Source organism: Emys orbicularis, chromosome 5 (assembly GCF_028017835.1).
Source record: "Emys orbicularis isolate rEmyOrb1 chromosome 5, rEmyOrb1.hap1, whole genome shotgun sequence".
Classification (NCBI taxonomy): domain Eukaryota; kingdom Metazoa; phylum Chordata; order Testudines; family Emydidae; genus Emys; species Emys orbicularis.
Window position 1 is genome coordinate 38,020,761 of NC_088687.1, and position 576,716 is coordinate 38,597,476.

The 576,716-nt window shown below is 41.8% G+C and overlaps 2 protein-coding genes across 25 annotated transcripts; both read right to left on the reverse strand.

Moving 5' to 3' along the window:
* Positions 1 to 26,275: 26,275 nt before the first annotated feature.
* CAMK2D (calcium/calmodulin dependent protein kinase II delta) lies at positions 26,276 to 285,066 on the reverse strand. 24 transcript variants are annotated; one of them, XM_065405038.1, is made up of 20 exons: positions 284,920 to 285,066; positions 283,410 to 283,504; positions 198,105 to 198,164; positions 146,535 to 146,589; positions 128,934 to 128,999; positions 126,317 to 126,389; positions 118,893 to 118,995; positions 113,452 to 113,535; positions 112,372 to 112,466; positions 110,173 to 110,295; positions 108,939 to 109,022; positions 108,053 to 108,095; positions 102,973 to 103,007; positions 96,506 to 96,565; positions 94,628 to 94,669; positions 91,892 to 91,940; positions 54,062 to 54,137; positions 41,044 to 41,138; positions 30,719 to 30,947; positions 26,276 to 26,337 (listed from the first exon to the last, which is right to left on the reverse strand). In XM_065405038.1, exons 1-20 carry the CDS (start codon positions 284,985 to 284,987, stop codon positions 26,334 to 26,336), a joined length of 1,539 nt encoding a protein of 512 aa, XP_065261110.1. In that variant the 5' UTR covers positions 284,988 to 285,066; the 3' UTR covers positions 26,276 to 26,333. The 24 variants fall into 24 exon arrangements, with proteins under 24 accessions (XP_065261110.1, XP_065261127.1, XP_065261120.1 ...); XM_065405055.1 differs by lacking the exon at positions 26,276 to 26,337 and adding an exon at positions 100,691 to 100,705 and having other exon boundaries at positions 30,715 to 30,947; positions 102,979 to 103,010; positions 283,410 to 283,480; XM_065405048.1 differs by lacking the exons at positions 26,276 to 26,337; positions 126,317 to 126,389 and adding exons at positions 101,484 to 101,516; positions 125,263 to 125,335 and having other exon boundaries at positions 30,715 to 30,947; positions 102,973 to 103,010.
* Positions 285,067 to 359,130: 74,064 nt separating this feature from the next.
* ARSJ (arylsulfatase family member J) lies at positions 359,131 to 411,294 on the reverse strand. The gene is made up of 2 exons (XM_065405509.1): positions 410,918 to 411,294; positions 359,131 to 360,526 (listed from the first exon to the last, which is right to left on the reverse strand). The coding sequence occupies exons 1-2, from the start codon at positions 411,292 to 411,294 to the stop codon at positions 359,131 to 359,133; spliced, it is 1,773 nt and encodes a 590-aa protein (XP_065261581.1).
* Positions 411,295 to 576,716: the final 165,422 nt, after the last annotated feature.

The following is a 576,716-nucleotide window of genomic DNA, read 5'->3' on the forward strand; positions in this document are numbered from 1 at the left end:
TCCCACTAGCAGGCTTTCATCATAAAAATAGATGACCCGATGACTTCTGCACGGAACACAAAATCTTTCCACACAAAGCGCCTGAGTGTCCGCATCACTTCTAGGGCTTTGTGAGACCTGCCTTCTGGTCCCTATCAGTGTGGTTCCATTACAGCCACCCTGCCAGGGCTGCCCCAGGCTGGAACAATGGGTGCAGGGGGTGTGAAGCTTTAAGTAAGAAGAGCGACCAAAACATGGTCTCATCATATACCGTGTTTGCAGTTTTGTTCATTTGCTTTCAGTACCCCGCAACATCTTCCCCTGGGATTTCACCCTGGTGTGGAATACAGATGCCCAACGCCGCTGGAAAATCATGGGAGAATGGGGAGCATAGCCCATGACAGTCTGGGGGCTCTGGTAAGTCTGCTTTCTCTGCTTTGCAGCGTGTCTTTCAAAAATTTGAAGCAAAAATCTCAAATTTCTTATAAAAGTGCAGGAAAACTTGGGAGACTCTAACCAAATTAATGTGCACAAAAATGTTTTCATGGTTTCTTCGTGTGATTTTTCTTTTTTAATTTCAGTGAACATAGTTTTCTTGTTGAATTAAAACACATTCTCTGCAATGATGGAAACTCCAGCACAACAGTCTGTGCTAGGGCTTGAGATCCAGAAAATGAAACGTGACCACAGGAAGGGAAGAGAATTAAACAAACCAGAAGAATTCCCCTACCCAAGCAGAGGGGAAGGCAAATGTTAAAAGAGAAGGAACCAGCAAAAGTGGTGAACACTGAATTTCAATTTTAAAAAAAATATTTGAATTCTTTCATCCCAGGGACACACTTGGTAAAAAAATACATAATGTGACTTCTCTGCATAACCTCCTTCTGACCACATTGGAAATCATAGTCATCCATGTGGGTACCTCTCTAGCATGTTTTATTATACTAATTGCTCATCCTGTTTTATGATTTATTCTCAATTTTTCACTACTGTCAGCTACTTGGAGTGATCAACAGGACATGATATTCACACCTTTCAACTACATCTATTACTCAGCTCCAGTATGAATATTAAGATCTGGAAATAACAATTAGTTAAGGTTTCATTTTCTCAGAGCACACTCTCTCCTATAGTTTCACAGAAGGAAGATACCGATGGTTTGTGCTGTCTACATTTTAAACGTGCCTTCTAAATTGGAGGAAATGGTTAAAGTTGAGATTTGCCAATATTTTTGAGGGGCCTAAACCTTTCCTCCAGAGACCCCCTGTCCCTAATCACCCCTAGGACTCCCACGCCCTATCCAACGCCCCCATTCCCCATCCCGACTGCTCCGCCCCCCAGAGCCTCTGAACCATCCAAACCCCCCCACTCCCTGTCCCCTGACCGTCCCCCCGAGACCCTCTGCCCCTTATCCGACCCCTCGGCCCCGGCCCGGCACCTTTAACACACCGCTCAGAGCAGCGTGTCGGAGCCAGACGCGCCGATCCGCCGGAGCGCGCAGCCCCGCCCCCCAGAGCGCTGCTTTACCGTGTTATATCCGAATTCGTGTTATAGCGGGTCGCCTTATATCGGGGTAGAGGTGTACTTCCCCTCCACCCCTAAAGTACTCCGACTTCTACATATGTAGTGTGTTTCTATTATGATCATGGTTGCTATTTATTAATCTGTCCTCAGGAGAACTATTTCTAGTATTTCAAGGTTTGAGAAGCTTCCTAGAGACTTTTTAAAAAAATATGAACATACTAAATGACTTGCGAGCTTATGTGTGGAAAAGATATTTTCATTTAATTTATTGAGATCAATTCAATGAAAATTATATTTTTTCCCTTTGTGTTTCAACTATTTCCTATTTCATTTCAGCTCCGGCTGCTGCAACTACTGAGGTTAAAACAGAAGGATGCAGTGGAATCCCTCCTCTCTGCTGATTCTTCCCACAGTGACTTCTAACACTCCAGAACGCTTGACGTGTTATGCGATACATTCACTCTGTCCTCATCATATACCGGAGCTTGAGAAGTTTCCTAGAGACATTTATAAAATATGTGAACTGAGCATAAGACTTGTAAGAGTATGAGGCGTAGAAAGATATTTTCATTTAATGTATTGACGTTAATAAATGGAAACATTTATTTTTCCCTTTGTGTTTCAACCAAATCTCATTTCATTCCAGCTGAGGATGCAGTGACTACAGAGCTTAAAACAGTTGGATGAAATTGTATCATGCAGTGGATTCCCTCCTCTCTACTGATTCTTCCCCCACTGACTTCTAAGGCTCCATAATGCTTGACCCTGTATTATGCAATACACTCACTCCATAATGAAATTCCAACTGTCCATATTATAATGTATGTGATAATACTCTGTTGATTTACTCAAAGTTTAAATTGCAAAATGCAGGATATCGATGCAAAAAAGTTACAAGAAAATTAAGAAAAAGGGTTAGACCTTAAACCTTGTTGACATAATGTGTTTGCTATATATTTCTGTGGTTCAACTCTTCTCTGATCAAAATCTCATCTCTGAACTGTAACAGGCAACTTAAGCACAGTATAACAGCATAACAAATATGAACTGGAAAAACTTTCCAAGAAAAAAGATGTGCATAATTTTCCTCTAATGTCAGAACAAAGGGAGAGATTTCAGGTGGCCCCAAGGGGTTTTCAAGCCTCGAGTGTCTCTGAAGGGGAATGGCAAGGTGGCAATCTGGGAAATCTTCCTGCTGCTTTTGCAAAAATCTCTCCGAAACGACCTGAGGTGAGAGTTCCATTCAGATATTCCAACACAGACTCATCAGCAAGTTGGGCATGTGGAGACATGTTTGGTTGCAGTGGTGGAAAATGGGACTCTCTGACCACGAGGTAAGGAGCATAGGCGTGCGCAGCACATTTCATTAGGGTGTGCACCCAGGGAATTTTTTTTTTTTTTTTAAAGGTGAACATCATAAAGGGTGGGGTGTGGCAGGGGGTGCTGTGTGCGGGAAGGGGCTCAGGGCAAGGGATTGGGGGGCAGAGGAGGGGTGTGGGATGTATGAGGGGGCTCAGGGAAGGGGGTTGAGGTGCAGGAGGGGTGCGGAGTGCAGCAGGGGGCTGGGGTTCAGGAGGGGTGCAGTGTGCAGGAAGGGGCTCAGGGCAAGGGATTGGGACAGAGGAGGGGTGTGGGGGGCATGAGGGGGCTCAGGGAAGGGGCTTGGGGTGCTTGAGGGGTGCGGAGTGCAGGAGGGGACTCAGGGCAGGGGATTGGGGTGCAGGGTGCAGGCAGGGGGCTCGGGGCAGGGGTTGGGGTGAGAGGTGCAGGCAGGGGGCTCAGGGCAGGAAGCTGTGGGGCACGGGGTTGGGGTGCGAGGTGCAGGCAGGGGGTTCAGGGCAGGGGGTTGGGGTGAGAGGTGCAGGCAGGGGGCTCAGGGCAGGGGGTTGGGATGCAGGAGGGGTACAGGGTGCAGGCAGGGGGCTCATGACAGGGAGTTGGGGTGCAGGAGAGGTGCAGCAGGGGGCTCAGGACAGGGAGTTGGGGTGCAAGAGGGGTACAGGGTGCAGGCAGGGGGCTCGGGGCAGGGGTTGGGGTGCAAGGTGCAGGCAGGGGGCTCAGGGCAGGGAGCTGTGGGGCACGGGGTTGGGGTGCGAGGTGCAGGCAGGGGGTTGGGGTGAGAGGTGCAGGCAGGGGGCTCAGGGCAGGGAGTTGGGGTGCAGGAGGGGTACAGGGTGCAGGCAGGGGGCTCATGACAGGGAGTTGGGGTGCAGGAGGGTAGGCTGTTTGCAGGCAGGCCCGGGGCTGGGGATCTGGGCTCCCCGGTCCTGGCAGGCAGGCTCGAGGGCCGGGGAGAGGGGGCCGGGCTGGGCGCTTGGGGCCAGGCCGGGCAGAGGCAGCCGGGGTGGATCGCAGCGGCGCCGGGCTGCTCCCAGGGCTGGACTCAAGGCCGAGGGTGCCGGGCCGGAGCCCCCGAACAGCGCCGGGGAGCTGAGCTCGCAGCCGGGCTGCGGGGGGAGCCTGTAGGCCGGGCTCGCCCCCTGCCCCGGACCTGCTGGCTCCCAGGCCCCACTTAAGGTGGGCTGGGCTCAGGGGCGGCCTGACCCCCCCGGGTGGTGCCCGGGCCCCCGGCCAGCGCGGGGAGCCGCAGGCGGGTTTGGGGCCCTGGGCGCTGGAGGGGGGCAGCTGCCTTGGGGGGGGCTGGGGCAGCTGCCTTGGGGGGGGGCTGGGGCAGCCCCCCCACGGGCCACCTTAAGCGGCTGTGTTGGTGCTGCCGGGTGGGAGGCTGCCAGGGAGCACATGGGGCTGTTAAAGCAGCCAGCCCAGCCCAGCCCTGGGGAAGGGGAGCCCGGCTCAACAGGGTGCAAGCCGGGGACTCAGGGCAGGGAGGGGGGTGCGGGAGGGGTTCGGGCTCCGGCCCGGCCCGGCGCCCCTTACCCGCAGCGGCGCGCTCCCTGCCTGCCGGGGCCCCATGCCGCGCCGCTCACCACGTCCCCGCGCAGCCCCGGGGGAGGGGAGGGGCGGGGCGGGGCGGCACAGGGCTCTGCACGCTGCCCTTGCCACGCCTCCAGGTACCTCCCCTGAAGCTCCCATTGGCCGCAGTTCCCCGTTCCCGGCCAATGGGAGCTTCGGGAGGCGGTGCCTAGAGCAACCCCCCGGCCCCAGAGCCATGGTGCCCTGATGGCTGCTTCTGAAAGCAGCGCGGGGCCTGCGGCACCACGGGGGGCCAATCCCGCGGGCCGGATCCAAAGCCCCGAGGGGCCAGATCCGGATCCGGCCCATGGGCATTAGGGTGTGCCCGGGCCCACCCCGCACACCCGCCTCTGGTAAGAACCTATAGTTTCCCAGGAGGAAAGTGAAGAGATACCCATTTATTTCATAAAAGACAAGCAGTTCAGCCTCAGTGCTAGCAGGAGAACCCATGTGGAATTATGGGGTTTTCAAATACAGGACAAACTCACAAAGAAGGGTAGAAATTTAAATACCAACGTTTTTAGAAGTACTAATCAAAATCAAGTAATATTTTAGACATGATTTCAAATGAGATGCAGTGGAATTTTAAAAGCTGTTACTATTTATTCTAGCTGTGCACTGTGAAAATAGTTTCAGATCATTTTACGACATTTGTAACAGGATCTTTATGTCAGTCATTTATTTATTGTTCCTATTTATGTATTTATCATAGATATTTGTTTCTTATCAATAAATAATTATTTTATATAAAATGGCAACCTCTAGCAATAATGATTTGAATTAAATACCTATTGAACCAAAAAGAAAAAAGGAGAATAAAAAAGCCCTGTAATTGTTCAGCCTTAAAACCCCAATTCCAGAGAGTACTTATGCACGTGACTAACTTAAAGTATGTGAGCCATCCCACTGCTGTTAGTGCTCCAATCAGGAACATGCTTAAATACATTGATGAATCAGTGTCCCCGTTCACAATAATTCCATATTAAAAATAATAGTTACTGAATGATAATTAGCCTTTCCATTCAAACAGACCACACACCACACCTGAACTCTGCCACTTTTTCCTATTCTACTTTTTACCAGGTTACTTTTCCCCAGAAAACCTTGGCAATTTGGATGTTTGGTGTAGTAGACGGTTGTATTGGAAGAGGCTAGATTGTGCCCTTTCCCCCACTAAGCAAGATTGCATGCATCCCTTAATACACATCAATTGTTAGTTTGTAATTAGCCTGTCCATACCCCATCAATCAGGTTTATGTGCATTCACATACCCTCTCCCCCCACCCAAATCAAATCAGGTTTGTATGTATCCAACACCTACGCACAATACACTTACTAGCACTGCCCCCAATATTAAGTTTGTGCTCACATGCACTCTTATCAGGTTTGTGGCCCCACCGCCTGATCCCATTACCTTTGTGTGCGCCCAGATCAAATTTATTCTTGGGCATACACCACAAACAAAATTACATGTGAATAATGAGAGCAGGAAGAGGCCATTTTGTATTAGGATTATCAAAGTTTCTCTTTGTCACCTCTAAAATGCAGCTCCCCATTTGGTGGAATACGTCAATCAGTTACTACTGGAATGGGGATGGGAGAGGCGGAGCAGGGGTGGAGTCGGGGCAGGGCTGGGGGTAGAGGGAGCTTGAGCACCCACCAGTGCCACTAGAGTCTGCGCCTATGGGGGCTACCCCTTTTGCCCTCCACCTACTGGGCTAAAATCAAGCTTTTGTGCTCATGGACTGCATGTTCCACCAACAACCAGTTTTATGAGCACAGTGCGTCAAAATTTCAGTTGTAATGTGAATAATGACTAAAAGTTACCCTAAGCCCAATAATTTAAAAAGATTTGAAAAACAAAAACAAAACAAAACTAGCCATTGGACCAGACCTAGTGAGGACCTACCTCTCTACCAAATCTGGGTACGTAGATAGTATTCTGAAGAGTTGCTACTCAACCCTAGCACTGCCTAGTACAAATTTAAGCCAGACACTAAAACTGGAGATTTCTTATTTAAAAGTTTTTAAAAGAAGTCAAACAGCCACTACATTAAATGTTCAAATAGTATAAAAACAAATTGTGTGTGAATTCTCACAATGATTGTCAATCTCCCTTTAGAGAAAAAACAGGAACATATTCCCCACTGGCAATCCCTTTTATAATGCAACCGAAAATATGGAGTTGCTAATAGGAGCCTCTGTACATTCAAAGTCAACAGGTGGCGCCACTGCAGAAGCCTTTGCTTGTCTTTCCTCTGGGGTTCTAAAACAGTTCTGATGTGGGCCTAATCTTACAAAAATTGTTCTATGGACCATTTCCTCACCTCTTCGAGATCAGGTAACACCTTCGTGGCAGGTACAGCAAATGCTTACAAAGAAAAGTAGTACTAGGAACATATTTATAGTAATTTCACTACTAGGAACGTGAGATCTGCCTGCTCACTGAAGACCATCATCAGGTCCTCCATGTGCCACCACCGATACATAAACCTCAACTTGGGACCTGCTGGTTTAGAGGCATGTACAAGGAGTTAACTCTTAAAACAAATGCCTATCCTTTCTTATGGTGCAGGTTTTTTTCAGTAGCTGTGCCTATCAGTAGTAGTAGTTCTTTCCTGCTCAAGTCTCTCTGCCTTCTTTCATTCTTTGGTGGAGTTGAAGCCTACAGGTTATATTAACAAAACACAATTACATTAAAATGAGAGCAAAAAACAATAACAAAAAAAAAACAAAAACAAAAACAAAAAATAGACTGTATAAACAAGTCAAGGATTATAAACAGATTGGTTCACAACCTCCAAGATGTATCCCCCTCTCTGGTGGTACATGGCAGTAACAAGCATGTGGGAGCCATACACATTCTTCTTCAAAGTCTAACTAAATCATTACCCCTATGGTGCAGAGGGGAACCTCCTGACAATCATTCCATCACACTGTTTTTAAGCTGTGCTACATATAAAAAATCAATTCATTTCCTTAAGAAGCCATTGGGCGATTTCTATCATCTATGATTTTAGGCCTTCCTGTGGGAAAGCCAACCTTAGGGGGATAAAAAGGGAGGAATACGCTACTAATAAATCCCCACTTAAGCTCGCCTTTATCCTTCCATTGGTAGGCAGGAGGAAATAGTGACAGGTTTGTCTCCAGCTTTCATCATAGAAACAGATGAGGCTCTGGTTTCTGTACAGAACACAAGGCGTTTCCACACAATGTAATTTTTGTGCCACTGATATTGCGAGCTACGCCCACTAGAGCTGTACTAGCACTGCCCCAGCCCAATGTGTGCATGCTCGCTAAAAGCCCCCCACGTGGATCATAACTGTACGAAGAACAACCCAAGAGAGAAGTATGTGCAAAAGCATCTTACTCCATGGCACCTCATCTCACTTCCATGTGGCACAAGAAAGAGTCCCATGCAGATGGCTCTATCCCTGCACGGATCCTCTGCAGCAGGCTCTGAGCAGTTTGTAACTAACTTTCCTCAAGCAATAGACTAGCTCAGGGGTAGGCAACCTTTCAGAAGTGGTGTGCCGAGTCTTCATTTATTCACTTTAATTTAAGGTTTCGCGTGCTGGTAATACATGTTAACATTTTTTAGAAGGTCTCTCTTTATAAGTCTGGGGTGTGTGTGGAGGTGCAGGGCAGAAGGCTGGGTGTTGGGGGGACTCGAGGTCAGGGCAGAGGGCTGGGGGTGTGTGTGGGGGTGCAGGGCAGAAGGCTGTGTGTTGGGGCAACTCGAGGTCAGGGCAGAGGGCTGGGGGTGTGTGGGGGTACAGGGCAGAAGGCTGGGTGTTGGGGGGAGGTCAGGGCAGAGGGCTGGGGGTGTGTGGAGGTGCAGGGCAGAAGGCTGGGTGTTGGGGGGAGGTCAGGGCAGAGGGCTGGGGGAGGTGTGGGGGTGCAGGGCAGAAGGCTGGGTGTTGGGGGGAGGTGCAGGGCAGAAGGCTGGGTGTTGGGGGGAGGTCAAGGCAGAGGGCTGGGGTGTGTGTGGAGGTGCAGGGCAGAAGGTTGGGTGTTGGGGGGAGGTCAGGGCAGAGGGCTGGGTGTGTGTGTGGGGGTGCAGGGCAGAAGGCTGTGTGTTGGGGGCAACTCGAGGTCAGGGCAGAGGGCTGGGGGGTGTGGGGGTGCAGGGCAGAAGGCTGGGTGTTGGGGGGGAGGTCAGAGCAGAGGGCTGGGGTGCGTGTGGAGGTGCAGGGCAGATGGCTGGGTGTTGGGGGCGACTCGAGGTCAGGGCAGAGGGCTGGAGGTGTGGGGGGTGCAGGGCAGAAGGTTGGGTGTGTGTGGGGGTGGGGGTGTGTGGAGGTGCAGGGCAGATGGTTGGGTGTTGGGGGGAGGTCAGGGCAGAGGGCTAAGTGTGTGTGGAGGTGCAGGGCAGAAGGCTGGGTGTTGGGGGCAACTCGAGGTCAGGGCAGAGGGCTGGGGGGGTGTGGGGGTGCAGGGCAGAAGGCTGGGTGTTGGGGGCAACTCGAGGTCAGGGCAGAGGGCTGGAGGTGTGGGGGGTGCAGGGCAGAAGGTTGTGTGTGTGTGGGGGTGGGGGTGTGTGGAGGTGCAGGGCAGATGGCTGGGTGTTGGGGGGAGGTCAGGGCAGAGGGCTAAGTGTGTGTGGAGGTGCAGGGCAGAAGGCTGTGTGTTGGGGCAACTCGAGGTCAGGGCAGAGGGCTGGGGGTGTGTGGGGGTACAGGGCAGAAGGCTGGGTGTTGGGGGGAGGTCAGGGCAGAGGGCTGGGGGTGTGTGGAGGTGCAGGGCAGAAGGCTGGGTGTTGGGGGGAGGTCAGGGCAGAGGGCTGGGGGAGGTGTGGGGGTGCAGGGCAGAAGGCTGGGTGTTGGGGGGAGGTGCAGGGCAGAAGGCTGGGTGTTGGGGGGAGGTCAAGGCAGAGGGCTGGGGGGTGTGTGGAGGTGCAGGGCAGAAGGTTGGGTGTTGGGGGGAGGTCAGGGCAGAGGGCTGGGGGTGTGTGTGGGGGTGCAGGGCAGAAGGCTGTGTGTTGGGGGCAACTCGAGGTCAGGGCAGAGGGCTGGGGGGTGTGGGGGTGCAGGGCAGAAGGCTGGGTGTTGGGGGGGAGGTCAGAGCAGAGGGCTGGGGTGCGTGTGGAGGTGCAGGGCAGATGGCTGGGTGTTGGGGGCGACTCGAGGTCAGGGCAGAGGGCTGGAGGTGTGGGGGGTGCAGGGCAGAAGGTTGGGTGTGTGTGGGGGTGGGGGTGTGTGGAGGTGCAGGGCAGATGGCTGGGTGTTGGGGGGAGGTCAGGGCAGAGGGCTAAGTGTGTGTGGAGGTGCAGGGCAGAAGGCTGGGTGTTGGGGGCAACTCGAGGTCAGGGCAGAGGGCTGGGGGGGTGTGGGGGTGCAGGGCAGAAGGCTGGGTGTTGGGGGCAACTCGAGGTCAGGGCAGAGGGCTGGAGGTGTGGGGGGTGCAGGGCAGAAGGTTGGGTGTGTGTGGGGGTGGGGGTGTGTGGAGGTGCAGGGCAGATGGCTGGGTGTTGGGGGGAGGTCAGGGCAGAGGGCTAAGTGTGTGTGGAGGTGCAGGGCAGAAGGCTGGGTGTTGGGGGCAACTCGAGGTCAGGGCAGAGGGCTGGGGGTGTGTGGGGGTGCAGGGCAGAAGGCTGGGTGTTGGGGGCAACTCGAGGTCAGGGCAGAGGGCTGGAGGTGTGGGGGTGCAGGGCAGAAGGCTGGGTGTTGGGGGGAGATCAGGGCAGAGGGCTGGTCTGTAGGGATGTTGTACTCAAAATGTTCTAAGAAGGCCTCTGTATCATCGCCTACCTCGTAGGCAGGGAATTTCTTGGAATGGGGAACGGTACCTGGAGGAGGACTGTTAGGGATACCGGTTGACCCAGTTTAGCCCTTTCTAGCTCCAAGCGCCCCACCTCCACCTCCAAGCGCTCCATCTGTAAGAAGAAATTCCTGTCTTCTGCAGTTAAAACTCGGTATAGGTCCATCTTGGTACCTGGATCTTGGGTAGAGGAGGACTGACCATTCCCTCCGGGGAAATCTCCGGTCCCCCATCCTCTTCCTACATTCCTGTCATGGAGCTGCATGTCTGGGTCTGTCTTCTCCGTGGCATGTCGCTTTGGGAAGACCGGTTGCTCTAGGGTTTTGGGGCCCGACCGTAACCTGGTGCACAGGGCTGCCCTAGCTATTTTGTTGCCACGAAGCAAGAAGAAAAAGCTTGTTGGATTCCCTGGCTTTGCAGGTAGAACCCTTTGCAGCAAAGAAAAGAAAGAAAGAAAAAAACCTCCCTGGCTTTGCAGACTGCCAAAAGGAAAAATGTGTCCTTTTAAAATCCTGAGGTCTGTGCCTCTGGTTCAAAATGATCCCACCGCTCTGCCACCATGTCAAGGCTGATTCCCCACTCTGACAGTTTGAGTGCAGAAGGTGGGGGGGCCCCGCAAGGACTCTAAAAATTAATACTTGCCACTCCAGGCTTGTATTAAACGCCCAAGGTTACAGCTTTTCTCTGACCTTGGATTGGTAGATGCTGCCACCACCCAAGTGCAGAACCCCTTTGAGAGCCCAGGAAGGCGCACTTGGGAATGCCTTCCTGTGGGATACCCTCAAGCCCTTTCACTCCCACTCCAGGGAAGAGCTGAGAAACTAAAAGAAAAAAAAAATAGAAATCAGCTGTTGCCACCAGCTCACTAAAAACATGTGCACAAACCTCTTAAGACACAAAAATACAATCCTGTTCTTAAAAAAGGTACATTTAATGTAAAATAGCAACTGAAAGGATTAAGCACCAAGAATAACTTCCTTGAGGTCCATCTTTAAGGTTACAAGCAAAACAAAAGCACCTGGGGTTAGCACAGAGGAGTCCACAAGCCATAAAGAAATAAAAAGAGAAAAAACTAATCGCGCCTTCCTAGACATTTCCCGATCTATTTACATATCTGGGGTTTCAAATGAGTAGTTGCTAGGTATGATTCTGATGATTTTTCATACTTGGCCCCAAGATTCTTAAGCATAGCTCAGGGGTGGGCAAACATTTTGGCCTGAGGGCCACATGGGGGTTCTGAAAGTGTATGGAGGGCATGTGTAGTGTATTAAATTGCTCCCCGTTGGAATGTGCTACTTACCGCTCCCAGTCCTGGTAAGCTGAGTAGCATGGTAAGGGGGCGGGAAGTGTGTGTGTGGGGTTGGATAAGGGGCAGGGTGTCCTGGGGGGCAGTCAGGGGGACAGGGAACAGGGGGCGGTTGGATAGGCATGGGAGTCCGGGGGGACCTGTCAGGGGGCAGGGGTATGGATAGGGGTTGGGGCAGTCGGGGACAGGGAGCAAGGGAGCTTGGATAGGGGGTGAGGTTGTAGTGTATTAAATTGCTCCCCATAGGAATGTGCTACTTAGGGTGTACTACTTACAGTTGCCAGTCCTGGTACTCCGAAAGTAGCACATTCCTACGGGAAGCAATTTAATACACTACACCCCAGTGGCTCTCGCAGCCGAGCCGCCTGTCAGGAGCTCGCCACCCAGAGCGCAGGCGGCATGGCGAGCTGAGGCTACAGGGGGGAGAGGAGGGGCCGGGGCTGGCCTCCCTGGCTGGGACCTCAAGGGCCGGGCAGGAGGGTCCCGCAGGCCGGATGTGGCCCACGGGCTGTAGTTTGCCCAACTCTGGCATAGCTGCTGCCCTGTCCGCCTCTCCAGTTGAGAGAACAGACAAAGGGAGAGTTTTCCCACAGTTTTAAAAAGTTCAAGCTCGGTGCGCGCTCACTTCCTTTTACTTATTCAACACAGTGAGACTTTTCAACCCTTTACAGGTAAAGCAAGTAGAGAACAGCTACTAAGAGGGATTTTATAGCTAACTAGCTGGCTGGGTGTCCATAAAAGGGAGCTACCTCACCCCCGATCAATTTATCACAACATCTTTATGAAACGGGCCATCGGCGGGCCTTTCCTACCCAGACTCTGACCCACCCCACTTCAGAGTCGTCTCAGCCTTTTCCACCCAGGCTACGACACTCCCCCTTGAGACTCACCTCAGCTTTTCCCACTCAGTCTCCAACCTCTATCTCTCCCTTCACAGTCACTTCAGCTATTACTGCCCAGTTTCAGAGCCGGTGCCATGGTGTCACATCACGCTTTCTCTCCCAGGAGCCAAGCTCCTCTTCCGCTGCCACCTCAGCCTTTCCCGCCCAGGCGTCGAGCTCCTCCTCAGGCGTCACCTCACGCTTTCCCGCTCAGGTGCCAAGCCCACTCTTCTGGCGTCACTTCAGCACTTCCCCCTACCTCGTTGATCTACCTCAGACCTTTCCCGCCTCAGCCCAAGCCCCATACACCAACTCGTGCCACCACATCTCTTTGCCCATCCTGCAGTCTCAACTCACGTTCCTCACACCCTTGTGCGACGTCAGCATTTCCCTCCTGAACTTGAACCCTTCCTTATGCCCTGGCCTCTCCGTGCCTGGATGGAGCCCTGCCCTCTGGTGCCCAATCACACGCTCCTCACCCCTCTCCTCGAGTTACCTCAGCGCTTCCTGGCTCAAACCCAATCCTTCCCTCTGCTCGTGCCCCTTCTGTAGGTTTGCCCCAGCCTCCTACTGTCCTCTCAGCATCGCCCCTTCCTGCTCCGCAGCAACCTCAGCGCCTTCTGCCTGCCCCGTCTTGCAGTTTCCCACCCAACCCACATTCTGTCTACTGCCGCCTCAGACTTCCCGCCAGAGCCAGCTGCTTCCCGCCATCTCATCGCGGCGCTCCAGCCTCTGCTTTGCCCCTCCTGCCACCTCACAACCGGCCACCCGCTCCTCTTTCTCAGGCAGTGCCTGTTGCTGCTTCCCATCCACCCTCCTCACGGTGCCTGCACCGCTTTTAGCCTCAGCCGCAGTCCCTCTCATGCCGCCATGTGGAAGCCTGGACCGAGCCCCCCGCCTCTGAGGTGCTTGCTTCATCTGGTCCCAACCATTCTGATGTTCCCGGGGTAGCGGGGTTCTACTGGCTGTGGGCAGCTCCTAGTGCCGCTTCTCCCCATTGAGCCTCCCTTTCCCTGAGGGCCTGGAGCAGTGTCAGAATTTCAAAGACCAGGGCCCCCGCCTGGGCACCTCCTAAGCCCCGCCCCTGGATCGTGCCGCCTCAGAGGTTCTCTCGGGCCCACCTCACAGTCGGCGCCCGCCGTCCTCTAACCTGAAGTCTCGCCTCAGTCTCGAGCTGACTCAACCTCTCTCTCACACCGAACGCCCTCCCTCTTGAACCAATTCCCGCCCAGTCTGAGCCCCGCCCCCTGGTGGAGCCCCATGTGGGCTCCGTCCAGCCCTTGTGTCTGCGACTAAGTTTTGGAGTCCTGGTGCCACGGCGGCAGGGCAGCGATGCACAGAGCTGCCTCCAGAGGCGCGAGGGGCGGATCTCACCTGTCAGGCTTCCCATGGCAGCACCCGCACTGAGCCTGCCCTGGCCTCTTCCTATGGGGCAGGGGGAACCAAACCATCCCCTGCTGTCCCTCAGCAGTGCACAGAGCCTGCCTGCACCTGCTTCCCCACTGTGCCAAGCTTGGCCCCATCCCTGCTGCTCAGGCTTTAGCACCAAGCCCACCATGGCTTCCCTCGTCCCCAGCAGCGCGGAGCCATCCCAGGCTCTTTGGCAGAGCCCACCACCAGCCCAGGGAGGAGTTGGGCCACTCCCAGCCTTAGGCAGTGACTTCCCATTTGCACAGCCCGACTCCATTGACAGGAAAGAGAAACCAGGAGATAGCGACCCACATCCTCAAAGATGTTTGGGCCCCTCACTCCCATAATGGCTATGTACCTTGGAGGAGCTGGGCCAATATAGCCAAAAGATACAGCAAAAGCTTCTAGTGTAAAGAGACATCCCCTGCACAGGCATCAGAAAGGAAATGACCCGCACACTGAAATGTGCTGAGGTGCTATCTACACATCAGTATATTGAGTCCTGGAGGTTCTTCTTTTTATCCATAGAGGTTTAAATTAATCTTCTAGGCAAAGCACTTTCAACCTTGATTTAATTATATGGATGTGTTTTATAGTACACAAAAATAAAGAGCTTGTAATTTTACAATTCTATCTACAAGAGACCAAATGTCATAATCCAGTACCTTAAACTTTAAACCATTCTAGAGTTACATGGAAATTCTGTTCTTTATTCCCCCTGAAGAAACAGAATATATAGGGTTTGTATGTGTGTTTGAATCTTTAGCGATAATAATCCCAGTAGATAGCCGGGAATAAGTGTTTGCAGAGGACATATGTAGATTTGTTTATGTAACTTTAGCGCCCTCGTGGCCAAGATGGAGTCTGCTCTGCAGGCAGCTCTGACCAAGAAAAGGGCCGCGCAGGAACGCAGCAGGGAAAGATCCTTCTACCCCAGGGGCATCTGTTCCAAACCCCCCAGAGTGAACACACACACACACACACACCGTGGAAGAATATAGGAAAGGGAAATATTTGGTTCCACGGAGATGAAAGGAGAAAGATAACAGGGGGAAAGATGGGGGAAGCGGTAAAACAGGGTTGCATTCATTACAAGGCCCCACTAGTACCACGGTCGGAAAGAGCTGGGGGGAGAACGGTAATTCTATTTTGTAGAGGATTTTGCTATTTCAAAATCAGATTTCATTCTGATTTGGAATCATATTCAAAAATTTTGAAATTCTGTGTGAAATGGAATTGCTGATCTCCACTGAGCTCTAAAGCAGCCTTGTAGGCTGCCCCAGAGCTGGAGACCCTTGGAGCCTTACAAGACCTAGCTCCACGGTAGCACACCTGGTGGGCTGTCCTGGAGCCATGGACCCTAAGAGCCCTACCTGGCGAGGAGTCACGAGCCTGGCAGCTGGGGCTCCCGCAACTTTCAGGCTCCCAGCTTCCCATCAGCCCACCAGGCAGGCAGCTGAGGAGCTGGGAGCCTGGAAACCCAGGTTCCCCAGCAGCGTGCCACATGGTCTATCAAGGAGCCCGGCAGCTGAGCTGTCAGGAAGCCAAGCAAGTTTCTGATGGAATTCTGCCTGGCTGGCAAAGTCCCATTGGAAACATGCTTGGTTTCTGGTGGATTCTGTCAGAATTGACACAGTCCTGCAGTGTCTTTCAATTTCAACAAAAGAGCAAACTCTGGCAATTGTTTTTTTCTAACAAGCTCCGCTAATTAGCAATGGAGAGCAACACGACACAATAGTTTTAAACAATAAGACCATCATAGACAAATCAAACAGCAGGGAAGATAAGTTTTAAATAGGCAGAATGTATGGTCATTATTCAGTGGAAATGCAACCTGCACCAATGCAGTCTTTGAGAGGTTTAGCCAACTTTACACCAGGTTAACTAGCAGCAACCTATTCTATTGAATAGTCAGTCCTGGCAGATCTTTTGTTTAGCTGTGGAAGCCCTTTCTTTTTCCAGGTACGCATGATGACTCTGGCTGAGGTATGCTAGAATGGTACTTTGCTGAATTAAAGCCCTCATCATCATACCATCAGGTTTCAGGTCTCTCATAGCGTGCCATTCATCCTCTAAGAAGGAAGAAGCCAGTGCACCTGCGACTCATCAGCTGCCTCTGAATTGGGTTTAAGTGAAGGGGGAAAGGGGCAAGTCAGAGTACCTGTAAACAGAGAAAAGACGACTATTGAATCTATTGAAGTCATGGAGTTCCCCTAGTGTAACTGCAGCTGCTGCACACTCAGACTTTCTTCACGGGCTTTTCCTACACCAGGCGAACAATCACCTAATATTGAGTATTTGCTTTCCAAGTTGCCCACTTTTGAATAATAAATCATAGGGCAAGGGTAATAAATAAAAAGCACATCCCCATGCATATTTCAATGGAACAAAAAGCATCTAGTAAAGGAGAAATGAATTAACAAATGCAAAGAGAGAGAGGCTGTTTCAATTCATTATGCACAAGAGAGTTTTCTTCACAGCATTAGCAAAATTAATGCCTCCATAGTGAATTATATCTTCATGCACCCTACCAAAGTTAATCTCTAGTTCTCTCCCACCCCTATAGAATCTCATTTTTAGTAAAAATTCTGTGTAGTGCTTGTAGATCTCAAAACACTTTACAAATGAGGTCAGTACAATCATCTCCCCTCCCCCCCCTCTTTTTTTTTTAATGGAGGGGGACACTGGCACAGGGAGGCAAAGTGACCACCAAGTGACCCAAGGACAGCCAGTGACCCGGCAGCAGAGCCAGGAATAGAAACCAGGTCGCCTGAATCCCAGGCCAGTGCTCTAAACCACTAGACCACACTACCTCACATGTATTAGCATATTGAAAATTTAGTGCACCGTAAAAGTAAATTTCTGAGAAACTTGAGATTGAATTAAATATAAAAATATTACATTAATCTACTTTTTAAAAAATGTCTGAACGGGAAAGGTGCAGAAACCAGGGGACCTTGCTAGTTTTAGTCCAATCGTATCATAGCCACGATGATGCTTGAAGGGCCGGAACTCTGGACACAGTCTCATGGGGGCACCATAAATAGTAGCTGATGAGACCTGTACCCTGATTACAGGGTGCTCATTCAGGGCAGTGGCTGCATTTGACCAAGTGCCAAGAGACTAGAGGGCAAAGACCCGATCCCTGATTACAGGGCGGTCGTTCGCAGCAGGCTGTGAAGACAGCACGAGGCCAAGAGACCCAAAGGGCCTCAGAGATGCACACCCTAGTTACAGGGAGGTCAAGCTGCCCATGTTACTGAAATGACGCTAATCCCCCAGATTTGAAGAGCCTGCCTGCACCTGCTTCCGCACTGTGCCAAGCTTGGCCCCAGCCCTGCTGCTCAGGCTCTATCACCAAGCCCACCCTGACTTCCTTCATCCCCAGCACTGTGGGGCCATCCCAGGCACTTTGGCAGAGCCCACCACCAGCCCAGGGAGGAGTTGGGTCTCTCCCAGCCTTAGTCAGCGACTTCTCATTTTCACAACCCGACTCTACTGATGGGAAACAGAATCAAAGTGATAGGAGCCCGGATCCTCAAAGGTCTTTAGGCCCCTCACTCCCATTATGGCTAAATACCTTGGAGGATCTGGGCTAATATGGCAAGAAGATACAGGAAAAGCTTCTAGTGTAGAGAGAGCTCTTGCACCCGCATCAGAAAGGAAATGACCTGCTCACTGACATGTGCTGAGGTGTTATCTACACATCAGTATATTGAATTCTCAAGTTTCTTCTTTTTATCATAGAGGTTTAAATGAATCTTCTAGGCAAAGGACTTTCAACCTTGATTTAATTATATGGATGTGTTTTATAGTACACAAAAATAAAGAGCTTGTAATTTATAATTATATTCTGTTGTGTATTCCACCTGAAGAAATAGAATATATAGGGCTTGCATGTGTGTTTGACTCTGTAGCGATAATAATCCCAGTAGATAGCCGGGAATAAGTGTTTGCAGAGGACATCTGTAGATTTGTTTAGCACCCTAGTGGCCAAGATGGAGTCTGCCCTGCAGTCAGCTCTGGCCAAGAAAAAGGCCGCACAGGAATGCAGCAGGGAAAGGTCCTTCTACCCCAGGGGCATCTATTCCAACCCCCCTAGAGTGAACACATGCACACCGGAAGAATATAGGAAAGGGAAATATTTATTTCCACAGGGATGAAAGGAGAAAAACAACAGGGGGAAAGACAGGGGGAGCAGTAAATCAGGATTGCATTCAACACAAGGCCCACAGTCTCAGTGGTACCACAGTGTGAAAGCACAGACACTGAGCAATGTGTCTGCACTCAGAGTTCAGGAGTCTTGGGCAAAGTTCCAGTCCAGTGAGTCTTGGGTGCTCCTGGTTGTCTTCGGCTCCAATAAATTTTCCCCAACAAACCCCTCCGGTGTCCTCTTCTGCCGCTCTCTGCCAAACCACACAGAATGACAACCTCTTCACTTAACTAGCTACAGCTTCCCCTGTTTATTCCCAAAGCAGTCACCAGCCCCAGTACTTACGGCCCTATACAGCTCTGGGCAGCAGTGATACTGGGTCCAGCTCCGGGTTGTCCTTGGGCGATTCCTCCGTGGCACAGTGCTCCTCCTGGCTCCTGTCCTGGGGTGTCCCGGATCAGCCACTCTCCCCTCTCTGCTTCCCCACCAACAGCACTTCCACTCCCTGAAACAATCAGCACTCCCCCCCTCATTGATAAACATCCAATCTTGATTTTAAAGATTTTCTCTCTAGTCTAACCCCCTCTATAACACAGACAATAGGACTTTCCTGAATTTATTCCCTTTTGAACAGATCTTTTAGAAAAGTATCCAATCCTAATGTCCAGTAACGGAGACTTCACCGCAGCTCTTGCTAAGTTGTTCCAATGGTTAATTACCCTCACTGCTAAAAATGTATGCCTTATTTCTAGTCTGAATTTGTCTAGCTTCAACTTCTAGCCCTTGAGTTTCTGTCTGCTGGATTAAAAAGCCCTCTGCAAAGCACCCTCACAGGGAACAGAAACTTGACAGACTGTAATGAGTCACCCCTTCATTATCTCTTTGATAAGCTAAATAGATTGACCTCTTGAGTCTATCACTATAAGAGTCTCCCTCCATTTGATCTTCTGGGTGCATTTGTTCAGACTTGAGTTCTAAGACAGTGCTAATTTTTCCCCCACCATGAAGAGAACTGATAGCAGTCCTCAGTGGAATATTACTGGAAAAGTTGTGTGAGGTTATGAATACGAGCAAATATTGGTACTGATTTTATCACTAATGCTCTGCCACAATAAAAAAAAAATCATATACAATTTATAGGGGCCACTGTTTACCCACATGTACTACAATGTAGTAACAGAGCTATGACCATATTTTCCTGGTTTTAGGCTAAGAAATGGCTGCAGTAGCTTGGTATCATTATCTACAGTTACCACATAAACACTGACTTTTAATGGTGACCACTATCAGGCTTTAGCTGAATGTCTCTCCTCAGAAACTCAGTTAAAAAAATCTAGATATATAAACACCCATCTTTCCCCACATCTTACATGGTGCTGCTCAAACTTATACACCTACCTGACAGGGTTGCCAGCCCTCCAGGGGTGTCCTGGAGTCTCCAGGAATTAAAGACTAATCTTTAATTAAAGACTATGTCATGTGATGAAATGTCCAGGAATGCACCGAACCAAAATTGGCAACCCCACTATCTGAATACATATCATCCCACATACTCTGGTTGCCGTCAACGAGTCACATACACACTGTTACCATTTGTGTGCACATACGCACTGTCGATACATATTCACCCACACATGCACTGAGGAGGTAGATAGTCTCTTCCCCATTGCTTGCACCTACTTATATTCCCATGACATAAATATCACACAGACAATCCAACATGTGCATACAATACACATACTTTTCAGGTGATCCCAGCCATGCACACAGGGTGAACTTCTGGCCCCACTCAAGTTAGTGGGTGTTTTGCAACGTTAGCCATCTGCACAAGGGGTCAACAGCTACACAACACCCTGCTCAATGTTATCAGAACACCATCCTATATAAACATAGCACAGCCCTTCAGAAAAACAGCCATGAAATATACAGGGACTTGATAAAATCGTGTAAACTCATGAACACTCCATGTTTTTCTTTGTCTCTTTTTACTGTTGCTCCTTTAAAAAAAAAATTGCATATGAATGTTATTGTTTCCATTTAGGTTGCACAATTAAAGGCACTCACCAATACTTATAATGACTTTGCATTACGTATCCATCCTTAAACACTGCAATGTGGTATATGAAGGATGCGGGCTAGATACTGTTGGAGAATCTTACATTTTGCAACTCTTGACTTTTGGGTCTTCATACCCTCCTACGTGGAAAGCCTATGGGAAAATATCTGCCTAATTGGTTTCCCTTCCCCGTTCTCCTGCTGCTAGAGGAAGGACAGACAATCAGAGCTGCTGCATGTGCTAAGGAATAGCGCCAGTCCAGAAAGCAGGCTGTGCTTTCTTCCTCTCCCCTTGCGAGCACAGGGCTGGGGAGTTCCTAAAGCACTCAGCACTGAGCAGTCAGAATGAGGGGGGAGGGCAGCAGCTCCTTCTTGGTCCTGCAACCTTCAGCCTGCTCTACACTAGAAAGTTTTATCAGCAAAACTTGCCTTCTGCTGGCACAGCTTGGCATGCGACCCCACTTAATTTGACAAAAAGCCTCCATTTTTGCTGTCATAGCTCTTCCCTTTTTCAAAGCGCTAGTAGTTCTTTGCCAATATAGTTATATAAACACAGTGCCAGTATGAAAGCAAATGTATCTGTACTGGCATAAGACGTCTTTCAACAATAATCCTGTCATAAACAGATAGTTAAGGGTTAATGCCTCTTTACCTGTAAAGGGTTAAGAAGTTCACCTAGCCTAGCTGACACCTGACCCGAGGAACCAATGGGAGGACAAGATGGTTCAAAAGGAAGGAGGGAAGTTCCCTTTGTCTGAGTCAGTTTCAGTTTTGGCCTGAATGGAAAAGATCAAGGAATCACCTCTTATCAGAGTAGTGAGTATTAGAAAAGGAATAAATAGGTTTTGTTTATTTTCTTTTTGTAACTTGTCTTGGGCATTACGGAATAATCAAATTGGGTATCCTTTTGTGTACTAAGTTTTTGCCCAGGGGAACATCCTCTGTGTTTTGAATCTGTTGTCTGTGAGAGTAACTGGTACGCTAATCTCTCCCAGAGAGTTTTCTTTTACCTTTCTTTTCTTTAATTAAAAGCCTTTTTTTTTTTTAAGAACCTGATTGATTTTTTCCTTGGGGGATGGATCTGGATCCCCCAGGAGTTGGTGGGAGAAAGGAGGGGGGATGGTTGGTGTTCACCAGGGAATTGGTGGAGGAGTTTCTCAAGGCTACCCAGGGAGGGAAAGGTTGGGGGGGGGGGGGGGAGGGGAGGAAGACAGAGTTTCCCAAGTGACTCAAGCTATTTGGGTGGCGGCAGCTAGACCAGATCTAAGCTGGTAATTGAGCTTAGAGCTTCTTATGCTGGTCCCCACATCTGTACCCTAAAGTTCAGAGTGGGGGTGAAACCTATGACAAGTCCCAAAATGCAACAGTCCCTTCTAAGGGTACCATATTTTAGGTTCCCAAAAAGAGGACACAGAGACGAGAGGGAGCTGGAGGGGGGGTACTTGCGGCGGGGGCAGCATGCGGAGCCTCCTGGCTCCCCCTGAGCATAGGAGCCAGAGGGGGGACATGCTGCTGCTTCTGAGAGCCACAGGGAGCCTGCCTTAGCCCTGCTGCACCGTTGACCGGACTTTTCACGACCTGGTCAGTGGTGCTGAGCGGAGCAGCCAGGTTCCCTTTTCAACCAGACGTGCCCTAGCAGTGTCGCTCCTTGTTACAATGACAGGCGCAAGCCCAGGACACAGGGATGGCCGTCAGTCAGGGCTGGGATCTGGGGCCTGGGTGGGCAGAATCCTTCAGCTATGGCTTGCAGGGGAATGGACCAATTAGTTGCAGATGAAGGGGAGGACCAATCAGTAAGTGGACCAATCAGGGCTCCTTCTGAGCTGCAACTTGTCTGCTCTGCAAAAACCTGGCCATTTCCTGTTACTTGAAAAATCTGCCCAGAAAGAGAAAGGAAGCTCAAAAAAGAGGTTGTGGCAGGGAAAACCTGGACGTATGGTAACCCTATGGCTTTGGCAGTGAATTGTCTGATACATTTTAAACTCTGCTGCTGTCACACCACCAAGCCTGGGAGGCTAGCGGACAAAGAAATCTCCCCTGGAGCTGCCAATTTTCTCCCAGTGTTGATAAGGGGGTCACTGGCCTAGAAGAGCAGAGACCAGCACCAGCAGAATCAGCAGTTCAAATCATACTGGGAAGACACTACAGTGTGCTAAGGTATAGGGGGGGAAGGGGCTGTATTAATTTGTGTGCTAGGAGCTGGGCGCAGTATTACTCCAGGTACTTGAGAGGGCAGGGCGTGTTATTAATCCAGGTGCTGGGGATCACTAATGGGTAATTCATAGGTCAGGTGCTAGTAGGAGACAGAATGAATTGGTGTTTGTGTAGGGGTTTTTTTTTGGGACTCCTTCACACCAATAGGTAGGAGCTGGAAGAAAACACACAGGCAGACACTGCTTTATATTAAATTATATAAATATAAAATGCATTTGGATTTTGGGCACCCATTAAGATGTTGACAGGTACCTCAGTCAGTTAGCTGGATAATATTTGCACATGCACCCAAGGGCTTGTCTACATGGAGCAGTAATCCACTCTACAGGGGGTGTGATTTCTAAAGCACACTAAGGTGTTCCAGATTAATTGGTCCTTGTAGACCTTGCTGGTGCACACTAAAGTTTCCCTAGTGCACTTTAAGGGAGTATTGTTTCAAACAACATTACATTAAAGTGCACCAGCAAGGTCTACATGGACCAATTAATGTGCAAAACATTAGTGCACTTTAAGAAATCACACCCCCGTAGAGTGAATTAACCACTAGTCTAGAGAAGCTCTAAATGACTCAGGAGACTAAGTCCCATATTCAAAACTTTTGAAAATGGGACGTAGGTGCCTAAGAAAATGGTCCATTATATAAGTTCCTAATGACTTAGCTACTTTTTAAAATGTAAAATTTGTCCCCTCTCATTGCACCACAAAGGCAAGGCGGCCCTTCTGAAAATTTAGGTGTAATGTCTCAGTCATGCAGTCCTTTCACATGCAAAAATCCCCTTGACTTCAGTGGGAACTATGCAGACAATGGCAAGATTAAGTCCTCACTGTTAATTGATATGTTTTCTTCCAACTAATAATTGTTTAAAGATAGGGAAGCTGAAATCTTAAAGTCCTCTTGAAGCCATTTGAACCATTTCCCTGATTGTTAATACAGCTAATTTGGGGGACTAAAGTTCTTTTGCTGGAATATATTGGAAAGTTACTGAATATAAAATATGATCATAAGGATCCAAGAAGTGAGAGCTTACAATAACCAGGGTCCAGGGAGATCTCCAAAAAGACTAAACAAAACAAAGACACCCTTGTTAAAAAACAGATCTTCCAGCCATGACACACCCCGTGTTGCTTGTTCTTAGTAGAAAGAGGTTCATGAAAAGTATGGTACTTTTTCCATTGTGGAACACATTGGAACTGTTTGGGCAGTCCCAAATAGAAAACATGGAAACACAAAAATCCACCAGGTGGCAGCATACTAAAATATTTATTGCATGGTGCCACAAAGAGATGCTCAACGTGATGTTAAAAACATTTCCCAAAAATCTTTAACCTGATTTTTGTTGTGTTTTTTTTCTCTCTCTTGTCAACCAGTTTATTTTATACACTGGATTATATTCTAATTTGTCTACCCCACTGTAAACGCGTGGTAAATCCATTGGCTTCAAAGGAGCTACTGCAAATTTGCATTTTTGTTTTTGCAAATGATGGGTTTTTTTCGCCTCCCTCTGTAGCATAGGGCACGGGTCACTTGCAGGTTTACACTAGTGTCAATAGTGGATTCTCTGTAACTTGAAGTCTTTAAGCCATGATTTGAGGACTTCAGTAACTCAGCCAGAGGTTAGGTGCCTATATCAGGAGCGGGTGGGTGAGGTTTTGCAGGAAGTCAGACTAGATAATCATGATGGTCCCTTTTGACCTTAAAGTCTATGAGTCTATGTATACCTTTTCTCTCTTGTCAAGATCTGCAGTGTTAGACTCATGGTAACCATTACAGCATCCTGTTTTTACAGGCTATAGGATCTGAAAAATAATACCAACAAAAATTTTAAAACTCTAAAAGATTTCTAAATGCTTTCCTATAAAATATCAGATATATACAAAATTCATCATCATGGTGTATACTAAAGGGAATAATACCAGGGCCTTAGGAGAGAGAATTTTTGAAAACCATACTAAATTAAAGACAGAATCAGGAAAGCCACTGCTTACAAACTGAAGGAAAACTCTGTTATTGGCCTATCAAGTACTTTAGCTGCTCCTTTCAACTAATAGTTTGGAAAAACATATAGATATTTTATATTACATTGTGCTTTTTTCCCCATGCTTTGCACAACACAACTTATTATGAAATAAAACCACAAACACAGTATCAGCAGAAATCACAAATTTATTAATCCTTAAATATATCTGTCAGTCATTTACCATTATGGCAAGAAATATGTACACTGTGTCCCATGGTAAACTGCAGTGTTCCAAAATGACAGAAGACAAGTGTATAATTCGATTGTGGTGGAGAGAACGAGTCACAATTTCCTCACGTCTTGGTGTGGAAGACAAACTTGATCTACAGTAATACGTCAACACCACATGCTATGTTAAAAATGTAAAAAAAAAAAACCACCCTACACCTAATTTTGTTAAATTTAAATACATTTATACTACTTATAGCTGCTTCACAAAAAAAGTAAAGAAATTAATGAGAAAAAAATTAGGCCATTACTTTTTTGTTTTTCACAGATCCCATTGGCAGGTTAATATGGCTCAACACATTTACTGTAAATGCTTATTTTAAATATACATTTTTTTAAAATCATGTAATATTATCAGAGAAGCTTAAATCCATCTACTGTACATCCACTAATAACAACATCAAAGTGTAAAGGAACGCTTTTGATTTATAATCAACACAGAAAGTAAAATTATACAAATTAGGAAGTCTTCCCATTTTAAAAATTTCAGGCTGCTGAGAGCTGTAAATTGTAATTGCTAAAAAGAACACTGATTGAGATATCATGCACTATACAGCACTGCAGAAAACATTTAGCCCCACTGATAATAAAACAATGAACAACAGCAAAAAAAAGGGAACAGACAACCCCTCTATTTTTCTATTAAAAATGGGTGGGGGGAAAGGAGGGAGACTAAATCTAAATGTTTGCAGGAATATACATTCACAGCTATAAAACAGAAGCAAAAACAGTCCAGGTCACAAAGTATATGTTTTAAATTGACACCGAGAGCATTCCCTGTTTACTGTACAGGTGTATGCAGCAACAGAAAAAAACCAGAGAGTTAGTAAGTAATGCTGCAATAGTTGTTGTCCCTAATATTACGCACTGTGCAAGGATTTTAATAAGCCAAGAGAAAATGGGGGGAAAAACACCATTGTAAAGTGTTACAGTATTATTAGAAAATTGGTATATTCATGATGGTTTTCCAGAGTAGTAGCCGCTACAATGGAAAGTAAACAAACTCTTTATACTAAGCTTGTAAGGCCTAATATTTCTAGGTTAAACTAACCACATATCTGGACTAGAGCATAAACAAAATAAAATAATCCTCTAAAGCTTCCTTAATAAATTTACTGTACACCCTGAAAGTGATAAAAATCTATTTTGTTTTATTCTTTCACTTTAATCATCACAAATTTTAATTTTGCTCTTCTATCATCCAATATAAATTTTCAGTTAGCATAAAAAAGTAAAGGTAAAGAATCAAACCAGAAAGACAAAAAATGTTACTGACCAGAATAGTAGAAGTTAATTCTAAAGTGTTCAAGCCAGCAAATGATACAATTTTTCCAGTTTAATAACTAAAATGGCTTCAGTTGGTACCAATCCAACATATATTTGCTTTCACATTCATCAGTGATTTTATCCATCTTTGTGTTCCAACAAAACTATTCTGCAGCATTAGCAAAGCTCTAACTGGAAATCTCATCGATTTCTACTATGACCCAAAGCAAAACCCAGTGGTTTTGGAAACAAATAAGCCAAAAAACAGTTGTTTAAAAAAACAAAAACAAAATGAGAACATGTACTCTTTTTTCTTTTTTATAAACATAGTAATTTTAAAGTTATTTGTTAAAACTTAGCATTAATAAAGAAAAATGACAAGTGGATTGTGTATCTACTACTGTACACTGATTTTTTGTTTCGTTTTGTCATTTTCAATTTGCTGAAGTGTAAACAAAATGTACAGATGAAATATACAACAAAATGATGCATCAAATGCATTACATGTAGAACCGTCACAGCTTCATGCACTCAGAAACATGCATGAAGAGAAGAACAGGATGGCCCACATGGTAACCAATCAGGTGCTTTGAGTACGGAGAAAGCAAGAGTGGCATTGTAGAATTTTAGCTAGAAAGAGGAAAAAACCCATTATTGCTGTTATTGACGTAGCAATATCACCACTTTATGCAGCACATTACAAGTGTTGGAAAAGTACTATAAAGTCTTCCGCAATCTACAACCTTGCAGGATACTGCTTTGAAAAGCAAGCAAACAAACAAACAAGTAAGCACTTACATTGTTCTTTCCCTCTTCAAATCACTTTATAAACACCAATTAACCTTCTCTACCTGCCAGGAGGTTGGTTAAAAGTATCCTTACTTTAGAGTGTGGGAAACTCAGGCAGAAAGCTTTACTGACTTGCCTAAGTCCACAGAAGGGATTAAATTCAGAACTGAGCATCAGTCAGTCCAAAGGGCATCTAAATTGGTATATTTTACACCACTTTATGGTACCCTCAGTGTGCATATTACACAAACTTATAATGACTGACAGATTCACGTACAACTTAACAATATATCATTTACATCCCCACTTTACACACCACCTTTGAATTTGGCCCAGTAAGTTGTGAATGTCAGGGAATGTGAGCTGATGTCATCATTTGCATGCAGAGGGGCCAGAAGAGGTGGTTAAGAGGAAAAGAAACTAACAGGAATGTGTAAGAATATTTAAAAGTAGGCCACTCAATATTATTATCATTATTATTAATTATTTGTATTTCTATAGTGCCTAGGAGCCCTAGTCATGCACCACAGTCCCATCGTGCTAGGTGCTGTACAATCACAAAGCAAAATCTTTACTTAAGCCTTCTTTTGGCTCCTCAGTATGTAATTTATAACAACTTAGATTCCCTTATACACTGATAAATGGGTACAAGGGAATCTAGTGAAGTATTACCATCATGTCTGAATTTGGCCTTTGGAATCAGTTTCAGACTCAGTAGTCCCATGGCTGCTAATTCCATGCTGAGACCAGGAGACTACTCTTCTGTGTGTGTGTGTGTCCACGTCTGTTCAGTAGTTTTGCAAAAATAAGCTAAAAGAACTAATTCATAAGAATACTGAATACAGAGAAAGTTAACAGAGATAATCTCTCATCAAACGTATCACTTCAGTAGATACAAGCAGTGGAACAGATGGAAACCAAAGCTTTTCAGTAATTTTCTTGACTCAGTTAAAAAATAATCTAAGTTTGTGGCCATTTTATGAGCCATGTCAAAGAGAAACATCTCTGTGTGTGTATACAGCAGCATAGGAGCTCAGTTCTGGCCTTAGATTTAATGTGCATTCATCACTGCAGTCTTGACAAATCCGCTACTGTGCTTGCCCAAGCTGATTTGACACGATCCAGAGAAACATATTCCCGCAAAGGCGGAAGACAATAGCTATGATTACTTTTGTAATTTTATTGTATTTGAAATCTTTTTCTTCAGCCAGTGTGAGAAGATTTACTATGTATTACAAAGTGTGTTAATGAATGGAAAATATAACATTAATAAATATTCTTATAATGATAGATCTATATCTGATGGAGTGTAAGTATTCTAAATCCAAGAAAGAAAGAAATAATAAGGATATGGTTTTGTGGAATTCCACTTTTGTGAGGCTCCAGAATGGAGATACATTTGCATTGCTATATTCTCTGTGAGAATTGACGGTAAATGCCAAGACCTTATAAAAGATAATCAGGAAGGTTTGTAGAAAGTGACTTCTATGTGTTACTCATGTTGCATAAGTTAAAAACGGTGAACCTCATTAAAATACTATACCCCACATCTATCATTTATTCCCAAAACTGTAGAATCTACGGCTTGCAGGAATTACTAGGCAAAATTCTAGTTATGCAGGTGGTAGATGGTCATTAAACTAAATGGTCATTAATCTTCCTTCTGGCCTTACTTCTATGCATGTGTGTATGTATGAAACTACTTGGTTCTCTCTAAGTACGTAGCAAAATACATGCAAGCAGAAAAGTTAAAATGGAAAGGACTAACATTTTCCCTTATCTTGTTCCTGTCATCCTGGTAGGAACCCATGTTTTTCAGTGAGTATCAGGATGAAATATTGATTCTTAGATACTAATCCTTTCTGGACTTTGTCATTTATGCTTTTGGCCCCCACCATGAGATGGGGCAGACTTATTCCACATATCCCTCCAATGTAAAACCTGTGTCTTACAACCACCAAAATCTCTCCTTTTCTGTTACACTAAATATACTTGGTTAAGCACTGGCAGTGTGTTTGGAGCTGTGCAAAACAGAGAAAGACAATGCCCCTGCCACCAACGGGCTTACATTTTAAAATAAACACTATGGTACAAACATAGATTATAAAGCCAGGCGATGGGTTTCTCTAAAAACAGCATTTTCTTCCTTTTAAAGTTTAACACCACTTTGTTCTATCACTATATTTCATTGGTTGACAGATTGACATTGTAAGGCTATGTGGAAGAAGCATGTTGTAAGGAGGGAAGGTAATTGATGCAACAAGGCAAGGTGGGAATGCCAGGTATAAAGAATAGCACAAAGGCATAAGTGGGAAAAACATAATCGCAAAGTTACGTGGGAAAGGAAAATTAGAAAGAATAAAAAAATAAAGAAATGAGAGCTGTAGACATGAATGGACTGAGGCAGAGCCTTGAGAGTGAGGACAAGAGGCTTGAACATGATGCCAGAGATGACAGGAAGACAGCTGAGGGAATCAAAGTTGTGACAGGAGCAGACAAAATGGATTATTACAAGAGCAATTTTGGATAGACTAGCTGGGGCAATGTGGAAAACAGGGAGGCTATGGGAGAAGGAGATTGTTGTAGTCAAGGCAGGAGATCACCAAAGGAAATGCGTACAAGCACTGTTAAGCTGTGAGGATGGAAAGGATGGATTTTCAAGATGTGGTAGAGGAAGAGCCAAAGGATTAAGCGACATCATGGAGGTAGAAAGAGGAGTCTAAAGTAACACTGAGGCCTTGTCATTCGAGTTTGCAATCTCAAGAACTGCCTCCACTAAGGAAATTTACACTGGTGTAAGTACATTGATGTGCAATCCTCAAATGTAGATGTGCTGCTACGGTGCAGCTTAATTTGGGAACATACCAAAGTAAGCTGTAATGGTATAGCATGTCTACATTAGGAGTTGACACACTGATGCTGTTGCACCAATAGGAATTTTCTTAATGTAGACAGGGCTGCAGTTTGCAAGCCTGAATCATGGGGAGAGCAGTGGTGTAACTTACATTCATGAGTGGGGGAAAAGCAGAGGGTTGAGAGGAAAGATGAGGGGCCAGAACCTCAGCTGGTACAACCTGATGTAGCTATGGGATCAATGGATGAACACGATTTACACAACTGAGGATCTAGCCTGAGGAATTCAGTATTTTGCACGCTGAGTCTAAGCTGCTATGATTCCAAGGATGCAATATCAGAAGGTACTTAGAGATGCCTGAACACAGTGGGATAGACCACAAATAGAGGGAGAGATTTGAGCGTCAACCACACAGACATAGTAACTGAGGCAGTGAGAACTGACCAGGTCACTCAATGGGAAAGTGTAAAGGGGGGGAAGAGAAGAATTTATGATACTTATTTGTATTTTATAATTTATAAAGTAAATAATCTGATTCTAAATCATCTAGCTATGCACATGGCTATTCTGTGTAAGCACTAGGGCTAGCTGGAAAACAGGAAAATGGCTAACATTTTCATTTTTCATCAAAATTTTGTTTTTGTTGAAATTTTCCAGCCAGATCTAAATAATTATATGTTTCCTATCATTTCTCTCTCTTTACTTCCTGCCAGTCCCCATGGACTGTATTTGTTATGCCCACTTTTGTGTCTTGTTTCAGGCCCTGTCTACATTAAAGAAGCTTCCGCCAAAGTAATTACAGCAATGTGATTACACCATTGTAAACCCCTTCATGTAGACATGCTGCACAGGTAGAAAGTGCTGCTGACACCTGTGACGCTCAATCCATGGATTTACTGAAGTAACCTGCACTGGTGCAAGCCCGTCTATGTTAGTGGTAGTGTAACCACATCAGCTGAGTTACACTGGGGCAAACTTCCTTAGTCAAGAGGAGGCCTAAAATTAACACAATTTAAACTCTTCAGGGCAGAAACTGTCTATGTGTATGTACTTGTATGTGTCCTTACTATGTGTACGTACAACATCTCGCACAGTAAAGTCCTAAGCTTAAATGGGCATGATTGTAAACAAATAATAACAAAAAATATTACAAATATTTGCGCTAATACTGTATGCAGCATACTGAATTATTAAATGGACTTTGCAGAATTGACAGCGCAGAAGTTACACTGCAATGCTACTTTTAAGAGAGTGAAAGTTTTATAGAGTTTAAGGCCAGAAGGGACTTTAGATCATCTAGTCTGACCTCCTACATAACCTAGGACATCCTTACCCCTGTAGTTAATACTGTTTGGATAGATTTCTTACTTGATTGGTACTGTTGGTGACCCTGAACAGTGAAAATGAACATTCTGCCATTTGCCATCACGGCGGTGCCAGACCCGGGTCTCCTCGGACTGCATAGTCTTTGGCATTCCACTTCCGTCCATGTACTGCGTCAGCCGTATGTATGCAATGCAGGCAGCATCATCGCCCACAAGATGGACATGGGGATTGAGGATAATAGTGTGGATTGGCTTATTACTCTTGGACAAAGCTATGGGGGGAAACACACACACAAAATCAATTTTTCCCAAGTAAACCAACAGAGTTAGCCATGTCCCTCAATACTGAAAATGGTATGTAAATATATCAAGATTGGCAGATGCTAAATACTAACCACTGTTTTACTGATAAGCAAGAAAACTAGCACAAAAAGTTGCAGCAGTGGGAAGGGAGTGGCACTACAGAAATGAATCATGTTCTCCTCTCTTCTATCAGAAAATCATTCTAAAATAACAGTGGTCTATAGTAATGTGCCAAATAAATTACAATAATTGTCTGCTTTTCAACCCTGATCAGTTTCAAGATGTCTTGCCATAATAAAGACACAAAAGAAGGATGCGTAATTATGTTGTTCCCTTTCCTTTGTTCACTTTGTTGTTCACTTTTAGAAGTGAGGTCACGGGATGAATCTCATTAGTTAGCACCTGAGCTCTGCTCATAGTAATATATTTGCATTATTCCTATCTCTGATTCCTCACGGCTATAAATTTCCTTCTTTTATTTTTTTTAGTTGGCATTTCTTATTTCTTATGTGCTACCTTTGTTGAAATGATCTCATCAAAGTCTTTGGCCAGATTTCAACGTGATTATTATCCAAAGTGATCTTGATTTGTTTTATATGTATCGGTTGATGGTTCTAGTGCAGTAGTGAAAGCGGTTACCAAATGCTTTATTTATGTGGTTATACTTCTCTGTACTTTAGAAAATGTAGTAAAAAGACATTTAAAAACAGAATTACTTTCTGTGATTTGGGATCTCTGTGTGTCATACTGTGAACTCCATGTTGTTTTGTGACACAGTTTTGTTTCAGGGCTCTACTTTGCTCTGTAGCAGCCTTTGTGGATTAGAGCATCCATTTTGCAATAGGGACTTGACTCCTAGTAGAAAGCCTATGTCTGAGAAGTAGAGACAAAGCAATCAAGAGCCATCAATGTTGAATGACATTTTTCTATGGAAAAATGGGTCTTCTACTGGTAAGGCCATGGTCTTTGAAGGTCTCTCTACAGGAAGTTGATGTGGGGAGAGTAGGGGGTGGAACATGGAATTTCCTCAGTGGAAAGACACATGCACCAAGAGAGACAAAGGCTGTTATTAAAAGCTAGATGCTACTCTGAGCAAAGGGTTGGTCTCCTGCTGCATGCCAGAAGAAAAGGGCGGGAGGAAAGAAAGCAGGAAGGGCTCCCTAGCCTATGCACACTGACTTCAGACTCAAAGAAGTGGGGAGATCAGACTTAGAGGGACCACATTCAGAACTGTTTGTTATTTTCCAAAGATCTGAAACTCTTGTCTGTTTAAGAGCAAAATGCCTGTGGTTAACAAATCCCTTTGCTAAGTTTGTCTTCCTTCCACATTGTCCCTGAAGGAGTTAATCAAGAAACCAGAGCTCCCACAGCCAGGTGGACTCTGGGGGAATGTCACTAAGCACTGGGGAGGTTAGGCAGGGGACACTGGTTCTAGGGTCTAAGGCAGCTGGACTCCAGAGTCTCATTGCCCAAGAAGAGTGTCAGACACGGGGTCTGCACTGGGTAGTGTGCCTGAGAGACCCAGAGTTAGGAACAGTGACCATTACCCATGACCTGGGGTTTAGAAGTACATGGGATTCTGTGGTTGGAGCCACATGCACCAGACTAGTGTCTGTTCACAGAAGGGGTAGGTTGTGATGCAGTGGTATGAAAAACAAGCAAATCCTGAAATTCCACTTTTCCCACCAATGTCACAACCTGGGCCAACTCCTATCTCTGCACAAATACCCGTCTGTTGTGAGTGGATCCAACCACAGGATCCTATGTGCTTCCAAGTGCTTCTGGCATGCTGTCCTTCTGACTTGACTACCGTTATGGAGATAGGAGAGATGTACTCCAGAGTCAGTTCTTTTCCAATCCTGCCTGTTTCCTTTCCAGCTGGGCGGAGGAGGCTGAGTTGACCCCACCCAGCCTGGGCTGTGAGGAAAACTACTCTCTGCACACAGAGCTGGCCAAGCTCCCCAACTAGACCCTCGATAAGAAGAGAGCAGGAGACACAAACCCTTCCTTTTGTCTCTCACTTTTCTTGGCCTAGCTCTCTCCCTGAAACCTGTGGGGGCCCTAGGGGTTCCAAACACCTCAGAAAGGGAATGGAGCTGAGAGGACAATCTCTCCCAGAATCAAACACAGCCCTGGGACACAACTGGGAATTTGATGGACGCATTATTGAGCTGCACTGTTAGTCTACAAACTTGAAATCAAGTTTGGAATTTCCTTCCAAAAAGCCCTGCAACAGGGCGTGTCTAGCTAGGGTGACCAGACGTCCCGATTTTATCGGGACTGTCCCGATATTTGCTTCTTTGTCCCATGTCCCGACCAATGTTTGTGGCGGGCCGGGGGGCTCCGCGGGGAGGGCAGCATGCGCGGCCGGGGGCCTGGTAACGCCCCCGGCCCCTTTTAAACTCCCTTTTTTTTTGCTCCGCCCCCTCCCCCTATTTTTTTTTGTTCTCCCCCTCCCCCCCCCCCGTCCTGATATTTTATACTGCTGATCTGGTCACCCTATCTCTAGCTGAGCCATCGGCCACAGGGGAGTGGAGGGAGGAAACTGGATGCAACTTCAGAGGGCAGGACATTCCCCTGTCACCAGTGACTGACAGGTCTGGTTCTGCCCCCAAGCTGCAAGCAGGCTGAAGTACCCATTGTAAAGGGCCTATAGACCTTAGCATTAACGAGAACATGCTAAATGTTTGCAGTTCTCATTTCAAAGTAAGACAGACAGTAACCCACTGGAATGGGTTACCTAGGGAGGTGGTGGAATCTCCATCTTTAGAGGTTTTTAAGGCCTGGCTTGACAAAGATAATTTAGTTGGGGTTGGTCCTGCTTTGAGCAGGGGGTTGGACTAGATGACATCCTGAGGTCTCTTCCAACCCTAATATTCTATGATTCTAAGTAACCTGAATCCCTACCCAGGACATTTTACTAAGTAAACAACAACCACCACAACCATTTTATTAATATCTGTACAGATGGGGAAACTGAGGCATTGAACTTCAATGATGTGTTCACAAAACAGAATGGGAGTCCATCTCAGATTTGAGATTAGAATTTAGGAGTCCCTGGAGCGAGTCTTGTGCCCTGACATTTCTCATTTAGAAATTGCTGGATGAGAAAATCAGTTTCATTAGTTAATTTATAACACGATCAGCCTCCCTTTGAGTTTCAAATCTGTTCTGAAACTATGTCATCTATAGTACACCTCTACCCCGATATAACACGAATTCGGATATAACGCGGTAAAGCAGTGCTCCGGGGGGGCGGGGCTGCGCACTCCGGCGGATCAAAGCAAGTTTGATATAACGCGGTCTCACCTATAACACGGTAAGATTTTTTGGCTCCCAAGACAGCATTATATCGGGGTAGAGGTGTACCTGATAGTCTATGGTATGAACAAGTAAGCAGTGTAGCTTTTATTTTCTGAAGCTGACATGGTTGTATTAAATCCACCAACTGACGTGCTGTGATCACCATTAAAAGAGTCATGAGGCCAGTGCTTCAGCTAGTGTGAATCAGCACTGTGACTATAGTTTTTCCTTAGACTTACAGTAAGAAAGAATAATGATCAACTGTTAGGAAATACTGACTTTTTAATGGTGATCAGTTTGTCCATCACTGCAGACTTTTTTCAAATGTGCCCAATGCTGTGGTATTCAGCCCCTCTAGCTCTGAAAAATAGAGTGGGAATCACTTGCCTTCCAACCCTATTTACCTTTTAGCCGTCCCTCCATACCCCCCTCCTCAAAAAGATATTACATGAACTTGACAATTCCCTCCACAATCAAAAGTTCCCCATGGTTTCTAAGCAAGTTTAGCAGAAACATGAAAAAAAAACGGTTACTTACCTTCTGTAACTGTTGTTCTTCGAGATGTGTTGTTCACGTCCATTACACATTAGGTGTGCGCGCGCCGCGTGCACGAACGTTGGAAACTTTTCCCCTCAGCAGCTCCCGTCGGGCCTGCAGGGTCTCCCCTCCCACCAGAGCGGCGCCCCGCTCTAGCGTATATATATCCCTGCCGGCCCGACCCTCCCTCGGTTCCTTCTTGCCAGTGACTCCGACAGAGGGGAAGGAGGGTGGGAAGTGTAATGGACGTGAACAACACATCTCGAAGAACAACAGTTACAGAAGGTAAGTAACCGTTTTTTCTTCTTCGAGTGATTGTTCACGTCCATTACACATTAGGTGACTCACAAGCTTACCATTGGAGGAGGGTAAGAGTCAAGGAATAACTGATTGAAGCACAGCCCTGCCGACAACCGCATCCTCTCTGGTCTGATGATGGATCGCGTAGTGGGCTGTGAACGTATGCACCGACGACCAGGTGGCTGCTTTGCAGATTTCCTGGAGCGGAACCTGTGCCAAGAAGGCCGCCGAGGACGCTTGGGCCCTAGTTGAGTGAGCCCTGATCTCCGGGGCTGGTACATTGGCGAGCTCGTAGCACGTGCGTATGCAAAGCACAATCCATGCCGACAAGCGTTGCGTCGAAATAGGTTGGCCTCTCATTCGCTCCGCAACGGCAATAAACAGCTGAGTCGATTTGCGGAATGGCCTGGTGCGGTCTAGATAAAAAGCCAAGGCCCGACGGACATCAAGGGTATGCAGGCTGCGGTGGCTTGGGTCCGTATGGGGCTTGGGGAAGAACACCGGTAAACAAATGTCCTGCCCCATATGAAATTGCGTGACCACTTCCGGAAGGAATTTAGGGTGCGGCCTCAGTTGCACCTTATCCTTATAAAAAACTGTATAAGGAGGCTCCGAAGTGAGAGCTCTCAATTCCGATACCCTCCTAGCCGATGTGATGGCCACGAGAAACGCTACCTTCCATGACAGGTGCAGGAGGGAGCAAGAGGCTAGGGGTTCAAAGGGCGGCCCCATGAGCTTAGTGAGGACCAGGTTGAGGTTCCACGCAGGGACCGGTGGGCGCGAGTAGGGAAACACCCTCTCCAACCCCCTGAGGAATCGGACTACTGTGGGGTTGGAAAACACCGAAACCCCCAACTCCCCAGGGTGGAACGCCGATATGGCAGCCAGATGCACCTTAATTGAGGCGGGGGCGAGCCCTTGATGCTTGAGGTGTAGCAAGTAGTCTAGAATTGATGGGATTGAGGCCTGCAGAGGCTGGATGTGGTGAGGCTCACACCAGTGGGAGAACCGTTTCCATTTGGCAAGGTAGGTCGCTCTTGTGGAGGGCTTTCTACTACCAAGGAGGACTTGCTGGACCTCATGGGAGCACCCATGCTCCATATCGTTTAGCCAGAGAGAAACCACGCCGTGAGATGTAGCGACGGTAGGTTCGGGTGGAATAGGCGACCTCGGTCTTGCGTGATGAGGTCGCAATGGAGGGGGAGGGTTATCGGAGTGGTCACGGACAGTTCCAACAGGGACGTGAACCAGTGCTGACGTGGCCACGCCGGGGCGATAAGGATGACTGTCGCCTTGTCCCTGCGGGTTTTGAGGAGAACCCTGTGGATGAGCGGGAATGGGGGGAAGGCATACCTCAGGCTCCCGCCCCACGGGATTGCGAAGGCATCTGCCAATGAGCCCGGACTGCGGTTCTGGAATGAACAAAACTGGGGGCATTGGCTGTTGTCCTCGGTGGCAAAGAGATCCACCTGGGGAAACCCCCACCTCCGGAAGATTGAACGCAGGACGTCCTGCCTCAACATCCACTCGTGCATGAGATAGGACCGGCTGAGGCGGTCCGCTAACCCGTTTTGGACCCCCGGGAGATATGTTGCTAGTAGGTGGACTGAATGGGCTATGCAGAAGTCCCAGAGGCGGAGTGCCTCGTGACAGAGGGGAGAGGACCGGGACCCGCCCTGTTTGTTTATGTAGAACATGGCGGTAGTGTTGTCCGTCAGAACCGACACGCTGTGGCCTCTTATGGTAGCGTGAAAGGTCTGGCAGGCGAGGCAAACCGCCCTTAGCTCCTTCAGGATGATATGAAGCAACTTTTCTTCCCTGGACCACAAGCCCTGAGTGCGCAGGTCCCCCAGGTGCGCCCCCCAACCCAGGTCCGACGCGTCTGTTACTAACGTCAGAACGGGCTGCGGGGCGGCGAAGGGGACCCCCGCGCAAACCTGCTGCCGATCGAGCCACCAACAGAGGGCGTTCGACACCCGAGCCGGGATCGTCACGACCAGGTCTAAGGGGTCTCTGTTGGGGCGATATGCCTGGGCCAGCCACAACTGCAGCGGCCTGAGTCTGAGGCGGGCGTGTCCGACTACGTGGGTGCAGGCCGCCATGTGCCCCAAGAGTTGTAAGCAACATCTGGCCGTGGTCGTGGGGAATTGCTGGATGGAGCTCACGGCCTTCTGAATGGCCAGGAACCTCGATATGGGAAGACTCGCCCGTGCCGCCACTGAGTCCAGGACTGCCCCTATGAAGTCCAGCCTCTGCGTGGGGACCAGTGATGACTTGGGTACATTGACTAGTAGACCGAGTTCGTGGAACACCTGTAGCGTCAATGTCACATGGGAGCGAACCTCGGCCTCTGACCGGCCCGCTAGGAGCCAGTCGTCCAAGTATGGGTAGACGCGCATCCTTAGTTTTCGAAGAAAAGCTGCTACCACGGACATGCATTTCGTGAATACGCGCGGGGCTGTTGCCAGGCCGAAGGGCAAAACTGTAAATTGGAAATGGCGCTGGTTGATAGTGAAGCGCAGGAACCGGCGGTGGGCCGGGCGGATAGCAATGTGAAAGTACGCATCTTTCATATCGAGGGCAGCGTACCAATCCCCCGGATCCAGGGATGGAATGATGGTACCAAGGGAGACCATACGGAAACGTGGTTTGAGCAAGTATTTGTTTAGCTTGCGTAGGTCCAGAATAGGACGGAGGCCCCCTTTCGCTTTGGGAATGAGGAAGTATCTTGAATAGAACCCTTTCCCCTTGAGGTCCGGAGGAACCTCTTCCACCGCTCCTACTGCGAGGAGGGCCCGCACCTCCTGCAAGAGGAGTTGCTCGTGAGAGGGGTCCCTGAAGAGGGACGGGGGTGGGGGGGTGGGAGGGAGGGGACGAGGAGAACTGAAGGGTGTAGCCTGCCTCCACTGTGCGTAGGACCCAGCGGTCCGATGTTATACGTGACCAAGCACGGTAAAAATGGGACAGGCGGTCCCTGAAACACAGGGGGGGATCCGGTATAGAGGTTGGTACACTGTCCTCGATCGCAGCTTCAAAACCCTTGTTTGTTTCCCGGCTGCGGTTTGTTTTGGCCCTGATTTTGGCCTTGGTTAGGCGTATTGTTGCGTCTACGCCTGTTATCCCTGCCCCTCCTGCGGTACGGTTCCTGTCTAGGACGAGGGTGGTACTGCCTCTGCGGAGGTTGGGGTTTGAAGGGCTTCCTCTGCGTCACTGGGGTGTGCATCCCCAACGACTTGAGGGTAGCTCGAGAGTCCTTGAGGCTATGTAGTCTGGCGTCCGTTTGGTCCGAAAACAAGCCTGAACCCTCGAACGGAAGGTCTTGGAGGGTGTTTTGCACCTCTGGAGGAAGGCCGGAAGCCTGCAGCCATGCCGAGCGTCTCATTACCACTCCTGACGCGATTGTCCTAGCGGCTGCGTCAGCAGAGTCAAGCGAGGCCTGTAAGGAGGTTTTGGCTACCGCCTTCCCTTCATCTACTATGGCAGCAAACTCGGGTTGCGAGCCCTGAGGCAAGGCTTCCTTGAACTTGGACACCGATGCCCAGGAGTTGAAATTGTGCCTGTTCAGGATCGCTTGTTGGTTCGCGATCCGCAGCTGGAGGCCTCCGGACGAGTAGACCTTTCTCCCAAATAAGTCCAAGCGTTTTGCCTCCTTGGCCTTGGGGGCCGGGGCCTGTTGGCCATGTCGCTCCCGTTCGTTGACCGCAGAGACGACCAGCGAACATGGGGTCGGATGGGAGAATAGGAAATCAACCCCCTTGGATGGGGCGAAGTATTTCCTCTCTACGCCCTTTGCAGTAGGCGCCGTGGAGGCTGGCGTTTGCCATACAGTCTTATAATTAGATTGGACCGTTTTTATGAGCGGGAGCGCGATCCTGGAGGGGCCCTCCGGGCTTAGAATGTCGACCATAGGGTCTTCCTGTTCGACAGTTTCCTCTGCCTGCAACCCCAAATTGAGGGCTACTCGGCGGAGCAGGTCCTGGTGTGCCCGATGGTCAATCGGGGGAGGACCGGACACTGTTGTGTCCGCCACGGCTTCGTCTGGTGAGGAGGAGGAGATCATGGCCTTTTGTGCATCCTCTTCCTCCTGCAACTCCTCATCAGCAGGGTGCTCCTCCGGAGTGCGTTCCCTGACGTGGGCCTGGGACGGTGCCGGGCTCGGTGCCGAGTCCGCCCTTTCCCTTTCTGGCGGCCTGGAGACCGTGGCCTCTTTGCGGGAGGGTGGGCGCCACCGTGGGGAGCGGGACCGGTGTCCTGAGGGGCCCGATCTCGAGGTCCTGGACGGGGGGCCTTGTTGGTGGTAGGCCCAAGGGGTCCAGAATGGCCATTGCCCTGGGTGGCCCCACTGTGGTTGCCAAGGGGCTTCGTGCTCCCTACTGGCCTGCGCTCTGTGGGCATATTTGCTGGAAAGGCCCGAGTCCACCTCCGAAACTATTGACGGTGATCTAGAGGGCCACGGCGGTGCCGGTCTGGGGTCGGAGAGCGGTGCCTTCGTGACCGGGACCGGGAGTAGCGCCGTGCTGACCTGGACCTGGATCGGTACCGGTGGCCCCAGGACCGGGAACGGCTGCGGGAGGATGGTCTCAGGGATCGCGCAACCGAAACGTCCCGGTGTCTGCTCGAGCAGGGCTGCTGGGCCGGTGCCTCGCGCCTGTTGGGGCCCGACGGTTGTGCGGCCCGCTGCGCGGAGGGAAGCCGGGAGTCCCCCGAGGCGGGGCTCGACCGGGATCGGCGCCGCGAATGGTGCCGGGACGGCGACCGTGATGGGCGCATCATCGCCGGCTTGCCTTTGGATGGCAGTCTCGGCGGAATGTCCTTAGCGCGGTGGGTGCGTTCAGCGGACAATTCAATGAGGTCCTTTGCTGCCTCAAATGTGTCCGGGGTGGAGGGCTGTTCCAACAGTTCCTCCAGCCCTTCCCCCTCACTCGACGCGCCTATCCCGGGGCTCGACGGGCCTTTCGGCGCCGGAGCCACTGGCACCGGGATCTGTGCTGGGACCGCAACGGTCTTAGTGGCACTTGCGGTCTTCGCGGGTGCTACCCTCTTGTGCGGGGAACGTCCTCAGGCCTTGGGTTGGCCCTTCAACTTGGCCGGCGAAGAGGACCGGTGCCGGAGGTGTTCCCTCCGAGTCGGTGCCGCAGGCTTAGGTTGCCCCGCCGGCGTCGGATCGCAAACCGATGCCGGGGCACTCCGCACCGAGGTTGACGGTGCCGTTGAAGTGGAGGGCTGTAACGCCGACTCCATGAGCAGCTGCTTAAGGTGAAAGTCTCTCTCTTTCTTAGTCCTGGGCTTGAAAGCCTTACAGATCTTGCAGCGCTCCTTTTGGTGTGCTTCCCCCAGGCAACGGAGACACGAGTCGTGTGGATCGCTCAATGGCATAGGCTTGCGGCACGTGGCACAAGCCTTGAAGCCTTGGGCGTGCGGCATGCCCCGCCGCCCAGGGCCGGTGCCGGGGTTGGCCAAACACCTAACACAAAGAAGTTTAAGTCTTTGTAAAGAACTGATAACTGCTAGCTTAACACTAACTACTAACGAACTGATAACTGTAACACTAATTACTATGCTAAGGGACACTCTCGGATGAGAGACAGAGTTGTTCCAACGTCGCCACGGACGGTAAGAAGGAACTGAGGGAGGGTCGGGCCGGCAGGGATATATATACGCTAGAGCGGGGCGCCGCTCTGGCGGGAGGGGAGACCCTGCAGGCCCGACGGGAGCCGCTGAGGGAAAAAGTTTCCGACGTTCGTACACGCGGCGCGCGCACACCTAATGTGTAATGGACGTGAACAATCACTCGAAGAAGAAAGTATTTTATACTGCATAACTCAAAATGAAATGTCAAAAACATCATAAGCAGCTACAAAAAACAGCTGGCTTTGAGAAGCACACTTGGAAATATTTTAAATGTGATCAAATAGGAAAACACACCATTTTCAAAGTAGAACCTGTGAAAGTCCATCCCTTCCACCAGATTCCCCAAAGCTTCAGGTTCAAAAGATGTAAGGCCTGGATCACAGATCTTTCTGTGGAAGAGAAAATTGAACATTGATGACAAACGTATAGTCAGTTTCAGATACAGCACAGGACTGCTTTCTTCTTGATATCTTTGAAACCAAAGGAATCCTCAAATTGGAATTTTCCATCCCTAATACATACAATTCACAGCATGAGGGAATTCAGACTAAGTCAGCGTTTCTCAAATGTGGCCACTGTGGCCTCAAGCAGCCACCAGGGGCTTTTCTTGCGGCCACAGCCTCCTGGGCTGTGATGGAGGGGGACTGAGGGGGTGGGAAAAGTAGCTCTCTCTCCTCCTCCCTGCTGCTCCTGGATGCACCCCTTTGCTGCTGGTGCTGTGGCCACCAGCAGGGATTGGGCCCTGCCCCCCCCCTCTGGAGTCCCCTGGGGCACAACACTGTAGGAACAGGCAGCCATCGAGTTCCCCAGTTTCCCTGGGGCGGTAGGGCTCAGGCTTTGGGCTTCAGCACTGGGGTGGCTGGGCGGCAGGCTCTGGACACTGGGCTTCGGGCTCCAGCCCCGGGCTCTGGCTGCGTGGCAGCTAGGGTGACCAGATAGCAAATGTGAAAAATCAGGACGGGGGTGGGGGGTGATAGGTGCCCATATAAGAAAAAGTCCCAAATATCAGGACTGTCCCTATAAAATCGGGACATCTGGTCACCCTAGTGGCAGCAGGCCTCAGGTTCCGGTGGCAGGCTTCGGGCTCCGTCCCTGGATCCCATCCTCCAGTGGCAGGCTTTGGGCTCTGACAGCAGGGCTTCAGGCTCCAGCCCCCCGCTGCCTGCCCCAGCTCTCCACCCCCAGCTCCGTTGACCCCCACTGCCTCCCCCCGACCCTCCCTCCAGGGCTTAATTTGTCCCCAAGGCTTGCCAGGGCTGAGTAAGTCTGCTGTGAAAAGTGATACTTGTATGTTTGTAAATATCGCTTTTCACAACAGACTTACTAGCTAGCAGTAAATAAATTACAATGATTTGAACATGTATATGTGCATATTTATTTGGTTTTCCTAAAGCTAATTAAGTATTTTCGGAAAAATTTGTCCTGAGAACCCCTGCTCTAACTGATGATTATGATGGCGTTGAGGGAAAATTGGAGGATCTTTATACCAGAGGCAACTATGGAGCAGAAAGTTTAACAGTAAAGGAGAGACTACATATGAGCAGGGGCGGCTCCAGCTTTTCTGCCGCCCCAAGTGAGCAAAAAAAAAAAAAGACTAGCGGCGGCACTTCAGCGGCAGCTCAATCGCGCCGCTTCTTCCGCAGCAATTCGGCGTCGGGTCCTCCCTGTCTTCCTCTTCGGCGGCAATTTGGCGGCAGCTCAAAGAGGAAGAAAGGGAATGAGGGACCCGCCGCCCAATTCCCACCGAAGACCCGGACGTGCCGCCCCGATACCGGACGGAGTGCCGCCCCTTTGAATTGGCCGCCCCAAACACCAGTTTCCTACGCTGGTGCCTGGAGCCGGCCCTGCATATGAGGATGTCTGAGGAAAGACTTCAGAAGTCAGAGGGGCAGGAATAGTAAAATGAGTGCTATACATAGTCATGTGGAAAAGAAAGCTTGAAAAAACGCAGTCTATCAACTAGAATATTAGGGTGCAGACTAGAAAGAGAGGTTACTCACTGTATGCAGTAGCTGTGCACCTTTCATGGGAGATTTTCATTAGCAGTGTCTGTTGGCCCTCGCATGCACTGTTAATAACTTGTGCCCTGCACCGAGGTTATATCAGGCTGCGTGGGCAAACTGCCCTCAGTTCCTTCTCCACTGCTGAGTCTCAGAAGGAAACTCTGAAGCAGAGGGGAAGGACGATGGGTAGTGGAGCACCCCTAGGTAAGGCTGCGTTTCTTTCACAGAGATCACGAAAGTCATGGATTCCGTGACTTCTGCAGTGGCTGGTGCAGCTGACTTCAAGCCGCCTGATCAACGGGCCCCAAAGCCAAATGCTCAGGCACCCCACGGCTAGCCACACTGGCCACTGCTGGAGCGACCCAGGGCCAGCCGCACCGGCCACTGCTCGGGAGGCCCCAGGCAGCTGGCTCCGGGGACCGCTCGAGCTGCGGTCCTGGGGAATGCCCCAGGGCCAGCCGCACTGGCTGCTACTCAGGCTGTCCCAGGCAGCGGGCTACAGTGGCACTGTCACACTCCAATGGCCCCCTTCCTCAGGGAGTCCCCGGGGAAGGCAGATCAGCACTGTATGTGGCTAACGCTGTTGCAAGCGGGGGGGCTGTGTGCGGCCCCAGACCTCCGGAGAGGGAGCGGGGGCGGGGGGGCTGGCCCCAGGCCTCTGGGGGGGGGGGGGGGCTGGCCTCAGGCCTCCGTGGGGGATGGGGGCTGGCCACTTCCTGTGGGAAGTGGAGTGACCCGGCCCCAGCCTGCTCTGCTCCCCTGGCTCCCAGACTTGGGGGGAGGGGGGAACCGCCCCCCAGCACTCGCCGGCGGCACGGCTTGGAGCCAGGGGAGCGGAGCAGGCTTGGGCCGGTTTGCTCTACTTACCGGTGAGTGCAAGCCCGACTGCTTGTGGAGTCCTCAGAGGAGTGGTGGCAGGGCAGGGGCCCCGGGGAAGAGCCAGAGCAGGGGCTGTGCCCCAAATTTCCTGGTTCCCTATGCAGCTGCATACTTTGCGTATGGGTAAGGACGGCTCTGGGGTAGACTTATGCTGGTGGTGTTTGCCCCAATCATTCACCACATCAACCACTAGAGAGTCAGGTGGAATGTGAGAAAATAGGAACTCAGTCATTAGTGTGAACATAATACTTTTTAGTGACTCTTTTTCACATGGGTGTTACTGTAGCAGAGGTTTGTTAACTGATTTTTGCAGGTCCCAGCAGAGCCTCATTGATAGGAAGGGCAACTCTGGATGGTGTTGCAGAGTGAAGAATATACAACAGCTCTGACCTCCTGAAGAGGTATATGTAAGGGAGTCTGCCACATATTTAATGAGGTCTTGAGGCTGCCATAGCCATAGATGGAGAAGGAGTGATTACTGCCTCATCTGGTGAAAAAGAAGAGATGGTAGTTGTAGGGGGTTGCTTCTTTGTCCACTTAAGTCTCTTGAGCCTTGAACATTTTCTGCTGCTGCTGGGGAGGAGAATCTTGAGTCTCCCTATCATCCTGATGGAATAGGGTCAGGGCCCTGGAGAAAGGAAAGTTATCTGTTCCGTAACTGGCGTTCTTCGAGATGTGTTGCTCCTGTCTATTCCACAGTAGGTGCGCGTGCTCGCCACGTGCACCGGTGCCGAAAGTTTTTCCCTTAGCAGCATCCGTAGTGGGGGAGCACCGCTGCGACCCCTGGAGTGGCGCTGACATATCACGCCATAAAGGGGGCTGCGTGCTCCCCCCACCCTCAGTTCCTTCTTGCCAGACAACTCCGACAGAGGGGAAGGAGGGTGGGATGTGGAATAGACAGGAGCAACACATCTCGAAGAACGCCAGTTACGGAACAGGTAACTGTCCTTTCTTCTTTGAGTGATTGCTCCTGTGTATTCCACAGTAGGTGACTCCAAGCTATACCTGACGGAGGTGGGTAGAAGTTCTAAATGATAAAGGTTAAGGGTTACCCGGGCGGAGCACCGCCCTACCTAACGCGGCGTTGTCCCTTGTTTGGGAGACGATTGCATAGTGTGATGGAAAAGTATGGACAGAGGACCATTTAGCAGTCCTGCAGATGTCCTGAATAGGGACATGAGCCACATAGGCCGCTGACAAGGCCTGGGCTCTCGTCAAATGCGCCTTAACAATAGGAGGCGGGGGAACCCCTGCCAGGTCGTAACAGGTGCGAATGCACGAGGTGATCCAGCGGGAGATCCGCTGGGTGGAAACCAATTGCCCCCTCATGCGCTCGGCCGTAGCAATGAAAAGCTGAGGGGATTTCCGGAATGGCCTTGTTTGATCTAAGTAAAAGGCCAGCGCTCTACGCACATCTAGCATGTGTAGGCGTCGTTCCTCATTGGAGGAATGGGGCTTAGGACACAGGACTGGCAGGAAAATGTCCTGGTCCATATGAAACGCCGAGACCACCTTCGGCAGGAAGGCCAGGTGCGGGCGAAGCTGGACCTTCCCCTTATGGAAGACAGTGTACGGGGGATCCGAGGTCAGTGTCCTAAGCTCCGAAACCCTGCGGGCTGAGGTGATAGGCACCAAAAACGCCACTTTCTCAGATAAGTGGGACCAGGAGCAAGTGGCCAAGGGCTCAAAGGGAGGTCCCGTGAGGCGTGACAGCACCAAGTTCAGGTCCCAAGGACGAACCGGGGGTCTAGCATAAGGGAATGCTCTGTCCAACCCCTTTAAAAACCTGGAAGTCATGTGGTGGGAGAACACTGACTGTCCCGCCACCGGAGGGTGGAAGGCTGAAATGGCCGCCAGGTGCACCCTGATCGAGGAGGGAGCCAGCCCTTGGGTCCTAAGGGACAGGAGGTAGTCCAGGACCAGCTGGAGCAGAGGAACCTCTCTCCCTTGCCCATGAGGAGAACTGATACCACTTAGCCAGGTAGGCCCTCCGTGTGAACGGCTTCCTGCTTTCAAGCAGGACCCGTCTAACAGCCTCGGTACACCTCCCCTCCTCCGCATCTAGCCACGCTGTCAGGTGGAGTGGGGCCAGGTTGGGATGGAGGAGACGACCTCCCTCCTGGGAGAGGAGGTCCGGGCGGAGCGGCAGCCTGCGAGGGGGGGCCGCCAAGAGTTGCAGTAAGGTCCCGTACCAATGTTGACGGGCCCAATCCGGGGCTACCAGGATAATTCTCGCCCCGTCTGACTTCACCTTCTGTAGGACCCTGCCTATGAGGGGGAAGGGCGGGAAGGCGTACATTGGGGCCCCGACCAATTGAGCAGGAACGAGTCCGTCATGGCCTCATCGCCTTCTATCACCCTGGAGCAGAACCTGGGACACAGGCAGTTCTGGGTGGTGGCGAATAGGTCTACCTGGGGAGTACCCCACTGAAGGAAGATCCATTCTGCCACCTCCCTGTGCAGGGACCACTCGTGCTGATGTGAGAACACCCTGCTCAGGCGATCTGCGAGCGTGTTGCTCCCGCTGGGTAGGTGGAACGCTCGGAGGAGGATGTTGTGGGCTATACAGAACTCCCACAGGAGCTGGGCTTCCTGGCATAAGGCCTTGGAGCGCGTGCCCCCTTGCCTGTTGATGTAATACATTGCGGTGGTATTGTCCGTGAGGACTCTGACCACTTCCCCTTGTAAGTGCTGGCAGAAAGCCACGCACGCCAGGCGCACTGCCCTGAGTTCCCTGACATTATGTGCAGGGACAGTTCCTCGGGTGACCACATACCCTGGGTCCTGCAGTCCCCCATGTGGGCTCCCCACCCCAGGGCCGAGGCATCCGACACTAGATCTAGTGAGGGAGAGGGCTCTTGGAAGGGGATACCCCGGAGCATGTTGCTCGGGAGGGCCCACCATTGGAGGTCTGCAACCACCGTTGGCGGCACCGTGACAACCTTGTCCAGGCCGTCCCTGGCCTGGGAGTAGCGGGACGCCAACCAGAGTTGGAGGGGCCTCATCCGGAGCCTGGCATGTCGCACCACTGAGGTGCATGCTGCCATGTGGCCGAGGATTTGAAGGCACATCCGAGCCATGGTTACCGGGAAGGCCGTGACCGAGGCAATGAGGCCTTTGAGCGCCTCGAACCTGTCCCTTGGAAGGGAGGCCGTGGCCGCCTGAGAATCCAGCAGTGCTCCTATGAATTCTATGCGCTGGACCGGAACTAACGTGGATTTCTCCTCGTTTACCACTAGGCCTAGATTTGAGCAGGTGCGTAGCAGGAGGGTTATTTCCTGCTGCACCTGGGACCAGGACTTGCCCTTGAGCAGCCAATCGTCCAGGTAGGGAAACATCTGCAGCCCTCTCCTCCTGAGGTGGGCCGCTACCACTGCCATACACTTCGTGAAGACCCTGGGGGCCGTCGAGAGGCCAAAGGGGAGGACCGTAAACTGGTAGTGGTCCTGGCCCACCAGGAAACGGAGGAAGCGCCTGTGACCCTCGAAAATATGGATGTGGAAGTACGCATCCTGGAGGTCCAGCGCTGCAAACCAATCCCCCAGGTCTAGGGAGGGAATACTAGAGGCTGGGGACACCATGCGGAATTTGTAACGAACCAAGAACTTGTTGAGCTTCTGCAGATTGAGGATGGGCCGAAGCCCGCCCTTCGCCTGCGGGATGAGGAAATACCTGGAGTAAAACCCCTTGCCCCGGAACTCCCAAGGTACCCTCTCCACGGCTCCCAGGGAGAGGAGGCACTGTACCTCCTGATCTAGGAGGAGCGCATGTTCCGGGTTCTCCGCCGACCCCCTGGCCGGAGGGCAACTGGGAGGGGGCGAAACAAACTGCAACCTGTACCCCAGGGATATAGTGTTGAGGACCCAGCGGTCCGTGGTAATACGGAACCATTGCAGACTGAAGGCAGGTAAACGATTGGCAAACCTGAACTTTATTAACTGGGGGGGGGGGGGGTTAACCTGGCAACAGGCCCGGTAACCCCCCACAAGCAGTCAAAAACCCTGCTTCCCTGGCCTCCTGGCCTTAGAGGACCCCGGATGAGGGGCCGAACGGGATTGGCCTTGTGACCGGCGCCTCTGCTCCCGCTGCTTCTTAGGCGGGGGCTCATATCTGCCCCGCGCCTGTGGAGCGGAGGTGTGAGGCCTGGGCTTGTCCTTGGCCGGCGGGACGTACAGGCCCAGCATCTGCAGGGTGGTACAGGAGTCTTTCATCCCGTGCAGACGCGTGTCTGTTTGATCTGCAAACAGGGCCCGACCATCGAATGGCAGGTCCTGCATGATCGACTGGGACTCAGCCGATAGTCCAGAGAGCGAAAGCCAGGACGCCCTTCTCATGGAGATCGCTGCGGCCATCGAACGAGCGGCCGTGTCCGCCGCATCGGAGGCCACTTGGAGCGCTGCTTTAGCCGCCGCCGCCGCACCTTCCTCGACTAGAGCCCGGAACTCCTTCCTGTCCTGCTCGTGAAGAGAAGGCTCAAATTTGGGTAGGGATCCCCAAAGGTTAAAGGCTCAAGAGTGCCTGGTGGTTGGCCACTCTGAGCTGAAAGCTCGCAGACTAATAAACCTTTCTTCCAAAGGAATCCAGCCTGCGAGCGTCTTCGTCCTTGGGGGGGGAGCGGGTTGGCCGTCTCTCTCCTGGTGGTTCACGGACTCCACCACTAGAGAGTTCAGAGTTGGGTGGGAGTAGAGGTACTCGTGCCCCTTTGTGGGCACAAAGTACTTCCGTTCGGCCTTTTTGGAGATAGGACCCAGGGATGCCGGGGTTTGCCAGAGGCCAGTAATTATATTAGCCACCCCCTGATGGAGCAGGAGGGCCACGCGTCCCAGCGTCGAGGAGTTAAGGACATTGAACAACGTGTCTGATGGTTCCTCCATCTCCTTGGCCTGGAGCTGGAGGTTCGATGCCACCCTCCTGGTGGCTCCTGGTGGGCCTTGAAATCCTCCTGAGAGACTGGAGGAAGTGGAGCCACGGAGTCATCTGGTGCCGAGGAGGTCGGTGCCGCGGTGTCGTCTGCACCCGGCTGTACCGGAAGCTCGACATCCTGACCCGGGGCCCGAGTCGGTGCCGGAGGATCGGTGCCCACTGCCTCATCACGGTGCCGAGGCGGCGACGTCGGCTGGGCCTGGGATGCTCCTGCCACTGAGCGGGGTCCCGGCGGTGCCGGTGGCCACGGTGCCCACTGGCACCACTGTCCCAGCCAGGGAACGGCCTGGCCCTGGGATGCAAGGGGGCCCGGAAGGACCGGCTGGTCCTGCGGCACCGGGCGGCTCGACGAGGGGCGGCTGCGTGCCGAGGCGGAGGTCCAGGATGAGCGAACGGTGCCGTACAAACGGCTGGATAGGTCCCGAACATGACGTCTCCGGCCCCTGGAGGAGGACAGATAGGAGTCGGGAGTGATATCTCCATAATCCCTCTGGCACCCAAGACGACAACGCCTCGGTGCCTGGGACTCCCGCGACGAGCTCCGGGAATAGCGCCTTCCACGGCGGGTGCCGGAGCGTGAATGGCGGTGCCGATGACGACGAGACCTGTCCCTGCGGGCAAGGCTCGAAGAAGAGCGGCGCCGCCTCTTAGTGCCTCCCCTACGGTCTCCCGGAGTGGAGGTGGAAAGCTCGCTCGCAGATGACCCTGCTCGCGGCGTGGAGGCGCGCCGTGGTCTGCGGCTCGGCCCTTCAAGTCGGGACGGTGCCTTGACCTCAGAGACGTCCGGAGAAGGTTGATGGGCACTGAGCGGTGGCTTCCCACGGGATCGGGGGCCCGACTGAAGCGGCGCTCCCGGTACCGGAAGCGTCATGATGTCGCACGCGGCCTGAGCTGCCTCCGGTATCGAAGGCACTCATCTCTGGCGAGGCGCGCGTGGACGGCACCGGACTACTCCGCTCCACCCGAGTCGGAGCTCTCGGTCCCGATGGGGATCGTGGGCTGCCCAGCGGGGTCTAGCCTCACCCCGTTCTTTCTCCCGGTGCCGCTGAGTCTTCCCTTGCTTCTTAGAAGGGGAGCGGTGCCGGCTCGTCGACGGGGCCTCACTGCACACCGACGATGCGGTACCGGGCGCGGAATCAGGACGGCGCGCCGGGGGCGCTTCGCTGCGCGCCAAGGACACGGTGCCCGGCGCGGAGTCAGCTCGACGTGCCGGTGCCGGGGCCAATGCCGACTCCATTAGGAGAGCTCGAAGTCGGATCTCACGCTCCTTCTTTGTTTGCGGCTTGAAGGAGCGGCAATTTTTACACTTCTTACTAATGTGAGCCTCGCCCAGACAGCGAAGACACTGAGTGTGTGGATCGCTTCTGGGCAAAGAGTTGCGACAAGAGTCGCATGACTTGAAGCCTGGGCCACGGGGCATGCCCTGAGCCAGGCACTAACAGAGAAAAGTTCAACAAGTAACTTCAGTGAAAGCTGGATACCACTAAGGCTAGAAATGCTGCAGCAAAGCTGGAGCACAAAGTTCCGACTACCTTCACTGGCGGCAAGAAGGAACTGAGGGTGGGGGGGAGCACGCAGCCCCCTTTATGGCGCGATATGTCGGCGCCACGCCAGGGGTCGCAGTGGTGCTCCCCCACTACGGATGCTGCTAAGGGAAAAACTTCCGGCACCGGTGCACGTGGCGAGCACGCGCACCTACTGTGGAATACACAGGAGCAATCACTCGAAGGACTGTCAGTGATAAGCTGCTCAGGGATTCTAATATAGGCATTGAGGACCAGAAGAGGGAGGGGATGGCATCCAGGATTGCTCCCACCAGGAATGATGAGTTCTCCAGGCATCTTCCTGGTCTCTTAGAGAAAAATAGTTATATATGGGTATGTAGGGGAACCGTGAACAGAGATTGAGAATACTGAAGAGAGGTCTCCATCATCTTACTTTATTGGGGAGCAGTGACTGAAAAGAAAGGGACGCTAAAGGGTCTGGAAACCAAGAGGTTCTTGACATCAAGAAATGCCCAGTACCTGCCAGCAATGGAGACTCAGGTTAGCAGTCACTGATAAGTCCTTCGGGTACCTAAAGTCTTGCGGTACCGAGTGTGGTTACAGCACTGAGTGGAGTTATGGCACCATTGGAGTGGTATGCTTCTCCCTACAGAATGGTACCGATGGTTTTGAGCGCTTCACGGACATTGTTGATGTAGATGGAGGCTTAGTCTTACACGGTACCGAAGAGCTTGATAAGAGTACCAAGAGAGGGTTTAAGTCCGACAGTACCAATCTGTGTTTGCTCTGACCATCTCTGCTAGATGGCTCCGGAGACTCCTCAGAGCTATGTTTACTCTTAGAGCTGTGGAACTTTCCCGCTTCACTGGTACTGGAGAAGCCCTTCGCCTCAACGATACCAAGCTTTGAGGATCAAGTCTCTGAGGCCGTTTACCTGGTCAAAAAGTGAGGTCTCTTTGAGGTAGGTTCCTTAAGAGGAGAATTAGAACTCCTCTTAGGATATTCAGAGGAGGATTCAGGCTCTCTCTTTCTAGATGACTGTTGTGCTGAGGTTGAAGGGGCACAAGAGACCCCCAGGAACTGATGTACAGTGAGGTTCTCCTGACCTGGTTCCAAAGGAGAGTGAAAAGAGCAATCCATCATTAACAGTTGCAGCTTGATTTCCCAGTTCTTCCAAGCCTTGGATTTGAGGGCTAAACGAAGTTACACTTCTGTGGATTGTGCGACTCTTCCAGGGAGCAAACACAGTTAGAGTGTCCATTGCTGAGTGATACAGCCTCTCTACATGTGAGGCAACGTTTAAACCCTGTTGAACTGGGCATGCCCCTCACAAGGAGGATTTCCCCAGAGGAAATAAAATGATCTTTCAATAGTAGTAGTATTTAGTTACTGGCTAACAACCTAACTAACTAAACTAAGTAGAACAAAATTGGCTAACAGTTGAGGCACACATAATGCAAAGATGCTAAACTCAGTCTCAAGCCGAGGCAGTTCGCCCGTACTCGGTGCAGGGCATGAGAATATGAGCAGTGCATATGTGGGCTGAATGGACACGGCTAATGAAAATCTCTGATATATATGGAGATATACCTATCTCATAGAACTGGAAGGGACCCCAAAAGGTCATTGAGTCCAGCCCCCTGCCTTCACTAGCAGGACCAAGTACTGATTTTTGCCCCAGATCCCTAAGTGGCCCCCTCAAGGATTGAACTCACAACCTTGGGTTTAGCAGGCCAATGCTCAAACCATTGAGCTATCCCTCCCCCTGATCAAAAGTGCATAGGGTGCACATGCACCTGAAGTAGAGCACCCATGGGGACACTACTCAAAGAAGAGCCACCCATTCCTGCCATGCTTTTTTTTCCTTTCCAGATTTTCCTCTCTTATGGCAAGTAGAGCTGGGTTCATAAATCTGATTTATTCCCATGGATCTTGTTTCCCATGAATGATGGAAAACTTCTAATTGGAGACTTTTCCCACAAGAATACTATTTGCCATTGTAATGTCCACTGTTTTGACAATTAACACAAACAATAAAACAGCCTTTCCACTCTGAGATTTAAATGAGGCGGCATTCTATTTGTCTCATGATAACCCAGAACAAAGGTTCCTTATCCTCCATCCAGTTTGCCCTACTGCAGAGCATGCTTGACCTCAAAGGCATATGACCTCATACAAATCAGCCTGTAAAGCAGAAATATGATGTATGTGAAATTCAGTGATCCATCGATAAACATGGGCATTAACATTTCTGTCTGCCTTGCTTTTCTATGTGTCATTCCAACAGGGAACATAAATTATATACTGCATCATGCTGGAATGAAACACAACATATATAGGCATGAAGGATGAAATCTTGGTCCCAATGAAATCAGTGGGATTTTTGCCATTGACTTCTATAGGGTCAGCATTTCACCTAAAATTTTCTTTCAGTGTTTGACCAGAAGATACATTTTCAAAGCCATAAATGGAAGTTAGGCATCTAAATCCTACTGGAAGTCATAGGACTTAGATATCCAGCTGTTATTTGTGCCTTTGAAAATCTCCCCCATGATATGTTAAGTCTAAAACCAATGTTGCTACCAATGTTTAAATGGTAATTTAATTTTGGTTAGATGTTTCTAAGGCTTGAGTTTTGCCATGCTGCAAAACAGAAACGTTTTGAGCAAACTTCCATTTGACATTTTTGTACAACAGTTTTTGTAACAGTCAAAGAATATAAAGTGCTCATACCAGGCAAAGGTACATTACTGGTAATTTGTCACTGTCTCATAGGAGTATTACTTCCCTATTTCAACTATTCTAGAACCTTTAGCTCTTCATGAGCTGAAATATAGTGTCTTTAGCTCTAGACCTTTAACTTTAAACAAAATATAATTTGTTTTTGTTCCAAATACATTTTAATGGGTTGGAGTAAAGAAACAACAGAACTGGCTATAAGGTTATTTTAAAAACAGAATACCTAAAATTAGTTCTTTAAGCAGAATTTTTTTGGGTCCTGAACAAAATTTCCGAAGTAGTGCATCTGATGAAGTGGGCTGTAGCCCACGAAACCTTATGCTCAAATACATTTGTTAGTCTCTAAGGTGCCACAAGTACTCCTGTTCTTTTTGCGAAGTAAGACTGGTGCAGCACACAATGGGAAGCAGTCAGAGAGAGGCAGGAGAAGGCCAAAGTAAGTGCTCGGGGTCTTGCCTTTTTTATTTTATTTTATTTTTTAAGGGAGTGTGGAGAGAGAGGATCTTATGTTGTAACTTTTGGGGGGTTGCAGTGAATGGGGTGGTCTTGTGACACTGCAGGGGAAAGTATCTGTCCCCACCAATTCTGGAGACAAAATAGTTCCACTTACACAGTGACACACAGTATTAAGTGAAATATTGTAGAATGGAAATGCTTGTAAACACAGAGACATAACTGGCCACATGGACCCTAATACCACAAGTTCCATAGTGCACTTCGATGTGCTGCTATGTGAAATGAGAAGGGTGGGGGGTATGTCAAAGTGCATTACATAACTTTTAGTGCTTGGTAGCAGGGTCTACATGCATGGCAGGTGAGTGTGCTGCAAATTCACACCCAGGCTTGCTATGTACTAGCTCTCCATGTAAATGAGCCATAAGTCCCAAGTGGCATTAATGTATTACAGTGCAACAGATAGAATTCTGGTGATAGTGAACCTCTGCTTATACTGAAATGTTTCTGTTAAAATAGCTTTCCAGTGTATTCTGATCTTGATTCTTAGATTTTAAATCATGAACATTCTCTCCTCTCTGCCTGATGAAAGAGATCACTGCATATGTTATGTAGCGATAATGGGTCTGATTCACTATGGTGTTATTCCATGTTTATCCTAATATAACGCTACTGAAATCTGCTGTTATACCAGTGTGTGACTTGTGCAATACAGCAGTGAATCAGGTTCTGTGTTTCCTCAAGGCCTACAAGCATGAACATTTTTATACGTTTATCTCATCTTGTCTCTTGCAAAATGAGTCAACTTACGTGTAAGCTTCAAAGTCCCCATTGTTGATAGCTTCAATCAGTTGCTCAGTAACCTTGATAATCTCCTGCTTACGAGCTAAAGAAAGGATAAACAGACACAAAAACAACAAAACATGAGATGGGAACAAAAGTGGAAAGTGACAGCATAAAAGACTGTCAGACTAAATAACAAAGACAAGGACATTTAGATATTTCCCTGATCAGTGTGACTGCCATTCATTCCATGATTCCACTTTCTTTTCTAGTACCATAGCCAGAAGTGTTAAATTACTCGCTTTACAATATATTGACCTTAGTGTATTTCTGTATTCATAAGGAAATAAAGCACATGTCACAGATCAATGATACATTTTCTGCCTCAGTTCTGATCCACTTTCTCTCACTGAAGGACCTGCCTTTAAAAACACAACAACAAACTCTTGACCTTTACAGAAGTGTAAAAGCAGCCAATTGTCATTTTATGAGCAATATTGTAATGATTCACCTGCATCTGGAATCTGGAGCTTGTAAGTGTGTAATCCTGATCTCAGAAATCTGTTTACAATGAATTTTTCCCCACTTAGCATTTGTTTTGGCCAAACACAAAAAGGCAGGGTGCCAGCACTTCCTTAAATGGTGCACTGCCTTCAATTGCAGAGATTTAACCATGAGAAATTAAGAATGTAAGAACAGCCGTACCAGGTCAGACCAATTGTCCATTTAGCCCAGTATCCTGTCTCTGACAGTGGCCAGTGCCAGATGCTTCAGAAGGAATGAACAGAACAGGGCAATTTCAAATCATCCATCCCTTGTTGTTTAGTCCCAGCTTCTGGCAGTTGGAGGTTTACAGACACCCTGGCATGCATCCAATGAAGTGGGCTGTAGCCCACGAAAGCTTATGCTCAAATACATTTGTTAGTCTCTAAGGTGCCACAAGTACTCCTGTTCTTTTTGCGAATACAGACTAACACGGCTGCAACTCTGAGACACCCTACAGACACCCAGTCTGTGTCCTGACCATCTTGGTTAATAGCCATTGATGTAACCTATCCTCCATTAACTTACTTAATTCTTTTTTGAAACCAGTTTTACTTTTAGCCTTCACAACATCTCATAGCAATGTGTTCCACAGGTTGACTGCACTGTGTGAAGAAGCACTTCCTTTTGTTTGTTTGAAACCTGCTGCCTATTAATTTCATCAGCTGACCCCTAGTTCTTGTATTATGTGAAGGGGTAAATAAACTTTCCTATTTACTTCCTCCATACCGTTCATGATTTTATAGACCTACATCATATCCTCCCCTTAGTCGTCTCTTTTTGAAGCGTGAACAGTCCTAGTCTTTTTAATCTCTCCTTGTAAGGAAGCTGTTCTATACTCTTAATCATTTTTGTTGCCATTTTCTGCACGTTTTTCAATTCTAATACATCTTTTTTTGAGAGGGGGCAACCAGAATTACACACAGTATTCAAGATGTGAGCATACCATGGATTTATATAGTGGCATTATATTTTCGGTTTTACTCTCTCTCTCTTTCCTAATGGTTCCCGTTAGCTTTTTGACTGCCACTGCACACTGAGTTGATATTTTCAGAGAACCGTTGGGACTCCAAGATCTTTTTCTTGAGTGGTAACAGCTAATTTAGATCCCATTATTTTGTATGTATAGTTGGGATTATTTTTCAGCATGCATTTCTTTGCATTTATCAATACTGAATTGTATCTGCCATTTTATTGCCATTTTTAACTCTTCACAGCCAGCTTTGACTTAACTATCTTGAGTAATTTTGTATTGTCTGCAACCACTCCTGAAATAAGCCCAAACCACTATTTAAGAGAAATTTAGGTCCTGATACTATATCCAGATCTTCCTCTGAAGAGTCGCATTGATTACAGTAGGATCTGTATGGATTCAACACAGATCTAATTACAGCAATGAGTCCTTCAGTTGTAAGCTCTGTGGCACAGTGACTATGCCTATTATTATGTTTGTAAGCATCTAGCACAGCAGAGTTACAACAGATTTTTTGGTGCTACCATAAACAAATATTAAAATAATAAAAATGCTTTATAAAAGACCAGTATTAAAAAAGTTGTGTGTGTTTGTGTGTGTGCGCGCACGTGTATTTTCTTTTAGCAATTATGGAAGTCCCAGTAAGACTAAATGGTCACTCAGCTAGCAGGTCTAGTGGGTAGCATGGTGGGATAGGGAAGATTTTTAAAAATAAAGAGAGGTTTCAGTTGCAGGTATTGTGGATGAATTTGTATGGGGCGAGGACAGTGGCTTTGCTGACCAGCACTGGCAGGGTGCTCCACGTATACAGAATGATGTAGAAGGAACTGTGGAGATAGTTGCGGGAGAAGCAGAAAAATGGGACACCAAGGCTGGCATCATCAGCAGAGCAAAGAGGATGGTGGGGTGATGAGATAAAAGACAAGAGGAGTAGAATGAGGAAGGGTCTAGAAACTGAAGGACAAGAAGTTTAAACTTGATGTGATGAAGAAAGGGGAGTGAGGAATTCGAGGAAGGAGGATAACATGGTGAGATGAGAGGGGAAGGAAGATGATGCCTGTAATCAGAAATCTTGTATGCCATACCTAGTATAAAAGTAATTGAACTAGAGATTTAACAATACATTCAGAGATGTAGATAATTACAAATTATTAAATTAGGCAATAGAAAACAATACAGTTTTCTATTGTTGGATCGAATATAATTGTTGGATCAATGTAAATAAGGCCAAGATCTAAAAATATATGGTATTTTCCAGATGCAATTTACACTAAACCCCAAGGACAGATCGTAATTTATACTCAGCTGGTTGGTGATAATTGTGTATATTGATATTATTTTTTGTTTCACAATTAATTAATATCACATTTGATTTCCCAGTTTTACCATAACATGCCCACAGTTGGATACAAGGTCATATACATTGCAAATTAAGTGGTGAACATCTGAATATACTCTGTATCATAATATACTACTAAGTGATCCCAAGGGGCTGCAGGAGATGGTTTTTCAAGTGGAGCACTGTCAATGGTATGTCTTAGCATAATTCACTTTGGCAATACTTAACTCATTCTCATCTGTCTGTGGTTTCAATAGCACAATCTAGAGCTGTGCAAAAGACAGTAGCTCAATTTCACAAAGGATTTTCAGATTTTGAAAACTGGCTTCATTCTTTAGAGACATGTGTCACAGGGTGGACCGGGCCCTTTAAAGGGGAACTGATATGTCCCACCTGTGCCTCATTAACAGCATCACAATGGGGCCTGATTTCTATAAAAAGCCAGAGAAGGAACAGGAAATAGGAAGATGAAGCTGTGGCAGAGACTGCAGTTAGCAGGAGGGAAGATTTGGGCTTAGAAGCTAGAGGGCCTGGGGGGCAGGGGAAGAATGGGGCGGGATTGCCTGCTGGACTCTCTAAGCGGGAGAATAGACAGCACTGGGAGAGTGATGAACTCTCTCCTGGGGAAGAAAGGACTCCAGGTAGGAAGACCAGGGATTTCCTGCTGTGAAAAGCAGAGAAGGACTCTAGCTAGAAGGGATGGAGTGGCTCCTTGATAAAAAGTGGCTTGGACAGAGGAGGAACCTGTGGACTGGCAGAAGATGCCAGAGATGAACTTTTGAGACTTTGAAGACAGTTTGAATTGTTTGGTAATAAACTCAGCCCCCAAGGAGGGGTAATTAATGGTAACAAGAGGGCCTCTAGTGGAGTTAGTGATTTAAGAAGCCCTGAGCAGAAGGGAAAACTGAGGCAGATTGCCACAGATCCACCACTGACCATGAGAGGCGGCTCCTCCTGTTACAGAATTAAACCAGAAAATGTGAAAAGTCTCTGTGAAGAAACCCAAAATGTTTTTTTTTAAAAAAAAAGAGACTTTTCAAAATGAAAAACAATTTGTTCCAAAAATGTCAAAACATTTCCCCCTCCCCAACTTTCCAAAATGAAATTATGCTTAAACTGACATGATTTTGTGAAGGATTTTGATTTCAAAGGAACTGAACATTCTGATGGAATATAATTCAGTTGAAGTTTCTCTGTCCAGCTCTAGTATGAACATTTGGTAAAACTACGCATCAGCTGATCTGCCCTCTGAGCACAAACCATGTCCAACCAGCATGCTCCACAGGCTAGCAAACGAGATTACGGAAATATTGTTGGCTCAAACAGCACAACTGCTTTATGTATTCCAGTACTAGTATCAATCCTTCTAGTGCTCTTTGCGCTTGTGGAAAGACTTTTCAGCAAATAAAACTCACTGTATGAAATTCACAATTCTATACTATGTTGCTATACTATATATGTTGGTTACACACATATAATTGTACATGTACAAAAAAAAGTTAGATTTATTTCTATTCAGTGAGCTTATTGAAATGCAGCATCTGCTGGCTCTCAATCAAATGTTCCTAAGACAAAAGTGCAATACAGTTCAGAGTAGCAAAATTTGTTCCAGCAGTACTGCTTCCTGTATGAAGAAAATTCACATTCTCATGCCTTACTTATCTGAAAGCTGGAATGAACATTATGAAAAAACAACAGCTAAGCACAAATGTAAGCAACACGAAGTGTTTAGTAATTAAAGTGAAACACAATAAAAAATCTCCACGGCTCATGGAATTCTACACAAACAGCAGACTGTTAATAGTATTTTTTGAAATATCACAAACCTTACCTTTTTTTGGGGGGGGGGGGGAGAAGGAAGGGAATAACAGATACAAGAACTGGTTCAGCGTATATACATATAAATGTTTAAAATTGTTTATAATATAACCAGAATCCAGGGTGGGCAGAGGCAGAGTTTGGGGAGCAGGGGAAAATAGGAGACTGGGAGGGATATAGACTGGGGCGAGGTATCGGAAACATGTCATGGAACTATGCTTCACTTCAGAGTTTGGGAAGGCAGGAGACTTGATAGACGTGGAGAAGGAGATGAAGTCGCATAGAAGACTGGATGAGCTATCAGTGAGAGTGCAGTGAACTAGGTGATGTGGATGTTGGTTGGAACATGGCTTTACCCTTGCAAACCTTATGAATCAACCTGATTTTAACTTTTGGCACTCATTAAAAGTCAGGGAAATTCCTAAATAAAATTTCATTAAAAAGTTAAGGTTGCATTTCAGTGGAGCCTACCTAACATGTGCTCTCTATGACCCTCCAATTTTTTTTTTTTTACATTCAAATACACTTCATAAAACAAATAGTAAAAAGCCTGCAAATGAACAGGTAAGGCATTAAGACAGCTAACAAATCCCCCTCTGCCATATAATTCTTCATCACTCTATCACATACTCAGTTTATGCTCCCTACCCAACTTTAACTTAACTTCATTCTTTTGTTTTGTTTTCTAATGGAAATATATTGTTTGCTGCACACTGATGATTTTATATCTGTATATTTTTGGGGAAATGTGCAGTAAAGATTTCAAAAGGAGTATAATCCAAGGTATATTAAGTCATGTTAGTGTTTTATAAATTCTCTCCTAGTGCAATATGCTGAAGGAGTAGAAGAATGTTTTTATGCACAGAACTGGAATGGATGAGCTCTTTGGTGTTATGCAGTGTGTTGATCATAAGGTGCTGTGAAGTTATATAAAGTGTACTGACCTTGAAAGTGCTTAAATTATATTCACTGTATCGTGTAATGCCTAACATATGTAATGGGCTTTTATTTTTGTAAAGATCAATCTTATAATATATCAGTGGTATGGCTTAAAAAGTTGAGACCTACCATAGAGAAAGGGAAAGTTTGCCCAGGAGGTGAGGCTACTAAGGACTGCTAGTGAGGTCCAGTAACAAGGAGCCTGAGGCAGTGGCTAGCCTTTCTGTCTGTCCCCCCCACCCTGTGTGGGGACAGACTGACACTATAGGCCTGATATGGGTGAGGGGCCCTGGAGGGCTGTTCCCAGACAGTGATCTGTGGTGGAACCGGGAGCACTGCTAGGGACTAGAAGTAATTGGACTCAAGAAGGACCATGGGAGTAAGCTGAACTCTCACCAGGAACAGAGAGATTGCCCACGAGTGGGGGCTTCTGTAGCAGACTCAGGGTAAGAGCCTCAAAAAGACCAAGACCGAGCCCAGGCTGAGGGTCGGCCAACCACAGACCTGTGATCTGACTTCAGTATATAATCTACACAGTATATAATACAAAGCATAGTGAGTTAAGTGGTATTGTGGTAACAGTATTTCACACAAATGTGACCTTTATTTTAGAACGTGGGCAGGTATATGATGATTACAAAGACATTTCTAACAAAAATATTTTGAAGTCAAGCTAAAATGGAAATCTAATACAAAGGAAGGAAGGGAATATGTTACAATTTTGGCTAAAATTATTATCGCATTTAGCATTATAATAGCATTAATCCATGCATCAATTCTTGTTGATTTATTAGACTGGCCACATTTTACAGGGATGTATTTTACATCTACTGCATGTTTGACGATCTACTGGTATACAAGCTATGCAAAGAGGGTCTTGGAGAGCACCATGCCGGCAACTTTCAGATTAATGGAATTTATGAACTAATGAAACAAGGTAATGCAGAAATAAATCAGGCCTACAGGGCCCCACCCAAGAACACACTATTTTTACATCAAACTAAGGAAATATGAATAAATATTAAGGTCACTCTATAGAAATAATCAATATTTTAGTATGCTAATCACAACAAAAAGAAATGGAGAGAAAAATATAAGAAGAGTTAAGCATAAAAAATACCTGTTGACATGTAAAAATGAAGACTGTTAGTTTACCCACAAAGGGCTACCTGTTCAAACCGATTAATGAGAAATGCATGCAGAACCCTTACTAACTGGGTGAGCACAACACTGCTGATGGAATGGTTTAAAATTGTAGCCAATGTGCTTTGTGCTGCAATAATAATAAAAATAAAAAAAACCCTCTTAAAACATGCTCCCTCACAGGTTAATAACACTTATTTTTTTATTAATACTCCAGATGACTGACTATATAAGTACTGTGCTGGAACTGTTATTACCCTGATTTTACATAACTGGGAGTCCTGTGGTTTTATTGTTCCTTGGCATACTCCTGTTAATGTAAAGTACCTCTGGGAACAGTTATTATTATGATGCCAAAAATAAAGGTCATCGTCATGTATTTTCTAGTCTTATAGAAAATAGCTACGTATCAGTTATGTGTCATGCATAGGCAGCTTGTTAATTCACATTAATACCTGAGAGAGTCATTTCAGATTATCAAATTAGCAAGCAAACAATCTCTGCCCTATGCACAAAATCGGAAGCAGTATATCACACTCACTTGCCTCCAATATTCTTTACAAAGATAAAACTTTGAAAACAATTTATCCCAGTGCTCTTTACAATAGACCTTGGGACATTCTGTACTATCCATTTTAAAGCAGAACACTCTTCATTTAACTCAGTGGGGAATAGATGGAATGATGTGGCCTAGGTTAATTTGTAATAAAAATTGGATCCCAACCACCAGCAATTTGAACAGTTAAAATGTACAGTTAATAGCACTTTTGTACAGTGCACTGCAGAGTGTGCTGGAACAAAATATTACAGATTTTGAAAACACAACGAAAGTTGGAGGCAAGAGAGAGAAAACACTTTAGTATCATTCACTGAAAAAAATCAGTATGGATGAACACATCAGATGTCATTCAGTTGTGCAGCATGCATTACTACCATAGATCTAGAGACAGATGAATAGTCAAATGCTACAAAACATTTTCTGGGCTAACCGTTCAAATTTTAAGTTGCTCTGGCTGTTTTATACCGCTTTATGGTTACTTTCTGCATATTAATTTACAAGAAAGAAAGAGGTGATAGGTCAACATCTACTCAATGTCAATTACTGCTCAGCTGTATAGGAAACACATTTGCAAAATACTGTACTAAGGCCCATGCATACCCGCATTTGTAATCAACATAGGGACCATCCCTCAAAAGAAGGCCCTGATTCAGCAAAGCACTTAAGTGCATGCTTGCAGGTAAGTAGGTGTGTAAGTGGTTTTCTGGATCAGAGCCTAAGGACCTCATCCAAAGCCCAACGACTTCCATTATCTTCAATGGTATTTGTATCAGGCTCTGAAAGAATCTTGTTTTAAATTCCTCATGTATAGAACCTTTCCGGTGACAACTTAAATTGATCAATAATTTGTCCTTTACCACAAATTGTGAAAAATATTGTAGTTAAAACTGTAGAACTTATTTTTAAAAAGTTTTAAAAAGTTTATACTGTAAACTTAAACGTTCTAAAATTTGTTTTGATTTACTGTATGCCCATTCTAAGCACTTAAGTTGTCAGCTTAAGAATAATACTCCTTATCAGTGCCTGCTGTTCCTAATGATTCATTCTGATTCACCATCTTATGAGTTGATTGGCATCTGAGACTGCTGATTCTTCTCAACCTTCCCCACCACCCTACAGGAAAAAAAAAATCTGCAAGTCTTATTGCTTGTCCAATGAAAACCCAATGCATCATTTCATAGTAAACATAGTATATCTGAAAAAGTTATGCCAGCTAATCATTTTTCCATTAAATAATGACATACAAGATCCAATACAATGAATGCTTTTCCTCTGTTAATCTCTATCATTATCATTATATAACCTCTATTATTATTATTATGTTAAACTATTTCTCATATTTAGCAAATAGAATGTCACTTTGTTCACGTTACTGTAGTCACTTTTGAAAAGTCCATCTGCTAACAGTTACCACACAGTTAAGTTAACCTCTCTCTTATGTGGAAACTGGTTTTTTTGAATGGCAACCACTCTATAGTCTCAAAAAGAAACATATAATGATGAATTGCAGCTATAGTTAGTTAACACTAAGTTTGCACCGAGATTTCTTAATGTGTTACATTAATCACAAACCTGGCTTACTGTCTCAAGAAATAATGTTTAAATGCATTAAAAATATCAAAGCATCTTGTGGTAACTGAGACATTAATGTCAAGAATCAGGGGGTAGCCGTGTTAGTCTGTATCTACAAAAACAACAAGGAGTCTGGTGGCACCGAAGGTAAAAAATCCATTGCAATCAACATACTACACTGACTATATCTGTTAGTCTTTAAGGTGCCACCAGACTCCTTGTTGTTTTTGTAGATACAGACTAACACGGCTACCCCCTGATTCTTGACACCATGCAAGGCACTAAATTTAGCCGTATGGAGTGGAAATCCATCAACCTCAACAAAAAACTTGCACAGATACAGACAGACATCATCTTCCTCTCCAAATGCAAACAGATGGACATCATACCAAAAGGACTGAAGGTAAAAAATCCATTGCAATCAACATACTACACTGACTATATCTGTTAGTCTTTAAGGTGCCACCAGACTCCTTGTTGTTTTTGAGACATTAATGTTATTTGCCTCAGTATACATTTTTTATATAAATTGTACTCCCACCTTATGACTCTCTAAATTCACTCTAAACTGTACCTTTGGTCTCAGTTTCATAATAGAATAAATGATAATACTCTTTGCTTCTATTATACCTTCCTTTTAAATATTTCAAAACGCTTTAAAAACAACATTGAAATGTATGTTGTAATAAAAATAACCAATATTCCCATGAAATGAGATGTTTGCCCCATTTTTACAGATGGGAAAACTGAAGCGTGGTGCAAGCAAAGCCAAGAATAGAAGCTATGCTTTAGCCACAGGTCAATCCTTCCTCTCCATTTTCTGTTTTTTTCAACCCCACCGCCATTCATAATGCTATCCATCTACCCTGGTCTTGTATGTAACTGTAGATGAGATCCTATCAAGTTTTACCATACCATACTCCCCTAGCATCCTTCCTATCTGTTAGATCAGGGGTGGGCAAACTACAGCCTGCAGGCCACATCTGGCCTGTAGCACCATCCTGCTCGGCCCCTAAGCTCCTGGCCTGGGAGGCTAGCCCCGGCCCCTCCCCCGCTGTTCTCCCTCCTCCTGCAGCCTCAGCTCCCTCGCTCCGCCGCAATGCTCTGGGCGGTGGGGCTGTGAGCTCCTGGGGCAGCGCAGCTGCAGAGCCTGGTCTGACCCAGTGCTCTGAGCTGCGTGGTGGCGGCATGGCCTGGCTCCAGACGGGCGGCGCAGCTGTAGCAGCTACCGGTGCTCCAGGCAGCACGGTAAAGGGGCAGGGAGCAGCGAGGGTTGGATAGAGGGCAGGGGAGTTAGGGATGGTGGTCAGGGGGTGGGGATGGTGGTCAGGGGGGAAACAGGGGGTTGAATGGGGGCAGGGGTCCCAGGGGGCAGTCAGGAAGGAGGCGGGACTGGATGGGGCAGCAGGGGGCAGTCAGGGGCAGGGGTTCCGGGGGCAGTCAGGGGACAGGGAGAAGGAGTGGTTGGATGGGCCAGGGGTCCCGGGGGGGCTGTCAGGAATGAGAGGAGGGGTTGGATGGGGCGGTGGGAGTCCGGGGGCAGTCAGGGGACAGGGAGTGGGTGGGTGTGGATGGGGCAGGGGTCCCAGAGGGGCCATCAGAGAACGGGGGGGTTGGATGGGGCAGGAGTCCCGGGGGGGGGGCAGATAGGAGGTGGCGGCCGAGCCACGACCCCCTTCCCTAACCGGCCCTCCATACAATTTACGAAACCTGATGCGGCCCTCAGGCCAAAACGTTTGCCCGCCCCTGTATTAGACGGAAACTGCAGGTTATAAAGAAACCCACACTATTATCCTTATCTGTATGCATGGGCTGGTCCAGACAACAGACTACACTGTTCTAGCCTACCAGCTATTGTATTATCACTGTCAGTTTACTGGGGTGAAATCATGGCCACACTGAAATCAATGGTAAAACTCCCATTGACTTCAGTGGGGCCATGAATTCGCCCCAGAAGTTTATATGATCCTGTGATAACTTGCAAGCTTCTGTTATGTTCCTGCAAATCCAGTGGTGCAAATTCCTGCAACTTGTGCAAGGTCATCATGCTTTTTAATTTTTAAGCAGTGTACTGTATTGCTTTACTGAGTCCACAGTGCATCAAAGGATTAGATACCACAGTATTTTCTGCATCTAAATAAGATGGAGGATAGGATTTTATCAGACCTTAAGCCTCCAATTAATTCATAATAGCTACTGTTGTGTCTGTGAGTAGCCTTTACTGCTGACAGAGCATAACAATATCATATTAACTCTGCAGGACTGCCTCTTTAGAGCACCTACAGGATTGAGCTTGTTTGCCCCACAAACATAGTAAGTGAGAGATTCTGAGAAGCGCACTAACATGGCTCTAAGAGGCACTATTGGCCACTTTTACCCTTCATGTACACTTGTTGGCGGGGTATCTGAGGGCAGGAGTCATATCTATAGCTTAACAAAAAGTAAAACCAGGACAAAAAATATGACTAAAGTGAACACAGAATATCACAGCTTTGTTTCTAAAATCAGCATATTCCATCAGAATGCCACCTATTTCCCCCCACAAGGTTTAATGTTTTTTATAACTACAGTGTAGTTGAATAATACAAACTAATATGAGAAGTAAATATGGAAATTACATCAGTAAAAGCAATGAGTGGTACATTATGTAAATCATATCAAGTAATGAATAGATTCTTTTTAAAAAGTGACAATTTCTGATGTATTATGTGATGTTCTCCAGTTTAATAAATGGAGTTAGAAGGAAGAAATCAGGAATAACTTTGAATCCTGAAGGAATTATTTGCTCATTTCTGTAATGGAAATGACTAGACGTGATGTATTAACATCTGCAGAATTGATTCAAAGGACTAAACAAGATAAATTCCCTTCTGTCTCCTTGATATTTAAAGGAAAAAGAGGAGGATTTTTAAAAACATCTTTTAAATTCATCAATTAAATGAGTAAGCAGCAAAAATAACTTTTTATAATTATATTACATTATGATATTTAAAATACACCTCTACCCCTATATAACGCGACCCGATATAACACGAATTCGGATATAATGCGGTAAAGCAGCACTCCGGGGGGGCAGGGCTGCGCACTCCGGCGGATCAAAGCAAGTTCGATATAACGCGGGTTCACCTATAATGCTGTAAGATTTTTTGGCTCCCGAGGATGTTATATCGGGGTAGAGGTGTAGTATGTTATTTTTATTTTGGAATCATACAACAGAACAAAATGCATGGAATTAAGAACTGATCACACCCATCAACAACATAACTCCTTGTTTATATAAAACAATGCTGTCTACCAAATGATGAGAACACTTTGCATTTATATTGCATCTTTACTCAGAAGACCGCAATTGCTTAACAATTATGGGTATGTATTACTATTGCCATTTTAAAGGATAGGAAATGGAAACACAGAAAGATTCCAAGGTCACAGAGTGAATCAATATCAGGAATGAATCAAGGTCTCTTGATTTGCAGTCCCCTCCTTTAATCTCCAGTTCATGATGCCTGGCACAATAATGATGTGGGACATATAGAAGGATTGGGGTGGAATAGTTTTCTCCAGTAAGTCTGTCTGGTCGAAAGGCATGGAACAGAAAGCACACCAAAGGGGTAAGGCCTGCAATGTCTTTTTAACTGTCTTATTCAAACCTTAGAAGAAAATTTCTGGTTCATTTCAGATAAATGATACCTATGTCAATATAAAAAGCTATGTATCCTGGCAATTACCGTGGGGAGTGATGGGGACTAAAACAGGTAGTTTTAATTTACATGCTGAGACACAGTTCATTTTACACTTCACATTAGCTAATCTTAGCCTTATGATCCATACTATAGACCTTAAAATCAATCAAGTAGAAATGTATGAGTTCACATTGCTTATAGTGCTGCCTTTTGGTCATTTTTTTGAAAGAAGATATTTTGAAGCATAGCTGATATGCCACACCAACCCGAACGTCAACAATGACATGATCTACCATACAAAGGAAAGAGCCTGATTCACTGCTGCAGTACTTCAGGTTGACATTATTGTAACTTAAATGGAGTTACATTTGCAAAACAACTGTAGAATGCAGAGGTGAACTCAGGTCCTTAAATTTATAAAAATGAATTCACTGGTGTAGACTGAAGGTTCAGAGCAGAAACTCATTGAAGTGGAATATGTGTTTGCATTTGCCCTTATTTTAATTCAAGATCAGGTGCTGGGAAATGACCATATACGACATACACTGTAAACTGAACACCAGCCTAATCACCACCACATTATACTTTTTTATGTCTATACTTTTTTTATGACACATTTGAGAAGGGCAGATTATGTAGTATAATGGTTGTGACGTTGCACTCCATAATGTTTTATGGAAATATGCTCATGAGTGTGAATATAATGTAAAGGACAGTTACCTGTTCCGTAACTGGCGTTCTTCGAGATGTGTTGCTCATATCTATTCCACAGTAGGTGTGCGTGCTCGCCACGTGCACCGGTGCCGGAAGTTTTTCCCTCAGCAGTACCCATAGCGGGGGAGCGCCACTGTGACCCCTGGAGTGGCGCTGCTATAGCACGCTATAAGGGGAGCCCCCACCCTCAGTTCCTTCTTGCCGGACCAACTCCGACAGTGGGGAAGGAGGGCGGGATGTGGAATAGACATGAGCAACACATCTCGAAGAACGCCAGTTACGGAACAGGTAACTGTCCTTTCTTCTTTGAGTGCTTGCTCATGTGTATTCCACAGTAGGTGATTACAAGCTATGCCTGATGGAGGTGGGTAGGAGTTTATAGATCCCTCTGCTGGAGCACAGCCCTACCGAAAACAGCGTCATCCCTGGCGTGGGAGACGATCGCATAGTGCGACGTGGAAGTGTGCACTGAGGACCAGGTAGCGGCCCTGCAGATGTCCTGGATAGGGACATGGGCTACGAAGGCAGCTGACAAAGCCTGAGCCCTAGTTGAGTGAGCCCGCACTATAGGTGGTGCGGGAACTCCTGCTAGGTCGTAGCGTGCCCGTATGCACGACGTGATCCACCGGGAGAGTCTCTGGGTGGAGATCGGTTGGCCCCTCATACGCTCGGCCGAGGCAACAAAGTGTTGCGAAGACCTACGGAACGGCTTAGTCCGATCCAGATAAAAGGCGAGTGCCCTGCGCACATCGAGAGTATGGAGGCGGCGCTCCTCGTTAGAGGCGTGCGGCTTAGGGCAGAGGACAGGTAGGAAGATGTCCTGGCTCATGTGAAAAGCGGAGACCACCTTGGGAAGGAATGCGGGGTGCAGGCAGAGCTGGACCTTGTCTTTGTGAAAGACTGTGTAAGGGGGGTCGCAGGTCAGGGCTCTAAGCTCCGAGACCCGCCTGGCCGACGTGATGGCCACGAAGAAGGCTACTTTCCAGGAGAGGTGAGACCACAAGCATGTGGCCAAGGGTCTGAACGGGGGCCCCGTGAGGCGGGACAGTACCAAGTTTAGATCCCACTGGGGGACAGGCGTTCTAACATAAGGGAAGGACCGGTCTAGCCCCTTGAGGAAACGCCCGGTCATGGCATGGGAGAAAACTGAGCAGCCCTGAATCGGCGGGTGGAAGCCGAAATGGCCGCCAAGTGCACCCTGACAGAGGAAGGGGCCAGGCCTTGAGTTCTAAGGGAGAGACGGTACTCAAGGATAAGCTGAAGTGGAGCGGACGTTGGGGAAACGCCCCACTCGCCTGCCCACCTGGAGAACCTGGATCACTTTGCCAGGTAGGCCCGGCATGTAGATGGCTTCCTACTCTCGAGGAGGATACGCCTGACACCCTTTGAACACCCTCTCTCCTTCGCGTTTAGCCACTGATCAGCCACACTGTCAGGTGGAGTGTGTCCAGACTGGGGTGGAGGAAGCAGCCCTGGTCCTGGGAAAGGAGGTCGTGGCGGAGCGGCAATGGCCGGGGAGGGGCTTTGAGTAGGCTTAGAAGGGTTCCGTACCAGTGTTGTCTGGACCAATCTGGGGTGATTAGGAGGACACGTGCCTTGTCTGTTTTCGCTTTCTCCAGGACCTTGGCAATGAGGGGAAACGGGGGAAAAGCGTAAAGGAGTTGACCTGACCATGACAGGAGGAAGGCATCGGAGATCGCGTCCCTCCCTCCCGCCTCCGGAGCAGAACCTGTGGCAACGGCAGTTCTGCTGGGTCGAAACAGGTCTACTTGGGGAGAGCCGGTGAGTGACCTCCGAGTGGAGCGACCACTCATGTTGGGAGGAGAAAACCCTGCTCAAGCGGTCAGCTTGTGTGTTGTGGACTCCTGGCAGGTGGAAAGCCTTCAGGGAGATGTCGTGGGCTATACAGAACTCCCAAAGGTGGAGGGCTTCCAGGCAGAGGGCCGAGGACCGCGTCCCGCTTTGCCTGTTGATGTAAAACATTGTGGCGGTGTTGTCCGTGAGTACTCTGACCACCTTGCTGCGCAGCTGCGAGCTGAACGCCCCGCAGGCTAAGGGTATCGCCCTGAGTTCTCTGACATTTATGTGAAGGGACAGCTCCTCGACAGACCACATCCCTTGAGTCTGTGAGTTCCCTAAAATGGGCTCCCCAGCCCAGGTCTGACGCGTCGGACACTAGGTCTAGCAACGGGGTGGGGTCCCTGAAGGGCATTCACTGGAGCATATTGGCCGGGCAGGACCACCATTGTAGCGTGGCGATCACCCGTGCCGGGACTGAGAGGACCGTGTCCAGTTTGTCCCGGGCCTGGGAGAATTCTGAGGCCAACCAGAGTTGGAGGGGCCTCATCCGAAGCCTGGTGTGGCAGACCACGTATGTGCATGTCGCCATGTGGCCCAGGAGCCGCAGGCATGCCCTGGCCGTGGTAACGGGGAACTCCGTGACAGAGGCTTTAAGCCCCTTCAGGGTTTGGAACCTGTCCATGGGAAGGGAGGCTGTTGCCTTGGAGACATCAGGTAGAGCGCCTATGAATTCTATACGCTGTACCGGGATCAATGTCGACTTGGCCTCGTTCACTAGGAGGCCCAGTTTGGCACGTGGCCAAAAGCAGGTCCACGTGGTTCTGAACCTGGGACCGGGATGTGCCTTTGATCAGCCAGTCGTCTGAGGTAGGCCGCTACTACCACCATACACTTTGTAAACACCCTGGGGGCAGTGGACAGGCCAAAGGGCAGGACCGTAAATTGGTAGTGGTCCTGTCCCACTAGAAAATGGAGGAAGCGTCTGTGCCCCTCGAATATGTGGCTATGGAAATACAAGTCCTGGAGATCCAGGGCTGCATACCAATCACCAGGGTCCAGGGAGGGTATAATACATGCCAGAGAGACCATGCGGAATCGGCATTTTGCCATGAACCGATTGAGGTCCTGCAGATCCAGGATGGGTCTGAGCCCCCCCTTTGGCCTTGGGGATCAGGAAGTAATGGGAGTAGAACCCTTTCCCTCGGAATTCCGACGGAACCTCCTCCACAGCTCCAAGGCTGAGGAGCCGACCCACCTCCTGCTGCAGCAGGGATAGGTGCGATGGGTCCCCCCCGCCGACTGAAGGAGCGGGGTGAGACAAACTGTAGCATATAGCCCTGGGAAATGGTGTTGAGGACCCACTGGTCCGATGTTATTCGGGACCATTCTGGAAGGAACGCAGACAGGCGGTTGCTGAAACCAAACTTTATTGGTGGGAGGGTGCGCTCGGGTGTCACCCGGGTACCCTCCCGCAACCAGTCAAAACCGTCTCTTGCCCTGATGCTTGCCCTTGGAGGGGCCAGGCTGAGGGGCCGAGCGAGACTGCCTCTGAGGTCGCCTTTTCTGAGTCTTGGACCTCTTGTAGGCAGGTTCACGTCTCGGCTGAGGCACAGGGACGGGGGCTTGCGCCTTGGGCTTTTCTTTGGGCGGAACGTAGAGCCCGAGGGTTTGTAGGGTGGTACGTGAGTCCTTCATACTATGGAGTCTCACGTCCGTTTGTTCCATGAACAGGTCCTTGCCATCAAAGGGAAGATCCTGCATAGCGGACTGCGCCTCCGCAGAGAGCCCAAAGAGCAGAAGCCATGATGCCCTGCGCATGGACACGGCTGAGGCCATGGACTGAGCTGCCATGTCGGCCGCATCCAACGCTGCCTGCAGAGCAGCTTTTGCAGCGGCAGCGCCCTCATCCACCACGCCTTAAAATCCTTCCTGTCCCATTCCGGAATGGAGAGTTCAAATTTTGGCAGTGACCCCCACAAGTTAAACTCATAACAACTGAGGAGGGCCTGGTGGTTGGCTACTCTGAGCTGGAAGCTGGCAGATGAATAAAGCTTCCTGCCAAATGAGTCCAGTCTCTTGCAGTCCTTATTCTTGGGAGCGGGTCCTGGTTGGCCTTGTCTTTCCCTGTGGTTTACGGACTCTACCACTAGGGAGTTGGGCGCCAGGTGGGTATGGAGGTATTCGTGCCCCTTCCTGGGCACGAAGTATTTGCGCTCTGCCCTTTTCTATATCGGGGCAAGTGAGGCTGGTGTCTGCCAGAGGGCATTGGAGATGTTGGCCACGCCCTCGTGGAGCGGGATGGCCACTCTGCCCGGTGCCGAGGACGAGAGTACATTAAACAGCGAGTCCGAGGTTCCCTCCATCTCCTCAGCTTGGAGGTGGAGACTGGACACCACTCGCTGTAGCAGCTCCTGATGGGCCCTGAAGTCCTCCTGCGGTACGGAGGGGGGCGGGGCTGCGATCTTGTCCTCCGGTGCGGGGGCCGGGGCCGGGCTCTGCTCATCGGTCAGTGCCACGGAATCCACCCCTAGATCGGACTCCTCTTGCGGTGCCGAGGAGCTGTGACCCACCGAGACATCCCTCGGGTTTTGGATAGCGCGGCTGACGTCGCTTCCGATGTCCCTGCCACCGACCGAGGGCCTTGCTGGGCGTGCACGGGGGGCCAGGGGTCTCCTGGCTCTGCCATGGGGGCCCCTGCCATTGTCCCTGGTGCGGCACCGGTGGCACCAGCTGTTCGGGTTGACCCGATTGAGGCACAGGGCACTGCATGTGGGACGAGGTCAGGGTTGCCAATGACCTGTCGGTGCCGTGCGAGCGGTAGTGCCGAGCATGGCGTCTGCCGCGGTACCTAGACTCCGGCGTCGAGGAACGGTGTCGTCTCAAGCTGCTGCTAGTCGAGACGCTTCGACGCCTGGACCCATGACGGCGAGGAGCTGGCGAACCCCGCCGGGAGTCGCGAGCTTGGTGCCTCAACGCGCGAGAGTCGGAGCGCGACTGGCGCCGGCGTCCGTGCCGGGAGTGGCTTCTGTAGCTCCGTCTAGAGCGGGAGCGTCTGTGGCGTCGGTGCCTGTCCTGCTGATACCCTGTACTCGGCATGGAACGGTGGCTGGAACTCCGTTCCGACGGCATCTTACCAGACAGCCTGGAGGGCGACGAGAGCGGAGGCTGAGGGCTGTGTCCTGACCGGACACTGGGTGACGAACGAGCCCGAGAGCGGTCCCCTGACTGGGATCTGCATCAGGTTGGCGTCGGCTGGTGGGGGCCCAGTGGCGGCTTGCCTCTAGATCAGGGTCTGGGTGCCGGCAGTGCCCCGGGCACCTGCAGGGACATAACGTCTTTGGCCGCCTGCAGGGCCTCTGGTGTCGAAGCCATGCGGACTTCAGCCGGAGAGGACTGAATCAACACAACCGGGCTGCTCCGCTCGACTTGAGTCGGAGCTCTAGAGCCCGGGGGGAACCAGGGCTGCCCGACACGGGCCTAGCCTCACCCCATGCCTTGTCTCTACGCTTCTGCGACAACGACCCCTTTCTCTGCTTTCTCGGCGGGGAGCGGTGCCGGCCACTGGCGGGTGCTGGGGGGTCGCTGTGCACCGAAAATAAGGTCCCCGGTGCCGACTCCGCTCAGCGCACCGGGGTCGGAGCCAGTGCCGACTCCATGAGAAGGGCCCGAAGTCGGATGTCTCTTTCTTTCTTAGTTCTGGGTTTGAAGGACCTGCAGATTTTACAGCGGTCGCTAATGTGGGTTTTGCCCAGGCAGCGGAGGCAGTCAGAGTGCAGGTCACTCCTGGGCATCGAGCGCCTACAAGACTCACATGATTTAAACCCTGGGGCCTGGGGCATGCCCCGGCCCGAACTCTAACTAAACTAGAACTTTTAACGAACTAACGGATATAGGTAGTACTGAACAACGAACGAGGTTGGGAAGAGCTGCAGTGAAGCTGGAGCGAGTAGTTCCGATGCACCGTCACTGGCGGCAAGAAGGAACTGAGGGTGGGGGGAGCGCGCAGCTCCCCTTATAGCACCCTATAGCGGCGCCACTCCAGGGGTCGCAGCAGCACTCCCCCCTACGGGTACTGCTGAGGGAAAAACTTCTGGCACCGGTGCAGGTGGCGAACACGCACACTTACTGTGGAATACACATGAGCAAGCACTCGAAGAACTGGAATATGCTTTATGCAAAAGGCCTCTTGTAAGGTATCATTAGAAAGCTTATAATCTACGTAGTGTGTTCATCCTATTTGTATGAATGTATCATTCTTGTATCTGAAACTAGGAACATGAAGTATAACTCTGAGGTCCTATTGCAATTATGCAGAGTGTGGGCCATTAATGGTGGTTTGGAAGCTGGATGGCTCCCGTTGACTAGGACAATTGGTTGTAAATGGTCTGTTTACTTGCAAACCTTCCGGTGTATGTGCGGGCCAGCCCTGGAAGAATGGAAGCTGGGGTCTCACAGGACATGTGAACATGTCACCTGATACTGGAATCCATCTTAAACCTGGTGCTTTTTCTTTTAGAAGGAGGGGTGGGAACCCAGAGAGACAAAAGATTCCCGCCTTGTGCCAAAGATATAAAAGGGGGTAGAATAGAACAAAGGGGGCTGCCTGTCATGAGAAAACCCCTAGTTTCCAACTAAGATGTCTGCAGGAACTTACAAGGACTGTACCAGGGGAAAGGATTGGGCCTGGACTAGGAAGGAGTCTAGTCTGTGAAAGCAGCTTATTGGAACATCTCTGAGGGTGAGATTTTACCTGTATTCAGTTTCTTAATGTATTAGGCTTAGACTTGTGTGTTTTTGCTTTATTTTGCTTGGTGATTTACTTTGTTCTGCCTGTTATTTGAAATCACTTAAATCCTACTTTTTATAGTTAATAAAATCACTTTTGTTTATTAGTAAACCCAGAGTAAGTGATTAATACCGGGGGCGGGGGGAGGGCAAACAGCTGTGCATATCTCTCTATCAGTGTTATAGAGGGCGAACAATTTATGAGTTTACCCTGTATAAGCTTTATACAGAGTAAAACGGACTTATTTGGGGTTTGGATCCCATTGGGAGCTGGGTGTCTGGGTGCTCGAGGCAGGTTACCTGCTGAACAGTTTGTAGTTAAAGTCTGCAGCTTTGGGTGCGTGGACCAGACCTGGGTCTGTGTTGCAGCAGGCTAGCATGTCTAGCTCAACAAGGCAGGGTTCTGGAGTCCCAAGCTGGCAGGGAAAACGGGCTCGGAGGTAATTTCAGCACGTCAGGTGACAGTCCCAAGGGGGTCTCTGTGACCGAATCCGTCACAATGGTCACCCTTAAAGACCTGCAACTGTCTTAGAAAATGCTTTAGATATCTTAACTTTACCCCAGTAACTGTAGTATTCCAGGTATTTCCTATAGTAAGTATAGAAAGTACAAATGAATACTGCAGATACTGAGATAATTGCAGACACTTAGCTATTTTGCCCACTGTAATTCTGGAAAGTTCTTAAGGATAATCAATGTATATACATATATTGAAGTATGCAAGACATAAAACCCAGGACCTCTTGAATACACAACTCTGTAGAACCAGCATGTGTTCCCCACAGACTTGTAATACTTTACACAAAGCTCAGGACTGGAGATTAACTACCAATCTGATATAGTACCATGATGATTAACCATGTTTTCAAGAATCATTGCCAAAATAGGGATTTAAACTAAGACATTCTGTGTTGTGAGCAATCAGATCAGTTATAGCAGGCTATCATTATGAAATTATTTTGCATACAGCAGATGGCTGTTTAATAGCATTATGCCATTTCTTAAAGAAAATATCTGTCGTTTTATATAAGCACAGTGAGAAGTTTTTTGTAAGGGGAGAAGGGGTTAGGGAGCTTGTGTGTTTTGTGTTGCTGGGGGGAAGGGAGGACTGGACAGAAGTAGTACAGATTTGTTGATATTGTTAATACTATATCCTTACACACTACAGTACACCCTTTCAAGGCAGCCAAATTTCCAATCCACTTCCTACAAAGACTGTGATATTACTTGTGGTCTATACATCGTTGAAATCAACAACAAAAGTACATCTGGTCATGTGAGATGTTCTTTACTTTAGTACACCGTGACCCTTTCTGTAGCCCACCTGGTTTATATATTTTCTTTGTCCTGCTTTTGCATTTTCTTTCCCCTCCAATGCTATTTCTATGATGTGACAAACAATGCAGCTGCAGGTCAGCTGAACTCAGCAAGTCCCATCAGTTAGAGCCTTTTCCTTCAACACTGATTCTTCTCTCTTCTATCTATCTATTAAATGCCCACATCTAAGTATTCTGCACATTATATAGGAAAAATGTATTAAGTTACACCAAAGTGGCAGCACATGTGATCTGGTGTGTTCTAACTAACTTGCCAGTGCCATATCTGCTTCTAGATTAGATCAGCAAAAAAGTGCAAAAGCTCCAAGAAAGTGAGATATAACCTCAGCAAACATACAGATCCATGCACAGTAGGGTCATCTTATTATTTTGTTCCATAGATGTGCACAGTGGTTTACAATTGGATAAAACACAACTGCCTTGCTTCTTGGAGCTACCTTCCAAGTAGCACAAATTATTTGATACTCAAAAAGGATGCAAACATACCATGTTATTCATGCACCTCATAAAATCAACAACTAGCATCTATACGGTTATGTCAACCATCACTCCTTATTTTACTGAAATGACAAAACCAAAATATAGAATATTGCATTTGAGTGCTATTTAAATTTTTCATGGGGGTTTGATGAGAAATGAATGGATACAGAGAGAATAAGAGTTAAAAATCACAGCTTTTGGTATTTTTTTCACTGGATTATCTCACTTTCCTTTGTACCCCTTTTACAAGAAATCTTACACACTACATAGGACCTGTCCTTTGGCCACGTTGTTGCTTCTCATGTGCTGTTTCGGATTTCTAGAATATCAGTTATGCATAGTTAGTGTTTGCCTACAGTCTAGAAAATTTTATAACTATTTATCCATAATGAAAAATAAGTGTGTCAAAGCTAGGGTGACCAGACAGCAAATGTGAAAAATCGGGATGGGGGTGGTGGGTAATAGAAGCCTATATAAGAAAAAGACCTAAAAATCGGGACTGTCCCTATAAAATCGGGACATCTGGTCACCCTAGTCAAAGCACACCCACTGAAGTTTAATTTGGCAACAAATCTTTCCTGGCATGAACACCGTCATATGAGTGAGGGAGAGGGAGAAAGATTCCCTCACCAAACACCCTTGTAGCCTAGGTCCAGGAGTTCAACACACCTCTAACATCTGAAGCCAAGGCAGGTGCCTTAGTGACATTCATAAACATAACAAATAATTAATTTGGTGGGTTATTGCTCGGATGCTGTTCCATCCTGCCCTATGCTGTTCAAGATGATCTGTACAGCTTTAGAGAGGAGCTGTACAGGGTATATGCAAAGACCTCAAGACTGATCATTCCATCCATGTCACCAGAAACATCCCCCTAATCCATGTGAAATAATTCTGTTCCATACAAGGATTGCTTTTCTTATGTCAGGCTTATCACACAAGGTTTCATTCTACTCTTCAGCACAGACATTTTACACAATGGAATTGGACTTTACCCGGCCTTCAAGGCAGATTTCAGGAATGACTTCCTTGGAGCATTAATCTGCCACACAGATGACTTACTCTTTTCCAGAAATATTAATAGCTATTTACTACAGTAAATGATGCTGCTTTAACTAAGGAACAAAACAATCAAATGCAAAACCCACCCAAACCATAGTATTTTAAACAACAACAAAAATAATGGTCAGTCTAGGCCAGATCGCAAAGGTCTTTTGTCTGACTGTGAGATGGGGTGCTATCTCAACTGATGGTATCTCTCAACTTACACAGCACAGAGGAAGGAGTGGATTGGAAAGGCTCAGACTCATGCGAGTGACTCTGTGAGTTTACATTTTCCATGGACTTGGCCGCTGAATTGATGGAAAGAAACACAACATATGAACAAACAAAGATGAAGAGGTAGAGCATGATCAGAATCCTCAGTAGACACTGACAGCAGGAGCGGCTGCTGGGGCACAGCAAAGCTGGTGACCAGTGAGATGAAGAAGCAATGGAAGAAGAGGAGTGGTGAGCAGAACATAACCTCTCCATGTCACCCTCCTTTTTGAAAGCTGTATGTGGGGCATGGAGATGTGAGGAAAGAAAAAAAGAAGGCCAAAAAAATGGTAATTTAATCACAAACAAATTGATAAAATATCTGAACACAAAAATAACACTAACAATGCATTTTAAGGAAATGAGGGTTGAGGTCAAGGAAAAGGAGACAGTGGTATCAACAAATGTCTCTGTTCAGATGCCAGTGCTAAGTGTCAATCCCTTTAATTGGATACTGTGATGTAATTGGTTTGAAAAGAGCCATACTCTTATATTCTTTGGGTCTTAAAAGACTAGTTTTGTGAAAATAATAAGTAAGCTAAACAACAAACAATATATAATTCAACCTGCTTAATTTAAATTGGTTTATTTATAGAATTTTAAACCAGAATAAAATGAATTCAAATTAACAAATCATATGTAAGTATTTCCTAAATGGATTACATATAAAAGGTACCCACCATATGGACAAATTGAGCAGCACAGATGAACCAGAATTTATCTGCTTTGAAAATGCCCTGAAGCTCAGCACTTTTGCCTATGGGAAATCATCACTCTTACTATTGTTTACATCAATCCATCCTCAGGGACACACCATCATGAGAAATCTAGATATCCAGACCATTTCACATTCAACAAATCACCTCTCTAAAGCTTAGGTGTATTACTGGCAAAAAATAAAGAAGGTATTCTACAATATTAGTGAGAAAACATATCTACCATTCTTACACTGGAGAGATGCTGTTGATGTGTTTGGGCCTCATAATCTACCTTCATAAAAGGAGGAGAAAGCCCACAGGTATTCCTGTCAGATGCCCTTTACTGTGGGTTAAATTTGAAAACTCATCTTCATTTCCACAGCTGCAATTATTTCCAGGTCCCTTTACTACCACTTGGATGTCAACATAATCTATAGTTACAGTGATGTCCTTATGTGTCCAAGTGCCCTAAACTGGTACAAAGGGTTTCATGCACAACATTTGTCCCGATATATATTTTTAGAAGTCTTGCGCTTTACCATTGTCTTATAAAGAAAGTTTCTATTAAAAATTTTTACTTTTAAAAATACATACCTGTACATGGATATGGTTTGATGACCCACATTTAGTTGCAGTATTATTTTTAAATGGAAACTATTACATTAAAATGTATGAAAAATGAACTCTTGCTCTGGTTTCACTGCCTCCAAATTATAGAAATACCTCCCTTCTAATACAAACCAATAGCATAAGGCCCTGACATACAATGTTAGAATATGCCCTGCACGTCTCTGATGAAGTCAAGGAGTAAGAAACTGCGCTTGAAGACAGATTTGTGAAAGCAGAACTCAGGCTGCTTTTTAAAATTTTCAAACCTCTTAACTAACCACAATGCCTATATACATTCACACACGCACACATGCACGTGCACACACATGCTCTGCATAAAAGGAATCCTCCAGGAAAATTAAGTCTTGCACAGATTCATAGTGCCCACATATCTGTAATGCTGTCTGTAAACACTCAAATTAATAACCTACAAAATAAACAAATTAATTGACGACAAATTAAAAGATTTGTGCATATCACAAGTTGAGTATATCTCACTGCATTTTGGTTGCTGCTCCATACATGTGCAAATGGGTGGGGTAGGGGAAGACCTATGTATATGTGCACAAGAGAAAACCACAATCCTGCTGCTTGTTCAGTTTGTGCACAGTGTAAAAAGAATGGGGGCATGTTAAGTACCTTCAAGCACTTGTAACACTCTAAAGCGGGCATGCCAGGTTAGGAGTGGGCCCAGAACATTTTTACATATGCTGCATCTCTAAAAATAAGCCAGGTGTAACTTCTCAGTGTGCTCTTCCCAGAATCCCCGAAGGCATCCTAACTTCTTCTCTTCTCCATAGGCAGAAAGTTGCCAGCCTTTGCCTCTATTGTGGTCAGCCTCTACAAATCCCTTAAAGTGGCAGTGACTACAAAAGTCACAATATATTAGCAAGATATGCCAGGTTATGGGACCTTGCATAATGCAAAGCTGCTGTTCCCCTGTCTCATTCTAGCAGTCAGAACAAGTGGGTCCTATCACCTTTAAACCATTATATAAAATAGTTTGAATATCACTTCAAGGGATAGAGGGAACAACGGGTACAGACAAAGGGGTGCTGCCAGGAGCAACCCTAGGAACAGGCAAACACATAAATATACTCAAACTGGCTGAAGGTTTATATTTGTTATTTAAATGAATAATAAATAAATTAATAATAATAATAATACTCCCTATATTGGACTAAGTTTGTGTACTGTGTTAGGAGCAGGATGGGAATCATAGAATCTCAGGGTTGGAAGGGTCCTCAGGAGGTCATCTAGTCCAACCCCCTGCTCAAAGCAGGACCAATCCCCAACTAAATTATCCCAGCCAGGGCTTTGTCAAGCCTGACCTTAAAAACCTCTAAGGAAGGAGATTCCACCACCTCCCTAGGTAACCCATTCCACTGCTTCACCACCCTCCTAGTGAAAAAGTGTTTCCTAATATCCAACCTAAACCTCCCCCACTGCAACTTGAGACCATTACTCCTTGTTCTGTCATCTGCTACCACTGAGAACAGCCTAGATCCATCCTCTTTGGAACCCCCTTTCAGGTAGTTGAAAGCAGCTATCAAATCCCCCCTCATTCTTCTCTTCTGCAGACTAAATAATCCCAGTTCCCTCAGCCTCTCCTCATATGTCATGTGCTCCAGCCCCCTAATCATTTTTGTTGCCCTCTGCTGGACTCTTGCCACATTTCCCACAATTTTTCCTTCTTGTAGTGTGGGGCCCAAAACTGGACACAGTACTCCAGATGAGGCCTCACCAATGCTAAATAGAGGGGAATGATCATGTCCCTCCATTTGCTGGCAATGCTCCTACTTATACAGCCCCAAATGCTGTTCACCTTCTTTGCAACAAGGGCACAATGTTGACTCATATCCAGATTCTCGTCCACTGTAACCCCAAGGTCCTTTTCTGCAGAACTGCTGCCTAGCCAGTCGGTCCCTAGTCTGTAGCAGTGCATGGGATTCTTCCGTCCTAAGTGCAGGACTCTGCACTTGTCCTTGTTGAACCTCATCAGATTTCTTTTGGCCCAATCCTCCAATTTGTCTAGGTCCCTCTGTATCCTATCCCTACCCTCCAGTGTATCTACCACTCCTCCCAGTTTAGTGTCATCTGCAAATTTGCTGATGAGTCCACGCCATCCTCCAGATTATTAATGAAGATATTGAACAAAACCAGCCCCAGGACCAACCCTTGGGTCACTCCGCTTGATACTGGCTGCCAACTAGACATGGAGCCATTGATCAATACCCGTTGAGCCCGATGATTTAGCCAGCTTTCTATCCACCTTATAGTTCATTCATCCAGCCCATACTTCTTTAATTTGCTGGCAAGAATACTGTGGGAGACCGTATCAAAAGCTTCGCTAAAGTCAAGGAATAACATATCCACTGCTTTCCCCTCATCCACAGAGCCAGTTATCTCATCATAGAAGGCAATTAGGTTAGTCAGGCATGACTTGCCCTTGGTGAATCCATGCTGATTGTTCCTGATCACTTTCCTCTCCTCGGAGTGCTTCAAAATTGATTCCTTGAGGACTTTCTCCATGATTTTTCCAGGGACTGAGGTGAGGCTGACTGGCCTGTAGTTCCCCGGATTCTCCTCCTTCCCTTTTTTAAAGATGGGCACTACATTAGCCTTTTTCCAGTCATCCGGGACCTCCCCCAATCGCCATGAGTTTTCAAAGATAATGGCCAATGGCTCTGCAATCACATCAGCCAACTCCTTTAGCACCCTTCGGATGCAGTACATCTGGCCCCATGGACTTGTGCTCGTCCAGCTTTTCTAAATAGTCCTGAGCCACTTCTTTCTCAGGAATGATACCTGCTGAGTCTAATAGGAACTTGTACAGTATTCCTGAACAGATTGATGCTAAACAATGAGAAAAACAACATCAGAAGAGGATTCCTCAAGTCACTGCTTCCATTCAGAACTCTTCCTAATCTGCCCCAATAGATATGTATCTTATCAGGTATTCTACTGGAACACACAAGCAAACTTTTATTGCTGCACTGTAATTAACTGGCAAAATGTTAGAGAGTCCCTCCAGCAGCAATGTTAATGAAACACGGACATTTCAAAAATTTTCATTTTCAATCAACAATACATCAGCTCCAGTTAGATCAGCTATTCCACATATTTATTCTCCATCAAATTATTAAATGGTATTTTGCATTTTGTATCTCAACAGCCTCAGTGACAATAATATTCTTCATTATCCTTTGGGGCAAGAGGGATAAGTGGGTCCACAAAAGGGTCACTAAAATGTAGGAACCAATAGTGCCTAACAGGGAGAACCCTGAGTAAAGGGTTGTGCCAAAGTGGGAATTTGGGGAAGAACTGTGACTCAGAGAGGCACAATGCTTCCTGGAGCTCCCCAACATGCAGAGGAGCTTGTCTCTTCACAGGTACAGCTTCCACTCTCCCTGCACACTCACCTCCTTCCTGCCCACTATGTGGTGATTACACCTGCAAGGGCACAAGGAGGGAGGAGACTCCACACTCTGGGCAGGGGACCTCAGGAATAGCAAATGGGCCTGCCACTATCTGTAGGCACAGTCATCTTGTGCTCTCTCCACCTCACGTAATGGTACTGACTAGACTTTGTGTAAGCTGTACAACACAGCAGCATTATTGAGGTGTTTCAGATGTTTATTGTTCTCCCTTGAGAAGACTGCTTCGTGACTCCTGATAACACTTTTGTAATTAAGGTCATTAACAGGAGTTCGCTTATGTCCTTCAGCCAATTTTCCACTTTTCTCTTTAATTTAACCAGGACACAGATGATAGGCATCTAGGGCTTGACTTCTATGGGATCTATGGGAATGGAGACCATTCCAAGGACAGGACAGCTTAGAAAATAAACAGCTATCAAGCCCTTGCTGCTCTGCCCAACAATTTTGCTGCTTAGTTTCTATTGCATTTGTTAACTGCTCCGTAGCAGAACAGGACCACTCTCTCTTCTAACTCAGACATGTATTGTTATTATCCTTCCTATCAGGAAACAGTGAGTATAAAGGGTATATAAACCTTTGTTAATTTTGATATTAAACAATCAAATAAACAATCTTAAGCAAAACATTTTTTATTTACGTTCTCTTATAACTGCATTCCTGGATGAGCTAAGTTTCAAACAAACTTTTATAGTTAAATTATAAACCCAAGAAAATATGGGCGTATTATACGGTATTATCTCTAATCATCAACATGGCATTATCTCTAATAGTGCAGAGGCTCAGCTATAATTAAATTATATAGTTAATGAGGTTAGTTGCTAAACTACACAGAATGGTTTGAAGGTGGATATTATGAATAAAATAAATTACACTGCAACTATTTTTCTTCACATCAATTGCAGATAAACTTAATTATTCTTCAAGCTATTGCTTTCCATTAACTGAAATCATTATCATTATGCTGTTATTTAAACTGAGAAGTTACTGGTTGCCAATATACCTGAAGCATGCTCGAGTCAAGGTAAATCACACACTAAAATTTTGAGAACAGAAGGCAACATCAGTGACTTAATTAAAGTTAGTTCTAGATCATATACTACTAAAAAGCATAATCTACAATTAGATTGTAACTAGCTATGCATGTGTGTGAAACTGAGGGGAAGAGAGCACAGGAAATCTGCTCACCACCCCTTGTACAACGAGTGAAAACATTTACCCAAGTGCAGAGCGCCAGCGTAAGCCCTATGAACCACTTGAGCGGTTCCAGTCTCTCCAGATGTAGTGGGAAAAGGGAGTGGAGAGAACAATAGGCAGTGTTAACACAGCTGAGCAGGCGTAAGGAGTACACATGATGAAACCTTTCCAAGATAGTAGGAGGGGTCACCCTCCCATGGGTACTCAACAAAGTCTATAATGCCTCATGCTAGGGCAATGCACATCCCTGCCTCTCCTACTGAGTGGTTGTGGCTTTACTGTCACAATCTAGTATTCAGTGAAACTCTGAGGACATTTGCCCTGGTTTTGATTAGGACTATCACTCCCTTGACAAGTGAGGGGTTAACTGTAACAAAACTCCCAAGATCCCATTTACTGGTACAGCTAGTATCAAGTCATCTGCATTTTTGGAATCTCATTGTAGTCTGAAAAGTCGTTATGTGAAAAAGGCACATCTTGTTAGGTTTTACATCTGCTCCATGTGCATACAGAATCGTATCTGTTGCCTTCAATGACTAACAACTTCTTAGTACTTTGTTCCCTGAGTTTTACCTGCAAAGTCAACACAGCTAAGAAAGAGTGAGCTACTGATTCAGCTGGGAGAGACGATTATATTCCTTCTGACAAATCATCAGCACAATTGTTTTCTAAGTTCCAATTCTAGCGCTAACAAGTTATACTTAGGGGATCTCATTGTCTTCTTGAAGGCAATAAGGTTCCACAAGCACCATCAATGAGATAATTTTCTTACTGGTGATGTTGCTTGAGAAGAAAATAACCAACCTTGATTTTCAGGCCTACGGTTCATTTTGCAAGGCTGAGAGTTAGAAAAAATGCATCTTTTTTACTTGTAAAATGAACATATTTGGTATTAGAGAGGCAAGGTGGATATTAGAGAGCCACCTTGTCTCTCTAATATCCTGTGACCAACACAGCTATAACAACATTGCATACATATTTGGCATGGAAGTAAATGAGAAATGAAAAATGGGGACTCCATAATATACTTTTTACAGAATCAAACCACACTTCAAGAAAATGGATTTAACCTATTCCGAAATTAAGTGTTAATTTTGGCTTTCTAAAATATCTCCTACTGGAGTATCCACTATAATTCCCATAGTCTCTGCAAATATTTTTTATCATGACTGAAGCAAAAACAATAAAACTACGTGGGCCAGGAGAACAATGTGACGAGTGACATCATGGAAGTGAAAATTTTCCTTTTTTTTTTTGAACATGCCTTCTGCTGAAGTTCAAGAGTATTTTTATGGCCTTTTTACATACTGCCCTTTCTTCTGCCAGCTCTTCCCTACATACCTGCCATGCCCTCATACACTGGTTCTGTGTGCTACAGACTTCTGAAACACCCCGAGACCTACGCAGAAAAAACATGGGACTTTGTTTTTTATTCACACTTAGTGTCATGTGATGACCAACTGGTGTTACCTGTATTAACCCAACAACTTTTTTCAGGGATTTCTCTCGTTTGGAAACGGTGAGAGTATAAAAACAAAATCTAACTACAGTACTTCATTTAGGCCTCTTCTTTATTTTCAAGTGGACAGTGACACACTAAGCAAAACTGTACAATTGGGAATTTTCTGTAGCTATACTGGTTTCTAAAATAACAGGGCAAAAGCAACTTCTTTATTCTGCATTACAAGTCGATAACTAGATTGTTCAGCCATCTCTGACTGCTGCATCAAGGGTAGTATGATGTTCATCCTCCAATCTTCTAACTGTGTTCTTCTCCACCATGTGTGAGACCATCTGCATCCCTACCACACAATCAGATGGTGAAGATTGGGCTAAGACACTATAACACAGTCACGCTCTGAGGATTGGGCTAAACCAAATTTCTGCATTGTGGCAGCCACTCTGCCTTTTCCTCTCAGCAGTCTGTTAAGATTAGTCCATGATCTACATCCAAGGTCGCAAATAAGTAGATGTAACTCAGGGCTTCTGAAGTTTGCCAGCACGCCTGCCCTTCTGTTCCAGAGTAGCTGCCACTCTATGAAGAAATAGCAGTTGGCCTTAATGTGCCATTGCTCATTTGAGATTGGCACTGGGCTGGCAGCATGAGACATTTTCCCTATGCTAAGAGGGAGGTTTATTCCTGTTTTTTGTAACTCTAAAGTTTTGCCTAGAGGGGAATCCTTTGTGTTTTAACTCTTACTACCCTGTAAAATTATCTTCCATCCTGATTTTACAGAGGTGCTTCTTTTACTTTTTTCTTTATAATAAAGTTCTGTTTTTAAGAACCTGATTTGTTTTTAGTGTCCTAAAAACCCAAGGGTCTGGTCTGTGCTCACCTTGTCTACCTAATTGGTTGGTATATTACTCTCAAGTCTCCCCAGGAAAGGGGGTGAAGGGGTTTGGGGGGATATTTTGGGGAAACAGGAACTCCACGTGGTCATTTTCCTGAACCTTTGTCTAACTCACTTGGTGGTGGCAGCGATACCGTCCAAGGGCAAGGAATTTGTGCCTTGGGGAAGTTTTTAACCTAAGCTGGTGGAATATAAGCTTAGGGGGTCTTTCATACAGGTCCCCACATCTGTACCCCAGAGTTCAGAGTGGGGAGGGAACCCTGACACAGGTGTAGGTGTTTTCTTTGGAAGTGGGTAGATCTTCTGATAGGAAGTATGGGTTGCTTATTTGCACCTGTTGTCAGATTTGTATTCAGCGGGTTGTTTTCATTCATCATAATCCTCCACAGTTTTATGGGAGCTATATGTGCCACCACATATAAATCAGATGTTAAAGTACAGCAGAGACAACCACTAATGATGTGTGGTTGTGTTCATCTCCGAATCAATGAGATGCATATGCCAACTTCTGTCCCAAATTGTTGCATACTACTCTACTGATGCGAGAATATCAGCCCGGGACTGAGGTGAATAGAACATTTGCCTCGGCTTCCAGGAGGTTCCTGCTAGCCTCTGGATCAAGGCAGTGCAGGAAGTAAACTTTTACTTTAAATGTTCTAAATGGGACTGGTATGTTAGGCCAAGGTCCAATTTGACTCTTAAGTTAGTGACCTCTGGCTGGAAAGGGAGTGAACGATCCTCAACACAAACTGTAAGGGGCCGACTGGCCAGGCAATTATTCAGATGGAAGGTTGCAGCCACCTTCTTAAGACTCATTTAGTGCAAATCTCCACTGATGAAGCTAAGTAGCCAGAGCGTTCATGTCCCTGCTGAATCACTCTTAGGGTATGTCTACACTACCGCGGTAGTTCGACGGCTGGCAATCGAAGTTCCGGGTTCGATTTATCGCGTCTGGTGTGGACGCGATAAATCGAACCAGGAAGCGCTCGCCGTCGACTGCGGTACTCCAGCTAGACGAGAGGAGTACCGCGGAGTCGACGGGGGAGCCTGCCTGCCGCGTGTGGACCGCGTCTGAACCGCGGTAAGTTCGAAGTAAGGTATGTCGAATTCAGCTACGTTATTCACGTAGCTGAATTTGCGTACCTTACTTCGACTTGGGGGGTAAGTGTAGACCAAGCCTTAGATATTTTGTAGATTACTACCCATGTTGGTAGGTCATAAGTATATATGTTGACAAGGAGAGGCACTAGAATGGATCCTTGCAGGAGCGCATTACGAAGACTCCAAAGCCAAATGACAGTCTCCACCTTGCAAGATGAAGCTCCATTTTGTTATTTCCATGATGAACCACACCATAGGCTTACAGGAAATAGTCTGCAGAAACTTAGTGGTCAGCCCCACATGCTAGACAGTGTTGAATGCAGCTGACAAGTCTGCCAGAATGGCACAAAGGCATGTTCAATATCTTGTGTTAGGCGAATGACTTGATCTTAGGTGCACCATCTGTCAGGCTCTAGGTTCTAGGCAGTCAGGCCTGGTGGTTGGAGTAGTGGTTGAGGACGGGTACCAAGAGTCAAAGCTGGATGCAGAGTCGGGACCAGCTGAGGGCAGTGTTAAACCAGAAACCAGGGACGGGCCATGGATAAGAACTGGGGTCAGAGTCCATAGATAAGCCAAATCAGGATTATAGTCGGAGTCCGGATATAGGTCAAAGCAGGGCTGGAGTCAGTCCAATGGTCTAGGGGGAAGAAGGCAGGTGCAGGGCTGGAGTGGGTCAGAAACAGGGCTGGAGCAAGGTTGGAATAGGGTACAGACAAGTCTGAAGTGGGCTGGAACAAGGCTTGGGCAAGGCTGGGGCAAAAACAGGGATAGGATTGAAGGCAAGCTCAAACCTTAGGGCACCTGTAACACTGCGAGGCAGCAGGAGAGTTCCTAGCTGAGTGGTGCTGTTGAACAGATGAAGGCTGTGTCTACACTGCTACTTTCAGCGCTAAAACTTTAGTCATTCAGGGGTGTGAAAAAACACTCCTGAGGGACAAAAGTTTTAGCGCTGAAAAGCGCCAGTATAGACAGCGCTTTATCGCCGGGAGCCCGGCTCTCGGTGATAAAGCTACCATCGCTTGTTCGGGGTGGGTTTTTTTTTTTTTTTAAATTGCCGGGAGAGTTCTCCCTCGGCAATAAAGTGTGTCTACACTGCCCATGTCAGAGTGCTGCCGCGGCCGCGCTGTAACGTCGGCAGTGTAGACATTCACTCTCACTGCAAGTTAGGGCAATACCTGTGCCTGGGTAATTTGACCTCGGCCCTGCTCAGGGATAGGCATGCCTGAGTGATGAGTCATTACAGGCTCTGCTTTGAGGGATAAGTCGGTGTAGTTGAGTTGCCCCAGCATGCCTTTGAGATGAGTCACTGAAGGCTCTGCTGGAGGGGTGAATCTTTGTAGCTGAGTGAACAGCCCTGGTCTGTCTACCGGTTTGCCTTACATTCTCCTTGTCTGAAGTCAGCCTGAACAAAGGTTGATAACCTCACTGATGTGCATCAGAATCAGTATCTCTCAGAATCATAAGCTTGTATGTAACACAACGGAGAGAAATGGGTCAATAGCTCTTAAAATCTTCCAATGCTTCTCCTGGTTTTGGAATGGCTATGACCTTTGCCCTGTGCCACATTTTTGGGATGCAGTTGTCCTGGAATCATCAATTAAGGAATTTGAGCAGCAAGTAAAGAAGGAAGGTGAACCTAGGTGAAGAAGGAACTCATGTGAGTATTATCCAGGCCTCTGGGGGACGTGTCTACTGCCTTCTTGTGACATCCCCATGAATAGTGCACAGCAAAACGAAAGTCAATGAAGTGTTGAACACAGGCAAAGAGCAAAATGAACTGCATTTTAATGCACACATTTTGAGTCTGAAAAGGTCTCTTCAAGTGTCAACTTGTTCAGTGGAGCTAACAGAGCAGCGTATAATTATGAATATGATTTTGAGCTTCTACAGCATCTGTGGTTAATTCTGGATAATTTATTTCCCCCCCACCCACACTATATTAATAGCAAATATTTTTACTACAGTAGCATCCAAAAGCTCCAATTGGGATTGGAGCCCTATTGTGTTGATTGCTGTACAAACACAGTAGAGAAAATCCCTGCCCTGAAAGGTTTACAATCCTAAACACATCTAATGGCTCATTTACACAGTAAATGACTACAATAAATGGATCCAAAGCACCTGCAGGAAATAATGGAAGCATTTACATTGCCACAGTGTTCTAAATATTTTCCAAATTTTTTCATTTTTGATAGTAATGGGGAATCAAAGGAATTGCACCAACAGTCTATCATGGATCAAAAAACAAACAAAAACACCCCAACCTCACCTTACTGCAAATGACAATGCTTTCCAAAATTAAATTTCATTAAATTAAATTTCAATTAAATTCGAGAAGAAATTCTAAATCTCACTTTCCGACCCTCTGCTGCTTTGGAGGAAAAAGCAATACACGGTTTGTTGGAACTAACCAGTATTTTTCAGAGAAATTTGTTTAGCTGTCTTTCAAAGCAGAGAATGTGAAATATTTAGCTACATTAATATGTGGATGAAAGCTTGCAAACTGGCTTATTTTTGAATTTGCACAAAGTTACATAGAGCTATTTAATTGTGATCATCTCCAGTGCCTGATTTTGAAATGTCAAGATTAACTGGCTGTTTAAAAATAGTTTCCCCATTATTCTTTTGCTCAGTAATCGGGAACAAAAATATTATTAATAATGAGATTGTGCTGCAAAAGGTGTGATCGCACACTGTGCTGGGTGTTTTTCTGATAGCCTTTTACTTAAATAAAAGGAAAAATTAAATAAAGGTTTGACTGCTTCATTGCCCATTTGTTTATTAGGCCTTCTGATGAGGTTTTCGGTAATACCTGTTTGAGAGGAACTGGGCTGGTGAGATCACAGTCACATGAACTTGCAGGGACCAAAATACCTTGGCGTCATCAGGTAAGTGTCATATATTTCATGGGACTTGTAGAGGAGTAGTTATATAATAGCACCACACACGTTCCCTGGGATTTACTTAGAAATGTTGGAATGCTATTTTGTGTGAACTGAGTGTTGGTGATAGGAAGGGGAAGTAAACAGGACGTTCTAAAGGGTGGGACAAGAAGCATCCTTAAGCTTGGATAGTTTCATCTGCTTTGCACAGCTGGTGGTAATTCATTGAGTTCAGCCTAATATATTCAGGTAGCGGCGAATGCTGGATAGTTCCAATTACACTTTTAAGGTAGGTGTGTTTTGAATCCATATAAAAGTTTTTCCCAAAGGGTGGAGCACACTCCCCTTGGGGGCGAGTGGGGGGAGAAAGGCATGAAGGATTAGCCAGAAAGGTAGGCAGCAGACAGTCCTCCCATTTTTCTCCAGAGGATCAGCTTTCATTGGGGGAAAAATGTGTCTAGCTATTACATTTCAACAGAAAACCTTCAGTATATGAAGGTGAGCTTAACCAATTGTCTTCCTGCGTTTGCAGGGAGCATGAAACAACCACTCTGAAGTGTGAACTGCCTCATTCCTTTCAGTGGGAGCTAACTCCAATGATACTTTAAACATCAACATTGTTCACTAGTTCATTGCTCAAAGCACGTAAGAAAGGAAAGAAAGTTACTTAGTTAATCAGTACCATTTGGATAGTGGAGGAAACTTACCCCAGGTTATATGGACAGGCACCTTATGTTTATGTTCCCCCTTCCGTATGGGGCATGGAGCTGGGATTATCTTTTAGTATCAGGTTGCTACACTTCATTCCATCAATTCCACAATATTTCAGGGACTGGGCACTGATGGACCTGTCATCATCCTCTTTTTTTATAACTAAGTTTTTCTCTGGAGCCTACATAGGTATTTCTATCTATCTGTTTGAGATGAATGATCCTGTTGAAGTGATAATATATCAAACCATACAACACTGCTTAGCAGGAGAACATTGTTACTTGACCCTGGGATAAGATTTTATAGCACACAAAATAAAAGTGAAACAGAAGCTATATACCTCATTAAGCAAAAGAACTCTGTCTAAAATAGACAATATGTAGGATATCACCAGGTTAGTGATGTTCATTTGAATGCCAGCTAGTAGGACACTCCATTGTTTATGAAAGAATTATTTTATCTTGTATTTCTTATTACATTTCTGACTTGGAGATACTCATGAGTCCTAAAGCATTACATTATCAGTCCCTTACTCTGGCAACACCAGTTACTTTATCAGACAAGGACATTGCATGCTCCACTATCCAGAAATAAAACAACAGTTTACCAAACATGATTTGAGCAACTGCATCCACTGAATCTGTTTCATATTCTAAAATGTTCTCTCACAGTCTTGAAGCTATTGAAAACTCCAGCATCTTTGAATCTATATTTTAATGCATATTTCTGCTAATAAACACTTTAATAGTGACACCCACAGACATAACACTTCTAGTACAGTACAGAGCAAAACCAGCCCAACACTCTAATGCAGGGGTCGGCAACCTTTCAGAAGTGGTGTGCCAAGTCTTCATTTATTCACTCTAATTTAAGGTTTTGTGTGCCAGTAATACATTTTAATGTTTTTGGACGGTCTCTTTCTATAAGTCTATAATATATAACTAAACTATTGTTGTATGTAAAATAAATAAGGTTATTAAAATGTTTAAGAAGCTTCATTTAAAATTAAATTAAAATGCAGGGACCCCCGAACCTGGGCAGTCTGAGTGCCATAGGTTGCCTACTCCTGCTCTAATGGTTAATTAACTGAGAAATCCCTCTTTTTCTTACCACTTCCCCTCTTATTTTTCATCATGTCCCTTCTTATTCCTGTCTCTGTTTTGTGGATCCACTATAGTTAAAATTTTGTACTTAAAGCTAAAAACCAATGTCTTGTATGAAACATATAACACACAAGCTGAATATACTGGTTTTAAACCCACAAAATGTTATTAAAATAAGAATGAATAATGTCACAGCAAAGAATTCAAAAAAGAAAAAAAACTAAAAAAATAACCAAAAAGATTACAAAGTTAAGAAGGTTATTGTGCAGAAAATTGAAAAGAAAAGAAAAAAGTGACTGAAGTTAAGACAATTATAGGGCCAGAATACAAGAGAAGCATAAAAAAACACTGGCATCTGAACAGAAATGTTTTATAAACGTTGATCTGAAAAAATGCATTAAAAACACATGAATTAAAGCAAGCAAACAAAAAAAATTCAAAATACCATATACAAAATGAAATTTAAAATAATATTAAATGTCATTAGTTTTTAAATCTACACTTACTACTGCCATAACTATAATTTTAAACGAGAAACTTCCTTATTCCAAAATGCTACAGAGATGGTACATGTAAAAGTTAAACTATCAAAGTCAGAACTTAACATATAGAACTTCAGCAATGAACATGATTTTCAAAAATAATAGTATGTTCTCCTTGGATTACTTAGGAACTCCCTCCATCTGACATATTAACAAAAGTTAATAAAACCTAATGAAATATATGCATGTAGCCATGATTTTGCCTTTCCAACTGTTAATCATACCTTTCACATCTTCATCTTCAATAGTCGTATTGGAACTTTCTGTTGACTCCTGTTGAGAAGTAAATACAAGTGAAATGCATAAAGTGACCCAGCATATTATTCATGCACCTATGAAAATTACACTTGGTATTGTACAGATCATGCAAAGCCTTGAAGCAGGCTATGTGGATGTAATTCACAAACAAATGGCCACAGGGATTGAGATGTTTGTACCTGAAACTAAATGTCAATAATTTTCATCCATTTCAAACGGGAACATTTTTATTAAACGTATTTCTGGCTGTCCAGTTTTTGAATGTCCATGGATGTACAGGGAAATATAAAAATATCTTCATGAAAATGAGTTAGCTTGTTTTTTTTTTATACTTTCTATTAGACAGAGTATGTCTGAACAGTTATATGAATTACGTCAGTCAAATATTAGAACTTGCCATTTTAAGCTTAGTGAATAGCAACTGTGTAAAATAAGTCATTCCATTTGAGCTTTTAAGTATAAAGTAAGAAGAATGCTGCATTTCACAATTTACAGTAATTCTTCTGCTGATATAAGAACTGATGCAATAAACTGAAAGGCTCCCATTTATTTCAATAAGAATTGGGTCATATCCATGATTGCATTTTTATATTCTCCTTGTACCAAAAATTTTGAAAGAGAGCAAGTTACTGGAGAGGCCCACAACAATGCTCCTAGATAATCTAAGATATCTTTGAAGAAATATTCTTTAACCAACCAGCCACACAAAGGAATGACTTGTCCATCAGACAGTTGTATTGAAATCTTTGCAGTGTTAAAAGGCAAGGCTACTTATCACAATTTTTATAAGATATTAGAAATGTGAAAAATTAGGGAGCACACTTAAAAGGACACTGTCAAAGCTAGTAGGCAAAAAATCTGACCTACTCTTTTTCTCCTAATTTTTTTTGTAGAAGATCTATCTTTATGATTTTTAAAAATAAATGCTTTGTTGCAAATAAAAAAAGAAAAAGCCAGCAGCGAAATACTCATAGCCAGTTTACTTCTGAGACAGAAGGGAAAAAAATAAGATTTGTTTCAAGCTTCCAAAGAGTTACTATACACATTAATTAATTAAATGAAAAATCCCAAACACCCTAACAGTGTCCTTTTGTCTACTATGATTTCACAATGACAAGTCAAAGAAAAGTTTCAGAATGGTTAATGCATTATTCAAATGTAAAATAACAAAATTATATGCATCAATAAACAAACTACACTAATCAATCCACACATACAAACCAAGCTAAATAAACCATCATGCTTTTCCTATTGTGAATGGTGTTAGACTATTCACTCCACACAATGGACATACCATGCTCTATCATATATAGTATCTAGAAGAAAATAAAAACCACACACACACAAGCAGGAAACATCATGCACAAGCTCACACGAGAGATGTGGCCAGTAATATGGAAGCATCCACTCCAGTTGTCATGCTAAAATATTTGTTTTTGCAGATAATGAAATTTAACAGTAACTTTCCCCATAAGTGGTTTTCCTGTCCATGTTATGACTTTTTGGGATATAAAATATCTAAGTTGCTATGAATATATAATAAAGTCAAGTAGATGTAGTCATGCCAAAGAGCTCCAGTGTTTTGGTTTTTTGTTTCCCTTTGCTAGGCTTTAGTAAAGATTTGACTAACATTAAAATGATGGCAGTACACTACCTATTAATAAAACATGGGAGATGAAATATGGACCAGGGGTGCAGAGAGTAGTTGGTACAGGAGTGAAATGCGCATCACAACTTATTATTACCCACAAAGTATAAAATAAATAATCAAACGAAGAAGAGATATGACTACAAATATGCACAGTTAACACTTTTTCCATGCTTGTGAAATGCCTGCCTCTGATATTTTCCACTAAGACTCAATCCTTTGCAAATACAGTGTTGAGCGATCACAAGTAATTACACTAGATAAATGTGACAACAATCCTTTGGGAACTTTAAAATTCTCAGCATACCCATTTAAATCTGTTTAAATAAGTGAAATCTGCATATGAAAACTAGGAACATGAATCACAAACGACAATATTCCCTAACCCTTTTCAAGTCCACGCAGGGAGAAAAAATTACCAAACGTTATAGAAACCAGACACCAAACACAACCATCACAGCACAGAGAAGAAAATCAATGAGAAAAATGCATCACATCAAGATTTATGAATTCAAAAGAGCTTCTTGCCACTTCAAGTGTTAGCTTCTTTTGAAACTGCAAGATGATGTTATGGAGTAAGTCAAAAGTTCCATGCAGAAGAAATGTCACAGTATGATGCATAAGCATGCTGAGAAACAGCAGATGGAAACGGCTCAAAATATGCCTTCATCTTTAGTGAAAGCTTCATACACAAGTCTTAAAAATAACCTCACTATACTCTCTTCTGAACACAACGTTCCTTTGTTTTTTTGAGAACTTAAAGTTCTTGCCTGAAGCAAGAGATGTACAACACACCATGGACCTGGTTCCTCAGGGTGCTGGGCGCTCTCATCGCCTACAGACATCCACAGGAGCTGAGGGAGCCAGCAGCCAGGAAGAAAGCATTCAGCGAGAACAAGCCACAGATGAATTAGGCCCAAGAGGCACCAGGTGCAACAGATCCAGGAATGAGATTTTCCTTACTAGCTCTGGGTAATGGGCACATTCTGGCTTAGAATAGTGGATGAAATGTGCACTTTGGAAAAGCAAGATGGAGCTGATTCTTTCTGAATACCTTATTTCCATCAGGGTTGTGGATTACTGTAGTTTGGGGCTCCTGAGTGAGAACAAAATAAAGAGAAAAACAGTTCTCATTGGTAAATACATTCACATTAGTGTGAGGGAGCGCGAGAAGAGCCAGCAGACAAGTGCTAAACAGTGACAAGAGCTAAAGCAAATGTTAACTGCTGCCAAAAGATGAAACAATGTCTCTAATAAAGATTCCTCGACTGACAAGCTATCTTACCTACTGCAGCGGCATGCAAAGACCTTATTCATGATCAACACATACACAGGGCTTTGAAGCTCTGGAGAGGCAGCTGAAGAGGCACCGTGTTTCACAATGTCTCATATCAGATACATTGTCCCTTTTTGCCTGACCCTGCTTTAGCGGTCAGGCAAAAAGCAGGGGGGGAGGGATAGCTCAGTGGTTTGAGCATTGGCCTGCTAAACCCAGGGTTGTGAGTTCAATCCTTGAGGGGGCCACTTAGGGATCTGGGGCAAAAATCAGTACTTGGTCCTGCTAGTGAAGGCAGGGGGCTGGACTCGATGACCTTTCAAGGTCCCTTCCAGTTCTAGGAGATGGGATATCTCCATTTATTTATTTTTTATTTTTAGCTCAAAAATGGTGAACTATTTTAATTTAAAAAATAGTGTATGCTTATTACTAAAGCAAAAATGAACACAAATCAAAATAAAGATGGGCTGAGCAGATTCAGAAAGATTTGGGTACCTCTAAACACAAACGGTGTTTGGAAGTACAGGGGTTATATCCAGTCTGTTGCCCATTTGAACAGCAGAAATACCAACTATGATGGAAGTTCTTGATGCCATTTCAAAGTTTAACTCCCCTCTTGCTTCCCTTTAAATGCCAGTTAGCTGGCACAGGAACAAGCTGCAGCAACTGTAACTTTTTAATGCACTCTCAGAGGTCTGGGAATACCTGATGGAGTTGAGGACTCATGTACATACCATAAAACCTGTAAACTACTGCTCTGAAATGACTTGACTTAATGCAGGCTTCCATGGGAGCTGCACATACAAATCTATGGGCAGAATTTGTCCTTATGTTTATATTAAAGAGCAGAAGCATTTCTTCAGAGCTATGTACCAAAGTACATGAGAAGTAATACTGCTTAAATTTAGGTAATTAAATAGTAGCATGTGTGTTCGTAAGCCTTCCTCCATAGCATATTCTTAAGAAATGTGACTTACCAACAGAAGCAAGATTGTGACGTAGAATATTTATGTACGCTGTCCTACTGTTTAGTAATATTCTCCCAGCAGAACTTATTATTGAGTAATGCCTACTGCATATTTAAAGTGGCACTATACAAAAAGCTTTATAGGACTAAGGTGCCTCTTGATCCCAGTAAGTGAAGCCTTGCAAAGTCCTGCTGGGTTGTCAGAGAATAGGGGGAATGAAAATCTGAATAAGGTCTATGTTGTTGTTGTTGCCTAGCAATAATCCTGTTAGCTCTCCTGATGTCAAAACTTGCATTAAGGCAAAAGAAAAGATAATAGGTACAATTTAAAAAATAAGTCAGCATTTAAAAGCACTGAAACAACCATCAGGTGAAGAGCTAAGGGCAACATCAAGCGCATTCTATTCACTTTCTTACACTGCATGCAAAAAATTAAACTATCGCTACTAATGCTACCACACTACCACGTCCAGCTTTCATGTCACGTTTTCTATTTATAAACAGTTGCTTCACAATGGACTTCCTCACAAAAAGAAAACAAAAAGTACAAACAACGAGAAAAATTGTTCCAAATTTTTAGAAAACAAAGAATAAAAGCAAAAAAAAAAAAAAAAAAAAAAAAAAGGAAAAACAAACAAAAAACAGTAAAGAACTTAAAGATAGGGTGAAAAGGAAGATTCCAGGTATACCAGCGCCGGGGTAGGAATATTTTCTTTGGGGCTGGTTACCACGTTGGTTTTGTTGTTTATCTGTAGGTATGCAGAAAATAGAAATAGACAAGCCTTAGAATTCTTGGTAGCTAGCATATCTATATCTCTCTATATAGAATATCTATATACAGATATAGATCGGGAAATAAAGAGTCACAGAAAGGTCAACTTACGAACTTGAAAAGAACACTGACCACAGATTTGATAACTGGCTATAGCTTCTCCCAAAGACGCTAGTGACAGTATTTTGGACTTGCTCAAGGAAGTTCTATATAGAGCATACGCAGTTTCAGCTCTGACACTTAAATTAATGAAGAATTTCTTAATAGTGGCTATAACCAGGTAATAGGAATTCACAATTAATATGGCTTTTAGAAAGAAAATGCCTATATTTCCATTGTGATTTATTCACCAGTTTACGATCATGCAACAGTGTTAAGTAATATACCATCATTTCACTTTATTTCTAGGAGAGTGTTACTAGGTTAAATGTCATTTTGTTTTCCATGGAAGGAATCTTCAGTGGTTCAAATGTAGGTGTCATTTACACCCATATAAATCTGGAGTTACTCCACGGAAATTGGTAACTCCAGATTTATATGGGTGTCATTGAGGTCAGAATATGTACAGGTATATTCACTTTGAGATTTTTTTCAATTAAGCATTTAGTATTTCAAATGAAAAACATACATGTTTCATTTTCATTAAATGAAAAACTAATTTGCTTGTTTTTAAAAACCTCAATACTATCATTTTCCAGTCTGTTTGTGGCTGCAGTAATACCTTTTGTTTACTGTACATTGGCCTTTCAGACCACAGAGCCTAAATTAAGAGTATAACTTCCTGTACTGTAGCTTCTCAACACTACTATTTTTGGCCCTGATCCTGCAAACAGTTATATATGGGAGTAGTCTCAATGACTTCAAAACATATAAGTCTTTGAAGGATTGGGCTTTTATTTGTTTCAAAAAATTATTCTCTCTCTCTCTCTCTCTCTCCAAGCAAGACTTAGCAATTAATTTAAATTTCTCTGATTCTTATACTCATTTTTAAAACCCACCTTCCATAACTGCACCTGTACAATCAGGTAGGTAAATATCACTGTGGTTGCAAAACTAGAGAGATTTTAAAAATCAAGCCCCAAATAAAGTTTTAATACCAACTGGAAAGCTGGTTTCAATTATAACTAAAGCTTGTTGGATTCCGTTGCTGTCAAACTATTTTCAATTAAAATTACTAGGATTTTTTAAAAATATTTTTGACCAGTTCTACTTGTAAGAGCAGCAGGTCAAAGCAGCAAAATGTAAGGTAGGCTATCCGCATACAGGGTTGGCATCATTTCTACCTGTCAGGTATAGAATCTCTACGGCTCCACTGTGTCAGTACTCCGGTACTGAAAATGTAAACATTAAATGGGAAAGAAATACAATAATGCAAATCCAGACTTCTCTTCTTTCACTGATGTACATTTTGTCAATATTAAAGTAAAATTAACTACCACATTTAAAAACCAAAAGTCAAGCCCTCTGTGTCAGTCAGGCTGTTGGGGAATATTTTTCTTATAAAAAAAGTCTTTAGGAAATCCAAAATGTTGAAGACTTGAATAATATTTACCAGAGAGTGTAATGACATATTGGCCTACCCCTAGACTAATGGTTCTAGCACTGGGCTGAGAGCCAAGAATTTCTGAGTTCTAATTTCAGCTCATCAATCCCTCCATGGCCTTAGGTAAATCACTTAACCTCTTTGTGAGATGGGGATAATGATATTTAGGCCATGTCTACACTTCAGATTTCCCCCAATCCTACCTCTGTACTAGTGCAATCCCTAGTACAGACTGATAAAGCTGCTGAGCAAGCTTTATTTGGGCAAATGTGCCCTAGGGGTGAAATCATGACCCCTCTGAAATCAACGGAAGCTGCTGTAGCATTGATTTTAATTGGGCCAGGATTTCACCTGAGGTGTTTGCACTGGTGGCTGCCCATCAGTTGCTGGAATCAGAGCAAATCTGAAACATAGCCAATGTCTTAGTTAGGACATGTCTAGACTAGGGAACTCTGTTCTTCTGTAACTACATCCATGTAGTTAAGATGATGGAAATCCCTAATACAGACACATTGCTCTGGTGCAAAACGGGCTTGCACTGGAGTTCGATTTATCCTCTAAGATACTGAAAGACACATGCCAAGCAGGGCAGTGTCTCTATATTAGGGACAATCTTGACCTGCACTTAACTACCTTACAGGGGTTTAGTAAGGAACAATTAATGATAGAAAATGTTACTACCTGCATTCCTTACTCAGGGAAAAAACCCCACTGAATTCAAGGAAATTTTGTTGTTGTTTTTTTAATTAAGACTACATACATTATGGAATAACAACAGTACACACAACCATGGACAATCATATTCTTTTTCTCTTGTAACAAGAGAAAATCACTCTCCCAAGTTGTACAATCAAAAATGAATATTCATTGACAGTTTGGCCATCAAGAGAGAAGTAATCAAAGAGCAAAAGAAAGAAGAAATGGACATATACAAAGCATATATGAGGGAGGGAATGAAAGTTTCAACAGACTTCATACAGTCCTAATCAGCAACATCAGAAATCAAATAACACGCCATAGAAGCGCTTGTCATGGAACACATAACAGACAAAGGATAACCAAATTTCAGAGAGAATTTTGCCTGAGTAAGGAGAGCAGGATTGAGCCCATACTCCCCTGGTCAAAATCCTATAAAAAGTAAACAACAACATTCATTCCACTACCATTGAGAACTGAAGAATATATATTCAAGCCTATTAATGGTACATCACGAATACAGAATTTACATTAGTACAAATGAAAAAGAGAGAATATATTGCATAGTCAAGTTATTTCGTCAGTGTGAGCACAGCTTGGCTAAACACTTCCAAACTTAAAGAAAAATGGTAGGCTTTAAATATTTTAAATCACCGTTATTGCATTTATTTTAACAGAAAGGGGAAACTATTAAAAAAGAAATTCAGCATTTTCATACCAAATGATTAAGTGATTATGGAAAATTATTCTAAATTGGTGTACTTCTACTTGTTGTCAGGAAGGAAAACTTTTTTTTACTAAAATTGTGGTTGCCAGGAAACACCTTTTAACTTTATAGCAACCCTCTCACTCTCTCTCTCTCTCTCTCTCAGAGCAAACAGTTGGGCAGGGCCATACAATCCTATGTATTAATGGTTTTTATATATTTTTTAAAAAATTGTATAAAACTGTGTCTCGGGATCTAAATCCTCCAAGCCAGTGGTTCTCAAAGCCGGTCCGCCGCTTGTTCAGGGAAAGCACCTGGCGGGCCGGGCCAGTTTGTTTATCTGCCGCGTCCACAGGTTCGGCCGATCGCAGCTCCCACTGACCGCAGTTCGCCGCTCCAGGCCAATGGGGGCTGCAGGAAGGGTGGTCAGCACATCCCTTGGCCTGCGCCGCTTTCCGCAGCCCCCATTGGCCTGGAGCGGCGAACCGCGGCCAGTGGGAGCCGCGCTCGGCCGAACCTGCGGACGGGGCAGATAAACAAACTGGCCCGGCCCGCCAGGGGCTTTCCCTGAACAAGCGGCGGACCGGCTTTGAGAACCACTGCTCCAAGCATTCTATGTGGTGTTTCAGCAGACTGTAAGAGCTGGCACGCAGTGTGTTTGGGATGCTGAAAATATCCCACCCTATCTGGTAAATGGCCTGTACTTTTGTATTAAAATGAACTGTTCTCTTGCTGAAACATTGTATCCAGCTAGATGATGATATAGGCCATTTACCAGACAGGTATTTTCTGCTTTTCAAGGGGAGGTCTGCTTGCCCGTGACAGAGGGACCAGTTGGAGGAAGTGGAACATTTGCTCCCTTCTACCTGGATCAGCAGTACGGAGGCACGGTGAAATGTCACCGTTGAGTAAGCTGCCTCGCAAGGATCACCACCATCATCCCAGAATTCAGAATCAATGCCAGTTAAACAGGAGGATGGTCACTGCCTGCCTGGGGACTCTGGTGCTGGGGGACGGGAGTCTATGTATTGGTTCTCAAGATGGGGGATTTGAGTTAGAGGTTGAGGAGGTCTTGGGATGAGGCTCTGGACTAAGAAGGGGGTTGGCTGGGGGTCTGGAGAAGGGAAGGAAGGCGGCATGTCTGCTGTGGCCTATGCTTGTAGCTTGACATCCTGATGTGAGTCAAATGACACTAAGACACTCAGAAAAACCTTATTATTTGATACTAAAAGTACAACATCCCCAAAAAGAAAATAAACAACCATCCTTCCATTTGATTTCAAGGGACAATAAAAATATACAAAGCAGGGTTTTGAAAATCACCTTAAAATGCCCTAAATACTGGATATGTGCTCAGTTAAAGCTGGAATCAATAAAAGTGGCTCTGGTAGTGAATTTATTTATTTATATACATTTTTTTTACAGAAGGGGCAGCAGGGTAGAGAGGTGTCTCTTAATGGATTCCTGATGTTGAACCGTATTCATACTATATGAGTAAAAGCTCTAGCAATTTCCCAAGTATTGCAATTTTTAATTTTTTTTTTAAGTTTCTATGTAAATAACTACACAGAGGGTAATGTCTCCATTAAACTTATTACTATCCATTTATTATTTTAATATTATTAGTTTTTACTACAAGGAGATTAAAAAATTAATGGAAGACTGTGTAAACAAATACTATTTTTTTTAGTGTACTAAAGACAGCTGCATTGGCCAATGTTACATCTACTTTTTTGTATTTATATTTCTATAGCTAAAAATCTTGCTTTAAAGAATTGCGGAACAATTCATTACAGATGGCATATAGCACTTCTTGGCTTAGAAGTCACAAGTTTTCATGTTAAAGGTCTTGTAGCTTCTCAAGTTATGTTAATAAATTAAATGCAATTATTTGATTTCTAAGTGTGAATGTTTCACAGGAGGAAAAATCTGGCAGATAAAGATCCTCACCATCATTTGAACACTCGAACTGGACTTCCTTTTCTGAATTGACCAGTCAGAGAGAAAAGGAAAAGAAGAAAATGTGACTGGTTGGATTGAAAGTATCAATGCATGGAGTACAGTATATTTTTGTTTTCAAAAAGACAGCCTAAGCTGCGGTAGAGAAGGAAATACTTTTTTGTGGGGGGAAGTTTCTACATGAGAAAAATGCTGAAAACAAAGACTCCCATGCAGGTAAACATTTCCCCCCTTGCTTCACATAACTGAGCAGGAAAATGGTAAAAAACTGAAATGTCCTGAAAACCGCAAGTATCAGATTCCAACAAGTGTAATATTAGCAAACCATTGAGGATAATTCTCAGCAACGTTGCTATCAAAATGGAGATACAGCAGATGCCATTATAAACCTGTAGGAAGAATGGTATTTATAAAAATACTAGCCTGACTGGAGCACATAAAATTCCTGCATTCCACAAAGACATGTTAAGGAATCTGTATTGCAATGACCTAATCATACAGAATGATGTGCTTCTTCATCCTCTCTAAGTTGCCCATTATTTGACTTTGGGTAACATTCAGGTTAGAGTATACTGAATTCATTTTAAGAGCCTTAACATTTTTAAGTGTGAGAGAATGTGTGTGTGTAAGTGAGTAAAGGACAAATCTGCTGTGAACTGAGTATTTAAGTAAGTAGCACTCTGTTAAAGAAAAGGAAGTTTAAGCAGAAAACTAAAATTCAGGTCAAAGACACACTCCTGAGAAATGAGGCAGAACTGAGAAGAGAAGAAACTTTGCATTATCTAAGGAAAGCTGGGTGCTTTATTTAGTCTTCAGGAATCCTCTGAGAAAAAGAAATAAAACATTTTTCAATGCTCAGAGATTTGTTTCCTGGCTATTTTTCAAAGTATCTGTCTATAACATTCATTTGTGAAGCATCTCTCCTCCCGCGGGACCTGGCGATATGAAAATAGGAACTGTAAATCATCTATGAAAGTTCCCAAAATGTTCCCATTCTTATCAAGGTCTATTAGTCAGGATGAGCTTATTCACTGAGATCTTAAACCCCCGGACTTCTGCCAAGTACACCTGGTAGAATGTACCTCATGTATGGCCCAAACTACCAGTAAGCGTCTGACGTTCCATCAAGCTAACACACCCACGACCAAAGTCTCATTTCTACTAAGCAGCTAAAAATACAGTGAGTCACTAATGACAGGATTACCCTTTATTAAAAAGCAAGGAAAATATTCCCTTGTCAGCATTTTTCCTAACCTTATTTAAAACATGGTACAGTTTTTCAGCTACTTCTTTTCTGACACATTATTTTGAGCTTAAACTAACGTCACCTTCTTCAAATATACAGTGAGAACCATTTCTTAACACAACCTATGAAGACAAGATGTAGTTATTTCCAATCGCAAAGTCAATAGAAGTTGGAATGGTACAAGGAAAAGAAGGCTGAATGAGATGTATAGTTTGGTGCATTTGTTTAACTTACCTTGACTCCATCAGGTTTTTTCAATAAACTTTTTGCTGCTGTAAAATGAGAGAATAAATTCAATGTCAGCAGGTTATCAATAAAGTCCATCAGGTTTGAAGCAAAGCAAGCACTTTCTGTTTTTAGTTCCTCCCTCTGCTGCTTTACATTTAGGAAACGGAATATTTACAAATTTCAAACTACTGGACATAAGGCTGCAGTACCACTTTTCTTAGATTTGCTACCTTGATTTTGTCAAGATCTACACCGAGCTGCATTAGGCACTAAACACTGCCATATTCAATAGAACCTCATTATTTCACATTGAGAGTCCTACTATAAGTTTCTAAAATGTGTGCATTAGCGTATAAGCAAACACACAAAAGCCATGAATTGGCAAAGGCTTACGCATATAACTCTAACTGTATGAGTAGATGCATTGAATTCAACTGAATTATTCACATAGGTAAATGCTTGCAAGGTCACAGCCAAAAATATCAAGAATAACAAATCACAAAATGTGGCTGTCATTTACTGTTTTGCTTTATTTATGAGTGAATATGTACTCCTAGGAAATACATTGTAGAATACAGTAGAACCCCATTTAACTGAGCCTCTATTATGCTGCTCTCTGTATTAACCGAACCACCAGTTGCCCGGCACTGACAGTGGTAGGACTTGGGCTGGCAGCCCTGGGGCTCCTGCCTGTCGTGCTGACAGTCGGAGCCCCGCTGCCCAGGGCTCACAGGTGGAGCCCTGCCACCTATTCCCCAGTTTATCTAGATTTTTGGTTATCCAGTCTGGCCCCGGTCGCAGTTAGATTGGCTAATTGTGATTCCACTGTATTTTGTAAAAATGATAGCATTTTATACTATTACATTTTTGCTCAGAAATGGGGAGAGATTCGCTTTTTTGTGATAGATACAAATGCCCACCTTGCTAGTTGGCACTGGGGCTGTGGCCAAGCCAACCCAGGGGAGAGAGACCCTAGAGGGCCTTGACTCCTAGGGGTAGCCTGTGATCTATGTAGGGTTATGGTAGAGTGGAGGGGAATATAGAGGTTGGAAATGGCCGTGAACTCAAGCCTGTAGTCGTCCACCTAGTTCAGTGGACGCAAAGACACATTACTGACTCCCTGTTCCTTTGATTTTGAGTATTTAGTACTACTTCTGGAGACAGGTGACCAGCTCCTGGTGCCCTCTTCACATAGCAAGATACCCAGGATGAGGAACAGAAGAAGATCTGAAGGCTGCAGAGGTCTTGTCCATGCTGTTACAGCTGGTGGTGACATAAGGTGACTAAGTGGCGGTGGGTAAGCCATTGGGCTGCCATTTGTTCACAAATTTTTAAAGGGGAGTTTGCAGCCATTTCTCCTTGTTACACAGAGAGGCAGTTGCTGAGGACAAAAGTGCAAAGAAATGGAGGGTTTGGAAGACTTTGGACTTGACTCTTGGTGTTGGCTTCACTGTCTTGCACAGCTTGAAGCATTACTCATCTGGACCCTTATCCTGAACATGAAGGAGGATAGTAGGGAGCACAGACATTTGAGAAAGGCCCCTTCATTTGACTGGCGGAAGGGGGGCTTATTCTGTTGGGAATTGCATTAGTCTAGTTTCAGCCAGTTTGCTGGGGTACCACCATTTCTCTTGGTTAAGTTAATGAAGATAAAGCTTCTGCTTCATCTACATTTCTGTGTCCATGTATTATTATTCACCTGCTGTGTCTGGGTCAAGTGCTCATATTATTGTGGTTCTACTGTAGACATGATGGACTATATAACCATAGAAACTGTGCAGAAAAGAACAAACCTTTATTGGAACTTTAACTAGAGCTGAAATTAAGGTTATCTTCTATAATTTAGTAAAACTCCTCAAAATCACGTTATCAGTTAGGATAGCAGATCCACTCAGACCACTGTTAAGACGGTGCCACTGCTGCCCATCATAAACCCCTATTTTTCAGGAGCAGAAAAATTTCATTCATAAAAATTTATTTCAAGCTAAAGTTGACACAAAGTATCTCCACCTGTGCTAAGGAAGAGTAATGCAGAATATTTTTATATGTGAAAAGCATGTGTTATATTTAATATATGCTGCTGTTTTACTTTAAACTCTTTGGACTAAAGACTGCATTTTTGTTAAATGTAGGTTCAGCACCTAGCACAATGGGCCTTGATTCTTGATTGGGTTTTGGGCTCTACCTCTGTACAATTAATCAGATAGGAAGAGCATCAAAGTCTTAAACTAATTTAGCAGAAAATAGCTATTTTCAAGCTACAGGAAAGAAAAGAAAATTAAAAGTTTATTGGCTTCACAGGTTATTTTATACTCATAGAACTAAAAAAAACCCCACCACCTATTGAAAAAAATTAATTCTTACAAGCTGCTTGTCATAATATGAACTACATCCTTCCAATGTTATGTTTTATGTTTAAAATCTTTTACATGTTTTGGAAACAATTTTTTAAAATAAAAATTAAATAAAACAAAACAACAAAAGAGTTGTCAACAACAAAAGTCATAATGAAGGTTGTAACAGCCATTACTCCTCCCATTGTGCCTGTAGGATTGCTAGCATGTAAGGGGATGTGTCCCTTGAAATGTTTCTTGTATGGGACTGGTATGTGATATTTAATATTATGGGACATAATCTATACTTCAGTCCTGTACATTAACAGGAGCTTCATGCCCAGAACAAGCGTAGTATATATCCTGTACTTTGCATACTGCAATAACCACACACAACTATTTAAAGAAGTGTTAGCACCAGCTTTAGCTACGAATCTTTTTTGTTGGCTTGTGATATAATTCTAATACTATTTAAAAGCATTTTGTGTATGCAAAGACACTGTATGTGAATCAAAAACTGCAGTAGCAAAGCATATTCTAAAGTAAGCTAACAATGAAAAATTTGACCATGCTGATTTCCCACAACTAAAAAGCAATTGTTATAAATAAATCCTAAGGCACTGCTAATAAGCCAGAAAGCAAACTGAGAAGAAATGGAATTGTGAAAACATGCAGAGATTAGTGTGGTTCAGGGCAGATGGCAATTTTGCTTAGGAGGTACAAAAAAGATGTTTCTTTCAGTTGCTGAGGGTCTTACCTCACAAGAAACACACATTCCACATAAAAGGAAGAAAGAAAAGGAAAAAATAAAACACTTTTATAAACACATTGTTATGGACAAATAACCTTAAAAAGCATGCTTTCAATGAAATTCAATGAATAAATAACTCAAAAACTAAAATATCATCTCAAGTGCAGGTATGTCTTAAATTAACCACTGAAATGATGGATGAAAAAGTCTTTGATCACCATGCCAAGACATTCTGAAATAATATTTTTAAAGGACCATGACATTCTTGTTCTTCAGAGAGGTGTTAGACCTTACATATGATGTATGTGAAACAATGATTATGGAGAACGATTAGACATGATACACATGCTTTATATTTTAAGATAATCCATTTTTGACAAGATACTCAGTCTTAGACTACAGCATTTCTGTTCAACTCTTAAAGGAAATTGAAAGTTACTGGCAATTCATTAAACATTAACCAAATATAATTTACAATCCCTAAAGATGGTTTTACATGTTACAGCTGTATATTAAATAGAGGAACCTAACAAAGAAGGGCACTGTGTATTACAAGCACCAAGCAGATTGGACCAATTGGTCTCACTTGCATCCTGCTGTAGCTTGTTTATTTTTGGATGCTTTGATGCTTATTATTCTTCAAAACATGCTCAATGCACTATAGCATTTTTATCTATTAAATATATTGCAACAGAATTACCTCAGACAGAAACAGGATGTTGCAAAGTTACTGCAGAATTCACCCTAAGTTATTCAATTGCCTGCACTCCTGTTTGTGGGTGTCTTATATGCATTATCAATGTCTGGTTAGGATAAAGGTTGCCAGAATAATTCTCAAATATTGAGGTTTACATTGGGAGATTCCCAGCTCCTCCCTTCCAAATAAGAATGGAAACACAATGTAAACAAAAATATATCATAGCTATTTGGGGGACAAGATTCTGGCTAATCAGCAGGGAGGGGAGTAGATGGTCGGGGAGAAGGAAGAAAACGAGAAGGCAGAGAAGTTTAGGCAATCGGAGGAATGAAGGGAAAGAAAGGCTTTAACACTTTTACAAATTTCCCTTTCAGAAATTTATAGCTATTTTATTTTTGGTATTTTTTCTTTTCTCTTTCATTGAAAACTTTAAATATGTAACTATAAATTTAAGCATAACACAATATTTTGAGGGTGTTCCTATTTAAGACATAATTATAACTGTGCCCTGGGCTAATAAACACCTTGGTCTTCAGCATTAGAGTTTGATTACTATAAACACCTGCACCTGAGAGTATATTCAGCCAAAAGTACAACTATTATTTCATATGCAGAAAGTACTCTTATGTTGCTATAATATGATGCTCGAGAATGAGACAGAGGTAAAAGAGTGAAGAACTTTCATGTGTTTATTAGTATTAAGAAACCCAAACAAATAGGAATGGTATTAGAAGTAAACTTGATTTGATATATTACTAGAAAAGTAGTAAAATATGTACTATAAGGTTGCTTTTTATATAAGATAAGAACATAAAACTTATGTCTGTAAAGTTTAGAAATGTATTTTAGTTTTGCATATTCAACCCCTCTTCTACTATGTAATTTAACTTTTAAAATATTATTCTTTGACCATATTTCAATTTGCACATTTATCCTTAGCATTTGCAATTTTTCTCTTCCTACCTGGAATATTTTCTAGGCTCTTTGATAGGATTCTACAAATAAGAACGAAAAAACCCTCCCCCTTCACAATAAGGGAAACAAACAGACATTGCATCAAATTATTACAACTACCACCAGTACCTTACAAAAGGCTCATTATGACCCTTTAGTTTAATCTACAGCAGCGAGTAATTTCTGCTCTGATCACTGCAAAAAAGAAATAACTTTTATACACTATATTTTACATACTCCACAGTAGCAAAGACCTTGACTGTACTAAACTTAATTCTAATTAGAGCCTGGTTGCATTAAGCAGATACCAAAATGTAAAGAACATAAGGATTTGGAGCTCAATAAACGTACCTGAGAAATTTCTGGTAGCCAGCATAGTTGTCAAAATGGCCCCCTGTGTATACATATGTTAACTCAAATTAGCATTATTTATGCACAGCTCTGAGCATGAATAGACCAAAAAGGCAAATGTGCTTAATCATAAATCATTTGAATATCTAAGTCAACTCTCGAATGATGGATTTTCCATGCATTATTTGGCATAAGGTGCAGTACATTGGGAATGGAGAAACTGTAGCTTATTCTTAAAGCTATTACCTATCATAATATCCCTGACTAGTTACTAAGCTGTCAGAACAAGTCTTGCCACAAATGTATGTGCACACATAGGGATATTAAATTGCACACATATGACACTGGGAACAGAACCCAGACTCTTACTTTAGTTGCTTGGGATGAGTTGTATTCAACATACTTATTCTGTGTGTGTATATATATGTATGTAATGTTGTCCACTAGTGGCTGGCCTGCAAAGAGTATAAAGGGTACACTACCACAATCAACTAAGGGAGGTTTTCCTTTATCTAAAGGGAGAAACGCCTGTGATTTTAAAATGGAGGGTCATCACTATCGTCCTGATTCCAGAGGGGTATGTAGATTATATTTATATTAATTGCGTCTTAAAAGCAGTAAAAATGCTGCTGGAAATGCATGCAGAGCTCAACCTTATGTTGTTTATTAAGCACTGCAGCACAGTTCACATGGCTGTACTTATTTAAAGATCGAAGCCTGATGTTTGTTTATATAGCTTTGTTTTTAAGTTTCACCATAAAAAGATTCACCATAAAATCCCTTTAAGGAATGGTTATCCTCTACATGGAATATATGTCTACTTATCCTTTTACCCTTCAAAAATTACCTGCTACTAAAGTGCCCCTGAAGAAATTTTCTTTCTTACCTTTAGTTTTCTTCTTGCATTGAATTTCTTCAAGCAATCTACAGTCTCCTGCCTGTGCATCATAGAGGCCACAGTAGAACGTTGCTGAGGGAGAAGAAAAGAACAATATTCAATACACACAAATATATGAGTAATGTTGTATTTATTGGAGAACAAGCATATCATAACCTGCATGGGCCAAATTCTTAAGTCTTAAGCTCCTATCCTTCACTGGTATCTATTCAAGAAAACCTCAATGCCCCAGTGAAGTCTCCAAGATTTTGCCTGGGTGCAGGGATCCATGCCAACGGAACCTGATGCAAAACGGGAGACTCAGTTTGTACTCAGTCCTTACCTATGAAAAACTCCAACTTAAATCAGTGGGGTTTACACCCGTGTAAGAGACTGACTAAAAACAAACCATTTTGGCCATATAGAATTATAAAAATAAAAAATCAGTAATAGCATCCTGAATTGTGGTGTCCTGTAAAATTCTCTTTTAAAAAAAGAAATGGAATTTTATTTAACATTAGAAGTACTGTGTGATGCACAGGAACATGAAATGTGTAAAAAGGAAATAGTCAACATCCTCCTTATTTCCTCTGGAACTCATTATCACTTGTACTGTTCTACGATAGAGAAGACAGTGCCGCCTACTAGAATGAGTACAGGGCTGGGCACCAGGAACACATCAAATCTGATTGTGGCTCTGTCAGTGACTTGCAGAGTATCCCCAGGCAAATCCCTATCTTATTGTTTCCGTGTTTCACCCTACCTTCACAATGGGAGCAGTATCATTTACCTATCTCCCAGTGTTTTGAGAATTAATTGCTCTGAAGATGCAAAGCACGATATAAGTGAGAATTTTTATTGATACAGCTCCATACTATATTCCCTGAGCATGCACATAATAATGATGTCTTAAGGGCCATGATCCTCCATTCTCCTCAGTGCAAGTGGATGTCTGTATCCACTCAAGAGCCCCAGTGAAGTCTCTGCTCTGCCTGGGCACAAGGGTCTGCCTGCACGGAGCAGTTTCTCAGGCTGGAGCCTCAGTTATGGTAATTATTTCTAGGTTCATAGAGTCTAGATAATTACAGTTTTATCTCCTCTATTTAACTACATTGCAATGAAACAGCTCTAAGGAAGGAAAAAATAATCATTAACCTTCTGAATTTGTGCACTAGATTTTGGAGAATGCTATCAACTATTTCACCTGTAAAATATTTTAGGCGTGCAAGTGGAAACTACTTACACATATCCATGGATGCTTCAGTGCCTCTGATGCTGTGATACGTTTGGCAGGGTTGATGGTAAGCATTTTATTGATGAGGTCTTTGGCTTCAGGAGTCACTGTATCCCACTCTGGTGAGGGAAACTTAAGGAAAAATATATATGTAATTCTCTCTCTCTCTCTCTCTATATATATATACACACACACAACACACACACAACACACACACACACAGTATGTCACATGAATGGATAGCAAAGCTTAAAATTTGAAGAGTAAAGAAGCCTGCTATAAAGAAAACAATTTCAAACAACTTTTTCTGTAAACATTATGTTTTTTCTTCTTTATTGTTTTGATGACTTCTAACAGGCTTGTTGTAGATGTTAACTTATTTTGTAGTGGAACATTTACAGAAATGTGTACAACAACATGATGCAAACTGACACTTAGAGGATGAAATTACAAATTTAAGGGGAATAGAGTAGGCTAAGAAATTCAGATCAGCGAGTGTGCTTTTCTGTGTTTGTACACTGCCTAATACAGTACTGCAATAAAAATAATAAACAAAATTATCATAGAGACTCATTTGTCTTCTTGAATGTTAAATAGTGTATATGACATCTTAATGTTTAACCCCTGATTTATGAAACCACTTAATCAGGTACTTAAGCCCATCCCAGCTTAAGTACCTGATCAGCAAAATATTTAAGCATGTGCTGAAGTCCCATTGGAATGGGACTAAGTGTGTGCTCAAGTGCTTTCCTGAATCACAGCCATAAACAACTTGTGTTTTTCACTTTTTAAATTAATGAATTTAGAGCTTGTGGAAATTGAGCATGGGGCACGGGTCACTTGCAGGTTTAAACTAAATGGTGGATTTTCTATAACTTGAAGTCTTTAAAACATGATTTGAGGACTTCAGTAACTCAACCAGAGGTTAGGAGTCTATTGCAGAAGTGGGTGGTTGAGGATCTTTGGCCTGCAATGTGCAGGAGGTCAGATTCATAGACTTTAAGTCCCTTCCGCCCTTAAAGTCTATGAATCTAATAGCCCCCCTAGTCACTGCTGATCCACAGAACAGGTATCAAAGGGGAGTGAGAGTGCTACCTTCTTCTGCAGGGACCACCTCTATGGAAGCATAGTCCAGTCTCTATACGTATTTAATCACTGCCTTCTCAGCTGTGACTGTAGTGCCAACTGGAATGGTACGTTCTGCAATATGGGCACTTGACCACCAAGAACAAGACTGAGACCATAAACTCATTTCCACTACAAGGCTTACATGAATGGCTTAAAAGATAGAAAGTTCTGTATGCCTTCCAATTTTTTGAGTCATGCAGTCTTTAAATTGCTTAACAGTTGAGCACCAATAGACTTTATTTCACTGTGTCTAAAATAAATGTACTATAAAATCTATAACACTTCTGAACTACTAGTCTAATCCTTCCAGTGTTCACTGCTGGGCACTGAGAGTCAATGGGACTATTCCCACATAAGTGTTTGCAGAACTGCGCTCTATGACACAACCGTTATGCAGGCTACAACTTTATGAAAGATAATGCACAGGAAGAAGTCATTTAGGTTGGTAGCAGTGATACTCTGAAGAGTTTAAAGTTTTGTCAATTTAGAAATATTACTGAAGATCTGAACAAGGCAAAAGTAACCAACATTCATAAAGGATTTTAGACTAATGTAACTACCAGACTCAGACTTTGAGCAGTAAAGGAATTTGATAAAAACATACTGTAGGAGGTACTCATATTTGTAAGGCTCCTTTTGCACACATTTGTCCCAGCCAGACACACACATGCAAACGTGTAAGTGAATCAACTGAAATCACAGCTGTGATACTCTGTAACTAATCTAACTGAAATGTAAAATCAGTAACAAGAAGCAGCTTAAAGAGAAACCTTGTGCTCTCTGAATACCACCCCTAAAAACCAACAGTTGTAGGATTGTGGGCAAAGGCACACAGTAGTAGAAATACAGGTACTGTTTAAACAGGTAGATAGAAATATATTGAGTAATGGTATATATTATATAGTGTACAGGCCAAAGAGATGTTTACACATATAAAAAGAGTGGATCATAAAAATGCTGATAAAAACAGAAATATTTAGGAACTAATTCCTACTTAGTTTTCGCTCCCTTCTTAGTCTAGCAAAATCATACTGAAAGCTGTAATTAAAAACAATTATAAGAGTAGCTCATAATACATACGTCATAAGCACCAGCCTTGATCTGCTGATAGAGTCTGTGCTGGTCTTCATCCCAGAAAGGAGGGTATCCCACAAGGAGGATATAGAGAATGACACCTGCAGGAAGTCCAGAGTAGCACTAATTAAGCCATTCATGCAAACTAGCCCAGTGAACATGAACTGAATCATACCTCAAGGCTGCACAAAACAGGTACAAACAAATAAGGTAAATGACTTATTTGGTAGTACAGCTGAATAGAAATCCTCCAGATGTTGGAAAATAAACATCCTGACAATGCTCTGAGGCAGCTGTAGATTTCTCATGATGACACCCTGGAACAAAGTATGGGGAGTGCAGGGGAAATGGTGCCTAGATACTATGGGGGGCACATTGGAAATGTCTAGTTAGCTTTAGAGACAGACAAGAATATATCCTCTAGTCCTACTCGGAACAGTCTTAGACAACACAGAGATTAAAACCAGCCTGCTAATGTAAGTGCTCTCATTAGTGGAGATGCACTGGTGGTAAAGATGATGGAAATTTTAAGAAAAGAGTCTACCGTAGACAAGCCTATCTGTCATTTATTCGGCCGTGGTTTAGTGATAACTACAAGACACAAGTGCATTCACAGATATGGCCCAATCAGTCTGTCTATGCTACAAATAGTACCTGTTAAAGAACCAGGTTACAAAATGGTTGTCCCTTAACCTGGTTACGATATGATTTTAGGGCAATTCAAAGGAGGCTAAGGCTACGGAGAGAGATTGGTGTTTAGCTTGGTAATGAAATATAATTAAGGCTCAGTCTTTAATACAAACTGGAACCGTGTTTGTAACGATGTTAAGGAAAAATTGTGCTGTTGCTAGGTTCTATGACATGGTTACACCTGTAATGTAGACAGAGTCAAGAGTGCTCTGACAGCACATTTGCTTAACTGTAACATTCAAATAATAACTACTGTTCAAATAAACAACTACTGAAAAGGTAAATATGAGATGAAGAAACATTTAAAATTAACTCTGAAATACACTAAACAGAGGCTCTTAACTGACAGATCACAATGCAGTGGGCTAAATATAGTTCTTCAAAATTGTTTCTTACCACATGCCCACATGTCCACTGGCTTCCCATAGGGATCTTTTCGTAACACCTCTGGTGAAAGATATCCTGGTGTACCAGCAAAACCTGTCAGAAAGCATGATGAGAGAGTTAGCCAGTCAGTCATGAGGACAGTTGTGTTCTCCATAACTGTATATACAGTATAACAAAGGATTTCTTAAATAACACCCTCTTCTACGGACTGTGTCTATATTAGATATTTAGTTTTAAAATCTCCTACCTTTCGGACACCTGTAGCTCAGCTCATCAGGTAGCAGGCGACAATGGGAGTGTTGGTGTAGACAGGACACCACCATGTTCAGTGTAGAGGTATGGTAGTAAAAATAACATTGGCCCCCTGCCTACACCTGCAATCCCACCGTTGTTGCTACTGGTGGAGCTACACTGATGATAGAGCAAGAATAGGAGAATTCACAAAAAGATTCAGTGCAGACACTCTCATGGTTTATGTACTACAGTATATCTATTGTAGGCCTCCAGCAATGACAAGCAAGTGCATTTATTTAGTGTCACAGAATCATAAAAGTTATAGAGGGGAAATATCTACTAGATCTTCCTGTCTGTCTTCCTGGAAATGCAGTATCTTTTCTATTTTATCCAGCCCAGCTCCTAAGTGACATAGTTCGCCCCTAAGTGCGTTACAGAGAGGGGGAAAAAAGGTGTACCTACATGATCATATGAACATTTTTGCTGGTTGGTTGTTATTAGACTGATCAGAGATAGCATAAGATAGATCTAAACTATAGAAATTATGTCAGTAGAGCTCATTTAGGAATCACAAATCATCTCCTGTGGATCCTTTAATTTCAGCCATCTATCCATTCTGTGGATCATCAGACTGATATCCACACAGATTTGTTACAAATGTTATCACATATTTTATACTTCAGTGGTATTTCAAGTGCACTTATTGTCCAAACAGAATACAGTAAGAGTAAAGCTACAGTCTCATGTTCATATTTAAAAAGTGAAAATACTGCATGAATAAAATGCCGCTGGATCGCATGGAAAGTTTTATCAATGTATAATCAATACCTAGGGCCAGAATTAGAAAACTAGTGTAGATCAGTGTATATTACAAAATGTTGTCCAAACCCCTTCTCCCAATGTGGGGATTCATCCCAGTCAATGCCAGGTTGTGGTACTACCACTGCCCTCCTTTGAAAAATGCGCTGAGGGGAGTAGAAGTTTTTGTTCCCACCAGAGCATCATAGTGGCGGTTGCTCACAGTAGAAATCAAATCAGGCTGTAGCCTCTTTCCAAACTCTGTTATTCATTTTTCAGACTGTGTTGGCCCTTTACAGGCCACCTCTGATATAAGTGACATTGTGGCAGTTTTCTACTACCGCACCTGTGCTCCCCTGGGGATGTTCCAGGTAAAAGCTGGCCCAAACTCAGTAGTGAATCTGGCTCATGGAATTTACAAGTTCCTCCTCATTCTTTAAATACTAGACAATGTTGTTGTCCTTTTAGGAGAAACACAGAATGGAGGCATGGAAGACACCAAATATAATCTATTGCCCCCTTTTTCTTATAACATGCCAAGCATTATGGAAAAATGAAAGTTATAGATGAATGAAGGTAATAGATGAATAGAATGAATGAATGCTGGCACCCTGAGAGATGAATAATCTCAGACTTTTTCTAAAACACAGTTTTAGTGGAATCTGTCCTGTTTGCCAATGGGCATGAAGTACTATTGCTTATAAGGCTGCCTGAACGACCAGAATATTGATTTGGTGACTGTTACGTATTATGCAAACTTGGTTAGCATATTTTTATCTATCTATATATAATTGAAAAGATACGCAAGGGCCTACGAAGACCAGAAGACCATTTAACTGAATAGTGTCTATGTGCCTAAAGCCTCAGCTGGTAATCTTTCCAGCATTCCCTCCCCCACCACCTGTACCCCGCTCCTCAGCAGTGTCCTCTTTTGAGGAACCTGAAATATGGTAACCCTAAATTTAAGACAAGGTGCAACTAGGGCTCAATCCAGCTCCCAATGAGTTAACAGGATCTTTCCATGGACCTTAAGGTGGGGTAATGAGTCACCTGCTTCAGTGAGTCAGCAGAGCACACAAGATGGGTTTCCAGTAGATTAAACACCTGCTATCGGGGTGGAGTGTATTGGGAAAACGTTGCCAAGCTTTTTACAAACAGCTACACAGAAATGAAGCTTATTTGGTTAACAAATGTGCAAAACAGGAAAGTATCTTGTATTCTCCAAACAGGATATAATATATTCTGGACCATATTCTCTGCTGACATAAATCCACTGACTTCAGTGCAACTCTTCCAGGAGAGAATTTGTCCCTCACACAATTTTGCAGGACAGTATAATACATAGAAAAAGATCCTGATTGGTTCAGAGCTATAAGTAGTATTTGTGAGTCACTAGGTGCTGGAAAATCCACCAGACAACAAACGTTACACTGGAAGGGGGGAGAGAGAGAAAGTTCAACATGCTATTACTATGCAGAGCATGCAAGTTCAAGTTCTTCATTGTAGGGCTAGCTATGGGTAGATCTAAACTAAAACCAAAGGTGTGACTGTAGCTTAGGCTACATCTACACTACGGGGGGGGTCGATTTAAGATACGCAAATTCAGCTACACGAATAGCGTAGCTGAATTCGACGTATCAGATCCGACTTACCCTGTTGTGAGGACGGCGGCAAAATCGACTGCCGCGGCTCCCAGTCGACGGCGCTTACTCCCACCTCCGCTGGTGGAGTAAGCGCGTCGATTCGGGGATCGATTGTCGCGTCCTGACGAGACGCGATAAGTCGATCCCCAAGAGATCGATTTCTACCCGCCGATTCAGGCGGGTAGTGTAGACCTAGCCTTAGATAGATGCACCTGTGCTAGCTTTAATCAACCTAACATGGCTAAAATGCAGTGAAGCTACAGCAGCATAGGCTTCAACACGGGCTGTACAAGCCTGCCCAGAACCCTGGGTACATATTTGCATTGCTAGCCCACACTGAAACGTGTGCTGCTGCCGCTTCACTGCTATTTTTAGTCATGTTTGCTAAAGTAAAGCTGGCATGCGTATGCTTACCTGAGCTGTAATCAATCCCCCCACTTTCGATTGCAGTGTAGACAGACCCTATGAAGAATGGCACTTGACAGGCATGAGGAGGAACTGCTTCTTGTTCCTGTTCTTCAGAGAACCATCCCAAAGGCTCGTACATTATGTACAAATATTCAACACTGCCTTTAATTAGGCATGATCCATGCATGTTCCTTGCAGATACCTGAACAAACCATCCTTGCATCCTGGGCTTTGGACTTTTACCAGTATAAGTAGCAGACTAGGGCCTAACTCTGAACTCATAGCGGGGTAAGTCAAAAGTAACTCCATGAAAGTCAATGGAAAATTAAGCCCAAATTATATACTATGCAAGGGCTTTGCGGCTGGAAAAAGTGGGGATTTAAAACATTATTAGAAAGGGATGGGGGAAGTAAATTAGGGCTCCAAAACAGGCACAGAACCCTTCGTCCCCAAATAGAAAAACAAATAAAAACTGCTTTGTTACAACATGCTACTTTCCTCATTCCACTGCTAACAGCTGAATCCATACCAAAGATATTTTGAAAACAAATCCATTCACACTCTCTTCCCTCTCCTTGTGATCTTCCCTACAACTCCCCCACACTTCCTTTAACAAGATGGGGAAGTTTTTAACTGTTGGGTGAAGGTCTGAATTGGTTCTTTTTGTATTTCAGAACCACTTTGTCCTTCCCTAATTTCAACAGTATCACAGTGCTGTTTGATTAAAGAGTAATACTGGGCCTATCCTATTCTTACTGCTTTCGTACCAGAGGCCTTGGTCACTTACCACTTTGGTTTCATTTTTAAATTACATAATAATGTTCATTTTTCACTAACCTACACAACAATGTACAGAATTTCTTACATTATACCCTTCTTAAAGTTTTGTGTGGCAGCCCCTGCTGAATTACTTGTAGCCCAGAACATTTACTTTAAATGCATCACAGCTCCATAGGATCAAATGCAGGATATTTTTACATAGACCCACAGGAACTGCAAAATCCTGGGCACTCTTCTGACTTCACCCTATACTGAAATACCATTTAAAAAAATCTCAGGATTAAAGCTCACCCCAATTAATTTTTTCCTGATTTGCCAGCTGTTTTCTCCATTAATACACACCAACTTCATTCTGCATTATTTTTGACCAAATCCTGTTGTGCTGGCTTTTTCAGTTATATGGTGATAATTAGGTCTCCAATGCAACTCTGTCTCTTCTGGATTATAGAAATCCACTATAAAACAGAGCGGGATTTAAAACACTGGACTAGTTAATAAGGATGCTGTTATGCACAAATGTGTACATATGTACCCAATTTTCAGACACTCAGCATGGCTAACCTGCTGCTTTTGTTCTGTTATTCTTATGCTTTGACAGCAAACTCCAGGTTTTTTATTTCATTTTTAAACATAGTTTTCCAGCTACTATACATGTGAATGGGTATCTGCTACAAACATTTTGTGCTATATTGTTCCTTTGGGGTCCCAATTATTTTTGCCTTATGCTTGACATGTGTTGAATTACATACACCTTATTCATACATACCTTAGTATTTTTTTTAAAAACAGAGAATCAACTCTTTTTCTCGCTTTTATTTATTTTGACCTTCAGATAATGACAATAATGAATTTGCAATCTGAAGATGTTTTCTATGTTAAATCAGGCCTGGATGAACTGATTGATTAGTTATCTGGGGGCTGTATTATCTTTTCTGAAGTGCGAAGGGGAAAATGTGTGTCCCCTACCCCTAGCAATCCTATTCCCCCCACACACACACTTTGGGTCTACTTACTACCCTTACCATGGTCCTCAGAATGTGCGTAAAGAGCTCTGCCTGACCCCTTCTTGCATCTAGAGGGTACAATCTGACAGTGTATATCTTCCTTCTCAAGGGGGGGGAGGGTGGGTTTAGGAGATGACGAAGGAAGAAATTTCTCTTTTTGAAGTCATAATGGATGCATTTGACTTCACCCTTCAATATATCTTTGTGTCTCTTACTGAAAGTCAATGGGACTTAGGCTTCTTAGTCCCTAAGTGACATCTGCAAATGGGACTTAGGCTCCTATGTCACATAAGCGCTTAAAAAAATTTTACCCACTGAGTTTTTAGCAAGACGCTGAGCTCCCCAGACTCTGCTGAGGTAATAAGAATTCAGGATGCTCAACACGATGCAGAAAAAAGCCCAAAGCGAAGTAAGATGTAGAAACTGAATTACAGTACAAACAAAATAGCCAACCACTACATATTCAACTCTACTATGTATGACTGTCCATTATTATTATTAGGGTGGGAACAGGAAGGGTTGGGAGGATGGGAAGAAATGTGAGATCAAACAACAAACAAAAAATAAAAGAAGGCTCGCTTACCAAACCAAGCCTGTTGTTCTCCTTGAACTTCTATAGCCAATCCGAAGTCTGCCAATTTTACAGCTGCTCCCTTGGATTTGCTAGCTAAAAGTAAGTTCTCAGGCTTTATTCAGAGAGAGAGAGAGAGAGCGCAAAGGGGGGGGGGGAGAGAGAAGGGAAATGAGATGAGAACACATTGTAATTAACTTTTTTCACCATTTACATTTTCCAGTACAGCATTCAATGACAGGCAATACTGAAAAGTACAAAACTATCTTATAGAATGAAGAAAAAAACATGCATTTCCCCCTGAATACTACAGAAACCTATGCATTTCATTCCTGCTTCTAAAGGACCCCCTGGCCTGCAAATGGCCTTCCCAATCCTGCATGACAGCCAGACTAAAGGAGATGTGTAGACCTACTGAAGAGATTATGGGGACTTGTGTGATCAAATAAGTGCTTGGCACCTGCCTTTGTGACACAAAGCTGGCAGTCACAATTTACCTACAAAAATGCTGCAGGAAAAAATATAGATTGGGTCTGATCTGCATGCAGAATTTTTGCAGGATCAGTATATTATCTGCAGCAACATTATAAATGTGCTTTGCATCAGATAGTAATAACAGTAAGAGTCATGATTTTATATACATATTTAGAGAATGGATATTAAATAGACTATATAGTGCAATCTTTTCAGCATGAGGACAGTACCCTCTGTGTTTGCACAGTGCCCCACACAGGGTCTGTGTTACCAGAAATAGCAACAGCAAGGACAGTAATAATAGCTACTGTTATTGTTGTTGCTATTTGTCATCACTTTCAATTACAAGTTAGATTCTAGGCAACAGCAAGAAATGACTATTTTTAACCAAATAAATGTTTTTGAACAATTGCTGTACTCTGAATCTGAGAGAGTCTTTCTTTTTGTATAGGTATATCTACTACTATTGGCAATTATCATTAACTTAGATAGAACACTATTAATGATTGATTATGAGTTTCAGAAGAAACTGGAAAAAATTCTGCACTGCTTAAAGTATTTTGATTAGGTATTTTGTAAGGAAGGTACTTGGCTTTGTTTCTAATGTGAATTCAAATGCAACATTAACTTTACATATTTAAAATAGAAGCTGAGGAAATGCAAAAGTTAGCATTCCAAATAGTGTTTAATTTAAAATATGTCTGTGTATGCTGTTAAATACACCCCTTAGAATATACAGGACATCAATCTTTGCAAAGATAAGGCTGCTAGAGCAAAGTTAACTTTTTTTTAGAATTTGCAGAATATTGTAGAATTCAGAAAAAATATAGCTGAGACACTAACTGTAGGACCCAATATTCTTCCCCTGGCATTTTCTTCCCCCCACCCTCCGCAATAGTAAAACATTTTCTTTAAAAAAGAGGACATGCCCTATGTTTACTTTAGTTACAATCTCCCTCCTGCAAATTTATCTCACTAATTACCTGAAGCATCTCTTGTGCAGGGATGTTAAAAATAGTGCATCAAATCATTACATCTTGTCTTAAAGTGAGGCCCCAATGCTGCCAAGTCTTCACTGCAAGCTTTATTTTAAGCATGTGAGCAACTTCATCAGTTTCAGTGGGACTATACACATGCTTAAGGTTAATAAATGTTTGCAAAATCAGGGTCTAAGGCTGTAAGCCTTTTGGGGTAGAGGCTGTCTTTTAGTATACAGGTCTGTCGCATCTTACGCGCATTTAACATGCACGATTTCAGCTTTACGCGGTCGGCAAAAAAAGAAAAAAAAGGGAAAAATAACAATTTTAATACTGTACCTGTAGTGCGGGCGATTTCGCCCGCCATTCAACTCAATGTAATTTTGACTATATGCGGTTTTCGCTTTACGCGCTAACTGCGGAACGGAACCCCCGCGTAAAATGAGACTCGCCTATATGTCTGTACAGTGCCTAGCACAAAAGGACCCTAATGTGGATAGGACCTTTAGGCATTGCAGTGATGATGATAATGACGATAAATAATAATGGTTTCTTACTAGCTTCTTCTAAAATCTTGTTCAGAAGTTTATTTTTTCCTTGTCACACAAAACTTTTATTAATCAAAAACCTACCAAAGAATTAACTATTAATTAAATGCTATTCACATCAACAGGTTTTTCTTTTTATTTTTTCCTTTCTATTTTTGCGGAAGCTGTATCTAAAAAGGTTTAATCAAAAGTATTAAGTATTTTTTCACCTTCACTGAATTTAAAAATGGCTGAATGAAACTTCCTTGACTTCTCATCTTCTCTCTATCCCCCCCAAAAATCAACTTTGGGTTGAGACCAAACATGGAAATTCAGTCCTAAAGGAATTAGTCATTTTTAAGCTATTACTAAGCATTTAAAACAAGGGGTTGGAATTATATGAAAACTGGTCTAATAATAATGAAAACTATAATATAACTGTAGTTCTTCAGCAGCGTTGCCCCCCACCCATTTGTTTTGGAAATGCTTTCAAAAGAGATATGTGAAAGTCATCTAATCGTTCACCTCACATATGCTAGATCTTCCAAATTATTATGTTAAAAAACATGACATACACACAGTCAATACATAATTGGTGACATTTATTTAGAATAAAGATTAAAGTTTCCCAGAATAAAATGTAATCTATTTTTCACTTGAATTATTTCCATCTATTTAAAACACAGTACCCCCAATATTTAAAAAATAATTTAAAATGTTTCTTTAACTTTGACATATTTTATAAATATTAATATAAACAATGTCACCCTGTCTGTCATTTCCTCATACCTATTTCAATGTATAGCTAACATTCTTACAGGTTTTCAATCAGACAAAGAGAAATTTGCAGTAATTACTTCCTGGAAAGCATTGCTTATGTAAACCACTTAAAGCAATGGATGGTCCTATTTGTTTGTGATCTTCAACAATCCAACACAGTGAAATTTCATACACTAACAGCTGACACACACAAGTCCTAATTCGTTACGCACATACCCTATTTTGAATGGGATCACATTGTGAAATGGTATCAGTCTCCCCCCCCTTAATACAATTAGAAATCTGTAATCTTCTTATTAAATGGGATTAAAGTACTGTAAGCAAATACCATTGTCATAAGATAATAAGTATGTTTCAATAAAAAAAGAAGCAGCACATTTACTCCTATGATAAGATCAACAGCCTTCCAGGAAGTAATAGTGTGGGACTATGCCCTTAAAGAACATGCAGCTGCCAGTTCAGGATAACAAGAAACACACTAGATATTTAACATGCATGAACTTCAAATGACTAAAGTGTATGTGCATAACTGGAGAGGAACTGGGATATTTTACAGCATAATTTTGTGTATCATCCATGAAACTAACAAATCAGTCTGGATCAAAAAGTTGCACTCTGCACTAAGAAAGTTTGGCTGCAGTCATGCATGTAGAAAAGCAGTGATGATTTTAAAAGTTACTTGTAACTAAATGAACACAGAGCTGAGTTTATAGATTGTGTGTGGAAACGTCTTTATTCAGAAAGGTTTTGTGTGGGTTTTAATATATCTGGAGCCTGATCTCGATTATTTTTTTCACCAGGGGAGTCTGTGGGGATTGTTAATCATCTTAGATTCTCAAGAGAAACATTGCTGCTGATTGCCAGAGCCAATGTAACTTAGATCTTGAAATTTCTACATGCAAGAGTGTTGTGAACTATGTGAAAGAAGGCAGCCACTAGTAAGTGTTTCTACGAGCAATTTTAAAAATCCTATGAGAGAGTTTTTTCTGGACTGGGTTCTAGACCCATTCCAATACACCAAGGTTCCCAAACAGTGTTCCATGGAGCACTTCCTGGTGGTCATATGGTGCCAGATCACATCTTCATTTCTAGCTGCTCAATTGCATTAAAAAAGAGCTAGAAATATATGTATACTTCCCTAAAATGAAGCCAGATTATCCCTCTCACACCAAATGGGAAAGGACATTTTGCAAGCATGCTGTCAGGATACGGACAGGGTTTGAGGAAAAGCTACCTCCAAACCCAAGACCATTCCCCCAGATGCCTGGCCTCTTGCCGCTCCAGTTCTAAGTAGCTTCTCCAGGTCTTCTTGCTGGAGTTTTGCCAGATCCTTGTGTGGAGAGAGTTGTGGAAAACTGAACATGGCCTTGGAATGTATTCCCTTCTCTGTGTCACTTCCATGTGGGCCGAAGGGGGCTGATTTTCAATTTCCTTGAGTTTTCATCTTGAAAATGAAATTATTTCAAAATTAAGCACTAAAGTGTGATAGGAACAAAGTCTCTCTACTGCTTCCAATTAATTCAGGATTTGCCAAAATAAAAAAATCCACAAGTGGGCTGGGGTGGAGAGAGCGTAGTTGGGTTACATAAGGGATCATTCTTTTTTCATGCATCTCTGAAGAAAATGTCACTTTATATGAACCTATGAATGGTACATCAAACCATTCCTTAACCTCTCAGTGTATATAGCTACACTCCAGTTTCTTTAGCGGTGGATTGTACAGTATATACAGTGGGAACAGGCATCTTTAAAGCATATGGTCAAATTTCATATCCTTTCATTTAAAGCTGGTGCTGACTGAGACATGTGTTATACAACTGCTGAGAAGGATTTGTAGACTGGACAGAGATTTGGCATTGTAATGTTCTCCAAAATATGAAATATGGGAGTTCCATAAGAGCAAAATGGGGGATGCTGTCTGTGCTTTTGGAATCCACCACATCCTCTAGGTTTTCTGATTCCTGTTTTCCTGCATTACAACCCCTTAGAGATTTATCTAGCGTAACATTAAGGAAATCTATAAATAAAGTAACTACACAGCTCTTTCCTAGGGGGTGAGAGATGAGGAGAGGGAAGACAACGTTCTGATCCTGGCTCTATCACTGGTGATGGGAAACCCCAATCTGGAAAGGAAATTCCACCTCCCTATAATAAAATTCCCTGACCAAAGAGAAAGGGAATTGGCAGTATGGGGGAAACAGAGACAGAGAGTGAGTGTGCTCAAACGAAGGATGGGGTGAGACCTACAACTGCCTTGCCTACAAAGATGCCACCTTTTTATTTCCTTTTTAAGGGGAACCCGTTATTCAGATAGTTTCCATTAGCCTTCTATATAAACAGACTAACTGCATCTAGGATCTTGGAGACTGAATGCTGTCTGAGTTTAGTTTTTCTCTTCTTTTGTATGAAGAATGAGAAGTCAGTACCTGTGTTTTTATGGACTATCTAGCTTGTCTCTACGAGTATGTCTACATTGCAATTAGACACTCACGGCTGGCCTGTGCGAACTGACTCAGGCTCGCAGGCCTTGGGCTGCATGGCTCTTTAATTACAGTGTAGACATTTTGGCTTGGGCTATAGCCTGAGCTCTGGGACCATCCCATCTTGCAGGGTCCTAGAACCTGGGCTCCAGCCGAGTGTCTACACTGCAATAAATAGCCCCTTAGCCCAAGCTCCGTGAATCTGAGTCAGCTGGCATAAGTCAGCCATGGGTTTTTAATTGCAGTGTAGAAATACCCTATGAGCCATCCAGGAGCAGAAAGGGAGAGATCACTTCAACCTCTTTAGTTCCATCTCCAACTTGCATTAGATGCGAGAGGAATTTGATGTAGCAGTTATCTCCAGTCATTTGGAAATCTATGTAGTTAAGACGGGGTGATATTCCTCTTGGCAAAGGGAACTTCTTTCCCAAAATTCTATTCTAAATACTAACACCACTCTGCGAAGAACTCTAACCTTCAAGAACTTTCTGGTCAGAAAACTGTAGCAATTCCAGCTTTAAACAAAGGTGGTCTCTAGCACAGTCGTTAGCCACAACAGGAAGTAAAATAGGGCAGGCCTCAGTAGCAGCGATCTCAGGATGGCCATTTACTACTAGGACATGGGGCCTGAATGTATTAATATGCTTCTCAGGGAGCTCTTTCTAAAAATGGTTTGAAAGTCATATTCATGTTAGCTCTGCTGCTCCCCCCCACCCACCCCAGACAGCTCTGGGATGACATAGTGGCATACTGTTTATGTAATTACATTACGTGCTGAAATACTTGAAAAATAACTCCTTTTTCCCTTTGTTCTCTGTTACTAACAGATGTATAGATAATGTTAATCCCTGAGTAGGTTGAGAGGATTTTAGAGGCTCACTCCTATTTTTGCCACTGAGGAGGGAAAGGAAAATATTTACAGTTCCACTGGACAAGTTTGGTAACTGTAATTGTTTTTTAAATTGAAATTCTATTAAACAGCAACAATTTGTTCAATTAGGTTAGCTATTCCAGTTCGGTAAAGTCTACAAGCAAGTTTATGCAAAAAGACATGCTCATCTCTTCTGCCTTTACATGCACATCTGCAGCTGAACAGTAAGTAGGAGCTGTGTGGTGTGAGATCTGCTCCAACAGTATTACTCACCTTCAAGTCCCGATGGACTACTCCCATCTGATGACAGTGTAGCACAGCCTCCAGGATCTGCTGAATGCAATGACTGCATGCAAACACCAGGGGGCGTGTGTTAGTTCCAAGCTTACACTCACTGTCTGTATACCCTCAGCGAGACTGGGTTAAAGTGCAAAACTAGCAAACAACTGAAGATGTTTTACACAACCTTCAGAAATGTACACACATCACTCACACAGAGCAGCTACTATCTCAGAAATACCATGCCATGTGAAGGCTTTACCTTATTTTAACCCATTTTGATCTGTACAGGGAGTTTGGAAGAAGGAAGGCCAACGTGGATTTAATGTAGAAGTCCTGTTAACAGGGATGTGCTATTTTGGAGATTACTGTATTTTAAAAATGCAACAAGTATTGATACTGAAAATGTGTTGATAACATCATTTTTTAAAAAGTTATGCTAAATATTTAGTGGCATTTGTTTCTTTTCCTCCCTTACTTCCTGAGAGCTCTCTGTTGCATTAGAAATCATCGCAGCCATTAAGGTAAAATTACTATAAGTAATGTATTTTAGATAAATTATTAACTTCTCATGCTTTAATTTAGTTGGAAATCATCATCTCTTGCCTGAGAGTTCATCATACTCTAATGGAGCAATGTGTGACCAGTTGTTCTGCTACTGCAACCCATGGTCTCAGAACAGAAGTGGTGTTTAAATCTGCAGGCTGACATACATCACAGCCAAAGTGCAACTCCAGATGCATTCAGAATGATTAATGAAATCCCTTCCAAAATATATGTATCATACCAACCACGTTCAGCTAGGTGGGATAAATCCAACACCTTGGAAGGTTACAGGTTTCAATCTTAAAGCAACTACTTCCCCTTTTGCCATGATGTATGTTAGGCCTGTAGACTTGCAAACTGGAAAGAGGCGTCATGCATTATTTATTCATTTAATCATTTTGAGGGTGAGGAGGATAAGCAAGGGAACATCTCAGCCAACCCACCCTCTACCCTTTCAAAGTAAAAAAAATTCTTATCCAATTTATGGGCACCAGATACTGACCTTCAGGTCTCTGTGAACTATGCCATTTAGGTGACAATGATTAACACTTTCTAGAATCTGCTGTATACAATGACTGCAAAGATACAAGGGCAGAATGGAAGGGAGAACATTTTAAAGGCACATAATCACATCAAATACAAAATAAAATAAAATTTAAAAAAAATATAAGGAACAAAAACAGATTTACATTTCCTGACAAATCTTAACTGCACATGGAACTGGAACAAAACAATGCTGAATATAAAAATATTTCCAGATCTAAAACAAACAAAAACAAAATATAAAACAAACAAAAAAGACACTTAACATCTAAAGTGTGATATCATCAGACAGAACAATTTGTGTGGTGTTTTCATTCAGCAGCATGGAGATTTTTGAAGAACCTATCAAATCTTAAAAAAATAAAATAAATAAAAAAAAAAAATTGGGAGGGCAGTGAAATCCTTAAGTGGTTTCTGATGTACTTTCTGAGAAAGTTTATAGTCTGACATCAATATTAACACACAAGTGTTGAAATAAGGAAATGAACAAAAATGAGAAGAAACAAGAGTAAAGATTAAAAAATAAACAAGAAAAAAAAACATTTATCATTTTGAATATAATGGTTTCTTGTAGAAAGTATTAGTGGGAAAATATATGTAAATAATTCAATAAGGAGGTATACATTTTCATTTAAAACAGCAGTGACAACAATAATTTGGTTAGTAGCCACGTGTAAAATGGAAATCAGCATTAAAGGCCCTGAACTAAAATTTTCAAACATGGGTATATGAATATAGGTTCCTAAATGCATAAGTGTACAACTAAATGCTGAGAACCCATAGTTTTCATTGAAATAATTACCACTGAAAAATCAGGCCACTTTTATTTAGGTGCTTAAAACATGGAATTAGCAGCATGGTTTTATACATGCAATTTGAAATTTTTGGCCAATCTATAGTGCCAAAAAATCACAGCTAAAAACTTTGGTTTTCTACAGCAATGGAATGATTTTCAGACATTTTTAGCACTGTTACGGCCAATGAGAAGGGCTCATTTTTACTTCTCATTGGGTCGGAAATCTGGGACTATATGTACTGTACTTGTCAAAGGGCCATGGATTTGATGCTGATCATATTAAATGTTTTTGCCATGAAATTCAGTAGGTAGGGACAGTCATAAATCAGTAAGTAGAGCCCAGTTCTGAAAACCCTTTCTTACATGAGTAGTCGCTAACTCATTTAAGTAGTCCTATTGACATTAAACAAACTGCTTGCATGAATAAGGACTACTTAGGTAAGGGTTTGCAGGAACAAGACCTATTTTTATTATAGATCATGCATCTATAAAGCTCATTAGCTATTTCTAAGGACACACACAAACACATACATAGATGCATAACACCCCTAAACACTCCACTTGTTTAATACAGAATATATTTGTATGCACCCCTTTGCATCATATAATAATAACTTTTAAAACAGAATAATCACCTCCGGTTTTCTTTTCTTTAAAAACAAAGTATAACCACTTTGTGGCATTTGGCATCAGCATTAGAAAATGTGACTGTTTCCACAGAACTAAAAAAATTAGGGTATGCAAAAATTATTCAGTCAGCCCTCTACAACTGCTAATCCAGTTTTCTCCTCTGCAGCATGTTTTATCCAGCTTAGTTTTAAATGTCCTGAGCGATCAGGTTTCCACCACTTCCCTTAGGAGATTATTTTTCAGTCTAATCAATTTCAGTGTCAGGAGGTTTCCTAACGTCCAGCCCAGATTTTCCTTTGTTCACTATCATCCCATTACTACTTGTTATACACACTTGGGACACTGCTAACGTTTTCTCTCTGTCTGCTAAATGAAATTTAAAGGACAGAATATTTGTGCTGTTATTTAAAACACTCCCAAAAATGTGTTTTACATAAAGTGACTGTGGTCTAAAAGAACAACCCTTACCATTGTAAAGGACTGACTGAATGTTATATTACTACATGGCATCTCTATGTGATTTGGGTATTATAAATATACAGAGGCAAAATATCTAGTTAAATTTATTTTAAAAGGAATTTTCCCACAGAAGTTAGCAATAGGACAAATATGAAGAGGTTCATTAGGGAACCTAATGGACCAGAGTGTTTGCAGATTTGAGCACTGACTGAGAGACACACAGTAGCTATTACTGTTTGTTAATGAAAAAAAATGCATCTCAAAGGAAGGAAAAGTTTTTTGGATTCAGAACACTAGTAATACTAAATATGTATAGATTTTCAAAATTGGTGTGTATGTCACATTCAAGTATTATTTCCATTCTACAGATGGGAAAATTGAGGCAGAAAGTGTCTTTACTAAGACACAGTGGGTGTCAGAATCAGGTTATAATACCAAGGGTGAAATCATGGCTCCATTGAAGGCAATGGGAAATTTACCATCACCCAAACTGAGCTCAAGCCACTAGACCATGTCTATCTTCCAAATGTAACAAAGCCTCGATGGGCACTATAGATGAAGGTTGAATTGCTCTGTTCTAACTGATGCCAAACACCATAAGTAAACACCAAAATAAGTAAATATGCTAGCATAATTAAAGACAATTGTTAAAATCTAGCAATAAACAACATTCTAGAAATCAAGCACTTACCTGGCATCTGCTTCACTGTAATATTCCCTTGCAACTATATCTTCAAACAGTTCACCTCCAGTGACTCTGTGAAAACAAATGATTCATTAGGGCCAGAAGCAATGTGGCAAAAAAGTATCTTAAATTATTGTTATGGATATAGCTATTATCCATTTTTTGTGTGGAACAGGCTGTCATCCTTATTACAATGCCAGACTTTCCCAGCTAAGTTCACAGCTGGTATAAAGCACGTGCAACCCTATTTATTTCATGGAGCTGCAACTGCTTACATGGGGGGGAATCTGATCTACGACTCATGCCGTGCCGGAAAAAAACCACAAACTATGAACATATACAGGCTGCACTAATGTGTGTGTATTTATTTTGTGGTAGAAACTGACACAGGATAAATATACAAAATTTAACTAATACAAAGTATATATAAGCGCAAATAAGATCATCTTAATTTTGTCATAGAGTTCTTTAAAAAAAAAAAAAAGAGTTCAAATCCAGCCATTCACCAAAAACCCACTAGAGTAAGGACATGTAAGTTCTTCCAAAATACACATGAACAATGATGTCAAGTATGCTCTAGGAAAAAGAGCCAGCTTATTAAAGCAGGGTATGCACCAACATGTAACATGAACAAACATCCCCAATATACTTTAATGGCCACCAGTTCAACAGAACACTTACGAGAGTGTTTAACGTTAAGCACATGAATAGTTCTATTAGAGTCAGGGTGTTTAAAGTTAAACATGCAGTTAAATGCCCTCCAGAATCAGAGCCTTAATTATCAGAAGACTTTACTGACTTCTCACTAAGCCATAATAACTAATTTGGCAGGCCCTCTCAGTCTTGGTGAGTTCTGACCCAGTCACCACACTTGAGAGAAGTTTTGTTCTCCCTCCAGTTGCAGTCCTGAATGAAACAGAAGTCCAAAGATATGCTGCCTTCCCCACTGCATCCTTAAAAGGTCCCTTGCTACCACAAACAGATATCCTGAATTTATTGTTATTCTGTTATAAATACACTACTGTAATCCAAAGGAGGATTTAGAATAAATTTTACAAGAAGTCTACTTACTTTTACTTGCTTCTGCCCTTTCCACCATAAAATCCCACCTCAGTTTGCATATCTGTATAGAACCTAAAAGGACTCCTTGCAAGAAGTCTGAGTTATATGTATGCCCTTCCTGTTGGATTTTTGAAAAGTCTTGCCTCTTGTGCAGACTAGCACATTGTGTAAACAAGCCCTCTTAAGCAGTCGAAGAATATAAGGAACTTGTATTAAATTGCTTGAAAATCCATCATTTTAAGCACAATGAACTGCATTTTTTATTTGCAGAACCTAATTGTATTTTATGTGAAAAAGTAAACAGGTAGTGGGAGCTGAATTCTACAAAACTGCATTATTTATTTCCCTATTGCTGTAGTAGTTACTTGTGGCTAAACAGCTAGAGGCTGAACATTAGTTATTCAGTACAAAAAAGCAATTAGCTGAGACACAGGAATGAACTGCTCAGCAAGGAGTAAAGCCCCCTTTGTAGGGGCAGGTTGTTGCAAATTGTATTTTTATTTTCCTGTGTCCATTTGCTGGTTGGAATAAATCCCCCATATTCTAGGTTAACATATTAGGGACTCTGGAGAGCAATCTACTTCATATAAGAGAATGTTATTTCATAGCACAGTCTGTAGCAAAAACTGTAGGAGTTATATTGCATTCACAGACAGGTTGCCTAATTGTCATTTCTTTTCGTCTTCTACCCTCCAGGTGTTTGAGTTGGTTGTTAAGGCACAAAAATACTTGATAAATGCATATTTTAACTCTCTTTGGTAGCTCCTGTTACATATATTTTTGTTTGCTTTGTTTTTGGTAAAGGGAAAAGGTTTAATTTTCACTGTAATGTGAATGAATAAAAACAAAACATCCTTTCATCTTGTGCCTCACTAGAACAAACTCTTTAGATCCAAGCCGAAAAGAAAAAAGCTTTTAATCAAAGCAGCTTTAAATTAAAGAGTACACCAAAATGCTGCTTGTTCTAATCAAAATTGAAGAAAAGGGAAAACGGCTACATATTTACTGACACTGGATGTTTACATGGCATCCATAGCTAGTGCTATGAGATGGAAAAACAAAAGCAAGAAAAATAAAGTTGAAATTTTACTGACAGAAAACAAATAGCCAGAAATTCCTGCATTCCTTCCCCTTAAAGAAAACAATTAGACTCTTAGGGAACCTTCAACATTACCAGCAGTGTGACTGGCCATCGATAGGACAATAATAATTAGAACAATTAACATTAATCTCTCCCTTCCTCTCACTCTGGCAATTTAGTACCGAAGTGGACACAACATATTCCTACCAACTTGTGGATACGTTTTACTTTGAAAAAAAGTTATTTCATAAATCTTCAGTTACAAAACAAATATGTATAACTGAGAGGGGTCTGAGCTGCCAAGCATGGATATAAGTTTTCCCAAAGATTGGAGGGTGTTTGGTTATGAGGTTCTGGTTGCATCTCTAATGCAATAACATGAACTTGAACCATGATGCACTGTCTATACATCTGTCTGCTTCACTGACATTGTTTTGTTACTGTAGAAAACTTCCAACTGCCTTATACAGGAATACCGGATGAAATCAGCTCTCCAAAGTGCTGATCATCAACTGCAGAAATAATTAAGGTTGATTTCTAAAATCAATTTATACAGAGGAAAATTAAGACAGCCCATATCTAAAACATTAACTTACTAATATTAGGATCTTCTGTTTAACCATTTCTTAGGGCTTGAATAGAGAACAACTGAAAGTTCTGCAAAACACTATGGAGAAAGGAAATGCATCATGTATACACATTAGGTTATGTATGTAAGGTTGAAGCTAGCTTCCAGATACGGACTAGACCTCACACTGTGCAGGTGCAGAGTGTGGCATGCATAAGGAAACTGTAAAAAGGGAGCAAACGTGATTCTGACTCTGCACTAGAAAGCTGCTGAATGGCTGCCAAGTCACTCCCTGCAGCAATTAAGGCCTAGGAGGGAAACACATAGCTAGGGGCAAGGACTGCATTTTTGTTGTGTGGACAGTGCCCAGCTCAAGGAGGCCCTGATCCAAGGAGCAACTAGGCAATGCCAAAATACAAATACTATTACTCCTACTAATAATAATCAGTGCCTCATAATAAAGTTCACACTTAAACCACTCTCCTCAGACACACCTACCCTATTCCTAATTTCATCCTTATTTTTGGATGAAAATAAGGGGGGTGCTGGGGGCTTGAGACTTATTGCCTTTCAGTGTGGATGACTATGCATAGCCCTCGACCTTACTTGTGCCTGTTTCATTTGCACGGCACTCACACTGACACACAATAACCTTGAACATCACACTGCACGGCACATAAAGGCTGCAGCATCAAGGCCTACAAAACATATTTTGACTTCCTTCTCCCTTCGTAACTGCACAAAATCAAACCAATCTGCCTGAAATCTTACATGTGCCCCCACAGTCCCCCTGAGAAATTACTAAGGTTAACAGTCCTGGGGAGTACGCAGTGCAGAGAGCTTTAAAGGGACGGAATCTGGTGGGGAGGGGCAACTGTATTTCTTCCCCCTTCCCCATAAGGGACAAAGGCTTTTATGTTACCATGAAGGCCAGGAAAGAGACACAAAGCGGATTAGTCTCTTCACTTCCCATAGCAATTAGACAGGCATGGATGTCGGCAGGATCATTAGGTGCAGGTGGTATGGTCAGTCATGAGGATGTGGGGGAAGGAGTGGGAGTGTCTCCCAGGGTTACATTCCAGTTCTGTCCCTAATTCTGAATCCACAATATTCATGGAAAGAAATGACCTCCTTTTGCTGGCAATCCTCATGTATCATAAGCCAACGCATCCACACACTCTTTTTATTAAAGGAGTTGTGATAAGAATAAGCACACCGTTGCGATTTCATTGACACCCTCCTTGTGAAAACTGGGTACACTGTTCATGCCCAAACAGCTGTATTTTCTAGTGTTGTTATTGCCGCTAAATTAGTTTTGTTTAAGAAGTGAATTGGGTGGAAACAACTTCTCTTTTCGCAATGATTCATCTATAAATGGTTATTCAGTCCCTTTGGAAGCACAAGTGTAAGCCACATGCATACACTGCTGCATTTAGTTGCATAAGTGAGGGAAGATAAAGTAGGGTGGATACATAATTTCTTATTTCTGTTTCGGGGACTCTGTGTGTGTACAGATTTGCCAGAGCCAGGTGGGATACTCCCCTGCAGGAGCCAGAAATCATGGGTGTAACCATTGCTAAACATTCTCAGTAGCCATTTCAAAGACATATAAGAAGCTTTCATTGCAGGACATACCCATAGTCACCATCTGAAGGCTCAAACAACTGGAGCTCAGTGAGAAGACTACAAAATAGGGAAAGTTGGAGAGAGCCAGGGAGAACTCAACAGCTAAACAATGCAGGGATAAGAGCTGTCCACTGCGAGATCCGTGTCTCAAGACGGTGGCAAACCCTTTGGATCCAGACAGTGTGCTCCCTATCTCACTGTAAACAAGAGAAGGAGATTGGTAGTTATCACTGGCTGTGAGAGTTGAAGACTGTTGCTGCTGATGAGCTGCAATAGTCACAACCATTTCAAATACTGCTTTCAGGTTGCTCGTGGTTATTAACTGTTACTTCTTGACACATTGTGGGTCACACTTTCTCTCTCAGAACTGTAACTCTGTGTAATGTTACATCTCTGTACGGAAAGGACTGAGCTGTGGCTTGTGCTTCCGCCGGGGAGCAGACTGAAATGCCGGCAGGAGCACTGGAACTAGAGGTGCTGACGTGCTTTGCATCATGTACAGGGTTTACAGGTTTGTTCAATGGCGTTCAGCACCCCCACTATAAAAACTGTTCCAATGCCAGTGAGTGCAGGAAACGGGAAGTAATCACATATAATATCATAAGCTATAAGCCATATCCTGAACACACAGAGGTCAGTTTTATTATTGATTTAGTGAGAGCAGCATCAAGTCCTATATTTTGTGGAACCTGTAGAAAATTAAAGATAGGCGCTGTGATTGATTTAGAATATTAGCTACAGGCTGGTGATATTAAAGGGGTGATATCGTTGAGTCACCCTGGAATTCAGTAATAGCAGTCCTGGCATCAAGGGCTCTCTATTTAGGTAACTAATGAGGCTCAGTAAGGCATGGCATCAAGCTGAGCTGGTATGCTCCACTGCAGTTAACATGGCTTTGAGCCAAGAAGTTGTGCTCCTTGGATATTGTGAATGAAGACTGTGTGATTAGAACGTGATCACCTTTCAAGAAGGGTGTACGGGGGTCTTATGGTGAACATCTCTTCGATATCAGGAAAAGCAACTATTTGGGGTTTCCAGATCATCTATGTAGACATACTGGATGAAGGCTTTGGGGTAATCTGAGAGACTGTGCAAGTATATTTAAGTGAATAGTTATTGTTCATTTAGAGCTGTGGCTCTCAAACTTTCCAGAGTACTGTATCTCTGTCAAGAGTCTGATATGGCTTGGCTTACCCCCAAGTTTCACCTCACTTAAAAACCAAATCAGACATAAAAGTAGAAGTGTCACCGCACACTATTACTGAAAAATTGCTCACTTTCTCATTTTTACCCTATATTCATAAATCAATTGGAATATAAATATTGTACTTACATTTCAGTGCAGTATAAACAAATCATTGTCTATGAAATTTTAGTTTGTACTAACTTTGCTAGTGCTTTTTATGTAGCCTGTTGTAAAACTAGGCAAATTTCTAGATGAATTGATGTACAGCCTGGAAGACCTCTGTGTACCCCCAGGGGTACGTGTACTCCTGGTTGAGAACCACTGATTTAGAGAAATATCATTATTTATTTACATTGACTTCTTTATAAAAAGTGCTCTAAGTGTATACATGTATATATTCCATATATAAATCTTATTCCTCCCCTTTGTTACTTTGACAATAGTCATAAGTGTTAGTAAAAGTAATAAACCTGTCTTAATTTCCATAACCTTCTGATGTGTGCTTGATAATAACTGTATATGGAATCAGTAACCAGGGAGGAGGATGAGCTTAATATTGTTCAACCTTCAATAACATGGAGGTCAGGGACTCATCACTTTTCCCTGAGTAACTCTACAAAGTAGGGCGTTGGTGGCAGCAAACCAATTGACCAATTATCTTCTAGATTAAAAAAAAATACAAAAGAACCAAACCAAACCAAGCACTTATTATGGATGATTTCTGTAAGGTAGAGCTTGCCAGGACAAGTGTTTTCATTCAGTTAGATATTCACCAGAACTAAGACCTATGAATATACTACTATCATCCAGAAAACACTTTAAGGTTCTTTTACAGACAGATGTGATTGAAAAAGCACTTAGGCACTTCTGTCTGTTTCCTCCTAATGAAGTGTCAGTGGAGGGAACTATGGTGAATATGGAAATTGCTGGATTCTTATTTGTAGGGATTTGCAAGTTACACTATCCTGCTGTGGCACCAGGTAGCATCTACTTTCTAAGCAGGCATCTGTCATGAGTTATTTCTTTACACTGGATTTGAGTTGATTGTTCTGTTCCCAATGCATTCTGCACATGCCAGTGATATCTTTTCTGTTCCTGTCCTCCGTATATAACTTTCTGAAGAGTGCATTACAATGACGACAAATTAAACATGTTTACTTTCAAAACAAAACAGAGTATTAATATCATACAGAGCTGTCAAGATTCTGTACACCATGTGCATCTTTTTGTGGGAATGCATATGTGGGAACAAGAGGGAAGGCTTCCCACATAAAGCCCAGTTACTTCCATTTCACCTTAAAAGAGCAACAGCAGTTAGCAGTTTTTCATTGTTCAGTTTGAGGGCATTTGTATTCAGTGAAATGAATTTTATAATCAGTAAGCCATTTTCTAACATTTGCTAGTGTTAAAGTAGCTTCTAATATTGTCTTTTGTTGTGATCATTTATGAGAGCACATTTATCTCATGTATAGAATATAATTGCTTAGAAAAGCTTATACATATCAACAAGTCTTTAACAGGAAAAGACAGGTTCTCAAATTGTTAACACCAATAAAAAATCTCCACAAAATAAACATTCACTTATTTTTTAATCTCCTGGTTTACACTGGTTATTTACTAAAATAGCTTTCATTGACAGATACAAGGGGGGAAATAATAGCCTTCAAATTACCATGGCTGTATATTTTTACATTGGTCTGTGACCTTTTTTCTTTCTACGGACACACACAAGCCTCTTCTCTTGAAAATTCTACAGCAATGCTGATTCTGAATGTAACAATTGTATTCCAACAAGTACTCTCTGTTTTACAACAGGATACATTGGACTCTATGAAAAAGGATTTAATTGACTAATATAAAAGAATCTTCAAGTGGTTCAGCTGTTTCCATTCAGGTACTATAACTGCCAGTGTACATGGCGGTAACAGGATTTGAACTCATCTGCCTCACTAATATGAAAAGATGACTTGTTCATTTTTTCCCCCACTGTAGCATGCAGGTGCTAAATGATCTTGAACAACCTTTATTTCATAAGTAGAGCCTCTTTAGCTAAAAAAGGGTAGAAAGGCAGAAAACTTCATGAAGTCCATTAGGGACATCACAGGTTTTATTTACCTGGGAATCACTGATACACTAGAGGAATTGGTAACATAAAAGCCCTATAAGAAAGCCAGATAAGAGTCTATTCCCCTTCCACCATTTCTCCTTCTTCCATTAAGATTGCCCTATGTGATGTTTCTCTGTATCTATCCACCTCTCCCATCTCACATACACAGAGGCAACACATCGTGGAACAGAAAAGTAATTATTTGTATCTATTACAAATGGTCAAAAAATGAAAAACTAGTTTCATGAAAAAAATTGAAATTGTTTTAATTTTGAAGGATTTGAAGTGTTTCCGTTTTTTAAACATTTCAATACTTTTTGGGAAATGTTTATCAAAAATATCAAAATGATTACTTAACATTTTTGTTTACTGGAAACTGTTTTCTGTAAATGCAAGTTTTCTATGACTATTTTAATAATGTCTACAATAGTGTTTTTGATCAAATTTGCAAAAAAATTTCAGTAAGTAAACATTTTTGACTATGTTGACAATATTTTGTGAAAAAAATATTTTGAAAAAGGACTATTTTTGTTGAAAACACTTTTCCTTCCAAAATTTGTTACCAGCTCTAATCTCTATGCTGCTTCAGTTCAACCATAATCTGAATATTGTATTCAGTATATGGCATAAACTACCATAACAACATTGAAAACTTTGAGTGCATTCAAAGAAGAGCAACAAAAAATGTTAGGAGTCTGAAGGAAACATAAAAGAGCTGCCTACATATAGAATGACTCAGAAATAAATGTTCATGTGTATGCATGTGAGCATATGTATAGTGAGGTGGAAGGGAATAAAAAGTAATTTCAGTTACTTGGTATTACTTTGCACGTTGGCCCATGCAACTATCACATGTAATCTAGAATGCCCTGCATGTGCTCATGCGTGCAAGTGCATGTGCACATGCGTGCAAGTGCATGTAGGAGACAGAGAAGGACAAGAGTTGTAAACAATATGCAACTTACCCGCACAAGAGAATGATCCTCCTCTGACTTACATCAGTATAAATCATGACTAGCTTCAATAAAGTCAGTGGAGTTTCAGTGGTATACAACTGATTTCAGCAAAAGGCAGCTCAGGCCTCCAACCTTAAATTCACCAGTAAACACCAGTGAATGCCTGCATAGTCATAGCTAGCATGCATTCTTCAGTGTTTTTTGTCAATCTCAGGTCTGTTGACACACCTCCCCGTGAAAGCTATACCTGTTGGGAGGAGCAGGCTTGGAACAATATCTTCACTGAAAAGAGCATCATAGCAGCAACCACAACCTACTCAATATTATTTTCTGACAGATATAGGACCCATGTTGCTAGAACAATAAAAATTCCATTCCTTACGCATGGCACAAGGCAATCACTCTACCATGCACTGGTACAGAAAAATATCCAGAAACACATTGCCACCAAAATGTCTAAAACCTTGTGCTCAAATTTGAACACTCAACATAGAAAAAATAAATAGGGCACATTATTATGTTACATTAGTACATCTAACAGAGATCTGCAGCACTATTTACAAGGGGTCCTTCACATTTGTGCATAAATGCAAGTTGGAGGATTTACACTTGGGAGAACTGTCACTTTGAATTCCTGGATTTTTGTGCAATTAAAATCTCAACCAGTGAATTACAGTAAAATAGATACTGGGGTACTGTTTCATGTAACAAAACAGAATAAAAGTGATTCATGCTTAAATGTGCAGAATTAATATAAAATTAGGCAGAACGGCTCCTTCTCGTTTTTAAACTATACTCCATCACATGCAAGCTTATGCAAAAGATATACCACCCAAAATGGTTCAGATCAAAGCACAACCGGTATTAAGGTATACAAACAAACCAGCAAACTCTCCTTTCAAATAGCAAATTTATCCAGAACAGTCATTGTAAAGAAATTATCAGATTGTGAAAATTATCCCTTTTTCTATTCACAGAAAAGCCTCCTTCCTCCCTCCCCCTCCCCCCCCCAGTTTCTTGGGTAGTATGCAATTTTAAGGGAATTTATAAAGATATGGTAGTATTTAATCCCACACAGTCTGAAAGCAACCATTAAGATAAAGGAACAATTCCAGATGGGGTCGGATATGGTAGTCTTATGCGACAATCCGAGATCACTTTAAAAAAAGCCAAGTATGTAGTTTCTATACTAAAGAAACATAGAAAGGACATTTTTGTAGGATATAAAACATTCTAAATCTTTTACCTCCATTAATTTTTCTAACAAGTCACCAAAGTGCATTTAAAAGTAGACATTTATAACTGCTGCAAATGATATAATGTTTCATGTCATCAGTGGATTTAGAGCACTTCTAAAGAAATAGTTATTTTTTAGTTTGAAAGTAAAAATAAAAATAAATTAATTTCCACTAAAAACCAGAATGAAACACATACTGCTCCCACCTTCCAAGAGACCTCACAATCAACCTACCTCCTCAGCTTGCAGGATTTCTTTTCTTTTGTTAAGCTCTCTGACTCTTAGGTGGCATATTTCACAAACATATAAATACATGCAATCCAGTTGCAATCCAGTCTTCTTAAAGAGGACCACAAACTGAAACACACATTGCCAGCTATTTCCCTGAGGTGAACTGCAGGTCCCTTAGGCTATTCATAGGCTGATTCTGATTGTCTGGTCCCTTATATAACACACACAAGTAACGTACACTTCAGAAGGCTTGTCTGTCTCTGCAAGAGAGTGTCTCTGACTTTGAAGTTAACAGAATTCATGTACATTTGCATTGGTGTAACAGCAGAATCCGACTCTCTTTTTGTGCTATCCCTACCAAGTTATAGATATGGGGTGCAAAGAGCTATTTGACATTTGTATACTGATCAACTGTCCTGGCCCACATGGTACCTATAATTTGCTGAGATACCCCTTCTGTTATACATCCAATATATTGCACAAACACAGCAAGTGCAACTACAGTAGATATAGCTTCTAAAAATACATTAATAAAAGGGCTAAACACAAAAAAGCCCCTCTGCCGGTTGCCAGAAGAGATGACCCCCATAGAACTAAAACCTTTATACTGTAGCATATCTGACTTACATCTGCCTGCACCCACAAACTGACAGCAATAACATTTCACATGGGTGGAAAAATCTGTCTTTCCCATCGAAGGTATGTGTGACATCAGTATATTTCATTTTGTTTTCACACAGAGACCTTGTTACACATAGATCAAGTTACCAAGCACTCCCCCTTTACTAGTTAGAGCAGTGGTTCTTAACCTTTACTGCAGCTTGCACCCCTTTGGGTCTCAAAATATGTTCTTGCACCCCTTATCAAAAATCATTGAAGTAGGTCAGTTTTTTAAACCTAGATATATTTTTTTGTTTGTATATTACAGTAATCGTTAAAAAATGTATAATGTTAATAAATACATAGGTTTGATTAAACAAAGTAGTTGTACTTACGTGCCTGCACTTAATTTGTGTATTCTAAAAAAAACTGGCATGTCTCGCACCCCCAGAAAGGGCATCTCGCACCCCCAGAGGGTGCGTGCACCCAGGTTAAGAACCACTGAATTAGAGTAATCTAGGAACATTTAGGAAAACAATATAGGATCAGCATGGGCAGAGGATATAAACAGCTGCTTTCTGCTAATGTTACCCTTAGTCTCTGTGACAACAACCTTTTGGCAATAGCTTTTGTCTCTACTAGTTTAATGTATACAATTTGTCAGTGTTAGAATTACTTTATTTCTTAATAGTACAATACATGATAATGAAATAAATATATAGATGCAATCGCTGTAAAAAGAATACCAACAGGGAGGCATATGGCCTCAAAGAGTAAACCTTCTTTTTAGAGGGTGCACAGGATTTTCAGCTTCGCAATTACTGAAATGAAATGGCAATCTGAAGGAGGACTAGTGTTGCTATAATAAGAGAGTTCCTTGATACATGCTGTGCATTCTGAATTCCACTGGAACAATGTTCAAATGAAGCTGCTTCTCCAGGCTGTAAAAGCTGTACATGCAGAGAATTCTTTGTCTTTTTCAGGAAATCAGGTTTATCATTCAGTCTAGCAAACACAGAGCTTTCCTGTGAAATGGCAAAAGCTCTAACTATTTACTTTGGTATGTTTCCTTTTCCTGACAATTTCCTCAAAGCAAACTTACATTTCAAAGGCATATAGTCATTTGGCTTCCTAAATATCTCATTTGTATAAATTGTGTGTCTGTTAATTAAATAACAATAATGTACATAAAAATGTGCACTAATGGCAGTGAGGTTTAGTGGAGTTACTCTGCCCTTGGGAAAGAGGGAAGCTGTTCAAGGCTGAAACCAGCATTACACATGTGTTTCTAAAGAGATCATTACCCCGTTTAGAATAAAGTTTGGTCTTGACACTCACAGCACCCAAGAAGCGTACAGAGCCTTTTTCCAAGGCAAAAAATGTGGAAGTAAACTTAGGCTAAACCTGGACTGTGGTCATAAACACATGATATTGATTTCATTCCAAGATTAAGCAGAAGGAAGAGTTGATAGTGAGGAAATCCTTATTCAGATATAAATATCTACAGCAGTTGAAAGAGAGATATAGAAAATTACTGGCAGTGTAAGTTTCTTGTATTAAAATGTCCTGTTCTATGTAATTTGCTACAGTGTTAAAGTCCTTCTTTACATGGTTGTTCTTTTCCACAATGATTAATATTCTGGGACACAACATATTTATGGGTAAAAAATGGGTATTTAACGGTTTTCAGTCAATTCCACAGCAGAAATTCAGTTTTTTTTTAGAAGTGCATCAGTATGACAAAAATAGAAATGTAATGATAGTTACAAAGTATACAACATTGTGAACTTCTGCTTGGCATTCACATTATCTTGATATTGCATTTGTGATTTTCTCTTTAAGTACTAACTGCATCATATACAAAGAATCTAGACAACCACACACACAAAAACTACAGTAAAAAGTACATTGTTAAGGTAGCAAAGTCAAGAACTCCAAAATTAGGAAATGCCAGAATGAAGGTTTCCTGTGCAACCTTAATTATGCTCCCTTGTATATGTACATTACGATAGTGTTTAATTATGTAAATGCATGCTATTTTACCCCACAGGACCCCTGCCGCTTTCAATCCAGATGGGGCAGTGCTCACTTAATGAGCACCTATTCCTTATTTTATTTTCGTTCAATGTGTGGCTCCACAGCAACATTATTTGCTGTGCATTATTCAAACCCTATTTTAAAGACAGAACTTTTAATTTACTTATGGATGTTTGGTATGGTGGCTATCATTACAATATCTGAGTGCTTCACAAACCATAATGAATTTATTTTCACAACACCCCTGTGAGATGAGTAGATATTTTTATTCCTATTTTACAGATGGGGAACTGAGGCACAGATAGATTAAGAACAAAAGTATAGCTGGGCTGGACCTGGAATTTCCATCCCGTGGGAAATATGCAATTTCAAAATTTTTGTTGTTCTGATTCTAGAGCCTGGAAGCCCAATCTCCCCAGAAGCTTCTCCAGCAGACTGTCAAGGAACCATGGAGGCAGGTGAAGTGGCAGGGAATCAAGTTTCAGAAACCTCCCTGGTTTCTGTCAAAATTTAGCCAAAAGTCAACATGTTCCCAGAGAATCTCACTGTTTTGACAAATCAGCATTTCCTGATGGGAAAATGTTCTGTCTGGAAAGTTCTGGCCAGCTTTAGTCCAAAGTGTCCACTAATTGAGGTGCCTTGAGACACGTGGGACCTGATTTATTCATAGATTCATAGATTTTAGGACTGGAAGAGACCTCGAGAGGTCATCGAGTCCAGTCCCCTGCCCGCATGGCAGGACCAAATACTGTCTAGACCATCCCTGATAGACATTTATCTAACCTACTCTTAAATATCTCCAGAGATGGAGATTCCACAACCTCCCTAGGCAATTTATTCCAGTATTTAACCACCCTGACAGTTAGGAACTTTTTCCTAATGTCCAACCTAAACCTCCCTTGCTGCAGTTTAAGCCCATTGCTTCTTGTTCTATCCTTAGAGGCTAAGGTGAACAAGTTTTCTCCCTCCTCCTTATGACACCCTTTTAGATACCTGAAAACTGCTATCATGTCCCCTCTCAGTCTTCTCTTTTTCAAACTAAACAAACCCAATTCTTTCAGCCTTCCTTCATAGGTCATGTTCTCAAGACCTTTAATCATTCTTGTTGCTCTTCTCTGGACCCTCTCCAATTTCTCCATATCTTTCTTGAAATGCGGTGCCCAGAACTGGACACAATACTCCAGCTGAGGCCTAACCAGAGCAGAGTAGAGCGGAAGAATGACTTCTCGTGTCTTGCTCACAACACACCTGTTAATACATCCTAGAATCATGTTTGCTTTTTTTGCAACAGCATCACACTGTTGACTCATATTTAGCTTGTGGTCCACTAGATCCCTTTCTGCCGTACTCCTTCCTAGACAGTCTCTTCCCATTCTGTACGTGTGAAACTGATTTTTCCTTCCTAAGTGGAGCACTTTGCATTTGTCTTTGTTAAACTTCATCCTGTTTAACTCAGACCATTTCTCCAATTTGTCCAGATTATTTTGAATTATGACCCTGTCCTCCAAAGTAGTTGCAATCCCTCCCAGTTTGGTATCATCCGCAAACTTAATAAGCATACTTTCTATGCCAATATCTAAGTCGTTAATGAAGATATTGAACAGAGCCGGTCCCAAAACAGACCCCTGCGGAACCCCACTTGTTATGCCTTTCCAGCAGGATTGGGAACCATTAATAACAACTCTCTGAGTACGGTTATCCAGCCAGTTATGCACCCACCTTATAGTAGCCCCATCTAAATTGTATTTGCCTAGTTTATCGATAAGAATATCATGCGAGACCGTATCAAATGCCTTACTAAAGTCTAGGTATACCATATCCACAGCTTCTCCCTTATCCACAAGACTCGTTATCCTATCAAAGAAAGCTATCAGATTGGTTTGACACGATTTGTTCTTTACAAATCCATGCTGGCTATTCCCTATCACCTTACCACCTTCCAAGTGTTTGCAGATGATTTCCTTAATTACTTGCTCCATTATCTTCCCTGGCACAAAAGTTAAACTAACTGGTCTGTAGTTTCCTGGGTTGTTTTTATTTCCCTTTTTATAGATGGGCACTATATTTGCCCTTTTCCTGTCTTCTGGAATCTCTCCCGTCTCCCATGATCTTCCAAAGATAACAGCTAGAGGCTCAGATACCTCCTCTATTAGCTCCTTGAGTATTCTAGGATGCATTTCATCAGGCACTGGTGACTTGCAGGCATCTAACTTTTCTAAGTGATTTTTAACTTGTTCTTTTTTTATTTTATCTGTTAAACCTACCCCTTTCCCATTAGCATTCACTATGTTAGGCATTCCTTCAGACTTCTCGGTGAAGACCGAAACAAAGAAGTCATTCTTTTTCAAAGTACATAGCGCTATAATACCACTTCATATGTTCAAAGCACAGCTCCCATTGACTTCAGTTGCAGCAGTGAGTGCTCAGCACTTCTGCAAATCAGACTTTCAGTCTCAAGTCAGGCAACCAGAAAAAGAGGAATTAGTGTCCGTCTATGAAAAGTTTGCTTGAACAGATTTGTGTAGCATCACATAGGAATTCTCTGCAGACGCAGAGACAGAATGCAGTTCTCCAGGGCAGCACTGAACTGCTTTAACCATGAGACCATTCTCTCTCTTCCTGCAATCCCTGCCTCACTCATTACAAACCTTCCAATTTCTGCAACAAATGAAGCTGGGGGTCTCAAAGAACACAGCCTCATTCACTGAACAACACTGATTTGTCTCCAGAGCATGTCCATCGTGTGCACTGAATGAGGCAGTGATCTTGTGGAAAAAAATAGTACATGATCATGTAATTAAGCACTACATCACATAATGTACACACACAAGGTGGCTGAATTAGGTAGAGCTCCACAGGCAACCTTAATTTTGGCATTTCCTAAATTTGAGTGCTTGACTTTGCAATCTAAATAACATTCTTTTAACACAGGTTTTTTGGGCGTAATTTCCTAGGTTTTAAAAACACAAACTGAAAATACAGAAATTCCATCATATAGCATATGGACATCAGTAGCTTCTGTTGCACAGACCTGTGCCATTTAAGCTAACAGAGTAACCGATAGCAGTAGTAGGCTGTCATCCTTTATGTGGATCAGCACTAGAGGGGGATGAGACATGCACTTTGCCAGTGGGTTTCACAGACATTTGCTGACAGCAGAGGAATGGCGAGACTCAGGCATCTTGGGTTCCATTCCAGATTCTGGTGGGGTATGTGCTCTAGTGGGCATGATTCTTCTACCCATTCCCCTCAAGATTGGTCCCTTCTATTCTGTCCCCTCCAACCAGTTCCTGTCCGTGTCCTGTTTCTTCCCCACTCCTGGCTCCTCACCCAGTGCCACTCTCCTAACTTAACTAGTCCTAGTCTCCACTGCTGAGGTTTGTCATCCCAGCCCCAGTCGCCTTGCTGAGCAAGTCCTATTCTCACCCACCTGAACTCCCTGTTCTGGTTCCAATCTCCCTCACTTCCAGTTTTCTTGCCCAGCCATTCTCAGTTTCCATCCCACTTCCCAGATCCTCATCTGACCTGTCGCTCTCCCACCTGCCTCCAATGCCTGTCCCCATGGATCTCATCCCTACTGACTTCCACTCCAGTATCCATCCCTGGGCTCCTCATCCAACCTCAGTGTACTTCCCCCAACAACTTGTCCTACTCTCCTTGCCCATCCAGGCTCAGTTCCAACCATTCTCAACGACAGGTCCCAGTTTTCCTCCCCCCGGCCAGACTAAGTCCCAGGATCTCCAGACCCACCCTCAAGTCCAGTTCTTGTCCCCTCTGCATTTGAGTCAGGCAGCAGCTTCCTCCTCCACACTGCCTGGGTTCAGCAGGGAAAATACAGGCGAGAGAGTCTCACTGCTTTCAGTTCTGGTGCATGGTCCCAGACTGGCCAGCAGCAGCCCTGGCTGGAGCATATCCAGCATGCATGGATTCAGGGAAATTAGTTAAAAAGCTCCAGCAAGTCTCTATTGAGCATGTGCAAACTGAAATTTTTCAAAAACGAATACCTTGGCCAAATTTTCATGGATTGCCACAGGGATGGCAAAAGGCACATCCTTACCACATCCCTATCTCATTCCTTCAAAATTTCAAGCATCTGCTTCAAAGCATGGAGGCACTAGAATTTCTCAAACAAAAATAAAGGTTGCCAGAATTTTTTTAAACATGAACACCACAACATATTTTCCCCTAGTTTCACTCTCAGAAACATCTGAACTGTTTTGGCTAAAATTCTCCCTCAAAATTCATCTTGAGGTAGACTCCCAGCATAGAAAATTTCAGCCTGAATGGTTCACGTTTGGCAAAGTTATCAGCAACTGAAAACAGGATCTTTTAACATGAAGTGTCGGGCAACCTTAATGACAGGTAACACTACCAGTCCCATCTATAATAGAGTATTCAGTGTACAGAACTGATAATATTTTGTTATATGACTAATATATTACATATTATACACTTATAGTAATTGTAAAATTCACAAATAGTAATCACAGGATGGGCTAGTTTGCTCTGAGATAATGAGAAAATCCTTTACTAAATTTCAAGAAGAAAATCCTTTATTAAACTTGCTAAAAGTCAAATTTAAAATAAACAGAATTTTAAGCAGCTACAGCTATGGCGGGAAAAATCACAACTGTGATTAATAACTTCAAAACATATAGCAGTTTGGTGTTAGTTTAAGCTGATGTTTAAAATACATTGAGGAGGGTTTTCAACATTTGGATATGCAAAGCTCTGCACATGCTGTTATCACAGTGACATATACAAGTCAGATGTGTACACACAACTGATCAGTTATGCATCATCCTGGCCATGTGCATGCACATCATTTTATGAGCTTATTTTTGCTCCTAAAAATTTTGAACATCAGGTCCCCGGTGTGTTTTTGTTATACAAGCATACACAAGGCATATACTTACAAATCAAAGACTAAGTAATGGAATCCTTCTTCTGATATGCTGTCATGAAGCCGCACTATTAAAAGAAGAAAAAAAAAGAGAAACAGATTGATCTCTCATGACTGTTTTTGCACTCTACCACAGGTTTGTTGGTTAGTTGGTGTTGTGTTGTTCTTCCACCCTCTCTCCCCAACCCTTTCTCAAGTTGTTCTTTTTTGCTTAGGGCTTTTCTTCTTGATGAGATAAGAAACAAAATTGTCCATATGATTCACTCTGTACTTATTTCTAGGGGTGCCGTGTTATGCAAAAGAAGCACTTTGTGATCACTTCCTATCTTCCCTCCCCACAACAAACATACAGCAGCAGGCATGAGCAGCACTTTGCCTCTGCCCTTAGTGTGTGATAGAATTTCTGCAAACACCATCTGAAAATATATTACATTAATATTAATGCCAACCAACTAATTCCTTTCCCTTGACAAAGACTCTCTGACCACCAGTCTTTGAAATAAGAGTGTACAAAGGTTCCCAACTGCTGAACTTCAACTATGTTAGATAAACGATATTAGTAATAAAGGTTATTTTCTCAAAACCATTAACCAGGAATGCAATATAAAAATAGTTAAGTGTCAACTAATGCTAGATTTCAGCAGAACAAACTACTCTAAGCATTGTTTTAACAACTAAAATGTTCAATAAGCAGACACAAATATATGCCAGGGGATTATAACCAGCAGAGAAACAAGAAAGCATTATCTTTTGCAGGCTTCATTGTGAATAAATCAAAAGCATTTGACTATATAAGAGAGAGATGAATAAAATAAAATAAAAAAACCCAAACCCACACACTTCAGTTAATATTACAAGACACTGGCTTTATGTAAGTAGAAAGTAGCCAATGTTAAAAACAAAATTGTTGCCTATGCAGATAATTTATTGTGTTGTTCTTGTCAGTTTCTCAAAGTCTAGCTAAATTAACTGCCAGCAGTTTCAGTCCAACCCTCATTTAAAATGTCCAAACAAATCATCTGATTTAAGAAATAAGTAATTGCACTCTACAACACACTGAGTCAAGTCCTACTAAATAGAAATACAACACATTTTCCTTTCCAAATCCACTCTTTTGTTCAGTATACATGTTTTTGCTCTTGAGGTACTAATGGAGCAGTCTTCTGAATGAAAAGGGTATGGCTTGGTGTGAACTCATTTTCTCTCTGCCTTTCTAAACAGAAAAGTGAAGAGACTACAGAGATCACCACCACCACTGAAGACTCTGCAAAATTGGTGGGTACATCTCACTGCAATAAAAGACCTATGGCATGGCCACAGCTGGCCCAGGTTAGCGGACTTCGGCTCATGGGCTGAGAGGCTATACAATTGCAGAGTAAACCTTTGAACTTGGGATGAAGCCTAGGCTTTGAGACCCCGCAAGGGGGTTGGGTCTCAGCTGACCTGGGCTCAAAGACTCAGTGCCATGGTTTTTTTTATTGCAGTGCAGACATAGAGTGTGCTACATACAGCAGCTTTTCACAGGCTGAGCACTGGCACCCAAAAGACACTGAACCTGAAGTATCCCAAATGATATTTGCAATATAGAGTAGCACAGTTGATCTTCAGAACTCATTGCCATCAGTTATGATTCAGAAAAAGAGCTTTGTTGGATTCAAAAAAGGATTAGCTCTCTCTATGGATACCAGAGCAGTATCGTAGCTAGCGCGGTGCAGGGGAAGCAGTCGCTTCCCCTCACCCCTTTTCCCAAAAGCGGCGCCTGCTCCTTTTTATAAGAGGGGGCCAGCTCCTCGGCCATCGCGCCCCACGCGGCCCCAACATCGCCGCAGGCGCAGCCATCTCCTGCGGTGGCTCAGGGCTCGGAGGCCAAGCGCTCCCCGCCCGGAGCCGGGGCCGGGATCGGCCGAGGACAGGTGGCGGCGCAGGACAGAACGTGAGCGGCGGGAGTCCGGTGCCTTGCACTGGGGGGTCCCCTCCGGGCGAGGGGCTCCCCGGGGCCGGGCCCGCAGGGCAGGGGCGCAGGCCGCGCTGTCTGGACGGGGGGCCCTGGCGCGGCGCAGGAACCTGGAGCCCCAGGCGGGGGGGGACGGGTGGGGACGGGTGGCGCAGCCTGGCGGGGGACACCTGCAGAGTGGGCTGGGCAGGAGAGACTCTCCCGGGACCGCGGGGGGACGGGGGTATCCGCACCCCCGGGAAGCCCACAGGAGTCCCGAGCCGGGCCCCGGGGTTAATCTGGGGGGGAAAAGGGAGGAGCCAAGGGGGGCGTGGCCAGAGGAGGAGCCAAGGGGGCGTGGCCAGAGGAGGAGCCAAGGGGGAGCGCCTTTTTTCTGTTTGCTCCCCCTACACTTAGACCCTGCCTACGCCACTGTACCAGAGCACCCAAAAGTGTTACTGGTAAAGATTAACAAACAAACAAAATAAAAATTTGGAAGGTACAGATGCTTCAGAGTATAAGCCAAATTCGAACTAATGAGGTTTATGGATAATTTTTCACTTTGTGGATGTCATTCCACAATTATCTGGTGCAAGATTTCTTGAACCTTCCTCTGAAGCAGCTGGTATGAGTCATTATCAGATACAGGATACTGGACTAGATGGACCATTGATCTGATCCAGTATGGTAATTCCTATTTTCTTATATTCCCAGAGCTGTATGAACTTTTCACAATGCAACCTAAATAATATGAAAAACTGCCAATACTAGATACAAAATTACATTAGTAGACATTTGGGACTGCCAATATTTCTCTGAAACTCACAGCAACATTAACAGGTTTGTGAGTTTCATAATTTTGCAATGATTTCATAATGAAACTTGAGAAATTGGTCTCTGTTTGGAGTGAAATGAACTGTTGTGGACTCTTGTGAAATCTTATAGAATATAGAGAGCTTAATGGAACTCACCATTACATTATGTTGGGTTCAAATGAATTATTTTTTTATAAAGTAGTGATTACTAGGCAAAGTAAGTGAAAAATTATACCCTGCAAAAAGGCAGATATCCTCTTAAGCTATAATTGTATGTGTGCATTCTCCTCCTGTAAGTCAACAGGAAACAAGAACAAACTTTTGACAACTAACCAGGTAGGTGTGGATATGCTGTAGTTCCTCAGAAATACATCATGGTTCAAAGCTAAGTTCACATGCCCTACAAAGACTCTTCAGCCATAATACTAAGACAAGCATACAAAAAAGAAAGATAAATGGTAGAATTATAACATGATCTGATTATAATTATTAGGGGGGGATAACATTATAGAGTATATAAGTATAATGTGCTCTCTCCGTTTTCATAGAAAGCAATATTACATTTTGCTGACAGGCTGTCCTTTTGTGTTTGGAGCGGGTTAGGGGATGAGGAAAGGTTGCTACAGTAAGAGGAAGGATTTTGGATACGGCACATCCTTCAATATATATTATATTTACCCTATTCTGTCATGTTTTCTCTATTCTACTATTGTTTATTTATTTTACTGCACCCAAAATTGTGCTAGGTGCTTCACAGCAGACAAAAAGAGACGTGATCTGTGCCAGAAAAGTGTTTACTTTTCTGGCACAGGGGTTGGGGTTGGACTAGATGATCTCCTGAGGTCCCTTCCAACCCCGATATTCTATGATTCTATGATACATTCTAAGGATTCTGCAAACACCTATACAGATTAACTTTACACTCACATGCAGAATCCCACTGAATTTACTGGAACCCTTCACACAAGTAAAGTTATTTATGTGCAAAAGTACTTGCAGGATTCTTAGCTGTGACTAGCAAGGGTGACGAGTAGGCAGTAGATGGGGTGCAAATCCATAAAGGTCACAGAAATGTAGTCATGCAATTGCAGTGCAGCCTTATGCATATCTTGACTGTTCTAGTCTGTTATGAGTGCAAAGTGATATTTTATAGGTTTTTAAAAAGAATTTTATGACTATGCATTTAGATAATTTTTCCTCCGCAAATTTTTAATTAAACAAATCATTTATATTTATGTGTAAATCAGAGTCATCCCAAACTCCAAGAATCTTTTACTTGCTTCATTTTCCTTGACAGGATGTTTTACAAACTCGACTGTTCAAAGGGAACTTCAAGAGATGTGAAACCATGTGTAGAGCCCGACAAAAAGGAGTGTTGCAACCTGTGTGTATGGGAACTGACATATTTCACCCAGCTCTGATAGTGAGAGCAGTAGAGCGATCACTGCTTGTACATTTGCACAGGTTACTCCTCTGTCTGTTTCATTAAGTGTCAAACACCCACCTCAAAAGACAAACTAAGAAATCTCCAACAAGTTCAATGCACTTTTGAAGTCACATATCCTTTTTACAAACTAAAATAGTGTAGGCCTGTAGGCTTATGAAAAGTGTCATACCTTTTCAATATGAAATAATCCAATTGCATTACAGCATTCAGCATACTGGATTCTTTCATTCTAAACAGGTGACCGATTAACCCTTATAAAAATGGCCACCACACCACACCCCTCAAAACTGTTTGTTCTCATGGTTTTCCAAGTGGGGGCAGTAGTATGAAGATTAGATATGGTTTCTATCAGTGGAGAGCCACAACAGGTTAGGACTCGTACCTGGAGTCCTGCCTGCCCTGTTTTGCCTCACCACTGAAAGAAAACTCCCTTATTTCCTGCATATACCCTTCACACTCTGCCTCCACCTGTTGGCTCCCCATTAAATTGGGATACTATCAATCAGAGATGGGTTACCTAGGAATGTTCATCTGTTGGGGGTCAGGAGGGAGTTAGTACACAGACTGAGGGAACTAGCAAAAGGGTTTAGAGGCACCATGGAGTTCTGACTGGGTTTTGGTAGGGGGGAGGAAATCGAGAAGAAAACAAAAATAGAATGGATAGGGTCTCTTGTACAGGGGAGGGAGAAGCAGGGGAAAGGACTTAATTAGCACACAGGTAACTGGGAGCATACCTTTTGAGAAGCACCTAGCATGAAGGACAATGAGGGGCATTAAATCTGTAAAATAAGGAATATAATGTAGGACAATCTCCCCCCTCCCCTAAAAAAAAATCCTGTGTCCCTCCACTGGCTCCCAATATCCTCACTTAGACTTCTCAGTCTGTCTCTCTCATATTGTCTATTCCTCCTACCTGTTTTCTGCCTCAGACACGAGTGATGAAGGGCTACAAGTGAGTAGGCAAAGTACTGGCAGATCATGGACTTCAAATCTATTCCAGGGCTCCATAGTAGCAGTGGAGGAATGGAGCAGAAGAGAAGGAAGTGCACACCAAGTATACCCACCAGAGCTCAGCCAGATTTACAGGTATCTACAGATCAGACAGCCAGGACAACCAGGAGGATTAGTTTCAGGAATGTCTGGGGAAATGGTGGGTCAGCAGGACAACCCTCCCATAAAATCACCTTGAGGAGTAAAATCTTGAAAAATGTGAGATGCTTGAGAGGGTTAGTTAGGACCAGAGGACAGTGGAGGGATGAGGAGCCTGGGAATGAGAGTATACTTCTAATTTTCTTCGTGCTATTCACTATTTACTAATCCACAGTACTCTACTGGTTAAGAGGTGCATGTAAAATTTTATATTATTTTTCTGTTCAGGAACCCTTCCAACACCATTTATCTTCCTTCAAATTAATTTGAAGACATACACATGGGATCACCAAATACTATTTTTCATTAATTTCTGCCAAAATACCTTAGAGAGGATTTCTACAAGAATGAACTACTGTGACAGTCTGTACCCTTATGTTCACCCTTTTTACAAGACTATGATAAATTTTGTACAAAGTATGCCTTGTGAGGTGGTATTTTAAAATGCATAATCTGCTGAACATTACTGTCCTGGTAAAATGTGTGGGGCAACATCGTATGTAAAGTTTATCTAAACCAGTGTGTATTTGGACTGAAGTGTTTGGAAAACTCTATTTGAGATAACAAGGCTTGTGCATATCATTTTCTATTAATGAAATTACAGACTTTATATGAGCTTGTGTTGTCCAGGAAGGTGCTGGGCAGTACAAGATGCACATTTCTGGGGGGAAATCTGGGACTGGGAATTTGCTGGTGTCGCTCTGTAATGTAATTCAGGGTGGCTATACTCTTGAAGTATAGCTGGGAGTAACTTACATGATGGAGGCTGTATGAGAGCAGGCCAGTGAAGCAGTGTAAAAGGCACCCCATGTTGGAGAAGTGAGGGGACACAACTAACTGTTCAACAGTCCAGATCGTACCCTGGGTAATGTCACAGCTAGTCAACTGCAGAATCTTTTAAATTGTGTTAGCCATTTAAATCACATTGCAGAAGAACTGTGAAACAATTCTTAAGTGTTTTTAATTATTAATTATTATTATTACTACTACTTAAAATGATGTGACAATTTCCTAAGCTAATTTCACTACAATAAACTGTATTGGCATCAATGGTTGAATGAACAATGACAACATTGTTCATAGAACCAAATACAGACTCAGGCTACTCCAAAACCACTTTGTATTCAGAAACTATGTTTATGAAGCAAGCATGAGGAGGAGGATTTTCAGATTTCCCCAGATGATAGCTTAATATATTGAATAATATTTCCATGCATATATGAAATTTTTAAATAGAGAAATCAAATAAACAACTTTTTCCTTTGTAACATTTTGCTTTAGAAAACATCTTATACAATACTGAAGAGAAAAACAGTTCTTGGCTGACTCTCTGCCCAGAACTTCTGCTGAATCAGAAAAGCCAAGTCTGTAGGTCCAAATCAGAATAAAATGGATAGTTTGGCTGGTTCTGCAAACTAAGTGTTTCCTGCTTCAGATGCATTGCTTGCCATGAATGGGGTATACACAGAAGATGCTCCAGTAACACACATCTATTCATTCATAGCCAATGCAGGAACATAAGAACTAAAATATCAAAGTCAAGAAAGTAACGTAAATTATAAAACATAATGGATATTAAAAATACTTAAACACCAACAGTACAGAAACAGGAGGAAACATAGTTTGGATAAAGACCGCTTATTTTGCATCTTCCAGCTCCTCACATTGGCTTGATTTTTTCGAAGTACCTTTATGGCCTATAGTTATTTCTGTTCGTTATTTACTGTGACCCAATATTCTGCCTCTTTAAGAGCCAGGGACCTGGGGCCAGCCATCTCTGTTTATCTGAAGCAACTGAGGAGGAGACAGGTGTTTCCCGCTAAAGAACTGGGCTGTCAGTAAGAAAGGAGAAAGCAGGAGCAGTAGGAGGTTCCCTCGAAGAGATTTCCAGAGTCCCCTGGAAGGAGAGGCAGTGGGAATCTGCTGCAAGAAAGGGGCTTCCCGGGAGCACGCAAAGAAGAATTCCGCAGAGCGGGAAAAGGGGCAAAGAGTGTGCCAAGAGGGGCCAAAGTTATGGTCTCATATATTTAGTTAGGACATGGTATCACCACGGTTGAAGATCAGAACAGAAAAGGAGACATTAGAGGGAAAAACGATCCTTTGTGTCCGATTTATCATCTATTGGACACTGTCAGATTTGGAGTCTTTATTTTTGGACCTCAAAGGCATACATTTTTCTTAATAAATTACCCCAAACAAATGTGTTACTGAAATGAGGAGTTTATTCTTTCAATGACCTTCTGGGATTACATCCTCCAGGAATCCAGAATTTGATAGGAACAATAAAGTCAGACAGTAGATTAGTTCACCTAAAAGTTCCCTTATAAAGAAAAATAATCACATCTAAAAAGTGGTGCCTAGATTTCTTTTTGTCATACTGTTAAACAAAATGATCACAGTATGTGGAACAGAGAACAATGATAAAGTGCATATCTGAAAGAATCGCTTTGGAAAAAAAATCCATTTATTTTAGCTTCTGATTATACCAAGAACAATGAAAAAAATACTTTGATTTGCCTCACAAATTGTGAGACTAAAAAGGTGCTTTGTGAGTCACATTCTTCTTGCATTTTAAATTGGTAGCTAATTATCTCCTATATACTGGTCTCCTATATCCAAGCCAGACCTCTCTTCTGGTAACTGCTAATCAAAATCCATTCTTGTTAGCCAAATATCACTAAGATTAGGAACTAGTACCCCAGGTAAAAGAAATTTGAACTCTACCTTCGCATGAACGACTTTATTTTAAACCTAGTATGTGCTACAGTTACTGTAACAGACTTCAGACATCCAGAACACTAAAATGTATGCACACTGTCAGTGTTCCAGGCAATTGTGCCTGTATTCCTGATCAGTGGCCCAGCAAGGGCACCCACTACGTTCCTCAGCTGTTGCTTCTCTTGAGTGGAGACTTGTGTCCCTCTGGCTTCCAACTGGGGTATTTCCGGGTTGCACAGTTCCCTGCCTTGCCTTCACTGTGTATTTCCCAGCACAGGCAGGTTTCTCAAGGATACATGCTTAGTTTCTCTTTAGAGATGGATATAACAGATGCAATTACTACAGATATACGTTACTGCATAGACTTCCTATGCAAGCCTACTTTATTCTTAAGGTACAAAGCATTACAGAGAAAAAACAGTAAAAATATTAAATATCCTACACAAGTATGCTACACACATGTCCTACATAAGCTTACCAGAATAACACCAACCCTAACATGGTTTCTGGCAGGACAAGTCATTCCACCCTCCAACCTTTGTGATTTCCAGTTCACCACACCTTCAGCTCAGAACAAGCACACTCAGAACATGTTTAGTTGACCCTTTTATACAGATATGGGGTCTTTGATCTGGAGTTTCCAGAAGCAGGTAATTAGTACACAATGGGTCTCTCCTCTCCAGCACTTATCTTCAAAAGGTTGGCTTTGGAGGGGAGAATTTACATTCCCCATACCCCAAGGTCAGATATATTGTTCCAAAAAGACCTTTGAAGGTCTTAATACCTTTCAAAGATTGCATTAATCTTGTCTTCCTGCTAAAGAAGTTCCATACACTCTCACAATAGTACAAAAACATTTGCATTTCTAATTCAATGTACCCCAAAGGTATTAACCCTAATTCACTAAGACTGAACATAATTCAATAAAGTTCATTCAGGATATTACAGGATATTGTCAGTCTGTCACACACATCACAGAGAGGAGCAGCACTTGTTAAGACTGAATGAAATATAAACCCATGTGCCATAGACAATGAAAGTGTGTGAGTTAAACTGCAGAGTTCCCTCCTACTAAAGAAGATGCTCTAAAACTTCTCCAGTCACCCTGTTTATTAATACAGCATGGAAGGGAATTAATAGGAATGCAATTACATTGCAATACTTCCAGCCTTATTTTACATATGGAGATGAAAAATAAGCAGGATCCATAGAGTCCCCCCTGTTGCCCACCCTAGGGTGTGTCGCTTACCAGCCATCAGTGCAGATCAGTCAAATTAAAGCTCTAACTTGAATTAGTGTATTACTAGAAAGGCACACGCACATTCATCAGTAATGAACATGGAGCTGTAAAAGACCAAGAAGGCAAACAATGTTTGTTGGAAACCCACAGCCATTTCCTTTAGGAGTACTGTACATTCCTGCCTGTATCTAGGACAGGGGTGGGCAAAATACGGCCCAGGAGCCACATCCGGCCCTTCAGATGTTTTAATCCGTCCGAGTTCCCGCCGGGTAGGAGGGTCCGGGGCTTGCCCCGCTCCAGCCGGGGTGCAGGGTCAGGGGCTTGCCCCGCTCCGCACGGCTCCCGGAAACAGTAGCATGTCCCCCCTCCAGCTCGTACATGTAGGGGCAGCCAGGGGATTCCGCATGCTGCCCCTGCCCCAAGCATTGCCCCTGCAGCTCCCATTGGCTAGGAACTGCGGTCAACAGGAGCTGCAGGGGCAGTGCCTGCGGACATGCTGCTGCTTCCAGGAGCTGCTTGAGGTAAGCATCACCCAGTGCCTGCACTCCTGACCTCCTCCCGTGCCCCAACCCTGATCCCCCTCCCGCCCTCCAAACCCCTTGGTCCCAGCCTGGAGCACCCTCCTACAGCCCCAACCCCTCATCCCCAGCCCCACCCCAGAGCTTGCACCCCCCACTGGAGCCCTCCCCCCCCACACTCCAACCCTCTGCCCCAGCCCAGAGCCCCCTCCAGCACCCTGAACTCCCCATTTCTGGCCCCAACCCAGAGTCCGCTGGAGCCCTCACCCCCTCCCGCACCCCAACGCCCAATTTCGTGAGCATTCATGGCCCGCCATACAATTTCCAGACCCAGTTGTGGCCCTTGGGCCAAAAAGTTTGCCCACCCCTGATCTAGGAAGTGTGATATACATTTTTTTAAAAAAAGCTACCAATGCTCTCCTTTTTCATCATTTCCCATGCCAGGGAAAACAAACATACAAAAACCAAAACCCAGCGGTTTCTACTGTCTAATAACAATTTCTTTTTAATTTTTTTCAGGGTTGCACTATTAATTTAAGCTCAAATCATTCCACAAATGATCACCTTTCAATCAGTGAGCAAGTAACAAGCTGTTGGATTTGAAACTATGAGATAAACCAGTGCAATACTCCTCTCATTCATCAGAGACTTGGCTTTTGAAATCATTTTGAAATCACTAAGATCAGTGTTCTGGGGTACTACCTGGTCTATCTCACTTGGCCTGATACATTTCATTTAGTCGCTTAAGAACAATTTCAGGTCCCTTGTTCCATGGACAAAAATTGATCCAGATTCAGTGGAACTGGTTTTGCTAGGGAGGGAAAGATTTGGTGTGTCTCTACGTCCCCAGGACTCAAAATTGTACCATGGAGACACCTCTCTAGAATCACCATGGTATGACGCCTCCCCCTACCAAATGCATTTGGGAAGAGAAAGTCTCCTCAGCAGAGCCAGCACGAAACAACACAGCAGAAGTTGCAGCAGTGCCAGGGCTTCTCTACACCACACAGCTTTTAGTGACAAGGCTGTGTTGACACAGCCTTGTCGCTAAATGTCAGCATGTGTAAACGCTCTTTGTCGGCAAAATACTTCCAGCCTTGCAAGCAGTGTTCGCTTTGTCAGCAGGAGAGCACTGCTGCCGACAAATCCACGTTCATGCTGACGCTTGCCGTGGCAAAACTTTTTTTGGGGGGTGAGGGGGGGTTGTTAAGTACCCGTGGAAGACAAAAGTTTTGTCGACAACTTGGCAGTGTAGACAAGCCCTCTGAAACAGATGATGACATCAGACTACTTTAGACAGTTTTCACTCTAGAGTTCTCGTCCCTGTGCTGATTGACTGTTCGCTCCACCCAGCCACTTCCTGCCCCCCCCCTTTGACACAGTCACTTCACTTCAGCCTCACTCCTGCCCTATGTGCTCCACTTTTTCCTTCAATATCACCTCTTCCTTCCTTTGTCTTTCAGCTCAGCTAAAGCCTCTTAACACAACTGTATGTCAATTTTAATCGGGACCCAGACACAGCCATGATACAAACACACAGCAGCAGCATGTGTGCTGTGGAATAGAGGTGGCAGCTCTCCAGGTTACTGTTGTATAGATGAGGTAAGATATACGGCAACTTCCCTACACCACAAAACTGGGGGAAGGGGAGGGTAAATGCATTAATCACAGATCAGCACCCTCTGGGTTTCATTGGTGACTCGCACCAGGGGTGCTGGAACTGGGGGTGCTGCCACACCCCCTGGCTTGAAGTGGTTCCCATCATATACAGGATTTAGAGTTGGGTTCAATGGATCTCAGCACCCCCACCATAAAAATTGTTCCAGCACCACTGACTGGCGCTACTCCACTGCGTGTAGGGGAGGATTTCTGCCTCAGCTCAAGCCTCTGAAACCCAGTGAGTACAGTTGAGATACTTGGCAATACTGTTAAAATAGGGATTTGCCCTTCACAATGTCTTTTTTACTGCCACATCCTGTAATTCCACTCATCTAAGTCCACTAAGATTTGCTGCTTTCTAATAATAATACTAGCATTTACAGTAGATAGCGCTTTACAAGCATTAGTTAATGAGGGCCCTGGTCTAAGGGATTTGAGATATTTAGAAGCTAATCTGGTGAGATTAGCTATGGTACAAATGCTTAGGAGCAACTGATTTTTGGAAGATATTTACACTGTGATTATACTGTGATATTTTGTGTATCTAAAATAATAATCTTCCACCATGCTGACAGAGTACACATATTGTATATTAAAATATTTACTATTGTTTGCAAAAGCCATTTATTCTGCAGTGCTGCGAATGAACCTATCTTCAGCACTGATGTATGAGAATTGTACAGCATTCAAATTCATTCAAAAGATAAACAACTTTTTATTATAGCACCAGTTCACAGTCATTTGTGCTCACAATTGGATAACAACCCTCTTAAAATGCATATTCACTAGCATAATAGGAAAAAGCAGCAAAAAATAATTAGGCATGTTAATAATTGGACAGAATGCATTTGTCCCAGAGGCACTGTATCATTACATGTTAACTTGTATGAACAAAATTCCACCTATTCTAAAAATACTCAATTGTGACGAACAGCCAAGTGTTGGGGGGACAGAGGGCTAAATTTTTGTATCCTGAGTAAATGACAGAAATATTTCGACTTAGAGCCTCCAACAAATTCTGCACTTAAATTTTACACTGTTACTCAACAATAATATAATTATACCACTTTTTAAAAAAAATAGTTTTTCACTACATTAACTTGGGCAAAAGACTCCTGCGATGAAGACAGAAATACAAAATTATCCCAAGACTGGCACATGGAATTAGTGGAATTGAACTCTCATAAAAAAAATGTTGGGCCAGATACTCAATTGAGAGTCACACAAAGGCACTGAATTCTAGCCACAAATGACCAGTCAAGAATTTCCCCGGTGCATGAGAAGTCCCTGCTGCCATAAAGCTGGCAAATGGAAAGCCTGCATGAGACCACTTCTGAAATGTAGGGTGCATATCAGAGAAAAGAGGGTTTGGGAAAGAGCAAGTAGGTTGTGTGGCCAGGAACCCTCTGAGATGCTACATTAATGGTGCAAGTTAAAGCAGCCCCACACCTCAACTCTTCTTAAGATCAGGGAGCCAATGACCAACTCCCTGGCACTCTTGTCTGCACTGAGTGGAGCTCGGGCATAGGACCTCATCTGACCTAATCCACAAGTTGCAAAACGATCTGCTAGAATTTAATTTGATTTGGGAAGACATAAATAAATTATGAAATACAGACAGACATTGCATGAGTTCTTATTGTATGTGAGAAGTTTTCAGAGAGAATAGCTGCAACTACCCGGACACATTTTTTCTTCATTTTGTACAGTACTTTCAGTCTACATCATATACATACTCACACAGCTTCTGAGAGAACTGCATTCTTAAACCCTTACTCATGTTGAGTAGTACCTTAATTAATTAAAAATCCCACTGAAGTCAGTGGAAACAGGGGGCATAAAATCAATGGTTTAAAAACAAATTAAAAATACAATTTTTAAAATATAAATCAGATTTTAATTTAAATTAAATACACATTTTTTAAAATAAAACTATTTAAAATTAAATTTGAAATTATAATAACCTGAGTTCAGGCCTAAATTTACTACTATCTATAAAAATCATTTAAAGTAAATGCATTTTAAAAAATTAAGCAGTATATGCTGGGTGCTATATTTAAAAGAAAGTCAAACCACTGAACTGGCGGAAGTCATTGGCTAAGCACCTGAGTTTGTTGAAGTTCTAAACCAGCTTTTGACAGCAGTAGCCTTTTATGCAGATGTGGAGAGAATATTTTCTTCACTTAAGTTTATTCAACTAATTCAGCTCAATGTCTAGTTCAGCCAACACTAAGAAACCAATGGGAGTTGAAAAAGTAGAAAAGTTTGTTGTCTTCTTCCAATCTATTTATAATAACTAGGTGTGAGAGCATGAGCTCTACTAGATCTCATATCTTGAAGGACCTGGTGACCAGAAACAATCAGTTCAATTCATAAACTACAGATACTCTTTCTGTTTAATACATCAGTTAGTTTTAAAAGCAAAACATGTTCTTACAGACTTTTTGATAAGCTATTGTTCTTATGCATCCAGCACATTTAAGGTAGTTTTATTTTACAAATAAAGAATTTGAAAATGCTGGTTTTGTGTATTTTTAATTGAATTTCAATTTCAATCCAAACAGAGATTTACACAAAGCACAAGTAAAAAAAAAAAAAATTTTTAATAAAAAAGAAATGCATCATTTACCATCTAACATAAAAATTGTCAAAATTAATATCTGAATAAATATGTTATATAATTGCTTAAATAAATATGTATAAATATAGTGCATTCTGATCAGCAAAAAGCATAAAATTTACTATATTTAGTTGCAAATCAACATATTTTTAATGGTTACCAATCAATGAGAATCAGCCTTTCTTTAGGAAAACAACTAAGAGGTACAAATGCAAAAGAAGATTAAAATTGATTATTTAAAACAAGATTTCCTACTTGCTGATTTAAATGAAACCACTCTGAATGTGAATACTCAAGGAGTAAGGTACTACTCAGTGTAAGAACATCAGAATTTGGCGTATTGTGTTTAATAACTGCACTTTTACATGCATTTGCAGAAGGAAGTCAGAGTATTGTATTTGGGCAGCATTTTACTTTTTGAACACTATGCAAGTATTTGAATCATTACTTATATTTTTGATTGGTTTCTAAACATTGGGCCAAATTCTGTTTTCCGTTATTCCCATGGGACCCACCAACTTCAACTGAGGGCAGAATTTTACCCTATGATTAACGAGACATTGAGAGCCACCTAGTGATCTTAATTACATCCATGCAACCCCAATGAAATCAAAAGTTGCATGAGTATATAAAGCAGAATTTGTCTTTTTTATGTATAAAATCAGTCTCTCTCTATGTGCTTATGTATGCCTTACCCTTTTCGCTTCCTTCACTGTTGCATTTATTTATTTCGCTTTTCTAATCAAGATTAGACAAAATGGTAAGTAGAAATATGTACACCTTTTGCATTAAAGCCAAAATATACTCAATTTGAGGTTTTAATATGGTCTGATAAATTGCTGAAGATTACGGGAGCTTTGCCACTGACTTCAATGGGTCCAGATTTTACCTCGTGTGAATCTTGAGGACTACTTAGACCAGCACTCCCCAAGATCGATGCTCGCAGACAAAAATAAAACTAAGTCTCTAGCTGCGACAATTACAATGAAAACCTTCAAAATTTGAATAGAGTAACGAAATCAAAGATGTTTGCCTGAGATTGCAGAGAGCCTGAAACAATAACTTTTAGAGGTGTAAACTGCTAACTCAGATGCCAACATTGATACTTTAAATATCAACATTTTTTACTATTTCATTGCTCATGAAAGTATGTAAGCAAAGAGAGGATGTGTAATAATATAATGGTCTATACCAGAATTTCCAGAAGTGTTAACTAGTGAAGGACTAAGTACAGGACAAGGAAAATGTATAAATTAAGATTAACAGATTTTGAACACCACATAGAAAAACTAAAGAGAGGGAATGCAAATAGTTTCACTTTACTGAAGGAAGGGCTCAGCTTTCAAGTTTGAGTAAGACTGGCTTAGATCACCCCTTCCTACCACATTACCTGTCTCCATTCAACATGTCTGGTCTCCCCCTCATGCCTTCTCAGAAAGAGGCCTTTATATCTGGACAAAAAAGTTCAAATATCTTCTAGCACTGATTTCTCACACCATAGTGGAAACTAAAAATCCAAATGCAAGGACAGACTTTATGTCCTTCACTAATTAAAGGTGCAGTGCTTTGTCTGTCTTGATGACCTGCTGCATAGCTCTACTTTCTACGGTATAGAAAATATGGATTTGGAAGGAACCTTATGACCCTTGCTTCTCAGGTTGGTTAGTATGGAATCATCATGATGGTCTGGGGTTTATCAGCTGCAGAGACCCATTAAGAAGAGTGAGAGTACAGAACTGACAACTAAAGCTCACTGAAGAAGAGGGCAAAAGACAGAATGAAAAACTGGATGAAATCTACTGCAATGGACAAGTTCCCCTGCATATGATACTCAAACAGACCAAATCTACCCATTAGCTACTGCAATGGGAAGATAAGGTTCTCTCTTCTCCCATTGTACACTTTTACCATATCCAAATAGGGTGAAAAAGTTGGAACACCTTGTGAGGGGTTCCCCTCAGGGTGCCACCTGGAACTGGGGTACCACTGAGACCACCTAACTCACCAGCCTGGGCTCCCTTTACACTGCACTGCTGTGACAGGCTCTCAAGCCCCCTCCAGCACACACACATGTAGGGACACACTCAGCTGCAGCAGCACATGGATGCTCAGATCAGCTCTGCATGGAATGGCTCAGCTAAGGAACTGCCCAGTTACTTAAGTGCACACAAATTATACCGTCTTGTTCTGCACAGAGAACTGTACAGCATAAGCTCATGAAATTCGCCCTCTCTCTCAATATGGAGAGGAATATACACAGCTTTCTGCCCCAAGTTATCATTTCCACGCACTGGTTTTAGACAAAACAAAAATAAGTCTATTAACTACAAAAGATAGATTTTAAGTGATTTTAAGGGATAGCAAAGAGATCAAAGCAGATTACCTAGCAAATAAACTAAAACACTATCTAAGCTTAATATACGAAATAGATTGGATATGAACTGCAGAGTCTCACTCTAAATGATGATACAAGCAGTTTGCAGAGATTCTTGAGGGCAGGGTGAATAAAGACACAAGTGGCATTACAGGTTTCCAGGCTGACTGTGACTCTGATTTCTATATCAAATTTGTTCAGTGTCAGGGTAGATAAAAATCAATGATTTTTTTTTTATTTAAATTAGATTTTTTTGATAAAATGCTTTTTGAGGAAAAAACCTACCTAAAGATAGTTTTAATGAAGACACATTATAGCTCAAAGATATCTCATCATGGAATAGGGATTATAAATTCTAATTCTTTAGTATGAGACAATATATTCATGTAATGTTTAAGAAAACTTCCAATAGTTCATGGATTAGGGACCCAATCTTATGTGATTCCAGGGGCTTCAGTATAGATTATTTAGGTTAATCTTTCTATCTACCCAATGGGGACTCAGTGCTCAGGCTAGAACAGGGGTCTCAAAGTCGTGGCCCGAGAACCTCCCCACTGTGACCCGCAGAAACTTTTTAAAAAGTTCTTTCATCCAGCCCTCGTGGCTGCGGGCCGATGGGGTGGGTGGGTAGCAGGCAGGAGGGATTCACATGCCCCTCCCCCCAACATTGCTCCATTATGCTACTTCTGGGACCTTCCCAGGGTTTGCAAGTAGCAACGTGTCATTCATAAAACTTTTGAGGTCTGTGGCCTGGGGGACATTCATCTCAGGCAGCTTGGCTCCCTGCAAGTGGTTCCCTATCCCTGCTGTTGCTGGCAGAGCCACGGAGGAGAGACCCATGCAGCCACAGCTGCAGGCGCCGCCCCCCGCAACTCCCATTGGCTGGGGGAGAGGGACAGAGTTACCATCACTAGTCGCCGGGCAGAGTCAGCCATGGAGGCAGCATTTTTAGTTGCCGGGCAGAGTCATCTGGGGCAGCATGAGGCCAAGGGAGTGAGGGAAAAGGGTGGGAAACGGGCTGGGAGGTGGTGTGACTCGTGAGGCTCCAATGACAGCATGAGGGGGCACGCTGCCTCCGTCCCCCCTCCCCAAGCGCTGACTCTGTGGCCAATGGGAGCTCCGGGGGACAGCGCCTGCACAGAGGCAATGTGCCTGGTGCCTGCAGATGAGATAAGGTGAAGATAAGAAGAAAGGAAAGAGGTTCCTTCTAGCTGTTGGCACTGCAGGTCTGTGTAATTAAATGGGGCCCTTTATTTACTTTTTTACCCAGTGTCCCATGTAATGTTGGTAGGTTGTGTAGGAGAGGGCCATCTCAGCCGGAGCACCAGGAGGCACTGAACCTGATGGGAGCATAATCCCAGACATACAGGGAGGGTTAGAACCACCCACTGCCCCATCTCTTTAGGGTAGTAGCCATGCTCCTCACCCCCTGCATCTGACCAGTGGGCAGACATAACTGTGCCTCCTCCTCTGCCGCTTTTGTGCCCAAGGAGGCCCCGCCCAGCAAGGTCCTGCTGTCAGAAGAACACGGAGTGTGGGAAAGTAGAGCAGGAACTGCCTCATGGTAGGATGGTCTTGGTGAAGGTGCTTGGTGGTCCTATTTCTATTCTTGGTGCTGCCTCTGTCAGTGATGTCCTGTATGACCTTGGGCAAGGCCTCAGTTCCCCAGCTGTCACACAGGGATAATAATAACCCATTGTGCAGGGATAAAATAACCCATCTCTCTCTCTCTCTCTCTCTCTCTCTCACACACACACGGGTTGCTTGTAAACAGCCTTACAGAGAGATGTCTCAACCTAAAAAAAGGAAAATTTACGACTAACACCACCAATTCCAAGATAAGTGGACTGTTGATTATTTTGTCACTGAGTACAAACAGACTACCTCATGCTTGATCTGCAAAGACAAAGTTGCTCTTTTAGAAAACTACAATATCAAATGACTTCACACAACGAAACATGCACAGCAATGTGATAAATATCAAGGAGAAGAGAGAGAAGACGGTCTTACAACTGAAAAAAGAATTAGCGAAGCAGCAGCAGCTTTTTCAAAAAGCGAGAAAAGAGTCAGAGTCAGCAGTTTTGGCAAGTTATGTCATGAGTGAAATGATTGCTAAGTGTGGGAAGTCATTTCCTGATGGTGGGGAGGGGTCAAGCACCCACCGGGCAGAGGGGAAGTCGGTGCCTATGAGTGAGATCGTATGTCCCGATAGGAGAAATGTTTTCAGCAATATCAGCCTATCTACAAATACAGTAGCAGAGCGTATTCTTGAGCTTTCTAAAGAGATCGATGGGCAGCTCATTGAGAAAAGCACAGCTCTCCACGCATATTCAATCGCAACTGATGAGAGTACCAATTTGGTTGACAGTGCGCAGCTTGCCATATTTGTGAGAGGTGTTGAGGAAAACTTTGCAGTAACTGAAGAATTGCTCAGCTTGTCAACAATGTGTGGTAGAACAACAGCCAGTGAAATTTTTCACTGCCTCACAGAAGCACTCGAACAACGCAGTCTGCCATGGCACATGTTAGCAGGCTTAACCACTGACAGGGCCTCGGCAATCAATGGTCAAAAAAATGGACTGGTAGCACTAGTACGAAGAAAGATGCTAAGCAACCAATAGCGTTACACTGCATCATTTACCAACAAGCACTGTGCAGTAAATCTCTTAAATCTGACAATGTCACGTCAGTTGTTGTGAAATGTGTGAATTACATTCAAGGGGCTTGCAGCACAGACAGTTTCGTGCTCTACTTCACAGAGGTGCACTGGCTAAGCAGGAGTTCTACTTTAAAGAGATTCTTTGAATTGAAAACAGAGGTGAAAAGATTCATGGAAGAAATTAAAATACCACAATTTGAAGATTACAAATGGATGACAGATCTTGCTTTCCTTGTTGACGTAACACAAGAGCTGAATATCCTAAACCTGAAGCTGCAAGGTCCAGGCCAGCTGGTGACAGCAGTGTATGATAATGTCAGAGCATTCACAACTAAACTAAAATTGTGGAAAAATCAGATTTCTCAAGGGAATCTCACTCATTTCCCAGCACGTAAGTCACTTGTGGAAGAGCTCGGCTCTGAAATACAGTTCAGTGGTTCTGAATACGCTACTAAGCTGGACCTGCTTTTGCAAGAATTTGATCAGCGGTTTACAGATTTCAGAAAGCACAAAGAAAGCTTCGATATGTTTGCTAATCCATTTTCTGTTGATGTGGAAACAGCACCATGTGATTTACAAATGGAACTCACTGATATGCTGTGCCACACGTTTTTAAAGACTAAATTCAGAGAAACCAAGGATGTCACAAAGTTCTTCAGACAGCTACCACCATCTTTCCCAAATCTTTGCAAAACCTTCAGAAAAATCATGTCCTTGTTTGGCAGTACTAGTTTGTGAGAAACTTTTTTCCACAATGAATGTAAATAAGTCAAAATACCGAACACAACTATCTGATGTACACCTTGCTGCAATCCTGAAGCTTTCAACTGCTCAGTCCCTGAGGCCAAACATCAACAACTGAACTGAAGCGTTGCCAGATGTCTGGCAAACACTAAAAACTCTCTGGCAGGCGAAGAATTGTGTAAGGTTGTATGATAGTTTTAGTATTTCTAAGAAATTTGAAATAAAAAATACAATATAAACATTTTCTTTTCTAAACACAACATTATTGGCCCGCTGGGAGGATTTGAGGACTGGCACTGGCCCTAAGATAAATTAAGTTTGAGACCCCTGGTCTAGAAGATACCATCAGAGATGCTTAGTTTTGCAGTTCTCAAACTGTGGATTTGTGTCTCCAGAGAACATGCCTGTTAACAGCAAAAATGTTTTTAAATAAATAAATAATATATAGCGGTGAGAAATAACAGACATCAACTCTACTGTCCCTCTGCAAATTTGTGTACACAGAGTCAATCCCTTACCTCTCTCTAAAGTGCAAAGTTTCAAATAGTTCAGTGAATAGAAGATTGTTGGGGGTGGAATAGATCTGGACAAGAAGAAGTCTGGAGATAAATGTGAGAAGGGAGGGACAGGCAGTCAAAACAGAAGTGAAACTGTTTGAGCAGCATATTCCAGAAGTCTTGAGGTCTTTCTGAGTGAAGCCTTCATTGATTTGAGATCTACGATACCATTCTCTCACTAGAAGGGAAAACCTATAATGGCAGCAGGATGTAAAAGAGATCCAGTTTGGAAATATTTTAATGAAGTTCCTCTACCTATGTGTAAGACAGGCATGCCTGCAAAACGCAAACAGTGCAACAAAAAAATGCAAGGCCTGGTTGCCCAAATGAAACAACATCATGAGAAGTGTTCCTTCTCAGGAGGAAGCTGCGTTGAAAATTATGAAAGGAACATGTCTGAACATGAAGGCTCTTCAGGTTGGTAAACTTTTTTCATACTTCTTTCTTAAGGACTGTCTGTCTTCCTTCTGGACTGTTCTTGAATTCTCATGTTTGAGCAAAAAATATAGTTGTTACTCTATGGTACTATCATTTTAGATGCAGTTGTGATAAAAAAATAAATAGCTGAAATAGGCAGATCTTTTTACAATTTCACCTTTAAAGTAGTACGGAGTGTCAGTGAATGCAATGAGTAATACTAAATGAGCAGTATGGTAATAATAATTAAATAACTGCAATGACTTATTTAGTTTAGGAGAATCCATCCTCAACATACAGGATTCTGAAGACTATCCACCTTCAAGATCACCACCATTTTCTATAGTTTCAGAGTTATCTGCCAATGATCGTGTTTCAGTCACATCATGTATGTCACATAGCCACAGTATATCACCTGTAGCAAAAAGAAAAAAAATATCTCCATCATCCAGAAACAACCATAGATAAGTTTGTGATAAGAAGCAGCAGATGAGGTACAAAAAGAGGTAATTGATGAAAAAATTGCCCCGTTTATTTATGCAACAAACTCTCCCTTCTGTATGACTGAGAACCCACACTTCATTAACATAGTTCAGTCATTAAGACCAGCCTACAGTCCACCCAACAGAGCAGATGTCACAGGCAAATTGCTGGATAAAGTGTATGAAAGTGAAATTGAGCAGTGTGCAAAAGGTCTAGAGAATAAAATTGTTAACCGGAGTCTTGATGGGTGGAGCAATGTCCACAATGATCCTGTTGTATGTGCTTGTGTGACAACAGAAGAAAGAAATGTCTTCCTTAGAGAAACAATTGATACATCAGGAAATGCACACATAGCAGAATACTTACAAAAAGTAGCAGTAAAAGCTATAACAAACTGTGAAAAAAAATGCTAATATCTAGTACCCAGCTTGGTCACAGACAATTCTGCAAATGTATCCAAGATGAGAAGAATTATTTAGAAGAGAGTCCCAAGCTAATAACATACGGTTGCAGTGCTCATTTGATGCACCTCCTACCCAAAGACTTCAGTGTTCCAGAAATAAAGGCTAATGTTGTTGAAATTGCAAAATACTTCCCTAACAACCACTTTTCACCAGCTGCTCTGAAAAAAGTGGGAGGAACCAAGCTAACTCTCCCACAAAACGTGCGATGAAACTCAGTAGTGGACTGTTTTGAGCACTATATCAAGAACTGGCCTAATCTGATGACCGTTTGTGAACAAAATTGTGAAAAAATAGATGGCACTGTCACAGCCAAAGTTCTGAACATTGGACTTAAGCGAAATGTTGAAAACATGCTGAGTATCCTGAAGCCAATTTCTGTAGCCTTGAACAAAATGCAGGGAAATATCTGTTTTATTGCTGACGCTGTTGAAATTTGGAAGGAACTGAGTGAGATCTTAAAAAGAGAAATATGCAATGACAGATTTAAATTACAAGCATTAAAAAAACGAATGGGACAAGCACTATCTCCAGCTCATTTTCTTGCAAATATTCTCAATACTCGGTACCAGGGTCAAACTTTAACTGCTGGAGAAGAGGAGTTGGCTATGACATGGACATTCAGCAATCATCCCTCCATAATGCCAACTATAATAAACTTGAGAGCTAGGAGTGACCCATAAGAAATATATGTTTGCTGATGATATTTTAAAGAAAGTCACACCAGTGAACTGGTGGAAGTCACTTAAGCACTTGGATTCAGAGCCTGTTGAAGGGATAATTTTAACAGCAGTAGCGTCTTCTGCCGGTGTAGAAAGAATATTTTCTTCCTTTGGACTAATTCATTCCAAATTGAGAAATCGTTTGGGACCTGAAAAGGCAGGAAAACTTATTTTTCTTTTCCAGATTACGAACAAACAGGAAAATGAAGGTGAAGACGACTGAGTTAGCTGCAGAAGTCAATATTTTAAGTTTCTCATGTTGATCTGGCTGACATGGTCCATTTTTAAAAAAAATATTTTATTTAACTACTTTAGTGAAAAACAATTTCAATAAAAACAAACCTGATTTTAAAAAACTTGAATATTTAACTAAATTCAAAAATTCATATGCTTGTTTTGTTAAAATATTATATGTTTGCTGCTAAAGAAAAAAAATCCAGAATATATAACGTTGTTGTTTTAGTTAAATAAAACACTTTAAATGTCTTTCTGGTGATGTTCTCCTCCTAATACAGCATGGCAAGAAAATCCTCCAAATATTAATGATTAACTTTTAGAATTGGAGATAGTTCACCTCCCAATGACTCCATAAATATCTGCTTCAATTACCTTTGCTAAATGAAATAATCAATAATTCATTTTCTAATATAGCTGTAAAACTAACCTGAAAAGTTTTCAAAATAAATCATTTAAAAAATGTATAGTCTGTACCTTCTAAAAATGAAACCTACATCTATCTCTGAATTGTGAAGAATATGTATTAAGGTTATCACAACCAAGAAGAATGCACTTATGTAGAAATCCATGATTAAATCGAGTCTTCTTGACTAGTGATTTAAATCATGATTTAAATCAATTTGATTTAAATCAAATCCACCCTGCTTGAGGGCAAGCTGCATTTACTTACAGCTTAAAACTCCAGGTATATCTTTCACAGGCTAGAAATCTCTCTAGCCTGGGTTCAGCCCTTCTTCCCCAGTTCATTCCTTGTTTCTTAGGTGTTTCCAGAAGTAATCTTGGGCGGGGAGTCAGTGAAGAACCACCATGATGATGTCATGCCCCTGCCTTAAATAGCTTTTGCATATGGTGGGAACCCTTTGTCTCCAACTTTTTAGTTCCCATGCCTTTCAGTGGAAAAACACGGGTATTCTATGATGGAGTCTAGTACCAGGTGACTTGGTCACATGCCTCTGTAGGGCCACTAGGCAGAATGCAGTCAGCCTTGTTCTCCCTAATGGCCCTTCCCAGCCAGCCATCCAGGCTGACTGCATTCTGCCTAGTGGGCGTTCCCCAGGTGTAAACACATTTGCAAAACAATAGACAATATTCCTAATTGCAGATACCAAAATGATACATGCATACAAACAGGATAATCATATGATATCTCACATGACCTATTTTGAATAAAATACATCATAGTTATGCCATAATCATAACAATACCTCTATGAAGAATATGGGGAGTAGTGTCACACACCTGGACAACAAAAGTAAGGAAACAGACTGGATATACCAGCCCTTAAAATATATCACTTTATATATAGCTACACTTAAAATATATTTAATAACTCTCTGTCAAGGAACTCCTTGGAGTAATCCAAAACAGACTACAACTAGATCCTGGCCTCAGAACAACAAAATAAAATCGGATAGTATTTCCTACCTGTCTAGAAGGGCCCTCCCCCACACACTTTAAAGCTTGCAAGTGGAAGGTTTCAGCACTAAATCCAGATCTATTTTTGATAATCAAGTGTATGACCTTCTAAGTCTAGAAAATTGGTTTACTGTGGCTCTAATCAGCCAAGCACGGTTAGGATTTCCTCTTGTCTTCCCTTCTCATCTGTAATATCTTTGAAAGAGAAACAGAACAGTTTACTTACTTATCATTACCAGTGAGAAGTGTGTTCTACCTATTTACGAGGTGTCCCACTTCCATGAGATCTGGGTTTCAGGGTATCTTAAAACACTAGCTCATGAAAAAAGAAAAGTTGGATTTAATGAGAGCAGCTAATCTTAACCCTATGGTGTAAATGCAAACGAAACTCAGAATGAAGTGTTCTCCATTCCACTGGATCTTTTCAAAAGATATACGGCAGGCGTTAAACCATCTAGTGCAATATTTTCAAAAGTGAGGAACTCAACATTTGAGACACCTTAAATCATTAGTTACGTTTGAAAAATCTTGGCCAAAGTATACTTCTAGTCAATATCAGCAATTAGATAAAATAAATTTCCTGTGACTTTTCCTTTTTAGAGCAATTCAACCTCATAATTTACTTTCTTTCTCATTAGTTTATCATAAATCAGGAAGAAGTACAATTAACTTTCTAATTTTTCGAAGTATCACAAGCAAAAGCAATGGTTATGCATTTGAACAGGGGTTCCTTTCATCATGGTCCTGCTAAATATGCTTATACTTTTTTACATTTCAAGATGCACACAGAAAGACTAAAAGGGGATTCAATTTAAAGTTGAGTTAAAGACAGGTTTAAAAAAACAAAACACCATGATTTGTAATAGACACAACTATAGCCTGCAGTACTGCAAGGAAAGAACAGGTAGAACCTTTGTTAAAAAACAAAGCTATTCCTCTCTACTGACATTTCCGGCAGGTAATTTACAAATTATTCAGTGAAATAAATGAATAATATTAAGATTCTTGCTAGCAACTTGATTTCAAGTTAAAAAAAAGATCACCCCTACACACACAGTAATAATCCTAACAGGAAGTGTGTTTATGAGTAACCTGCATTACTGCTTTGATCATAGCAAGTTCTGGAACTTCAGAGTCTGTGCCCATAATTCTGGACTTTGTACCATCTTTTACCCAGTCCCTCAGTCCTGTTATTCTATTCTCCATCTAGCTGTTACAATTGTTATGTAAATTAGCTTTTTTTTTTTAAATAAAAATAAGAAGGATCACTAATTATTTCTATGGAAACAATTCCTTAACACATTGGGATCAGTGAATTCAGGTAGTTTTCATTCCAGCGACACCAACAAAAAAAATTATCAGAGATACATGACCAGAATGTTGAAGCTATCTACAATATATGACAACTATGTCACTTTCTTTTTTTTAAGGTTAGCAACCTTATTTATTTATATAGTTTGATTTGTAAAACAAGAACCAGCCACCTCATAAACTGTGGGCCTTTGCATCAATTACAATTAATTTATCAATGTCGCCTGTCTGCCAAATAGTAGCCAACTTTGAGGCCTTGCAAGTCGATTTCTCAGTGGAGGAGAAATCCATGGCACACAGTCTGGCTATTTGCATAGAGTAGCTAATTTTATTTACTATGTACACAGTCCTTGAACAGAGGTGACCACAAAAAGTACACAGGCAAATCCCTCTTTCAGAAATCTCAGCCCTAACACCAATGGCTTGCTTCCCTGGAAACAATTCTGCCCCCCAAAACGGCTCGTTAGAAAAGTTAAGGCAAAGAACAAATTCTTCCGCTGTTTGCAACAGCTTTTTCTAACAAGAAACCGCTTCACAAAACTAACAATAATACAGCATTTCTTCAAAGGCTACACTGCTCCCCTGCCAAGAAAAATAACTTGGAAGACTCTGTGTAACAGCGCCATTTAGTAACTCTCACCATAATATTACATCATCAAAATTTACTTAAAACTAGACTGCCCCTCATAAACCATTTTCTACCCATGATGATAACCTCTGCACAATCTATGGCTCCGATTCTCTGTTAGTCTATCCTATAATAATGGAGTGTGGGAAAGATGGCTCCAGGCCCCTTGCCCAATGCCTGCCCTCTTCTTTCCACACCTTGCCCGCAATACAGCCCCATGCCAGCAGCATTATGTTTGTGGAGGAGTCCACTTACATAGTATATTTTCATGAATGCTCTTTTCTCCCCTTTAAATATCCTGAACAATGCAAAGGGATGCTAGTGTAATGGAGAATTGGCCCTACTGTGTCCCTCTTCCCCAATCCCTGGGAAAAACAGACAGGCATTGTCTTTCACCTTCCAATGATCATCCTCAGCCAAAGTTTAGGATGTGATCCAGAATGAAGTTAGCTTCCTCAGCTCTTTGTCGATGGAAGTCCTTGAGTTTTCTGTTTTCCATAGCCACAGCCCTATTTCCTGGGGCAGCATTTCTGACATGTATGGGAAGGGAGGGGTAGAATCTTAGAATTTTCCTGATAACTTTAGACTGCAGCCCTCTATCTCAAAAATTAACCTGGCAGAAGAAAATACCCCCATGACCTCCCATTCCACAACCTTTTATCCAAGACAAATCAGTAAGAAGAGGAAAGCTGCAGCAACTTCAACAGCAATTAGTGGCAGAGCAGTTTCTTGTTGCAGCCTTTCAACTGAAGATGGGGGTTATTTTGCCAGTCCTGCAGATACTTAGCACTGCCTCTGAGGTGCTGAGGACCCTCACCTCCCACTGATTCTTGTGCGAAATGAGGTAAGCAAGCACTTCTCAGTATGAGGCCCTATATTTGTCATTTACAGTGTTTGCAAGAAGTAGGTTAACTAACTATTCAAGATAAAAAATTATTCTGAACAGAGTCAGCAGCATTCTTCTAGAAACCTCATTACCATACTATCATACTCCTGGAGGGGACAAAAGCTCAAAAATAATTGTTTTTGTGATTTGCTTCTTGAAAAGACACTGCATACACCTTCTGCATTTATTACAGATACATTTTTAATGAAGCAGTAACAAACAAACAAAATTCAGCCTAGAGTTTTATTCATCCAGTCTGAGGAAAACAGACTTTAAAACCAAAACTTGAGTGGAATAGTTCATGGACTGTGGAATTCTATAAGCAAGGTATTCCTCAAAAATCAATATGCAAGTTAATTAATTTTCCAATCAGAGCAAATGAACGTTTAAGTCATCAGAACAACAAAGTTAAGTGTACACGAAGAGACTAAATCATTAGGAATACAAAACTGTCATACCAGATAGACCAGTGTGTAACAAATTGCTAGGGACATTATAAAATCCTATAAAATCTCATTTAAGGCATCCATTTTAGAAGAAGACCTTAAAAATATGGTATTTTAATCTTTGTATGAATTTTGCAAAAAAATTTAAAAGGCACCGCACCAAATTGTCCCTTATGTATGGCAAAGTTCAGAAAAGGTAGAAGTGAGCTGCAGGAGAAGCTGCAGAGCCAGTCAGGGAGATCTGCTTTGGCATGTCTTTCATAGACCCTGATCCTGAACACATCCCTTACCAGGGCTTTGGAGCGGAGCCCGGAACTGGAGCGCAGAGCAGCTCCGGAGCAGTGGAGCTGCAGGTTTTTGCTTGGAGCTGGAGCGGGAGCCGGAGCACAGCTCCAAAGCCCTGCAACACATCCTTAAAAATAAGATGCAACTTATCATGTGAATAGTCCGATTGGCTTCAAAGAAACTACTTGTATGCATAAAGTTAAGTACATGCTTGCAGGATTGGGGCCTATGTAGGGTATGCACAATACAGCCATTAGAAAATGGGGAAAATGTCAGAGAAAAAAATGTCCTTTTTTTTGGCAAAACATTTCAAAGTTTGAAGTTTTTCTACCAGCTCTAATACAGAACATCTAAGCCTTGAAACAGGCTACTCTGTTAATTCATTACATACCAGATTCCAAAGCTGTACGTGTTATGAGGTTTCTAAAGTATGTAGAGATCCTAGATTAAAAGTACCACACAAATTCTAAACAGTATTACTAATAAACTGACTTGCACAAAAGGCTATTTTAATCTCTTATCCTGTGTCTTTGACAGTGATGTTTACTATGAGCAATGAAAACCATTTTTCTTGCCTGTCTGTTCCATGTTGTTAATACATTTATATATGCAATAGGTATGCCATTACATCTTTGGGGGTCCAAATAGAGCCCTGCAAATCCATGGGTATCCACTTTATATCTGTGGACCATTTCTGTGGATACCAGCGTGGATGGGGATACAAATTTTGTATCCACGCAGGGCTCTGACGGTAAGAGTGGGCAGGCAGCTGTGAGGAACTGCAGCGCGGATCCTCCACCTGCCCTGCGTGGAGGGCCTGGGGGCCAGGGCCAGGGGCATAGGCGCCGATTCCGTGGATGCTCTGGGGCTGGAGTACACATGGGGAAAAAATGGTGGGTGCAGAGCACCCACCAGCAGCCCCCCTACAGAAGCCCCCCCCCAGCGCCTCCCGCCCGCCAGTGGGCCCTGCCGATCGGCACCTCCCCCTCCCTTGCTGTGCCTACCACCTGCCGCGGATCATCTGTTTCCCGGCATCAGGAGGCGCGGAGGGGAGGATCGAGGGGAAGGGGCAGAACTGGGGAAAGTGGGGGGGGGGCCAAAGCAGGACGGGGTGGGGCCTTGGGGGAAGCGGTGGAGTAGGGGTGGGGCCTGGGCAGAGCCACGGGCAGCACCCCCCAGCAGATTATAAACTCGGCGCCTATGGACAGGGGGCTACTCGGGCCCCATGCCCAGGGCAGGCGGAGGGTCCGCCATGGCTCTGCACAGCTGCCCGCCCGAATCTTACCGTCGCTGGACTGAGGCGCTTCCCTGGCTGGAGCCGGGTTGGGGAGAGCTGCATTGGCAGCTGTGGGGAGCCTGGGTCCCTCCACCTGCCCTGGGCCGGGGGGCTGGGACACTGGCCGGAGGACTGCTCAGGACACCCGTCCAGGGCAGGTGGAGGGTCCGCTGCGGCTCCCCACAGCTGCCAGCATGTCTCGCCCCTATCAGGCTCTGGTGTAGAGCCCTACAAATCCACAGATATCTACAAATATCCGTATCTGCAGATAAGTTTGCGGATGGGATGCGGATACACATTTGTGTATCAGCGCAGGGCTCTAGTTCCAAAATGATGCATGATATTGTAATATCCAGGAACTATCACATTACATTATATTCTTGTTTTCAAGAATCAGCTAGTAAGAGTGTAGGAATAACGACAACAATGGAAACCTTACAGGATAACAAACAAAAACCTAACTGTTCTATTTACAAATAAGTGTCAGCATTTTACTTCAGGAGGATGCGAGACACTGCCCTTAAGGCAATGAAGTACATGTGTGTCCCATCAATAACGGGATCAACTGTTGCTGGGATTAAAAAAAACAACAACTATTCCTAAATACAGGTATATCATTTTATACTTACATCGTAAATTCTTCCAGGCAGGGCCTGTCTCTTTTTTCTGTGTTTGTACAGCACTTAGCCCAATGGGACCCTAATCAATGACTGGGCAACCCAGGCACTACTGTAGTTTAAATAAATAAATAAATAAATAAATAAATAAAGTAATGGAGCTGGAAAAATAATTACATTTAGTAGGTAGAATTGTCCTCCAGAAAACAGTGCCTGCTGATTTTCAAATGTGACTGTTTAGAGACTGAGGGCCTGATACTGCAAAAAACTAGCTCATATGAGCAAAGGATCAGACTCTAATCACGAAAATATGCTGTAGCTACAGTCCTAGCTTATACCCTACAAGAGATAGCAATTTCAGACTAAATATATCCATAAAGGTCCTTGCAATCCATATTTGTCCAGATACTAATTTCAGTTATGTGCATGTCTTTAAAAATCCACTATACTTTCCCTCAAAACAAAAAGTATGTTTAGAACGCAAAGCTTTACTCTCTTCAAGGTTGTATATGTGTGCGTGTATCTTTATTAGCGTATTACATTGTCAAGTCATTGGGACCAGGACTGTCATTTTCTGTGTGTATATGGCCAATCTGTACAGTCTGGGGGATGGCTTCCAGTCAATTAATGATAGTATATATTTCTGACTGCTCAATAAAACTCTTCGAAACATGTGAAGTGTTGCTGTAAATACATTCAAAATCTTTCTTTGTATATTAAAATAGGAAACCTTACAATGATGTTTGTTTTGAAACCACCAAAAACAGTGTAAAACACAGGGCTCTGAGAATCCTGCTCTGTGTAACTTTAGTGTGGGGGTTCAAATTTTTTGGTGGCCTCAGAATGTGGCCACCAACTCTTGCTGATGGCTGCACTGAAACTTTTTCCTAAAATACTTGATTAACTTTAGGAAAAACAAATAAATATTCACATATACACATCCACATCACTGTAATTTATGTAGGTTTGGTTTTTTTTTGCAAAGTCAATAATAAAAATATTACCATGAAAAGTGATATTTGTATGTTTGTTAATATCAATCACTTTTCACAGGACATTTAGTAGCTATCTGAAAGGCTGTGAAAAGGGATACTTGCATGTTAGTTAATATCACTTTTCTCACTAAGTCCCAGGACAAATTAAGCCCTGGATGGGGGGTGGGGCGGGGTGGAGGCAGAGGGGGACATGGTGGGATGGAGGGGTGGATGCGGAGCTATGAAGGCTGTGGGGTCCAGGGGCGATGGGGAGGGGGACATGGATGCAGGGCCAAGAGAGAGGCGGGTGAGTGGTGAGCCCCGCAGCTGTGCGGCTGGAGCCAGGGGTGGACGCCTGCTGCCATGCAGCTTGGGGTCAGTGCCAGACATGCCAAACCCGCGGGGGGTGGGGGGGGGGCAGAAATTTGGCTTGTTTTTGGCTTAATTGACTTGTGAGTTGCTTGTTGTCTAGTTTTTGGCTTGTTGCTTGCTTGGCTTGTAGCTTGCTGTAGCTTGTTGCTTCTTTTTTTAAATCAGCTCCTGGCAAGCAGGGGCAAGGGAGGGCAAGCCGGGGTAAGGGGGGAGAGAGAGAGTCAGGGATGCACAGCGGGCCCACCACAGTCCCAGACTGCATGCCGGGGGGATCTAGTCACATAGACTGTTGGGGTTCTTAGGGATTGGCTTGTTTTGAAATGGGATTTGCTTGATTTCTGGCTTATTGTGAAAGTCGGGGTGCTTATTTACCGCGTGAAAGTTGGCAGCTGTGGTCAGTACCGATGGCTAGAGCCCGGAGCTAGGGGCAGACGCTGCACGGCCGGGGAGGGGGTTAGTGCACACACCTGGAGCAGGAGCTGCACGGCCGAGGCAGGGAGTTGGAGCCCAGGGCTAGTGCCTGCCGCCATGCAGCCAGAGCCTGGAGCTGGCTGCTGGAGCCCGGGACCGTGTGGCTGGATCCGAGGGTCAGTGCTTGCTGCCATGGGGCCGACGCCACCATCCACTGCCACACACCCGGGAATCGGCACACACACGGGGCCGAGGATTGGTGCCTGCTGCCATGCGCCCAGGGATCAGCACCTGCGGTCACTTGTCTGGGGCCAAGGATCAGTGCCCAGGGCCAGCAGCTAGGCCTGGAGGTCGGAGCACATGGCTGTGGGTTGGTGTCTGAGGCCAGCGGCTGCCGCTGGGATCGGGGGTCAGTGCCGCGTGGCCAGCATCATATGGCCAGAGACAGGGATTGGAGCCTGCTGTTGCGTGGCCAGGGGTTGGAGCCTGAACTGAAGCCCTATGGCCCAAGGCCAGGGTCGCATGGGCAGAGCTGTGGGTCAGCACCCGAAACCCTGCAGCCAGAGCCAGGTGCTGGCGCCTGAAGTGCCATGGCTGGAGTCCTGGTCTGCACAGCCAGGCTCCCTAAGTCCCGCCGCTGGAGCCCACCTCCCAACCACTCCAGAGCTGAAGCCCGAGCCTCATTCCCCCCCCCAATAGAGAACTGCAGCATTGTGCCTCACCTGTCTCCAGGGGAGGTGCAGGGGTGCGCATCCAGGAGAAACAGGGAGGGAGGGGCCAATGCTTTGCCCTCCCCTCCCCCATCACCACTCAGGAAACTGTCATGGCTGCAGAGAAACCCCCTGGTGGCCATATTTGAGAAATGTTGCTTTAGTGCACAGTGGGAGGGGAAAGTGATGGAGAAACAGGGAGCCTCTGTCCTCTGTCCAAGCAGCAGGGCAAGATCTCTGCCCAGCACCCAGAACTGCACAAGGAGGTGGTGCTAGCTAACACTTTGACTAGCACACAATGATTCCCAAGATTAGTGGCTTTACCCAGCAAGAGTTATTTTGTAGAGATTGAACTGGGCAGAATCTCTGCTCCCCTTTCCCTTTAGCCAGTAAAGAATACCTACAATAAAAACGGTTTACTTCATACTCCTTTACTGTATGATATTTCTTAGAATCTTATGCATATATTCTGTAGGTCTTTGAAGGTAGCAGAATGCCTGTCTGAAAGGTTTAAGAGACTAAAAACCAAAAAAACAGGATAGTTTCTATATTTGGTCTCCTACTTCCAGTTATCAGTGCTATGCAGCCAAGTGCCATACAACAATGTCAAAAATAGTGAATGGAAAATTTCCACTAACCTAGATAACCAAATGCTTCTAGAATCAATCAAAATGACATCTAAGCAGATTCAATAACTTCATAAAGCATAAGACTGTGGGTCAGCTGGAATATTTCCATAATGGTGTCATTCCAGCACTGCCCATTGGGCTGGGACTCAGACCCATCTGTGAAAGTTCCTGAGTCAGCATGGCTCCCTCTGTATCAATGAACTATCACAACAATTCTCTGCCACCAGTGCCCAGAACCAAAGACAACTATAAATGACTTGATTTTTATGTCATGGCACTGTGCAAATGAGTGATGATTCCAAGTGACTGAAAGAGTTTGTTTTAAAATGGGGGCAGGAAAGGCATATTAATCTAACAGATGACAAACTGCAGGCTTGTGATGAAAAATTGTCATCATATTTTAACTTCTGTTCACTATGGGGGCTGGAAATTAATTAGCTCTATAGCAACCTACATAGATCTTGGAGGGAAGAAGCTGCAGGTGAGAAGAGTATGAAGAAGGCACCAAGAAGCCAGTCTGTATGCACAAGGCCTAAATGCTAGTTGCAGCTTCAGAATCTCTGTACACACTTCTTTTAATTAAGAGCCAGTTTAGTTTTAGAAACATGGAGTCCTTTCATATTATTACCCAGATGTGTTACAAGAAACATAATGGCAGTGGGTCAGCAGTGAGACACATAACAAGGAGGAGAGTGTGATTAACAGGCAAACAAAGTAGCACTCAGAATCAGAGCAAACAGGCAGCATGGAGGGACTCAGATTCCCAAGAAAGCTGGATTTACAGACAAAAACTTTGCATGAGCATGAAAACGGTAGAAGCAAGAATTGAGTCTGTATACGGAGCTGATCAAGGGGAATAAGATAAATAAAGGTAACGTTTTTTTTATTATCTCATTGGTAAAAAGGGATATGAAGTGAGTGTGATACTGTTGCCAAGTATAATGCCCAAAACACTGGAAAAGCAGATGAAAGGTTCTGATGAGTACTATGATCTCAGACAGAATGAGACTTTTTTTTAAAAAACCCAAAACCAAGAAGCAGAAGGAAGACTAGATACTTACGTGACAGAACTAGGAATTCTGGCATCCACACGTAATTTTGGAAACATTAAAGATTCCCAAATTAAGGATTCCAGCAAGAATTAATGTCACAATATTTTATCATTACAATTACCACTGACAAACAAACAAAGAAAAGAATGCCAGGATGCTACAGCTGTAGTCAAGACTATTTCACGGTTTCCACCTCCTCTTCCACTGGTTAGCAAAAAAATGGATTGTGCTAAATAAAACACCTCAGAAAGATATAGCTGCTCATGTCCAGTTATTGTAAGAATGCCATTCTGCATCTTTTAAGGAAAGTATATTTTACTGTAGAGAAAACAGATCTAACCCTAGAGAAATGCCTCCAAATATGAAGGACAGCACAGCTGTCCAGGAAATGCATCAAAACAATGACAGCCATTAGTGTAAAACAAGTACACTGGCTCAAGCAATCCAGGAAATAGGACAGAGATAGATTGACCAAGAATATAGGCATACACGGTCCAGTGTGCAGCATGGAAGACAAAGAAAAATGTACATCAAATTAGCTGTCATGCAAGAAATGTAGGGAACATAACCACTTTATGTCCCAATGCCACAGCTTCCCCAGGAAGAAAAGGATATCTGCTATGGGATTTGGGCAGATCCAAAGACCCAAAATATTCATGCACTGCAAAAGTCTGCCAGCTATTCAAACTGCCAGATTTGTAACTATGCTCTTTAATTGATAAACAGTTTGATTCCAGCTGGAACGTGGAGCCTGCTGCCATGGAATCACAGTACGATACCAGCATATCCTCAACATGAAAAAGGGAGAATAGTCACTATGAGACCTGACCAGCATTCTAACCAGAATATAAGGGCATATTTCAAGGAGAGGGACTGCTAAAGGGCAAGGTGAAGTTAGAAATAGACCCCCCCAGGCAGCCTGTGAAGCTATCGAAGCAGAGTTCCATTAGCCAGTCTTAAAGAGCCTGTTTAGTTTTACAAGCATGGAGTCCTTATTACCCTAGATGCGGTATATGAAACAAGCTCAGCTACATAAAAATGTTGTCTCAGAAAGTACAGAAATAGGAACACTTACTATACCTGCACAACTTCCAAACAGAATGAGAAAGATGATATGCATTCAGAAGTAGTTTGCGATGAGGTTCCATCCGTGTGTAAATGATTTTCATTTAGTTGTTAAAAAAAAAAATAGCCTGAGGATGGTTGCTGGTGTGTGAATGTAGACTTGGATAAGGAGGTCTTCAAAATCCAACCACTGCTTAGTGACTTTTTGAAATGTATTACAGTTTCTAGTGAACAGGTGTCCACATCACAAAAACCACCACCACATTTGTCACAGACTGAGTGGGCATGGAAACTGTACTATGCTTTTTCTCCCTAGAGGTGGTCCATCGAGAAGATGACCTGGGGCACAATGGCAGGCCACTGGGGAAAAGCTTGTACTGCCACTGCTTGTAAGCTTACTTTTGTATAAATAAAGAACTTTGGTCTCCAGAGCTGTCCCATATGGAAATTTTCACAAGCAGTAAAAATTAATTTATTTATGCAGTACAAAATTCATCTTTGTTTATTTTTAATTAAGAAACCCTAATGTAGCAGTCTGAAAAGAAACTTCACATAAAATGTAATATAGAGCTGTTTGCTTATATAAGGCATCATAGTTTACAGCAGGGGTTGGCAACCTTTCAGAAGTGGTGTGCCGAGTCTTCATTTATTCACTCTAATTTAAGGTTTCGCGTGCCAGTAATACATTTTAACATTTTTAGAAGGTCTCTTTCTATAAGTCTATAATATATAACTAAACTATTTTTGTACGTAAAGTAAATAAGGTTTTTAAAATGTTTAAGAAGCTTCATTTAAAATTAAATGAAAATGCAGAGCCCCCCAGACTGGTGGCCAGGACCCGGGCAATGTGAGTGCCACTGAAAATCAGCTCACGTGCCACCTTTGGCACACGTGCCATAGGTTGCCTACCCCTGGTTTACAGCATTAAATCAACCGCCCTGGACAGAGATACAGGACAATTGGCACATTGGGATCACCAAATAAACCAGTCATTTGAAATTTTGCCAACCTATGATGGAGGAAATACTTCCAGAGTTATGTTCCATGTTATCCTCTTTTTGAAGGGAATCTAGAAATACTGGCAGTTTTGAGCAGGAATCACCCTCCTCCAATAACAGGAAGAGAGTGATTCCTGCTACTGAAAACTGCCAGTATTTCTATATGCTTCTCTGTACTATCAGAGCTGTAGGTAACAGCTGCAGCACAGAATTGTCAAGTGGCAGATATTGACTTTCATGTCCCTATACTTGTCTAGGATTGTTAAACCAAATCCTAATGTTCTGACGTGGCCAGCCCTACCGTACTCAAGAAACAATGTGTCTCAATGTCATTTGCCAAATACAGAAATGAAATTTCTCCCAGTAGTTCTGTCCCTGAACCCAATTACCCTCAAATGAGTGAGATTAGCTTTTCAAAATAAGAAAAAGACAGTAGATTATAATTTACTGTGTTTGATGGAGATAAAATTACCACTAAAGTATGTGTTATGTATGCAGAAAATTGCTACCAACAATTATGTGGCATTGGGAGGCTTGTGTTCAAAAGCCTAGAGTATAGCAGAGCTGAAGACCAAGATAAAAGAGCTAGATTATTTTGCTTATGCTAAATTCTAATGCAAATACAAGAGTGCAAAACAAAAATCCTTTAAGAAACCAAAACACAAGCTCCACTTACTTTTATACAAATCACTTCATAATTAAATGGATTTCTTAGCCTTTTTAGGGTGGGAGAAAGAGAAAACCTGGCAGGGGGAAATGTTCCCTTCCGAAATATTTTTTCCACTTTCATAATAGTAAAAACACTGTGCTTCATTCACTAATTTCTGTGTATTTTTCTTTTTTATACCCAGTAGCCACCATTTCATATGCTGGCTCCCAAATACACTAGAGTCCCCCATGAATTCCTCTTATGAAATGTGTACTCTGTGGAACAGAAAGCTTAATTGAAAGGGTAATATTAATTTTTTAAAAAGAGAAAAAGGGAGTTCTGTGAATGGCACAAACCAAAACCAAGTTACTCCATAAGCTGTAAACTTACACACACACACACACACACACACAAAAGCCATTTGTGAATCAGTTGGAAAGTACATTCAGAGACGCCAGGCATTCTGTTTACAAATTCTAATTAAATTACACTTCCAGCAAGAATTAATGTCACAATATTTTATCATTACAATTATCACTGACAAACAAAGATGAGAATGCCAGGATGCTACAGCTGTAGTCAAGACTCTGTATTTCCTGGTTTTCACCTCCTCTTCCACTGGTTAGCAAAAAAAATGGATTGTGCTAAATAATACACCTCAAAATGATATAGCTGCTCATGTCCAGTTATTGTAAGAATGCCATTCTGCATCTTTTAAGGAAAGTATATTTTATTAACAAGACAGCATTCAAAATTATTTTTGTCTGCAGAAGCTTTTACAGGGATATCTATTATGAGAAATGACTGATGTAGGACATTTATTTTTCAAATTTGTAATTCATAGCACATAAACAACTCCTTGCCATAGCCCATCTCTTCTGCATTCAAAATAATGAGTGCCATTACAGTCTGTTCATTACAGTCAATCTTAACATTTTATAAACAATCTAACTATTGTTCCCACTGCATGCAGAATGCAATTACCTTCGATGAAGGTAAATCAGCACCTAAAATTCCTTCTCACTAGATTTTATGTGCCTGCACTGTTTTCAGAAGGGCAACTGAAAGCTAATACAAAACATACATAAATCATGAAATGATACATACAGACACCACAGTACCCAGAAAACCACACTAAAGTTTTATAGTGAATAGAACTCAGAGCTTTCTTCTCCAAAAAGCAGAGGTCTCTACCATTTGAGATAGCGGAGACTCTTCATTATCTTTAAAGTAGTACTGGGGCTTATATATTTTTGTGGGACGGCTTCTAGAGGGCAACTTAGTCACAAATATGTGACCTGCACCATTCTATCCAAGCCAATAGCACTCATACACATCCATGCTAGCTAGCTAGGCACAGCTTGTCCTCCGCCTTAATGGAGAGCATGTGGGGTACATAAGATTTCACTCCAACAGTTGGGTACCAATCTGATATAGTACTCAGAACCGTCTGCTCCAAAAACATAACCCATTACACCAAATGAGTTGAAAGAAAAATCTCCTTTTAGTTGGAGTATTAGAGACCCGTGTTATTGGAGGAAAAGGTCCAGAGGAAAACTGCATGTTTGTGGTTTAGCTAGGAGCCATGATGTCTACGCGTATGTATAACGTGGTCACAGATTCACTATGAACTGTTCTCAAATAAAACTTCATACAAGGTTTCAAAAGTAAAGATTTATTTCTTGCATATTAAAAAAGTATGCAGTTAATATTGGACTAAATTATTTTTTACCGCTCTCAAATCTGCAATGCAATTGGCAGTATGAGGGGTTTTTTTTGTTTTTTGTTTTTTATAGAGACTATACCAGGTAAACAAAACAATAAATCAAATTATAAGTGAAGTGCAACAGCTTTCATAGTCTACTGAGCTTAGTCTACTGATTTTACGCAACTGCAGCAGGGTCTTCAAGATAGTTATGTACATTGTATTAGTCTACTTTACATTTAAAATCAGTGGCTACGGAAATACAATTTTACTCTAGCTTTATGGAAAGAAAAAAACAACTTTGCAGAAGGTAGAAATGAGAAAAATGTTATGAAAACAGTTTCTGAAATTAAAAGTAGCTACAAGTAGGCTGTGTAAACCCTCCAAAGTTTGGTTTATGGGGGTTTATATTTTATCATCAGATACATATGACCACAGCATGCATTGTGCTGCACCGGGGAAAAAAGGTACAGTTGGTAGCAAACCTTAGGGCACCTTACCTTCTATACCACACTAAGAATACTACTGTTGTAGGAGCTGGATTTTATAATGTACTATGAGAATTAATGTATGATTTGATTTCATCTTGTCAGCCACCCTTTTTGAATAGCAGAAAGGAATGACAGACCAGAACAATCCTTATGAGTGATTATGGTCACCCTTTTGTTTTAGAATAAGTTATAAAGCTACTATGGTTTCCTATATGTATTACAAATTAGGAAGTAAGAGACAGGATTCTCTATTGTGTCTATGTTAAGTAGATTAGAGGAACATTGAAGGCCTGGGTCTCAATGTAAATTGTCTTGGTTATTGATTGTAAAACTTAGCAAGGTTTAATTTGCAATGCCCTTTTGCTCAATATAGAATACTACTGTTTGTATTCTCAATCTGTTTGTGTGAATGAGGAATGTATGCATTAGAAAAAGATAAGGTGTGAAAGCCATCACAAATGTCCAGATGGTCAAGAAGTGAGAGACTTGGAAAGACCAGGAGATAATCAGAAAACATCCATTGTATCCGATGTTAAACATGTTAGCAGCATTGACGACCTCAGAGGTGAGGCAGGCACCCCCGAAGGCGAGACAACAAATAAGAGATAACGATGGGAAGCCCGACAATAACCATCAAATGATAACACCACTTAAGGACTAATGATGACAGGATGACATTGCAAAATGCATGGACTCAAATGGAAATTTACAACTATAAAGCTGGGGTGTTTTGCCATGGAACTCTGGGTTCAGTCCTGCAAAGCCTCGGAGCATCGGATCGCGACCGACAGAACCCAGCTCCACACTCGTGCTCAATCTAACTGGCCATTAGATTGACTCCAGCTACAACAGACTGGTAACTGTGAACATCACTGGCAGGAGAGAGAGAGAGAGAGAGAGAGAGAGAGAGAGAGAGAGAGAGAGAGAGTGTGTGTGTGTGTGTGTGTGTGTGTGTGTGTGTGTGTGTGTGTGTGTGTGTGTGTGTGTGTAAAAAGCATATGCTAACTGTGGTATTCTCAATAAATGCTGTGTATTTACCTTCCTCTATAAAGATCCCGTGTGCTTTGTATGAGCATAAGACTGTGATCTCCAGGGATGTTGCGGCTGACAGCTAAGGGCACAAGTGTTGTGAGCTCAGGCTAGGCTATTTTCTTTTTTCTAGAAGGCTTCAAGGGCCTCCATAAATCTCCATATTATTTAAGAAGACAATAACGTAGTGGGTTTTTTGGATTTACAGGCAGGATGCCCCTTTTTGGACACACCTCACTCTATAAAAGAGGATATAAATGGCGTGTGGCATTGTCTCCTCCTAGATACTATTTTCCTGGAATAATCCTTTGGAGTGCAATCCAAAGGCCCAATCCTGCTCCTATTTAAGTAAATGGGAGAAGGATCAGGCCCTATCTGAAATGAAGAGAGTCCACAATAAGAATGTTTTACATTTCTTTTATTTAGTGCCTAGATATTACCTTATTGTGCACACTACACATTACCCCCAGGAGTAATTAGAGAGAGGCAGAGCACAGCATTATCGCTACACAACTGCATATCATACTTGGTTGGAACAGTGTTAAAAATAACAGACACATTGATAAGCACAAAACAGTTCAAAATATTTATCTAATTAATGTATTATTTTCCTGATTTCATAGAATCATAGAAGATCAGGGTTGGAAGGGACCTCAGGAGGTCATCTAGTCCAACCCCCTGCTCAAAGCAGTAATATCTAGACACTAAATAAAAGAAGTGTAAAACATTCTTATTATGGACTATCTTTTCATTTCAGATAGGGCCTGATCCTTCTCCCATTTCTCCTACTCACTCTCTCTCTGCCCCCTTTATAAGGCTGCTATTACAGAAGGGAAAGGGCACAGCTACTGTTTAATACATTTGGCCAAAGTAATTTCCTGGCTCAAGAATCTGAAGTCAAATCCTCCTCTTCCTAAATCCTCCTTCTATTCTCTACCCCTTAACTAGCAACTCTTATGGGTAAAAGAACTCAAACACATAACAACAATCAGTGTATGAAAAAGACTGTAGTAAAGGCATAGGTAATGAGAAGAATCTGATGCCCCATTCACGTACTAGCAGATCCAACTTATGCACCTTTTCATCTTCTCCTCAGCCACATTACAGTGTGTTTAAGTTCACAGATAGCTACTACTGCAGCTGCTTATGTCATCTGATTTATTTACTTTTGTTGCACTTTACTATTCAACAGCATGCTGAAACTGAGATTAAAACACTGGTTGCACTATTCTGACCACATATTTAACCGTCTTTTACATTAACTAGGAAATTTAACATGTTACATTATTTTAAAAAATCACCAGAAGAAAATGATCCATTTTATTTATAACGGAAGATGCAGCACTTTGTTAATTGATTAGAATGAAGGCGATCTAGAATTACTAAAATGACCATCCCATCTAATTGCTGTTGGTACTAAGAGGAGGCAACTGGAAGTGAAACTAGATCACATGGATGCCCGAAGCCCATGGTTTAGAGCTGCCATGTAAAAGATTAAATGCTCTCACATATTCCTGAAACCAGCATATACAGTATATATCTAGATGATAACTTGTTTGATTTTGTTTTATGGAGGGAAGAAGGGGGATAATGCATTTGATTCCTAAAGTCTGTACTTGTTTTATTTGCAATGAATTAGAAAATAAGGAAATGTGAGATTTCAAGTAAAAAAATTTACCTTGCTACTAATTATGTGTGTGTGTGTGCACATGCGCACACGCATGCACACACACACACACACACACAGCCTGATTTATATCTCATATCAGTTTTACACATAGACTTGATGACTTCAGTCAAACTACTCCTAATTTATGCTAGTGTAAAATCAGAATTAAGTTCCTTTTTTTAAAGTCAATCTCTGTCAGATATTTTCTATCAGTTGCTGTAGAGCTTACAAAATCTGTAATATTTATTGTATATTACCAATGTGTATTTGAATGTAGTGCTATGTACAGCTTCATACAAATTGTAGCCACAGACATTCTGAATTTAAAATTAAAGGTCTATCTCCTAAAAAAAAATATGTCAACACAACATTGTTTTATTCTCAATTGAAGGGACATAATGAGGTGAAAATAAATGAATTTTTCTTCTTCCCTCATGCAGCATTTAACAGGTTCTGTGCTGTAACTAGTTACTGTGATGTGTAAGCTAAGTCTTATCAAAATTAAAAAGAGTAGACAAGGATGAAGATACTTCTGAATAATTAAGGGAACCACAGGATTCTAAGTCACCACCAAAAGAAACAAAGAGTTGAGTGCCAGTATAGTGTTATACCAGCAAATGTCTCAGGAGATGCAGATTAGCAATCAGAGGCACAGCAGGATTTGAGCTCTCTATGATTGCTAAGCAAGGGTTGGGAATTCAGCACTTACTGAAAGGTTAAAGACCAGAAAATAGAACGGTAAGAGGTAGTCTTCATTATTAAAAGCAGATTATTCTCCTTTCAGAATTTCCGCTACAGGTCCTATTCTCCTCCAGAATTGGCAGCATCGGTATATGCCGACCACCTCCTGGATTTCAATAGATGCTGGGTCTCACCACTCTGTTACAGAAGAACGTTAGTTATTGTGAAATGTGTCAGATGGAAGCCAATGTGTCTATTACTATGATCTGGAGCATCTGTTACCATGACCTAAGGGACTAACTTTAGGAATGAGAAGATAGATAAGTAAACATAATTGTTTATTTGCTGATCTTCCATTTTCCTGAAACTCTCACCAAAGATTCATAGGACAGGAAGAGGCCTTGAAAGGTCATCGAGTCCAGTCCCCTGCCCTCATGGCAGGACCAAATACTGTCTAGACTATCCCTGATAGACATTTATCTAACCTACTCTTAAATATCTCCAGAGATGGAGATTCCACAACCTCCCTAGGCAATTTATTCCAGTATTTAACCACCGTGACAGTTAGGAACTTTTTCCTAATGTCCAACCTAAACCTCCCTTGCTGTAGTTTAAGCCCAGTGCTTCTTGTTCTATCCTTAGAGGCTAAGATGAACAAGTTTTCTCCCTCTTCCTTATGACACCCTTTTAGATACCTGAAAACTGCTATCATGTCCCCTCTCAGTCTTCTCTTTCCAAACTAAACAAACCCAATTCTTTCAGCCTTCCTTCATAGGTCATGTTCTCTAGACCTTTAATCATTCTTGTTGCTCTACTCTGGACCCTCTCCAATTTCTCCACATCTTTCTTGAAATGCGGTGCCCAGAACTGGACACAATACTCCAATTGAGGCCTAACCAGCGCAGAGTAGAGCGCAAGAATGACTTCTCGTGTCTTGCTCACAACACACCTGTTAATGCATCCCAGAATCATGTTTGCTTTTTTTGCAACAGCATCGCACTGTTGACTCATATTTAGCTTGTGGTCCACTATAACCCCTAGATCCCTTTCTGCCGTACTCCTTCCTAGACAGTCTCTTCCCATTCTGTATGCATGAAACTGATTGTTCCTTCCTAAGTGGAGCACTTTGCATTTGTCTTTATTAAACTTCATCCTGTTTACCTCAGACCATTTCTCCAATTTGTCCAGATCATTTTGAATTATGACCCTGTCCTCCAAAGCAGTTGCAATCCCTCCCAGTGTGGTATCATCTGCAAACTTAATAAGCGTACTTTCTATGCCAATATCTAAGTCGTTAATGAAGATATTGAACAGAGCCGGTCCCAAAACAGACCCCTGCGGAACCCCACTTGTTATACCTTTCCAGCAGGATTGGGAACCATTAATAACTACTCTCTGAGTACGGTTACCCAGCCAGCTATGCACCCACCTTATAGTAGCCCCATCTAAGTTGTATTTGGATGTATTTGTAAATAAATATTACAAATCATCCCTAATAACCAGTGGGGCTCAGTGGATAATGTTCTGTTCTTCTACCTGGAGGTGAATCCTAATAAAAGATTTGGAAAATGGACTTTATTTCATCGATATGGTAAAAAAATAATAATCATCCCTACTAAATTAATCCCAGTTAGCACTGAGAGAAATGTTTCCACCAGAACTTATTTTGGATAAAAATGCAGGCTCAAGTTGACCAAAACATTTCTCAAATTTATGTAAAATTTGCCAAGTTGTCTTAGTTGAAAAAAAAAAAAATCTGAAAAATATTGAGTTGTTTTATTTATACATTTTCAAAGTGACATTTTAATTTTTTAATTCAAAATGACAATTTCAAAATTTCCTTCAAGTTTATTAAAAAAATCTTTAAAAAAAATCAAAATTAAAACAAAGGGTTTTGTTTTGGGTCAAATTAAATGTTTTGTTTGACCCAAAACACGTTTGTTTTTTTTACTTTTAGTTCGCCAATATTTTCTCTTTCAGTTTTTCAGAACTGCCAGTGATATGAAAAAAAATAATTACATAGCTTTAATCCCAGCTAAAACTAACCCGTATTCCCAAACAATCTGAAGATCATTTACATTTATCGTCTATAACTTGCTTCTTTTTCGAAAAAGCAAGACTGCCAGCCTGAGACTTTCTTCACTGAAAATTTAAAACCTTGGCAATTTATACCTTAAACTAAAAGTTTCATGGTTCACATGTGCATGAGAATTTTGAATGTCAAGAGCATATCTCTCACCCAATTAATATTTTTCATAGTCGGGATTTATTTCTACTACTTAAGACCAAAGAATTTCATGCCATATTAATTGGAAATCTTTTGCTTTGCAGAACACCAACACAAGCTGTTTGTCCCTGGCTCCATGTACATAGAACACTTTCAGAAGAATGTGGTCTGGCTAGAAGTACTATCTTGTGGTGTAAACTGAATCTACAGCAGAAATTTCAAAGTAAAAGGTCAATGACGAGAGATCTGTTATTATGCAAATGTTTTAAACAATGTCCTGTTCAACTTGGTTTGGCTTGCGGTTAGCTGATTAAACAGTATATGCCAGTTTCATAAACTAGCCAGGTTTCTGAACAAGGGCGTAGTCCTGATTTGTCTAGGACAGTCCTAGGTTTTTACAAACAGTCCTGATGACCCAATGTCCTGGAACACAAAGGAAGATTTTCTGCCTGCCTGCCAGCCCGACTATTTTTTTAGAAAGTTCTGAGGCAAGGTGGGGTCCTTATTAAGTTACTACACAAAAGGGCAATCACAGAAAGATCTGGCTGCAGGGCAGAAACTCGACTGGTTCTTGGCTTCTGGGCCTTCCACAAAGAATACATCTGCAGTAAGAGTGAGGACACTACAGGGGGAGAAGTAACTGTTTGGGGAGGCGTGGGATCTCCATGGGTTCAGCTAGTTAGTAGAACCCTCAACCTTTTGAGGCCTTGATCTGAGATACTCATTAAAGTCACTTTAAATTCACCAGGATGTGTTGACTCAGGCCATCATATTGTGGTGAGAAACCCAGCACTGCTATAAATTAGTCTAGTGTACAACCTATTCATGTATAAAGCACACTGCTGGAGCTCTGCTAATAAAAGAGCATTAACCCTTTATCTGTGTGTTTGCCTAGATTGTCTTCTGCAAGACACTGTAAGGGAGGCCTGGAGCCCTTAAAATGATGTGGTGAGGTGGGGGACAAGAGGACAGAAGGAACCTGGAGCCCTAAAAGAGCAGCTATAGAGGGAGTAGAGGACACTGGAAGCACCAAAGAGTATCTTTGGTGGACTGGTGGGGGAGAAGGGGCTTAGAGCCCCAAAGAATAGGAAGTTACTTACCTTAAAGTACAGTAACTGGAGGTTCTTCGAGATGTGTGATTCCTGTCTGTATTCCACTGTGGATATGCATGTGCTCTATGAGCCTGGAGCCTGAGAATTTTGAAAGCAGTGTCCATTGGTCCGCACATGTGACTTGGCTCACCTTGTGCCCCTGACCAAGGAGAGAAAGGTTGGGGTGGAAACACTGCCTCTCCATTTCCTACTCTACTGTAAACCAAAAGATGAGCCAAAGCAGAGGGGAAGGAGGGCAGGTAGTAGAATACACATACAGACTATATCTTGAAGAACCTCAGGTTACTATAAGGTAAGTAACTTCCTCTTCTTTGAGTGCTGGTCCCTATGTATATTCCACTGTGGGTGACCGACAAGCAGTACTCATGTAGGAGTAGGGTACAAGGATGCAGATGGCAGAGCCGAACGAAGGAAGGCCATTCCAAAGGATGCATCAGTGTTATAGTCCTGAATTAAAGCATAATGCCTTGCAAATGTGTAGATAGATCTCACAGCTGCTTTGCCAATATCAAGTAGAGGCACTTCTTGAAGCGATGCCATACACGTAGCTTGCACCCTCATGCACCCCATGAGGGGGAGGAAGATTAAACATCTGATAGCAGAGCAAAATACAGACCAAAATCCATATTTAGATTCTTTGAGAGGGTATAGCCTGACCCTGAATTCTTTCCACTATGGCGACAAATAGCCCGGGAGACTTTCTGATAGGTTTTGTTCTCTACAGGTAAAAGGCCAAAAAGCTCGTTGAACACTAAAGGAATGGTGCCTCCTTTCTTTTGAGGATGGGTGACATTTTTGAAAAAACCCAGATAAACACTGGTTTAGGTGAAACTCTGAAACTACAGTGGAGGTGAATTGAGGGTGCACATATGAAACTTTGTCCCTATGGAATATAGTCTAAGGAAGGTCCTCCGTCAGCACTCCAAGCTCACCAACCCTCCTGGCTGAGATGATGGTTACCAGGAATGCAACTTTCATGGATAGGAGAGACATGGAGCAAGAAGCTAATGGTACAAAGGGAGGCATAGTGAGTACCGAAATAATAAAATTTAAGTCACATTGAGGAGCTTGCTTTTTTATTGACAGAAAGGTTCCAATTAGGCCTTTCCAAAATCTGTTAGTCAGTGAGTGTGTGAAGATTGAGTAACCCTCTTAAGGTGAATGGTATGCACTGATTGCAGCCAAGTGGACATATAAGGAGCTCATGGACAAGCCTGCTATCTTTCGGGTAAGAATATAGTCCAAAATAAGAGAACTGATGGGGCTATAAGTCTTTGATTGCCCATACAGAAAAATGTCTTCACTTGGCAAAATAGCATTTTCTAGTGGAATCCTTCCCAGAAAAGATGCTCTGTACTGCATCAAAACATAATATTTCTAAAACTATTTACAGATAAAGGAATAAAGATGAAGCTTTGGACACTGGAGGTTCCGACCCAGACTCGAGAAGGAACTGGAGAGGTAGTTGGTCCGACCCACTCTATCTCCTCAGTCAGATGCACAAGGAGACTGAGGGCACGTGTGGACCAACGGGCACTGCTTCCAAAATTCTCCAGCTCCAGATGCATTGAGCGCATGCCTACCTACAGTGGAATACACATAGGGACCAGCACTTGAAGAAGAACAGATACTGCTAGCTGTGCAATGAATAGATCGGGATGTCAGCAGCAGTGGAGTGCTCAGATGTAGCTCCTGTTCGTAGCCAGAAAAGATCCTTATATGAACACAGCCTCATGTAGAGGCAGGGGAGACGCACATTTTCAGGAAATCTAAACTACATATTTAAGTTGATGAGGAAGAAGTTTAATTCTAGATCAGCGGTTTTCAAACTGTGGGTCGGGACCCCAAAGTGGGTCGCAACCCCATTTTAATGGGGTCACCAGGGCTGTCGTTAAACTTACTTGGGCCCGGGGCTGAAGCCAAAGTCCAAGCCCCACCACCCACGGCTGAAGCCCTCAAGCTTCGGCACCCCCCCACGGCGGGGGTGCTCAGGCTTCGGTCCCCCTTTCTGGGGTCTTCTAGTAATTGTAGTTGTCAGAAGGGGGTCGTGGTGCAGTGAAGTTTGAGAAACCGTGTTCTAGACACTTCTCTATTGCCACAGAATTTAAATTAATTAATAGGCTTGTCCAGATAGCTTCCTGGTGAACATCTGCTTGGAAGTGTAATGTAGGATAATTAAATGCTCCTATAAAGGTTCGACACCAGTAATTATTTTTTGTGGAAAGACATAAACAAAAAATAAAGGCTCTTTCGTATGTTGCCAGTGGTCTACATTTTGGTTTCCTGCATCAGTCCCCTTTTAAGAGAAATATCATTTATTTCTATTTAAAAAAATGATCAATGTATTTCTAGGGTTAGGGTTAGGCTGGAATTTTAAAGGCTGCTTTATCAACACACTGCTGTTTTGATCTGATTATAAAGAAAAAATATGAAAGGCAATTAAGAAGGGCGGTTGTTTTTTATTTTTACATATATCTGGTCAGAAAATAAATCAGTAAGGCTTTGCTCACAAATATGAAAGATAATAAACTGTACAGACTTTAATATAGTCTAGAAATTGTTTTAGAAAAATAAATCAAATGTTGACATTTATGACAAAAAGTTCAATTTCAGAAGGGAGATTTAATCAAATGAACTATGAACAATAAAAAATGGCACTTCAGTTACTGTCACTTAAGAACAGGCAAAAGCAACTTTAAAAAAATAAAAGGGATTTTTGTTCTGAACTGTTTCTTGATGTTTTTAAGTTTTGAGGCTGTAAAACCAGACCACTCACTTACCCAGGACTGAAAGAGAAGAGAAAGGATGATTTAATTCTAACTAGGGAAAGACAGAGACATAAATTAACTCACAGAAAAACTGCAAGTTATGAAAAACCAACCTAAGTAAAACAACAACAACAAACGTTTGTAGTCTTATGAGAAGGAAAATAATAAATTAAAATAGATGTTTGCTTTTCTCTGCAGATTGCATTTTCAAGAACCATTTCAGCACCTTAATTTAGATTTTTTACTGTAGCAACGACTTTCTTTTCAAAAGAATCCATTATTTTCTAGGCTACAATCAATTCATGAGCTGTACATCACTCACAGAGAAAAATGAAGTGCAGAAGAAAATATAAATTTAATATACCCATAGTCCTTCACAGATTAAATGGGCTTGTGCTCATAAAAAAAACAATGTATTCATACTCATCAATATACCCCTTGCCATATGTAAATTTTAACACACGACTACCATATTTCATAGTTATAACAAAGCTTGCTAAAAATAAGTTCTGTAAACATTTTCAGAAATTAAATTTTATTGTGATACTATCACATATTCTTGCTGATCAAGAGAGAATTTTAGGAGTAAAAGTGTTTCGACTGAATTTTTATACTGTTTATAAGAACTTCATTGGTAGTATGCTGTAATGTCCAAAGCTATAGGCTGAAGGTACTGTTGCCCACTAGAGTTTATATTTATAAGTACATAGGGCAGCAGTTTTTCCTTTTAAATGAAAAGATTCAGTCTAGCATACATACATACAATATATATGTTGTTATACCTCATTAACATATCTTTTTATGTTCTAAACTGATACAGCTTCAGTTACGGACATAAGTCTAGTCTAACTTACAAGATCATGCACTCAGCACTAATCTAACTCTGCTTTCCACTGAAGTTTTACCATTAACTTCAATTGGACCGGAATAAGGCTAACATTGAGCATTTTTGGAAATCCCACCTCAGTCAATAATAGGCCCAAAAGCAAGATTGGCTGCCAATATAAATGCAAGTGAAACTGAAAATTTTACAGTGTCTGTTTGTCACATCCACATTACATCTTTGAATGGGATTTTCAAAATTACCTAAGGAGTAAGGCACACATTGAAAGTCCATGGGACTTGGATGCCCCATGCATTTTAAAGTATTTAATTTTACTTTTAAGTAATGTGGACAACAATGTTTAAATCAACAGTTGCTAAACCAAAAAAGCAGGAGCACAAAAAAGGATTTCCACATATTATGATTTCAGAAAACTTTGCACCTAAGTTTTCAAAAGTGGGACCCTAAAGTTAGGCTCCTAGTTCTCCATTTAGGCACCCAAATAAGTAGCCTGATTTGCGAAAGATTTGAACAGCTCCCCAGAGACTGACGTCCATGGGAGCTGCTGGCAGCTAAGCACATATGAGAATGAGGTTGTGTATCTGTCAAGGGAGGAAAGGCCTTGTTTCCAACTTGATGGCCTTTCTGTCTGCATGTAGTACAATAACTTTTGAACTCTTTATCTGATCAATTCCAAAATTTCAGGGAATATTCTAGGCTTCATTGGGCAGAATCCTATTGATTTTGATGAAAAGTGGAAAACCAGGAAATCCTCACCCCACTCCAGTCTGCTTGACCCTCACAGGATCCCTCACCCCTTCCCATTTTTGGCCAGTCCCCCCAGACGGGCTCTCTCTCCCATTAGTCAGGCCCCTCGCCAAACAGGTACTCAAAATACCTATGGGGAGGGGACATGGGGTAGAGCTGGGTTTACAGTTTGGCCTGCTTTAGCAATGAAGTGTGCAAACCTCTAGTTTAGATGCCTAAATGTGGATTTAGAAGCCTAATTTTAGGCTCCCACTTTTGAAAATCAGAGTCTTTGTAAATGTACAGGATTTTTTTCTACTCTAAAACTACCTCTCTGATCTTACTCCAAGATAGAGACCAGACCTAAAAGCAAACTTCTTCACTCAGCTGTACAAACAAGGTACTTTAATACTTGAGAGCTTTTAGGATGGATATAAAACTAGTTCTCTGGCAGTCACACACTTTCCATGCTCAGCAGGATATTCTATTATAGGGAAAGGGGAGTAGATACATTTCAGTGACTTGATAGTGTTCATGGAGATTCTATAGCATGAAAACAAACAGCCTCTCTCATAAGATTCTGAATCCTGATATTCCTTCTGAAACTGAACAGCCAATTAGAAGGAAAAGTGTACTCTATTGTGTGAGTCATTGACTGAATTACCTATTTCAGAGTAGGTTGCACAGCAAGGAATTTCCTCTGTGCCATCTTATTGAACATCAACAGTGTCTCCTCAACAACTACAACCCTTCTGTGTTTTCAAGCTGTATGTTTGCTTGCTATAATAACCCTAATAGAACAGCTGGACAGCACACAATAATAATAATATTGGTTCAAACTATTCAATGGAACAAAGGAATTTAATCACATGCAGTCATATATTTCAACAGTCCTTTGTGGATTTTAGCTCTTCCCAATTCAGAGCAATTACTGTTTAGATTTTCTTCTTAACCATCTTCCTTGGCCTCAACATTGCTTTACTATAGGAAGGGATGGGCAAACTGGTTTGGGAACAGTAAAGAAGCAACAAACTGTCTAACCAAATATTTTAAAAAGTTTGAAAATGTTCAAGGGAGTTGCAAGGCTCCTCCTGTCTCTGTGTCTTTGAACTTCCTGTTTTTTGGCTGTGACAGTGTTTTGAGCTCTCCGGGGAAAACACAAAGTGTTTGAAATTTTGATAGAGATTTTTGAGTGATTCCAATCTCCATTTTGAGCTGTGGTTTTTGAGTTTTTTTGTTCGTGTGTTTTGTTTTGTTTTTTGCACGTTGACATTGCTATTAATGGGGAGAAGACATTACTGAGTATGAGACAAAATCATACTTCTGCTGCTGGGCTACTGAGGTAGCCTAAAGTTGGCTCAGGTGAAGTATATATTCATAGATGTGCACTGAGACTGCTGGCAGATAAACTAGTGTCTCAGTATCCTCAGAGTGTGATTCTTCATGGCCGACAAAGTTATCATCAGTTCCAATTGGTTTACACTTTCGAGATAACAAGCAACCCAAATCAAAATCTTTGTCAGCCTCTACTGTGAATGCTTGAATGCAGGGCCACAACGGTGAGGCGAGGAAGGGTTTTACTCTTCTATATACATCTTCAACAAAGGGACACATCACAAAAACACCAAACATGAGCTCAAGGAGATGAAGTCAGTATGGATGGCTGGAGGTGACCGCCCCATAGGACATCACATCTCAGGGGAGCATTATGAGTTTGGAAGGAACTCCACTGTATAAAGGAACCTTCTCTTGCCAGGTGTTTCCTTTAACTTTCCATCTCTATGAAGCTATTCTGTATTTTCTCTTAATTTCTGTACTGACACACACCATATAAAGGGATTAAATTTTCTTACCAATATTAGGGTGTTTCAAAAGGCGACAGATTCTAGCTTCCCTTTCCAATTTCTGGTGATCTGCAAGAAAAAGAAACACAATCGTAACTTTTTTGTTTAATCATGAAAAGGCACATCATTCTATATGGTACTGTGAGTTGAAAAACATATGGTACAGTATGTGACATGTCGTTAAAATGTATCCTCCTTCTCCTATTTAGAATCACGATTGTACATTTAAATTGTATGCCACACTGAATCAAGATACTACATCCACCCTTTGCTTTGCCTAGCTGCTCACCTATAGTAGTTTTAGAAAAATCAAGCTGCCTTCTCAGTGGGAGATGGGACATATTCACACCATGACCTATAATTATCAGATAATAAACTATGATTATAGAATTAATCAGAATGAAGACAGCCCTGAATCTTTAGAAAAATTCTAATCCTAGACTATTAAGTGTTTCAGTGATACCTAAGGTACTAAGTACATCACCAATGAAGTGCTAATATTCCATTGTAAAGACAACACTTTTCAACATGCGAGGGCATTATACCAACACAGTGATGCTATAGGAAGAGTGAGTAGCTAAATGATCAACAGCAGCATACCCCCACAATGCCTATATTACACTACTTCTCAGTTAAGCTGATTACCTGTTAGCCTAAGGATAACGTATGCTTTTTTGCCATTTATTCTGAAAGGTGTTTCTTTGTTGTGGATTGCTCTAATGTGGTCCCTGTATCCCAACACAGCCTAACAAACAAACAAGAACTTGTTCATAAAAAGTTATAGATATCAGATGGCTGGAGAAATATACTCTTCTAATGGACCTTGTAATCTTGTTTTCAGGGTCTTGTAGGGCAAAACTTCCAAAGAGACAAATGGAAGGTAATTCCTTTCATTTGTTCCTTTTAATTGATGTGGACCAGTTCCTCGTCATAATCCGACCCCCTCCCCTTGTTTGTGTTTTTGTAGTAGAATGATGTAAAGCATAGTTGTTTTATAGCTGTGGAGTAACAAGATGACCACGTCTTTGAACACAACCTAAGGACAACAAATTAAATTATAGATCTCTGACAACAGCAACAGGATCAGAAACAGAACAGCATCAACCTCTGTCTCACAAATACTGGATGTCACATCAACAGCATCTTACACCCAGCATGCTGGTGCTGAAGGACAACAATGTTGCTATATAAACTAAGGCCCATAAATTAAACTATAGCTCTTTTAATGTCATCATCATCATGTTTACAAAGTGTTATAGCCTCATCTTTCTTCCAGAGCAGAGTCCACTTTAGCAGCAGTCTCACTGTGGCTTGGCCTCATAAGCCAGTGTGCAGATGTTCAAGGGACTATGCAAAGGCATACAAAGGAAAATATAATGAGGATAATGGATAAACGAACAGTAAACTGGAAAATGGAATCACTCCCAGCCTCCCCCTTGCTGATCTCATATGCAGAAAAAGGGGAAATCAACTGCAGTACAATCAAATGAGCCAGAAAAAAGTAAGACAGAAACAGCTGTTGACCCTAGTTCTAAGTTGTCTTTGGTATTGTCTATCTGCCAAGTGGAATCAACTCCTGACCACTGAGGCGGTCTCTCTCTCTCTCTTTCTCTTTGGCCCCCACTTACTACATGAAATGAAATGGTGACCAAAAAAATAGTGTCTGCTATGTGTACATAAAGCAATTGCTGACAGGTTTTCTGCATAGGGCTGAACAAGATGCAGCATATTTGTTATTCGTGCTCGAAGTGTTTCTTCATATTATCCTTCTCCTCCATGTCCTGTTCTTCAACACCACTAGCACCAGCTGAATGGCCTAGCTTTAGTAATGGATTCAGGCATGTGTGCATTTTAATGAAGACAGCGCCTGTGGGGAGAGAGGTATGCCTGTAACTGCATAAAGCACCTTATGTGCTAAAAAGACAGTTGAAGTAAACACTTAAGGGGAGACAGCTTAAGTGTTAAATAGCTACATGAAACAGTGCTGGCCACATATCCCTCTTTACCTGTCAATACAGAGAAGTGTCTTTATGGGCAGACAAAACAATGGTAGCTGGCAGATATCCATCAACCCTCTCTGTGGCCATAGCTTTGGTTGACTCTTCTTGTAGCTTTTGGAAAATCCTGACAGTCTTCCAGGCCGTCTCCACCACAGCCATAGCACCAGACCCTGTTGCACATGCTCCTTTTTACAGCATGATGCTACCCAGCATTTGAACCAGGACCCTTCTGCAGGCACTTAGTTAATTATTCTTTGCTTCCAGTGGTTTCTGTCCTCTGTGTTTTTAAATCTGAGGTCCTGTAACAGGCTAATGATGCTTGCCTGAAGTTACTTACCTTATTGGAACAAGTTCTTGAGATGTGTGGTCCCTATCTGTATTTCACTGTGGGGTACGCATGTGCACCATGCACCAGGGTCCAGAAGAATTTTCCAAGCAGTGTCCATCGGTCTGCACCTGCACTCTTGCTCTCCTCCTTCAAGAGGAGGTAAGAGATGGTGCGGATTGACCACCTCTCTAGTTCCTTCTCTACCACAAATCATTTAAAGATCTGAAACAGAGGGGAAAGAGGGGCAGCTAATGGAATACAGATAGGGACCACACATCTCGAAGACTCCAGTAACAATAAGTTGAGTAAGTTCCCTTTCTTCTTTGAGTGCTTGTCCCTACATTGGTGACTGACAAGCAGCGCTCAGGTAAGAAGGAGGGTGTGAAGGAGCAGGCAAGATAGATGCATATAGGATCGCCACCCTAAAGGATGCATCATCTCTGGAGGCTTGAACTCAGGTGTAGCACCTCGTGAACATATGAATAGAGCTCCACATTGCTGCTCTGCAAATGTCAAGTAAGGCCACTCATGAAGTGAGGCTACCGAGGCTGCTTCTGCTCAGGCGGGGTGAGCTCTAGCCCTGTGTGGTGGTGATGCACTGACTAATAAAGTGGGATACAGCACTTAGAGGTCCTCTGACGGGATGAAGGTTGTCCTCTCATTTGTTCCGCTACAGCAATGAATAATGTCAGTGACTTTCTGATCATTTTCCTTTTTTGCAGGTAAAAAAGCTAATGCACATCTCACACAGAGGGAACAGAAGAGACTTCGTTCATCAGAGATGTGAGGCTTTGGGAAAAACAAAGGAAACAAAGGAAAGTATATTGTCTGATTCAAGGCAGACGGGTTGACATTTGCAGGAAACTTAGAACATAAGAATGGCCACACTGAGTCAGAGCAAATGTCCATCTAGCCCAGTATCCTGTCTTCAAACAGGATACAATGCCCGGTGCTTCAGAGGGAATGAACAGAACAGACAATCATCAAGTGATCTATCCCCTGTTGTCCATTCACAGCTTCTGGCAAACAGAGGCTAGAGACACCATCCCTGCCCATCCTGGCTAATACCATTGATGGACCTATCTTCCAGTACATCCAATTCCCCCGACAATGAAAAAGTTGGGTCCATTTTCATCAGCGGTGAAGTCCATACTGTTGCTAGCACAGGAGATGGGGGTGGACTTCTTTCAGAGTCCCTGACGCCTGATGGTCTCAGTCTTCCTAATGAGGATTGGTGTTTCTAAACAGGGTTCTCACGCCTGCTGGGTACAGCTGGGAAAAGAGCAGTAGATACTGCACATGGAGGAGATTCAGGAATCTCCGAGGCAGCAAAAGCAGCATTTGTGGTCACCACTGATTGGAAAGGAGCAAGGACAGTAGATGCAGTTTTCAAACCCTGATAACTGGGGCACAAATCTAAACCCTGCACCAGGGAGGCAGGGAGAATTACCTGCAGTGAGGATACCGACAACTAACTATTCTGATAAAACTCTACAAAACTATATACAAACGTTAAGAATTAAAAAATATATATTTACTAAATGAGGAGAAAGAATCAGCTCCAGACACTGGAGGATTCTCTCTCAAACCATGTAGCGGTAAATAGGAACTGGAAAGGCCGGTGTTCTGCACCACCCTTTATGTCCTAGGTATGACGCATGAGGAGATAAGGCATAGGTGTGGACCAACAGACACTGCTTGCAAGATCCTTCTGGCCCCAGGCCTATGGCGCACATGTGTACCTATAAAGGGGTTTACAAACCCCATACTGAGCATAGGCAGAAGGGAGAGGAGAGTCTTTCCTGCTTACAAGCAAGCAAGCAACTTGATCACATCCCCACACAGCTGCCAGAACTGCCAATCCTTAAGACAGGCACCCACAGCTGTGGCCAACAGAGAAAAGAAGACCTGCTGTAAAGGGGAGAGAACAGAGCGGGAGAGGGAGACCTGATCCACCAAAGGGACTACAACCCTGCACCAGGCTGCCTCTGAGAAAGCAACCGGGAAGCAGAAGGAGATTGCAACTCTGGAATTCAAGGGCTGATAGACTCAGTTTAAGGTGTGTGTTCAGGAACTGATCAGATTGGAAACAAAGTGAAGAGGGCCACTTAAGAGAAGCTTAGACCCCTACATAGGCCACACCCAGATGTGTTGACAGTACCCCACAGTGGAATACACATAGGGACCAACACTTGAAGAAGAACCACAACATATAAGCAGGTCATCATCTTGCTGGAAAGTGTTAAGTGGATTTTGCTGACTCACTGGTTCAGCTATAAAGAAGGTGGGTGTGGCCCTCAGGCAGAGACAAATTTAGGTTTGGGGAAGATGGCTCCTGAGAGAAGGAACCCCAAGTGCAGGCAAATCAGGGAAGATGCCTTAGACTAGGAGAAATAGGGGGATTGAAACCTGAGACAAAGGCTTTGCCTGGAGTTTCATGGATGTAGTTTTGGAATTAGCATTTTGTTAACAAGCCAGACCTCAAGGAGGGGTGATTTTATATGGATTCTATGAAAGCACAGCTTTGTTTGGAGTAGAAGGGACATCACAGGCTTACACATCCATCTATGACCTGTGTGCAACACTTCCCATAACAACATGCTTTTGTAAATGTGACCACGTCTGAAGAGAAACCACCTGTCATCAGCAACTACTTGCACAGGCCACGGAACACCAATCCTCTCCAGTGTGCAAACCTTTGAAGAGAGACCACCTCTTACAAGCGACCACTTTTGCTAACTCCCATGAGTGGTCGCTCTGGACAGGTTTTACGGTATCAGAAACCAGTTTATGGCTGCAATTGCAAAAAGGTAATCAGAAATAGAGAATGTAAATGAAAATGAGACATGCATGGGGGCTCTTTAATGGAAGAGCTTGGACCCTGTGAGAGAAATATTAAACCTCTTATATATCATTCCATTGTGCTGATAAAAAAAGTTCTTAAAAACCCAGTGGATTACTGAATATGATGGGATTATAGACATTGGACATAGTGTCATAATGCCACACAGCATGAGGTTGGAATGCTAAGCATAATCTACAAGGCCCATATGGATACTGAGAAGTGTAAGAAACACAGCCTGAAATGCTCTATTCTGGCCAGACACAAACCATGCCATCAACAATAAAGCATCCAAGGGTGGACTCTACAGTAAATACAGGATATAGAATGCAAAAGAACCACTGATACCGCAGGAGATCACAGTTTTCTCTCAAAGGGATTCCAGACAAATTAACAAAAGCTAAGGGTCCTCAATTTACGAGTAGTTCATTCTGGCAAATCTCTTTGACCAATCAGTTGAAGCACACCTTTATCAAGATCTTAGTATTCATAATTAAATATGTTAGCAGGAAGGTCAATGCAAATAGCAAAGAATTTCACTGTAAAAGTTCTGCTGAGTTCAACAAATCCATATTTAGTACTTATTTAATATTTCAGCACACCTCACAAAATGATTTTCTAGGATCATCAGTTCAGAGATTTATGGGCAGAAAATAAAAATCTTAGTGTCAACATCTAACAAGCTTCTTGAGCTAAAGACAAATAAACCTGTAGGATTCACAAAAGAAGTACCGTATATACTCGTTCATTAGCCCGTTCGTTTATAAGCCGACCCCCCAAGATGGTTAGGTAAAAATAGCAAAAACTGTATGACCCCTTCGTAAGCCGACCCTATATTTCAGGGGCTGGCAAACTTTGGCTCCCGGCTGTCAGGGTAAGCCACTGGCGGGTCGGGACGTTTTGTTTACTTGGAGCATCTGCAGGCATGGAGCCCCTCAGCTCCCTGTGGCCGCGGTTCGCCATTCCCAGCCAATGGGAGCTGCGGTCCTGCAGCTCCCATTGGCTGGGAACGGCGAACCGCGGCCACAGGGAGCTGAGGGGCTCCATGCCGAACCGCGGCCACAGGGAGTTGAGGGGCTCCATGCTTGCAGACGCTCCAGGTAAACAAAACGACAATGTATCAGATATTCAATTCAATGATTCCATAGAGTTTTAAATCATCATATTTTGGTGTAGACCCATCTATAAGCCAACCCTGATGTGTCACTTTTTTACCAAAAATATTCGGCTTATAAACAAGTATAAACGGTATCTCTCAGGAACCTAGAATAGAAGAAATAGTACAACAAGAATGCCAAACTCCTATTACAAGTGGAGCTGAATCCTAGATTTCAAATATAAAGTGGCTGGCAACCTACCAAGGTAACACAGATACCATAAAATAAGGATATAATCCCTGGGTAACCCTAACGCAATCACCTATATTTATAATCTTTGGAGAAAATCTGAAGAACAGTTCTATAAAGATTTCCAGTGAATCAACAGATAGTATAATTAGGGACCCTGAGATTGTCAGAGTAAGAGTGGTAATAGAAATCATGTTCAGTAATGCTAATAATGAAAGCATCATCACAGAAGCCTGAACAATGGCCTAGAAATGCCAGCAGCACAAAGAGGAAATGCTAAAGCATCAGAAGAAGAAAAGATAGAGATGTGGGTACACTGATGAAAAATACATTTGAAAATGAAAAACTTTAAGCAGCGAACTGAAGACCTGCTGAAATGCTATATGTATAACAAACTCAGATAATTAACTGCAAATACTCTGAAGGTAGCAGGAACTTCCAAAGGCAAATAATGTAAGCTTGAGCATCAATTAAGTCAAAATTAAATAATTAAAAACAACGCAACTCCAACAATTTATTACGGGATGGGGGGAACCACACCACCCAACAGCTGCACCACAAGATGTCTGGCTCCCTATACAACAACAATTATAAAAATAATATTATACTGTACATTATCTTAGGCAAGCCAAAGTATTAGGTTATCACTGTGCAAATCTGTTTGGCATTATGATATCCTTCTGGCAATATGTTCAGTCTGTGAAAGAAATATGCACTACCCTGCAATAAATTTTAAATAATTAGGCTAGAGTATTAACTCTAACAGTATGCAATATGCAATCAAATGGATTTAAATTTGCTCCTCTCCAGTAGGGAACTGTAATCTGCTCTTACGTATATATTTTTTAAAAATTTGATAAGATCTACTTTTAGGCATAGCTGGGATAGGGCTATTTGTAGATTTTTGTGCTATTATGATCATATTGTGTGAATGTTTTAAAAAAACATAAATACCCTTGCAAAAAGAGCAACAGTGATCATAATGTTCATTTCATTAGGTTGTAAGTATAAATTTTCTTTGCATAAATATACACAATAAGAGTACTTCTGTGACTTATTAATATGGACTGGGACCGTATAGATCATTGTTGCAACTAAGGTCCTGTACTGGGACCAAATCTTGTATAAAGGGGGTCAAATAAGGTGTCTAAGACAAGGTTATTGTTTGCTGGTTATGATTATGTTATCTGTACGCATGTATCATTTTTATATTTAAGGTTATAAGTATTGGCTCTATACTGTCTGTATTTCAAACTTGTGCTATGCTGCTGGGTGACACCCCAGACAATTTGGCATCAGCACTGCCTAGCCTGCTTGATGGCCCATTAAGGACCATCAGCTATACAACTGACCCACTGAGAGATGGCAGATACACCTTGTGACTCAGCAAGGTATGCAGGGTCTTGCCTATGGACAGAACTCTAAGATTTTTTTCTTACCATGTGCCCGAATGCATGTCTTTGGGACAAAGAAAGCAGAGACCACATGGCAAGAGACTATAAAAAGCTGCTGCAGCTCCTTCATCTTGTCTTCAATCCTGCTTCTTACCTCTGGAGGGACTTTGCTACAAACGGAAGCTCTACACAATCCTTTGCTACAAACAGAAGCTCTACATCCCAGCTGTGGATGTACTCCAGAGACTTGATTTGAACCTGCAGTTTATTCTATTACTGCTACAAGCCTGAACTAAGAACTTTGCCATTACTGTATGTAATTGATTCCATTTAACCAATTCTAGCTCTCATCTATATCATTTTCCTTTTATGAATAAACCTTTAGAGTTTAGATTCTAAAGGATTGGCAACAGCGTGATTTGTAGGTAAGATCTGATTTGTATATTGACCTGGGTCTGGGGCTTGGTCCTTTGGGATCGAGAGAACCTCTTTTCTTTTACTGGGGTATTGGTTTTCATAACCATTCATCCCCATAATGAGTGGCACTGGTGGTGATACTGGGAAACTGGAATGTCTAAGGGAGTTGCTTGTGTGACTTGTGGTTAGCCAGTGCGGTAAAACCAAAGTCCTCTCTGTTTGGCTGGTTTGGTTTGCCTTAGAGGTAGAAAAACCTTGGGCTGTAACTGCCCTGCTTTAAGCAATTTGTCCTAAATTAACAGGAGTACTTGTGGCACCTTAGAGACTAACAAATTTATTAGAGCATAAGCTTTCGTGGGCTACAACCCACTTCTTCGGATGCATATAGAGTGAAACATATATGCATCCGAAGAAGTGGGTTGTAGCCCACGAAAGCTTATGCTCTAATAAATTTGTTAGTCTCTAAGGTGCCACAAGTACTCCTGTTATTTTTGAGGATACAGACTAACACGGCTGCTACTCTGAAACTTGTCCTAAATTGGCACTCTCAGAAGTGTCCTGCCATAACCAGCATCGTTACAACTTCCAAGATAAAAAATTGTAAATGCCCAAGTAAAAAGTATAATATTAAGTCTCTTTTAATACCGCTATTTGTACTATTTTTGAAAAAAATATGAATTTTAAGTGTAAGAATTAAAGTCTATACAAAATACTACAATAAGACAAAGTACCATAAATCAACAACTAATAACAAAGGTAAAGAGACATTACTTTTACACAAAAAGTTTTTCTTTTGGCAAATAAAATTACACCAGCTAAACAAATGCTAAGATTGAAACACTACATATTTACTCTTAAATACAATCATCGTATATCACAATAAATATATGTTAAAGTTACTTCTGACAATATTAAAGAGTAGACAAATTTAAGAAACATAACCACCAAATACACACCAATGTTAGCATCAATCTTTTAGCATCTGAAACTAGACAACTATTTAGGACAGTGTCACTTTAAAGTTATAATACTGTGTCACTCACCAATTAAGAAATGTATGTACAAGAACACTGACAGATTAAAATAAAAAGAATCCCTATCTCTGTTGTTATTAACACCTAAAATTAATGAAACAAATAATTTGAAACTCTGTTGGTTTGTTTTCTATCACTTGTCCTATTTCTTTTACTTTTTTCACTTCTGTCAGCTTGAACAATGAAAATAAATGAAGTGGTTTCACCTGTGGTCCTGGTTAGTATCATTTTCCATCACGCATACCAGCACAAAGTTTCAATAACTAAGTTGCACGCAGTATAGGGGAATGTTGAAATCCAGCCAAAAACAAGTTTGCCTTAGAATAAAACAGGAAATATTTCCAATAATCTCAGGCAAAAAAAAAAAAAAAAAATCCTGGTGCAGATACTTAGCTGATGTAAACTGTCATAGCTCCACTGCCCTAACAGTACCCCTTTAAAAGATCGTAGGTTAAAGCACTCATGAGACTAGCACTCAAGGCCTGATTCTTTAAGATGTTGAGTGTCTCTCTGCTGAGCACTCAAACTCACTCTTTGTTGTGTTGGTTCTACTGGGCTAACAGCAGTAACAACAGCAGTAAAACACTTATAGTTGTATCATTGACTCTGAATACACACAGGTAGTTCATCTCTTATTATCACTACACAATAACTTTTCAAAGTTGAACCAGAGTCTAAGAACTGACATAATACAAAATTAATTTATCACTATAAACAAACACTTATTAAATTTAACAGAGAATAAAACTCAAATGCAAAATTTGACTAAAAACGTGGTCAGTATATTCTTCTATATGTAGGACATCATTTCCTTATACCACACAGCATAAGGTCAAATGCTAAGCATAATCTACAATTTCCATATGGTTACTGAGAAATATAAGAACAAAGCCTGAAATGTTGTATATTCTGACGGGAAAACAGTATTCAGTACAAAGCACAATTTATATCAAATGCTGTAAATTTACCCCCCATAATAGTTTTACTCTGTAAAATACATTACAAGAAACTGAACCAATTGGGTAGATATCCTAGATTAAGTAAAGAGGTGCAAATACAAGACACTTGGCCCAATCTTGTGATGTGCTCAGATTCAGAACCTTCATCTCCAACTGACGTCATTATGATTTGAATACCATTTAGGATGTGTTTTCTTTCTTTTTTTTTTTTAAATGACATTCTGTACATGTTCTTTCAGTGAACTATATAAATAGCAATAGCACCATTCCAAATGTTAAGTGACTAGTAGAACAAATACAGTGACAAACTGAAGGTACTGAATTCTTCTTGCCTGCTGACTTTCACATTGCTCACTGTGCATCTTTAATTAGCACTTTCGCCAAAAAGATATCTTTCCCTCATAGCTTATACTCAGTTTCTCTTAATATCTATTTTCTAGACACAATCAAACATCAAATTGCAAAGAATTGCCAATTAATGTATCATGTGGATACAATGGGTGCACCCAGAGATGTGTGAGTAATCATCACCACCACACTCTCGTATGTCTTACTGCTTAAATATCATGCTAAGGAATGTTCCTGCTTTCCTTGTGCACCCAAAAATTCTCATCCAGTCAATGGAAGTTTTGTGTGTGTAAGGAACTCAGGAATGTGCCGGAAAACAAATGATCTATTCATGAGATTTCCCTCTCTTTCAATAGCTGGATTTAAAATAATACAAAGTTCTGATACATAGGAACATATTTTGCCCTGTTTTATATGCAATGTTGCTTTCAAAATATGAAGTGTTTGAGCTGAACTTTTATTAGGATTGTATATGACAATCTAAGCTTGTAATACATGACTTCCTAATTGTCAACAATTGAATTAATTAGTGTATTAATTATGGTCCTTTGGGGAATCACAGCAAACAATGCCTTAACAGCACATCCAGCTAGATGTACTGCAAATATGAAGGTCCAATGAAACAGCACACTTGCTTTTTTCATAGTGCATGATTATTTCATGCTATAAAATGTTTATGCTTAATCCATATTGAAAAGCAAATCTTTGCATAAAATATACCAAAAAATGAAATTTAGTTGAAGGCCAAATTACTGCAAACTAAAAAAGGAATTCATCTCATGTTGACAGTATATAAATCATTATTGCTGAGACCGTGTACACATCCCAATATGAGGGAGGAGAGGAGCTGAGCAGCAAGAGAAAAATCAGGCTTTAATGCCAAACATATAATCAAAAACGTAACATGTCAAAAAGAGTTATATACTTATTTCTCTCTCTCTCATTTAGCTGTCTATATGTCAATTATAAAAGAATTGTCTACCACCTTCATATTTTTTCCACCTGAGAAGCTAAAAAACAGAGATAGAATGGTAAAAATTAACACATACACAGAGATAAGAGAAACTCAAACTCAAGAAAACAGTCAGGACAATTCTATTTGTTTTGAGTTTCATTTAAAAAAAAAAAACCCTCAAAATGCAAGTGAGGAGCTTAAACATCAGCAAGGTAAATCCAGACCTTTTTCCTGTGTTCTAAAGTATTTGATTAAAGCAAATCTCTTTCTTCTGCTATTGTAGACAAGCTACTGACATCTATTCACACTAATAAATAGTCAACATGATGGGAGAAAGGGCATGGGCTCTGAAATGATTTAGAGGACAGAAGCAATGGGAACAATAAGATTTTATAAATGGAAAGGGTTTTCTTTGAAAATACATTGCCTGCGGCTAGATGTAGATAACTTTAATGGAACATGTAGCTAAAGAACATATTGAAGTATATGACATGTTCAGATTCTACAACGACTAATGAAGCTCACAGAAACCTGGAAAAATATACAATATGAAACATTGAATTTGCGACACTGATTGTATGAATGGTCAGACTTGAACTCCTTGTGGATTACTAGGAACTGAAGGTTGTACCATTACCATGTATCCTTGACAGTAGATTTTTCCAGTAGTTATTTCCTCCAGATAGGCAATATCTTGAACTTGACATATGATTTCTGTGGCAAATGGTTTAAAGAATCTCCATATATGTTTGGTAATAAATGGGCAAATAAATGTAGGAATTTGAGGGGAGAGGACGTTGTGGGGGGAAAAGCTTAAAGTTTTGGAAGTATTTAACTTATTTATACTGACTATACGAGTTCCTTGGATGAGGCCATAACACATTTTGTAAGAGCAGAGTTATTAGCACTGCTGTCCTAGCCTAAATTTCCTTTTAATATGGTATCCTGCACTTCAAATCCCAAACTGCCATCACAATACGCATGCACAAATTGAACTTTCCAGCATGATAAGAACTCCTCTTATTTCAAGTGTGGATGTGTCCCCATTGTAACAAGCAGCTATGCAGAACATCAACATCATGGTCGGTGGACACAGTCTGAGAACCTAAGTTCTTCATCCTCATCATTGCTAAGACCTCTGGATCTTTGATAAATTTAGTGGTTCATCCTAGAATGAACCTACACCCCAATGCAACCAGTGTGCCCAAAACTGAATAAAGTACTCCAGATGGAGTGTCATCTTGCATTACGCAATAGCACAATTTTTCCCTTGCTTTTTTTTTTATTTTTTTTTATTTTTTTAATAAAATGACTTGTTCTTACTGGTGTTCTTTGAGGCAACTGAACAACATGTTTCCATATTCATGAGGCTCTTAACTTTTATTCCCTCACCCTTTTCATTGTTATTATATTCCAGAGCCCTAGCCAACAGTAGGCAGGCCACTTACTCAGAAAAATTTATATTTGCTCAAGTTAAAATCAACCAGGCAGCTCACAGAACACTCATCTTTTTAAAGATCATCTGTATTTGACACTTTCTTTTAACTGTACCCAACTGCAGGACTTCTAAAGGTTTTCAGAGTCTTTCTTTGATCAACTGGACTAAGGAATCCAACCAACTGTTTGATCCCGGTTTGGCTTTCTTCATACCATGCGGGTACCTGAATGGGAGATCATCTTCTTTTCTATGACAGTTTTAGGAATGCAAGCTATTTTTGGTAAGCAATACATCTGCAACCAGAAAAAGCTTCTACCCCATTCACTCTGCTGTATCATCTCACCATACCCAGTGACTGGGAGCTGTAACACACAGGACTGCTTCCAAAATCTCAGGACTTTGGATACAGTGATTGTTATCAGTGACACAGCTGCAGCAGGGAGAGAAGGAAGAATGAGATATGCCTTTCCAAGACAAGCAACAGAGAAAGCGGATCTTGAATCTCTGAGCGTCATTGTTTTCAAAACTGATCTAAGTTTGGGATAAATTATTTTCTTGACTTAAAACAAAAACAAAGCAAAAACAAACAAACAAAAACCACTAGGGTTGGTATTTTCAAAAGTACCCCAAAAGAGGTAATTGATGAAAAAATTGCACATGTGTTTATGCAACAAACTCTCCTTTCTGTATGATTGAGAACCCACACTTCATTAACATGGTTCAGTCATTAAGACCAGGATACAGTCCACCCAACAGAGCAGATGTCGCAGGCAAATAACTGGATAAAGTGTCTGAAAGAGAAATTGAGCAGTGTGCAAAAGGTCTAGAGGGTAAAATTGTTAACCTGAGTCCACAATGATCCTGTTGTATGTGCTCGTGTGACAACAGAAGGGAATGTCTTCCTTACAGAAATAATTGACACATCAGGAAATGCACACACAGCAGAATACTTACAAGAAGCAGCAGTAAAAACTATAAGCAACTATGGGGAACATGCTAATGTCTAGTACGCAGCTTGGTCACAGACAATTCTGCAAATGTATCCAAGATGAGAAGAAATTATTTAGAAGAGTGTCCCAAGCTAATAACATACGGTTGCAGTGCTCATTTGATGCACTTCCTACCCAAAGACTTCAGTGTTCCAGAAATAAAGGCTAATGTTGTTGAAATTGCAAAATACTTCCCTAACAACCACTTTTCACCAGCTGCTCTGAAAAAAGTGGGAAGAACCAAGCTAACTCTTCCACAAGATGTGCGATGGAACTCAGTAGTGGACTGTTTTGAGCACTATATCAAGAACTGGCCTAATCTGATGACAGTTTGTGAACAAAATTGTGAAAAAATAGATGGCACTGTCACAGCCAAAGTTCTGAACATTGGGCTTAAGAGAAATGTTGAAAACATGCTGAGTACCCTAAAGCCTATTTCTGTAGTCTTGAACAAAATGCAGGGAATAGCTGTTTTATTGCTGACGCTATTGAAATTTGGAAGGAACTGAGTGAAATATAAAAAGAGAAATATGCAATGACAGAGTTAAATTACAAGCATTAAAAAAACGAATGGGACAAGCACTATCTCCAGCTCATTTTCTTGCAAATATTCTCAATACTCGGTACCAGGGTCAAACCTTAACTGCTGGAGAAGAGGAGTTGGCTATGACATGGACATTCAGTAATCATCCCTCCATAATGCCAACTATAATAAACTTCAGAGCTAAGAGTGACCCATAAGAAATATATGTTTGCTGATGATATTTTAAAGAAAGTCACACCAGTGAACTGGTGGAAGTCACTTAAGCACTTGGATTCAGAGCCTGTTGAAGGGATAATTTTAACAGCAGTAGTGTCTTCTGCCGGTGTAGAAAGAATATTTTCTTCCTTTGGACTAATTCATTCCAAATTGAGAAATCGTTTGGGACCTGAAAAAGCAGGAAAGCTTGTTTTTCTTTTCCAGATTATGAACAAACAGGAAAATGAAGGTGAAGACGACTGAATTAGCTGCAGAAGCCAATATTTTTAAGTTTCTCATGTTGACCTGGCTGACAGTCGATTTAATTTTTGGTTTTGAAAAAATATATATTTCATTTAACTATTTTAGTTAAAAACAATTATAACAAAAACAAACCTGATTTTAAAAAACCTGAATGTTTAACTAAATTCAAAAATTCAAATGCTTGTTTTATTAAAATATTATATGTTTGCTGCTGAAGAAAAAACTCCAGAATACATAGTGTTGTTGTTTTAGTTAAATATTAGGTGATGTTCTCCTAATACAGCATGGCAAGAAAATCCTCCAAATATTAATGATTAACCTGTTGAATTGGAGATAGTTCACCTCTCAATGACTTCATAAATATCTGCTTCAATTACCTTTGGTAAATGAAATAACCAAACAATCATTCATTTTCTGATATAGCTGTAAAACTAATCTGAAAAGTTTTCAAAATAAATCACTTTAAAAATGTATAGTGTGTTCCTTCTAAAAATGAAACCTACATCTATCTCTGAGTTGTGAAGAATATGCATTAAGGTTATAACAACCAACAAGAATGCACTTTTATGTAGAAATCCACGATTAAATCGAGTCTTCCTGAGTAGTGATTTAAACCATGATTTAAATCAATTTGATTTAAATCAAATCCACCTTACCACAACTTCTGCAATATTGCATTGGAAGAAACTGGATGGCTCAACACGCAGGTCCCAGGGCACTTAGGATTTTATAGGTCAGAACCAACACCTTAAATTCCATCCACAACCCATCATCCAGACAGTGCAGATCCCAGAGTACCAGTGGCATGCACTCAAAGCGAGTAACACCACTTAATCAATTGGCAGCTATATTCTAAATAAGCTTTATTTTCTGGGTCGATTTATGGAATAGCCCCTTTTAGGATATACTGCAATATTCTAATCATGCAGTCACAAAGCTGTTGCTCATTGTACCAAAAGCCACATCTGAAAGGAAAGGCTGAAACCTTCTAGCCTGAAAAAGTACGATAAAAGCCTTTCTAGCACAAATCCACTCAACTTTATCCACAAAGGAATCAAAAATGCCCTTGTAATGGAAGGTTCTTTATGGTTATGTAGAGGTAGATTATTAATTTAGCTGTCCACCGCTTGAAACATCAATTGAACAAGACTTCGTGAATGTTATGGTTGGTGAAGAGAACCTTTCTTTGCCTCTCACACAGCTGAACTGTAAGAAATGAGAAAAACTCCTTATAATAGAATAGTTCAGCATGAGTATGTGACATCTACCACTTATACAAGGAAGCACTTCAATATCCCATCTTCTCACTAAATCATTTAGAATAAGAGATCTGCCTACAAAAAATACTCTACAGCAATGGCACAGAAGGAGTTAACTGGAGCTCTTCTTTAGGAAGTAATCTGGTAGATAATGTTTTCACCCCTCAGCTCACAGTGAAGCATTTGCCAGATTTGAGTGCTGAGATTATAATAACATCTTCTATGTACACATATTGCCATGTACACAAAAGAGCAATGCAGAGAGTTATGAAAAATACTGTGCAACCAACCACAGGATGTAATGCAGTAAGACTGCCTGCATTTTAGCAATATTTTAGCAGCCACTAACTCACTTTGCTTTCTTCTTTGGGGGGTTATCAAACGCAAAGCAGCTGTTTTTAGGAAAAACAGTGACAAAATCAGATGATGACAACCTTCTTAAGAAATACATGAGACAGAGAGAATCACTGTGGGTAACGTTAAATGTAAATACTTATGGCCTACGTGTCTATTGTATGAGACTGAAATTGCTGTCACCTTCATCTGCTTTGCCACTGTTCAAAACCAAGGAATGTGGTTTATATGTAAGTTAAGAGCATCAAATAAATATATTTTAAAGACTCTTCTCAGCCACAATACTCTCTGAAAAATGGTCTAATTCCCTTTCTAAAATTAGGACCAATAAATTACATGAGCTGAAATCATTAATACAGCATCTATGCTACCAAGCCCCTGCTTGAGCGTGTGAATTTGGAAGAAACAATAATTTACAGTACCTTTGACATGTTGCAGTATAGTCATTTGTAGACTATATGAGAATTTAAAAACAGCACAGTAATTCACATAACAGCTAGCAAACCTCTGAGTTTTCCATTAGTGGATTTCAAATACCCAAATGATTAAAAACAGACAGACCCACAGCCCCCACCCACCTATCATTAAAACGGCAGCAAATGCAGTAGAATATTGGTTCTTAGAATTCTCATAAATGGTGCTCTTTTTCAAATCAAATTCTTTAGCATTCACTCCCTGTTCCTGGGAAAACATTTGAAATTCAATCTTTATTTTCTCTTCTCTCACTGGTGTTTACAGCTCAAAAGTGGGACACAAATATAATGAATATATATACTAAATAAACTACTACAGACATTAAGAGAAAGGCATTTAACTGAACCCAACTTTCCTAATACTTCCTGACTGTAAGCACTTCCCAAGTGGTCATTATTGTAAAAACAACTTTTCCATGGATACTCCAAACCATAATGGATGCTAGTCTACAATAATGGGAAACAACAGCAGAGTCAAATCTTGTTCCTGGGCCATTGGTCAAAAGCATCAGACAAGAAATTAGAGCATACAGTTTGCCTTGAGTTATTTCTGGAGGCATGTTCTGCATATGAGCGTCGATTCAGTCAGACTTTTGAATAAGAAGGGCAAACAAAATGTACAATATTAATCCAAGATGCTCTGCGATCATTGAGTAGATAACAAATAAAAAACACCCGTTGACTTTCAAAATTCACCTTTAAGGCATAAAGACCAAAAAAGCATATTTGTGCTCAGCTGAGAAGCTTCCAACAATAGGAAAAGACAAGAAAACACATTCTCCGATAGCTAGTGCTTCTTTAGGGCTTTATTCCCATCTTCTATTTTAATATTTTGCCCTCATAAAAGGTGCCAAATTGATAGACTTGGAGACTGAACCCCTATTTATCTACAAAGCAGGTATGACACAGGAAGAGGCTTATCCAAACCACCCTATAAAGCACTTCAATCCTGACTTTAACTCACTAATTCGAAGGGGCAAAAGGCTAGTTCAGTCTCTGTTCAGTTTTTGGCATTTCTGCTGAGACTGAAATTCTTTTTAAATATATATAAATATTTGTCCTCTAAAAATTGGATAGAGACCACAAGCACATTTGACCTAGAGCACTGAGCAAAGAGAAAATAGTAACCAAAAGTGATTCCTATTATTATATTGACATTTTCTTTGAGAGTGCCCAAAATTGTGTTAGGTTTTTAACAGGTCTCTAATTAGGCTCACCAAAGAGCCTATTATCTAAATACTGACTTGGGCTGGATTTGAACCAGTGACATAGAACTGAAAGGAATATTTGAAAACAAACAAACAAAAGAAAAGAACTCCTTGTGCTCTGCTTTCAAAATGAAAAAAAGATGGACCCAGTGAAGGGACTTGAGGAGAGATGACATGGTTAGGACAAAATGACCGTTTCAGCTGCTGAATGTTGACTGAAGAAGGAACAGAGGTGAGACTCAGGGATGCTTTATGGATGGAGGTTACAGTAATCCAATCAAGAACGAACAATGGGGAGCCAGAGTTTTGGCAGTAGAAAGGACCAGGGGTGTGTTTTAGAAATGGCTATGTTACAGCCACTGTTGTACAAACATGCAAAAACACCAGTCCCGACCGAGAAAAGCTCATAGTCTAAAAAGCAGAAAGAAGTGACAAGATTTGCAAAAGCTTGGTTGTGAGGAGAAAAGGCTCAGGAGAAGTCAAAGGTAACTCCAAGGCTGCAAGCTTGAGTGACAGGCAGAATGATAAAATTGGCAAAGGTGAGAGGTGAAAGGAAGTAAGGGAAAAGTTTTAGAAGGAAAAATGGGCTCAGTTTTTGCCATGTTTAGACTGAGGAAGGGCTAGGTCTTCCATGAGGAGATATTGGAAAAACAGGAAGAGATGCAGGCCTGGACAGAGAATAAGAAGTCAGAAGTGGAGATGTACAGTTGAGGTGATGAGAGAGACCATTATACACAAAGTTAAGTATCTGGTGTCATTTCATCAGAAATGAAGTGTAACTGACTAAATACTTTCACTTGCATTTGGCATTCAGTGAGCCTGAGTCTCCACTGTGCTACACCACTTTTGTACCAATGTTACTCCACTTCAGTGGGGTTACACTGATATATAACTAGTATACCAGTAAAGATTCAGACTCAGAGGTAGCTGAAACAACATTAACATATTTATTTGGAATTCTCTGGGGACTCTCAATGAGAGTTGTTTTCACTAAGGGTACGTCTTCACTTACATCCGGGTCCGGATGTAAGCAATCGATTTTCTGAGTTCGATTTATCGCGTCTGGTTAAGACGCGATAAATCGATCCCGGATCGATCCCGGAAGTGCCCCGGATCGATCCCGGAAGTGCTCGCCTTCGACGCTGGTACTCCAGCTCGGCGAGCGGAGTACGCAGCATCGACGGGGGAGCCTTCCTGCCGCGTCTGGACCGCGGTAACTTTGGACTAAGGTACTTCGAATTCAGCTACGTTATTAACGTAGCTGAATTTGCGTACCTTAGTCCGAAGTGGGGGGGTTAGTGTAGACCAGCCCTTACACCAAGGCTCAGTACTTACTGCACTAGGTAGTGTAACCATATACAATTTGTGCTAGTGTTTTCAGCGCTCTTGTAAGTGATTGTATTGGAATGGGAGGTGGGGCGGGGGGGACAAAGACTGGATAATTAACTCCTACAACATCAGTGATATATGGTGGGGAGACAGATTAGTGGATTTCATTGTTCAAGTTTTACTAAGGAATATGGAAAGGTCAATAATTCAAGTTTCAGTTTGCATACCTGGTTTGTGCAGATTAAGATTTTGGAAGACAGATTAGGAAAAGACCTAAGATTGGAAAAGGCCCTTTGGTGGAATAATATGAAGGAAAGTCCAAAATCATGTCTCCTAGATTTAATTTTTGGAGCCATTTTAGTAAATAGTCTGTAATTACAATTAGTATTTTCTGCTGAAACTACTTCATTTCTTAGCAAGTTTCTGACTCTGAGCCTTTTTACGTGTCCCCATGTAGTAATAATGAGTGCAAAAATCATGTGCTGTGATATACTAGAGAGAGAGTGTGAGTGTGTGTGTACACAATTCCGGTTCCAAATGAGGTGTGTGGTTGACCTGTCAGTTTGTAACTCTGAGGTTCTATTGTAGTTATTTTATCTGTTTGGGGGTTGGGTGGTTGTTGGGTTTTTTGTGGGATGAGAGGAAATTAAATGACAATCAAAACCCTTGAGACTCACTTTTGTTTCCTCTAGTCTAGTCTGCAGAATAGTATGTGTTTGCGGAATCCTGCTACTGAGCAACCACTTGACTTACTCAATAAATTGTTGAGGCATGTTACATAGAAATAAAGATGAGGTGCTAAAACCAATACTCACAAGGCTAAACCAGAGAATTTCATTTACTGGAATTTATATTTTCAGACAAAAAGTACCAGTTTCCTTGTTTGAAAAAAAGTCCTCTCACCACAACCCAAATGCCTGCATACAGCATCCCACCCATACATAATGCAAGTGACTTACAATTAACTCTTATTAATATAATCAATATTTTAAATGCCAATACGAGAAGGGTACTGCTATATGTTGTAGTATTTTAGAGCACTGGTACTGACTTCATCTGGATTATATTTTAGATAAATGATTGGAACAACAACAAATCTAAAGTGAGAACATGCATCCAAGAAGTGAACACTCGTTACACCATCTTAAAGATACAGTCATGTTTTATTATTCTCTAGAGCCATTTGGAGCAGGTGCTGACCTCACCATTGTTTTCACTGAGTCACTGAGCAAAAATCCCAGCTAGCACTTGTATGGTCATGAGGGCACACTGAATTAGCAAATTAACCATTGTGTAATTAAAAAAGATGCTGTGAGAATGTGTGATAAATGGGAAAGAACCCCATTGATCCATAAATCTTATAGATTATACACCTACTTCAAAAGCGCTATACAATGCAAAAGCCAAATGCTTTATTTACTACCGAATGTACCTACCTGCTTATACTTTCATATACCCATTGATTTATATGGGGCAAGCATAGCCATTCCTCGACATTCAAGCTTTTAATGATTGTTTTATTTCAAAAATACAGAAGTATAAAATATGTGTTGAGCAACTGAAAATTACAAACACAGCAGAGGCCAAACACTGCAATTTGTGATGGAACTGCACTCCTTTCCTTGCCCTGTTTGGATGTGAATGGAACCTGAAGCTGATGAATCTTTAGATCACAGTACAAAGCCACATACTTCCCCAGGCCATCGAGGGGAGGGTATAACGGGTGGGCTTAATTTGCCATTTGGGGGTAGTTATTTTAGGAAGGACGAGAGATGTTAATTTTATTTTTGTTTATATGAATAAGTCAAACATATGTCAAATGCATTTATAGCCATGTGCAGGAGCTGTATAAATCAAGATACATTTGTGACAGGTTGGACCACAGAAACCCCCTGGGAGCTGCCACCTGATGTGCCAAGACTACCTCTGCTCCTGTCTTCCCTGCCAGCTCAGGACTCCAGCACCCTGTCTTGCTGAGCCAGACACTCACGTCTGCTCCAACAAAGACCCAGGGTCTGAATTACTTGCCCCAAAGCTGCAGGTTTACCTGAAAACAGCTCACAGAAGTGTGCTTGTCTTTAGCACTCAGATGCCCAACTCCCAATGGGGTCTAAACCCAAATAAATCCGTTTTACCCTGTATAAAGCTTATGCAGGGCAAACTTATAAATTGTTCGCCCTCTATAACACTGATAGAGAGATATGCACAGTTGTTTGCTCCCCCAGGTATTAATACATACTCTGAGTTAATTAATAAGTAAAAAGTGATTTTATTAAATACAGAAAGTAGGATTTAAGTGGTTCCAAGTAGTAACAGACAGAACAAAGTAAGTCACCAAGCAAAATAAAATAAAATGCACAAATCTATGTCTAATCAAACTGAATACAGATAATCTCACCCTCAGAGATGCTTCAGTAAGTTTTTCCCTCAGACTGGACACCTTCCAGGCCTGGGCACAATTCTTTCCCCTGGTACAGCTCTTGTTCCAGCTCAGGTGGTAGCTAGGGGAGTCTTCATGATGGCCCTCCCCTTTGTTCTGTTCCACCCCTTTATATATCTTTTGCATAAGGCGGGAATCCTTTGTCTCTCTCTGGGTTTCCACCCCCCCCCCTCACTGGAAAAGCACCAGGTTAAAGATGGACTCCAGTTCATGTGACATGATCACATGTCACTGTAAGACCCCAAGCCTTCATTCCTCCCAGCCTGACTCACAGGAAGGCTTGCTTGCAAACAGAGCCCCAGTCAATTGTCCTGGTTGATGGGAGCCATTAAGATTCCAAACCACCATTAATGGCCCACACTTTGCATAATTGCAATAGGCCCTCAGAGTTATATTTCATATTTTTAGTCCCAGATACAAGAGTGGTACATTTATACAAATAGGATGTATATCACTCAGTAGATTATAAGCTTTGTAATGATATTTTACAAGAGATCGTTTGCATGAAGCATATTCCAGTTACATTATATTCACTCATTACAATATTTGTATAAAACCATATAGACTGCACAACGTCACAACATTAAAAGCAATTTCCAAACAGTGGGCGAATATGGCACAAGGACAATCAATACAGTCATACCTGAGAAGATGAACAGCAGTAATCAGCACATCTCATCTTCAAAGCCTGGTACAAACATTAACTAATTAATCCTCCCAACACCCCTGTGAGGTAAGCAAGCATGAGTATCAATTTAACAGGTGGGGGAAGATGAGTCAGAGATTAATGCCCAAATGCTCCATCCTAGTAAATAGGGCTTCTCCAACAGAGGCCCCGGGAGGAATCATCCCCCACAGGTTGCAGGGCACTCAAGAAGCACTCTACAGCTGCTTCAATAACCTCCACAGCCACCAAATCCTCCTCACACAGAGGAGTTTGGCCAGTGGATCTGCTCAGCTGCAGATCAAAGGGCTATCCCCTGCAACCTCTCCCAGCCCATCTCCCCTGACAACCACCTCCACAGAGATGAAGCTCCCACAGAGCACAGCTCTGCAGTGTGCAAGGAGTACAGACCTCCCTAGTGAGGACACTCCTCTCTGTGGCCTCTTCCGCTACCCACCCACAACCCACATACCTTGTAGAGTGCAACTCTCCCTCCTCCTCCTCTATACCCACAGGGGGGCCCCCACTGCAGGTGAACAAGGCAGATCCTGCTTGCACAGGGATTGGAAGACAGGATTCCGTGACTTAGAGGAGTTTACATCCCCTCTGTCTCACAAAGCTGAGCCCCATAGGAGCTCTTCCATCTCTGGCACACAGAAGAGTTTTCGGGCAGACTGGAGAAGAAATGGAGTGGTGGATCCAGGACTACAGAACTTGCACAGTAGGTATGGTAAGGGTTACCACCTCTCTAGAGCTACATGGATCTACTATCAGCTTTTACTCTGTGATGAAGAGGGGAGGATTCTCCCCCACCTTCTTCATTTAGACCCTTGAAGCCCTCCTTGGTGCACAATCCAGTTACTTAGGCTGCACACTGCATGCCATATTTACCCTTTGTGGTTTTCCCAAGGCCATGTTGGAATTCATTGTCAAAGCCAAGATTAGCATTTGAATTTTATTGAATTGATAATGCCATGTTTCATTCTGAAAGAACTCACTTCATGCCCAGATAGCTCCCCCTGGCACCAAGGGCTTCACTCTGGCTTAGTTTTGCACATGGCAAAGGTCACACTCCGGTGATCAGGAAGGGATAAGAGGAGCTCCCACCCAACAGCATGTCAACAGCTCTGTTCCAGACTCTAAACAAAGTAGCCTCCCCTGAAATCACCTCCCCTACTCACAAGAAGTCTGTTAGCCTCAGGAAAGGGTGATGTTTCAGCATGGAAGGCAACCAATTCCTTTCTTATCTTGGAGGGGAAAGGGCAGCCTTGCTCATCCTGCTTTCTGGGCTCCGGAAGTAGATCCTGACCACTCTTATGGAAACTTTTGCTGGGCTCAGTAGGACCACAGTTGTTCCCTGCTCCAAATTTATACTTTCCTTCATCTGATATGTGACTCCAGTACATGGCTGGCTAATAAACACATACTGATACTTAGGTATGGTATTCCCCAATATGTCTACAGTTAAAAGGAAACTGTTTTCCTTCCAAATCCTGATGAAGCAATAATTCATCAACAAAAATACCTGCAGCTCACCGTATCAGTCAAGAACACTAGTAGCCACATTTGTACATGATTTACAGTACATGATTTACAGTAGCAGGTCATTTTATAGCTTGAAATGAGTCATGACCCACTGACTGTTAGCCAGTGATGACTGAAGTGAATCATCATTACATTCAAAACAAGAATCACTTACTGAAGTGAACCATCATTACATTTAAAACCGTCACCAAGAATCACTTACCGGTACCTAAAATAGAACATGAGCAAAATCTCTGGTTTTGAACCTGCTTCAGGAAATAATTTGGAAATCTGACCTCAAGTTTTTCATTTCTGGTTCTAAAAATAAATATCACAATGTCACTAAGCTGCATCTTTTGCTCAGGTGTTATTTCCAGAACTAGGAATTGTATTAGTCATTTGTGAGGGGGAACTTGGATCTTATTTTGAGAAATGAGGAATGGGTTGGAGATGTTAGGGAACATCCTAAGAAGTCACCATAGAAGCAAAAGGAGAACACAGTTAAAAGGGGATACAAAGAACTGAAATAATGAAGCTATTTTGAGTTGGTGACAGTATGTGTTCTAAACTCTTCTATCGAGATGGCCAACTCTCCTTCATATTTCTCAATGCATTATTATCTTTACAGGGAATTGGCTTTGGAAACAGTTGAAAAATGTTCACCTGCAGATATTCCTGTTAAAGGTCACTGGGATAGGAAAGATTTTCATGCTTTAGATTAGCTCTCTAAAAACGTATTTTTGTCATTTGGGGCTAAATTCACTGAATTAATGGTGATACATTTGGTCTGCCATACATTATTTAATATTTGTGCACTTACTTTATGATGTGTGAGCTTTTATCAATTCACTGGCAGCCTATGGGTGGCTTTGAGTGCTCAAATTTAACAAAAGAAAAGAGAGACCTGATAGAGCTGTGTCAAAAGATGATCTCAGCAATCTCATTGTCCAGGCAAATGGAGAATGGACAGAGTATTACCAAAATGCCAAACATTCTCTTCTAGGTTTAGCGGCTCACTTTTGGGTGGGTCCCAGAAAGTCACGTCAGGCCAGTATCCTTTATTTCTTCTTTGCTTGTAACCACTGAAAGCAAAAGCCTGAGGATGTCTTAGCTATATTGGCAATAAATTGCTCAAAATCTGTTTCCAGATGTGAAAGCCAAGGTCTTAAAGAAACAAAAGTCATCTGCTTCCTGACCTCTGGGAAGCAGCAAAGGGAATCTACATTATCTATCTGACCCAAATCTGTTCATAGATGGTGTACTTTCATTCTCAAAAGAGCTAGACACCCAACCTGTAAATCAACAAAATGAGTCAATCTCATCAAAGACACTTTATACTCCTCTGGCAGCATAAAGAGGCCTTAAAGGGAATAAAGTATATTTTACACCCAACTTTTAGGCTTTTCCACATGACTAGAGCAGTGTAAAGTGGCCTTAGCATAAATGAGAATAAAGCCCAGAGAACCTAGTACTACTACTTCCCTGGCATTGCTCCAAGAAATAAGCCAACTCAACCACCTTTTCTGTAGTCACTGTTACTTTAAAAATACAATGCACAATGACAAATATTATTCCAGCAGAGGCCAGAGATAAAACATGCAGAAACTAAGAGACTTTTGTTTCCTTATGCAAACCTCTCTCAACTCAGTGATGATTATCTCACACAGCATAGTAGACTTTAACCCTTATGGGGGGAAATAACAGAACGAGGAAGAGGTCTGATAAGAACAAAAACATAGGTCTGGTGACATTTATTCTGGCTTTAAAAGGAAATTTGTTGACACTATCAAAGTCTGAATTTTCATACAAAGGCCAAAAGCTGGGAATATTAAAGTGTGTGTCAACAAAGCTTTTTTTTTTTTTTAACTGTATAAGTACTTAAATACACAAGGTGTTTCCTTTTAATATGTTGATAGTGCTACAGGAACAGAGATATTCATGCACTATGAAAACAAATTATTAAAAGATCATTTGACTTAATCTCAATATTTACTGAATAGCAGATTAAAAACAACACAGAAACAGGTATCTATTTCCACATAAAACTGCTCTACAGCAATCATGACAATCAGCTCAAACAGACTTCCATATTGAACAGTAATTCTATTATCTTTCCTTTTAAAATGAAGTATATTATGGCTAATTCACTTTATTATATTTTTTGCTACACTGCCAGGATGCTAAATCTTTGCTCATAAATACAGCAGATCTCCTAAAATCTATTCACGAACACAAACTGCAATTTAACTACCTAAAGCTTTATTCTATTCCTAAGAGACAGTACTTAAACAATCACTTCACAAGGATTATGGGCTTTACATTACAGCAGTCTTTGATATAAGGATTCTGGAGTCAACCTCCCGAGCTACCTAAGGATACTCCTATTACGAAAAGTAACTAAAAATAACATCATGATGATCCATACTGATTGCATCTCCTTAATCCCACATTGGATGTGCTCAATTTATAAATTAAAAAAAAAGATTTTTTTAATAGCCAGCCTTGCAAACATGGTGTAGGATTAGAAACTCAAGTTGGTTTCTTTTGCCTTCTAAAATCATGATCAGTAGTAAAGAAACTGTAGGCTAAATTATGTCATCATTGTGCTACCAGAGCAACTCCAAAGTCTTTAGATAATACTCTCAGTTAAAATGGTGCGAGCTTATTCAAAGACTCATGGCCAGGTGAGTCTTTACCTGCAGAGATGCCTAGGATTTATTGCCAAGAAGGCCAATGGCATTTTGGGCTGTATTAGTAGGAGCATTGCCAGCAGATCAAGGGAAGTGACTATTCCCCTCTATTCGGCACTGGTGAGGGCACAACTGGAGTACTGCATCTAGTTTTGGTCTCCCCACTACAGAAGGGATGTGGACAAATTGGAGAGAGTCCAGTGGAGGGCAACGAAAATGATTAGGGGGCTGGGCCACATGACTTACGAGGAGAGGCTGAGGGAACTGGGCTTGTTTAGTCTGCAGAAGAGAAGAGTGAGGGGGGATTTGATAGCAGCCTTCAACTACCTGAAGGGGGGTTCCAAAGAGGATGGAGCTAGGCTGTTCTCAGTGGTGGCAGATGACAGAACAAGAACCTGTGGTCTCAAGTTGCAGTGGGGGAGGTCTAGGTTGGATATTAGGAAACATTATTTCACTAGGAGGGTGGTGAAGCACTGGAACGGGTTACCTAGGGAAGTGGTGGAATCTCCATCCTTAGCGGTTTTTAAGGCCCGGCTTGACAAAGCCCTGGCTAGGATGATTTAGTTGGTGCTGGTCCTGGTCCTGCTTTGAGCAGGGGATTGGACTAGATGACCTCCTGAGGTCTCTTCCAACCCTAATATTCTATTATTTGGATAAACTTTCCTGTATCTTTCATCTGATTTTCTATTTTAACAGTCAGTCCACCTTAAGGAATTGAACCTTGGACCTCTTGATCTAAAAGAATGAACCTCCACCATTTGAACAAAAAGAATAAGTCCCTTAGCTGGCATCTGTAGCAGACTTATTAACCTCTTATGTGGGGTAGCAACTGGGGGGCAGGGAGGAGATACACTGCTTCCTGACTTAGTCATAAGAAGCAGCTTGATACATGATTAAGTTTTCAAATAGTTTAAAATCCTCTGCTATTTTTTTCTATATGGAGCACAAATCCTAGTCCATGTTTCTCAGTCAGTTCAATTTGCTCATCTAAATTGGTAATTTTTGAGGATTCTTTGTCCATTTTACCAGGACTCAGAGGGGTAGCCGTGTTAGTCTGGATCTGTAAAAAGCGACAAAGAGTCCTGTAGCACCTTATAGACTAACAGACGTATTGGAGCATAAGCTTTCGTGACCCACTTTGTCAGACTCTTTGTCGCTTTTTACCAAGACTGTTTGTCAAGGAGATAACAGTGAGGCCCTCTCCTGAGAAGAAAGGTCACAGTTATTCATGCACAGTGAACCTCTAGGTTAAATTACTGAAATGCTCTTTAATTCGATGCTTGAGAGCTTCTGCTATTGCAGAATACAACTGCTGCTTAGTGGTGTTTCTTGTAACACACATGCTTCAGAGCCTGCACTGGCTTCCATTTCACCTTTGAAAACATATCTAGTTATTAATTTTAACATACAAGCTCTTAATGGTTTGGTCCTGTCTACTTCAGAGACCACCCCGCTGTGCTTAACTTTCCTCATGCCCTATCCCAAAAGCAGATATGAGCTCAGGCACTTGAGGTAACAGCTCCCCAGTAAAACAGTCAAAACTAACTCATTGTCCTCCTTCAAATCTCCCCTTCAAATTCTCCTCTCTTGTGAAGCCCACTATAAACTTAACAATGGTTAGGCTGCTGCTGTGCTGAGACCACAGCCTGTCATGCTGACCAATGCTGCTTCCTTTGGGTATGTCTACACTTTGAGTTGGAGGCATAAATCACAGCTTGAGGAATATAGTGCTAGCTCTGAGTGAGCTAGAGAGCTAAAACCAGCAGCCACGGCAATGTGAATGGCGGAAAGATTGGATCGTATTTAGGGCAACTAGCTCCTCCCACTGCTCATGCTGCCACAGGCTACACTCTATTTTTAGCATCCTAGTTCAATCAGAGCTAGCATGGGTATGTCTCCTCAAACTACCTTCGGCTCAAAGTGCAGACATACCTATTTTTTCCCTGTATTTCTCCCATCTGTCTGTGTATATCTGTCTGTTGTCTCTTGTCTTATATTTGGATTGTAAGTTCCTCGGGCCCTGGACTGTCTTTTTGTTCTATGTTTGTACAGCACCCAGCACAGTGGGATCCAGACCCATAACTGGGAGCTATGATATTGCAAATAATAATAAATAACCCAGGGCTGACGGCAGGTCATTCTGAAAGGAGGTTCCTTGAACCTGACATTTGCTCTCTCACTGGTACAACCTACCCTGAGTTTGCTGACCTTCCAGACACATTACAAGTGCCATCTATTTGCACAAGTTTTGCCTAAGGAAATGGTCTGCTGTGCTTCTGTGTTTATTTGCTGCAGTTTTTTAAGAGAGGGTGCCCATTGTTGCACTCTTCATTGAGTTGTAGAGGTTCTGGCTGAAGTCAATGGATTGAGTGAATTGGTCAATCAATATTTTGTTATTTAAATTAGCATGCATTAATTCTGCACATGTACTTGTAGAAGTAGATTACAAAATCTAAAACACCAAAAAAAGAAAAGAAAAAAAAGAAAAGATGTCATTCTTCAATACACTTAGTCTCTCTGTTCATTAAGACAATGGAAAACCCAATTCTTTAATCCAGCTTCTGGGAGAAATTCCATCACCTGCGGGGTAGGGTTGGACTAGATGGCTGTGCTGGTCCCTTCTGGCCTTGGAATTTGTGAATCTATGAGTCTCCCATTTCATCTCCCTCCTTAATGGGTGAGTGCCTGCATTGCCCTCAAGCTCACCAGCAGGGTCTACATGGAACAATTAATTCATAACCCACTAGTGCATAATCACACCCCAGTGGAGTGTGCTACCCCACCATATAGACAGACCCTAATTCTTATCTATGATTAAATATATATTCAGTCTTTTAAAACAACATGCAGCTCTCTGGTCCTGAGGCTTTCAGGAATAAAGCTGAAGTACACACTGATATGCAATATTCTATGAAAAATTACTTTTCAGTTACCGTTGTAATAATATGTATGTAATAAGATGTTTAGCATCTAGGCAATAGTCTCTATATAAGTATAGGGAAATATATGGAACACTGAAAATGTTAGCTAGCTGAAAAGGTAAAACGCAAGATTTAAAGACAACCACTATACAGTATTTCAAAATCTTAAAAAAAAACATGCCAACTTGAAAACAGGCAGTTAACTGGCTTAACAGATGACAATTCCGGGGCTCATACTACAACTTATGAAACTCTGAACACTGATTTTATTTACAGACATTCTTAACTACGTTTCTAAAAGTATATTCTAATATGAATGGTTCAGAAGATCAAAGACGTTATTTTAAGTAATGAATATTTAATGCTCTGGTTAAAGATAAATGTAAAGTATTTTTATACTGCCAAATCCTATTTATTGAAGAAAGTTGGGATTCAGCCACTAGACCTCACAAAGTTCAATTTTTGTTCCAGAATCTTGCATCATGAAGGTCGAAAGAAAGGAGATGAATCCTTAATCAAGGGAAAGAGTTTCTCCGCTCTGAATTATTACACTGGGGAAAAAAGTGCCTACGTTAAACATGCAGGTACACTTATGAAAGAAAAATGGTGTTTTAGGGCCTATTCCTTCTTCCATTGAATATCAGGTCCTAATTGACCAATAATGTTTTTTCCTCAGGACCTGCTGCATAAATAAAAAAGGGTATTTCACAGAAATACTGTAGTTTCTGAATAGTTTTGTGCTACCATAAAAATATTCATTAGGCCAGTGGTTCTCAACCAGAGGTCTTCCAGTGGGTCATCTAGGTATCTGCCTAGTTTTACAACAGGCTATATAGAAAGCACTAGCAAAGTCATTACAAATTAAGATTTCATATAGACAAATCTATATGACAATAGATTTATGCTGCTCTCTACACTATATCAGCAGTTCTCAAACTGTGGATTACGAGTTTGTTTTTATGGGTTTGACAGGGGCGGTGTTAGACTCGCTGGGACCCAGAGCAGAAAGCCAAAGTCCGAGATCCGCTGCCCGGGGCTGAAGCCAAAGCCCAAGGGCTTCAGCCCCAGGCACTGGGGCTCGGGCTTCAGCTTCAGCCCGAGGTGGTGAATGTTAGATTGCTAGGGCCCAGGGGAGACAGCTGAAGCCAGAGTCTTGTCGCAAGGGGCTAAAGCCGAAGCAACTTAGCTTCGTGGAGCCCCCGGCAATTGCCCTGCTTATGGAGGGGTAGAGAACTTAGCCTCCAGATTTAATTAAATCTCTGGCACAAAACCATGGAGAAAGTAGCATTGTAACACTAAGTTCAGAGAGCAAAGATTCATTGCTCATATACCATACATGCCCACAAAATTTTCAGTTAATTCCAGGAACTCACATCCAGTAGCACACATAACACAGCTGTGAGAGCTGGAAAAGCATTCTGGTTACATGTATGGAAAAGCACATAGCAACATTCTTGCTTTGCCTCTTAAATTTCTATAGTCAGGTCTGCAAAGAGTTTTATAAACTAACAGAGCAGAGTGTGACGGTTTCTGCTTTACCCCAGCATGGCTCTTCAAGATTTGAAATAAAAGAAAAAAACAAAACAAAACTATATTTCAATATCATTCATTATCTATGACACAGCTGGAATGCTTTCAATTTTTCAGCTTTGAGAGGCACACTGCAGCCTATTTCAGCTGCCTGTGTTGTTCAGAAGATCATATCTGTCATGAAAGCACGCTGTGAAAGAAAAGTAGTCTATAAGATAATCAGTTGCTTTTTACTTTCTGTAGCAGATTTATCCCACCCAATAGATCTGATGATTGCCACAAAGGAATGTTGGTAAAAGCCAAATGTGTGGAGTCATTCTTGGAGATGAAGATGGAAACAGTGATCCTGACCATAAACTTAAACACAACATTATTCAAGCCTATCTCAAGAGGAAAAAACAAAACAAAACCCCCACAATGATAGGAAACAGAGACAGACTTTAAGCTAATATGTAAGAGTTAGAAAGTACACTTCAGCATGCCTACAGTATGTACAAATCACCTACCGTTTGAGAAATCCCATGGCAATACTGGAGGCTTAAATGGGCTCATTCCGTTAAGAACAGTTCACCTTTAACTCTGAACTGAATTGAATTTATTAGTTAAAATTCAATGTAAAATGTTACTTGACCATAGTTCCACACTATATAGCTACATAGAGACTGTGATGATTCACACTCTATGGTTGACATAGATCAGGGGTTCTCACACTTTACCACGCTGAAACCTCTTTTGCATACCACTACTATCTCGGAACCTCCCCTCTTTTCTGGCCAAGACCCCCCACTTCTGATAAGCAATTGGGAAAGGCAGTTGTTTGTGACCCTCAGGATGAGAACTCCTGCCACAGATGGATTAGACAGTTACTAAGCAGCTCATGTCTCTATATTTAATGGTAGTATTAAAAATAAGGGTGTCTCAGGGTGTTGAAAAGATCAGCCACTGAATGAAAATGAAAAATGAATACTGTCAAATTATTTTGTGGTTTGTTTTCTCTATTGTTTAAAATGCTCTTATAGGAACTTGAAAACAATTGGTCTTTTGATATTGATATTAAATCTTCTTTCAGGTAAATGCTGCTCTGTTCTTGATCAATAGGCATAAAATTACTTCTGGGGGAATTCTGTGCCGCTGCGCATGCGCAGTATTTTTGTCCCCCACAGAAAAATGACTTTCTGACAGAGAAGCAAAGGGAAGCCAGAAGAGCGATCCTACGACCCTCCCCAGCAGTATGTTTCGAGTGCCCAGGGCAGCCAGCAGAGAGGTAAATCACTGTGGGGCAGGAGGCGGGACTGGAGAAGACCCATCTGGTGGCTCCTACCCTGCGCTGGGCTCAGCTGCTAGTCCTGGCTGGGTTGGGGAGGACAGGACTGCCTCTTCCCCTGCACGGCATCCGGGGCAGTGTCAGACCCACCCCCAGATTTCTCCCCCGGCTGTAGGAAGCTTTGCAAACTCTTCCCCCACCACGTCCGCTGTGCTTCCTGCACCCATCGCTTCTCAACTGGAGGGGGAGGGATCACTGTACAGGGAGCTGCTCCCACATCCACCCAACCCCCCATTCATTCAGACCCCCCTCATACCTAGACCCTCCAGCTGAGCCCCACTCCCCACGCAACTGGACCACCCCAAGACACCTGCATCCAGATCCCCATCCCACTGAGACCCACTCCCCCAGCATCTGGAACCCCACACTGAACCTCCCAGACCCCCCTGCCGAGCTCTAGCCCTCCCACACCTAGACCCCCTCCCCTCCCCTGCTGAGCCCCAACCACCTTCACCTGGACCTCCCCCCCCCCCGCAAAGTCCCATTACCATTGCATCCAGAACTCCCCAACAAGCTCCTGTGAATCCAGATCCCCCACACCCAGATCCCCCACTGAGCCGCCCGCACTCAGATTGCACAAAACAGAGCCCCTCCACACTAGGATCCTGCATTGTTGAGCCTGCCTGCCCACACCTGGTGCACCTGGCACAGAGTGGCAGGGCTCTGGGGTGTTTCTGGGGCAGGCCCGGTCCTTGTGCTGTGTCAGGGTTGGGTGCAGCCCCACCACTTAGTCCGTGTCCCAGGGGAAGCTGCACAGTGATCTCCCACGTCTGTGCAGCCAGTGGCCTGTGCTCCCAATGTCATGCTGGAGTCTCCACATTTATTTGAAAAATAAAATTTGCAGAATTTTGCAGAATTTTAAAATATTGTGTGCAGAATTTTTAATTTTTTGGCACAGAATGCCCTCAGGAGTAGAAAATGTATGGTGATCTTTCTTCCTGACCAGAAATTCCAACTCCAGCATGCTGCTGGGAAGAAGCATAAATGTTGCTTGCACTCTGCCAAAGATCTGCATGTCCCATGGCTGATGTTCCAAACATTGCTGTGGTTGATTGTCAAAGGGATATACCAACCAAACACGTCCACAGTTGGGATTTTGCAGGTCAGAACAATGAAAATGCTGGGATCAGCATTGAAGACTGAATTCCAATAGCCCAAACCTTAGTAACTTACATTTCAGCAAAATAATAAATAAATAGTGAGTGGAAAACCCGTCACTAAGGCGAAAACGGCTAAAAGTCTCTGAATTGACAGTGAACCAAATTCTTCATTTGCCACCTCAAAGGGCAGCAGAATCAATGTAACACCTTCCCACTTATAGATAAGGGCACAATAGCCTCTTACTTTCTGCTCTATAAAGGGCCAAGCTACCCCACACTTGGTAAGGCAACTCCCATCTTTTCATGTGCTGTAATATATATACTGCTTACTGTATTTTTCACTCCAGGCATCTGATGAAGTAGTTCTAGCCCATGAAAGCTTATGTCCAAATAAATTTGTTAGTCTCTAAGGTGCCACAAGGACTTCCCATTGTTTTTGCGGATACAGACTAACACGGCTACCCCTCTGAAACCCAACACCTTAGGAAATGTTTTTTATGTCCCTTTTCTACTCTGATAATTAAAAAAATGATTTGAGGTGTTTTAAATGCATTTTGAATCTACCATGAACAACAATTTCATGAGCCATGTGCCATCAGCTTTCCAAACAAATGTATAACAATTTGAAGTCATGCCTCATGCTACTTTCTACAAACTTAGATAAACTATAAAGACAAGGAAGCCTAGCTGCCAACTAGCAAGAAAGCTTAAAGAGTTTCATTGCCAAGGCAATCAGAATCAGGGTTAAGGGCAAGAGAGCCTGTAATCTTCCACTACATATAGCTCTAGGCTAGGGACTCTGCCTGAGCTTCCAATCACCAAGCCTCCTTTCTCTGTCAAAGAGGCTGGTCTTTAGACAACTGCAGCACATGGAAAATAGTAACCCCTCATGATCAGCACATGGAATTGAATCCACAGAGATCAGGTGCATGGAACTGGGAATGTATTTGCATGAGCTACCTGCTTTCTCTTGGGTCTTTGCTGGTCCCAACTAGGGGGCAGCCAGGTAAACTAGATTATTCCTGAAGATTGGTACGGTCAGCATATAACTTCCCAATTTTGAAGTTGGGTCAGAATATATTAAGGCATTAGAGTGAATGCCACATAGTAATATCAAACACTCCTATAGAATGAGCTAGATTCTCTTCTGGAATCCACCCCCTACAAGCCACTTCTGTGGCATAAAGGAGATGGATTCTGGCAGCAAATTACAAGCAGAGAATTCTCCTGCTGGAAGGGAATTCAGTGCTGTTCCAGCTGTGCCAGACCCAGGTCTAATCCCAGCATAAAGAGCATAGTGTCTGGGGTGGGGAAATAGCAAAACAGATCTCCAACACACTACAACAAATCTGTGTGACTGGCAGCAACTCTAATGCATGTCAGGGCTGAAGCAGCTCTCAAGAGTTAGGGAGCAGTAATCCGCTCCTTCACACAACCCTCCCATTCCAGCACCACATAAAGCAAGAGAGAATCTACTTTACAAGGGGGCTTAGTTACTGTCTGTGGAAAGTGTTACTGTGAATTTCCTGAATTCTATGTGCTTAAAATCTTATTAATAAAATTGTACTGATGTTAAGTTTATACATATTAATAACTGTGCTCCTTCCCCCTGAACTATAAATACTATGTCATAGAACACATTTTAGATATGTATTTATTTAAATAAAACTGTAATGAAAAGATAAGTAGAGAGTATCTGATATGACCTGGAAACATGTTATATTTCCAGAGTCTTGTTTGCTACAGTAAATATTTAATAAAACAATTCTCTCTTCTACCACACTAGCCACTAAAGTATGCATCTGTCTGAATTTGCATTTTGATAGAAGAAACAGCCATCCTTCAAAACAAGATCTTTGCACAAAGAATGCAGACCAACTCATAGAGTAAACCTAATTGGAGACTCAACCATAAAAATACTGAGCCAAACTCTGCAGTTGTTATTCTGGCAAAAAAACCTTGCTTCTGACTTCAGTCATTGCTCTGGGAGAACTGTCACTGAAGTATTTGATCCACAGCTTGTAAATTATGAGTCATGGTACAGAAACTTGGCTCTACTATTACTTTCAGGTCTAATTCAAATTTACTCTGATATCCTACATTCTGGCTTTTGCCATAACAGTATCTATATCTACTGCCAAAAGACAGTTCAGTACCACAAAGTGTTTCCTGAGATAGTACGTACACCTTATACTGAAAGGGCCATTAAAAATTAGCTGTTTTGCTGCCTTTTCTTTCACAGGATCTAGTTAAAGAGAGCCAGAAATTGAGCTGCTTCTAAAAGTCAATTAAGCGTCAACAACACTGTCAAACATCCCCGTATTTTACAGCCTAACCTAGTGCTTACAAAACACATTAAAATACACTTTGCCTTTACTTTTCTTACATGGTAAAATCCCATGTAAAATCCCTTCCTTACTCTTTATTTTTAATTGGATGGTTACAAGGAATATTTTGTTTTCTTTAAAAGTTGCAGTGGAGAAATGTAGAAAGATATGGTCCCTGCCCTGAGGAGTATACAAAGACCCCCAGCTCTGCAGTGAGAACTCTGTGGGTGGAGCCTGCACCCATGTGGTTCTCTTTGCAGGATGGGGAGCTATAGAGCTGGCTGTAACCAGCAAGAAGAGACACTATTTGAAGATTGTCAGGTGGTTCACCATTATGACAGAAGGAGCATTTAGTTAAGCCTCAAAGTCTTATTTTCATGCACATGTAATTTTTCCATAGATGTAAATCCCCAGAGAGAGAGTTATAAATATACAATATTCCTGCTTTGCTATCTGAAGATAAGCATCCAAATGCCATTAGTATAAATGAATAAACCAAAAAAAAATGAAATGGAACACTCACATGGAGAAAGACAAAACACAAATGCAAACCCAATGCCTCTAATATAACTACCGCAGAATGTAAAGCAAAACTGGAAGAAAAAAAATTTAAAAAAACTCTCTTCGCTCTAAACCTCCGGTGCTGCCCACTCCTGGATGTAGCTTTTCAGGACCATGTTTTTGGTGTGGCAGAGTTGATGCCTTCATAAACCTTACTCAGATGACAGATTCGGACCACATTCATGTCTTCTGTTACTTTAAATCAATTTTCCATGCTATAAGAGCAAGAGTTACTGACAAATACTAATTAAATTCACTACCCATTCAGGCTCACTGCTTTATATAGTTGAAAAACAACAGCTAGTGGCTGCTGTGTGTGTCTAACAAGAGTATTTGTTCTTTTAAATGAGGAACAAAGCATTTTACAGAACATAATAGATTGACATTGGTTTCCCTTAGTGCCTGGCCATGGCCTCCAGTCCTCTCACATACAAAAGTGTAGTGCTAATGTCCGCCAAGACTGCCTGAAACAAAGATTTAGGACTATGGACCTGCTTCGTTACCAGCCTCTTTGCAGCTTCCTGCCCTCATTACTGGTTCAGACCATTCTGCTAGTCTGTTCCTTTCCCTCCCTCACTTCTGAAACACATGGCCAGAGTATGGGGGATAAGCACTGACAGACAGCAAGGGAAACGTCTCTCATATGTGAAAATCCCTTACTTAGGGTGTGTCTTCACTACTAGCCGGATCGGCGGGCAGCAATCGATCCAGCAGGGATCGATTTATTGCATCTAGTCTAGACATGATAAATCGATCCCCGAGCGCTCTCCCGTCGACTCCTGTACTCCAGCTCGGCAAGAGGCGCAGGCAGAGTCGATGGGGAGCGGCAGCAGTCGACTCACCATAGTGAAGACACTGCAGTAAGTAGATCTAAGTACGTCGACTTCAGCTACGTTATTCACGTAGCTGAAGTTGCATAACTTAGATCGATTCCCACCCCCCACCCCCTGCCAGTGTAGACTGGGCTTCAGATCTCACCCCCTTGACTGGGACACATGCGCCACACAGCAAAGAATGCAGATGATTGAACTGACTGGAAGGAGAGGAGTGGGCTGACCACACCCACATTACCAGAAGAGAAGGGAGGGCAAGGAAGAGACAAAACAAAGAGGCAAAGGGATAGGATACTAAAGAAGAGAGAAAAATCCAAATCTCCTCCTAGATCTGTACACTCTTTCACCAGCACTATGAAAATCTACTGACGCCTCTGGCTGGAATTTGACAGCACTCTAATTAAATATCTAATTCTGGAGCATAAACAAATAGAACAAATAGCTATATTTCAACCTTATATTATCCTGCATAATTATTAACAGGCCTATTCATAGGCTGCTGGTCTGATACCAAGACTCTGATATACAGTGCATTAGAGCTAGATGTGCTAGTCTTTGCAGACAATTTATTTGAGGTTAACCCTACTATTTGGTCTCAAGTTGTTTACAAATTGTTCCTTATTAGAAATCCTTTGGCAAACACATTTGATGAACATTTATCTGAGCTAAGGCTTGTTTGTGAAATCTTTGTAGTGAGTAGCCACCAGTGGTGGCTATCCCAAGATAACAGGTCAGGAACAAGTGACTCCAGCAGAGGACCGCCAGCCTTAAAGACATGTTACGGTGGGGATGTTTCACTAGTCAACAAGGAATACACACAGATCTCTTTTTCCATGAAGTAATAAGAGCCTGCCAAGCTTCTCTAAGACTTTAAAACTGGAGTGTGCAAGGGGAGGAGGAGATTTGTGGTGATGTACTGTGATACTTTCAGCTTTGGGTAAAATGTTTTGCTCTTTCTGCAGTGTTATTTTTCAGTTTCTACTTTTAAAGGCCCCAATTCAAGAAGATACTCTAGGACAGTGGTTCTCAAACTTGGGCCGCCGCTTGTTCAGGGAAAGCCTCTGGCAGGCTGGGCCGGTTTGTTTACCTGCCGCATCCACAGGTTCGGCCGATCGCGGCTCCCACTGGCCGTGGTTCGCAGCTCCAGGCCAATGGGGGCTGCGGGAAGCGACGCAGGCTGAGGGAACTGCTGGCCGCCCTTGTAAGCAACAAGGATTAATTCAAGTCTATGAGTCAGACACAGAGGTGAATCAGGCTGTGAATCTACTTATTTTTAAGTATCGTAAGCTAATGAATTCTAAGTAAATAGGATTGCAGCACTGTGGAGGTCTCCCATGGACACTATGTTAAAGCTAAGGGAAAAGTAGCAATGGCAGCAGTCATCCACCCTGCTACCTGTTGTCTAGCAACCAGATTTCCCATCACACTGTGACCACTTGACAGAATCACAGTGAAACTTTCCCAGCATGCAAAATGTCTAGCTATTTTCACCTTATGAGCAAAACCTTAAAGCTTCCTCATCACAGAAAAAGAGGCACATTAAAAATGTTTTCAAAGGGACTTTCAGCAGCACTGTTCTATTTATATCACTGTCCAGTGAAATAGTTTTCTGTGCCTGTTGCAAAGTGTGCTGCCACATACAGAAGAGGAACTACACAAAGCCCTTTGAGATGGCCACTAAAACTCACTGCAGTTTCATAGTGAAACCAATTCTAAACACACAGATGTAAATACTACAGTCAGTTGATTTTCACTACAAAAACAGGAAGTTCACACATTTCCATTGTGACAACATGTTGCCATATTATTTATTTGTAACCAAACTGACTTTATTCTTTTTGTGTGCACAGTCTATTTTTTCTTGAGAAGCTGAATATTATTTTGACACATGGGGCCATACATAATTTAGTTACAAAAAATATTCAAGAGAAGAGAAGAGCTATTTCTATAGTTCTTGAAAAAAAGTTGTAGTTTAGACAACTTCAGTCTCTCAAAACAAAGTATGAAAATACTGCCAGGATGCTCAGAATCTCTGACCTGGACAGATAAGAGAATTCTTGATTGCAGTGGGAGATTTTGCATTCAGAGATCTCTCACAGGTTAGGGATTATGAGTGAGATTTCAAAGTCACAAAGAGCACTCGGGTACCTGACTACCACTGAAACACAATGTGGGCTTACAGCCCACTTGTGCCACTAAACATCTCCCCTCTACATTTGTAAAAGGATCCAGCATGTGACTACCATATGGAAAACTAAAAATTAAATACGAATGAGCTGGATTCAGCCCATTTCACTGCCGTAGGATGAACAATGTATATCCGGAGAAGAGACACTTGAACACTGTACTGCACTGTCTTACAGAAGATAAATCCAGGTACACATACACACACAGAGCTTTAAGATTTATTAGCAGAGCTGCTATGCTGTGCCTTTAAACAGCTTTTATTCCATACTAATTACCAGAAGTTTTCAGATTACAACATTACAGGAGCACACCCTTATAGATAACACTTTGGAATTCTTGTACCTAATAATCTGCATTATCACTGAAAATACTGGTGGTATGAATTAAACTACAGCACCGGGAGGAAGAGTGGAGGGGGTGGAGGGTTAAGTAGCCTAGATTTTATGTCACTTCAGTTATTTGTTAAGCTACCATAAAAATCAGTATGCATGCTTTCAAGAGTAACTACCACCTCCTCTGCTCCAAAAAACAAAACAACAAAAACAGTTGAGTACAGATTTCCTTTGTTATTAATAATAATAAATAATTCCTAGCTCTTATATAGCTCTTTGCATATGTAGATTTCTAAGTGCTTTATAAAAAAGGTCAGTATCATTATCCCCATTTGTAAAACTGCAGCACAGAGAGGTCAAGTGATTTGCCCAAGCTCACTTAGCAGGCCAGTGGCAGAGTGGAGAAAACAACCCAGGGCTCCAGTCCAATGTTCTAAGCATTAGACCATACGGCAGATACCACACATCTACTTGAAGTGAATTTATACCGAAAAGGTGACCTTGTACCAAGATACAAGTGGCATTATAGGTTTCCAGGCTGACTGTGACTCTGATTTCTATATCAAATTTGATATAAGTGGCACCATCCGTAAGTGGCACCATCATGTAAGTGGCACCATCCGTCCGGCTGCCCTGTTAGCCGCGCGCGCTCTGCATGGGCGGGGGAGAAGTCTGGACATTTACAAATTCCCCCCGGACGCTATTTTTAGCTCAAAAATCCGGACATGTCCAGGGGAATCCGGACGAATGGTAACCCTAGTCAAGACAGAGAATAGCTCCATAGCTATTGGATCTGCAGTGCTGACAATAGTCAATTTTTTTCCAACAGAGGAACAAGACAACAAAACATTCACTATACAGATAACTTTGACTTGCTCTATCAGTCTCCCTTTGTGATTATAACTACACAGAAAACTAATGATGCATAAACCACATGGCCTCTAAACCATTCCCACACCCAAAGTAGTAATAATAATAATAATAATTAGATGTGTTCATAAAATGATCATCTGCAAAATTAAGCACATTTATGACCACATGTCAAGCAGACCTGCAGGTATTACGGATAACTATTCTGGTAAAAGGAAAGGTAACGTGGATTTGACTCTGGAAAACACCTTCCTGTTTAAATGCATTTTAAAACAGAACAATGACAGCAGTAGACATGTACCATGAAGTCAATGGCTCTGTTGCAGGCACCAAAACACAGGCAACTTTAAAGATTTAAACACCCAGAGTGCTAACATGTTAATCCAATATACTAGAAAATTCAAGGCCTGCTGCATCTCAGGAAAGGCTGCTGTGCTCATTGCTTATCATTGCTCCATATTACTTGTAAAGTGGCATAAGTCAAAGAGATACTTACTGGCCTAAAAATAAAGCGCAAGGGGAGGGGGGGAGAGAAAGCAAATTGAAGAGGACAAAACAGCAAAAAAAAAAAAGGTAAGAGCAGAGGGAGTATGAATGATGTTGGTTATTGTCGTGCTACAGTGGCACTTTTTATTTAGTTTCCATTTCACCTACACTAGGGTTACCATCCGTCCGGGTTTCCCCAGACATATCCGGCTTTTTTAGCTTTAAATGGCCGTCCGGGTGGGATTTCTAATAAGGTAGAAATGTCCGGGATTTCCCCCTTCCCCTCATGCAGAGTGCGGTGTGGCTGATTGGACGGCTGTGCCTGATTGAAAGCCGCTCGCAGCCACTGGGGCCTCTAGCAGCCAGAGTCCCTCCCCCTCCCCCGCTCCCTCCTCCCCCGCAGAGCAGCGCCTTATTTGTTTGGCTGCACGTGGAGCCCGCAGCTCTCCCTCGGCCTGGTGGGGGGGGCAGGCAAGGGACAGGGAATGGGGGGTTAGATTGGTCTGGGGTTCTGGGGGGGCTGTCAGGAGAAGGGGGTGTAGAGAGCAGTTGGGGCAGGCAAGGGACAGGGAACAGTGGGGGTTAGATTGGTTGGGGGATCTGGGGGGGCTGTCAGGAGAAGGGGGTGTAGAGAGCGGTTGGGGCAGGCAGGGGACAGGGAACGAGGGGGTTAGATTGGTCGGGGGGTTGGGGGGGCTGTCGGGAGAAGGGGTGTAGAGAGCGGTTGGGGCAGTCAGGGGACAGGGAGCAGGGAGACTTAGATAGGGGGTGGGGTCCTGGGGGCAGTTAGGGTGGGGAGGGACAGGTAGGGGGTAAGGGGATTCTGAGGGGGGCGGGAAGTGGGAGGGGGCGGGGCTGGGGCGGGGCTAGGGCGGCACCCCGTGTCCTCTTTTTTGATTGTTGAAATATGGTAACCCTAACCTACACTCACTTTAAAAAAAAACTTATCCACTTGCGAGGACTTTTGTCAATAGGGCGCTCCTAGACACTAAAAGGTAATGCTACATACACCTCTACCTCGATATAACGCTGTCCTCGCGGTAAGATTTTTTGGCTCCCGTTATAGGTGAAACCGCGTTATATCGAACTTGCTTTGATCCACCGGAGTGCGCAACCCCGCCACCCCGGAGCACTGTTTTACCGCGTTATATCCGAATTTGTGTTATATCGGGTCGCATTATATCGGGGTAGAAGTGTATTTTATACTTTGTTGTTAAAACCCTAATCTTCACAGTCATAAGAGTTCATGTAAAGACCATTTGCCATGAAAGGTTAAAAACTCACACAGCTTCTAAGAGAAGGAGATCTGTTGCATTATATAGTGTTAGACTTTGAGGACTAGTCGAAAGAAAGTACAACTTAGAGCCTACATTTAGGAATTTCAATAAATCAGCTTAGCTGGACTGAGCAAATCAGTATCATTCAGTTTTCATCAGCTAGCACAGAAAGCTTTCCAGTTTTAGCAAAGCTGGTTGTCTTGGTTTGCCAGTCCCCAGTGCAGTGCTGAACAATCTTTTCCAACTTAGGCCTTGGCTACACTGGCGCTCTACAGCGCTGCAACTTGCTGCACTCAGGGGTGTGAAAACGCCCCCCCCCCCCGAGCGCAGCGAGTGCAGCGCTGTAAAGTGCCAGTGTAATCAGTGCCTGCAGCGTTGCACGCTCGCTCGCAGCGCTGCAAGCTACTCCCCTCGGAGAGGTGGAGTACTTACAGCAAGAGCTCTCGCAGCGCTGGCGGCGCGACTACACTCGCGCTTCACAGCGCTGCCACGGCAGCGCTGTGAATTGCCAAGTGTAGCCAAGGCCTTAGTCTGCACTGCTAAATGAGTCCCACAGGGGTATAAAACCAGAGAATTTGTCTATGCAACATGCTACAGCAAAACACAAACAACTAAACAATAAGTTTCCAACGGGAAAGTTCCAGAATATTAGTTCAAGATGATTTTATTAACCATTTTTTGTATTTTTTAACAAGTTCTACCTAAACTACCCTTCCATTCATTGAATCTTTCAAAGGAAAGCTTCAATAAGCTAAAAAAATAGTAGAAATTATCTGTGTCTTCAGGTAGATAGCATATACTGAAACATTTCTTGCAATTAGATATCTTAGTCTGGAGAAGAGAAGACTGAGAGGGGACACTATAACAGTTTTCAAGCACATAAAAGGTTCTTACAATGAGGAGGGAGAAAAATTGTTCTCCTTAACCTGTGAGGATAGGACAACAAGCAAGGGGCTTAAATTGCAGTAAGGTGGTTTAGGTTGGACATTAGGAAAAGCTTCCTTCCAGGGTAGTTAAGCACTGGAATAAATTGCCTAGGGAGGTTGTGGAATCTCCATCATTGGAGATTTTTAAAAGCAGGTTGGCATGGATGGTCTAGATAAGTGGTTCCCAAACTTGTTCTGCCGCTTGTGCAGGGAAAGCCCCTGGCGGGCCGGGCCGGTTTGTTTACCTGCCGCGTTCGCAGGTTCGGCCGACCGCAGCTCCCAGTGATCCGCGGTTCGCTGCTCCAGGCCAATGGGAGCTGCTGGAAGTGGTGCAGGCCGAGAGATGTACTCGTCTGCCTCTCTAACACTCCTTCTGCCTTTCTCAAATCACATTTTTTGGAGTCTTGGAACTTACTTAATGATTCTGCTCCCTGTGGGGCAGAGCCGAATGGGACTGAGTCAATGGGATTTCAGCTGCTACACACTTCAGTCACTTTTGAAAATGGGACTTAGTCAATTTTGAAAATGTTAACCTGCATGTTTTGGATGAGAATGGCAGGGACTGTTAATAATAGGTCACTTTTAAGAAGAAACATCATAATGAATTTGAACCCAGAATATCCCTTACAAGTTTGAAGCCAACGTTACCCATTTAAAGGGGTGGAAATGTACATTTTCTTTAAAGATTGAAAGTTGAGATGAGCACTGACATGCAGAGCCACGCTTTTAATCAAGCCTGAACCAGGTCTCTATTTTTGTCCCCTCCAGCTGAGAAGGGATGGACATAGCTTTCACCAAATTGTATGTCTCTCTTCCAGTTGGCCATATGAAGTCACTAGTCAGTGATGTGAAATACTTCCCAGTCTGAGGCTAAGCACTCGATGCCCTTGTTGACACTGCAGCCATGTATTGAGATTGGTCCTGAATGCTGATGCACTAGGAAAACACGTCTGCAAAACTCCTTCCCTTTCTGGCAAACCCATCACATACATGGTATAGTACCAGCAGTTGATCACAATTCATGCTTGAACTCCAACACAGAGATTTTCCCAGATGTGCTGGCAGAGAAGAGTGAAATACACTAGAGTTGGTCACTCTATCACAGAATGTCTCATTCTGCTACTGCCAGTACTACTGGAGAAGTGCTAAATGCAGAAACTCAAGCAGTGTTCTGTACCATGGAATTCTACAGAGGAATCATTTTAAAATGTGAATGACATAGCAGGACCAGATTCTCCAAGTGAGGTACATACAATTGCATGCATCTGTTTGCACATGCCTAACTTCGGAAGTCAGGCCCTTACTACACATTACATTGAGTTTTGAGATGCTGGGTCACAACAGTGAATCACAACTCAGCAACAGATCAAAATAATGACATGACACAAATCAAGGAATTGGCAGACTGGAATCTGCATCATTTAATCACACTTTGATGTGTTTGATGATTCAGCCTGCCCAAAGGTTACAAATGTCAGACTCCAAGTGAAGTTTATGCAAGTTACAAGACTCCAGAAAATGTGATTTGAGAAAGGCAGAATTGTAGGACTCATGAATGAAATTGTTTTTAATTGTTTACTTTATTAATGTAACTTCATAAGTAAAGTTTTATGAATGAAACAATATTCATTCATAAAACCGGTTACCCCAATAACTGGCTAATTAACAATTAAGATGCTTGTTAAGAGCCATAGCTGTTCAGTCAGCTGCCTTTGTAAGTTTCACTGTCAATCCAATTCCTGCTTAAATCACTGAGACTTGCACTGTTTCAGTAGTGTAACTTCTGTTCACCATTTACTATACTTGTCTATATTGTAACTTCTGTTCACTATTTGCCATATTGTAATTCAAACCCCATTTTAAAATGCTTACTCCATTTTGTAAGGGCTTGCTGCAACCTTCATTTTTGCAAACCCTGGTGTAATCTTATTAGTTTAGTTTAAATGTGTGAATGAGGTATGTATGAATGATGGAATCAACCTGCAGCCCCAGCCTGTCCTGATTAAATAGAGTTCAAACATCAAAGGCTGAAGATGCAGACAAGAGCCCTAACAAAGTAAGAAGAATCCACCCTAAAAAGAAAAGATACAATAGAAGGAAGATCAAAGCCCGGTCTGAGGCTGAAAGTCATGTCTGCAATTGACGGGTGATCAATCACCAAACCCAGAGGCAGCGTGACACAGCAAAACCTATAGACTCTGGATTCAAACTAAAGCCTACAAAAAGGATGGGTGAGATGGAAAACTTTGGGAGAAGGGTAACATTCTGCTGCCAACATGGAAGGGCATCGGTGCATTCCCAACAGAGACCCAGCTCGTCCTTGTGCCCGGCTTTCCTGGCCAGTTAGCCGCCACAAGCTACGAACCCAAGCTGCAAACTCAAGCTGCAAACTCAAGCAGGACTGGTAACTATGCAGCAGCTGCAGAACATCTGATGGATATGTGTGTGTGGGGGGGGGGGGGGGGGGAATTAGGTATAATGTGTGTGTATAAGAAATGAGTAGTAATAGGAATAAGTAGCCAAACAACGTTGTTTACTGTTATCTTTTATAGTATTATTATATTTACAATAAATGTGGCATCTTTGCCTTATCCCTCTTAATAAGATCCTGCTGGTTTTTATTCTATTGGTATAACAGAATGAGTGTTAGAGAGGCAGATGAGGAACATTTTTTTAAATGTTAAACTGAGAGAAGACATTTTATACAATAATTACTGCAGTTTCACAATTAGAATCTACTTCTGGGTTTTATTTAACTTTGATAATCTATGCACAGTGCTTATGTCAATATTTGAAACTCCAAGAGGCAGTCAGTTAAGGTGATGCAAATTATACATTAAATTTTGCTGTGCCTTATCAGAGTCCACAGCCAGAGGCATTTAACTGCATTACTGAGTTAAACTTACTGCAGGCACAATTCTCTACATAAAATCATCAGTTCATGTGTTGCTTTCTCATAAACATCTACTTTTCTGAATGTTTAAGAACAGTGAAAATGAAAAGCAATTAAACCATTCTGAAGAGCTGAAAACAGAAACAAAACCAGACCCATATTATTTTTCTACATATATCACCCTTCCCACCAGCCAGTCAGAGGGTTTCCTCATTCTTCAGTTTTTTAAAGTATTCATATCTATTCTCAGCATGACTTCATGTAACTAGTAGAACACTGGAGATTGGTCAGTGACAATTTTAGTTTAACTCTTTGTAGAACATTCCTTTGCAATTCACTTCCACTGGTGTAGTGTCCATTAAAATATATATTATATACACACTTTTTTTTTCAAAGCAGAAATGGTACCAACTGTAGTAGTTAAGGTCAACTTTCCACTTCTTTTATAATATCCTTCTTCATAAACCTTGTCCAGCAAAATCCTTTTTTAGGCTGGAAAAAAAAACAACCCTCAGAAGACTGAGTGCCTTGCATGGTGTCAAGTATCATGGGATAGCCATGTTAGTCTGTATCCACAAAAACAACAAGGAGTCCGGTGGCACCTTAAAGACTAGCAGATTTATTTGGGCATAAGCTTTTGTGGGAAGATGTGGGTTTTTCACCCACGAAAGCTTATGCCCAAATAAACCTGTTAGTCTTTAAGGTGCCACTGGACTCCTCGTTGTTGTTACAGAAGACAAAGTCCCCTGGCAAGAATTTTGCACACACAGAACTCAACAACTGAGTTGACCTGATGCAGATATACCTAGTCTTGCAGATCTGTTTGTGATCAAGACTTGTTTGAAGTAATTTATTTTAGCAGTTTTTCAGTTATAAGCATTTAAAGTTTTTCTCATTTATGCACTACAGGTTTATATTTTTGTTTGAACTAGATCTAAACCTTACAATGTTTTGAAGACATATGACCTAACAAAATACAAAAACAAATAAACCCCATATTCCTCCATTACTTTCAGTGCAATTTACTAACATTTCCTCTTTAGTCCTAGAGTTGTATTTGGGCAGAGCAAAAATATATGATGACCCTCTTCTTCCTCACTCAACCCACAACCAATTAAAAGAAATTAAAATCAATAATTGTACTTACTCTACAGAGTCATTTCAATGTCTGAAATCTCTGCATCATTAATTGCTGCAGAATTGATCATTAACAGGTTAGTGACAAGATTGCAGACTTCTGCTTATATATAGCTGCAGGAGGATAGTTGGTCCTATGTTCATAGAACTTTTTTCCTGTATTTTGAGCATCTAGGATTCAAATTAGGTACAAATAATTCAATACCACAACTCAGAGCTAACATCACAAGCCTAGGCCATGCTAATGACCAGTATTAACCCCAAACACAATACAAGTGAAAATGCAGAACACTTGTTCCTGTCTATCATAGAGGAGAAATATACTTAAACTGAAATATTTGCATTTTACGGTATATAAGTTTGCTGTATTTTGTGCAAATTTATTTTAACTACAGAAAGGATTTCAACTGCAATAATTGGGCCCCTTCCTTTAAAAAAAAAAAAAAAAAAAAAAAATGCTGTTTGACAGATTCTGAACTGATTTCTGAATCTATCCTTTTAAGGACACAGCAGGTTTGAGATTATTTACCTTGTATTCACCTTTCATTCAGAAAAAGTTACCATTGTTTCCCAATCCCTTTAGGATCATGGCTATTCCCTCTGACCAGATTCCTTTGGTGATAGCACACTATTAATGTTGAGACATGTTGCTCATCCAAGGGGTCAGACCATTTAAATGGGCCAACCTTAATCTTCAAGGGAGAAAATAAAAACGTGTATGTATATAAAGTCAAATGACAGTTACTTGGACATATGTATTATCTATGCCTATAGGGTTTTTCAATGGTTAAAATTAAGATGAGTAGTTTTTCCCTGTATAACAGCATGTGTTAGAGAGGTGCCTGTCACTGAGGCTTCTAAACATACCACCAGGGAAAATAAAGATATGTCTTGCTACAATATTAGAGAAGCCAGATCAAACTAAGTTTTAACAGTTTTAACCCAGGAGGACTGCTCTTTCACCAGGGAGATTTACTTTCAGAACAAAAGCTGTATCAAGGAGATTATCTGATTAAGGATAAATAGCTAAAGCCTGGAAAACTGATCTAAGTGATTTGAAAGACAAGGTGAGTGAGATAATATCTTTTATTGGACCAACTTGTTTTGGTGTTAATGAAAGAGACAAGCTTTTGAGCTTACACAGAGCTCTTCTTCTCACCCACCTTATCACTGTAATGTAGTGAGACCAACATGCTATAACAACACAGCAAACAGTAAATGATTTAGTAATCTGACTGGTTTCTTAAAAGGGGACATTTTCCGTAACCAGAGAGTTGTTTGGGTTGATTGGTTTGTGTTTTGTATTTTCTTTTAGAAAGTGGTTTGCTTTCAAACAACCACCATTACACAAATGTTTCAAAGATTGCAAACATTTCCCAGAGGATACATGTATCAAATACACAAGACACAATAGCAAACTCTGTCTCCCATCAGACTCTTGCATTCGTGGAGGGCTCTGACTGCACAAAATCAGTATGATTTTGCACTGGGGCTTGAAACAATATGGAACCATTAGCTACTCCCCCAGCTTTGAGAAGGAGATACAATAGCTGCAAGGCAGCTCTGATGCTTCTCCATGCCAGAGTCCAGGGGGAGAAGTTCTTTCTCATCCAGCACCCAAGGATGTTCCTCCTGTGCATCTCAGTTCCAGGAGATGTGCATGAGGGACAGAGCTTGTGATTAATTTTGAAATGTTCTAAAACCATGTTAAAATAGCAAGAGAGAAATACGTTTTTAAGAAGAGTAAAAGGAGATGTTAAAAACACAAAAGCACCCAAAGACAGTAGTTGAAGACCACAGTGAGAAAAGTAAGGGTCCTGCCTGGGTTATTAAGGATACCGTGGATTTGGTTGGGAAGGAGCCCACATGTACGTATGTATGTATGTATATTCATATACAGGGACATGAATTTGATGAAATGGGACAGGCAGAGTGTCTTTGATTTCCTCTTATAACCTTCCCAAATCACAATGTTCTCTAGGTTACAGATTCTGTTTGTCACTATAAATAGAAAATAACTTTTTGCTTATAAAAATGATTGACTAGAGACTGTTCCAGGCTTTAAAGGGTCAGAATCGTAAGGACAGAAGATATTTAGGCAATAATGAATGAGTTATAGGGTCTCTCTTGGAGATTAACGCGCAGATAATCACAACCAATTATTACTGATAATAGTGTCTAATGTAGGGCCCTTCATTTCAAAGTGCTTTTTAAATATTATGGGCTTCAGTCAACCCCCACAAGTGCAGAGGAGACAAAATTTGCACCCCAGCTAACCCCATGAGGAGATTCATACACAAGGTGCCACCTTCCCCAGGGAAAATGCAAGAAGGGAAAAGTTTTAAACTCTTTAAAAGCCCTCCTAGCAGAGGCTATCATCACATCACCCTTGTTTCTGGCCCAAACAATGTAGTGGGCTCTACTGGGATCAAACCATACCTGTGAAATGGGATCAGCGGTTTGTACTCTTACCCTTCAGGAGGGCTTTCTGCTAATGGGATATGGCTTGGATTTTGCCAGCAAGGTGGGTTGCGGGGGAGGTGCGTGCATGTGCCATACAGAGGAATCCTTTCACCCACCCTGAAATGCACCTACCTCTTTGGGGTGGAATGCTTCAACTGTTTAACAGCACACAGCATACTCAATCACTTAGGGCTTGTCTTTGCAGCGGCGCTGATTTAGCATGGTAGTATCGATGCAGAGGTGTCGATTTAGTGCGTCTGGTGAAGACTCATTAAGTCAAGGGGAGAGCATTCTCATGTTGATGTAATTACTCCACCTCAACGAGAGGCAGAAGCTATGCCGGCAGGAGAGCATCTCCCGCTGACATAGTGTGGTGTAGACACCACTTTAAGTTGATGCAAGTTACGTCGCTCAAGGGGGTAGTTTTTTTCACACCCCTGAGCGACGTAGCTTACATTGATTTAGGCGGTAGTGTAAACAAGACCTTAGAATGGGACATGCAGAAGAAAACATGATCTAACTGGAATTGATGGAGGTATTAAGGTAGGGAGAATATATTTTCCCAAACTGAAATTTAAACAGATTACTTGGGCTAACACTTGTACCCTTACAAAATATTTCACTGCATACTTGATGACCAAAGGTGCCCTCTGACTTTATGCTAAGGCAGTGGTTGGAATAGTCTCACAGCTAAATCACTCTCATCCTTCCTGAAGGAACCTAGGTTTTCCTTAGAGGTCTCCCCTGCAAGTATTAAGCACAGCCCACTAGATCACAGTCCAAGATGGCACCCTTGATAGTTATTACCATTATAAAAGCTGAAAATGAAAAATAAAGCAATTTTCAGATTTGTTTAACAGGTGATACAGTTTCAGTAATTCATGACCTTCTGGTATACATGAATTAGATTGCTTGAATTCTCTCTAAGTATTCCATTCATTTTGCAGTATGCCATAGATTTTAAAAGCCATTCTAATGATCTTCCTAACTAATCTGCAAAAAATGTTGCAAGTCAGGTGTGGGTCAACAGATAAATGTAAGCGAGAGATTTTGAAGCAATATGCCATGGTTTACAAGTTTAATTTCTTGATGTTATTTGCTGTGGACATAGTGGCAAAATGAGGACAGACACATGCATGGGATTAAGCAGCAGGCCACAACTTTTATTAAATACAGGGGAGGGGCACTACCCGCCCACCACCCATACTCTCCTACACCTGGCATTTAATTGATTCCATTCCGAGGGTTACAGGGCTCCTTACCATATAACCCGTAACGGGCTCCTGATCATATAACCCATAATGCAGGGTAGGCTCTGGTCAACCTATGCCCCCCTCACTCTCCCTCCCAAGGACTCAGCTCTCTCTGAGTCCTAGAATCCTTCTCCCCACGGGGACAGAGGGTGTAGAGGTGGGAACCTGTGCCCACGAGGGCCACAAGGTTTCACCCTATCACATGAACTCAAGACCCAACAACAAAATTTGAGGTCTTTTAACACTGGGAGCTGTTAATTTTATTCCCTATCTGCACTGGAAACTGACCACATGTTGCAACGAATGAACAACTCCACCTCAGTACCTCAGCATGATCCTACTCAACCCTCTGTGGCTTGAAGGTGCTGAAAGGAAGGCAAAAAACTGACTGGTGCAAAAAATTCCTTCCTGCTCCCCTAAACAGGCTAGACCCGTAGCATCTGTCAGGCCGAGTTCCCATTCCTAGTTCAGAGTGGGCTGCTCGAACAGAGCCGAAAGAGGCTCCACATGGCCCCTGTGCTGGGCTAAATCCTGGGAGCTGGGGAATCTTGGCCAATCAGTCCCCCTCTTCCCCAGCTGGCCAATGGGTGCTAGAGATGCCCCGGAGGAACTACCTATTGTCCCTTGGCGAGTGTCTCCCTCCCTTTCACCACTGGTCCCATCAAGTTCCACTACCCATTGATGTAGGTGGGTGGCATTTCTCATACCACGCTGGTAGGGTCTTTGTCCTTCGTCACCTCTTAGATTAATACTCAGAGATTTTTAAAAGTGTTCAGCTAAATGAGATCTTTCTCAGAAAGGCAGCATAGTCTAGTAAACCAATGCAATGATGACACAAAATATGGAGCTTATTAACATGACAGACATCTGCACATCTTGGCATAACTTAAGCTTAAGCCTTTAAAACATGTCGAGCACCAGATGCTGTTTCTGTGTTTCACACAGAGCAGACAGACTGAGTTGCTAACTTGCTAGGCTTAACCACAACTTCTTGCTAGAGCTGTAAAGTAACTTTCTCTTTTACTAGTTTTCTTCTATATGTTATGCCTATAAATTTGAGAGAGAGAGAGAGAGAGAGAGAGAGAGAGAGAGAGAGAGAGAGCAGATCAAGCTATATTATTTGATACAGTCTGGTAAGATAGAGTGTTATTACTAGATAAAGAAATCTGAACAGGTGTCCATTATGATTTAAGAAACCATATCAGAAAATTAAAGCTGTCTCAAGGCATTCTGTAACAGGCCCTTTCAGTTTGAGGAAGTTTTGTGACCTAGCCAACCTTATCACAAAATATTGCAAATAGTTCAGACCATGTTGTCTATTTTAAATTGAAATGTGATCAATACGATATATATAACTGATCTTTAATAAAGGTATAAGCAAACGAAGTATTTGTATTAAAGAAGCCAATTCATTCAAATGGCATGTTGAAAAGGCAAAATGAAGTGCAAATCTTTAAGGTGAACCAACCAACATGTTATAAAGCCATACAGCCTGATGAATTGTATGATTGGCAGTTGCACAGAGAGAATTTTGCATATAAAGTGTACCTGCTAACCCTATCACTGAGTTGTAGGGAACAACTAAGTACTGATCCAAAGGTGTGTAGAGCTTTTTTGCATGATTTAATTAATTGTGATCTCCTATTGGTGACTGATCAAGCAAATAAGTCAAATGATTTTAACTGCTGCATGATTAACTCCTACACAAGGATGGAACCATCAAATAGTATGAAGAGATTTGACATAAACACTCTCTTCTAACTTCAAAATGGTCATTTCTGAAAACAGCTAAAAGTGCTGATGGAAAGAACATGAAATTGTGCAAAGTTGGCCAGAGGACCACACAAGATAGACAGTAACTTGCCAAAGTAGGTTGCTGACCAGAGCTAAACAAGCAAGTGTTCAATGTATGGCCAGGTTTACACAAAATGGAATGGGGCACAAGATGTTTTGCATGAAGATACTAGAATTTTCCAGACACAGTCGCAGGAACCCATAAAGGAGATGCCTCATTTTTTCATTAGATATTGAGAATGGACACAAATCATATCCTGGATGGTTATTTCAAATCTTTGCCAGAAGCATGGGTCACTTTCTGATTGGACCAGGGCAACTTTGCTAAGAAGAGAACAAGGCCACACTACCCAGCAGAAAGTGCCCTGTATCATTCCACACATTATTCCCTGAAGCTAAAACATCTGGACAAGAATGTGAAAAACATCTGGACTGTGAGCAGGACAGTCATTACCAGGCCAGGAGACCACCCCATGGTTGGAAACACTAAACTCTTGTCTTTCAAAGACCTACCTAGGGAGACTGCTGTGAAATCCAGAAAGAGAATGGGAACATGGTTGTCATTTGTCATGGTTGTCATAAAAGCAAACAGGATGTTAGGGATCATTAAAAAGGGGATAGAGAATAAGACTGAGAATATATTATTGCCCTTATATAAATCGATGGTACGCCCACATCTCGAATACTGCATACAGATGTGGTCTCCTCATCTATAAAAAGATATACTGGCACTAGAAAAGGTTCAGAAAAGGGCAACTAAAATGATTAGGGGTTTGGAACGGGTCCCATATGAGGAGAGATTAAAGAGGCTAGGACTCTTCAGCTTGGAAAAGAGGAAACTAAGGGGGGATATGATAGAGGTATATAAAATCATGAGTGATGTGGAGAAAGTGGATAAGGAAAAGTTATTTACTTACTCCCATAATACAAGAACTAGGGGTCACCAAATGAAATTAATAGGCAGCAGGTTTAAAACAAATACAAGGAAGTTCTTCACGCAGCGCACAGTCAACTTGTAGAACTCCTTACCTGAGGAGGTTGTAACGGCTAGGACTATAACAGCGTTTAAAAGAGAACTGGATAAATTCATGGTGGTTAAGTCCATTAATGGCTATTAGCCAGGATGGGTAAGGAATGCTGTCCCTAGCCTCTGTTTGTCAGAGGATGGCGATGGATGGCAGGAGAGAGATCACTTGATCATTGCCTGTTGGTCCACTCCTTCTGGGGCACCTGGCATTGGCCACTGTCGATAGACAGGATACTGGGCTAGATGGACCTTTGGTCTGACCCGGTACGGCCGTTCTTATGTTCTTTATGTTCTTATTTGTCTTGAGAAACCAGTAATTGAAATTTTGAAGCTGAGCTGGAGAACCCACCTTCATACCAGTTCCTACTGATAAGCAAAATGATTTGTATACGTGTTGTTTACCCAAGTGATAATTTGGTTACATAAAACTAAATGTGTATAAGTAGGAGGAACGTGAGTTAAAACCCTCTGAATGATTACAATGGATGATGTACACTAGCATTTCACTAATAAGTTTCGTTTTAGTTGTCAAAAAATTACAGTGAATCACTAACTCAGTTTACAATGTTGAGAGACTGGAGAAATTCATTACGCTAACTAAGCCTAGTACTGTATATCTGTAGCAGGAAACTGTGCTTTCCTATAGCAGAAGTTAGCTGTGAGACATCCTGGAAGTTTCAGAGTTTATCTAGAAATCACAGAGATTTTGTGGTCAAGACAATTGACAGTTTCTCAGATAAAAAGAGGAAGAAGCTTTGAATCATGATGTAAACTACAGCTTTTGTCTCTATCCGAACCTTTGGTTAAATTGACATAAGAGTTCACAGTATTGCTGAAACTCTAAAGAAATCAGAATAGCTTCAAAATACTTGCCTGCATACTATATTTGGGTTTAATATGCATGTATAAGTGTCAAATGAGTATCATCTGAACTGAACTGACATTTTGATAATTAAGTAACTTGTCTAAATTTCTAAATACTACTTTAAAATCGTTTGGTTGAACTTATAAAAGTAGTCCCATAAATTCATATAAGCTTGATAGGAAGTAAATAAGAATCTATAGTCAAAGATCCACAGGTCTAGACTGATACTAAAATCACCTGCCCAGTTTAATACAGAACTTGGATAAATAAGACCGTGTATTAATTAAAATGATTTATTATCTCTTGTATGCACTGTTATTGTAGCCATGTTGGTCCAGGATATGAAAGACACAAGGTGGGTGAGGTAATCTTTTATTGTGTAAAAGATATTACCTCACCCATTTTGTCTCTTTATTAGATCTTGAAAATTTTAACATCCCATGTAGAATTCAATTTCTGAATTCATCTAACTATCTTTATTTTGTTTTCTGTAACTTCTTATTTGCTTTAAAAGTTATTTTGGCTAATAAAACTCAAATTTAAAATAATTCTTCAGTCTGCATTTTAGCTAAGGAACACAGATCCAAAAGAAGAAAAATGTAGTAGAAGTAACTGGTTAATTTAACCAATGTGTGTTTTAAAACCTATCTTTCTCATACCAAAGCACAGAAATTAGGAGATATTAGTCCACAACTGTAGTTCTGGCCATGTCACAAACTAACTGCATGGTATCGGGCAATTAATTTCAATTTCCTTTGCCGTTTTTTAGAAAAAGGACACATGGTTTAGGAGCACAAAGTTTCCTATGTAATTTTGTGCCTGCATTTGCACATATGATTGCAATTGCATATGCAAATCAAGCATTTGTGCAGAGATAATACCTAACGAGCGTAGCTAATGTAACACTAATTTTTAAATAAAGACACTGTTTATCACTCATTCACAACAGGTAGGCCAATATTTGTCCTAATAATATTAATTCATGTAGCTAAAAGAAAGATCTTTGAACTGATTCTCCAATATTCTTTCCTGTGAAGTACTAATGCAAACTTGACTTGACTAGATTGACCAACTACCAGTTCTCATTATTCCCGTTTGAGTGACCCACAAAACCACAGGAATACATGATTAGAATGTTCTGCATCTCTCAACCATCTTTACAGCCATTAGTCACTATTGCCCCAGTTTGTTCCTTTAACTGATTATCAGTTCTCATTACATATTTGCTGTACAAAGAAAACACATTCCACAGTAGCAATGTAAACATTGTTCAACACTCTAGAAATGAAACTGTATTATCACTAACAAATTAACTCTACCAAAACAAATTCTCAATATATGCTTGTAATTTAATGACATCAGGATGAAGCATGAATCAATCTTCACACTTGAATTCATTTTAAGTTTAATTATCTAAATAGTTTATCTGGACAGTGTTTTAGTCATGTCCCCAATTGGCAAGTTCAGGGCTATTTTAAATACAAATGAGCTTAGAGAAAACACATGGTAGTTATTGTTTGCTTTGATGTTGTTAAGCAACTGGAAGTTTATCAGGTTTCTTCAGCCAATTAATTGCCCATCCTGCCTTAGCAGAAAGCAAGATCAATGGGTCAAATCCTCAAATAGCTTTAAACCTTGCGCAAAGGGGCTTTGCGTGCTACTATCAAGAGATAGGGCTCAGATAGATAATTCCCACAGACCAAGTCTAGGTTAAGAATTCTTTCTGCATTTGTACTTTGTTTCTTTCATTTTAGAAGAAACATTCTACAGATGAAAGCAATCCAGGCACTCCTAAGGTAGGAATCTGTCATCATATCTAAAAAGAAACAGTGACAACCTATTGTAATTCAAGATATCATGCTGTGCAAAAGATGGAACAGAGGACATATGAAAGAAACATATCGTTTTCCCCTCCCACAAACATCATACCTGTAACAGCTCTATAGCCATGTGCATTAATTTGCTCTCCAGTAATGACTCCTGACTTTATTAGCTTTATATTTTTTTTAAAAGTGGAGAGATGAGCAGGGCATTACTTGAACTTAAAGACAGGTCAACTAAGCAAGAACTAGATACTTTTCACAGGAATTGGTTGCATCAGTTAATAAAGCTATACAAATCCTCACACATTCATTTCTCACAAAGATCCAAGTATCACATTTCACTTCTCCTATGTTATCCAAACAAAGAAAAAGCATGGCCCTGAACTGGGGTGACTAAAAATAAGTCTTTTGCAAACAAATGAAGACAAAACATCTGTACAATATAAAATCTATGATTTTAGTTTGATAACACGTTTAGAACAAGTTAGGCTTCAGAGAATCAAAGATGACATCTTGGGTAAACCCACTTCACTGCGTCACAAATGTAATCTCATCTTGAATGCCTCCAGGTTTGCCATACCTACCGCACCTCACAGGGTAAACTCTTCCACTGACAAACTGACTTCGCTAACATAGTTTTTACTAATTTCCAAGTTATGATTTTGTTTGTTTTTACTAACCACATAAATGCTGCCTAATATGAGGTATGTGTGACAAAACTATACTTTGATTGCTGAACCATCTCTGACGTGCAAACAGCGCCATGGAATGTCAAAACATCAATGAATGTTGTGATTGAGACCAGCAGAGAAGGGGTTAATATAAAGCCATTGTTCTTTGATTTAACTGGTGTCCAATTAAAGAGAAATAATTTTCCCCCACCCCCTTTTGGAGCATTATGCTTTAAATATTTATTTGGAGTGATGTGTCCACCATCTCTCATCAGAGTAATGTCTAAAATTAGCTTCTTCAGCCTCCTGCTCTAAATGACTAACTGATACATCCTCAATATCACAATTAAATTTGAACACCCTTACGTTTTTCAAACTCGTACCTCCCATTTTTCCTGACCTGTTTTACTTTGCAAGTAGAGATGTTAAACAGTTTAAAGAATTTTTCTTTAATTTCTGATCTCACTCAGCAAAAAGATTCTAGTCTACATGGTGACAGTTTCCCTAACAGACTGGATGCTGTACAGACAGAACTTCTATTTAAAGACGCTTTTTTAAATTGCCCACTCATAACTGTAGATACGTTAGATTGAATTATCAGTCATGCATTAATACATCTGCTTAGAAATCAGACTAGATAGTTCAAAGGTTTAAGAGGCTACGGTAGAGGGGACTCAAAATAAAGTATTTCAGTTCTTGCCATTTTTCAGTACAAACAGGCTTCACTTCCTATATCTCTTCCCTTTTTTAATGCTTTGAAAAAATAGCCTGTACTCCCACCATTCCAAATCTAATCTAAATATATTACAAAAGAAAAATGAGTATTGTTCATTGGAAATTTTGAAACTATACACATCTGAAGTAAAAAAGCTATACAAAGAGTTCTTTTCTTATTTGATAATTGGTGAGCTAGGGAAGACGTGTGTTGGCTCCATCAATCCACATTGATGGGTTTCCCAACCCTAATGTGACAGGCAAGGAGAGATTAAGAATGTAAACCAACAGGTGCATAGAATTTTGGTGTCACATCAAATTAGGGAATATAGATAGATAAACTTTCTGCAATTAGGGAATATAGATAGATAAACTTTCACTTGCAAAAAGACAGTTTAAAATAAAATAGTGTCTGGCATTGCAGCAAAGGTAGAAAATGTTAAAATAAACTTCCTATAAATAGCCTGTAGTCTGGTACCCTTAGTCACCAGCTGGGGAAATGAGGATAGACAGACTTACACACCCAGATTAGGTTTCTGTCCCCTTCTTCAAGGGTCTGTTAATTGTTTTCCCAAACAAAGGAAGAAAATTATACAAAAAGCAACACTAACAACATTCTGGTTAGAGATGAAGACTGGGGTCCTCTGGCTTCCGGTAGCTACTCAATAGGGCCTTTTTGACCCCAGGGAAAGGGTTCCACAAGACCAACCTGCAGCCTCCTGCTCTATTCCCAGAAAGTATCCTCTCTCCTGACTTCCCCTCACTCATCATCATAGACTCATAGATGCCAAGGCCAGAAGGGACCATTGTGATCCTCTAATCTGACCTTCTGTATAACAAAGGCCACAGAACTTCTCCGAAAGAGCAGATCTTCTAGAAAAACATCCAGTGTTGATTTAAAAATTGTCAGTGATGGAGAATCCACCAGGACCCTTGGTAAGTTGCTCCAATGATCAATTATTCTCACCATTTACTGAGCTCTTCTTTATATTCCAGCTGAGAGTGTGGGCCAATCATAAGGTGCTGATCAGCTGATTCCCAGCAACTCTGCTGGGCTTCTCTCTGGGTTAGGGTCAGTTGCTCACTTCCCCGTCCCTTTTCCAGGGCTATTAAAGGGGAAGATTGCCAATTACATAGCCTAACATGAACAGTTTAGCTCATAGTTTCTTAGAGAAGTTAGGAACAAAATGGACAACAATTCTCTTTTTCAAAGAGCAAGACATTCCAGAGATTAAAGTGGGGAGGACTCTTTGCCTGACCGATCCAAACAAGATCCAAAATTTTCAGATAAGAAAATGAGCAGCCTGAACTCCCAAATTCAGCAATCTGGGATGCATAATCTGTTTAAAAATATTCTCTCTTTAATAAATTGAGGAGGAAAAACTGCAGTGTCAGTGACTCCAAAATAAAAGGAAAAAAAAATATCAGACTATTGGTGCAGTAGCAGCCACCAAGACTCGCTCTTTTATGTGAAAAGTGAAATCTGTAATTGTTGTCACCAAATTTTCCCAACTGGTATAATATCTAAAGAACTTTCACATAACAGTTCTTTGGACAGAGTGAATGACAAACTTCATGAAAGAGAGAAAAGACATACGTAAGTAGGGAAAACCCTGAAAGGGAGATGAAATCAGGAAACAATGATGGAGATAATATTACCTGGTAAAAAAACTTGAACGGGAAAGAAAAAAAATCTACTGAATCTAAGAAAAAGAATGAGGCCTTGTGCCCAACTGAAGAAGAGAATATTAAGACAAAGGAATTCAAGAGCATACAAGTATTACTAAAAACAAGGGGTTAAAATCCTGGTCCCATTAAAGTCTATGGGAGTTTTACTATTGATTTCAGTGGGGTCAGGATCTCATCCAAGACCTCAGACCACTCTTACCTCAGGAGGGTCCCGGGAAGCATCTCCCTCTGGCTCCTAGGCATAGGGGCGGCCAGGGGGCTCTGCGCACTGTGCCCGTCTCCAGGCACTGCCCCCACAGCTCCCACTGGCCGCAGCTCCCAATTATTCTTTGAAATAAACTGATTAGAAGCCATTATTTTAGTACTTCAAGATGTCTTGCTGACATAGTCATCTCTCAGCTGCCTAGTTTCTTTACTAATTTTTAATGTGATCAATTGAAACATTCTTATATGTCTAAAAATTAAAATTATGTGAAGAGATGACACACACCAAGCTTACATCCTTGTGTTTTTATGCAGAATAGACAAGTCAAGGTTGTAGAGTTCATCATAACTAAGAATTATGATGAACAAAAAATATTAAAGACCAGCTGATACCATTATTTATTATTATTATTAATCATACCTAAAATGTAAAACAATTAGTTTATTTTCAAATATATTCTCCATCATTAAAAGTCCTCTGTGTTTCCAGACTCAAACTATGATGCAGAATTAGATTAATGGAAAACACAAACTTTAACAAAGTCACTATATGATATCATCTGAGTTGTATATCACACACTGATATGTACTTGGTGGGTATATGTCTTTGAATAAAAAAAAAAGTCTCCCTGTGACTTGCTAGAAGTACTGCAAGAGTAGCTCAGCCTCTAGATGAGTAGAGGGAGGGACTGCTCATGGATGAATCCAGATGGGCATAAAATAGAACGGTCATGATCCTGCAATAGTTATGCATGTGGGAACTTTGCCAGACTATTCAAATGGGTAAATTTGCTCCCATGAGCATTTGCATAGTTAGTTCTATAACACTGAAAGGCTGCATGAGAAATCTACAAAATGGAGTCCAATAACTCACTTACAATCACCAACAACTTATTTACGAACTTGAATCACTGGTTATGGATAATGGGATATGGATTTAAAAAACGTATGTGAGCTACATTTATTTCTGAAACAGTTAGAAAGGGATGAATTAGCAAAAAAAAATAAAAATAAAAATAAAACAGTGTCTGGCTTTGCAGAAAAGGTAGAAAATGCCAAGATAAATTTCCTATAAATAGCCATGAGCAGATTAGCTCATTGTTTCTTAGAGAAGTCAGAAAGAGGAGCTGAAGCAAGGAAATAATAGTTAAAGCATTTTCATACATCATCACTTGTAGCTAACCAAAATCACCATAACTAACAATGGTTTTCAGACACACTTATTTGCTACAGAGTAATAGCATTGAAGGTGAACTTGAAAATTACCTTAAATTGCATAGGCCACAGGCATTTCTCAATGGACACAACAGATCAAATCCCACAGTGTTTTCCTGATTGGGGTTGTGTGTGTGGCTCTCTCTCTCTTTTCTTTAGCATACTTTGGCAACACATGCACAGCTTGTCATACCACAAAAGTCTCACTAAATTTGAATTTACATGGTAACACTTTCCTCATTCTGTCCTCCATTTGTACATGAAATAACTTGAATGCATGGCTTTTTTCCACACAACCACTTACACGTGGAAATAGGAGGTTTGCATGCATTATTGGAATATACAAATGACAATGCGTAAAAATTATGCAGTACAACTGCCTTCAGCTATATGTTCAAAGTGTATATGTTCAAAATGTGTCCAGTAAGTGTAGATCAAGCAGAAAAAACACTTATATTTACTGTAATCTTGAAAGGATAGCAAATTTGTTAACATATATGCTAATATGCAGCAGCATACGGATTAAGATATTCAGATGCTTGTAATAGATCCCTCAGTGACTTTACAATTTCCATTTTGCTACCAAGCTTGAATTTTGATATGTAGAACATTCGTTCATTATAGGATATTGAGTACAACAAAAATACTGAAATTTTACATTGTTCCTTTCCATTGAAGGTCACCAAAAGGTCATCAGTCATAATATTTGAACAGTTCAAGTGTTATTATTTGCAAATAAAGAAATGTTTATGGAAAAATACATTATCATCTTCCCTGAACAAATGGAGTTGGATATGAAATGAAGAAATTAAAATCTGAGGTCACAAGTTCCATTTATCAGATTTTAGCCAACAAAATTTCTACAAATATGTTTATGAGGTAGATAAAATAGAAAAAAATTCAATGCTGCCAGCTAGGGAGACAAAATATGTGCTCACAGGAGATTGCAGGCAGCAAAAGGAAGTTTTTGATCATGGGCTGGTAAGGAGAATTAGTGCTAAAACATCATAAAGAAAGCAAAACAGCTAATATAACACTTCCACAGCTTTTTAACAGCACAAGTGACTGTACGTTCTTGTTTCATCCTGCAACTTCCAACCTCCATCATTCATTCTCATCTAATGCTGCATTCTTTCCTTTACCTCCCTTATAGTCACCATCCCCCCCCCCCCCCACACACACCCCAAAAAAAGATTACAGGGTGCCAGAAAGAAAGGAGGAGCTGAGAGGGCTATTATGTTATACATGAACAATGGAATATACCTCACAGGACTCTACATAGATATCTTGCAATGTATTACTTCTTCAGCAGCCACATGAACATGCAAAAAAAAAAAAAAAAAAAAACATTCATATACAGTCACTTTAGTCCAACAGGAAAGCATGCAAATAAAGGCTTTATCTATAAATATCTTCAGGGAATAATTATGAAAGAAAAGGCCTATGCAGAGTAACTAAGTAGCTTATCAGTCAGAGATAATCCTTTACAACAACATGCAAAGATGTTGAGAAAGGTGAACAAGTATTACAATATCTAAACTTCAGCAGGAAGGTACAGTACAAATCAGTATCAAGGGGTGTGTAAGGCCAGGAAGTTGCCACAGTAGTATATTTAAGGTTTTCAGATTAAGACATCCTTCCATATTCTAAACTTCTGTACATGATTTATAGAAATTCCTCTTTAACATAAAATTTTGGCATTTACAGATCACAGTGTAAGCGGAGGAACATATTGCCAGGCAAGAACACTTTCATGGATTTCTTTGACAATTATTTAATGCCAATAAAGTTAGGGAATATTTTACCATGACAGTTGAAAATGTTTTGTCAGAGTGTTGTTTGTAAAACATTTGTAAAATATTAGAGAGTTGCAGTTGCCACTCCACAGTAATGGTTTGAGACAGTTTCCTTTCTACGCCCAAATTTGACACCCTAACTTTCTCACAAAAACATCCATCCTTTTGGACTGAAAAATTTGTATGCTCAGTTAGTTTTGGGTGAAATGTTGATACCTGTTCAGACTAAAGTATTTTCAAGTTATGGGCCTTAGAACAAATAATTATTACATTTTAAAAATTGTTCTAAAATGTTTTGCTCCACTAATACCTCAAAATGGCTCCACCTAAAGACTCTAGAAATCTTTTACACATTAGTACCAATTAAATATATAAGATACGTGGTTTTGAAAATTGTAAGTACTTTGGAACTTAAGTCCCAGTTTTAAAAGTGACTTGGGCTCCCGGTGCCCAAGTCACTTTTAAAACTGGTACTTAAGCTCCAAAATCACTTAAGTTGTGAAAACTTTACCCTAATGAGTAGGTTTAATTTTCCCTATAAATCTTTAGTTACCCCATTTCCCCAATCACCATCAATAAACATTATCAATTACACATGGAAGCCTTAGGACCTTTTAATTTCCATGGACTCTGATGTAATACAATGTCTGCAGGTGGAATTTATGGAAATTATCATCTCTGAGCACCAATGCAGCAGGGAAAGGGAGAGGCTAGTGTAACCCACACACCTCCTGGGTGTGGCGTTCTGTCCCATCTAGTGGCACCGAGACCACTTAAAGAGAAAGATAAAATGAGTCTGCTCCACAGTCTTAGCTAACAGCTAGTTGGCTTTTAGCTCCTGTGGTAGAGGCTCATGCACTAAGCTCCAGAGGTCCCAGGTTTGATCCCGCCTGCTGATGACTGGGGTCAGTCGGCATTACACTAGCACACTGTCCGTTATCCTGAACGACTACTTCAGTCTTACAGAAACATACTACATCCACGTACCACACTTTTTGATACACTTCCAACATGAGCTACGTATTCCCTTGATAGTAGCCCATATTCTACCTAATAATGTACAAATTACATTCTTACTTTACTGGAACCTTCTTCTCAGCCACAGACCCTCCTTAAAACTCTCCCTTCCAAAGACGACCACTACAATGAGTTCCTTCTTCTTATATACAAGACAGATCAAAGAACTGTTTCTCCCATATTCTCACTATAGTCCAGAAATTACAGTATTTTCACATTTCATCAATACACTATCTTCAAAAAAACCCATAATTGCTCATCCGCTCTGCTCTCCATACAGAGTACAAACACTAACAAAACAAAGACCCAGCTATCCACAGAAGATTCCCACCATGACCCAATGTACTCTACAAACAGTAGCAGTAAACCAGAGTTCTTTATGTAATTCTCCAGGAAAAATACCAAAATGTGACCACATCCAGGACAAAGAGGAATATTTATTGTTTGTATCCCAATAGTATGTAAAGGGCCCAGTTGAGAGTAGGGCACCATTGTGCTCAGTTCTGTATAAATACATAGATAGAGACAGTCTATGTACTGAAGACCTTAGAGAACACAAACAGTAATATGCACACAACAGAGAAGCAAAATGCAAAAGTGAACATCTTGTTACTTACATTAATTTTGTTTATTTAACCATTTCCTTCCCATATGTCCAGAATCTCTAGCCAGTCTGCTCTATCAATACAGCCTAAATACATCCTTCTTTCACTTCAGCCATTACATGGTGAGTGATTCAACACCAAAGGAAAAATGGGGTTTACAAAAGTTTGAAAAGAATCTGAAATAGTTAAGGTAGGTGTTAATCTACCATGTGAGTAATGCACACCAAACCCATGGTACAGAGACAAAGAAAGTTATTCATGGGATCTTAGCTCTGAATTTTCAAACTTTTGTTTTCATTTCCCTCCCCCTCCCCCCCATAAATTCAACCTTATTAATTTCCTGTGTTCCATGTTTTGTCTTTTCATGCAGTTTTTAATAAGGTTAAGGCTAATAAGGTTTTTAGCAGCAGTACCAACAATCAATATATCCTTATATTTTCCCCCTGCATCTTGTAGTAAACATGATACAGAAATGAATATCTATTTAGAGTTAATTACCCTTGAAATTACTCTTGTTCCATATGTAAAATTAAATGACATTAATTGAATATATCAAATGTCAATTACAAATGAAAGAAAAATTAATCTGACTTTATCTGTCATACCTTATTCATACACTGTAATTGTCTATGTTGTCACTACATCTTTTTGTTTATTTGTTTAATGCCAACAGACCCCAGTTGTTGGCAAGCAGGATTGAACCGGGGACTTCTGGAGCTTACTGCATAAGCCTCTACTGCATGAGCTAGAAGCCAAGTGGCTATTAGCTAACGATATGAGGCAGACTCATTTTATCTCGCTCTTTAAGTGGTCTCAGTGTCACTAGATGGGACAGAACACAACACCCAGGAGTTGTGTGGGTTACATTTGCACTAACTGAACAGGCAGTTATTTTCTGTAATTCAAACAAGGGACTATTAGTCTAATTAAATATGGATGTAAACATTAAGATTCAGCAAGGTACCTAAGCACATACATAACTTAAGGCATGTAAGTACTCCCGTGGATTACTCACTTTCTATAAGGTACATACATGTACTTTACATATCTTCTTGAATCAGGGCCTAAACTTTTTTAAAACAGGTTTTCACAAATTTGAACCCTGATCCTACAAAGGCATGTGCTTAATTCACTGTAAGTAGCCCCAATGAAATCAAAGCCTTTTCAGGATGAGGGGCTTGGACTTTCCAATTCAAAACTAATACACCTCTACCCAATATAACGCTGTCCTCGGGAGCCAAAAAATCTTATCGCGTTAGAGGTGAAACCGCGTTATAAACCCCCCTGGAGCGCTGCTTTACCGCGTTATATCCAAATTCGTATTATATTGGGCCGCGTTATATTGGGGTAGAGGTGTACTCTGAAAGAATGAGATGCTCTTTGTGATAGGCAGGTTTGCTATATTATAACTTCTCTAAAGATGGGGAGAGACTTTGTCCTAGTTCTTCACAGAGAAAGTCAAACTTTGCATCAGAAATCTTTGTGTAAATTAGTCATCAAATAGACTGGCGGCAGATATTTAAAGATGATAAACCCTGTGGGAAACACAATGACTCAAGGAATTGGAAACAGTAATTCTTTAGTCTCTAGATGACTGGTTCATACAGAGTTCACAGTTTTAGTGAACAAGCATCACTCTCACCTCATAGCACTTTTCTATTATATGTAGCTACGCCTACTTGGTGTGGCACTCTATCCTCCTCTAGGGATGGGTAGGCCTACTGATGAGCCTACTGCAGCCATGGCTAACAGACAAGGGTCTTCTAGCTCAGGCAGGAGAGGCTCATATATTAAGATCTAGCGATCCCAAGTTCAATCCCTGCTGATGATGATCCACCCAGGAGTTACTGACTACTTTTCCTTGGTTTTCCACCAGCTCTGTTGCTAACACTGATTGAATATTGTCACTTTTAATGTTAACACGCTTTGCTTCACATGCCAAATCTGTACAAAACAGATTTTAAAATTACAATAATTTTTCAAACAAAATGGAAAAATCAATTTCATACTTCCTTAGCTGCCAAGACTAGAGATCAGGATTCTGGGCTCAAAGTTGGGGGGAAGTGCTGGACTCTGTAACACAAGGCCCTATGTGTTTCCCTTGCCACAGAAGGCAATGTCACAAACACCTAAAACAGAAGGAGTGAAATTTCTGATACACCCTGAATTGATTCTGTCCTCAGTTATTAAAGGTGAAACACAGAACTCTGACATCAGTCCTCGTTGGGAACAACATTTTTCAATTCACCTTGAAAATTAATACTTTTTAAATCACAAACTTTCTTTTTCTGCTTTGCAACTACCTTCTCCTCACTCTCCCATTTAAACATCAGGAAGCTAAAATGAATTACTCTAGGGAAATAATAACCTATTTCTGATGAAACATCAGAATCAATAATTAAATGAATCACTTGGCCTCAGATTATAATTTCCTTGTCAGAGGGCGTACAAGACAGCCATCTGCCACTGCAGTATCATTGCTTCCTCCATCTGCCCTTAGCACTGTGGTACATTACAGAGCCCAGCAGTCACTGTTCTCTCTTCTCCATAGTTCATTCTGCTGGAGAATGAATGTGAATTAGAAGAATTCAGAGGCAAAATTACTTGCCTTCAAGAATACTTCCAAAACCTGTGAAGTACAGAAGTAGCATTGTAGGAGTTATCTTATAGGTTAAAAGCTATGACCCTGATTCTCCACTGTGGATGGATGTGGTGAAGAACTGCAATTGCGGGGAGCAATTGTGGCTCCACAATCCTTGGCCCTGGCAGAAGAGAGAGCAGAAGGGGGCCTATTCTAACTGAGGCTTTGTCTATACTGGAACTTCGTTGGCAAAACTTTTGTCATTCGGGGGTGTTAAAAAACCACACCCCTGAACGACAAAAGTTTTACCGACGAAAAGCGCCTATGTGAACAGCACTTTGTGGGCAGGTGCCCTCTCCTGCCGACAAAGCTGCTGCCGCTCCTCGGGTTTGAAAGTTTTTTTGTCAGCAGTAGAGCTCTCTCCTGCTGACAAACAGCAGCTTTACTGCATGCCTTTTAGCAGCACGGCTATAGCAGCATAGGTATGTCGCTAAAAGGTGCATGGTATAGAAAAAGCCTTAGACCAGTGGAAGATAAGACACAGTGGGCCTCTGCTTCAACATGGCACCTTCCCTGCTCACATCTCTCTTTTCTCCCAAAGTGCCCCCTCCCTCCCTTACGTAGTGGGTTTGGCAGACAGCTAGCATAAAAAGCAGCTGCACAGAAAAAAATTAACGTAAGTGACTTCTATGCTAAAAGCCTGATGCAAATACCACTGAGTCTTTCCACTGAATTCAGGGATCTTTGAATCAGACACTAAAAGCTGGAAAATACAGCTATCCCAACACAACACCAGTGTAATACTAAAAACAATTAAATAAGAAAGTATATTTTAAGGAGTATGCCAAACAGACTCTCAAACAAACAGTGACAAATCAGTAAAGCTATTGGAATTACAGTCATTTACTATCAGAGGGGTAGCCGTGTTAGTCTGAATCTGTAAAAAGCAACAGAGGGTCCTGTGGCACCTTTAAGACTAACAGAAGTATTGGAGCATAAGCTTTCGTGGGTGAATGCCCACTTCATCAGACGCAAGGCTTATGCTCCAATACTTCTGTTAGTCTTAAAGGTGCCACAGGAACCTCAATCATTTACTAGTACATGAATGGGAGGCAAGATATGGGACAAGGTGCAACAGGAAGAGACAATATTTGAAACAGGCTGAACAACCACCACTTTGAATTACTAACCAATCAATTGAGATGCTTGGCAGTACAAGAAAATATGACATATTCCTACTAAGTGGCAGCACTCTCTGGTTTTCTAACTACCGGTTCTACAGTAAACAAACAAGGGTTATTGGACTAGAATTTCCAGATTTGTCTTGGCTCTGTGTTACACCAAAGAGTAAACATTTCCCTCCCTCCCCCCAAGGTCACCTATAAAGGTGACCTTTTCTTCTAGTTCTTTTTAAACACTGAAAATATCTTGACTTTCATTGTCGTTAAAGGGCTCTTTGGAAAATTAGCAATCCAGTGAGATTAGGGTATCACAAGAGACTGAAACCAGAGCAAGTAAGAGGGGAAAGGCTTTTTAGTTAAACTATTTAAAAGCGTGGGCCAGATCTTCAGCTGGTAAAAATTGGCACTCCCCCATTGACTATATATGCCATCTGAGAATCTGGCTCTCTTTTTTGTTTTTGTTGATATCTATTTAATTCAAACTGCTGACTTGGGAGAACTACTTTTTTGTGAAAGATACATTCCAACACTCTCTCAATGGCTATAAAATTTCCCATCCCAATTATACAGTTCTCCAAGGAGCCATCCCAATAAAATAGAGATGACAAGGCTTAATACTCCAGTTACACATAGAGTAAAACAAAAAACAAAAAAGGAATGAAACAAAACAAAAAAAACCCTACTTTTAAGCCTTCTTTGCATAGTCAAAAAGTATTTCACTTCTAAAATACTTTTTTGCCCTTCTGTGGTAACCTTTTTCAAGTCTCCAAAGTCAACACTGAAGAGAGAACATTACTACCACTCAAAGCAATTTTGAGAATTTGATGACAGCTTTGACACATCCCTCTTTCCTGAGCAGCCTTTCACTTTTAAAAAAGTAAAGCATAGTCACTTATGAAAGCTTCAAGTGGGCCAGCAATGCTCATCACTCAGCAATTCATCACACGACACCGATTTGCCTAATTAAAGTCATGCTGGAGTAAGTGATGGACCGTTTTGTTCAGATTTCCATAGAAAATCTCATCAGAACATGAAAAACCTTCCTACACTGATAAGTTACAATGTACAACAACAAAAAACCTTTATAAATGCACTATTAGCAATAGATAACTTTCAAGATTAGAAAGACAGAAAGAATGACTTGATTCTGCCTTTTGATTTGTATTCATTTGGTTTCAAGATTGACTTAACTCCTTATCACTACAAACCCATAATCAGTAGAGCAGGGATTGGCAACCTTTGGCATGCGGCTCATCAGGGTAAGCACCCTGGCGGGCCGGGCCGGTTTGTTTACCTCCGCGTCTGCAGGTTCGGCGGATCGCGGCTCCCACTGGCTGCCGTTCGCCGTCCCAGGCCAATGGGGACTGCGGGAAGCGGCGCGGGCTGAGGGATGTGCTGGCCGCTGCTTCCCGCCGCCCCCGTTGGCCTGGAGCGGCAAACCACGGCCAGTGGGAGCTGTGATCGGCTGAACCTGCAGACGCGGCAGGTAAACAAACCGGCCCGGCCCGCCATGGTGATTACCCTGGCGAACCGCATGCCAAAGGTTGCCGATCCCTGCAGTAGAGTCTATCAATTTTTTTAATAAAACAATTTCCCACTAGTTACGGTGTTAGAACTGCAGGATACGGGGTGTTACATAAAAGAAAACCTTTTACTATAAAGTTTACAAAGAACTATTTAGATTTTTATCCTCCTTCCCAACTGCCATGGAACATTCCTTCATGGTGACCTATATCCATACTGGGACCCTCTTTTCTATAATGGGACACCCCCCCTTTCAATCTTCCTGGGATCTAACAAGTACCTCACTTTCCATTTATCACCATGGGAGGGATTGGGTGGTCAAGACCCCATCCCCAGGTTGAGAACTACATTCTATACTATATCAAGTTTGAATGACTGACAAATTAAAATTAACCTGCCACATTTCAGATTTAATTCACAAGAGTCTGGACTCTGTGTAGGAATATGACCAATACATAATAGGGGATGGATGCGTGTAACATGAATGAAAAGTGACCAGTTTGGAAAACAGTGTCACATGTTGAAAATGTGTGTATAATATTGGAGCTGAGCTGATTCTGAGACAGCCAAAAATCTGAATAGAATAAAAAATGTAGCAATTTCAAATTCAGTTAAGCATTTGTGGATTCAGACAAGAAAACTGTACAACTTGTGTTAGTGTATCTAGTAAAGAGACAGTTTCAAGAATGTAGATATCATGGTGATTTATGGGAGAAGATAACTTAGAGCCAAAATTCTGATGTATCAGAAAAGGCTTACTCAGACCATAAGCAATCATTTTTATCTTGTGACGGAGTTTTAAAGGTGTGCTGGGGAACAGGGAATGTGACATCAGTCTTAACACAGAAACCAGGATTGTCAATTCCAAAGGCATCTTCTATAAATGTACCTAAGTGACAGAGTTAAGATGGAGACTGGCCCCAAACTGAGAGGGTGTGTTCTAGCTCACCATGAATCATGGAAGGATTCTGCATGGGAACAACTTGGACTTCCAAATAAGTCTCTAGGAAAGGGGGTATGGCATTAAGGTTGTCCATATTCTCCTGTAACATTATCAAAGGTCACTAAATCTGAAGGTCCAGACTAGCTGTGCACACAGAAACACTAAATCAGCCAACTAACTAATTTTAAGCATCTAAGTAATTCCAATTATTTCAGTGACTCGTGCTTAAAGTGAGGCATATATCTAAAAACCTTCCTAAATCAGGAAATAAATAAATTTAGTCATTGCTGTAACATCTAACTGATTTAGGAGCATAAATCTCATTTTCAAAAGTGATTTAGGCAAATCAATGGAATTTAGGTTCCAAAGTGCCTAAATCACTTTTAAAAACGAAATTTGTGCTCCTAAACAAGTAAGGCATTGCAACGCTGAGTGCATCAATGCCTAAATACTTTTAAAATTTCTGTACTCTAGGGTCTAGGTCATCTCTATATTAGAAGGGGATTTGGGGATAAATAGAAAGAGCGTAAGAATCAAGCTGTTGTGTACAGTTTCTTACGATAATTTCAACCTTAATGCTCCCTTTGTGGCTTTTACATCAAGAAAAAAGATTATAACTGCCCAATTAAGAACATGAAAACTATTAACATAAAAACCAAAAGAAAAGGCATCAAATACAAATGCTTACATTGTGTTTTTATCAATGTAGAGTGGCATTTTGGAAGCAGATCAGAAGTGCTCAGCATTTACCTAACACCCCACTCATGAGTTTTATACTGCAGTCCATCACAGAAGTATCTGAGTACCTTCTACATAAAATCAATAGTGAAATCATTAGTGGATGTCACAGATTCTTTAGTACGCCTACCTTTTTGAGGGCAAAAGCTCTGCTTGAGGTAGGTTTTTAATTTTAAAATAATTTTAATTACTTTTTTGCCTGATTGGTTAGCACTGGATGGGTAGAAGGAGGTGTCAATGTTGTGTGTTTCATTCTTACGGTGGAAATAAAAATGTGTATCATAAAAATATTTCTATAAAGAAATAAAAGAAATGCAAAATCAATGGGACATTTAGATGTTCATCAACTCTAAAAAATAGGCCACACATTTTTATGTGTAACTTTAGGCATTTAAAGAAGAAAATTTTAGTAAAGTTTTATAATGGAACCTGGCTGAAATCTGAGCTTTATAGCTAAACCATGGCTTCATAATCTTGTTTATGTAAGCTGTATAATCACATATTCCCTACCTGGCAACTAGTTAATTGGAGTAATATATTGAAGTTTATTCTTTATATTTAGGTCTATTGGCTGAAGACACAGAAAGTAGTGTTAGTAGGCAATATTCTATCACTTTACCATATATGTCTTACAACTGGTGAATCCAGTTTTGATATTTAAGTCTGATAGTAACAGAATATAGTGTGACATTATTGTATAATTATATTTAATACTAAGGGAGCCGTGCTACTTTTGAATTAAAGTGTTGACTTATTTTATATCTTCCTTTTCTATTTCAATACTGGGAACAAGCTATTTTCAGATGTTTCTATACAATAGCTAGGATAATGTTCTCTAACATCCCTGCACAAATTATCTACATATCTGAATTACTCTGTGAAGGGGCATTCTCTCTACGACGATTGATGACTTAAGAATTTATTGGAGAGAATGGAAGTCTATTTTCTAAAATCTGGTGTGCGTGGGGGGGGGGGGGGGGGGGAGAACGGACTCATTTTTTCCAGCATTGTATTAATATTCACCATATTAAGAGCAAAAAAGTTTTACATAAATGATTGTATTTTCCCCACCAGCAGAAGAGAAGCTTCTAAACATTATCAGAAAACAATCAATCTAAATGTCCTACATGAAAACCAGACAGCATGAAATTGCAGCTATAAATGCATACCTCCCATATGTAAGTGTTTTTCCCCTGACAACTTCTAAGTTAAATAAATTGCAAAATGTTATGTTGCACAGGAATTGGTTTTCTGTTGAACATATAGTCATTTAACATTTAAAATACTTATCCATGTAAGTTGTATTCTAAATCATGATCCCAGATAGATGCATGATCCCAGGCTTCAGTATACATTTATTTACTTCCTGAATCTGTTCCATTCACTATCCAATGCAAACCAAGGCCTGGACTCACAAACACTTACACATGTGTAACTTTATGCATATTAGTAGTCCCACTGAACTTTTCACATGCTTAGTTGTTGACCTATACCAGGACTTCCAGGCTGATAACTTTCCATTTTAGAAAAGAAACAGCAAGGGAAAAGTTCTTGACTTAGCATAGCCTGTTTCAATAAACTTTTGAACATAAGCAGCTAAACAGGTAAACTTGTAAAAACTATGTGCACTATAAAAAAAAAATGCAAAAAGACAGTGTAGTTGTAATATCCTCAAATCCAAAAGACAACCATTATGTTTCCATGATGAAATGATTCCTTGTCTTTTCATGAATAAGGTGTCCTACAAACAGTCAAAACAACATTTATTGAAGGGTGTTTTCTCCACTGAAATTTACTCAAGGCTTAAGGTATGTAATCTCTTGAGAAGCCTTTCTAGAAAAGGTAGAAAGCAAATCATCATATGCTGCTGTCAAAGCTAGGTATCAATCACAAAAGTTCAGTGGTACCTTAGCTGCCTTGCAGCAAATCAAGATAATCCACACTACAGTACAAAATCTTCACTGCAATGCAGTACCACAGTAACCAAGAACTTCTCAGTGATACATTACATTTTGGTTTAGAGTACTGATAAAAATAAGATTGCTTCTTACATTGAAGGATTTGAATAAAGTCAGTCAAAAGAACAAACTAATTAAAGACACCAAACTCAGAGCAACATCCAGTAAAAAACATTCCTGCAAGAAATCTCCCAAACCACAGAATATATAAGCACTGGTGTGAGGTTTGATATGCAATACAAATAACTCATAGGCCTCCCTTGCCTAATTAAATCACAAACCCGTCTCCTGAAGAGGTTAAAATGTAAATGAAAGCTTAGGCTTGGCAAATCCCATCAAATTATCAAATATGGATATTATGTAGGTACTCCATCTGTTCCTGCAGCTATATGAATATGCAACGTGACTGACACTGCAGCACCTGCATTCACGTGGCGGAATATTACAAGTAAGCAGTTTCTAATTATAATTAAATCAGGAAAAAAAGTTTTGAAAGCATCTAAAACAGACTTCTTGCTACAAATTGTTTGCTTATGAACTCCATACACTGACAGTTCACATTTCCCATCCTTTAAGTTTTGGGATGGAATAATTTTACAGTGTACGTGTGCTGTGCTTATCAATTACATCAAATGGAGTGATTTTTGAGAGCTAATTTCAATATAGTCTACATCTTGGTCATAGTTAACATTTGTCTGAAAATAAATTTCCAATGCACCCTAACATTTTTGTTTTTGTATCAAAGCTAGCTAGCTAGATAGCACAGTAATGCTAGCTGGTAATTTTAACCTGACTTTTGCCTACAGGTGTAACAAGGCAGATAGATGATGGATATGAACATGGAAACAAAACAGAGAAAAAACAATGTTACAAAAAAGAGAAAGAATTATCAGCTTCCTATCTTGGTAAACAAAGCACTTGGGTGGAGATTTCTGCCAAATACAAACCAGATGTACTGTTGTATGGACAGATCTCTAATGAGCTGAGCAGGCCTTCACATTCAGAGAGCCTTCTATCCCTTTAAAATAATGACAAGGTAATTTCTAATCCTAATGTTGAGTTGTTTTTCCTAGTCTGATTTTAGTTGTAATTCTAACCACATTCTCTAATTTTCCTTTAAAGGAAAGAGAAAATGAGTTTGAAGTTATTTTAATGTTTGCCACTAGCCAAAAACTGGCTGAACAGATGAAAAAACATTTTTTTTAAAAATTAGGACACTAAAGATCACAGCTGTGCAGGCACTAGCTTTTCTGCTCCGGAGACCCAAGTTCTAAGCTAGACTCAGACAACAGGTGGAAAAACAAGCTTTGTCACCTCATTTTTCTTATAAAAAACCACCACTGAACAATTCACCATGTTTGGCAGTTTCCACTCAAGAGAGCCCAAGACTGGAATAACAGAAGCATTACAAGTCAAGGCAAAGCTGCATGGAGGAAATATGCATAGGCCTTAACTATACTTGGCAGGAGCCAGCGATTTCAGCCAGTATCACTTTCACGAGCACCAAATTCACTCAAATGTTAAATACGTTGCACTGGAGCTGACAACTCCTTTAGTAACTTCCAATCAAATAGAACATGAAATAGCAGAGTTACAAGTCTCATATGAAGAGGAAGACAACGCTACTGAACCTCAAACATAGGAGAATGGACGGGCAGCACTATAATGGAAAAAAAAAAAACAGTTGAAGAGTGGGTGGGACTACAGTAAAAAAAAAAAAAAAAAAACCCAAAACCTTCTCACAAAAGGCAACATTTGCTCAGGATAGTATTACATAAATAAAGGCTCTGGTGCACAAAACATTTCAAGTAATACTCAGATTAGAGTGAGAGGAACAGATATTATATATATTCACACACACACACACACACACACAAACTAAAACACTTACAAGAATAAACAGACAGATTGGATTTATATGGCTCTCCAATATGAAGCAGATGTTCCATTCAATTTCAAGGCACGATTAATTTAAAATAAACAGTTAAACAAAAGGGCTATCACCTTCAACATGGGGTATGTATTGTACGTTTCCCTCCTCCAATAAAGTTAGGAAGTGGTTATGCTTTTCTATAATACTTTACAATCCTCAAATTGTCCTTACAAAGAATCCCACAAATGCTAGGTAACTGCATATGAAGAAGGATGTAGGACCCTGATGAAATAAAACCCAGGAGGTACCAGTAAGATCCACTCAGATACCCTATCCTACATATCTGAGGGTGCTCAAATAAAGGTAGGTAAATGGTTACATTATTTTGCTTATGTTTGCCTGTGCAAATAAAATATTTGGTTTACATTTTTTTAATCTGTCAGAATCACCAGGCTGTCAAAGCAGGTGTTTTTAGGTTACAAGAAGAGGTTATGTTTTCACCGTGCCCTTCAAGTCACAGTGTGTCAGAAAAGCAGCTGATGTGGGGAAGACTTGGAATAATAAGGGTGAAATAAGAGTAGTAAGAATGGCTACTACATGCCAATCATGATTGGGAAAGAGTAATGTACCAATACCTCTTATCTACATACCTAATAACTCTTATTGCCTCATTAGAATATTGCTTTCATTTTTCATTTTCAATGAACTTGTTCATTTTAAAACCTAATCAGATGGACAACGAACAAGAATTCACTCCAACCCTAGCAATCTATGTAACATAAGCATCTGCCTAATTTTAAATTAATAGGACAACTCACATGTTAAAGACAGGCAATGTATTTAAGTACCTTACTGAACTGGGGCCTCAAATCACAATAGGCATAAAATACTGTACATTCTTGTGTATACTAAATAACCGAATAAAATAAACATACAATAAAATTGCAAATGTTTCATATTGTTCTTGTGCTCTTATTTTCACATTTTAAGACAATAATTAATATATTACAGTACATCATATTCATATGAACATGTGTAAACACACACAAGTAATACTTTAGGTACACAGAACATATTAGAGGGGTTTACAGCCTTCATATAAAAAAATAATAAAAACAAGGAAAAGAGGTTTAAAAAAAATAACAGGGAGAACACCAAGAGGCTGTGGAAGAGCAAGGAACATTGTTGCTTTGATTCCTGGTTTTCGGAATACTACTAAAAGATTACTAGCTAACGGCCCCATTCTGAAAATAGTTACTATTGAATAGCTCTCTTTATTCCTGCTTGTAGCCCTACTAAAGTCTGTGTGTGTGGGGGGGGAGGGAGTAGCAACTGTGAACAGGATTGGTCACTTAATTTTTTCCCTCTCTTAAAAGTGTTTTGTTTTGTTTTAAGATTAGCTTTTGCTTTGAAATTTGATTTGAATTTAAGCAAAATACATTTAGTGAACAAATTCTCTACGAAAACAGAGGATAGGAAAAATATATTTATGTTCCAAAATCAACATGGAGATTTAGAAACTGTACAATATGGGGAATTCAAGATGAAGACCTCAGTGCCTAGCTCTCTTCCCTCTTATGTTGAGTGAATCTGAACAGGGCCGGCTCCAGGGTTTTGGCCACCCCAAGCAGCCAAAAAAAAAAAAAAAAAAAAAAAAAGCCGCAATGGCCATCTGCAGCGGCAATTCGGCGGAAGGTCCTTCACTCCGAGCGGGAGTGAGGGACCATCCGCCGAATTGCCGCCGAATAGCTGGACCTGCCGCCCCTCTCCGGAGTGGCCGCCCCAAGCACCTGCTTGCCAAGCTGGTGCCTGGAGCCGGCCCTGAATCTGAAATAACTCCAGTGAAGTAACAACTAAGTGAGCTAAGTGAGAGGCCCATAGTCTACAGGGAGAGGAGGGAAAGAAAGAACAAGTCACCCTTGAATAACCCCCTCTGGCTGACTCTTTAGTGGAAGGAACCTACTCAGAAGATGGGTCAGAGGCCCAATTCAAGACCTAGGAGGTAATGGAATACAATGAGAAAACAGGGGGAGATCCCAGACAATGTTCCTTCTCTCCCCAAAAAGTTCTTCAAATTTTTAGGCACATTTAATGATTTCATAAACTGGAATGGAAAAATGAGCATTTCCCCCAGTCTTTTATCTACCATATCTTACGTGCATCACTGAATGAGTTTCAAAATATAATTCTATGATCTTTTCCCCCAGGACCTTATACATTTGGGGTTTAATCCTGTATCCACTACAGCCAGGGCAAAGCTCCTGCTGACTTCAATGTTGCAGACCCTTTAGAAGCAATGGTTTCAAAATACCATTTCTAAACCACGGTGAAAGTTGTACATGCCCTAGGGCACCTATATGTTTAATCACATTTCCCTGGCCTGCAGGAAGAAAGTTAATTCCAATATTATTAATTTTTTTCCCCGCAGGGAAATTTTTTTCAGCTGATGTGTGGATATATTTTCCTTTTCCAGTATATATCTCCTAATACAAACTGAAATGTCAATGTTAACAGCAACAAGCTGTGGCCGTACACAGAACAAAAAAATATGATTTCATATTTTTTATGTCCATCACTGTATGGACTTTAAAACAAACAAACAAACTATTCTTTCCTGAACACATCAACACTCACAATGAACAGGAGAAATAAATTCTTTGCAAAAGGAAAGGAAAATTGGCTTCACAGAAATTATATGAAATTTGCTATGGATAATTTATCTACCAGTTGCCAGGAACACCCCAGTCAAATCTAGTTTTATATGTTAAAGAAATTACTACCACCCAAAATTAGTGGCAGTGAATTCAGGATTTATGAGGCAATCTCAATGATGTCTGAAAAGTTCTTAAAATAATTAGTTATTTGGTAAAAACAAATGAACAAAAGAGCAGTTAAACAACACAAAAACCTCCAAAACCCGAACAGGGCACTTTTCAGTGAAGCACATGTAAGTGTCTCTTGAAATTGACCCTGTATACTAAAATCTCTTCAACCACATGGTAAATACTTGGTGATGGGACTGTACAAACACACTTTCCACATTCACAAGCTTTCTGAACTCACTGATATTTTAAACATTTGGAGAAGGGGTAAAAAATAGCACCAATTTACCTGAAGAACTGAATATTTGCAAATAAATATGAAAAAAAACATTCACACTGAATTTATAAATCACAGCGGACACAGGACTCCTATATTAACTAGTACAATATGAGGCTGTAATTAAACTAAGAATCAGACAGAAAATAGTGAGTGACTAGGAAAAGGCCAATCAAGTGTAACCGATTATCGTTTCCTGTCATCCTAAAGGAAATACTGAAAAGGCAAAACATTTAATACATGAAAGAAAATATGTTACCAATCAACATATAATTAACGTGAGAAACAGACCTCCACAAGAATTTACTAAAGCAAATGGCTTAGAGCCCAATTCTGTGGTCCTTGCACATACAAAACTGACATTTGCTTCACTGAGGATTACAAGATCAGTCCCTGAGGGGTTTTTTTGTTTGTTTGTTTGCTTGATTGATTATAGACAACAATATGAATAAGAATACCATCCAGTTATGCTAAAATTACAAAGATAGAAGTCTAAATTTTATTAATTCTTGTGCTTCAGGGTTACACTGATCACCTGCTGGGGTCAGAATGAAATTTTCCCTATGGTATATAGTACTGCACTGTTGGGTGCATTATTGCAGTTTTTTGGATTCCTGCAAAGCATACAGCATTGATAGAGACAAGATACGTGACTAAATGGACCACTAGTCTGTAGTGGCATGGTAATTTTTCTCTCTTTGCCATAAAAACCTATGCTGAAAAATACCACCTTATATGGTTCACATTTCCATTTATCTCCCTACAGCATTTTAAACAACTTTATGGTTTGTGAAATGTTCCACATGGATAGATTTATAGATGGAAATACTCTAGCCGCACAGCAAAATTCCTCACAGTCTCCCAACAAAATGTTGTTCCAAAAGGGTGAGAGTGCCTCTTCGTCCTCCATGCCCATCACAGGTAGTTGTAAGAATCTGCAATTGGTGTGGTCACCTGTGGCACTTTCTTGCACATGGGGACCCGTCAGTGGGTAAACTACAGGAAATATCAGTGAAGCACTTCTCTCATAAAATAGAAAGATAGTGAGAGGAGTGGAGAGGGGGCCAACTGAGAAGACAATAAGTAACCAGCAGAAACCTCCAAGGATCTGATCCAAAACCCTAAGAAACTAATTGCAAGTCTCTCACTGATGTCAATAGACTTTGGATCTGGTGACGGGTATGGAAAGAATGGAACTGATAACTCCTACGGGTTCCTGTGTCTGCCCTACAAATATGTATGCTTGCCACAGATATTTGCTCATCTTTTTGCTGCAATGACCAAAGGGTGGGGTATTTTTTGCAATATGGACAAAGGCACACTAGGAACTGGACAGTATCACTGAGTGATCATCAGAAGGCAAGTACATTTGGTCACTACAGATCTGGTGCAAGTTCAGATGAGTGAAATGACTGCATACAATGAACAATCCGCTGAGCACATTGATTTCTGTTCCTTTTCAATCCAATTAGAGAGAGTATGTCAAAAGTACAACGGTTGCCAAAATCTTTCATATTTTCTTATTGTCTGTGCAACACATACATTGTAATTGGAGATTAAGACCTCGATCCCGCAATGGGATCTGCATAGGGTTAAAGCCACAATTCTTTCAAAAAAGAAGAGGTTCAAAGATAAAAATAAGTGCTATTAAGTTTTGTCTTTTTTTTTAAAGTTTGATGCATAATAGGGCAAGAGTGAATAAAATAATATTTTAGAATAGCAAACTTTATTCATCCTAACTATATACCCACAAAGAGGACAGCCTCTGCAAATAACAAAACCAAGATTTAATAAAAAGTAATAGAATATATATAAGATGAAGCCTAGTACAATGCAAAAGCAGCACAGATATACTGTTTTTTGCTACTACTTTTCTGTAAACTTGCCAACTCTTCCACTTTCTTTCAGGGGTCTACTTTCCTGCAGTATATTCATGCTCCTAGTTTATTTATAATGTGTTCTTCTGATACAAATGACCAACTGTTAATTTAATTCAGATTCATATTGTTAGAAAATAATCTCTTCATTCTTCATTAAAGTTTAATAACTTACAAAAAGTACAATTTGCATATGAAGCTTGACATTATTTTTAAATGAAAAGCGGAACTTTTGTATGTTCCTACTGAAATATTAGTTAACTAACAAAAATTGTTCACAAAAGGTGCTTCTACAATGAAAGGTTATACTTCTATTATTATTAAAGAACAACAAATCAACAGAGAACCATGAAACTGATGAAATTTCTACCTGTTATCAATATTATAGCAAACCATGCATTTAAAATCAAATTATTTATTTAAAAAAAAAATTGAACTTTAAACAATAGTATTTTTTCTTTTGCAATTTGGATTAGTTTGGTATGTGACCACATTCCAAATATATGTAATTTGTCACAAATTTAAAACACAAACTTAATTTTGAAAATAAGAGCAGTAGAAATGCAAAGTGTTGTGCAAAAGACCCCCAAACAAGTGAAAAAGAACATGCAGCACTTTAAACACAAGAGTGTTTTGAAATTCCTTTGTAAAGATTTAATTATGCAGGGAAACTATGAAGAAAGTGCAAATCCACAGACAACTTTGTATGACCAGATCAATATTTCACATTGGGAGGACTATGAATCTAAGTGTTCAAATATAGTCAAAGAAAACATAGGTGGGAAAGAGCTGTTTGACTAGGCAACACTAACTGAAACCCATAACTAAGAATATTAATACTGTTTTAAATAAACTTAGTAAAATATAATCAAAGTCTTGATTTTTCCATATCATTTGTTAAAATACCTCTTCTTCAATGTTTCAAGCAAAAGTCTTATTGAACACTATGTGAATTTAGTGAACTACACCAAAGAGAACCAGTCACCATATATGAAATTCACCTCAACACAGAGTACCTTGTATGTACAGTAACTCCTCACTTAACGTTGTAGTTATGTTCCTAAAAAATGCGACTTTATGCAAAATGATGTTAAGCGAATCCAATTTCCCCATAAGAATTAAAGTAAATAGGGGGGATTAGGTACACAGCAATGAATAATTGTGAAGCTTGGTTGAGGTGGTGGAGTAAGAGTGGAATATTTCCCAGGGAATGCCTTGCTGCTAAATGATGAGCCAGCATTCAGCTGAGCCCTCAAGGGTTAATAGGCTGTTGTTAATGTAGCCTCACACTCTGCAAGGCAGCATGGACTGAGGCAGGAGGGAGGAAACACAATAGATGCAGGGCAGTAACTGCAAACACTTCGCTGAAAAAACTGAACATGATGATGAGCCCACGCTATCCAGCTGGAGCGCACCACTCCCTCCTCCTGACAGCACAGGCACGGCTGCGCAGGTGCTGACTTTCCAAAGTGCTGCGGGGTGCGTGCATGAGTGAGAGAGAGAGAGAGAGAGAGATGTGCATTGCCCCTTTAAGTACGCTGACACCACTTCAAGTACATTGCCCTTTTAAGCAGATCAGCCAGTTCAGACAGGAAGCAACAGCTTCCAGCCAGCTCCCTCCTTTCTGTCCCTCTCCTCCGCTTTGTGGAGAGGGGGTACAGAGTGCGGGGGGGGGAGAGCAGGGGGACATCCTGATATCAGCACCCCTCTGTCCCCCTCCCCCAGCAAGCAGGAAGCTCCCGGGAGCAGCTCCAAGGCTGAGGGCGGGCAGGAGCAGCACAGCAGTGTGGGAAGAGACAGCTGAACTACTGCTGGGCAGCTGCCGCGCCACATACCTTACAGGGAATTTAGGGGAGCTGATGGGGGAGAGGGCTGCTGGCCCTACCTGGTTCTAATCCCCTTCCAGAGAATCCTGCAAGCAGTGGACAAAGCAGGCAGCTGCCAAACGACCTTATAAGGGAGCACTGCACAACTTTAAACGAGCTTGTTCCCTAATAGATCAGCAACGTAACAACAAAACAACGTTAACCAGGACAACATTAAGTGAGGAGTTACTGTACCCTGTGCACCGGGATGAAGTTCACTTTATGAACTGCCCATTAGAATTAAACAATAGCATACTCTATGATTTCATACACCAGTGAATTATCGTATGAACCCATGAAAATCAACGGCTCCATTTCACAATGAAAAACATGTCAAGATGTGAAAAGAATTAAATAATGGTGTGATTTCAAATAGAATCTAAACTACAATCTGTAAATCCACTATCAGTTATCCAAATTAAAATGTATCACAGTTTGATGCTATGCAACGTATAGCTTCTATATCATAATAAATATCTGAATACAGAGAAATTGGAAGCATGCTTTTAAATAGACTACAAATAGTTAGGGTCACAAGAACATATTTTTCTAACCTGATGCATGCTTGATGATTACTGTTTCATATCTGGAGCTATTTAGCTGACAAAATACCTCAGTACACTGAGTCTGTGTAGTTATTATACATATACTGTGTGTATGTGTAGATATATACACACACAATACAAAGCAATTTCTTAGGTATGTTAATACCCTCACTATATGGACCATATCACTGCAATAGAAATGAAAGCAAAACTTCCTACTAGCAATTTTTGAAGAGTTCTGTAAAATCTAGCTCTGTGAAAGTTGCCTAATCAATGACCAAACTATTTGTGCAAATTTGTACAGGCAGAGCTGGACAGTTAGCATTCCCTACCCCTATAATACTCACTTAAATCCACTGACAATATATCATGTATTCACACATGTATATGTAAGGAAAATGACATGCCCACAATCTATTATTCAGATTTAAAGTTTAAATCCACAAAAGTAAGGGAACTCAGAGTTGAATTCTTGGGTACCGTGAATGCAGAAATCCAAGATCTGTGCATGATGTTACACTGCATACTGTGCTCTCAATTTCCTTGGTGAAATTCCACTTAAATAAAAAGAATACACCAAAGATGAATTTGGTCCTGTATGTGCTGCAATGTCTAGAGAAAATGGTGTAAGAAAAAGTAAATGCTTCTATTTTGCACATGTCCTGTGCTACTTTTAGGAGTTTAAGGCAGACTCTTTAAAATTTACTTTAATAAATGTTGTAGTTTCTTCACTGTAACACACATTTAAAATCATAATATACATATGATACATTCAAACCATAATTCATTAACAATCCAGTGTTGAGTCCATTACTGTCTCTCGTGTCAAGAGGGACTTAAATTTTTAAACATTTATCTGTTTTAAATGTCAATATTTTGGCTATTTTTCTTTTAAATATCCAAACTAACAGATCAACATTATCAACTGACAGAGAAAAAATAATTTAAAATCAAAATGTATTTTTAAGTTTGAAAAAAAGTTCTCAAATCACAAACTTCCATTTACTTTCCTCACCCCTCCATTAAAAAAATAAGCCACATCCTAAAAACGAACAGACTCATTAGAAATATGGTTACACAAAACTAAAAGAAGAGAAAAAATAAATCTCTCACACATTAAGAGCCTGAAGTCTAAGAGATAGTGAAAAGTAAACTTTTATAGCCCTGTTACTGAGCTGAAAATAAGATTATATAATGCAAAATGTTGACTGATCCCCAGCTGTTAGAGAAGCATTAAAAGTTACAGCTATGCCACCATATATTAGAAGAATTCTTTTATATATTTATTAAATGAATTAATGAAATCAGAGTGCTGCTTGTATACAACGCTTCCCTTGTATAAAACATAAACCAAGCCACAAAGGCAGGTTTACACACTGACATTGTTTGTTTACACATTTCCATGCTCATCACAATACCATAAATTCACATGAAAGTAAAGATAATGTCAACAGAGAATAATCCTTAATCCCTAACATCCTCGTACAAGCACGTTAGTGTGGATTTATCAGACAATAAGTATAAGGCCTATTTTCAGCAGTCCTAACACACAGTAAATATATAGTTTCTTTAATGTAGTGTAAGCACAGAACCAGTGAATATCTATATATAGATATAGATACAGCCGTCAAATATATACCACATAAGGAAAATACAAATAAAAGGAGAAGAAAATATGTGCATGATAGAAATAACAGTACAAATGCTTCACTTAAACATCACTACTTGGTACATAAATAGTTACTTTATAAAATGTCTACCCTATTATACTACATTTTCCTTTGAAAAACTGTATGTGCAGCAGATCAAATTTTTTCTAAAGGCGTTCACTGTTAAATATGGCTTGATTAATTATGTTCATATTTAAATATAATGGAAGAATGTGATTCAATTAAGATTTGACCTATTTTTTCTTAATAAAAACTAGAGTGAGAGAGCATTTTCTCAAAAAATAATAAAATAAAATGACATTCCAGGCTGTTATTCAAACTCTCTCTCAGAGCTGAAAAGCAGATTTGCATCTTCAAAAAAATGCTGTAGAATTTGTACATCTTTCCTTTTAGCATGGTAGAGCAGTAATCTCATATCTAAGCATTGTCAATCAGTAAAAGATTACTTAACAACATGGCAAATCTAACCAGTATTTTAGGAAAATGGAAAATATACGGAGAAAAAAATAAAATATCTACTCAATGTGTAAATGCTTAGATATAATACTATTATAAGCACAAAAAGGGCGGGGGGAGCAATAGAGAGAGAGAGAGACACTGAAAATATTGGGTTGAAAAATACCCACCTCGAGCAGACAGCTTTTTGGTGTTGATAATTTTGGCAGCAAACTCTTGTCCTGTAGGAATTTTCACACATCTTCTCACCACTGAGAACGCCCCCCTGAAAACCAATAACCAGACAAACATCAATACAAGGGCTGTAATACTGGATAATGGTTCTAATAATTTGAGTGTTTAAACTGATTTGATTGAAACGCATAATGTCAATACAGGAGACAGGAAAATGAGCACAAAATGGCAATCATTACTCATTTTATAGACTATAACAGTAAACTGGATTTAAAATACAAGTGAGCACAAGTCACATCATTAAACAGTTTAAATATATGTACACAGTAAATTATAAGTGATGGTATTTACACACCGGAAACGTGCACATTTTTACAGTTCCCTGACTCAAAAGCCTCAAATGCTCTGTGACTATCTTACAAGCAGCAAAAAAGTGTGAAAAACGAAACAAAATCTGTGTAAAAAATTCACCTCCAGCTCTGTCAACATGGCGATTGTATTTAATTAAATTTAAACACTGAGCCCATTTGTGTGACAAGGAAGTAGATCTTAATGAATACAGCGCTACACGGTGACATTCCTACTCCTTGCAGAAAAGGAGCATTTGAATTAGATTGCTGTTTACGACATATTCTCCATGTTTTTAATACCAAATGGTAGCCCCACAAGCCTTTTCAAGTCATTTACATAACGAAATGACACAGCAATGAACTCACAAATTTAAAAAAATCAAAGAGAAACTGGAGACTGGGCAATAGTTAATTTCAGGTCTGAACAATACACTGCCATCAAGCTTCTTTGTAAACAATGGATCTATGAGCGTTTGGGTGTATTTTCGAGTGTCAAATAAGCCGCACAGCTTTTCTGATCGTGGTCATGAAAAATACAAAAGCACACCCTGCTCTGGGCAGAGCTTTCTCGTCTACATCGGGTTTCTCCTACAGCCTGGCGAGAATGGTGGCTATAAATCCTGAAGAGAATGATAGATACAGTGTGATATTAAGATCGAGAACAACAATCTTTCATAAATAACAAGAGGAGGGAAGGGGAGGGGGCAAGCTACATTCACGCAGGGTCGCCCTTCCTCCCTATTAAAAGTGCTGGATGCAAAATATACTGTATGCCCAGCTGAACTTTCTGCATCAATAAACGTGGCACCTAATTGTATCAAGTATAAGACAGACAAGCATGCAAAGCAGAGAAGCAGCTGTGTCTAAAAAATATGAATTTATCATCTAGATACGTGCATAGAGCTGAATCCTCCTCCCTCCCCCATGACAGCTCCAACTGCAGAGATCAGCAATGCACTAAGTATCCTTTGCAAAGGATCTGAGGCAACAACCAGCCTGATCCCCCCCCTTCATTTTACACCCAAACAAAAGCCACCTCTTTGCCCAGCCTTGATGTGTCAAACCACCTCCCCTGCCCCCAACCGAAATACCCCTCCCCTCCGGGACCCCCTCCCCCTTTCCCCGCACAGTGTGCAGCGGCCGGCAGGTCTCTTACTTTCCAAGCTCCTCGAAGAGCTGGTACTCGTCGGTGAATCTGGTGCAGGTAGTGGTTGAAGCCATCATGAGTCCAGGCTGCTCCTGCCGGTGCCTCGGAGAAGAGAGGCTGGGAGGAGCGGGGACGGAAAGGAGGCGAGACGGGAGAGAAGACGCGCTTCTCCTCCTCCGGGCGAGTCGGTGTCACCCTCGCTGGCTTCTTTACTTTCTTACCGGATGGTTTGATGGGGCTGGTCGAGAGGGGTGGGGAGCTCCACGCCTCTCCGCGAGCTACCTTCCTTCGCGCAGAGCTTCTTCCCCTCTCCGCCCCGCGGCTTTTGGTTTGTTTAAATGTAAACCCCACTGGTCAGTGCACAGGGGGAAACTGACAGCAAAAGGGAAACCAAAACCAGCTGGGAGAGCGGGAAGGCGAGCGGCAGCAAAGCCAGCCGTGACTAAGAATGATACAGCTGGGTGGGTGGATGGAGGAGGAGAGAACTGGAACCCAGCCGCAGCAGCCCCAGTCCACTCCGCTTCTGCTCCGCGCCGGGGCTGTGCGCCGGCCCTGACCGCAGCCGGGCTGTGGGGGGCTCTGCGGCTCCTCAGGCCGCCGCTACTGACAGCAGCAGCGCAGAGCTGAGGAGGAAGGGGGCAGACCGAGTTGAAGAAGTAGCTGTGGGGGTCTTTCTCCTCCTGCGGCAGCTGCCTCTCCCTTCTCCCTCCCTCTCTCTGTAGCACAGCTCCCTCTAGCGGCGGCCTCACACACACGGGGGAAAGCGGGCACTCGGGTGACTTTCCACGGAAGACAGTCTCTGCGGCCGCCTCCTTGCTCAAACAAGCGGGCGGGCGGCCGCGACACCCCCCGCCCCTTTCCTGCCTCTCTTTTTTTTTGGCAGAGCTCCCACCGTGGGAGCCGGGCACGTTTTGTGCACAAGCAGCGGGGAGATGGATGAATTTCTCATTGAAACAACAACGCTCCCCTCCCCGCGGCAGAGGCTGGGCGTGAGCCGAAGCCAGGGGAGGGGGCAGTTCTGCTTTGTGTGCCAGGACTGGAGTAAAGCCTGCTGCAAGCTCCCCATCCTTGTGATGCACGGCTGCATGCTACACCGGCTGCTCAGCCTCAGCTAGCCATCAAAGAGGCACGTGGGTCTATTAAACAGCTGAGGAACGTTCTGCATGACCCCCGCCTACGGGCGACAGCTGCGCACTGCCAGTGCACGGTTCCCCTGCCGCCCCAACGCCCGCGCGAGCGGCTGCAGTGCCCCTTCCCGAGCAGCGAATTCTGCCTCCCCCCGCCGCCTATCACTGCATCCGCCCTTCGCTGCGTTCCATTCTGTAGCGTCATAATTGACACACTCTCTGGGTGCGTTCCAGGCAGCCTCCTTAAGGCTACGGGCAGCCAAGCGAGGCATGCAGCTTCTCGCGAGACTTCTCTTGTGGTTGGGGCGGGGCAGGAGCGAGTGAGCTGCCTCACAAGACGAGCAGCTGCTCCCCAGTGTCTGGGCGGCGGGGGCCGCTGAACCTGCGGGTTTAGCGCAGCGCAGGGGGAAAGCTGGTTGGTGTGTGTACACTCTTCGCTTTATGTATCTGCATGGGGAGAGTGTCTACGTGCTGGGAGGCCAGGTACCCATGCAGGGAGAGTTCTGTGCACATAGACACAAAGTACCTTTCCCCACTGCTGTAGCCTACACCTGGACACTTCTTTGTAGTTTTCCCAGCTCCAGCAACTCCCCCACCACTGGGAATCTGGTTTATAATCTGGTGTATTGTAGATAGTTCTGATAGCATCCATTCCTACGGTTACATTTACACAACACCCTGTTTTCAATTGCTTATAATTTTGCCAGCCTTTAATCTTTTAATCTGAAATTTTACATGGTAGGTTTCTGCCTCAGGCTGATTAATGTAGGCATTTAATTTTTATTTTATTTTATTTGAAAATTTCAGCAAAAAACAGTTCAGCCAATTTCCAAACAGGAGGCTAAGGGGAAATATGTTCTTTGCCCATGTTAAAAAATTCTGTTGACCTTTTCTTCAAACAGCTATAGTGCCCTTGTGCTTTGGAAAAGGAACTTGACATTTGGTAGAAAGGTGGCCTTTGTGTCAAGGATATCCCTATTGCTGTCCCCATGACAATCCGCCCCAATTGCAGTTTGTGCACGGTCAGTAGAGACTTCTTTAATTTTAGTAGCAAAAATCTCGGAAGATTTTATCTTATTCAGCATGTTCCACCCCCTCCCAACTGCTTGTGCTGACCAGACTATGCAGGCATTTAGCTCCGCAGAATGACTGAGCATGCTCCATATGCTCTCAATTTCTATGTGTAGCAGGACTCCACATGTATACATTTAAGGAACATTATTCAGGTTACAAAGTTAAGCACTCAAAGTTAGGAAATGTCACAATTAAGGTTGGTTTTGTTATGTGCTTATACAGGGCACAGAAGAATGAGGTACTGGTCTATGACTAACATCCTGATCTACAATTAAAGTTCTCAGGCATTACTTCAATACAAATAATAATACAATAGAGATCTAGTTAATGATAGGTATTAATAGAGACATAGTTATTGGGGTAACAGGGTGAAATTTAATGGTGTATGCTATACAGGAGGTTAAACTAAATGTTGTAGTGGTCCCTTCTGGCCTTAAACCCTGTGAATCCCTGCCCACTCAGGGTCATTAAAAATACCAAAATGTTAACCCGAGTATCCTGGCCAAATACCAAGCAGGGCAATTCTTCTCTGTCTTACTGAGACTGGGGTGAGAGGGGTTCCTTTAATCAGATGCAGATTTTCTTTATCTTGTCTCAAACTTTACAGTATTTCTGTTAATTAGTTCATTCGCTGATATGTCCCCATCCCAGAGACAACTATGTCTCATTGCTGGGATCCCTGTAAACGTAGGGCTTGTCTAGGGGTCGGCAACCTTTCAGAAGTGGTGTGCCGAGTCTTCATTTATTCACTCTAATTTAAGGTTTCGTGTGCCAGTAATACATTTTAACATTTTTAGAAGGTCTCTTTCTATGAGTCTATAATATATAACTAAACTATTGTTGTATGTAAAGTAAATAAGGTTTTTAAAATGTTTATTTGGGGGAAGCACCTATTAGTATACTCCTGGGGAAATTCTGCACCAAAAAGTTAAAAATTTGGTGTATAATATTTTAAAATGCTGCAAAATTCTGCATATTTTATTTGTCAAAATAACAATATAATCATGCCAGTTTCAATGATTTTGGTAATTTATTTAAAAATACCTGTCAGCAAGTATGTCTGTAACAATAAGACAACAAAAAAGATCCAGGAAATGTTTTTTGACAAATAGGTTCCTTACTAGGCATATTAATACAGAACTTTGAGTAATAATTCATTTAAACTACAATACAGAAGTGTATTTCCTGCACCCCTCAGAAGCAGTGCAAAGGCTTGGGCAAGTTAGGGTTAACGGAGGAGCTGAGGGAGAGGGAAGTAATTGCTGGGAAGGAGCTTGGGAGTGAACCAGGAGGAGTGTTGGGTGTGGGTGGGAGAATGGTTAGGGAGTTGAAGAGACTTCCTCATGCAGAGCCTGACTGACCTCTAGCTTCGCCCATTCAGCCAGGCATAACTGCCCCTGGCTCCATGTGTCCCTGCATCCCCACTCAGCCACTCCCACTTCCCTCATCCCCATGTGGCCCTGCACCCCCTCTCCCATTCAGCCCTTGGCTCAATGTCACCCCACTAACTCCTGTGCGCCTGCCCCAGTCTGTCCTCTGCACTAGCCCTTCTGAATCCCAGTCTGTGAGACCCCCCAGCAGCCCCATGTGCCCTGCTCTGTCCATCCCCCTATATCCCATGCCTCTTTACCTGGTCCTGCGGGCAGGGTGCTGTCAGGAAGGCAGCATCTACCCCACTTCCTCTCTGCAGCTGACTGCTCCAGCCCATGAGCCAGCTGTCCTCTCTTCTGGTGCCACATGAGGCCTGGTGGGTGAAAGCTTCCCTTTGCCTCCCCATCAGAATCAATTATTTGAGGGGGGTGGGGGAGATCGGCAAGGGACATTAATTTTACACTTGCGCAGTGACACAGAATCAGAATTCCCCCAGGAGTAATTAGTAGTAGTACCCCATGCTTGTCATTTAATTAACACAAAATGTCAAAAGGAAATGAAGAAAGTCAAGTCATTTTCATCAGCTCTATATTGGTGTTCTTATGGTTATGACATCATGTAGCTGCACATTGGAAGGATCAAAAAAAATCATTCCTCTCACCCTTTTCCTCGCTCATGGAACAATCTGAATAAAATCCAAAATAGGTCCAAGGAGTTTTCATAGGAAATGTTAAACTGGAATTGGCAAAACGTGAGAAAATTGGGCATTTGAAAAAGGGAAATATTTACTTACACTTCTTTATATGAGAAAAGCTTGTGAATCTGGATTCAGAAAATTTACATTATGAAAGAAGTCAAAGACAACTCTGAAACATCTTAGAGGCTGGCATATTTCTTAAAACACACCATTCACTCTGGATGAAATTCATCCCTCTGCAGATGGTGGGGAGGAGCATAATTCCTAGCTGACATTTAAGTCCCACATAAGCCCTCAAAATTGGATCTGAGTCAAAACAGCAAAAAAAGGCAACCAAGGATCTGGCCCACTAAATTCACTTTTGAAAAAAATGACCAATTGTTCAGGATGCTACTAAGGCTACAGAAACAGATCTTTAATTTGTGGGTCTTATATTGGATGAAGAAAGTCAGATATAAATAGAGAACAAAAAAGTTTTTAAAAAAAACCTGAAACAGAAAAATTCAAGAGAGGATTGCATATAGATAAAATATATGAAAAACCGGATAGCTAGTTCCTCTAAAGAGTCTGTAATTTAACAAAATCTTGCAATTCAATGGAAAGAATTTAACTGTAAACTGTGATAAAGGCATTCACTGTGGAAAAGGAAGTGGCATTTATTTTAAAGGTTTTACTATTCAGTGAGCTCTTTAGCTATATAGTTTTATTTTTAGATAGAGTGAGGTTCTCTTTTTATTTGTGATACTTGCAAACACAGGCTTTCAATTTGCCAGTGATGTGAAAGAGTTACTGAGCTTTTAAAAGGTCATTTGTGTAGACTTCTCATTATGAGCACTGCTAGGAATTATATATATATAATATATATATTGCTCATGAACAAATTCAGCAGCCAATTTATAACAAAGGTCTAGACACAAAATGGCCTGGAAAATGGACCAGTTTTATTTGGTGTTAGATATATATTTATTTTTATGACTAGATGGTCTGAACTGCAATACTTAGTTATCTCCAAGGCCTCATGTTCTCTTGTGGCAAAATCCCCGAGCACCCTAGGGCAGCAGACTGGAAATTCTGAAGGAGCTTGAGGTGTGTTATTGAATTAAATATGAAAATGAATAATTCAATCAATAAAATATTCCTTGTGTTATTCATTTGGGGTTTGATCCAAAGCCCACTGAATTCAAAGATTCCCGTTGACTTAATGTGCTTTAGTCCTTTTACTGTTAGATTCAGTTTATTGTAGTCTGCTCCTAATTGTTCCTCAGCTGTTAGTACTGACAGTGCATGACTGTTACAAAAGTTGTCAAGAGGGTAGATGGAGATATTGGCAGCTGGGGCATTTGGTTAACTATCGAAGTGTAGGAGGTAGTTTAAGTTTGTGAGATAAAAACATTAGCTGAACATTTCTGCTAAAATGATCATCAGTGAAATGGTTAGCAACATTGTCATTTAAAGTGTTATCATTAGGTTTCAGAGCTAACAGCTTGTTTGACTGAATGAGGGCAGTTTGTTTCTCTCTTAGAATGATGAAGAAAGACATCACTAATTGGTTTATATATGGTCCTGTTTGGAAAGTTCTCCTGGGTCTATGGTCTACGGGGGGAGAGGGGGAGGCTGAATGTAAAGGTTAGAGGAGAGAGATGAGACAGGACATGAAAAGGAGGAAAGGGAAGACAGAGGATGGAGAGGAAAGAGTAGAGAAAGCAAGCACATTGTGTAAAAGGTAGGGGGGAAGAGGAGACTAATTTGATTTTAGCTGGAAAAGGGAAAGAGGAGACAGACTGGATGCTGCAGGGGAAGGAGAGATTAGACGGGAGGGTATCTGAGCAAGGAAATGTATCTGCTGTACATATAGAGAGAATGAATGAGTTTTTTGCTAACGGGTGGAGAATTAGAGAGAGACATGATGAATGAAGAGGACAGGAGATAGAAGTAGAGAATTTGTTTAGAAAAGGGAAAGTTGTGATACTGAAGAGTGGAGAGAGAGAGAAAGCTTGCAGGTGAGAAGTAAAATTAAAAAGCTTGAAAATGATGGTGTATGGGAAGAAGTATAAATGAAGGAAGGAGGAAGAGAGGATTGGGTGTAAGAAAAAAAAAGGAAGACGAAATGGAACAAACACGGGGAAAGGAAGGCAGGAACACAGAAAAAATCACGGATGAAAATACAGACAAAAATATACAACAAAAGGAATGAAGAAGTGAAGCGGAGGACAGGAAAAAGAAGGAAGAACAAAAGCCAGGGAGGCACATGGTAATAAGTTGCATTTTTAGACATTTATATCATAGAAAGCTGAATACCAAAATATTGCAATAAAATTAATTTCAGTAGTGATGCATTGCATTGATATAAACACTATATCCTGGATAGACAGAACACAGCTTTAAAGACATACGTATGTTTATAAAGTTATACTGACATGCATTTTATTGCAACATTTTGGCGTTCTGTTTTCTATTATAGACAGTGTTCCCACTGCCTGTGAGAAGGCTATATGTGTGCAGGAGGAAGTAGGGGTTCTGCCCTTTCACCCTCAATCTTAAATACCAAGCCATCCCTGCTTGAGATGCCTTTTATCGTTGGCTCATTGAAGACACTTCTGAGGAGCAATATTTTGGAACTTGATTCGCTTCCACTGGAGCAGAGAGGTACAATTCCTCCTTAAGGGAAAGCAGGCAGTCAATGCCCTAACACTCTTTGCCCTCCCTCAGGAGTTCTGCTGGTGGAGCGCAGCTTAAAGCTATGATTAGAGTTCCATAACAGTCCCTTAAGAAGAGATTGTCTTGACTACTCTCTCTCTCTCTCTCTCTCATATCAGTACTGCCCACTTTGGGAGCTTTGCTAGCTGTGCCCTCCATCCCCAGGGACTGCTGCATGTGAACTGTAAGAGCCAGCATCACTCTGGTTTATAGCCCAGGATGACTGAAGTGCTTAGGATTGTACTAAATGATAGGCATTTTTAAAAAATAATTCTCAGAGAGGATACCCCTGGTTCCTGTGTAAATTCCTCAATTCAGCAATGGGGGGGGTGAAAGGGAAGAATGGAAAGACAGAAAGAATATAGGTGGTTTAGTCTTACACATGAAATGCTGAGGATAATTACTGCAGCTCATAGCAATGCCTGAAATACAGGAATTTGGACTCCATCAGTAAAGTTAGTGAATACCATTGCTCTAGGCCATGCTACCTTTTGAACACAGAGATCTTTATTAAAAAAGGGATCCAAAATACGATTGTACACTGTTATGTGTTGGAACATTACTGCAGCATATCTTTCATAAGAAAAGCGGTTTTCTTTTTTCCCTTAGAATCATAGAAGATTAGGGTTGGATGAGACCTCAAGAGGTCATCTAGTCCAACCCCTGCTCAAAGCAGGACCAACCCCAACTAAATCATCCCAGTCCCAGGGCTCTGTCAAGCCAGGCCTTAAAAACCTCTAAGGATGGAGATTCCACCACCTCCCTAGGTAACCCATTCCAGTGCTTCACCACCCTCCTAGCAAAATAGTTTTTCCTAATATCCAATCTAGACCTCCTCCCCCACTGCAGCTTGAGACCATTGCTTCTTGTTCTGTCATCTTCCACCACTGAGAACAGTCTAGCTCCATCCTCTTTGGAACCCCTCTTTAGGTAGTCAAAGGCTGCTATCAAATCCCCTATCACTCTTCTCTTCTGCAGACTAAATAAGCCCAGTTCCCTCAGCCTCTCCTCGTAAGTCATGTGCTCCAGCCCCCTAATCATTTTCGTTGCCCTCCGCTGTACTGCCTGCAATTTGTCCGCATCCTTTCTGTAGTGGGGGGGGGGCCCAAAACTGGATGCAGTACTCCAGATGTGGCCTCATCAGTGCCGAATAGAGGGGAATAAACACTTCCCTCGATCTGCTGACAGTGCTCCTACTAATGCAGCCCAATATGCCGTTAGCCTTCTTGGCAACAAGGGCAGACTGTTGACTCATATCCAGCTTCTCGTCCACTGTAATTCCAGGTCCTTTTCTGCAGAACTGCCGCTTAGCCAGTCGGTCCCCAGCCTGTAGCAGTGCATGGGATTCTTCCGTTCTAAGTGCAGGACTCTGCACTTGTCCTTGTTGAACCTCATCAGATTTCTTTTGGCTCAATCCTCCAATTTGTCTAGGTCATTCTGGACCCTATCCCTACCCTCCAGCGTATCTACCTCTCCCCCCAGCTTAGTCTCATCTGCGAGGGTGCAATGCATCCCATCATCCAGATCATTAATGAAGATGTTGAACAAAACCAGCCCCGGACTGACCCCTGGAGCACTCTGCTTGATACCGGCTGCCAACTAGATATCGAGCAGTTGATCACTACCCATTGAGCCTGACGATCTAGCCAGCTTTCTATCCACCTTATAGTCCATTTATCCAATCCATACTTTTTTAACTTGCTGGCAAGAATACTGTGGGAGACCGTATCAAAAGCTTTGCTAAAGTCAAGATATATCACGTCCACCACTTTCCCCATATCCACAGAGCCAGTTATCTCATCATAGAAGGCAATCAGGTTGGTCAGGCATGACTTGCCCTTGGTGAATCCATGTTGACTGTTCCTGATCACCTTCCTCTCCTCCACGTGCTTCAAAATGGACTCCTTGAGGACCTGCTCCATGATTTTTCCAGGGACTGAGGTGAGGCTGTAGTTCCCTGGCTTCTTCTTCTTCCCTTTTTTAAAGATGGGCACTATATTTGCCTTTTTCCAATCGTCCGGCACCTCCCCCAATCACCACGAGTTTTCAAAGATAATGGCCAATGCCTCTGCAATCAAATCAGCGAACTGCCTCAGCACTCTCGAATGCATTAGATCTGGACCCATGGACTTGTGCATGTCCAGCTTTTCTAAATAGTCCTTAACCTGTTCTTTCACCACTGAGGGCTGCTCACCTCCTCCCCATACTGTTCTGCCCAGTGCAGCAGTCTGGGAGCTGACCTTGTCTGTGAAGACCGAGGCAAAAAAAGCATTGAATACTTCAGCTTTTTCCACATCATCTGTCACTAGGTTGCCTCCCCCATTCAGTAAGGGTCCCACACTTTCCCTGACCACCTTCTTGTTATTAACATACCTGTAGAAAACCACCTTGTCACCCTTCACATCCGTTGCTAGCTGCAACTCCAATTGTGCTTTGGCCTTCCTGATTACACCCCTGCATGCTCAAGCAATATTTTTATACTCCTCCCTAGTCATCTGTCCAAGTTTCCACTTCTTGTAAGCTTCCTTTTTGTGTTTAAGATCACCAAAGATTTCTCTATAAAAAGTGACAAAGAGTCCTGTGGCACCTTATAGACTAACAGACGTATTCTTTCTGATGCAGAAGATGTAAGGGACTTGAAGTACATGTACTGGAAAGCTATTATAGGCATATAGGGCAGCATGAAACCTGCATGGATGAAGAAGGATGCAGTCAGGAAAGAAACACTGGGAATCAGAAGGTGTTGATAGGAGGAGATGAGGTCAAAGTAAATGATAGAGAGGTTATTTAGTTTTGAATGAGAAAAAGTTTGAACTTTATGTGGAAGTAGAGGGTAAGCCAGTGCTGAGATTCAAGAAGTTGGGGGACATGATCAGAATGGTAGGAAAGGGATTAATCTTGATGTCAGTATTGTTGATAGAAGGAACGGGAGATAGAAGAGAAGGATAGGCCAGAAAGCAGGAGGTTCTAGAAATAACTAGATCATGGGCTAGTCTTTTGACAGTGGGGATGGAGAAGGGGGGCTGACTTTTGCAGGTATTATTATGGAAGAAGCAGCAGCAACATTTGGTGAGCACCTGGATGTAAATGGAGAAGGAATGCAAGAATGAAATCAGGGAGCATGGCAGATGGTGTACTGACAGTGAGAGAGAACAGTGAGAGAAGGGAAGAATGATGATAAGCTCTATTTTCATCTCATTTGCAAAGCACTGTTTCCAGAGGGCTTACCTTCTGACAAGCTTAACATTTTCAGAATGCAAATACCTTCAGGGCTTATAAATTACTTATGTCTTCTCCACCGTACTCAAAGCAATAGAAAAACATTTTTTATTCACTGTCCGGAAATCAACAGATAAAATACTGATATTTTGAGTTTAATTAAAAGTATCTGAACCAGTTCACTGGGACAAAAATCTTTGAGAAGAATAATGGAAATGTTTTATGCATCCCAATTTCAAATGAAATTACTTGAAAAAAAGACTTGATAAATGCTTTCTTAAGCTTCCTACAAAATCAATGCTACAGAAAATCTCCTTATTTTATTTGAAAAAATATCATACACACATTAGCATTAAAAATCAGCATTTTCCAGCAGTTACTGCAGTATATTATCTCAGATGCCACTGTATATCTAATGCTGTAGTGTGAAAACTCTTGGTAAATGCAGAGTTTTATTGGTGACCACTGTATAAATCAGATATGTGTACAGCACTATTTACCTTCTCTAGTAGTATACAGTACCAAGAATTAATGCAATGTTTTTTTAAAACTCTGTCATTACTGAGCAAATTACGGATCAAAATGGTGACTTTCGTCAAATGACATCCTACTGTGCGTGGCCTACTGGCTAGTGCACCTAACTGGTGTTCGTGAGACCTGGGTTCTAGTCCTAACTATGCTACTAGGTGATGTTGAGCAAGTCACTTTACTACCCTGTGCCTCAGTTTCCCCATTTATAAAATGGGAATCAATATTCTGATCTTTTTTATGGGAGAGTGTGAAGTGCTTTGAGATCTACTGATGAAAAAACACTATATAAAAACTAGCACTTACTTATATCCACTGTGTTTAGCATGTGCTTATTGCTTGGGATGTAGGTGAATTTAGAAACATGCTTTTACCAACTCCAAAACTGGAATTTTGTGGCTTAGCTTTCAAGACAGATTTCACACAGAGGCTAACTTGACAAAAGAGACCAGTTACAGAAAAAGCAATTTACATAACCAGCAATTTCTGTATTTATCCTATTATTGTTTTTGTTGTATTTAGGGAACTGGGTATCTTAGGGGATGAACAATGCAGTACAGAGCCTTTCCCCTCTAGGTTACTCTTCAGTTATGGCCCATGTTAGTCGTGGGGTTAGCTCAGTTCCATGGCATTTTTGTTGGCAGCCTGTGCAGAGGCCGAGAAATCAATGGACATAATGACAGACGTACCACTCATCTCTAGCATTAGCCTCTACAGGTCAAGATTGCAGGTGCTCATTTTGCAGTCTGACAAGCTCAAAAGCCATCCAATGAGTAGAGTTTCTGAGGGATCAGATGAAAGCACCCACAGCCCGTGAGAGTATATTTTTGTCTCAAAGGTCTCATGGCTGCCAGAATTAGTTACCCCATTTCAGAGATGTTGTATCCACTTAATACTAATTTGGGCCTGCTTTTCCTTTCTATGTTGGCAGAGTTTGGCATTCTTGGCTTTTCAGGTTCTAGGAAAGGAAAGTGTTGCAAACACCTTTTGAGAATACAGTACTACAATTTACAAGAGGAAGAATCTTTAAATCGGGCTGTTATTTATGAAAAAAGTGGCACCATTCTACTTTGAACCTGTTTGCTCCAAAAGAGAATATACAAAATTAAAGGCACTTCTCACCTTTGGGCACTGATCTTCTCTCTTTCTTGGAACTTTCAAGATCTGAGTGCTGGGTTTGCAAACTTTTAACTGTGACTGGCAGTGATTGCCAAAGTAATCAAAGACAGAAGAAGCTTGTTGAAGTAAACTATCAGCTCCTTAATAGTGTGCAAGCTTTGGTTCAAGTGAACAATTTTCTATCATGATGAAATACAAAGTAATTCATACTCCAAGAAAGAATAGACATATTGAATATTTCATACCTATTGTACATTATGCATGTGACAGCAATTATGCATTTTATCTATAAATATAGAAACATTACAATGACAGATAGAGTTAACCAACCATAAATTCTTGCAAGTCTATTGTTTTGGTTGGATTTTTTTTCTCAGTTGCATTTGGCTACTCTTCACAGAACTAAATGTTGGCAAATATATGTACCAAAGAGTATGATGCCAGCTACAGGCTTCACTACAGCAAAGCCTTTTCTTTGCTTTTCATCAGCATATGCCAGTTTAAGATCAGCAAGACTTGTTTGATTCATCCTGCTTTTACCTTCATTTGGCATCAATCCCAGTGTGGAGCAGCCCACTCTCCCAGTATGCGAGGATCTGGAAATATGCTACCTAATACTCAGGATTCCATTTTCAAGCTGATATGAGTACCGAGAAAGGCAATCCAGTCTGCTGACTTCAACCCAGTAAATCATGGTAGTTCAGACAAGTGGGGAATTTGCTTTCAATTTTCAAAATGACTCAGGCAGAGCTAAAATGCAAGTGGAAAAGATCTTTCCTCAATGAGATCCTGATGAAAAACATGCTTTTCTGTGTTTTCATTGAACTAATCTATATCTGACTGCTTTTTGCATTTATGATTACTCCTTTCCACCCTACATACCCCAAAAGGAGAAAAGTTTAACAAAATAAAACTACCTTAAGGACTCATCCATCACAACTTCAGTCAGCCCTGAAGTCATCACCTTGCCAAATGTCTCCTTCTTCATTTATGAAATCCCAGAATCCATAGGGCCAAATTAAAATTCCTTAAACTGTGCTCACTAAATATAAATGTGATGTCACAAACAGATAATTGTGCATTCAGATTACACAGTTACATGTGCAAATGATTTATTTTTTGAAAAACTGGCCCACAGATTGTAGTTTGGATCCTTCCAATCCCTTGGAAATTTTGAACCCTGCTGTCAGATCTCAGAAATCTGTAGGTGGGGTGTTAATGGATTTAAAAACTGACCTGAGCACATGGACTGAAGAACATAAACTCTAGAGAAAACAGTGACAGACACCAATACATTGGGGAAATGGTATATATTGTTCACCAAGAACTTTGTCCCTCAAAGGTCAGTATTTTCACGTCACGGTATCTATGTTGAAGCTGACCATCTGCAACAATCTGGTCAATTGTCCTTGTAGTTAGAATGGCCACGAGTTTCTCTGCTGCTGAGGCAAAAAATGACCAGTGAAACCTTGCAAAAGGGCATTTCCAGTATCCTGTGCATTGGTGGCAAATGTAGAATTAGTGTATGGAACATTCAAACATTAACTGAAATAGCTAAACCCATTTTCCTCGAAAAGCAGGTGATATTCAAAGCTGAACCAGGCAATCACCGCCATCAGCACTGGTTTGGTTTTGGCAGTTTTCTTGATATGGTTGTATTACTGGAAGACCAACAGATTCTGAGGCATGTGTACCAACGATGCTTGTACATGGCTGGCGATCACATCGTGCTAAAGCTTTGGTGGCACAATAAGATTGCCAGTGATGGTAAGACTCTGAATATCCAGCCAGACTATCTTAAGGACAGAGTCAGCAATGGATCCAGGTGGCGCTCAATCTGCAAGGAGGCCACGTCACTTTGGGATTTGCCATGATGATGAAGCAGCTTTGGATTGCCAAATCATGGATAAAAAACAGTAAAATCCTGAGGTTCTCTTGCATTGTGCATTTGACATTGATTTGTGTCTAAAGAGTTTCCCCTGTTGCTTTTGTGCACCAAAAAGAAAAAAGGAAAACATGTTAAGAATATAAAAACTGGATTCTACACTCTCTAAGTTACAGTGCCCATCCCTACCCTGTCTGTCTGTCTAGAGCAGGGGCGGGCAAACTTTTTGGCCTGAGGGCCACATCAGGTTTCCAAAATTGTATGGAGGCCGGTTAGGGGAGGCTGTGCCTCCCCAAACAGCCAGGCGTGGCCCAGCCCCTGCCCCCATCCCCATCCGACTCCCCCTGCTTCTTGCCCCCTGACAGCCCCCCCGGACTCCTGCCCCATCCAACACCCCCTGTTCTCTGACGCCCCCCCCTTCCCTGTCCCCTAACTGCCTCCGGAACCCCCGCCCCAACTGCCCCCCCCGCCGCCCCATCCAACCCCTCCTCTCATTCCTGACTGCCCCCCCGGGACCTCTGCCCTATCCAACCACCCCTTCTCCCTGTACCCTGACTGCCCCCGAACCCCTCCCCGACTGCCCCCCGCCACCCCATCCAACCCCCCCTCCTTCCTGACTGCCCCCGGGACCCGTACCCCATTCAACCCCCCTGTTCCCCGCCCTCTGACCGCCCCGACCCCTAGCCACAACCCCACCCCCTGACCACCACACCGAACTCCCCTGCCCCCTTACCGCGCTGCCTGGAGCACCAGTGGCTGGCGGCGCTACAGCCGCACCACCCAGAGCAGCAGGACAGGCAGCTGTGCCGCCCGGAGGGAGCCAGCCACGCCACCATGCAGCACAGAGCACCGGGTCAGGACAGGCTCTGCAGCTGCGCTGCCCCAGGAGCTCACAGCCCCGCCGCCCAGAGCATTGCGCCAGCGGTGCAGTAAGCTGAGGCTGCGGAGGAGAGGGAACAGCGGGGGAGGGGCCGGGGGCTAGCCTACCGGGCCAGAAGCTCAGGGGCCAGCCAGGAGGGTACCGCAAGCCGTAGTTTGCCCACCTCTGCTCTAGGGGCTATTATGCTTCCGTAAATTATGCTAGAGGCTGCTGTAAATTATGCTACCAGCCTGTGGAGCAGCACAGAATAGTGTGAGGCAGGGGAGGTGCAAAAGTGTCTTACCCTCCCCCTAGGCTGCACCCTTCTGTGCCATGCCTCTTAGAGGCACCAGAGAGAATCTCAACCTCTATTTCTTTGTCTTTTCTACACGTCACTCTTTAAAATGTAATGACGTATGTGCACACCAATAAAGAAGCCTCTAACTGTTCAACTTCATGCCTGATGTTAATGTTTGATTTTTAACAGAGTACTTTTTTTGGTAATCCTTTCATCCCAAAGCATGACTGGGAGATACTGGCTCTGATCCAAAGCTCATAGAAGTCAATGGCTTTCCATTGACTTCACTAGGCTTTGAATCAGGCCCATTCTGAGCTCTGATACAATACACCTGAGACTGCGTTGTAAGGAAGTTACATTAAGGTACCTTTGGAACAACTGATCAATTGAGTGACTCACTTCTAGCCTATTTCTAACTAGAATTCTAATGACTGAGTTGTTCGGTTCCCCTGCCCCCCGAATATTCCTTTCATTATCCTATTTGTGTTTTTAAAAAATCAGTACTTCTTTAGCCTTTAATCTTTGTTTAATATTGTATATGGTTAGCCATGGATTTATTTTGGGCTTTTTTGTGTTATTTTTGGAAAAGAGAAGGTGTCAAACCCAAATTAGGTTTCATAGCAATGCCACTGCCTAACTGCCCTATTAGTAGCTCTATACAAAGCTATTAATAGCAGGTCCTGGCCTGCAGCTTCCACATCTAAATTGTTACAGTGTAGTGCAACAACAAATGGCAAAAATAGGCAGCATATTAGTTATTCCACCTCAGAAAAGAATGCATGAGATTTATGAGATGCTGAGTAATGTATTATTTATTGGTTGCCAGGTGGTTGTGTTGCTCTTTTACTTTTCCAGACTCTCAGGAGGTTTTATTTGTTGCAGTTTATTTGTCAGTGTACACATATATGCTGACAAGCTACCCAGTAACAGTTATATGTGACAGACTGAAAACATTGTCTCAGGGTCCTTTAGAGAAGTGGCAGGACAGCTGGGGCTGGAAGGCATGCAGTTTTTGTAAACAGAGTTATGACCTTGCAGTATGAACACTGAAACCTTGATTATCTCCTGGGCTAAGGTCTGACTAATGTTCACATTTGCCAATACCTTAACCGGTATCTTAAATGCATACGAGCCTGCCCAATTGTGCAAACATTCCACACAAAAGGAGATAGGATTCAGGTTGAGATAAACTCTCAGAAGTCAGGAAATTCCAAAATTTAAGGTTAAACTCTCAAACTAATTCTTCCCTCCTTCTGCATATGCTTTAAAATGGGGACTCCTTATATCCTCTAATATTATGTTTCATATATAGATATATGTATAAATAAAACAATAACATAAATCATTTTGAAAGCCAACTCCTCAGATGGTGTAAGCTCCATTGCCTAACTGAAAAGGTCAGAACTTCAGCTGGCAATCTGTTATATTGACCAGCTGAACATCTAGCTCACAATATAAAGTAGAATTTCACTGTCTTGTATTTTAGCTTCTCCAAACTTTATTACACTAATTCCTCTTGTGTTGACATTTTCCTTGCTTTACTTCTATACACACTTGTACCCACACAGCCTGAACCTGAGCTTTGTATTATGGCAAAGCTCCCTTGAAGTTCTGCTTGATTTAAAATAATCTGGTGTAGGCCCACACAATCTGATCCAGAACATGTCACATGTAAACAAAAGACCAATTTAGAAAAAAGAAAAAACATGCTCCTCCCACCAGATATTATTTCAGTAAAAACAGGCACCTTAAAAATGACACTATAGATTAGCTACAGTTCATAAACTCTCACCAAAGGTCTGAATTGGAAAAGAGAAAGCACTTTTCCATGCCCTAATAATCTCCCATTCCTCGATCACTGGGTATTTGCTTCAATGGTCGAGCATTAAGACCCTGGTTAAGCAAGCTACTTAAACAGGTGCCTAACTTTAAGGATGTCAGTAGTTCTACAAAAGACAATGGACCTTACTCACATGTTAGGTATATGCTTAAGTAGCTTGCTAAATTGGGGCCTGAGGATGTGGGGGTTGGTATTGCAAAGCGCAGTACCCCAGATTCTACAAGGATAATCCAATCTGCACTCCTCTTCAGGCAAGATTCCAATTGATTACAATGAGATTACACTGAAAAAAGAGCTACGTTAGAAGGCTGAATGCTGCAAGCTTCTTGGAGGCTAAGCTAAAAACCAAGCACATGTATGCTTTTACCTCAACCCTATACAGGGAGACCAGATGTCCCGATTTTATAGGGACAGTCCCGATTTTTTGAGGCTTTGTCTTACATAGGTGCCTATTACCTCCCACCCCCATCCCGATTTTTCACACTTGCTGTCTGCTCACCCTAACCCTGTAGGACTGAAACTACTTGTCAATCACAATTCTGTAAAGTGAAAATGTGAGAGACCAGAGAGTTCTACTTTTAATAATTTAGATGCCAATCCTGCAGTCAGCTTCATGTGGACCCAAGGGCCTTAGGATGGCAATGAAATAACAAGAGACAAACTAAACTAAATAAATACCAAATGGAAATGTTCTAAAATACAATTTGAATAACATATTTCAAAAGTAAAACTCAAGAAGTCATTTGATTTTCTAAGTAAGCGAGAACAATCTCTGCAATTCTCAATCCCATTTGAGTTTTGAAAGGGATATTACAGCGATTACATCAAATCATGCTATTATTCTTCCATTTTGCTGAAATGAATGCCTGTAATTTGTATCCAGAATGCCTTGGTATGTTAAGCTTCAAAGATTATTGGCAAAGTACTTGGGATCATACATGCAAGCCTCCTGCTTCAATCCACTGGGCCAGATTCACCCCTCGTGTAACTTTCTTAACTTTAAATGGAGTTACAACAGGGGTGAATTTGATCCTTTTTGTTTTGGCAAATTGTGGATCTGATCCTACAAACCCTTACTGAAATGGGAAGTCCTTTCTTACATGAGTATATGGGGCTACTGTTTGTAAGGATTGCTGTTGTAAGGATTTGTAGAATCAAATCTTATTACCTTAGGAACCTGATCCTACAATCTGAATTGTGACAGAGTAAGCAGTGCAAATCAGATGCTTGAAATATTAATAAATAAATAAATAAATAAATAAAAATTAAAAAACCCCAAAAGAAGGAATTCATGTTTTAAATGTACAAGGTTCGTGAGGGAAATAGCCTATCAGGGTTTTCCATTCACTTCAGTGAGAGCAGGATTGGGTCCGAGAAGATGACTTCGAAAGGAAAAATCTCCAAACCATTCACAAATAGCCCATTAGGTAATTTGACTGAAGTCTTTTTACAACAAGGTAACTTTAGCCATTGTTATGTCTGCTAATTTAGTAAAATACTAGTTTATATATACCACAGTAGCCATCATCTAATTCTCCCACCTGTGCTTTTTAGACAATTCAGTTTCTTATTTCACAGTGGTCTTTTTTTTGTCAAGTATGACTATGGGCTTGTTAGTGCAAAGTACAAATGATGATGGGCTGTTCCTCATTCTCTAACAGCAGTTTCTTGAGCAGCAGTAGCTCAGCTGGGTATTTTGCAAATGAAGCAGGCATAGTGTTTGCAGTTCGGTGCCTTTGATGCTGATGATGTTTGCTGTAAAACACTGATAGTATTCCAGGGGCAATTACAAAAGTATCAAGCAGTTTAAGGTCTTTTTCATCTGACAAACCAGGACGTGAGGGATTAGTATACCCCAGGAAATCCTGAGAAATAAAAGCTTTGTATTTGTTTCAAGAGACATTAATTCTGCCAAAACACTTGGAAAGGCAACTTTCTGCATTTATGATTTAAGATTGGTGGGAAGTATGAATTGCAATACCCTACCAGTAAAGTTACCTATCATGTATTACAGAATAAAACAGTCTCAGTTCACTCATGATGAAAAGAGCACTTTCATTACTCCAGAGTGGAAGGATGGAACATTGGTACACTGTGCTCTGCCTCTTTCATTTACCTTTCTGATCTCAGCTGAAAAATAATCAGAGACTTATCTGGCCTTGAAACCTCTAGTCTGAGCAGTGGTGCTGCAGCCCTTTTAATAGTGGGGGTGCTGAAAGCCAACTCCCTAATCCTTGTCCACCCCCCCTGCCCTGCGCATCGCTGGGAGCAGTGCTGTGTCTCCACAGGGGCGGAACCAGGACAGGGATAAGGAGGCAAAGGCTGGGAGCAGGCACGCCAGGAGCGAAGCCCCAGCTGCAGGGCCAGCGGCTGTGACCCTGGAGCAGAACCTTGTGAGTGGGAGCCGGGCTGCGGGGCACCGAGCACAGGGCCAGCGGCCAGGAAGTGGGGCCAGCCGCCGGGACCCGGGTGCAGGGCCAGCGGCCGGGGTGCGGGGCCAGTAGCCAGGACCCAAGCCACGGACGCAGGGCCAGGGAGCAGAGTCCTGAGTATGGGGCCCTGGGTGTGGCACGAGGCCAGCAGCCGAGACCCAAGGCCTGGGCTGGGGAGTGGAGGCCTGGATGCAGGGCCAGCAGCCCCACATAAAACCTGGGGGTGCTGCAGCACCCCCCCCACACACACACCCTTAGTTCCCACGCCTATGAGTCTGAGGGAAAACATTTTTCAGATTATTAAAACAAAATAGTTCTATATAGTTCCCTTTCCTTCCCCCACCCTCAAGGTTAATCTATTTCTTCTTGAATTAAAATGATGAATCAAGGCAAGTGTACCCCAGGAATGTAGTCAGTTGCAGTGATGACTATAGACACAGATAAGTGATTTTGCAAGCTCAAAAAAGTTGTATGAAACTCTGTTGTGAAATAAATGCAAGATAATATTGAGAAAGGCAATATTTAATGCAATGTGGATGTTTTCTATATGGCAGTGTATTGTTTCTTAACAACCTGGGTGGTATTTCAATCACTAGCTAGATCTCCCAGTATTTTTAGGTTTGGTCTTCATGCTTTCAAACTATCATTTGTATAGTTTAGTATGCTAGAGGGATGGATACATTTAATGGGTGAAATTCTGTTTGAAAGGAAATTCTCTAACAGGTGTGTGTAGAGGGAGAGGGTAACCTTTATGGAAAGTATTTGTAAACAAGTGTCATAGATGGAGGTATAGCTAATTAGCAGTCATGTTTGTCTGTTGGTTGAAAATCAGCTTAAATCATTGAGGGCCGGATTCTGTCAGCCCTGAACCATACTTTACTCTGAGGGTAGTCCCATTGAAATGACTGCTAAATATGAGTAAAGCTATCACAATCTGGCCCTGAATGATACTGGGTAGGCATGTTTCTGTTGAACCTCATTCTTCTTTCACTGTTTTTACACTGGTATGACTCCACTGATTTCAGTAGTGCTACACTGGTGTAAGTGAAATGAGAATCAAGTCCTAAGGGTAGGATACACAAGGGGGACATAGGTGCGTAATTGCCACTTTAGGCACCTAAAGTCCAAAATGTAGATCCTCAAAACCCCTGCTCAGCTGCTGCCTAACCTTGTAGGCACCAAAAGTCCCTAAATGGCTAAGTTTCCACAGGTACCTACATTTCTGTGGGTAGGCATGTGCACAGCTGCCTCATTCCTGACACCACTGAGAAGCTCAGCACATAACTCATGCCTAAGCCTCAGCAGGATTCAAAAACTAGGTGTTCTCCTCTCCGTCATCTGAGGTGCCCAGTCTGGTAGGCATGAGCAGAGACCACCTTAGAGCATGTCTACCAGAGCGGGCTCTGCACAGCCAGCAGCAGGTGGTAGTGGTACTCCTTATCTCAGTAGTTAGGGCACTCCCCTGGGATTTAGGAAGCATGGATGCAAGTTCCTGCTCCTCCACCTCCTCTCCTTGTTTTTTTTCTTTAAAAAGAGCTGAGCTGGCTTAGATGCCTAACTCCAGGAGAGGGTTCACAGCTGTGAATCCTGAGTGCAGGAAGGTACTTCCCTCCAACCTGGATTTAGGTACCTAAGTCACTTTGAGGGGTGGGGCTTTGTCCACCCCCCTCGTCTCAGCATTTCCTAATGGCTAACTTAGGTGGCTTCTTGCTTGGTAGGCTGGCTTCAATAAATCCCTTTTAGGCACCTAATTCTCCCCATGCATGGTTTAGGGAACCCAGGCACCTAGCTCAAGGCAGAGGATTCCATTTGGCAGCAGGGCACCTAAAAGTTGCCACTGCAATGCTCAGCCTGAGTCCCCCTGTGAATCACCTCCTATTTGCCTTCTTGAGGGGAGATGTCCTAACTGTGTTATGCCTTTTTTGCAGCCAATCTTTGAATCCTCTTCCTCTGAAGATTCCTGGCTTGTATGTGTGACCTCAAAACCAGGATCTGAAGGAAATGGTATTTGATGTTAAAGAAATGCAACTGCTTCAGTACTTAAAGGAAAACTGCACACATTGCACAGCCCAGTAGTATAAGAGTTCACAGGATAGGAAGTACTTGTCACCATAAATAACTGTGACATTTTAATTATAACTGGTATATGTAATCTTAGAAATAGAGACAGCCATCTGGTTGAAAAATTATATCTTTTGTGACACTAGCAGTGTGAGACCCCTAGGGAAGAGACTGGAAAGCAGTTTCCAGCCTGATTTAATGATAGAAAGCCCTCTAATATGTAAATATGACATGTTGTTCCAGAGACTACATACAGCAGAGAGGGTGGGACATCAGAAAGCTGGCTGGGACTCCTTGATCCTGGGACCAATCCTGGGACCAGTCCTGGGGCAGCTGTATACGAACCTTCACAGGAAGAAAATACCAAGTACTAAACAGCTCTTTAATCTAGCTGAGAAAGCATAACAAGAACCAATAGCTGGAGGCTATAGCCGGACAAATTTAAATGAGAAATAAGGCACACATTTTTCACAGTGAGGATGTTTAACCATTAGAACAGACTCCGCCAGGAGGTGGCTGATTCTCTATCTCTTGATATATTCAGGTCAAGACTGGATGCTGTGAACCTAAGAACCCCTCCAATGCCAACTGGCAAAGGGTTCACTACGCAGTGTCAGCAACTCCTAACAGGCCTAACACACCAATTTCATGGTATTTATCCATCAGTAATGTCAACTAAAAGCTGGTGTCATGCTGGTCATTAATATCATTGTGAAATGTATGCACTGCTGATATTTAAATAATTATGTGTACTTATTAAAAAGGTGTTTAAACTATATAACAAAGCAGACAAAGCATAGCTATTCACCTATCCCCGTCTCTGATTTAAAGTAAGCATTGTAAGCCCAACACAATGGGAACTACATTTGCATTCCAAGTCAACATGAGCATGTAAAGTCAACCTGGGGACCAGAGAACACTCAGTGGAGAGCATTTCAAACATTTACTGACTATAACTGAAGGATGAGAAAGCCATTTTACTATCCATTTACTGAGGAAACCCCTTGAAGAGTGTGGGGGTGTTCATGAAAACTTGGATCCTGGTTTTGACTGAAACCTGAAGCTCTGTCAGACTAAATCCTTGGGAGAAAATCTACTTTATTAAATAGGAAAGGTAACCATTAATACGTATAGACCTAGGAATGCATTTTATGCTTTGTTTTATATGTGTAGCCATTTCTGTTTCCATTTGTTATCTTTACTAACTATCTCTTAAAACTTAACTGTGATAATAAAATTATGTTTGATTCACTATAAATATATTTCAGTGCTGTAATGTTATAAAGAACGTGATCTTGTGGTGTCCCAGTCACACTGTGTGTGTACTGTTCCTCTGGGGACAGCAAATCTGGTAATGACTGTGAGTGTCCAGTGACAGGGACTGGACACTTCAGGGGAACTCAGGTGCCAGGGTACACAAAGTGTTAACTGCAAGGCAAAGTAAGGGCTGGCAGAGCCCCAAGTAGATCGTTTGGGTGGCTAACAAACTGGGGATGTTGGGGAGCTGATGACAAGTTAAACACAGGCAAGTCTCTCTTTCTCACAGAGGCAGGTGGTAATAGGATGACTCTCAGTCCTGGATACACCAAGGAAGTGTCAGAATGGCATAGGTGGGAGGTTTTACATACAGTTTTCTGGTTAACTAAGGTTCACACTCCAAGCAAATTGGGTTCTGAGAGATTCACAAGAGAGATGGCTGGGAACAGGCAAAGAAAGGTTACATTTTTTATTTTCTGTATTTCAGAGAAAGGAAGTAAAACAAAAGAAGTATAAGATGAGTAAGCATCATAAACAGTAAAAAAAGAACAACCTGATCCACCAAGAGTACTTGAGGGCAAAGACACAGCCCATAGTGAGACAGTCACACAACTCAGACTGGCTGAGATAGAGTTACAGAAGCTGGAAATAGCAGAGAAGGAAAAAGAAATGGATCTGGTGGGCAGAAAGTGGGTACACCAAAGAGCCCTGGAAACTAAGAAACAGAAAGAGGCAGCAGAAATGGCTGCCCCTCAGAGAGACACGTACCCAGAATAGTGGAAGCATGAGGCTAGTGAACACAAACACAAGATGCAGACTCTTAAGCAGCAATCAGTCCTCCCCAAAAGTCATCCAGATGGGAAAAACTCTGCCCTGGATGCAGAGAAATAGATTTCTCTCACAACTTTTGAAAGAATTTGAAAACTCCATAAGATTACAGAAGACAAGAGGGCTCCCATACTTATCTCCGAACTCTCGGGGAGAGCATAGCAAGTATTTAATGAAATGGACATGAAGGAGGCTTTGAAATATGATGAATTTTAAAAAGCTGTGTTGCGAAACTTTCAACTCACCCCTGTGGTGTATAGGTTAAGATTCAAGAATCTCATAAAGCATAAGATGAGTCACGGAGAATGTATGCATAGGATGTGTGATTTAATGAAAAATGGACAAATGGAAAAAAGGTAGAGAATTATGACCCTTAATTTGACCTCTTTGCACAGGAACATTTCCTGAGTATATGCTCTGAGGAGATCAGAGCGGCCATTTGGGCAAAATCCCTTGGCAATATACAAGAGGAAGGGGATTTTGCTGATTCCTACATACAAACTAGAGTGTCTAGTGAGCTCTAACACCAGAGAGCAGGGCAGAAGGCTGGGTAACGGGAGGGCACGCTTTATCCCTGGGAAAAGGGAGGATGGCAGGGAGTCCAGGCACCTACCACCATAGAACCAATTCCCTCCATGTAATCATAATTACAGGCCTCTATCACAGGAGATGGCCCAAGGAAGTGTTACTCATATGGCCCCACTGAGCACATGAGAAAAGATGATCCTGAGCGGGAATCCAAATACAAACCCAGGCTGGCCCATGTTAATGCAACACCTTAGACTCAGGACCCGAGGGGCTTCCTGAGAAGACCCTGGTGAATTTTGCAAGGACCGACCCACTGGAAGTTGATAAAGAGTTTATTAAAGTTGCCAAGTTGAACAGCAAGTTACGTCACATTGGCACCCAGATTTCTCTGGTCAGAAAAGGCATGGTTAGGGAAGCTGATATGCTTGCTGGGGAAAATGTACAACTCCTTGCATTGGGACAATTTGAAACCATTTTGTGCCTTTAGCGAAATACAGTTGGAATGGGGAAAATTAAATGGCACTTTAAATGTTAGGATACCGGATAGCATTCCAGCAGACGTGTTAACTGGGGTAATGATATATTGTCTGTGTCCAAAGCTGTTAATATAATAACCTGTAGTAAAAAGGAATATGTCTTTGTCATTCCCAATCCTGCTGGAAAGGCATAACAAGTGGGGTTCCGCAGGGGTCTGTTTTGGGACCGGTTCTGTTCAATATCTTCATTAACGACTTAGATATTGGCATAGAAAGTATGCTTATTAAGTTTGCAGATGATACCAAACTGGGAGGGATTGCAACTGCTTTGGAGGACAGGGTCATAATTCAAAATGATCTGGACAAATTGGAGAAATGGTCTGAGGTAAACAGGATGAAGTTTAACAAAGACAAATGCAAAGTGCTCCACTTAGGAAGGAAAAATCAGTTTCACACATACAGAATGGGAAGAGACTGTCTAGGAAGGAGTACGGCAGAAAGGGATCTAGGGATTATAGTTGACCACAAGCTAAATATAAGTCAACAGTGCGATGCTATTGCAAAAAAAGCAAACATAATTCTGGGATGTATTAACAGGTGTGTTGTGAGCAAGACACGAGAAGTCATTCTTCCGCTCTACTCTGCGCTGGTTAGGCCTCAACTGGAATATTGTGTCCAGTTCTGGGCACCGCATTTCAAGAAAGATGTGGAGAAATTGGAGAGGGTCCAGAGTACAGCAACAAGAATGATTAAAGGTCTTGAGAACATGACCTATGAAGGAAGGCTGAAAGAATTGGGTTTGTTTAGTTTGGAAAAGAGAAGACTGAGAGGGGACATGATAGCAGTTTTCAAGTATCTAAAAGGGTGTCATAAGGAGGAGGGAGAAAACTTGTTCACCTTAGCCTCTAAGGATAGAACAAGAAGCAATGGGCTTAAACTGCAGCAAGGGAGGTTTAGGTTGGACATTAGGAAAAAGTTCCTAACTGTCAGGGTGGTTAAACACTGGAATAAACTGCCTAGGGAGGTTGTGGAATCTCCATCTCTGGAGATATTTAAGAGTAAGTTAGATAAATGTCTATCAGGGATGGTCTAGACAGTATTTGGTCCTGCCATGAGGGCAGGGGACTGGACTCGATGACCTCTCGCGGTCCCTTCCAGTCCTAGAATCTATGAATCTCTAAATCCCAGAAGTGAACTGTGAAGTTGGAAAAGCAGCTGGGGTGCAGGGATGTTTCCAGCCCCTAGTCAGCAGAGGGTGACTGTGGGTACATCTACACTGTAAACCAAACAAGCAAACCACAGCAGCAAGTCTCAGAGACTGAGTCAACTGACTCAGGCTCATAGGGCTAAAATACCTGTGTAGACCTTCCCCCTTGGGGGATCCTGGAGACTTCCTCCACAACAGGGGAACCCCAGAAGGGGAGGTGAAGCCAGCTTTGTGGAACAAATGGAGCAAAACCAGCCCGGCTTTCTATCCATCAAGAATTTCCTTCCATTCCAGCTACCCATACATCTACATTTTACTTCCACTGGACTCATGCACAGCTAGTGACATGAGGAAAAATACTTTTCTGTAAGATGCCTGGTTCCAGCAACAGGCTCATAAAAGTACATTTTAATTAAACATTCTATTTCACTGTTTATTCATGGAGATAATTACTTCTTACTCTATGCACTTTGAGATTGCTTGGCTGAGTGGAACAGGATGTTGTCTTCCTTTAAGGAGTTCATGATCAACAGTCAGAGAGATATTCACAACCAATAGTTCTTAACAAAACAAACAAACAAACAAACAAAAAAAAATAGGGCCCAAAAGCTTCTGGCTTGTAACAAAATATCAGTTTGGCCCAAGTCCTGTTCTGCTCACTTCAACCCTATATTCATGGATTTATGGAGGCAATGTATATGAATTACAAAAAACTGATCATGAAATATTACCTATGCCAGGATTTATGGTCCATACTATCTCTTTGCTACAGGGTTAGCTGCCAACACTTGTGAGATTTTCTTGCATTGAAGACAATTAGCCATGCATAATGAAAGCATTAGATTCTTGCTATTTTGGAACCTTTCCAAACCTTTACCAGGGTTGGCCTTGGAGGCCTATAAAGCCACCCCCAACCACAAGCTTCTGGATGTTTGGGATCCTACAAATGTCAAAGTCAAGTGTGATCTCAATTTATAATTAAAAAAAAAAAAAGAGAGAAAGTGTCTGGCTCTTTTCATGATTTCAGGAGCCTTTAATAGAAACTGATTGCTGGGGCTAAAAGCTTCTCACAGTGATCAATCCTACAATAAAATGGCTTATTTATGTCACCACAACAGCCACCCAGGACTGGCATGTGTGACCTGCAAACCCCATGACTGAATCCCCCCCTTTTTTGGGGGGGTGAGGGAGGGGAGGAAAGGGTGGGTTGATTTGCATCTGAGGGGAAAATGCCATGCCCAAACTCCTGTCTTATTTAGAGAATTGTCACTTGAAAACATTTTCAAATGTTGCCAGTTTGCATGAGCCCCTGGATCCCTCTTCTCTTGCAGAAGAGGAGGCTGGTGATGGTCTGAAGAGCTTCACTTTGTATTTAAAATGACCCTTTCAGTTCTGGAATATTCCCCAAATTAAAATCTCAGTGGCCTTCTCTAAAATTACTAAGGCTGACCTATGTCCTCATTTAGAGTACCTAACAAACCAATATAAATATGGCCCCCAGACATTGCAAGTGAAAAGGAGCAACTAATAAGGGAGATTTGGAGAGCATTTAGAGAGGATATATGAAAGTCTTTCTTTCTAGGTACAGTTTTGTGTTCAATACCATAATGGCCAGCACTGGGTCAGGATCCACAGGCCCTGAACCCTGGTCCACAGGGCTCTTAGGAGCCACCTTGTGACCTGATAACCATCACCGGAAATAGAAGCTAATCTCTGACAGAGGACTCCAATCCTGAGATCTGACTGGTGGAACTCTGGGGATCCTTACTGGTTCCCTGCTGTATTTAGACAGAGCACAAGAACAATAAGTTGTCCATGCAACTGGGTTCTCCCTGCTTAGGACTTCTGCCCTTGTGCTACCTGCTCCTACTTCCTGACTCTGGTCTCCTAGTAACCTGCCTGCCTCCTGACACCTGACTCTTGGTTTGCCCTTTGGCCTGTGACTCTGACCTCCTGGTGACCTGACCCAGCGTGGCTCCCAACTCTGGCTCCCATCACTGGGTTAGACGTCCCATATCCCAGTTGTGACACACTGGAATAGTGGTTGTGACCTGCAATGAATTTTCTTTGCTGCCTGGAACCAGAAGAGACTCCTTCTGAATGAAGTATAAGTTGGTGGCTGTACTGGAAGAAAAGATTCATGATTTGGAAGGACAAATACTGAAAAGTATTGACTGTACTCCAGAGAAAAGAAGGGTTTGCTGTCTGCCAGCTGCTAACATACGGGATGTGGACCTGAGGCTGAAGAGGACCCTAATGGGAGTGGGAAAAAATCCACTGATTGTCCTTCATGTGGGAACAAATGATACGGCTAGATTCTCGCTGGAACATATCAAGGAAGACTATGCCAGGCTGGGGAAGACACTCAAGGAAATCGAGGCTCAGGTGATCTTCAGTGGGATTCTGCCTGTTCCTAGAGAAGGGCAACAAAGGTGTGACAAGATTATGATGATCAACAGATGGCTCAGGCAGTGGTGCTATAAGGAGGGCTTTGGGAAGTATGGCCACTGGGAGGCATTCATGGACAGAGGACTGTTGTCTCGGGATGGACTTCATCTGAGTAGGGAGGGAAATAGACTTCTAGGATGGAGGTTGGCACAACTGATTAAGAGAGCTTTAAACTAGGAATTTGCGGGAGATGTCCAGGTAATCTCCACGCAGAAACCAGAGAGGAGGAATGGCAGTTCATAGCCATCAGAGGCAAGAGGACCAAATGACATTCTGCATGGCTGGAGGAAGAAGAGGATAGGCTGGCTGTGACCACCATAGAGAAAAGCATCGGAAGGAATTCTACAGCTAGATGTATCCAATCATCATCAGGTTCTCACTGTGGAAACTGCCTGAAATGTCTCTGAAGACCCAAATGGTCACTGACAATTTGGAAGCAAATGACCTTTAGTTCTGATGGATCAATGTTCTAACAAATAAACCAAAGTCTTTCAAACCATTCTGCAAGAGTATACTTTGCTAGATTGTTAATTGCCATTTAGCAGAATATGCAAATGACTAAGGTGAGTAGCAAAGATCTTTAGTCACTTTGATGAAATCAAATCAGCCAGATTTTTGTGGATGCCAGTACTGTAAAACCAAGGGTCTGATCCAAAGCCCCCTGAAGTCAAATGGAGATTTTCCAATGGGTTCCATGGGCTTTGGATCAAGCCCTTAAGGGGGCTATCATAAATGCAGAAAGAACCGCCTTTTTGGGATGAATATAATGGTGCTGATCCTCTGACTGAATAGCATCTTATAAATGTAGGTTTACTTGGTCCTGCCTCACCACAAGGGGCTGGACCTAATGGCTTCTCGAGGTCCCTTCCAGTCTGAGAGCCATGGGATGAGCTTCAACAAGAGCTATAAAAGACTGTTTACCATGTTCTCAAATGCAGGGTGAGCTGAAAAGTGCTGCATATGGCGCTTGCTCCACACTTGTCTTTCAGCTTTTTAAATAAATACTGTACAATAATTAAAAAATGCTCAAGTGTTCCACTGTGACTTAAGCTTCTCTTTCCTTTTTCCTCCTCTGTCACCTTTCTTTAAACAATGGTTTGAAATACTTTCCTTGCCATCTACCCGCCTCTGTTCCTGTCTCACTCACTGATGACTGTCTGTGCTAGTTCTCTCTCACCTTGGGCTTACTTCTTCTCCACCAGTCAGAGCAGGATCACAAGGCTGTAAATTTGGTCTGAACTTGATGTTTTATTTCAGTGATTCTGCTGGATCCCTTTCTTTCAAACCTTTGCATTTCCTCCCAGCTCAGAGGCTTCAATTTCAGTATTTTCTTTACAGTAGTTTCTAGTTGTGGCTATCCAAATGGACATATTTTTCATCATAAATAAACCCCTTTCACACACAAGAGCAACAATGAGACTAGTAGGGGAGCATTCAATGTGCTTTAGTGGTAGCATGAGGATGAGGAAGGAAGCAAGGTTTGTAAGTTGCATGAGAGATGCTCTAGGCAGAGGGAGCAAATAAAGTAACTGAAATAAGCAGCTCCTTTAGGAAAAACAAGCATAAATATAAATACTTAAAATACAAATAATAAAGAATAAAGCTACTAGAACCTGTGCGTTCTCTTTGCTGTTATGATACTGCAGTGGTCATTTTAGCAAATAAGGTAACTGAAGGAAAAATATCTGTATTTAAAATGTGTTATCATCATCTAAATAAACAGGCATATAATTCTCCACCATTGAACTTTGTTCATAAAGTGCCAGCAGTGAATTATATACTAGAGAGTCCTAATTACCAACACCAGGGAGTTATATTATACATCTGCCTTAGAGTAGCTTTTTGGGGCAGAGAGGCCACAATAGATTAGTGCATGGATTAATTCTCTTGAAGCTGTGGACTTAAAACTCAACTGCACAGCCTTCAGAATCTATGTCCATGTAGTCCACACATTCAGAAAATGTCATGACAAATTATAATGCCTTAAAAAACAAACCAACAAACAAAAAACACTAGCAAGGGAAACTGAATGCTGAAACTGAAATAAAAATCATGTTAGCAACTTTGATTTACACCCAATGAAATCTGACTTTCTTTTGCAATGACTGAACCCTCAATGGATTCATTTCATGCAATGAAATGGAGTCAAAGTTCTTATAACCCCAGAACTCAGCCCTATAGTGCTGAGGTCAGAGATGAGTAACAAAGGATATCTAAACACAGGCTATCTAAATAGAGGCTATCTAAAAATTTGGCATGTTGAATGTACATTTTTCCATGAAGTCTGTCTCCTGCAGGCTACATGTAATTTGTTTGCAATGATTCTGTAAAGTTGTCAGGGATATTTTGAGTTATTTTGCTCAACCAGGTCTTAGGTAGAAAGTTGGAGTTAATGTTTTCTAGGCTGGGAAATCCTTTCAATTTTCATTTCTCCATGATAATTCTATGCTGGTATATGCTATTTCCTGATTAGTTGTGTTAGGAGATCCTTTTTCTTCATAGCTGTATCTTTTGTTTAGTTTAGGCAAAGATAATCTTTGGGCCATTCTATGGGCCTGTGGAGCTTGCAGATATTTCGTTACTTATATTTCATAATGAATATTTTTAATGTACATTTCCTGGAAATGTTTTTTCAATATGTTTTGAGTTTGTCTCAAGCCTTGTCTACACTATCGTGGTAAGTTGACCTAAATTACACTACTCCAGCTATGTGAACAATATAGCTGGGGTCGATGTAGCTTAGGTTGACTTACTGCAATGTCTACACCACGCTGCGTCGATGGGAGATGCTCTCCTGTTGACTTTACCTTACTCCTCTTTTTCCAGTAGAGTATCAGAGTTGACCAGAGAGCTCTCTGTGGTCGATTTAGTGGGTCTTCACTAGACCCACTACATTGACCCCTGCTGCATCGATCACAGCAGCGTCGATCCCCAGTAAGTGTAGAGATGGCCTCAATGTCTGGGCAAGGCACAACATTTTGGATTATGCTGTGTGACAAAGTTCCTCCTCTATCTTGGTGGGTCCTGCGCTTATTGGCGGATTTTCTTGCCTCAGAGATTCACCATGTGGGTTGGGGAACAGCCCAGAGACCTTCCCCTCTGGAAGAACCCACCGTCCAGGTCAATTGGGAGGTTTGGGGGGAACCCGGGCCCGCCCTCTACTCCGGGTTCCAGCCCAGGGCCCTGTGGACTGCAGCTGTCTGTAGTGCCTCCTGTAACAGCTGCATGACAGCTACAACTCCCTGGGCTACTTCCCCATGGCCTCCTCCAAACACCTTCCTTATTCTCACCACAGGACCTTCCTGCTGGTGTCTGATAACGCTTGTGCTCCTCAGTCCTCCAGCAGCACACCCTCTCACTCTCAGCTCCTTGCGCCTCTTGCTCCCAGCTTCTCACACTCGCACCACAAACTGAAGTGAGCCCCTTTTAAAATGCAGGTGCCCTGATTAGCCTGCCTTAATTGATTCTAGCAGCTTCTTCTTAATTGGCTCCAGGTGTCCTAATTAGCCTGCCTGCCTTAACTGGTTCTAGCAGGTTCCTGATTACTCTAGTGCAGCCCCTTCTCTGGTCACTCAGGGAACAGAAAACTACTCAAATATAAAGACATTATCTACTCAAATATAAGACATTATCTTTTTTGTCTTCGAAAATATACCAGTGTTGCAACATTCTGCAACTGGTACCACATAAGTCTGGGTCCCAGGCTCTAGCCCTATTCCATTTACAGCCCAAGTGCTGCTGACTGTTTACATTACTGGGGGTTGTGCAGTGATTTTTTCTGTATTATATCACAGCTGGCAAAGTCAAACAAATTATTCCGTTTCCCCCCAGTTAAGATTTAGCCTTAGAGTTAGTAGAAAAATAGAGGAGGAGAGCGAAAATTGCAAACATTTTTTAGAATATTTCCCCATATGTTTTTTCAAATCAAAATTTGAAATTTAACATTTAGACTAGCTTTATAGTTAGATGAAAAATGAGAAATTTTTTATAAAAATGTTTACATTTCCCAGCTCTGTTCATCAAAATTTCTAATTTCACTGAAATTTTGAAATTAGAAAAATTCATAGTTTTCATATTGCATTTCCTCTCATTTCTCAAAGTCATCATTATGTCCCCAAATTGTATTATTACAATTTACTGGCATAATAAGTGTTAAATCATAAAACTGATATTAGACTTATGCTGCAAAAAGGAAAATTTTTGCTTACCTCATTTTCTTTTCATAGGATTATTATTCCTTCGAATCCATCAGACAGGTTCAACTATTCTCTTAAAATATTGGGGACAGCAGGAAACTTGTCAGTCAAAGTTGCCTCTCATAACTCTTGGTTTTTATATATAATTCTGGAAACATGATCTAACAATTAAAACATTAACTTCATATAAGATGTGTATAAATTAAACTCTTCATAACATTATGTTGCTGTTCAATTTTTCCCCACCTTATAGTGTTCTAGAAAATGTACACTTTCTAATTAAGATTAAAGGATGATGCAGGGAATTGGATTTAAGAATTGACTAACAAATGCCATTTCCTTTGAGGGGCTGAACTTTGAAGAGATACTTTCTCCCAAAACATCCTTTCTCTTAACCACCATTTTGATGATTGCATAGTACTTCCTGTGAAAATGACAGAGTTTTTCACAGGATGTAGACATCTGTTGACCATAGGGATTGCAGAGTGACTGACATTATTATCTGTTTGGTGACCGTATTATGAATTCCTTTCAGCTTGCTTTAACTATCAGATCATTTAGGTATGGATAAATGTGAGCTTCCTGAAATCTCAGTGAAAGTATTATTGCTGATGAAATAGTTAGGCCAAATCCTGCAGTCTTGAATTCTTTCCTTGACAAGACTCTTCTTGAAGTTTTGGGGAATTTTATTCTAGTAAGGACTGAATAAAGATTAAACCTTTAAGAATACTCTTGGCGTTGGCCAAAGTGTAGGGATTTTGTATTGATAATGTTGCTCTCTATATGAAGATTTCAGTATTTGGTGATTCCCTTTCTTGATGTAGAAAGTAGCAGTGCATTGATGCTTGTGACTTTTGTCTTTGCAAAGAAATTTATATATGCAAAAAAACATGTAGTAATTTTGGAAAATCATATTACAGCTTCCACATAATACAGTGAAAAAAGTTAGGATTTTCTTTTCCCTTTGTAAAAGACACACTGTAACAGGTTTCAGAGTAGCAGGCGTGTTAGTCTGTATCCGCAAAAAGAACAGGAGTACTTGTGGCACCTTAGAGACTAACAAATTTATTTGAGCATAAGCTTTCGTGGGCTACAGCCTACTTCATCGGATGCATGTAGTGGAAAATACAGTAGGAAGATATATATAGAGAAAAAAAACTGTTTGTAGTGGTAATGAAAATGGCCCATTTCCAGCAACGAGTTTTTTCATGAAGTTGATGGATTTCCACTCCATACGGCTAAATTCAGTGCCTTGCATAATGACAGGTTTCAGAGTAGCAGCCGTGTTAGTCTGTATCCACAATGACCCAATGATGAATGAATTTCCCCAGTGATTGGAGGTATGCTTAAATGTAGGATTTGCTAATTATGGTGAATTTCCTCAACTGTTTAAGATCTAATACAGTAACTCCTCACTTAACGTTGTAGTTACGTTCCTGAAAAATGCGACTTTAAGCGAAACAATGTTAAGTGAATCCAATTTCCCCATAAGAATTAATGTAAATGAGGGGGTTAAGTTCCAGGGAAATTTTTTTCACCAGACAAAAGATTTTATATACACACACAGTGTAAGTTTTAAACAAACAATTTAATACTGGTACACAGTGATGATGATTGTGAAGCTTGGTTGAGGTGGAGGAGTCAGAGGGTGGGATATTTCCCTTACTGCTAATTGATGAACTAGCAATTGGCTGAGCCCTCAAGGGTTAACTCTCTCACTACAAGGCAGCAGGAATGGAGGGAGATATGCGCATTTCACCTTTAAGTACACTGCCTTGTTAATTAGATCAGGTTGCTGAGACCACAGCTGCTGCAAGCTCCCGCCCTCCTGAGCCCTGGTGTGTCCCCCCCGCTCTATGGAAGATGGGGTAAGCGGGGTGCAGGAGCAGGGGGGAGGGGGACACCCTGATATTAGCCCCCCTCTTCTTTCCCTCCCCCCCGCCCCGCACAGCAAGCAGGAGTCTCGGGGAGCAGCTCCAAGGCAGAGGGCAGGAGCAGCACATGGCAGTGGGGGGAGGGACACAGCTGAACTGCTGGGCAGCTGCTGCACAGGGAGCTATAGGGGGAGCTGATAGGGGGCTGCCAGTCCACCCTGGTTCCAAGCCCCCACCAGCTAGCTGCTCTTCCTGCAAGCAGTAGACAAAGCAGGCGGCTGCCAAAAGACGTTAGAAGGGAGCATTACACAACTTTAAAGGAGCATGTTCCCTAATTGATCAGCAACATAACAACGAAACAACGTTAATCAGGATGACTTTAAGTGAGGAGTTACTGTACTATTTGTATTCCTCCACCGTCCACTCTGCGTGAGATCTACATATAAGGAAGAGTATATTAGGCCTCAATATTTCTTTGGTTCAGAGACTATTTCTGTGGTTCCTTTGTTTAAATGATGATATACCACTGTTTTGATAGTTAATATTGGAGATTTGTGTGCACTGCCATTTCCATAACAGAACCATCTCATCACTTCTAATGTACCCACCTGTTGCTGGTTCTTCATAGACATCCCATAGGAGCAATTAAAAATCTTTCCTTTTAAAGTCTGTGGCAAGATGTATCTAGCAGAACCTGAATCTCTTCTTTGTTATTCTGGTGATGGGGAGAAACATGAAAAGAATTAAGATAGTAAAGTAACTTTCCTAAATAACAGTAGCAAAATGGTAGCTTTCTCAGCTGTCTCTGACACAAACTTCCCTAATGTTTCTCCAAATACTTTATTCTCCCCTGCATATTTTGCTGATGCTAGCAGATGCTTAGCTTGTGTCAGCCCTCCAGGGAGGTAGCCATAAATGTCTTCCTTGAAACTGCATCTAATGCCATTGCCCTCAGAGCAAAATTTAATGAATTCACAGAGGAATAAAAAAACAAAACAAATGAGGCTGCTAACAAAAATGAATTTAAGTTAGAGGTTACTTTTTATCCTTGTGTGAATTCATAGGTTTCTGTAACCCTTGAAAGGGTTTCACTCTTTAAAAGTGATTCCTAAGTGGACTTTTTGAACTTGCATCTGACAAAGTGGGTATTCACCCACGAAAGCTTATGCTCCAATACGTCTGTTAGTCTATAAGGTGCCACTGGACTCTTTGTCGCTTTTTGAACTTCATGGACAATGCCTATAACATTAAATTAGGGGCGGGTAGGTGGGAGGGGGACAATGGGGAGGGACAGGAGAAGAATATATGTAAAACAGCTATTTTATTTGATCAGGTGCCACTAAGAGGATGTGTGAACAAAAAAGAAAATAACTTTCCATAATGTTGGAGGAGAGTGGAAACCAAGAGATTTGAACCCAAAGAAATCTAAATGGATTGTGTCTTGTGAGTAAATGTTATTTCTTGCTGAAGCTAAAGAGTTAAGTGTTGCAGTGCTTGAGATTTTTTTTCAGTCTCACAATATTTGTCATTTTTCTTAAAGCCTTAGCTCCTGGAGTCATGTGATTATATGAAAATATTGGCTTTTACTTTATTTTTTTAAGTAAGTTTCTATTAGCTCTCATGGCTTTGGAGAAAAGCTTGAAAATGTGAATCTAAAGACTCAAAAAACAGAAGGCAAGTAAAAAGCCAAAATATATTATGTTATAAAAATCTCAATTTCTGAGTCAATCTCATGTTTTTTGGGGGGGCCTGCCTCAAAAATATCTGAGTGTTGTACATATTGTTTTATGTGGTAATTCAGATGAATTATGCTTTTATAAGAATATGCTGATAGCAGAGTAATTAGTGGAAAGATTTTGTATGAGTTAGATTATTTTGTTATTTTAAAAAAGTATAATGGGAACTTACTATTTTTGAAGAAGTGATTGAAATCATATTAACGGAAGTGGACCCGGGGAAAAAATGTTAAGAATTTACGCACTATGCATTATTTTTTCAGTGATGCAGGTTGATTTGGAAATCAATAATAAAGGGAAAAGAGAGTTGTAGTAGATTGGAGTAATTGGTATAAATATATTGTTCTAATAGATTATAAATCTCAGATCCTTATCTGATGTAAATCAGCCTAGCTTCATTGATTTAAATAGACCTTAAATTGACATAAATGGAGCTAATACCAGTTTACCCCAGCTAGGGGTCTGGTCCTAAACATATAGGAATTTGATTTATTGAAATTCTGAACTTACACGTATGGTCACTGATGTCTGGGGCTGGCTTGCTTTGTCTTTTTAAAACACATACAGGGAGGGGGAAAAAACAACAGAGGAGAAGCACCAACAAAGGGTATATTTCATACTCCTATAGCCACTGGGGCCAGGAGTCTCATTAGGCAGAGATCAGCAATACAATGCCTCCAGGCAGATAGACTGATCTACTTCAGAGGCAATTGGTGGACAATGTATTGCTCCAACATTTACTCCATGTGGGAGGAATGTTGGGCACATAGCCTTGATTTTATATTACTTATTTGGATCTTTTTCCAAATAGAGTGCAGACTATACACAAAGAAACTCACTGTCACGAGTGGAATTTTGATGATTGTATTTATATTTATGTTTATGTTAATGTTAACCTTAAACTTACAAATTAGTTTGGCCAGTTGATCACATGCCCTGTCTCTGTTTGTAAGCATAAATTCATTTACTTTTATTGTTAGTTTGCTCCCTTCAGGGGAAGGGAACATTTCTCCTTGCTAACCTTAGAGGAACTATAATCCTGGACTGGGGAAAACAAAGTGGTAAAATTTCAGCAGACTGTCAGAGTTGGAGGATTAGATCAATGCTACAGAATGTACATTGCTACCACAGCTTCACATGGTAATTCCTCCAACTCCTATCCAGATCTTTTTAACTGAGCTGTTGCCTAGGAAGAAAAGGTTTCCCTCTGCATGGATAACAATGTAATACTCCCAAGTGGCTCTATCGGAAAAGACAGCAGTAGAAAATGAATCTGTAGCACACAGGCTGTAAAGTTCTGTTTCTTGATCCCTTTACAGAGGGTGGGGGCTTCTATAATTGTACCAAAGGGCTGCAGGATTTCATCCTATGTGTCCCACCCAAAACATGGACCTACAATAGCATCATTCTAGTGATGCTGTTTTCAATATTCCCAATAGGAATTGTGCTTGTTACTGCAATGTTTAACATAACATGGTGAATGTATGTTTTTAAATTATTCAAATTGCATCAATGTATGAAACAGGCATATTATATATAATTCACTGGTTATTTGTTTTAATAAATGTGTGCAACTGGGCCTATCATCACCAAAGGAAATGAAAACAGCATTTTCTGCAATTATTTGTATGGAATGTATCCATACAAGAGGGAATATCGCACAGCTGGTATGAGCAGAGTAATTACAAAAAGAAAAAAATGCAGCTTTACTATACATTCTGTGAGATCCCTCTGGAAATCTTAGGAAACAGGGTATTGCAATGCAGATTTCCATGACTTCCTGAAGAATTTCACAGTTTCACGAATCCTTACCTGAAGAAATTTTACTTTTCAACAGTTTTCACTACAATACAATTACTTTTGACAGCCCCTGTGTCCCTCCTTGATTCCAACAAGTTTAATGTTTGCATTACAAATCACTTTCCACATGAGAATATGGTTCTTGGTAAATAGCTGAAAGCTACCACTGCGGTATTTATTTTGTAGCAGTCTTTGTCCTCGGAGAAAATGATAAGCTTGAAATACCATTTTCTCTTCACTGACTGAAATGTTGAACAACATAGTAGTAAGTACTTAATTGGCTTTTGCTGTAAGGTATTAGAAACCTGGAGGAAATAAATGCACAGACTTCCTCAATTTTAAAAATATGAGATACAGAACTGAGTTTGGATTGAAACAGATTCTCTGTGGTGGTGGCTGAATAATAACAAATTTGTGAGACTAATAATGAATACATTGTTTGAATCGGATTTGCTGATGTCATGGAGTGACATTATTTGTGAATTGCAGATATTTGTACAACTGTAAGTATTTTTGAAGTTGTATGTGAATCTCAAAGTTTCACCAGTTTGTCCTGGAAATGGGTTATTCATTGTTACTGTTCACCTTTTTCCATTAGAAAGGGTCAGCCATCTGAGCAGGGAGCCAAAACAATACAATACAAACAGCCAGGCATCATAAACTGCAAATAGTGAGAGCATTGCAGTGAACAGCTTTTGAACCACCTTTAATCTGGAAATTATTTAGTGAATACTTACGACTAACCAATATTTTATCACTAACTGGCAGAAAGCAGGAATGATTCACAAATAATTCACAAAACACAAAGACCTAAACTTATCAAAGTTCTGGTTAGAAAAATGTTATGAAAAGAACTCCAATATCTGTACAGACGTATACACAAAGATACATACACTGTGTACTAAATAAATATGCAGCAAAATCTGATTATTAAAAATCACTAGGACTGTCAATTAATCACAGTTAACTCACGTGATTAACTCAAAAAAATTAAACACGATTAAAAAAATCAATTGCAGTTTTAATAGCACTGTTAAACAATAGAATACCAATTGAAATTTATTAAACATTTTTGGATGTTTTTCTACAGGCAGAGCTTCAGAGTCTCAATGTGTGGATGAGAAGATGGTGTAGAGAGGAGGGGTTTAGGTTTATTAGGAACTGGGGAAACTTTTGGGATAGGGGGAGCCTATACAGGAGAGATGGGCTCCACCTAAACCAAAGTGGATCCAGACTGCTGGCACTTAACATTAAAAAGGTTGCAGAGCAGTTTTTAAACTAAGAGATGGGGGAAAGCCGACTGCTGCAGAGGAGCACGTGGATCGGACAGGTCTATTGATAGAGATTCTCTAGGTTTTAGTCAGGAGCAGAGGATGGAAGAGGATAATGTAAGGGCCAGATCAGACGAGAAACGTTCACATAAAAAAGAATCGGACACATCACAAAAGGGCAGACAAATAAACAGTGACAATTTTTTTAAGTGCTTGTATATAAATGCTAGAAGTCTAAATAATAAGATGGGTGAACTAGAGTGCCTCGTGATAAAGGAGGATATTGATATAATAGGCATCACAGAAACCTAGTGGACTGAGGACAATCAATGGGACACAATCATTCCAGGGTACAAAATATATCGGAAGGACAGAACGGGGGGTGTGGGGGGGGGGGAGTGGCAATATATGTGAAAGAAAATGTAGAATCAAATGAAATAAAAATCTTAAGTGAATCCACATGTTCCATAGAATCTCTATGGATAGTAATTTCATGGTCTAATAAGAATATAACATTAGGGATCTATTATCGACCACCTGACCAGGACAGTGATAGTGACAATCAAATGCTAAGGGAAATTAGAGAGGCTATCAAATTTAAGAGCTCAATAATAATGGGGGATTTCAATTATCCCCATATTGACTGGGAACATGTCACCTCAGGACGATATGCAGAGACAAAATTTCTCGATACTTTAAATGACTGCTTCTTGGAGCAGCTGGTACAGGAACCCACAAGGGGAGAGGCAATTCTCGATTTAGTCCTGAGTGGAACACAGGAGCTGGTCCAAGAGGTAACTACAACAGGACCGCTTGGAAATAGTGACCATAATTTAATAACATTTAACATCCCTGTGGTGGGAAGAACACCTCAACAGCCCAACACTGTGGCATTTAATTTCAGAAAGGGGAACTATGCAAAAATGAGGGGGTTAGTTAAACAGAAATTAAAAGGTACAGTGACTAAAGTGAAATCCCTGCAAGCTGCATGGACACTCTTCATAGACACCATAATAGAGGCCCAACTTAAACGTATACCCCAAATTAAAAAACACAGTAAAAGAACTAAAAAAGAACCACCGTGGCTTAACAACCATGTAAAAGAAGCAGTGAGAGATAAAAAGGCATCTTTTAAAAAGTGGAAGCCAAATCCTAGTGAGGTAAATAGAAAGGAACATAAACATTGCCTAATTAAGTGTAAAAATGTAATAAGAAAAGCCAAAGAGGAGTTTAAAGAATGGCTAGCCAAAAACTCAAAAGGTAATAACAAAATGTTTTTTAAGTACATCAGAAGCAGAAAGCCTGCTAAACAACCAGTGGGGCCCCTGGATGATCGAGATACAAAAGGAGCGCTTAAAGACGATAAAGTTATTGCGGAGAAACTAAATGGATTCTTTGCTTCAGTTTTCACAGCTGAGAATGTTAGGGAGATTCCGAAACCTGAGCCGGCTTTTGTAGGTGACCAATCGGTGGAATTGTCACAGATTGTGGTGTCACTAGAGGAGATTTTGGAATTAATTGATAAAAACTTAACAGTAACAAGTCACCGGGACCAGATGGCATTCACCCAAGAGTTCTGAAAGAACTCAAATGTGAAGTTGCGGAACTATTAACTATGGTTTCTAACCTGTCCTTTAAATCGGCATCTGTACCCAATGACTGGAAGATAGCTAATGTAACGCCAATATTTAAAAAGGGCTCTAGAGGTGATCCCAGCAATTACAGACCGGTAAGTCTAAAGTCAGTACCGGGCAAATTAGTTGAAACAATTGTAAAGAATAAAATTGTCAGACACATAGAAGAACATAAATTGTTGGGCAAAAGTCAACATGGTTTCTGTAAAGGGAAATCATATCTTACTAATCTATTAGAGTTCTTTGAAGGGGTCAACAAACATGTGGACATAGTGTACTTAGATTTCCAGAAAGCCTTTGACAAGGTCCCTCACCAAAGGCTCTTACGTAAATTAAGTTGTCATGGGATCAGAGGGAAGGTCCTTTCATGGATTGAGAGCTGGTTAAAAGACAGGGAACAAAGGGTAGGAATAAATGGTAAATTCTCAGAATGGAGAGGGGTAACAAGTGGTGTCCTCCAAGGGTCAGTCCTAGGACCAATCCTATTCAACTTATTCATAAATGATCTGGAGAAAGGGGTAAAAAGTGAGGTGGCAAAGTTTGCAGATGATACTAAACTGCTCAAGATAGTAAAGACCAAAGCAGACTGTGAAGAACTTCAAAAACATCTCACAAAACTAAGTGATTGGGCAACAAAATGGCAAATGAAATTTAATGTGGATAAATGTAAAGTAATGCATATTGGAAGACATAACCCCCACTATACATACAATAAGATGGGGGCTAATTTAGCTACAACGAATCAGGAAAAAGATCTTGGCGTCATCGTGGATAGTTCTCTAAAGACGTCCACGCAGTATGCAGCGACGGTCAAAAAAGCAAACAGGATGTTAGGAATCATTAAAAAGGGGATAGAAAATAAGATGGAGAGTATCTTATTGCCCTTATATAAAACCATGGTACGCCCATATCTTGAATACTGCGTACAGGTGTGGTCTCCTCATCTCAAAAAAGATATACTGGCATTAGAAAAGGTTCAGAGAAGGGCAACTAAAATGATTAGGGGTTTGGAACGGATCCCATATGAGGAGAGATTAAAGAGGCTAGGAATTTTCAGCTTGGAAAAGAGGAGACTAAGGGGGGGATATGATAGAGGTATATAAAATCATGAGTGATGTGGAGAAAGTGAATAAGGAAAAGTTATTTACTTGTTCCCATAATATAAGAACTAGGGGCCACTGAATGAAATTAATGGGCAGCAGATTTAAGACAAATAAAAGGAAGTTCTTCTTCACACAGCACACAGTCAACTTGTGGAACTCCTTGCCTCAGGAGGTTGTGAAGGCTAGGACTATAACAGCGTTTAAAAGAGAACTGGATAAATTCATGGAGGTTAAGTCCGTTAATGGATATTAGCCAGGATGGGTAAGGTAGGGTGTCCCTAGCCTCTGTTTGTCAGAGGGTGGAGATGGATGGCAGGAGAGAGATCACTTGATCATTGCCTGTTGGGTTCACTCCCTCTGGGGCACCTGGCATTGGCCACTGTCGGTAGACAGGATACTGGGCGAGATGGACCTTTGGTCTGACCCAGTACAGCCATTCTTATGTTCACTCAGTCAGACTTCTCGTTCAGCCAATCGCTAAGACAAACAAGTTTGTTTACATTTACAGGAGATAATGCTGCCCACTTCTTATTTACAATGTCACCAGAGAGTGAGAACAGGTGTTCGCATGGGACTTTTGTAGCCAGCATTGCAAGGTATTTACGTGCCATTTGTATGCCCCTTCATGCTTCGGCCACCATTCCAGAGGACATGCTTCCATGCGGATGACACTCGTTAAAAAAATAATGCGTTAATTAAATTTGTGACTGAACTCCTTGGGGGAGAATTGTATGTCTCTGGCTCTATTTTACCTGCATTCTGTCATATATTTCATGTTATAGTAGTCTCGGATGACGACTCAGCACATGTTTATTTTAAGAACACTTTCACTGCAGATTTGACAAAACGCAAAGAAAGTACCAATGTGAGATTTCTACAGATAGCTACAGCACTCGACCCAAGGTTTAAGAATCAGAAGTGCCTTCCAAAACCTGAGAGGGATGAGGTGTGGAACATGCTTTCAGAAGACTTAAAAGAACAACACTCCGATGCAGAAACTACAGAACCCGAACCACCAAAAAAGAAAATCAACCTTCTGCTGTTGGCATCTGACTCAGATGATGAAAATGAACATGTGTCGATCTGCATTGCTTTGGATTGTTATCGAGCAGAACCCATCATAAGCATGGACCCACGTCCTCTGGAATGGTGGTTGAAGCATGAAGGGACATACGAATCTTTAGTGCACCTAGCATGTAAATATCTTGCAACGCCGGCTACAACAGTGCTATGAGAACACCTGTTCTCACTTTCATGTGACATTGTGAACAAGAAGCGGGGAGCATTATCTCCTGGAAATGTAAACAAACTTGTTTGTCTGAGCAATTGGCTGAACAAGAAATAGGACTGAGTGGACTGGTAGGCTCTAAAGTTTTACATTGTTTTATTTTTGAATGCAGTTATTTTTTTTTTTGTACATAATTCTACATCTGTAAGTTCAACTTTCATGATAAAGAGTTTGCACTACAGTACTTGTATTAGGTAATTGAAAAAAACTATTTCTTTTGTTTTTTACAGTGCAAATATTTGTAATAAAAATAAATATAAATTGAGCACTGTACACTTTGTATTCTGTGTTATGATTGAAATCTATATTTGAAAATGTAGAAAACATCCAAAAATATTTAAATAAGTGGTATTCTGTTATTGTTTAGCAGTGCAATTAATCGCAATTAATTTTTTTAATTGCTTGACAACCCTAAAAATGATGCTCTATAAATCAGTACTGTTGTGGAGATCCTCCCTTTCTTTGCTATGTTTTGTCCTTGTCTATGTTTGTGTCTGTTTTTTCTTTTTGTGTAGCGGTGGGAGGTCGTCTATTGAAATCTAACAATGTGGAGTCAGTAGGAGAACAAATACAATTTAAGGGTACATATCCACTGCAGCTGGGAGTGTGCTAAAAATAGCAGTGTACCAGAGGTAGCACAGGCAGCAGCTTGGACTAACTGCTGGACTACAAACCTTCCCAGACCCCTGTGTACTTACTCAGGCAACCAGCTCAATCTGCCACCTATGCTACCTCTGGCTATCCCGCTATTTTTAGCGTGCTAGCGCTGCTCGAGCTAGTGCATCTGTCTACTCAAGCTGGGAAGCATGCTCCCAGCTGCAGTTTAGACATACCCTAAATGATTCCTAATTTTCAAAATAGGCAAACTGATGATGGGCATCTAATATAAGCAAACAGGATGGACATAGATAATGTTTTTGTACTTATTCCCTCTCCTCTTTTCCCTGACAGAGCATGCTTCAATCAGAAATATAATAAAGACTGCAGTATTTGAATAGCTGTGACATTTAAGGGAGTGCACATTACACACTAATGAAGTCAGAACATTGTTGTAGGTATATTAAGCAATATTTTATTATCTTTAAATATTAATGTATAATTATTTCTGATTTTCCTTATTTAGCATTTGAACCTAATAAGCAGCAAGAATGGGAAAGTGGGGAAATGGGCAAGTGTGATCATAACGGAAAGTATGTAATGGAACCAGTAATATCTGGTGTGTCAGTGGGTGAGCAGGCTTGTTTATTGAATTTCCTCGAGCATCAGGTAGCATAGGCTAAACTACCAAACAAATGGCAGCTGTCACTAGTAAGAATCATGGCACATGGAGTCCCTCCCTGCTCAAGCCAGATGAATATAAAAGTATAAATGCTACACAAAGATAAGTAGATACCTAAATAAAGCTTTTCTCCAATTTATTTTTATTTGTTCCTGGTTAGGGTATATTCAGGCCATTGTGCCCTTTATTTATTAATCTGTGAAAGAAAAAAGAAAAGAAAAGACTTTGATAAACTCACTTTGGTATATATCAGATATGTATGACTTTTTCTCAACAGCTTCAAAGTAGCTTTTCTTTTCTTTTTTCTCCTCCTTCCCCACCCCAAAAATTCTTTTATACGTAAATTTATTGTGGATTGTGTTGAATTGGCAGCACTAGACTAGAGTATATTTTTTCTGTTGAGTAGGTTACATAAAGGCAAAACTGAAAATTTAATCAATGTGTGTCACACTGTAGGAAAGATGGTAAACAGAGACTGTCTGTGATGAGGGTAAGTGTACTGAGCCGCTGTGCTGAAATTACAAAGTTTTCAGTTATGACTGTGGTTTTATAACCACTAGAGAGACTGATACTGACCCCTGTGATTTGACAGGTGATCCTGGTCCACATCATATGATTGGGGCAGAAAATAAACAGAAGTACTCCTGTGTGTGTCACACTCTTATTAAATAGTGTCAGAAGAAAACTTAAGTGTTGGCAAAAATAAAATAAATGAAGCCATTTCAATTCCTCAGTTGTGGAAGCAAGGGGTATTGCAGAGAAATTGGAGTAAAATTCTCCAAATGCTGTGTGTGGCTGGCCCAGAGGCATTGGAGAGCTACAATGTGTTCCAGTACAATCATAAAGATGACTGGAAACCGCCACAGGTATTGAGAAGTCTCAGGAATACTGTGATCCACACTAGAATGTCACAGTAAGGCATGTTTTCTTTACGAGAAACTAGCTGCCTGACAAGACCATTGACCACTGTGTTACAGACCTATATAACAATGTTATATTCAACAGTTATCTGTTATTTGTAACTAATTCTGGTATAACGAATAAACAGGTCAGAGCAAGGTTATTGCAAGAAATGGACTTGACTTTAAAAAGAACCTTGGATATTGGCAGGATAGTGAAAACAATGCTTCCCAAATGAAAGAGTCAACAAGCAGTGAAAGAACAGAAGTACATCTAATTAAGATTTCCTACCAAAGCATAAAGACAAAATTTCAAGAGTGAACAAATGGCAGAGACCAGATTTTTTTTTTTTTTTTAAGTAAGTGTGGAAGCAATCACAACACAAAGATGTCCAGAACAAAGGATGTGGTATCACAACTGCTATAAAAGCAATTATTTTGCAAAAGTTTTACTGTGCTCAACACAAACCACAAAGAAAAAAAATACAAAAGCAAAATAAAAAAAGTGACTTCCGTGGAACTATCACATTATTAAAGTTACTCATGTGTTCAAGGCCCCAATTCAGCAGAGCTCTTGGGTATGTACTTGGGTTTAAGCATGTGTCTAGGTGATTGTTGAATTAGAGCATGCATCAGCATTTAAAAACATGAGTTTTACACTTAAATTTCCACTATGGTTTGATGTTTTGGTTTATTGTGCCAGTAAAATACAGAAATAAAAGGGCCCAATTTTGATCCCTTTTAGTCAATGAAAATTTGGCCATTGACTTTAACAGGAACATGATCTTGCCACAAATGTATTAAACTCAACATTTGTTTTATTTATTTACTTTCCTTTACTGTTTAATTCCTTTTAGCGTTACCTTTTGCAATAAATGTTTCCGAACATTGTCTCCCAAGCTACATGCGTAACTCCTCTTTAGCTTTAGGCTTCAACAATTCAGCTACCCACACACAGAAAGCCTAATGTTCCTTGTGAGTTTACATAAATTCAATAGTTGTTCCACTGAAATTCTGTAGTGATTGTTGCAGTCACTGTATTCAGATCATTTACATGAATGCTTAAAATTAATAGCAGTTTAATTCACTTTCTATAAATAAAGTTTCAGTTTCATAACCAAAAATATGCAATAAACAAAGTAGCTTCCTTACAAAAATATGGGACTATGAGCATTTGTATATTTCTTTAAATAATATAACTATCCTAAATAACTAAAACAAACATTTAAGCCAGCAAGTAACTACTATATTGTCAATTTAGGCTCCTTTGTTCTGTGAGCACTTTCAGTTCAAAATACATGTTCAAGTAATTTCCCTTAACAAAATACTTTCCTTTACAACTGCCCAGAATAATAAAGGATTTGAGCTCTCTTAACTCATACTGTCTAAACTCTGAGGGGAAAATGTTATTGCATACTGAAAGTCATTATGATGACTCCAGCCAAGACAGGGGGAAAAAAGCACTAGTACAGCTAGCATATCAACGTCTGTTAAAAAGTACTGAAGAACTTGCCTGTTTTTGTAGATATTTACCAGTTTCCCAATGAAAAGGAAGTGGAGCTCATGCACTTTCCTGAGAATGTCTTGGTAACAAAGTGGGGTTCTGGAGCTTGCTTCAAAGCCTATAGCAGTCAATGGGAGATGTTCTATTTATTTCAACTGGTTTTGAATCATGGCCTTAGTAGGAGACAACTTCTTTTTGAGTCAGTACCAAACCCATCCCGCAGCCTCTTGTTAGGGGTCACCATACTGCTGGAGGGAGCACCATGTGCTCTTTCAGATAAGAAGAATAACTGAGGTTCTGCCCATACTGTAGCCATGTAACAGAAGATTCCATAACACTCTTTGAAAAGCTAGGGGGTTCTAAGCTTGAAATCCTGACCATGTTCCTATATGGGTAATTATATACCACTACCTAACAGTTCCCTAGTAGTTTCAATTGGATATGCCTTTCCTATTTCAAATTATTTCATACTGTGAATCACCTCACCCCTTTCATAGGCCCATCTCTCCTTCCAACATAGTGCCAGTCCTGACCCCACACCTTCCCTATGGCAGCCACAGGACTTGATTATATCAAAATATAATATTAGGGCAGTATTAAGGAGACAAGATGAGAATAAACTTGCCTCATGTGATGGTTGTGGTTGGTTATTTTCTCTCTCTCTTTTTTTTTTTTTTTTTAAACACATGTGCTGTTTATTTCCTCTGCCTGGGACATTTCATTTATGTATATAAAATCTCTCCTCATTGCCTCCAATTCCTGCTGTATTAAGGCACTTTGCAGTTGGGCTCTGCCTTCCTATGTGCTTATCAACCCCCCCCAATTTTGAACTGAAATAGCCAGTATTCCCACAATGAGTTTGATATGCCATGCCCATGTTCCCCATTTGCCACGCCCATTTTTTCTACCTCTCTCAAAGTCATAGTGATATAGGCTTCAGGTAACAAACTTTCCCACTGCTGCCAGGATAAGTATCAGGCATCTATTTAATCTAAGGTTTCATACTATGGTCATCACTTTGGTATCCAAGCATTTATTAGGCATGACAATTACATTGATGTAAGACTATTAAACTGATGCAGAAGCAGTTTCTTAAAAACATCTTCCAAAAAAAAAAAAAAAAAAGAGTAAATAAGCTGGATATATGCGATAGCTGAGGATAATAACCACTATCTTTTCTACTGCATTTTGTCTACTATGCGGTATGTTTTTCTATACTCACAGAGCAACCATGTACTTTCAGTCTGACTTATTTTAGATACAGGAAAACAAAACAACAACAAGAGCAAAAGTAAAAGTCTCCATGTGAGAGAGCAAACTGTGTGTTTCTTCTGTATATGTTGTAACAACTCTGCAAACAAAATGACTGCTGTTTCTGCTCCTAGTTCCTAGGGTTCTTAGACATGTAAAAAATGTAGCACTCAATAAATAAGGGCATCACAGTTCCATAGCTACATACACTGCAATTCAATGTCTATCTTATTTTTTATCTCTGTGCGTTTTGCAGCCTTACCTTTGTTTAATGGAGGGTTCCCACAGTAGCACTGCCAATTTCCTTTCTGCTGAGTTTGTTCCCCTGCACCCTTTCCTCTTCCATGTCTTCCTACATTTTCTCTCTCCTTCAATTTTTCCTTTCCCCCTATTTTCTTGCTCTTCTGACTTCATCAGCAGGAAAGTGCTATCATTTGGCAAATAGTAAGAAAAAAATCATGAATATTTTGGTGATTTCTATATAAAATTTCACTTTCGGTTCTTTTGCCTCCCTTTTCATTCATTTTTCATGAACATGCTTGTGATCAGTTTTGTTCATGATACAGAGTTATTTCAGGCCCTACGTGAAGTTTCCTCAGTGAAAATACTGTATCTTTTCCTGGCAGAAGTAGTTTATAAAGCTTAAGTCATCCAATCAGGAAACAGAAACTGTACGATATGATCTGTGTGACCAATCCCACAGTTCAACTCTAAGATCAAAAGCATTATGTATTTACTCTCAAGGGAATTCTTGCAGCAAACAGTTTGTGAGCAATCTGTAGGCTGATACATTAAAAACACATGAACAATTTAATAGCAAGCACATTCCTTACATTCAGTTTATTCACAATTTGCAAAAAGTAAAGTGGTTAAATTCACCAAATGAAAGTTGTTAATTGCTTGACTATCTCTTGTGTGGATTCTTTTCAGTCACCTACTGGCCCCGTACAGAAATGATAGAAAATTAATTTAATTGAAAAACTGTTTAATTGAAAGCTCCATATAAATATATGGATTTCCTGGTTTCCACTATTTCTGGAAGACAGTCAAAAATCTAGTGTTTTTAATTTATCTTGAAAGTCTTTTATAAACGATATCCCCTTCTCTACAAATCACTGTTGTTGCACTTGCCTACAATCAGCTCACTGTGTCACTGTAGGCAGCTCAATAAAGACCTTTGTACAATGTGCAGCTGCAGTCAACAAAGCTAACAAGATACGAGGATGCATAGAAACTGGATAGTGAATCAAACAGAGAACATTATACCTTTACCTAAATTAATGGTACAGCCTCATCTGGAATAAGTGTCTGTGCAGAACTGGTCACCCCATCTCAAAAAAAGTGTGTGTAGAACTAGCAGAAGATCAGAGAACAGCAAAAATTATTAAGGGCCTAGAAAAACTCTCATAAAAAGGGAGATTGAAAAGATTGGGATTGTTTACCTCAGAAAGGAGACAAATACCTGATAAAAGTATATACAGTAATGAATGGTCTAGAGCAGGGGTTCTCACAACAAATTTTTGGTGGCCTCAGAGTGCAGCCACCAACTCTTGCTCATGGCCTTACTGACAATTTTTCCTAAAATACTTAATTATCTTTATGAAAAACAAAATAAATATGCACATATACATGTCCAAATCATTGTAATTTATATATGTAGGGTTTTTTCAGACTTAGTAATAAAAATAATTTACATTTGTCGCTATTCTTTATTGGACCTAAACAGAATAGAAACACAAATAAGGCACTTTGCATGTTATTGTCTTTTTTTGTTGTTGTTTCTTTTGCTTTTTTGCTTGTGCTTTTTTTTCCCCCTAAGACTTGCTAGCTGGTAAGTCTTCTGCTGTGGAACATGATATTTGTATGTTTGTTAATATCACTTTTCACAGCAGACTTACTCAGCCCCAGAAAGCCCTGGGACAAATTAAGCCCTGGATGGGGAGGTGGGCAGGGAGGCAGCAGGGCCCAGGGATGATGGTGGGGGTGGTGAGCCTGGGGCCGGAGCCTGGAACCAGAGCCTGCCACCGCGTGGACAGAGCCTGAAGCCCTGTGGCCGGAGCCTGTCTCCCCTACTTCCAGAAAAGTGGGGAATTCACCAGCTGCCTGCTCCTCCAGTGTTCGTGTCTCCAGAGGGGGGCAGGGCTGCTGGCAGCCCTGTGAGAGGGACCACTGCCTTCTGCCCCCTCCCCCCCCCCCACACACCACAGCCCAGGAGGCTGTGGTCCCAAGAAAAGGTCCTGGCGGTCGCATGCAGCCACCATGGCCGCATTTGAGAAACAGTGGCAGAGAAGGTAGATTGGGAACATCCCAATTTCACAACACAACAACAAGGAGATATTTGATTATATTAAAAGGTGGAAAATTCAATACTTCATACAACATGTAATTGAACTGTGGAATTAATTGCCACAGGAAGTAATTGAGGCTAAAAACTTAGCAAGATTCAAAAAGGGATTGGACATTTCTATAGATATCAAGAATATCCAGTTTTCATAATCAATGATAGCAAACATTTTGGAAAGGATATTAAATTTCATGCTTCAATGTTTAAGACAATCTTTAATTATAAGACCCATAATGTGGGGGCATATTATCCTACATCTGCCTACTGTGGAGTTATTATAACTAACCCTGACGCATCTTCTATGGCCAGTGCCAGAGCCTGGCTTCTGGAGTAGGTGAACCTACTGATTCTGTATGGCAATTCCTATGTATAGTATCTAGTGGCCTAGGCCAAGAATAAAAATAACAGTATTGTTTATTTTACAATCACTATTTTTTCTATCAGGTACATTTAGGTATATTCCTTGTCATGCCTGGCTCAGTTATATGTAACAGAAAGGAATTATTATAAATAGTATAAATTGAATAGCTATTAAAACATTATTACACAGATCAAAGATTTTGTAATTAATTTATTATTGTTGTTGTTATTGTTATAGTAAGAACCTAATGAGAAAACAAAATTACTACTGCCAGTAAAAAGTGTGATTTTTAAATGAGATTCTGTATGCATGCAGAGGTTGTCATGAATGAGAAAATACATTTTCTTTGAGTTTTGTAGCCCTTACAGAAAACCCTTAATGTTTTTGTCTTTGCAAGTTTCATTGAATCTATTATATTAATGTGACTGGGCCCCTCAGGTGGATAATATAACAAGTAAAAAGTTTTACTCCCCACCCCAACATATCCCCAGTGCACTGTATAGCCTGTTATAGAATGCTGCTGTTGTAATACAGATATGGCTGGTTTCCATTAGATTTCATCTATCATCTGTTTTTATTTATATCACTATGGATGAATCGGCTCTCATCCTTTTTATACGAACAGTTCAACTATTAACACTTATCACATGCAGATGAGCTAAGTGCGAAAAAAGGAAAGGTTAAGACAATCAGGGAATTTATTTGAGATGACTATTTAGTGTAATCAAGCACAGTTCTCATTTGTTAATGGCTTCCCTTTACATGCTGCACAATTAACATTTCTGTTTGAAAATCATTCTTTGAAGGAAAAATATGATATCCCTGCAAAATTTGTTGTTAATAAATATCTTATACTCTGAGAAAGTATTCATTACTTCTGGTGAGGCTTATATTTTCAGAAATTTGATACTGGAATGGCATTAATTCATCTTTTCCCCTTCTTTGACATATTATCACAGAGAGTTCTGACACATGTGAGCTGTGAGTCATAGACTCAGGTATTGTGAAGAGAAAAGAGGCAGAAAATGACTTAGGAGCACTAAACATACAGCAAAAAATATATACTTCTTTAAATTTAGGTCCCATAGGAAATTAAATGAATTCAGTTACAAAAATTTCCAGAGCAAATTCATAGCAATATAGCTCTCAGCTAAGGTAAGAACTTCTAGAGCTAGATCGGGGTAGGCAACCTATGGCACGTGTGCCAAAGGCGGCACGCGAGCTGATTTTCAGTGGCACTCACACTGCCCGGGTCCTGGCCACCGGTCCGGGGGGCTCTGCATTTTAATTAAATTTTAAATGAAGCTTCTTAAACATTTTAAAAACCTTATTTACTTTACATACAAAAATAGTTTAGTTATATATTATAGACTTATAGAAAGAGACCTTCTAAAAACGTTAAAATGTATGACTGGCACACAAAACCTTAAATTAGAGTGAATAAATGAAGACTTGGCACACCACTTCTGAAAGGTTGCCGACCCCTGAGCTAAATAAAGCCTTTGTCTAGGCTGAACAAAAATCTGATACAGCTAGGGTGACCAGACAGCAAATGTGAAAAATTGGGACTGGGGGTGGGGAGTAATAGGAGCCTATTTAAGAAAAAGACCCAAAAATCGGGACTGTCCCTATAAAATCAGGACATCTGGTCACCCTAGATACAGCTCTCTGTCAGGCTTCCAGGCTAAACTCAGTGTTTCAAGCCTGGGACAAGCTTCTACCTAATCTCAGCTAACTAAGTCTTCCAAAGCTGGAGCCTAAACTAACCTCCCAACCCAGGAAAAGTCTTTCTAGCTGGAGCAAATCTTTCAAACTGGGCAGAGCATCTGACAAAGCCAGGCTGACTAAGTCTCCCAAAGCTAGAGTGGACCTGTAGCTGAGCCAAGCTCCCAAACTAGGCACACTATTGTAATGCTGGGGCAGGCCTCATAGCTCCTGAGCCCCACCCCCATTAAACTCCAGCCAATCAGAAACACACAGTCTCAGAGCACTCCAGTCCACTTATATGAAATGCACCCACCCAAATATCTGCATTTGCAAGCCATTTATTTTTCCTTTTTGACAAGGAATCATAGAAATGTAGGTCTGGAAGAGGTAATCTAGTTCAGCCTCCTGCACTGAGGCTGGACCAAGTATACCTAGAACATCCCCGGCAGGTGTTTGTCTAACCTGTTTTTAAAAACCTCCAATGTCGGGACTCCACTACCTCCATTGGTAACCTATTCCAGTATTTAACTATCCTTATAGAAAGTTTTCCTAATATCTCCCATTGCTGCATATTAAGCTGATTACTTATTGACCTACTGTTAGCGGACATGGGGAACAACTGATCAACGTCCTCTTTATAACAGCCCTTAACATATTTGAAGATGGTTATCAGTCCTCCCCTCAGGCTTCTTTTCTCAAGAATAAACATACCCATTTTTTAACTTTTCCTCAAAGACCAGATTTCCTAACTTTTTATCAGTGTTATAGCTCTTCTCTGGACTGTGGCAGCTAACACTGGATCAATACTCCAGGTCAGACCTCACCTGTGCCAAGTGGAGCAGAATAATTACCTCCTATGTCTGACATACAACACTTTTGTTAACACACCACAGAATAATACTAGCCTTTTTTGAGCATTAGTCTAATAGAGCATTCTGTGTTTACTGGGCCAAGTGTTGAAGTCTTTATTGGATTTTTTTACTCAGTCTTTAATCAAGGAAAATGCCCACTTATGAAACCTGTCCCAATTGATCACTCAAAGGACTGAAACACACTGATTACTTAATGAAGGTATTTCAATGGCAGTTTTCCCTGTGAAATGTTGATTAAGGATTTCATGATTTGGTCCGTTATCTGCAAAGTGCTATACTATTACACTTCACAACATCCCTCTGGTGATTATCTCCACTTTACAGATGGGAAACGGATACAAAGAGGTTAAATGATATGTCCATGGTTACACGGCAGTACAGTGGCGGAGCCAGGATTACAAAATGAGGCCCGCTGATTCTACTAGTTAGCATTTCCATACTATTGAAAATATTCAATACAACTGATAAACAGCCCTATGAGCTGCATAAGAACACAATTGTTACCAAAATAATAAACTTAGAAAAGGGTTAACCATTTACATGGTCAACTTAAAGGAAAGCACAACTGAGGTTAATTCCATACAGAGGAGCAATTGTGCCATTTATTATTGCCAATAATATTATTGCCATATAGCACCTTCTCATTCAGAGGTATCCTAAAGAGCTTTAGAAACTTTACTCGTGGATTAACAATCCCGGGATGAGATTCTGTGCTGTGTCTCTAATGGTATGTCTACACTGCAGCTGGGAGTGTGTTTCCTAGCCTGATTAGACAGACATGCACTAGTTTTACTCGAGCAACTGTGCTGCAGTGTCACCAGGGGTAGCCTGGCTGTTGGCTTGGGCTAGCTGCCCAAGTACGTAACCGGGGAATCCAGTCAGGTTTGGACTCAGGCAGCTAGCCCGAGCTGCCACCCATGCTACCCTTGGCTATACTGCTATTTTTACTGCACTTGCTCAAGCAGCGCTAGTGCATGTCTGTCTACCTGGGCTGGGAAGTACCCTCCCAGCTGCAATGTAGTCAAACCCTAAGAGGTGCAGCGCAGACCTCATAGTCATGGGAAAGGAGGAGATAAGGCAGCTTTAAGACACCTTTTGTCCTCCTGATCCTGGGCTATTAAAGGCTCTGGAGAGGCCCCCAGCATAACTGAGATAGTGTAACTTAGATAGCCCTGGGGACCTGTCTAAGTTAGAAGAGCCAGACTGCCCATGGGGTACAGCACTGCCTGGAATTGGGCATGTGAGTGGTCCTAGGGAGGCAGCCTTGCTGCTGTTTCCCACAGTGCCTGTATCAAGGGAATCCTCCCTGGACCAGATATGGGGCTTTTAGGGCCCCTTTACATCACTCTGACCCTTTTACATGGCATTAAGGAGTCAAAGTAGGGGTGAGATTCTCACACATATATAGAACTCACTTCACCCACTGATGAAGTGCGGACATCTCTGGGTTGAAGTACAGCAACTGTTTAAGGGCCAAATCATCCCCTCCCCCCCCCCCCCCCGCACCCCTGCGAAGAGAGGTGGAAGGGTTAAAAAGAACACAAATGTATTCCCTTTATTTCTTTAGATTTATACATCTTCAAAATGGTTCTTATCCATTTGATCTAGGAGGCCTTGTTATTTCTTACAAATACATTTTAAAAAATTTCTCCAACACTACTGAACAATAGTTATACCCTCTAACATGACCAAGCTAGCAAGCCAGGCAAATGAAAAGTTAATAACTTCCCTTCCTTTCCAACAATTCATCAACTTCTCTATTCTCCCTCACATTCAAATGTTTGCAAAACCTGGCTGGAAAGTACAGGGGGAGGAGGAAAGCAATAGTGTTCCTTTCCATTGGTTTTCTTGTTTTGCCTAATGGTCTAATACTGGCAATATGCCATGTTATAAACTTTCAGCCAGTCTCCTCAAGAGGTCCTTCATAATACTATGTGGGAGCTGTTCAGTCAAGAATCTGAAAGTTTACACAGTCTATAGACTGTACATTTTTCCACGTTTTGTGAAGCTTGACTCTCTGGTGAAGAATCAGAGATCAGTGCAGGAAGCTGACGGGGTGGCTTTCTTTTACTTTTTGGGTCATGATTTTTGCATTTCTCTACATTCTCACCTTGGAACGGTTCTATTTAAGAGGAGGTATAGAATTCATGGTTGGCTTGAATACCCTTGAGGCTGCAAAATTTGGCTGGAAATCTTGCAAGAATGATCTCATGAGGTTTCACGTATTTCCCGCTTCTAGTAGTGCCAAAAATACTTCCAGATCAGCTTTTCTCAGAGTAATTTGGGACTTTCCACTTATAGATGAAGTCTAGAAGTGCAGAGCCAAATGGAAAGGGAAAGCAGAGTGAGAAAAAAGATAAGCAGAACGTATCAGAACCTTCAGAGAGGTTCTATCGAGTTCTAGAAATTAGCAATTTTCGAGGAAGGGAAAGGAATTCTTTCCCCCCCCCCCCCCCACCAACCAATTATTCCCTATCCCATACATCCTTCCTTTTGCCCAGGATTCTGCTCACTCTCACAGTGAGGGTGCCCTTAGCATTTGTAAACCATTACTGCTTTGCCAATTGCTGGCAGTCTCAGCTTAACCTCTCTGAAAAAATGCGTAAGAGTAGAGCTGGGTTTCTTTTAAACAGCTCTTCAGATTTGTGTTTGTAGCTCAGTAACTACTCAGGAAGGCAATTAGGAGTGACGCACTAGCATGGCTTTCATATTCATGATCTTAAAAGTACTGTGCTCTCCTATACTGGGAAAGTCAGCCCCTTGGGTTTTTATTTACATTGTGTTCTTGTCATTCAACATCAAGCAATGGTATCATGTTTGGCCTCTAAAACTCAAAGTTAAAAAATGCTAAGCAGCTCGCCGTCCCCCCGCCTCCCAAGCAGGAGAGGTTGCTGTTCTTCTGAGAAACCTGCCTAGAGCAGTCTCAGCTCAGCATGTGTGAAATGTCTCATTTGAGAAGTATTTCCATCTTTAGCTTCTCCAAGGACTTTTGCTCAACTTCTGACCTTTCTAAAATCTACCTTTTAGTCAGCAGCTGAAAAACAGGGGATGTGTTAGAAGCCATTCTGGATCAGTGCCAGAAACTGAGTACTGCAGCATTCTGGTCTCACATGCACTATTGTCTGTGGCATAACCCACAAGAACAGCTTCCATGCACTGCAGATTTAATGGGCATAAGCACCCACAGCCTCCCCAATGGGAGGGGATGCAAAGGGCCAGTTTGCCCTGGGCCCCATTTGAGTGGGCCCCCAAATCGAGTGGTACTGTGATCCCATGCTTCGGGCTGCAAGGCCACTCACTGCAGAGGGACTGCCGGACTGAACACGTTATATTCTTAAAAGCAAAGTTTTGCCAACATGACTGCATCTACACTAAGGGCTTCTGTGAGCACCTCTCTGTCAGTCAGGGATCACAGCTCTTAACACCCCTGACCATAGCTATAACGGCAAAAGTCTGTTTGTAGACCTGGCCTAAGCTAGACAGTTATCAGGCAACTTCATACCCATACAACTATGTTGACACTTGTGATTGTATTGGTATAATTATATCAGTATAAGATCACACTGCTAACTGACAGTTATACTGGTACAAAAACCTTTGGCGTAGGCCAGACCTAAGGTGAGTAATTGAATTCAGGCTTAATCTGCAGCAAGGGAGATTTTTAACTATGAGGATAGTTAACCATTTGAGTATGCTTCCAAGGGAGGTTGTGGAATATCCATCATTGGAGGTTTTTAAGAACAGGTTAGACAAACACTTGTCAGAGATGGTCTAGGTATACTTGGTTCTGCCTCAGCTCAAGGAGCTGGACTAGATGACCTCTCAAGATCCCTTCTGGCCTACATTTCTATGATTCTCTGGAGCATATTTCATAGTCTTTCTTCCCAAATCACAAAAAAAGTAATAAGTTCCACTTTCACCAGCACTAAATTAATTTTTAAAATGACGCCCCCCCCCTTTTTCTGTTATACATACATCTCTTCTTATTTATTTATGTAGCTGTCACTTTTGCAAGAGGAGTAGGTGGGAGGGTCTTCTGAATGGGAGTCTGGATTCTGGCATTCTATTCACAGCTCTTCCACAGTCTTCTTGTGTGACCATAGGCAATTCTGTACCTCAGTCTCCCCACCTGGAAAATGGGAATAATTATTTTTTTATCTCAGAGGATGTTGAGAGACTGAACTCATTCATGTCTGCAAAGATTTTTTAAAGTAGAAGATAGCTTGTGCTATACAAGTGACAAGTATTTTATTCTGAAACAAAAAATATTAACTAAATTTTTGGTGCCACAGATTTTTAGTGTGAAATTTACTCAAGTGTAGAAGCCCCTGCAAATCCCTCTGCACTCCTTGCACCCTAAAAGTGGGCATTAAGTGTTTGAGGAAGGATGATCTTGAGGTTAAGGCATGGGGCTAGGACTCAGGACACCTGGGTTCTTTGCCTATCTCTGCCACTAACTTTCCAGGTGGCTTTGGACAAATCTGTGTCTTAGTTGCTATGACAGAGTGCGGGGCACAAGCAACACTCTGACCACTGCAACTCCAATTAGTTGCCCAGAGCACACCTGACTATGGAAACGGCACCCAATAGTTTGATTGGGATAGGCTGGAGAGAGTTCAAAGGCAAATTAACTCATTATCAGAAGGTACAAAAAGCATAGGAAGGAAGGGGGGGAGGGATGTCAGTCTTGTAGAGTCAGAGCCACAAGAGATCTTTCCTTTCCTTGCCTCAGGAGCTGAGGCCTTCATGTTACTGTTGGTATAAGGCTATATAGTATGTGAAGGTGGTGGGAAAGAGTCCTGTAAATAAACCGCACAAGGTGTTTTACCCAAAGAAGGTCTCTGAGACATTTGCGGGCTAGAAAGTAGGTGAGACCGAGTCTGCCCTGCCACATCTGCCCATCTGTAAAACTGAGATAAGAATGCTTTCCTGCCTCACAGAGTTGTGAGGATAGATTCAGTAAATGTTTGTAAGGGGGCCAGCACAGATCACCCTAGAAAAGCTTATAAATAATAAGATATCTAGGCATGTATGCTATATTCATCACAGTAGTTTCTGAGTGTGTGTGTGTGGGGGGGTGTTTAGTGTGGGATGAATTTCATCCCTAATTAATTATAAAGCACTATTTCATACTCAGAACCAGCACAGAAAATTTGGACACCTCATCTGTCTAAAAAATTAGCTATTCTATTTCCAGTAGTTCTTTGTTATTATTTTATGATGTTGGTGTCTCATCTCACAATGTTGAACAAACCCTCCTGGGAAAAGATAACCACTAAAACACTCCAATTATGTAAACTACTACAAGGGCTTTATTTAAATCTGCTCTGGCACATCTCACTGCTGGAATCAATATATGTTGGATGAGATCCTTGGATTCCTTAGGTAAGGAATAATAACAAAGGGCTTGATTCTGCCATCCTGAATTAGAGTGGCAGGATCAACCTCTTAGGGTATGTCTACACTACAATTAGACACCTGCGGCTAGCCCATACTACCAGACTCGGGCTCTTGGGCTAAGGGGCAAGCTGGGAGGGTCCCAGAGCTCAGGCTCCAGCCCAAGCCCAAATGTCTACTCCACAGTTAAACAGCCTCTTAACCCAAGCCCCACGAGGCCAAGTCAGCTGGCATGGGTATCTAATTGCAATGTAGACATACCCTTCGTTTTCATTCCTGACCCAAAGTCCTCGGTATTTGGCCAAAAGTGTACATTGCAGTACATTGAAACTGGACTGTTTCAAATAAGATTTTGATATTCTTTTGCATAAAAACAAATTGTATCGATGTACACAAACCTGATCCTATGGTAAGAAATTGTCTGACATAGCAACAGCAAAAGGACACACCAAACTAAGTAGACCAGGCCTCCCATGTTCCCCATTGTATTGGCTCCTTGCCTTTAGAAAGGAGAGTGGCAGGTCTCTTGCACAGCTAACATCAGTGATACCAATGCCATTGCAAGACTCAAGCAGCAGGGGATGCTCTGAGCTCAGTGCTGCCAATAGTTCTCAGCATTTGAGAAATGCCTCTTCAATTCATTCAGGCCACAATCAAGGCTCCCAAGTCTTCTGAACTCCAGCTTCACTCTCCAGGTCATTGAGTTGCTGCTGAACCAGGCAATCAACAGGCTGAAGTATAACCACATGACAGTTATTAAAAAATTAGTACTATCTCAAAAAGTAGCTATCAGTGGGGAATCATCAAATGAGGTTGTTTCTACTGGGGATCCACAGAGATCAATACTAGACCTGATGCTATTCAAATTTTTCCTCAATGATCTGGAAGTAAATATAAAATCAATGTAGATAACATTTGTGGATGAGCAAAGACCAGCAGAGTGGTAAAAAATGAAGAGGACAGGGCAGGCATACAGAGCGATCTGAATCACTTTGCAACCTGGGCCCATTCAAACAAAATATACGTTTTAATACACCCAAATGCTAAGTTATGCATCTAGCAACAAGAAATGCAGGTCATATCTATAGAAGGGCGGGGAGGGGGGTGGGGAAGAGGGCAACTGTATCCTGGAAAGCAGCGACTCTGACAAGGACTTAAGGGTCATACTAGACAAACAACTGAATATGAGTTCCCAGTGTTATGCTGTGGGAAAGAGGACTAATGCAATCTTTGGATGTATAACCAGGGGAATAGGGAATAGGAGTAGTTATACAGCATTGGTAAACTGATATTGGAATACTGCATCCAATTCTGGTGTCCAGATTTTTAAAAAGGATGTTGAAAAACTGGAGAGGATGCAGAAAGCCACAAATATTATCTGATGGCTAGAGAAAATGCCTTACAGAGAGAGATTTAAAGATCTCAATCCATTTAGTTTATCACAAAGAAGATTGAGAGATAACTGGATTACAGTGTATGAATGCCTTCACATGGAGAAAATATCAAGCACTAAAGGGCTTTTTAATCTAGGGAGAAAGGCATAACACAGGGTTCTCAAACTGGGGGTCGTGACCCCTTAGGGGGTCACGAGGCTATTACCTGGGGGGTCGTGAGCTGTCAGCCTCCACCCCAAACTTCACCTCCAGCATTTATAATAATGTTAAATATAAAAAAAGTGTTTCTAATTTATAAGGGGGGTCACACTCAGAGACTTGCTGTGTGAAAGGGGTCACCACTAGAAAACCGTTTGAGAACCACTGATTTAACAAGAATCAATGGCTGGAAACCAGACAAATTCAAATTTGAAATAAGGCACACTTTTTTAACAATGTAAACAAACTAAACTATCAAGAGAAGTGGTGGATTCTCCATCTCTTGATGTCTTTATGTCAAGACAGGATGCCTTTCTGGAAGATATGCTTTACTCAAACACAAGCTGTTGGGCTCGATACAGAGGAAACTGGGTAAAATACGATGGCCTGTGATAAACAGAAGGTCAGACTAGATGATCTAATGGGTCCTTCTGGTCTAACATTCTATGAATCGATGAGGAAAGGAACTGTCTCTCTCTGAGATTGACCTTGTACACATTTCAAAAGAGACCCAACAACAATATTTAGGAAAAGAAGTGTCTTGTTTCAGAGATTATACAACTTTTTTTGAGCTCTGGCATTTCTGAATGGTTATAATGCAGTGCATTTAACAACATGCTGCAAGATGGAAAAGGTCCTTGTTTAATGAGGGACTGAACACTCACCAATAAGAGCACAGGGCACTCAGCACATCAACTCAGGGCTCCTTCATCTCACAGGATCAGGCTTTTACTTTGCTGTCCACTCTCATACGAAGTGTGAGCTTGATGATGATAAATACCCCCACTAAGCTGCTTACGGCCAGACAAGGTGCTTTCTGGTTAGTTACAACCTAATTGTAGCAAGCTGAGTTTTCAAAATGTATTAGAAATGTTGCATAGTTTTCCTATTGTTAAATTCTCCCCAACATGTTGTTGCCCTGTGTGTATTTTCTTATGAAGAAAAGTAAATTTATTCTGGGCCACTTGCACATATTAGCAGAGATCTGCACTTGCACCAGGTGTTCAGTCATGTTCTCCTGTATCTGAAAGCTCCGCCCAAGCTGCTGCAATGCAAGAGTCAGCTTTGTTCCATCAAAACCAATGGATTCTTAAAAATGTACTTGCATTTGATGTCACAGCTTCTCTATGGGTAAGCAGGAAGCCAAGTAAAACAGGAAGGCAAGTCATCTCCCACCTCCCAAAACCAGTCTTCAACATAGTATCATGATGTTGCCAGAGAAATGTCAAAGGCCATGTTTTCAAAGGGCTTTGATATGCATGCACACACAATGCATTTGCACTCATATATGTAATGTATTTAATTCTATATCTCTCATTGGCACTTCTGTGGTCCCCAGTTACCTCATGATACCATATTTATCTTCACAACAACCCTATCACGTAGAGGTAATTACTGTTATCCCAATTTTTTCCAAATGGAAGCTGCAGCACAGAGGATAAGTGACTTGCCCAAGGTCTCTCAGGAAATTTCTGGCAGAGCACGGACTTGAACCCAACTGTCCCAATTCACAGCCTGACACCCTAACCAAATATCAGGCACTGTAGTTAGATGCATATCACCTGATTTGTGCACACAAATTCAGGTCACATGAACAGATCATTGTAGTAAAAGAGAGAGTGTCACCTCTATCAAGTAGCATAGAATTGATTATCTAACTCCCTAATATCCCTTTTCTCATACACTACTCATACCTTCCACATCTCTTGACTCTCTGTCTACTGATTCCCAAATATCTGGGCATATTTGTTGTTACCCGAACACGGATTATCATTTGTGAAGAGCAGATGATGATGTGCAGATCAGATAATCTACTGATGATCAGATTCTCTACTACATATTTAAAACCTTGGAAATGGGGAAGATATGGCTGCACCTGAGAGAAGCTAGCACTTATAATTTAAAAGGAATCAAAGAAAGGTACCGGAAATTGCATCCTGATAAGCCTCCTTGTCTTTAGCACTATACTAGTACTATAAATACTGACAGGAACATGAGAACAGTACCCTATTGATGGATGCTAGGCATGAATTTATGATAAGATTATGTAAAGCACTTTCTTGAATTTCTTTACGGCAGTACAGTGAGTGATACAGGAGAGGATGGACATTTAGGACAGTGCTGCAGTTCAGCAGGCTGAAGGCTCCATGCTCTTTTCCATTCTGTGGCATAGAGAGGAGCAAAAGAGAAGGCAAAGGTTATGGGTGAAATCCTGGCCCTTTTGCAGTCAATAGCAAAACTTCCATTGACTTCAATAGGGCCAGGATTTCATCCTCTATGTTTAGGAAGTACTTAGGAGGCAAAGTGGGTGGAAAAAAAGAACCAGTAACAGCACAAGCACTCAGCTCAGTCTCTGCTTGCTCATTACACTGGAAATAACTATTGCAGGTCGGGCATTCTCAGTGGCTAAACACAAACTTTATAGTTTAACCACTTCCTGACCAGTCACCTGACACCCAGGCTTATGAAGTGGTAGAAAGCCCCCCACCTTCTCAGAAAAGGATGGTGGGAATGGAGTCAACACTGCATGTTCTCCTTTCTTGGGAGCCTGGTGTTCGCTGGGGCAAGCGAAGATGGAAGCAGTGACCTACCACATAAGAGGATTTTCCAGCAGAAAGCCACACAGTTATTAATAATGTTGGAAACAGAATTAACCCTATGGCTTCAAAACTGATTCTTTTCAGAAGAAGGGTAAATAGCTAATGGCAGGTCAACTCCCATGGAAGCTGTGCTGACAGGAGGAGGAGACTGCTGAATAACTGGAGCTCTGTAGGGTCATAACCTGATTTCCTTGAGGTCATAGAGTTCACAGCCATGCTCCATGCCCCCTCCATGCTTCCACTAATCCTTCCTCATAGAGTGTAGAATTTATTGCATTATGGCTTTCAAGCCATGGGGATTTTTGATTACTTTTCCCCTCTGTCCTTTAGGTTTTACTGTGGGTGTGGATCACAGAGGTCTAACTTTCAAATCTACAAGATTTACATGTATAGTGCAGGGGGTGAGTTACTTGTGTGCATAAAAACTGGCTTGGTAAATAGAGTTTGCATGAGGGCATAAGCAGTCTGAGATGGGTGGAGGTCATCAATAAAGTGCCACTAGGATCTCTCTCAGATAGTTTAGAAGGAAATGTGGTAAAACGTGATGAAATCCTCTAATGAAAAAAAGGCAGGAAGGCAATGAGTATAAGAGAAATGGGCAATCAAAGTTTGAATGACTTCAATAGGTTGTGAGAGCCCAGAGATAACTGGTTCATATTGTTAGCCCAATTGCTTAGACACTATATGGCGTCTTGTGGGGTGTTTCCGTTAGGAGAAATTGATGATAGGGTCAGGTATTTCTTTGATACAACCCTGTTTATTTACAAAGAATGTGGAAAGTTCCATTTCCCTGAACACAGCAGGAATCAAAGAACAGGAGGCAGTTTCTTTGCTCACAATTCCAAGCCTCTTTCCAGCCCAAACTCTGCCCCAAAAGCTCCCTCTCTTCACTTTCTCCCAGTGCTCTTGCTGTCTGCTTGTTTTGGGGGGTTGTTTTTTTTCGGAAGTGCTTCTCACACATACACATCTCCATCTAACAATACCCAGTGAAAACCCTCCATCCACATAGCTAAATTGGCTCCTATTATCTCAGCTAATTTTACTCCAAGAAGGAGTTTAACTGCTTCTTTCCTTTATCTTGAATGAAGGGCAGCTGTCACACACAACTTCATCAAGGTTTCACCAACTCTTCATAAGTAGACACACATTAGTAAGAACAGATAGATGTTGGCTTTGTGGCCACCTGGATCATTCGTTCATCTCTGGTACCTCACTCTCCTGAAAATTAAGTGCAAAACCCTCCTGAGAATGAAGTGTCAGTTCAAAGTTGGCTCATTTCTGTCTATCCATAAAATTGAACATTTTTAAAGAGGTCCCCCAGTATATACCTAATAGCTCACTTAATGTTAGAGAAGACCTTTAGTAAATAAAAGCTCTTCTTCTGGCCCTTCATCAAACAGTTTATAAGAATAGGTTTAAAGTCCTCAAGTGGTCTTCAAATCAAACACATAGAGGATGACTTCTTTTTTGTAATTAGATAATAGGAAAAATTACTCTACAGAAGACTCTGGCAATCCTCAGTGAATGCACTGAACTGTGCTTCTATTTATATTCTTTTAAAATGGCCCTTTACACACTTGCACTGGAAAAATATTCATACATTTAAAGACTGAATTTCTTCTGGGTGCAGTTAAGTATTAGCCAGTTTTCCCCTGCAGAAGCAAATCTTAATTAAAAAAAAAAAGGAATCATATGGCTTGTTGTATTATTTCAGATGGTTTAAATTGACCCAAAAATCAAAAGTGTTAAGAAGATCCTAACTTTCCAATATTAAACAGTTTTAAACAAGATTTGAGTTTGGTATACAGAGACCTCAGCCTGTGTAATACCATGGCAAACACACTTTTTAACCTTTTATTAAAAGATACAAAAAAATTAATCACAAAATGTTTGGTATTGCAACAGCTCTTCATTCAGGTGGTTTGAAATTCAATTCAGAGTCACTTCAGTAGCAGCCCTGAATTAAGCTGGCATTTTGTTCACACGGGGAATTACCCAAGATGTTCTTTCAATAAAAGTTTGCTTTAGCACCTTAACCTTCAACAATTTAAAAAACATTTCATTTTTGCTACTTTTGCTTTTTAAAAAAAATTCTTTACATTAAAACTTTGAAGTTATTACCATTTACAAAAGCTATAAACATTAAAATTAACAAAAGAAAATGGGAAAACAAATCAAAGCATTTGTTAAAAAGTTTTTAGACAAATTATCAATTGCTATAAAACAATTGTTAACTCTTTCTTATTTTTGAAAAAAAAATGTTTACTTTGCATGCTTATTCCAAACCAGTTCAACACATTTAAGGATTTTTAAACCAACTTTGAAAACTATTGCTTGTTTGCCAAGATGCCACTTCTGAGTATATATTAACCCTTTAGGATGTAAAAAATGTATTAATTTAGATGGAATATATGGGCCCAAAGAGTCAAACATGTTAACATGATCCAGAAATTGTCCAACATTAAACAGTTTTAACCAAGGTTTTGGTTTGGTATATAGCAGGGGTTCTCAAACTGGGGGTTGGGACCCCTCAGGGGGTCACGAGGTTATTACATGGGGGTCGCAAGCTGTCAGCCTCGACCCCAAACCCCGCTTTGCCTCCAACATTTATAATGGTGTTAAATATATAAACAAGTGTTTTTAATTTATAAAGGGGGTCGCACTCAGAGGCTTGCTATATAAAAGGGGTCACCAGTACAATAATTTGAGAACCACTGGTATATAGAGACCTCAGCCTGCTTAGTACCATGGCAAGCACATCATTAAAATTCCTTTTAACCTTTTATTAAAAAGATACAGAAAAAAAAGGAAAAATAGTTAAAGCATTTGAACTATAAAGTATTAAATAAGTCTTTCATTTCAACGACATCCCTTGTTACCTTTCCCTGGTAAGAAAGAAAACCTCCCCGGCAGGACAATCTCTTAGCTGGCATTAAAATGGTAATAATTGGCCCTTTGGGGAAAAGAGAAGTTAGTTGAGATGGACTGGAGCTGATGTTGTTAAGACAAAGACAAAACAGGACAAACACACAAAAGGGAAAGAGAAGAACAGCAAAGATAGAAGAATGCAGCTTCTTTCTCTGGTGTTGACTCTCACTTGTGACCTCGCTGCTGGAACAAACATAGATACAGCACACAGTCTTATCAGCCAGTCCAAGACCTGGCAAACTTGTAATGGGCTGTTTAGGGAATTGTTTTTAGCTGCCTCTTTCTGATCACAAACGTACAGCAGGGTTGCAAAATATACAAATGTGTCCAGCTTAGCTAGACTCTTATTAGACAGAAGGAAAAAGGAGAAGGACTGGAAAGACAAGAAATAAGGTGGGGAAGGAAAAGTGAGTGACAAAGTATGACATCCCAGGTGGTATTTGGGATTTAGCCAAAGCCAGTGGAAGTAGCGATACCATTTGGCTCCCTTTCTTTAGCCTGGTCTGGTCAGGGACATCTCTCAGGATTAGGATGAAAAAGGTATGGGGGACCATGAAACAGTGGGGGTTGCAGCCATCAAGGAGGAGCTTGCGCCTTCCCCTTCTCTCGCCTTTCAGTCAGCCAGCATTTCAGTAGTCCTGCTGCTATTTTTCTTACCTCCCTAAGTCTCTTTCTGAGGAATCTAAAAGGGAGTGATGGGCAGAGTAGCCTGTCCTCTCATTATTTTGTCCGTCAATTAGGCCAACGTTTGATACACCAATTTTGGTTCATTGGTTTTTCATTCCCACACTTCTCCTGTTTACCCGGCAGGATCTTGACATAATTCTTGAGTTATATCAGTAAGCCTTTTTGTTTTACACTAATTCAGATTTCTTTCTCCTTTTGTACCTTTTCCCATCAACAGCTATTGTTATAGGTTATTGTGACATTTATAAACTTTCACTCACTTTTTACAGTTGAGCTCACAAGTAGGGTCAATCTGTAGGCTTTGTCACAACAGGCCTTGTCAAGTGATTAACAGAAACGGTCTTTTAATCAAATCTAGAGATCAGCATCAAACATTACATATGTTCCTTCAAGTTCTGCAGTAATTGAATGTGATTAAATACTTGACTTTTACTGAAACACCTAGGTTTTTTAATTAGACATTTAAAAAATATGTTTTTCAGAAAGTGTTGGAGTGACATTGCAGGTCCTTATTCTCCTCCCATTATGGAAATAGGCAAAAAGGGAAATTAATAAGCTATGTTACTTAGAAACTGTCTTTCTGATTGTAATTTAAATGAATAGAATTAACAAGGTAGCTTGAAAACAAACACACTAAAGCAGGGGTTCTCAACCTTTTTCTTTCTGAGGCCCTCCCAATATGCTATAAAAACTCCACAGCCCACCTGTGCCACAACGTTTTTCTGCATATAAAAGGCAGGGCATTAGGAGGTAGCAAGCAGGGCAATTGCTACTGTGAAACTAAGTTGCTCAGGCTTTGGCTTCAGCCCTGGGTGGCGGCTTGGAACCCCAGGCTTTTGCCCCATGCAGAGGGGCTTTGGCTTTTTGCTCTGGGCCACAGCAAGTCTAATGCCAGCCCTGCTTGGTGGACCCCCTGAAACCTGCTCAGGGCCCCCCAGTGGGCCCAGAACCGCTGGTTGAGAACCACTGCACTAAAGAACAGAGCTATGCTGTAATGTTAATTCACATTCAGGCACTCATTTGGTTCCTATGTGGTGGTGGTGGCGGCTCTGTTTACATCTGTTATCATTAACTGTCCCAGTAGAGGTGACAAGCAGCATGATGTAGAAAAAGAGGAGGTTTCACTTTTTTCTGATGGCCTTCCTCCTTAGATCAAAAATCTTAATTCATCAAAGCATTTAAGCATGTAGTTAACTTCATCCCTATTCAGCAAAACACTTAAGAATGTACTTAATTCCACTGAAGTAAAGTTAAGCATATGCTTAAGAACTTTGCTGAATAGGGCCAGGCTGCTGAATTGGGTACTGAGTTATGTCAGAGCAAAAATAAGTCTTACGATCCTCTTCATGGTAATTTGTGTCTTCTGCCATTCCTAGGAAACCAGGAAAATAAACAATAGAGTACTAGAACCAAGTGAATGTTTGATTTTCCATATAATATACATTCACCAAGCTGTGATGTTTCGACACATCAGTAGAGGTTTTACCAAAGAGAAATAAAAATGAACCGAATTATGTCAATTTTAGATTCTAAAATGCGGGAAAATACCAGGAGAAAGATTATCATCCATGTGTAATATAGTGAGGTGGGTTTTTTGTTTTGTTTTTGTTTTTTTAAGTGGAATGCATGGGGGGGGGGCAGGAGGGGCAGCGGTTATTATATATTTTTGTAATTTGAAAATTCAGTGCTTGTGAAAGGTGCTGTAATGCCAACTGTCAGGACTGATGCCCTCTATTTATTCACAGAATAGGAAAAGAAAGCATTGCCATACTGTCTTGCCTCGGGGAACTGAATTAATTTTGTCCCGAATAGACACTCCTTGCGAGGAGAGTGTGTAGCTCATTTAGATTTGAATCAGTAACCAAGAGATGAAAAGATTCATATCCCACTATCAATCCCTCACGTATCTGCGTGCTGAATGGATCGAACATTGATATTCAACTCAATACATTTGGAGTATAAGGTAAATAACACTTGATTCACTAGGCTTAAAATGACTGATTAACATCCATAGGAATTTAAAGATTTTATTGTGACAACCAGAAGGCACCTGTATTGTTCTGTGAATGTAACAAACAATGAAAATTACAAAGCAGGTGCAGGGAGCATTTTCAAGAATTCAGTATAAAAGACAATAATGTTAAATCAAAGTGTGGACCCCTGGCTCATAACAAGATCTCCGGGCTTGAAAATGTTATTGCAAAAATGTAACGTGGTTGTTTCTAGCTCTTTTTTAAAATTGAACAACAGCCAGACTTTTCTTAAATTTTGGTGTTAAAGGGCAACTATCCAAATATACATGGGGTTCCTGAGGGTGTTTGTATATGGAATGTGTGAGGGAGAGAAAAAGGGGGAAGTTAGGAACGTGCAGCAAAACCATAAAATAATTAATTTTCAATGCTTGGTGATGTCTAGACAATACCTCAGATTCCTCTCATGAATTTTAGTTCTGTACAGATGGAATCATGAGTGTTCTTTACCAACTTGATCTCAAATCCATTACCTCAATATGAGAGGGAAGAGTTGCTTGCTTTACTGGCATAGTCCACTTTTCAAAAACGCTCATGTCCCAAAGGCTACAGGGATCTGTTGGATTGCTTTGGCTGTTAATGCATCCATTAGTGATGAGAAATCATCTTCAGAGCCTGAGTCTTTTCCCCACATCCCACAGAATGAGTCACATACAGAGACTGTCATTTTAAAGAATCATTTACCATTCATAACATGCACTTCCACTTATCTTTGTTTTATTTGCAGCAAGGAAACTCTTATGCCTCCAGTTTCACGTCACGCTAAATCCAAAAAAGCTAACTCTCAATAGTGGATAATAAAACCATTTAGCAATTTTAAAAGCAATGAATGGGGTTTTAGGTAGGGATTGATGAAGGTTGAGAAACAAAATACCGAAAAGGACAGGATTAGGCGTCTTCATATCTGCCAGCTTTTCAAATGAAAATGAGGGTGATGTACAGTATCTAAAGATGATGTGTCAGGAGCCAGGGGGTGTTTTCCCTCCAGTTCTTTTCCCTCCCTTAGATTCCTCTCTTTTCTCTTACCTGCCAGTTCTGCTTTTCCTTCTGCACGGTGCTGCAGTGAGGAAGTACTGAACTGCAGGGTTGGGGCTAAGGAAGGAAAGCAGCTTTCATCTCTCACAAAAACACGGTCACCAAGAGTACATGGGAAGAGGAAGAAAAGAAGCATCTGTCTTCTATATGGTGTTTCCAAGGCTCCTGCAGACAGTGTTGATGCCATGTGAGGACGTTCGAACCAGCCCACATAGATGATGCCAGCCCCATCTTGTCCATGTGCCCATGATAGGATATGGTGAACAGCAGCCCATATAAAAAAAACCCTATTCTTCCTTTAAACACTTCAAAAATGGGTAATGAAACTGTTTTGAAGGGTCAGAGTGTGCAAGACTTTCTTTCTTGAAAATGTAAATGCAGGCCTGTCTTTGCACACATTTTTCAGCTTCAAAAAAGTAATGCCTTTTCTCCTTATTCCTGTACAATATCCAATGGGCCTTCCAATTTTGCTTTGGAATATGGGATTGTTGTCTAAGCAACTCTGGTTACCTCTGCTGAGCTGGCTGCTGTGTTCAACTCTAATGACTTCCGAGAGTATGAGCAATACATTCTTAGGCACATTCGACTTTGTGAGTGAGTGAATGAGCGTTGAATACACTATCACACAACAGCTCAGTAAAGAGAATGTCCTATTGAAGACACATATGGTTGAAGATCATGGAGAGGAAGCTGTGGCTGACGGGGTCTATTGCAGGTTGGAAGAATACGCTGTATGCTTTGGGAAATGAGAAGAACCAAGCTGGACTGTGAGTAAATAGGGCAAAAGCTAGAAGTGATTGGGTGATTGTAAAGGTTTGGAAACGTTCAATAAAAGATTCAGATATGCTTCCAAAATTGTCAAGGCTTTTTTAAGCCCAACTTTCAACCCTGCTGAGCTTTGCCCACTAGTTTAACTGTACCTCACCTCTTGACTTGAATAGGACAGCTGAACTAAAATCTAATGCAATCTTTAGAAAGTATGCACTGGTAGCAACCTCTGGTTTTATAAATGTTTTCTCCTGTGGCATATGTAGAATATATATAAGAATATAGAGACTTCTGATCCACCATTATACTTTATGCTAATTACATTCAAGGAGTTCTTCCTTTGCTCTGTAACTGAACAAAAAGAAATAATGGAATAAAACATTGTCATATAATAATGGTCTCTGGTTTCTTCTGACCAGTAAATGTCAAGACAACCACAAAACTTATTGTCAAAGGGGACGTCACTGATTGTACGATGATGGCATTTTACTACCATGGACTTTATTTATATTAGCCAAGGAAATTGATGGAGAAGCTGTCCTTTCTGTCTGCTAGAAATTGGTGTGATAAAATAAATTAGCCACCGCACTATTATTGAAGAGCTGTGTTCTAAGCAATAGAGAGAATAACTTATGTGCTTTAGCCATTAAGAGATAAGCTCATCTCAGTCCTGCCAAATATACAAATTGTCCCTATAGACAGGGCTGCCCAGAGAGGGGGCGGGGCAAGTGGGGCAATTTGCCCCAGGCCCCGGGCCCTGCAGGGGCCCCGCGAGCCCTGGCCCGGTGGCGGTCCGGGTCTTCGGCGGCATTTCGGCAGCGGGGGACCCTTCAGTCGCTCCAGGTCTTTGGCAGCATTTCGGCGGCAGGTCTTTCAGTGCCACCGAAGACCCGGACTGCTGCTGGGTGACTACAAGCACCGCAGCTCCCCCGCTTTGCCCCAGGCCCCCTGAATCCTCTGGGCGGCCCTGCCTATAGATTACATATTTTTGGTCCTTTCTACAGGACAACTGAGAAACCTGTTTTTTTTTTTTTTTAATGCTGGGCTCAGGTCACAACGCAGGGGTATTTCACATGAAACCAAAGAGTGATTTGTGTGCGTTAAGAAATCTCCTTGGCACTACAGGATTTTAAAATCATCATCTTCTTTCCTGATATACCTTATAATTTTGATTACCCAAATCCAGATTCTCACAGTAAACGTAATTCTAGGCCAATATTTTACTCTTTTTATTTTTTAAATGTCCAAACCCCATTCAAGTTTACATATCTGACATATGTTATGAAAACTTCTCAGGGTTGCCTTAAAAATATTTCAGGTCTATCCCTGAAGACAGAAAACAAACTACACTTGCTTCTGATGCTGTGTTGACGATGGTTTGATTTTGATGAAATTATATAAATTTGCACTGTAGTGATTTTTGTTAGACGATATTAGCAGTTATATTATCTGCGGAGATACAATCTATTTTTTGAAATTGTACTTTTATCAACAAAGAGTCCTGTGGCACCTTATAGACTAACAGACGTATTGGAGCATAAGCTTTCGTGGGTGAATACCCACTTCATCAGACGCATGATGCCACAGGACTCTTTGTTGCTTTTTACAGATCCAGACTAACACGGCTACCCCTCTGATACTTTTATCAGTATGCTGGACCTGCATCTGATTTCAGTTTACACTGATTTTAAACTGGTGTAACTCCATCGACTGCAATGGCTTTACACAGATGTCAGGCCCTCTGTTTCTAATGGTTGAAATGGTATTCTCATTTAAATTTTTACCACAAGTTAGGGTATGGCTATCTAGTAGGTTGTTCAGCTGGCATTAATTTCATTTGCTATAGGTTATGTTAAGACACAGATTTGCGATGGGTCACATCCACCCTGATTGAATTAGCCTTGTTAGCACTGACCCCCCACTTGGTAAGGCAACTCCCATCTTTTCATGTGCTGTATATTTATACCTTTCTCATAGACTCATAGACTCATAGACTTTAAGGTCAGAAGGGACCAATATGGTCATCTAGTCTGACCTCCCGCATGATGCAGGCCACAAAAGCTGACCCACCCACAACAGAATCTTCCAGCCTGCGACCCCTGCCCTATGCTGCGGAGGAAGGCGAAAAACCTCCAGGGCCTCTGCCAATCTACCCTGGAGGAAAATTCCTTCCCGACCCCAAATATGGCGATCAGCAGAACCCCGAGCATACAGGCAAGATTCTACAGCCGGACCCTCATTTTACCCGCGATGGCACGTTAATGCCTAATTGACTAAAATCACGTTATCCCTTCAAACCATTCCCTCCATAAACTTATCAAGCCTAATCTTGAAGCCAGAAAGGTCTTTCGCCCCCACCGTTTCCCTCGGAAGGCTGTTCCAAAATTTCACCCCTCTGACGGTTAGAAACCTTCTTCTAATTTCAAGCCTAAACTTCCCCACGGCCAGTTTATATCCATTCGTTCTCGTGTCCACATTACTACTGAGCTGAAATAATTCCTCTCCCTCCTTGGTATTAATCCCTTTGATATATTTAAAGAGAGCAATCATATCCCCCCCCTTTCTACTGTATTTTTCACTCCATACATCTGATGAAATGGGTTATAGCCCATGAAAGCTTATGCCCAAATAAATTTGTTAGTCTCTAAGGTGCCACAAGGATTCCTCGTTGTTTTATTTATGGGAACTCTGAATTACATTATCTACTGTAATAGAGCAAGATTTAAAAAGCCAGTGTAACCATCCATCTGGGTACTGGAGAATTCTTCATTAGCATCCTTGGAGATAAGGACAGTTTTAATAGTGTCCTGAATTCAGTAACTCTTTGAAGGTCAGAACTGTATCTCAGAAATGAAATGTCATCAAATCAAGCCTGCATTTAAAAAAAAATAAACCAAAACAAAGCTTATCATTTAAAAAAATCAAGAACTGAATTATGACCTTCAGTGCAAAGGAGAGGCAGAATACTTTTATGAATGCCATAAAAATAAAATATTTTAATAGATATATAAATAAAAGGTTTAGAGTAGACTTCCCCCCCCCCAAAAAAAAACATAAAGCCAGTCTAGCTTCCATACAGAAACGGAACAACAATATTTCAAGTGACTACTGAGTCAAATAATCACTTTGATACATTCAAATTAATTGGAGGCAAATACATAATGAAATGATGTACCTGAATCATTCTTCTTTTGCATCTTAGCAGTATTTACAGTAATTTGTGTTTTTACAGTACTATGCAGATTTGGATATGTAAAATAAAACCCCTAATGATAGAGCAAATCAAATCAAATAAAACAAAAAGGTGGCTTGCATCACCCACTGTGAAAGCTTTAATACACGTGAAGTAATTGACTTGTGCTGTAAAATAAATTATGTTTTTATGTACTGTAGCAGAGTTAACTTAAAGCGTATAAACATTACATTCATTTTGGTGGTGTTCTCAAAGACTACATCTCTGCCTATCCCTATGGTAAATAATATGAGACATGCGCTAACTGATTCTTGTGTGTGCTTTTGTTTTTATTGGAAAACAGTGTAACCTAGCACCAAAAAAATCTCCGATTTATGTAAGACAGACACAATTTAATTAAAAGTAGCTTTTTAAAAAAGTATATAGACTATTAGGGGGCTTAAACTTTTGCTGTGCTTAATTAAAAAAAAAATCACAACATGGTGACTACAATCCAATATAACCTAAAATGAGAGTCAGATTTTGGGTTTTACTTCTCTCTATAGATCATCTTTATCTGTTTGGGAATATCTACCATTTTCCATACCATTATTGAAATATACAGTCTATTTTGGGCATGGAATCACCCCACCAAGTATCCTTCAAACAAAGAAATACTGGAACTGAGAGTTATTTCCATTGTTATATGGAATGTAGCTATGATGGGAAAACATCATTTGTGCTGAAGAGAACGTTTGCCACATGGGCATTTATATATTCTTCAGGTAGAGTGTCAGGATAACTTGTGCTGAACAAACCAGAAGGGGAGATTTTTCATTCAATCATAGTGCAGAGCTGGTATTTCTACTCTGGTGGAATGTCAGGAGCTCCCGAAAGTTGGAGCAGACTGAGTTAGGTTTATGCAATGACAGTAGTTGGTCCTATCTACCAGCAAGGTGCAAACGGCAATGTAAGGACTGTCCCTTTTTCTGACTTGTTTTTTTCTTGTTCTTCTTTTGTTTATTCTCTCCCTTAATTTTACCTGGCTTCTTTTTCTTCTGATCCTCCTTAAACCATGGGCCCCAGACTCCTCCATTGAGTTTAGGGTTACTTCTAGGGTCTTTAGCTGGGTATCGAACAGGAACTGCAGTCTTATTGAACTGTGAAAGTCTCCGCAACAACTGCTTCACTATATCCGGATACTTACCAGAAAGGTCCACTCGTTCATATGGGTCTGCAGTTATGTTAAAAAGCCACACTGTTTTGCCAGCCATCCAAGAAACTCGTTCGTTATGCCAGCGATTGGGGCCAGCATTGCTAAAAGATTGAGGAGGGACCCAGTCACTGTATCCAGGATTTCCTGTCAGTAGTTTCCAGTGGTTTACTCTGATTGCTGACTGAACTGCTGTGTTCCAGATCCCAAAGCCTGCTGCCCATGAGCCATTTTTGGCTTTGGTGTAAATGGGGTCAATGTTGTGTAAAATGTCCACCCTTGGGGAACGTCTGCCTTCACTTACGGTCTCCCATATATCATAGCCATCCAACTGGATGTCCTCATCAATCTGCCCTTCTGCCAATGTGATCAAAGTGGGGAACCAGTCTGTGATGTGCACAAGCTCCTTACACACAGACCCTTTGTTTTTCAGAAGGGGGCTATGGACAAAGCCAACAGCACGGATTCCCCCCTCCCAATATGACCCTTTGCTTCCTCTGAGAGGCCAGTTACTTCCTCCAGCCATTGGTTGCCCACCATTATCTGAAGAGTAGATGAGAATGCTGTTGTCATAGTAACCATACCTCTTTAAAGCAAGGGTCACATTGTTGATGGCTTCATCCAAACAGGCCAGCATGGCAGCATATCTCCGCCTGTTTATATTATTGATTGATCTGTAATGTTCAAAATACTTGCCCGGTGCCTGTAGTGGAGAGTGAACAGCTTGGTAGGCAATATATAAAAATATTGGGGTCCTGGGATTATGAGAGGCTAAGATTTGTTGTACTTTTTGTGTGTACATCTGTGTTGAATATATGCCATTGTCATGATCCCAAGCTGCATTGTCATTCTCATATAGGTCATAGCCACATATCCCAGGGCTGTCACATTTGTAGTGAGTGTAATAATCCCCACTGCCCAAGAGTGAGCCAAAAAAAGAATCAAATCCTCTTTGTGTTGGCATGCATTCTTTACGGTAAAACCCCAAGTGCCATTTGCCAACCATGTGTGTTGAGTAGCCAACCTCCTTCAGCTTCTGAGGTAGAGTCACATTATCCAGAGGTAAACAGTTAGGCTGGGTAGGCCTTATGACAGAATGCTGAAGGCCTGTGTGTATCTGGTATCTGAAAAAGACAAAAAAGGAGAAATACATATTAGACAGAGCGGAGAGAAAATAAATGTATGTGGACACATCCACAAACAAGAACACACATGCAATAAATAGTAACAACAAATGTTCCTGCACAAAACAGTCATTGTTGGAAATGTTTTAAAAGCATAAATCTCAAAGAATAATGAGATCATGCCAAGACATTTGTCGAAACAAGAAAATGGCATATGTTTTACTTTAGAAATGTTTAAAGGTTAATAGTCAATCTTTTCAGTATACTCTATATACACTAGGACCTGTGAAAAACTGACAGTGTTCTACACCTTCTTGTGCCTGAATCATTTCCTTAGTATTTGTCGGAGTTAAACTGTAAACTCTTGAAAGCACAGATCTGTTTTTTTTTAACCTAGTCTATGCAGAGCTGTGTGGAATTACTATATAAATAATAAATAACTATAAATCCACCAACATTAAAGCTACTAAAGAATGCACTGTGCAGCATTATGGTGTCTTTTACAATGTGCCATAGCCTCTAACAGAGGATATCTATACAAGCTGATGTAGATATAGCAATTGAAAAATAAGAACGAAAACTTCATCAACAGATTTCTATTTGCCTTATTGTTATCTTGGTCATATATACAGCATTAGAGTTCAACACACAAGCCCTGACCTTGTTCAATAGCGAAGTTCTCACCTTGCCAAACTATTCAAATAAACATCTCCTTATGTCTGTCATCTCTAAATAGTCAGAGAGTTACCCAAAATATTTGCTTATCTGATAACACCCAGATTTGCTGCACCATTCTTGTCCCCACAGGAATCTTTCCCCATGTCCCTGTCACATTTGGCTTAGAGAAAATTATGTTGTAGAATATATATTTATGTAAATGTGTTAAAAGTCCTCATACTTTACAGGTGGTAAACAAATCTACAGAGTGCATATATACTGTCTTGTACTGTGAACAATTAGCAGCATTTTATTTAAATGGTACAATAATGAATTCTGGATTAGAGTGGATTCCTATAAAATACATATGACATCCACATGACTAGAAAATGAAGTAAATGTGACTAGCAGTACTAATGATTAGAGCCAAATCAGTTAATATCAGTTTGACACTAAAAAATAAAATGTAAGTTAATGCTTTAAATCTAAAGAAGTCTTTCTCCTGGGGATAAGAATTTATGAAATACCAGGAACTGGATGAAACCACTAGGCCCATCATAGAATCATAGAATATCAGGGTTGGAAGGGACCTCAGGAGGTCATCTAGTCCAACCCCCTGCTCAAAGCAGGACCAATTCCCAACTAAATCATCCCAGCCAGGGCTTTGTCAAGCCTGACCTTAAAAACCTCTAAGGAAGGAGATTCCACCACCTCCCTAGGTAACCCATTCCACTGCTTCACCACCCTCCTAGTGAAAAAGCTTTTCTTAATATTCAACCTAAACCTCCCCAACTGCAACTTGAGACCATTACTCCTTGTTCTGTCATCAGGTACCACTGAGAACAGTCTAGATCCATCGTCTTTGGAACCCCCTTTCAGGTAGTTGAAAGCAGCTATCAAATCCCCCCTCATTCTTCTCTTCTGCAGACTACACAATCCCAGTTCCCTCAGCCTCTCCTCATAAGTCATGTGCTCCAGACCCCTAATCAGTTTTGTTGCCCTCCGCTGGACTCTTTCCAATTTTTCCACATCTTTCTTGTAGTGTGGGCAGGGCCAGCTCCAGCATTTCTGCCGCCCCAAGCCAAAAAAAAAAAAAAAAAAAAAAAGCCGCGATCGCGATCGGCGGCGGCAATTGGGAAAAAAAAAAAAAGCCGCGATCGGCGACGGCAGTTCAGCGGCAGGTCCTTCGCTCCTAGAGCGAGTGAGGGACCTGCCGCCCCCGAATTGCCGCAGGTGCCGCCCCTCTCCCTTGGCCGCCCCAAGCACCTGCTTGTTAAGCTGGTGCCTGGAGCCGGCCCTGAGTGTGGGGCCCAAAACTGGACACAGTACTCCAGATGAGGCCTCACCAATGTCGAATAGAGGGGAACGATCACGTCCCTCGATCTGCTGGCAATGCCCCTACTTATACAGCCCAAAATGCCATTAGCCTTCTTGGCAACAAGGGCACACTGTTGACTCATATCCAGCTTCTCATCCACTGTAACCCCTAGGTCCTTTTCTGCAGAACTGCTTCCTAGCCATTCGGTTCCTAGTCTGTAACAGTGCATGGGATTCTTCCGTCCTAAGTGCAGGACTCTCATGCCTATGTCATATCTTATTCAATGCTGATTTTCTATTAACTCTTTGATGCTGTGGGGGTTAGGGTTAGGTGTTCTTAATGCATTATGCTAATATAGAACATATTACCATAATAGCATTAATCTGAGAGATCCTAAGCCAAACAGTACCAGGACTTAACCTCAACCATAAATTCTCTTCCATCCTCTATTTTCTTCTGTTTAGGATACATTTATCATGTGTGTATGAGTCTTCAGCTATTTACTGGGCAGATTATTACTATCTGTTTCTGTCTGTGTCTTTAAATATATCTGTAAAACAATCAACTGTATGTGGAAATGTTCCCGTTGTAGAAACAGTTCAAAGAAATATCAAGGTGTTCTTTGTCATTGCAAAGATGGACAGGGTTTTCCTTTTCTACATGTCTTCCCAACAGACTGATATGGTGTGTGCCAGTATTATCTTTTAAGTGAACATATTCAATTTCAAACAGCCTTCAGGTTGTTACAAAGCAAAGCAGTTAAGACACGGATTACTATGGAAGGAAAATGGCACCAATAGCAATGGAAAAGGTTTCTCAACATAAGTGCTCTGCAATTTTTATTATTTGTATTGCCCACAGGCGCCACTTAAGAACAAAACCACAAAGGCAATAAGTGACAGGTTTGGTTCTGTGGAAGGCAAGTTCATGAGCAACTTTACTCACAGTGACTATCTTGCAATCTTTCTGAGATAAATTCTGTACATTTTATGACTTTCCATTGCAAGACTGGATAAATCTTATGAATAAATTTATTGAATATAATCCCATATGTAAAACAGGAGTATTATGCTAAAAAGTCTGGAATTCATTATCATAATTACAGCATTAGTAACCTATTACATACAAACAAATGCTGACAGACTGGGATGCAGAATCTAATTTTATAATTTCTGACTTTCATCTTTATAAATAGCATTTACATAAAGGTAATAGTGTGATTTGTGCTGTTTTCTAAGTTCTTACAATGTACCATTCCCCCCATCCAATTTTTAGGTCATAGCTGTCTGGCTTTTACATATTTAAATTTTTCAGAATAGACCAGTATTTCTGCTCTTACAGAGGAACTAACTAAGCAGAGTTTGTGTGTAAAACTGCAGCTAAAAATGTGCCTATATGGAAATAGTTACAATAATTATTTTTATTTATTGTAAACTGCAATTAGATCAACATTCATTGTGTTATTTTCTATTATTACTTCTTTACTAGCCTGGAGGCTGCTCAGATGTTTGCAGTAAAAACATTGTAATAATTCTTCCAGCTGGATGCAGATACTTAATGCTATCTGACTTTTACTCTGCTTTGTTTACTCCTTTATAATGGAAACTTTAAATAAAGAAACTGCACTGGAAAGATATTTACTATAAGCGTGTTGTGCTGACTCCATAGATCCTTTAGCTCTTGGGCCCCTACAGCCTTTTACACTGAAATGCAGTATGTCACAGACTTCTTTTCTAAAAAAAAGGGTCAAATCTGAGTGTTCTCTTCTCCTTGTTTTCTGATATTGCAAATTATATCTTTACCTAATCTAATCAAATGAGATGGAAACTTCCAACAAAATTGGATGGAAACTTCTTATAAACTTCTACTCCCCAAACTCTGGAATGAGAAAATTTCCCCTTTTTGTTCCAGACTGGAAAGGTCCAATTCCATTTAGCCATGTTTTATACTATGCTTACCTCCTGCCACAAAGTGGAGTAGATATTACTGTAAAAGTTCAGCTTCTGAATGCAAGGCACAAGATCTGCATCAGCATAGCATCATCAAAATCAGTGTGACCCAAACTTGTCAAATTTCTAGACTTTTGAATGACTGATTTCGCAGCTTCAGTGTTGTAGTAAAGCTAGTTTGCCTGCAGTAATTTCCCTGGTTTTGTTTTTTAAGGAAGAAAGGGGAAAGAAAGAAAACCCAAAGCTACTTTGCAGTTTACAGAACTTCTCTGTATCTGGATCTTGAAAGTTTCTTGGACTGGCCCTATCTATTCAGCTAGTGGAGCGTTACTCACAGTAGGAATACAGTCCTGTGTAATACAGGACTCTGCTGCAGTGGCCAGATGTCCCCTGATGCTTATGTGCTCCTGAACCGCACTAATTCAGATGCCTTCTGAACCAGTTTTCCTCAATAAGAGCCTTCTTGGCCTTTAAGGAAGATCTTAATTTCAATGAGAATTCTCAGCAAGGAAAGTAAGGGCTGGTCTAAACAGGGACACTCAGGAAAATTAATCCAAATTAATGAAGGTGTGAAATTAAAGTGGTTTTGTTAAACTGCATTAAACTCCCAGGTGGATACTCTTATTCAGAATTAAAGTGACGTTAATTCGATTTATTGTTAATTCTTGTTGGAAGGGAATGAAGCTGAACTGAATTAAAGCTACTTTAATTCTGAATAAAATAAAAATCCACACAGGGGTTTAATGCAATTTAACTAATCCACTTGAAAAGTTAATTTGGATTAATTCTCGAGTGTCCCTGTGTAGACAAGCGCTAAGAAGTGTACATCTTTCTAATTATTCTAATATGCATGTATGGAACTGCTGAATTTTAAACATTCATAACTTTAAAAATATTGAACTAATTTTCTTCAAATCTGGATTCCTTTTAAGTCTCAATAAAGACTGACAAAAAGGCAAAATTTGAAGATTCTAACTTTGGCCATTTTTGCTAGCACAACATTTCCCAATGAAACATGTGGGGATAATGTATTTCTGTCATGCTTCCACTACAAAACAAAACAAAAGAAACAAAAGAAAAAAGGATGAAAAGCCTTGAAGAGGGAGCTCTACATTAATTACAGTGGGCACTATTGATGACTGTGATAATAAAGATGACAATGGCAAAGAGGATTGTAAATTATACCAAGTGCTGGACTGTGCCACCTTTACTCAATGCAGATCAATGCAGAGAAGCTAACTGATTTAAATCAGCTGAGAATCTGGTCCAATATTTACATGAACACATTAGAATTTCACATGAATCCCTGCAAAACATAGATTTTAAAAAGGGTTCAGAGAACATGAGAATGGCCATACGGGGTCAGACCAATGGTGCATCTAGCCCACTATCCTGTCTTCCGAGTGGTCAGTAACAGATGCCTCAAGGGGAATGAACAAAACAGAGCAAATGTTGAGCGATCCATTCCCTATCATCCAGTCCCAGCTCCTGGCAATGAGAGGTTTAGGAGCATCCGGAACATTGCTTTGCATCCCCAACTATCTTGCCATTGATGAAACTACCCTCCATGAACTTATCCAATTCTTTTTTTAACCCAATTATACTTTTGGCCTTCACAACATCCCTAGGCAACAATTTCCACAGGTTGACTTGTGCATTGTGTGAAGAAGTACTTCCTCATGTTTATTTTAAACCTGCTGCCTATTAATTTCATTGGGTGGCCCCTAGTTCTTGTGTCATGTAAAGGGGTAAATAACACTTCCCTAAATACTTTTTCTACATCATTCATGATTTTATAGATCTCTATCTTATCCCCCCCTTAGTCATCTCTTTTCTAAGATGACCAGTCCTACTCTTTATAATCTCTCCTCATATGGAAGCTGTTCCGTGCCCTTAATCATTTTCATTGCCCTTCTCTGTATTTTTTCCAATTCTATCTTTTTTGAGATGGGGCGGCCAGAACTGCATGCAGTATTCAAGGTGTGGGCTTAGCATGGATTTATATAGTGGCACTATGTGATTTTCTGTCTTATTATTTATCCCTTTTCTAATGGTTTTATCTTCCATTGTGTTGCCAAGACACCCAGTTTTTAGATCCCTTTGTAATTCTTTGCAGTCTGCTTCAGACCTGTGTAATTTGTATCATCTGCAAACTTCGCTACCTCACTGTTTATCCCCTTTCCAGATAATTTATAAATATGATGAACAGCATAGGTCTCATTACAGATCCCTGTGGGGACACTGCTATTTACCTCTCTCCATTCTGAAAACTGACCATTTATTCTTACTCTTTGTTTTCTGTCATTTAAGCCAATACTGATCCATGAGAAGACCTTCCCTCTTATCCCATGAGTGCTTAATTTGCTTAAGGGCCTTTGGTGAGAGACCTCGTCAAAGGCTTTCTGAAAGTCCAAATTCACTATATCACCTTTGTACACATTTGGTGACCCCTTCAAAGAATTCTAATAGATTGGTGAGGCATGATTTCCCTTTACAAAAGATGGGTTCACTCTTCCCCAACTTATTGTGTTTATCTATGTTTCAACAAATTTGCCTGGTATTGACGTTAGGCTTACTGGCTTGTAGTTGCCAGGATCACCTCTGGAGCCTTTTAAAAAAAATCTACATTACATTAGCTCTCCTCCAGTCCTCTGGTACAGAGGTTGATTTAAGCAATCAGTCACATGCCATAGTTAGTACTTCTGCAATTTCATATTTGAGTTTCTTCAGAGCTTTTGTTTCTATTTTTTACTCAGATAAAAAAGCACTTTATCAGTAAAATTATTTCAAGAAGTCTTATATTTTCTATATTTTCAGCAAAAAGTTTTAAAGTTACCCCACACACTATCGACTAGTCCTAGGACAAATCCTTGTAAATAGAGTACCACAATATTTCTTATTTTTAAGAGACAGTGGATACCACAATCGCATGGTGGAATGGTTTATATTGCTCCAGGACCCAGATACTTTACTCCAACATATTGTGCTTGGGTTACAGCTAACAGGCTTCAATTCAACAAAGCTCTGAATTGCAGTTCCATTGATGTCAGCCAGGTACTTTGCTGACTCAGGACCAAAAGTAAGCAATCAAATTTTGTACATAAATACAAAAGATTCTGTAAGTATGAAAGTAACTGTATAAGTGGAGCGTATGGCATTTTGTCCAGGGACAGACTTGTTTAAATTATGAGAGCACCTATAGGGAATCAAGGAAATAAAAATAGTAGTTAGCTCTCAAGGCTGAATCCCCACTCTGGCATTTTGAGTGCAGAGGTGGGGGCCTGTAAGGATTCTAAAAATTAATACTGGCCACTCCAGGCTGGTATTAAACTCCCAAGGTTACAGCTTCTCTCTGACCTTGGATGGGCAGATGCTGCCATCACCCACATGCAAAACCCCTTGGAACCCAGGAAGGCGCACTTGGGAATTCCTCCCTGTGGGGCACCCTCAAGCCCTTTTGCTCTCCCCCCCTCCCACTCCCTGGGGAAGAGCTGAGAAAAAAAATAAAGGAAATTAGCTGTTGCCACCAGCTAATTAAACAATGTGCACACACTTCTTAGGACACAAAAACCCAATCCTGTTCTTAAAAAAGGTAAATTTTATTAAAAAACAAAAAGAAAGAAAATACATCTGGAATGTAGGCTATTGCTAGATTTAAAAACAGAGCAAATATAATAATTAAGCATCAAGAATGGTTCTTGAGGTCCAGCTTAAAGGTTACAAGCAAAACAAAAGCACCTGGGATTAGCGTAGAGGAATCCACAAGCCATAAAGAAATGAAAGAGAGAAACCTAATCATGTCTTCCTAGACATTCCCTCATCTACTTACATATCTGGGGTTTCAGATAAGTAGTTTCAAGGTATGATTTGATGATTTTTCATATGTGGTTTAAAGCTTCTTACAGCATTGCTGCTCTGTCTCTCCTCTCTCCAAAGAGCAGACAGACAGACAAAGGGCAGTTTTTTCCCTATTTTAAAAAGTTCTAGCCTTCCCCTTGGCTCTTTTGGTCAGGTGCCCACTCCCTTCTACCTATGAGCTTTTTTAACCCTAGCATTGGACTAAGAACTGATCCCTAGGGGACTCCACTAAAAACAACCCCACTCATTCATGTATCTTCTCATTGACCGCTACATTTTGAGATCTCAGTGGTACCAGATGACAGAACAAGGAGTAATGGTCTCAAGTTGAAGTGGGGGAGGTCTAGGTTGGATATCAGGAAAAACTTTTCACTAGGCGGGTGGTGAAGCACTGGAATGGGTTACCTAGGGAGGTGGTGGAATCTCCTTCCTTAGAGGTTTTTAAGGTCAGGCTTGACAAAGCCCTGGCTGGGATGATTTAGTTGGGAATTGGTCCTGCTTTGAGCAGGGGGTTGGACTAGATGACCTCCTGAGGTCCCTTCCAACCCTGATATTCTATGATTCTATGATTTTATGAAATGTTATATATAAGAATACGATCTTCCTAGAACATGCAGAATTCCTTAGGATAAGAGAAATTAAAGATGGAAAAAACCTATTAGCTCATCTAATCTATTTTCCTGCCAGTTCAAGATAGTGGGTAATATGTTCTGCCTATCCACAATATTCTTCCTATAGTTTTAAATAGATACCGTATTAATCTTCATCAATGCATAGAAAATGATATTACAGTTCAGACTAGATGAACACAATGGTCCCGTCTGGCCTTGGAATCTGTGAATCATCTTGCACCAGTGAAGCCCTTTGTGCCACAGGACCATGGGGAGTTACACTACGATAAGAAGACTGTTGTTCCACCACTGTCCTCCCTTGTCATTTCCATGGGTGAGTAGCAGCTTCAGCTTATGGCTGGATCTTCATCAGTGCCCTGGTGGAGAAGGCTACAGGTAAGATGTGTTGCATAAGCCACACTCACTTCCTGGCCAGTTTTGGGGAACTGTTGGTCCCCTTTGTCTCTCAAACTTGGTGGCCTTTCCACTTTTGGGATCCTCCATCAGAGGTTAACAAGACATAAGCCAACAAAAACTCTACATGAATCTGGCTCAGTGTTTTATCAGTCAGGTCTTCTGGTTTAGAATTATATTATTTTGCAGTGATCACTCATGGAAAACAAGCACAATACAACTAAGACTTGAAACCACCAGCAAATGAAATTCACAGCAGCAAATGTAATTTAAAAAGACAGCCCTCTGCTGGTGGCAATCACTGTGTTTGCCCACATAAAACACCGCTGTGGAGACAGTACAACACAGATACTGTAGCTTCATCTGGATTCCTTCAATTTTTATGTGGTTGTGAATCAAACTGTAACAAAGATTTTTTTTTAAACACAGTATGTGTGTAGGAAGAACAGTCAACTTTTATTAACTGTTTTATTTCTTAGGCAGCCTCGCTTTTTGGTCTCATTTGAAAAGTTTCAGATTTTGTGTTTCAGAAGAAGATTTAATCAATTCTTCCAAAGAAACATTAGGATGTTATGTTAGAAAAAACAACACAAAAACAAAACAATCACAAATCCCAACACACATAAAACAGGCTATTCATAATTTACTAAATTTAGAAATTTCGGCTCGGATTTTCAAAGGGTCATAAGTGAGTTAAGGAGGCCAAATCCTATTGAAACTCACTGCAGTTTGAGTGTTTTGGATATCTGAACCTTACATCATAGTGCTGCAATTTGATTAATTTTGAACTGTGAACATCCTCTCAGTATCCAGCACACTCACAGACTTTAAATCCCAGCCTGTTACTCCAGTTCTTGCCATTAAAATAAAAAGGAAAGAAATTTTACTGACAGTTACTAATCTGTGGTATGTATCTCAGGTAACTCCTATGGATACTCACCAGCTCTGGAGTGGCAACTAAGCCAGATTTTGCAGTCTATTAGGGCAGTTGTGCTTCAGGCCTCTCTGATGAGCAGCTGCTCTAAAGCTGGAGAATCAAGCCAGTAAAGGATTTCCCTATGCTGCCTTTATGCTCTTAACTGTGCAGTATCAAGCATGTGCTTCAAACCAAGAGTGTTTTTGCCTTCCCTTTTCCTCTTGGTGGAACTGACACATCAGAGGTAACAGAGTCCTTGAACAACTCATTGGTGAGTTGCAGGACAGTGAATGCAGTCACTGGAGAACCTGTTTTTTAAAGAATAATGTCTGTCTACAAAAGAAGACCCAGAAAAGACACAAAGGCCTGGTCCACACTACCCCCCCACTTCGGACTAAGGTACGCAAATTCAGCTACGTTAATAACGTAGCTGAATTCGAAGTACCTTAGTCCGAACTTACCGCGGGTCCAGACGCTGCAGGCAGGCTCCCCCGTCGATGCCGCGTACTCCTCTCGCCGAGCTGGAGTACCGGCATCGACGGCGAGCACTTCCGGGATCGATCTGGGATCGATTTATCGCGTCTAGACAAGACGCGATAAATCGATCCCAGAACATCGATTGCCTGCCGTCGGACCCGGAGGTAAGTGTAGACGTACCCAAAGAGTCTTGTGGCACCTTATAGACTAACAGACATATTGGAGCATAAGCTTTCGTGGGTGAATACCCACTTCATCAGATGAATGTAAAAAGACAGGAAGCAGAAACCTTCATTGGCATTTTCTGGGGGCATACGTCTCTGGGTGTAAGGGGAACTGCTTGTGCAGGGAGATGTAAATTATATTCCCCCATGTCAGTTAGTGATTTTTTTTGCCAGATTCACTATCTTACCATCCTTCCAACAAATACAGTGGACATATATCACTTCCCATTTTAAACAAACCATTATTAAACTCCCACTATTTTTTCTACTAACCTTTTCCTTCATTGAGACAATTCATTTATTTAAAATGGGTGGAATAAAAAGGACAATGGAGAACGTGTGAAACAGCATGTGTACATATATGTGGTTATTGTTTCCTTTGTGTTGAGTTTATTGGGAACAGAACAAAAGATTCCCAACTTTATCACAAATATTTTTAAAGAAAAAATGGGTTGCATAATCAATGTACTGACTTTACTAAAACCTACACATATAGGACATGAAAAGAAAAAAGTTTGACAAAATAATTTGCTTGCTTGCCACAGATGCAGTCCTTTCCACCAACTCTGAGCTCTGAGTGAAAGCAGATCATTCTCACTCTTCAACCAGAGCCATGTCATGTTATGAAGAAAAAACATGTACTGCGCTGTAACGGCATGACGAGACAGTCTCGTAAAAGGAATGCTGTCATCATGTCCAAATTAATTCAGAAGAACTTCAGTTTACTTGTCTGTGCACACATGTATCTGTATGTACAAACTTTGCAGACTTTGTATTCCCCAGCACAAAAACCTGAGAAAGGCAGTCACAGGCTGTCTTCCGAGGACCAGTGTAGGGGTGTGCTAGGGATTGGGACTGGAGAGGAATACTGGCACAGGGATGAGGCACTGCAGAGAAGGTTTTCTAAGTTACACAAGGGCCATTGCAGGGCTCTGGATCAGTCCCCAATTGAGAAGGTGTAAATGTGGCTTACCACCACCATAGCTGCTGCTCCCCCTTGGTTGTGAGTTCTGTGCCATGCCTCGATGCCAGGTGAGAGTGCTGTCAACATTCATTTCCATTCAATCTTTCCTTCTCTGCTGAGTCCTCAAGCAAAGGGACCAGATAACATTGATAGCTTACTGATGCAGATTCATGTCTCCAGGAACTATAGACTGGCAACTTGCTCTTCATAAGCCACCAAAGAGCCGTCAAATAGTTCATAATGACTTTTGTCACTACCAAGCTGGACTGGATTTGATCCGTTAACCTATGCTCTGCTATCTCAAGTCACTAATAATACCCTGAGCCAACCATTCCTGCAGACAGAGTAAATGTCAACATGTCAAGTGTTATCACTCAATGTCTTCTTGAAATATTCTGGCTGGAGTAATGAAATACTGTAATCAGTTATGACATCTGCATTATTTACACACCCAAAATAAAAGTAATTACTATGCACATGTGTGAAATTTGTTCAGCCAAAGTATCTCATGGTTGAAATGAATAATTTCATAAAAACTCAGGTAGATAACTATTAAGGTTTTCTATAGTCAAGAGTAACATATTCAACAAATGGCTCATTCAGAACATGAAAAGTATCTATATGTTGCCTTTCATAAAGAAACATTTCAGACATGTAAAATAAAAGCAGAATCGATATTTAATGATATTTCAGATATCCTTTGAACAATTATTTTCATATATTGTAATGAAAATACACATTTCAATCATGCAAAACCACTTCTGAATTAATTTAATCCATGTGTGTTATTTATATACCCAGCATTTAAGAGTCTGTATGAATCTAAATGCTGTAGGAGGACCTTAACTTGACAGCAAAGATTGGCTGGGGGTTCGGAAGGGGGTGGGGGGAGGTCAAGAATCCAAAAAGCAACAGATATAATATAGGAAAACCAATACTGTGTCCTGCTAGTGTAAAACATAAGCTAAATCAGTTTATCACAGCATTGTAATATCTGAAAGTTGGGGCTATTTGGAAGTGATTAGTAGAAAGGTATATAAAATATATACTTATATCTATGTCCAAATTCTGCAAAGCCTGCCATTCACCATTTTTCATGATCCATGCAACAACTACATACATGTGACACTTATGAGAATGACATTAGACCATGGGAATATGTTAATCTATGAGGATGATGCAGCCTCTTTTTGATATTTATAGATGCCTATTACCTGGATATATAGGTGCCTAGGACTGCTTGCAAAGGTAGGAATTACAGAAAATGAGGGCCAGATTTTGCCATCCTTAGTTACATAAAGTTATAGCTTACTCCTTGAATAGACCAACTGATTCCAATGGGGCTACTTTAGGACTAAAATACTACTCAGTCACTGTAATGGTGGCAGAATCAAGCCGTAAGTTAATATAATGGCAGCCCTTTCCTAGTTCAGAGTTCCTTTGTGTAGGAATACCCATGGACACTTGTTATTTCTGTGCCATCTAATCTTTATTATTCCCACTGTTCTGCCTAATCATTAAATGTATTCTACAATAGCATTCTTGTGGCAGAATGTAAAATATATACATTTTAATACAGACCTGTTAAAATGACAATCTTCCCCTTTTTCCCAAAAATGTTGCACAGCATTTCAACACAGAAAATGGGCTGATTAATACTGCTGGCCTGAAAATAATAAATTAACTATGTAATATATCTTTAATTCAAAGCTGGAAGGAAATGTGAGAGCATTAAGCACAAAACAAAATAAAAACCATTCATCACACAGATTGCAATGTCCGCCAATCACCCCCCTTCTTTTTAATTTTAATCAATCACTGCATTCTTGGCAGTACAATAAAGAAAGATGCCTTTTTATTGTGCTGTTACAACAGGTGCCCTGGGATGGATGCATGCCAGAAATTGGTTTATGCAATCCCAGAGCTTCTGACAGAACTGAATTCTGTTTCCAAGAAAAGCTACAGCCCTGATAGTTTGAACAATAGTTTTAACCGGATGAAACCAAAAGGGATTTTGACTTTTAAATAATGCACATACTTTGGTCTGCTGTTGTATATTGTCAACAGAGGTGTCAATATATGAGAGGCAGGAAGGATAATCCTGAGTTGAAATATAGGACTGGGAGACTGGATATCCAGGTTTTATTCTTGTTTCTGCCAGAGACTTCCTCCACAACCTGAAGCATGGCCACTGGAGCTGAGCACTAATGCTCTTAGGCCCCTCTGAAAAATGTCAGTCCTGGTCTATTAGCACTTAATATTTCTCATTTATTATATGGGGACGATACTATTTTCCTTCTTCACAGCAGAGCCAAGAGCTGACGGTTATTAACACAAATGTTGTTAATATTTTAAAGTTATTTTTGCTCCTCCAAATGAAAGCATCATCATCATCATCATCATCATATGAACTGGTGGTGTGATACCAATTTGTTAAACATTGCATGGAATCTGCAAAATATGATTTTCCTGCTTTTATGTACTAAATGAAAAATAATAAAATTAAACAAGAACAAACCCTGTCACATATTGCTGACTACAGATCCTCTTCTGCATGCATCTGATTCACAGACTGTTAGTGGCTGTACCGGGCACCATGACCATCAGAGATAACCTGGATTGTTTCTGAAACATAATTGTATTTCTTCTTTCTCAGAACAGTTTGCTCGCTCCTCTTAGGCAACTGAAATAGACCAGCTGATCCTTGCTGTTCCTCCAGTTTAAGCCATTCAGAACTGATCTATGGAACTCCCTCTCTGAGGATGTCCACTCCTTTCTCCTTCCCTTGGGTGGATACATCTTTGACCATTTTGGCCTGTCATTTAGCCCATCAGCTATTGCATTTGCAATTATTTTCTTACGCATTTTTTCTTAAGAAAATGACTAGTGTTGCTGGGCATGGGCTTCAATAAAAAGCCAAAACAAAGAGCAAAAAGTGTTAAGTTTTTTTTTTTTTTTAAATTCAAGTTTTCACCCTGGTGAAAAGTGCCTGATTGAAAGCAGGGAAAACTAAAGTTCTTTATTTATTCCATGGAACAGGTTCAACATGGAATTTAAACACCCTTATTACTATCATCTGAACTGGTGTCTATGCAGGTGGGTGTGCCTTTGTATCTCAAACAAAGAAATGAGTGGGTAGCAGTGTATACTCTACTTCACTACTGTTAGTCATTTGACAATTTTCAATTAATACATCATACGTTACATGGAGTGTTAAATGGCATGAAAAGGAAAATCAAATTCACAGAATGTCATCATTCAAAGCACAATGTTTTATTTATTGCAAGATTTTTTTAAAATTCATGCAGAGTAATGAAAACATGGAGGCAAACGGTTCTTTCCTCCCACCCATGAATGCTGTGGGACCAATATTCTTTATTTAAAAAAAAAAAAAATCCACATGCTGGGATTGAGAGGGGTAACGTGGCTTTGGTACTTAAACACGTCCAGCTAGTAAGAGACAGTCCCTGTCCTGATCAGTTTCCAGTCTAAAGATTGTCAAAGGCATGAAGGGAAACAGGTTCCTATTCAACCCTTAAGTCACTGATGCCAATGAGACTTTAGCTCAGATTAGGTCTGAGTACGAAACAGAAAAAGACTCCTGTACCTAAAGACAGATTTTAGAACCACATTTTCTAATTCAGGATCTGATCCTTTCCCCCTTTGTATGCCTTGCTTCAGGCAGTGGCATTACCTGACCCAGAGACTGAATTAGTAGAGGGAACCAATGAAAGAACCCTCAGGACACTAACACTTAGTCAATTTTTATTTTTTTAAACTTTTGATAGTAGTAAAACTGAGCTCTGTTCACAGTATAGTAATTAAAAATCCCATTACTTTGTTCTCAAGAGTCCTGGGATGACAACACAAAGCCATGTCCACATGGAACGCTATTGGAGAGACTTCCACAGGATCCCAGTGTTTCAGAGTTGTCTCCCCCACCCTGGGGAGATGTGCTAGAATTCATGTGGAGGGTACAATCTAAACGTGAGTAAGGACAACAAGATTTGGTTCTACAGTATTGTTTCCAAGGCCTATAATAATTTGACAGACTTAAATGTAAATCATTTTATAATTATACATTTTGTAAAAAAAAGACTATTTCAACTAAGTGACTGTCTGAAGATTATGTCTAATATTAAACAACATAAACATAAGCCATACAATGTCTATTTTTAATATTTTTATTAAACTATACTTATTTAGGGAGTTAGAGGCTGATTTTGATCCCATACCAAAATACATCAGAATTAACTGTACTGTAGGTAGTGGAGTTACACTGGCATAAATGAGACTGGAATCAGTTACTTAAAGAGTCTTGGTGGTAAATTTTCAATGCACTGAACACAAATAAATCCATTACAAATTAATCCTACATGCTATTTTTTTGTTTCACTTAATTGTATTATATGGCTGTGTTCTGTGGATATTTTTCTCTACCTAAAAGTATTTGTGTAGTTGAGTGATATTAACACTAGACATGCTCTAATAGCTGATGACAAGACAGATGCCCCTTTGAAAATATAGACTGCTGCACATCAAAGTAAGGGAATGCATTACTCAGGAAAAGAAAACTTCAATGCAACAGTAATGTTCAAGAAGTAGATGGGATTTATGGTAGGGTTACCATATGCCCAGATTTTCCCAGACGTGACCTCTTTTTCGATCCTCTGCCCCCTGTCTGGGCAGATTTTTCAAATAAGAGGCCATGTCCAGGATTTTCGCAGAGCGGAAAGAGCTGTCTCCATGCCCCAATTAGTCCCTTCCCTGCAGCCGCAACTTCCGGATCCCACCCATCCAGGTCCCGGCTCCCCGCCCTGGGGAAGGGGAAAGGCCCGCAGGGAGGCGCTGACTGCCTCCATCTCGAGAATGAGGTCACAGGTACCCCCTCCAAACACCCCTCAGGTACCCCTCCCAGTACACACATACACCCCTTCCATACCCCCCAAATACCCTTCCCAGTACACATTCCTCCTGCACCTCTCAGGTACCCCTCCCAGTACACACACCCCTCCAGCACCCCCCAAATACCACCTCACAGTACACCCCCTCACAGTAAACCCCCCCAGTACCCTCAGAGTACACACACACCTCCCACACCCCCCAAATATGTCCTCCAGCTCCCTTTCAGCAGTGTCCTCTTTTGGGGAACCTGAAATATAACCCTAATTTATGCGCCTGATTCAAAACCCATCAAAGTCAAAGGAAAGGCTCCCATTCACTGGTCTTTGGACCAAGTCTAACATTTCTGATTTTCTCTTCCCACATTCTCAGAGGCTCAAAAGGATACTTGTTCATGCTCTATTTTGTTTCGTACCAAAACCAAACAATGCTCATACATACATGTCAATCTTATTGGGGTATGTGTCATTATAAGATGTTCACTATTTATTGGTTGTGTATATGGTATAGAAAATTTATCATAATACATGGACATGTGTTCACTAAAAAAACCTGTATGTGGTACCAAGTTCCAAACACAATATTGCTAGTCTCCCTAAAATATGATGAGATTGCCTTAAAAATCATCAGATTTTTAAAAATAATGTTGTTTTTTTCCTTTGCCATCTGGTGGTGGAACCTGTAGAAATCACGTTTTCAAGCTTTCCTCTGCAACTATGAGGGCTAGAAACTATTTTTTTTTTAAATGAAAGCAGAGATCCTAGGTAATAACAGAAGCTGGGAGCTTTAAATAAATAAATAAAAAAGGAACCACATTCAGTGTTCTAGTAAAATGCTGGTCTAATTATAAGAATCTAAGGCTCTGATTCAGGAAAGCATTTCTAGTCTGGACAGCACTTTAGCATGTGCTTAAACATGTTAAAAGTCAAAGATAAGCACATGCTGAAGTGCAGTCTTGAAGGGGGATGGATTTAAACACATGCTGAAGTGCTTTCGCTGAACTGATGATGCACCTCTGCCTTCTGAAAACAGTAAGAGCCTAGGACCAGATTTTTAAAGGTACTTAGCTGTCTAAAGGTACAAACAGGCAGTTAGTGGGATTTTCAAAAGTGCTCAGGTGCTTAACTCATATTGATTTAAATGGGAGTTAGGTACTTTTAAAAATCCCACTAGGTTCCTGTCTGTATCTTCAGGCACCTAAATACCTTTAAAAATCTGTCCCTTAGGAGTCTTGTCAACCCTTACTTTAAAGTCAAGTTAAGATGTGTGCATGTGGAGGGGCCCTGCTAGTATAACTTCTAAGTCCTCAGGGTAACACACTCTGCAACAGGAGGTCAGTATGCATTCCCCTCTGTACTTTGCCTATGTAAGGAGCGGGAAGCTGAAGAATGGGGAGGCAAGTGGCAGGTCTACCCTTGCAAGGGTAGACCTGCCACTTGCCTCCCCATTCTTCAGCTCGTGCTCCTCATCCACACTATGGTTCCTATACAGGGGTGTAAACATTGTTCCCACTATGCCATCCTCCCTGTCCTGGCCCAGCCACAACCTGTTCTCTAGTTTAAGATAAAACAGCTATAATTTAAAAAGAAAGAGCGAGAAACCTTTTAGCCAGGTGGCTTGTCCTCTGTTTACTTGAATATTTTAACAATTTATTTGAGAGCTAGTTGGAGTTCTACAATTCAGGTTAAAAATCAGGATGAGAGGTTTTCCTACCTCCATTATTAAGAAGAACAGTTTTCCAGTGGTTGGAGCAAAATGGGCATCCTGGTTTCCATTCCCAGCTGTGCCACAGACTTTGTATGTCATCTTGGTCATATCATATTGGACCTGATTTTCAGAATTTCTGAGCACTAGCAGCTCCCACTGACTTCAGTTGCAGTTGTTCAACATTTCTAAACACCAGGCCTGTAACTTCAGTTCCTTAATTCTCCCCCCTCCTCCCTGTATCACTGGGATAATAATAGCTACGTCACGGGGGTGTTGTGAGGCTTAATTAATATTTGTGAAACCTCTTAAGATCCTTGGATGAAAGCATCCAGGACTGCAAGTGCAAAATATAATTATTATCCATCTGTAATTACTGTGAGGAGCATATTTCACAGCAGTCTGGTACTTCAATCTTTTTATTTTTTTATGGAGTGAATAAAATAATGATTATTTTTATAAGTTGATGAGGACTGCTTATTAGACTTATTTCTCATAAAATGTTAATGATTGTTAAGAAACCCTTACCATGTTCTAATATTTGTACTCTATGTTCATGTTGGCTGCAATTAGCCATCTATATTATTTTTTCAGATTAAAGTTTCTTTCATCTCAGTTTAACTAATCATTGAAATTTTAATTTAAAAAGACTTGTTTTAAAACACTAAAAAATTACTATATCTCCTTGAGTGATTTGACAACTATACTGAACCCAAAAAGCAATAAACCCTGCATTTAAAGTTTCACAAACAGAAGGCAGAAAATATAAAACCCAGAAATGTCAAACAAGTCACATATCTAAATGTTGTCCCCATATAATTTGCAAGGATTAATATAGCAGGGGAAAAGGACGAAGCTGTAATATTTTATAGAGTGATAGTCACATAATTGTGGATTTGGATTTAATGCATATATCATTGTGAAAAGTCTGAATATGTTGTGATGTAATTTAATTTGTATTTTCGGAGTTAAAAAAACAACAACAGAGAGGGAAACAAACATTGTTTATATTATTTTTATATAAAAACATTGTGTATATATATATATGGGGGGGGGGGAGAGAGAGAGAGAGAGAGAGAGAGAGCCCCACTGTTGTCCCAAACATTTACACATGAGAGATAAATAGGGTGACCAGACAGCAAATGTGAAAAATAGGGACGGGGGTGGGGGGGTAATAGGAGCCTATATAAGAAAAAGACCCAAAAATCGGGACTGTCCCTATAAAATCAGGACATCTGGTCACCCTAGAGATAAATAAATCAACCTATATTTTAGCTTTTAACCCTTTCAATCCCATGGAGTTTAACACGATACAGCTCCAGTTTCTTTCAGATATTCAGCTTTTTGCAGAGGAAAATGAAGAAACGTGCATTTTTTTTCAACTAGCAGAGGTTACTCAGTTTCTTCACTGTCGGAAAACCAAAATTGTCATCACCATGGTGAAATTAACTCCTATGCATTTGATCCTCAATCTTATGGTTTCTCATGGGAGCCAAGCATTTGTTAAAATAGAAGATGGTAAAGACCAAAAGACATCAATGTCTTCCTGACATCCTTCTATAATCACAATTAATTGATTATCCAGGACATCACTACATCTGTAATAAATAACTTATGACTCTAGCGCCACATATACCTTTTCAGTGCCACAGTTGCAGTGTTTACGTGTTTGACTGCAGCACCAATCACACCAGTAATAGCCACACTGACTGAGGCACAGCTAAACAAATTAAAACCACCAAGAGCCTTCTTTGATTTTCCCAACCGTCACCAAAGTGCAGTGGGAGGTGATAGGAAAGGAGGAAAAGAGAGGAAATCCTCCTCTCCCTGCCTCACTAGCCAGAATGGGGAGGAGGGAAAAGAGAAGAAAGACCCATCTCCTCTTATCAGCCCAGAATGATGGAAATAGGAGGAAAATAAAGGAAATACTATTATCCTCTCCTTCCCAGCAGCCAGGAGAGTCATAGGGAGAAGTCAATAAAGAGTCAAAGGGTATTGCAGAGAGGCATTAAATTAATCACATAGTAGTATGCTGGCATTGCTCAGTCTGTATCATGACCTTGCTGCAACACACGGCACTGATGAGTTGTGTCAACAGCACTTACATACCAAAGTGATATGCATCTTTGATTATATAAAGATGTTAATAAAACAGCACAACAGCAGACTACTGCTCAATCATTTGCATTTCTTTATGAATGTATTCATTCACCAAAGAGCTCTCCATCTCTTTAGGATAATTTCCACAGGTCACTTAACAGATGAACCCTGCTAACAGATCCAAGAGAGGCTGTACACCAGACAAGGTCCTGGCAATAAACTGTGGTAGAAAATTTCTTACTGTACTTTTCTCCTAGTAAAGAGGTGTCTTTTTTTACCACTGTGCATGATATATAGGATGAGATCATGATAAGTTTCAATGGAGTTGGGAGATGGAAAGTGGGAGATCTATAATAATCTGTCCCAATTTGTATTAAGCTCAGACACTCTGTTTTCCTTCCCCAAACCTGAGGAAGAGCTCTGTGAAGCTTGAAAGCTTGTACTGTCCACCAACAGAAGTTGGTCCAGTAAAAGATATTACCCCACCATGACATCACCCTTGTTGCTCACACCTCTAAACTTAACCCAAAGACTCTCAACAGGCTTTTCTCCTGTTTCATATTGTAGCTCTGAGCAATCATACTGCTCCCTTACATTCATCTTAGGAAAGAGATGACAAAGGGGGGAGGATAAGATAGACGTCTATAAAATCATGAACAGTATGGAGCAAGTGAATAAGGAAATGTTATTTATCCCTTTGCACACCACAAGAATCAGGGATCACCCAATTAAATCAATAGGTAGCAGGTTTAAAACAGTCATACTTCTTCACACAATGCACAGTCCACCTTTGGAACTTTGCCAGGGGATGAATCACTCAATAATTGCCCTATTCTTTCACTCCTTTTGAAGCACCTGGCATTACCCACCATCAGAAGACAGGATAGTGGACTTGATGGAACATTGGTCTGATCCAGTATGGACATTTTTATGTGCTTATGTTCCCAGACTTATAGAGATGGTGCCCTATATTTTTGCATTAATCAACCACCCCTCGCCTCGAACTAGCTATGTCGATATACTCAGTACATACAGTATGAGCTAAGTATTTGTCATGTATCCAAATAGTATCTGACAACAGGAGACATGTATTTGCTCAAGAATCAATTAACCATGTTTCTCACCAGAAGTGGGCACATATACTGTAAAATGAGTACATTTTCAGTGTCTCATATCACTGAGGAGTCTTGGAATCTGTCCCTGCAATTTGTGAGCTTGGTTGTCTAACTGAACTGGGTTTTCATGACTGTCTCATTTGATCATTATAAAACTCAGTATATACAGCTCTACCCCGATATAACGCGACCCGATATAACCCGAATTCGGATATAATGCGGTAAAGCAGCACTCCAGGGGGGGGGGGGGGGGGGGCGGGGCTACACGCTCCGGCAGATCAAAGCAAGTTCGATATAACGCCGTTTCACCTATAACGTGGTAAGATTTTTTGGCTCCCAAGAACAGCGTTATATCAGGGTAGAGGAGTAATACAATTAGAATAACAACATATCTTAATGCATGCATGCCAGATTTCTGAATATTTAAAGGTTCAACTTTTCATCAGTAGAGTCTTACAATTTTCACCACAGCCTTCATAGCTTTTATTTGCTTAATTTTTTTTTTTAAATGTGCTTGAACAAGCATATTATAAGCCAAAATGGGGTTGGCCCAAAAGTCTAGCAGCAGCACAATGAGACACCACAAAAGATATTTGAGACTTTAACTCAAGCTTCTGACTAGCAAGGAATGAGAAGTGTCATGGAAACACTGCTCTCAGACTCTGGGAGAACGAAGACTCTTGTACCACTCTGAAGCAAGCAACCCATCTGGCCAATACAGCAGCAGCATTGGTAATCTCTTGAGGATGGTTGCTGCAATAGAAAGCTTATGGGAAAGGGGTTAGGAGAAAGAAGGAAAAATACAGGAACTCTTGGGCTCTAAGATAAAGTCAGAGGGAAACTCTAGTGAGGAAATGTAATAAGGGCCTGATCCATCTACCACTGGCTTCAATGAGCATTAGATCAGGGCCTAACTGAATTGGTACATTGCTTTCATTGACTTCTTCCAGATAAATTTTAATGGGGAATAGTTCGCCTTAGCCCCCTGACAACTTATCCGTATTTGGCCTTCTTAAATAAGAAGAGTATTTGTATATGCTTTTATGCACTCTACAGGTTTTATGCAAGATGGGAAGGAAGTCTCAAAAAAATTGACTTAAGAGAGATAACCCTGCATGATGGGAGAAATAATTACTTCACCATCCCATGATTTCTTGAAGGTACTTTTTAAAAAAAAAATATTACTGTCTAGAGTCCTAAAGAATTTTAATCACTCTTGGAGAATGGAAATGTTCTGTAGCTGCAGATTGCAGTATCAAAAACTTGCCCTATCTAATATATCAAATGGAGAGAATACCAGGTGCCACACTAGCTTTCAGCACTGGCAGTCTTTGTGGTTTGGGAAGAAGGAAGAAGCCTAGGAGTAACAAGAAAGTGGAACACTAAATTATTATATTGAGAAATATAGTACATCCTGAGACAATTAAAAAAAGAAAGCCGTGGTCTGACATATTTCTTCTTGAAATACATACATGGATTTGGTTGTGTGTTATGCAAGTCAAAACATTCCATGCTGACTCCTTAATTCTATGCTAAGTCACACAGCATAGTCACATAGTCCCCACCCCCGCTTTTTATAGCGGTACATAACGGTTTGTGAATTAAGAGTCTTTGAACTATATTTCCCTGATCCGTTAAATGAATTTCCATTGTCTTCTTGCAGTTATGCTCCATGTGCTATTGCAGACTCATTATTATTTACTGTCACAAACAGTAATCCCTCCCCCCCCCTAAAAAACAAAAGAAAACCCAGCCAATTCTGATGTCTCTCCTCTTTCTGGTGTTAATATATGGTTTGCATAAAAAACAGCTGCAGATGCACTGTATATGTCGTGTTTGTGTATGTTTCATGGAAGGCTTAGAACTGAGAACAGCTAGAGCAACCTAGAAAGATTTTCCTCTCAGGTACCTTGGGTGATCTCTCCTTAAACGAGACAGTAAAAAAGCATGTGTAACAGAGTACAGGAGTGAACAGGTGAGCCTGCACTCTGATCACTCAGACGCCAATTAGTTTCCCCAGAGAAAGGTGACTGAGGTAATTAGATAATCAGGTGGGCAGGCTGGATGACATAAAGAGAGTCAATTAACCCATCAGCCTAGAAGGTTAAAGGACCCCCTCAGGACCTCTGCTCCTCTCTGGTCCTGAGGAGGTCTGAAAGCACAGAGGACATTTTAACGGACTTTAGTGGTATAGGTGGAGGGAACTCAAATAAATAGCACCGTGAAGGCACAACCAGTGGAGTCCGTGCAGTTTGTGCAAGGCAAGAAGACAGGAGCAATAGTCCACCCTGTTACATGGAGTGAGAACCTTGATCATTAGAACCTGATTCTGCGGTGAAAAGCATCTGGGTATGTGGATCTGTCCATGCAGATCTCATTGCAGACTGGAGCTTTAGGTCATAACAGAAGTTTTGAGGCTGTTTGATTCCTTCCCTACTTCTCACTTCCCACTCTTCTTTCTTTTTTTAAAGTGATGAAAGTCCCATGATGTTGTGCTAAAACAGCAGTGTGTATCTCAGAGCATTCGATAAAGTTCATCACCATAGTCTCTGAGCACTGCATGGGTAAATTAGATCCATATTGACTAAACTTCACAGAATGCTCTGCTCTTCTCTGGTTCTAAAAAGCTCTCTTTTCCCATCTTCCCCCACCTATCATTATCATCACTGTCCCTGCTTTATCGAAGAGGCACATCTAGAAATTACAACCAGATGCCATTATAACATCCCTAACCCAGAAACACTGATATGACCTGAAGCGGAGTAGCATTCTTCAGCAAAGTATGAAACAATTGGTCAAAATGATTTTTCATTTATGAACTCGATATTAAACACACCTCCAATCTGAGGTGTTGACTTGTTTGTACCCCTCTCGCTCAAAACTGGTTTGTTACTATTTAAAACTTACACATCATCTGAATTTGAAGAGCTTATGGGGTGAAATAATAGACACAGCCTCTCTGTGCCTGATACAGAGGGACTCTGAATCAAGGTAAATGTGGTGTCTTGAGGACTGTATTGGAATTGCAAGGTACCACTGTAAGCGCCTGGGGAAGGCCAGCGTAGCAAAGCATAGGAGCAGAGCCAGCTTAAAGCAAGGTGAGGGTGTGTCATGTGTCTGCCTTAGGGAGCAGCCTATTTCTCTCTCTCTCTGGTTTTGCGTTCTGCATTATAGTTCTGAATTCTAACAAATAAAGTAGGGTTATGTTGCAACCTTCCAGCAACAGTATTTATGTTTTTCTCTAATTTCTTTGTGTGTGCTGTGAACATAAACAATAAACATGGATTTTCCAGTGGCTCATCTCCATGGTAGTCTCCCATGATGACCTGTGGAACTCTTTGCCAGAGGATGTTGTGAAACCTGTGGAACTCTTTGCCAGAGGATGTTGTGAAGGCCAAGACTATAACAGGGTTAAAAAAAGAATTAGATAAGTTCATGGAGAATAGGTTCATCAATGGGTATTAGGCAGGATGGGTAAGGATGCAAAACCATGCTCTGAAGTGTCCCTAGCCTCTGTTTGCCATAAGCTGGGAGCGGGCGACAGGGGATGGTTCACTTGATGATTACCTATTCTGTTCATTCCCTCTGAAGCACCTGGCATTGGCCACTGTCGGAAGACAGGATACTGGGCTAGATGGACCATTGGTCTGACCTAATATGGCCATTTTTATGACCAATGCAGAGTTGGCACAGGGACTTTTTTTGCTGCACACAGGTGATATACGGGAAACCCCTCTGACCATGTTCACCCACTCGGCTGTTGTGCAAGCCTTAAGTGGTGCAGGGGGTCTTGCACTGGCTCTCCACACTCCAGATGAGTTTCACCCATGATGACCTGCTCCAAACAGAGTAGCCTATTTGAAGGAGGAGAATCATAATGGATAAATGTAGTGGTGCTTTTCCCGCATGGCCAGACCTGCTCAATGTGCTAAAAGCACTTTTCAGGCAGTCACAGTAATTCATTTTTAGGGACAGGAAAGTTGATGACAACTTGGGGAGCTCCAGCTGGGTACATTTATGCAGTCTGAATGTAGATATTTTGGCATTCTGACAATACTAATATCACAAAATTCTTGCAGCCAACAAAATGAAAAATATGTTTTTTCTGCATTTCTTGCTTTTGTAACTGAATATCAGCATAACAGAATATCTTTCTGATACTTCTAGGCTATCATCCCTTGGAATGAAAAACAAAACAAAACAGATACTTAAGCTCTCCCCAAAGTTGCACTCACTGTATTTGCAATTTCTAAAGAGTGTTAATGAGACAGCAAAAGAAAATAAGAACAAAAGATAACCTGGTTTGAAAGCAGAGGATCACAAGTGGGTGTCTCCCACAGAGCTTCCTGCAACAGCTCTGAAAAGAAGCCTTTTAAATCAGTTTTCTGAACAAGAGAAAGCACCTAAAGAGTGCTCTATTCTTTATAAAAGACAAAAATATATATGGTATCTCATACAGTACCTCATCCTGTCACCAGATGAAATGCCTGCTCCCACTCACTCCCTGAGGAATGTGCTTTCAAAATTCCATTTCTCCTGACTCAATAACTCCCACTTCAGAACTCTTTCCAATTATGGAGACATCTTCCAGCTGCTTTTGTAAACAGTGTTTGATAGCCTAGTTTACCTGCAATTAGTTTATTTTCTGGAGGCTACAGGAAACAAAGCTATGTCTGCATGCTGCAGTTTTCCATGTCAGGATGGTCTGGCAGTTAAAGCAATAATGTGAGTTTTGTTCCTGGATCTGACAGACCTTCTGTGTGACCCAGGCCAAGTTGTTACCCTATCTGGGACTGGGGAGACTACACATTTACCTTTCTCCCCACACAGTGTTGTAAGTTTTAGTTTATTAATGTTTATAAAGCTCTGTGGAATGTTTTAGAAGGTGCCATAAAAGGCTCAAATATTATTAGTAAAATCTACTTTACACCAAAGGAGCCATAATTTACACAATACCCCAATCACCTGTGGGTGAACACTTTTCAAAAAGCGATCACACTATATCTGACCTATCAATCATCCTCCTCAAAGGAAACAAGTGCAACACTTTCAAAAGAGGAGCGTAAGGCCTTGGCTACACTTGCAAGTTAGAGCGCGTTAAATCAGCCCCGGGCACCCTAACTCCTGAGGTGTCCACACTGGCAAGGCACTTAGAGCGCCTGGACTCTGCAGCTGGAGCGCTTCTGGTAATCCACCTCCAAGAGAAGCATAGAGCTTGCTGCGCCCCGGCGTCAGTGTGGATGACCTGTTGCATTATTGCGCTGTAATTGGCCTCCAGAAACTTCCCATAATCCCTTGAAGTCAAGTGGCCACTCTTGTCATTGTTTTGAACTCAGCTGCAGGCATGCGGCTATCCCCTTTCAAAGCTCCGTTTCTGACAGCGGGCATGCTTATCTGCTCCGGGACAAAGCAAACCATTACTGTGGAATGCTGCTGGGGCTGATGTCAGGGTTTCCCCCTGCTACTGTCTGAACTTACAAGACAGCATGCTGACACGCTCTTTCCCCCCCTATATACATACAACACACTCCCTGTCACACTCCACCCCCGCAGATTTGAAAAGCATGCTGTAACCACTTGCACACTGGGATAGCTACCATAGTGCACTGCTTTCTGTGGCTACGCCACTGTGTTTGCCGCTGACAGTGTAAACACATGGCAGCGCTTTCCCTGCTGCTGTCTCCAAGGGCTGGTTTAACTCCCAGCACTCTACATCTGCAAGTGTAGCCATGCCCTAAGAGCTTAAATTCATTACTCTGCTAGACACCCAAAATCATGAACTGGAACAACCTGTAACCCCTCTTTTTGTCCTATGCCTGTGCAGCTGTTAATGGGCCACTCTACCTTGAATGGTACCTTACAATATGTGCTAACTACCTATGCTAAACAATCTGTTCCACCTTGTATGTTGCTGTGAAGCTGGGAGTTCCTTTCTGAGACCTAAAGAGCTCTGTGTGTGACTCAAAAGCTGAAAACTTCTATTAAATAGTCACAAATATTATAGTCACAAATATTATACTTTGTCAATATCCCCCTGAAAAGGACTTCAGAATCTTCCTTAGTTAGGTCCCAGTTTGTGACTTTCCTTTCGATGATGCACAATGTAATAAGGGGAGTATGCATCAGCCTTCCAACTGTGCAGTTTAGCTGCATCACTACTCTGTATGTGAGGAGAGAGCTCTGAGAGGCTGCTACTTCTCCACGTTGGAGGGTAGGGAGTAGAGTGAAGTCTTGGCTGGATTCACCAACTTGGAGGAGGGAAAGCTGTTTACTATAGAAAGGTTTATTATCACGTTACTTCCCTAATGGAGGAAGGCACCACATGCCCTCCCTTGTTACTGGGCCAGTGCATCCACATGCCCTTCTTTGCACACGGTGAGATGTAAAGTCTCAATCTTGCCCCTCTTGCTTCGAATTCCCTTGCATTACCTCCCACCTTTGGAAAGTAAGTCATGACCTATTTTTTCCTCCCTTTCTGAAATAATTATGTCCTTGAGGTGGTGCCGATTCAGAAGCAGAAAAAGGAACACAGATTTTGTGATCATCATCATTTGCAGAGGCATCATAATTAGGAATGTGTCATACATGCCAGATACACCTCTACCCCAATATAACGCGACCCGATATAACACGAATTCGGATATAACGCAGTAAAGCGGTGCTCTGGGGGGCGGGGCTGAGTGCTCCGGCAGATCAGCACGTCAGCGTGTCTGGCTCCGACATGCTGCTCTGAGCGGCGTGTTAAGGGTGGGAGGCGGGCGGGAGGCAGGTGGGCAAGCAGGGTGAGGAGGCGAATGGGGAGGTGAGCGCAGGGCCGGCTCCAGCATTTCTGCCGCCCCAAGCAAAAAAAAAAAAAAAAAAGCCGCAATCGGCGGCGGCAGTTCGGCGGCAGGTCCTTCACTCCTAGAGGGAGTGAGGGACCTGCCGCCCCCGAATTGCCGCACGTGCCGCCCCTCTCCCTTGGCCGCCCCAAGCACCTGCTTGTTAAGCTGGTGCCTGGAGCCGGCCCTGGGTGAGCGGCAGGCAGGAGGGGGGTGAGGAGGCAGACAGACGGGAAGACAGCAAGCAGGAGAGCGGCGGTCAGGCGGACGCGGGGAGACACGCCGGACAGACGGTGAGGAGACTAGCGGGTAGGCAAGCGGCGGGCAGGTAGGTGGGAGCGCTGGACGGACGGTGAGGAGACTAGTGGGGAGGCGAGCGGCGGGCAGGCGGGTGGGAGCGCTGGACGGACGATGAGGAGACTAGCAGGGAGGCTGATTTGTCCCAGGCCCCGCACCTCTCTAGGGACGGCTCCAACATGCTGCTCTGAGCAGCGTGTTAAGGGTGGGAGGCGGGCGGGAGGCAGGTGGGCAAGCGGGGTGAGGAGGTGAATGGGGAGGTGAGCGGCAGGCAGGAGGGGGGTGAGGAGGCAGACGGACGGGAAGACGACGAGCAGGAGAGCGGCAGTCGGGCGGACGCGGGGAGACGTGCCGGACAGACGGTGAGGAGACTAGCGGGGAGGCGAGCGGCGGGCAGGTAGGTGGGGTGAGGAGGCGAGCAGCGGCCAGGCGGGTGAGAGCGCTGGGCGGACGGTGAGGAGACTAGTGGGGAGGCGAGCGGCAGCCGGGCGGGCAGGAGCGCTGGGCAGATGGTGAGGAGACTAGCAGGGAGGCTGATTTGTCCCGGGCCCCGCACCCCTCTAGGGACGGCTCTGATATGCTGCTCTGAGCAGTGTGTTAAGGGTGCCGGGCTGGGGCCAAGGGGTTGGATAAGGGGCAGAGGGTCTCGGGGGGCGGTCAGGGGACAAGAAGCCTTCCCTACCCGATATAACACGGTTTCACCTATAACGGGGTACGATTTTTTTGGCTCCCGAGGACAGTGTTATATCGGGGTAGAGGTATAGTTGATACCTTTATTTTAAAAAAAAAGAAGCAGGTAATTCTCTCTGGGTCAGATTCTCTGCTCTGCCAAGTTCATGATGCACCACCTATGTGGCACATTATGAACTTAAAGCATCCTGAGATTTGGCCTGGAGTCTCCACCAGTATATGGTTGGCAGAGGCAAGTCCCCTGCCTCCTGCATCAGCTCTGCTGCCTCTTGTGCCAGAACCTTCACCCGCAGTAGAAGGGAGAAAAGGGAGAGGGCATCATGACTGCAGAAAAGAGGAGAGAGGCAAGGGGTGGTGGAAGGAAGCTCTATTATACTTGATTCTCCAGCAGCATAAGCTAAAGCAGCCCTGGGCAACTGAGAATCAGGGCACTGTGACAGCTCTGTGGAAGCCTCTACTCTACTCTACTCTCCACTGCATTGAAGCATAGCTCAGATACAGTGAAAAATCAAATCCTCCATATCTGTTTACACCTAATGAAGGGCGGCAGCAGCGGGGTGTGTGTGTGTGTGTGGGGGGGGAAGTGGGTGGTTTCCAGTCCAGCAGAGGAGTATGTTGTCTGAATAGAGTCAGCCCTTCACAGAGCTGCTGCACCTGTATAGTTCTGTGTTTGCGCTTTCTGAAATGAATACTTCATCCAGACAGACAGTTAAGTTCTTAGAAGAAAAGTATTGATGCACAATTACTCCAAGCTCCAGTATTTACTCTTGTAAAAACCGCAGGTGATTGGAAGAAGTGTACACCTCATGAAAGGCACACTTCGTAGAATTATGCTGGTGAGGTGCTACGAAGTACAAATTTCTGTACGACTCTGGAAGGGCTGCCCTTTGTTTCTTACATTTCTCATCTTTGGTTGGCTTTGTTGGTTAAAAAAAGTCATGGAAATTAAATGTAAAAAGTTACACATACAAAATCAAGGGCAAGAAATGTACATCAAGGATGTAAAGTAAATACATTAGAGAGTAAGGCCAACTAGGCCATATTTTTTTAACTCCTGCTTTGCTTGGTGAATGTAGATCTTAATATACTCATGGTTATCGACCTAAGCCTGCAAACCCTTCCTCAGATGATTAGTCCTTACTCATGTAACTAGTTCCAGGAACATAGCAATGGGTTTGCAGGGTTGGGCCCTTTGTTGTTAAAAGCATACCATAACAATGGTTTACGGTCAAGCTGGAAGGACATGACCTTCCAAAGCAGGGTCCTGCATGGATCAGTTCTGTTCAATATTGTCATCAGTGATTTAGATAATGGCATAGAGAGTACGCTTATAAAGTTTGCGGACGATACCAACCTGGGAGGGGTAGCAAGAGCTTTGGCGGATAGAATTAAAATTCAAAATGATCTGGACAAACTGGAGAAATGGTCTGAAGTAAATAGGATGAAATTCAGTAAGGACAAATGCAAAGTATTCCACTTAGGAAGGAACAATCAGTTGCACACATACAAAAATGGGAAATGACTGCCTAGGAAGGAGTACTGCAGAAAAGGATCTGGGGGTCATAGTGGATCACAAGCTAAATATTCAACAGTGTAACACTGTTGCAAAAAAAGCAAACCACTCTGGGATGTATTAGCAGGAGTTTTGAAAGCAAGACACGAGAAGCAATTCTTCTGCTCTACTCCATGCTGAGTATTCTGGGCACCACATTTCAGGAAAGATGTGAACAAATTGGAGAAAGTCCAGAGAAAAGCAACAAAGTTTTAGAAAGTGTGACCTATCAGGGAAGATTGAAAAAAAATTGGGTTTGTTTAGTCTAGAAAAGAGAAGACTGAGTGGGGACATGACAACAGTTTTCAAGTTCATAAAAGGTTATTACAAGAAGGAGGAGAAAAATTATTCTCCTTAACTTCTAAGAATAGGATAAGAAGCAATGGGCTTAAATTGCAGCAAGGGAGGTTTAAATTGGACATTAGGAAAAACTTCCTAACTGGCAGGGTAGTTAAACACTGGAACAAATTGACAGGGAGGTTATGGAATCTCCATCACTGGAGATTGTTAAGAGCAGGTTAGACAAACACCGATCAGGAATGGTCTATAATATTTAGTCCTGCCATGAGTGCAGAGGACTGGACTAGATGACCTCTCGAGGTCCCTTCCAGTCCTACAATTCTATGATTCTATCTGCAATACCGCCAATGTGGCCAAATTAACACTGCTGTAGAGTAGAGGTGGTTGATAAAATGGAGAAGATATTTTGTTATATCACATCTAATATTACATGAGGTTGTGTTTTTAACCGTACAAATCCATGAAATCCCTGGCTGAATTAAGATTGTAAGATTATAAAATCCTGTTTACAGGTGCTTATAACTTTGCTAAACTTTATCTGTTTGGACTGAAATTATTTATTTTACAGTAGCACCTACAATATCTGCTAGGTGCTTTCCAAACAATCAAAAGGCAAAGTTCCTGCCCCCAAAACATAGAATTCTAAAGCACACATCCTATATTATTGGTTTTTACCTGTGTGGAATCTCACTGAAGTGCAGGTTGCAGCCTATGTTTGCATTTTTTCCCTTCAAAGGGAATTCAGGTCATTATGGACAATTATGCAATTACTAGAGAAATTCTAAATGAAACAGTTGGTGGCTGGCTTATGCCCTCAAATATGAGAGGTTGTAGCCCTTATAATTTCATTATATAATATAACTCTGGATATTATTATTTTTTAAATCCTACAAAGATCTCGGCCTCAATTATATCTGGCAGTGTATTCCAAAGGTTAATTATGCATTTTAAAAAAATATTTCCTTTTATTAATTTTAAATTTGTATTAGATTAAAGGCAATCATTCTCACACAAAATTTTAAAGACTTACTTTAAGTCAAATAGGTAAACAAAGTAATGCACATCATCCATTTGCTATTTTGTTTACTCGCACTGCTTTACTTATATACGGACATAGAATGTGGCCTCATTTACTTGGGCTACTTTTTGACATTTTGTTTTAACAAAACCAAACAATTAAACAGAACAAACACTACACTGTTGTAAAAAAAGCAATTTAAAAGGTATGTTAAAAAACTAAATGTCATGACAATGCCCTTTTAATTTTATTCTGTAATAGTAATAGTGACTACTTTTTTTTTTTTTTTTTCAAAGTTGGTTAATTAGCCACGGCAACATCATACATGTCCATATGAGGCCGAATCTTCCAAGCAATAGCTTTAATGGCTGTTAAATTTAGATTAAAATTCAATGGAATGTCTAAAATACTATAACGTACCTTAAATTTTAACCTCTTTAGGGCAGGGAATATCTTTTTATGTGATGCTTGTAAAACGCCAGGCACATTTACAGTACTATATAAGTGAGTTTGAATAATAATGTTAAGAATTCTACCCTGCTACACCAGCATAAATCTAGAGTAACACCAATGATTTCAGTGAAATTACCAAGTGGCTGAATTTGGCCCAATAGCTGGATATTTTGAATTAACATTAAAGAACACCCTAGGCAGAGGTGAAAGTGGGCCGGTACGGCATACCCATAAGAAGTGGCCACCGGTACCAGCCCATATATAGCCGACGTTAAAGAGCTGCCGCAGCAGTGCTTTAACGTCACTGCCCCTTTTGCCCCTCCACCCCAAGGGCCACCGACAGAGGAGGGCTAAAGGGGCAGATGTCCCGGGGCACAGCGATTTAAAAGGGCCCAGGGCTCCCGGCCGCCACAGCGGCCAGAGCCCTGGGCCCTTTAAATCACCGCCAGAGCCCCAGGCGGCATGGGCCGGGCAGCGTGGAAGGGCTGGCTGGGGGGGCAGACCCCCAGCCCCGCCCCTTCTGCTCGAGGATCCAGCCATGGTTTTGGCTACTCTGTGCCCCTGTCTACCACTTCCCCTCCCACTTTCTTGGGAGGATAGGGATGGGAGCGAGAACAGTGTCAGGCATGCAACCCGTTTTCCCCACTATGTTTGGACCCAAGATCCAGGGATCCTTCATGCAGTCTCAAAGGGGGGTGAGGTCTAATTCCCCCCACCTCCACTCTACTGTATGGCCACATTAAGGTGAATCACAAACTGGCCCTAAGTAAATGAGGGTTTTTTTTGTTTTTGTGTGTGTTGGGAAATGAACAAAGTTTACTCTGAACCACAGAGTTGCTTCTAACATCTAAAGACTATACTGATATTTAAAACACCCACTCTCAGTGCTGTCAAACCATCTATGCATACTATTAATTCAAAAGAACGACTGCATTTGAAGTGTGTTATGTCAGAATGCAGCTATGCCATCCGTTTTCTCCAGGCTATGATGCCATGAGCTAAGAGGATGGGTTACTTGTTACTCTGTTTGCAAAACAAGAACTGCATAGACTTGGGGGGAAAAGAACTAATCAACCAAAAACCAGTCTTCCCCATCCCCTGAGGCCTTTATTCTGAAAATATTTTGCTTAAGAAATGAAGCTTAAAAGAGTTACCAATACAAAGAACTTCATATGAAAATATTTTACCCACAGGTTGATCCAAAACTTAAAATAAATGCCTGGGCAGGAAGAAAGAAAGGCAATTGGGTTCATTACAGATATGTTTATATTTCATATGGAATATATTTTAAAGGTAAAATACATATAGCCACATGCCCCCATTCACTCTCCTTTCTTAATGGTTCACTTTGCTGAGCAACAGAGATACAGAGACAACAGAAAAAAGCCAAGCTGAGTAGTTTAATGTTTAACTAGTTCCCTTACCATAAAATGACAAGCTCCACCCTGCTAATGGAACATTGGCTATACAAGCCAAGTCCAACAAACCTTGTCATTGTTTAGAGCATTTTGAATCAGAATACTGTAGATGCGAATAAAACATCTGCTTTCCTAAAAACACCTCACTCATATCAGGTTGCAAATCAAAGCGTAATAGATTTCACTATATAGCAAAGACAAGCTGGCAGCAACAGAAGAACTGATTCCAGAACTTGTAGTAAATCAGTGAAGCAAAGACTGGTTTGAAGAGAAGGTGAGCTCAACAGGAGAACCATCTCTTATATTACAGTGTGACAGATACCTTCATTTTAGAAGCTCCTGAATTCTTTCTGGGTGCCAAGGGCTCTTAGGATAAGGGCAGCTTCCCTTTATAAGTTAGTTTCTCTTCCCTGTTCTTATTATTTTCTCTTTGCAATTACAAGTCAAATATCAAAGGAGGTTAACTCTCCCACCCCCAATTTCTAATACATATTTGCTAGAATGTTTTAAACATTTTATGCAGTATATTTTCAAAGCAGTAATTGGGAGTTTTACTAACATAACTCCTTAAAGCAGATTACTACTGCAGCACTTAATTTATCTTTGCAATGCTTCTGTATGGTAAGTATCATTACATATACTTTACAGATGGGTAAAGTAAAGCTCAGGCAGGTTAGGTGATCTACTCAAGACCACACAGCAAGTCAACAGAAGAATGAAGGTGCCCAGGTCCCAGTACTGTGCTCTAACCACTACAACACACTCTGTATAAAACCCAACTGTTAACCCTGAAATTCACCTTGGGCTGTCATAGTAAAACTAGGTTCTTTCCTTCTTGTATATCACCACCAGTAATAATGATTCAGCAGGCCAAGTTATGTCCTCAGTGACAACTGCATTGTCTTCAGAGCATTTGACATTTTATTAATTGTGTTAGCACAGAAGGAGGAATGGAATCCAATTCACTCTCTTTTATCTATGTTGGGATAACAATAGCAAAACTTATTTTTTTGTCACAGATGTGAACAGAGATGACAATCATATTCAGGAAATGTTTGTTGAGTAAGCAAGTGCCATTTTCACATAGCCATTTTTCTGAGTGAACAGCAGAGGAAAGGCTGTATGTGTGAAAACAAAATTTTGAACTCAACTCACTGACGAACACTGTGCCAACTGAGAGAATGCAACACTGTCAGCAAGAATACAGGCTGTCAAATTGTGGTGCTCTTCAAGTTGGCATTTAATAGCAAAAGCAGGCAAACCATCAAAAAGAGCACTGCAGAAATCCTGTTGGCTTGTAGTAGCAACATGGATAAGAAGAGTCTTGGGATTAGTCACAGAAAACACATTACTTTGGCTGTTTTCCTGATGGACACAAGCCAAGCTTTTCTGTGGCAGAAACATGCTTTAACACAGAAAGCTTGGAATCCAAAGTGACCCCAAATATTTCTAACAGAATCAACTACCAAAAGATTTGACCCATTTATACCTAAGCTAAGGAATCACATGCCTCACCACCATTGTTTAGTGCCAATCTACAGCAATTGAATTTGGGCTAGATTCAGGCAGGGCCCTCCAAAACTACATTTCAACCAGACAGTAAAATATCAGGATCAGACAGAAGGGATAAAAAAAATCAAGCATAATTCCTCTTACAATGGAAGCTTAATTCATGACACATGACAACTGTACCAGATGGCAACACAGACACAAAAAAAGAATTAGAGTCAAAACAAAATCTTAAGAGTTGCCATATGCAGTTTCAGTGGGGCCAATTACTGCCAAAGGATATAAAGTGAAGCCTCAAAGAGAGTCAAGACTCAAACCGGGCCGAAACAGTGACAAACAGTATTACACATGATCTTAATCATTACAGTAAAATCTCATGGTTTGTAGCATTACAGCATACATATATTTAATACTGATGGCTGAGGAGTCTTGGTCAAATCATTCTTCATTACATCAGAAAGACTAAGACTTCTGGTAAGAATAAAGAGAATTACTTACAGTAACAAAAATAGGGCAAATCAAAGCAGGAAATATAAATTAAAATAAAATAAAGGAAAACCTTTTCTCTATGTACACTACACACAGAGAGAAAGGTTAGTTTCCCGCTACATAGGAATTCTGGATTATGATAACACCATAATGAAAACAGAATAAAAGAAGACAGAAAAAAACACAAAGAACAAGGAGTACAGTAACTCCTCACTTAACGTTGTAGTTATGTTCCTGAAAAATGCGACTTTAAGCGAAACGATGTTAAGCGAATCCAATTTCCCCATAAGAATTAATGTAAATGAGGGGGTTAGGTTCCAGGGAAATTTTTTTCACAAGACAAAAGACTATATTATTTATATATATACACACACACACTATAAGTTTTAAACAAACAATTTAATACTGGTACACAGTGATGATGATTGTGAAGCTTGGTTGAGGTGGAGGAGTCAGAGGGTGGGATATTTCCCTTACTGCTAAATGATGAACTAGCAATTGGCTGAGCCCTCAAGGGTTAACTCTCTCACTACAAGGCAGCAGGAATGGAGGGAGATATGAGCATTTCACCTTTAAGTACACTGCCTTGTTAATTAGTTCAGCTTGCTGAGACCACAGCTGCTGCAAGCTCCCTCCCTCCTGAGCCCTGGTGTGTCCCCCCGCTCTATGGAAGATGGGATAAGTGGGGTGCAGGAGTGGGGGGAGGGAGACACCCTGACATTAGCTCCCCTCTTCTTTCCCTCCCCCCCCCCCCCCGCACAGCAAGCAGGAGTCTCGGGGAGCAGCTCCAAGGCAGAGGGCAGGAGCAACACATGGCAGTGGGGGGAGGGACACAGCTGAACTGCAGGCAGCTGCTGCACAGGGAACTTAGGGGAGCTGATAGGGGGCTGCCAGTCCACCCTGGTTCCAAGCCCCCACCAGCTAGCTGCAACAGGCTGCTCTTCCTGCAAGCAGTAGACAAAGCAGGCAGCTGCCAAACAACGTTAGAAGGGAGCATTACACAACTTTAAAGGAGCATGTTCCCTAATTGATCAGCAAAGTAACAACGAAATAACGTTAACCAGGACGACTTTAAGTGAGGAGTTACTGTACTTGTGACTAAACTAGTCTCTAAGGTGCCACAAGTACTCCTCATTCTTTTTGCTGATACAAATTAACACGGCTACCACTCAGAAAAACCACAAACACTAATGCATAATTGCATCAAGTAAGGGGTGCAGCTGAAATTTTTCAGGAATGCACAATGGCCCACACTCACTTCACACTACTTCTTTGCAGTATTGTTTGAGAAGGGGAAAAGAAATCACAATTTCCAGTCTTATGCCTCCCCTCCCTTGCCCAAATAATTCATCCCTTTCTGCTTCCTTCTCTCTTATGGTTCAGAAATCAGTTTCCACATTTTTACAGCACCTAATAACAGCTGTGTCCAGTTTAACAGTCTACACAATTAACCAAAATTATCTTAAATAAAAGTTTATTGCTAGATATAGGGTAACGTTGCACAATACAACATCCAGCGAACAAGGGTAAATACCAGCTCAGCTTCACTCTCAATATGTCACCAGGGAAGGGCTGCTAGGCAGATGGAGGGCGGAAAAAGCGTTTGAGAAGCTAGGACTTTACACCCCGGGGTTATAGAACTGGGCTGAGCCTCTAGTTTGGCAGTTTTCTGTATTCTTGTCTATTATATTAATTTACTTTCTCATTATAAACAATAAGTACCTGATTCAGAACTGACGGCTCCTCTTTTGTGTCATGTAACTGGATTTACTCTATCATAAAGCTGGACTAGCCTAGTGCTGAATCAGGCCCTAACATCTGAGGATAAGATGTTGCCTATTGAGTTACTGCACTGGTTGATAGAAATTAAAGAGAAAGATAATCAAATAAACAATAACTATAAATAAGCTTATTTTTTTGTTTATTGCAACAAAAAACACCACAAGAATTGAAAAAGATTATGCTGCAAATACTACCCACATTTGTGAATGCAGTTCTTCTTCTCAAACAGCCTAAAAAAATGCATCAGGGCTTCTTCCAACTTGACAGCCCAGCAAGTGAGATGCATGTTCACCTTCCCATTTTCCTTAGTCTAAAATGTGAACAAGGGTGTTGCTTGCATACAAGCCTCAATGATGGCTTTGAACTCCTTTTTGAAAGAATCTTTCATAATCCACAGAAATCAAAATAGTCCCCATTTCTAGGCTGTCATGTAGCACAGAACACACAACATGAAACTCTTCAAGGTTTACAATAGCAAGAACAATTCAGATCAGGAAAGGCACAAATTATACCAGACTTGACAATAGATTTTTCTTTTTATAACTATTTAATTTCCCCACCCACCCCCGCTTAAGATTTATGTATTCATAATATTGGAAAAATCTATCTGAAGAGGAAAAATATTTAAAAATAAGAAAATGTTCCCCCAAGATCCAGAAATTTCAATAATTCTGCTAATGGTGCAGCTTTGTCTATTTTTTCAGTTTCTTATAATAGTACATGTCATCATAGTATTTTGGAGAGCCTGGATATCATAAAAAAAAAAAAAATGTATGGTCAGCATAAGGTTTGGTTTGTATCTTCAAATGAAAGAGGGAATTCTCCAGGCACACACATAAAATTCACATAAACTCAAACCCAAATCCAGCTGCTGGTGGAACACAGCATATTTTGGATGTTATTTTGTAGAGTTGGGACACCCCTGGAGAATATCCATGAAGGGTGGGAAAGGCTAGCATACATAAATCTGAAATGCAGAGGATAATCTTAAGAATGGGCACCTGGTAATCTTATAGAGGTGTTGCCATTTTCAGCAATATGTTACTTTCCCAAATTCCTGCCCTATTGATCTCTTCCATTTTCCAAACCAAAAGCAATCAAGTCAGAGAGGACCAGGACATGCCTGGCTGTTTTAATAATTAATTCACTGTAGGCAACTAGGAGTTTCTGATGCTCACCATATGTTTGATAAAAGCTTTCCTTTTAAAACAATCTGAAAAGCCCCAACTAAATTGTGGAATGGAGAGTAGGCCATCAACTGAAAGCAAGAATAGCACAATTAATTAAACTTGCTGTTAGAAGAAATTAAAGCATTCTTCGTTCAAGGGACATTTACACATAGAGGTTATCTTAGATATTAAAAAAGATTAAATGTATAGGCAACTAGGTTTTACACTGAGGCCAAAAAATCTATTTTCCAAAATAAGGTATTTGTAACTTTGCAATTGTTACAAAATATAATAATTTTTTTATACAGGACATTAAGGTCTTGTCTACACGTACAGCGCTGCAGCAGCACCACTGTAGCACTTTAATGAAAACGCTACTATGCCAATGGGACAGCTTCTCCCATAGGTGTAGTTAATCCACCTCCATGAGAGGCGGTAGCTATGTTGACGGGAGAAGTTCTCCTGTTGACATAGTGCTATCTACACAGGGGGTTAGGACAGCATAACTACGTCGCTTAGGGGTGTGGACTTTTCACACCCCTAAGTGATGTAGTTATCCTGATCTGAGCTTGTAGTGTAGACCTAGCCTAAGATATGGAACTCACTAAACCAAAATTAATGAGATAATAAACTAGATATGACAGTTAGTAATTCCTCTACAGCAGGAGCAGAAGAGTGATATGCTAGGTCTTTCCTGATTTTTTTTCTCCTTCACTGTCTTCGTTCAGAATCTTGTCAATTCTCCAGCTGCTATTCAGTGGGCTCTAAACAAAACTCTGGGAAGCCCTCAATGCATAAATTAGATGCGATACTCAGGGACAAATAAGATGCATGACTCAGGAACCCGCACATCCTGCCCACCTTGAGGAGAGCTGCTATACAGGGCACATTGGAGTAAGAATGGAAGTGAAAGGAAAAATGGGGCTGATGCCAGAGGATCTTCTCAAAATAAAATAAAAACTCAGGCTAAATACTTGCTGATATAGTTTAATTATAACTATGTATTTATTTGGTGCAATTATTATGCAATGGAGAGATTTTCTGGCATTGAAGTACCTGGCAATTTAATAGCAAGCAGAAAGAAATCTGACACTTTTCAACATCTGATCGTCCCCTTGGATCATCCACTGGAAATTTCAGGAGTCCCTATAAAATTAACTAGAGATCCTCTGTAGATTTTCAGGTGTTCATCATATGAGCCCCATGAGTGCTACCACAATATGAGCTCTAACGCAACATTTATCGCAATGGTGAACATTGATAGAACTGAATAAACATTTATGAAGCACATTTTTGAAGGGTCTTCCTTTTACATGTGCACCTCTTTGTGTGTACACAATGTTCATCTGTGTGTGCATATGGATACAAGAGAAGACTGAAACTGTTGACCTTCCAGGCACACTGCAAGCCCATCCATCCCTTTTGCTAAAGATTTGGGGAAGGCTGAAGTATGAAGGGGAAGTCAGACCTGAAAAGGATTTTTGCCAACTTGCTGGGTTTTCTTTTTCTTTGTGTGAGATGGGATTTGTGGAAGCGCTTTGTTTGTTTGCTTGATGAATTTTAAAAATTTTTTGACGTGCCCAGTATGTGTAATAGGCACTTGATGTTTATAAATCAAAATAAATATATATAGTATGGGTCAGATGTAGCAAACCAGAGGCCAGAAGTCCATTTGTAAAACAGTGTATTCTTATTTGTGTGAACATCTAACACAAATAGATGTATTAATCATGAAACTGTGCAGGTACAATTTTGTCCATGTGATTTCTGTATATTGGTGTCTGGCCTTTGGGTTAAAAATGTAGTCCTACATGCCCATAGCATACTGAAGGAATTTATTATCCCTATACTTCACTTAAAGTTTTTCTGATACAGTCATTTCAAACAAGAAAGGACAGTTTTGTACTTAAGACATGGGACTACAACTCAGACAGTCTAGAATCTAGATTCGGTTCCCAGCTCTACCAGTGACTTCCTTTTTGACCAGTGGCCAGATATTATGGTGATGAGAACCATACAATTACCTACATTCATAAATAGGTGATTGCCTGACAACTAGTTTACACACTCCCAATAGAACTAGAAAAGTGGTTCACTCATTTATTATGAGCCACAAAGTACAGAAAATTCCCAAATTCAATATTTAAACAATTGCATCACAGGTCATAGAGAAAAGTCAAAAGTAATTTTAATCAGATTTCAATCGTTCAGGCACCTTTATATGAACTTCAAGGGGCAACAATTTACAAGTATTATATTAATTTCTTTCTTGAACTGTTCATATTGAGTGTGAGGCCATCAGTTTAGTTTAGAGACACGAAGATCCCCTGAGGTCTCTGGTTCTCTGTACTGGGTTTTAATTAAGACAATTTCTATAAACTGGGTAGCTGATTAGCCAAAAATTACACTAAAATCAATTTTACATGCTCTCTCCTGAGAGAATGTATTGGCCCACGGCCAATGGGACACTTGTCACTGTCATATTAATGTGTTAGTGGCAAAACATCAATATAAGGAAAGTAAGCTCATCCCATGTATGGCCAGTATAGACCTTACACAGCTTTAAAATAGCAACAAGCTGTGATATGTTCTCAGTATATTTATATATATCTTAAGATAGCTGCAGTATCTAGTCCGGTGAAGTTATCTCATTATGTTTTACCATACATTAAATACACATAAGCAGGGATACCAAGAGGCAGGGCCGGATTAACCTTACACATAGGGTAACCAGATGTCCCGATTTTATAGAGACAGTCCCGATATTTGGGGCTTTTTCTTATATAGGTGCCAATTACCCCCCACCCCGTCCCGATTTTTCACACTTGTTATCTGGTCACCTTACAGACGCACAGTGGCCTGACCAGTCCTGTGCTGCCAGCATGCCCCTTCTCTTCGGGGGTGGGTCCATGCCACGCCACAGAACACCCCCCACCCAACACTGGAACAGCCCTCCAATTCCTTATGTCAGAACCCCCCCGGACCCACTATGCACAGTGCCCTGCACACCACCACCCCTGCCCAGCGCCCCCTGCCCACAGTCCACCACAACTGCCCAGCACCCCAACCCCCATTCCCTAGTGCCCCAACACACAGATCTTCCCTACCCCCTCACAGCCCAGCACCCCCTCCCCTCCAGAAACCCCCTTCCCCACACCCTGCCTCCCGGCCACATTCACCGGCCCTGCTGGGAGGCAACTGTCTGCCGGGCTGAGCTGCCAGTGCAGGCTGGTTCCAGGGCAGGGAATCGCTCCAGCCCTTTGGGAGTGGTGCAAGCAGCCAGGCCAGGGCCTGACCCAGCTGGGCTCCCTCAGGACCCACTTGCCTGGAGGGGCCCAACCAAGCCCCCTCACACAAGATTGGTGGGGCCCCACGGTGGTGGGAAGCAGAGACTGCCTGGAGCCGGAGGGCACTGGGGTCTGGCCAGGGGGCAGAGAGAAGCTGGCGGGTGGCACCAGGGGGTGAAGAGGAGCCCTTGGCGGGCAGGCCGAGAGGAGCAGTGGTAGGTGGGGTGGGAGGAGCCAGCGGGCTGGCAGGGTCTCAGGGCACAATGCAAGCAGAGCCAGCTGGCGCCCCTTCTGAGCATGGGCCCGGCTCCATGGCGCCACTGTAAACCCAGCATTGCCAAGAGGCTGCAAATATGAATATTAATCAATGATGATGAGAAAATGGTCCCTTCATTGAAAATAAAAATCTAATCATATTAAAATTGTGAGTATTCAAAAGACAAGTAAGGGTGCAGCAGATGCTGACACTGGTAGTAATTGCAGTTGATTAAGAATTTGGATAGACCAAGGGGGAAGCAATACAACATAGCATGAATTGAAGGTGCAACTGCTGATACATATCAAGCTGTGAGAGCTAGTAGTAAATTTTAATATTTTAGCTTTCTCAGGAAAATTACCAGATTCTACCAAAAGCAATGAACTTTGACACAAAAACTAAATTAAAATAATAATTAACTTCCTAACACACAAATATTATTACTGCATTATTTTGCTAAAAGTTTTAATCCAAATTTAACAAAAAAACCTTAACTCCCCAAATATGATGGCTTAGTTTTCAGTGAAATATGTGTGTGTCTTGGTATGTGGGAATAAAGAATATGATCAATTTTTGATGTCTCATATTTTGATTAGAATATTTTGTGCACATATATTGCATATTTTAATAAAATTGTTACTATAACCATTTACTTAATTCACTAAATCTCTCTGTAGACTGCATTTCTTTACAGATATAACAGGTCTAAATAGGCAGCAGGAAAACAATGAATATAAACAAGTTTCCATTGAATAGTTATCATTGACAATAGTTATCATAAATTTAGAGTGACATATGTTCAAATACCTCTCTACACTGTTAAACATTTTAGCACAAATTTACTCCAACATGGGCAGGTGCCTTAACATTACAAACTTGGACATGGAAACACAAGCTATTAAAATAACAAAAGAACAGATTTAAAACAAAATTAAAATAAAAACAACAAAAATCTGGAATCTTGATGGAGATCATTGTTACAAAATGCAAGAAATAACAGAGTTGCAAATGGAGCATTTTTCCTCTTCTGAGCTGCAGTATGTAAGATTGACCACTAGCTACTTCTATCACATGAAAAGTACTCTACTAGCATTCGAATTTAGTTTTCCCAATTTTAAGCCCCAAACTATCTTAGATCTTTTGGGTGGTACAATGAGTGTCTTTTTCACTGTGCATCTAGATAATCAGCGTCCTTTCCAGGCCATTTTTTCCCCAGGAAACATAACTGAATTGCCTGAGTGTTGATTCACTTCAAAGGGTCTTTTTTAGGGAAGATGCATTCAAATACCAGAGCTCTGATCATGAGAGCCTACCAATGTTTATTCCTTCATCAGTTTACTATTTACTATTAATATCAGAAGTACACATGATCAATTACCAAACAGACATGTGCTAGGGATGTTGAGTATTGAATTAATAGACTTTGAAGTGCATTTGCAAGGCTTTATAGATCCCATACTTACTGTCTACAATGCACTTTGTATGCTGATACTTCTGTCACACAAAATCATTTCTTTTTTCCAAAATGATTTTGTCAGGTTTGAGAAAAAAAGTCAGATTAAAAATTACAAATTTAAAATTCCTTACCGATGTTATTAACAATACATTTCTTTGTTTAAAAATTAGAAGATTTCTAAAGTGTAATTTACTTTTGACCATGTGTACTGTTTCATTCATTTTTTTAATTTCACACATCTTGGACAATGAAAATTTGATCAATCAGTTTCACCTTTCTAATTAGGTATAGATTTTGCATCCAATACAATGCTGCCAAATTTGGTTTGCAAGTTTTGGGCCTAAACTACCAGACAATGTTCTTATAAGTATAATTAAAAACTGATGCATGAAAAATATGATTGCATATCACTCTCCACACTCTGCTAGTCACTCCTTCCCTATGTTTGCTAATCTTTCATATTTATATGTTGTGTTTTTACCCGCTGCTTTGCTAGGGTTGCCAATTTGGTAATATTTAAAAAACGGACTCTCCAGCAGGAGTGCCGGAACCTCCCCATCCCCGCCTCTTACCCCGGAGACACCACTCCTGCCCTACCTATTCCCCACAAAGCCTCACCCCTTCCCCAAGTCTGTGCCACATCCACTCCTCTTCTCCCCTCCGTCGCTCGCTGCTTTTCCCCTCACCCCCCCCCCCACCACCCCGAGTCAGGAGGGACTTGCCTGTGGACCTGGGGCTGGGAGCTGCAGCCGCCCGAGAAAGGTAGGAAGCAGCCCCAGCTGAATAGGGGCTGGATCAGGTGATGACCCAGTGCCTCCACCGCTCGCAGTACCCAGACTTTGGGTATCCAGTCAGTAGATCTAACTGAACACTGTCAAGTCCCCTTTTCGACCAGACTTTCTGGTCGACTTTCTGGTTGAAAACCAGGCACCAGTCCACCCTATGCTTTGCTCCATTATGTGTTTATTTGTATTTTTTTTTTTTGGGTGATGCATTAGAAATAAAGTGATACTAACAGACTCCTGATATCTTAAGAGTATATTGCATTTTAGAGTTCAGGAGTCCATTAACTGGACATTACTGGCTGCACAAACAACAGAGGACAGTAGAGGGACAGAACACCACAAGAAAAGGAATTCTTTAAATTCATCTTTTTTTTTAAAAAATTCTCTCCCTCCCTTATTTCCAGGAACTCTTACTCAATGCATACAGACAGATACTACAGTCATCACCTAAAGATACATACAAGGACACAGAAAGGAGACCTCAACATCTTTGGCTTTAGACGCACAGACCTCTACCCACTGAGCAGAAGAAGTCCGCAAAAGGACTGGCCTCCATAACGCAAAGCTCATTCTTGAGCTCAGTGCAGAGTTTCTGTGATTCATAAAAAGAGTCCTGTGGCACCTTACAGACTAACAGACATATTGGAGCATAAGCTTTCGTAGGTGAATACCCACTTTGTCAGATGAATCATAGGCATTCTATCCAATATTTGGTTGCCACAGTACTCTCTGGCCCTCCAAATGGACTAGTGGGAACTCCAAGTCCTATGGATGTCAAGAGACTCTCAAGGGACCAGACTAGCATATTCCAATGCATTATCTAGGCCAAAGGTGGCAAGTGCCATATGGTCTTCAACCAACTACATAGATACAGCACAGGAAATGCAAATAGTGGCCTTTGCCTCCAAAAACACGTATAGCTTATGAATCTATTATACTTATAAATAAATTACTTTTTTTCTAATTATAGTACTGTACTGGTGACGTTATTAATATGAACTGTAACCGTATAGATCATTGTTGCAACCACTGTTATATATTTGCAGCAAATATTATACAGAGGTTGTTGTGTGAGGTGTCTCTGGGAAGACTGTAGTTTGCTGGTTATGATTATGTTGTCTGTATGTGTGTGTCATTTTTATAGTTAAAGTTATGAATATTGGCTATGTACTTGTATCTCAATGTGTTTTGATTCTAAGAAGCCTCAGTGAAGCATTTGGTCAGCTTCTTGAGAAGAGACTATTCTCAGTAAGTGCCCAATCAAGAAACACTTAATGGACAATGGACTTTGGGAGATGCCAGTCCACATTTGAACTTTCCTGGGAACATTCAAACTAATATGTAAACAATGGGGTCAGCCTGCAAACTGAGTCATGCATGGGCATGTGACTTGACCATGTGACTCCAGACTCCATCTTGCTGCTGGGATTTTCCACAGTAAGAACAAAGAGGTGTCCTCCCACAGGCAGAAAATATAAAAAGGCTCTGAAAACGCCTCCATCTTGTCTTCAATCCTGCTTCTTGCCTCTGGAGGGACTTTGCTACAAACTGAAGCTCTGAACAAAGGACTGAATGACCCATCCCAGCTGTGGATGTACTCCAGAAATTTGATTTGAATCTGCAGTTTATTCCATCACTGCTACAAGCCTGAACCAAGAACTTTGCAATTACTGTATGTAATTAATTCCATTTAACCAATTCTAGCACTCATCTATGTCTTTTTCCTTTTATGAATAAACCTTTAGATTCTAAAGGATTTGTGGGTAAGATCTGATTTGTATATTGACCTGGGTCTGGGGCTTGGTCCTTTGGGATCAGGAGAACCTTTTTTCTTTTACTGGGGTATTGGTTTTCATAACCATTCGTCCCCATAACGAGTGGCGCTGGTGGTGATACTGGGAAACTGAAGTGTCTAAGGGAATTGCTTGTGTGACTTATGGTTAGCCAGTGGGGTAAAACCAAAGTCCTCTATGTTTGGTTGGTTTGGTTTGCCTTGCCTTGGTGTGCAAAGGAACCCCAGCCTTGGGCTGTAACTGCCCTGCTTTCAGCAATTTGTCCTGAATTGACTCTCTCAGAAGTGTTCCACCAGAGGCAGCATCGTTACAGTACTATTTTAATTTTCTAATTATTTTATTAAATAGGCTATTGACAGAGCAAATACATCACCACCTCACTCAAGCACGTACCTGCCCATTTGCTTGGCTGTACCAGATGACATTCACAACACTCATCACCTCCAAAGGCTTCATACCTCAGCAATACTTTATCCAAAGAAAGGCTCCTTCTCTTGATTCCAATATTTTGATATTTCTCAAAAAAAGACTCTATTGGCAAACTGTATTTTGCATGTTTCAAAGTAATCCTTGGTTTTAATAGGAAGTCGGTAGCAGTACCACATCTGACTAAACCAAGTACTGCATGTTGTACTATTTGTTCAACTTACTCATATGTACACACACTTTATACAAAAAAAAATCTCAAATATTTCCAATTTTTTAGGTCATCTGCACTATTCTATATATCAAAGCCTACTTGTATACCATCCATAGTCTTCCTGCATTTTTCTTAAATGTCAAAATATTTTCAAAAATAGAACAATTTTCAGACTGCCACAGTGCATTTCCTAATTATGATGTTTACACAAGTTCTTCCTTTTTTTTTTTTTTAATGTAGCAGTCAGTCAAATGGCAATATTTCACTGCAGCCTTTTCCTGTGACACATTCCTATCTCTGTATATTTTATTGATATTCCAACACATGGGATGTACATATTCTTTTAGATTTCTTCTCACCAGTACACGAGTAAGATAGCTTCTGTCTTCGCTCTAGTTCTGCAAGCTATGTGTCCTGAAATATTCTGATTCATAGTATCATAGAAATGTAGGGCTGGAAGGGACCTCCAAAGGGCATCAAGTCCAGTCCCCATGCTAAGGCAGGACCAAGTATACCTAGACCATCCCCGATAGGAGTTTGTCCAACCTGTTATTCAAAACCTCCAATGATGGGGATTCCACCACCTCCCTTGAAAGTCTAGTCCGGAACTTAACTACCCTTATAGTTAGAAAGTTTTTATTAATACCTAATTGCTGCAGATTAAGTCCATTACTTCTTGTCCTGCCTTCAGTGGATGTGGAGAACAATTATCAGTGTCTCTTTATAACAGCTCTTAACATATTTGAAGACTATCAGGTCCCCCCTCAATCTTCTTTTCTCAAGACTAAGCATGCCCCGGTTTTCTTTTTTTTAAACCTTTCCTCATAGGTCAGGTTTCTAAACCTTTTATCATTTTTGTTGATCTCCTCTGGACTCTCTGATTTGTCCACATTTTTCCTAATGTGTGGTGACTAGAATTGGACACAGTACCAGCTATTGGCCCACCAGTGCCAAGTAGAGCAGGACAATTACCTCTCATGTCTTTCATCCAACAATTCTGTTAACACAGCCTGGAATGACATTAGCCTTTTTCACAACAGCATCACACTGTTGTTATTATTACACAACTTGTTTGCTGCAAAGTTATACCCACTTGACAACACCTCAAACATAAACAAGCCACTGTCCAACTCAACTTAGCAGTACCTCAAATAGTAAAGCAAGAGTAGACAGAGATCTTTAGAAATTTCAATCTGACAGGCAATGTTTTCTAAACTAGCAATGGGCCCTTTGGAAGGAATCAAATTAGTTCTAGGGCTGAATTGAAGAGCAGTGCAGGTCAGAGAAAATTTTATAATTCTAAGATCCACCCAGTCCTTTGTTGCAATCCTGGTTCTGCACCTGCAGCTCTAGGGGCAGCCTGCTTCCTGAAAGCTGACTGCCTTATCTCCCTCCTTTGGCCCCAATGCAGCTACCATGGGAGCAGACCACCTGTGGCATTAAGCCCACTGGGTCAGGCTTTCAATCTCACCTTGAGTCATCAACATCAAGGGACATTATGCACATAATTTAAAGGGAAAGTAGAACCCTTCAAGGACTTCAAAGGACTTAAATATGAGAGCAGTTTTTACTGGTTTATTTCTTTTGTCATTAATGTATTCCAGTCCTTGCCCTTATTTTACCTCTATGCAGACAGCATCATAACATATCACCTCTGGCACCCATCTTTATACAAAAGAGGGATGACAATATTCTTCTGGCTCTACATTGTTAATATCTTGCCCAGACCTAGCCTCTCCTAACCACTTCCTTCCCCTATTTCTCATTTGTGTAAAGCAGTCTTTTCCTTTTACTGTTCCTTCTTCTGAAAGTAAAGAAGAAAAAATGGTAGTCCAGCAGACTGTAAGTAAATAAAATGAAATGAATGAAGTGTAAGCAAATCTCTTCCCACCTGCCACCCAAAAGGTTCCAAAATTAAAGAGGCAGATTTTCAGGGTCTCTCTCTCCTTGCAACCTGATTAAAAGAGTAGGATTCCCAAAAATGTGCCCATTTTACTTTCGCTTTTTTCATTAACCTAAAAATAGTTACTTGCATTAGATATTTTAAAGGAAGGGTAAAATAAACTAAGTTACTTATTTCTCCCCTTAGTTATTCTTCCTTTTGCCCTGATGATGCACCAATTTCTCCTTCTCTAACTGCCACAAATCTCAAAAAGGCTTGCACAGCACCCTGATTTCTTTGGAACCCAACAATGCCATTCTTTACATGACTGGGTGAGTCACTGTTGTGCAGCATGAGATTCCCCTCTTAAAGCAGTAATTTCCCAACAGTGGTCTGCAGAAGACTTGCTGGTGGTCTACAGAGAACTGGCTGATCAGATAGTGCTGGCTCTGCTCCTTCTTTCCAGTTGCTACATTACAGCAAAGGCAGCTAAAAACACATGAAAGATTAACCCAATATTACTTGTCTATACAAACTCTACTTTAGTTGCTAAAAGGATGTTATGTTACTGTGAGCCAGGGGGTAGATGTCTACAAGACAAACTATTAGGATATGGTCCACAGTTTGAGAACCCTTGATGGTGAGTTTCCCTGCAGAACTCCCTGTCCTGGCAAGTTTGGGAAATGGAAGATTGGGAGCAGATATCAAATTAAGTTTTTTCACATGGCAATGAAAGACTTTAGGCCACTTGCTTGTTTTAGTTAAAAATCAGGGTTTTTTTTCATTTCCAGTTGTGCCAACAAGATCACTATTAAACTGGTTATATTGATTACTTACCTAACAGATTTTTTTAAAACTACCAGGTAGCGCAAGACAGACAGCTGTAGCCCCATTTTTGCATGTGGCAGCTTTTCTGGTGGCACCATAGACAATTGTTTTCAAAGTGGCAATTACATTGTAAGAAGGGAGATACTGCAGCTTACATACCTGCAAAATTCTACATTCCCCCTGCTTGTGTATAGCTCAAATTCAATGGAACCCTCCTATAACACCACAGAAAGACTTCACTTAAGGAAAGGTTCACTGTGAGAAGAGCAACAATTTGCACATTGCAATATATATGGAAACAACTTGGAACATTCATTCTACTTCACCAACAAAGAATTTGACTTTGTCACCTCATGTACAATCTGCCCTAAGGAAGTTACATAACTGACCTACATGATCACTGAATGCATAATACCAAAATATATTAAGTGACAACTAGCACTTATATGTATATAAAGGAAAATCCATTCCTACAATATTAAGAAGTGGGTAATTCAGCTGATTTCTTGTTGGCTGACAAGATTACAGAATGCAGGTCTTTATTCCACTATAAAAGTAATCTGGAAAAATCTATTTTGTCCAAGGGAAAAAATGTATTAAACTTTCAAGTGAATCAACAGGTTATTTTCCCCCAAAATAAAATAAGATCAGTTTACATCTAATTACCTTCATCACCGGAGAGCTTGTGCTGCCTTTAAGAGGAAGAGGTTATAGCATTAAGTTTAAGAAGGTGAGAAGAATTAAGTAGTAAACTTACTTTCCTGTGATAAATTGGCTTCTGGAAGGCGTGCACATAGGCTGAACATAGTAATTCTCCAGTTTAACCCCTTCAGCTGCCAGCTTATCCAGAGTTGGTGTCCTGATCTCTGACCCGTGGTACCCTACATCTCTGAATCCCTGATCGTCAGCCAGGATGAAAACGATGTGAGGCTGAGAGGTGGGTGCGCTGGCCTCTGGCTCCTCTCCAAGCTTGGCCCTTGTGGTCTCTGTTTCCTCCAGGCTAGATCCAAGGGTGTCCCAGGACAGGTAGCCGTAGGTGAGGAGGCTGAGCACGGAGAAGCCGGCCAGCACCCCCCCGGCTAGCATTGTCCCCTTGCAGAGCCAGTGATGCGGTGCACACCCACCTGGGGCCATTCACTTCGGCCAAGGCTGGCGAGGGCGCACGACAGAGAGGGGCTCTAGGCACGGGAGGCGAAGGCAGCCTCAAGGGGTTTCCACCCCGGGCGAGCCACGGGGAGCCCAGCTCATCCCGACTTCAGCTGCCTCTACAGGCGGGGCGGGGGCAGGGGGCAGACCCCAGCCCCTCCTCCAGCCCCAAAATCACGAGGATGGCCGAAGCCAAGCCAGGATCAGAGCATCCTTCGCCGGTCTCCCGCCTGGAGCCAGGGGAGCTGCTGCGTCCCCGCGCCCATGCCGGGGCGATTCGTCGAGTCCCCGGCCGGGGAGCTCCGGCGCCCGCGAGAGGGGGACACCCCCAGGCGCTGCCTCTTAGTTGGGGGTCGGCTGCTGCTAGAGGAGAAGCCCCCGAGCGCCCCCTGTCCAGTCTCCCGCCTGCTCGGCCGGGCGCTCTCCCCGTGTCACGCCGGGCATCAGGGAGAGTCCGAAGAGCAAGCCGCCCCGCACCCTGACGCGAGCCCGCTCCCCTCCCGCCTGCGCTGGCGCTGCCGAGCGGCTCCCTCCGCCCTCCCAGCTGGGCGGGAGCCTCCCCCTCGCCTCCAGCTGCTCCCAGCGCACACACCGGCCAGCCGGCGGCTTCCTCTACAGGGACCCGGCGGGAGGGAGCTGCCCCCGCAAGAGCCCCGGCCAGCTCCACTCGGGGCCGCCTCCCCGCTGAGCCCTGGTGACTGGCTTGGGTACCCCCCTCCCCAGGAGGGGCGGCCGGGCCTGAGCTGGCGGCCGCCACCGGCCAGGAGGCTCGGGGGAGGAAGGGGCCAAGGCCGGGGAGCCCTGCGGGAGAACGTCTCCGAGCGCCGGAGTCAGCGCCCTGCCGCTTTCTGCCCAGCCTCTCCCCCTCCCCTCACGCCCCGGCTGGGTCCCCTCTTTCGCTCGCGTTCCTCGCTGTCGCCCATTTCTCCCCTTCCCCTCCCTTGCAGTCCCATCTCCTCCATCCACGCCTCCTCCCGTTCCCGTGGCCCCCGTTTCCCTTGGACTCTCCCCTCCACTCGACTCTGTCCCTCTGCTTCCAGCCTCTCCGCACTCCCGCCCTTCCCTGCAGCCAGGGCAGGGCTCCTTAGCTGGAGACTTTCACTTTTCTTTTCTTTCTCTCCCCTCCCTTCTTCCTGTTGGCCGCAGCCCCCTTTCCCCTGCCCAAGTTGTTCTACCCTTTGCCTCTCTTCTCGGACGGCGGCAGGCTCCTTCCAGGCTCCAGCTGCGCAGCTATGGAAAAAAAGCCACCCAGGGCCTGAAACTCTCCCCCGACGGGGCCCAGCTGCTGGAGATCCAGACTAAGGAGCCCCAGGCCCAGCTCCTTGCCACTTTACTGCTCGGTGCACTTCTCAGGCGTCGCCGGTGCCAAAGCTCAGGCAGCGCATTCCTGGCAGCCAGGCACCGTTTGTTTTGATTTTTCCTTCCCTTTCTTAAAACAATCCCGAGGCCAATTCCATGGCTCCCAGCGGACGGATTTTTCTTTCATCCCACCTTCTCCTTTGCAGAAGTTTCTCAGTCATTTTCTCTTCGCAAAAATATCGTTTGCAATATTTCTGAAATTACCACCAAAGCTGGAAAATATGAATGTGTTTTAAAATGTGTGTATGCAGCAGTTTTTCAAATTCTTGTTAATGTGCTGGTTTAAGCTGTTTAGTATGAATCACCATGAACAACTTTTATCCAAACTAGATTACTTAGAAATCATTAACTTTTAACCACCCAGTCAAACAGAAGTCAAGGTTTACCACACTTCTGAAGCCCTGTTATCTTACACTACCTTCATGTGCAGCTCTTAGAAGCTCAAAGAATCCTCACTGAGGTGTAAATTGGTTAGTATTCCATGTGGAAGAATATTTCTATTCTAACAGGAGTGTTTCACTCTATATTTTTATAAAAATGAGGCTTCTCCAAAAATTACTGAAAACCAGAACTATTCTGTGAAGCATTCCAACTGTTTAACATTGTATGATTTTGATCTTTCACACTATATGTTCTTATGCTTTTAGACTACACATTTTGATACTTCATTATTTGTTTGGCACAGCTTTCCTATTATATAAGTCTGCATGCACTGATAATTTTATTTTTCCTGTAGTGTTAAGACAATATTGATGAGCTATTATAAATTAAACTACATCATTAAGGGCATAGCAATCACCACACAGGCTAAGACCAATGGTCCATCTACGTTGATATCTGTCTCTTCCAGTGGCGAGCACTAAATGCTTCAGAGGAAAGTGCAAGAAACCTGTAATGGACACTTATGGGAATCATGGGAAGTTTCTACCTAACCAACATCATTTAGTATTTGTATTAAACCCTGAAGCATGCAGGTTTCTATCCTTTAATTTTTTTATGCTATTTAATATAAGTGCTTGGACAGACATTTTGCCTGGTTTGTTGTCTAGACAGACATAAATTAATACATAGCAGCACTTAGTGTCACGCTCAGCAACAGACACTGAAGGAACACTGTCAACTTTAATTTGGGCCAACATTTAAATAATGTAAAAACAAGCTTTCATAAAATGTAAAACCAATACAAGTGTTTCCAATATATAATTTCCAGTGAAAACAGTTGTTTTAAAAGAAATAAACATTCCACTGCAACATTTGAAACCCAAGTACTGCAGCAGTAAGAACCTGAAAGTGAAACTGGATTCAGTGATTTTAGATCTCCAACTTAAGGGCTTGTCTACACTGGAAAGTTTTGCCAGTTATACTGTACTGGTATAACTATACCAGTATAACGCTATTGGTTTAATTCCTAGTGTGGACACTTTTATTCCAAAATAAGAATGGCTTTTTAATCAGTTTAGCTTAAACCCCTTCTGAAGAGATATATGCTTAACTGAAAACAGGCCCTTATACTGGAATGAGAGTGGCCACAAGGTGACTTTTACTGGTATAACTATATCTGTTTAAATTCATACCTTAACATAAAAGAACATAAAATATACAAAAAAAGAACAACAAACAAAAAGTATATACAGTGAAATGTAAATTGGATTAAAAATATTCTCTCACTTTTAATTGATTCTTCAGGGAAATACATTTGTTTTCTCATTAGTTAGTACATGCTGTAACAGTGTACCTTGCCTGGACAGATATTTAGAGCACCCTATAGACTAACCAGGCCTAACAACACTATAAATACTGCATGCAATTTAGCTTGTAATTTAAGACCAGGCAAATTTTGGCCTCAAGTTTTATAATCATTTAAACAAAACATATATATTTAAAAGTATCAGTTATTTTCTGTCCCCGATTTCTCCCAAATATTTCAGGAATATCCAAAATGTTCAGATAAACATGGAGTTGGCTCCCCAAGATCACTGCTGAGTGATTAATGCTAGTGAACAGAACTATAGGGTCAGAGAAGAGGGAGCTTAGAGTTGAAAAGGTTTTTACTCTACTGTGCAGACACAATAGAATTTATCTTTGGATAATGAACAGGGGAACAGCTGTATAACCAGACAAGAACAGAACACACCTTCCTATTTTCCTGTCCTGCCTTATTAAAAGTGGCTCCCTTACTCATGCAAAACTGTTAGTCATCACTCAGTAACAAATGAAAACATTCCATGGTCGTCACTGTCAAAGGTCTAAAAACCTGGCTGCTTTTCTATGTATACTTGATTAAACAGTTGTTGGTTTTTACAAAATAGGCTTGCATCAGCATAGCATTACACTGACCTTGGAGTAAGAGTGTTTGCCTGTCTTTAATTAATATTTCACTTTAGAAAATCTTTTGAGCAATTGGTATTTGTAAACAACGATTTATACAATCCCAGAATGCCCAAAGAAACTGAATTAGAAGGGAAACTACATGAAGTGTTTTTACTTTATGAAAAAATATTTAACATTCACATAAACCTGTATTTGAAGGAAATTTACCTATGTATGTTCATATGTAAAGTAATTATAACAGTGTATAATTGTTACTTTATAGGAAGTCAGTGGGGTGCAGCATCTTTGTGCCACACTGCTGGCATAGAAAGGCCATAAAGCTAATTTAACTGGCACAGGGAGGATCACCTTAGTGTAAGGGTTATCATCTGGTGGTAAGGGCTCTTAAACTAGACAATACTTAAGGTATTCATATCACCATTTAGGGTGACCAGATGTCCCGATTTTATAGGGACAGTACTGATTTTGGGGGCTTTTTCTTATATAGGCACCTATTACCCTCCCACCCCCTGTCCCGATTTTTTACACTTCCTGTCTGGTCACCCTATCACCATTGTAGCTGAGCACCTCCCTATCTTTAATGTATTTTCCCTCACAGCACCCCCAAGAGGCAGGGAAGTGCTATTATCCCCATTTTGAGGTTGGGGAACAGAACAACTGAGAAGCTAAGTGTCATACCCAAGATAACACAGGAAGTCTGTGGCATAGCAGGGACTTCAACCCAAGTCTTCAAAGTCCTAGGCAAATAATCTAACCACTAGACCATCCTTCATCTGACAACCACCCCATAACCTTCCTTCTCTCATAAGAACATAAGAATGGCCATACTGGGTCAGACCAAAGGTCCATCCAGCCCAGTATCCTGTCTACCGACAGTGGCCAATGCCAGGTGCCCCAGAGGGAGTGAACCTAACAGGTAATGATCAAGTGATCTCTCTCTCCTGCCGTCCATCACCACCCTCTGACAAACAGAGGCTAGGGACACCATTCCTTACCCATCCTGGCTAATAGCCATTAATGGACTTAACCTCCATGAATTTATCCAGTTCTCTTTTAAACCCTGTTATAGTTCTAGCCTTCGCAACCTCCTCAGGCAAGGAGTTCCACAAGTTGACTGTGCGCTGTGTGAAGAAGAACTACCTTTTATTTGTCTTAAATCTGCTGCCCATTAATTTCATTCGGTGGCCCCTAGTTCTTATATTATGGGAACAAGTAAATAACTTTTCCTTATTCACTTTCTCCACATCACTCATGATTTTATATACCTCTATCATATCCCCTTTTAGTCTCCTCTTTTCCAAGCTGAAAAGTCCTAGCCTCTTTAATCTCTCCTCATATGGGATCCGTTCCAAACCCCTAATCATTTTAGTTGCCCTTCTCTGAACCTTTTCTAATGCCAGTATATCTTTTTTGAGATGAGGAGACCACATCTGTACGCAGTATTCAAGATGTGGGCGTACCATGGATTTATATAAGGGCAATAAGATATTTTCCGTCTTATTCTCTATCCCCTATTTAATGATTCCTAACATCCTGTTTGCTTTTTTGACTGCCACTGCACACTGCGTGGACGTCTTCAGAGAACTATCCAAGATGACTCCAAGATCTTTTTCCTGATTAGTTGTAGCTAAATTAGCCCCCATCATATTGTATGTATAGTTGGGGTTATTTTTCCCAATGTGCAATACTTTACATTTATCCACATTACATTTCATTTGCCATTTTGTTGCCCAATCACTTAGTTTTGTGAGATCTTTTTGAAGTTCTTCACAGTCTGCTTTGGTCTTAACTATCTTGAGCAGTTTAGTATCATCTGCAAACTTTGCCACCTCACTTTTTACCCCTTTCTCCAGATCATTTATGAATAAGTTGAATAGGATTGGTCCTAGGACTGACCCTTGGAGGACACCACTTGTTACCCCTCTCCATTCTGAGAATTTACCATTTATTCCTACCCTTTGTTCCCTGTCTTTTAACCAGCTCTCAATCCATGAAAGGACCTTCCCTCTGATCCCATGACAACTTAATTTATGTAAGAGCCTTTGGTGAGGGACCTTGTCAAAGGCTTTCTGGAAATCTAAGTACACTATGTCCACTGGATCCCCCTTGTCCACATGTTTGTTGACCCCTTCAAAGAACTCTAATAGATTAGTAAAACATGGTTTCCCTTTACAGAAACCATGTTGACTTTTGCCCAACAATTTATGTTCTTCTATGTGTCTGACAATTTTATTTTTTATGATTGTTTCAACTAATTTGCCCGGTATGGACGTTAGACTTACCGGTCTGTAATTGCTGCGATCACCTCTAGAGCCCTTTTTAAATATTGGCGTTGCATTAGCTATCTTCCAGTCATTGGGTACAGAAGCCGATTTAAAGGACAGATTACAAACCATAGTTAGTAGTTCCACAATTTCACATTTGAGTTCTTTCAGAACTCTTGGGTGAATGCCATCTGGTCCCGGTGACTTGTTACAGTTAAGTAGGGTGACCAGATGTCCCGATTTTATAGGGACAGTTCCGATTTTGGGGGCTTTTTCTTATATAGGCACCTATTACCCCCCATCCCCGTCCCAATTTTTTATACTTGCTATCTGGTCACCCTACTGTTAAATTTATCAATTAATTCCAAAACCACCTCTAGTGACACCTCAATCTGTGATGATTCCTCCAATTTGTCACCTACAAAAGCCGGCTCAGGTTTGGGAATCTCCCTAACATCCTCAGCCATGAAGACTGAAGCAAAGAATTCATTTAGTTTCTCCACAATGACTTTATCGTCTTTAAGTGCTCCTTTTGTATCTCGATCGTCCAGGGGCCCCACTGGTTGTTTAGCAGGCTTCCTGCTTCTGATGTACTTAAGAAACATTTTGTTATTACGTTTTGAGTTTTTGGCTAGCTGTTCTTCAATCTCCTCTTTGGCTTTTCTTATTACATTTTTACACTTAATTAGGCAATGTTTATGTTCCTTTCTATTTACCTCACTAGGATTTGACTTCCACTTTTTAAAAGATGCCTTTTTATCTCTCACTACTTCTTTTACATGGTTGTTAAGCCACGGTGGCTCTTTTTTAGTTCTTTTTCTGTGTTTTTTAATTTGGGGTATACATTTAAGTTGGGCCTCTGTTATGGTGTCTTTGAAAAGTGTCCATGCAGCTTGCAGGGATTTCACTTTAGTCACTGTACCTTTTAATTTCTGGTTTCAGAGTAGCAGCCGTGTTAGTCTGTATCCGCAAAAAGAACAGGAGTACTTGTGGCACCTTAGAGACTAACAAATTTATTCTCTAAGGTGCCACAAGTACTCCTGTTCTTTTAATTTCTGTTTAACTAACCCCCTCATTTTTGCATAGTTCCCCTTCTGAAGTTAAATGCCACAGTGTTGGGCTGTTGAGGGGTTCTTCCCATCACAGGAATGTTAAAAGTTATTATATTATGGTCACTATTTCCAAGTGGTCCTGTTATAATTATCTCTTGGACCAGATCCTGCGCTCCCCCTCAGGACTAAAATGAGAATTGCCTGTCCCCTTGTGGGTTCCTGTACTAGCTGCTCCAAGAAGCAGTCATTTAAAGTATCGAGAAATTTTGTCTCTGAATTTCGTCCTGAGGGACATGTTCCCAGTCAATATGGGGATAATTGAAATCCCCCACTATTATTGAGTTATTTATTTTGATAGCCTCTCTAATCTCCCTTAGCATTTCATCGTCACTATCACTGTCCTGGTCCTGTTCTGTCCTTCCGATATATATTGTACCCTGGAATGATTGTGTCCCATTGATTGTCCTCCCTCCACCAGGTTTCTGTGATGCCTATTATATCAATAGCCTCCTTTAACACGAGGCACTCTAGTTCACCCATCTTATTATTTAGACTTCTAGCATTTGTGTACAAGCACTTTAAAAACTTGTCACTGTTTATTTGTCTGCCCTTTTCTGATGTGTCAGATTCTTTTTTATGTGAATGTTTCTCGTCTGATCTGGCCCCTACTTTATCCTCTTCCATCCTCTGCTCCTGACTAGAACCTAGAGAATCTCTATCAATAGACCTGTCCGATCCACGTGCTCCTCTGCAGCAGTCGGCTTTCCCCCATCTCTTAGTTTAAAAACTGCTCTGCAACCTTTGTAATGTTAAGTGCCAGCAGTCTGGATCCACTCTGGTTTAGGTGGAGCCCATTCCTCCTGTATAGGCTCCCCCTATCCCAAAAGTTTCTCCAGTTCCTAATAAATCTAAACCCCTCCTCTCTACACCATCGTCTCATCCATGCATTGAGACTCTGAAGCTCTGCCTGCCTACCTGGCCCTGCGCGTGGAACTGGGAGCATTTCTGAGAATGCCACAATAGATGTTCTGGATTTCAGTCTCTTCCCTAGGAGCCTAAATGTAGGATGATGTAGGAGGAGGAGGAGTTAGATAAAGTGAAGCATGACTCAGATGTTCCTAACTTCATGAAGGTCCTTGTAGCTGTTGCATCTCATTTTGAATTAGAACAGCCCTCACTCTTCTTTGACACAGTGCAGGGGAATGATCATGCACAGAGCAGCACCAGGATCAGCTTTTAAGTCACCATTTCATATTTTTAGCCCCCTGTCCCAAGGCTAGCATACTTAATAGTTTAACCACACAATGTGCATTTTATTGCAAAATATATCTACAACCAGCTAGTCTTTTGTTTAAAAAAAGACTAAAAATGTTAATGTATTTATATATTACTTTTAAGTACAATTTTGGAATATTGTTACTGTGACAAGACTGAGTGTATATTTTGGGTATCCTGGAATGAGTCACCTTGTTACCCTCTGCCTCCAGCAAGAAGGAGTCTGTCTGGTAGTAGCTGAGTGTCAGCTCCCTAGCACCGCCAGCCTTTCAGCCACTCAAGCACTCTCCACTGTGCTCTGCCCTATATTCACATTCCAGGTTAACAATAGATGGACTTCAAGCCCCCTGGAGTCATTCCTCTGATATCCAGTCCCTGACACTGGATACTCAGAGAAATTCCAGATTATTTGCACCCAAAGGTGCAGTGTACCCCAATTTACCAGTTTTACCTTAAACCACTACTCCTGTAATGGTTTAAGGTAAAACTGGTGTCACAGCATTTGTGAACACTTATGATAAAACAAAAGTAGGTTTATTTAAGAAAGAATAAAGATTTAACTAGAAACAAGAGCACGGTGGAAACAAGTGATTATAATACAAACCAAAATCATAAAATGTGAACCTGGGTTTACATTGATCAATAGTAATGTTTCCTATCTAATAAAGTAGACTCTCCCCTCCCCCACGAGCTGCCTGGTTTCTCAATAATCAGGATTCAAATCATTCTTTAAAGCAAACCCCTCTACCAGGGTTTTTCCATGGTGATTGGATCCAGAGTATCTTTCCCTATACTCTGTTATACAGAAAACAGTCTTTTGTTTCTGTTCACAGCCAGGCAAAGGTCTGTCTGTTGTAATGTTCCTTTTTCACCTGTAAGAAGTTTTGATTGTTTAGTGGTACCGCTGATGGTTTTCCACTGGTAGTTTTGGGAGGGAGCAAGGCTGGTCAATTGAGCCTTGCATTACCTCAGTGGCTGATTAGGGACGAGTCACAAACTCCCTATTACTTGGATGGGCCATACCCAAGGCCGCAAACACACTCAGGAAGATAGTTTTATAAAATGCAGGACAGTTGAAAAATCAAATGAGATTAGGTCAAAGCCTGTTTATACCACCCATGTGTTTTTAATGAGAGAGAACACAAAGGATTAACATAATATGGCTAGACTATGACTTTAGGCATAGCTCTGAGGTAGGTGTAGTATATAAACTGCACCACCCCAGGAATAGCCCTGGTGGGAGGCATTTGTGACTCAGAAATGCGCCTCATGCGCCTCAGTCACGATTTCTCTCCTGTTCCCTTCTCGCTCCCAAGGGATAGCTATTTACTGCTGGCCTGTACTAGATACCAATAATAAGGAGTTTGGGATTAAAAAGGTTTAGATAAATGTTTCTTACCCTTATGAAAGGCACAATGCAAGTTACTTTGGAGAATGTACATAAGAATGTTTCCAAGATAAGATGAAAACATACCTTCAGATTTTCCTGTTCTGCCTTACAACCGTGATTACTCCAGCCAGCAAGTATGGAGATGAAGTCAAAGCTCTACCCATTCCCCACCTCTTCCAGTGAGGGCATAAGAAGCTCTTACCTCTAGCCCTGCTTACTTCTATGTGAATGAACCTACAGTCTGGGAAACCCATGCTGGAATGTATTAAAGGGATTCTTATTCCCTCATACTTCCTTGTATGAGTGCACAATCTGAGTGACACTCTAGCTTATAATAATAATGGAGATATCCTATCTCCTAGAACTGGAAGGGACCTTGCAAGGTCATCGAGTCCAGCCCCCTGCCTTCACTAGCAGGACCATGTACTGATTTTGCCCCAGATTCCTAAGTGGCCCCCTCAAGGATTGAACTCACAATCCTGGGTTTAGCAGGCCAATGCTCAAACCACTGAGCTATCCCTCCCCTTATAGTGAGAAAAGGTAGTAGAAGCAAGGGTAGAAACTCCAAATCACATTCTGGAAGTTGAAATAATTTTGAGGAACTACTAGTTAGAAATTCAAATGATAAAATTATTATTGTTCCTGCTAACATGTAGCCAGACAGTCCTCAGTAGTGGAGACTAGCATGGTCTCTTCTTACCTTGAGGTCAAAGCTGTCCTTGAACCAAATGAAAATAAATAGGTCATAACTCAGAGTGAGCCTTTCTGTAGACGCCTCAGATGATATCCCTTATGGATAAATACCCCACAAGATATGGGTTTGGTGTCATGAATTTATCTGGGCTGTGGTGAGAGCTAGTTACAAAAAACAGGACCCTTTGCCAAGGGGTGTAACCCATTTCACTGGGTTTATCAGTTGTTCTGCTAGAGGCCAGAAAACTGATTATTTTTTGTTTGTTTAAAGAGCAACTACACTGTACTATTATATTTAGTTTAATAAGTACAACTGGGAACAAAAACAACTTTGACATTCAGAAACACAGTAATTTTCATGTTTACAATAACAAGAAATGTAATTTTATCTTTCCTACTAATAGTGCTTCTATTGATAATTTAATTCCTGCACATCACTGTCTTCAGTGTTCCTTTATACTGAAAAATATTGGACTGCAGAGTGAGGCAACATTTTGTTTCCTAAGTGGATGCTGTGCTTTTGCCAGGCACTCATTGCAGGAAACAACATACTATAAACATGAATAAAAATCTGGTGATTTATGGGAGTGACATCATTCCCTTTGCTTTCATTGGTGGAACCTGGTAATTATTTCACAGATGTGATATCCATGAATTGCCTGATTCCACCGGTGAGTTGCTCTGTGGTTTATGACATAACTTGTTCTATATTTCATGCAGATTTTACTCAATTCCCTGCAGGATTTCATGGGAAAAGGTCCCGATTCTGATCTCAGCTGCATACAATGGTATAAATCTGGAGTTATTCAACTGATGCCAATAAAGTTACTCTGGACTGACACCTGGGAAAGTGAGATCAGGATTTAAACCCTATGTATTCATATCATGGCAACTCCTGCAGAGATTCAAACTTTCAAACCTGTTGAAGTTTGTAGAGTGAGTCTTTTGCCTTTATGTAGGAACCTGTTACTATTATACCACTACTTTCTTTTCATATAGCATCTTTGCTCCAAAAGAAAACTGAAGCATTTAATATATATACACACTCACTGTACAGCATCATTGAAATACAGCTGTTTCTGAAAGCAGCAACCAGCTGATATATTGCACACTACATATTAATTGTGGAAGGGGATATTTTGATGGTGGACCAAGCACAAACCCCTGCTAAAACAAAAAGTGGCATGTGATCTGTAGAGCATGCAGAGCAGATAGAATATATTTTCCCCTCCCTCCCACCTCAATTTATTGTATCTGTGCTATAGCGGAGAACAATAGTTAGATTCTCCTACTACTAGGGTGCCCAATTTACAAAGGGGCTGTGCCAGCCCCACCCTATTTTGCTACTTTTAGCACATTGAACCCAGTCACTTTGCCTGACAATCTGCCTACCCTCCAACCTAACTCCCAATCTGTGTCTTACTCTACTTGTCTGTCTGTTGCTTTTTCATGCTTCCTGTCCCACCCATTGCCTCTTTTGAGGCTTTATGCTGGTGCCTGCAACCAACGGTAGAGATCTAGTCAGGTCACCTGATGTATTAATGTGGTCCCTGCACAAATACATTTTGGGTCCCTTCTTGTGGTAGGCATCCCCATGCCCATTCTGAAAATGCTATTTGGTCCCCAATACCTAAGCATTGGTTGGTAGGTGCCCACTGCTAGTACATTAGCCCCTGTTGAAAATTCTCTTGGGAGCACAAGAGCAACCTGACTGGAATACCCATAGGCCAAGTAATGGTTTTGGTACCTCCTGTGGTTTGAAAAAACACTGTCGTCTAGGTGTTGGCAGTGAGGGGGTGGATGACAGAAGGAGGTTCCTGGGTGCTTGTCTGGGCTTAACTGCCCTTTTGAAAATTCCAAATGTACCTAAATGGTTACCATGGGCATCTATGTTGTGCTTTATGCACCTAGTTCCTTTTTTGAAAATCTGGCTCCGGATTGCTAAAATGTATTACTTTTCTGAGAGATTGACATCTCCAATACAATTCATTGGCTTTGCCACAAGTGCTGCAATACAGGCAACTTTGTTTACTGGTTCTCAGTTAAAAAAATGTTTTAAACTTTACTTTTTTAAAAAATTGCCCAAGTACTTATGCGGTGAGAAGTGACAGAGCATGAGAAGAACTGGGGCAATGCTTGAGCTCATAATGTAACAAAAATCTGGAAAATTTAGAGGCCATGTTTTCATAAAGCCTCAACATTTTGCAGTAGATGCAGGCTTTTCCTATTTATAAAGAAAGGAATTTTTAATTTATTTTTAATTTAATTTGAAGGCATAGCCTGCTGTGAGAATGTCACCAGTAAGTGATATCAGGGCCGTTTATTATTCACAAAACAGTACATTTTTTTCTGGAAACAATCAAACTGACAATGTATGTTCTGATTGGTCAAGACACTGCACTTGTAACAATATATGTTCTGAGCATTAAATTTTGTCTCCTAGGAGGTATTTGATTTCAAGGTCGTGGGTGCACAGCTGCAATAAAGCTGTCTTTCTGTAATGTCGGCATTAAGGGAAAGAGGTTTTAAAATTTGGAATTATGTCTGTTCTCCAGGAAGAGTAATTCTAACTTGCTGTTTCTAATGCTTTGTTTGTTTCTATGTTTAAATAGCTGTTAAATATTAGAAACATCATTTGGGCAATTATATACTGAACATAACATGAACCTTGTGCCATATGCTGAAATTCTTACATACTGCAATGTCATGGATTACACAGTTCTTGTATTTTTTTATGCTGTAGTACCTACAAATAAAAAATATATAGCTGAATGTTCAGAAGGTCCTCAGCCCAACCAACTGTGCCCCCCAAAAGGGAGATCACTCTTGAAAATTTAGGCCACAGTGTTTAAGTATGCAGAACATTATTTTATGTGCTTCCTTTAGTTATTGCCCTGTGCTAACCAGAGAAGAAGATCTCTCACAGATGCGTCCATTATGGTCTTTAATCTTCTTTCCAATGGAATCTAAGTTAATCTTCTGTCAGTGTTTCCCCATAGTTCTGTTTTGCAAATACAGCAATATAATGGTTTCATCCTTTCAGATGTATTTAAAAATGATGACAGATCATCTGGCAGAATCCACATTTGCCTTGTTATTTATAGCTTTGCTCACTCCCAGAGTGTTTCAGTGGCTGTTGATCTGTAGAAAATCTACAAGATTTGCAGGCTATGCAGATGCAGAAACATTCCCCCCTCCTCTGCCTTTAAGGAGCTACAGAATAACAATTATTCACTTTATATGATTATTCAAATTTAACCCCTCTCCTTAACTCTGTCTAGTTTAATTTACCATATATGGGAACAATGAGGATCATGTCCATTGCATTCCTTGTCATTCTAACGTGCACTGAGATGTATTCTTCCATGACTGACAGTCAGCTTTTGAAGAAAGCTAGGCTCTCTTTACCCCAGATAACCTAATGAGCCAAGTTTTGTTTTGGGTAGCAGAGAGAAAGGAAGTTTTGAAAACCATTAGTCCTTAGCACGGTAGTGGCTTTAAGTCTGGAAGCGGATCTGGAACTGAGTGGAGAGCCAGTGGAGCCTTCAGATCACTAATGCAGTATGTTCAATTTTGGCTTTGTGGCTTGATGGATAGGCTGCTGCATGTTGAGCTTGCTGTACCTTTAGCAGGGACTTCACCATTAGTACCAGGGAAAGTGCTCTACAACAATATAGCATGGTGACAAACATGTGGCTCATCAAAGCTAGCTCTTCAACTGAGATGAATGGACCAATCTCTTTGTTAGCCAAACATGGAAGCAGGCATTTTTCACCACTGTTGCTGCTTGCGCATATAGTAATGATGAGTCCAGTAGTATTGCATGTTACAGTCAGGGGCGGCTCTATGTATTTTGCCGCCCCAAGCATGGCAGTCAGGCGGCTTTCGGCGGCGCGCCTGCGGGAGGTCCGCTGGTAACACGGATTCGGCGGCATGCCTGCGGGAGGTCCGCCAGTCCTGCGGCTGCGGCATACCTGCCGCCGAATTGCTGCCGAAGCCGCGGGACTGGCGGACCTCCCGCAGGCATGCTGCCGAAGGCTTCCTGACTGCCGCCCCGACAGCGACCGGCAGCGCGGCTTGCCGCCCCAGGCACGCGCTTGGTGTGCTGGTGCCTGGAGCCGCCCCTGGTTACAGTACTTTAACAATTGAAGGGCAAATGCCCTCAAGGGTTATTTCACTGCTTCAGCTAGCTCCTTGAAGCAATTCTCTCTTCCTGTCAGCATTAATTACCTCTGTCATGTTCAGTCTGAGTTTGACATAGGTGCCTTTTAGCCACATATAAATGATAATTATCCTTTAGGCCAATGGTTCTCATCCTGTGGCCTGTAGGCCTCTTGCAGCCCAATCAGCACACAGCTGAGGCCCATGTGACATCCTCAGGGCCTTACTGGTAATATATATATTGTATGGATGCATCCCGCATAACACATGGAGAGCTGCATATGCAGCCTACAATGGTAAATATGTTGAGAACCTTCCTTTAGGCACTTGGCCACCCAGTTGATGGTGATGGCTCTGTTTGCTGAGGACAGCTGGATGCCACTGGAATATTGGTGACACTGAAACCTATGGTATTTTATGACCTTTCTTAGGGGTCTCACATATATATGAAAGGTGACAAAAGACCATGGCCTTCACTCCATCCTATGGGCTACTGGAATAGAAGTATAATTTGCCAGATTTGTAATCTGTTTCTCCTAGGTTGTGATTTTTAGTAGTCATACTTGACCATAAGTAACTGGAAAAGAGAATCAACTAAAAAAAAATGTAAGTCAAATCACATGGTCAGAGATCAAGATATTTTACCTTGGGATTAATATGGTTTTGTGCAAATATCAAAATCAAAATTCCCTTGGTTGACACATACTCAAGTAGCAAGATCCCAACACTCAAGCCAGTTAGGGCTTCACACACAAACACTTTAAAATATTGATGCTAGTAGTTAAAATGTTTAACAGGAATACAAATTAATCGATGCTTTAGAGAATCTATAGTGGAGTAGGAAGTACACAGGGAAGCAGAGTTTATTGTGACACAGAGATCCATTGGTGCCAACCGCAAAAGGGGTCTCTGTTCTTTACAATGAACTCCAGTCTCAGACCTGACAAACTCACTACACATCTAATCATGGTAGCATGTGAGGTCTCTACTGAAAGCTTATAACTGATTGATACACATAATCATTGTGAGATGTGTGAACAGGTGATATTTAAGGAATAATGTAACTAAACTGAAAATTATGCCCTTATGGTCTTGGAGTAAAATGAGTCATCAGGGAATCATATGTCTGGGTGATGGCACATTCAAGCAGCAGGCAGTTGTCACCCCTCCTGGACTAGCTGATGTAACACATATAATGCATTGCTCAGTTGTCTAACTTAGCACCAACCCAGAAAAGTCAACAGAAAATCATCAAAAGACAAACTATAAACACTGAAACCACTTGGAAGTGAGCTCCTCACACCGAGCGGGCACAGTCAAGACTCCCTTGCACTAGAGGCAGGTGGCAACAAGGTGACTCTCAGCCCTGGGTGCCCTGAGAAGTGTCACAATTATATTTGGCAATTAGAAAAAAAAATCCTTTTGATTGTTGATTACTGCTTCATTTGAGATAATTACATTGTTGAAGAAGACTAAAGTCACAGAGGTGAAAACACAAAAGTGAAATGTCAACAGATTTACTTGTATTCCAACTTTTGATCCAAGCAGAGAGTAAACTGGGATGGAAAAATGGGTGGTCAGGCTCAAGAATTTAATGCTGGCTCTGAACATTGAGGACCTTAAGAAACAAACAACTATCTTGCTTTCATCAGTGTCTGAAGAAGTAGAGGACATTTTACCAGCCACGACTCTACAGGGTGATAAAAAATGACCTGGATAAAGCCTATTTCACTCCTAAACAATGAGTTACATACAAATGTCTGTCTGTCACAGATACATAGGACAGGTGAGACATAAGACATGACATAGCTTCACAGGTGCAGATGCAAATTGTTCTAAACTAAACATTCAGTAGCTTGCATAGATGATCAATTCATCATCGTCGGCAGCAATCCCTCTATATGAGGATGATGTCTGCCAGGGGGAAAGAAGTCATTGATGAGACTTAAAATGGCTGAGGAGTCCAATCTGTGCTCTACAGGTTTTTTTCCACACATGACAGGTTGGTTGCTTGGAGAGAGCACAAATGCTGAGGGCTGATGTATGATGCAACATCATTGCAGTCTATTGCCAGTTTGCTCTTCCCAATTTGTGGGGTCTCCCTTCTTAAGATATGCTCTCAGGGTGTCCTTCTAGCATTTCCTCTGTCCCCCACAAGTCTGCTTACTATGACTAAGTTGAGAAAAGAGGACTTGCTTCAAAGATGAGTTTCAGCTATCCACACACAATGGCCAGCCCAGTGACGATGATGTTTCATAATTTTTGCCTTAACACTGGTGATGTTAGCTGCAGAGAGAACACTGGCATTGGTGCGACAATCTTCCCATCTGATATGGAGAATCTTCCTAAGGCTGTGCTGGTGGTACCACTCCAGATGCTTAAGATGGCTTTGGTATGTCACTCATGTCTCGCACCATCAAATAGAGTGGGGATGACTACTGCAAGGTATACCAGGATCTTAGTTTCCATCTGCAGATCTCTATCAATAAAGACACGACAAAGCAACTTTCTGAAGGATGTGCTGTCACAATGGATGTTCAATCGCCACATCAAGATTGGTAGCCACCTCTCCGAGACAGCCAATGTAAGGGAAATGCTCAACATTTTCCAGGAGTTCACCACTGATGACACTTTGTGGGAGAAGGGGGGCAACTTGTGCTGGAGCAGGCTGGTGGAACACCTCAGTGTTCCCAACGTTGAAGGCAAGTCCCAGGCTATGATAGGCATCTGAGAAAAGATCTAGGGTGGATTGCAAGTCAGCCTTAGTGAGCGTGAGGATAACACAGTTGTCAACATACTGAAGGTTGGTAATAACAGTCCTGGTGACCTTAGTTTTAGAACAAAGACCCTGCAGGTTGAAGAGTTGGCTGTCCATGCGATACTCAGTCCCAATTCCAGAAGAAAGTCAGTGACAAATAAGAATCAAGATCACAGCAAGATAGGTGGAAAAAAGGGTTGGGCAATAGCATAGCTCTGCTTAACACCTGTACAGATGGTGAACAGGTCTGTCTCTAACCCACTATTGAGGATGATAGTAGTCATCCCATCATGAAGTAGCCTGAGAACATGAATAAACTTCAGTGGACTACCGAACCTAGAAAACACCTTCCATAACATTTCACGATTGATGGAATCCAAGGCCTTCATTAGGTCAATAAATGCCATAAACAATGGCTGGTGTTGTTCTCTATGCTTCTCTTGGATCTGTCATGCAACAAAAATCATGTTTATTGGTGCCCCAAGAGTGTCTGAAACCACATTGGGATTCTGGCAGGACATCTTCAGCAAGAGGGAGGAGACTGTTCAAAAGGATGCGAGCAAGGATCTTTCCAGCAATGAAGAGGAGGCCAATGCCTTGGTAATTCCCACACGTTGACTTTCTCAAAAGATGATCAATTAATGGGGATCTAAAAATATGACTCCAGAAAAATCACGACTTGGACATAGTCATGGATGGGGTCCTTGTGTGGGTTCTATTAATTATATTTTTGTTTCAAATAGTTGTGTTTATTTATATTTATGTTTTTCATTGGCTTTTACAATGCCTTGCCTTGTAGAGACATTTGTGTGGTCAAAATTGCACAAGATCAGACTTTCTCTTGGTATTTCAATTTCTTAAATGTAGACATACTGATAAAAATACCAGATTTCTCATTATTTCAGCCAAATGTATCGCTCCTGAGGAAAGAGCAAACAAAAGAGCCCAGGAAATATATAAACACAAGTATCAAGATTTGGTTTTGCATAAATACTAAACTAAGACCTGATCCAAAACACTGAAGTCTTTCCATTGAGTACAGTGGGCTTTTGATTAGACTCTTTGTTGACTTTTTTCAGACTCCTGAAGAACTAAAGTCTGTAGCTCTACTTGAAGTATGAGAATCAGGAATAAAGTATGAACATTGGCTCAGTAAAGAATCACAGTATACAGGATTTATCAACAAAACAAGTGTATGCTCAAGTAGAAAATTCAAAGTACAAAAATTGTGGGGAATACATATACAAGCAGTGGGTAAGATAACATATGCTACATTTTATGCCAAAACTAGAGAAAGCTAGTCATTTTGCAGTATATTGCAGGTTTAAGTAAAGCAAAGAACTAAACAGATAGTAAATCATCATTCATGTAAACAAGTTAGGAATAGAGAAAGATTTAAAAAGTACTGCTGAAGATCTTTAAGTACCAGAGTATATGTGCTAAATAACTGAAAGCACACAGCTGTGCACATTGTAAAGGTGGAAATTGTTAATAAGCCTGTGACCATCATAACAAATTCTGGTGTTCTTATAATCTAATAAAACAACTCATGTTATCTAATTATACTCCACTAGCCCAAATTCTAGGTTACACATATAAATGTTTTTCAACCCAGGTATCAGAAAACAGTCACGGTCTTAAGAAATTTCCACGAACCTGCTGAATTCTGAAATCAGTATGAAGATATTCTGTGTGTGACGGGTTGGATCACAGAAACCCCCTGGGAGCTGCCAACAGATGTGCCAAGACTACCTCTGCTCCTGTTTTCCCTGCCAGCTTAGGACTCCAGCACCCTGGCTTGCTGAGCCAGACACTCCGGTCTGCTCCAACACAGACCCAGGGTCTGAATTACTTGCCCCAAAGCTGCAGGTTTACCTGAAAACAGCTCACAGAAGTGTGCTTGTCTTTAGCACTCAGATGCCCAACTCCCAATGGGGTCTAAACCCAAATAAATCCGTTTTACCCTGTATAAGGCTTATGCAGGGTAAACTCACAAATTGTTCGCCCTCTATAACACTGATAGAGAGATATGCACAGTTGTTTGCTCCCCCAGGTATTAATACATACTCTGAGTTAATTAATAAGTAAAAAGTGATTTTATTAAATACAGAAAGTGGGATTTAAGTGGTTCCAAGTAGTAACAGACAGAACAAAGTAAGTAACCAAGCAAAATAAAATAAAATGCGCACATCTATGTCTAATCAAACACTGAATACAGATAAGATCCTCACCAGTTCCAGAATGCTCCCTTTTACAGACTAATCTCCTTTTAGCCTGGGTCCAGCAATCACTCACACCCCTTTGTTCCAGTTTCTTCCAAGTATCCTGGGGGGTGGGGAGGCTCTCTCTTTAGCCAGCTGAAGACAAAATGGAGGGGTCTCCCACGGGTTTAAATAGACTTTCTCTTGTGGGTGGAGACCCCCCTCCTCACTCCTATGCAAAGTCCAGCTCCAAAATGGAGTTCTGGAGTCACCTGGGCAAGTCACATGTCCATGCATGACTCACAGTCTTTACAGGCAGAAGCCATTGTCCACATGGTATATTGTATGTCTCCAGGAAGACTTCTTATGTGGATTGGAGCATTCCAAGATGCATTGTTCCCCAAGTGCTTCCTGATCGGGTACTTAACCTTGCGAATTCCTTCTTAAAGAAGTTGACCAAATGCCTCACAAAGCTTACTTAGAAATCAAGCAAGTATACAGACAATATTCTTAACCTCAAGTACAAAATGATATATGTGTACAAGTAGGATGAATAGATATAGTAGACCATAACCTTTACAGAGATATGTTACATGGCACAGGCAGCACAAAACATATTCCAGTTATGTCTGTAGCTGGGTGGACAATGGCTCCTGCCCTGAAGGGCTTGAAATCAGCCCTGAAAGAGGGCTGCAGGGGTAAAAGCAGCCCTGGAGAGGGCTGCAGCTCTAAAAGCTGGGCTGATTGGGGAGCCAGGAGCCCAAACAGTCTCTCTCTGTTTGTAGAGGGAGACGGGCCTGGTTGCAGGGAGCTAGAGACAGGGTACCTGAGTGGAGCAGGGCTGGGGAAAGGCAGAGGAGTGGCAGAGGAGCTGGGGAGCTCCAGTCTGGAAAGCCCCAGGCTGCGGCCTAGCAAAAGGAAATAGGTACTGGGTGTTGCAGAGGGCAGCCCAGGGGTAGGCAAAGGCAGCAGATCCAAACCCAACCTTGCCGATGATGAGTGGCTTATACTGCAGTCTTCCCCAGGGAGCGGGGGCTAGTTAGTGACTGGCAGTGGCCTTATTCTGAGGTGAGGTGGGGATAGTGGGTGGGGGTTCCCCGAGGAGGGGAGACCCAAAGAGAAAGGGGTTACTACCAGGGGGCAGCCCCCCAGATAAAGGGGCACCGGGTCCTGGGAGGGACACGGGGGCCGAGGGGCAGGCGGATCACCAGTCTGCAAAGGGCGCTCCGGAGTTGGGACGAGCTAATTCCCATGGACGACCAGCAGGAGGCGCTGCAGCAGTGAGCCACTCACCCTTGCATGTCATATTCCCATAAAGCCTTATGGGAGGTACTGTCACACTGTGTTATAGGAAAAGACGTCTCTTATCAATGGAAAACATCTCAGGGCTTGAATTTCATATAAATAGTTCAGAAAATTACCCAAAATGAAACTCTAAACTCATTTATAGACCACCTGTTAGTGGAATATCATGATCCATTCCATAGGCTAGGGAAAATAAACATTTCAGGTGAAATCTCACTGTCCAGCTGTAGCATAATTTCATTTCTGAATTCCCTTTCACATCTAGAAAGAACAAGGAGGAATATAATTTTCATACTAAACATATTTCTCCCCCTAATGAACAGTATATGTGTAGCAAGGAAATGACATGAGTTTTGACTTTTTTTGTAGTGGAGTAGGAAGTGCATGGGGAAAGAGTGATCCAGTATTCCATGCAAGGTGTTTGGAGAACAGAAATAAACCCTATTAGCTGTGGATTTATGATGTGTGTGAAATAATTATACATAGAAAGGGCTTGTTTGTCTTTGTTCTCAACAAAATTTTGTGGCACTTACTGTTGAAATATTAAACTGACTGCCACTTACTGAAATGGGAAGTGCTTTCCTTACAAAGGATAGCAATGTTCAGTGAAGGAAGGCTGAATGGGTCAGAGGAGTAGTAAAAAGATATAGATCCGTACACCTATAAATCACCAGTTCAGATTGGTTGGTAGTGGCTTTTTCCTTGGAGTGGGGTCTGATCAGTAAGTCATCAAGTAAGGTTGAGATATTATCTCCTTCTCTCAAAGAACTGCATTACTATCTACAAATACCCTACAGACAGTTGGTAGTTCAAAGATGACTGAAATGTTGTGTGAGAATCAGAGGAATTTTCTGTGTCACCGCTAGATAAATGTGTGAAGATAGGCTTCTTTCAAATCTATTGAAGTCAAGGAGTTCCCCGGTGTAACTGCAGCTACTGCACACTTTAGACTTTGTTCATCTGCTTTTTCTACAGCAGGCGAACAATCACCTAATATTGAGTATTTGCTTTCCAAGTTGCCCATTTTAGAACAATAAATCATAGGTCATGGTAATAAATAAAAAATACATCCCCACTGCATACATATTTAAATGGAATAAACAGCATCTGGTACACTAGAAATTAATTAACAAATGCCAAGAGAGAGAGACTATTTAAATTAATTATATACCAAGACAGTTTTCTTCACAGGTTTAGCACAATTAATATTTACATAGTGTATTATATCTTCATGCACCCTACGAAAGTTCATCTCTAGTTCTCTCCCACCCCTATAGAATCTCGTTTTTAGTAAAAATTCTGGTAAATGATTTTCTTCAGTAGATCTCAAAACACTTTACAAATGAGCTCAGTACAATCATCTCCCCCACACTTTTTAAAAAATCAGATAGAGAAGCTGGCTTGCCCAAGGACAGCCAGTGGACCAACAGCAGAGGCAGGAATAGAAACCAGGTCGCCTGAATCCCAGGCCAGTGCTCTAAACCACTAGACCACACTACCTCACATGTATTAGCATATTGAAAATTTAGTGCACCGTAAAAGTAAATTTCTGAGAAACTTGAGATTGAATTATATATAAAAATATTACATTAATCTACTTTTTAAAAAATGTCTGAACGGGAAAGGTGCAGAAACCAGGGGACCTTGCTAGTTCTAGTCCAATCGTATCATAGCCACAATCATATATTGTGCTCAGGAAGTGAGCTCTAGGGCCTGCAGATCTCAAGCAATCTATAAGTCTGGGAACAGTGAAGGAACCAAACAAAGGCCTATTCTTGTGCACCTTAGATGCTCTAGGAGGGCAACCTTATGCACCTAAGTGGCAGTGCGATCTCCATCCTCAAGATCACACTGCAGTCTGCCCAAAACGTGTGATCCAAGAGAAAAATCAAACTTGCACCACTACAGGGTAGTTACTTCCAACAACCGCAAGAAAAGGGTAAAAAGATGTTAATTAAATTAAACGTAACAATACCAAAATTCTTCACAAGTTTATCAGATTCCTTTTTGTTTAACCAAAGAAAGAACTGAGACTATACTTGAATGTATACATTTTATTAATTGAATTACATAAATAGTAATAAATACATTCATAAATAAGGAGTTACAGAAAGCAAAGCAATGTGATATGACAATCAAAGTTCAATCCATGCATTTAACATGGAGTAGTTATCACACTTTTATCAAATAGGTATAATCAGACCTAGTTAATTCATTTCACACATCATAAAGTGGTAATTTTAGCAAAATTATATTAATACAAAACAGAATTAACTACCAGTGTAAATATTTTAATACAGGTCATTGTTCAACATTTAAGTGGCAGAAGTAGAAGTTTTCCACAATTATTACACTTTGGAAAGCTCAATAAGGTTTAAGGGATCCTCTAAAGCTGCAGAAATGCTACCCTCTTGAAAGTCTCTGCAGATACCTTTATTCTGCCTGGTCATCTTCATCCAAGATTTTGAAATTAGGAATGACAGTAATAACTGAGGTAGCCAGGTGGGTCCTGCATCCCTGTTGAGCTTAAAATTCAAACCTCAGTGCTTTCAAACACCTACCCTAAATTAACTTTCACACCAAACAAATTGCACCAAACAGGCAACCTCAGCTTTGCCCTCTAAATACATCTACTAATGTACGTATAAAAAAACATCTAAAAACATCTGAAATTGCCAACAATTCACAATAAACCAATACCAGAAAAACGGTCATAATCACAAAATACTGCACCTCAACCCAAATACCATGACTTAACAGAAAAAGATCTACCTAAAACATCCAAATCATCATCCTCTGAATTCAAGAAGCATAAAAAACCATAAACACACCACTATTGCCACTTACATCAATGGACACAACTACTAAAAACACTCGAGCTTCTGACACAATAGGTGCAAAGTTAATATTGAATGTGGGTACACTTTGGTTGGTATGGCCATTTAAGTAGAGTAGGTGTTTGAAAGTTGGGAAGTGCGGAGAGTAACTGCCAGTTGCCAGAACATTTAGTTTTGTTTGCTTCTTTTAAGAAAAGTGTGAGAAATACACAAGTTAGGTGTTACCTGCAGTAAATGTTAATCTTGTGAACCTTAACTTTATTTGAAGAGTTTTTTGGGGGGAATGGGGAGTGAGTGGAGAATACAAATGTATGCCTTCCCTTAAGTCACATCTTTCCACTTCTAGTAGGAAATGATGATTTATTAATAAAAGGAAGCTATGAATCTATAGAACTCGTGTGTTTAAGGTCTAGGCATTTCAGATTCACAGTTATGTCTTGGTACTGACACTTCCTTCTTCTCCACTTGTGCTTCATGATGCCTGAAACAGAGAGAGAGAGCACAAGGCGTGTGTAAGTGAGAACCGACAATGCCACGTCCCGCACACAAACTCAGTGTAATCTACTGATACACTGTTCCTTTCCGCATCTGCAGACAGTCTGGATATTTAGATCCAAGTCAGTTCTTTGTGGTCCTCAGACACTTCCACAAGCATTTCCCCCTCCTCCCAAGCTGCACTGGGTGAGAAAAGTACTGGACCCATTCCCCTCTAAAGCCACAATCTCAAGATTTCCCCTTGACAATTATTTCACCAGGCACTCTCCTTACAAAATCAAGAGGAATTAAATGATGAAGAGCGGTAAGGAATTAATTGACAAGTATTCCTAAATCAATGTGACAAGGTATACTGGCGGGAATGACTTAGTCCAAAACCACCCCGGACATTCCCTTTCGGATCTTACCACCAATAGCATGTCAGGTCTCCAAGAGTCCAAGAAGTGAGTAGAAAGCAGGAGACTTGGCTGCAGAATTCCAGGCAAGTTGGAAGCGCTGTTTGAAGGGCCGGAACTCTGGACACAGTCTCATGGGGGCACCATAAATAGTAGCTGATGAGACCTGTACCCTGTTTACAGGGTGCTCATTCAGGGCAGTGGCTGCATTTGGCCTAGTGCCAAGAGACTAGAGGGCAAAGACCCGATCCCTGATTACAGGGCGGTCGTTCGCAGCAGGCTGTGAAGACAGCACGAGGCCAAGAGACTCAAAGGGCCTCGGAGACGCACGCCCTAGTTACAGGGAGGTCAAGCTGCCCATGTTACGGAAATGATTCTAATCCCCCAGATTTCAAAAGCGAGATGCAACCTGTACCCTGATTACAGGGTGGTCGCTGGCATTAGCCAAATAGGAGAGACCATAACCTGAATTACAGGAAGGTCAAGCAGTCAAAGTACCAAAGAGCTCGATATGTCCCATTCTAGAGAGACTTGTGACATAGACCCTAATTACAGGGTTGTCACGCTGACTAATGGGGCAGAGCACGGCGTAAAGCCAAATGAGCAAGAGGGCAGAGACCCGGACCCTAGTTACAGGGCGGTCACATTGCTCAGTTTAACAAAGAGGTCAATGCCCCTCCAAAGACAGGGGGAGGTGACTTGCACCCTGATTACAGGGCAGTCACACTCACTAACCAGCTAATAGAGACCCAAAGGGCCTCGGAGACGGAAACCCTAGTTACAGGGAGGTCAAGCTGCCCATATAGCGGAAATGATTCTAATCCCCCAGATTTCAAAAGCCAGGTGCAACCTGTACCCTGATTACAGGGTGGTCGCTGGCATTAGCCAAATAGGAGAGACCATAACCTGAATTAAGGAAGGTCAAGCTGTCAAAGTACCAAAGAGCTCGATATGTCCCATTCTGGAGAGACTTGTGACATGGACCCTACTTACAGGGTTTCACGCTGACTAATGGGGCAGAGCATGGCGTAAAGCCAAATGAGCAAGAGGGCAGAGACCCGGACCCTAGTTACAGGGCGGTCACATTGCTCAGTTTAACAAAGAGGTCAATGCCCCTCCAAAGACAGGGGGAGGTGACTTGCACCCTGATTACAGGGCAGTCACACTCACTAACCAGCTAATAGAGACCCAAAGGGCCTCAGAGACGCAAACCCTAGTTACAGGGAGGTCAAGCTGCCCATATAGCGGAAATGATTCCAATACCCCAGATTTCAAAAGCGAGATGCAACCTGTACCCTGATTACAGGGTTGTCACACTGACTAATGGGGCAGAGCACGGCGTAAAGCCAAATGAGCCAGAGGGCACAGACCCGGACCCCAGTTACAGGGCGGTCACATTGCTCAGTTTAACAAAGAGCTCAATGCCCCTCCAAAGACAGGGGAAGGTGACTTGCACCCTGATTACAGGGCAGTCACCCCTCAATAGCCAGATAACGGAGCAGAATGTCAAAAGGACACAATGGCACAGACCGGGACCCCGCTTACAGGGCGGTCAGGCTGCTCAAGGTATTAAAAGGCTCGAGATTCCCATACAGTCTAATTACATGACCTGAGGCCTGATTTGAGGGAGGTTACTGTGCCCAGAGTTCCTTTCCTTTTCCTCCATCTTCTTTTCTCCTGTGTGTGTGGCATTCCTGACACTTCCTTCTTCTCCACTTGTGCTTCATGATGCCTGAAACAGAGAGAGAGAGCACAAGGCGTGTGTAAGTGAGAACCGACAATGCCACATCCCGCACGCAAACTCAGTGTAATCTACTGATACACTGTTCCTTTCCGCATCTGCAGACAGTCTGGATATTTAGGTCCAAGACAGTTCTTTGTGGTCCTCAGACACTTCCAGAAGCATTTCCCCCTGCTCCCAAGCTGCACTGGGTGAGAAAAGTACTGGACCCATTCCCCTCTAAAGCCACAATCTCAAGATTTCCCCTTGACAATTATTTCACCAGGCAGTCTCCTTACAAAATCAAGAGGAATTAAATGATGAAGGGCGGTAAGGAATTAATTGACAAGTATTCCTAAATCAATGTGACAAGGTATACTGGCTGGAATGACTTAGTCCAAAACCGCCCCGGACACTCCCTTTCGGATCTTACCACCAATAGCATGTCAGGTCTCCAAGAGTCCAAGAAGTGAGTAGAAAGCAGGAGACTTGGCTGCAGAATTCCAGGCAAGTTGGAAGCGCTGTTTGAAGGGCCGGAACTCTGGACACAGTCTCATGGGGGCACCATAAATAGTAGCTGATGAGACCTGTACCCTGTTTACAGGGTGCTCATTCAGGGCAGTGGCTGCATTTGGCCTAGTGCCAAGAGACTAGAGGGCAAAGACCCGATCCCTGATTACAGGGCGGTCGTTCGCATCAGGCTGTGAAGACAGCACGAGGCCAAGAGACTAAAAGGGCCTCGGAGACGCACGCCCTAGTTACAGGGAGGTCAAGCTGCCCATGTTACGGAAATGATTCTAATCCCCCAGATTTCAAAAGCGAGATGCAACCTGTACCCTGATTACAGGGTGGTCGCTGGCATTAGCCAAATAGGAGAGACCATAACCTGAATTACAGGAAGGTCAAGCTGTCAAAGTGCCAAAGAGCTCGATATGTCCCATTCTAGAGAGACTTGTGACATGGACCCTAATTACAGGGTTGTCACGCTGACTAATGGGGCAGAGCACGGCATAAAGCCAAATGAGCAAGAGGGCAGAGACCCCAGACCCCAGTTACAGGGCGGTCACATTGCTCAGTTTAACAAAGAGCTCAATGCCCCTCCAAAGACAGGGGGAGGTGACTTGCACCCTGATTACAGGGCAGTCACACTCACTAACCAGCTAATAGAGACCCAAAGGGCCTCGGAGACGCAAACCCTAGTTACAAGGAGGTCAAACTGCCCATATAGCGGAAATGATTCTAATCCCCCAGATTTCAAAAGCGAGATGCAACCTGTACCCTGCTTACAGGGTGGTCGCTGGCATTAGCCAAATAGGAGAGACCATAACCTGAATTAAGGAAGGTCAAGCTGTCAAAATACCAAAGAGCTCGATATGTCCCATCCTAGAGAGGCTTGTGACATAGACCCTAATTACAGGGTTGTCACGCTGACTAATGGGGCAGAGCACGGCGTAAAGCCAAATGAGCAAGAGGGCACAGACCCGGACCCCAGTTACAGGGCGGTCACATTGCTCAGTTTAACAAAGAGCTCAATGCCCCTCCAAAGACAGGGGAAGGTGACTTGCACCCTGATTACAGGGCAGTCACACTCACTAAACAGCTAATAGAGACCCAAAGGGCCTCGGAGACGCAAACCCTAGTTACAGGGAGGTCAAGCTGCCCATATAGCGGAAATGATTCTAATCCCCCAGATTTCAAAAGCGAGATGCAACCTGTACCCTGATTACAGGGTGGTCGCTGGCATTAGCCAAATAGGAGAGACCATAACCTGAATTAAGGAAGGTCAAGCTGTCAAAGTACCAAAGAGCTCGATATGTCCCATCCTAGAGAGGCTTGTGACATAGACCCTAATTACAGGGTTGTCACGCTGACTAATGGGGCAGAGCACGGCATAAAGCCAAATGAGCAAGAGGGCACAGACCCGGACCCCAGTTACAGGGCGGTCACATTGCTCAGTTTAACAAAGAGCTCAATGCCCCTCCAAAGACAGGGGAAGGTGACTTGCACCCTGATTACAGGGCAGTCACCCCTCAATAGCCAGATAACGGAGCAGAATGTCAAAAGGACACAATGGCACAGACCGGGACCCCGCTTACAGGGCGGTCAGGCTGCTCAAGGTATTAAAAGGCTCGAGATTCCCATACAGTCTAATTACATGACCTGAGGCCTGATTTGAGGGAGGTTACTGTGCCCAGAGTTCCTTTCCTTTTCCTCCATCTTCTTTTCTCCTGTGTGTGTGGCATTCCTGACACTTCCTTCTTCTCCACTTGTGCTTCATGATGCCTGAAACAGAGAGAGAGAGCACAAGGCGTGTGTAAGTGAGAACCGACAATGCCACATCCCGCACGCAAACTCAGTGTAATCTACTGATACACTGTTCCTTTCCGCATCTGCAGACAGTCTGGATATTTAGGTCCAAGACAGTTCTTTGTGGTCCTCAGACACTTCCACAAGCATTTCCCCCTCCTCCCAAGCTGCACTGGGTGAGAAAAGTACTGGACCCATTCCCCTCTAAAGCCACAATCTCAAGATTTCCCCTTGACAATTATTTCACCAGGCAGTCTCCTTACAAAATCAAGAGGAATTAAATGATGAAGGGCGGTAAGGAATTAATTGACAAGTATTCCTAAATCAATGTGACAAGGTATACTGGCTGGAATGACTTAGTCCAAAACCGCCCCGGACACTCCCTTTCGGATCTTACCACCAATAGCATGTCAGGTCTCCAAGAGTCCAAGAAGTGAGTAGAAAGCAGGAGACTTGGCTGCAGAATTCCAGGCAAGTTGGAAGCGCTGTTTGAAGGGCCGGAACTCTGGACACAGTCTCATGGGGGCACCATAAATAGTAGCTGATGAGACCTGTACCCTGTTTACAGGGTGCTCATTCAGGGCAGTGGCTGCATTTGGCCTAGTGCCAAGAGACTAGAGGGCAAAGACCCGATCCCTGATTACAGGGCGGTCGTTCGCATCAGGCTGTGAAGACAGCACGAGGCCAAGAGACTCAAAGGGCCTCGGAGACGCACGCCCTAGTTACAGGGAGGTCAAGCTGCCCATGTTACGGAAATGATTCTAATCCCCCAGATTTCAAAAGCGAGATGCAACCTGTACCCTGATTACAGGGTGGTCGCTGGCATTAGCCAAATAGGAGAGACCATAACCTGAATTAAGGAAGGTCAAGCTGTCAAAATACCAAAGAGCTCGATATGTCCCATCCTAGAGAGGCTTGTGACATAGACCCTAATTACAGGGTTGTCACGCTGACTAATGGGGCAGAGCACGGCGTAAAGCCAAATGAGCAAGAGGGCACAGACCCGGACCCCAGTTCCAGCTCGGTCACATTGCTCAGTTTAACAAAGAGCTCAATGCCCCTCCAAAGACAGGGGGAGGTGACTTGCACCCTGATTACAGGGCAGTCACACTCACTAACCAGCTAATAGAGACCCAAAGGGCCTCGGAGACGCAAACCCTAGTTACAGGGAGGTCAAGCTGCCCATATAGCGGAAATGATTCTAATCCCCCAGATTTCAAAAGCGAGATGCAACCTGTACCCTGATTACAGGGTGGTCGCTGGCATTAGCCAAATAGGAGAGACCATAACCTGAATTAAGGAAGGTCAAGCTGTCAAAGTACCAAAGAGCTCGATATGTCCCATTCTAGAGAGACTTGTGACATGGACCCTAATTACAGGGTTGTCACGCTGACTAATGGGGCAGAGCACGGCATAAAGCCAAATGAGCAAGAGGGCACAGACCCGGACCCCAGTTACAGGGCGGTCACATTGCTCAGTTTAACAAAGAGCTCAATGCCCCTCCAAAGACAGGGGAAGGTGACTTGCACCCTGATTACAGGGCAGTCACCCCTCAATAGCCAGATAACGGAGCAGAATGTCAAAAGGACACAATGGCACAGACCGGGACCCCGCTTACAGGGCGGTCACGCTGCTCAAGGTATTAAAAGGCTCGAGATTCCCATACAGTCTAATTACATGACCTGAGGCCTGATTTGAGGGAGGTTACTGTGCCCAGAGTTCCTTTCCTTTTCCTCCATCTTCTTTTCTCCTGTGTGTGTGGCATTCCTGACACTTCCTTCTTCTCCACTTGTGCTTCATGATGCCTGAAACAGAGAGAGAGAGCACAAGGCGTGTGTAAGTGAGAACCGACAATGCCACATCCCGCACGCAAACTCAGTGTAATCTACTGATACACTGTTCCTTTCCGCATCTGCAGACAGTCTGGATATTTAGGTCCAAGACAGTTCTTTGTGGTCCTCAGACACTTCCACAAGCATTTCCCCCTCCTCCCAAGCTGCACTGGGTGAGAAAAGTACTGGACCCATTCCCCTCTAAAGCCACAATCTCAAGATTTCCCCTTGACAATTATTTCACCAGGCAGTCTCCTTACAAAATCAAGAGGAATTAAATGATGAAGGGCGGTAAGGAATTAATTGACAAGTATTCCTAAATCAATGTGACAAGGTATACTGGCTGGAATGATTTAGTCCAAAACCGCCCCGGACACTCCCTTTCGGATCTTACCACCAATAGCATGTCAGGTCTCCAAGAGTCCAAGAAGTGAGTAGAAAGCAGGAGACTTGGCTGCAGAATTCCAGGCAAGTTGGAAGCGCTGTTTGAAGGGCCGGAACTCTGGACACAGTCTCATGGGGGCACCATAAATAGTAGCAGATGAGACCTGTACCCTGTTTACAGGGTGCTCATTCAGGGCAGTGGCTGCATTTGGCCTAGTGTGCCAAGAGACTAGAGGGCAAAGACCCGATCCCTGATTACAGGGCGGTCGTTCGCAGCAGGCTGTGAAGACAGCACGAGGCCAAGAGACTCAAAGGGCCTCGGAGACGCAGGCCCTAGTTACAGGGAGGTCAAGCTGCCCATGTTACGGAAATGATTCTAATCCCCCAGATTTCAAAAGCGAAATGCAACCTGTACCCTGATTACAGGGTGGTCGCTGGCATTAGCCAAATAGGAGAGACCATAACCTGAATTACAGGAAGGTCAAGCTGTCAAAATACCAAAGAGCTCGATATGTCCCATTCTAGAGAGACTTGTGACATGGACCCTAATTACAGGGTTGTCACGCTGACTAATGGGGCAGAGCACGGCATAAAGCCAAATGAGCAAGAGGGCAGAGACCCCAGACCCCAGTTACAGGGCGGTCACATTGCTCAGTTTAACAAAGAGCTCAATGCCCCTCCAAAGACAGGGGGAGGTGACTTGCACCCTGATTACAGGGCAGTCACACTCACTAACCAGCTAATAGAGACCCAAAGGGCCTCGGAGACGCAAACCCTAGTTACAAGGAGGTCAAACTGCCCATATAGCGGAAATGATTCTAATCCCCCAGATTTCAAAAGCGAGATGCAACCTGTACCCTGCTTACAGGGTGGTCGCTGGCATTAGCCAAATAGGAGAGACCATAACCTGAATTAAGGAAGGTCAAGCTGTCAAAATACCAAAGAGCTCGATATGTCCCATCCTAGAGAGGCTTGTGACATAGACCCTAATTACAGGGTTGTCACGCTGACTAATGGGGCAGAGCACGGCGTAAAGCCAAAGGAGCAAGAGGGCACAGACCCGGACCCCAGTTACAGGGCGGTCACATTGCTCAGTTTAACAAAGAGCTCAATGCCCCACCAAAGACAGGGGGAGGTGACTTGCACCCTGATTACAGGGCAGTCACACTCACTAACCAGCTAATAGAGACCCAAAGGGCCTCGGAGACGCAAACCCTAGTTACAGGGAGGTCAAGCTGCCCATATAGCGGAAATGATTCTAATCCCCCAGATTTCAAAAGCGAGATGCAACCTGTACCCTGATTACAGGGTGGTCGCTGGCATTAGCCAAATAGGAGAGACCATAACCTGAATTACAGGAAGGTCAAGCTGTCAAAGTACCAAAGAGCTCGATATGTCCCATTCTAGAGAGACTTGTGACATGGACCCTAATTACAGGGTTGTCACGCTGACTAATGGGGCAGAGCACGGCATAAAGCCAAATGAGCAAGAGGGCACAGACCCGGACCCCAGTTACAGGGCGGTCACATTGCTCAGTTTAACAAAGAGCTCAATGCCCCTCCAAAGACAGGGGAAGGTGACTTGCACCCTGATTACAGGGCAGTCACCCCTCAATAGCCAGATAACGGAGCAGAATGTCAAAAGGACACAATGGCACAGACCGGGACCCCGCTTACAGGGCGGTCAGGCTGCTCAAGGTATTAAAAGGCTCGAGATTCCCATACAGTCTAATTACATGACCTGAGGCCTGATTTGAGGGAGGTTACTGTGCCCAGAGTTCCTTTCCTTTTCCTCCATCTTCTTTTCTCCTGTGTGTGTGGCATTCCTGACACTTCCTTCTTCTCCACTTGTGCTTCATGATGCCTGAAACAGAGAGAGAGAGCACAAGGCGTGTGTAAGTGAGAACCGACAATGCCACATCCCGCACGCAAACTCAGTGTAATCTACTGATACACTGTTCCTTTCCGCATCTGCAGACAGTCTGGATATTTAGGTCCAAGACAGTTCTTTGTGGTCCTCAGACACTTCCACAAGCATTTCCCCCTCCTCCCAAGCTGCACTGGGTGAGAAAAGTACTGGACCCATTCCCCTCTAAAGCCACAATCTCAAGATTTCCCCTTGACAATTATTTCACCAGGCAGTCTCCTTACAAAATCAAGAGGAATTAAATGATGAAGGGCGGTAAGGAATTAATTGACAAGTATTCCTAAATCAATGTGACAAGGTATACTGGCTGGAATGACTTAGTCCAAAACCGCCCCGGACACTCCCTTTCGGATCTTACCACCAATAGCATGTCAGGTCTCCAAGAGTCCAAGAAGTGAGTAGAAAGCAGGAGACTTGGCTGCAGAATTCCAGGCAAGTTGGAAGCGCTGTTTGAAGGGCCGGAACTCTGGACACAGTCTCATGGGGGCACCATAAATAGTAGCTGATGAGACCTGTACCCTGTTTACAGGGTGCTCATTCAGGGCAGTGGCTGCATTTGGCCTAGTGCCAAGAGACTAGAGGGCAAAGACCCGATCCCTGATTACAGGGCGGTCGTTCGCATCAGGCTGTGAAGACAGCACGAGGCCAAGAGACTCAAAGGGCCTCGGAGACGCACGCCCTAGTTACAGGGAGGTCAAGCTGCCCATGTTACGGAAATGATTCTAATCCCCCAGATTTCAAAAGCGAGATGCAACCTGTACCCTGATTACAGGGTGGTCGCTGGCATTAGCCAAATAGGAGAGACCATAACCTGAATTAAGGAAGGTCAAGCTGTCAAAATACCAAAGAGCTCGATATGTCCCATCCTAGAGAGGCTTGTGACATAGACCCTAATTACAGGGTTGTCACGCTGACTAATGGGGCAGAGCACGGCGTAAAGCCAAATGAGCAAGAGGGCACAGACCCGGACCCCAGTTCCAGCTCAGTCACATTGCTCAGTTTAACAAAGAGCTCAATGCCCCTCCAAAGACAGGGGGAGGTGACTTGCACCCTGATTACAGGGCAGTCACACTCACTAACCAGCTAATAGAGACCCAAAGGGCCTCGGAGACGCAAACCCTAGTTACAGGGAGGTCAAGCTGCCCATATAGCGGAAATGATTCTAATCCCCCAGATTTCAAAAGCGAGATGCAACCTGTACCCTGATTACAGGGTGGTGGCTGGCATTAGCCAAATAGGAGAGACCATAACCTGAATTAAGGAAGGTCAAGCTGTCAAAGTACCAAAGAGCTCGATATGTCCCATCCTAGAGAGGCTTGTGACATAGACCCTAATTACAGGGTTGTCACGCTGACTAATGGGGCAGAGCACGGCGTAAAGCCAAATGAGCAAGAGGGCACAGACCCGGACCCCAGTTACAGGGCGGTCACATTGCTCAGTTTAACAAAGAGCTCAATGCCCCTCCAAAGACAGGGGGAGGTGACTTGCACCCTGATTACAGGGCAGTCACACTCACTAACCAGCTAATAGAGACCCAAAGGGCCTCGGAGACGCAAACCCTAGTTACAAGGAGGTCAAGCTGCCCATATAGCGGAAATGATTCTAATCCCCCAGATTTCAAAAGCGAGATGCAACCTGTACCCTGATTACAGGGTGGTCGCTGGCATTAGCCAAATAGGAGAGACCATAACCTGAATTAAGGAAGGTCAAGCTGTCAAAGTACCAAAGAGCTCGATATGTCCCATTCTAGAGAGACTTGTGACATGGACCCTAATTACAGGGTTGTCACGCTGACTAATGGGGCAGAGCACGGCATAAAGCCAAATGAGCAAGAGGGCACAGACCCGGACCCCAGTTACAGGGCGGTCACATTGCTCAGTTTAACAAAGAGCTCAATGCCCCTCCAAAGACAGGGGAAGGTGACTTGCACCCTGATTACAGGGCAGTCACCCCTCAATAGCCAGATAACGGAGCAGAATGTCAAAAGGACACAATGGCACAGACCGGGACCCAGCTTACAGGGCGGTAACTCTTCTTAGGTTTCCACAGAGATCGATACCCTCCAGAAGAGAGAGAGAGACTCGGTCTCTCCCCTAATTACAATATCAGTCCTTCCACCAACCTGGTGATGTGGCATGCTGTCAAAAGAATGAAGGGCAGGTACCAAAACCCTTGATACAGAGTGGTCATGTTGCCCAGGTACTATGAGATGCTTTACTTTCTTTGACCTAAATCACCCTCATTAAATGCCATTCATTGCCATCAGCCCACTAATAGGAGGTCAACCTAAAGAAAGCAGAAGTGGAGAGAGATTCCCCTATGCACTGAAAGATGATATCTGATCTTTTACTGTTCCCTTTTGTTGGGAGGAGGAGGATAAATATATTAATACACATTCAGCTCTTTTTCCAATTCTGAGGAGAGTAAAGAAAAAGCACTGCAGTGATTTAACTGAAAGAACTCAAAATAAATCAATCAATCAATAAATACAGATGTTCACACCCATTTGTATCACCTGCACTCACATACACAAACATACAAAAGAAAGGGGGACTTCCCAGAACGGAAAGAGAGCTCATTGCAATAGGTCACTTGACCCACAGTGTTCAACTTGACCAATCTTCCTCCCCTCTAAAATGAAAGGGAAAAGGCATAAGACTTGGACCCTGCTTACAGGGGTGTCACGCTGTTCAAGGGATTAAAAGGCTCCAGATCCCCAGACAGTGTAATTAGAAGACTGGAGGCCTGATTACAGGCAGTTTACTGTGTCCAGAGTCCCTTTCCTTTGCCTCCATCTTCAGTGACTTCTCTTCTTTCTTCCCCTTGGCTTGACATTCCTCAACCTTTCTTCTTGTCCACATGTGTTTGAAGATTCCTGAAACAGAGAGAGGGAGCACAGAGGCATGTGTTAGTCAGACACCCTTACAACAACTCCACAACTTTCAGAGTCAAAAAAGTACCAAATCTTTCGCGCTGAGCTCCTCCTCCTGCATCACCTCAGCCATTCCGGCCCACCGCTTCAGAGTCACCACAGTCTTTCCCTCCCAGGCTCCAACCGCGCCCCCCCTTCAGAGTCACCTCAGCTTTCCCGCCCAGGCTCTGACCCACCCCCTTCAGAGTCACCTCAGTCTTTCCCGCCCAGGCTCTGCCACCCCCCACCCCCCCCTTAGGGTCACCTCAGCTTTTCCCACCCTTTTTCTGGCTCCTCCTCTGGTGTTACCCAGGCTCTGACCTCCCCTCTTCAGAGACACCACAGACTTTCCCACCCAGGCTCTGACACCCCCCGCAATTCAGAGTCACCACAGCCTTTCCTGCCCCGGCTGCAACCCACCCTTTCAGAGTCACCTGAGCCTTTCCCACCCTGGCTCTGACCCACCCACTTCAGAATCACCACAGCATTTCCCGCCCAGGCTCCAACCTCCCCACCCCCTTAGGGTCACGTCAGCTTTTCCCACCCAAGTGCTGGACTCCTCCTCCTCTGCCACCTCAGACTTTCCCGCCCAGGCTCTGACCCCCCCTCCCCAACCACTTCAGATTCACCTCAGTGTTTCCCATCCAGGCTCTCACCCCCCCCGACCCCCCCCCCCCCACACAGTTCAGAGTCACCTCAGTGTTTTCTTGCCCAGGCTCTGACACCTCGCCCTCTTCAGAATCACCACAGCATTTCCCGCCCAGGCTCCAACCTCCCCACCCCCTTAGGGTCACCTCAGCTTTTCCCACCCAAGTGCCGTATTCCTCCTCCTCAGCCACCTCAGACTTTCCTGCCCAGACTCTGGGTTCCTCCTTTGGTGTTACCCAGGCTCTGACCTCCACCCTTCAGAGACACCTCAGACTTTCCCGCCCAGGCTCCGACCCCACCCCCCTTCAGAGTCACCACAGATTTTCCCACCCAGGCTCTGCAACCCCCCACAATTCAGAGTCACCACAGCCTTTCCCACCCTGGCTCTGACCCAGCCCCTTCAGAGTCACCTCAGCCTTTCCAGCCCACGCTCTGACACCTCCCCCTGTTCAGAATCACCACAGCATTTCCCGCCCAGGCTCCAACCTCCCCACCCCCTTAGGGTCACCTCAGCGTTTCCCGCCCAAGTGCTGGACTCCTCCTCCTCTGCCACCTCAGACTTTCCTGCCCAGGCTCCGACCCCCGACACTTTCGGAGTTACCTCAGCCTTTCCCGCCAATGCTCCGACCTCACCCCCCTTCAGAGTCACCACAGACTTTCCGGCCCAGGCTCTGACCCGCCCCTCCCCAACCACTTCAGATTCACCTCAGTGTTTCCCATCCAGGATCTCACCCCCCCCCCCCCCCACACACACAGTTCAGAGTCACCTCAGTGTTTTCTTGCCCAGGCTCTGACACCTCCCCCTCTTCAGAATCACCACAGCATTTCCCGCCCAGGCTCCAACCTCCCCACCCCCTTAGGGTCACCTCAGCGTTTCCCGCCCAAGTGCTGGACTCCTCCTCCTCTGCCACCTCAGACTTTCCTGCCCAGGCTCCGACCCCCGATTCTTTCGGAGTTACCTCAGCCTTTCCCGCCAATGCTCCGACCTCACCCCCCTTCAGAGTCACCACAGACTTTCCCGCCCAGGCTCTGACCCCCCCTCCCCAACCACTTCAGATTCACCTCAGTGTTTCCCATCCAGGCTCTCACCCCCCCCCCCCAGTTCAGAGTCACCTCAGTGTTTTCTTGCCCAGGCTCTGACACCTCCCCCTCTTCAGAATCACCACAGCATTTCCCGCCCAGGCTCCAACCGCGCCCCCCCTTCAGAGTCACCTCAGTCTTTTCCGCCCAGGCTCTGCCACCCCCCACCCCCTCCTTAGGGTCACCTCAGCTTTTCCCACCCAAGTGCCGGACTCGTCCTCCTCAGCCACATCAGACTTTCCTGCCCAGACTCCGGGCTCCTCCTCTGGTGTTACCCAGGCTCTGACCTCCCCCCTTCAGAGACACCACAGACTTTCCCACCCAGGCTCTGACACCCCCCGCAATTCAGAGTCACCACAGCCTTTCCTGCCCCGGCTGCAACCCACCCTTTCAGAGTCACATGAGCCTTTCCCACCCTGGCTCTGACCCACCCACTTCAGAATCACCACAGCATTTCCCGCCCAGGCTCCAAACTCCCCACCCCCTTAGGGTCACGTCAGCTTTTCCCACCCAAGTGCTGTCCTCCTCCTCCTTTGCCAACTCAGACTTTCCCGCCCAGGCTCTGACCCCTCCTCTACAACCACTTCAGATTCACCTCAGTGTTTCCCATCCAGGCTCTCACCCCCCCCACCCCACACACAGTTCAGAGTCACCTCAGTGTTTTCTTGCCCAGGCTCTGACACCTCCCCCTCTTCAGAATCACCACAGCATTTCCCGCCCAGGCTCCAACCTCCCCACCCCCTTAGGGTCACCTCAGCTTTTCCCACCCAAGTGCCGTATTCCTCCTCCTCAGCCACCTCAGACTTTCCTGCCCAGACTCTGGGTTCCTCCTTTGGTGTTACCCAGGCTCTGACCTCCACCCTTCAGAGACACCTCAGACTTTCCCGCCCAGGCTCCGACCCCACCCCCCTTCAGAGTCACCACAGATTTTCCCACCCAGGCTCTGCAACCCCCCACAATTCAGAGTCACCACAGCCTTTCCCACCCTGGCTCTGACCCACCCACTTCAGAGTCACCTCAGCCTTTCCAGCCCACGCTCTGACACCTCCCCCTGTTCAGAATCACCACAGCATTTCCCGCCCAGGCTCCAACCTCCCCACCCCCATAGGGTCACCTCAGCGTTTCCCGCCCAAGTGCTGGACTCCTCCTCCTCTGCCACCTCAGACTTTCCCGCCCAGGCTCTGACCCCCCCTCCCCAACCACTTCACATTCACCTCAGTGTTTCCCATCCAGGCTCTCACCCCCCCCACCCCACACACAGTTCAGAGTCACCTCAGTGTTTTCTTGCCCAGGCTCTGACACCTCCCCCTCTTCAGAATCACCACAGCATTTCCCGCCCAGGCTCCAACCTCCCCACCCCCTTAGGGTCACCTCAGCTTTTCCCACCCAAGTGCCGTATTCCTCCTCCTCAGCCACCTCAGACTTTCCTGCCCAGACTCTGGGTTCCTCCTTTGGTGTTACCCAGGCTCTGACCTCCACCCTTCAGAGACACCTCAGACTTTCCCGCCCAGGCTCCGACCCCACCCCCCTTCAGAGTCACCACAGATTTTCCCACCCAGGCTCTGCAACCCCCCACAATTCAGAGTCACCACAGCCTTTCCCACCCTGGCTCTGACCCACCCACTTCAGAGTCACCTCAGCCTTTCCAGCCCACGCTCTGACACCTCCCCCTGTTCAGAATCACCACAGCATTTCCCGCCCAGGCTCCAACCTCCCCACCCCCATAGGGTCACCTCAGCGTTTCCCGCCCAAGTGCTGGACTCCTCCTCCTCTGCCACCTCAGACTTTCCTGCCCAGGCTCCGACCCCCGACTCTTTCGGAGTTACCTCAGCCTTTCCCGCCAATGCTCCGACCTCACCCCCCTTCAGAGTCACCACAGACTTTCCCGCCCAGGCTCTGACCCCCCCTCCCCAACCACTTCAGATTCACCTCAGTGTTTCCCATCCAGGCTCTCACCCCCCACCCCAGTTCAGAGTCACCTCAGTGTTTTCTTGCCCAGACTCTGACACCTCCCCCTCTTCAGAATCACCACAGCATTTCCCGCCCAGGCTCCAACCTCCCCACCCCCTTAGGGTCACCTCAGCTTTTCCCACCCAAGTGCCGGACTCCTCCTCCTCAGCCACCTCAGACTTTCCTGCCCAGACTCCAGGTTCCTCCTCTGGTGTTACCCAGGCTCTGACCTCCCCTCTTCAGAGACACCTCAGACTTTCCCGCCCAGGCTCCGACCCCACCCCCCTTCAGAGTCACCACAAATTTTCCCACCCAGGCTCTGCAATCCCCCGCAATTCAGAGTCACCTCAGCCTTTCCCGCCCAGGCTCTGACCCAGCCCCTTCAGAGTCACCTCAGCCTTTCCAGCCCACGCTCTGACACCTCCCCCTCTTCAGAATCACCACAGCATTTCCCGCCCAAGCTCCAACCTCCCCACCCCCTTAGGGTCACCTCAGCGTTTCCCGCCCAAGTGCTGGACTCCTCCTCCTCTGCCACCTCAGACTTTCCTGCCCAGGCTCCGACCCCCGACTCTTTCGGAGTTACCTCAGCCTTTCCCGCCAATGCTCCGACCTCACCCCCCTTCAGAGTCACCACAGACTTTCCCGCCCAGGCTCTGACCCCCCCTCCCCAACCACTTCAGATTCACCTCAGTGTTTCCCATCCAGTCTCTCACCCCCCCTCCGCAGTTCAGAGTCACCTCAGTGTTTTCTTGCCCAGGCTCTGACACCTCCCCCCTTCAGAGACACCTCAGACTTTCCTGCCCAGGCTCCGACCCCCGACTCTTTCGGAGTTACCTCAGCCTTTCCCGCCAATGCTCCGACCTCACCCCCCTTCAGAGTCACCACAGACTTTCCCGCCCAGGCTCTGACCCCCCCTCCCCAACCACTTCAGATTCACCTCAGTGTTTCCCATCCAGTCTCTCACCCCCCCTCCCCAGTTCAGAGTCACCTCAGTGTTTTCTTGCCCAGGCTCTGACACCTCCCCCCTTCAGAGACACCTCAGACTTTCCCGCCCAGGTTCCGACCCCACCCCCCTTCAGAGTCACCACAAATTTTCGCACCCAGGCTCTGCAATCCCCCGCAATTCAGAGTCACCTCAGCCTTTCCCGCCCAGGCTCTGACCCACCCACTTCAGAGTCACCTCAGCCTTTCCCGCCCAGGCTCTGACCCAGCCCCTTAAGAGTCACCTCAGCCTTTCCAGCCCATGCTCTGAAACCTCCCCCTCTTCAGAATCACCACAGCATATCCCGCCAAGGCTCCAAGCTGCGCACCCCCTTAAGGTCACCTCAGCGTTTCCCGCCCAAGTGCTGGACTCCTCCTCCTCTGCCACCTCAGACTTTCCTGCCCAGGCTCCGACCCCCGACTCTTTCGGAGTTACCTCAGCCTTTCCCGCCAATGCTCCGACCTCACCCCCCTTCAGAGTCACCACAGACTTTTCCGCCCAGGCTCTGACCCCCCCTCCCCAACCACTTCAGATTCACCTCAGTGTTTCCCATCCAGGCTCTCACGCCCCACCCCCCAGTTCAGAGTCACCTCAGTGTTTTCTTGCCCAGGCTCTGACACCTCCCCCTCTTCAGAATCACCACAGCATTTCCCGCCCAGACTCCAGGTTCCTCCTCTGGTGTTACCCAGGCTCTGACCTCCCCTCTTCAGAGTCACCTCAGCCTTTCCCGCCCAGGCTCTGACCCAGCCCCTTCAGAGTCACCTCAGCCTTTCCAGCCCACGCTCTGACACCTCCCCCTCTTCAGAATCACCACAGCATTTCCCGCCCAGGCTCCAACCTCCCCACCCCCTTAGGGTCACCTCAGCGTTTCCCGCCCAAGTGCTGGACTCCTCCTCCTCTGCCACCTCAGACTTTCCCGCCCAGGCTCTGACCCCCCCTCCCCAACCACTTCACATTCACCTCAGTGTTTCCCATCCAGGCTCTCACCCCCCCCCCCCACACAGTTCAGAGTCACCTCAGTGTTTTCTTGCCCAGGCTCTGACACCTCCCCCTCTTCAGAATCACCACAGCATTTCCCGCCCAGGCTCCAACCTCACCACCCCCTTAGGGTCACCTCAGCTTTTCCCACCCAAGTGCCGTATTCCTCCTCCTCAGCCACCTCAGACTTTCCTGCCCAGACTCTTGGTTCCTCCTTTGGTGTTACCCAGGCTCTGACCTCCACCCTTCAGAGACACCTGAGACTTTCCTGCCCAGGCTCCGACCCCACCCCCGTTCAGAGTCACCACAGATTTTCCCACCCAGGCTCTGCAACCCCCCACAATTCAGAGTCACCTCAGCCTTTCCCGCCCAGGCTCTGACCCAGCCCCTTCAGAGTCACCTCAGCCTTTCCAGCCCACGCTCTGACACCTCCCCCTGTTCAGAATCACCACAGCATTTCCCGCCCAGGCTCCAACCTCCCCACCCCCTTAGGGTCACCTCAGCGTTTCCCGCCCAAGTGCTGGACTCCTCCTCCTCTGCCACCTCAGACTTTCCTGCCCAGGCTCCGACCCCCGACTCTTTCGGAGTTACCTCAGCCTTTCCCGCCAATGCTCCGACCTCACCCCCCTTCAGAGTCACCACAGACTTTCCCGCCCAGGCTCTGACCCCCCCTACCCAACCACTTCAGATTCACTTCAGTGTTTCCCATCCAGGCTCTCACACCCCCCGCCCCCCAGTTCAGAGTCACCTCAGTGTTTTCTTGCCCAGGCTCTGACACCTCCCCCTATTCAGAGTCACCACAGCATTTCCCGCCCAAGCTCCGACCCCTCCCCCCCTTAGGGTCACCTCAGCCTTTCCAGCCCAGGCTCTGACCCACCCCCTTCAGAGTCACCACAGCCTTTATGTTTATGTAACTTTAGCATCGCATAGCCAAGATGGAGTCTGCTCTGCAGGCAGCTCTGACCAAGAAAAGGGCCGCGCAGGAACGCAGCAGGGAAAGATCCTTCTACCCCAGGGGCGTCTGTTCCAACCCCCCCAGAGTGAACACACACACACACACACACCGGAAGAATATAGGAAAGGGAAATATTTGTTTCCACGGAGATGAAAGGAGAAAGATAACAGGGGGAAAGATGGGGGAAGCGGTAAAACAGGGTTGCATTCATTACAAGGCCCCACTAGTACCACGGTCGGAAAGAGCTGGGGGGAGAACGGTAATTCTATTTTGTAGAGGATTTTGCTATTTCAAAATCAGATTTCATTCTGATTTGGAATCATATTCAAAAATTTTGAAATTCTGTGTGAAATGGAATTGCTGATCTCCACTGAGCTCTAAAGCAGCCTTGTAGGCTGCCCCAGAGCTGGAGACCCTTGGAGCCTTACAAGACCTAGCTCCACGGTAGCACACCTGGTGGGCTGTCCTGGAGCCATGGACCCTAAGAGCCCTACCTGGCGAGGAGTCACGAGCCTGGCAGCTGGGGCTCCCGCAACTTTCAGGCTCCCAGCTTCCCATCAGCCCACCAGGCAGGCAGCTGAGGAGCTGGGAGCCTGGAAACCCAGGTTCCCCAGCAGCGTGCCACATGGTCTATCAAGGAGCCCGGCAGCTGAGCTGTCAGGAAGCCAAGCAAGTTTCTGATGGAATTCTGCCTGGCTGGCAAAGTCCCATTGGAAACATGCTTGGTTTCTGGTGGATTCTGTCAGAATTGACACAGTCCTGCAGTGTCTTTCAATTTCAACAAAAGAGCAAACTCTGGCAATTGTTTTTTTCTAACAAGCTCCGCTAATTAGCAATGGAGAGCAACACGACACAATAGTTTTAAACAATAAGACCATCATAGAGAAATCAAACAGCAAGGAAGATAATTTTTAAATAGGCAGAATGTATGGTCATTATTCAGTGGAAATGCAACCTGCACCAATGCAGTCTTTGAGAGGTTTAGCCAACTTTACACCAGGTTAACTAGCAGCAACCTATTCTATTGAATAGTCAGTCCTGGCAGATCTTTTGTTTAGCTGTGGAAGCCCTTTCTTTTTCCAGGTACGCATGATGACTCTGGCTGAGGTATGCTAGAATGGTACTTTGCTGAATTAAAGCCCTCATCATCATACCATCAGGTTTCAGGTCTCTCATAGCGTGCCATTCATCCTCTAAGAAGGAAGAAGCCAGTGCACCTGCGACTCATCAGCTGCCTCTGAATTGGGTTTAAGTGAAGGGGGAAAGAGGCAAGTCAGAGTACCTGTAAACAGAGAAAAGACGACTATTGAATCTATTGAAGTCATGGAGTTCCCCTAGTGTAACTGCAGCTGCTGCAAACTTAGACTTTCTTCACGGGCTTTTTCTACACCAGGCGAACAATCACCTAATATTGAGTATTTGCTTTCCAAGTTGCCCACTTTTGAATAATAAATCATAGGACAAGGGTAATAAATAAAAAGCACATCCCCATGCATATTTCAATGGAACAAAAAACATCTGGTATAGGAGAAATTAATTAACAAATGCAAAGAGAGAGAGGCTGTTTCAATTCATTATGCAGAAGAGAGTTTTCTTCACAGCATTAGCAAAATTAATGCCTACCTAGTGAATTATATCTTCATGCACCCTACCAAAGTTAATCTCTAGTTCTCTCCCACCCCTATGGAATCTCATTTTTAGTAAAAATTCTGTTTAGTACTTTTCTTCAGTAGATCTCAAAACACTTTACAAATGAGGTCAGTACAATCATCTCCCCTCCCCCACTTTTTTTTTTTTTAAATGGAGGGGGACACTGGCACAGGGAGGCAAAGTGACCACCAAGTGACCCAAGGACAGCCAGTGACCCAGCTGCAGAGCCAGTAATAGAAACCAGGTTGCCTGAATCCCAGGCTAGTGCTCTAAACTACTAGACCACACTACCTCACGTGTATTAGCATATTGGGCCTCAATATGCTAATAGGACGCAAACCGTAGTTACAGGGAGGTCAACAATTGTTGAAATCCCCAGATGAGTTGCTTCCTTTGATGTGAGCTAGATCCAGTAATGCTTGGTATATGAGCAGGCTTGACTCAAGGGACTTCCCTGGATTTACTTTCCTTTTCAAATCCTATACCTTTTTCTTTTCTAGCATGGTTGGCCCTTTTTTTCTCTATCTGTGGTATTGCTGGCTGTGAAATGGGTGTCACTTTTATGAGCTAATCTATGGAGGGGCAGTTCTAGTACTTTTTAAGACAGTAGAGATTTCTCTTTCCTACCAATAAACCCTACCACAGCTTTATCCAGTGACTCTCAGAACAGTCTAACTCACAATAAGACAGTAGTCAGCCGTTTATGATTGGAATCCATGTTCCATGAATGCTGCCACCATGTTTGTTTAAGAACTGATATTAGATGCCATAGAAAAAACATTGTGAATAAGAGCATTGAGAGAAGTGTCCATAACAAGTGATTCTGCTAATGGAATATTATGTACCAGCTTTGTAAAGTCTCTTTTTTCCCCCCAAGTAGTTTGTGTTTACAGCTCATCTGTGCATGCTAGGGCCATTTTTCTAAGTTTCCTATGGCATTCAGCACTGTAGTAACTTCCATACATTAATGAATTATCCAAGAGCACATAGGAAATCTGAAGCAGAGCTAGGAACACAACCCCAGATCTCCTAAGTCCCAGTCCAGTGCCTTAGCCATAAATACGTCATTTCTTCAAGTTGGTAAAACACCTAGAAGCTGATGTGGCTTTTATGGCCAGTACCCATCAGCCTCCTTCATCAGAAACTCCCCTTCTGATGGAGTTACAGTATCTGTTAAGTGTGCATGACAGTAGTGTTCACAGATTCTAGACTGGACTGGGACCTCACTGCATTTGTATAGCACTAAGCATAAAGCAAAAATGGTTCCTTCCCCCAGGGGTTTTAAATCTGCTGTTGCAGCTATCTTAAGTACTGTTGTAAAACTGCTTTTTAAGAAACACCCATTCTGCTTTTATAAATTTCTTTGAGCGATGAAGATAGGAACAGACCTCATACCTTGTTTACTTCTGAGGGGAAGTACTTCCTGGGCAATTGAGCTTCCCCCACCCCCTTATCTCTATCCTGAACTTTTGTGTTCAGTGAGGTAACTACCCCATGTACCATTATAGACAAGAACTGAACTGAGAATAGCATCTCTCATGCTTCCACCTCTTCATCCTCATAGGCTGATTGTACCAGCTCCCCTTCCTCTCAACACGATATATGAATGGGAATTTTCTGAGAAATCTGGTATATCCATATTTTAAGAATAAGGCTTTGCCTTCTGGAGAATCAGAGTTTAGATACTGACTCTGCTTTGATTTAGAGATATCCAGGTGCTTCTTTTTCTGAGGGGCTTTTTCCTATGAAGGAGTTGAAGGGCTTGGAGCATGCTCTCATTAGAATGCATTTTTGTTTTGACTTTAACTCCATGTCCTTTGTGTCTAGTTTTCATGGTGTTGTTGGTGCTCCAGGGCATCTGAAGATAGGTCCTGATTGCTCTATACCTAAACTCTAGCAAATACTATACCATAATATACTGCAAAAAAAAAAAAAAAAAAGAAAAGTGCATTAAATTGAACATTATGCCATTGAAAAGTTTTGCGCAAAGTTAAAAATCATCCTTAAATGAATACTGTGCAGTTTGAGCCAAATATTGCAATTGTTATTCAAGCAAAAGTCTCATCCATTTCCTTTTAACTGTCTTAAACTCCCAGGGATCTGAATAGGGCTGTATTTACACAGGTGAATTTTCAGGCTAAAAGGTAAGGAGATATACATTACCCTCTCATAAACTATAATGGGAGTTATAAGCTTAGATTCCATTAATGCAGCACTTGCTGAAGATTGGCAGTAATTTTTTAATGGGGACTCAGACATGACAATTCTTACTGTCCCATACCTACCTCTGAAACCATCTTTCCTTCCGCCCAAAGCAAAAAATGTTTTGGCTGTCCCCCACCCCAGTCCTGGGCTCTCACCCTCTCCCCACCAGTGCCCTCCCCCACCCGCACCCCCTGCCGCCCCAGCACTGGGCTCTCCACCCCACCCCACCCGCACCCCCTCGCCCTGGGCTCCCCCCTCTCCTCCAGCCGGTCCGGCGCTGACAGGGTTGGGGTAAGCAGCGGGGCTCCTGGGCCGCGCCTCAGCCCAGGGTCCCTCCAGCCAGGGCTCCCGCCTCCAGGACCAGCCGGGACCCAGGAGGGCAGAGCCGGGGGACTGCCCCGGCAGGGGGCTGAGGAACCAGGGCAGGGTAGCCCCAGAGGGAGCGGAGCCCTAGAGAGCGGGACGCGGGCCCTGCACGGTAGCGCCCCACCCTCTATGGCCCCGCTACTGCTGCTGCTTCTGGCCGCCCTGCCGCAATCCCTCTGGCTGCGGCACTGGGGGGCGGCCGCCCTGCGGCACCTGCAGGCGGCTTCCCCGCGGGGCGGCCCCCAGCCCGAGTGTCCCCCGCTCGGAGCCTGCCCAGCCCAGCCACAAGGTGCGGGTGCTGCTCACCCGCGGCGCGAACCGCAGCAGGGCGCCCCCTGCGCATGACGCTCTGCTGCTGCCAGGGCCGGCTCTAGGCTTTTGCCGCCCGAAGCAACAACAACAACAGAAAAAGATGGCCGGAATGCCGCCCCTGAAAATGTGTCGCCCCAAGCACCTGCTTGGTTTGCTGGTGCCTAGAACCAGCCCTGGGTAGAACTGCTAAAAGGTGCATTATATATAAAAGAATAAACAAGCACATTGGGTAAAAGTTTTAATTTTCTGCCAACTCTTATCTTATCCCTTCATATATGTAACTGTCCAGTGAACTATAAAAATCAATTACTGTTGAAAGTAATCCTGCCACACCCCTGCCTGAATACTGCCTCATACTGGGTTTGGGCTTGGAGATGTGTACAGTAAAACATCTTATGGAAAGACAGTTATGAACAGGCTATAGTTAGGAGCTGAGATGCAAGATAGATGTATTAAACAGAGCAATGTGATTTTTCTCAGGTTTTTGTTCTGTTGTGTGTTCAATAGCCAAAATATGAAGAGCAGCAATGTTAAAAATATGGGGACGAGGTTAGTGAAAAGGTCACCAGGTTTAATAGACAAAGTGTTCTAGAGTTTCAGGTGATTTCTTTTTTTTTTTAAAATATATAAATATTGTACCTATTTCTCTGGTTCTAATCAGGTCATTTCATTCAGCTGGTTTTTAGCTAAGAATTATAGTGACTGCTAGAATGTCATTCACCAAGCAAAATGTTAGCCAATATATCTTAAATATTTATTTCAGTAAACTGGAATAATTCAAAACCCAACCAATGTGACTATTTTAAACAGCATAGCTATCTATATAGATTTAAACAATGGTTCATATTTTTCTCTTAGTAAAAATCTGCTTACAAAACCAACAAAAATCATAGTCTCTGGCACATGTACATTGTCTAGGTGTAGTAAATATTCCGATGAGAAATAGCAAAGCTAGGAGTTTCTCCTGTGATAGTATTCACAAATTGCAAGTACATACTTGTAATTCTCAGTTATTTCATTTGTTTTCTTTTAAAAAAAATATACAGAGGGTGACTTTTTAAAAAGGCATCATTTACTGAACCATCGCTTCACCCTAATAGCAGTATGATTTATGGATTATGTTACTACAGCAATAAGATTCTCAAAAGCACTCATTGTAGACCTCTCCTCCCATTTAAGCCAGTAAGAGCCATTGCTTTAATTGGGAGCAGATTTAGGCCAACAACAAGCAGCTTTGGAAATCTCACCCATACTAAGCATGCATACTAAGTATGTTTAGTTCACATTTATACACACTAAAATACTGACAGATGGACATTTAAAAAATAACCTTGAAACTTCTTCTCTGGTCTCACCCCCAACTTCCCCAAAAAGCTGTACTCTGGATTGAGATGTGGCATATGACATTTCAGGAGGATTGGCTCTTTTGGGGAAAGTTGATGGAGGGGGGGAAACTGTACTTACAATCAGAATGTAGCTTCAGCCTTATGGAAAGCAGACAGCTGCTCCATAGATAATTTCTTTTTTAGCTGTATATTCATATGTAGTCACAAAGAGAAAGAAAAAACAAATAAAAATAGAGAAACAAATGAACAGACAGACCGAACAAAAGAAAACAAAACAACCCCCCGCTCCCCCAAAACCAACAACCTCAGACAGAATGCATAGGTTTTGATGGAACAAAACAGAAGCAAGAAAATCCACAGTTTGAGGTGGAATGCACTGTAACGCCCCTTCTGATATGTAGAAGCAAAGGGGCACATTAAAGAAAGTTTTGTTAGTTGTCTATGCCTTTGAGAACAGAGCATACAACACACCTAACTGTTAAATTTTTTTCCCTTAAAGTAATTTTTTTACTTTTTAAAATTCACATTCAGTCATAAGTGGCTTTAGGGCTCATTTAAAAAAATGCTGGATTGAGAGCTGGAGAAAATGAACTTCTCTATTTATCCACAGAACAGATAGAGTTCTGGGAACACCATATTACCAAAAACCTCTCCCATAACACCATCTCTCCAATCCTGAGCTGGAGGGAATACCTGTAAGATCCTGACCACAATTGTATTTTGTAACTACTTCCTGACATCTGACCTGGTTACAACATGCCCAGTTTAAACTGCATCTCCATTACAGCTTATTTGCTTCACTGAACAGCATTTGGATATCCAAACCTACTCCAGAGCTTAACTGTGTGTGTATCAGTACATCCAGGGAAAATGTGGGATGATATACCATACTGCCTGAGCAAGGTACAGTGCATGGATTACATATAAACTGTTGGAGCTATTCAGCAGTGTGTAAAGCAATGTACTCTCTTTTTTCCCAACAGCAAAGGGAAATAGGAGGGAGGAATGGCCAAACATGTGACACAGGCACAGTTAGGAGTTCCTGTTTATATTGACAAACCAAAACTACTAAGAGCATGCTGAAATGGCACAGGAAGGACATGTGCCAACAGAGGCCTCTGGCAAGAGGGAAACACTGTTAGGTGCCACAATTACTAACTGAGTACTAACCAGGTATGTGAGCATACACCATATTTAGAGTCAGCCACGCCAGTAGCTGCATACAAACTCATTTAGGAGCTGTAGTGTGGACAGGCCCTAAAGCCTAATCCTAATCCCACTTAAATTATTGGGATTTCTTCCCATAGACGCCGACTTCTCTTCTGCCCGGTGGTTGCTTGACCCCCCCCCCGCCCCTGGCCCGCCTCTTCCTGCCACTGCACTGCCCTCGCCCCACCCTCATTCCACCCCTTCCCCAAAGTCCCTGCCCCACCCCACTTTTTCCAACCCCAGCCCTGTCCCCTTCCCCCTCCATTCCACCCCTTCCCCCAAGTCCAAACCCCTGCCCTGCCTCTTCTCCACCTCCTCCCCTGAGCGCGCCACGTCCCTGCTCCTCCTCTTCCCCCTCCCTTCCAGAAAGTCCTAAGTGCTGCCAAAGAGCTGTTCGGCGGCAGGGGAGCGGGAAGCCCGGGGGAGGGGGGGAGGAGTAGCTGGGACATAGCACGCTTGGGAGAGTTGGGGGGAGGTTAGCTGCTGGTGGGTACAGAGCACCCGCTAATTTTTCCCTATGGGTGCACCAGCCCCAGAACACTCACAGAGTCAGCGCCTATGCTTCTTCCATTGAGTTCAATGGGCTTTGGATCAAACCCTAATGGAGGAGAAGGGAGTTCAGCCTCTATAACTATTCAGTCCTTTACCTTGCACATAGCAGATAGAAAGACTGTCATGAATATCACTTTTGTGGGCTCTTTTGGGATGTCGAAACCTATTGACTAGACTCTAGACTGAAATCACCAAGTAATTCCACAAGGGCAATAAAACAGGCATCAGATGTTAATGACTTTTGCTCACTTGCAAATTGATTCAGATCCAAATCCAAGACCTAGAGGTGAAATCTTCCATATCCTATTACAGAGCCCTTAAGCTATCCATTCATCTGAGATTTTTCTGTATATACAATATGGTCTCTTACTTTCACTCTATAAATTTTCAGTTAAACTAAGTATTATTCTTAGTTCAGGCTAACATTTAGATTGCAGGGTAATAAGGCAATTTGGCAGAGAATAAAATGTTTCTCAAAAACCCAAATATTGCAGAAAAAGAATGTGGTTATAGTATAGTATAGAACAGCCAAACTGAATGAAATTTAGCATACAACCTAACATAATTGTCATTCAGAAGTACAAAATCTGTATGCAACAACAGATTCTGAAAATCTTATAAAAATTGCTGTGCCTATACAGGAAATAACCTAAAGGGATGAAATATGGACCTCTGGGATTCTTCCAAGGGCAGTGGAAACCAACTAGATCAGCATTAGAAGTATCAGACACATAAATTAGAGATGTTGGAGGGCCTTTTAAACCTTGCATCAAGTTTTTTAAAGCTTCCGAAATTATTTCAAGATAATACATGTGCAAGCTTGCTTGAATTAATACATACCTTGTTTTCACTCTCTCTGCTGGGTCTCTTTCCATCCTCATACCCTACCTTGCTTACATATGTTTGCCAAGATGTGCATTAAATTCCAGTGTTGCATAATTTAAATGAGGAAACAGCTTTCTGACACCCTTTATGGTTAAAATACATGAAAATCCAACATGCAAGGATGTAAATGAAGTCAGAATAAAATTGGAGCAAGTGTCTATGCTCTCTCTAACACCTACATATAATCCTCATTAATTGTTCAACCCTGTGAGGAGTTGAGCTTCTCCTGAAAGCTTTTGAGTTCCTTCAGTTCCCACTTTCATAGAACCTTGTGTCAGGGAACAATCCTGCAAGGGTTTCTGAGTGCCTTGGCCAACGATGTGTTTGTGAGAAAGGATGGTTTTGTCGCTAAAGGCCATACCCTCTATTAGTATCTCTAATTACTATATTACTCTGTCAGTAACTATGGCAGCTAACAGTGTTTCAACCCTGCTAAAGGCCTCTGCTGCCACATGACCTTCCTGTTACCATTGGACTAGGACTCAGGAGTTCTTGGTTCAATTCATGGCTCTGCCACAGATTTTCTATGTGACCTTGGGCAAGTCACCTAATCTATCTATATCCCAGTCTCCCCAGCTATATAATGGGGATAGTAATACTTCCTTAGTTTGTCTTGTTTCTTTCAATTGTAAACTGTTAGGGCAGGAACTGTCTCTTAGTATGTATACATGTATGGTGCACAGGACAGTGCAGTATGTATATAGTATGTATAGATGTGTGGTACACAGGACAATGGGCCCCAATCTTGGTTGTAGCCTCTAGGGAATATTGTAATATAGATTATTAATAATAAAATTTTAAATTACTCAAGTAATGTGTTTCCACCACACTTTGGGAAGTCACGGGTGATCCAAAAGTTAGCAAGTATTAACTCTGTTAAGTAAGAACCAAAACTAACCTGGCAGTAACTTTTGAAGACACTGATTTTCTTTTTTGAATTGAAGATATATAAACTCTCTCTTACAGCTGTGCTTTTATTTGGATATTTTACACATGCTACTGGGTAAATTATGTAACTGTAACCCTGACATAGTTCCATGCTCACACATTGAGCCCTGCTGTTTCTCTCTCCTTAGAGTATTTCCCCAAAAAACACTCTTGTTAAGATTTTTTTTTAAGTGTCACATCAAACTGTCTTTTCAATTAGACTCAAGGATTCTGAAGCATCTCCACAAGTAATCAAATACTGTGGGGTACTGCAGACTCTGATCCCATTGCAGGAAGGTCACGGACAAATTTGGGACTCATCAATACTGTTCTGTTATCTTGCACCCTGGCCCCAGCATGGATGACTTCTTATCAATCATTCATTAAAGCTTTCCCCCCCCAGGTATGCAGCTTTGCATAAGACATTTATGTAGCAACCCACTCCTCTGAAAAGAGTTCAGAGAGATGTGATCATGCAATAAAATCAAGCTGCTCTCTCAGACGGGTTAGTGTTTCCTCTATTATAGATAGGCAGTAACTGAAATGAAAACCTCATGTCTCCTTGCTTCCCCATTTGGGATGAATTACCCATGTAGGTTACTTCATTGCCAACTCAGTGCTACTGACAGTGTCATTAAGCTTAGTGCCACCAGGGACAAATCGTTTTACACACTGAACAGTAAAACTTTTATGCTGCTAAATGAGTTTGGTGGTGTTCCTAACATTGCATGTTGTGTGGAATGGTGGGTACCTATACTGTGCAGAAAAATTAAATAGAACATTCAAAGCATTCACTGTTAGAAGCCTTTGTGCATAGAGCAAGCCTTTATTTATCTTTTACTGGGGCCCACAAGCTAGAGCAGAGATCTCTCACTTCTTTGCCATTACTTTACTACTAGAGTGAATGCTTGGGCCCTTACCATAAATTAAAGATGAGTTAAATTATTGCGCAAATATCTAAAGGTGTGCATGTGTTGGGGTTGTGGCAGCATAATGTAACATCCAAAATACAATCTCAGGGAACAAATTTACTTCTCAGTGAGAGACTGAGTGCACTGTATTGTACAATGCTTGCTGTTGCTGGAAAAAGGAATGAAGGGATCAAATAATCCAGTTAATTAAGAGCCTGATCCGAAGTATAGTAACTCCTCACTTAAAGTCCTCCCAGTTAACGTTGTTTCGTTGCTGATCAATTAGGGAACATGCTCCTTTAAAGTTGTGTAATGCTCCCTTCTAACGTCGTTTGACAGCCGCCTGCTTTGTCTATTGCTTGCAGGAAGAGCAGCCTGTTGCAGCTAGCTGGTGGGGGCTTGGAACCAGGGTGGACTGGCAGCCCCCTATCAGCTCCCCCTATAGCTCCCTGTGCAGCAGCTGCCTGCAGTTCAGCTGTGCCCTCCCCCCACTGCCATGTGCTGCTCCTGCCCTCTGCCTTGGAGCTGCTCCTGGAGACTCTTGCTTCCTGTGGGGGGGGAGGGGGAGGGAAGGAAGAGGGGGGCTAATGTCAGGGTGTCCCTCTCCTCCCTGCTCCTGCACCCTGCTTACCCCATCTTCCATAGAGCAGGTGGGACACACCAGGGCTCAGGAGGGAGGGAGCTTGCAGCAGCTGCGGTCTCAGCAAGCTGATCTAGTTAACAAGGCAGTGTACTTAAAGGTGAAATGTGCATATCTCCCTCCATTCCTGCTGCCTGGTAGCGAGAGAGTTAACCCTTGAGGGCTCAGCCAATTGCTAGTTCATCATTTAGCAGTAAGGGAAATATCCTACCCTCTGACTCCTCCACCTCACCCAAGCTTCACAATCATTGTGTGTGTGTGTGTGTGTGTGTGTGTGTGTGTGTGTGTGTGTGTGTGTGTGTGTGTGTGTGTGAGAGAGAGAGAGAGAGAGAGAGAGAGAGAGAGAGAGAGTCTTTTGTCTGGTGAAAATAATTTCCCTGGAATCTAAGCCCCTCATTTACATTAATTCTTATGGGGAAATGGGATTCGCTTAACATCATTTCGCTTAAAGTTGCATTTTTCAGGAACATAACTACAATGTTAAGTGAGGAGTTACTGTACACTGAGATCAATGAAAAGGCCCACTCCAGATCAGGGGCTGAGAGTCGGATGTCTTGCAAGCCTTTTACAAAGATACCACAGTATTCTACAAGAAGAGTCCAAAACATTATAGCTTGCAGTAGTGACTCTGCAGTTGTTCAAAACCATTACTATAAAATATTGTGGGTTATATTTACTTTATTTATTTATTTTTACAAGGGCTGTAAACAGAAGCCTTTGGTAGAACAGAATGCTACTTAATTCACTCTAAACAATTTTTCAATTTCCCTGTTCAGTGCCAGGGTAGTTGAATCACTCTCATACATGTTTTATGAAACGAACTATTAACATATGTGACAGAAAGAAGAGACACACAAATTTGGTGGCTGTGACTTTCTCTTTTAATCATCTGAGTGTAAGTGACTTTGGTTAACCATGAACTGTGTAAAAAGTCCAGATTATTTAAACAACAAGCGACAGCATTTTTCTAGGAAGCACTCTATAACAGTTTAATAAAATCTAGCTTCAAAAACTTAAACAATTACCAGCTGTCAGTAGGTCAACACATTAAAAAAAAAAGTTTTTTTCATTGATCTGTAATACTTAACCTCTAAGGGACCCACCTCACGAGCAATTCAAGGGCAATAACTAATGCAACCTTAAAAATGTAAAATTTCTGAATATATATAGTGGCGTGTGTGGTCTATGCTTCCATTCCATTGCCTGCATATATCACAGTTGGCAAATTCTGCCCTGCACTCCGTGAAATGCTACTAGAGTCAATAGGGTTGCATGAAATCTTAGGAATCAAGACAGAATTTGGCCAAGTATTTTTCTGACATTCAGAAATGAGAATGGTATACATGCACACATACATGCATAAGGGCATACCCATTTTTTTTATTTTTGGAGAGAAGATTTTGGGAACTGTATTAGGCTACTTAGTCTACCTCTCTGCCAATGTAGGATTTCCCTCTAATTTCCCACACACACTGAAGAGAGGATAACAGTTTAAAAAAACTGAACGTGCACAGTATTGTCAAATTCACATGATCTAAAATCATGAGGCAGGCTCCCAAAATAATGATTTAAAAACAAAGCAAAACAAAACAAAAAAACGAATTTTAAACCAACCAACACATTTTGGGCCTGTTTTATTTTCCCTCTGGATTTTGAGGCATCTAGGGTGCATTTGAGTTATTTCCTCTGCAATCGCAAGAGCTAGAATCTGACTAATTTTAACATGAAAGCTGAGATCTTCAACTATTCGCGCATCTCCATGAGTTGGGGCTTCAAAAGTAAAACACCAAAGACTTGCGATAAAATTGTGAGAATTGGCAACACTGCATTCAGCTGTATTTTCACCTTCTGTTGGCATTTGGAGCATATTCTCACAAGTAAAATTTTGTTCGTTCGCAGAAATATTCATAGGCAGCAAAATTCAGTGGTTGTAGCCAATATTAATAATAATAAGAAATTCATTTCAGGTAGAAATAAGTTATAAAGATTAGGTCTTCCAGTGGGGGAATATAAGCAATACTGTATGAGTCAGATGGCAAACAACTGAATAATTTCAAATACTGAATAATTAAATGATTAATTGAATGAATACTTGTTACAAACTTTTCACTCGCAGACTCCATAGATAAGAATGTATTCTCATAAACCAGTCATCAAACAATTCAAACAAACAGATTTTTAAAAACAGTGATCTGTATGCAGGCAATTCACAAAACATAAAAAATAAAGAAGGGCTAAATCTGCCTAATGACTGGATTGTAAGAGTCATTAGATTCTAATCAAGAGATTATTTCTGTTCTCTAGTGCTATGTCTAATCTGGTTTTAAATAGTGCTGAGGAAAAAGGTTTAATGATATATTCCAGTTGGTTTACAGAAAGTTTATTTGAAGCTATTGAGTCAACAAATCTCCCCAAAATTATTAAAAATAAAGGTCAAATAATCTGCTCTACTATCAGACAGATGGTTTAATAATCCCACTGAAAAAAAAACAGTTTCCTCCTCCTCCTCCCAGAACATCATTGTATAAATACAGTGGTTTTTGAGGTACTGTGATATGCTTGGCAGACAGGCATAAAATAAACAGCACTCTATAAATACTTCCTTACTTATTGCCTCGCTTTGTGGAAATATCTGCTACCAACTAATAAGTGATAAGTGCTGTAGGGACATTGGTCATATCAGACCTGTCAGTAGGCTAAATCCCACTTAAATGGGAGTTTTGCTTGCATAAGGACTTCAGCATTTAACTCTACACCAAATCAAAGACCCCAATGGGAAAAATCCCAGTGATTTCATTATGATGAAGATTGAGCCTAAACTACAGTAGCAAGCAATCTGGTGTTAGTGAAGGCATTTCTGTCATTTCTATACGAGGTTGATGGATGTGTGCGTGCATGTTGAATGAATGAATGGGATGAGTTTGTCCCAGTGATTTTCAGATTATACGCTTCAATCTTGTTTGTTGTGGATATGGAACCACAGAGTTCTTGTGTATCACACAGAGTAGCTCTATATCTAAAAATTGCCATGGCTGACAGTACTTACAACCATTTTCTCTTCTGTTCTTTTCTCCTGCATGTTTACAACATTTGGATGGATTAGGTTAGCTTTTTTTGTGTTGCTGTGTTATTTGCAAGAAAGTAATTAATAAATAACTTACGGTAGTTAAAATGAATGTGTGTCAGTAAGTTTTCATGAAAAGAAAAAAAAAAAAAGGTCTGAGAGTCATTTCTGTGTATCCCAGAGAGCAGCTAGGCCCCTGCTTGACTCCCATTTGCCCCCCCAGATTTGACTGACATGATTTAAAAGAATGATATAGGAAGCAATGTATTATAGATTTCAGAACATTTCTTTTAGCAATGGTTTTGAAGAAGGATAAAAATTTGGCCAGCTCTGGAATCTCATTCCACTTGAAGTTTTGTTTCTTGCATACCTTACTTCTCTGAATTTTGGATACAGCCAGTCAGTGTGCACGCACTGTATATTTCCCCTGACACCTGGAGATGGGATGAAGTCACTTACTTTTGGGAAAAAATGAGTTAATGGAGGCTGTGGGATAGTATTATTGATCCCCTAAATTCCTGCAAAAGATTGTCACCAATGGAATTACACAAAAAATGAATTTACTTCCATAATGACTCAAAATACACTCAGCCTCGGAGCTAAACTGCCCTGGTGACCCTTTGAAAAAATTGTTTTGCTCTTTGGAGAGTATGGGGAGGTAATTTCTAAAGAGTCTAGTGAGTGAAATATTGTGCCTTATAAGTTCTACCATTCTCCCATATTTTCCTTTTAAAGTGTTTATTAAGCAATAATCTCTTTTGCCTGCTTTTCATCTGCAAATTGTCTAGAACTATAAAAATCAATTTCAAGTTGTAGACCACTTTCTAATTATACACAATTAAGGGGTAGAATGAAGGACAGTAGCACTTAATAAAAATAAACAAGTTAAAGTAAAGTTGGCAACAATATCTCCTTGACTAATATGGTTAACCTTTTGGGCATTACCTACATGCCACATATTTTTTAGCGTGCTAGCAATTCTCTATTTCTCTCATACTCACTGTTATTGCATTTACCATTACTAATTTCTTACTTACAGGTTTCATTTGCTGTAACAATTCCATAGGAACTGAACTGCTGTTTAAACATTATTTCATTATAATGTGTTGCTGTAACTATTACCATATATCAAACTAATTTTAGTATTTGTGTGAATATCATTGTTTCCATGGTAATTTAACATCAGATTATGGATACAAGAGATAAGCACCAAAATAGTTTGTGAAATGCCTCTGGAATCAATGTGGAATGATTTATTTTCAGATACTAAGTTTATTGTACATTTTGAATTCACAAAACACTATGAGCACTGTGCATAAGATGTTACAGGCTGAATTATACCCTGGTAAACTGTCTACGCCAAAAAAGGAAAGAGCAAAAACAACAACAAAAAAACACAAACCCCTCCCCCCCCAAAAAAAAACAACCACCCCACATTCCTGCTTTTAAGAAGCAATACTCCTGTTTGTAAATGGGGAGGGGGGAGGGGGAGAAATAACAGACATGCAAACAAACAAATAACTGCTGTTTAGAAGCAAATATGGAACTTCAAATCAGGCCAGGTCTACAATAGAAACTTTTGCTGGCATAAAAATGTTGCTTAGGGGGTGCAACATTTCTATTCTGGAAAAAGCTCCAGTGTAAATATGATTGTATCTGTATCAAAGTGCTTCAGTCAGTGTAGCTTATTTTGCTCACCAACCTGGTACAAGTTATGCTGGCAAAAGTACTGTTTTGCTGTTAAGCTGCTTCTGCACTAGGAGGGTTTTGTCAGTATAATTGTACTGGTAAAACTGTGTAGTGTGTACTACACATTACTTTCACCTGAATAGGAAGAACAAGGTTTGTTGTACTGAAAACAGGTAGGAAAATCATTCAGTCCATATTGGCCTAAATCCTCTGACTCTATTTTTTGCATTTGTTAAACAGCAGAAGTGTTTTAATATATTGTTTTATATTATATGGCTTGGGACTGCACTGCATCTTAGACTCAGTTGTTATCATGACAGGCTCACTATTTGGGGATTATTGTTGTAAGTAATGCAAAGACAATTTAGTGCATTATCTTAGCATATTTGAACTTCAGTTCTGGTACGTACCGTATATACTCGTTCATAAGCCGAATTTTTTTGGTAAAAAAGTGAAGCGTCGAAGAGCGGGGGTCGGCTTATCAACGAGTCTACACCAAAAGTTGATGATTTTAAGCTCTATTGAATTGAATATCTAATACATTGTCATTGTAGATCAAGGCTGATGAGAGAGAATCTGAGTGTGAAGACGACACTGCCGACATCTATGATGACAATGCAGGTGCAGTTGTGATTGAAGCCGAGTTTAATTAACTGTTTGGTGAATCGGATACTGATTAGGACTTTGAAGCATTTTAAGACTTTTTAAATAAGTACCTTAGAACAATATGAGACTTTAAAATCAGTAAATGGATATTTAAACATTGACTGTAATTTTGAAGGTGAATACATATTTGTTCAGTTATTATTATAACAGGTTTTTCGTTAGATTACATTAAAATAATTCTAGCAAAACTTTTGAGGGTTTCTTGACGCCAACTTTTAAAATATGGCAATGGTCGGCAAACTGGCTCCCGGCCCATCAGGGTAAGCCACTGGCGGGCCAGGACGTTTTGTTTACCTGGAGCGTCCGCAGGCACGGAGCCCTGTAGCTCCCACTGGCCACAGTTTGCCGTTCCCAGCCAATGGGAGCTGTGGGAAGTGGTGGCCAGCACGTTCCTCAGCCCATGCCGCTTCCCGCCAATGAAGAAAATAATATTGGCCAAAAATCTCCACACTGAGCAACAAAGACCACTTAAAACATGGGTAGAGGAGAGAAAGAAAAATAATAGAAGAAAAGATCCAGCCTAAGGAGAAACCAGTAAACCCCCCCCCCCCCCCCAAAGTGGGATCAGGGCACGTTTTCCCTCCCAACTACAGCAGTGTAATGGTTTCGATGTTGTGCAACTGATGGACCAAATTTGCCTATTACTTTTAAGTACACCTCTACCCCAATATAATGCGACCCGATATAACACGAATTCGGATATAACGCAGTAAAGTAGCGCTCTGGGGAGGCAGGGCTGCGCGCTCCGGCGGATCAAAGCAAGTTCGATATAACATGGTTTCACCTATAACGCGGTAAGATTTTTTGGCTCCCGAGGACAGCGTTATATCGGGGTAGAGGTGTATTAGGTATTCTTTGAGCTGAATCTTCTTACTTCTTTTCTTTCTCTCCTACGTGCTTCTACCCAGCTCAACAGGATGTCTTCCTGCTTACCCAACTAGAAGTATGGGAGATGAGAAGAGATCATGTGCTGTGGAAGGCAGAGAGAATGGAATGTAACTGAAGCACTAAGGGAACAATTTGTTTCAATAAACCAGTTTAAGGGTCTGACTTCTGTCACCTTTCCTTTCTGATGCCTCAGTCCATAATTCTGAAAGAAAGGATAGTCTTCTGGTTAAGGCACTGGACTAGGATTCAAAAACCTGGGTTTGTTTCTCAGCCCTGACACAGACTTCCTGTGTGCCCCTGAGTAAGCCTCAAGGCATGAATACTATCCAACTAATAATAAACATTCAGTGCAAGTACTGGCACAAGCTGCACCTCTCTGCTCCATGGACATCAGTAATGAAATCCTGTCATGGGAATCTTGAGATATTTTCTTTCCATGAAAAAAATTGTAAAAATGAAATTCTATTGGAAAGAAAGTACTGGAATCACATTGGAAGGAGTGACAGTGATAACACTGCTACCAATGCCCAAAAACGTAATACTGAGGGAACAATTACTGTGTAGGGAAAAGTTTTAAAAAGAAAAGTAACTCAATCCCATATAAGGATTTACATTTATGGAAGAAGAGACTGAACCCAGGTCTCAGTGCACATATTATGGTGAAGCTCTGGCTAATGAGAGGATAAAGCCAATAAAACTGCAGAGATGCTTACAAAATAAATACAGCACAGATAAAAACAGGCTAAATGAGTATTGCCAATTTTGTAAAAGAAAAGAAGTTCTTAGTCGATATAATTTCATTTCTGGAAATAATGAAGACTTTTTATTCAGCGAAATGAATTAGGAAAATACAATATTGCTAAATGCCTCAGACTATTAAAGAAGTGCTACTGTCTGGCATTGATATTTTTAAGAATTGTTTGGGGATTCTGAGGGGAATCAGCGGAATTGGGTCCACTTTCAAACAAGAGGGTAAGCAGAAGAACTGAGGATATATTTGACATCTTTCGATGCAGTCTTACATTTATTATTTCACAAGTTTGTGTACATTCAAAATACTGGATGAGCATCAGTACAGATTGTCACGTCGATGAGTCATACCATAGCTATGTGTGTGACAGGAGGGTTGCAGGTTGGGGACTATTGACCCAGAGGCAGTCTCTCAAAGAGGAGTGCTAAGGGTATGCCTTCACACCAGTTAAAACCTGCGTCTGGCCTGTGCCACCTGACTCAGGCTCGTGGGGCTCGGGCTAAGGGGCTGTATAATTGCAGTGCAGATGTTCGGGCTCAAGCTGGAGCCCAGGTTCTAGGACCCTGCAAGTTGGGAGGGTCCCAGAGCTCAGGCTGCAGCCCGAGCCCAAATGTCTACACTGCAATTAAACAGTCCTTCAGTCCGAGTCCTGTCAGCTGGCACAGGCCAACCAGGAGCTTTTAATTGCAGTGTAGACATATCCTTAGCTTTCATCGGAGTAGCAGCAGGACTACAGGACAGCCACAAATTTACAGAGTCACTGCGAGTAACGTTTTCAAAAGCACCTAAATTCCATTTTCAAAAGTGACTTGGGCGCTTAAAAGCCCAAATCTCAGACTGTCAAGGAAACAGACTCTTACGTGCCCAAGTTACTTTTGAAAATGTTGCCCTATATGTTTAAAAGAATTCACAAAAGTCACAGTTGGGCTCCAAATTAAACTTTCAAGGAAGGGAGGAGGGCATTAGGATCATTGCTGGAGAAGTGGGTCCCAGCTGTAGGGAGGAGGAGCAGCTGAAAGGTTTAGTGGGCTCCATCTAGAGTAAGGAAAACAAACCCTTCTCAAAGCTGTGACAACTCCCCCCACCCCGGCCACTCTTCCCAACATGACTCCTACACCCCAAGTTCCAAATCTCTCTCTCTTACTGCACCTATGGACAAGTGACCCAACTAACTGTTCCCATCACTCAGCTTTCAAAAGCTTCTTGCAGCAGGACAAACTACATCTTTGTAAGAGAAAAAGCACTAACTTATTCCTAGGAGTGTCTTGTTCTCTCTTGCACCTCATTTTCACTCAGGTTTCACTATAGGTAAGGCTGAATAAAGTGAAGTGCTGTTGTCTGTCTGGAGCCAAGTCTTTGACCTTTTCCCTCTCCTCCTTTAAAATCATCATGTAGGGTGAAACCACCAGCACATTCAATGTTCCCATTAAAAAAGTTTTGGCTTTTTCCCTATTGTTTTCATAATTTAAAAAAGGGGCAGATAAGTACATGAGTGAATTAAAAATTGGAACAAGGAAAAACTGCTAATTATACAACATATTTATTACATATTAGAGAGCTGACTGCCACATCTATGACTCACAATCTTTATTAATGCAGTAAATTGACCTACATTGCTTTGCAGAGCAGCATTAGATGAGTTCCTTTGTTGGCTTTTATCATTTCAGTATCACTGCTTTGTGCGCATGTACACACATTACATAGCCGAAGCATGTGCTACAATTGCTAAAAACATCTCCATGTTTCCTTAACTAAACCTAGGAAGAGGGACCATGCAAGAAGAAAATCCAAAAAGTAGTATTACATCCTGTATCATTAACTGGATGCAATTCATCTTGTTAAGAATTTAAGACTTTGTATGGGTCTTTTGTATGACAGTGGGAATGATTTATTGAATCATTTGGGAGAAAGTTTTGCTCTCTCATTTAGGAAAAAAAAGTAATAGGCGTATTAAAAATCAGAGGTGCAACCATATATAAACTAGTGACATCTTTATATCACACCTTTCCTATCCCAAAAGACTTTACAAACCATACATGTGAAGGTGAGAGACCGTCACCTACCAACTAACATGAAGCATCTTTGGAATGAAATGCCGCAACTGTTTAATAATGAAGAGCAACACTGCATAACAGTTTAGGAGATGCAATGCAGAACGCTTTGTTCAAATGAGAGCACAAAGGGAATAGTTTACTACTTTTAAAAATTGAAAAGCAGAGCAAGAAACGTACATAGCACTCAGAGCCAAAAAGAAAATAAACAGAGAACCAGCATCCAAAAGGCAAGATTACATCAGGCTTCAGAGTACAAAATATACTCAGCACATTTTACAGAATAGGCAGAAGTAATTTCAGGCAAACCTGAAGACCTTCATGAGCTTTAAAAAAGACCCAGAATGCAGATCACTGAAGATTGGGAAACGTTTGCCTTTTAAGATGGTTACCAGTTAGTCTTTCCAAGACAGCAATGTCTTTCATTTATCAAATCCATCAATCTCTGGCTCAGATTTCAGAAGTAGGCTATTACACCTCTAGGTCCATAGACTGCCATACTTGTACTAAGATCTTTAGGCCTAGGTCACTGACCACCAGGTTATTTTACAGACCGGTCAGCAAATATTGTTCAGCTGTGGAACAAAACTACTACAGTTCACTTTTCCAAGAATTCTCCAGTAAATGACTGGGTAATCTGTATTAAATCATAGGGTATCAATATATTCTATGCAGCAAATACATTGAAGTTTCTCTGACACTGCAGCAAACCAATAACTTAGTAGCAGCTTGTCCGATTCTGGACAAAGCTTTCTCCTCAAAATGAGCACTATGCACATCAAGCAAGAGTCTTGGCATACAAAGTCTAGACCAGCAGTGCAAGTATGTTGGTACGCTCCAGTATGGCATACCAGCAAGCTATTTATAGCCGGTATGGCGTACCGGAAAGACACAGCAGCAGCCCCTCCAGAGGAGAGGGCTGGAGGTTCTTCTGGGTTCTCTCCACCCCCTGCCCTTCCATGGAGCTGCGTCTCCATACTACAACAGCAGGAGGAGGACAGGACAGGGGGGTGGGGGCACGAGGCTGGGGGAAGTACAGCTGCCAGAGGAGCTGCCAGTGTTCTGCTCCTTTCCCCACTGCTGCTCCTCCCAGCGGGGAAAGGAGCAGAATTCCCAGCCCGGCCCCCTGCCCTTCCACAGACCTGGGTCTCCGTCCTTCCTTCTGCTCCTTTCCCCACTCCGGTTCCCGGGAGAGCCCTGCCCCGAAGTCTCCGGCCCCCCATCCCTCCAGGTAACATGGAATGGATCATGGGGAGGGGATGGGGAGAGTGTGGGGGCCCTGGGCTGGTGGCGGGGTGGTGAGGAGTCACATGGAGGGTCATGTGGGGAGGTCACGTGCTCTCCCCCTTAGCTGCCCCCCCATACTGGTAAGAAATGGATTTTACGTGCACCATGGTCTACACCCAAGCCCTGATGTGAGGGGCCAAGTCTTTAGTCCCACCTCCAACTGCTTTGTACCACTCCAACAGCACCTAGGAGCTGAAAAGTTGGCATAAGAATTTTCCCAGAGGCTCACCAGCATCAGGAGAATCCCTGGGAGGTGTAGAGTTGGCGTAACAGTTCTGTGCCCTTCACCTCATCACAGTGTCTGGCGTGGGGCTGTGTCCAGGGAGCTGGGATATTCCTGGAACATCCCAGCACCCCAGCAATCTCTGGGAGCTGGAACAGCCTGCAGGGGCTGTGTCATTCAACTACAGCATAGTGTAGCCCGGTGGTTGCTCTAAATTAAAGCAGGGTCTGATTGTGTAAATGGTCATAAAGGTGGCTTGGGCCCACTAACTGCACAGGCTGCAGTGCTGATGCATCTGTGGATATAGCCCAAAGCTTGTTATCTGCACTTATTGGAACCCAAACTTGGGGATCTTAAGGGTGGTTTTTTTTTTTTTTTTTTATAATTCAGAGCAAAACTAACTTCTTTACCTTTAAAAAACGCCAACATTTGTAGTTACTTCAACCCCAACTCTCCCCTTTTTAATTTAGACAGAATATAGAAGCCCAAAGATGTTAGTATAATGCAGTCACTGTCCAACATGGAACGGTGTTAAACAAGGTTCGGGGTTTGGTATTCAGCAACCTCAGCTTGCTTAACACCATGGCAAAGACACTATTAAAAATCCTTTTAACCTTTTATTAAAGATAAAGAAAAGAAGGAAAAACAGTTAAAGCCTTTGAAATGTAAATTATTTAAATAAAAGATTTAACAACATCCTTGTTTCCTTTCCCTTTAGTGGGAGAGAGTTTTTTGAAGGAAATCCCAATCCAAAAGTCCAATCTTATTTCATCCCAGGTGGTGTTTGAGATTTAGTGAGAGCTGGTAGAGGCATCAGTATCAGCTGGGTCCTTCTCTCTGGCCTGGTCAGGGCATCTCTCAGGATCATGATGATGCAGGCCTGGGGTCCCAGGAATTGTTTGGGGGTGGCAGCCATGATCATGAAGCTTGCTTCAATAGCCAATTTTTCTTTAATTAGTGGTAGTGTGGGGGCTGCCCATCCCCTCATTATTTTGTGCACAAAATTAGTTGTAGTTTCTGACACACCAATATTGGATTTCTTATTTTGGTTCCAGACTTTTCTTGTTTACCAAAGTATGATCTTAACATGCTCCGAGTTATACCAGTAGGCCTTTTTGTTTGGACTACTTCAGTCTCTCTTTCATGCTTTTCCCTTTATCAACATTTGTTATTATAGGTTATTGTGTCAACTTTTTATGGTTGAGCTCACAATTAGGGTAAATGTATAGGCTCAATTATCACACCACCAAAAGGGGTGCAGGTGAATGTCAGTGTTAAGAGCAAAATTGGGGAAAGTATTTCTTTACTATTCCAGGCCCTTGCAGATCGTAGTATAAAATCTGAGTATGTGTTTTTAGGGTATGAGCACACACTAGTATTGTTGTTGTTTTTTTAAAGGGATGAGAGTAGCTGAAGTTTTTTGAAAGTACCTGGTGGAAAGACAAATGTCAATGGGCTTTGGATCAGGCCCTTAGAGTGGAATACCATGTACTGAATCATCAAGAACACTTAAGGCCAGATCCTCAGGAGAGTAACTAAGCATGGCTTCCCTGAAATGGCTGCACCTATTTTCTCAAACAACAGCACATCTTAGTTCAGTATTAATGTTTTTTTGGGGAGGAGGCTCATCAGGAGCATTAGTTTTAAACAAAGCTCCCCCCTCCCCTTTTTTTTTTTTTTTTTTTTTTTTTAAATTTTGGCACTAGGGTGAGAAACAAAGAGCAATGGTAAATAAAGTGTTAATCCCCAACCCAAAAGACATTTTGGATTGGAGATTAACACTTCATTTACCATTGCTGTTAATCAGTAGCTGCATTTATGGCCACAATTTACTAATGAAAAATATATCATTCACTATAACTGATGTAAAGTGATATATGTCATGTCTAGATTGCACATGTTGAAAGTCACAATGTTATAAAACCTCTATATTCCAGGAAAGTTTGTGTTTTTTTCTGTTTTACTGGCCTATAAAAAGCACAGGTGTCTTGATCCTTCTCCATCCCCTGCTTCCTGTCTCAGATTAGACAGTGTGCAATTGGCCGAGGGACGGTAAATTGCTGTTATAATATTATATTTGTCTCTTTTCAGCCTAAGGCTATTGTGTTTTGGATCTCAACAACTGTCTGGAGCAGATTAAAAATTATCACGAACAAAACAAGACATAGAAGGAGATTTTTCGTGCAGCCATTTTACGCTAAGGTTGATTCTCAAAAATATTTGCATTTGAAAACCCTTACTGAACTGAATTCAGGCCAGTTGAACATATGGTACTTGGATTTCTTCTAGATGAGGTCATTTTAAATTGAGCTCTCTCGGAGAAGGTTTCTCCCCCACAGACACGTACATGCTGTCCTCAAAATTTGGTCATGACATACTGGATAAAATTATCACTCTCCCAGCCCTAAGCATATTCTCAACTCTGTTCTCTAAAGTCAGTTATGAGAAGATGTTCATATCATTTTGGAATAGCTAACAGATTTTTACCTGGATTCTGGCCAAAATAATGTTTTGTAACTGCTTTATACAATGTTTTGGATATATTTCACCTCCTGCACTGCTGACATTCTTAGAATATATTCTAAGAATGTCCTTTTTATAAGGGAATAAAATTGCTTCTCTAGTACATTTAGTTCTGGATAGAACTCAAGCAGTTTTTCTTTTTAAAAAAAGGAATGAATGTAGTACTGGCAAAAGATGCTGGATTTACAGTTTAAAGACTGAACTATACTTTCTTTAGACACAGAACAGATACAGGAGGACAGACTTCCTCACCACGTTCCACAGTTTGATTCAACCTTGACCTAGACAAACTATGACCAAAAATAACAAGGTAGTTCAGTCTCCATGCCCATCCATTTGTTGAGCTCTTCTGAAACTACCAATGGAAGAGCAAATTAGTACTAATTGATTTGGTGTTTTTTCTGGTGTAGAGACAGAATCATGAGGAACTGAACTGAGATTACCAATTTATTTTATGTGGCTTTTGAACAGCCATTAGAAATGGTAACACCCTTCACTCATTTACCCATCTGGAGTTGAATTAGAAGTCTAGAAATCAAAGAGCTCTCATACCTCTATTACCAATCCCTAGAAACATCCAATCTCCTTACTGACTTCCCTCTATCCCCTAATGTTTGCTCTTATTAAATTTCTGTGCAACTAGAAGTCTTCACACTTCTCTCATGTCTCTCAATTGTCTAAAAGCACCCACAGTGTGATCAGTGCTGTATAAAACATGAGAAACAGTCCCTGCCTGAAGAAGCTTGCAATATAAATTGGACAGAAAGAGAACAGGGGTAATAGACTAGGATGTGGTATTTAAAATTTTGGTGATGATTATGCAATTTATTCTATTTTTGAGAGCACTGTGTTAGAGACCGCACTCTACAGTGGACGACTTCACTATCCAAATCCCAGGTTGAATACTGATTAGATAGAAGCCATAATTTATTTAGCTACTAAAACTGTGTGAATTAGTCTATTAAACAAAATGATCATAGTCTGCCCGGCAGATTTTGCCATTTTAAAAAAACTGCTAAACCAATATCCTGTAGAAGATGTGGGAAAAACATATGTTAGCCATTTTAACAATGTGAAAGATCAGCACCCACATGGAACCCATATGTAAACTATTAATAAAACCAGTGGTTCCTGTCACAAGGTACATTATTAAATGCTGAACAATGTGGGAATTGAAATGGCCAGGTTGATTATTCATTTCTGGTTGCTTCTGTTCCTCCACTTCACCTACTCACTCTGCAAACAAACACAGATTTTAATTATTACATAGTCACAAAAGGAAATTAAAAAAATGGAAAAACAAAAAGCTTAATCAACATCATCCAAAAGAAAAGACAAATGAATAAGAGATATTACTAATGTGTTATTTCTAAGTAGCTTCTTAGTTCACATGTCCCAGAGGGAATTATAACAATTCATGTGTATTTTCAGTATAAACATGTATGCACAATGATGAGAGACTTTACTTGATTCTGTAATATTTACTATGAGTCAAGTGTAAAATATTTAACTCTGTGTGTGAGAGGTGACAAAAATATTTTCTGCTGTGGGCAGCAAAACTTCTCGGGCTGGCTCTGGCCACCTCTGTGGAGAAGTAGTTGTGGCTGCCTTGTACCTCTGCAACTTACCTCCCAGAGGATTTGCTAGTGGATGGAAAGGGGAAGAGAAAGGGAAAATCTTCCCCTAAAGAGGGACTTTCACACTAAAAAAAGCCTTCAAATACATTAGGCCTAACCTGCTCAATGAAGCCAGAGAGACTAGGGGGGTGTGGGTGTGTGTACTCAGCTACCACGATGGGAATGGTACAATACCCTGAAATAGTTGTTTTCAATGCAACATCAATACAACCTGGCAGTAGAAGGTGGAGTGGAGAACCACCACCCACTTCAGAGTTGTTCTACCTGTGGTTTCCATGATATGTTGATGCTTAAACAAGGTTTATTAAGATCTCCAAAAGAAAGGGAACCTGCCCTCCACTCCACTGAAAATAACCTATGGTTTGTAAAAAGGGAAAGTCTGCCAACAAGCTACAATTGAAAAAAAGATTAAATGGTTTTGATAAAATAATGGGAAAGCAAATCGTAGTCCATTCCTTTAATATGTTTTTATCTCATTAACAGAAATATTTTAGTTTCACATTGTGGGTATTTGTACTGGATGTAAATATTGATTCATTCAATGGACAGAGACAGGAGATGTGGATTCCATTCCCAGCTCAGCCACAGACTTAGGGTATGTCTACACTACGAGAGTAGTTCGATTTTAGTTAAATCGAATATGTGGAATCGATATTACAAAGTCGAACGTGTGTGTCCACACTAAGGACAGTAATTCGACTTTGTCAGTCCACACTAACGGGGCAAGCGTCGACATTGGAAGCGGTGCACTGTGGGCAGCTATCCCACAGTTCCCGCAGTCCCCGCTGCCCATTGGAATTCTGGGTCGAGCCGCCATTGCCTTCTGGGTAAAAAAATGTGTCGAGGGTGCTTTTGGGTAACTGTCGTCATCCAACCGTCACTCCCGCCCTCCCTCCCTGAAAGCGCCGGCGGGAAATCAGTTCGCGCACTTTTCTGGTCAGTGACAGCGCGGACGCCACAGCACTGCGAGCATGGATCCCGCTGTGACCATCGCTGCAGTTGTGGCCGTTGTCAACGCATCGCAGCTCATCATCGACCTTTCACTGAGGCAGATAGAGAGAAATCAGGCGAGGAGGCTACGGCACCGGGGTCAGGACCTGAACTCCGAGAGTAGCACACGCCTGTCTGAAACCACGACACCCAGTGCCGAGGACATCACGGTGGCAATGGGTCTTGTGGATACTGTGGAACGGCGATTCTGGGCCCGTGAAACAAGCACGGACTGGTGGGACCGCATAGTGCTTCAGGTCTGGGATGAATCCCAGTGGCTGCGAAACTTTCGCATGCGGAAGGGGACTTTCCTCGAACTTTGTGAGTTGCTGTCCCCTGCCCTGAAGCGCAAGGACACCCGGATGCGAGCAGCCCTGACTGTCCAGAAGCGAGTGGCCATAGCCCTCTGGAAGCTTGCAACGCCGGACAGCTACCGGTCAGTCGCGAACCAGTTTGGCGTGGGCAAGTCTACCGTGGGGGTTGTTGTCATGCAAGTAGCCAAGGCAATCGTGAAGGTACTGCTGTCAAAGGTAGTGACCCTGGGAAACGCGCAGGCCATCATAGATGGCTTCGCCGCGATGGGATTCCCAAACTGCGGTGGGGCTATAGATGGGACTCACATCCCTATCCTGGGACCGGACCACCAGGCCAGCCAGTACATCAACCGAAAGGGCTACTTTTCAATGGTGCTGCAAGCACTGGTGGACCATAAGGGACGTTTTACTAACATCAACGTTGGATGGCCGGGCAAGGTTCATGACGCTCGCGTGTTCAGGAACTCTGGTCTGTTTAGAAGGCTGCAGGAAGGTATTTACTTCCCGGACCACAAAATAACTCTTGGGGATGTGGAGATGCCTACAGTGATCCTCGGGGACCCAGCATACCCGCTAATGCCCTGGCTCATGAAGCCCTATACTGGCGCCCTGGACACAGAAAAAGAACTGTTCAACTACCGGCTCAGCAAGTGCAGAATGGTGGTGGAGTGTGCTTTTGGCCGTCTCAAGGGGAGATGGAGAAGCTTACTGACTCGCTGTGATCTCAGCGAAACCAATATCCCCATTGTTATTGCAGCTTGCTGTGTGCTCCACAATCTCTGTGAGAGCAAGGGGGAGACCTTTATGGTGGGGTGGGAGGTTGAGGCAAATCGCCTGGCTGCTGATTACTCCCAGCCAGACAGCCGGGAGATTAGAAGAGCCCAGCGGGACGCACTGTGCATCCGGGAGGCTTTGAAAGACAGTTTCCAGACTGAGCAGGGTCACCAGTGAATTTTAAGTTTGTGGACTCAGAACCTGAACTTGCCACCGTTTCTTTACCCAGTTACCGTTGACTATCCTCTCCAGTTACATACCCCCTTCACCCCCTTCCCAAAAAATAAAATCTGTTCTGTTTTGTTAATGAACACCGTTGTCTTTATTACTGTTTTTGCGGGAATGTTTTAAACCTGGGACGCAGACTGTGGCGGGGTGCGGGTTTACTGTTGTGATGCAAATGATGCTTCTAAACTCCAGGAATGACGGGTTCCGCAGCGGTGGACTGGTTGTTTCAACAGAGCCTGCCAGCCCTCCTGGGCGGGACAGCGTGTATGTGTCGGCTATGTGACTGTCTGGCAGGGGGAGGAGGGTTACAGCTCCCCTGCTGCGGGGCTCTGTGATGCATTAGATCTGTAACTGCCCTCCCCCGCCACAAAGTCACAGAGCAACCCCCCCCCCCCCCCCAGAACACGAAAACCACCTCCCAGATTGAACAGGGTCACTAGTCACTGCACTGGGTATGTGTCCTGATCCTGGACCTGACCCCGCCTCTGTACCCTGGTAAAGGTGACTGTCCTGTCCAATTACCATGCCCCTTCCCCTCGTTCAGACATACTCTCCTCCAAAATAAAATCATGGAAACAGTAATTAACAGCAACGAATATTTTATTATGAACCAGACATGAAACGTGGGGGTTGAAACTTGCACGGGGGCTTCTGTGAGGTGTGTAGGAAAGGACTTTTAAAATTTTGGGGAATGAGAGCCTTCTAGTGCTAGAGCAGTCTGCAGGGGTTGACTGAAAGTTTTAACGGCCCTTGCCGCCCCTCCTTCTTTGTACTTTGGGTGAGGGGGGTGTGGGACTTGGTGGCGGGGGAGGGCGGTTAGAGATAGACTGCAGCGGGGCTCTGTCCTCCTGCCTCCGGTCTTGCAGAACATCCACAAGGCGCCGGAGCGTGTCCGTTTGCTCCCTCAGAAGTCCAAGCAGCTTTTCAGTAGCCTGCTGGTCCTCCTGACGCCACCTCTCCTCCCGTTCCATGACTGCTCGGTGCATTTGGGACAAGTTCTCCCTCCACTGTGTCTGCTGGGCTGCCTGGGCTCGGGAACAGCTCATTAGTTCTGAGAACATGTCCTCCCGCGTCTTCTTCTTCCTCCTCCTAATCTGCGCTAGCCTCTGGGAGTGTGCTGACAGGCTGGGTTGGGAGACAGTCGCAGATGTGTCTGTGTGAATGGGAAAAATGGAGTGAATTCCTGAGACAGATAAATGAAGTTGTGTACAAAGAACCTAGTCTTTCTCTGTGAACAAGACCATGCACTGCACCTCTCACATGCGCACTCAGGACAAGGTCGAATTTTCGGCCATCGCCTTCAGTGCCTGGGGTCCTGCAGTGGTCTTGCAGTTATCTGAGAAGCGTGGCAGGACACCTGAACTTCTGTAGCGTGCAATCATGGTAAGCCGTAGACTTCTGGCTGCTTAAAACTGTACTAGTAGCACTGGCCTCCTTTCACATTGAAAGCAATGCCAGTCTCTGCTGCCAGCAATCAGGACAGCATGAACTATGCCCCTGTCCCACCCCCTCGCGGCTGTTCCAGGGAAAGATCCCTGTATGCTGCCCCTCTCCCTCCACCGCGTGGCTGTAAAGCAGTCCCAATACTAACATTCCCCTCCCTAATTCAAAGCAGGGCGTAATGAGCGACATCACCCTGCTGAGGATCTCGGAGTCCCAGAGGGAAAGGATGTTTCGAGAAAGCCTTCAGAAACCAGGGCCGTTTGCCGCTATGCTCTGCAGGGCGATGATACCAGACTATCTGATGGTGTCGTGGCGCGGTAACGTGTCCTACCACGGAGGGCCCACTAAGATCGCCCTACCCAGGAACCTGATGAACAGGCTGGAAATGTACCTTCTTGAGACCTACGAGGAGTTCTCCTATGAGGATTTCGCCTCCATCCCCGGCCATATTGACCGGATTTTCGCGTAGGTGCACTGGGACTAAAGAGTGGAGCGTCTTGGGCAGCATAATCATGACTTACCGGACATTGTAAAAAAAATTTTAAATACTTGGGACTAAATTGTGAAGAGCCTAAGGCAGACAAATCATGAAAAACCCTTTGTTACGATTGTAAATATTCCAGTTTTTTTGCAGATAATTGTTTACATGTTTAAGCACTTGAATAAACAGCCATTGTTAATATTATAAATATTCCAGTTCTTGTAAAAATAAATGTTTAGATATTTAAAGCACTCACTGCTTGATCCTTCCCCTGATTCTGTCTCCGGGGTAAGGGATGGGGACGGTTGGTAGGGGATCTCGGTAAGGGTGATGAAGAGCTCCTGGCTGTCGGGGAAATCAGCGGTGCCAGCGCTGTCGACTGCCTCGTCCTCCTCATCTCCTTCTTCATCTTCCCCGTCCGCTAACATGTCCGACGAGGAACCTGCCGCGGACAATATCCCATCCTCAGAGTCCACGGTCAGTGGTGGGGTAGTGGTGGCGGCCGCACCTAGGATGGAATGCAGTGCCTCGTAGAAACGGGATGTGTGGGGATGGGATCCGGAGCGTCCGTTTGCCTCTTTGGTTTTTTGGTAGCCTTGTCTCAGCTCCTTGATTTTCACGCGGCACTGCGTTGCATCCCGGCTGTATCCTCTCTCTGCCATGGCTTTAGAGATCTTCTCGTAGATCTTTGCATTCCGTCTTTTGGAGCGCAGCTCTGAAAGCACGGACTCATCGCCCCACACAGCGATGAGATCCAAGACTTCCCGATCAGTCCATGCTGGGGCCCTCCTTCTATTAGATTGCATGGCCATCTCTGCTGGAGAGCTCTGCATCGTTGCCAGTGCTGCTGAGCTCGCCACGCTGTCCAAACAGGGAATGAGATTCAAAGTGCTCAGACAGGAAAAGGAATTCAAATTTTCCCGGGGCTTTTCCTGTGTGGCTGATCAGAGCATCCAAGCTCGGACTGCTGTCCAGAGCGTCAACAGAGTGGTGCACTGTGGGATAGCTCCCGGAGCTATTACCGTCGATTTCCATCCACACCTAGCCTAATTCGATATGGCCATTTCGAATTTAGCGCTACTCCTCTCGTTTTGGAGGAGTACAGAAGTCGAATTTAAGAGAGCTCTATGTCGAACTAAATAGCTTCGTGGTGTGGACGGGTGCAGGGTTAATTCGATGTAACGGCGCTAAATTCGACATAAAAGCCTAGTGTAGACCAGGCCTTAGTCTGTGATTTTAGACAAGTCACTCGACCTCTCTATCCTCATGTATCCTATAAAACATTTACCTGCTTCACAAGAATGTTGTAAGACTAAATTAATATCTGTAAGTGATTTGAGATCTATTCATGAAAAATACTAAAAAAAAAAAAATGAAAAGAGAGCTAGAGCGGGTGAGGTAATATCTTTTATTGGACCAACTTCTGTTGGTGAAAGAGAGAAGCTTTTGAGCCACACAGAGCTGGGACCAACACAGCTACAACTACACTCCATAAGAGCTAGGTATCATTACTACTGTAGAACTTCAGAGTTACAAACACCAGAGTTATAGACTGACTGGTCAATGCACATTTCCAATTCAAAATGAGGTGTGTGGATCAGGCAGCAGCAGAGAGACCAAAACAAACAAGCAACCCCCCCCCACCGAATCAAACAAATACAGTACAGTACTGTTATATGTAAACTACTGAAAAAATAAAGGGAAAGTTTAAAAAAAAGATTTGACAAGGAAAGGAAACTATCTCTGTGCTTGTTGCATTTAAATTAAGATGGTTAAAAGCAGCATTTCACTTCTGCATAGTAAAGTTTCGAAGCTGTATTAAGTCAATGTTCAGTTGTAAACTTCTGAAAGAACAACCATGATGTTTTTTTCAGTTACAAACGTTTCAGAGTTATTAACAACCTCCATTCCCAAGGTGTTCATAACTCCAAGGTTCTACTGTATTATTATTATTATTGAGACTCAGTTGAAAAGCACTGTTTAAGTATTATTTCCCTAGTAACATATATCAATATATCAAAAATATAATATATGGCTTCATTGCAGGATATAGTGAAAGGGTCATAAGGGAGAAAACTCTTACTTGAGCCAAAGTAGCTGCAAAAGGATCCACAAAAGCCATGTCTTTTTATACAACCCTGCTTTGTTCTAGGCTTCTACCAATGTGCAAGTCCATCATTCAACGAATCCAGCATTGTTATGACAGGCTTTCCACAACAAAAGAATAGCAGCAACAAAAATATTAAAATATGATTATAATAAAGTTTGGAACGTCTGTGGAAGATTTCATCAGATGGTTTCAGAGTGCTTGATGAACATTAGTTGAATTAAGCCTCACAGCACTTTGTGAGGAAGATAAATATTTATACTCAAACATGGATAAATTGATGCACCAAGAGGTTAAGGTTGTTTCAACTGAGATCAATATAAATTCTACTCCTATAGTTAGTTTCAGGCTAAGATTTTCTGAAATGGGCATCTAAACTATGCTCCAAAATACACGTTCTGGCTCCTAAATAAATGTGGCCTGATTTTCCAAAGTGCTGAGTGTTCACAGGTCCAAATGATTCCAATGGGGATTGTTAGGTGCTCATTGTGATAGGTATGGCAATTTCCTGCATATCCTTGGGAGATCTCATTGAATTAAGTTTAAGTATTTTTAAGATCTATTGCATTAAATAGAAAGTTAATATATTATTGTGGGCTGGGATTGCAATCTCTCCAAAGAGAGGGTATGATGGGAGTTCAAAGGGTTATATTGAAAATGTGCCAGACAAGAATGGACTTTTAGGACAATAAGTGTGAAGTGGATTTCCTGCTTGGGAAAAACAAAAAACAAAAACACCCTAGGGAGAGGTTAATGTAAATTCCCTCCCCTCTGGTTATGCTAAAACCCAAACTTCTGAAGCTATGTCCTGAGGGTTGGGTCATTGTCTGCCGATTTCCTGTGTCCAGAAAGGAGATCAAAGGTGTGAGCTGTATAAAAACAAAACAAAAGTCAGTTGAACTGCCCAGCCTGTGTTCTGTTCTGAATCTGAGAACTTGTAATCCACTTGTGGGTTTTGAAGGACTGACATCTACCAGAGCCCAAGGTTGGAGTTGGGGTGGTGTCTGATAAGCTTCTTAGAAACAGTATAAATTCTTTAATTTTCAATATGTTTTCACTGTAATGCTTTCACCCTAAGAATAAATGTGATTGCTTGATCATAATGGTCCCTTCTGACCTTAAAGTCTATGACTCTAAAGGGCTGTGTAGCAACTTATAACTGCAGGCAATACACAGGGCATAGCCTCAGGAGAGAAAGACAACCTCAGACACTGGCCTTTTAGGCAGTCTGGCTTGTTGGGGATATCACAGTGTAAATCAGGGAGTTGTGAAGCCTTAATACCCTGGTCAGGAGAGAGAGAGCGCGAGAGAGCGCTCTCCCCAAGAGTGATGACGGCTGAGGAGCCAGGACCCAAGAGTGGGTGCCCTTGATGGATCACTGAGTGGGAGTATAGATGCAGTTGTCTTGAAACTGTGATACTCAGCACTTCTGAGTACCAGGCCACTTTTATTTAGAAGCATGAATGGGGATTTTAGGGACTCCTAATTTTTGCCCTGGAACATTAAAGATATCTATATAAGGAAATGTATCTTCCTTGCCTTTCATGGGAGCTGTGAGCGCTCATCACCCTGAAATCAGGCCATTTTCATTGAATGAAAGATCGGACACCCAGATTTGAAATTTTTGGCATAAGTGACTTGCTATTTAATAGCCAAGCCTGGAATAGAATCCATGGTATGTTGACACTGCAATAAATCATCATTGGCTGGCCTGTGTCAGCTGACTCAGGCTCATGGGGCTATAAAATTGCAGTGTAGAAGTTTGGGCTAGGGCTGGAGCCTGGGCACTTGGAACTTCCCTGCTTGCGGCGTTCCAGAACCTGGTGACAGCCCAAACCTGAACGTCTATTTTGAAATTTTATAGCCACATGAACCTGAGTCAGATGACACAAGCCAACCACGGGTGTTTTATTACAGTGTACACATAGCACCAGTCCTCTGCTCTAATTTGTCCATCTCTCTCTTGTTTAACAGTCAGTCTGCCAAGATTTTATACAGAACTAAATGAAATCAAAACCACATCCAAATAAGAACAGTTGTTGGGAGTAGATCTTTTTAAAGATTAAAATGAGAACATTTATAATTCTCTTAACTGAAACAATTGTTTATGCATGGTAAGAAGACTGAATCTTTTCTTGTATATAATTAGTTTACTATGTTGTTTAGCTGAAGAGAATTGAATAAATACCTGCCAGTGCGTCTTGTCCAACTATTCTAAAAATAACATTGAGAAAATGATCTAATTGGCATCTCACAGTCATGGCATGCATTTAGTTGCCAGACTCTTTGAAGTACAGTAGAACACATAGCAATAGCAATGAGGAAAACATGGCTTAATAAACAAAAAAATATAAAAACTTTAAAACTCAAAATTGCAGCAGCACTGTATTGAAGAAAAAAGGATAACATTCATTTAAGAAACCATGCTTTATCATTTAACATCTGAGCTTTTTAATGACAGAAGATTTATGGCAAAATTGATGTACAGAGAGGGTAAGGTTAGTTACCTCCATTGAGAGGAATAAAAATTCTGTTATTTTAATTATAATTTCAGGCCAAGATTTCCCAAAATGGGCATCTAAAGTTAGGTTCCTAAGTCCACAATCAGGCTCATAAATAAAAATGGCCTGATTTTCATAAGTATTCAACACCCTTCTCTCTCTATAATTTCCAGTGGAGTAACTTTTTGTGATTTGAGAAGTACTCAATTCCCAACAGAGTAGAAATACAGATGGGGCCTGATCCTGAAATCAATGGAAATATTGTGTTTATGAAAAATGCGGGATTTGGCCCTTACTAGACCAGTTACTCAAAAAAGATGTGCAAAGTGGGAACTTTATATTTCCCTCTACTATTTACCTTACATTAATATAGGCCCAATCCTGCAAAAAACATTTAAGTGTGTGTGTAACTTTACTCACATGAGTAGTTCCATTAAAGTCTCATGTCATTTTTATTCAAAGCACAGCACTTAGGTGTGTGACTTCAATGGGATTTAAACACATATATAAATATTTTCCTGATGAAGGATAGATTTAAGCTTGTGTTTAAATGCTTTGTTGAATTGTATCCTACATCCTTTGGTATTTTCCCCTCACTCTAACTGGTTAATTTCACAACTCTTGTCTTGGGTTACATTAGATTATTTACTTTCTTGCTTATCAGTGGTAAAAATCTCCCCACTTTAATGTAAATTTGTCTAAATTGGACATAAGTTACCAGTAAAACTAATTAAAATTTGACATTAAAAGTTTTTAAATCTCAATACATCTAACCAATGCACAACAAACCCAACATAAAACAGTAAAGTTTTTAAGTGATCTAGATCAGCAACCAATAATTTATAAGGGGAAATAAAGATTACAAAATGATCAGACATTCAACTGCCACTGGCTTACCGTGGAGGAAATCCATGCATGTTGAATTCCAGGTAGAGGAAGAAGTGAGCAGGCTGAGAAGCAGGGAGGAAGAGAGTTGGGGCACTCAGCCTCCAGCAACTCACCTTGAAGGCTCTTGTCAATATCAGTTTCTGCAGGCAGAAAGTAAAATTGATAAAAGCCTTCCACATGGGCAGCTATAATTTCAGTTTTCCAGACAGAAAATTGAAATTGGTTGGCAAAATTGAAAATTTCCTTTAGAAAATTTTGATTTTGTAAATAGGACACTTTCTGCTGGAAAAATCATTGTGATGGAAAATTCCCAACCAGCTTTAACCGGATGAGTGTAATGAATCCTTTTGACTTATTAAATTATTCACTCTCTCCTTCCAAGCAGTAACTAATGACCAAAAGCTAGACCATTTTTGACTTTAGCAAAATGAAGGGGTGCATGTTAACATTTTTAGAAGATCACTAGGAACACGGGAAGGGAAATAAATGCTTATTTGCTAATGAAAACACAATTGGTGGTGGTGGTGGTGGTGATGGGGGAGAAGATTATTTTTAATGTTTTTAGGAGGAAATTAATGAGCAGAGTAAAAAAAACCCAGAAACCCCCAAAAAGCAAACCCCTCCCCAAAACCAACATTTTAGCAAAGCACTAAGGGCCTAATTTTCAAAAGTGCTGAGCCCTGACATCCAGTTGCAGCTAATGGGAACTACAGGTACTCAGCATCTCTAAAAATGGTCTTTTCAAAACATACAATCATCATCATCATCATCATCATAACAGCTTAACCTGCGATGCCTCTCATGGACTTTAAACAAAAACAAAACAGCCCGCCCCCTCAAACCACAAGTGACTAATACATTTTTTTGTATTTTATTAAAAAAACTATACCCCAGGCAGAGACTTAATTTGCCAACTTCCAGCTTACAATGAATTTTTACAGCTGAGTTTTAAACCTTTCAAAATAGGAGTTTATATAATGGAAAGGCTGACAACTTTAATTACAGTGAATGGAACCATGCTACTATATTTTCCCCTGCTTTCACAGGTAATTCGGAACACTTTCTAGTATACATAACACAATGCAGAGCAAAGATTAACTCTTGATCTAGATCATATAATAAAACTAAGCAGAGGAAGTCAAGCAGCTATAAAGAGGCAACTATGAGGCTCATCAGCATGAAATGTTACACAAAGCAAAGTTTGCTGTTAACTGAGGCACAGTGTCCCAACCTATGCTATATGGGGAAAGCCAAGCCAGAAGCTAGCATGTCTTTCGGAAGAGAACAAATAGGTTATAGCAAAAATGGAAGAAATCCCTTGCATATTTCGATCTACTTTTCAGCAGGATACTGCACACTTTCATTCTGATAATCCCTAGATACAATAATTCTGAAACATGGCCATGACTCATGATTCATTTCAGAAAACCTCCTCAAATAAGCTCCCTACAAGATAATTGTCTGCAAAACTGGGAACATTTGTTTCTGCTACTGTGTGTGAAACTCATATTTCTTTTGGGTTTTCATCTTATATCTTGTGTACACAAGGATTATTGCATTTTGTGCTTAAAAAAAAACAAACAAAAAAAAACTACATCTGCTCTAGGAGACTATATTGGACACGTCTGTGCACAGAACTATAGTAAAACCCAGAGGCAACATGTTCAAACTTGGGGTGCTTACAATTATTTTATATTTAGGTATCTTATAAAATAGTCGCCAGAATCCCAAAACTGTTGAGCACCTGCAGCTACCTTCTGAAGTCATGTGCACAACTCAATAAGCTATTTAGTGCATGGGGTTATACCTAAATATAAATTTAGGTGCCTGAGTTTAGGCACCCACTTTCAAATTTTGGCCTAGGTTAATAGTGTTTTTTCCATCTCCAAGTGCTAACCAAAATTAAGTTTGTCCAGAGGATAAAAATGTTCACTCTATAAATCTACTGCTTGTTTTAGGAAGCTCTTTTAAAAGTGATTACAACAAGATCAGAGCACCTTTAAAGTTAGTTTTGACCAAAGAAGCTTTTAGAAGGGTTATAATTTAACCACAAAAATGTGTTGCTCATAATGATTTGGCTCATAATGTTAAGGTAAATGGAAAAAAACATGTTAGTCTTAGATCAACTGCAGTATAGAACTTTGAGCATGAGAGTAGTTCCATAGGTTTAAAAGTTATGCATATGCTAAAGTACTTTCCTGAATCAGGGCCTAGATTTGTATTATTTATCTGTAAACAATCTTAGATGGTAGAAAGCACAAAAAAGAAAGAATATATGCAAAATTGTAGAGAAGGGCAGATTTAAAATATATATGTTCAGAACCCACAAAAGGGGGGGGGGGCAGTTTTCAGAAGAGAATTCAGGGGCCTACAAGGGTGCTGAGCTCTTTGAAATTAAACACAAAAATTAAGCAAGTTAAGTACAAAAATGTCACAGACTGATTCACCATCATGGTACATCAGCAAATGGAGTTAGACAGGCAGAAAGCTTTAGGACACCGTGGTGAATCAGGCTGTGGAAGTATATGTGTAAGAATTACTTAGGTGTTTTTTGCTCTTATAATTAAAAATAGTTTTGGATTTAAAACAAAATAAATTTACCCAGATTAAATATTTGGATTACTCCTGGCATACTATAAACGGAAACATTTTAAATAGTCATAATATAAAACTTTGCTGAGCAGTTTTTGTGGTATTTCAATACACAACTTACACATCCTATAAGTGTGCTGGTTTATCAGTTTAATAGAAGTTTCTAAAAAAAAATAAAAATAAAAATAATAAATGCAAAATGCTGCAGAGACACCCGTCATAAAAACATACAGCTAAGGGTAGCATAAAATCCCTCCTTTACCTGTAAGAGGTTAAGAAGCTCAAATAACCTGGATGGCACCTGACCAAAAGGACCAATAAGGAAAGAAAATATTTTCAAATCTGGGGGGCGGGGGGAGGTTTTGTTTGTGCTCTCTTTGTTGTTCCCTCTCGGGACAAAGAGATAGACCAAGCAGGTAACCCAACTCCTATTGAAATTATACATCTAAAATTACAGAAATTGTAAGTAATAGCAAGGAAATGGGTTAGATTATCTTTTGTTTTAGCTTGGGAATTTTCTTTATGCTAAGAGGGAGGTTTATTCCTATTTTTGTAACTTTGAAGTTGAGCCTAGAGGGGAATCCTCTGTGTTTTAAATCTTTTTATTACCCTGTAACATTACCTTCCATCCTGATTTTACAGAGGTGCTTCTTTTACCTTTTTCTTTATAATAAAGTTCTTCTTTTAAGAACCTGATTGGTTTTTAGGACACTAAAAACCTTATCCCCATATGCCTCATTCTGACCTACGTGTGGAGGATGCCGGGGGATAAGACTGGTGAACACTCCACACCTGAACTTTTAACTATGATCGGGATTCAGCCATCCCAAATTCTTGTTAAAAATTCCTAAGTATTTTTAATTTTGTCACAAAATATGAATTATGGGCAGGTCCCCAAACCCACCAGCGCAGTGTGCTCTCTTTTTTGTCAAAGTTTCATTTTTTGGTGATTTTGTCTGACCAGTTGTATCGCTCAGACCCTCGGAAAGTTAGGTAACACTTTTAGGTGCCTAAATATGGATTCATGCGCCTAAATTTAAAATGCAAAGTTCGTATAGTTTTGCCCAAGTGCTTTAGGTACACAAGGCCAGAAGAGGTAGGGCTCAGCCAAGAGTGTCTGGGACTTTTTTGTTCCAAACATGTGTGTGTGTGTGGGGTAATATGCACCGACTTCCCCTCTTTCCCGGGGGTGCTCAGCCCCCCCTTCCATCCCACCCCTTCCATGAGGCCCCACCCCCTCCCACCCCTTCCCCCATTCCAATCCCTTCTCCCAAATCCCTGCCCCAACTACACTCCCTCCCTGCCAATATTCCAACTCCTTCCCCAAATCCCCACCCCAGCCCCACCTCCTCCCCCGACCACGCCCGGAGCGTGCTAACACTGCCAAACAGCGTTTGGCGGCAGCCGGTCAGGAAATGCTGGGAGGTAGGCAGAGGAGCGGGGACGTGGCACATTTGGGAGTGTAGGGGGGAGAAGAGGCAGGACTCACAGGAAGGCTTGCAAGTAAACAGAGCCATTTACAACCAATTGTCCTAGTTGATGGGAGCCATCAAGATTCCAAGCCATCATTAGTGGCCCACACTTTGCATAATTACAATAGTATCTCAGGGTTATATTTCATATTTCTAGTTTCAGATACAAGAATGATATATTTATACAAATTGGATGACCACACAGTAGATAAACTTTGTAATGATACCTTACAAGAGACCTTTTGCATGAAGCATATTCCAGTTACATTATATTCACACTCATTAGCATATTTTCATAAAATCATATGGAGTGCAACGTCGTAAGGTCCTTATCCAAATATATTTGGACATCAAAAAGGAGCATTTATGAGTTTGGTTCTAGGGATGAGTGAATTGTTCAAAGGTGGTTGAGTCTGGATGTTCTTTTTCTTTTTGAATTTAGTCTCATCTCCATTTTAGACCTGCTGATGCCTCCATTCTAGTTGTGACCCAAGTTATTCAGTTGCTGCCATAGCACTGGGACAGACACTTTGAGTGCCCATAGTTGTCAAAATGAGATCATCACAGTTTGATCTAATTAGAACTGGGGATATATAAAATGGGTCAGATAAAAATGGAGAACCCTGAATCTTTACATAAAACAAAACCTTTTCCAAGATTCAGAAGTGTTTCCTTAATCTTTTTCCTCCCTCCATTATTTTTTGTTTTTCCGTGACACTGCACTTTAGGGTGTTAGTCACATCTGGAAGCATAAATGCTGAATTTTGCCAAAAAAAAATCTGTTTTCACAAGATTTCAGATACACATTGGCTGGGGCAAGAGGTTCAGATTTGTTTGGTACATGTGAACTGAAGGCCTTTTGAGATTTTGAGTCCCATGACCAGTTAGACTCTGAGCGCAGAACAAAATCCTTTACCCTGGCTAAAAGGCCAAGGAGGTCACCTTCAAATTTAGCAACTTCAAGCCTTTTCAGCACAAACTTATTTAAGATTTTATTTACCTTTCTGCCATGTGACAGCCTTGAAAAGATTAATCTCAGTAGTTGCTAGTGAATGTCCAGCGATCAAGGTATTCTCAATTATTATGACGATCTGTTGCTTTTATCTTGCGCTTCACTTGAGGTGCTGTGTCTTCTCTATGAAAATCTATTCTGTATCTTCTTTATAAGCACCTCACAAGACTGGGCATTTTGAGGCTCATTAATCACTAGTAAATCTTGCTCTCCCAAAGATCACCCATTTTTATTCCCTACTACTTTAAAATTTAATGTAGGATTTCCCCTAATTTTAAGAATGGCATACTGGACTCAATTAAAAAAAAAATCAAAAGCAGCACAACAAATGTAGCTTTTTGGGAAAACCACTGATTTAAAAAAAGAAAAAGAAAAAAGAAAAAAAAAAAAAGCTTCCCAACAGGATTCTCAGGGACATTCTCTGTTCAGGAGTGTTTTCTTTTTAACATTGTGGAATCTCTGGTAGCTTTTCCTTACGACTATAGGAGCCAGTTATCCCAATGAATACATTGTAGGTGCTATATATTTTTGTCTATCTTTTCAGTGTTTATTTTACTTTGTTATTGTGTTTGGCTGTTCTTTTGGACTTAAAAAACTGCAGGTAATAAACTCTCCTTGAGGATCTTAGATTGAAACAAAATGATGCTCTGTTTTATTATTTTAATGGTGGTAGTTACTTGAAATACCTAAGAAGCTGAATGTTGGTCACTATTTCTGCCTTTAGGTTGTTGAATTCTTCACTACCTGCATGAATTTTAAAAAGCATTTAAAATATTATGTTAGGGAATATCTGAAGGTCAAGGAGGAATAAATTAAGTCAAGTTTGTTTCCTACTAAGACAAATCTTACTGTCCAGGTTACTGCTAGTACTTTAGACAAATCTTATTATGTGAAATATGTCCATTTAAGAAAGGTAAGTCCATACAAACCATTATGAACTATAATAAATATATTGAAATCTTCACACACAGCAAACACACCCACATTTAGAAAGCAGATAATGCTGTCCAAAAATTCTAAAGCTAGCTTTCTTTTAAATAGAAACTGATAAAAAGACATAACCAGTAATATTTCTGTTTTTCACATTACCTTCTAATATTAGCCTCTCTGGTTACCTATGTAAAAAGATTCAGTATTCCCCAATGCAGTTTCTAGAAGACATGCTACAAAGTAGTACCATAAATGTTACTGCTGTGGGCATTCTAAGCAGACAGGCCGAGTGTGGAATGGGTTTGGAGACTCTTCTACCCGTTCTCCCTAGAAGGGGTCTTTGTAGATCAGGATGGAAGCATGCTGGCAGGAATAGGGAGGATTGTGCTGGCCCATGCCTGGCTGCCCCGATTCTATCCTATGGATGAAGATAGCTCTCCAGTCCCACTAAATTGCTAAAATGGTAAACGTTGTTTTGGGAAGCTTAAATGGAATCATAACATGTAGCAGACAAAAATAATTTCACAACAGCAAGAATCACAATTTGCAAACTCCACAACTTTGAAAACAATATTAAAAAACATGCTATACCACAGGAGCTGACTTGGTTTTACCTGTGGATACTCCTTTCTACCCCCTTTCCCCCGGATGAGTGGCAGGTGGGACCTTGGGGGGAACAGGCCGAGCGGGGCAAGGCCACAGTCTGGGTGCTGGGTCCCACAAAAGATTAATCTGGCTCTGCGGGTGCTGAGCAGCTCCTATTTTTTTCAGTGGGTGCTTGAGCCCTGGAGCACCCACAGGGTCAGTGCTGATGTACTATACAGTGCAAGGCAATAGGAGTTAAGGAGCAAAGCTCCCTGAACCTTTGCAAGCAAGCTTTGAAACTGACCCACATACTACGTGTGTGCAAAGCTATTCTTATGGCCCTAAAGCTCGGAATGGTCCTGACTCAAGTGCACCCCCTTTTCCCATTGTTAAACTTATTGCAAATGAAAGTTAGATTCAAGTGATTTATACACCTTTGCACCAGAACCTAAACTGGGTCTAATGGCCATATTTGAAAAATACTTTTAAGAGCCCTATGTAAATAGCCACACCAAGAAAGTCATTTGCAGTGTGCAACACCACCACATTGTATAGGTCCTAAAAAACGTAGGAACTATAGTAGATATTCTTGAACCCCTATCTACTGGCATATTAACTATTTACATATGTACAGACATACATCACTTCTTCTAACAGGCACAGTCTACTCCTCCTCTTAGTATTTCTCTCTCCAAGACAAAGACTCTGCATTTTCCTCCATCATGTAGGGTTTCTCTCTATATACCATTTGCCTCTTGTTTCTTTGCCTCTCTCAGAAACTGTGGGGATTTCCAAAACTATCCTTTCCTTCATCTAAGCCCTGTCATTTCCTCTTAGGCCTGTTTCCTTTCTAAACATTGTACAGTGCAATTGCTTTTATTTGGTTTGACAGCCTGTCTCTTCCAAGTGTGCATCAGTAAAAATAAGACAAATTTTTGCAAAATATCTTGAGAAGTTTTTGATTGCTTTGAAAGACTGCTGGAAGCCTTCCAATAGCTCAGGGTAGCTGAGCTAATAAGAATAACATGGTATTGTAATTCTCTTTTAAGAACAACTAATAGCTCAACTAGTAAAGCAAGCTATAATTATTGGGCTAAAACTTTCCTAAAATAGCTGTCAACATTTACTGACTGTGAGGTAAAGCAGATGTACAATTATAATTTTACAATGGAACCATAAATAAATTCCCACAACCACTTTTCCCCCCAATGACATCAGTTAGATGATGACTTCTCTGTTTGAATCTGAGCTTTGCCATTGTGGTTGTATTGGAAACTTAACGAGATTACTGCACCCAACATAGCTGATTAAAAAAGAAATGGCTGTAACTCCTTTGGAGTTTACCACTTGTTTGAGAGCCTGGCCAATCTATCCTTATAGAGGTGAGACTGGATGTGGCTAATATAAATACAGTCTATGCACCTCCAGAACAAAAGCTGCCTCAAAGCATTACAATCGTAGCAATGGGGTTGGATTAAATTGCCATAGCAACTAGAGTGCATCTCTTCAGAAAGTCACTGGGAAAGATCACAAGACCTGTTGAATAAATAAAAAGCCTGGGATTTTTCCCCAAAGGAAGGGGAGTAAATGGTTGAGGGCAAGCATAGGAGAGTCAGACAGGGAGTTCTGTAGGGAATGGAAGGTTCAGCCAGAGCTATCTGTAAGAACCAGTTCCAGCTGCAGACACAGGAGCCTTAAGATCTTCCATATGGCCTGAAAGGCCATCATGGAAAGTGTTAGGCGAGAGATGAAGAAAGAAGGAATGCCTAATACTGTTCATCTTGGGACCTGCTCTAAAGGACTCTGTTCCAGCAGGACCAAGGGAACCATGCAGCTGTAGTTAGTATCCAATTTAATTAGACTTGGCTCCACCCATAATGGTGGAACGGTTTATGAAAGATCAGTAACTTATCTCTGCTACCTCATCACTAGAGTCCACTCTCTATGGTAGCAGGACTCACTGCATCAATACCACTGAAGACTTTTTAATTTGGTAATTGGGTATTCAATAGTTCTGGCTATGAGAGGTGTGTCAGGAGTTAACTCTTATACAGGAGGTGTATATTCATTGGGAGTATTTGGGAGCAAGGATAAATACTAATAATATGTGGGTTTTATAACAATAGCTTATTACATTTATATCGCATTTGTTTACCCAGCTCTTTCTTCAATTTCTTATTTACAGTTTCTTTTCCTTTGTCAGCTTAAGAAAGCCATTCCTGACTGATGACACCCGTTTTTTTTTTTTTTTAAACTGTCCACTTATGTGCACATTCATGGATACCTTGTGTTACAAATAGGTTGCTCTGAAGTTTCCTGGGGAAAACTAAAGCCAATGCTTAGAGGGCAGGGTCCTCAACTGGTGCACATCAGCAAAGCTTCACTGATTTCAGTGGTTCTATAACAATGTACACCACCCACAGATCAGAATACAGACTGTTTCCTCTGGGGATATACTACATACTCTTTTAGCTCATATTGGAACTACCCTTTTGGAATTCCCTTGCCTCTTAAGATTACAAGTGACCAATGTCTCCTGCTTGAAGCCTGCGACCCAGAAGATAGTATCAGCAGCCAAAGGGACATGGCTAGACATCTCCTGAGCCTTGATGTGGGAAATAGTGAAAGAGGCAGCCAGCCTTGGAATATTTAACAAACCCAATACAGCCTTGTCATATCCTGCAGAGAAAATTTCATCACAATTTGTACTTTGTTTTTTTTAATCCATTTGCTGTTTCAGCAATCATGAGGATCTTTCAGATACAGTGAAAAAATGTTCACTAACTACTAGGGAACAACTCATTTTTTTTATCTGTTGGGACAAATTTTGTCAGGTTTATATGAACATATATGAAGCCAATCATGGGGAAAACTGAAATTAGAAATTAGGGTTCGACTAGTACAACTTCTTGCTTCACCGTTAAAAATGAAAGGCTTTGTTATTTTTAATTTTAGAAAGACACACTAGTTTATAAATGTAATGTGCTTATGTAGGCATCCCCATAAGTCAGCCTTGTAAAGAGACTATTTCAGAGTAATGATTCAAGACACCGTAAATAGTACGTTGTCAGTTCATTGTACAGTAGTACAATTTAATAAATTTAGTCTGTGTCTGCAAGTTTTCCATGATGGTTTAAGAAAACATGAGCCACACTCCAGTTATTCACTACTCATAATTGGCTGTTCATGTATGATTAGTCATCTAAGTCACATGGTATTATTTTAATCTCCCCAGTTGGGTGACTCTCAAACCTACAAAGAGCTTTCAAGTTGGACAAAAACTTATGGCACAAACAGTTGTGAAAATACATAATTTTCCTAAAGCTAGTTGAAAGACTTCAAAACTCAAATGTTTTCAATAGTGCGAATTATGTTGCAAAAAAATTAGTTATACCCTTTTGTCAAAGAATGTGTCCCTTTTTTCATACCAGTTCTAATACTAACATTTTAAATGAACATTTCCAAGAACATAAATGAACTGACAGGAATGCTTGTAGAAAGGCAACAACAATAGTCATGAATATTATCAAAGCAAATTCATGTTTTGAATTTGAATGAATACTTTACTGTAGTATATAGGTTTTTAAACAATTAATGGTTAGGCAGGGATATTTTTATCCTTCATATAATGGGGCTTTGAATGCCGATGAGATAAGACTTCTTTTTACCCAGTCATTTTCAGGTTGGAGAACTAAACACCTTATATGAATGACAAAAAGTCCACACAATGGCCCCAAATTCCCCTCTATTACAAGATAAGTATAGCACAAGAAGTGAATGGTGCTGGCGGGGGCATGAGGCATAGCAGAGGATGAGCTGATTCAGTGGACCTCCATGACAACCTTGCTGGCAGGAGAAATTAAGTGGGCCCTCATTTTTAATGAAATGATTTTTCACTGAAATAGGCTGTCTTGAAGCCAAAATGTTTCAGATATGTATTGGTTTCAATGAAGTTTTAGTTGGGAAGGTTTCTGAGCTCCAGGTGGATTCTTCAATAGCAGAGAGAGAGGGTGCACCAAACTGAAACCCTCATCATTTTGATCCAAAGAGATGTCACAACACAATTCCATTTTGCAAAAGGTTTTATTTTCATTTCAATGCTGAACAAAAACAACTTTGGAACCCCTGAAAGGTGTCAAGGAACAGAATTACCACTCTGGCCAACTCTACTCCCTACCATGGGAGGAGCCTCAAGAGAGGGCAGATGTCATTACTAACATCAGTCTCTGTGAACCACAGTGGGTGGGGGAGGAAATCCCTTGTCTTGGGTTTAATTTATAATTCATCCATACTAGCTTGTTGGAATCTGGCCCAGCATCTTGTGTTACCTTACTCTGCCTAATTGAGTCAAAAGATGCAATTTCAGAGTTCAAAGAAATCACTCTACAGCTCATAGGGACGGAATCCCACAGTCTTTATGTTGGATAACAGAGCTGGAATTGGGGGACGGAGGGGGCGGAATTAAGATGTATACTTGCAGTGGGCCAAAACCAGAGGGAAACAGTGAACCACTGGAAGCTTCTATATCACAATTGTAAAGGGGGGGTTGGAAAAAGAAGATTTAAGACCAAGCCTGCAAGTACAACCTGTAATAGACAACATTTCACATCCCAGAAACAACCTATACAATTTGACACACACACACACACACACACACACACACACACCCTCTCTCCTTTCAAGTTTTGTTACATTTACATGCCTAATTCTTCCATATAGCTAGATGGGAACAGACCCTATAGAATTGCTGGAGTCTGTTCAGAGGAGGATTGGCAAAGAGAGAGAATGAATTGCCGCTTTTGCTAAGGAAGTTGTTCTCCCCACATTAGATTTAAAGAAATTAGCAACCCACTGGCAGGAGGTTAATCACTGTGGTTGCCCACATTTGGTCTAAATGCTGTGGAGTATCTTGGTTCATTTTCCAAGTCTCCTTATGTCTTTGCTTAGCTCTGCTAGGCACATAACCACAGAGGCAGAAGAGAGATGATCCACTGACAGCTAAATTCACTTAAAATCTACTTTCTTTCTCTACCTCTAAAGAGAAATATAGCAGTGTATGTCCTAGATCATCTACCTAGAAATCCTCTATACAGCCATGATTATACTGCAGCAACACAAGCTTCACCCATATTGCCCCATCAGTGTGCTAGAAAGACTACTTGCAGGGACAAGAAGGAAACTAAGTCTCAACATCCATCAGATAATAAATAATTACATACATACATACATACATACATACCTACCTTTCATCAGAAGATCTTAAAACAGTTACAAAAACGAATAGGCAGTTTTTCATCTGAATTTACAGATTAGGGAAACTGAGGCCCAGAAGGCCCAGGTCACATGACAAACACATGTAGAACAGAACGCAGATCTCCTGATTCCCCCTCTTTTGATTTCACTACAAAGAACATGCTATCTCCAAAACCATGCTCTTATACTTGGCCTCTCTGCTAGCATGAATTCCACTTAGTGCTAGTGATTTTATGACATGGACACTTTGCTTGTTTCATGAAGGCAAATTAACACATTTTCAGTCATTACTGATCTCAGCTACATTCATATTGGCAATTTTCAGGAGATGGGCCTCAGATCTCATTACTAGTCAACCCCTGAGTCACCAAGATTTTTTTTTTTTTTGGACTGGTTTAATTCTAAGTGTAATCCCTACTTTTTCCAATTTGCTTGTTAGTTAGCATCAGGTCACACACTGGCTACTGCTTCATGCGATGTCAAACCTAATTAGAGAGCTTTAACTGAACTAATAGAAAGGATGCAGCTTTAGGTCTTAAACAATTTGCTGCTCTTACAACCATGTGCTGATTTGCCCCATTGTTGTCTTCACTATAAAATGATTGATGAGGGGCTGCCAAAGGAATTAGTGTTTAATTAAGCCCTACCCACCTTGGATTACAGAAATTGTGCTAGTTACATTCATGGCTCTGCCATTTCAAGTAGAACTTTTCAAACAATCTTCTTGTTTAGACTGTGCCCAACATGGTTTTCACTATTTTCCAAAACACTGAGGAAAACAAAGTCCCTGATCAAAGAGTGTATTATCAAAAAAAGCCATGGTTGTAACTATCATGTTTTGGTACTCCAGTGCAAAAGTGCTTTTGTAACAAACAAAATAGCGTAGATAAAAATGATACTAAATGCTATCCCACCACAGAGTTCTAATACCTTAGAACATGGGCCAAAATGCTACAAAGAAATCACATGGATGGACTTCCGTGCCTGGGTTGAGGTCCATATGGATCTCATAGGACCAGGCCCATGGTCTGTAACTGTGTGAAGTGTGGGTGCACATTGTACTATAATTGTGGGTGTAATTGTATTCATAAATATTTGTGTACACAAGTCTACACAAAAAAACAAATTCCTAGCCCACTGACGTCAGTGGGAGTTTTACTATTGACTTCAACAGGACCAAAATGTCACCTTTAAACTCCAGCTTTTCAACTTGACACTCAGTGATGGACTGAAGCCTTGGGGCTAAATTCTGCTCTTAGATGGCCAGCCTGTACCGTGCCGCCACTGTAGCAACTGGAGCAACTCCACTGACATAACAGAGGGGAAAAATTTTGGCCCTCTACACTGAGGTGACTTAAAATGTCTGTTGTGCAATATAGCTTATATTTGTTGTGTAAAAGGTGGTCATTGTGTGGATATATGATTTCGCTATTGGTGCCCTTAAGATTTCAATTTGAGTGACAACAGATCAAAAATTCCTAAAAATTATCATAAGATATTTAATGATGTTTGTTAGAGAAGATCCTGTTAGTATTTTTCATAGATTCAAAGAGTTTAAGGCCAGTACAGACCATTAGGTTATCTGTCTGGACTTCCTATATGTCACAGACATTTCACCTAGTTACTCTGGTAACAAGACCAATAACTTGTGCTTGTCTAAAGCATAATTTTCAGAAAGGCATCCAAACTTGATCTGTATTGGATAGTTCTCTGAAAACATCCACTCAATGTGCAGCGGCAGTCAAAACAGCGAACAGAATGTTGGGAATCATTAAGAAAGGGATAGATAAGACAGAAAATATCAGATTGCCTCTATATAAATCCATGGTACGCCCACATCTTGAATACTGCGTGCAGATGTGGTCGCCCCATCTCAAAAAAGTTATATCGGAGTGGGAAAAGGTACCGAGAAGGCAACAAAAATGATTAGGGGTATGGAACGGCTACCATATGAGGAGAGATTAATAAGAGTGGGACTTTTCAGCTTGGAAAAGAGATGACTCAGGGGGGATATGATAGAGGTCTATAAAAATCATGACTGGTGTGGAGAAAGTAAATAAGGAAGTGTTATTTATTCCTTCTCATAACACAAGAACTAGGAGTCACCAAATGAAATTAATAGGCAGCAGATTTAAAACAAACAAAAGGAAATATGTTTTCCACACAATGCACAGTCAACCTGTGGAACTCCTTGCCAGAGGATGTTGTGAAGGCCAAGACTATAACAGGGTTCAAAAAAGAACTAGATAAGATCATGAAGGATAGGTACATCAATGGCTATTAGCCAGGATGGACATGGATAATGTCCCTAGCCTCTGTTTGCCAGAACCTGGGAATGGGCGACAAGGGATGGATTACTTGATTACCTATTGTGTTCATTCCCTCTGGGGCACCTGGCATTGGCCACTGTCGAAAGACAGGATACTGGGTTAGATGGACCTTTGGTCTGACTCAGTATGGCTGTTCTTATGAAGATATTTTCTACTCATGAAAGTATTTATACAGTGCAATTCAGTCACCTCAATCTTTTATTTTTGATAAAATAAACAGTCTGAACCCTTTACAGCTCTCACTGTAAAGCATTTACTCCAGCTCTCAAGTATCGTTTGTGGCTCGTCTGCCCCCTCTCCTCTTCAGTTTTTCCAACATCCTCTCTTAGCTGTTGATATCAGAACTGGATGCAGTATTCCAGTACAGCATTCCAAGCCTGAGGTTAAGTCAGTATTGGTCTCACTAATGTCATATACAGAGGTTTAAAAAAAACAAAACAAAACAAAAACAAAAAAAAAAAACCCACCTCCTTCTTCTATTTATTATTCCCTGTTTATGCAATCCTAGGATTGCATAAGCCCTTTTTGCCATAGCATCATATTAGAGCACACGTTGAGTTGCTTTTCCACTAGGAGTCCTAATTCTTTTCTGGGATATAGTCTCTTATTCTATAGATATGGCCTTCATTACATGTTCCTAGATGTGTAACTTACTATTTGGCTGTATTAAAATATATTTTAGATGAACAGACCCAGTTTACCATGCAATCCAGATCGCTCTTTTTGAGTGTTTTGTTCTCATCATTATTTACCATTCTGCAAATCTGTGTCATCTATAAATTTTTTCAGCAGTGATTTTTTAATTTACTTCCAGATCACTGATGAAAAAGTTGCTATGCCTGGCGCCTCATCTTCACTGTGGGCAGACCACACATTATTTCTCAAATTTAAGTAGACAACTACAATTGTTTGAGAAGTTGTGCTTAAATCTCGCTTGCGGTTGTAGGATCCAGTTTTCATAATCGTTTCCATAGCACACTGCACTAGCAGATTTGAAGGCTATAAAAAAATCAAACACACAAAACAAACAAAAACCCCCTCACACAGAACCAAATAACCCCGTCCCTCCAAAAAAGGGAAAAAAACCCACCCCAGCAGCCTGTAGAGGAACCCAGTTTGTATTTGGATTCTTTATAGATTCTTCCTCTATAACAGGGGTCGGCAACCTCTAGCACGCGGCTTGCCAGGGTAAGCACCCTGGCAGGCCAGGCCAGTTTGTTTACCTGCCGCGTCGGCAGGTTCGGCCAATCGCGGCTCCCACTGGCCGTGGTTCGCCACTCTGGGCCAATGGGGGCGGCGGGAAGCCGCGGCTAGCACATCTCTCAGCCCGCGCCGCTTCCCGCAGCCCCCATTGGCCTGGGATGGTTAACCGTGGCCAGTGGGAGCCGCGTGCCAGAGGTTGCTGACCCCTGCTCTATAAAGCCAATTAGGGGGTCTACACTGCAATAAAACACTCGTGGCTGGCCCATGTCAGTTGACTCAGGCTGGCTGGGCTCAGGCTGTGGGGCTATAAAATTGTAGTGTAGACGTCTGGGCTCAGACTGGAGCCTGTTCTACGGGAGCCCATGGGGGGGGAGGGGGGAAGGTCCCAGAGCCCATGCCCAAACTTCTACACTGCAGTTTTACTGTTGTGCAGCCAGAGCCCCATGAGCCTGAGTCAGCTGATCCGGGTTAGCCATGGTGTTTTACTGCAGTATAGACATACCCTTAAAAACTAACACTGGCCCCAGCAGGCGAGACTTGATTAGTAAGGAGATGAGCTCAATTGCTTTCTCAAGGGGAGGGAAAGCTCAAGGCCACTGTGTCAGTTAGAAAAGCATTTCATTTTGGAATTGTTAGGGCAAATTGCTTCCAGATCTAATGTTAGCCAATTGTGGCACACATTAATATGGACTGGAGGAAGAAAGACTGATGGTAAATCAAAATATTGCTCTCTCAAACAAGCTCAGGGATTTTATCCAGTGTTTATGTTTATTAGTTATAACAGACAAGTGGCCTACTAGGAAACGCTCATTAAGAGCGCACCACTTACAGCAAAAGTTGAAGGCATTGAGTAAACATTGTGCGTGACAGTTGCCAACCACCCTCTCTAAAGCTGCATGTTTGGAGGGATGAGACAAATCAGGGGGAAGTATTCTGATGATGCCTGGCATATTTATGTTGTACTGAAGTGTCCCAAACGGTAAGTCACAGATTCATAAAATTAGAGATGGAAAAGACCTGTCTCCTGCCAATTCAGTACCGGCAGAACATTCCCAAGTGTTTACTAGCGTTGACCAGATGACAAGTCCCTTTCACAGCAGCTTTCTAGTTTTCAATTTTGATTTTGTTCTGCATTAGAGTGAAAACAAAACCTTTAGAAAGGTTGTGTGAAAATGGTGTTCACTTGTCACACTATGGCCGGGTGGCTAGGGCACTGGCCTGGGGGTTGGGAGACTAAGGTTAAAGTCCCTGCTCTGCCTAATTCAGAGCAGAGTTTATTATCCCCTATTACTCCAAATCAGACAGAGCCAAGATTTGAACCTGCATCTCTCACATCCCAGGCCAGTGCCCTAATCACCTAGTTATAAATTCAGAATGTCTGTCTCTCTCAACTCAAAAACCTTCCTGATAAGAGTTCTGTGGAGCCAAAGTGTTTCAGCTTCAATTAGACAGCCTATTTTGGTAATAATGTTCCAGTCAGCTCTATAATTCACAGAATATGTAGAGGTTAGTTCACCCACCACCAAAGTGCAGCAATCTCTGAACTGAAGGGCAGCAGATTTTTGCATCAGTACTTCTACAGAGTTTTAGGAAATGGAAGGAAAATTTACTTCGGGCTTGTCTACAAGGGGAAATTAACTGGCATCGCTAAAGTGAAATAAGCCATTCTGGTAAAACTCCCCTGTGTGGACGCTATTCTGGAATAAGAGTGATTTTATTCTAAAATAACTATTCTGCTTCCAGAATGAAATCACTTTTATTCCAGAATAGAGCATCCACACAGGTCTGTTATACCAGAATAGACAGTGGAATAGCTTATTCCACAATAGCTATGCCAGTCAATTTCCCCATACCAACAAGCCCTAAATATCTTATTTTATAGTCTCATTTCAGCTCTCCGTCATCATTTCATGAGATTAGATTCTATACTTCGTTAAGTAATCTGAGAAAATCCTATATTATATACACACACACACACACACACAAACACTGCCAAATAGCAGTGTCTATCATCTGTATTTTAAAATGACCAGCATAGGATCTAAAAATATCAAAGCATAGCTCAGATGTACAGTATGCACCCAATAGATAAACGGGCTCATTATAGAACTATATATCTTCATCCCCCTCAAATTTGAGAGAATATCATGGTTGCTTGGTTAAACACTAAGAACTTAAATTGGTGGGAACTTTGCATCAATTAATATGGAAAACTTTTACGCTAGTGCTGGGTACGTACATTTTCTCACAAGAACTGGTGAAAGTCCTGAAGTGCTGAAAATTTAAGCATTGGGCAGGTAACGTTTTTCAGGGAAAGCAGTTTTCAGTTTCAGAGATTATCATTGCTCCAGGACCATAAAATCTCACTCTTCCTAGCCATCTTTAGCTCCCAAGCTTCATTGTCCATTCTCCTCTACCTCCTGCAGACATCAGACAACCATAATAAAATAAATAAATAAATATTACCCAGCTCTTGTATAGTACTTCAAATCAGTAGATCTCAAATGCTTTTAGGAAGGAGGTCAGTATCATTGTCCTCATTTCACATAATAGAGAAGACAGTGACTTGCCCAAAGTAGGGCTGCCAATTTTGGTTGGAGGTATTGCTGGAGGTTTCATCACATGACACAATCTTTAATTCCTGGAGACTGCAGGAGAATCCTGGAGGGTAGGCAACCCTAGCCCAACTTGTTCCAATAGGCCAGAGGCAGAGCCATGAGGTATTCCGAGTCCTCGTAGAGTACCCTATCCACTAGGCAGTACTGCAGAAGAGCAACTCTGCTTCTGTGTGTGGTAGCTCAACAATCTTTTTGCAGACCCCTCCTAAAGTCTGCAAGACCTTATCTTGGAAAGTGTGATGCATAGCCCATGGCCACCTTCAGTTCACTTCTCAGGACACAGCTAAGCTAGCAATTACACATATACAGTACAGCCTTCCTTAGCCTCACATTCAGCAAGAAAAGTCAGGTTAATATGTTCTGGACATATGCAGAAGTAAGTTTTCAGAGATTCATAACTTGGTCACATCCAAAGCAATTTTCACAAGGCCACTCAAAGGCAATTCTCCTCAGTGAGGACTATTTCTAGTTCTCTCTCTTTTTTTTTTTTTTTTAATTTTGTCTCTGCCCATTTGTGCTAAAAATATGTTCAACAACAGCAGTTATAAGAATTTTATTTTTTTAAATAATGGAAGTTGTATGCTCCCCCCCCCCACTCCCTATGGTCAATTTGCTTTTCAGTTCAACTTTTAAAATAAAATTTCACTCAGGCACAAACTCATCTTGGAAAATCTTCCCAATATAGAAAACTTTTCTAAATGTATAGGCACTGAAAACAGGAGGTTGGAATGGAAACAGTTGCTATCATCATGAGTACAATGCAGATTCGTCAAGGTGACTTGTCTGTGGAAGGAACAAGTAGGTCATGAAGAAACATGCACTGGACTCCAATGGCAATTCTGCAGTCACCTAGTGGGTTAGCAATAACTGCTTACAAAAGACTTGAGTACTTGGGCTCCAGGGCTACATCAGGCCTTGGGACATAAATCAAGAGGCAGGCAAAAATGGATGATTTCAGAAGACTATGACATTGCAAACAAAGCTTCCAGAGGCTGTTTGTGCCTTCTGTATCATCTCCCCCTGACCCCACAAAATTGATTTTAAACAAAACACAGAGTCACCAGGGAATTCACTTAGGCAGGTTTATATTTTTCCACATCTCTCACAGCTGGTTATTTGTGAGAATGTTAACGGTTTCAAACTTCTCACTGATTTCTGATTATTTTCTTTCTTTGATTTCCAACTCCTAACTTTTCCTTTGGTACAATTGTTGGGAGGTTGCTAAAAGGATGAATTTTGACAGTCTCAGCTGTTTGTCTTTATATTAATGAATACTGGTTGCAACAAAACAGAAACCTTCCTTGTTTTGTAAGTTATGAATGCAAACGAGGATGTGGGTGCCTTGCCACTGGAATAGAAAGAACAAGATGCTCTTTCATTTCAAAACCCAGAAGAAAGTTTCCATTGTAGATTAGGCAGTAGGTCTATGTGCAAACAAGTAACATTTTCTATGTAATTACAGAACCCACATCACACTCAGACAAGCAATAAAACAATATTTGACTGAAATTCCATTTGACGGTCCTGTAAATGTCCTGTATATCTTTCCCAGACATTGCAGAACATGAAGAACTGTGTGCCCATTGGAAGCTGTTCTTCTTATAAGCCAGCTTTCTATGCCTGTGCACTTCATTCATATACTCCATATACCTTTGTGTGAACAAACACACTAAGATATAAGTCATCATAGAGATCTGAGGCCACAAATTTCATTGTATCATCATGAAGAGCAAGAAATCTCCTGAGGCATGATGAACAGTGTGATTCAGGTGACAGTAACATTTACACAAGAGCAAAGAATGCTTCAAGAGATTCAGGGCACAGCTGGGACTCTGCCAGGTGGAAGGAAACAAAAGGCAACAAGAGAAGAACCAATAACTTAAGATAAATTAATACAAAGCAAGGAGAAAAAGATTGGCCAGGAGGTTCCACAAATCTAGATTGTAAAGGGCTGTTAGGTGCCAGCTGATCATACTGTTTGTATGTGTGGTGGTGATAGCATTATAGAGGGTCAGGATATAGCACAGAGCCAAAGAAAATTCTTCTATCCAGGACTGAGCTAGGCTAACAATGGCAGGGCTGATGAAGCCTTAACCCAGGGCTCCAGCCTTCTCCAATATTTAACAGTATAGTATCTCACTCAGCAGAAGAACTTATATTTTCTCATTTAGCAGGTCAAAGTCTGTCATCTCACACCCTATTGTTACTTAAATCCAGCTCAGTTCTCTTACTTGGCTTTGGTTGTCTTGGCTTGTAGAAAAACAACCCCCAAATGGTGGAAGTCTCCCCACCATTTGAGAGATGACATATATAGGGCCCAATTCTCCTCTCACTGCCAGTGGAGTAACTCCATTGAAAATAGATATAATTAAGAGGAGAATCAGACCCACAGCGCTCAAGTAAAAACAAATGGCTTATTTTATAAGCAAAAAGGAGGCTACAAATTCTTGCAGAGCAAAGACTTACAGGTTTAACTAGTCAGAGATTTAGATCAATTCTCTCAGGAGTTATACCTTTTACTTTTATTACATTCCACAAACCACTCACTTCATACTTAATGTAATTACAATACTGTATTGCCCTTTTTATGCTTTTTCATATTTTTTAATCTTTTCCCAATGTAAAAATACCTTTTAAAATAAAGCATAGCAATTATAATAAATGACCTAAAGGTAGAGGAGAGCTGGAATGGGAATCATGTAACAGGGGAACTCTCCTGTTAAATATACATTAATTTATTTTCAACAGAACCACATTTCACCACCACCACCTCTGCAAATCCTGAGATTTCCCTTACATTATACCTGCAGCTGTAGTTTCAGGAAACAGTCTCAATATAGATTCAAATAAATACTTCACACTTTCCTACCAACATTTCCTCTATAATTAGGGTGGTCCCTTTGCCAAATGGATTAAATCACAGAGTTCAAATTAAATTTCATTAGAATCCATCAGCACTAACCAAAGTGGATTCTCAATATAGCGTGTTTATGTAGAAACTGAGAAACCTTGGCATCTCACTGAAACATAGTGGCTGCAAGTCCAACACATGACACCTCATGCTCAAGTCTAAGGCACCACTATTGCTGATTCACATGTATCACAGTTCATCTTTCTTCACTCAGTGCACAGTTGCTACTGTCATCTCCAGCTCTCACTAAACAAACATGCTGGCATTTGCCTCTGCTTCTTGTCACTGGAGTCAGTCATGCCATCATAGCCATCTTTGCTACCCCTTATTTCTCCCCCCAGCATCTGAACCCCAGGCCCAAATTCAATAGTCAGCCAGGGGTGTCCCTAGCAAACTAGATCACTGCAGAACCTTTGTAGATAAACAGCCCATGCCCCACTGCTGCTATACCTGATCTCCAGCCTAACTATCACAACTCTCTATTCCTGGCTTAACCCTGAACTGTGCAGAACAGAGTCCCTTAATAATACTTTAAAATCTTCCATTCAAGAACTGGAACACATATCACCAGCATTTCCGAATAAACACCCACAACATCCCTTGGAAGTAGGTCTGTATTCATATCATTTACAATTCAGGGGAAAACAGACACAGAGCTGCTAAATGCTTTCCCAGGGGTACACAGCAGCATTTAGCTATAACCACACCCCTCCCAAGCACTGCTACTAGCCCAACTGCAGCTCAGACAAACTAACTCAATCATTACATTAGATTTTCCACTACTTATGTAGGGATCATCCCCTTTCACTGGTACCTGAAACTTTGACATAGAGTATGGTCCATCTGGTGAGCATCTCTGGATCACTTTCCCTCTGAATATTGCTCCTTTATTTAAGAAGGCTTTCTGGGGTAAACTCTCATGCAAACCATCTCTTGAGTCCTCAGAGACACTTGCCTTGGGCTACTATCTGAGTAATCCCCTCCTTTGCAAAATTGAGCCTGACTTCTTCTGTCTTTCTCAAAGGGCCCACACCCAAAGCAGCACATGCTGTACAAACACAGGCCACCATTTTCAAAAGTCACTACTGGTTTGGGGTGCCACTCTTGAGAGAAGGGAAGAAGGAGCATTTGGTGCTTTCTGAAAATCAACACCAGTCAAGGCATCTCAGGTAGGCCACCACAATCACTAGACGAGTTGCTTTTGGAAACCTTAGTAGCAGCACTTTCAGGACACTAGGAGCCCTCCCATTTCAGAAATGGTGCAGTCTCAACAACAGCTGAAATCAATGTACCAGAGTGAGAAATGAGTGACTGGTTTTGAGGAAGAAAATGAACCCCAGAGGAACAATTAGGATCCTTAGCTGGTTTTCCTGCCCCTCATTCCCAATAGACAGTTCATAGAACTGTCATTGTGCCTTAGGTAAGGAAGAAGGATCAAGAACTCTTATGCAACTTCAGAACTTGTGATCATTCATCAGTTTAACCTTCAGTGATGCAATTGGAGCTAGGCTTTGGCATTTAAAAAAAAAAATCCAAATCATGCTGAGCTTTAGAACTTTTAAGAGAATCCAATAGCCCATTATCCTGCTATTCATAACACTGAAAATAATGACATCCTGAGGGACTAGAGAGGACAGAGTCTTATACTAGGTTTCAGAGTAGCAGATGTGTCAGTCTGTATCCGCAAAAAGAACAGGAGTACTTGTGGCACCTTAGAGACTAACAAATTTATTAGAGCATAAGCTTTCGTGGGCTACAACTCACTTCTTCGGATGCATCCGAAGAAGTGGATTGTAGCCCACGAAAGCTTATGCTCTAATAAATTTGTTAGTCTCTAAGGTGCCACAAGTACTCCTGTTCTTTTTTAGAGTCTTATACTATCATCTACTTCGGATGCATCCGAAGAAGTGAGTTGTAGCCCACGAAAGCTTATGCTCTAATAAATTTGTTAGTCTCTAAGGTGCCACAAGTACTCCTGTTCTTTTTTAGAGTCTTATACTATCATCTAACCAACACAACTTCAGCAGGGGAAGATGCTGTTACGCTCATCATCCTGATTGCATTTATGAAAGTACAGAAAATTGCAGTGCATATTACACACTTCACTTAGCTTTTAGAAAACCGCTGATAAATTCCACATGGTTAGCTATTGGTGAACTGTGAGCAAAAGTATCCTCAATAAGACAGAGCATTCAAAACAAGACTCTGATAACACATAAACACGTAGAAGAAAATATAGTTCTAGTTAACTGTAAGATGACAAAATTAACAGACTTACTGAGAACTATCCAAAAAAGCTTTTAAAGTTCCAGGATTTGAAACTCCTGCACACATTTATTGGGCTGAGGAGTGGTAACTGAATTCCCAGGAGGTGTGTGTCAACCATAGAAGATCTTATCCTTGTAAGAGACTCTATTGAACAAACTTTAGAAGTGTGTTAATATTTCCATTTGCTAAGCTCAGTCCTTTCAACTGTTCTGGGATCAACAAGAGCCTCACAAACATCAGGTGTGCTTCCATTCAGCCACTTCTAGTTACCTAGTTAGTAACTCATTAGCCACACACCTGCAGTGCCTTTACTCAGACACTGCAATTCAGCTTTCAATCACTTGCTTTACAAGGAGTGTCATGAAAATGGCTTGAAAATATTAGAGAGCACTGCCATTACTATTTACTAGGACAGAATTTGCTGCAGGAATCTAAGATTCATCCTTGATAATTCCATCTACTCCTGCTTTATTATTTTTGTGTTTCTGTGCAGATCTACTCACACTAGCATTATATGCAAACACTCATGATATTAAATGCCTTAATTTTCAAAGGGATTACAACCAAAACACTTGGAAATTTTATAGTAGAGGTAATTTTCCCTATATCCCACTTTCCAAATGGGAAAAGGCACACCATCAGTATCCACATGCAACAGCATTACTCAAAAGAGAATAGTTGAACCACTTTTAATCCTTGTAGTTGAAGGAGGAAACATCCAGGGCAAAACCCTGTTTGTGTGGCCAAGAGGATGTGTAAGCCCCATGGATTTACATAAACAGGCTCTGCAGCAGGCTGACTGATCCCAAGGGCAATGTGGAAGGGGAAATGTTGATGACCTGACTTGTTCAGTGAAGGTAAGTTGTGGAGCTAGTCTGGGCAGAAAGACTTTTTGCTCCTTGCTTGATTCCCACTCCACTCTCCTTCCTTTTGGTCCACAGAACTTCAGTAACTCACATGACGTTACCACTACAGGTGGGTGAATTTTTTTAAACGGTGAAGGACTATGAATTGCTACTGTGAATGATCATGGATAGTCATTGGGCCACAGCCATAGAGGGAGAATGACTATAGCCTGGTAGTTACGCCATTCACCTAGACTGTAGGAGATGCAAATTCACATCTCTGCTCCAGTGACTATCTGTAAAGTAAAACAGCTTCAATATAACAGATTAAGGAAGCTCCATACCAGAATATCCCATAGTACACTATAGGAGACCCACATTCAAATCCCTACTCCACATTCAGCAGAGAGGGGAACTGAACTTGGGTCTCCCACATCCTAGGTTAGTACCTTAACCACTGGGCTAAAATTGTAAGGAGGGCACAATATCCTCCCTCTGGTCATTTTGTGAATCCAGCCTTCATTTGCACGTTTCATTTATCCCAACCTTTTCATTTGCCAAAAATTGAGTTTCAGGTCAACCCAAACTGAAATTTTTGTTTGGAGTTTTAGGAATTGCCAGCAAACTGAAAAATTCATGATCCATGTAGCTCTAGTTACCACAAGTATGGCAGGAGGGGGAAGAGAGGAACTGGATTCCTTTTAAAAAAAAGGTTTTTGTTGGCTGGTAGAGGAGATGTTGGGGGTTTGGCACCAAGAGAAGTTATCTATTGTCCTTCCGTATGATCTACACAAGAGGGGGCTCCGAGACAGAAACTTAGGTTCCCAGAGAACTTTAACCCTGAAAATGTAGACACCAAGTTTAGGCACGTACAGGGTTAGGTGGCAGCTGAGCAGGGCTTTTGTGACTTACCTTGGCATCTAAACCTTGTGTTTAGGTGCCTAAGTACTTTTCTGAATCTGAGCCTTCATTCCTTTCTTTGTGAAGGCTCCTTGAATTAGAAATTCACTTGCCCTAGTTTGAGACCGCTCAAGTCAATTGACATTCTGAATATGCTGCGAAGCCCCCCCCCTTTTTTTTTAAATTTGCATTTGAAAAGGGATGAAATGGCCACTTTCTACTTATTTTCTTGTTTGTTTAAATCAAAATAAGTAAATAACTATGGCTGAAAGTGTGGTTCAGTTAATAACACTGAGTTTTCTAATCCAGTACTACAATTGACTAACACATTTCCTCCAACTTTCCAGAGCTTTGGTGACCAATTACACTACACTTTTTTTCATGATGTAATTTAACTTCTGCTTCCATTGAATTACATTACAAATGCTTCATATATAAAAGGCAAGTTCCCAAGTTCCCAAGGACAACCTTATAGAGAAAGATCAGCACTTTGCAGTATGCAGAAAGACTGACGTAAGTATCAACAATGGGTGAATATTGAGTGATACTCTGACCCTTAATGACAATGGCCTATTTCCCTCAGGAAGATTAATGGCCTGATTCTGCCACTGTTATGTTGAGTAGTTTCATTTATTTCAGTGGGACTACTCATGAAGTAAGGTGCTACTTAGTGTGAGTAAGGGTGGCAGAATGTAGCTTTAAATTATGAAAATAGGCCTACAGTATGGCATGAAGAAAATCAAGTTTGCTCATCAAACAATATGAGCAAGGGGCTCTGAAATCAATGGAAGCTGTGTCATTGACTTCCAGGGGGAAAAATAGCTGGAGTGAGAGAAAGTAAATCTTGTCCCTGTCAACCAGCTTCTTGTTTACTGTCATTCTTGGTAACTGTACACTTAATAAGGAGGGACTCCACTACTGCCAGAAATTCTGCAACCTACATGATGTCTGAACTTTTAAATTCCTGCACTCAATTTATGAGACATCTGTCAGGAGAGGTGTCAAGTTTCAGAAATCCTCCAGCAGTCAATGACTCCCTCAGATGATTTCTTGTAGAACATATTGGAAGCAGTGGGTGTTGAACTACTGAAACAGAACTTCATTGCTGTATCTCTATTTTTAAAAATAAATTAAGTATTGTTCATATATGTAACACTGACACTAGCACAGCAGAATAAGGTTGAGCTGTTGGGTTTTTTTCATCTCCTTTCTGAAGAACCTTCCAAAGTGATCAAATGAAATAGGGATCCACATACATACATACACTCTCTCTCTCTAAAATAAAAGGTTGCAAGCCCATATTGTTACTGCTATAAAACCATTAAACCATCATTGTTTACTCTGATCCCAGGTACTAACTCTCCAGCAGATCCCAGGCCAGATTCTCAACTGGTATAAATCCACATAGCTCCATCAATTTCAATGGACTTAAATGGACCCGACCCTTCAGTTTGACAGAAGCAGAAAGATAATGTACTGCTTCTCTAATTAATCACCACATTGGATCAATTTCCTCTTATTTACACTACTGTGACCGCACTGAGCTCTTTGTGGTTTCATAAACTCTCCATATACATTCAGAATTAAATTCTACCTCCAGTTAAGTGCACACAAGTCAATAGGAATTGCACAATGGGGATTACAATTCTCATTCTTATTTAATAATCTGTGTTTAAATTATATACATCTGGAGAAAGGAGGCTCTTGAGGTTCAAATGCAGGATTGAGAGTAAGGCCATCTAGGTTCTAAGTGCAGCTCTACCACAGATTTCCTGTGTGACTTTAGGCAAATCACTTAATTTCTCTCTACCTTTGTTTCTCCATCTGTTAAATTGGATTAATAAAACTTTTCCACCTCCCAGTAATGTTGTAAGGTTTAATAAATTAATACTGGTTCAGCACTTTGAGATTTTTACATGGAAGACACGATATAAAATTCAAATACTGCAAAGTAGCACAATCTGTGCATTTGAAATGTGTAATATTTGCATGAACATGTAGTTCAAGTCATATTGTGATTGTGTGTTTTGTGTTACCCTGAAGCTATCAGGCCCCTTGATTTCCTGAGAGCATCAAGGTTAATGATTAACATGAATTTCTCCCCATCTGTTCACCAAACTGGACAGGGGAAACAAACAAGCCAACACACAAAAACACAATCTAAGCTTTTTGTGAGAGTAGTTTCAGTCAGCATTAAGACAGAAAATTTATGTGGGTATATATAACAAAAATAGAAAATATTCACATACAAGGACATGCATATGCTGCATGAGCATACACACACATATCATTTATCAATTTCCACTAGCAAAGAAGAGATTATGATGGTTTAGACAGTGGCCCATCTTCTACTTCTCAGGCATTGGATCCTAAGCCAAATTCAGCCTTGATGCAACTCCACTATATCACTGAAGATACACCATGGCTGAATTTGGCCTCTTAAATTTTGAGACTGCAGCGGCAAGGTGTGCAGAGAAGCACAGCATTCACATATATATATATATATATATATATATATATATATATATATATATATATATATATATATATATATATATATATATATATTCACAGTGAACAGCATTTTCCATTCTCATTTCTTGTGGCTTAGTATTTGAGGAGATATTAACTTACAGTTTATGGGCCAAATAAAGCCGTAGTATATTTTTAGTGACTTCAGTGGAGTCGTGCCTGATTATAACAGGGCTGTATTTGACTCTCTCTCTCTCTCAATCTCTAAAATGAATTCTAAGGTCTTACTTCTCAACACTCTAAGGAAACATTATTTATGTTTCAGTATACATGTATCCTTTGTCGCTCAGCACAATGATATCATTACACTATAAACCAGTTATATTTCCTTACTACAGTACAGCATGTGGAGATTAATATTGGAAATGATCTCTTAAATACAGACAGTCTGCATTGGTGACAAGTCGATTAATTCTTTATACTAGCCATGTAAAAGAATGCCCATTTCAAGCTCTCAGAGGCTTTGACAAACTCTTAAAACTACAATTAATGCAAACTCTGGCAATCAACTAATAGCACTACCCTAGCAACAACACAAATGTAACAACATTTAATAAACCCAATCAACACAGCCACCTCCACAGTCCCCAATTTCACCCTTCTCCCAACTCTCTATGAAGCAGGGAGAAAAGATCTGCATTGCTGTGTGCCCTGAAGGTTAACAGACTTGGACTGTTCTGGGGAAGAAGAGTATTTCAAAGGTGCAGGACCCTAATGGAGAACAGCTTGCCAGCAGCTCATTCTCTTTTAAAACCAATGGAACTTAGCTCAGGCATCTCCCTTGACTGTGACCATGGCAGTTGCTCATATTATGCATCACTAGTCATGAAGATGATGCTTGGCTATTCCCAATTGTCTGGACTCCAGCATGAGTAGAGTGCACAAGGAACCCTATTCCTTCACCATAGGTACAGCCATGCAGAAGGCAGTCATAGTTTGGCTGGCTGTGCTCAGAAGTCCAAGAGAAGAGAAGACAGCTAGCACTGCTGGCAGAATTTAGTATCAGGTCTTACTAGCCCAGAAGTGGCATATCTGGCTAGTGCAGGAGTGTGTCCATGGTGGTTGCCCCATGCATAGAAAGCACCAGGAGTGGTGTGCTGTGGAAAGTATAGGATACAGCTTTTTAAAGATGTAGCAAGACCTAATCCTCATCTAATTTCATACAATGTCCCAGAAGCATTACACCTACTTCTACCCTGGCTGAAGTGCTACACATACTCACCCTCTTAAGCCAGAGCTCTAGAAGCTCTCAGGGCTATAATTTTGCCCTTAACATTTGAGGTTGCTCATCAGTATATCCATCATCGTGAACTCCTGAACTTATGTCATGAGAATGCCATCTGGAACACTGAGAGTGGGCTTCCAGCTGCTCAGATTAAGAATTTCCATACACAGTAAAGCCACTTAGCATTTCTTTGGCGTTCTTGGAGGGTCAGTCTTTTGACATGAATCTATGTACTTGGGAACAATTTTAACTGGAATTCATCCAGTAATGCAGAGTTCTGCCGTATGAAGATGAGACCAGCAGCAGCTCACAGCCTTTGACAACGGCAAAGCACAAAAGTAAAGATAATGAGGCTGACCTCCTTTCACCTTAATGCACTTGTGTTGTACTGTAAGGGAATTATTCAGAGTCATCTCTACCATACACTCTCTCAAGGCAGCAAGTGTTTGATGTGAAAGTGCTCATGGGTTGCATCACATTACATTTAGTAATGTTTTTCTTTTTTAAAATGACACATGGTACCATGAATAGGAAGAGCATTACACAAAAAGCAATATCCTCCTTTCATCCTCCCATGAGGCACTATTGGCAATACTGCTAGATTCAAGATATAAAATACTTTCTTTTTTCTGTATGTTTCGGGAGGATGGGAGATGGGGAAGTTTAATGTAAACTCCAACTCTGCAAAAAGCACAGCTTTGTGGGAATAGCCTACTAACATGCTTAGCTGAAATGAGGGAGTACCCCGCAAACAGGAGAATTTTTGTGAATGCCTGCATTTTTTTTTCTTGACCTTAGATCTTTAGCAAAGTTCCCTTCATTCCTATTGGTAGATTCTTTATTTTAAACATGTTGCTAAAACACAGAAGACAGGGTTGGGACCGTGCAGCTGGAAAGGAGATTGCAAAAGGAAGATGCTTTTTAAAAAATCCCCACACAATTAAATCTGAGCTCAAAAAAGGGGAGGGGTAAGAAGCAGGAATGGGAATTTTTGCAGCTGGAGTGGGTCAGGCACATCCAGTTTATTTTTTATTCCAAAACAAGGCTCAGGGGGTGAGAATTTGCAGCTGAGAAAGGGAAGGGTGGGCAAGGGCTTAACCAGACATTTTTGAAAGATTAGTCACTTTAATATATTATCTTTAAAAAAAAGTCAGATCCTCAGTTGGTGTAAAAGGGAACAGCTAATTTAGTCAAATGGAGTCACACCATTTATACTACTGAGGATCTGGCTAACATACCTACTGCTGTCTGGATGTCAAAGAAGAAAACACACACAGCATCAAAGCAGGGGAGGGCAGATCAGATCTTACAGAAATATCCCTTTCCTAAGGCAAAGGTGGATAGGAAATACTTTTTTTGTTTGTTTTTCCTTTATATGAGAGAGAGTTTGTTCTTCAGGTGCATTTTCCCCAAGCTCTGACAGCTCCACTAATATCAGTGGCTTTTTAATTCAGTAGTGCTAAAAGTTGTGTCAGCGTTTCCATCCTTCTTAGAGGGTGTTTTTCTTGTTTTTTGTATTTTTTTTTTGCTTTGTTTTAAAAACACAGTTGTTAACATTTCTACTAAGGTTAAGGTTATCATGCTATATTCAGTGGAGTTGAGAGAGAGTTGACGCTGAGGTTAAAGCTGACATGCCATCCTCAATGTATGCAAGTTGTGCCCAAATACTTCAAAAGGGTTAACATTTTATTTTAAAAAAACATCCTACATCTTCCACATGCCTTATAATACCAAAAAGTCTCCAGACATTTTACAAAAGAGGTACAATAGTTTTATGAAAGTTCTGTGCTAGGCTAACAACAGAACGGAAAGCAAAGAGAAGCAAAGGAGGCTTCAGTTTTGATACAAAGAAGAAAGGGTAGCAGTTTCCTTGACATTACAGAGAGAAAGGATGAAATATCTGAAGCAACAATTGCCATCCCAGTGTGATACAGGCTGGGGTGAGCAGAATGAACTCAGTGAATGCTGAGGTTATCAGAAGTTACCATGAATTTAGCTCAGGATTCTGAAAGGCTTTAGTGGTAATTTAAAGGCAAGGTAAAGACACTGGGGCCTGTAAGGGTTAACAGGGCTGTTAGTATCTGTTAGTAAATATTAACCCTTTTAGTCCTTTCCTTTCAGTGTATTTGATTTATATAGTAACTATTCCTTAGAATTTTTAGGATATTAACAAAGAGTATGTTGAATTCTAAGGCCCAGAACACTGGTTCTTGACTGATAAGTAATCCTATTCAGGAATTCTATGCGTTAGATTGTTAAATACAATCTTGGGTGCCTCTATGTCCATAGAACCCCAGATAGTCTGGGAAACCATTCCCTTAATATATATATGCCTACATACAGTAACTCCTCACTTAACTTTGTAGTTATGTTCCTGAAAAATGCGACTTTAACTGAAACGATGTTAAGCGAATCCAATTTCCCCATAAGAATTAATGTAATGAGGGGGTTAGGTTCCAGGGACATTTTTTTCACCAGACAAAAGACTATATTATATCTATCTATCTATATCTATCTATCTATACACACACACACACACACACACACACACACACACACACACACACTGTATAAGTTTTAAACAAACAATTTAATACTGGTACACAGTGATGATGATTGTGAAGCTTGGTTGAAGTGGAGGAGTCAGAGGATGGGATATTTCCCTTGCTGATAAATGATGAACTAGCAATTGGCTGAGCCCTCAAGGGTTAACTCTCTCACTACAAGGCAGCAGGAATGGAGGGAGATATGAGCATTTCACCTTTAAGTACACTGCCTTGTTAATTAGATCAGCTTGCTGAGACCTCAGCTGCTGCAAGCTCCCTCCCTCCTGAGCCCTGGTGTGTCCCACCTGCTCTATGGAAGATGGGGTAAGCGGGGTGCAGGAGCAGGGGGGAGGGGGACACCCTGACATTAGCCTCCCTCTTCCTTCCCTCACCCCCCACATGGCAAGCAGCTCCAAGGCAGAGGGCAGGAGCAGCACATGGTAGTGGGGGGAGAGCACAGCTGAACTGCAGGCAGCTGCTGCACAGGGAACTTAGGGGAGCGGGGAGCTGATTGATAGGGGGCTGCCAGTCCACCCTGGTTCCAAGCCCCCACCAGCTAGCTGCAATGGGCTGCTCTTCCTGCAAGCATTAGACAAAGCAGGCGGCTGCCAAACAACGTTAGAAGGGAGCATTACACAACTTTAAAGGAGCATGTTCCCTAATTGATCAGCAATGAAATAACGTTAACCGGGACGACTTTAAGTGAGGAGTTACTGTAAGCATATATAAACCTGGGAAACTGATAAGGGATAATTGCTACAGCAGATAGGAAGAATAATTATGGAGGAAGAAAGCCCCACTGAAATATATTATGTTGTCAGTCCTCTCAGCTATAAATAATCATGACTTCACACACAAATGTATAGAAATTACATCAAAACATGTTTCTTTTGGCAAAAGAGGTTTCCTTTGTTTGAAATCCCTATGTAATGACTAGAGCCCTACCAAATTCCCAGCCATGAAAAACGCATCACGGACCCTGAAATCTGGTCCCCATCCCATGAAATCTGGTCTCTTATGTGCTTTTACCCTATACCATACAGATTTCATGGAGGAGATCAGCGTTTCTCAAATTGGGGGTTCTGACCCAAAAGGGATTTGCAGAGGGTCACAAGGTTATTGGGGGGGGGGGTCATAGTATTGCCACCCTTACTTCTGCGCTGCCTTCAGAGCTGGGTGGCCAGAGAGTGGTGGCTGCTGATTGAGGGCCCAGCTCTGCAGGGAGCAGTGCAGAAGTACGGGTGGCAATACCATACCGTGCCATCCTTACTTCTGCGCTGCTGCTGGCGGCTGCCTTCAGAGCCGGGCTCACAGCCAGCAGCCACCGCTCTCCAGCTGCCCTGCTCTGAAGGCAGTGCTGCTACCTGCAGCAATGCAGAAGTAAGGGTAATAGTACCACAACCCCTCCTACAATAACCTTGTGACCCCCCCCACAACTCCTTTTTGGATCAGGACCCCTACAATTACAACACCTTGACATTTCAGATTTAAATAGCTGAAATCATGAAATTTACCATTTTAAAAATCCTATGGCCATGAAATTGACCAAAATGGACCCAGAATGGACCCATAGTAATGACACTGGTACTGGAACTTAGTTGGGGAATGAATCTGCCATGTCACTCCAGATACAGTGAAGGAGAAACACATAGCCAGCTTTTTATCATCATCATCATCATCATCATCACATCAAAGGGTGGTAATGTATCTAGTCTTTCTGTATTCTATATAATGCTGTACTGTATCTAGTCTTTCTGTATTCTATATAATGCTGTACTAATCTCTGATTGATAATCTTTCATTAAATAATTCCACTCGAACCTGTTATGTGACAATCTTGAGTCATAATTAATTCAGACATGCAACAGGGCTAACCTATCACATGCCTGCTTAGGGGGCTGAGTGTAAAAGAAGGAGAAGCCAAATCACAGGGGGACAGGTGTGTCCTCTGCCTGCTGGCTAAATGAGAGAAAGCCTTTGGGAATTACTGTCCTGTGTTTTTCAGTTGACATATGATCATTATGTGGACAATGAAACAAGCTCTGAGGAAAAGGCCTTAAATGCATTAACGGTTGGAACTTTATTTCCCTTTCTAGGCTGGTGAAATTGCCCACCAGCTTTCAGAGTTACAGTGGGGGAGGTTCAGGTTGGATATTAGGAAAAACTTTTTCACTAGGAGGGTGGTGAAACACTGGAATGGGTTACCTAGGGAGGTGGTGGAATCTCCTTCCTTAGAGGTTTTTAAGGTCAGGCTTGACAAAGCCCTGGCTGGGATGATTTAGTTGGGGAATAGTCCTGCTTTGAGCAGCGGGTTGGACTAGATGACCTCCTGAGGTCCCTTCCAACCCTGATATTCTATGATTCTATGATGGTTGTGGAATGGTATCTAGATGTAATTGAATGAGTAAGTAAGGGCAGCAGAGTTGGGCCTCAAGTGTCTGTGTAGCTACCCCTTTAATAGACAGCTGCTGAATATACCAGACATCTAACTTGAGGCACTCAGGTTTAAACATGTTCCCCTGCCTTCAGTGGCCCATTAATGAAATGTAACAGAACAAAAGAAAAACAAAGCTGAGGACCAGAAATTAAGGAATTAAGTTGATTAAGCCCGTTAGCCTCATCTTTCCTACGAGTGTGTTGTTCAGATATTTTCTAACCCATCCCACTGCTAGAAATTTTAAGATATATTACAGGTTCGATATGTGTGGCATACATACCAGACAACTTCAATTAGAATAGAGAGCTGGTTTCATATTTTTGTTAAAAGTAGCAGGATTCAGCTTTGAATATTTTCCAGTGACCACATTTTTTCCCCTTTTTCTGTGAAAAAGAATACTGAGAGGCATGACTGGTATATAAAGCACTGGCATATTCTGAGCCTTTTGAAAATGTACATCCCTGAATTTTCCCTACTTAATCCTCCACTTCCCCCCTGCCAAAAAAAACCCCAAACCCAACCCAACCAACCAAAACCAATGAAGCATCACATACAGTCTGTATCTGTCTAGTATTTAGTCTCCAGCATTGGCCTGGGTCAGACACTTTAGACCTTTCTCTGATGTATCTGACACTGGGCACTGCTGAAGATAGGACACTAGGTAGACAGTGGTTCTCTTCCAGTAAGTGTGTGTGTTCTTAACTTTGTTTCAAGGACAACATCACAGTTGTCATAATGCTTCAACATAGTTCCCAGAGAAAGGCACAACTTGTAGATGTGAAGGATGGTATGTCAGCCTTAACTTTTAAACTTAAGAGGCCAAGCTCTTGTCCCTTTGTAGTGGAATCCATTTGCCCTCCACTCTTCCTTTCAGAACACTGGAGGATATATAAAATAGCCAATAGTTTATGATGCAGGGACAGAAAACAGTTAAGTGAAAATTAAGAGAGCAGTATTATTTGTTCCTGTTTCTCAGGGTATACATATTTAATACCACAAATTAAATACATCTGATACATTTGCTGTAATAGCATTTTTTTTCCTAAACAAAAAGGTGATATTTTAGATACATACAAAGCAAAGCCTTTTGACAACACATCATAGCACAATATGGACAACGCAAGAATTGACTCTGAAAACTGTCCTGTGATGTTTTTGCACCTCACACTAGTGAACTCGGAAGCTAAGAAGCCTGATCTTAGTTAGTGGCAACTTTCAGATTTGAACTCAATTGGTTAAAAGAAGATTTTACATGCTCTGTGTCACATGATTTTTTTCAGTCTCTTCCCTTAAGTAGCGTGATACACTGCAGCACAGTCTAATTCAATACATCATTACTGTGAATCATAGTGGGGCAGAGGCAGATTTAATAATCTTTTGGGGGTTCATGAAGCAAGTATTACTTGAGAAAAATGTTCCACTGGTACATATTTGTGGCATGGTAAGGTCGTCCATTTGAACGATATACACTCCATTATGGAATGCTTTTGCTATGTTTGGGAAATGACCTCATCAGTATTTGGTGACCTTCCTTAAATTATTTCTACATTTATTAATTATTCTTGTTATAATTAGATGCCCAAAGATGTGCTAAGCACCTCACAAAACTAGTGAAGACACAGACCAAAATTTTCACATCTGGAATCTAGATCCTTGACTGGTATCAGTTGCCATAGCCTCATGTGTATTTGGGTGCTAAATGTAGGCTCCTAAATTCAAAATCTGGCACCTTAATTTAAGTGGTCTGATTTTCTGAAGTTCTGAGCAGCTATAAATTCCATTGAAATCAATACAGATTCCCAGCACCTTTGTACATCAGATCACCTAGATCAAACTACTTAATTATAGATTTAAAAGTTTAATTTTAAGCACCCAGGCTTGGAAATTTTGTTTGCAGTTCCTTCCCTGAAGAGCATATAATCTAAAACTAAGATGCTAAAAAAAGGGAGGGTCATAAAGCAGAAAATAGAGAAGAGCAGAGCAAAGACATAAGTAATAATCCTAAAATCACCAGTTGCTCAGTAAGGCATTTCACACTTAACTTTTTTTCTAATGTTGTCTTTCCTTCCTCACACTTTAGACTGGGTCATGATAACTCAGCTAGGAATAATGAGATGAAATTAAGAAAATAAAAATGTAGGCACTGAATAACAGGAAAAGAAAGAGTAATCCATCCATTCCTTTAGCTAGGTAGCTCCCTTAGTACAGAAATAGCTGCTGCCTCATTTTATGGGAGGGATAAATATATATATGGTGCTATCCAGTTCTCTTTTCACAGCACTCCTGATAAGTCACATAACACAGTCCACACAATGGGCCAAACTCTATTCTCATTTACGCCCACAGACAAAATCAGCGTTTGGCCAAATGCCTTTTCAAGAAATGCAGAAATCTAATGTATTGCTATTTTAAAAGAAATGTAATTTTACAAACAAAATAAGACATTATAAACCTACTTGAAACTTTGAACTATAACCCTTCTAAAACAACCTTAAGAGAAACATCTACATAGTATTTAGACAGCTGTTTAATAACAACATAAAAAGCCTGCTAGTTGAGTTACATTATAGTTTCTACATGAGCTTCCAGCTGGCTGGGGCCTTGTCTGAGGGGAATGGAGACATGAGCCAAAGACACACACGCTGCTTTGTGTGAGGATCAGAAAAAATAAAGGCTGAGGGCCAAATCATTCCCTCTGCTTCTAGGTACATAGGGGATGGAAAGCATTCTAAGGCTCACCCAAACTGGCCAGTATGCATAAAAGGGAGGGGAGAGGAGCTCAAGTGGCATTATCACCCACCCCATCCTGGAAAATGCAGAAACCACCAGAGGCCATTTTGGGATCTGCATGCTTTGATGGGCATAGCCAGGCGGATGGAGCAGTGGAACCAGGGGATAATCACTTGGTGTGGCAGCTAAAGTACAAAAAAATCACACATGCAAGTTAATACTGATCCTATTCAAATTAATGAATGAGAAAATGGGCTCTGTACCTTCCTTCTCTTCCTCTGAGGGAGAGTATGTCCCAGGGCCCAGTGTGAATATGGGACACAGGGAGCTGGGAGATAATGTGCAGGTATAGTCCCTCCATGCACATGGTCCAAGATCATTGGAATTTTCCTATGGATCTTAGGTTATATGCAGGGATGGAGAGTCACACTTTTTGTCCCCTCTGTAAAAACCTTGCCACTCAACAGGATCATCTGTCAAAACTCCATTGTCAGCTTAGCTTTGGCCTTCCTGTGGGTTTCCAAATGACAGGGCACACCTTAACTCTGGGAGCATACAGGAAAATTTTGTACACATAAATGTATTTACATTAAATACACACAGAGGATATGCATGAGGTCAAAGATTTGAACTAACCCAGCAAAGCAAGGAATCTTGGAATTCAGGTGCCACTCCCTTAACTTGTTCTGATGTGCCCATGCACTGCAGTCATAATAGAAAAATGATATACTGTAATAAATGCCTCACCCAGAAATGAAGAAATGCAAGCTAGCAAGAAAGAAACGGAAGTCTTATGGCCCAATCCCAGTCACATGACCTGTGCCAGAGTCCTAAAGTTAACTATATGACACGATTTAGTACCCACTCTCACCTGTAGGTACTGTTACATGTATTATATATACAGCAGCACTATTCTGGAACCCTTACAATTCTTAGTATACCTAGCCACAAGAGGTATAAAAGAACCGAAGGGCAGCCTTAATTTGGTTCAACTGCTGTAGTTGAAAGGAAGGTGTTATTACTTAATATTATTAGCAGTAGCAATATCTCAAAATTTTAAAACTTCATAAATGTTTGGTTAAGAGTTTGGTTCTCATAATGAGCAAAGGTTTGAGGGACTAGGGGTGCTTATTTAATACAAATCAGTTCTGTAGCTCGGAGCTGAGATTCACGTGCAGAAGATGTGAACACAAAGTCTCCTTCCCTTTTATTTACTGCGCTGTATGTTGTTTAAAAGTTATAGTTATTTATAATTTATTTGACTGAAGTCAAGTGCTCATTAGTATCCTTCCTCTTTGAGCCAGGGACTGTGCATGATCCACCCATCCACGTTTTCCCTGGAGTGAGATTTGGTATAATGTGAATTCATCCCAAAATAAATCTTCAGCACAGAGTTTGCATGATTGCATATATATGGAAAGGTTCCCACTGATTTCAGGGGGCTTGGGATCAGGCCCTTAGTGGGTTTCATTTCAGAATTCACTAAACCAGATGTACTTTGTGATGTAGGAACTGCATGCACTTCACCTATATGTGTTGTATTAAATGCAGGGGTCCCTGGGGGGCAGTCAGAAATGAGAGGAGGGGTTGGATGGGGTGGCAGGGGGCAGTCAGGGGCAGGGATTCCTGGGTGCAGTCAGGGAGAAGGGGTGGTTGGATGGGGCAGGGGTCCCAGGGGGGCAGTCGGGGGGGGGGTGTTGGATGGGGTGGCAGGGGGCATTCAGGGGTAGGAGTTCTAGGGTCTGTCAGGGGACATGGAACAGGGGGGGGTTGGATGGGGCAGGAGTCCCAGGGGGGCCATCAGGGGGCGAGAAGCAGGTGGGGTCAGATAGGGGGCAGAGCCAGGCCACGCCTGGCTGTTTGGGGAGGCACAGCCTCCGCTAACTGGCCCTCCATACAATTTGGAAACCCAATGTGGCCCTCAGGCCAAAAAGTTTGCCCGCCCCTGAACTAGGCCCTATGGGCATCCATATGTTATGCAGAGCTCCCTTGCCCTGCAGCACAGCCCCTTCGTGCTATAGAGTTTGTGTTAAATATATGAAGCTGTGTTTAGTTAGTTGCTTTTCTAATTTTGGAACCATTAGAGATGCACGGCTTTTTTCTGTATCAGAAAATGAAGGCAAAAGTTAGCTGCCAGGTGTCTGAGAATAATGCAGATATTGAAAATAAAACATTCAGTGACTGCGAATTTGCTCACTTTCACAGTAGGGAAGAATTATTTCCCACACTGCAGGAATTGCTGGACAAAATTCTGTGGGTTATGATAGGCAGGAGGTCAAATTAGAGTGTCAAAATGATCCCTTCTGGCCTAAAAATCTGTAAATCTATCTGAACCTTGAACTTTCTACACATACCTTGCAGCTTTAATGACGCTAGTGTGGCTGGCATATAAATGTGAGACTCAGTAGTTAAGAACAAGAAACACATAACTTTGGTGGTTTTTAAATTTTCATAGCCTACAGGAAAAAACATGTTAAGCCTGCATAGTAACAAGGTAATCCGAGGCATCTTTATGAGATGAAACTCAATTTTGGGTTTTCCAGTGGAGTGGCATTCATTACAACACCGTGTATACAAAGAAAAGATATAAAAGCTATAATTAAAAAGAAGGCCACTGGGAGAATCCTAGGAAATAAGGGCAAAATCACAGCGCTATATAGCTTGGGGCCCAGAATGCTTGAATGATTGTTGTGGTTTCTGTTTGGGAGCAGAATATGGTGTGCAGAGCACTGGAGACTTAAACAGACCTGCAGGAGGGAGGCCTGAATGAAACCATCCAATCTGGCACAAATAGAAACTATTTCTTAACTGAATGGGAATAGTAAATAAAGAACCTGTGAAGCTATGATGTGCAATATGTTCATAGCCCTGCTACTAAAAGCAGAAAGATAGCATCATGGGCTGCTGGCCTAACATAATTTCTGTGCCAATCTGCAGATCAGGGACTGTTCTGGAGACTAATAATGAAACCATTTAGAGAGGAGGCTCAGAACATAACTGATCCCAGAAGCAGTCTGGTAGGAACTAAAAAAGAATAGTTACTAGAGGAAATCTTGAGGAAGAATAAGAGACTTTAACTGCATAGCTGTGTTTACTCCTCTCTGTTACTGACACTGGAAAAAATTATCAAGGCACAGGAGAGATGGCTGAAGGAGGAACACAAGAACGGATCTAAATCACTGGAGCTGATGGACAACGATGAACGGGAAGGAAGTTCCATCTGATCATCTAAGGTGTGACTACAGGCAGGATTCAAGAAAATTCACAGAGGCTGACAAAAAAAATCACTGCAATAGTTCGAATGATCCAGCAAACACCGCACAACACTTCAGAAGGGGTGAGAGGCAAGGAACCAGCCACCTAGTACGTGTAGACTAAACCAGTGCAATTGTCAGGGGAAAGGAACAAATAAAATGAGATGCCTTACTTCAGGTAACTACTGAAAGTCAGTTTCACTAATTCTAGGAACCTTGATTTGTAGGTACTCTAAGTGATTATACCTGAATCGAGAAAATTATTTTACTCCTATAAGAAGCTGGATCCAGTTCTGGGCTGTGTTGTCTTATGGTGGCGTAACCCCAGGAGCAGGATTCCTGGTGCAGAAAGTTTGCTCAGAGTGGATTTGAGCCGCACAAGTTGGTGGGAACCTTCCCTATGCGTCAGAACTCACAAAGAGCCAGCACATCCCTCAAAGTGAGCATGTCTAGCCAAACAAGTGGCATGGCCAAGGTAACAATTTGGACTGATTCTATCAGTGGGGCTTCCATGGGGCCCCAGCTGCATCTTGAAGCTGAGTACCAACACCAGCTGCCCTCTTCTAGGGATGAATTACACTCTGGGAAGCATCAGCCCTCACTGGCAACCAGTTGGAAACAGTAGAGCTGAAGATGTTCTGATAAAGCATCCTTTAAAATTATTCACAAGTAGCTGGACGAAGAACTCAAAGGCTATAAAAAGTGATGAAAACATAGAGGAGAAGTTCTTCTGTGGGTTGTAAGGGAGTGTTTCCAGAGATACCAATGCTACACACAGGAATGCTCTGGAGGCTGATACTCCTTTGCAAGTAGCAAGTCATAACTGGCTGTGAAAAAAGATTTGTATCCACTCAGATATTCTAGTTTTATTCTATGTGATGTAAGAAGTAGCCACTGCATAGCAGGGAGAAGAAAAAAGGGGGCAGGAGACAGATATACAGAAGAGAAAGATGTGGCTGACATAGATGCCAACATTTAATCCACTAAAAGCCACTCTGGAGACTGCCATGGTTGGAAGCATCACCCATTAAGGTTCTATAGTAATAACTCTAAAAACCTATAGTATTTAATGAGAATGATCTTTTTCTCTATAGATTTTTTAAACCATCCTATAGAATTTAATAGAGAATTATTTTTCTGGTACAGAATTCTACAGGACCTCTCCATGATTGTGTATCTGACAGAACCATGAATTCTACATTTTGTTAATCCCATAGAATGGCAGAAGCACAATCTTCCAAGCCAAGTCTTGCTACTATTGTGAAGTAATTTTTTGGGTTCTGCCAAGAGGTGTTCCTTCTCTGTGACTGAATTCTGACGTGGCTATCTATGTTGCCCATCACTTTAGATTTCTTCCCAAGAATGCAGAGGCTGGCTTTTTTAAAAAAAAATATCTGTTTCACATTAGTACATTTGACTGTTTTGGTCTGTATTTACTGCAGTTTGAATGATTTCACCAATGACTCAGAACTATATCCTATCATACAAGTTTGTTGGGAGGGATAAAGTCACCTGGGGAAGCTCAGTGATCAAATGGTCAAAGAGTTCACAATGCATCATCACATGCTCAGAAAGGGGAAGGAGGAGGAGAGGAGTAGAGATGGGCAACATTTTTGTATGTTGTTGTTTTTTTGCCAAAAAATGTGGATTCAGGTTGACTGAAACATTTTGTGAATTTGTGTCAAATTTGCTAAATTGTTTTGATGGGGGGAAAGGGGAAAAAAAATTCCAAACAGCCAAAATATTTCATTTTGACATTGAAAAAATAAGGTGTTTTGATGTTTTGATTCAAAACAACTTTTTGTTTCAAATTGTACTTCAATTTTGTTTAGACAAGATTCAAAAAGTCTAACTAAACAAAACATTTCATTTCAGGGATCTGCAAAGACTCTTTTTGTTGTATTTGAAACAAACTGAGTGTGATGTGGCACCTACTAAACAAGTCTAAGCGCAATCCATGCATTAAATGTCACATCATTCCCACTACTGCATCGCTGCTGTCACTGAATGGATCTACACAAGCAACTGTATTTGCAGAAGTTATAGCCAAATAATAGACCTATTCTAGACAAATAGATAAGCGACTGAAAACAAAGAACAAAGCAGTAACTGAACTCTGGGGTCCCTGTGGCTCCGATTGGTTTGTGTTGAATTCCAGTAGTCCTGAAAAGAAAGGTGTGTAAATAAATATCTTAGGGAAATTTTTAACCTTTGGTGGGGCTGAAGATGTTAGTCTATCCAAATTAATGCCATGAGAGTCAGATGGGATGGAGGATCAGGCTGCTGCAGATGACGATGGGAGTCCCTTTTCTATCTGCGTTCTGCAGAAGACAAAATAAATGATACAGTGAGTGGAGAAGATAGTGATTCAGCAATAATTCTCAAACAAACAAACAAACAAATAGGACACTTGACCTCTGCAGGTTAATTTGCTGTGTTAAAGGCTATGGCAGTTAATTGAACTAACTGTTCTGGGTGCTAGAATAGGTACAGTGGAGGACAGAATAGTCTCTGCAGAAGATTGTGGGCCTGGTTCTCACTTACAGTAAGGCCCCTTTATATTGATCTGGCAGGGTAAAGAGGCCTTTAAGTAGGTGCACTGCCAAAGACGTGTAAAGGGGGCTTAGTGTAAATGAGAGAGAATCAGGCTCTGTACTTCTGACCTGGGACACGAGAGGCTTACAAAAAATTAAACTGAATATTTAGGATGGTCATTCTATCTTCCCACCTCTCCCAGCAGTAGCACCCTCACTGAAGTAAACTGCAGTGTCACAACCATCACCTCCTTCAGATCACATCTTGAGAACCTCTTCTATCAGAATCCCTAGATGAAATTAGCCACCTGACAATTACTAGGAAAAGGGTCATTAGAACTAACTGATATTTGTTTAGAAGTTAATTTCAGTGTTTTATGTCTCTTCTCCTCTTAGAACATAATCTCTTCTGCGCAGGGACTGTGTCTTCCTGCATCCATGGACAGCACCTAATATATAATGGGTGCTACAAATAAGAATAATGACCTAAGAAACAGGCACAGAAAATCCAATTTTGGAGATTCCAGAAGGCTCTGGGAAATGAACTATGACCATATCTCTATAGCCCTATATAGTTACTGTAGGTGTTTAACATAAGGAGTTAATGTTCTACAAAGGGAGGTAATGTTGAATGGGCATTTTAGTTGTCTTAATTAGATTAGATTATTCCATGCTAGCTTTTATTAGTGTCAATACACTGCGATAGAGCTGAGACCTTCTCTTAGATCATTCTGTCTCCAACGGGACCTATTTATTATTTTGCTGGTGTCAAGTTTTGTTTACAATATGTTGTGAATTTCACTACGTATTAATTCTCTTTCAAATAAGAGATATTAAAATGAGGCTGTATTGACTTTTCCATTTTGTTCCTCACTGTGACTGGATTCTAGGCGTGAAATCCTGACCCCATTGAAATCAATGAGAATTTCAGTGGGGCCAGGATTTCACCCTGAAACTCCAGTTAGCAATATCTAGTAAGAAGCTCTACTATAACGTGTTTTGTTGCCCCCCCCCTTTTCTTTTTTTCTATGCTATTCTTCTAAGTACTGCTTAGATCAGGGATTAGCAACTGGAAGCCCCAGGGTCTGCATCTAGCCCACCAGATCAGTTTATTTGGCCCGCCTCAGCCCAACTTAGGGCAGGTCATCCTGTGGTGCCAAGGCCAAGATGTTGTCAGGGGAGGACACGTGTCTCACATGATGCTCTGGCGAGAGCCAACAGGCTGGAATGGGGAGCCAGGCCCAAGCCTGCTGGACAGGAATGGGGGTGAGTGCAGGGTGGGCTCTTTTCCAACCATCCCCAGGACCTCCTACCCCCCAGGACAGGACCCATCCACCCCTGGTCACATGCCCCAGGGTCAGGACCCATATCCCCCCACATCACACATGCCAGGGCCATCACACACATTCCCTCACATCACATCCCTTGGCCTGCCAAAGGGTTTTAGTGTCCCTTTACTACATTAAAATTGCCCATCCCGAGCTTAGATGGAACTTTGCATTGTTCCGTCTGATTTCTATATTGTATTTATTTTAGATGTCCTACTAGTGTAATTAAATATTTAGGAGTTAAAATATCATAAAATATTAGTGTTTTATTTTCTTTCAATTACATTCTGCTATGGAAACAAAATCTGAAGACCTAGTTTAGTTACAGCTATTCTGACTTCCTTGGATAGCTAGAAAGAGTGATAGGTAAGTGTAATTAAGATGAATATTTTATTTCAAGTTTTACCCATTATGATATTTTCCTCTGTTGCCTCTTTACAAAAACACCTGTATCTAACTATATGTGGAACAGATGCTGCTTAAAACCTGGTATTATTTGCTTGCATAAAAAGAAGACGATGGAGATATATTTTGATCTCACTTTATTTTTATATTCTAATTGTCCAATTTAAAGTGGTATTTGTTGAATCCTCTTATCCACATTGAACTTTTTAAAATACTAACATAAAATAATATGAGACTAACTTAAAATATATTCCTTTTCCATCTAATTAGGATTTTCCAATGTATAGAAAGGATAGTCCATTTATCACGCTCCTGATTTATATTGGGAAGAAAATGGCCAAAATTTTGAACTCAGAAGCCCTTCTCTTGATTTCCAGTATATTATATTTTTGGTCCCTTTAAATCAAGAAACCATAGTGAGTAACAATGTCAAGTAGTTATTTGTTATCCTACGGTCCTAGGGGCAGCAGAATATCAGATCACTGCAGGGATTTTCTTTTCTGTGACTCAGGTAGGAGCAGAACTGGGAAGAGCATCTGCTCCTCCAGTTCATTGCAACATGGCAAAAAAGTGAGGCAACCACAACCCAGCCCTTACTGTGTTCCTCAGCCAGGATGTCAGTTTCATTTTCCCAGCTGAGGGTGTCTGAGATTTGTGATCTGTAATGCTCACCACTAAATGGGTTATTTATTATGCTCCCTACGTTTCTAGGCACTTTGGAAAGCAGAGGAAGGTGTTATTACATATATACCTTCCTCCGCAAAATGGCTAAAAGTGAAGTGGAAGCAATAAAAGTGTTAACAAAACTCTCTAATTCCCTCTCACCCCTCCATTAGTTCCTCTTAGGAGGTTTAAGGACTTTTTGAGGGGTGGAGAGGAAGAATGGGAAACCGTGTTAAGAATGATTCCTTTCCCCCAATTCCTAAAAAAAGCTTAAAAGTTATGGGGTACTAATAAAAGCACATTAGTGAGTTGCATTAGACTCTTGGTAGAATTATGAGTCATCTGCCCACTCTCTGCCCCAGAACTATAATAAAAAAACCCCATAAAATTCTGCCTCTGCAGTAGATTGCAACTCTATGAATATGTGAGAAGCCAATGGAGTTAAACCAGGAAGGAATTCTACCCGTTGCTTATGTTAAAATTAGGTACACATTTCTTCATGGCAGCTGTGGATTGTAGTCAATCTGTTGCTACAACAGCATCTTGAATCGAAGGATCTCATCTCCGTGCTTTACCAATATTAATATAGCCTCACAATCTCCCCTGGGGTGTAGTTATGGATTATCTGCATTTTACAGATGGAGAAATGGCATAGAGAGTATACTTATAAAGTTTGCAGATGATACCACGCTTGGAGGGGTTGCAAGTGCTTTGGAGGGTAGCATTAAAATTAAAAATGATCTGGACAAACGGTCTGAAGTAAACAGGATGAAATTCAAAAAGGACAAATGCAAAATACTTCACTTAGGCCTGGTCTACACTGGGGGGGAGGGTCGATCTAAGATAAGCAACTTCAGCTACGTGAATAATGTAGCTGAAGTCGACGTACTTAGATCTACTTACTGCGGTGTCTTCACTGCGGTAGGTTGACTGCTGATGCTCCCCCGTTGACTCCGCCTATGCTTCTCGCTCTGGTGGAGTACCGGAGTCGACGGGAGAGTGCTCGGCAGTTGATTATTGCGTCTTCACTAGACGCGATAAATCGATGCCCGCTGGATTGATCACTCCGGAGGTAAGTGTAGACATGCCCTTAGGAAGGAACATTCAGTTGCATACATACAAAATGGGAAATGACTGCCTAGGAAGGAGTACTGCAGAAAGGGATTGGGGGTCATAGTGGATCACAAACTAAATATGAGTCAACAGTATAACACTGTTGCAAAAACAAAAACAAACAAACATAATTCTGGAATGCATTAGCAGGAGTGTTGTAAGCAAGACCCGACAAGTAATTCTTCTACTCTATTCCATGCTGATTAGGCCTCAACTGGAGTATTGTGTCCAGTTCTGCACACCACATTTCAGGAAAAATGTGGACAAATTGGAGAAAGTCAAGAGAAGAGCAACAAAAATGATTAAAGGTCTAGAAAACATGACCTCTGTGGGAAGATTGAAAAAATTGGGTTTGTTTGATCTGGAGAAGAGAAGACTGAGCGGGGACATAACAGTTTTCAAGTACATAAAAGGTTGTTACAAGGAGGAGGGAGAAAAATTATTCTTAACCTCTGAGGATAGGACAAGAAGCAATGGGCTTAAATTGCAACAAGGGTGTTTTAGGTTAGACATTAGGAAAAACTTTCTCTCAGTGTAGTAAAGCACTGGAATAAATTGCCTAGGGAGGTTGTGGAATCTCCATCATTGGAGGTTTTTAAGAGCAGGTTAGACAATCACCTGTCAGGTATGGTTTAGATAATACTTTAGTTGTACCGTGAGTGCATGGTACTGGACTAGATGACCTCTCGAAGTCCCTTCCAGTCCTACGATTCTATGAAATTCTATGAAATGGAAAGTCAGATTAAAGCCAAAATTTTACAAAGTACCCAATGATTTCGGGTGCTTCAGTGTATTGGCTTCCACCTTGAGACAACTTGTGCCTGATTTTCAGAAAGTACTAAGCACCACTTACACCATATGAAGGCAATGAATGTCTTTGAGTGCACCTTTGAAAATCAGGCTGAAGGTGTCTAATGCTGAGCACCCAGAAACTGAGGTATGGGAAATTAGTGGCTACTTTTGAAAATTTGTGCCTAGGTGCCATGCACAGCTGGGAATGGAATCCATATCTTCTTTATTTAATGCTATATAGCAAATCATTATACACAATCAGAATGGTTAACAGATCCACTTAGAATGCGTCAAAAGACACCGCTTGACTTGTGCAACATCATTTGGGACCATTGGTCAGACTGTTTTCTGTCATCCGCTAAAGGAGAACAGATCTGTAGACTGCACATCTCTTACACTCTTTCAGCTATGAATGTCAAAGATAGGAATGCGTATTTTGAGAATACAGAGAGAATCACTGTCTCTACCTAAAGTGCTTTGAAAGAATGAGTTTATGGAGGTATATGTCTGTAGCATAAATTCCCATGTAACTATACAGCCATTATTGAACTTTCTGGCAGCATGACCCCAAAATGGTATGTCCTATGGTCTATACCAAGGCCCACAACCTCTCCTCCCACATGAAAAGCCACAGAAGGGGACTTAAAAAGAAATCTGAGGATTTTCTTCTGGAGATTCCCATGTCACTTCTTCATTCTCTTAAATTGGAACAGGAGAGGGATCAGTGTGGGAGTCCATGGTTTTTCTATCAGTGGGTATGTGCCATCAATGATACACATACTAGTGCACAGCACACACTGCTGTGTAAAAGGAAACCAGTATGGTAAGGCTGAAGCGCTGGATCAATGTAACTGCATTCTGGGCAACTCACAGGCATACTTACAGACTGATGCTTAATTGCAAATTCAGAGCTGTTTGTGGATGTCAACTGGGTAGTGATGCACATTTTACTCAGGTACTGTACTTTTTTTTTTTTTTGGAAGATAAAGGCAGGGGTTTGTCTCAGATACGTTACTGATGTTGAAGTGCTTCTACTTTGATGTCCTCCAGGTTGCATGGAGCACAGGTATATTCTGACATGACTGTGTATTCTATTTCAAAGATTTCTCAAAGGCTTTCTAACTAGGGGTAAGGATATATGCTAATCATGTAATAAAAATCAATTACAGCAACAGCTAGTGACAGATAGTAAAGACTCATCTTTAAATATACTAATTACACTTTCTTAACTCTGTAACTCAGACACATAAACCTGATAATCTTAAAGCTCTTCCTGCTCCCCCATTATCTTAGCAAAGAACCATTTGGGCCACTCTCACCATAATGTAGATCAAAGGCAGATGTTAACTGCTCTAGTAAATAAATATACTGGTTAGCTTGCAACCAATGATAATCTACTTGGAGAGTTTTTCATGCAGCTTTGAAATGGATCAATGATTTAAAAAAAATTATCCACAAGTATGAAAAATGACCGAAACAAAATGGTTCTCCAAGCCACAATGTGAAGCCAATCTGACCAAAGTATAAGCGAACAGCCTACTGTAAAATGAAAGTGCCATCAACAGTAATATAGTGCAATCAGTATTTTTAAGCAGCTGTAGTGACTTCACCAAAATTCCAGCGTAGTATTCCCCTGTATTTTATAAAAATACATTATAGGCAGAGCAGGTAGTGACACCTATAGTTAAGCTTTCCTACACTTTCCATTTTAAGACCCTGTATAATGTCTGGTCTCAGGTTTAGTAGAGATTTGTTAGCATTTGGCAGCTAATGTATCTGAAGATTCTATGTGCACTGAACATGCTGCATCCCCACACAACTCCTATGTGAGAACCAGACGATCCATGCACCACCCCCACAGAGTGAGAGAGCATGCTCTAACCCAGGTCAGCACGGACTCGTCCTGTAATTGTTCCTAGCAGCCAGGAGCTGCTATGATGCCAACACTTGAACTGAGAACAGGGAGATTCTCTTTTGTGCTCTAAATGTCTGCCTACTGGCAACATGGAAAAGAAAGATGAAGTACCTGACTAATGCCAGGGGGTAAGATGCAGAGACCTTGATAAGAAAGGGGAAGGTGAGGTGAAGAGCAGAGGAATACAGGAGGAATAAGAGCAGAGGTGGGCAGGTGCCAAGTAGGGTGGATCAGACCAGAGGAGGCAGGGAATAGATGTAGAGGGTGACAGAGACAGAAGCGTTTAGAGCATTAGAGCCCATGCCCCTCCAGAAAGAGGAGTTGCACCCAGGATTCCCAAGTCTCAACATTTCTCTCCTATCAGTTATTAGCCATGAAACACAGTGGCAAGTTACGTATGTCAGACCCTTGTAGAGACAGGTTCACATAGGCAATAACAGCCTACTATGGCTTGTTACTCAATAGCTGAAGTTGTAAAGGGCTGTACTGTAGATCTGGAAGTCCCAACCCAGCTTTCACCCATATAAGGATCAATATGGTTCCCAATATGAAGGGTCCATGATTATTCCCTCATCAGAATTGGCTAAAGAATTTCCCAAATTCCCAGTAACTGGTGGCTGCTCCTTCTTCCTTAATGTACTGAGGGGATCATATCACAGCAGGGCTGTCTCTGCAATTGTCCCATCGTGGGCCTTTCTGCTTCCTCCCCTTAAGTTTTGTACCCATTCTTTTTCAGGATTCTCCTCTGTAGAGCTGGAGCTGCCTTTTTGCTGAGGAGTCCTGCTCCGACAGGGGCTGCTTCTACCTCTGCTTCTCCCTTTGCAACATCTTACTCTTTTGAGCCCAAACATGCTCTCTTCCTGTCGACAATGCTCCAACTCTAAGGTCTACTATGTCTCAGAGTCAGGGCTCCTGGGTTCTGTTCCCAGCTTTACCATTAAGTGACCTAGGGTAAATCATTCACTCTCTCTCTGCCCCACTTTATGAATAACTAGATATACAAGACAGTGTACTTTTGAATCTTTCCAGATGGATTTTATATGGCCAAATCAGAGCCAAATGTCTTGTTCCCAGCCTCCAGGAGATTAAATTCCTGTTTTGTGCTACAGAGAGAGAATGGCAGGGAATTGATTAGGTGGGATGTACCCAGATGATCTCAGCAGGGGATCACACTTGATGCTCCAAAGGAAGGAAAGATAAAAGGTCCCAACCTGACTTAGAATGCTAAGCTCCATCATTCTGACCCCAGTGATAGGACCGGAGAGACAGCAATGGAAAGGTGATGCCATCCCCAAAGGAATACCCCAGGGCTGCCCTGACCTGTATCATCCTCTTAGAATTGCTCCTGTCCAAGGACATTGCTGTATTTCACCTGATCTCAATTCTCAAGCCAATACTTCAGGCTGTTCGCACCCCACGTTTCCCAACTTCCATCAGAACTAAGTCCTTGTTATTCCGGTTACACCCAGAGTCTTCATTTTCTATTACAGGGAATATCAACATAAAGTCGGGGCAATGGGGCCAGAAACAACCAGTTGTGGCAAGATTCCATTCTTTACAGAAATACTTTGGGCTAAGACACTTAAGTTATTGAAAAAGAAAAAGCAGCTCTTGAATGGGAGAGTTAATGGAACAAGATCCTTCCACCCTGGATCTTTTCTCTGTCTCATTTTCTAGGTTTAACTTTGTCTCACTCCCCACATCTCTCATTTTTTCTCTGGCTTCTTCATCTCACTCACCAGATACCTGTTACCAAAACTCCTGAACCTCAACACTGCTGAATTTATCAGAGATTTTGAATCTTTGGATTTGCTTCCAAATTTCCCCACTGGTTCCATTGTTATAAAAAGCTGAACCAAACCTCCAGAGCCACACTCCATAAGAACGTAGGACTGGAAGGTGCCTCCTGAGTCATCGAGTTGAGTCCTCTGCTATCACAGGCAACCAAATCATATAATCCCTTCCCCCTCTCAATCCCCCTTTGAGGTGTCATAAATCTGAACCTAGATCTGAATTCAGTACCTCAGCCCCATTTCTGATAATGTCCCATCACTCACTACAGGATCAGGAAAGCTGTCCAACCTCTCCTTTCCTTTTCTTGTACATATGCAGAGGGAGTGAAGCCAGGAGAGTGGGACAATGGACAGTCACCTCCACTAATCCCCTCTGAGTAGAGGTGAGTGAATTTTTGATGACAGAGTTTATTTGGAAACAAATGCAGTTTTGACTGATCTGAAATTATTCATGAATTTGACAGGAATTCACCAGATAGTTCGAGCAGGGTTTGAATACTGTATAGTAAATAAGGCATGGGACCACACAGTGAAAAAAATATGGAACAGCTGCTCATTAAGTGAACACTATCCACTCTGACTTAATGAGGCAGGTTCCTGTGGAAAAAACAGTATGTGATCATGTAATTAAAGACTGTATCATAAGGTGGCCAAATTAAGATTGCACGGGCAGCCTTAATTCTGGCATTTCTTAACTTCTGGGAATCTGACTTTGCAACCTTCATTTTCTTTTAATGTTGTTTGTCTGTAAGAGACAAAGAGAATGAAGAGAAAAAGAGCTACCAGACAAATAGACTAACACTTGATTAGTGTTTTAAAATGAATACTGCATCCATTTTGCTCAGTGTAGCCAACTGAAAAGTCAGAGTTGTTGCAATTGGCAAGGTTGCAACTCCATCATCAATTCACACAGTTGTGCCCCAGTATCACTGCATTTATGTTATGTTTGGCTAGCTATCAACTTGTAATTACTCATACATAGGCAGGAGGGGATGAGTTTGGGACAACGTGGCAGTCTCTTCTAAATTTTCATGCTTTTGTCAGTTTAACTTAGACCCTTCACATTATTTCATCTGCTTTTGCATTTAATAAATACAAGCCAACAAGAAGCAAATGATTGAATAATTCATGCACCTGCATATAAAAAGAAATTGTAGGCATTCAGGGGCTACAGTCTAATAGCGAATTTGCATCTGTTTGTCTGTTATTCTTACATAAACATAACTCTTGGTGACAAACCAAAATTCTGGCTGTCAGAGTCAGTACAATCTGTGATAATTCCAATTCTGCCTGGAAAGTTAACAGCTCAGAGTCTATTGGTCACTTCAACATTTTATCATATATTATTCAAAACAGTTTAAACACATCACTCAAGCACTAGGGAGACACTTGAGAAAATCATTGCTCTATAATACAAAGTGCTCAACTTGAAAATAATAAGGCTGTAATTCTCTCAAGGTTTATTATGACTATAAACCCAGATTGAACTGTTGACTTTGGGCATGATCCTGCTGTACCTACTCATGTAAGTAGTGTTAAAACACTTGATCAAATTCTTTGCTGGTATAATCCTACTGATTTAAATGGAATTGTACCCATTTACATCAGAGGATTTATCGCACTGACTTCAATTAAATCCATTGTGTCCTTTTAGGTTTCACGATCAGTCCAGCCTAAATAAAGTTTTAGAGTATTTAATTGTGATTGTAATGTTTTGGCACCTTGTAACATTCTTTGCTCTCATGGATATAACTTTTAGGTAGTAATTGTACCTAAGAATGGATTTTAGTCAGACAGAGGGACAGATTAAGGCAAGAACAGTCTTGACTGGAGATATGTTCTGTATCTAAAAAGAACTGCATCACAACTGAAAATAAGCATTTCTCCAAGATCTAATTTCAATACATTTGAATAAATCAAGCTAGCAACTCCACCTGCAGTAGCATCACATGGTGACTGCCAACAATATTATACCTATTCCTCCTTACAGAAGGGAAGAGAAAACTTTGCATTTGGCCTCCGACAGTACTACTAAAATATTAACTTCATAACAATTGTTTAAAAATTTGCTCAGATGTTTTTGTTCTCTCTTATATTCTCTGGTTTTTACAAATATTTATTTAGATTTGTAATGTTTATCATTTTAAAAAATGCTCAGAATTCATCCTCAAAGCTGACACTACATATACAAATGAATTTCAAAAGAATATAAATATGGATGTGTATATTTATATATAGTCAATTATATTTGTTATGTATTCATATTCAGTAATAAATGAAAATAGAATTGCAAAAACAAAGGGCCTGATTATCCTCCCACTTACACAGGTTTTCACACTGATGGACTTCATTGACTTTAGTGGAGAGACTCCAGATTTGCTCCATTGTAAAGAAGGAGAGAATCAGACCCAATGGACTTGCTGATAGATTCCTATAGTCATTGCAGGGTGACACTTGTTGGATTAGATTTGCAGACCAGACTCAGTTTTACAGAAGGTAAACTCCCTCACATGCTTTTCTGGTTAGAAAGTTAATCTAGTTTGAAAGAAAAAGGTTTGTTTGTATTAAATTAATCACAGCAGCAACAGCTGGGCTTAAATTAGAAATAGGGCAAACCCAAAACCTTGGGTGGGGGTATTTGAAGGGGGAGATAGGGAAGCAAAGTGGAGATACTGTGAGGAGGGGGGAAAATAGAGGTGGTATAGGGAGCAGGTACAGGAATTAAAACTTCAGAGGAGTAGAGGGGGCACATGCTAGAGGGATGGATTAAGAAATAACTAATGTGTAGGGAAAATCTGCACTCTCTCAAATACTGTGTAGTGACTGTTGGCAAATGTTCACTTTTACATGGTGCTGCTTTGTGTGCCGCTACGCTGGGCAAACATCAAGGGTCACCTTTTCAAAGGTGCCCTTAATCCAATTATTTGCAGATGCAATCTTCTTGGCACAATCATTTGGTGCATATAATAGAACTGGTAACATCTTACAACCTGACTTCTCAGTTGCCTCTCTTTCTGCCCATAAGTTAATGAAGAGAGCTGTCTACATGCAAGTGATGGTACCAGAAAATATGCAGGCATGAGTTACTGAAGGTAAAAATTAGAGACCTAAAAATGCTAAATATTTAACAAGAACTGCTTGCAAACTATATTAGGTTTGAAACCCTAACAGTCATATAAAATTCCTTCTGGAGCACATTTCTCACCAGCTGATATTTTCTAACTTTAATATGGCCAATTGCACTGTGCAAACTGTAGAGGAGTTCTCGCTAACCTAGTTACAGTGTGTTTTAAATATGCAGGTTTGTGGCTATAAATGCATTTTCTCAGTTTCCATGCTAAGGAGAAATTAACAGAACTGATGTTTCTGAGCTAAAAGATAAATCTAAAAGTCAAGAGACAGAGACTCAAATATGCATCAGCAAAGCAGTGACTATTGCACTTTCCTTCCTCTGTAACTGCTGGATTCTCTTTCAAGAAGTAGATGTTTATATAAGATACCAGGGACAGCTTTTATAATGCAACAGCACACAGGGTGAGTCAGATTTTGGCATCAACAAACCAATAGAGTTTGTTAAGAATTGCACATGGGAAGCCATTTTTGCAGTCCATAATAAGATCAACTTTATTGAATCTACAAACTTATGACCAATACAACACACACTGTTGCTCTTCATATGCCACTAGATGATGTTCTTTATATATACTACCATATACACAGATATATCAGATAGGATACTATTTTTATATACAACTTTTGTAACACCAGTCACCAGGGGAGATAGGGCTGAGAAAAGGCTGCTGCCAAACCAATGGCATATGCTGATTAAAATTTCAGGAGGAGAACATACACAAAAGGATAGAATGACGTTGATTGAACAAGTCCCTCCTAAGTTCCTAATGCTTTGTTCACACACACACACACACACAGCCTCCAAATTTAAAAAAATAGATTTTTTTTTGCTAGAAAAAAATAACTTTAAAACATTAGAACAATGGTCATTGAGGTGGGTCTTTCTGAAGCCTATCCTTAACCACAGTGGCTTCTGGGAATGGGACTTGAGGAGCTGCTATGATTAAAAGGGACACCACTATCAAAATTCATTTGTAGCTAAGGTATTCCTCCGGTTTTCACACACTTCACAGCCATTTGTTCCAGTAAAATATTGTTCTCCAATAACAAACATCTTTACTCTGAAATAGATTTTTCTTCTTCTTTTTGCTAGCCAGTAGTTGGATTCTTGTCTATATCTGTTTATAATACATGGACCCTTACTCAGCTGAGCTAAAATTTATCTTTCCGCTTCCATTGTATTAAATCAGCAGTTTCAAGCTACTTAGTGGTTAGGGATTACACACAATAGCCAAAACAGAGTGGGTTCTGGTCAAAGAGAAGAATCTATTCCATTTTAGGACATTTTCATTATTTTTTGGATTACCATTCATATGGTTGCAAGTACCTTTGGTCTAGACTGACTCAGCAACACATCATAGCCCATGCCAGCAATATGGAAGACACAATCCTGACCCTTCAGAAGCAATGTTACCGTCACAGTTCAGGGCAACTGCACTGGTCTTTTTCCTCAATGGTTCAGCAAAGACACCCACTCTCAGGCTCCCAACACCCCAGATTTTGCCTTTCTTGCGTGGAGGCCATGTCTCACTTCCTTCTGACAGAGGTACTTCCAGGCTGCACAGTTCCCTGCCTTCACTGTGATAGTCTCAGCAGAGACAAGATGCCCAACCACACCTGCTTCCTTTCTCTTCAAAGACTGATAACAGGGTGATTATCAACCATTACAAATTACACGTAGTTCTTTCTAGTCTATTCTTAATAAAAAAGACTTCAGAGAAAACATTAAAACCAATAAAAGAACCTACACACGTGCTGATATGCTTAGCAGAGATCATCCCAACTCCAACAGGGGCTCTCCTGGGAGCAGCTCTTCAGAACTCCACCAAGGGATTTCCTTTGTGGTCACAAGTTGATCACAGATTCAGCGCAGAATAAACACACTCGTAACATGTTTAGTCCACCCGTTATGCAGGTCAGGGATCTCTGCTCTGGAGTTTCCGGGAGTGGGTAATTAGAAGACAATGGGTTTTCCTCCCAAGGACATAGCTTCAAAAGGGTGGATTCAAAGTGGGGCATTTGTACTCCACTTACCCGCCCCCCTACGTCCTCAGAAATCCACTTCACAGGTATTGTTCCAAATAGCTCTTAGAAGTTCCTAATACCAAGTGAAAGACAAAACTTTTGTCATTCAGAGGTGTTAACACCCCCCCCCCAAAAGAAAAAAAGTTTTGCGGATGACAAGTGCCAGTGTGAACAGCACTTTGTTGGCAGGAACGCTCTCCTGCTGACAAAGCTAACGCAGCTCGTTGGGGGTGGACGTTTTTTGTCACCAGGAGAGCTCTGACAAACAGCGGCTACACTGTGCGCCTTTTAGTGGCACGGCTGTACCGGCACAGCCATGTCGCTAAAAGCTGCATAGTGTAAACATAACCTTTGTCAGTTCCTAAAGAAGGTACATATATACAATTCCAAAATAACAAATACACAATTGCATTTTTAATATAATGGACCCCAAAGGTATTAAAAGTAATTCAATAAGTAATTTAACTTAATTCAGTGAAGTTCATTCATGAGATTATCAGTTTCTCTGTCTGTCTCCCCCGAGCACATATATTATGATACAGTCCTTATTACATGATCACATACTATTTTTTTCCACAGGACCTGTGCCTGAGAAAATATCTACCATCTTGATAGTCAAAAGTGACACTGGAGCTGCAGAATACACAATATTGCACAAACTTTTCCGCTATCCATCTCCATTTATTAGTCAGGTGGTCTTTGCATCAGGGCTTCGGAGCGGAGCCCGGAGCTGGAGCCCGGAGCAGCTCTGGAGCAGTGAAGCTGCAGGTTTTTGCCTGGAGCTGGAGTGGAGCCGGAGCACAGTTCCAAAGCCCTGCTTTGCATCTCAGTCTTAATGCATCAAAGGAAGCTGAGATACAGTTATATGTTGAACCTGGGTGGTGGTGGTGAGGTCAGAATGGTTGGAAATGTAACGATCAGAAGTTTTAAAAAATTGCTGACCCTTCGCTGAAAAACCTGATTTAAATTGGAAAGAAAAACCCACTTACCTACCACAGTAGAATCTTGTCAATTTTTCCTTCTAATAGTTCTATATGTGGTATAACAAATGTGTGCCATGCTCTGGAGTAAACAAAAAGTCATAGACTATACCTCATTTTGTGACATTCCATTTTCAGTGTACAGTGACACAGGCAAAGTCTTTTCGTGATTATTACAATTATTTTCTCCTGTCATTGATAATAAGCTTTTGTAAGTTTCAAAGTAAATATGTAACTTTATATTTAAATATTTTTTTCTCCAGCACCATCACACACTAGTTTATTATAGGCTTTCTCACTAGTGCGGGATTGATTGCATGGGTTTCTTATTGTAGGCTTGCTCATGACTTCTGGGTTGCTAGCAATGTTTATTTTCAGAAACACACTGAAGTGTTTGTTCTTGAAAAAAATATAGGAAAAATTACATATACTTTGTAAACAAATATCAAGAAAAGGATTTGGTCTACATTTGAGGCCCAGCATTCTCTAGTGACCCTTAAAAGATCTCTGCTCATAGTCATCTCATTTAGCACCAATTTAGCAGTGGGGAAACATGAACTATAGACATTGAAACCCACACTGTAAGACTCCTTGTTATAGGTCTACTTCTCATAAAGAGTTGCTTTATCCAATGGCTCCATACTGCATAGACCTCTAATATTCTCTACAGATGGGCTTACACAATTCAGAAAAGTATGATTCAGATATCTCTAGGTACTGAATGTCTACTTAATCTACAGTATTTGTCAAAGGTAATGGGAAAACCTCAAAATATTTGAAAGTTCTACTTGGATAATCTGAGAAAATTGAGTTATCTGTAGGATGTTTGCACTTCTCAATGGCTATGCTTCCCCCACAATCTTTGCCAGCGTGACCCTTCCTTATTTCTCTGAACCAAACCAGATTCTCTTCTTTTCCACCAATGTTTTTATCTGTTCCACAACCTCATTCTCTCTCACTCAAGCTCCTATTCAAACTCATAGGCCCCCTATGTTTAATGATAATTTTGTTGTGGAGTCCAAAGCTTTCTTTCGCAGAATTAGTTTGCTCAAGCCTATCTACATTTCTGGTGTGTCTACTGGTTAGAACAGCAAAGGGAGAGTTGGGAGATCAGGGCTCCATTCCCAGTTTTGCCAGTAGTTCACTCATGACTTTGGGGAAATCATAAGTGTTGTGTCTCACTTTCCACATATATCAAATGGGGAAATACTAATCTTTATGAAAAGCCCTGGAAAGTATTCAAGGAATTATTATGGTTACTTGTGGGCAGGGTAGATATTTTAATATTTGTGCAACACTTACACATACACCACAAAGAAAAAATAAACAGATTACATAGTTCAACTACAATAACCTGCCCAAATTTGCACCTGAGGAACTAACACAGGAAGAGGCCTATAAAGCACAGATGGGAGAACACCTAGTATAAAATAAACCTTGACTAAAACATGTTAAAAGTAGCGGAAACAGGATCTTTAACAAATCCTTTAATTTTATAGGCTTGGGTTTCGTTTCTTCTCTCTGTTTGGCGTGGTTAAATTAGTTAGAAATGGCTTCCTTTCTCAAAGCTCCTGCTAACTTGTTACTGGGAAGAGGGTAGCAGACCAAGGGCAAAGTAAGGGGGGGAAGGGCAAAGAGCAGCACACAACAGAAACTTTAAATAACTCCAATAAAATGTCCTTTTACATTTATTGGTTTCCTTGGTGTTTTTTTTGTTTTTTTTGTTTTTAAAGCGTGCCAAGCTTTGGTGGCCTATAGTAATACATGTTTTGCACACAGTCAAAAGGACTGAAGTACATTTAGCAGAAGACACAAATTTAATTTCTGATTTGATTATGGTTTTGCAGCTCTTGCTTCCTTTCTACTATTGTTTATTGAACACTGACAGTGTGCTTTGTACTGAACAAAACACAGAAAACCTGGTCCTTGACAGCAAGGAGTTTATAGTTTAAAGGCCCAATCCTACAGTCAAGTCCTAAATTTTTGTCGGTAGTCTAAATACACAACCATACTTGCAGTCAATAAAGTTACTCACTATATAAGTGTTTGCAGGATTAGGGCCTGCTCCCATTGAAGTCAAAGGCAGTTTTGCCATTGACTTCAGTGAGTGTAGGCTTAGGGCACAAAAGCTGTCTTGTAAAATACACTGCTATTCTTCCCTCTGCATGAATCTAGCTTAAATATTATGGTAAATAAAAGAGCACAGTAATGTTTTTAAAACATTTCCTCTCTTTTCCATATGTGCCTTGGGTAGATAAGGAGTTTTATATCATTTACAATTTGCTGTAGTTATTTCATAAAGTCGCTGCATTTTTAAATTAAATAAAGCAATAAAAACCCATTTTTATTTCTGAAAGTTCTGTGATGTTTATGGCTAGGTAGATTAGTTAAAAAACAGACTAGTCTTCTGGAAACACAAATGTAGATTTTAACTCAAAATCTACAGCATGGACAAATCTACTGTTATTATTTCCAGAACTTGTTTATTTTTACAAAACTTTCTCTGTGTCTGACTTAGTACTAAGAAAATAAGAACGGCCATAATGAGTCAGACCAATGGCCCTTCTAGCCCTGTATCCTGTCTTCTGACAGTGGTCAGTGCCAGAGGCTACTGCTATGGCCCTCATCACCACAGTACTTGTATTTATCCACACAACACCCCCCTGAGTCAGGGAAGTGCTATTATCCCCATTTTACAGATGGGGAACTGAGGCACAGAAGACTACGTGACTTGCTCAAGGTCACAGAGGAAGTCTGTGGCAGAGCATGAAACTGAATCCAGGTCTCCCAAGTCTCAGCTAGTGCCCTAAACACTAGACCATCCTTACTTTTCCATTCATTTTATGCAGGAGGAGGAAAGATTGCACCACATTTATTTGTAGCTCTCAAATTTCCATGTTTGGAATGATGGTCTCCTCAGCATAGCAACTAGGTCTCAGTGCTTAGAGCTACTTGTGGAACTTATCTATTATTATTCCCATGCTATTCTAGGGTAGGATCCAAAAGAAAAAAACTTTTTGATCCTGTCACCTCTTTCATTTAAAATTGTATTACTTTTTTAATCACTGGCTTTTAAATGTTTCAACAATCCATAAAATATATCTTTTATCCTTTTACTATAGTTAATAAAAAATGTAAAGTAGTTCAGTTGCATCTTGAACTTTCTTGTCAAATCTGATCTTGTGTCCAGGATAGGAGCTTTTAAAAGCCATTAATTTGACTTAATGAGATCCCTACTGAGGAATAAACCTATGAGCACCCAATTTACTGTTTAAAGAAAAAGGGCCTTTTTTTTTTGCTACAACTAAAACCAATTTAAAACTTTCTATTTCCTTTGGCAGGCTTTGAGTATCTGCTCTTTCATCAATTTTTTTTTTCTTGACCTTCTTCCAACATTCTCCCCCCACCACCTCATGAAACCCTTTCATGTCTCAGAGCTGTACCACACCGTAGGCAGTATAATTCACACTACTACTAAATTAGTTCAGCATGGTGAATGTTATTGCAATGCCTGCTAAAGGATTAAGGAGAATTAGCCACTCTTTGTACAATGCTGCCAAAAAGATTCTAACAGGGCATGATTACAAATTGTGATAGACGTCTGTATGTTCATTTTTATCTTAAATGGCTTTTTTACAGTAACTGTGATTTACATTAGACATACATTCTTCCTCTCTCCTTCTGCCCATTCCTCTGTTCTCATCCCCCCCAAAAGCCCTATGGACAATAATGCTTATAATACTAATGTGGCAAGAAAAATCCCAAAGGACATGCACAGGACATTAACATGTTCTTCAGGGCATACATGAATACCTTATGGGCAATATCACATACTGGACTTCATAGGTCAGTTAAAGTGCTCATGTTGGCTGCTCTAATTCTGCTTGAGAAAATCCCAGCAACTTGCTGGAAGGTTTTATTACAGGAACTGTAATTTCAACCTCAAATATCTAAATATGAATAAAAAGTTGATTCATACAGGATTTACTTTTCTCAGGTCATATTTCAGACTTCCTTATTATTCAGCCGTGGTCATGCAGCCTATGGGCAAAAGGACAACAGTTAACAGTAAAACAACACTAGATACTCCCCACCCCTCATCCCCACCTGCCAGTAAATCCCCAGCCAATTAACTGACCACCAACCTTTTCCCCCATACCAACAATGAATCTCCCTGCTGGCTAATAAAGACCAAATTGAACAGATGTGTCTTTTTCTGCATCCTGAAGTTGGTCAAACTCTGGCTTTCGCAGATCATGAGAGGGAATGAAATCCAAATCTATGGACAATCCCCTGAGAATGCCTGGCTACCCACAACTGCCAGGAGTTCAGCTCTGAGGAGTGACCACAGGAGCCCACTGTCTGAATGGAACTTACCACAAATAGGAGGTAGTGGTAGAGGGCATTTCAAAGATAACTTATTTACTGCCAAACCATTTAGGGCTTTATAGGTGACAACTGTCGTGAGTTGCACCCAGGTGTGAATAAGAAGCCACTGGAGAATGTGGAGCACAGGTGTTATCTGCTCACTCTTGCCTGCTACAATTGAAAGGCAGCTAGGTGCACTGGCTAACACCTCCATGGGCTCCTCAGGAAACAGCTCAGCCTGGCAGCATCACAAGTATGGTTAACTCTTTTGAGGTCCATAACAGACATGTAAGGTCACAGTCACTGAGCCAGCAGGCTGAACGTGATACAAGGCACTTCAAGACACTGTTAGTTACCTTGGAGCACTGATGCAGAGGCACCATGAGAGTCTGATTGAGCATGCTCAATAACACTGCTGAAACTGGCTGCCCTCACTCTGCGCCCCACCCCTCCACTGTTGGCAGGCATGGGTCGTCTCTGCACTGATAGGTCCCATTAAGGCTTAGTCATTTTCCCCCACTGGTTCACAATATTCGATATACTTTCTCAATTGAGGGACCAGTCACAATCCCCAGAAGTCCCTCTAGATGCTGCTTCCTACCTACCAGTACTGACTTTTTCTCATTTGGAATGAGCTTAAGTCAGCTAGTTTTCATCCAAACTCTTATTTCATCTTGAAACTGGGCAAAACAATGATACTGCAGAGTCTAGGACAGAGATAAACAAGAGAAGTATTGAACTAGCATTATCAGCATAGTGGAGGTACCTTAGCCCCAAATGTCTCAATCTCTCCCAGTAGACTTATATTGGTAAACTGACCACTATCAACTCTTAGGGCCCCCACCTAGGACAGCCCTGAAAACGATGAACAATTAGTTATTCTCCTTAGGTTTTGAAAGGTGGAAAGATTGATACTGATAAAGTCAAATCTTCTTCTTCCTTGTGTTAATCCCATAAAATGGGGGTCTGCTCTACAAGTCCTCTCCTGCCAAAGTGCTTTGTTCAATGCCATATCCAATATCACACCACATGCTAATGTGTCCATTTATGGCACCCCACCATTTCTTCTTGGGTTGGTTGGCCTCTGTCTTTTTCCTTCAGTCTTGGTCTACTTGACCATCTTACCCAAATAGTTGTCAGGACTGCACTTTACATGACTGAACCATCTGAGACAGCCTTCACTCCCTCATTATTTCATTTATGAATGTTATTTTGAGTATGTCTAAAACATACACATTCTTCAGGTGGTATATCTTGCTTACACCATTCATCCATCTCAACATTCACATTTCTGTGGAACAGATCATTTGCTCATGTTTCTTCTTTGTTGCTTAACACTCAGTGCCATACGTTAAACCTGGACAAACCGCCGTTTTATAGAATTTCCCTTTAAATCTTACTGGTATCTTCCTATCACATGCTACATCACTTATCTCTCTCCATTTGAATCAGGCATTATCATCCTAGCCATAATTTCATCCTCCAAACCCGTTTTCTCAGAGTCTGGAACCCAGATACTTGAAACTTTGCATTCTCAGTATTATCTGTTCTGCCCATTTAGTATCAAGAATAATTATTCAGTGTTCATATTAATAAAATTACATACCATTGTCACCAGGCCCCAGTGAGTCACAGCTGAGAATACCAGATTCAGGACAAACTGCTGCAGTCTCACCCCAAACTAGTGGTTATTACACCAAGCCATTAACAAAAGTAAACTTCTGTCTCACCACACTGGTTAACAGGAAGTCAAAGATGCAGTCTCTTTAGGCATTCCAACCCGTGTCTTACCACCCAGACACTGGACTCCATGATGAGTGGCTACTGAAAACCAATTCCATCACATATAAGGTCCTCTAATCCCAAGAGATCAGTCACATAGCCAGGTCAATATATATAGCTCAGATCTTACTCAATAATCATGCTAATGTCAATCCTTTAGTGATGCAAACTAAAGGTTTATTAATAAAAGGAAGGAAGAAGGGAGTTAATAATGGTTAATAGATATATAAATATACATAATTGCAAAGTCCTTTTACCTAGGTTGTAGCACTGATGGAATAGTCTGCTAGCTTGTAAAGTCTCTCTGGTAACGTCCAAAAGATTGGAAGGTCCTCAGTCCATAGTTCAAAATGCTCCTTTTCATTGTAAGTCCATACTAAAAGAGCAGGAAAGAGGCAAAATGGAGATATCTCAGGGGCCTTTTATACCATTTGCCATGTGCCTGGAAATTTACTGGCATAAACAAAGCTCACAGCCTCAGTTTGTGGAAAGTTATTGCTCTAAGATGGATTCCAGGGTCACACGAGCATATCGCATGTCCTTACATGTTTTGATGACTCACAGGGGCAGCCATTACCCATATTCTTGCTGAGGCACCCACAGGAAGGCTTACTGGGGGAGATGAGTTTCTTCTATGGCCCATTGTTAAAGCGTTCACAATGGGCTGGCGAGATTGGATGTAAGCTACCTTGTAGGTATAACCCCAGGAACAAACACATTTGAGATACAGATAATAGTCAATATTCAGAACTTCAGATACAGTGATGATACATGGATTTAAACAGGATAATCTTATTTAGCAAATCATAACTTTTCCATTGACACCTTAGAGGATAGACTTTGTCCAAGATTCATTGCAATTGTATAACAGTAGAAATATCAAAGCTATAAATGGTGATATTCAATCATACAGCATCACAACCATATACTCTGTTTTTCCTCTGCTTATTGATAAAGTCAAATAAGTGTCTATAATTCAGTGAAGTTAATTTCACTGGTATACCATAACATATACAATATACAATGTGAGGCCTGAAATATTTGACACCATCCCTTTAAATTGTGAACTGAGAAGCTTTTATATACATGAGTGATGAAGGCGGTAGAATCTCTTGCTGAAGATTTGAAGGCCTGCACCACCATAAGGGTTTTCAGACTTCTACTTCCTCTCTGTCTCCCGTAGAAAAAGGAAATGATTCCTGGGTGTTTAGCAATAGACAAGAAGATATAGGTTGTGTCCTCAAAAAGGTAAGGCTTTGTGAGAGATGGCCAATATTGTCTGGTGTGTTTTGTAGTTAATAAATAGATACTTTACTTTAAAGTATTTCTGCAATTTGCGCTAACCTTTGAGTGTCTGAACGTATGGTGAAGTCAGCAGCAAGGTTGCTATTAACGTGGATGCACTTGGAAGATATTAATGCCATGTTCAAAGTGTGACTGGGGGTGGAGGAGGGGAAAACTTTGTTGGATATATGTCAAATGTTGTTCTTTTCCTTAGAGTAACTTTAAATGAGATTCTGCTATGTTATTCAATAAGTGATTTCAGGCTGTATTTAGCAGTATATTCTCACATACAAGGGTTTAAAATGAACTTTATGAGAATATTAGATGCTGCATTAATATCCAAGATATATTTTTTCAATGTAGGTCTCTTATTTCATCCAGAGAAAATGAGGAAAAATTCACCTAGGGAACTAGAATTCCCTTTGAGAGAGAGGATTTTTTAAAAAGTATGTACGGGGGGAGTTCAATTCAGTCCTGGGTAAAGCAGATACAACTTTGTTTAATTCAACGGGACTTGCAGTCTACAGTACTTACATTAGCACTTTGTTTACCTATAATCTCTTTATCTTGATTTTACTAACGGAGTGCCATCATGTACATTAATAAGATACAAGTCCATATATATTTCTTTTGAAAAGTCTATTCTTTTAAAAAAGCTTTAGCGCTCTACCTACGTAACCAAGAAGCTTCCTTGCCTCCCTCCTTTTCTGAATGCTTTGGAATTGTATCTCTTACGTTTCCAAGATGACATCCATTGGAGACACTATATTACCCAATACCGACCGATTTACCTATCTTCCTTTTAGATGAGAAAGGCAAGAAGAAACACTTCAGATTCAATCAATTTTAATCCCTGTTCATAAGCAGAGCAAAGGGAAACATTTCAGAAATTAGCCTTTGCCAAAATTGCTAATCTGTGCACAACTGCAATATCCTGCGGAAAGACTGAGTTTCTTGTCACTGTGTAATTGGTATGTCACAGATTCAGTCATTATTTGCAAATGCTATAAATTCTGACCATGTGTGGATTGAGAATTAGTGCCAGGTCATCTATAGCATGACCAAGCTAAAGCTTGATATATGTACAGCCAGGCTTGCTCTTTATTATCTCAATTAAGAAATAATGGTCAGGTTGGAGGGCACTTCCTAGAACAATAAGGGGCTGGAAAGAGGTTTTGGCTTGAGGGAAAGCAGAGGATCATTAATTCACAGGAAATGCCTTTCACTGAGTTTGCAACTGCTATTTATAAACTGAATTTTAAAAGAACCTTTAGAGTGATTTTTTTCGTGATGTTTTTCTGTGCGTAGCAACCCTGATGCATGTGTCATAGGGAGGGCCAGGTTAATGCCCCCCCAATTAAAAATATTGGAATTATACATGTACAGGTTTAAACTAATTCAGTTTTGATCTTCTCACTGAGTTTAACAGGCTTCAGATCATCCAATGAACTTTAGGGTTAGGTCCAACAAGAGGTCAGATTACCCAATGTTGACAAACAGAAATTCATACATGGATCAATGTTGTAATGTGGCTCTTAGTGGAAGCTGTATGTAGCAGTAGTATTCTCGGCTCTCTGTGAGCTGAGGGGTGAAAACATTATCTACTTCCTCTCTATGGCTCAGGAATCTTTAAACAGTACACAAACTAGGATGCCTGCCACCTCAGTCTGAACAGTTACTTTAGGATATCAACTATAGTGGATGATGATGTAATGACATTGTCATTACCACAGTGGGTTATCCCTTAGGTGGCCATACATAGAAGATCTTCTAAATAGCAAAGCATGTGGAGTTCTGCAGTGTGACAAATGTTTATAGAAACCACTTATAATGAGTAATATTCAGTTTTAGATTACCTATTTCAGCTATCACCAACATTATAGCACTTGCCTCACTGAGTTGTTTTATACTGTTTGATATCGAAAGACACATTAAGAACTATTGGCCATGTTTTTAAGAATGTTTTTATGAAAAACACCTGAACTTTCAGCCAGAACACCTTTGAAAAATCAGAAGTACAGCTGTCCTTATTTAGTTAGTATGTACTGGTTACTGTTCAGCAAAAGAAAATAGAAACAAGTCTGTTTTAGTAATTGTGGATCTCTTTTCACAGTTGTCATGCACCTTTTCTAGGAAGGCTAGACTAGCCATACAAACTAATAAGAAGTTATGGGACAGGGTTCTTGCATTTATGGATTTCCCCAAAATAATCCAGCCAGACCATGATACAATTTGTGAAGTCATTCTAGCTGTGCTGCATAATGTCAGTTGGCTGATGTAAATAAATCCCATACAAACTCAGAGACAAGGTGGGTGTGATAATACCTTTTAATGGGCCAACTTCTGAGACAAGAGACAAGTTTTCAAGCTTACACAGAGCTCTAATATCTTGGGACCAACATGACTACAACACTGCCTACATACAAACTCTTGTCATTCTATGGACAGTGGTGGAACTAAAAGGTGCAAAAGAGCTGACCCAGAGAGCTGAATACTTAACACAATTAATTGAAAACATCACATTTGTTTAAAATTCCAGCAGAGAGGACTGAATTTTCTACATTTTATCTTGTGGATGGCCCAATATCCACAATAGCTGGAGAAGTAATTACATTTTAAAGAAAAAATTTATTGTGTGAATTTAGTGCTTGTGAAAGGTGCTGGACTGCACAGAAATAATTTTGAATAAATTTGGGAAAAGCATCTGTTCATAGTTTTTTACTTTGAGTTTTGCTCGAACTTAGAAATAACAAAATGTATCTTTGGGCTGTAACAACACATTTTCAACCCAAAATAAATCTGTTTGAGAAAGTCGTTGTTGTTGGGGATGATGGTGGAGGGAGTTAATGAAATCTGAGCATTCAACTCCCTTTTGAAAATCCAATCCTTATTTAGTGTGTTACACCTTCCAGGTGCAGCTTTTGCGATAGCTTTTGCTTTTGAGGTATTATAGACACAAAGGGTAAAATTCAGAGATAATGTAAGATTTATATCAGTAAGTAAACACACAGTCTGAGAGCATCAGAAAAAAACAGAGAGGTAGTCTGATAACAACCAAGAGGAACGAGAAAGAAGGTGTAAGATAAAGCAGACTCCCAACCCTTCCCAGACATGTAGCAGGAACAACTTAGCATTGCTAGCATGGTGATTCTGGTAGCCTCTAGTCATGCCCAAGAGTGTGGTGACTTTTCTTTTCAAGGAGTAGCTCCATGCTGTGAAACCATTATTGCATTAGATACAATTAAGGTGACAGTGTTCCTGCAATATCTAAAAATTCTTCATTTTCATTGAGAACTCTTGAAAAGTAGCAATATGCTGTATTACATTTTCAATATTCTTTACTCCTTTGTGGTTTTTCTTTTGATTGATTTGTTTTGCATTTTTGTTATGGGGGCAATTTCACAAGCTTAAGTTGTGAAACTCAATTTATCCATAACACAATATGATTTATGATCCCTGCAGCTTTTTGTATTTGTTGATGACAAGCTCATGAATCAATATGGATCAACTAGTTTCATTTGGCTTAAGTGCCAGTCTTCCTCTATTCTAATTCCATTCAGCAGGCCACAGTCATTACACAGAGTTTTGAATACATTTGTTTCAAGTTTTTAAACTTGTCAAAGTTTTAAATTTGAGGATAATGAAAAAATATGAACGTATAATCCCCTCCTACTAGAACGATGGCAGCACTCTCCACAATCTGGAGTGTCAATTGCTTGATTGTGTCATGATACCTCTTTCTATTCCTTTATTATTATTTTTTATTGGTTAACCAAGGTCACATCTGGCAGGGCTACTTCAAATCACATCCTATATATAGATCTGAGTTAGGCAACATCTGTGAGGTATCTATCTATCTATCTATATATATCTATATATATATATTGGTCTTTCAGGTTTTCCACTTTCATTTTGACTGTGTTTTGTTTTATTTGATCTCTTCTTTAAGAAAAGATCTTCAACAGATGGCCCCTGTGTATTGCAGCTCAGGAAATATCTCCATTTAATTACATCCATTATATATATTCCATGAATGAAGAGTCACCCTTTACTGTGTTATTGTTGTCCAGCCACCACATTCTAAGAGCTATTTTGCTCAGCTGTTGTGGGCACTCATTCAATCAATTACATTTGTAATCATGGAGCAGCTGGTACGGGAACCCACAAGGGGAGAGGCAACTCTAGATTTAGTCCTGAGTGGAGCGCAAGAGCTGGTCCAAGAGGTAACTATAGCAGGACCGCTTGGAAATAGTGACCATAATACAATAGCATTCAACATCCCTGTGGTGGGAAGAACATCTCAACAGCCCAACACTGTGGCATTTAATTTCAAAAGGGGGAACTATGCAAAAATGAGGGGGTTAGTTACACAGAAGTTAAAAGGTACAGTGACTAAAGTGAAATCCCTGCAAGCTGCATGGGTGCTTTTTAAAGACACCATAATAGAGGCCCAACTTCAATGTATACCCCAAATTAAGAAACACAGTAAAAGAACTAAAAAAGAGCCACTGTGGCTTAACAACCATGTAAAAGAAGCAGTGAGAGATAAAAAGACTTCCTTTAAAAAGTGGAAGTCAAATCCTAGTGAGGCAAATAGAAAGGAGCATAAACGCTGCCAAATTAAGTGCAAGAATGTAATAAGAAAAGCCAAAGAGGAGTTTGAAGAATGGCTAGCCAAAAACGCCAAAGGTAATAACAAAATGTTTAAGTACATCAGAAGCAGGAGGCCTGCTAAACAACCAGTGGGGCCCCTTGATGATCGAGATACAAAAGGAGCGCTTAAAGACGATAAAGTCATTGCGGAGAAACTAAATGGATTCTTTGCTTCAGTCTTCACGGCTGAGGATGTTAGGGAGATTCCCAAACCTGAGCTGGCTTTTGTAGGTGACAAATCTGAGGAACTGTCACGGATTGAAGTGTCACGAGAGGAGGTTTTGGAATTAATTGATAAACTTAACATTAACAAGTCACCGGGACCAGATGGCATTCACCCAAAAGTTCTGAAAGAACTCAAATGTGAAGTTGCGGAACTGTTAACTAAGGTTTGTAACCTGTCCTTTAAATCAGCTTCTGTACCCAATGACTGGAAGTTAGCTAATGTAACGCCAATATTTAAAAAGGGCTCTAGAGGTGATCCCGGCAATTACAGACCGGTAAGGCTAACGTCTGTACCGGGCAAATTAGTCGAAACAATAGTTAAGAATAAAATTGTCCGACACATAGAAAAACATAAACTGTTGAGCAATAGTCAATATGGTTTCTGTAAAGGGAAATCGTGTCTTACTAATCTATTAGAATTCTTTGAAGGAGTCAACAAACATGTGGACAAGGGGGATCCAGTGGACATAGTGTACTTAGATTTCCAGAAAGCCTTTGACAAGGTCCCTCACCAAAGGCTCTTATGTAAATTAAGCTGCCATGGGATAAAAGGGAAGGTCCTTTCATGGATTGAGAACTGGTTAAAAGACAGGGAACAAAGGGTAGGAATTAATGGTAAATTCTCAGAATGGAGAGGGGTAACTAGTGGTGTTCCCCAAGGGTCAGTCCTCGGACCGATCCTATTCAACTTATTCATAAATGATCTGGAGAAAGGGGTAAACAGTGAGGTGGCAAAGTTTGCAGATGATACTAAACTGCTCAAGATAGTTAAGTCCAAAGCAGACTGTGAAGAACTTCAAAAAGTTCTCACAAAACTAAGTGATTGGGCAACAAAATGGCAAATGAAATTTAATGTGGATAAATGTAAAGTAATGCACATTGGAAAAAATAACCCCAACTATACATACAACATGATGGGGGCTAATTTAGCTACAACAAGTCAGGAAAAAGATCTTGGAGTCATCGTGGATAGTTCTCTGAAAATGTCCACACAGTGTGCAGAGGCGGTCAAAAAAGCAAACAGGATGTTAGGAATCATTAAAAAGGGGATAGAGAATAAGACTGAGAATATATTATTGCCCTTATATAAATCGATGGTATGCCCTCATCTCGAATACTGCGAACAGATGTGGTCTCCTCATCTCAAAAAAGATATACTGGCACTAGAAAAGGTTCAGAAAAGGGCAACTAAAATGATTAAGGGTTTGGAACGGGTCCCATATGAGGAGAGATTAAAGAGGCTAGGACTCTTCAGCTTGGAAAAGAGGAGACTAAGGGGGGATATGATAGAGGTATATAAAATCATGAATGATGTGGAGAAAGTGGATAAGGAAAAGTTATTTACTTATTCCCATAATACAAGAACTAGGGGTCATCAAATGAAATTAATAGGCAGCAGGTTTAAAACAAATAAAAGGAAGTTCTTCACGCAGCGCACAGTCAACTTGTGGAACTCCTTACCTGAGGAGGTTGTGAAGGCTAGGACTATAACAGAGTTTAAAAGAGAACTGGATAAATTCATGGTGGTTAAGTCCATTAATGGCTATTAGCCAGGACGGGTAAGGAATGGTGTCCCTAGCCTCTGTCTGTCAGAGGGTGGAGATGGATGGCAGGAGAGAGATCACTTGATCATTACCTGTTAGGTTCACTCCCTCTGGGGCACCTGGCATTGGCCACTGTCGGTAGACACGATACTGGGTTAGATGGACCCTTGGTCTGACCTGGTATGGCCTTTCTTATGTTCTTATGTTCTTATGTAACTGAATTATGTTATTGAAAAACTCCCGGCATATTCCCTATACTAGGTATAGGATACAGGGAAAATACTGCAGTACTTGCATCTATCTATGGTTACCAAAGACAAAACTGGAAGGATTTTAATGGGGATCACTGGAAGCAGCACTAGTTATTAGAAAAGCGGGTAGTCTTAGCTTCTTCCCTCTCTGTTCTGTTTTGGATAATGTACCATGAATCCTTTTGCAAGGCACACATTAGATAGAATTAGTAAGCGTAGCAACATGTTCATTAATATTGCATAACATACATATAACATTGAGTGTGTCAGTTTAGGTGCCAAATTGGAGACAAAATCATACTTAATTTTCATAAGTACTGAACGCCCAAAGCTCCATTTAAGTCAATGGCAGCTGCTGGTGTCACATACCTTAAAAACGGAGGTGCAAAATATCTCATGCTGAGCACCCTGTCTCAGGAAATGTTTTTTCTCTCAGGAAATGTTTTTTCCATTGGAAATTTTCAATTTGTCAAAATTGAAATGTTCTGTGAGAATGTGTCGGTTTCAATGAAATTTTGTTTAGGAAAAAAATTGAAATGAAGTGTTTCAGGAGGGTGAAAATTTTATTTTTTTTCCAGAAATTTCATTTAAAAGGAAATTATGAAATTTCAACTTTGCATTACATTTCAGAACAAAAAGATCAAAAATTCAAAATGTTGGAATTTCCCATGGAATTGAAATCCCAAGTTTTGACTGGAAAATGTTGGCCTATTACTTTAAGACCATTTCCCCAGACACCATAGATGACCTAACCACACACAGAATTAAGCCTTTGAGACTCTAAGAGCAGACATTTCTGACAGACATACTAGTTGTCCTGCTACTAGCTCTCTATAATAACTTCACCAAATATACCTGAGCTCCAAACAAAAATGTGACTTATTCCTCCATCTGTAAGATGTCTTTCAGGACAGCTTACTCTTCTACAGTTTAGGTGTAAATATTTGATCTCTTTATTGGCTGCCTAAATGGTGGACCAAAAATTAAGATCCAGTGACTTTAACTGTGTCTTCTGTCAAGTGGTGACAGCTGCCGAGTAGCCACCACACACACTGATATAAGCCAAGCATTTCAGCATTTGACTATGGAAATACTTGTTGCATCCCTGCTGACTGGGGAACTCTTTAAATGAAAGCACTGAAATTTGGTAATAAGATACATAATTGAAGTATGATGGGTACTGAAAATGTCTGCCCTATATGGGTATTCATGCAGTACTCCCTAAACCCCAAAAGTCCTGTTCCAATATACACAAGGTTAATTGGAAAAAGTTAGAAAGGATTCCCTGGGGTAGATTCCCCCCCCCTCAAATTCCAGTCGGATCAGGATCTGGCCCTGTGTAACTAGGTCTCAACTTCTGTCAGTAAAGTTGCATCATTTGAATCCCCTATTTATTCATCTAGCTAAATATGTGGTCCCTATTGCTGTAGTAGCATATGTTTAAGAAATAGAAACACCACCACAGTTCTCTCTTTCCCAGCCTGTAGAAAAACATAATTTGATTAGTATTTAGGATGTTAAAATGTATGGTTGTCTGTGTGAGTGGGTGTGTGAAGAACTTGTTATGTTCAGCTCTGCGGGGGGGCCCTTTCACAGGCAGGAAGACACAGTGTGGGTGACATTTATGTGATAGACTTTTAGCTAGGGAACTGATTTCTCTCCAGGGAGTACATCTTTATAGCACATAAGTCTATCAACCTGGGGGAAAAAATTCAAAAGCACCTAACTACTTAAGAGGCTAAGTCTCATTGACAGTCAATAGGACTCAGACTCCTAAGTCACTTAGGCAGTTCAAATTTTTTTTTCCTTAAATGGGATTGTGGAATTCTGAGCTTGAGTATTCAGGGTTGGTCTGAGAATAATTTAGGTGTAGGTGAGATGCATTTACATCGTTTTAATAGGAAGCATGTTGACCTACAACACTGGAGGTTCAGGTCCTTAGTTTTATTAATCCTAATATTCACATATTATTGTCATAATTTCAAAAACGACTGTCAAAGTTAAATTAGATGGAAGAGAACTGTTGCATTATTAAATCATAATTCTATCAAAACAAAATTGTAATATGTTGTGACTTGTTTCAGCACAAGTTTCATTGCTACTACTGTCAGCCTTGCTGAAAATATAGTACCTGGATAGAAAGTTGGGTTACACAATAAATTTTGGCCGAAATCTGGAAATGAGTTTGGGCTTGACTGATTAAAGACATAAAGCAGAATAAAACAACATTAATCTCCATAGTAATTTAGGAATTTAAAAATATAAATATGTACTTTAAAAACCAATGCCCTGTAGACAAGTTAATGAATTTAAAACAATGTTAGTTTTAATTATGACACACATGCAAGATGCAGTAAAACAGCCAGGAAGAGAATGTACTATAGTAGTTAGGTAGTGGAGCCCTGTTAAGAAGGCCCAATAGTGTACCATTTTAATCAGGCAAACCACCCACTCACATCACTTCAGTAAGGACTCAAGAACTGGACCCACAGTGTAATTATTTTTCACTCAGTTACTCACAATGGAAAACTAGAGCTGAGAAGGTAATTCTGCAAAGATAATTTATTTGATAAATGCAGTCTCTTTTTCTATTTGTGGAGTATCTCAGCAGATTACATTGATTTTCTCATATGCATTTAGATTTTGTTCAAATCTCTTTTGCTTCAAGATCACAAATCAAACTGTTTGCTGCAAGAATTCCATATTCAGAATTGTGTTGCTTTGCTGTCATTGGTCAGATAAATCACTGGGTATTTTTTCTATTCTGTTCTTGGATGAGCATGCAAGCATATCCAATGCAACTACTTGCTTCTGCAGACTGAAAATTTCTTTTCTACAAATGTGTCATATACAGCTCAGCAATGTAATTTCCATAAAAAAAAAAATCAAACTAGTAAAGCTTACTTGTTCAAATATGTGTGGGAAATAAACATAAATAGGGTGCAAGCATGGGCAAACAAGGTCATTTAAAAGTCAAACAAGCATTCAAAGACAAATTTTGGACTATTCACACAGCTCTAATTAGAATTGCACTTTCCCCATCATAATAAAATAATGCAACTTGGAATTTCATTTTACTTTTCTTTAAAAGGAATTTCTGTATATCCAAAATCCACTATACATTGGTTTCAGGGTTTTTTATTAATTATTAATTATTATTATTATTATTATGCTTCCTCTGAGACAATTTAGTTAAACAAAATTCCTAAAATTTCTTGAGGGGCTTCTCTCATGACCTATAACATCTCTTTTCCAGAATTTTTGTGTGACCTGACACACACTGATCAATAGTTTCGGCCAAAATTTGTCCTGCTTTACAACTGTAATAATTCCCTGAGAACAGTCTGATAGAATCTAAAGGCAGTTTCCTGCCCTCTGATCCATGCATACACTAATGGGGCAAGGGACAGGGAATTTCTCTTTTTATCTGTCTGGAAAGAACCTAGTACATCATGCTGCCATAAATAAAATAAAAACAATAATAATCCTTTAAACTCACTAACTAGTACTAGTATATTATCAGGCTCTCTGAAAACAGCATGCATGGTCCAGTTTGTGTGATTTGCATGACTCAAACTCTTTGATGAACACAACCTGCAATGAAAGTCTTGAGGTGAAATTCAGGCGCAATAGCAAAACTCCCATTGATGTGAATGGGGCCAGGATTTTCCCCCTGGATTTTGAGTTGCCTTTGTCCTCATGCTTAATCTATTACCAATAAAAGTAATATGTGAGCAAGTAAACTGGTAATATGGGCGAGTAAGAAGCTGTCTCTGGTCATCAGGCCAACTAGCTCCACCAGAACCTAGAAACAATATAGAACTATTTGGCAGCTTTGAAAACATCAGCCTAAAGGAATTGGATGCCCAAGTCTCATTGAAAATAATGGGAACTCAGTGCTCCCATTCTCACAGAATTGAATTCACAGTTTGCTCCCTGAGAGATGAAAGGCTACTGTAGCATGTACACTTGTGGAACCTGGAATGAATTCAGGATGAGTTGAACAGGAATTTAAAAACTGCTTATTTTTATTCAATGGAAATATTCTTCACACATCCCAGGTAAAGGGTTTATATTTCAAATATCTTATTCTGTTTTGGCAAATATAATCATTTCAAATGCTGGAAATATGAACAAAACTTGCTTGTCTCCTGCCCTGGAGCCATTTTTAAACACTGGGTATTTTAAAATGAAGAACTTTCATTAGTGGTTTGATATTGAGTCTGCTCCAGAGCTACAGAAATATGGTGAGCTGCATTTGATATTTTAAAAATACTCCAGGGCTGGAAGAAAAATAGCAATACAAAGTTTTAGGAAGGAAATAATAAAAAGTGTGTGGTGGGGAGGAGGAGAAAGGGGGGGGGGAGCAATAGTGGGAGATGTGTTTCTGTCTATGCCTGAAGCAGTTTTAACATATCAAATTTTTAGTAAACATGTTTGTTTCAACCCTGCAGCAAGTCTCAGATATCAAATGTTAACTGAAGAACAATATCTTGGAAGAGTTCAATGTGGGAAACAATACCACCCTCAAAAGACTGGTGTTGGGGCAGAAACTTTAATGCATTTATTCTCACAATATTTTTGTGAGGTAGGGAAGTGCTAATATCTCCATTTTACAGATGGGGGACTGAGACACAGACAGACTAAGACCGAAATCTTCAAAGGTGAAATCAGTGGAAACTAGGAGCCTAAATAATTTTGAGTATCTGGGCCTAAGTGGCTTGTCCGAGGTCACATAGGAAGTTTATGTCAGAGCTGGAAATCGAACCTGGGGCTCTCTGTAACCACTGAACCAGCCTTTCTCTCTGGAAATGCTTCAATATAATATGTGAGGTATTTTCTAGATTCCCTCAAAATCACATTGTGAGGTTCTGCAGCAACAGGACTGGAACCTGGGTCTCGGTTGTAGATGACTACTTAGCCACTACCCAGGAACCATGGTAGGATCACCTGCATTAGCACAGATCCTGTGGCGATAAATACCACAAGAAGTGCCGATTGATGAGTTATGCTTCAGAAATTACACAGAGTGATAGTTATATTCAGTAGAGCATGATTTTATATAATAACCATGAAATACAAATGTAATACTGAGAGCACAACTGGTTGAAAAAATTCTGTTTAAACTGTGTGTGTCAGACAATACGGTTTACTTGAAAATGAATTTTTTTTTTTTACTTTGAAATAGTAGGGTTCTCCCAATTTGCACTGTAACTTTTGCCACTGGGGGAGAAAAAAGTGTGGGAAAATGTAAGGGCAATTTACTTTTCCCACCTTATTTATTGTCTAGCACAGTAATAAATGTAAATAACTTAACAGTAAAAAGTGTTTTTCTCCAATTTCTCACACTTCCCCCCCCCACCTCCTTTTTACAGTGGGGGAGGGAGACCCTGACAGTTAAAAAACCAAACAACCTCCCACAAATTATTTTCATTTAAAAACCCCAAATGAAATATTTCAGATTCAAATGAAAATTTTAATTTTGTTTTGAACAATCACTTCTAAATGAAATATTAAAAAAAAATTCTGACAGAAAAACAAAGTTTTTCTATTTAAGAAGAATGAAAGGATTCTTTTCTAGTGGAAAACTATTCAGGGGAATTCTTCCTCCCAATTTTTGACCAGCTATAATTGGGAGGAAAGGGGTTTTGTTGGGACCAGGAAAGCAAAGTTTTTTTAAAAAAAGAATGCTTACCATTTAAAATATATTTCTAAATATAAAATTTCTACTAGGATATAGTCTCAAATGATATAGTGCTTAAGGGGGAAAATTTCAAGGGCACAAATGACAGGTGCCTACCTCCCGTCAAAAGCTGTTTGTGCATTTGAAAATCTGTCCCTAAAACTTTAATGAATTTTTGTTATAACCTATTCTGCAAATAAAATATAATAACTTTCTTATTATACCCAGTGACAGAGAGTTTCCTCTTGTTATTTTGACAAGAAAAAAAGTCTGATTTTATAACAAACAGGAGAGGAAGCATGGAATTTATCTATAAGTGGAATGTGTTTGTAATACCAAATGGCAGTTTAAAATATAGAACTGGCTCTATATAGAGTTCATTAATAAAACCAGAAGCTCTTTTTGCATATTTATTGTCAAATTCTGCCCTTGGGATGTTTGTATGGTGAATGAGAGTCATCCATACTCATCTTAAGGACAAAGTTTAGGTACAAGGAGCCAATATCTCTCGAAGTGTCAAGCTTTCTTTTATGCATGTCTCTCAAGTGACATTATCTCATCCAATCATGAAGTTTATATATAAACAAAATAAATCAGTACTTGTATAGCACATTGTGGCCAAGGTATTGTACATACATTAATTATTCAAATATATATACAACTAGTTTCCAAGATTTACCTTATGTTTTCAGCTGTTACCTGGAAACTATCCTAGAAGAGATCTTTGTTGATGTGTAATTGTGAAAGCATGTAGAAAAGAAACATTTTCCCCTCCTTATCTGGATCTAATCTCTTCTTTTCAACTTCATAAGATGTCACCAAGCAACAGAAAAACAGCACTATTCCACGTAATTCTTTATTTTGTCTTGGTTTATAAAGCAACTTTTGTTAGCTGTGGGGGGAATAGCTGGAAGATCACACACAGTCCATCAGCAGCTTGTTTTGGCCTACCACTAAAAAGAGGCCGTGCACTGCAATGTGTGCTTCACTCTTAACACTGCGGCATGTCCTTTCTAGTTGGATGGCTGTCACATTTTTTCAAGGTACAGGAGAAAGGAGTGAGCCAGATAAGGACTGAATTCAGCTCCAACAGCAGGGTATCAAGATGATAATTGTTGGAAGCTGGGTTTTGCTGTATTTTTGCTAGGGGATATTGATTTGTGAATGCAGAAGGATTTGGGCTTTCCACAAGGTCATGTTTCTATGCATGGTAGCCTGATGTTCGAGGAAAGTGCAACAGACAGAATGACAGCGGCTACATGGAACTCAGTTTCCTCAAAAATTTGCATTATCTTGACTGGAATTATTTATAAAGAAAGAAAGAAAGAAAGAAAGAAAGAAAGAAAGAAAGAAAGAAAGAAAGAAAGAAAGAAAGCTGGCTAAATAGTAAGGGAAAGACTGCTCTTTGGAAGGGAAGGTCTAGGACGCAAAAACAAAATAACCTGAAACTGCAGCCTGCCCTGCAGTTGTACTGTCTGCTGCCATGGTAAACCCTCTTTTAAATTCAGCACGCTTTCCAACTGTAAGTAGATGTTCCAGAAAATTCCAGTGGTTCAGGGTTACTTGAAAGACCAGGAGACTTTTGACTGGAAATAGAGTGACAGAGAGAGTGTGTCTCCAGGCCTGGTTCCTCTCATTTATACTGAGGCATATCAAGAGTCACTCACATGAAGCCAACAGAGTTGCAGCAGTGTAATAGAGGTGGAACTGAGAGGCGAATTTGGCCTCCGTGCATATTAACCTGAGGGGATACTTATGATAAATTGTTCCTTACTGGGTGATTTCATTAGAAATCATATTGGACACAATGTTCTGTTTCAAGAACACATTCATAGTTACAGCACTATGAAGGAAAGCTGATGGAGAAAAAGGAGGGAAGCCCTTTCAACACATTATGAAAGGCTTCTGTGCCAAACCACAAAACAGAACTCAAGTCGACTGGCCTTATTGGGGTGGAATGAAATTCAATGGGCCATATTGTATCATCTCTTATGCACTATAACATTATTTTTAATGGCTTAATTTACATGAGTGATTCAATACCTGAGCCTGTGATGTTTTCAGCCATTTGGGAAATAACTAGCATCTTGTAGTATTCATGTTGATGTGAGGATTGTGTGTGTATGCTGGGGCCCTACACAAGGGGTAGGAAACAGGCAAAAGGCCAAACCCAATCACCTAAAGTATTTTTTTCTATAAAATATTTTTACTGGAGAGATTCAGGCATGTATACTAATAAAATACCTTTTAACTGATGTGGGGATTTTGCTAAAGCAATTTCTCTGACCCTGAAATAGGTTGATTTCTGTGTGAAGAACACCACACACACATACCTGTTTTATATCACTGATTTATATCACAGTAGGGGAAGCAAAAGTGGATGAGAACCTGGGAGGCAGTGACCATGAGATGGTCGAGTTCAGGATCCTGACACAAGGAAGAAAGGAGAGCAGTAGAATACGGACCCTGGACTTCAGAAAAGCAGACTTTGACTCCCTCAGGGAACAGATGGGCAGGATCCCCTGGGAGAATAACATGAAGGGCAAAGGGGTCCAGGAGAGCTGGCTGTATTTTAAAAAATCCTTATTGAGGTTGCAGGAACAAACCATCCCAATGTGTAGAAAGAATAGTAAATATGGCAGGCGACCAGCTTGGCTAAACAGTGAAATCCTTGCAGATCTTAAACGCAAAAAAGAAGCTTACAAGAAGTGGAAGATTGGACAAATGACCAGGGAGGAGTATAAAAATATTGCTCAGGCATGCAGGAGTGAAATCAGGAAGGCCAAATCACACTTGGAGTTGCAGCTAGCAAGAGATGTTCAGAGTAACAAGAAGGGTTTCTTCAGGTATGTTAGCAAAAAGAAGAAAGTCAAGGAAAGTGTGGGCCCCTTACTGAATGAGGGAGGCAACCTAGTGACCGAGGATGTGGAAAAAGCTAATGTACTCAATGATTTTTTTGCCTCTGTCTTCACGAACAAGGTCAGCTCCCAGACTACTGCACTGAGCAGCACAGTATGGGGAAAAGGTGACCAGCCCTCTGTGGAGAAAGAAGTGGTTCGGGACTATTTAGAAAAACTGGACGTGCTCAAGTCCATGGGGCCGGATGCGCTGCATCCGAGGGTGCTAAAGGAGTTGGCGGATGAGACTGCAGAGTCATTAGCCATTATTTTTGAAAACTCATGGCGATCGGGGGAGGTCCCGGATGACTGGAAAAAGGCTAATGTAGTGCCCATCTTTAAAAAAGGGAAGGAGGAGGATCCGGGGAACTACAGGCCAGTCAGCCTCACCTCAGTCCCTGGAAAAATCATGGAGCAGGTCCTCAAGGAATCAATTATGAAACACTTAGAGGAGAGGAAAGTGATCAGGAACAGTCAGCATGGATTCACCAAGGGCAAGTCATGCCTGACTAACCTAATTGCCTTCTATGATGAGATAACTGGCTCTGTGGATGAGGGGAAAGCAGTGGATGTGTTATTCCTTGACTTTAGCAAAGCTTTTGATACGGTCTCCCACAGTATTCTTGCCGCCAAGTTAAAGAAGTATGGGCTGGATGAATGGACTGTAAGGTGGATAGAAAGCTGGCTAGATCGTCAGGCTCAACGGGTAGTGATCAATGGCTCCATGTCTAGTTGGCAGCCGGTTTCAAGCGGAGTGCCCCAAGGGTCGGTCCTGGGGCCGGTTTTGTTTAATATCTTTATTAATGATCTGGAGGATGGCGTGGACTGCACTCTCAGCAAGTTTGCAGATGACACTAAACTGGGAGGCGTGGTAGATACACTAGAGGGTAGGGATCGGATACAGAGGGACCTAGACAAATTAGAGGATTGGGCTAAAAAAAACCTGATGAGGTTCAACAAGGACAAGTGCAGAGTCCTGCACTTAGGACGGAAGAATCCCATGCACTGCTACAGACTAGGGACCGAATGGCTGGGTAGCAGTTCTGCAGAAAAGGACCTAGGGGTCACAGTGGACGAGAAGCTGGATATGAGTCAACAGTGTGCTCTTGTTGCCAAGAAGGCTAACGGCCTTTTGGGCTGTATAAGTAGGGGCATTGCCAGCAGATCGAGGAACGTGATCGTTCCCCTTTATTCGACATTGGTGAGGCCTCATCTGGAATACTGTGTCCAGTTTTGGGCCCCACACTACAAGAAGGATGTGGAAAAATTGGAAAGAGTCCAGCGGAGGGCAACAAAAATGATTAGGGGTCTGGAGCACATGACTTATGAGGAGAGGCTAAGGGAACTGGGATTGTTTAGTCTCCAGAAGAGAAGAATGAGGGGGGATTTGATAGCTGCTTTCAACTACCTGAGGGGGGGTTCCAAAGAGGATGGAGCTCGGCTGTTCTCAGTGGTGGCAGATGACAGAACAAGGAGCAATGGTCTCAAGTTGCAGTGGGGGAGGTCTAGGTTGGATATTAGGAAAAACTTTTTCACTAGGAGGGTGGTGAAGCACTAGAATGCGTTACCTAGGGAGGTGGTGGAGTCTCCTTCTTTGGAGGTTTTTAAGGCCCGGCTTGACAAAGCCCTGGCTGGGATGATTTAGTTGGGAATTGGTCCTGCTTTGAGCAGGGGGTTGGACTAGATGACCTCCTGAGGTCCCTTCCAACCCTGATATTCTATGATTCTATGATTTCTTAGGAGGCAATGTCACATTACAAATGGTGAAAGACTATTTGGGGAGGATTTATAAAATGTACTGTCCATGAGTCTTGCAGCTCATATTCATAAAATAATTAAATAACACAGAAGCTGTTGTGGCATTAAGGAACTGGGCCTGGGTCTAAGACACTTGGAACGCCCCTCATCCTTGCAGATAGTATCTCCAAGAATCAGCTGGTTTATAGAATTGGTCCCAGATTCCTCATTGATGCAGTGATTCTCAGACTGCTGCTGCTGCTGCTGCTAAATTTGCAACAGGGGCCATTTACACTTACGCAGTGCAACAGAGGGGGGAGAACTCTTTTCCAATCAAAGCCAGATATTTATCGAAGGCCATTTATTTAACATTGATAATTACAGCTGAATGTCTAATCCTCATGTAGTTTTTGAGCCCAAAAGTAGCCAGATGTTCATTAACTCAGTAAAGGATGAATCAATAGAAAACAAGTTGTGCATATTATGTCAGTGGCATCAGAGAACCTCTAATCCACTATTTCCACTTTGGATCACTTATCTCAGTGATGCTTGTGCTTGTTCCCCTTGGGAAAGATAAGACCCAGTGTGTTAAATGCCATCACTTTCCTTATTGCTCCCCTTAGTTTCTGTGTTGCCAGAGGCATCCTGGCTCTCGCTTTAGAATGTTATGCATGCTTTGTATTTAGAGAGGCGCGGAATATGATCAAACATTAATGTTCCTTCCACATACCTACTGCAGGTCAAGTTGTTACTTCATCAAGCTCCTTAAACTGTGCTAGGAAGCTCAGAGACAGAGACTAAAAACAAGTCATGGCCCTAAAGAGCTTACAGTCTAAACAAAGGACAGAAGAATCATATCAGCAAAATGATTGAGGCTACATTTCTCATGTTTCACGTGTTCCATATTTTGTTTCATCACCATCTCGCCTATCATCTGCTCCCTTCTTGCCATTTCTCCCTGATCCAGACATCCCTTTCTTCCTCATTATAAACCTAGATTATAAATTATAGACACAACATGAGGGGATTAAAACAAAAAGTTACTAGTTCATCATGACATTCCCTGAAAAGTTCCAAGCTTATCTGTCCTAGAAGTTATACCTTTCAGATGGCACTTGTACATATTAGCACCCTTCTGTTTCTCCTCCTTCTCACCAGCATGCATGGACTTTGACAGCATCCTCAACAGCAAGTGAATGATTATAAAATAAAATGATTATTATTTGTATGGTGGTAATGTCCAGGCGCTCCAGTCATGGACCCCATTGTGCTAAGCCCTGTACAAAACAAAGAGATGGTTCCCAACCCTCTTGTTCAGATTCTGCACCATCAGCATTCTGCTGCATGAGGATAATCTGTGCCACAAGTCTCTGGCTTTAACACAGACTCCCTGTCTCATGTGACCGATTCTTCCCAGTTACTAGGGCAGCCTATTGGGTCTGTATGAAGAATAACTGAAGCTCAGCCATCTCACATTGCTCTTCTACAACTACTAGAGCACAGACTGGACCCCTTGGCAGTGGCTCTCCTTTGCAGACAAATCTCTCTCTTTTCTGCATGTATAATGAGCACTGCTGCAGGACCTCTTCACTTTGTCCAGAATCACTGTGGTGCCTCCGTGGATCAGATGAAACCTCTGCACTTTTTTGGCCTGCTGTCACTGCTGTTATAGCTATGAAATTGGACTAAATATTCATTACAATGAATAAAATATAGTAATTAATCTTAATCAGCTGCCTGGTTGTGTGGGCAATGGGCTCTAAACAGGTGGTCCAAATGAACGCTATTTATAAAGGAGTTAGGCTCCAATCATGTAACCTGGGCATCAGGCCTGTAATAATAGCTGGTATAAGCACAGCAGAACCTCACGGGGCCTTTAGGATGTGATTCCCCTACAGTGTAAAATACAGGAAAATTCTGTTTGTTCCCCTGATGCTATAAATCAAAAAGTAATTAATGAAAAAACATTTAGCTTTGAAGAGCACAATGAACTTCATTTATACTAAGGCCCCTTGAACTGTCCTCACAGTGGGTGCAAATGTAAATTTTAAGGCCACTTTATCCTGCCAATGTAGTTAGTGTAAATGAGAATCAGGTCCAGAGTCTGATCTTTCTGTAGAAGCTTTACAAAAGTTCATCTAGGGCTTAAGAAGTTTTGATTCTCAGGGGGGAAAAAAAAAAAAGAGAGAGAGAGAGCGAGCGCCAATGGTTTCCCAGGCATACAGACAATAAGTTGCAGGCTGTATATTATTTTGACTATTAAAAAGTTGGAAGAAAGCCTGATGTTGTTTCTGAGCACACTTTTTGACCAAGGCAATCGGAGGACAAAAGCAAGTACCAAGAGAAAAGCTGTGTGCAGAATCCCAAGTAATATAGTATGAAACTCAAAAATGCACCAAAAAACATTTGGTCACATTTTCTCTTTCCTGGAATCACTGCACAATCACAGTGGGTCACATCTCTAGTGTTTTATATACACAGTGAATATTTAACACAGAACTGCTTGCAGTATATAAAACAACAGCACACTCAAGGTACCACAAGATATGATCCAAAATCCACTGAACACAATAGGAGGACTCCCATTAGTTTTGATGGGCTTTTTAATCAGACCTGTGGTAAATATTGTACCTCTTACATTTAAGAGCTTCAAAAGCAAGTTCATGGAATCTGAGGGCACGTCTACACAGCCCCACTGTTTGGCCTGCGGGAGCTCTGAATGGCAGTATGCACCGAAGTGCTGTGCTGTAACTCCCCCATGTGGATGCTACAGGCACAAACTTACAGATCCTGCATTTGCACTAATTCAGTCCTCTTCAAACAGGACTACATTAATGTGATCTAGGGACCTTTGTGTTTGTGCCTGCAGCATCCACAAAGGGGAGTTACAGCGCAGCACACGGGTGTGCATTGCTATTCAAACTGCCTGTAGTCCAAACTGCAGGGCAATGAGACATGCCCTAAATCAGGGTTTCATCTGGTATTCCAGCCGCTCTCCATTCTGTGGAGATCAAGTGCAAAATGAAGACTTATGATGCTGTCAGAATGAGACAAAGAATATAGCTCCTGAGCATGTCAGCACAATGGCAAACAAATGTAGAGAAACAAGGACTTTTTAAAAAACTATAAAATACACAGTAATTCTTCTGCTGTACAACACATACAAGGTGCACTTCTGGGCTAGGCACACACGGAGAGGCAGTTCTTTATGGATTACCTAACAAAATGCTGTCCTTACAATGTGCCTCCCAGACTCTCAAACACTGTTGCCTTTCAGGTCTGTCCTGCCTTTATATGAGGTTGGAAAACTCAGAAACTAGCTAAAGCCAGCTCAGCCCAATAGGAAGTCCCAACACACTGTGAAACAAAAGTGCAGTAGGCCAAGTTCTCTACTGTTGCAAGTTGGTGGAATTCCACTGAAATTAATGGAGTTCTACCAATTTACACTAGCAGAGAATTCGGGTCTGTATATGTATGTGGAAATGTGGATTCAAGCCCTTGAAAAATGATTGATTTCCCAATAAGCATATTGCCTGGAGTGTGACTTAGCGCTATTATAAAGCTATGACACAAACCAACCAACCAACCAACCACACCTGTGCATTCACACGAGATTATTGCTAAATGACACAATCATATAATTATGGATAGGAAAATCTACACATTATTATTTGTATCACTTTGGCTTTCAGAGGCCTCAATCAGGATCAGGGCCCCATTATGCTAGGTGCTTTACAAGCACATATGAAGACATGATCCCTGCTTGAAGAACTTATAGTTCATTTTAAGTTAGATATATAGAAATAAGTAATCCTGTATGGCCACCTACATAGCCATTATCAGCTGGCAATCTCCCGTAGGCATCACAGACTTGAGGAGGGATTTGGTGGAGGACTGCGTAGTGCCTTTATGGATAGTTTGGGCAGGCAAACCCATTCTTAAGGGGTGCTGTGGAAGAACGTGTTGTGAAAATGTTTGTGGGATAAATGGACAAACCGATGGATGAGGCTTAGAGACTTGGCAGAGTATAAAGGGCCCAGGGTTGCTGTGGTAAAATGCCAAAATGGATAAATAAGGAGGAACAGAGACTTGATGGGCCTTAAGGGTGAAGACATCTTTAATGTGATGCGGTGGAAAAGAGGGAGCTGGTGAAGGGACTCAGAGGGAAAGTGACATGGTTTGAATGACAGGCAGGGGAGATCGTCTTAGCAATTGTGGTTGTTTTTAATGCCTTTGAACTAGAACTGGGGTGTACAAATCCCACACTTAACCAAGACAGGAAGTGATTTGTGGTCTGTCCTGGAAACGGGCTGAAGCCAGCTCTGCCCTGCAACTCCTGCCAGCAATGTCAAGTCTGGAGGGAAGACCGCCTAACTGGAGAGAATAAACAGAGAGGAAGCAGGCTTCGGAGCTGGGCTGCCCTAACAGAGGGCCCTAGATTCTGCAGCAGAGAGAACCTTTTTGACACAAGGTTCTGTGAGCTAGGCATATGTTGGGAAAGCAGCTGAGCCCTCCTTCATCCCTTCCACTCACCCACAGGCTTGTGCAGAAAGGGGATCAGCGCCCTGAAGGCTCTGTAGTCTGGCTCTGCTGTACTCTCCTTCCACTCTCCACCTATTTACCTTGTGTATCTAGCTCAGGCTGGTCTGAATTTACCCTGGGGTGGGTAGGGGTGGAGTCAAAAAAGGACACATCTTTCTGTCTCTCAGGGGGTCCTTTCTCAGTGTCAAGGTCACCGCCTCCTGATGGAAAAGGTACCTGGAGGCTTATGGAGAGTGTCACTTGCTCAAATGGAGATGACTCTATAAAGGCAGAGTGGTGCCTGCATAACGTTCTCTGCTCCTGTGGGGTCTCGTGTCCCCTGCTCCCAGTGTGACAAGTGAAGAGTGGCAGACATTTTCAATGTAAACCCTCCAGAAAAGGAAGATTTTAACTCAGCATGTGAGCTAGTTGGAAAAATCTCATGACAACATTATGATGTTCCACAGTTATATATCTGAGCCCAAATATTTCTCATTTAAAAATCCATATTAGAAAAAGTCAAATTCAGACATATGAAGGCATGATCTCTATTTAAAAAAATAAAAAAACCACACCACCAAATCCATAGCCACATTAGAAAAGTGGTTAACAATGGAAATTCATAGGTAATTGGGTTCTCTTTCTGGTAGTAACACTTAGCATTTACAGTATATGGTGACGATCAATGTTTGTAAAACAACAAGAGTATGAGGTAGGAAGTATCAGCCATGTTTTATAGACTGGGAAATGGGAAGCAGAGAAAGTTTACTTGCCCAATACCAGATAGGCAATCAGTGTCAAAGCCAAGAACAGAACTCAGGAGTTCCTGCTTCCCAGTTCTAGACTCCAACTTGAAGTCTTTCTTACAGTTCAGAAATAATCCATAAGGTTTTCTAAAGCTCTATATACAATTATGATCTATAACTTTAACACAAAGATTTTGCATGTATTTAGCTTTAAGGGCCAAATCTTAAAGATTCTAAAGGTAACATCGACTTGATCACAATGAGCACGTAAGGCCTAATTTTCAGAGATGCTGAACACTGGCAGCTCCCACTGACGATAGTGGGAGCTGCAGGTGAACAGCACACCTCTAAAATCAGGCTCGTATAATTTCTTAAATAAGAATAATAGGAAGGGACAAACAAATGCAATGTTGCTAAGCTGAATGTTGCTAAAGGAACCTTAACTATTTTTTATTGTCAAGTATCAGAGGGGTAGCCGTGTTAGTCTGAATCTGTAAAAAGCAACAGAGGGTCCTGTGGCACCTTTAAGACTAACAGTTAGTCTTAAAGGTGCCACAGGACCCTCTGTTATTTTTTATTGTTTCATCTGTGTTGCCTTAGTGTTGAATGATCAAATTGCTTTTTAAAAATTTGGTTTCCCTGTTTTGGTTTGGCTTTAAAAGAAAAAACCCTAATTGGCATCACAAAGCTACTTTAAGGACTAGAGGTGGCACATGTTATTAAGCCACCCAAGGCCTTAGTGCATTCTTAGTAAGTACTAAAAGTGACCTAACAGCTTAAAACGTTAGAACACACTCATAAGTCTACAGTTATGAGATAATACAGACATGCAGAAGATCCTCTCACTTCAGGTTTGAAGAAAGCTAATATTTTCTACTGCACATTTCAGTCATAAAACTTTTGTAGATGAACAATTTTTGTAAAGTTGTGCATGGATGTACTCCTCTACTTACATGGCAACTTCTACTTTTCAAAATCCAACCTTTCAAGTTTTCTGAAAAGATAGATAAGTGGTAGGGTTTTTTTTTATATAAAATGTGGAAAGAGTATTTTTTCCACACAGTGCCAGAACTCGAACCCACCTGAAAGGATTAAGGTGAAAGAATTGGTCAGAGGTCAAGCATGAAAAATCAGTATCTCAAAAGGAGAATTTTCCAGAAAGTTATGAGTGTGTAAAAACAGAAAGTTATCACTGAACTTGCAACTGTCTCATAGAGAAGCTGCATCACCTCATTTGGAGCATAAAAGTCAGACATGTTTTAATGAAAGAACAGGTATTCTGATGAGTCCCTATGTTGGACATCTGACTACCCACAAAAGTGCAACCTGACTGTATTAGTTTTTTGTGCAATAAACAGTTCCTTCTATGTTTAAGCCTCTGACTACAGACATGCTTCTCTTTATTCAGATCTACTTCAAAAGAGATGCTGCTCAACTTCACACATCACAAGGAAGAACTAAAGCATTCTGTCTCAAGGAGAATTTCAAATAGATATGCTGTACAAGAACAACCTTTCTAGTCTGGGAAAAAAGTTTTCCAGCAAACTCAGCCAGAGAAATAAAAAAATGAAGTACAACAGAATTGTAATAATCTAGCTCTCATCTCTGTTAAAGTGTTTCACTTCAGCTAGCAGTTTACTTCAGCAATGAAATAATGCTGTGAGTGATCACAGCTTTTAAATGCTACTTGATCTCACAC

What these genes read in the sequence shown, in the direction of transcription:
- CAMK2D (XM_065405048.1), bottom strand. Translation starts at nt 284,987, where the DNA reads ATGATGGCTTCAACCACTACCTGCACCAGATTCACCGACGAGTACCAG. An exon ending in CATTACTTAGTCTTTGATTT is followed by an intron (nt 129,000 to 146,534) that starts GTAAGTATATGC and finishes TTGTTTTCACAG; the next exon opens with AGTCACTGGAGGTGAACTGT. An exon ending in GGCTACCAGAAATTTCTCAG is followed by an intron (nt 103,011 to 108,052) that starts GTACGTTTATTG and finishes CTCATTTTACAG; the next exon opens with CAGCAAAAAGTTTATTGAAA.
- ARSJ (XM_065405509.1), bottom strand. Translation starts at nt 411,294, where the DNA reads ATGGCCCCAGGTGGGTGTGCACCGCATCACTGGCTCTGCAAGGGGACA. An exon ending in AGCCAATTTATCACAGGAAA is followed by an intron (nt 360,527 to 410,917) that starts GTAAGTTTACTA and finishes TGTCTTTTTCAG; the next exon opens with ATACCAGATACACACAGGCC.